Below are 576,716 nucleotides of genomic sequence, written 5' to 3' on the forward strand. Positions count from 1 at the left end.
TTGGTCATTTTCCTTTTCGATCATGTTAGCTAATCTGATAGATGGAAGGTAGTATCTCAGATATTTTAATTGCATTTCTCTAATAAGCAGTTAGAGCATTTTTTCATGTGACTATTACTAGCTTTGATTTCTTCTCCTGAAACCTGCTTTTTCAAATCCTTTGACCATTTGCCAACTGGGGAATGGATCTTATTTTTATAAATTTGGCTGAGTTCCCTACATATTTGAGAAATTAGACCTTTATCAGAGAAACTTGCTGTAAAAATGTTTTCCCAGTTTTCTGTTTTCCTTCTAATTTTGGCTGCATTGGTTTTGTTGGTACAAAAACCTTTTAATTTCATGCAATCAAAATTACCCATTTTACTTCCCATGATCCTCTCTATCTTTTGCTTGGTCACAAACTTTTCCTTTATCCACATATATGACAGGAATGTTTTTCCATTCTACCTTAATCGACTTATTATATCACCCTTTATGTCTAAATCTAAAATAATGTACAATTATTATATCTAAATCATTTATATCTAAATTATGTCTAACTACCCATTTTCTCCTTGTCTTGGTATATAGTGTGAGATGTTGGTCTATGCCTAGTTTCTGCCAAATTGTTTTCCAGTTTTTCTAGCAATTTTTGTAAAATTTTGAGTTCTTACCCCACAACTTGGACCTTTGAGTTTATGAAACATTAGATTGCTATGGTCTTTTTCTACTGTGTATTGTATACCTAATCTATTCCACTGATCCATCACTCTATTTCTTGACCAGTACCAGATTGTGTTGATGATCACTACTTTGTAATATGGTTTGAAATCTGAAACTTTCCTTTACATTTTTTACATTGATTACCTTACTATTCTTCACCTTTTGTTCCTCCAGATGATTTTTGTTACTATTTTTTCTAGTTCGATAAAATATGTCTCTGATAGTTTGATTGGTATAGCACTGAATAAGTTAATCAACTTGGGTAGAATTGTCATTTTTAGTATATTGGCTTAGCCTACCCATGAGCAATTAATATTTCTCCAATTGTTTAGATCTGCTTCTATTTATGTGAAGTGTTTCGTAATTGTGTTCATATAATCCCTGGGTTTATCTTGGTAAGGAGACTCTCATGTATTTTATACTGCCTGAAGTTATTTTTTAATAGATTTTTCTCTTTCTGCTTCTTCCTTTTAGGTTTTGTTGGTACTATAAAAATGCTAATGATTTATATAGATTTATTTTATATTCTACAACTTTGCTAAAATTGTTAATCATTTCAGCTAATTTTTTAGTTAATTTTCTAAGGTTTTCTAAGGATATCACATATCATCTGTAAGGAATGAGTTGTGTTTCCTTGTTGCCTATTTTTATTATCTCAATTTCTTTTTCTTCTCTTATTGCTATAGCTAGCATTTCTAGTACAATATTAAATACTAGTGGTGATAATGGGCATCCCTGCTTCATGACACTCTGATCCTATTGGGAAGGCTTCAAGTTTATACCCCTTACAAATAATGCTTGTTCTTGTTTTTAATAAAAACTCCACTTACTCCTATGCTTTCTCATGTATTTAATAGGAATACCTGTTGTATTTTGTCAGAAATTTTTTTCTGCATCTATTTATATATCTATCTACAGATATGTAGATATGGGGTTTTTGTTGTTTTTGATGACAATGGTCAATTATGCTTATAATTTTCCTAGTATGGAACCAGCCCTGCATTCCTGGCATAAATTCAACCTGCTCATAGTGTATGAACTTTGTCATAAATTTCTGTAATATCCTTGCCAGTATTTTATTTAAAATTTTTTGCATCAATATTCATTAGGGCAAGTGGTCTACAGTTTTCTTTTTTTGTTTTTGTTCTCCCTGGTTTAGGTCTCAAAATTATATTTGGATCATAGAAGAAATTTGGTAGGACTCCTTCTTTCCCTATTTTTTCCCCAACATTGGAATTAAATGTTTTTAAATGTTTGGTAGAATGTAATTTGTAAATCCATCTGGATCTAAGGGGCTCCTTAGGGTGCTCATTTATGGATTGTTCAATTTCTTGTTCTAAGACAGGCTTTCCTGTTAATCTGGGCAGTTTATATTTTTTGTAATATTCCCCCATTTCATTTAAATTGTCAATTTTATTGGCATAAAGTTGGTCCAAATAGCTCCTAATAATTCCTTTAATTTCATCTACATGACTGTGCATTCATCCTTTTGATTTTTGTTGCTGGTAATTTAGTTATATTCTTTCTTTTTTAAAAAAAACACAAGTTAGCCATTGGTCTCTCTATTTTACTAATTTCTTCCATAAAACTGGATCCTAATTTTTATTTATTAGTTAAATGGTTTTTATTTTTAATTTTATTAATCTCTCCTTTGATTTTTTTACGGTTTCTATTATGACATTTAATTGGGATTTAATATTTGTTATTTTTTTTGAGTTTTTAATTACATACCCAGTTCATTGATTTGCTATTTCTCTCTTTTACTGATATAATTGTTTAGAAATATAAATTTTCCTCTTAATACTGTTCTGGCTTCATCCTATGAATTGTGTCATATTGTCTCATTGTTGTCAATATCCCTAATGAAATTGTGACTGCTTTTACGATTTGTTCTTTGACTCATTCATTCTTTAGATTATTTAGTTTCCAACTAATTTTCAATCTATGCTTCAAAAGCCCTTAACTGAATACAATTTTTATTGCATTATGGTCTGAAATAGTACACTTAATATTTCTTCTTTTCTGCATTTGTTTGTGAAACGTTTATGCACCAACATGTAGTCAGTTTTTGTGAAGATGCTCTGCACAACTGAAAAACAGATACATTCCTTTCTATTCCTATTCAAGATTCTCCAAAGTTCATATTGAACTTTTTTACAATTATATTTATCTCCCTAATTTCTTTTTTATGGTTAGTTTTATGTAGTTCTAAGAGGAGAACGTTGAGGTCCCCCACTAATACAATTTTACCATTTCCTCCTGCAACTCACTTAACTTTTCCTTTGAGAATTTGGATGCTATGACATTTGAAGTAAATATGTTCAATAATAAAAATAAGTCATTATCTATGTTACCTTTTAGTAAAATGCACTTTCCTGCTTATCTCTTTTAATTGCATCTATTTGTGCTTTGTCTGTTTGCTTTTGTTTATGAGATCCTGATTGCCATACCTGCTTTTTTTAGTTCAGCTGAAGCATAACAGATCCTACTCTAGCCCTTTATTTTGACTCTGTATATGTCTTTTTGTTTCAAATGTGTCTCTTATAAGCAACATATTGTGGGATTCTGGTTTGTAATGCATTCTACTACCCTTTTCTGTTTGTTTTACAGTTGAGTTCCTCCCCTCACATTCACAGCTTCGATTGCTAACTGTGTATTTGTTGTTGTTCAGTTTTTCAGTTGCGTTTGACTCTTTGTGATTCCATTTGTGGTTTTCTTGGCAAAGACAGTGGAGTGGTCTGGCATTTCCTTCTCTAGTTCATTTGACAGAGGAGGAAACTGAAGCAAGCAGGGTTAAGTGATTTGCCCAGGGTCACATAGCTGAACTAAGTGTCTAAGGCTAGATTTGCACTCAGGAAGATGAGTCTTCCTGACTCCCGGCCTGGCACTCTATGCACTATGGTGCCCCCCTAGATACCCCAACAGCATCCTATTATTCGCTTCTACTTATCCTTCTCATTTTTTTAACCCTATCCCCTCCTAAAAAGTTTATTTTGACTGGAATCACTGCCTCCCTTAGTCTACCCTTCCTCTTATCACCCTCTCCTCCTTCTCTCAGCCCCTTGCCTTACTACTTCCCTGTTAGTTAAGATGAATTATACATACCTCCATCCCCACATCACACACACATACGCACACACACATACGCACATACACACATAGATATAGAAATATATTCTTCCTTCCTTGAACTAGTTCAGATAAGAATGAGATTAAGGATTGCCCACCACTGATTTTGCTAGGTATTATAAAATCTCTTCCTTGTGTACCTCTTTTGTTCCTCTCTATTTCCCCTTCTCCCAGTTCATCTCCTCTTTCTCACCCTTTCATTCTTAAGATCATCCCAACATAAGAGACTCACTCCCATACCCTCTAAGTGGCCTCCTTCTAACTGCCTTATGATGATAATGTTCTTAGGGGTTACATGTATCATCCTCTATGAAAAGTGGAGTTTAACCTTACTGAAGCCCTGATGATTTCTCATTTGTGTTTACCTTTTTATGTTTTTCTTGAGTCTTGTGTCTGACTGTCAAATTTTCTATTCAGCCCTGGTCTTTTCATCAGAAATACTTGGAAATCTTCCATTTCATTAAATGTATATTTTTTTCTTAGCCTGGATTTAAAATCATTGAGGGCACAAAGGGTATTTATTTTTCAATGAAAAGTATATCATACAAAAATAATAATATATACTGGTAGCACCTAGGGCTATCCTCCAATTCACACAGATGAGCTACTCCAGGTTCAAGATACTCTGTCATGCTAAATACATTCAAAACCATAGCTCCACTAATGTGTTTTATTAGTCAGTCAAACAATACGATTAGTTCAAAGCAAAGCATTTCATGAAACAGCATAGTGGAAAAAGTATCAATTAAACATTTCCCTCATAAACCTGAGGTACATTCTCCAACAAATGCACATACCATTAGAGCAAAGAGTAGACTTAGGTCTCGGAAGTACACAGAGAAAGGTGTTTGAACATAGACAACATAGGACCAGAGGACATAGGTGGACAGCAATACACATAAGGAACCCTTGTGGCCATGGTTCACAGCTCTTGCCTCTGATGCTGCAGGACCACTTAAGAGTTCTTGCTGCTCTCATTGCCCAGGTCCTATTCGTCTTGATCCCTGTTGGGTGTATGTGTCTCTTGTCCTCCTGCTCCTATAGTTGTTGGTTGCAGACTCACTTCCACTGGCCACAAAGTTGTGCAAATTCTTACTGTTTCCAGCTTCTGGCTTCAGTTGGAATCCTTATCTGGGTTGCTACTGCTCTCCCCATAAAAGAGAACGAGCTCTAGTGTGCTGCCATTTAGCTTAAAGCTCAGGGCTTATGATATGGCTGTGTTAGACAAGCAAAGCCCTAGGACATGCAGTCATTGGAATAGGAATTTTAAAACTTGTATCAGCTTTTCTTTCATAAGGAGCATCAATTCCTCAAGCCTTGGTCAAAACAGGTGTTTCCTTTCCAAAAGGAGATTTCTTGTCCTAGGTGCCAAGCTCTTTGTGGCACAGAACAGTCCTAAACACACACCCAGGTTTGGGGTTTGTTTTTTACCAAAAATCCCACTCTGACTCATCCAAAAGTCTTTGTAGAAATAAAAGATATGAGAAAAGGGCTCTTTTCCTCACTCTTTTGCAGAGGCTGTGGGGGGAAGGAAACATGGTACAGAATGTCAGATCAGCAGTCAATAAATATTCATTAAATACCTAGTATGTGCCAGGCCCCGTGCTAAGTTCTGGGAATGCAAAAAAACACAAAAGATAGTCCCTGTTCTCAAAGACCTCACAATCAAATGAGCAAATAAATGTGTACAAACAAGCTATATGCAGGATAAGTAGGAAATAATAAACAGAATTAAGAGGGCACTAGAATTAAGAGGGATTGGAGAAGGCTCCTTGTAAAAGATGTGATATTAATTGAGACTTAGGGAATCGAGGGAAGCCAGTATACAGAGATGAAGGGGGTGGGCATTCCAGGCATGAGGAACAGCCAGAAAAAATGCCTAGAGCTGACAGATGAGTATCTTCTTTGAAAAACAGCAAGGAGGCCAGTGTCATTGGATCGAAAAGTGTGTGACTGGGAGTAAGGTATAAGAAAAGTGGAAAAGAAGGAGACTGGCAGGGTCAATAGGGCTTTGGACATCAGAGGATTTTGCATTTGATCTTGGAGGTAATAGGGGACCAATGGAGTTTATTAAGTGGAGGGAGGCACTGACATGATCAAACATTCATTTTAAGGAAGATCACTTTGAAGGCTGAGTGGAGGATGGAATGGAGTAGGGAGAGACTTGTGGCAGACTTTTGCAATAGTCTAAGTGTGAAGTGATGAGGACCTACGCCAAGGTGGCAGTAGTATCGGAGGAGAAAAGGAGGCATATTTGAGAGATGTTGCAAAGGTGAAACTGAAAGGCCTTAGCAACAGATTGGATGTGGGAGGTGAGAGATAGTAAGGAGTCAAGAATAACTCCTAGGTTGTCAGTCTCAGTGACTCGTAGGATGCTGCTGCCCTGGACAGTAATAGGGAAGGGAGGAGGCAGGAAGGGTTCAGGGGGAAAGAAAACAAGTTCAGTTTTGAACTGGTTGAATTTAAGATGTCTGCTCAACACCTAGTTCAATATGTCTGAAAGGCAGTTGGAGATGTGAGACTGGAGGTGAGCAGAGAGGTCAGGGCACGTATGAGAGGCAGAGCTGAGAATAACCAAATATTTTCAATGTGTCAGTTAGTTTCACTTTTTTTTCTCTTAAAAAAATTCTTTGTTATAAAAAGATGGTTCTTTAAGAGGGAGAGGAAGAAGGCTATAGGGGGAAATCTATGTAATGTTAAAACAAAAGTTATCAATTCATATACATGCATATAATTTTTAAAGTAATTTTGTGCAGCTCCGTGCTTAGTGTCTTATTGCTAACCTGCAATCAGTATCAGTTTGGAAGCTGCTCTTATAACAAACTTCCAAAAGTTTTCTGAGTTCCAGCTATTCTGTTTTAAGCGCCACCCTTCCTCACCCCAATTCTTCAGATTTCCCATGCAAATATTGTCGTTTGACCTTCATTCTTGAAGAGGAGCATGGCATCAGGAAGGCGATGTCTTGACTTGCAAGTGAATGGATTTATGTGAGGGATGAGGGAGGGTTGTGCAAAGTCGCCAGCCTCACTCTTTCCTCCAGAGCCATCTGGGTTCCATGGTAAGTGGAAAAAATAAAGACATAAAACCTAAGGATAAGGAATACCTGGGACAGACAGGACAAGATGAAAGACAGGAGACCCTCTGCACAAATAAAATGACATAGGGCATGTGAGGAAGAGAGTGAAAGGCTTCTTTCAGACCAGGACATATGTTAGCAAGCAATTACACAGGTACAGAAAAGAAAAGGATGATATTATGTTTACAATTATAATGATAACTGTCACTGTGCTAAGTGCTTTACTATCTCATTTGGTCCTCACAACAACCCTGGGAGGTAAGGGCTATTGTTATCTCCATTTTACAGATGAGGCAACTGAGGTAAACAGAAGTTAAGTGACTTACCCAGGGTCACACAGCTAGGAAATGTCTGAGGCTGGATTTGAACTCAGGTCTTGATGACTCTAGACCAGGCACTCTATTCACTGCATCACCTAGCTTCGTAATAAATAAAGGAGGTTCGAGCACAGAACAGGATGGCCCCTGTGGGTCCTGCCTGATGTTTTACTTAGTCCCTCCAAGGACTAATAAAGTCTTGGGCCAGATTTGGAGGAGGCACATGACCACTCCCTCACAGAGCCGATTCCAGGCACAAACAAAAGTTTCACCAAGCAGTATGCATCACAAAATGTCACTCTGTGTCTGGTGGGGTGGGGAAGGCAGTAGGGGAAGGAGTAACCAAACCATCAAGATTCTGTGCTGAAGCCACAGGGCAATGCAGGCAGTGGTGACATGGGAGGTAAGGAGCCTACTGATACAGAGGGTCCTTGGCTAGAGGGGCTGCAATCAGCAGAAGGCTTCAGGAACAGCAAACCAATTGGGACTTGTTAGCTGGCTGCTCCCAATATGGAATTCCTCAGGGGAATATTGCAGCAACAGGGCACACCTCCCAGGCTGGGGAGGGAAGGAAATGGCTCTTCTGTCTTCTGCCAGTGGTATCTGGGCAGCTGGTATCCCCTCCCACCATGCTGTGTTTAATGCAGCTTCAAAGGCCAGGGCAGCCATCAAAGGGAGGAAGAAGGAACAGAGAAAAGATTTACTCCCTCCTCCCCACCTCCTTCTCCCTCCACCATTATAAATCCCCCTTTGCCAAAGTGTCAGCCATCAGCCCAGACTGTCGACATCAGATATGTCTATTGGCAGCCACAGCAACAGCTGGGGCAGTGATTTTGTTCTTCAACCCAGACTACGGCTAACCCAGGGGATAAAGATTCTAAACAAAAAGGCTTGGGGGCAGTGTGTCCCACAAGGTGATTCTAAGGCTAAAACTGCTGCAAGACTCCACTGTAAGAAGACAACAGGTTTCCAAGCCTGACCAGGGCCCTGACATATGTCTCCAATTAGAATGGATCAGGCAAAAAGGAGAAAAAAATCCACATGCAGGTGTTGCTAAAACTGGACATATCCTAGGTATGGCTCAAGCAGATGTTTTCCCAGCTTGGGTCAGTTTAACCTGACACGAGAGAGGTTGGAGAGACTGAGGAGGAAAAAGGAATCCTTGCTCTGAGAATGGTAGAGAGACCTGGAGGAGAGGGGCAAGCAGAAGGAAGGAGTGCCTTTTTATAGGAAACAAAGTAATATAGAAATTGAACTGCTGAGTTTTCTCCTGTCAGCATCTTAGGTGTTTTTGATAATAAGATTACATCACCAGTAGGCGTGTACAGATGACCCGAGCTAGAAAAATTTGAAACAAAGGATGCATTTCTTTCTTTAATTCAACACATATTTACTGAGCATCTACCATAGTGTGCTAGGTGCTGTAGGCTCCTGGGAAGTGTACAGACAGGGACATTCTAATAGGATAGCCAGGCAGAGTAGAAACAAAGGTAGCTCTTAGTCTGATACAAGGTCACTTGGTTCAGATCTGGCTACTGGGCAGAAAGGTGAGCCGGGGTCGCTGTAGCCAGGAGGCAGCAAAATTTCTCCCATTTCTCTTCCTGAAAAATGCATCCTGGGAAAGAGAACCTGTAGATGGCTTGTGACTAGCTAGTTTGCAAATGTCACAGAGACAGTACCATAGAGGAGCCATCAAAGACGTGTCCCAGTGGGACTAGGAGAGGGAGGCTTCAGTTCAGGGGTATCGTTTTGTGACAGACAAAGCAGAGGAATGCCTGCTTGTCCTGGAAGCCATTTTATAGGAGTAATCACTAAGTGGGCTTGTAGTATTCCCCACAATGTGATAATTGCCCCTGTTTTATCCTGAAACAAATTCCAGAGAATATTCCATGTCATTCTTGGTTCTTATGAATATGTAAGCATATGTCATCTACCATAACTAATTATGTAGAGAGGTCAACATTTTTGTACTGTAGCCAGAAGGCTAGCTAGAGACCAAATGACCAATTACTTCATCACCCTCCTCCCAGTCATGGAAGCTCAAAAACTCACTGTTGCCCTCAGCTCTTCACTCATACATCCCACTCACTCCACATATCCAGTCTGTTGTCAAGTCTTGTCATTTCTACAATCACAACATCTTTCATATACTGTTCTCTCTGCTCCCGTAGCTGCTACTCTGGGTCAGGCCCTCATGCTTTCATGCTTGAACACTATTTCACTAACCTTCTGGTTGGTCTCCCTGCCTCAAATCTTTCCCTACTCCAATCCTTCCTCCATTCAGTTGTCCAAGTGGCTTTTCTTCCTAAAGGGAAGTTCTGATAATGTTACTGTCCCCACCCCCATTCAATAAAATCCAGGGGTTTTCTATTATCTCTAGGATCAAATATATAATCCTCTGTTTGACTTTTAAAGTCCTTCACAGTCTTTCCTCCCTTTCCATGCTTATTGAACTTTATTCTCACCCATAAACAATCCAGCAGCATTGATGCTGCTTATACATGCACTCCATCTCCCCTCTCCAGCCTTCTGACTGGCCGTTCCCCACCCAGCCCCCCAAGCCTGGAATGCTCTCCCTCCTCACCTCCACCTCCTGACTTCTCTTGCTGTATTCTACCTTCCAAATTCAGATCAAATCTTACCATCTGCAGGAATCCTTTCCCTTCACCCAAACCTTTTATTCTTGGAGCCAGGTTTATTTGCTAGCCAAGCAGGAGCATCGTAAGGGATCTTGTATGCCACAGTCTTACCCAGTTCCTTGGTGGTTTTGTTGGGTGCCGTGAGAGGGTATAAACTGAAAATGAAGCATAACAGTGACTACTCTGGTTCCTACTTCCTGAGGCAGGTACATTTACCCTTTTCTAGAATTCTCTGATACCTTTAAGGTGGCTTAGGGGTATCTAGTCTTTCTACTATTGGCTCAAGACCCCACTGATTGTGTTCCCCAATTTTAGGAACCTTAGACCTAAGTTCCGTTTTACCACTTAAAAGTTAGATTAGTTTTTACAAAGAAATATTTACCTCACAATAGCAGGAAACAACCCTATACACATTTTCCCCCTCCCCTCAACACCTAGGAAGCATAATCTCCTCTTTGTACCTCTGAGAGGCAAGAGATTAGATTCACAGTTTATTTCAGCTTCTATGTAGCATAGTCTTTACAAATTCCAAGTCCAAAGGCCCCCAGGAAAGCATCCCAGGTTTCTTAGGACTTCCTTGATGATTGCCAGCAACATATGACCTGCCTCCAAAGTCTCCATGGCTCAACTTCCAGTCTAGGAACTCCATCGCATCTACCTAGAAGTGAAGAGGATTAGCAAATCAGACTAAAACCCCAAACCTGATTCTAGGGACCATAAGGCCTAAATGGGAGATAGGAAGGTCAGTTAGCTCTTCCCTCCACCCAACTAAGTTCATGGCACCTATGATAAGGATGAATAAGACCTTCACCTCCTGGACATCACTAGAAAGAGATGGAGAGATTGTTTATATCTAGTAGTCTTAAATGTACAGGTTGTTCTGGCTATGTAGCCAATGGAAGGGAGCTATTTCCACCCACATGGTAGGGGAAAATAGGCTATCTTCCCCCAGAAGCAGATGTCTGTCATCCCCACTGTAGGTCCCATCCCACATGGGTGATTTCAGAATGTGAAGTAGAAGTGTTTGACAGAAGTTAAAAGGAATTTTCTAACTCTAAGTCAGATAGTTGGCTAGAACCTGAGGCTGTAAATAACAGCAGAAGAGCCATCAAAGGGACATACTTAGCTATAGCCTGAGAAAACCTATTGATTTTTCCTAGCTCCCTAGCTAGAGCTAGGTATTATGACTAGAGGTGACAACTAAAAGAGCTTTGGCCTTTTCTGCCAGGGCACATGTTTCTTTTTCTTAACTGATGGTAGCAGAGAGCAGCAGACAGTTTGAAGAGGCTGAAGATGAGAAGATGATACAGAGGAGCTGAACAGACATGGCAGCTCAAGGCCTTTAGAAGCCCCAGGAGTGAGGATACAGCCCCCACTATAGAGCAAAGACCTGACACCTCACAGCAGAGCAGATGATGCTATCTCTGAGAACATCAGCAGCATGAGTCTTTTTAGTGTCAGAGGCATGAATTACCCTAGCCACACATGTGTCCTGGTGACATGGGACTCTATGTGTATGCCAGGGTCACAGGCATTCCATGTCTGTTTCTTGGTGACATATATTCTTTGTATAAGTATGCCACCCCCGCAAATAAAATGGTTACTTATGAGAGAGTTACCCTATCAACTATTGGAAGGCTAGCCCATTAGGAGTTAGAGGTTGAATCTCTTTTTGTTGCTTAATTTGTTATGCTGAACTAATATTTTGATTCTGGTTGGCTTAGTAAAAGTAAACACATTAGGGTAGGGGTGCGGGTGGTTCAAGATTTTGGGAGGTACTGCCCCACAGGGCACCTCTACTCCAGGCAAGGCCCTATGCCAAGCTCTAAGAATGCAAAAATCAAGGTATTAGTAATAAAATTTGAAATAATATACAGATCTGACTCTCAAAGGATGTACTAAAAGAGGGGATAAGAAATGAACACAAATAAATCAAACAAAGCAGAATGTGAAAGATTAAAAGGAGTGGTCCTGACAAAGCACTGTGAGTAATTTAGAGAGGAAGAAACCATTTTCATGTGGTGGAGATTAGAGAAGACTTCATGGAAGAGGTGATGCCTGAATTAGGTCTTGAAAGAAAGAAATTAAACAATGATTGGAGATGGGGGAGAAAGCCCATTCTAGGTGTGAAGTCAGCATGAAAAAAGACATGGAGGTGAGAAAAGATAATAAAAATGAGAGAGTAAATTGTGCAGTTTCTGTGAGATTAAATATGTTGGGTAAATAATGTAAAACAGAAAGGTAGATAAGAGCTTGATTGTGGAAGGTCTTGAACTCTAAGAAAGTAGTTTATGCTTTTTTTTTTAGTAGGTAATGGGAAACCACCAAAGGTTTGTGAGTATAAAACAGTGACATTATCAGGGATGGGACCTAGACTGTTCTTCATGGACCAAGGGGATTCAGGTTCACAGTGTAAGAGGAAAAGGACTGGAAGCCTGTGGTATTAAAAATGAAGGAAGTATTTAGTCAAGACAAGAGTGTCAGACATATAGTTAAGTAAATACCAGAAGATCCACAAAAGTTCTTAGGAGCCATCCAATGAACCAGCACAGGGCCAGATCCAAAGGAAATCAGGGTTTCCTTTTTCCCATGCAGAACCCCACTTCATAGTAAGAAAGGCTTAAGGTGTGAAGTCCCAGGTCAATAACAAGATGATATGTAGAAGTGGATTATGGAATTCAGAAACCTATGATTTCCAGCAGGGGCTATGATTTTCTCATTTACTGCCTTTGTAGTGAAGAACAAGGCAGTATCTTATTTCCTTCCCCTTTACCTTCTTTCTTTCCCTTCCCTAAGTGGCAGCTGCCAATAAAAAGGATAAAAACAAGTGATGCATTAGGGAGATAACAGTGGCAGCAAGGTGAAGGAATAATTGGAAAGTGGTGATACAGGAGACAAGAAACCCAGTTGGAAGGTTATTGCAATGGTCTAGGCAAAAGATTTAGTTGAAGGCCTAAACAAGAGTGGTAGAAATATGAATTGAGAGGAAGGGAAGAAATAAAGAGATACTGTGGAGATAAAACATACCAACTCATTTTGTTGAGTTGTTTTCAGTGGTATCCAACTCTCCAGAACCTCATTTGGGGTTTTCTTGGCAAAGATAATGCAATGCTTTACCATTTTTCTCTCTAGCTCATTTTACAGAAGAGTAACTGAGGCAAACAGGTTTACAGGGTAAAGCCATTTGTCCAGGGTCACACAGCTAGTAAGTGTCTGAGGCTGCATTTGAAATTAAGTTCTGATTCCAGGGCCAACACTCTGTCCACTATGTCACCTATCTGCCCACCAACCCCATGACTTAACAACTGAATGGCAATGAGGGGAGAAGGAGAGGAAAGAGTCAAAGATGAGTCTGAGTTTTTCAGTCTGGGCTAGTGAGAAGATGGTGGTACTATCTATAGAAAACATGTTAGGGAGGAAGGGCAGGTTTTATGAGAGAAATGAGTTCCATCTGGGATATGTTGAGTTTGGAACTTTGAGATTCAAGTAGCCAGCAGAAAGTTGAAAATTAGGACAAAAATTCTCAGGTAGAGGTTGGGAGTATAAATTTAAAAACTATCTGCACATAAGTGATCACTGAAATCATAAGAGTGCATGAGATTGCCAAGGAAAAGATTGTAGAGAGTAGAGGGGAAAAAAAGATAGAGACTGGAAGAAGCTTACATTTAAGAGGCAGGAGAAAGATGAGGAGCCAGCAAAGAGAAGGAACTGTCGGAGAGATAAGAGGACAAACATGAAAGTGTAAATTCAGATATGAGGAGAGAATATTGAGTAGGGTGGTCAATAGAGTCAAATGCTGCAGAGAAGTCAAGTCATATAATGATTAAAAAAAAGAAGAAGACATTGGTTCCAGGGATAAAAGAAGGTCATTAGTGATTTTGGAGAAAGCAGAGTCGGTAGAGATGTGAATATGGAAGACAGAGTGCAAGGGATTTGAGGAGTAGGGAAGTAGAAACGGCAGAGTGTAGATTATGCTTTGTAAAAGCCTGGCAGTAAAGAGGAGGAGAAAGATCTATAACTTAAAGAAATGTCGGGGTCAAGGAAAGGTTTTTTAGGTTATTGGAAAAGTGAGCATGCTTGTGGGCTGAAGCGAAGGACCCTACAGAGAGGAAGAAATTCAAGATCTATGAGAGAAAGTGGATGACTGATAGAATAAGGTCATTGAGAAGACAGAAAGGGATGGGATCGAGGGTACTAGTGAAAGGGTTTACTTCTAAGGAAGGATGATCACTTCTTCTTTTGAGACTGGAAGAGAAGACAAGAAGATGGCAAAATTTTAAAGGAAGGGAATAGGAGAGGGTAGGGGGCATACAACTGATAACCCTGTTTTCAGCAGAGTAAAAGGTAAAGTCAGAGAATGAAAGATGAGAGGATAGAGTTGAGGCTTTGAGTACAGAAAAGAATGTTTGGAATAGCTGAAATGAGAAATGTGATAGACAATAAGAAGGATAAATGAATTGTCATACAATGACAACTTGAGATCAGATAACTTAAATTTGTAGTAGACCCAGACAGCACGGTTTTGTGATCTTGTCTAGCAGTGATTTGCCACTAATAGGAGTGGAGGACTGGGATGGTGGTAATTACTTGTCAGGGGATAATATCACTCTACAGGCTTATTCAATGCGAAAAGTGTCCCAGCCAATGGGTTCCTCTGAAAATTATTTAAAGTTTCTGGCTCAATCTCTGATCCTCTCTGAATCTCTGAGGTTGAATATCCTACCAAACTTTAATGGCTAACCCTGAAACCCAAGTTGCTACTAACCTAAGAAACTTATTGCTCCCAAACCTACACTTCATTTTTTCCCTTTTCCTTTCTGTCACATATTCCAGAGTCTAGGTATGTGCTTTTTCTTCATTATTTACAAGAAACAGAAAATTCAGAAGTAAGTTGCAAGTGGACACAAACTCAGAAGTGAATAAAAGCAACCTACCTAGAATGGTCTGTGTGGCTCACAAGTTTAATTTCAATTAAAGCTAAATATACCATATGAACTTCATTATGGTTTTAGAAATTTTCTGCTTTCAAGACCATTGGCCATTTTCTAATTCATAACCCCAAACTCCTCTATCCAGCTTCTATTTGGACAAGGTGCCCTCCCCAGCTACTCCCTATGCCCATGCTTTTTTGTCTTGATTTATAGTCATTTAGAAAAATCCGTCAGACCTCAAGCATTCAATGGTTGTTACCCCTTGTTTGGCTGAGCTTTGTTCTGACCATAAAACCTGATGTGGGCATTAGCTCAGTCATCATCCTTCCCCTTCTCCAAAATAGAGGGGCAAAGAGGAAGATAACATCAACCACAAAACAAATGAGTTTCCCATCACCTTGAAAGACCCCAAAGTCCAATCTAGTGGTATGCTTGTGATGATAGAAACTAGAATGATATAGAATTAATACTTTGTATAACAGAATCTGAATACAAAAAGATCCTGACCAACTAGAATCATCACTGGAAGTTAAAAAGATGAAATTTAATAAAATTAAAAGTAAAGTCCTTTAAGTGGGTCCAGAAAATCAATTGCATAAATATAGGGCAAGGAAGCAATGCCTCAACAGTGGGTCAAATGAAAGGATCTGGGGTCTTTAGTGGACTGTAAGCTCATTATGAGTTAAAGGATGACATAGTAGAGCAGCCAAAAAAAAAGTACTTGTAGTCTCTGGCAATATTAACAGAAGTTGAGTGTCCGGAACAAGGGAAATGATCACTCCTCTATTCTATCTAGGTGAAATCACATCTGGCATAGTGTTCTGTTCTGACAAGCTGGAGGATGTCTACAGGAGAGCAACCAAAATGGCGGGGAGATTCAAAGTATGCAATTCAAGGAGCAGTTGAAGGATGGGATATTTGTCCTGAGGAAGGCTTATGTGGGGTACATAATACCTTTCTTTAGATAATTGAAGAGCTGTCATGTGGACTAGGGATTAGGCTTGTTTTTCTTGTTCCCAGAAGGCAGAACAAATGGCAATGGGTGGAAGTTACAGAGAGGCAGAGGAAAAACTTTCTAATAATTAGAGCTGTCCAAAAATGGAATGAGCTGCCTCAAGAGGAAGTGAATTGTCTATCACTGGAGGGGGGGGAGGGGGAGGGGGATTCTTCAAGTGGAAGCTGGATAACCACTTATTTGTCGGGATGTTGTAGAGAGGATTATTGCTTCAAGTATGTCTTGGATTAGAGGAACTCTGGAATACAATTCTGATATTCCATTATTCTAAGTTATCAGGAAACAGATTTATTTAAGGAAATACTTTCTAACAATTAAAAAGCTGTCTAAAATTGAAGTGGGTTGTCGTATGATGAGTTCTCTATCACTGGAAGTCTTCAGGTAGAGATTCTGAATAAACTTTGAGGTTCATACCAGCTAAAAGATTCTAGGATTCACAGAGGCAGTTATGGCACTTTCCAATATCTATCCATTCCAACCAGATTATATTTTGTGTGAAATGTAGAGTAAGAACAAGCAGAATTGGAGAGGTCCCACCCAACTGGCTTGGTGATGGAACTACAATATCATTGAACAGGTTTTCTAGAAGCTAGACTTCTGGGGATTTGTGACAAAGTCTTTGATATCATTAAAGGAAATTCTGGCCCCTTTGCTATCATCATTAGACTCTGATCTTCTTAAAGTCAAGAACTATCTTTTGCCTTGTTTTGTATCCTCAGTGCTTAGCCCAGTGCTGTCACATAGTAGGTACTTAATATACACTTATTGACTGACTGACTTTTATCCTCTGTAGGTTCAATTGTTTGGTCCTAACCCAACCTGTCTCTTTGTGTACCCCTGTCTCTAATCTCCTCCAGTTTTCCTCTCAGAAAAGCATTAGCTACTCTAGAAGACTCGAGTAGGTTCATCCTTGGTGCCCTTTAGAGTAGTTTGAACCTACCTAAAAATGTTCTTTTTTTTCTGGGTTGTAAGAAGATGTTAGACAGCAGAGATTCTAAATTTTTGATGTGTTTCAGGTGCTGCCAGAATTTTAAAAAATTAAATAAAATGATGGCATTCTTTAAGGACCTTATAGAACAAGTAGATATGTTGTTTAGTCGTTTTTTCCAGTCATGTCCAGCTCTTTGTGATTCCATTTGGGGTATCTTGGCAAAGATACTAAAGTGGTTTGTCATCTCCCTCTCCAGCAGTCATTTTACAGATGAAGAAACAGAGGCAAACAAGGTTAAGTGTCTTGCCCAGGGTCACACAGCTAGTAAGTGTCTGAGTCCAGATTTTGATTCAGGAAAATGAGTCTTCCTAACTTCACGCCTGGTACTCTATCCACTGTGCCCCCTAGTTGCCCCATAAGTAGACATGGGTTACTCTAAATATGTGACTGAGCTACAGAATAACTAGATTCTAGTTCCAGTAAACCCGTGTGTATGTGTGTGTGTGTGCGTGTGTGAAGGTAGGCTTAGGGGTGGGGGAGGAGAGGGAGGTTTTTAGTTTCAGTTCAGTTTTAGTTCAGTTTTCCCCCTCGTCAATTCAAAAAAGCACATATTAAACCTGTACTAGGTACCAGGCACTGTGCTGCGTACAGGGAATATTCATATAAGCAAAAATATAGTGTCTGCCCTCAAGATGATTACATTCTAAAGGAGGAGACAATATGTAAAGGGAAGCAGAAAAGTGAGGGATGGGGTAAGAGAGGGAGGAGAAGGTGCCTGTGCTGGTACAAAGTGGGATGAGGATGCAACTAAGAGAGGAGTGAAGGATGGTTGGCCTGGGCATTTCCTCAAAATCTAGGTTCTGGGAGGAGCTCATCAATGGAAGGAAAGGGCTACAGGGCAGAGGGGTCTTCCAGGGTGAACAGGAAGCTGAGAAATGGTGGTGAAGACTGGAGAGTCAGAAACAGAATCAGGTAAGGAGAACAGGGATGTTTCTCTCTGTTTTCTAATCATGTTGCTGAGTCATAGCTTCCTTAGTACATATAGTATATGAAAAAGGAATATCTAGACTAGTGGTTCCCAACTTGTTGGCTGTTGGATCCTTGGGAAGCCAAGTTGTTGTTGCAAGAGATTCAAAAATACATATGTACACCAAGAACTGTTGTTTTATTATTGGATTTTTACTGGTGGATGGGTGCTAATAGTGTAACACCTATTATGTTTAGTTGAGAGGGGTTTTGTTGTTGTTGTTAAAAATGCTCTTCATAGTTGAAAAGGACCACTGGGATCTTGACCATCCCCATTCTTTTAGACAGGACTAAGATGTCCCAGATGTTTTGAAGAGGGTTTCTACATTTGTATCTTGTCTCACCTGGGGGCAGGTAGGTAGTAGAGTAGTACTGGGCTTGGAATCAGGAAGTCTCATCTTCCTGAGTTCAAATCTGACCTCAGAAACTTTACTAGCTGTGTGATCCTGAGCAAGTCATTTAACTGTTTGTCTCAGTTTCTCAATTGTAAAATGAACTGGAGAGGGATATGACAAAGGCAATATCTTTGCCAAGAAAATCCCCAAATGAGGACAAAAAGATGGATCAAGCCTGAAACTCAACATCTCACCTAGTTTACTTCATCAACATAATCCTTTTACTCCCATCAACATAATCCTTTTACCCTTCCAGGTTATTGTATCCCATTTTACCTTAGGAATTCCAAAGCTTCTCTTGTCTAAAGTAAATCTATCTGTTTATCACACACACACACACACACACACACACACACACACACACACACACACACACACGCACACACTTTTCTCCCACCCTCAAAGTTGAGGATTATATCTCATTTTTTAACAGAGAAAATAGAAACTATTCATCTTGAGGTTCCTCTTCTCCCCTACTCAATATCTCACAACCCTTTGAAATCATTCCCCCTTTCACTTTTACCCTTGTCTTTAATGGGGAAGCAACTCCTCTCCTCTACAGCCAACTCCTTTACATGAACCCTTGATCCCATTCTCTCCCATCCTTTCCAATAAATTTCTCCCATAATCATTTTCTCTCTCAAGTCTTCAGTCTCTCCCTATCTACTGACTCCTTCCTTGCTGCCTATAAACATACCCAAGTCTCCTCGATGCTGGAAAAACACTCACTAGACACTGCCATCCCCTTGAGCTATTTTCCATATCTCTCTTTCCTTTTTCAGTCAAACACCAAGAAAAGTCTATTGCCTCCATTTCCTCTACTCTCACTTCTCCACATTTTGCAATTTGGCTTCTGTCCTCATTGTTCAGCTGAAGCTGCTTTCTTCTAAAATTACCAATGATCTCTCTGTTGTCATATCTGATTGTGTTTTCTCCATCCTCATCCTTTTTGACTTCTTGGCAGCAGTAGAAACTATTAGCCCCCTCTCCCCTGTGATTCTCTCTCTCTCTCTCTCTCCCCTGTGAATTTTCATAACACTGTTCTCTCTTGGTTCTCTCTTCCATATCACATAGCCTAACTATGGGTATACCCCAAGGTTCTATCCTTGGCACTTTTCTTTTTTCCTCTCTATTTCTCTCTTGATGACTTCATCTCCTTCACGGATTTAATTATCTTCTTTATATGGATAACACCTGGGTGCATATTTCTAGTCAAGGTCTCCTTCCTCAGTTCTGCTATCCCATTATCAGCTGCCTACTAGACATCAATGACAGGATTGCTGTAGTCATCTCAAACTCAACATGTCCATAATAGAAATCATTAACTTTTCTCCACAAACCCACCCCTTACCCACACTTCCCTGTTTCTGTCAAGGACACCATCATCCTTCCCATCACCTAGGTTCATAATCTCAGTGTCCCCCTTTTCTGCTTACTTTCATTTAACGCACATATTTCATCAGTTGCTAAATCTTGTTGCTTTACCTCCTCAACATCTCTCGTATGTGTTTCTTTCTCCCCAAGTCTTGGATTTCATCTGTGGGACAACAGATTCTGATAGGTGAGTTTTCTTCTTATCTTGTCCCAAAGCAGGCTTCCACACCACTTACCGGCCATCTCTACCTTCTGCTGCTTGTGTCTCTGGTACATCATCCTTGTCTCTCCCCAACTCTTAACCTGGGACTCAGCACCAGGGATACTGACCTCTGATAACTGAACTTTTGCTTTATCTTGCCCAGTATTAGGCCTTTATGACACTTCTATAACAGGTCCACACCATGCCACATTCTCCTTCCAGACCCTTTTTTATATGTTGTCTTCTCCCACTAGAAAGTAAGGTCCTTGAGGAAAGGGACTATCTTAATTGCTTATATTGGTACCCCTGGCATTTAACACAGTCCCTGGCATGTAATTAAGTGTCTAATAAATGATCTGTTTCTCTATCATCTCTCTTGCTCTCTCTTTCCTTCTTTTTCTCCCAAACTGTGTAGCCATCTATTTTTCATCTGGACTATTTTAGTAACTTTGCAATTGGTCTTCAAATCTCTCTACGTTCTAATACATCCTCCACAAAAAGTTTCCAAAATGATTTTCATAAAGCATAGCTCTGATCATGTCACTCCCAAAAAAAGAAAAGTAACTTTTTGTTGTTCTTTTTAAAATATTTTTAAAAATTTATATTACTTTGTTTTCAGTTTTCTACAGTCACTTCCATAAGTCTTAGATTTTCTCCTCCTCCATCCCCCCTCCTTCCCTGAGATGGCATGCAATCTTATATGGGTTCTACACATACATTCTTATTAAATACATTTTCATATTAGTCATGTTGCATAGAAGAATTAAAATGAATGGGAGAAACCACAAGAAAAAACAAACTAAAACAAAACATAACACAAGAGAAAATATTCTGCTTCATTCTGCATTCCAATTCCATAGTTCTTTCTCTGGATGTGGATGGAATTTTGCCTCAAGAGACCTTTGGGAATGTTTTAGGTCCTTGCATTGCTGTGAAGAGCTAAGTTTACCAGAAAAATTCCTCACACACTGTGGTTGTCACTGTGTACAATGTTCTCCTGATTCTGCTCTTTTCACTCAGCATCAGTTTATATAAGTCCTTCCAGGCCTCTCTGAAGTCTTTCTGTTCATCATTTCTTATAGCACAATAGTATTCCATTACATTCATGTACCACAACTTGTTCAGTCATTGCCCAGTTGACAGGCATTCCCTTGATTTCCAGTTCTTGGTCACCACAAAGAGAGCTGCCATAAACATTTTTGCACATGTGGGACCCTTTCCTATTTTTGTGATATCTTTGGGATACAATCCTAAAAGTGATATTTCTGGGTCAATGGATATGCACATTTTTGTAGCCCTTTGGTCAGAGTGAAAGGAAAGTAACTTTAAAGACCATTTAGTCCAACCCATACCTGAAAAAAAAAGTATCTATTGCAAACATGCCTGGAAAATCGATAAATGAGCATCTACCCTTTGAAGACTTCCAGTGACCCACAACTTTCCAAGGCAGCCCATTCTATCCATGGATTACATCTCTGATTATTAAAGAATCAATCTGCTATGCCATATGGCCTCCATTCAAGTATTGATATCTTTGCTAAAGTAGAACAATCTGATTATACAATAGACCTTTTCTTATTTAATTTGTTTCAGAAGTATAATTTGACCCATGATATCCCTAAATCTGTTTTAATAAGAAATAATTTTATAACAAGCTTCTATTAAAATATATATAATTAATTCTGTCTCTTTTTTGGCACTTCTAATACACTTCCTAGTATTACTTTACAATTAATCAGCCATAGCATTTTATTAAGCACCTACTATGTACCAAGTGGGCAGATAGGTGGTGCAGTGGATAGAGCACCAGTGCAGGCATCAGGAGGACCTGAGTTCACCTCACCTCAGACACTTGACACTCACTAGCTGGGTGATCTTGGGAAAGTCACTTAACCCCAAATGCCTCATCCTGGATCATCTCCAGTCATCCTGATGAATATCTGGTCACTGGATTCAGATGGCTCTGGAGGAGAAGTGAGGCTGATGACCTGCACAGCCCTCCCTCACTCAAAATAAGGTCAAGTGCAAGTCATACCATTATCTCTCTGATGGCATGGTCTTCTTGGGCAACGAAGGACAAACACACTATGTACCACACACTAAACTTTGCTAAACAATGGGGATTAAAGTAAAAGGAACGAAATAATCCCTATTCACAAGACCTCACGTTCTAAAGGGGGAGAAACTAAGTACATATATTAGTATATACAGAATACATATAAAGAGAATACATACAAAAGTGCAAAGTGGTTAAAAACAAAGTGGTTTGGTAGGGAGAGTGTTAGCAATGAGGGGCGGGATTTAGGGAAGGTTTCATGCAGAGGGTGGTGCTTAAGCTGTATTTGAAGGAAGAAAGGGATTCTCTGACAAGGAAGTGAGGAGGGATTGTCTGGGAGGCTTGGGGGACAGTAAGTTCAAAGGCACAGAGATGAGAGACTTTCCACAAATGTATTTGGATTGTGGTTATTTCCACAACTATATTGTAAGGACCTCGAGAGCACAAACTGCCTTATGCTGCTTTTTATTTCCCACAATGCCAGACAAATAGAGAACTTGTATCAATAAATATTGGTTGTTTGATTTTTAAAATCCAGAAATGGAATTCAGAAGGAGGACAAGGGAATTTCTTTTAACTTTAGAACTTCTTGGAAACAGATGTTAGGTAAAGAGTGTATGTGTGTGCGTATGTGTAAATACATGTACATATATATACGTAAATTAATATATACACTACATTATATATGCATATTAAATGTGCGTGTTACACATATGCCCACATTATATATGTATGTATGTGTGTATATCATCTTTTTTACATTCCCATACCTCCTAACTCTAAAATAAATATTTGTACCATTGTCAATTTGGTTATCATATTTGCTCAGGATAAGTAATAATTGATGTGAATGATAAATACTCCTGATTCTGTTTCCATTTGCTTATTCCTTCTATCCGGTGGAGTTAACAGATTTAGAGCTACAAGAGATTTTGGATATCACCTAGTTTAACCCTTTTCAATTTACAGATAAGGTCACTGAGGCCCAGAAAGATGGAGTTATTTGCCCAACGTCACAAAGATAACACTGTCAGGATCTGAATACACGTTAAAGCAAGTTAAAACACAGTTACAAGCAAGATATTTTGCTATTCATTTTGTTCACAACACTAATTGACTGCTGATTTTTCTGATTCTTTTTCTTTCCTCTCTTTTATGCTTGCCCCATCAAAGTCTTCATTGGATGCCTCATTGTAGCATGGGGGCAATGTCGGCTCCTTGCAGTCAGTATGACAGCAGTATGTAATGTCTAAAAGATCACTCCAAGGTGGAAAGGATGTGACTGTGATCCACTAAAGAACTACAGGTCCTTTATGAGAACAGCCTAAGTTTGGAAAGATTAACTGCTGGAAGGGAAGCTACTCCAGATTCTCTCTAGTTCTGTGAGGTTACTTTCACCCCAACACATTTACCTTTTTTTTCCCCTATAGAACTACATGAAGACTATTAAGTTGTAGAAAGGTTGTGATCTGTACTGGTGAGAGCACTGACATTGACAAAATCACAGATCATGTTAAAGTAGCCAGTGGAGTAGATACAAATCCTGGAAACTCAAGCAGAAATTTCAGAATGAATTCATTTACCTTTTGTTAATGGCAACACCGACAGATCTCAAGGTCTTGCTTGTATGATGTAGGGGTTAGTGGATGATAGCTGTACTGATGACAAGAGCAGAAGGAGGACTTTTGGAGTTTTTACTTGCAGACCACAGTCATAAGGGTAATAATCAGGAAGCAGAGACATTTAAGAGGGTTTTCATAAAGTGACTGGTAAATATAAATGTTGTGTATTATAGAGACTTTAATGTCTCTGAAACTCATATCAGTAGTTCAAAGATTGACTGTTAATCAGTGAGGACTCTATAATAACCAATTACTCAACAAGCATTTATTAAGTACCTGCCATGTTCTAAGCAGCGTACTGGGCACTCCTTTCTTCTCTACACATTGCAAACCTCTACAACTTACTTGATGGTCTCTGAGGATTACTGTGGTTGAAAAATTGACCACCTTGTGTCCAACCTGTCAATGATCCCCTCTTGGAACAAGGGACACAAAGTCAATGGCAGGGCCTGGCGTAGGGAGCGTTTTCTGCTTGCTGGGACTTGTCTAAACTGCTATTCCCCTGGTAACTTTGGTGATCTCAAGATTACATCTACTCTGTGCTGAAGCATCAAAGGAGGTCTTGAGTGAGAAAAAAGTCTCCGGTAATGTCTTGTAATTATCTTAAATTAGCAAATTCTTGAATTCATAGTGAACTACAGGAGTAGCCTTTACTTTGTGACTTCTTTGGAAACCTATGCCTTCATTCTCTGGGTCCCCATACCTGGGAGGGACTGCTTAGGTGCTTGCCTTTGCCTATACTTGCTTCTCTCCTGGGAGAGGGCAGACTGGGTAAAAAATGCAGACTGGCAATTTTTTTCCCCTTTTGGTACTTATTTGCAATGCTGTATTAGCCTCTCTGAGTATAAGAGCAATCTTTTTAAAATGATGAGAATATGGAATTGGCCATTGTAACCTGATTCAGCACGCCCGTTCCATTTGGGTGATTTTTCAGGCTGCCTCTGAGAAACAGAAATGGGCAGGTTGGAGTCTCCCCAGACCCTAGATAATTGAGTTGAACTGGTGTTGTGTGTGCACTGGCCATGCATTAGCTGCAGCCCTCTTGCCCTCTGTAAAACATATCTCTTTTCTCAATTATTCAAAATAAATAAATCAATGGGAAAGGAAAAAAAACCACACACAACAGAAATAGCCACCCCTCTGTTTCTGTTTGGAAGGCAGAGCCTTAAACTCCAGCGGTTTTAAAGATGATTTTAGTGACGAGAGAGCCTATATGTATGGTTCGGCAAATTAATTTTGAACATTTGAAGATAAAAAGGCTGAGTTCCTAGGAACTGGCTTTAAAAGTCACAGTCCATAGCAATCTGAGGTATTCACTGACTAGGGGCTCCTCTGTTTATTTCAAATACCCCTTTATCATAGTGTTGAAAGAATACAGCTCTCTATAAAAGCACTGCCAATTGAGAAAGGAATCAGATAATGAAAAAGTGATGCTCTTGTGATGACAGCCTTTGGGTCCTCAATAGGATTTCTTTAAAATCAAAAGACTTTGTTTTATTATCACATTCAAGAAATAAGGGGAGGGAGAAGAAGAAAAAAAGCCCTTGCCTACCCCACTTCCCCTTTTTCATTTTCATAACAAAACAAGTCGTTACTAAAGGCCTATGGATGAGCCACAATGCTTATCTGGAGGGGGTGGAAGAGATAATTTTGTAAATTGTAAATCAGAATGAAAATGTATTTGCAATGGATGCTGAACACATGTAATTTACCAGCTTTACATTGTTAGCTTCAGTACAAATGTGAAAGATTCTTAGTAAGTTTTGAACAAAGAGACTGGACATTAAACATCAGGTATCACACTCTTAGGCTGTTTCAATGTGTAGGCTCCAACACTGGCCATTCCTTGGAAATTTTGAAAAAGCAGGACAGAGACCCATCAATTTGGAGTGACAGGCATGTTGTTGTCTGGCTGGGGAAGAGGATGAAGGGGAAGAGAGTGGGGAAAGGGGAGGCTGGGCTACTTGGCCATAGGAGTATCCTTCCAGCTTGATTCTGCTGTGAATTAGATAGGTACCAGAGGCACATATTGGACACACCTGGCATGGGACAAAAGTGCTTTCTTTGTAAAAGGTATTATTGTGACACATTCTGACCATATACCTGGACAAGTTTTCTCTGAAAAGCACTGTTCCTTAGGGGAAATTCCTCAGCCAAGGATATCACTTAACAAGATACTTGGAAGTCCTGTCGTGCTTCATACTGAGGAGGTGTTATGGACTGGCTGACAAGGCTGGACTAGTACATCAAATGAGATCAGAATGAAATGAGTCTAACTAATCATTAACAAAAAGGAGTATACTTAACTATGGCAAGGGAAGGACCTTCAACTGAAGATAAACTTGTTCTAATTGATCCAAACCTTTCTGCCTCTGTGCTGCTCATGGTGATCTGCTGCTCAAGCCTCTGGGCACAGCTGAAGGAAGCTCCTCCTGACTTTTTTGTACTCAGGTGACCAGGAACCTGGGCAGATAGGTGGCACAGTGGGCCTGGAGTCAAGATTCATGTTGCTGAGTTCAAATCTGGCATCAGATACTTATTAACTGTGTGATGCTGAGCAAGTCACTTAACCGTTTGCCTCAGTTTCCTCATCTGTAAAATAAGCTGGAGAAGCATATGGCAAACCATTGCAGTATCTCTGCCAAGAAAATCCCAAATGGGGTCACAAAGGGTCAGACATGACTTAAAAAATGACTGAAAAGCAACCAAGATTGCCATATCTATGGCATAAACTTGGTTCCCTGAGCCAATCAGTTTTCAAAGACATTTTCAATATTTTTTAAAAGAAAAAATCATATCCTTACCCACATGGCTTGGGGTGGGGGGGAAGGATGAATTGGGAAGGGGAACATGGTAGATAATTCTACCACAAGAGGGTACTACTATGTTGGAAGTTCAACTTTCATTCCAAGTCCCAGTGTACTTCATAAAATTGTCTTTTCCTGACATGTCAGTAAACAAAATAAAGTACTCATCTTGGCCTTGTGGACTGAGAACTCAGGCAATTGACTCTAGGGGCCAGGAAATGAGTGGTACACAGAATAGAGCAGGATCAGTCCAAAGATCCATGGAGTGGCTCTTTGAGAAGAATCATTTGCTCTGAGGTTCTGGACAAAATTCCCCTTTCTCATCCTAACATGGTGAGTAATGGTATTGTACCCTCCCCCCACCAGTAATGTTATTTCTAGGCCAGAGCTGATGCATATAAGAGGACTACTTCAAATGAAAGATAAATAACAATTATTAGAAATCATAAGGGCTTTTTTTTTTTGGTAATTGAAGTCATGAACTATACTAATTGCTTCTGAAACTATTTGCTATTTACTGCATTTTATTAACTGCAGTGGGGGATAGTTTGCTCGTTCTGTGTATTGGCATCTTGTAGATATATTGAGATTTTTGCATAAATGTGTTATTCATCACAGCCAAAGCCACATAAATAAAATATATAGAGAGATATTAGTACTGTAACGAAAATCTTAGAGAAATAACTTAGCAAATGACAATGCTGTCAGCGAACATGAAAGACTGAAATTAAGCCTCTCTTTTTTTTCACATGGATCTTTAAACAAGCTGAACTTTAGTTCTTTACAGTCTAGGGACAGGTAAAAGGAGATATTCAAAGCGCCACGTAGGAGTCCAGTTCGCTGACAGAAAGACATCCTTAGAGAGCAGGAATAACTTTTAGAAAGGCAGAAAAAACCACCCAGTTAAATCTGCAAAATAGTAAGTTGATTATTCCTTTTCTGGAACCCTTTTGACAAACCCCTACATTTTCAAAGAGTTACACGGGATTTAGGCAGACATTGACTTTAATGTGAGTTGCATTGCTAAACCACATGCAGCCCTTTGAAAATTTCGGGGTTGGTGTTTGTCATAAGCCAGACAATGGCTTGATTTAAGTTGACAGAGTCTGAAGAATGAATAAACATGTGTGCTTTGGTGCCAAAATGTAAAATCTCTAAGTAGCCCACCAGTCAGGCACAAATAGCCAGGAAAGAAAGAGAAGCAACAAAGGTGGACTAGCCGATTTTAAGGCCATCAAGGGACTACAGTGACAGGTGAAAACACAGGGACAAACTTAGAAAGTTGGATTCTTCTGTCCTGGTACTCCAAGGACAAATTTACAATTGTTGCTTTTTACTGTTTTCCATGGATGCAATTTCTATTCTGAGTGTGTGCTGTTTACAACCCCTGTTACAAAAAGTTATATTGCCATTGTCATGTTTTAGCAGCACGAGTGATACAATCTCACATTAATAATATGACTATTTTATATTTGTGGCTTTATGAAAATCTATAGATATCAATATCTATTTTTAATGGATCTTTCCCAAATCCTGCCACATGGTAAGTCAGCCAGCACTGCTCTGGAATTATCACAAAGCCAGATCTGACAATTATGATATCATATCAGGCAAATAGGACTTTTAAAGTGTGTGAGACAGAAAACTTTTCTTGGCATCTTAACCAATGCCTAGAAAGAAAAACTAAGGTTTATTTTCGATAATTAGTTGAGTTATGTCTGATGCAACAATCCCTCCATCCCACCCAGGGCTGTCTGTCACTGTCAATGAAATCGAATGTCAAGTTGAAATGTTCTCTCAAGCTATTTCTTCCATATTAGAAAACCACTAACAAATACAATTTTCTTGCCCTGCTGGCAAGATAAACAAAATTAGCCACACAACCCCCTCTTCTTGCTTTCTCAAACTTTAATTAAACTGTTAAGCTCATGAATGAAATTGTTCACCGTCTGGATAAGGACAAAAGTGTGGGCCTTAACTTCCTTTCATTGTTTTGTAGGGTGAAGAAAATTCTGGTACAAGAGATGCCAGTATTATGAAAATCTCAGTATGACAGAGGGGTTTCCTTATCTGACCAAGTTCCTTTTCTTCAGTCGGTGCTTGAGAAGTCAGATTCCAGCAAGAGAAAAGAGCCTGGACTTCAGTATAACAGGATTTTAGCTCTACTGTCAACTTCTGGCAATTCATATACAGTACAGATTATCTGCATTGTGTATTAGCCACATGTACCTGAAGATGGCTTGAGAGACACAGCGGGATAGAATGTTAAACTTAGATCTGTGTGACCATGGGTACTGAGACTTAATATTCTCATCTCTAAGTGCAAGATAATATCTGTAGTATCTACCGTCCAGAGCTATGGGGCAAGTGATAAACTTTTAAGCATTTAAACATAACTTTTAAACTCTATAAACTTAATTCATTATCAGGAGAGATAAGTTTATAAAGTACTTTACAAAGTTCACTTTTGGTAGAGAGTATTGACTAATTCTTCATATTCCTGGTGCTTTGAAAAGTAGATATTTAACAAGTGTTAATTGTTGTTGAATTGAATTTTTAAAATGTTTGTACTACTTAAGGATAATGGTAGATAGTAGGAAAGCAGCAGAGTATGGTAGAAAGGAAATCACTGAATCTATAGAAAGATGAATGCTTCCTCATTCTACAGGAAGAAAAGGATTGATATACAGTTTCATAGTAAAGAAAAAACAGGCGAAAATCTTACAGAAATTCTTTGGATCAGCCATCTTTCTACCTAAACATAGTAAAGACTGAGTACTTACCATTGGTTTTGTTGAATACAACAGAAAATGGTTTGCCTATAGATGGTGTTTATGAAACAGCTAATATCTGAGGACAGAATCAAAAGACCCTCCATGGGCAACATCCACAAAAACTCACCCAACAATAAACATGTTGATAAAGAAGCTTTATACTAATGACTGAGTCATGTAGATTTGTTGTAGAAAAGGAGGAGTTTGTTAGGTCTATCCAAGATCAAGTCATCCATATTAGAGATTATAGAAGGGTTAGCCCTAAGGAGTTTAGACTTTTTGATCAATGCAGATTATGGAAGGAACTGGAGGAAACTATGTAACTCATCACTATAGGTGGCAAAAATTTAGGACCTCTCAGAATCCTCAGTAAGACATGGCCTGCTGTCTAGAATTACCCATTACAATCTAGCTAGTCATTGTAAACAAAAAGATGACAAATCCTTGCACCACAGAAACTGACCTCAAAATGTCCTTGACAATTCAACAAACAAAATGTCCTGGAACTGGAGCACTATCAGTTGCCCACAATGGGCTGGAAATAACACTGATCCGTAAAATTTGAAGATGTCTCCATACCAAATATTTTTATATTTTAAGCTATTTAGAATAAAAACACTTTCAAAATATAGAGATCTCATGGTATGTAGGAAAAGGATGAGGTGCATGTATTACCCCATCCATCCTCTCTGCTGCAGGAGTACTTTTATTCCATTAAAAGTTTTATTCAATTACAAAAAGCAGTTATTTTATTCACTAGTGCAATAGTTTGCAAAATATTAGTTATAAAGCAATAATAGCTGGTTAGCAACCTGCCTCTGGCTCCTTTCTTATCCAGGCCCCACTGGAAAAGATTAGTAGAATGCGAACTCCTACTACTACTACTGCTGCTGCTGCTGCTGCTACTACTACTACTACTACAATCTATATACCACTTTAAAGTCTGCAAAGCACTCTATATATCTGTATCTATGTGTAGTATGTATTTGTCCATAAAATCTCATATTATTATTTTTGACAATAGTAACTGTAACAATAACAATATCCGGGTTAGGGGCTGTTAGGTGGTGCAGAGAATAGTGCACCAGCCCTGGACTTAAGAGGACCTGAGTTCAAATCCAGTTTCAGACACACTATGTGACCCTGGGCAAGTCACTTAATCCCAATCACTTCAAAATAAAACAAAATATACCTACTTGATTCAAACTAAAGCCTTGTCCCTCATGGCAAATTTCCTTGTGGTGCGTGTCTTGGACCTGCAGTTCTGACTCTAAGGGGTAGATTACTCGTAGTTTTCAGTTATCATCAATGTTCCCACTTCTTGGGCACTAATAGTTATTCTTAGAAGAGAACATCTATAGTATATATATGAAGAGAATGTTTACCAGACAGTCATGAATATGAGCCACCTGGAAATACATTATATGAAGAGATATAAAATAACAAACTTGAAAAGATAAAATAATCTTAGTCTCAATTTAAGAACACAAGAAATATCATACTAGGTCAGACCAACGAATCCTATAGTTCTATAGTCTATTTTCTGACAATAGGCCTAGGGGACTTTAGAATTCTATAATAATACAACTTAAATTCAAAGAATACCTTCCTTTCAACTCAAGAAGCTAACATTTGCTCCAACTTCCCTATGCCTGCTGAAGGTATCCCATCATTCTCTCAGGCACCAAGATCAAAACCTTGGGGTCACCTTTCTTCTCCCCCTCCCTCACCTTCCACATCCCATCACTTATGAAGTCTTGTGAATTTTATTTCTACAACACCTTTAAGTCTCCTCATCTTTCAATCCTTACGGTCAATATCTCCACTCACACTATTCCTGCCCCAGTATAGATCCTAATTACTTCTTACTTGGAATATTATAATTGCCCACCGGCCGCTGCTACCCCCTAGCTAGCTAGGATTTATATAGTGCCAACTCTGGGCCAGGCACTCTGCTAAGTGCTTTACAAATATTATCATTTGATCCTCTCCATAGTCTTGGGATGTAGGATTTATTATTACCTCTATTTTACAGATGAGGAAATTGAGGAAAAGAAAAATCCCCTGACTTGAGAAGGGTCACACAGCTAAGGGCCTGGGGCTGAGGCTAGATTTCTTTTTTTCTTTCTTTTTCTTTCCTTTTCTTTCTTCCTTTCTCTCTTTCTCCCTCTTCCCTTCCTTCTTTTCTTTCTTTCATTTTCATTCCTTCATTCTTTTTTTCTCCTCCATGTTTTTCTCTTTGTCTCACTATCTCATTTCCTCCCTCCCTCCCTCCCTCCCTCCCTCCCTCCCTCCCTTCCTTCCTTCCTTCCTTCCTTCCTTCCTTCCTTCCTTCCTTCCTTCCTCCCTCCCTCCCTCCCTCCCTCCCTTCCTTCCTTCCTTCCTTCCTTCCTTCCTTCCTTCCTTGCTTCCTTCCTTCTTTTCTCTCTATGATCTCACTCCCTCCTCAGTATTCTTAGAATGTTTAGTCTAGGACCTGAGCTGACCACTTCCTGTCTAACTTTTCACGGTTTCCACCTTCCATCTCCCTTTCCTTTTCCCCAGGCTGTCTACCATGGCTGGAATGTGCAACTCTGTCACCTCCACCTTTTGGAATCCTTGGTTCTGAAAAGGCTCATCTCCAAGGCCCAGTCTTCCTCTTGTGGTTGTTCAACCTGTTCAGTTCAGTCTTACTCCTTGTGACCCCATTTAGGATTTTCTTGGCAAAGATACAGGAGTGGTTTCTTTCTTCAGCTCATTTTACAGATGAGGAAACTGAGGCAAACAGGGCTAAGCAAACAAGGTCACAAAGCTTGCAAGTGCCTGAAGCCAGATCTGAACTCAGGAAGATCAGGCTTCCAGACTCCAGGCCCAGCACTCAAGTGTTCTTACCAGACGCCTTTACTGATCCTCATCCTTCCCCCTTACTTTCCCGGCATTAAATAACTTTTGTGTTCTTTGTGTCTCCTTTGTAATTACTTATCTAAGTATGCAGGGTTTTCTCTGTTAAAATGAAAGCTCCTTTAGGGCAGGGAAAGTTTTGCTTTGAGTCCCTGGAAACTAGCACCATGCCTTGCCTAGGAGTAGGAGTTTAATAAAGGCTTGCTACATAAAGTCTTTCAACTTCTCTGGGCCTTGGTTTCCTCATTTGTAAAATGAGGAGTTTAGACTTGAAATCTAAGGTCCCTCTCAATAATATATTTATGAATTTTTGAATTTCCTTTGTCCCATTACATGGCATCTTTTAGTTTTAAATATAACCTACCTGCCTCAGTAGAATACAACACAGAATCTTTGAGGGCCATTGCTTGTCATTATAAAAAACAAAACAAAACTTGTATGACTAATACCTCGCACAGTTAAGAAGTTAATAAATATTTGTTGAATGACCAATTTAATCTTTGTTTTTAATATATCATCTTCCTTCCCAATAGCACCATGAGTTAGAAAAAACTAGTGTTAACTTTATTTCATAAAAAGGAAAACTGAGGTTTGGAGATGAAACTGCTCCTCTAAGGATGGCATCAAATGGGTAGCTCAGCCAGCCAGGCAGGACTAGCATCCATGTACAATAAGATAATATTGCTTCCACGACTACTCTGGGTGGCTTTGTCATTGGTATGCATTTTTCACTAGTTAATTTGTACACAACTCAAAAATAACCCAGTGATTAGATTTTAAAAAAGAAAGTCCTTGATTATCTCTGAATCTTTTCCCCAAACATGCTATCTCTTCTTTTAGTGTTTATTTTTCAGCTTGTTTATCCTTTCTCATTTGTTTTTGTGAAGGCAAACAATATAAGGGCTCTTTAAAAAAAATACATTTTTTAAAAAGTTCTCTCTGAAAAAGAGCTGGGCTCTTGGTGCTTCTGACAATTTTCTTCCAACACAAGCAGCACCCAGATTGGAATTTTGATTTTTAAGTATTTCAGTTCTTGCTTGGAAAATTAAATTCACAAAACAATTGATTATCGGTTATAAATGGCAAAAACACCATCTGGTTCCCCAAAACGGCTAAATCCAAGTAGCAAGGGGAAAAAAAAGAATTGGAACTTCTAGTTGGCGTGGAGTTCTAGTCCATGAAGCAGAAAATGACGAGCTTTACTATGAAAAAGCCGGAGTAGTCATAACTTGTATTTAGCGGCTGTGGGAATTTGATGCGTTCTTCACATGTTCCATATGTTAAAGCAATTGGCGAGAACCTCAGTGTGAAGGAGTTGGGGGTGGGAGAGGAGGGTGGCTAGTGGAGAGAGAAGCTAAATCTTAATGCTGACTTGTTTCTTCTCCATTCCTCTTTTCACAGATGCAGTGCCCAAAGGCCTTAGTTTCTCCACCAGGGAAGTGGCTGATGTTACCCTTACCCTGCACTGATACAGGTAGAGGAAGTTAGTTGTGTGGTTTTTCTGAAGCCATCTGCATTCCTCAGTCACCAAGCATTAGCATTTCCCACAGTAATATCCACTGTTATTCTTTGCCAACTGGGGATTTGAGTAGGTGTCCATTTCATGTGCCAAGAGAATGAAGCGAGATGAAAACACCCCACGTATTCCACTGTCCCCATATTGTGTTCTGAGTGTGGGAGGATTTGGGTCCTGGCTATAGATTTCCATAGATCTTGTTTCATAAAATACGCTATACCTTGGATGTGTTGTGTTCTTGTTATAAAAAAAGATTGTGAGGGCCTGGCTTAATGAAAAGAACCCCATGATGTAATTTACGTATCATTTTCACATTTGTTTTTTGCTCCATACCAGTGTATAGAATTCTTGGTGTGGATACTCCTTCCTTTCAAGTAGTTTGTCCGTAATTATAGACTTAAGGGAGTTGGGGGGAGGGAGAAAGGGAGTCTAGGAGGTTAAGCGTCTTCTCAATGGTCACTCCAATACTGACTTTCCCTCTATGCCAAGATGTCTCCACCATATCATCTCTTCATGCCAAATACACAAAAATTGTCCAACAACCCTTCCGGAGTTTCATAAGGTCATATATCTAGAGCTAGGAGAGACCTGAGACCATTCTAGTCCAAACCCCTCATTTTTACAGATGAAAAAACTGAGGCCTAAGGAGTTTAATTGCTAAGATTACAATAGAGTAAGTATCAAAGGCAGGAATTGAAGACAGAAGGTCAAAGGTGGTATTTGAATCCCAAGGTCAAAGGTAGCATTTGAATTCCTTTGTCAGTTTCTTTCCATTGTAGCAAGCTGCCTTCTCCACGACCTGACACAGTCTCTGCTTTCTCAGTTGGTGCCTAGTCTAGCCTATCCTATAGGAATAAGTGATTAGGTTCTGCCAAGGTAAACCCAACCTCATCTGTAGCAGTGTTTACCACAAGTCTTCAGAGGCTGGGCAGTGTTCCCCCATGATGACACATGATTATTGCCGGCCAGTTTCCTCTGACCCTTCTCTCTCCCATTCTCTTCTGCTACAGCTAGTTCTGTCACCTGCTGGATGTTCGGGGGAGTCTTGGTAGATGGCCTTCCTTTCATACAGCAAGAGCAAAAATCATGAAGTAGAGTGTCCGGGGTTCTGAGGACAGAACAGTCTTCGAATGACAGTTGTTGCCTAAGGAATGAAAGTAAGCTGTTTTGAAGGGCAACTGCTCAGGATGGCTAGCAGTATCTCCACTCCCTTTCTGATTTTTTTGTATTATTATGATTTTCATCAGGATGAGGATAAGGGGTTAGGGAACTCATTTCTGGGTAGGCGTCCTAGAGCCCCGTTCAGTCTTCAGCCATTTACATTGTATCATCTCCTGGTCATTGAGCCACAGATAATTTGTCATGGTTTGTTTTAGCTGTTGTGATATTGGTATTTATTATGCAAATTGTATTTCCTACATCTTATTGTTCTGCATTCTATGAATACTTAAATTATTATAAACCTTTATACTTAATACAGCTCGTCCTTCAATTTGATGCTTGAGTAACAGAGGGTCAGAGCACATACTATCTTCAGGAGGGAGAGAAAATAAGTAATTAAAAAGCAGACCAACAAGATCGCTGTGTCTCGGGGAAGAGGGGGGAAAGAGACCAGAGAAGCTGTCAGGGCAGGCTGGCAGAGCTCCTCCTAGAGAGAGCCGGGCATGAAACCCCGAGGCCCTGGCTCTAGCTTCCAGCAGCCTGGACTGGAGTGCTTGGGCAGGGGTCTGTCGGGGCTGGGGCTGGAGAGCAGCCCCGTCCTCTCCACGTACACATGCACCCATACATAAATACAGATACAGTTAGGCTTTATTTCGCCCCACCCCCGTTCTGCTCGGGGGCGGCTGGCAGAGGAGAAGAGGGCCGAGCTGCCTGCCTCTGCTCCAGCTTCTCCGGAGACTCAGCACCCTCCGGAGGGGCCCAGGAGGGCTGGGCGGAGGGGTGGGCGAGTGCCCAGCTTTCCCCTTCCTAACGGGCGCTAGAGCAGCAGCGCCAGACGGAGCCTCCCTCTCCCCTTGCCACTCCGGCAGTTCCCCGCACGTCTCCAGGACTGTTTTGTAAATCCGGGGACATGCATTTCCACTCTCCACCCCTGAGTAGTCTCAGCTTCGCAGGGCTTTTTCTCTCGTGGAAGGTGAGTGACGGAAATCTGTGGTCCCCGCTCCCCCCAGGCCAGGTACTCCAGGGAAGAAGGGTGGAATGATTTCCTAGGGCAGTGACCCAGCTTTCGGTTTGATTTGCAGATTGATATAAACATCCTTATTAAAGGTGTGCAGGGAAGTTAGAAACGCCTCGCGGAGGGTTCGTCTCCACACGCCCGAAGCCGGAGAGGAGATTTTTACCTTGATCCCCGGGAAGCGAACCCGACCCTTATTAACATAAACATATTTGCATAAGCCCCTCCCCCTAGGTGGCGCGGGCGCGCCGCCGATCGGCTTGCGTGGGGCGGGGGGGTGGGGCGGGAGGGGTTGGTGAGGGAGGAGGGAGACCCCAGAGAGAAGAGAGCGGGAGGGGGCGCTGCGATTGGCCAGTGCGGGCTCCGCCCCCAACGCATCTCATTAACATCTAATTAGCGGGCCGGTCGGACGCTGGAGGAAGCGGCGGCCGCCAGTCTGAGGCAGGTGCCCGACATGGCGAGTGCGGTGCTGCCGAGCGGATCCCTGTGTGCGGCGGCGGCGGCGGCGGCGGCGCCTCCCGGGCTCCGGCTCCGGCTTCGACTGCTGCTGTTGCTTCTCTCCGCCGCGGCGCTGATCCCCACAGGTAGGTGCTAGCGCCGGGGTGCGATTCCCCGAATCTCCACGTACCCCAGCAGTGGTTTCCAAGAGGGGGAGGCCGTTTCCATGACGACCACCCTCCCCAATTCATAAATCCGAAGGGGAAGCAGCGTGCAAGGGAACCTCGCCCGGCCGCGATCGTCGCGGGGTGAGGAGTGGCGGGTTTGAGGGGAGCAGCGCGTCCCCCCATCCTCCTCCCAGCCCCGTCGGAATCCAGGGGACTGCTCCGGCCGGGCAGCAGCTCCGTCTCTCCGGCTTGGGCAGCCCGGAGCCACGGGGGAGCGGGGTAAATATGGAGGGGCTCTTGGCTTCACGGGGGTCGGAGACTGTAGGGGGGAGGGGGAGAGCGTAGGCACCCCAGCACCTCCCCGATCCCCCTCTCCACCCAACTCCCTACTGCCCGTCTGACTCGCTCATCCCCCAGGGCTGCGGCTTGGCTTGGTCGGAGCCCCCTCCCCACCTAACCCAAGCCCCCTCAGATTTCTCGTGACTTCACGTCCCCCCCGTGCCACTCTGCGCCCGTCACCCCCGGACCTCTCTGAATCTGCGTTCGCTGCCCCCGCACCCGCTTCCCCAAACTGCACGCAGTCTCCGCTCGTGCTTCCCTCCGGGCTGCCTCCACCCTCGGGATTGCACCCCTCCTCTCCCCTCCCCTTGGCTGCGGATCTCCCTGGCTGGGCTCCAGGCGTGGAAAGTTCCCCCCAGCCCCTGTGCGCGGGGGGCGGCCGCTCTTGCCGCCTCTGCGGGAAGGAGGAGCTGGGAGCCCTCCAGCTGCCCGGAGGACGGAGTCCCCTTCCCGGAGAGGAGGGGAGAGGAGCTGGTCCTCACTCCCTGGCCAGCCCTAGGGGCTGGGGCTGGGGCTGGGGGTGGTGGCGGCGTAGGATGCCCCTCTCATCCCGCCCCCGCCCCCCTTCCCGCAGCCTTTGTGTCAAGCAGAGAGCGGATGGGTCTTTTCCGAACCCCCGTGGGTGGGGATATGGGGTCTGGATCTGCCCGGGGACCGGCCATGCCTACCCACCCCCCGCCCTGTTTAAAACGCCGAGGACTCGGCTGGAGAAGCACGATGTGCGGCTGCCCCGGCGCTGGGCGCGTTGGCGCGTTTGGGAATGAAGAGGGCAGTGTTTGCTTTCGCTAACAAAAGGGAGCCGAGGCACTTCCCGGCGGTGAGGCCGGCCGCGCTGCACCCCTGCTTCCCCTCCCGACACCCTGCACGTTCTCCTCTGCCCCGCTCCTTCCCTGCCCGCGGAGGACCCGGCGGGGAGGGGGAGGCAGGACGGCTCCTTGCAGCCCGAGCAGGAGCAACAAGTGGCGGAGAGGATCCCGAGAGCACGTTCCCAGCTCCCTCAGCCCCGCGGCGCGCGCCCCCCAGGTCCAGGGTGCCGAGGTGGGGTGCTGCCTCAGCCTTCGCCTCCGACGCGCCTTCCTCGTCCCTTTTGTTGACACAATAGAGCACAGACAGTTATGTAAACACCGCCCCCGGCCGTAAATGGGGTGGCGGGGGTCTCGGGGGGCCACCTGAGCTTTGTAGTTGCTGGGTTGGGCTGCTTTGGAAAGTCCTGGGTTTGCGCAAGCCGAGCTCGCGGTCCGTGCGGGAGCGAGAATCTGACGCGGGATTCCATCTCTCTTCTCCCGTCTGTCTCCGGGTTGTTTTTATGTGCTTTTCCTGTGTGAATTCTTAATTTATGAGTTACGAGGTAATTGGGTTTGGCCTCAGCCGATGCCGGTGTCGTTACAACTTCATTTCTGGCGGTGTCTGAGCCTGGATGGGTTCAATAAAATGTTCCTGAAAGAGATCCTCACGCTGCTGCATTGTAGAAGCGCCAGAGTCAGTTAACGTGAGCGTGTAAAGGCTCTGTTACTGGCGCATAATAGGAGCAACAATAGCCTTGTATTGGCTGCGAAGGAGAGGGAAGAGCGCTGCCGGGGAGGCTTCCTTCCGACCGAAACGGGAGACCTGGGATCCCTGCAAAGTACTGTTAGATCATGCCTACCCTGTCGAGCCTCTCATTGAAGGAGCGGTGTTGGTAGTAGCGGTGCTGTATTTGTAACTATCTTTCTGTAAGAAGTTGCCTTCCCTGAGTGGGATATACGCTGACTTGTAAAGGAGAGATCGGGAACTCACCCGTGCATGTCAAAGCTACATGAAAATTCTGTTACCAGTTACCATGGAAGCAGTTTCTTGCTCTTGTGTACATCGCTGTTTGTGTGCTGGTTATCAGATTGTGTTCAAATTAGAAAGTAATTGGGTTTGATTTGCAGCAGGGAGTAATATATTTTTGGATGACTCTTCCTTGAGATTATTTTTATATGTAATCGTGACCTGGTGCTGGCATGAAGGGGCTTTTTGCTGTAGCTACGGGTCTGAGACTCCAGATGAGAATTTTTGTGAGAGAAGGGGTATAGGAGGGTGGGGCTCTTCTCCCTCAACGCTTACAAAAGCTTTGAGTCTGCTCACAGGCCTCCGATTCTGAATCAAAGGAAACCTGTTGGTGCTGCCTCCTAACTTCGATTGGTCTAGTTCCATTTTTATCTATCCTGGAAAAGCTAAGGAAGGCCACAGAAGGCCTTGGTACAGTAGATCTTGAATCTCTTTTCCCTTAGAGACAAATCCATCTGTCTTTGAAAGAGAATTTCTCCCTGTCCATCTAGGGGTGGTGGTTTGGATGTAATGGATGTTAATGGCATGCAACTGAAATGGGGTTGCTCAGGCTTACCTAAAACTCACCGTCAGAGTAGGTGTGTTTCCTGTATTTTTCTTGCATGCCTGATAACATCCTTTTAAATCTGAGTGAAGTGAGGGTAGTTGACCTTCTTCCTTTGGTAGGTGTTAGAAAGTAGGTCTTAGTGGTAGGTGGCAGTCCTTTGAGTGGGCAGCTTAAGGCTTTACTCCTTTCTGTAGTGGCTCATCTGGGTTCATGTTCCCAGGAAAGGGGACTTTGCAAAGTGCCACCCTTGGTATTGTTATGTTTCCTTCTATCTAGTCGAATCCCTGCAGGAGGGACTTGCTCTTGTCTGTGATGGCTTTGATAAAATATCCCTCATTAATGCCACTTTATATTTACAGTGTGTCACTGGAGACACACAAGGCTTCATTTAGTGACTTGTGTGTCGAGACAAGCTTGCATTATTTGCCTGGGACATTTTGGAAGAACAAGAGACCCATTGAGTAATCTTTTGAAATGAACAAATACGAAAAGGGGGGGAATAAAAGAGCAGGCAGTTCTCTGGAACAAAGAGCTTTATTCATATGTATGTTGTACATGCTCTATCCAGTTTTCCCCAATGGCCCTCTTGGTAAAGGGGAGTGGGATAGGAAAGAAGTAAACTGATGTGACACTTTTACTTCCTCCCTTCCTGACTTCTCATCCTTTGGAGTTGTTCCGAGAGAAGATGAATCCAGGACACATTGACTGCTGGTCTTCCCGAGCTCCCCTCTGAGCCGAGAAAGGTGACTGGTTCCTCTGCTTAAGAAATACTTCTCAAGACTCACCTCCTAGCTCCGCATTTCACATGGAGAAAGTGCTACCTGTTGAGATGGATGACTGTAGCAGGAAGACATGACACTTTTGTATGACATCTGATAGCGAATGTCAGGCTAAGTTGTTTCACAATTGCAATATTAGCTCTTTATTCGATTTTATTTCATTTGATTTTATTTTATTGCACTGTTAGACTTGCCACTTGAAAACTAGGTTCTTGTGTGTATTGCCTTTCTTATATATAGCATTACTCTTTTTGGAGTTTATAGCGACTTTTGCCCATACCTGGTAAATTTTAGCTTTATGCACAGTGAATTTTTAATGCTTCTTGGCCTGAAGTTTTGGCTCACTAAACAATATTCCGGCTTTAAAATTTTTTTCACAACATTGTTATGAATGTAAACCATCTCAGACTCTTTAGTTTTCTTTCTGTGTATGATAATCTTTAAATGCTGTATCTGCCACATGGAACTCTCATTTCCGCAAAACGTAACTTGAAAATAAGGCTTATTTTAATGAGGACCCTGTTAAATTGAGCTGAGGTAATCAGCGTTACGATACTGAAAGAAAACTTCTTAGTATTAGAAGAGAGAACTAAAGGGAAATAAAACCATAAAATCCTATCTCTGTATAAATTCAGTTAAGAAGAATATTACTGACCGCTGCACTGGGCATTTATTAACCAAGAAATACCAGCATGAAAGGGAGAAATCACACAGCGACATCTGTTGCAGAATTGAAAATTTGCTGCTTTGAGTTGGGAGCTAATTAGTCCCATAAAAGCTTCTAATGGTACGTGTCAGAAGCATATATATTGTATGTATATGCACAGGCAGATGTACATGTTCATTTCTTTGTAAATAAAACACTTCAGGGATAAGGAGGTCTTTTCTTAATTTCACCTTTGAGGAGTTTGTGACATTAATAGACTCACAGAAATTTAACAATGGTAAGAGATCATTTATTTCTATCTTCTCACCTGATAATTGGTGAAGAAATTTTGGCTCAGAGATTAAGTGACTTGTCTAAGGTTATACCACTAATGCATTAGTGACAACTAGGGCTAGGACCCAAGTCTTCCTCCTCCCACCCAGTCAAGGGTTTTTCTCATTAATTTCATGTCCTCCTCCATAGACCAGTGATGTTCAGCAAGGATTGTAGGGTCATTCAAGGTGCATCTCGGCTAAGAACATTTTAGATCTTGGAGGCTTCAGGAATAGTTATAGCTCCAGAAACCTTTGTTTGGAATTCTGGGGTGATAGGGAGATAGGACTTGTCATTGTCAGGGTCCTATTTAATGTTAACAAGTAACCCTAAAATCTTTGGACTTAATTAGTCACGTACTGGAATTGAGTATAGTAAAAGCTATCTAAGAAATCTTTGTCGGGGAGCGTTGGGGACTGTGTTTGTGGTCTAAGTGTTATGTTTGAGCAGAAATAGATTTATTTCAGCCAAATCCAAATTTGTCCTTTCTCTTCAGCGTAAACACATAAGATTCCTTCTATGAAAGATACAAAGCTGGCCTCAGAATTAGGGCGTTCTCAGGTAGGGATCAAAAGCAGTTCTGGGTTTTCCCAGCAGCAGTTTGACCTTTGGGGGTGTGGGTCGTAAGAATGATTATTAAGATCACTAATAATCACATTACTAGTATGTAATAATTACTAATTAGTGATCCTAATAATCATTGCTAATAGTAATATTATTAGTATCCCTAATGATAATAATTCCAATAATAACTGACATTTAGACAATACTTTCAAGTTTTGCAAAGTGCTAGAAAAGCACTACATTATCTCCTTGACTGCATTCACTGGCAAATCCAATGCTGCACTTACTTGGTTTAGATAAAGAAGAGAGGAAGGGGATAGAGGGATTGCTGAAGTATAAAGTCATTGGGTAGCAAATAGGCTGCTAGGGAAGCTAATCAAGGACAGAGGATGAGATTGCAGCCTGGACTGGGCTTGTCTTGGAGCCTTGCTTAGACCCCGACTTGGATAGATTAGGGCTTTGGTTTGTTTATTTGGTGGGGGATGATGCTGTATTGTAGTGCTTAAACCCTATGTATGAAGGAATGGAGTTATCGTAGTATCATCGATCTAGAGCTAGAAGTGACCAAGGAGCCTTAGAGGCTCCAGAATTCAATTCCCCGGTTTCATAGAAAAGGAAACTGAAGCTAGTGACTTGTCTGAGGTTACAGGGGTAGGAAGTCTCCAAGGCAGAATTTGAATCCAGGTCCTCTAGAGTAAATGTCCTTTTCCATGCTGTCTCTTCAGTTTTAGTTGCTTTTTTTAAACTTGATCAATTTGGACATTTCCATTTATATGAAGTTCTCTTATCTGGAAAAATAATATTAAAGGTAGATAAGTTTAATAATAATAATGATAAAGATGATACGTTTATAGAGTGCTTTGTTGTTTAGAGAGTATTTTCCATGCAATCTTATTTATTTACTCCAGTCCTGTGAAGTACATAGTTGCCAACATTGTTATCCTTATTTTACAGATATGGAAACTGAGGCTCAGAGAAGTTAAGTGACTAATCTAAGGTCGCTCAGCTGGCAAGCAACAGGAAGTTACAGAAGAATGGTTCTAATGACCAGGTCTTTCTGGCTCTTTTAAGTCCAGAGTTCTTTCTGTATGCTCTTCTTGGCATGATTTATCTTAGTTTAGGGGCTGGGAGACATTTTAATGATATGTTAGTATTTTAAAATTTCAGTGGCATTTATTTGTCTTTATGTTTGTAAGTGTAAGAAACAGTGAAAAAAAAAGAAAAATGTGTTTGTTCCCTCCCCTTTTTGCCATTTTGGACTGGCCAACTTAAGTGTTTACATTGCATATTTTATAACCAATGTAATTACAAAATACTTGGTACCTGAGGCCCATATGAAAAATGTATATTTTGTGGTTACTTTTTTTTTTGTAGGGCAGGAGAGGAGAGAAGAAAAGGAACTTAACTACATCTAACAGTACATTTCTGCATTTATTTAAAAAAAAAAGCATAACTTTTAAATTTAGTCCAAAGTGTTGGAATGCTTTAGTGGTAATCCTCTGAGCTTTTATTTTTTTTGCCCTCCTATTAAAAGTGGTTGGCTCCATTTTCAGAGAGGTTCATGGGATGTGAGTTTTTAGAAAAACAGGCTTTTTCTTGAGCATTGTATTTAATGTGGACCATAAATCTGAAGCATTTGATTTTCTGGTTTCCAGCCAAACAAGTAATTACACATATGATGGTTTAGTGGGGTACGAATTGAGCTGGCCAGGTAAAAGCTTCCTGCGTCTCTCCTGGGGAACTGGACCCGGTACAAGAAAGCACAAAGGAATGCCTACAGTGAGTGTTTGGGGAGTGCCACCAAAATCAAATAAAAAGCTTTTGTTTGGAAACCATCAATGAAGGAAAGAACCCACTGGAATGTTTGTAATTACAAGTGGTACCTCCTTGTTTAAATTTCAGAAGCCACAGTTTCTTTTTTCAGAGGTTTAAATTGCATGCTCTAGCCAGCAGCTGCTTTGTGGTTAATGGGCAGTTTTCTTTGAAGATCTTCCAGTGCTGGCTCACAAAAGCTTTGGTGCAGTTGACTCCCAACTAGGGTTAGAAGAGAGAGGTGTGGATATCTATGTTTATATACAGCCAAGTGATGCGTGACCTGCACTGCTCAAAAAGAGAAACTTTGGGTGAGACAGAGGGAAGTCAGGTAACTTTTTTTTTGAAAAAAACTGTTACTAACAAAAGGATGCCTGAAATATAGCCTTACGATGATCAGCTGTCACTGGCCTAAGAAAGTCCTTGCAACTGAACAAAAAAAAAAATGCTGTGCACTTGTTTTGTTGGAATGTAATCATTTGACCTCAAATTTTGATTTCACTATTTCAGAAACATTAAATAGGCTTAAAATGGAATGATCTGAGAGAGAAGCTGCTTGGTACACTAATGATAACAGTTACAACATGAAATGGATATTTAGAAAGCATTACCTCATTTTAGCCTTCCTATGAAGACTGTGAAGAGGTACTACAGATATTATTTCCATTTTACAGATGAGGAACCTGAGACTCAGAGAGGTTAAGTGACTTATTTATGGCTGTATTGCATTAGTAAGTGTCAGCCATGGGATTTAAATCCAACTCCAGTATGAACTACTATGGCAGATCTGCTGGCTTTTGAAAGGCCCTAGTACAAGCAGCATTTTTCCAAGGCTAAGCAGGCCACAATCCATGGGAAGGTTAGAGTGCTCGTTCCATTTTTAGCGATGTGGCGTTGCTGTATGGAACTATGAAATGTCTATGAAGACTTTTTCTTTTTTTTAACAATTTACATTTATTTACAAAATATCAGAAAGTTAATCATGTACACGTTAACTCTCCTTCTTGCCACTTTACACATGCATTCATTTTGAAAAAAAACCAAACTATTTTTAAAAAAAGGAAAAATGTTCATTGGGTGGGAATGAGCTATGTTTTATCCTTTGTCAACAAATCTGAAGAAACAAGAGGAGAGCAGAACCAGGATACCTGGGTGCACATCAGGAGAGCTGAGCTGGGATGACAGAGGAGAGTGAGTTGTCTTTCAGTTATTAAGTCGTAGAATCTTAGTGGTTCAAAAACGATGCCTTTCAGACAGTGGCTTCCCTTTACAAAACTCCTTACTAGTAATCATACAAAAACCTATGCTTAAACATTTCCAGTGATAGAAAACTTACTGTTTTTTAAGGCTTCATTTAGAATAGTTTTCTTGTCTATTTTACATTGAGCCAAAATTTACTTCTTTGAAAATTAGAATCATTACTCTTAGGTCTACCCTCTGTGGTCAAGCAAGAACAAATTTAATTTTTCTCCTCCTTAACATCCACCAAAGACTTGACTACAGTTTGTCTTGCTCTAAGTTTTCTAACCTTGAGGCTAAAAACGTCCCAATTCCTTCGACTTGTGTGATTATGTTTCCTTCCCATCTTGGTCGCCCTACTTGACGGCTGTGCTTAGAAAGTTTGCATCATGTCTATTCCCAAATGTACACAAGCAGAATGTTTAACAACTGTGTCACATGTTTCTGGTTCATGGTAACTTAGAGGCTATTTTGTGCAGTATGTTCTCTTTACCAAGACTCCTTCAGAGGTGGCGCATATACTTATTTTATGAGGAAAATTGAGTGATGGGAAAGAAGCTTTTCGATTCTGAATTTTATTTATAAATTAAGTTTTAGATGTTCTATACAGTTTACAGGTTTAACCTTTTCATCTACAATTAAGGAAACTGAGGTCCAGAGGGATTGTAGCTTAAATTGAAAACCAGAGCTTTTACTCCGTGCTACCTATAGTTTGTAATTCTGTCCATTTGGTTAGAAACCAAATTTAGGACGTCTGGAATCCAGTTCATCATTTCCCTCCAATAGCTGCTAATGATTCCCAATTTCTTTATTATTTAGAATGATCCTATCTTCTTCAAAATCCAGGGTCTCAGATTTGGGAGTTCTTGCTAATTACTGCCCTTTCCTTATTAACTGCTCTTCTTGTTTGTAATCTAATAGCAAATTGGATTGATCATTTCCCAACCACACCTCTTCCTTTCTTCATTTTTGTAGCCATTGTGATAGTCCAAAATCTTTATTGCTTCACCATGGATAATGTAGTGGTTTACAATCCAGCCTCCCTGCTGTCAATCTCGGCTTTTTGACCATCCAGCCTAGACCTATCAGCAATAATTGTCTTTAAGTGTTGTTTTGACAATGTCACTCTACAGCTTAGAAATGTATGCTGGTCCATAATTGTGTCTTATATCCATTTCAGATGCCTCAGAATTTGCTTCAGGGCTCTCCAGCAATTGCTCTATCATGTCCTAAACACTCACCCCAATCTTTCCTTCCATTTTCAGTGCAGTCCAGTCCTGATCCAGACCTGTGTGATTGGAAGTAGTTACTTTCAAGCAACTCCAGTGAAACTGAGGAATAAAGCAATCTCTTGCTGGCTTCCATTGGACAAAATTGTATCTTAGTCTCTTTCTTTGCTTCATGATTCCTCCTGCTTTACAGATGGAGAATAACTGAGAAATCTCCTTGCCTACTTTGAGGAGTAACACCTTATCTTAAACCTATCATGCAAACAGATTTCACCCTCATTAACATGCAATATTCACAATATACCCCAATCCTGGGACTTCCCATTCTGTTTTGCAGATTTATACATAAATGTTTTCTTTTTTTAATGCTAGGCATTTCTTTGCCATAACATCTTGATATTTTGATTATATTTTTAATGAAGATTTTAAACTTTAAAATGTTGAGAATTTATTGTGCATGTGCAGTAGACAGTATTTGAACATTGAGCTTTACTGCCACATTAAAACACTGTAATTGGCTTAAAAATTGCAAGTTGAAAAAGCAAGACCTTCAGGGAAAACCATTAAGGCCACCTGAAAATAGGGAGGATGCTATGGGTCAAAAATCTCAGGTGCTTTGTTGGGAGCTACTCTTCTGGGCCCAAATTAGCAAAACGCATCTTGTGAAGAGGAGAGGGCAGAATCCAAGGGAGACTGATACCAGATTGAGTGTTAACTCTTCTCATATTTCTTGCCTTAAATGACTAAGAAACACATGTTTGGGGAACTGTGCCCTGATGGAAGGACAAGTCTCTGAAGTACTGGTCTGCATCGCTAAATAAATATTTTCAACAAATTAGGTTTCAAAACAACACTCCATAACGATCAACAGTCTTCAGCAGATTTTGGAGCCTCATGGCAGGGCTCTCACTTTGGCTGCTTTTTTTTTTTTTTTTTTTTTTTTTTTTTAGCAGCAGGGTGATATCCAAGAAAGTGAGTTCTGAGAGCCACCAAGGAAAACTGAAACATTCATTACTGTGTCTGAGCACACACTTTGGTTTGAAGGCTCTTTTCACAGGTGTTATCTGGAAGCAGTATTTGTCACCATTCCTTCTCCATTTTTTTTTTACTTCAATAGTGAGATTGTTGTTCATTCATTTCAATCATGTGCAACTCTTTGTGATGCCGTTTGGGGTTTCCTTGGCAAAGATAGTGGAGTGGTTTGCCTTTTCCTTCTCCAGCTCATTCTACAGCGATGAGGAAACTGAAGTAGGCAGGGTTAAGTGACTTGTCCAGAGTCACAGCTAGTAAGTGTCTGAGGCTGGATTTGAACTCATATCTTCCTGATTCCAAACCTGGTGCTCTATCTACTTTGCCATCTAGCTTCCCTAGATATTTAGATACAAAACACATTTTAAAAAAGTTGAAATTTAATCTATGTAGGCATTCCCTCCAAGCCTTAGTAAATGGTTTCATGTGTGAGACCACATTTTTTAGACATATTTTTCAGATGCTGTTTTCAGACCATAGTTGGGTGGTCAGCCATCTTGTGATGAACATCCTTTTTCTTACGATCAGGTTGTTTTTCATCTTGTCCTTTGGGAGGAGCTTCTATGGCATAATTTTTTAAAATGTTGTGGAGGCACAGTTGAGCATTTGCAGAGTGTTAGAAAATGTCTGTGTTGGGGATGTCTTAGAATGAAGATGTAGGTAACTCTAGCAGAAGGGTGTTTTGTTGTCCCTCAGCTATATCTGACTGTGAACACTAAGCCAGGGACACTTACAGATCATCAACCTGATGCGCCCTTCTGAAGAGAAAAGAACATTGCCTTATTTTTCTTGAAGAAACACCCAAACACTGGAAACTTGTGAAACAGAAACTCCCCAAATTTAATTTAGTACTGAATCGTTTGCCCCAGTGGTTTTATCTTTTAAAAGGTTCAAGTAGAAATTAAGTTAAATGACCCTGAATTATCCCTTTCTCTGCCTATTTTGTGCTAGTGTTATCATTGCAAAGTGATGTCTAAAAAAAAATCATTTTTGTGGGTAATCAGATTGATTGTTAGCTAGTCCTTTTTTCTTAAAGCAAAACAATCACTGAACCAGACTAGGTAAGGAGGAGATCAAGTTTAGCTTATAGAACAGTGAGACTAAAAATTTCATTTTGACGTTACACTGGACCTGGAGCCACTTAACCCTCTGTCTGCCTCAGTTTTCTCACCTATAAAATAGTGATAGTAGCATCTCCCACACCTTGTTGCGTGGATGAAAAGAGATAATGTTTGTTAAATTCTTTGCAAATCTTAAAGCACTTCACAAATATTACCACCACCACCACTAAAAGCAGTGTGAGATCTGATGTATATTTAGAAAGATGTGGCTTTGGTTGTATAAAATATGTTTTTTATTAGAGCCCAATGGTAATGAAGTGTATTATTGGTTAGGAAGTTGCCATATGTATATATTAGCATCACTTCTTTGTATTAGTAGCAATTACCATTCATGTAATAAAATATCTCTGGATACTAAGAAATATCAGGGTTGGAAGAGTTCATGAACTATGTACATAGAAAAGAAAACTAGCAGTTGGAATCACTGAGTGAGATCACACCTCTGGATGAATTTTCTTTGGGAATGAGTAGAATCGCCTTGGTGAAGCTGATGGTAAGGATTCGACGCTGTACTGTTGAGCACATAATGATAGATGCTTTTTGGGAGGACTTCGGTATGTATCATTTATTGAAATTATAACATGTCTTACCTAACTTTTAAATCTCACTGCAAAAACATGCCTTTAAATATATTTATCAATAGGACTTGAGTGGAAGATCTGTTGATGGAAATTAGGTGGGGCTCATTATCACGTTGGCAGAAGGGTGATGAATTTTTTGTCTCAAATACGATTCACTAAGGCATGCAGGGATAATGATATGTTCCTGGAAGGAGTTCCAACACTGAAAGAAATTATGGATGCCTGAAGTATGTATTAAATGAAATATATAGGTATTCGTACTACCTGTTCCATTATTTGTCAAGTGTGTTGAGTTCTCAGTTGGGTTCTGTCATTTGACTGTGGCTGTATACAGTGTTTTCATTTGGTTTTATTTTACTTTAGATGCCTTTCTCTTTCATGTCCGAGTCACCTTTCATCTTGGATGATAGTTCCAAACTACTATCTTTCACCAACATGGTAGGCTAATTTATATAAGCTAGGCTAACGAAATCCAAAAAAAGGTCTATGTTAGATTTGGGTCTTTCTTTTCATACGGACTGTTGTATGACTATGGACTAGCTTCACAAATGTTGGTTTTGACCATCCACTCACTACCTTGCCTCTGACTAATAACTCTTATCCAATTGGAGATAACCTTCATAAGAAAGAAAAGTTGCCTTTTGTCAGTTAAATTACAGTTAATATCCTCACCAGTCCTGGTTACCAAGGAAGGCTTAACACAGCCTTTAGACTGGCAAGCTTTTAGACTTCTCAGCCACCTTGTTCCTAACATATATAGGTTTATAGCAGTTAATGCAATTGACCTATTTTCATTTGGTACTGACAGAAAGTGTTAGGGCATGTAGCTTTTACTGGGGCTTGGAGACTGTGGGCTTAGCCATTGTCTTGTTCAAAGTTTATAGAAATAAAGATCCTTGGCTCATAACTGTGTGCTTCCTGTTTATGTCATGCTGTGCTACTAAGCCTGGACCTTTAGGAGGGATGGGTATGTTTAGGTACTTTTAATTATTATGAAACTGCTAGAAGGAGAAGGTAAGTCCATCTTTCATTAAAGGACACATACCTACTAGGCAGTGGATGAGAGGGGACCAGTTTCTGTCCCTGAACATGGTATGGATTGAAGTCATTGTGGAAGTGGTATCAGCATGTTAGCAATGAGGTAACAAACTGAGAAACTTATCGACTCCTACCATCAGCCTCTCTCTACCTTAGCTTACGACAGAGGCTTGTCTCAAAACTGATAGATATTCTCAGAAGAGACATGTTGAAAATAGGGAAATTTAAACCCCAGGGTAACAGTTTTTCCTGCACCGTAATAAAGATATATGTCGAGTCCATGGCTACAGGATCAAAAAATAGATCATAGTAATCGGATCAAGCGTGAGAAACTGCTTGTTGCAGTGTCTCTGTTTTTTAAATGAGATGGTTAGCCAGCCTGTTTTGTGGAAATGTTTACAGTATTTGTACTGGTAATGCCCGATGTTTCTGCCAGATAATATGTTATTAAAATTAAACTTAAATGAGCAAAATGATGAGATTTTTAATTAAAAAAAGTGGTTTTTCCCTTTGATTTTTTTTTTTGTGTGTATATATATGTGTACGTGTGTGTGTGTGTATGTATGTTTGTTAGGAAGATGAGAAAGCATGAGAGTGTGTGCTTTCCAGCATTTATTTTTAATTTAGGAGAAGTTTGGAGTTTGTTCTTCCCTGTGAATATAGAGGTGGAACCTTTTCTAACCAGAGTTTATTGCTGTAATATTTTTTTAAATGCATTTGTGACATTGATATATTTGTGACCTTGAAGAGACATTTTTTAAAAGCTATTTTTCTCACTACCACATGTGATAACTTTGGGGAAGCCGTCAATTTTGATCCCTAATCAGTAATTCCAACCCCCTGACAGTGTTGGTCGGGAAGGAGGACCTATCATAACTTGTTTTTTTATGGCTTATTCCTAAAGAGCTCTCTTCAGCTCACATCCATCTATTTAACCTTCTGTTTTCCCTGCCTAAGGCATGTAGGCAACTTGGTCCATGCCTTGGTTCTTCACATGCCTTGAGTTACGGAGAATTAAGAGTACTTTATTGATGTTTTCCTTGCAGCTACAGAGCTATATATTGTCTTAGGTTACACAGTTGTATTTGCTTAGGAATTTTGTGTGGATTAGCTCAATTAGTTTAGGTTTTGAGAAGAATTATATGTCTTCCTTGCTTACCAAAATCTGTCATATTCTGTTTCTTGGTGGCCATTTTTCTAGGGATTACCTCTATAGAGAAATACTGCATGTGGGAAGTACAAAACCAATCCTCTTTCACTGGCATTACCTCCAGTAAATATATCAGTTGCAGTGTGGGCCAGCTGATGACAAGCAAAATAGATTTGATGCTTATATGCTAGAAAAATTATATATCTGAAATAAAATTTTTGTCAGCATGTTAGTGTGTAGTATATGATTCAATATTGTCCAAGGGGAGGAAAAGATGAGTCCATCAATCCCATCTACTGTAGAATTAGATGGGGAAGGCTTTGAAACACCTTGTTGGAAAAACAGTTGCATCTAGGGCCTGTTTTCTAGATTACTCGTTTTCTTCCTCTGAATGTTTTCATAAAAACAAAATGGTAGTTACTTAAATAGCCTATCCCTTCTGCAATGCTTTTACTCCTGAAATGTCCTCAGATTGTATAATCCCTTTTTGCTGAAGAAGTATAAATCAGGTCAGCGTAAGGACTGTGACTTCAGACGAAGGCATGAACAGAATGTTCACCTTCTCTAACCAACAATGATCTCTATTTCCACATTAATATCTCAGTGATTATATCTCTTTATCCTTATTTCATAAGGTGAGTAGGTGGAAAGTTGGGTTTTAATAGAATATATTTCAAGGTTCTAGGATTGTTTTTTTTAAAATGATGTCACTATCTCTTTAAGATGTTGGCTTGAACTCTTCCTCTGTACTTGGGGAATGGGGAAGAGATAGATATGAAAAATAAATTTATAATCCAGTTATGGATTATATGGACAGTATATAAAAATGGAAAAGCTGATAAGTTATTCATTCAGTAGGTATCTGTGTAATTACCAGTGTATATAGCATTCAGTTAGATGTGATAGATACAAATAAAGTACAAAACATGTATACTCACATTTTAGGACAGACCAGTTTGGTAAGTTAGAGTGCATGCCAAGAATGGTAACCAGAATGGTGTAAGGGAATTCAAGATCATGCCATTGGAGGTTCAATTGGAGGTGGGGAGGGAGATAAAAGAAATTCTTGTTAATTGAAAAAATTAATAAAAAAACCTGTTTATTAAGGGATTCCTATTTAGGTACTGGTTAGACTAGATATCCTCTAGGGTCTCTTTCAACTCGATTATATTATGTTAGGAGCTTTTAGTTTGAGGAGACAAGAAAACAGTGAAAATGTTAAGCAACAACAGTGCGTAATGATATAACTGCCGAGAAAGGGTAAAGGGAGAGAGGATGGTTAGGGTGGATTGTGATTAGTGGAGAAGATGTCTTTTATAGAAGGTGAGTCATGATGGAATAGTAATAAATAACATGTTAGGACCAGAAGGAACTTTGAGAGATCACCTTATTTTGCAGAAGAGAAAGCTGAGTTGCTTGAGAAAGTTACATTCCCAAGGTCAAAAAAAAATTCCCTGGCAAACCAGACCCCACCACTTTAAGAAGTTTACAGGCATTTCATACAGGGAAAACAATAGAAGTAGATTCACGAGAATGAGCTAGGTACGCATTAAAGGTAAGGTTATGCTGCTCATGCCAATTCACACACACATGCACGTGTGTGTGTATATATTATGTATATATTTTGGAGGGATGCTGTAAGTGGATGAAATGTGAGAGAAACATTTCATTTTTAAATGATTTTGACTGCCAGGTTAATATAAACAGGGGACTTAAAGTGGGGAAAGATGAGAAGTGAGCTTGGAGAGTAAATAATAGAGGACCTGAGATGGTCGGGTCAGGAGCTTCGATGTGATTCTGAAATCATTGCTACCCAATTCCTGGTATCTGCAATAATTCTGGAGCTTCTGACATGGAATCCAAAGCAATATTCAAATGAACCTTGTAGTTATCCATGTATTTGATCTAATGAAGGAAAACCTTGTTTGCCTTGAGCTTGAAGATGGGTTTAGGTTGTTTGGAGAAAAGTACGCAGCCTTTCAAAAACAAATCCCAGCATCGGCTTGATGGCAGGAGGAATCTAGGTCAGCTTCACGGCAACTCCCATTCTTTTGGTAGATTAATTTTTGCCACCCTGGTTTTCAGCGTGCTGTGCAAAGTCCGGAAAAACTGTGCATGGTTCCTTAGTGAATATTAGTCAGCAGGGGGTAGGGAATTAAATTGATGTGTGGGAGCATTTTGATTTACAGTTGAGTAGTGAGAGTGTAACTCAGTCCTAATATGGCAACATGCTGCGTTGTAGTCTGCATTTCTTTAACTCTTCAGTATAAAAGCAACAAATCTATATGAAATTCTGCATATTACTTGTGGTTTACGACTGGTCTATTCTTGTAGGTAAGACTGTCGGCCTATAGAATTTAGACTTGGAAGGAATTATGGTTGATGATTGGCTCTTGGGCAGTGATGGGTCATTGGACAAGCTTCACTTCCTGAGATGCCCTTGACTTAGGGAAAATTAAGTCACTTACGTGGTTCACTGATGGTATTAATTGCTAAGAGGAGCTTGTGAGAGTGGTCAGGTTAACATATTAGTGTTCACTTTCTTTTAGAGAAGTAGGGTTGTTGTGGGCATCAGACGAAATATTTAATATAGAATATGTTTTGCAAACCTTAAAGTGCTACATGAATGCTGGCTATTATTTTTATTTAGTAGATTTTTGTTGCTGTTAAGGTTGATTGAGCTGTTTATTCTTTTATTTTTCTGTAAATTACACTTTTGAATTTCAATAATAAATTTAATGAAGTTTTAATTTTAATGGAAAAATTATAAAAAAATGCAAGAATTTTACAAATACTTCAGTTTTCCCTTTTGTTTATTGTTTGGCCTAAGTGGGAGGAGAGCTTATCCAGCGTTCAGATTGAACAGCTTCTTCTTTGTCCTTAGGGAGCTGAATCTTGAAGGTTGTGGTTATACAGGACTGTATTGCCTCCTGCCAATTCACATTGTTATTTTTTTTTTTTTGATGATGCTAAAGTGAGTGAAATGTGAAGGAAGCATTCCTCATTTTAAAGAGTTTTGACTGCCAGGTTAATGTGACTCTTAAGCAGAGCTTCATGAGCTCTGTCCATGGTAACTGCTTTTAACTTTGATTTAAAGTTCTTAAACATTCTGAATTGCTTCACCTAATCTTTTTATACTGAACGTACAAATTTCAGGCTTTTTTATTTTAAATCCCTAACTGACAGCTGCTCAACAGCATAGTTTTTTCTTTTTTTACTCTGATAGTTTTAAGAGTTTCTGAGAGAAGTTTGGAATGATGAGACATACTGACTGACATGAAGATGGCTAAGAAGAAATTTGAAGGAATGATGACATGGTCATTATTTTGTCCCATGGAGATGGTTGTGAAACCCAATAACCTAATTAAATAGCTTATAGAAGAACTGCTAAAATATCTTTCAGACCTCTCCATAAAGCTTTTGAATACTCCATTTATAAAAGAATTTCTCATTTGTTGTCCCCTTTGTTTCCATTTTATTAAATTTTTAAAAATGTTAGCATAAGGAAAGACAGGAACATTGTAGTTTGACTCTAACATCATCCTGTCCATGGGAGGCCATTATGCTGCTGCTCTCACTCAACACCTTCTCTGGGGGGTGATGATGTCATGTGAACTGTTTTCCACAAATTGTCCTCTTCATTCTTGTGCCTTGTAAAATTTGGATATGATGTTTTGGGCCTGAGGATGTCCATCCATATTACTTAACTTTTATGGAAAAGTAGAGGATGTTTACAGTTTGCTAAAGGAACTGGAAAATATGAATGTTAAATTATTGACTGTGGCTTTTCATAGATTGTGGAGAACAGGAGAGGTTCAGTGAGACTGGAGAAAGGTAAGTGTTGGTCTGATTTTCAAAAAGGGAAAGTGAAAACTATTAAGTATGTGAGCATGCTTCCATTCCTGACATGACTAGAATATGTTATTAGCTTTATAAGTAGAGGAAAGTCATTTAACTTATAGGACCTCAGACATCCCTTTATAACTAAATTACAAATGGGATGGTGACTTGCATTGGTGGAGAGGGAGTTTATGCTGGAAATTTGTGGTAATGAGTGAAAGTACAGGTCCAGACCACTCCCTCCCTCCCCCCTCCCCCCTCCCCTCCTCCCTCCCCACTCCCTCCTCCCTCCCCACTCCACCCTCCCCCTCCTCCCTCCTCCCTCCCCACTCTACCCTCCCCCCCTCCCCACTCCACCCCCACCCCACTTTTTATTAAAGGGATGCTTAGTGAAAGGGATCATAAAGAGCTAGCATGGCTTCATGGAGAACAGGTCATATCAGAGCATCACTTGATTTCCTTTTTTTTGTCAAAATGATGGACAGAGTAGTGTTGTGGACAGAAAGCTGACCTCAAAGAAAGGAAGTTCTGGGTTCAGCTACTCAACCCTTCTGACACATATTGAGCCTGTGATCACCTTGTGTAAGTCATTTAACCTCTCAGTGCTCCATGCATATCTCTAAGACTAGGCCTTGAAAAGAAGGTACCCACCTGCGTTGGTTGAGGGAGTTTCCTCACCTGGGAATTTTCTGTGCTAATAAAATTATAGGTCTAGTACTAGTCATGGAAATTCTATAGATAAGAGTTTGACTAGATTCTAGTGAAGCATTATGATTGAGATGGAGAGATAGGGCAAGTTAAGAGTAGAGTGTGGTGGATTTAGGACTGGTTGAAGTCAGAGTAAAGTAATTAATGGTTCCTTGAAAGCTTGGAAAGATGTCTTTAGTGGAATTCTCCGAGGATACGTGCTATTTGACAATTTTATCAATGATTTGGATGATGGTTTATTGAATTTGCAGATGATATGAAACAGGAAAGGACAGTTGACACACTGGATGAAAGAGTCAAGATTTTTGATTCAGCCCAGGATTCTAGCTGCTGAAATGTTGGGCTGAATCAAATAAGATGAAATGTAGTAGATAAGTATAAAATCTTTGGTTCAGCAGTTAACTTCCTACGTACAAAATGGTTGATGCATAGCTAAAGAGAAAATTGGAAAAAAAATGACTGGTGTTTTTAGTGGACTTCAGTACAAGTCAACAGTGTTCTGGCATTTAAGGGAATGAATACATTATTAGGCTGTGTTTAAGAAAAGGACAAATATCGAAGATTAGGAAAATGATAGCCCTGTTGTACTTTGAGGGATGGATGACATTTGTCCGTGAGGGCACATCATGATGGAATTGAAGCTACTTTGTACCAGGCACTGTGCTAAGTGTTGGGGTTATAAAGAAAGGCAGAAACAGTCTCTGCTGACATTTTAATGGGGAAACAACAGATGAGTTACTATGTACAATATAAGCTATCTGCTTAATAGTTGGAAGGTAATCTCAGAAAGGAAGGCATGGACATCTGGTGGAACTGAGAAAAGTCTCCTGCAGAAGGTGGGATTTGAACTGAGCCTGGAAAAAAGCCAGTGAAATTTAAGAGGTAGAGGTGAGAAGGGATTGCATTCCAGGCATGGGGGATAGCCAGTGCAAAGACATGGAGATGGGAGATGGAGGGCTGCGTGTGAGGATTAGCAAGTAGTCCATTGTGGTTAGACGGAGCGCATAGACATAGTAAAGTGGAAGAAGATTGGAAAGGTCAAGAGGAGCTGAATTGTGAAGAGTTTATGAATTTTATATTTGATATTTGATCCTAGTGGTAATAGGGAATCAATGACCTATGCTTTTAATTTTTTTTAATTTTTTAGTTTTCAGCATTCACTTTTATAAGATTTTGAGTTCTAAAATTTTTCCCCTCCCCAAGATGGCATGCAATCAGATATAGACTATACATGTACCATTATATTAGACATATTTCCACATTAGTCATGTTGTGAGAGAAGAATCAGAATAAGAGGGAAAAATGATGAGAAAGAAAAAAACAAAAAAGAAAAGATAGTATGCTTTGATCCGCATTCAGACTCCACAGTACTTTTTCTGGAAGCGGATAGCATTTTGCATCATAAATCTTTGGCAATTGTCTTAGATCATTGCATTGCTGAGAAGAGTTCAGTCTATCAAAGTTGATCGTCATACAGTGGTTACTGTTACTGTGGACAATGTTCTCCTGGTTCTACACACTTCACTCAGCATCAGTTGATGTAAGTCTTTCCAGGTTTTTCTGAAGTCCGCCTGCTCATCATTTCTTATGGAACAATAGTATTCCATTACACTCATATACCACAGCTTGTTCAGCTATTCCCTAGTTGATGGGCATCCCCTGAATTATCAGTTCTTTGCTACCACAAAAAGAGGTGCTATAAGTATTTTTGTACATATGGGTCCTTTTCTCTTTTTTTATGATCTCTTTGGGATACAGCCCTAGTAGTGGTATTGCTGGATCAAAGGGTATGCACAGTTTTATAGCTCTTTGGATAGAGTTTCAAATTGCTCTCTAGAGTGGTTGGATCAATTCACAACTCCACCAACAATACATTAGTGTTCTAGTTTTCCCACATCTTCTCCAACATTTATCATTTTCCTATTTTGTCATGTTAGCCAGTCTGATAGGTGTGATATGGTGCATCAGAGTTGCTTTAATTTGCATTTTCTCTAATCCATGCAGACGTATGCTTTTAATAAGATCACTTTGTCAGTGGAATGGAGCATGGATTCAAGTAGGGAGAGATGTGAGGCAGGGAGACCAATTAGAAGGCTGTTAATAGTAGTCTAATGGAGGAATGAGAAGGGAAAGGAAAGGAAATAAGCATTTATATACTTCCTACTATGTGCCAGGCATTATGCTAAGGGATTTTTGCAAATATTATCTCATTTGATATTCACAATAATCTTGCAAAGTAGATACTGCTGTTTTCCTCATTGTACAGTTGAGGAAACTGAGGAGAAGAGGTTTAAATGACTTTTCCAGAGTCATATAGCTAGTATCTGGGACTTGATAAGCTGGATAGTGAATTGATAAGCAGGATAGTGAAGGGTCTAGAGATAATGGCATGGGAGGATTGGTGGAAGGGATGCTTTTCCTGGAGAGAAAAGAATACGTAGGTGGATCATGTCATGATAGCTGTGTTCAAGTACATGAAGGGCTTTCACATGGAAGAGGGAGGGATTATTCAGCTTGGTCTAAAAGGATAGTACTAGGAGCAGTGGCTAGGAAGGCATAGCAGAGTGATAGATTTAGGTTTGATAGAAGGATTACAGGATCATAGGATCTTAGAGGTTGTCTAGCCCAGAGGTGTCAAGAGTCACAGCTTTCAAAACTCTAGTCCTTCCCTCGTTAAAATGTATTTGGGAAATATTTAACAAAATAAATAAAAATGCAACAGAACATGGATAATGCTCACTTGAGTTTTGTAAGTCAATATATAGCCCCCAGTGGTGATCCATTTCTGCTTGAGTGGGACACCACTGATCTAGTCCAACTCTCCTTTGCCTATGGTCATACAGATGAGTTGTGAACCTTGGATTTCAAGATGACCTCTGACACCCAATCCAGTGTCCTTCTCACTGAATCAGCCCCCGAATTAGATCTGTCCAAAGATGAAATGGGCTGCAATCTGGGCTTCTACTTCACTGGAAGTCTTCAGAGGCTGAGTGAACTTGTTATTTATTATACTTTATTACATTTGTGCCTATGTATGTTTATTATTATAGAGAAGGGGAATCTTATTCAGGTATGAGTTGAACTAGCTGTCTTTTCAGGTCCCTTCTAGTTCTGTGACCATTTGAATACTTTTTTCTTTATTGCTTTAAATGTAAACTTCAGATAAAAAAAAATAGAACTGGGACTTAAAATTTTGAGGTGGAAGGGACCTTAGAGATCAGCTAGACAAATCCTTTCATTTTCTTTATGAGGAAATTGAGGCACAGCGTGACTTCTCCAATGTCAAAACAGCAGTTGGCTTAGGTAGCATAGCAAGGCAAGAATCTAAGTCTCTTTATTCCTGGTCTAGTGCGCATTTTACTAAAAATGCTGCCTCCGTGCATTTAGACTTACATGTGATTAAATAGAAATGTCCTTCATTTTTCAAGGCTCCTTAAAGTGCTATTTCTTCAAATTCTTGTTAACCAGAGACATCTTTGCCACTTTCTGTATTTCTCTGTTTCTCTTCCTTCCCAGCTGGAATATGGATATAAATGCTGAATTACCCACACAAGACTACTAAAGTAAGTAATTAGCTTCAGGTTTCCAGAATTGAATTGGAATTTGGCCAGGCAACTGGACTAGTAGCCTTTAAAGGTTAAAAGGAGATCATCAATGATTCAGTTTCATGTGTTCTTTAAAAGAATGGTAGTGAACTACTAATAGTGAACCTCCAGTTAACATCGACTTAGGACATATAGCATCATCCATATTAGTAGATATTATTCCAAGTCTTAACTTAGTATGGAAGAGAATATAGGGAAAATATCTGCTGGATAAACAGATTGGGCAGTGGTTATTAAATGTGAAACAGGGGACTCTTAATTAATTCTCATTGTTTATAATAAATTTTTCTTCTTTGTTTCCAAGAACAAGAGTAATTCAGCGATATGATTGATAAATAAAACATAAAAGGTCAGTTGTGGTTGCCCTGGTAACTATATTTCTTAGGATCCTTGGGCAGATGTAGTATTTTGTTTGCCTTGAAATGTGTCCTGGGTGATTTACTGGAATTCAAACTCTGAATGTCATGACTTTTGTGTGTTTAAATTTCTAATGCATTCATTTAGGTGTGGCTGCTTTGTAGTTTTTTGGGTTTTTTTGGTTTGCTTTTGTGTATGTGTGGGTGTTTTAGTGGGTATCCTTGAGTTTTCTTTTCTGGGACTATGAATTTATTTCAGTCTAAGAGTTTTAAAGTCTAAGGCAAGGTGTGAGATATTGAAATATTTTTGGAATTCACAAAATTTCTCAAAACAGGAATTAAAGAAAATTCTTAGTCAAATGTTATCATGTAAATTACAACCAGTTCAACAAATGTTCATTTGGCACCTGCTTTGTGCAGAGAACTGTACTAGATCTTGGATTGCAACATATAAAGGTCAGCCATAACTTGATATTGCCCCTTATGGAGTTTATAGCATAATGGGAACCTGGCTGTGGTAATATCACATAGAGTCCCAAGTGATACATGAATGAATGACAAGAGTTTATTATGTGCTCAACGTGTGCCAAGCACTGTGCTATGTGTTGGGGCTACACATACAAAAAAACCCAACAAACTCATCCTCCATCCCCCGCAAAACACAGAAAGACCCTGCCTTCCACGAGTTTGCAAAATGGGTGAGATTATACCAGGGAAGAGAATCATGGTCTGGGAAGTTGCAGTGATGGTGAGTAGAAGAAAAATAGCCTCCTTAATTAGTCTGCTCTCCCCACTCCAGTCCATCCTACACACTTCTGCCAAAGCAGTTTCCTTAAGTGAAGATCTGCTTCATTGGATTCCTGTTGCCTTTAGGATAAAATACAAATGCCCCTGTTTACTTTGAAAACCTTCTACAGTATGCCTCCAACCTTTCTAGTTCATTGGACATTAGTTTTTGCAATTCAGCCTTACCGACCTCCTTGTGTTCCTCACATCCAACATCTACTCCTACCTTTAGATTGGATTTTCTCATGCCAAGATAAATCAAGTACTCACCCATCACTGGCAATGAAACCTTTCTAAGTTCTTCCCACCTGCTTAATGCCCTCCCCACTCACTACTGCCTTGTATTTAACTACTTTGTACATATTTGCATTGTTCATTTTATGTTGTATATATTTATATGTGTATTTTTCCCTTTAGCTTAGATTACAGGCTTCTTATAAGTGGGGTTCTATATGCTCGTATTCCTAGGACCTAGCACACAGTAGGCACTTAATCAGTACTTATTGATTGATTAAATAGAGCAGTCAGTTAATATACCTTTTCCAAAGTCTAGGCAGTAGTATGTTGATCACAGTTTTCAGAACAAGAGGTAAAGAAGGCTATGAGAAAGGGGATAGGTAGAAGTGAAGTCCTCAGAGCCAGTGGACCGCAGGGAGTGCCCCAGCTCCTCCAAGGCATGGTCTCTAGAGGTTCCATTTGGAGGGTGAGAACGAAAGTGGGTTATGAAGGAAGGGGACAGGTGAAATAAGGGGAGGTCATCTTTAAAGAGGAAATTAGGAAAGGCTTCTGGGAGGAGGTGATAATCGAGCTTTTAAGTGTTTAGGAAAAGTTAAAGTTATTCCTTTTGAATTCAGTCCATAAGAACAGTTATAGAAAGCAAATGCTTTCTTTTTAACAGCTTTGTGATTATATGAATTACAGTGTTATAAGCCTCTTACCTTTTAAAATAAAACAAGTTTATTTAGGACAACTGTGCATGTGGAAAACGGATATGTCATGTACTACAGGAGTTAGCCATAGGGTAACGTTGAACTATACTAGAGTGTTCCGATACTTTTAAGTACCCATTGGTTTTGTTTGTGTTTCTACCATTTTGAAGGATTGCTTATGTCTTTTAGGTCTTTTGTACCCTTTCTTATGAATTGATTTTTAACTCTTTCCCAGATGTTTACCATCTGGTGGTTTATTTACCATCCTGTATTTTATGGGTCTAGCCATTAATTGGTTTTCAAGCATTTATTTTTCTGTAAGTTATTAGTACGCAGAGGCAGCCTGTTTTATTTATATGATTTAGCTGCACATATGATATGTGCCTTTATTGATATTTTTTGGGGGTCACCTAGTAGTAGTGGCCTGAATACTGGATTTCTTATGTTTTGAAATATATGGTAAGTTGAATATACCAATAAGTTTCCAAGAAATCTTAGGAGTTGAACTTGTAGTTCATAATTTCATTTAGCTATGTATTTCTAGATCTTAACCTTGTTGCACAGGATTTATCTGTACCTTTTTTGAGTCTACCTGGGTCTTATCAGTGACAGCAATTTTTTGAAGAGGAGGCCTATATCTGGTGCAAATAGTCTGTTTCTCTTTGACTTTGATTTTTGGGGATGGTCTTTGATGTAAATGGGATCAGGCAAAAGATATGTAGCATTTGAAGCCTTGCCGGTTTAAATATGTAAGCACAATTTTGTATTAGCATGGATGGTACATGGAAGTGTGATTGATTCAAATACTTTGAGGTATGATATTTAATTTTACTGTGTATTGGTGGTTTCTGAGTGACAAGGACCCTTAATCAACTAGGTCTTAATGAAATCAGCTCATTGTTTTATGTGTGCCGTATGGACATCTGGTTCAGTGTTGAAGACAGCCTCAGGTTTTTGATTGCCCTCACTCTTTACTTTGGTTAAAAATCTTTTTTCTCTGATCCAGCAAGCATTTATTGAGTACCCATCATATGCAAGGCACTGGATTTAGACACTGGGGATACCAAACCAAAATGAAAACAGTCTCTACTTCCAGAGAGTTTACCTTCTACTGGAACATTCAATATTTGGACAGATAAGTATACACCATTATTTGATGAGGAAGAAAGTACCAACAAGTAGGGGGTTGAAGAAAGACTTCCCATTGGAGGTGGCATATTAGCTGATTCTTGAAGGAAGCCACTGATTCTAAGAGGTCCACAAAGAGGGAGGAGGGAGTCCATTCTGGGCTTTAGGCACAGCTGCAGTTGCTGAGGTGGGAGACATGATACTGAATTTGGGAAACATCTAGGAGGACAGTTTGGTTGGGGCATGAAGTATGAGGGAGGATGGTATAAAATAAACTGGAAAGGTATTACAGAGTGATACCGTGAAAGGCTTGAAATGTTGTACTGAATAGTTTTGTATTTATACTGATGATAATAGAGAGCTGTGGAATAAGTCTTTGAAGTCACATGGGAAATTTCCTAATTTAGGGGTTCTTAACCTGTCATGGACCTCAGTGGCAGTCTGACAAAGCCTAGGGATCTCTCATAGAATAATGTTTTTAAATATGCAAAATAAAGCATATAGAATTACCAAAGGAACCAATAATATTGAAATAGAGCTATCAAAATATTTTTTAACAGGTTAAGTTAAGTCCTGCCCTATTTAGTTCTTGAAACAAATGGTTGGATTTTTTTTTTGATTGTGGTTCTTTGAAATTCTTTCAGATCTACGGATAGGAGAAGAATTCATGACTAAACAAGGGATAGGGGGAATACAAAAGATAAAATATTGATTTGATAATTTGGATTATATAAACTTAAGTTTTTGCACAGACAAATCTAATATAACTATAATTAGGAAGGAAAAATAGGTGAATGGGGAAAAATTTTTGCAGCAAGTTTCTCTGATAAAGAAATCACATCCAAGAGAAAAAAGATTCAAATTTATAAAACTAAGAGCCAGCTCCCAATAGATAGTCGGGGATATGGATGGACAGGAAGTTTTCAAAGAAAAATCTAACATATCAACAATCATATGAAAAAAATGTCCTAAGTCATTAATAATCATAGAAATGAAAAACCAATTTTGAGGTGCTATCTTATTTGCTAACAGAGTAGCAATGATAATAAAAGAGAAAAATGGAAAATATTGATGAGACTGGGGGAAAAAAGGTATACTAATGGATTGTTGATTGAGATATGAATTGGACCAGCTATTCTGGAAAGCATTTTGGAACAATGCTCCAAAGGTTACAAAATTGTATATATATGTGTACACTCTTTGACTTAATTATATTACTGTTAGCCTGTGTCCCAAAGAGGACAAAGAAATAGGAAAAAGACCTATGTCTACCAAAATATTTATAGCAGTTTTTCCCCCATAGTAGTCAAAAATTAGAAAATGAGGGTATGTCCTATTGGATAATGCCTGAACAAATTGTATTTTTGAACTTAATGAAATAGTACTGTGCTGTAAGAAATGTGCCAAAAGAAATGATAAAATGGATAATTTTATAGGGAACTGTACATTCCTTTATCAACTGGGGCAGAATGGAGTTAGCAAAACTAGGATGACTGACAACATTATGGAGAAAAACAATTTTTAAAAGACTTGGAACTCAGATCAGTGCAGTGATAAGCCCAGAATCCAGAAGATTGAAGATGAAGAAGCCACTCACTTCCTGTCAAAGAGGTGATGAATTTATAATACAGAAACATATATTTTTGTGGCATGGCCAGAATGGGAATTTGTTTTACAGGGGTATTAATGTTTATGGTGAGGGCATTATTTATTTATTTTCCAATGGGGGGATTAGTGGGAAGGACAGTTTGTAACTACATGTAAAATAAAAACATTTTTTGAGTCTTTTTAAAAAAAATACACTATTTTATTTTTTCCCTCAGTTAAATTTTTGACATATTCTATCGCTCCTTTTCTGTCTCCCTTTTCCCCTCCCTGAGACAGTAAGCAATTTGATATAGGTTTTTAATTTATATTGGTTTACATATAAGAAATTCTCATTATCAGAAATGAGTAAGGAGACAGGCCATTTAACTATGTGAGTGTAGTGCATGGGCCATGTTTCCTGAGGGATACATATTTATCTTGGACTCCAGGACTTTTGAGGAAAGAAGCTTCTGTAGGATTTGTGAGATCCAAAGACAGTTTGGTGATGGAGAGAAATAAGCAGAGAATTCTAAGTGAGAGGTATATCTGTTGTGATCCAGCCTTTTTTTTTAAACTAGGAGGAAAAGCAGTGAATCTTCCCCTTTAACTGATGTGTGGGATTGCCTGCCATTTGACACTGTAAGGTGGTGCCAATATGACATCTTAGTTGTGAACCAGCTGTTAACTTCTGATCCATTTTCTTGTTAAGGTTTTACCAGGAAATCTTTATGATCCATATTCACTTACTTTCTAAATATTGGCTAGTACTAAGTAGCCTACTTACGATGGCAAAAAAAGTTAATTTTTTCTGTATTTGGAAAAAATGTCAATTGCAATGAGTTTTTTCCTAGACCATCATGCTGCTGGGCCATCTCTTGCTGCCATCGGAGGATGCTGGCTCAGGAACTTCAAACCTGTTTCAGTAGTGGCCTGAGGTAATCAGCACACTGGGGACAAGGGCGGGGTAAGAGAGAAAGGAAGGTTTGTAATAGCGAAAAAACCTGAATCACAAAGGCGTAATTGTAAGTTAATGATTTTCGGTTAACTGTGTTAACCTCATTCAATTTGCATGGATAATTGAGAGTTGACTTCATTCCCTAAGAATTTGTTCCAGTCGTATGATCGTATTTTTTCAATATTTAAATGACCAGAGCCCCAAATTGTGTTTCTATTGAGTAGTCATGCAATGGTTGGATTAAGCTGAAGGTGTCAAATATAGGCACTCCTGAATGCGCTTGAACCAGATTAAAATATAATTGGGAAATGTATGACAAGAGAAATAAACTATGATAAAGCACATGTAATATTGCATTTTAAGACTTAAGTCAATGCGCAACCTTCAGGGATACTTATGTACTAATGGGGTTTAGTGGCCTTCATTTCTATTTGAATTTGATACTACTGGATTAAATTATATCGAAAATTCATTTGGAGTGAAGGTAAGCACTGTCTTATATTCTTTCGTATCCCCCACAGTCTTATCCATTGTGAGCACTGATTTACTATATTTTGATTTGATTTAAACATAAGGGATGACAACAGATCACATTTATATTGTATTTAAGGTTTACAAAGTACTTTCTTTAAAATTCTGTGATGTAGATCAAATGAAAGTAGTTTTGATGATGAGCAGATGAGACCCAAGTAGGGTAATATAACTTGCTTATGAGTCAGAATTAGTATTTGACTCCTAAAGACTAGCACTCTTTGTGCTATACCTTCAGAATTTGGTGATTTTTAGAAGCTGCTTATCTTGTTTTTTTTTTTCCCTATTAAAGCAGATGGAAAAAAAAAAAGACTGCCCTCTAAGCATTATTACCATTGCAAGAGTAGATTGCAAGGAGACCTCATTGAATTATCTGAAAAATATAGATGGGGATTTCCAGGCATTCTGGCTCATCAATTAGTTCTCAGTATCTTGAATAAGGTACAGTATTTCTTGTCTGAATCTAGTATAGTTATTCCCTTTCCTTTTATTATATAAAGTAGAATGTTAGAAAATTCTACATCTTGCACGGATGGAAAGAATGACTGGGATTTGTGAATTTAAGAACACAGATGGACAAAATGGGATTTGTGTCCAGATGGTTTATACAAAGAACTTGGTAAGAGGTAAGAATATTAAGTTACTATAGCAATGAGTAATGAATAAAAATTTCAGTACTTGCAAATTGGGGGATTCTGAAAGATATCTTCTAAGAATTATTAAAAGCCAAATCTGTATGTGTTGTTCTATCAGTAAATGTACCTAAAATATTTTAGGTAGGTTTACCAAAGTGCTCAGCTTTTAGCTGCTTTCTTCTCTATAATAATCCTCTAGAGGATTTCATCCATTTTACTAGTGCTTGACTCCTAAATCTGCGCCTCTAGTTTTTACCTCTCCTTTTCTATAATCTCTTATCTTCACCGTTCTGTTTATTATCTCCACCAGGATGGGTTGTTAATACTTTACTTGCTACTTCCCTTTGTGCCTCTCTACCCCCTTAGGGACCTAGTTTTTGTATTATTTTCTGGAACACCTTTCTCTGCCCTTTCACTTCTATATCCAGTTAATCAGTCTCTCAGATCCAACTCCTTGTTTTACTCTTCGTAGGCCTATAAAGACTCTTGTCACTTAAAATCTTGATACAAATACTTGGGTGTCCAGAATAGTGCTTTGTACCTTATAGGAGGTTAAGAGATATTATTCAGTGGAAGTTACTACAGTACACTGCTGCCAGGAGAGGCAGCAGAGGGTGGTAGGTAAACTCCTGGCCTAGAAGTTAGGATGGCCTAATTTTGGGCAAGTCTTTATCTTCTAAGGGGTCCACCCTCCTCTGAGGGAGACTGTCTAAGTTGCCCATAGTTACTGATTTAGCTATCTGATTAGTGTTCTAAGTCTGTCTTAGAAGGTGCTGTTGGGAGCTCCCTTGTTAAGTCTTTTGCAATCGTATGCCTCTCTTCATGACCCCTTTTTCTGCAAAGATACTGATGTCATTTGCTCTTTCCTTTTCCAGTTCATTTTACAGATGAGGAAACTTGAGGCAAATGGGGTTTGTCCAGGATCACACAGCTAGTAAATGTCCAAGGTCATATTTAGACTCAGAAAGATGACTCTTCCTGACTTCAGGCCTGACCTCTATGCACTCCCTGGGGGGGAGTTTTTTTACGCTGATACAGTTTTATAGGTCTGGACCATAAGGACAAAACAAAGCAGCACAATTGCTTGAAAGGAATCTTCCTTTTTTAATATCACTTCCTTCCTCAAGAACCTTTGGATTGCTACCTAATGCTTAATCATTTTGGGCTGGGAAAGACCTTAAGTTCTTCAATTTTTAACAAAAATTTGATTTCATAGTGTTTTGTTGGGATTATTATATTCTCATTTGTATTGTACTTATATGTACATGCCTTATTACCCTCTTAGATTGTAATCTTTTTGAGGGCAAGGAATGCCTTATAGCTCTTCTTATCTTCTTCAGCTCCTAACACTGTGAATCAATAAACATTTATTAAGTGCTTATTAGGTATCAGGCACTGGCATGTACACAGTGTATGTAATAGTAGGTGCTTAAGAAATACTGAGCACTGAACGGCTTGTTCATTCTTAGTTCCATTTCTTAATATTGAAATCCCTTTCAGTCTGAATGCCTACTCCCATTCCTGTCATTTCACATTCCCTCACTGCCACTAAAATTCATTTTCTTTTATTAGCTTTTTTCTGGAATTTGCCTGTCAGCATTTATGCATTTATTTTGTCTTGTTTTAAATGTCACCTGTTAATGTTTCTTATATTTATATGTATCTCTGTTGTTATTCATTCATTTCAGTTGTGTGACTCTCTGACCCCATTTGGAGGTTTCTTGGCAAAGATACTGGAATGGTTTACCGTTTCCTTATCCAGCTCATATTACAGATGAGGAAGCTAAGGCAAGCAGGGTTAAGGGACTTGTCCAGGGTCACACAGCTAGTCTGAGGCCAGATTTGAACTCAGGAAAGATAACTCTTCCTGACTCCAGACCCAGCACTGTATCCAGTATGCCACCTTCCTGCCCCATCGGTATAATGATCTATAAATGTGTATATATACTCATGTATCTCTGTATTTCTATATGTTAGTATATCATCATGTAGAAACTATTGCACATAGTAGGTGTTAGATCCATCATGGACATTCTACGCACATGAAATTTTATGGATGTTACATGAAATTTTCTATATTTGTACTGTCTTGACTTTTTAGCACTTTATAATATTTAATGAATGGTAAGAAAATACCACTTGACTTTTTGACAAATCTATTGCATTCCTTGAAGTTTTTCTATTCAACTTTAGTTCTTAATGGATGATAGCTTACTTTCTAATAGTATCTGAAAGGTTTTTATGGCTTTTTCCAATGGAATACATTAGGCTAGCTAAATGGACTTTTTGACATGACATTCTAATATGGCTGTTGTTTCAGTGACAGTGGCTAGTTTAATCAGTATGATTTGAAGAAATTCTCAAACTACTGTAATATTGGGTGCATGACTTAGTCACTGCTCTTCTCCTATCACCTCTAATTCATTCAAAGTCTAATACCTGAAAGTGTAAAAGAAGAGAAATTGATGTTGTAGTAAATGTTCTTAAGCTTCAAAGTATATGGTATCGCTGTGGCTAAAAGGGCTACTTGTCCATGGGGTAATGTTAGAAATAACTCTTAATTTCATGTTTTCTAAAAGAGTACATATGTCAGTAATGTTTACCACAGTATGAGTTTGAATATATCTTAGCATGCCTATTTTAAAGCTTTTTTGGAATATTCAAGATTGAAAAACTTTAATCATTGTGAATTTTCAGGAAGTACCTACAAAATCAGAGAACAAGTGGACATCATCTGTATGGGACTGAGAGGGATTAGTTGAATTCTATATCAGTGGAAGCAAACCTCTTTGAGCCTTAAGATGCTTTCTGCTCCCACACTTTCATGGATCTATGATCTGTCTCATCAATGTAGGTGCTCCCCTTGACCGTGAAATCTCAACTCATGTGCACCTCCTTCTTTGTCACTCTTTTTCCATGTCTCTCATAATTCCTCTAAGTGGTTCTACCCAGTGTACTAAGTGCCTTCCTCTAATCTTCTTGGCCTCGTGTATATTAGTGGAGCATGTGACTCCTCTCTTGGTTATCTCTCTCTTGGTACGTGATTGGCACACCCTAGTTTTCAGTCCTATCTATCCCTGACATCCTTTGGTACAGTTCCTCATTGTTAATGTGCTGTACCGTAATGAAATCCACATGGCCCTTTGCTTCCTAAAACTTTAATTTGTGGTATTTAATGGTTTCTAGCTTCATAAAATCATGGGAAAATACTGATTTTTGAAAAGAGGAGACTTTGGCTCAAGTTGAAGCTTGAGGTCATTATAAGTATTGTACAGTTTCACCAAGACACTCTTCCTTTTCTTGTACAATTCTGGGCCCAGTTCATTTCCTTGTGCAGTGTTTGTCTATGATATACCAGTAGATCAGCTATATAGTTTGTTCATCAGCCTGTGCATTGGTTTGGATTAGAGGCATTCTTTATCTCTTTGTTTTTGTCTGCGTAACAAGACCAGTAGTTTATTATTTTTTTACTTTTAGGAATGATCGTGTATCTAACATAGGAGTCTCTGCTGGGTTCTGGAGGTCAATGGGGGCAGCAGAAATGTCATACACAAGTGGGAGTATTTTGGATTACTTCTCCCTCTATAGGGATCCTGATCTATTTGGAAGTTCCTCTGTTTTATGTCTCACTTGATACAGTAATTAGAAGATCTTTGAGTAAATTTATCTTTTTTGTAAAATCCATCAGATAATTTTATATGACTTTTGACTTATGCATGGAGGACACCTTATTGGAGGAGAGTAGAGAGCCTTTAAGGTGGCCTTTGGTTGTACAGAATCCAGTGTGTTTTTGTAGTCACCAGTTAGTATGGGGACATTTTAGTGTATTTTCCAGTCAGTTGTTGATTCTGAAGATGTGTTCTGCTGTAGTTGTGCCCTTCTCAGTTTTATATTAGAAATATTCTCAGTGCCAGTATAGGTTATTCTTATAACAATTTTATAGAAATGGAAAGTTGACATATAGGTTGATAATATTTTCTTAGTTGCTATTTTGAAGAATAATAAAGTTCATGATTTTTTCCAAGGCTTTTGTATTCCCCTTTATTCAGACATGTTGAAAATTGACCACTCATTGACTTCAAACTTATTCTCAAGTTGTGTGTTTACTTCTCGTCATCTAACTGTTCTTCTTGTCTCTAAGTATCATGGGTTTTTTCTTTTTAGCTTTTATACAGAAATACTTATTTCAGAAGGTATAATCACAAATATACAAACTTATTCTCCCAACACATGGGAGGCACTTCTATCCCTCCTTCTTCCTATTGTACCATCTCAGTCTCTGGAGGGGGGAAGGGGATTGGGTTTATAGCTTAAGTGGGTTCTATAGAACACTGTATCCTTGTTCCAACCCCCTTCCCCTCCTCCCTCAGGCTTGAGTCCCAGGCCACCTGGCTTCTCAGGGCTTCCATGCTAGGCTGTCTGGCTGTACCCTTCCACCTGTAATCCTGGCTCCAACATCATCATGGCTCCAACTCCAGGTTCTGTGGGGATCACTTCTGGCATCTGAAACTGAGGGGGACAAACAGTACAGAATGGAAATAGACACTCCCCACTCAGGGTAGAAGAGGGAGAATGTGAGAAAGAAGACCTTTACCTCTCACCAGTTTAATTCATGATGTCCATGCTGTGGGTGAGCTGAGTCTTCACCCTTTGGATATAGCATCAAAAAGTAGAAGAAAAACAGTCTTAAAAGTGCCATTTTTAAGTATTTGTGCAATACATTGGAAACTGTGGTGTTAGAGCTCAACTACCACTGATGGAGAAAAGAGTTTTGTTTTTTTTAACAGAAACTTTTGGTTTTTTTAACAGAAACTTTATTTACAGATCTTTTCTGTTTTTTATCTGTTCCTTGTACTTTCAGTTACATTCTTCAGTGCTGTCCTATGTGATTTGGCTCAATGCTTTATTTCTTTTTCCTATTCCTGCTTATCACTTTAATGTGGTATTTCTGCTCATAATCTATTTTCCTCCTTCTTTACTAGGATTTTGATAAATGAGTTTATATTTTAAACTAGTGTTATCTTTGGCTTCCATATCTTTGTTTGGCAAGGAGATCAAATATTTGCTGGTTGACAGATTTCTTTGTTCTTTTATCCATTTCTAATTTTTGGTATGTTTAAATTTTATGCTAGTTTTAGTTGAACAGGTTGAAGTTAACCTTAATTTTATACCATATGTCCTCATTTTTATTCCTTTTTCTCTTTTGGCATTAATTTTGATCTTTACTCTAAGGAGTTAGTGGTCATTTTGTATATAAACCAGTTGTTTGGAACTATTTCCCACATTGGTAACCAGTAGTTTCCTGTCTCTTAAAAGTATAATCAGTTTCCTTTTTTTTAAAAAAATATTATTTGGTACTTTCTTTGTAGTGCTTTCTGACCCTGTCTTATTGATGAGAGTATTCATGATATCTAGGTGTGAAGGCATCTTTGTAGTCAATAAGCCTTTGACTTGTTTTGTTTCTTACTTGAATCATGATTTTCAATATTTTTCATGATTGTAATCTTCTCATTGAAGTCACTGAGTATTAATGGAGAGTCTTAACCAAATTCTTCAAAGAATTTCTCTTAACATCTGTAGCCTGTGGTGGTGTACAAGTTACCATTTTTTTTATGGTGGTCTTTTGGAAAAGGTTTTTCATAAGTACTATTATGCAAGATGATCAAGTTCCTTGTGAAATCCTATTACTTGTTGCCTTTGAACTTAATAAAACCAATTCTGCTAATTTATTTATTTCTCTCTGCAAGGAAAACTTGTGAGACATTTTTCCATTGAGTCATAACTTCGGTAAAGCATTAAAATCCTACTTAATGTTCCAGGTACTGTACTAAGCTCAGCATACAAAATACAAGTAAGAAAGATGGTTTGCCCTTAAGGAACTGACATTCAAATGGGGGAAGACAATGTAGCTGGAAAAGGGTGGTGAGGTGACAAGGTGTGGAATTTGGCTGGAAGGGCAGTGGAATTTTGCTTCTGAGCAAGGTGAAATGAAGGCTTACCTATCAGAACTTCCTCTTGTCTTCTGGTTCCCTTTATTTATCTATTTCTTCCTTTTAAATTATTTATTTATTTTAGTTTTCAGCATGTACTTCTATTTGAGTTCCAAAATTCTTTTTCTCCCTCCCTCTCCTCTCCGAGAAAGCCTGCAATCTGATATAGGCTATACATGCACAATCATATTAAACATATTTCCACATTAGTCTTGTTGTGAAGGAAGAGTTAGAACAAAAGGGAAAATCGAGTTCCCTTTATATGAAAATATTAAGACTAATATGGTTTATTTCCCCTAGTACTATGCCCAGTTGTTATTTGCTGGACAAAGCTCTTTCATTTAGCTCACCAGGAGCAAAATTAATGTTTATACGTGGTCAAGAGACTTCTACTCTTAGTTGACCCTTTCCTCATGTTTTTATACCTCTTTGCCCTATCACTGCAGGTGGGCTGCTCAGACTGAAAGGCCATTTTGCATTTCTCTTTGCTTCATGGATTACCTTGGCCAAAGAATTTATCACTCAATTGTTGATTATGAGCTTCTCCACACTTAGTAGTGCTGGTCATGACAGAATGTACCGGAAGTTTTCTGCCACTGGTATAACATTTGAGAACCTAGGGTTACGTCCATGCCATCCGTACTGGAGAAAAATTTTATATACAAAGTTTTATATACACAAAGAAAGTGCTACATGAAATATATATTACAAAATAAAAATTATTATTGCAGTAATAGAAGTGTATATCAAAAGAAACTTGAATGGTAGCATTGTGTGACTCAGTGAAAGCTGTCTTAAAAATTTTTTTCTCTTTATTCATCCAACACTGTTCTGCACACAGTAGGTACTTACTACATGCTTTTTAAATACTTTATACTTACAATCATCTATCCTGATGAAAACAGCAGTAATATCTTTAAAAATTACTTTGATAGTAACTTGCCTTGTCCCAATGAAGTGAAAACAAATTTTCCCCCAAACTAAGTCAGTCACCACTAAAAAACATTACCTTAATATTTAAATAGCAATTACTGATTTTTATATTGGCAGTGTGCATCTGATAAAAGGCAGAGTAGACAGAAAATGAGCTAACCTCAAAACCAGGAAGGCTTGGGTTCAGAATCTCCCTGTGATGTGTACAGACTCTGTGTGGCCTTGGTGCTCTCAGGATGGTTAGTCACTGGTGTGAAACTGATAGAAATGGTGGACACTAATCCAGACACAAAGATCCCTGCGGGCTGCCTGTTGACTTAGTTTCAAAATGTAATACTATTAATTTTTTATTGCATTTTTATTTATTTTGTTAAATATATTCCAGTTACATTTCAATTTGGTTCCAGCAGCCCTGGGGAGTGATGTAGACTCACATTGCATTTGACAGGGCCACTCTAAGAAACCATCAGCCTAGTCATTGCAGAGGAGATGCTGATCTGCATAGATGGGAGGAGTTTCCTCATTGAGGAATTAGTTCTTTGTACAGGGAAATCATAGGTTCAGCATGGGCCTCTATCACTAATTTGCAACTGGTAGCCAAGTCATTAATTGCTTCCATTATCACTGGGTAGTCTTTCAGATTGAATTTGTAGAAGTGAATTAAAAAAAAAAATCTAACTATTCATAAAATTCTGCTTGTTCTGAACTTGACAGATAACCTTTCCTGTGGGCAGGAGGAATTTAAGAGAAAGTATATTCACTAAATCTGGCCATCTCACCTTAGGCTAAGGTTGACATTTGGGTGTTAGCCAATGACTATGGCTGAATTGAAACATTTTGCATACACACACATACATACATATGTGGTATTATACATAGGTGTATATTTACAGTATGCATGTGCATGTACATACAGTCTATATTCATATACCCCATTACATTATTCTATGGGGTAGATGTATTCCTATGTAAATCAAACCCAATCTTAAAAAGCTTTGGGACTCCAGGGAGTGGGGGCAAGCCAGAAGAAAATATGCTATGAATCTATTGGTACTGATTAATTTTATAAAATGAATAGTCACTTCATAGTTGATTTCTCACACACACATTTATAGAGATGCAGCTGAGTATATAGAATATAAGAAGCTTGTTGGTAGTAGTGGTTGTTTCATTTTTTGTATTTGTATCAGAGCAGGGGAGGTGTTTAATAAATATTTGTTCATTTATTGATTAGTGTGGTCCATAGAGAACTGGCCTTTGAACTAGGAAGATTTGGGTTCAAGTTCCAGCTCTGACGAATATTTTCTGTGTGGCCTGGGCCAAGTCAGTTACTTCTCAGTAACTCTCCAAGATTATGAGTTTTAGAGAAAATGTCATTTTTGCCTTGATAGAAGGGGTTTATAACACTGAAATCACAGATCCATTTTCCATCCTTTTGGTAGATTTTCAGCAAAAGGAGGAATACCTAAAGTTCATTTTTGTGAGTGCTTAAAATTTCTAAAAATTAAATATTTTTTCAGTGAAGTTTTTTCTCCTTTCCACCCCTCACTCCCCATCACTCCACAGTTGAAAAACAAATAAACTCTTATAATAGATGTGTATAACTCCTTTAGTCCTTATAAACAGAACGGCAGTTAGGTAGTACAGTGGATTGAGCAATAGGCCTGTGGTACAGAGACCTCAGTTTAAGCTCTGTGATCCTAGGCAAATCACTTAACTTCTGTTTCCTCTACTGTAAAAGAGGTGTAATACTTTCTTGTAAGATAATGCAGAATGCTTGGCATATAATAGGCACTGTATAAATGCTTATTCCTTCCTCTTTCTTCTTTTCCCCATATGCACAGTGAAGCAAAACAAATTTCCCCTTGGCCTTGTCCCAAAAATGTTGATCTGAGTCCATCACCTCTTCATTAGGAGGTAGTAGGCAGCAGCTTCAGAGGATTTAGACCCAAAAGGTATTTCAGAAACCCTCCAGTTAAAATTTCCTCATTTTATAATTGGGAAAGCCGAGACCTATTGAAGGGAGGTGACTTGTTTAAGGTCATACAAGTAAAAGCCAGGAATTGAGATGAAAACAAGTGCTGTGTTTCTTTTCTGCCTCGCTGCCTCTCCTTGTGCGTGCATGTGATGTAAACAGGTTATGTCGGAGCTAAAAAGGCCAGTGCTTACTTTCTGATGCATGAAGAACGATTGGCAAAAGCTGTGAGTTATGCTTAAAGTTTATGCTTTCCCCAAGAGACTGTTTTTATATTGATTGCTGCCATTAGTGAAAATGTTGATTAAACCATGCTTTTCTTTGTGAAATGAAGAACTTATAGAAATTCAGACATTTCCCTGTATAGCCATTAATCTAGACAAATGTGTTTTTTTCTCAAAGAAATAATTACTACTGAAGAAAGGGATATAAACTTAAAACACATTGTGAAAGATTATAACTGTAATAATAATTAACATAGCACTTCAAGGTTTCAAAGTGCTTTACAAGAAGAATCTTATTTTATCCTCACAGTAACCCTGGGAGGTAGATTATTAACCCCTGCTAAGGAAACCGAGACAAAAAACAAAGGGTAAATGATTTGCCCAAGGTCACACTGTTAGTAAATATCGTAGGCCACATTTGAACTCAGGTCTTCCTGACTATAGACCCAACACTATCCAATGCTTGTATTATTTTTCTGTTTTTTGGTAGACTCTGTCTATCTATCTATCTATCTATCTATCTATCTATCTATCTATCTATCTATCTATCTATCTTATTTATCTAGTCATGGGTCTAATTAGTTTTAGAATCCTCAAATAATTTTGGGGAGGGGTTGGTTTTCAAACAAAACAGTATAATTTTTATCTTGTTTTCTTGACAAGTATGATAGAAAGTTAAACTGTGATGTAGCTGGAACTTGTTTACCTTCCAAAAATGATTTCTTAGTGATCTGTCCTTTTTGTAAGATGGATTAAGTTCCTTGTTCTTAGACTGATCCCAGTGAAGACCCTTTTTTTCTCCTCATCCTCACCCCCTACCCTGTTTGCAAGTTTAATTCAGCTTCTAATGGAGGGTTGGTGACAGGCTGTCTGTCTTTTAGTGTGTTTATTTCTTTCTGTCTTGACATGCCCAGCAAATCTCAAAATAGAAAAGTGGTTGAAATTGAGCCACTTCATCATTGGGTGGCCCCATGAGCATTCAGGGGATTGTGAAGGAAGGCTGTTTGTCGGCTTCTTTTGTACTAGTTTTGGGTACTGCTGCCCATCATTTTGGGATCATGGCTCTTCTAAAGAGAGAGCAAACTTGTACCCTCGAGCCTTTCCACCTTCAATCAAAAATGTTTGAGTAGATGTGCATATTCCAGTCCATGATTGGCAGCCTTTATGTTGGGTACCTACTCTGAAGTGTTCCGTATCGTTTAGAAGGTCGAAGTAGTCATCAGTGACTGAAGCCTAATTTAGATTCTTAAATCGAAATCATTGTTGAAGAATACTGTTCTCCCACTACAGACGTCTTCTGCATATCATGAGTGTGTTCATCAGAGAACAAGCTCTCACCCGGTCTCTCATAATATAAAAGCATTTTTTAATCCCTCTTAACAGGTGCTGCTGCAGTTTATTTATAACCAATGCATTAAAATGAAAAATACTGAAAGGGGCCTAAGTGGAAGGCGGCTATTGAAATATTACTGTATTTAAATTATGGAATTTTGTCAGGCTGATTTGTGGAAGGGACGAGTCAGTGTTGGTTGGTAAGTGATGCACTCGCAAGCTTTCCTGTAAGTGTTTTGAGGGAGTTGTGCTGTGCATGAAAGGCAACGTGCCACACAAAAGCTGGGGTCATGCGCCTCAGCCAATTAGGCCCTTGCATATTCATATTGGTCAGCGTCTGTGTTCTTTGCCATTTCTGTTCTTCATGAGGCATGACATTTTAGAAGCTTATTGCAACACAGAGAGTCCAGTGAGATTCTCATTGGCAGCATTATCGCACTGGGCCATTTAGCTCCTTCTTCTTAATTGGAGTTAGGCTTGGGAAAACAGCTACAAATCTCCAAACTTGAAATTGTCATGTGTGTTTTGGTGAGATGATGTGAAGGCCGAGGAAGCTCCTGTTGGTATAAATTACCTTTGCTTTTTCTGTTCCCTGAAAAACCCTCACTAGAGACTGAAGTAGTTGGGCTGTATTAATGGATGTTTATGTTGTCCTGTGACAGCTGGTTTTGCTAATTTGTTTTTACAGGGCAGTTTATAGTAAATGAATGGCATGCTGAATATTTTACTGAGATTTCAGATTATCTAAAGAATATTTTCCGGTTTACTAATTGGTAGATAATGCTGAGTACATTGATGTTGACATGAGCAAATGGATATAAAATGATTTGAAGTGAGCTTCATTAAAAGATGCTCTAATCACAGTCAGCAGGAAATGTCAAACTAGTTCTGCCTTCATTCACTGGGGTGGACCAAGGACTCTAGCAGTCTTTGGGGACTGCAGGTAAACCACAGTTCTCTTCTTGTGTTGTATGTGTCTGTCAGGGACAGGGTGTAGGGGAGGTTGGTGAGCAGCTTTGACCCTGTGGACCCAGCTTCTGGGGCCCATGTCTTAGTCATAGCAAAATAAATAAGGGATGATTGAAATACTACTTGGGCCTTTCATAGTATGTCTTTCGAAAATTCTGGTGGTTTTGAAGGGGGTTTCATCTGTATTACAAGTAGAATGGGTAGATATCATTGCTCACAACTCTAAAATGGAAGGCAGTACAGAAGTTTATTCTGGAAATGGTATTAATGTGCCCACTGAAATGTCCTGAAAAAACTAGGTAATAAAAACACATATTACAGTTTAAAAAATGTGCCAGGTTCTAATTCTTACACCTGTAAGAAGCAGTGAGAACTCTTTAACCAGCTAGAGAAGAGATTCTCCAGTATATAGAAAACTGTTCTTTCTTCATCCTTCCTTAAGCCTTAAGTTCTTCTCATTCTTTACTTAAGGAATATGGCATAGGGATTAGAAGTGTGTGTGTGTGTGTGTGTGTGTGTGTGTGTGTGTGTGTGTGTGTATGTGTGTGTGTGTGAAGGCACATGTTAAATGAAAATCACATGCACTGTGTTGAGTATTTTGTCCCACTGATCTTAAAAGTTCTTTACAAGATAGTGGAGAGAGTACTTGAATTGGATCCAAAAGATTTGGATTCCCATTACCATTCTGCCACTTAACTCACTAGCTCTGTGAAGCTCCCTGAACTTGTCTTCATCTGTAAAATGGGAGTAATAATACTGACATTATACCTACCCTATAAAGTTCTTGTAGTATTCAAATGAGACCGAGCTTGGAAATTGGGCTTTAGTACTATGTAAATGCGGACTATTAAGTCTTCCCCCTCCCTCCATAAGAGAAAAGAAGCTATTACAAAAAGTATCATAGCATTCTAGAAGCAGTTATAGAGAACCAGTTTTTTAAATTGGAAAAAAATAGCTTGATGAGGATACATCATTGAGTGAAGTGATGAGGCTTTCTGTACAGTAAGATTTTTATGAAATATGCATGCATTCTTATTCTTTTTATTTGACTGAGACCAAAAGGCCTTGCCCCTTAAAGTACTGAAACCACACAGATAGTAGATCTCCCAGGCAGAGATCAAGGACTGTAATTATTTCTCAGATAAAAAAAAATATGATGCAGGAGTTTGTAAAATGCTAATGAAACCTAGGTATATATATGTAAAGCAACCTGGTTGTTCTTCTTTCAGGTTCCTCATTAGCATCAGATTTGCCTAGATGCCCTGATAAGCAGAGACTGTACTTTGTGTGTATCTTTTTAAATAGCATTCATGTGGGGTCATCTTGACATTGTAAACTCAGTAGACAGGAGAGTTTCCTAGTAATTGCTGTTGAAGCACTATACCAGTCAAGGAGATAAGCATTCTTGACTGACATTGACTTAAAATGTTCAGAACCACAAGTAAGCAGTATCCTAGCCTCACCCAATGGTTGTTGGGCCTGGGCTTTCTCAGGAATTAGATAGGAATTCAGTGTACATACATGATTAGATATTAACTGTATCCTGATAATAATTATAGAATCATAAGAGTTAGAGCAGCAAAGGACTGTGGCAGACCATCCCATTTTCTTAATTTTGTAGGTGAAGAAATAGGCCCAGAGAGATGATCTCTATACCACAGAGTCCACAGGAAGGTGCGGAGTTGGCCCTTCCCAGTGTGCCTTGTACAGTCGGGTTGCTCCAAGGCAGATGTTTTTGGTAACATAACAAATAATAATAAAACAAAAGTACATTTTGAAGAAGGAAAGGGAATACTTCCCACTTGAAAGACCCTATTACCTTTTCACTCTTTGTAGTAAATTGTACTATAAATGTAATGATCTGTAGCTGTAAATATAGCTATCACCTCTATTCACAATGATGCATGTCAGAAGTGGCACACCAGACTGCAGATGTGGTTTGTGGTTTGGTGTGGCCTTCCCTCTTCAATGGGGAAATGGGGCTTAAGTCGGGTTTAAAAAATGAGAAAAATGCTTAAGGGACATGACTAATGTCTCGAATGTGCACTACGCTACATAAACCCATTATGCGCTTTAATTTAACGTTCTCTATAAAGATTCAAGACCTGTCAGTAGAAGGAAGGAAACAAGCAATCCATCTTCAGTGAATTGTGAATAGATTTATATATTTTTTTTAAATACACATTCACCTAAAACATACTTTTTTCTTCATTCAATTTTCTACACTTCTGGGCCATTTCCTATCTTGCTTTGCCACTACCTAGGCTGCTTACGAATTGTTTTGTTCACTGAAATAAGACTAATGTGTTAAATATTTAACACTGCTAATTGATTCAATGTAAAGGAAAAGTGGAACAGACGCAGATTGCCTGGAGCCTTGGTCAGCAGACTTTAGCAAACAACAGTCGGAAAGCATTGTACTGAAGATGATTCATCAGAAGCTTGGAAGAGTAGTAGATTAAGATGGAGGTGCTGAGTGGTTTCCTTTTTTTTTTTTTTTTTTGGTAGGAGGGGAAGAAGAATTACTGTGTACCTGGAAGCTTGTTTTGAATGTGTTTTGTTGTTTTTTTTTAACTTTAGGATCTTTTTGGTTTTCAGTCTTTCATGTCACTGATTGGGAAGAGTCTTGTCTCATCGGCTGTCTCAGCTAGGAAGGAAAGCTTCCTATCTTGAAGCTAGGAATTGAAATGCTTAAACACATTTTTATATTCTTCAGTAAGAGCAAGCTGAAGTATGTATTGATGCTTTTAATTTCGGAGCAGGTAAGTATGTCCTTGAGTACGGGTATTGAAGAAAACCCAGTGGACCTGTGAAACAGGCTTCTGTCCTGAAATCCATTTCAGAATATTACAGTACCCACTGGCTCTAAACTGTCAGACGTTTTCATCGTCATAAAGGAATGGAAGAAAAGTCTATATTAATATTAGGATTTTCCTATAAGGCAGGAAAGAGGTACATATACAGGTCTGTTAAACCTCTTAAACTCGTTTCAAACTCTCCTCTCTTAGAAGCTGTAGGCGGAGAACAATTCTGACGGTAACATCATTTTGTACTTTGAATTGCTTTTCTGCTGTCGAAGGCTGCTGGTATATTAAGGAATTATTTAAGCCAGAAAGTATACATGTTTTATCAAGTGTGGGGTTGGGGGAATTGAGATTGTTTTTTGGTAGGGAGAGAGTCAAAAGGTGCAGTGGGCTGATTTATTACATTCAGTGGGGTGAAGTTGGCTATTGTTATGGACTGCTAAGTGTGAGGTTTGATAACATAGCTTTGTTTCTGCTCTCTGCAAATTTCTCTTTTATAGGTTGGCAAGATCTTTGTGCCCTCTGTGGTCTTCCACTGTAGGAGTACTCTTCTCTCATACTTACCAGTGTGTATTCTATAAATTGCTACCCATACTAGAAGGTTTTTTTTCCCCTTCAAACCTGTGCCTTTTTCTGGAAAAATAGTCATTCTGCTTTCTCACCCTTTCTCCCCCCACCTCCGTGGCAGAATAATTAGGTCTTCTGGTGGTTATAACCCTTAACCTTGTTGGCACTCAGATACTTTTCAACATAATGATGTTTTTCTGTGACTTCCTTTCCTCCCCTCCCTTTCCCTCCTCCACATCAAAAACAAATTACTTTTAGAATATTTAATGGGCTCCTGGGGTTTTGCTATAGTATTATCTAGTGTTAATTCTGTGTGAGATGAGATGTGGCATTTGGCAGCAGAGGTCACTGATGATGTCAGTACACCTTGCTGAGCACAGGTCACAGTGACCTGCAAACCTGAATTTGGTGGTTCAGCAGAGAGTGTGTCATGCTGGTGAGTGGGAGGGTAGATAACCTGAGGTACTTATTTTTAGCTTGTGGGGTATTAGGAAGATAATATGCAAAACTATTTCCATGTTTACTACTGTCCTCTCTTGTTTTATAGACATTAATTAGGTTATTCCAATCCAACAAGCATTTATTGAGCATCTTCCAAGTATCAGGAGAGGTGAAGCATGACATACTAGATAAAGAGTTGGCCTTGAAGTCAGAAAGAACCTGGATTCAAGTCCTACTTGTGACATATACTTGGCTGTGTGACCCTGGTCGAGTCACTTAACTCTTGGTTCTCTAGGCTAGAGATATTCAGATTTGCCACCTGGGGGCAAGCCTTGGTTCACAAAACTCCCCAACGAGACTGGAACCTGATTAAAATGTATTTGGGAATTGTTAATAGGATAAATGAAAATGCAGTGCAACACAGATAATGTTAATTTGTGATTTTCTAAGTCAATATGTCACCCAGTGGAATCTGCTTCTAGCTGACTCTGATACCACTGTTCTAAGCATCTCTCTCAGGTCATCAGTCTCAGAGCGCTTGCCTTAGTAGATGGAGTCTCCTCACCAGGAATTTCCTACACCAGTGAAATCATAGGTCTGGACCAAACAAAACAAAACAAAAAATGCCCAAGACAAACTACAAATAAACAGTTTTGGCCCTTTTAAGTGCTGAGGTTCCAAAGACAAAAATGAAATTGTTCCTGTACTCGTGGAATTTACCTTCTGCCATGGGTTAGGGAGAGATACATGGACATAATGTAGGTATAGTAATTGGAGGAATCCTTAACAAGGGGGGAAATCTAGAAAGGTCCCTTGCACATGAGACTTTGAAACGAAGTAAAAGAAAGATATTCTGGGCATGGATGGCAATCAGAGATACAGTGCTTTGTACAGTGAACTGCAGATAGACTTGTTTGGCTGGCATGTGGAGTGCATGAGGGGGAATAACATACAATCAGTGTAGAGAAATAGGTTGGAGTCAGATGGTGAAAGGCTTTAAATGCCCAAGAGATATAGGGTGGCTATAGGGATCCTCTGATGCTCCTTGAGTAGGGGAGTGCCATGTTCAGACCTTGGCTTTAAGAAAGCAAATTTGGCAGCTATGTGGAGAGGGGAGAAACTCTCTTTCAGGGAGACCTATTAGGAGGTTATTGCAATAGTTTAGGCAAGAGGGCCTGATTTAGAAGGGAATGTATATGACATATATAGGGAGAGTAGATAAGACTTGGAAACATTGGGCATGAGTTGGTTGAGTGAGAAGGAAGAATTGAGGATGGCTTATTAGGACCTGAGTAAATGGTGTGCTGAGTAGAAATTAGGGATGTAAGGAGGAAGAATGGGTTTTGGGGAAAAGATAGTGGTTCTCTTTGGGACATGTTGATTTTGAGATGCCTGTAGGACATTGAGGTACAGATGTCCAGCAGGCATTTGGACGAATAGGATTAGAGATGAGGACTGGATTTATAGATTTGGTAATCTTTAGCACAGAAATGATAGTTAAATCTATGATGTGTAATGCAATTTCTACGAGAGAGGAGAGGGCCCAAAACAGAGTCCCCTAGGATGTCTGTGCATAGGGTGTGGAACATCAATGATGATTTGGCTTCATTCAGCATGCATTCAGCAAATGGTTGAGTGGTTGGCCTTGCCTTGGCCCTTTGGAGAGTCAGTGGGATCAAGACCTTACACTACCTTTGAAAGCTTAGATTTATGAACCAAAGGAATATTTAAGAAATCTGTCTCCCAAATAGCTATAATGTACTGTGAGAGAGGTACAAATAGAGGCCTTTGGAAGTTCAGAGGAGAGAGAACAGGTAGCATTTGAACTGAATCTTGAAGAATGGAGAGGGTTGTAACAGGCAAAGAGTAGTATGGGTATTCCAGGTAATGAATGGCAGGAAATAAAGGTATGGAAGCATCAAAGCAAAAGATATATCTGGGGAAACAATGTGTGTCTCATTTTTGGAGCAAATACTGTTTGGAAAGTAGTAGCAGATAAATTAACTGCCAAGGAACTTAGGGCCAGAGAACTGAGGAAGTCAAGGCTAAGATGTTCTTATTTCATTCTATAGGCAGTATTCAGTGCAGTGAATAGCACATAGTAGGCTCCTACTAAGTATTTCTTGATTTCTTGCTTTTTTGGAAGTCACTGAAGATTTTTGAAGAGCTGGACTTAAGAAATAATAACATAGCAGAAGTTGTATAGGATTGGAAGTGTGAATTGGGAGGTTATTAGTCAGCTAGTGACAAGGGGGTGTTATATTGGTTCACAACATAGGCTATGATAATCTCATTGAAGGGAAATTAAGGCATTTTTGTAGTTTTAATCTGTTTCATGGGACACCATGGCCAAAAAATTGTCACTTAGTAACCAACCTCTGTATTTAGTTCAACTGCTCTTGTGACAGTAGACTCAATCTGTTGGTAACTAGCGTATCCCAGTTGAAGGCCAGTTTTGTAGAAATAAGAACCCCAGAGTGACATGATACTGCACTGAAGTCTTCCAGGTAAGAGTATTTATACAGATTGAAAAATAATCACATGAAATTACTGTATAAAAACATTGGCCCTTTTGGGGGGGAGGGGGAGCTCTTTTAGGAAGAATAAAGAGGTTAGATTCTACTATACAAAAATAGAGGGCATTACAGCAAATTAAAGAGACATCTAGAATGCAAACAAAACTTGGGAAATTAAGAATCTGTGGCCCTTGCCACAAAAAGCTCAAAAGATGGCTTAGTTTAATTTGCATCTCCCTAAACCCCTTCCCTCACCCTCACCTCCTCATTCCTGAGCCCCTAACTCCATTGGAAAGCTTTGAAGTCCTTATATTATTTTAGGTCTGCTTAACTTTAACTCCTTCCCTTCTCTTTTGTTTTTGATTTGTTTGTTTAAGTATCATGAGTTTGAGCTTCATGGAGTTGCCTGTTAGTATAGCTGCAACTTTGGGGTATTCTGTCTACAAATGGGAAGCAGAGGTTTAGGACAAACAAGTCTCTGGAGATCTCCAGAGGATTTCTTCCCACAGACCACCGTTAGAAATCTTCACCACATTTTGCCTTCAAAAGCAGGAGATGCTGATCTATACTGAGCTATGAAAGTCCTTTGGAACATTCAGGCAATAAGACTCAGTCTTTGTTGCCTCGTGGCAGCAGTGACAGTGATTCCAGCACAGCATCCTTCAGGACAATGAATTTCTTGCTTCTGATGAGGACACCAGTGAGTTGTATTTAGTTCTTACAGTATAATTGTAGATTCTAGGCAGGTTGGATAGAATCCGATTTTGGTGAGGGAGGGAAAGTGTGGCATATTCTAACTAATAAGTTAATATTCCAGACTGAAAGTTATGAGCATCTCAGTTGAGGTTGTGGCAATAAGGAGGGAAAGGAGGAAAAGGATTTGAGAGGCATTTGGGAGAACAAATCCTTAGTACCGCCAGCTAATGGGGGGAGGTGAAAGGAGGCCAAGATGGCTGAGCCTGGCTGAATCTAGCCTTTATTAAGCACTTACTGTGTTTCAAGTACTGTGCCGAGAATTAGGGATTTAAAGACAAAATCAAACAGTCTTTGCTTTCAGGGAGCTTCCATTCTGTGGGGACAGATAGAGGAGAATAGTGATGTGGAATGCGCACAATAGGAAATTTAGTCTTGGGGCTTGGAGACAGATATATTGGATATATTTTGTTTTCCATGCAGGAAGCTCCCAGTAGGGGAGATTTCCTTCTTCCATGTAAATAAGCCATAGTTCCTCAATTTAAAGTTTTAGAAAATTGTTGAAAACACTGAGAGGTTAACAACTTGAGTAAGGCCACATAGCTAGTATTGTCTCCGAGGCAGCGGCAAACCCGGTTCAGCCTCAGAGGCTTGCTCTCTGTATATTAAGCCAGGGTGCCATTCGTAATGCAGGTATAGTATATGGATAGTACATGTAATTGTATTGTTATTGTTATATTGTACATAGCATAGTGACTTTTAATTGAGGACCATCCCAACAGTGTTATTAGTACTACTCCCAGATGACAGCTGAGAACTGAAGAGGGCACGGACAGCTCCTTACAATTTAACCCCTTTCTCCCCATGCTTAGCCATTTGTTCAGAGCAGTTTTCACAGTTGTTTTGTTTTTGTTTAAAGACTGGTTAAAGAGTGTTTGGAGATCTCTAGTGGCAGGGAACCATCTGAATCCAATAAATCAGTATTCCCGTAGTTTGTTACCACTTCTCAGAGTCTTTAGATGTAGCTTTATTAGTACTGGGCTAAGTGGAGAAGAGGGTTTTGTCAGACTTTGGGGAGTTAGTCTAGTTGTAGCTGGCTTTTTTTGTTTGAGGCTATCGTTAATACTGTGTTGTCTGACACAGCTCTAACACCTAGAGAACCTGGCCTTTAGGTGTCGTCTCAGAAGCTTGGTGTTGTGACAGACTGATACCTATAGCAAAAGGAAAAATGTTGGAATTGTGTCAGTTTAAAATGAAAAGTGTGGGTGTATGACCTCCTTGACCGTTGTGTAGACTGACTGTGCTGTAGCTTTTGCTTCTGAGAGATAAGATTGAAGAGCCCAGGTAAAGCCCATAATCTGGATTTAGGTGAGAGGCTTTTTCTACCCTGTGGGTTTTTGGTTTTTTTTTTTTTTTTTTGGTTACAGATCCACTTGCTTCCCAGGGGAGAAAAGGTTTTGGGGGAGGAAGATATAATGGCCAAGTGTCCAGGTGTTGCTTTGCAGGTCTTTAAAATACCTAACTACTTGTGTTCTAAAATTTAAATCCTATTTGTGGGAAGTCAGTAGAGGGTTTAATAGAAACTCGGGCAAAAAAAAATGTACTGAAATCATCTGGCCTAAGTATGGAGAGCCTAGGAAGGCTGAAATGTTATGGTGAAGTACTAGGAGGTAATTTATTTCTAAAATTTATTGAACCCACTGAAGCATAAGTGTGAGGATAAGAGAAATCATATGCGCATATGGCCCAGAATGAAATCCTTCAGATTTCTGCGATGGCTGTAACTAGTCACTAAACCATCTTGAATTAACTTTTTGTGCGTGAGTCTTTCCAATTTGATTTCTTCAGGTTCACCAGTTGTGGAGAAACAGCTGGCCAATGCTACTATTGAACTGTCAGGAGCAAAATAAGGGCCAGGTTTTCCTTGATGTAATCCATCTCCCGTCAAGGAAAAGGGAAAAACTGTGAGATGCTTTCCTAGAGAGAGACAGGTCTGCATTAAACTTTATTCATAGTTTCATCTTCTCCAAGGTAAATATAATTGTCGGAGACACTTGGAATGTTTACATTTAAAAAAAAAAGAAAAGCCAACCCAACACATTTAGGTCCTTGGCTCCTAAGTGTGTATTTTTCTTAAAGTTATTTAAGTTGTATGTAAGTGCTTTCTTTTGGGAAGAGGGAAATGTCTATATTTATAGTAGTAGGAAGTAATCTATAGCAAGATCTAATCTGAAGAAGTAACTAAAGGTTACTTGGAAGCAGACGAGACAAATCACTGAATGGAATACAGAACTGCATTGTGCAGCAATAACACTCCTTTCCATTCATTATTGCAGTTACAATTATGGAACCCAACGTATTTAATTGGCATAGCATACTCTTCTCTACTGAATAGATTGCATTGTTTCCATGAAAAAAACTCCTTATGCATTGCAAATCCATGCACATGTTGCTCTTTGGCTCTCAAGAGGTTTCTTTGTTTACATGATGAGTGATTAAGTGAATTGAGGATCCTTGCTATGCAGCGTCATAAGCTAAAATGATGCAAAAAAGGCTCTAACTCTGAAACCCTCTGATGAATTTTAAAAACCTAATAGATCTTTATTAGATACATGTCAGCAATGCTAGAAATAAGTAAGGAAAATCCATTTGAGTTGAGCGTCTAGATCAGTCTAGTAGCCAAAGAAACCTTTACAAAATAAATCTTGTTAGGCTAGGCATCTAGATTCTAGAAATCTGAAATTGGGAACACGTGAAGTTTAGCTTGGAACACATTGTTTCTGGACCCCTTTAAAAGGGGGCTACAGTTAATTTGGGTAGAAAAAAACACATTAGTTTGGTTTTATTGGTAGTATTGAGGCTTTTTGGTGGGTATGTTGATAAGACAGACTTAAAGGAAGGTTGAAATACATGGATTGTTCAAATTGTTAAATACGGGACAGAGAGGAAACTTAAGGATTGTTTTGTTTTCAATTGCTTGCTGCTTTGATGGTGCTGTTTGGTGATACATAAACTCCTCAGAGCCAAAGTGGTCATGGCATACCTGCTGCATTTCACCGATGAAGAAACTGAGACCCAAGGAATTCAATCACTTAGTTGAGGTCACAAAACTAGTTAGTGGAAGGACTGAGAATAGACCTCAGGTCTCTTGCTCCCTAGTTTCATGATCTGTAATGATCTGTAATGCCCCAATAATATACCGTTTGATCACAAAGTGTATTAACCAAATCTCTAAAGGTAGCGTTGGGAAGACTACTGATTGTCTGACCGTATAGCCTTTTTGGCAGTCAAGTTCCAAACCAAATTGGATGTTGATAGAATCAATTAATATGTCACACCTGAATTTTGAGTCCATCTTGTATGTATGTTGACCATAGTGTACAGATATATTTCTATAGTCAGGTCACTTAATCTTGGAACTTGGCTTCCTCATATGTAAAATAAAGGGACTGGCCAAAAGACGAAGGTTCCCTCTGACTCTTACATCCTATTATGTTAAAAATAAATGCTAACAAGTTACTTCAGCTCCTGACAAAGTTGCAGTCTTATAGTGACTCTTCCCAGTGTTAAACAAGATTCATCAGCTGCCTAACCATAAATGGGGACAGGTAGGTGGCTCTATGAGAACTAGGCCTGAAGTCAGGAAGACCCAAGTTCAAATCCGGTCTCAGACACTTACAGGCCATGTGATTCTGGGCAAATCACTTAATCCAGTTTGCCTCAGTTTCCTCGTCTGTAAAATGAGCTGGAGAAGGAAATGGCAAACCACTCTAGTCTCTTTGCTAAGAAAGCTTCAGATGGGGTCATGAAGGGTTGGACATGACTGAAAATGAATGAACATAAAAAGCCATAAATGAATCAGTGTAGTTTATCCTTTTGGTTTCAAAGCAGTCCTGACTGGGCTTGGTCATGGGGGACTTCTTCTGAGGAGACTTACTCTTTGGTACATCAGTTTCTTGCCCATGCAACTGAGGCTTACAAGGGGAACAAAATAACTAAACTGGAAATATTTTTCATATGCTCTCCAGGTAGGTCCCTTTGCTCTTGGATATGGAAGGTCCCTAGTTCAATTTCTTGCTGGACTGGATTCTTCATAAATCAGGATAATCCTTCATTTGATGTTTACTCACTTGAATTCTTTTCTGTATGCTACACTGTCCATATCAGGCTTTGCAATTTTTATTTATTCTTGCCAGAATGCACTTATTCATTAGCTGTTTTTATTAGAGTTATGGTTGAGATGATACTTTCCATTCTCAACTCCAATTTTCAGTGGCTTATAATTTTACAAAGCTTTACCTTCCAAACTGAAATTTCTTAGTGTGGCTTTCCTCTCAGAGGCCAGATTTGGAGGATGCTTTTAAGTCTGCTTTACTTTTCTTGGAAGCTTACTTTTAGATTCATGTAAGGGCTTTTCCAATGAACTTGCAGTTGCTTAATTATTTAAATAAAAGGGAATGGAATTATTTAAATATTGTCTGACAAGACAAAAGGTACTAGATTTTCCCTCCCTCCCACCACTCAGAATTACTAGTTCCAATCAACCTAGGCAGAATTACTGAACTGCAACTTGATATGTCCACAAAAATAGGAACAGTTTTTGAAATCCTATCTAACCTGAAACCTGGGAATTTTTTAAATGCAAAAAACTGTTTGGGGTTTATGCCATGTGTCATTTAAGGGTTTAAATGTGTCATTTAAAAATGTTTACTTGATATTATGAAGAATGTTGCTATCTCTACTCAGGAAACCAGCAGAAATTCTGGTAAGTTGACAGTTAATTTGCGGAGGGGCATGAGTCTTTCTCTTCCCTTGGTAGTTGCTTGTGTCCAGCCTATGTAAAACAGGTTAATAAGGTTAGTAGTTAGGCCTGAATTTTATAAACTGGCTGGGGGGAGAAGGGAGGAAGAGAGGGATGAGACGAGATCTCCATGGAAGACTCAGCAGTGTGTCTCTGAGGAGTCTGGTTGCCTGGGTGGCTTTTCTTGTCCAGGTTTGCTTTTCCTTTATTGTGTCTCTGGGGAGAGCCTTGAGTAGAAGTCTATATAAGGCACACATCAAAAAGCTTAGGCAGTGGTGAAGACATGTTGGAAATTCTGGGACTTGTGTATTCTTGATACCATCTTCTGATGCCTTCTATCTTCTGTCAACATACCTTTGTCAGAGGTTTCAAGACCCTGATTTTGTCTTTATGGCAAAATAATTAGTCAGTAAACTATGTTCCAGGCACTGTGTTGGAATCCGAGGATAGAAATACAAAATTCCTGACCTCAAGGAGCTTACATACCAATATGGGGATATTACACATGTAGGGGAGTGATGGCCAGGGAGAGGAGTCAGACCTAGTCTACACAATGAATGAGCCGCAAGACAATTGATTGTCACACCCTTTCCGATAGTAATGATAGGATTGATTTAATTACTATTCCCAAAGGAAGAGCATAAGATGGAAGAAGGGGACAGAATATAAATGTGGTATCAGATGACAAGATGCCTACCCTGAGTAGTCACTGGTATAAGAGTGGATGGGATGTAAAATATGTCCTAGGGCCATATAGATGTGGTGAGTTTTTACTCAGTCCTAAAGCTGAGGGACATGGTCTTTAAAAGTCTTGTCTGGATGGTTGCTGAACTTCAAAGGGAATAGGGCCTTAAGAAAGCAAGTTGTCCATGCTGGATAGGCTCTAGCCCTATCCTGTGTCCTTCTGAATGGGTAGATGAGATTTTAAATACATACTACATGGAGAGAATTTTGGACTAGTCAGTCTAGGACTTCATGTAGAGTTCAAGTTATGACTGCCCCAACTGGATTTGTAATCTCAAATAAGATCCCTAGCCTTCCTTGACCTCCTATTACTCACCTGTAAGTGAGAGAATTGGATTGGGTGATCACTAAGGGCTCTTCTTGTTCTTTAATGGTATGATTTCATATAAGTTAAGTCCAAATTACTGTTAAATTGAGTATGAGCTAGAACAACAAAATAGGAGTTTTGTTATTTAGTTGGGTTTAGGGAGACCTCAGCTATACACTTAAAGTGCTAATAATTGCTAGGCTTTCATAAACAATGTTCAAACAACTTCATTGCAGACTTCTCTTTGTTTTAGGTGTTAACATTAATCAGGTAGATCCAGGTACTGTTGAGTTTGAAAACTTTAGCCATTATTTCTACCTGACTAGTACCATGAAGTTGACCTGTAATGAGAGAGAGCTTCCTTTGAACCATCCCTTAAAGTGCTACTGTAGGTCAGAGCTCTGACTATTTTATAACTCATGGGCATTTTGTTTGACAATACGTTATTGGTTTTGATTATGGAATGGAAAACCCAAACACAGAGAGGTAGAATGTAGTGTAACGAAAAGAGGGCTGAATTTAGAATGAAAGAACCCAGGTTTCAATCTGCTTTCCTTTTATATGACTTTGGACAAATCAGTTCACATTTTTGGCCTCCAAGCTGTAAAATGAGAAGTTTGTAGCAGATGACCAGAAAGCTCCTTTCCAACTCAAATTCTGTGGTTCTGTGAACATGACTTGGACTTAAAAGTAGAATTTGCTGAATGCAATTAAAAACCCCACCTAAGCTTGTCGTATTAGCCTTGTTAATAACAATAATACTTAGTGGCATACCATTATAGCCTTTTGGGATGTCTTTTTAAAGAATGCTTGATGAGCTCTTTGGCTTTGTTGGTATGACCGACCATACCTATTTTTCCTCCACAGATTTGAATACCAACTCCCCACCCTACCTTCTACATATCCTCACAAACAACCTAGCCATCTGGGAAATAAAAACAAAAAACTTTCGTCATTATTAAGAATACTACTGTGCCACTTGCAGGATGTTAAACGTGAAAGGCAGAAGCACATGGTACCTCTTCTTACAGGGTGTTTACTTGAACTGTGGAGTTGCTTTTGGATGCTACCAATTATTGGCACTTCCACTTAAAAATGCAGAGCATGCATGCACTGTCAATTTGATCCTTGAATACAAACTTCTGTGAATGGTTAGAAATGTTAATGTTCTTAGGAATCTATGAAACGCTTCACCGTGGTATGCACAAAATGAATTAGCAGGTTTCTTCCTCTAACAAGGAGGAACATTTCAATTGTCACCTTCTATTTTTTTGCCAGAGAAAGACTTAAGGGTGGTGTTTTTCCATTGTGGAAGAGGCTACTAAGTTGTAAAAACATTTTGCTGTAAGACTTTTTCAGCTTTCCTGCAATTTTCGTCACTGAGGAAGGTGGATTAATTAATTTTCATGTTAGAGAGCTTTTACTCCAAAGAAACTTATGTATATAGTTAAAAATGAACCTTCTTCTGGCTTTGTAATTCAATAATAGTAAAAATTAGCATTCTTAAAGCACCAACTATGTGCTAGACAATGTGCTATGCCTTTTGTAAATCTCTCATTTGATCCTAATAGCAACTCTGGGAAGTAGATACTAGCCGTTATTATCATCCCCATTTTATGGATGAGGAAACTGAAGCAAACTGGGCTTAACTTAAACCTTAAGTGACTCGCCCAAGGTCACACAGTAGGTATCTGAGGCCATATTTAAATTCAGGTCTTCCTGATTCCAGGTCCAGCATTCTAGTGTTACTTTTGTAGGTTTTCCTGGACACTTTTTGCCCTGAGTTCACTTGAAGCAATTTTTGTCTCACTTATAGAGCATGTTAACAATTAGTGTACTTAATGCTCATTTTGTGTTCAGTGACCAGTTTGACATATTTTAGGAGGAATGGAAACACTAGGCACATAATAGGTGCTTAATAAATCCTTGTTGGTTGATGAGGGAATTCTTGCTATAAATAAAACCAGAAGGTAGGAAGCAAGCATTTATTAAGCCCCGCTATATGCCAGACACTGTCCTAAGCCCTTTAAAAACATTATCTTATTTGATCCTTGCAACCACCCTAGGAGGTAGGTGCTGTTATTATCTCTATTTTACAGTGGAAGATACTGAGGCAGACAGACATTATAAGTGACTCGCCTAAGTCACACAGTCTCTGAGGTCAAACTTAGAAACATAATTTCCTGGGATACTTGGTCATGTTTCCTTTTGTTGCTCAAGAGGAGTGTAAGCAAATAGATCTCTTAAGATTTTGAAACACAATTAAAAGAGATAGAGTAGAGGGATCACTAATTCGAAATGAGTATTTTCCAATTTAGTGCCATTATTCACAAATGAGGCAGATAGAGGGGTCAGAGGAATCCAAGGAGAGAAGTAAAAGATAATAACAGGAAAGGTTAGTTTTGGTGCATTTTAGCATAAAGGCAGCAGTATATCCCAAGGTGAAGAAAATCACCCAAATTTAGTGTAGAATAGAAACTTTTGATATGAATGGAAAAAAGTCTATCCTCAAAGTCCTGGTCAAATCATTTAGTAGATATTTCAGGTGTTGGCACTGGAGTTAGCATCTATTACAAATATATCCTGGATTATGTGCTATAACATTCCTTATAGAGTATGAGAAACATAATAATTTTACAAAATCCTCTAGATTAGCTCAATGTATACTTTGAAACTTCAGGGCATAGGGCTGATGCTAAAACACTATGTTGGAAAATAAGATTTGCGATCAAGAAATAAAAGAGGCCAAAGCTTGTTGGTTAATCAAGAAGCCTCGTATCTGTGTATCAGAAATAGTTTCTCTGAGAAGAGAGTTAGAATGTGCCAGTCGTGGCAAGACTTCAAATAGCATCATAAAAATTTAATTGACTATGTCTGACAGAAAAACGACTGATTCCAGTCGTTTCAGAATCAGCTGTCTGTGTGCAGTCAGGTATTTTCCTGATTAGAATAAAGGTCAAAGTAAATAACAAATTAGAAGAAAGAATAAATGTGAAAAGATCTTTTATAAGTTTATCAGTTCCAACCCTGTGTGTTTAAGCAGTCTGTTATACCTTTGTTTAAGCAAACTTTTAGATCCAAACCAAGAAGAAACGGATAAAAGTAAAGATATTGATTCTGACTATCACCACTTGGAGAAAAGCTTAACCAGTACAATGTCATCCTTAAAATGAGGTGGACAGAAGTCACCTCAGTCAGTCAATATATAATCTCTGTGCTAAACAAATTGACTTGGCTACTAAGGGTCATACCAAGCTAATTTGCAGAATATTACAGAACAGAATATGGAAGGACTACTGCCTCATAAAACTGTGAAATGCACCTAACAGGGAAAATCATCCAGTTGAGGGGTTGTTACGAAATTCAGCTTTAGCAGACTGTTCTCAGAACATTTGAAGATGGAATAAGATAGTGCAACAAAATAAATGAGAAATGGAAGTGACGTGCCCAATTTTTATAGTCATCTTTTTTTCACCGGTGATAACAGAAACACCATATTTGGCTTCTCCCACCTCAGCGCTTGGGGTACCTCATGAAGTGAGGATCCCTAGGAGGGTAAAGTCAGGAAGAATGGTTTAACCTGTCCAAATATATACCAGAAAATAGCTTAGAGGTAATAAATTTCAAAGGCAAGAAGGAATTTTCAAGTTACTTCAGAGGGCTGAAATTCCAAAAGCATGGAAAAGATCACAGATGGTTCTTTTATTTAAAAAGATGACTGAAAAGACATCAGTAACTACCAATTCATGTCCCTACTTTTCTCATCCTTAAAATACTGGAGAATGGTCTATGCATTTATTTAGGGTAACCTTGATAAAAATGTAAGAAGCAAACAGGGCAAGCATTTGCAGATGATTTCCTGAAGCAGATTACATCTTTATAATCACAATTTAATGAAAAGTGTAGAGAATGAGATCTTACTTTGCCTGCTGTTCAATTTAAAAAAAAAAAAAAAGCAAAAGATATTTGATAAAACTGCAGCCTAAAAGGCTTTTTTTAAAAAAGGTGTCTCTCATATATACCTTAAAATGGAACCAAATTCTGACAGATGCAAGTATGGACATAACTTAGGTCAATGATCTGTCAAGAATTAACATCAGCTAAGATGTAATGCAGGGAGACATATCCACCTAAGGTACTTGCTAGTGTTAGAGGATGTTCCTTGCAGAGGCCAAACCAAAGGAGGATTTCCTATTTCCTAAAATGCTTCTATTCATAGATGACATTGTACCAATTGCAGAGTCCTAGAACATTGCAGAGCTTCTTCTGTGAAATCCGTAGTAAGGTAAAAGAGATTGATCTTGCCTTCTGCCCCCAAAAATAAAGAGGAAAAAAAAAACAAAGTTCCATATTACCCGGGCAATGACAAGTAGCCAGGTAGTTCACATGAATATGTATGTATCAGTGAGGCACTGCATTTGGTTTGTGAGCTGAGCCTAAAATTGAGTAGTAGGAGTTTTGGCTGAATTGTATATAGGAAATTGTACATTATTTTTTCAGTGATTCCAAACGGCCTGCTATGCCATCTCTCCCACATTAGTGTTTTTCCAGTGAAGTTTTATGATTGGACAGAGGAATCTAAATCATTTAGCAATCTTGTGGACAATGTAAAGGTAATGGATGCAAGTCAACTGAAGCATATATCTGATGTGATGACTTGCTTTCCAGAAATGACATAAAAGATATTACTAAGGATATATGTAAGTAGAAAATTCTTGCCTCTGACACACTGGATGTGTGACTTTGGGAAAGTATCTTAACTTCCCAGTATTGCAGGCAACACTTTAAGGCTATGAGTTGCAGGATAGGTAACTAACTTGCTTTTGGAAGATTTCCTTACTAGGAGCTTCCTCCACTGCTCAAATCACCAATCAAGACCAAAAAACCACAAGTTAGAAAAGGACATGGGCTGGTTGTGTAGTGAGAATTGAGGTGCCAGCATAGGGTACTGCTTTGGTACCCCCAAGATGTTAAAGGACTGAAGCAATCTTCTAGTGTATACAGGGTAGATTGCCTTTGATTCTTAGGGAAAGACATAGATAATACTCAACTATGTTGAGAAGTTATGAAACAGCTTCATTTTCCTTGGTGGAAAGATTATCCCATGTTCTTGAAAGCATTAGAGATCCATCAGTGTCAAAATATAGATACTCTCCATCTGGTAAAACATTCAGGATTTTAAAAATATGTATTAAAATGATACAAACTGTGTAATGAAGCCTGTTCGATGACTCACACAACTTAATTTTTTTTTTTTAGTCTTCTTAAGTTGCTGTTAATTTTTGTGTTGACAGAAGAAGGTGAAACCTAAGCCTTCTTGTTGACAAAAGTCCAAGATAGATTTGAAGTATGCCCAGAATTTCAGGAATCCATTCCCCAGCGGCTGTCTTAGTTGATGTTGATTATCTCCCTCTCCTTGCTACTAGTCTTTGTTGAGAAGACCAAAGAACCAGCATGGCCTCATAGGATAGCTGGGCTCACTTATGCCACCTCATGCTGGGGAACTCACCAAGACTCTACTACTTTGGGATATAGGAGATGATGGAAGTTACACTTAGCAGATGACTTGACCTTTTAGAGTAGATTTCCTGCTTTCGTTCACTGGAAGATGGAGTGAGAGCAACAGAGGTTCTTCCCTAGGACCCAGCTCAGGTGGAGAGAGCTGGATGGTAGGGAGATATCTTTCTTACTAATTGGGGGAAGGGACAGTTGAAAATGATGATGGAATTGCTTCTGCCTTGAAGGTCTGGGAAAAGCATTAAAGATGAGCAAGCGGTCTGTATCGGGCTTGGGCTCCTCATGTAAAAAACTTGGGGAAAATCTGCTACCACATATCTTCTGCATGGCAGAGATAGCCAGGCTACACTTAACCAAGAGTGAAAATAATTGTGTCTGATTCTAACCTTTGATTGATGAACTTATATTGGTAGAGAGAGTTCAGGAAAGCAGCTCCTCTGTTTATGAAATGAGGAGGGTGGCCTCACTTTTAAGGTTCAGTCGTTATTGATAATTTGTCGGTGAGGCTTGAGGGTAGGAGGGTAGGTACCTGTGCTTTATTTTATAATGGCAGTGATGTTAGAAGATCATGATGTGAACCCTTACTCTGCCACTAAGTAGCTGTGCCTAGACTCAAAGAATCTGACTTAAAAGAAGGGACCTTAGAGGCCCCCTAGTCCAAACAATTCTGAAGCAATTCCTAATGTCCTTGGGAAGTGATCACCGAGCCTCCATTTGAAGAATTCTGAAGGTGGAGGACTCACTACTCCTGAGGCATATCTCGTTGTATTTTTAGACCCTTTAATTGTTAGGAAGTTTGTCATCGTATGAAGCTGAAATCTGCCGTTCTAAGCACATTGAGCAGCGCTCTTCATTGCTTGCTTTTAGCTCTGACCTTCAGTAAAACATGTCCAGTTTCCTCATCTCCATGACAGGCCTTCAGGTATTTGAAAATGATTGTTGTCTCTTTCTCTCACTCCCTGTTCTTTATCTGACATCCTTCAGCTGAGTTTCATATGCCTGATTTTGATTACTTTCACTTTCCTAGTTAGCCTTCATCAGTATGTAGCCTTAATTTGTCAATGGATAGGGATAAGGACTCTACCTGTGATTTCATTGGTATAGTAAACTCCCACTCCTAATGCATGTTGGCATCTTTTCTACAATTTACAATCTTAAGAGGGTTGCCTGGAGCATGAGGAGGTTAAATTCCTTGCTTGGGATCACACTACTGGCATGTGTCAGAAGTAGGACTCAAAACCAGGGCTTTATGACTAATAGGCCAGTTCACTATCTATCTCACTTTATCATGCTGCTGCTCTCACTTGTCAGTGTACTTCCTAAAATGTGATACCTACAGCTGGACACAGTAATCCAGATGTTGTCTGACTAAATTAGTTCTTGATGTTAAGTTTTTCTTAATGAAGACTTAAGTTGACATTTTAATTCTACTGAAATATTATTTTTCCATGATCTGATACCATAGAGCATCCCTGAGAAAGTATTAGTATTAGAGATAGACTTTTGCTGGAGTCAGCAGTTTGGAATCATTGAAGACATTGGCTCAGTTTCCCCAATGCAGTCTAGCTTGTGTTCTTTCACATACTCAGGTTTGGACCCAACTTATCTACCTGTAACACCTGTCCAAAATAAACTTTAATGAAATGCTTGAGTGGGTTCATTGGCCTAGAGTCTGAAGAAAGCACTTTATTCTCCTTTCTGAAATTTTGTACATCTATTTAATTTTAGTTCCTGAGGCATCTCCTTTGTGTGTGATTTATTTTTTTTTTTTTGCAGATCACCTGCAGTGTTCAGTAGTCACACCTCCCAAGTTCTTCCAGTAAGTCATATCTGGAAGCTTTTTCAGCAAAGAATTATTCCAGTAAGTGTTTATTCACGTAGCCTCTCCATCTATAAAACTTGGGATAAAGAGTACCATACCAGAAGTCCGAAGTCTGGGTTTAAGCTCTGGCTTAGCTACTGGCCCTGGGACCTTGGGGAAATCCCTTAACCTCACTGGGCCTCACAGCCCTCCTCATCTGTAAATTGAAGGGATTTGGAGAAGAGGGATTTTGATTGTCTCAGGTCTCTTTTAGTTCAAATGGTCTGTGAATATCTATTGGACAGGGTTGTTGTGGGACTCACATGGTGCCACTTCTTCCAATAAGGCTTACCTGATTTTTTTTCTCCATTTCCCCCCACCCTTCTACCCCAGTGTTATCTCCCTTCTCATAATACTTTTTTTAGACTTAAGTATTTTTGTATTGCAGTATAGACAGGCCCCTTCTCAGAACCTAAAAGAAATCATAATTGAAAGAAATGCTAAATTTTACTTAGATGTTGGTTAAAATAAAGATGTAATTTTAATCCATTAACCCCTTGGATCCAACCTAAGAATCTGTTGTCTAGACTTCTTACCCTTACCCCCCTTTTTTACATTATCCCTTGGTATAACTAAGAAGCATTTATTAAGCACCTATCATATACCATACCCTGCTATGTCTTTTGGAGACACAAAGATAAAAATGAAATAGTTCTTCCCATTCCGGAGCTTTTACTCTTTTGGAGAAGATAATACATATGTAAATAAGAATACACAAAATAGATACAAGGCAGTTTTTTTGGGAGACATAAGCAGGTAGGGGGAATCTGGAATCACTTTCTGTAGAAGCTGGTGCTTGAGCTGAGCTTTGAAGGGGGATTGGGATTCTCAGGAGGAGAAATGTGCTCCAGGCATGGGGGAAGAGAAGGGGAGGGTGCCCAGGAGATTGGGAGAGAACAGCAAGAAGTCCAGTTTGGTTGGAGTGCAGAGAACAAAGGTGAGTAAGAATAGATTTTGTCCATTCTGTCTCAGTATTCACAATACCTTGCGTATAGTAGGTGCTTAATGAGTGTTTAGTTCAGTTGAATGAATAAATAAAACATTTATTATGTGCAGAGTGCTAGAGATACAAATAGAGAAATGAGTCCCTGTTCCCCAGGAGCTCACATTCTAATGGGGAGATACTACATGGAAGGTTTCAGCTGCAAGTTGCATGAGAAAGTCCCATGGTTCTTAGGGTGCAGAGGCAAAGCCTCTAACATCATTTCTTCTGATAAAATGATAGTGGTTTCTGATGTTGAACCATTTGGCAGTGTCAAGGACTTTGGTGGCAAGATGTTTCTTTTCTGAGTCTTCACTAGCTGTGACTGCAGCCCCTGCAGGAGCAGCGGCTGCTTGCCAGGGTTATGGCTGATGGTGCTGGCTGGGAAGCATTCTCATTCCCAGGATTCTTGGGTTTGGGGTCAGGGTCTGCAAGAGAGGATGGTAGGGTGTGGTGATGGAGGTTGTGGTGGTTTGACTTAGCTGGCATATATTGCCTCCTGTCTCTCCCTCAGTGTACCTTACTGCTTACAGTTGCTCAATGAATAGCAATCAGTAAGCATTTATTAAGAGCTTACTATGCCCCAGGTACTTATGATAGGGTCTGGGGAGTCAAAGACACAAAGCAAATAGTTCCTGCTCTCAAGGAGCTTCTGTAACTATAAAATCTTTTATTACTATATATGCCATTGATACCGTGAGCCATAAGCTATAAACATTTTGCGTGCTTTTAAGTTTATCCTTCTTCCAGATGCTTTAAAGGGATTTTACAACTAGAAACCAGAATCGTGTATAGAAACTATGTTTTGGTTCCTTATCCTTGTGAAAATTAGTCTCTTAGTTTCTGCAGACTGATACTCAGAATGGAGGCCAGAACCTAGGTTCTTTGGGTATGAAAATCTTTAAAATGTTTAGTAAAGGAGTTTGTAGAGGGCATGGGTAGAGAAATGGATCAAAGCTGGCAGCGACCTTAGAGATCACCTAGTCTAGTCCCTAGTGATTAGCAACCTTTGGGGCCCTGATGAGTTTTTATGAGGAGTCTGTATGCCCCAAATAGCATTATGGTGATCTTTAACTCCAATAAAATATAAATTGTAGTGGGACTCAGCAAAATGAACAACATGCAAACATCTATAGGTAGTTTCATACACACACATAACTATTTTTAAAATTAAATTTTATTGATCCCTTTTCATATCACTCTTTTCCTGATGTATTTCTCTACCCTCCTATTCCTAGAGAACCATCTCTTACAACCAAGTATAAAAAAGGGAAAAAAAGACAGTTTGAGAAAAATTAATATATCAAAAAATTTGACGTTCTGCATAGTGTTTTGTAATCCTATTCCCTTCTCTCCCCACTTCTGCAGAGGCAGGGTGAGGTACCCTCTTATGTCTCTTCTTTGGGGCCACGCTTGATCAGCATAATTTTGCAACATTAAGGTTTGATTATCTTGTTCCTTCTACGTGCAGTGCTATAGTTATTGTGTTGTTCTCCCAGTTCTGCTGGCTTCACTTTGCATCCATTCATGTAAGTTTTCTTGTGCTTCTTTGCATTCATCAGTCATTGTTTCTTATAGCACAGGAATAGTCCATTACTTGTGTTGCTATTTAAATACTAATGTGATTATAAAATACAGATTCCTTTAAAAGCATTGCAGAGAATTCATAGTAGCTTTTTTGCCATCATATATTTTCTCAGTCATCAGATACTAACAGTAAAATAGAGAATCCCGTAATTCAAACAACCCCTTTTTTTCCAGATGAGGAAGTTTGAAGGCTGAAGAATTTAGGTGGCTTGTCCAGTGTCACACAGATAACAAATAAGAAGTCAGGTATTCAAACCCATGTCTCCTGATCTCAAATTCAGTGTTCCTTTTGTTATCCTATGGCTGCTTTTCCAGCAGCCTTTGCAAACTTTGGTTCTGTACTAGGAGTAGTTTTCCTTCTACCTGTCTTGTCCTCAAAAACAAGATACTACAGTCTACTAAATTTCAAGGCTTTGTATAGTGTCTCTGGAAACATTCATCTCTGTCACCTGCTTCTACTTGGGCTATTTTTAGCCAGGTGCCAAAGACTTTACAGCTTTCTCCTGTGAAGGTTAAGGAATTAAGATCTATTGTAAACAAAGGCTTATCACAGCATTGTTTTCTAGTGTGAGAATTTTCTTCTGGGCCCTGGCCTTGGCTATCTTTGAGCCAACTTTAACTACCAGGAAGCTAGGACAAGTTTCTGGGTTCCAAATACATACCAGCAGTTTTACTTTTAAAACCTGCAGAAAGAACTAGGTAAACTTTTTAGGAGAAAATTTTAGAAACTTCTCTACTCAAGGGAAGTTTCCACATTTCTGTGCTGTCACTTGCTAAAATATAACAATAACCCCACCAAAGCTCTCCTATGATGCCCTGTCACCTTGGCTTGGTGGTTACTGTTTAGTTCTCCCAGCTTGTGTGGAGGGTGCATAAACCCTATCCTCCTGGTTGGAAAGACTTTGAGCACAGGCATGGTGACGAACTGTCTATCATCTGAGGCCTGGTCTAGCTAAATTTGGAGAGGCTCATTACCAGAACTCTGGTTACCAGCTGAGGAATATTTTTGGCCACAAAAACTCATTAAGACTGTTCACCGAGGCGTGGAAGGGTTTCAGATCTGCAGCAATGAAGGGAATAACCCCACACTGATGAAACCACAGATTTTTTTTGAAGAAGTGAAAAAATACTCCAGAAATGAAGCAAATAGTAAAATGGGTGGAGAGGGAAATGATTCTATAGAATTAAAAGCCTTGATTAGATGCAGGTAGGAATTGATAATGAGTAGTAATTGGATAATTTGATTGGATCATGGACTGGGTTGGAACAAGTGATACATTGGGCACAGTTGTGTTCATTTGCCCCCAGTCAGCCCCTACTTCGTTCTGTGGTTTTAAGAGAGATTATGTTTTAAGAGTCTACTAACTCTTCTAGCAATTTGGAGGAGTGTGAGGGTAGCTACCACTTCTAAGACACACCCATAGGCAACAATTTGTTGTTGGTGGCCCATTGGTGACGTTTATTTTTCTGTGAGGACACTACATTTATGAGGCCATTGGAATAACCAGATGAACTTGGTGACTCATGCCAGATGCCATTTGTTGTCTTGTAGCCTGTTTAACAGCAATCCATTCAAGGTTTTGCTTTTGAGAAAACAACATTCTGAACCATCTCTTCCTTTTCTTTGTCAATAACTATCCTTATCACCAGATTATTTTGGAAATAGAAGGCTTCTGGGGAATTCTCAGAGCTACTTTTTTTTCAGCATGTAAACTCCTATTTAACAAACATTTATTATATACCCACTCTCTGTGTAAGACACTTAGTGACTTGCTGGAGGTTAGAGAGTTGACACAGAGCTTGCCCTTCAGTGCTTACAGCCTAATAAGGAGAAAACTACTAACTGGTAGATTTGGACTCAGTACAGGGAAGGTCGACATGACACAGGTTTCCAGAAAAGAGAATTGGACTGCATCATTTCCCTGTTGTTACTGGAGCTTTCCAAGTGAGTGGATGACCGCTGGTGGCCAATGCAGAGGGAATTCAAGCTTCAGGGAAGAGGAAGGTAGGTCTCTTCCAACTTAAAATTCAACAAAAATATATGGACACACATAGCTGTGATACCAAAGAGAATGTTCTAAGTGATGGAGTAGGTGTGTATACATTAGAGAAAGGTGACTTCTGTTCGGATGAAATGTACACAAATAACTATAGTGCACAATAGAAAATGATCAAGTGTGTATGAAAGGCGAAAGTGACATTTGTTGATTTAAGGACAGATGATCACTTTTGGTTTGGAGAATGAAGTAGCCATCACTCAGGAGGTGAAAATTGAATTGCTTCTTATAGGAGTGTCAATAGGTAGATGTGGGAGGGTTTTTTGGGGAGGAGGGTGGGACATAGGGGTAAAGGTGATATGAGGAACACAGGTTATCCATTCTATCCATTCCATGTGAGACAGTGTTGGCAAAGACTCAGAAGTCATAGAAAGTAGAATACAATTAGAGAATAATGCACAATTTGGTTCACACTGAGTGAAGAGAAGGGAATACTATGAAATTAGATGACAGGATAAGTTAGAGTCAGATTGTAGAAGACTTTAAATGCCAACCCAAGGAGTTTGTATTTGATTTGGTAGGGAATCACTCCCGAAAATTTTTGAGCAGATTAAGGGAGAATGGTACCCCTGAATCTTTTAAGTGAATTTATATGTACTCTGTGTTATGAATTAATAATTAAAATAAGAAGCACAGTAGTGAAATGTTGTCTGTACCCAGAAACCAGAAATTTATTATATGCTATTATTCTGCCAAGTTGAGTTCTGTGCTGATCTTATTTTTATCTCTCCATCTATGTTTGCAGGGTTGACTGTTTCCCCCAAGTGTTAATGTAAACACATTTTATTTTGAGACAGATCAGTTCACTTCCCTCTGGAAATCCATCCCTATAATGTGGTAAACCTCAATATAGCTCTCTGGTCCGAATGACATTTCATAGCTGTGTACAAATCAAACACACTGTTGATATTAAATGACAACATTTAATGCCTGAGTCAACAATTCACTTAAGTCTCATTTCATTAAAATACTCCTGGTGTGGGGAGAAACAGCTTGTCTGGACAGATAAAGCACTTGACTTGCACCTCTAGTTCCAGGGTTAAAGTGCAGCATGTAAGTTTTAATTCAGGTAGATTTTTATGGATTCTGGCTATTGGTCTTAGAGCAGAGATCCATTTAATGCAAGCCTTGGAAACTTGAGTCACCTGACCAGCAAGAACTCCAGATCAGTGACCTCCATTTCATTCTCTGGACACTCTGACTTGACCATTTAATCTTTTGAGGGCTATTTGTCTGAACTCCTGAAACCTTAGAAGGACTGCATAGTAGATTAACGTGACTCATTCATGTTACACCTTGAATATATTCTTCACTTCCTCTCAATCTCTTCCAGCCTTAGGTTCTCAGGTTTAGTTCCTAGGTAGTCTGGTTATTCCTCTTTTGCCCTGGATACTGTGGCCTTGTCCTTACTGAACTCTCTTTATGTTTGTGTACTTCTCTCATTTTCGGTCTTGTCTGTTTACTCTGATGCTTTGAAAGACCCTTGATTTCACTAGTGTGACATAGATCACAACCCCTCTAAATCTAATGAATTCCTGTGGCTGAAAAATTCATAGTTTGGTGGCTAAGCTTCTGATAATGGATCTTTTCTGTTTGACTAGATTGGTCCTTAGAAGATGTACCATTTTGCAGGGACGCCACTCAAAGTTCATCCCATTTTTAAGACTCAAGAACCATGCCCCTACAACGCACCAGAGAACGACTTCCATAGAAGATTTTTCTAATGTATCTTCCTTAGAAGTATGTGAACAGGAAGGGAAATTTCCTCCATTCACCTGATTGTGGTATCTCTTCTTCAAGAAAATTATTTTTGTTGGGATATATAGGTTAGAGTCACTTATTTTAATTCATTGTAAAGATAGTGTACCATTTTTGTTATTTTAATCAAATTAATGCAACAGTAAAACTGGAGAGGAATGTTTTTTCTGCTATCAGCTCACTAACTGAGGGGAACTGGGTTCATATCATAACCCCTCTGTATTGTAAGTGTTCAGTACTCCTTTGGAGTCATCCGTCTGACAGTAAGCTGTAACGCTCTGGGTATGTAGTAGGATTCCAGGTACCTGTGTAAGTGGGAGAAGGTGCTGAAGTCAGTTACAGTCATATTGTGTAGTAGAACAAATGTAATGTGAAATGAGTTGCTGTTCGGCCCCTTTCTATCTGTGGTAACTTAGCTAATGCAGATAATTAATACAACTAAGATGACAGCAGGCTATAATTGGCTGGGTATTACAAAGTTTAGTATGTTTTTTCCTTCTCTCTCCGGGAGAAAGAAATTGCTCTAGCATCTGTGTATGGAAGACATAAAACTTGCTGTAACAATATTCTTTATTTCCATATTATTCCTAAAGCTATTTAAAAGTCACCACAGAACGTGCTTTGCAGAGGCAATTTCATGGTTCTTTTAGGTTTTTGTGTAAATCCAGGTAACTGAAATGTTAGTCCTGATTCATTATTGAAGAGGAGAGGAACACACCACTGCTGCTGATGGGGATGCCTGGGCTCAATCTAAAAGAATTGGGGGGAAGATCCCATTGAACTGTGTTTTTCATTCATTGAGGCTCTGTTATGTTTGGAAAGCTGAGGGACATTTGAAAGATGATCATGATTTGAGAAATATTTTTGAACTGGAAATGTACTAGGTTTGAGGCCTGTTAACACTCCCTGGCAATGATAGTCATTTTTCCATTCCATGACATCAATTCTGAACTTGAGCATAATTTTATTTCTGCTTCACAGTTCTTAAAATCCTGTTTGGAAATGTCATTAGGAGGATAAGGGATGTAATGAAAAATACGTTTTCTCATGTACCAAATCAAAGTGTATAGTTATGGAGCCGGATATCTGTACTGAACAACAGTTAACAAAATGAATCGCCTGCTTTCTGCATTTGAAGTTGTATAGTGTAAAATTCAATGAAACATTCAATAACTGGAAAGATCACATCAGCATCAAGGATGCGCTTAGCAGGTTTCCTCCTACCGTATTATAAGGGTAGGCATGTAGTTCACGATGACTATAATAGCTAGGAATCTGTTTAGAATTGAGGGGAGGGCTTGTTGGTAGGAAGCTGAAGGTGTGAGGTTGTCTGAAATGGATTCTTGGATGGTGGCAGAAGAGAATTAGGTAAGTGTGGTACTGCTTTGGGGATCAATGAGTTTAGAAGAAAGATGTTTTCAGCATCTTCCAGTGAGAGATGAGAGCTACCCACTGAAGAAGGTTTCCATCATTGTAGCCAAAGAGATACCTATTTTTAGTGATGTCTTGGTTGAAATAACACAGGTCAAACAAAAGTACTTTTGCTTGGTTCCCATGCTGTCATAGAAAGATATACTGTGGCAAAGAGGATCCTACTTTCTATAAATCTTTTTAAAGCTTCTCGGAGTGGAGGAGCTTTGCAACCCCCCCAAATAAAGTGATTGGAAAGGAAATTCAGTGAATCCTTATGAGAGAAACCATTTCAGAAGGGATGTTTTAACCCCCTAGAAATGTGTGTGGTTATAAAAGCTAACAAAATGCATATTTTGAATGTGTTCTTGTGGTTTTAAAAATATTTTACACAATGAGGTTATTGAATGTTCAGATCTATAAAGTTAAGACATTTTGAAATATTGCTCTGTTTCACATTGGCTTAGAGAAATACATGTTTTTGCATAAAATGCCAAAAACCATTAACTGATGGCATTGCTAGGAAACACACTGTGCAATTTTAAACAGTGGATATAACTTTTAAGAATGCAAATGTGAGAAACCAACAATGGAAAATTACCAGAAGTTCAGACATCCTCACATTTTCATCTCCATCCGGGGCTCCTATAGGCTGCCATTGGTGAGGGGTAGCCTCTGATTATGACTGTGCCAGAAAAAACAGTCTTGCAGGACTGACCTTAAGTGCAGAATGGATAGTAATTCAAAGCCCTGTGGGGGCTTAAGAAATGAAGGTAGCTTATTGGTTTTGGCAGGGAAAAAAGTTGGTTGGTAAGACCATTGAGCCCCTTGACTGAAAATGCTGACAGGCTGAACAAGAAGCATATGTGCTGGACCAAGCAAAATCATTATTTTCATTGGCAAAACGTATTGCTCACTGTTTTGGGTAGTCTGTCCATTTGCCTGTAATTTAATCTAGGTCAAAAACGGCGGGAGGTATAAATTCTTATTGCCAAGCATTCCTGCAGCTCTACCTGGCAGGTTCTATTCCAGCCTTTAATGAGGAACTGACTATGCTGGGTCCTACTAGCAAGTTTTAAATCCCCATTTGGATTTTGAATTTGGACTAAGCTGCCTGCCTGTAACATGATGTTAGAATCCTTTTTTCCTTGGCCTCCTGTTCCCTATTAAATGAATAATTAGGTGATTGCCTCTTGATGCTGAAGTAAAAAATACAGATGACATGGAATTACATTTCAGGTGATGGATTTCAGTGCAGAAAAAAGAATCCTAAGACTTGAAATGAAGAATTTGTAGAGGGAAACTAAATAAATTTGAGGTCTTCTCTGTATTATCTTATAGTATATGCCAACCCATTGTGACATCTTGAATAATGTATTTTCATACTCCTTTACCAGAGAATTAAGGTAGGAGAGATGTAAAATCAGGAAATGTGTGTTGCCTCGGCTATATTGCTTCAGAAATCATTATTTTCTTTTTTTTTCTAGGTTTTTTTTCCTTCTTTCTCTTGCCCTATTCTTGTTCAGTTGATTCTTGGATATGTAAATGACTAGTCTGTGTCCTGATAAGACTTTTTTTTTTTTTACTGTTGTTGTGATTTATGAACTTGAGTCTCAGATGATGAGAAAGTAAAAGGATTACTGACTTTCTTTAAATAAAAAGTTTCATCTGTTAATGAGTTTGGCTCCTTAGAGCACTCTGGGAATATCCTTGGCAAGGAGAAGAATAGAATCTTCACACTCTGTGGCATTGTCTTTAGGTCAATTAAAGAACTTGCAGAAGGAATTTTCTAAACTGCATGCTAAATAAGGGGACGATTGTGCAGCAGCGCACCATTTTTACTAATGAGATTTTGGCAAGGGCTGATGGAGATCAGCTGTTCAAGTTATTCACATTAACCTCCTTTCACACTATGAGGATGCCTGTTGTGGAAATGAGTGAGGTCCATGTGTTGGTCAAAGGGCAGGAGAGAGAGGTGAGCGATGAAGAGGGGTCCCCTGGCTGCTCATTCCTTTGCAGCATAGTACAAATACTTTGTAGGGCAAGGAATGGGTACTAATGGTCAGGTCTAAAAAAATGATATTAACTGCTGATTAACACTTAAGAGTTGTTATACTTATACTCTGGTCTGCAGACAAGTTTGGAATATGGGAAGACTGATAGAAATAATTTGCCTCAGTGGCATCAGATTAAATTTGGATGTTGCGCAGAGAGCCATTTCTTTCTACTTTTGCAATAAAATATGGCATCTTAAGGATTAAAGGCATGATCTGTACCCATTCTTTTTTTTTTTTTTTTGCCACTCCAAATCCCAGATGGCAACACTCTGATGGCCCTTATCAGTTTAGACCTAGTTCTTCTGTTCCACCTCCTTAGACACTCAGAGTAGGGCTCATGCTAGGCTTTTCATTTGAGGAAGCAACTCTTCTTTCTAACCCAGCTTTTCTGGGACTGGCTTCCTAGAACATAAATAAATACAGCACCAGTGCCTAAGAAATAAGTGTATTGCCCAGCCTGCCTAGAATCTTGGTAATTTGATTTGATTATACTTGTATATTTTGAACAATAAATATTCCTGAAAAATAATGAAAATTCAGTTGATATAATAAAATCAAATTTTCTGATTTATTTACATGATAATTTCAGAAATGCTTAATTTTAATTTTTAATCTTCAATTTGCAATGACTTCTAGTACTTTAGGTTTCATCCCTTAGTTCAGCACGTAGGTAAAAATCTGGGGGTTAAATAATCAAGATTCTCCTAGACATAATGTGTTCTGATATGGGTTCAACACATTTCACAGGATGAGTTTTGAAAACTCAGTTAAGCCCTAAATCCTAAATGAAAGAAAAACATGATAATCTAAGGTACTTTAACTTAATTCTGTTTTCAAAACTCAAAACACATTTTGAGGGCTGCCTTCTTTCCCATCATGAAATATTTCTGAAATATTCTTTGATACTGCCAAAGGGCAAGATAATGACTTTTTGTTCCTTTTATTTCTTTGTTAACCTCTGAAAATATTTTTGTGAGTGCTCTGGCTCTCCTGTTCTCACTGTCACCACGGATGGAGAAGCAGTATGTTTGGTAGAAAGTGCTTTGAGTCCAAAGACCTGGGTTTAAACCCGCTTTAATGCTCCTTCTTCCCCTGTAAAATGGGATTGATCATACTTTGTATAGCCTCATAAGGTTGTTTTCAGAAAAGTTGTGTGGAAGTTGAATTATTCTTCTCTTCCCCATCTTAAAAGTGGGGCTTCTTCTGCCTAAATGGGATTGTTGATTTAGAACTAGAAAAGAACCTTACTGTTTAACTCTTTCATTTTATAGATGAGGAAACTTGGGTGATACAGGGAAGACTAATTTGTTCAAGGATCACACAGGTGGTAAATAGCAAAGCCAGGTTTGGAACCCAAGTCTGAGAACTCCATCCTTTTCTTTCTATTACAATATAATGTGTGATAAGAGGATAGGTAATGGAATAATTTTAAAAAAAGGAACAGGATTTGCAATCAGGACCTAGGTTGGAGTCCTGGCTCTGACATTTATAGCTTTTGTAACCATTGCTTTGTAACTGTTGCTTATGAGGCTACTTGAGTCCTGGTTTTGTCATCAGTAAAAAGGAGAAAATGACAATTAAAAAGCACTTACTAAAGTGTCTTTTGTTGTAGGGCTCTCAAGGATTACTCTGAATTTGACCACAGGGTTGTTGTGGGATGGGGGCAACAGACACTTGATAAACCTGAAAGTGTTATGTAAATGCAAATTATTATTGTGAATACTGCTACTACTACTACCACTACTACTACTATTACCACCCTACTACCACTACTACTACCACTACTACTACTATTACCACCACCACCACCACCATCACTACCACTGCCATTGCTACCACCACTTCTACAAAACACCTGAACACATGTCCTAAATCCGCTCCTCAGATCCAGTGGTGTGTTACCATGGAAGAGCAGGGTGGAGAAGCATCTGTTTCCTACTGATACTTGAAACTTCATTTATTTCCTTTCTTACATTTGGCTGCTAAGAAATGGCGGCTTGAGGTGGTGATGACTTCAAAGATCTGAGAACTAGAGCATCAGGGGAAAGTTCATGTCCCATTGCCAAGGGCTTCTTTCTTTTTACTTTTACTTTGGTAACAGCATCATTTTCTCTGTTAAGAGAAAGATTGGCTTGGTAAACTTTAGGAACCACTTTCAGAAGCATGGATAAATGAAAAAACACAAGTGATCAGCTCTCATCGTGACAAATGGAAACTGTCATTTAATTTTTATCCCCAATTATACAGCTCCGGGACCAATTTTTCAGGTGGAATGTTGGAGCCATTAAAAAGAAATAAGTAAACTATACCATATTCCATCATTTTTCTGGCAGTTAACCAGTGATCTGTAGCCTTATTACATGTACATTTTTATAGAGATATTTTTCCCTAGGTTTGCAGAACATTCCCATTAACTCTTTCCAGATTTTTTTTCAGAGATGGGGAGAAATCTGTTTCATAAATGAAATTTTGTACCACCCAGTGGTAGTGACATCTTCTCTTTGGACTTTGGTTTGGTAGCTGGCATGTCATTTTTATTCGTCAATTCTTGGATTATTAGAATAGCAGAGAATGATGTAACTTCATTTCCAACTGAAGTTCTGTTGACTGCCTGTATTTCTGCTCTGTGTATATTTTTGGATTACTCAATGTGATTTAGTAAGAATCATTTATAAGTGTGTAAAAACCAGTTCTCTTCCTTGCCAGGATACCAAAGTAAGTTTCCACTCCCTTTCCATTTTTATGTATAGATTTGGAAGATAATCTTCTGAGGACAAAGATGCATTTCAGTTAGGATTTTATTAATTGTTTCACTATTGAGTTTGAAGCATTTTGTATCCTGGAGAAATTGTGATGACATATTAGTGTTGGTTTGACCAAAGTCTAGAGCAAAGGTTCTTACCCTTTTTTGTGTCATAGACCTCTTTTACAGCTTAGTGAAGGCTATGGAACTCTTCTCTGAATAATGTTTTTAAGTACATACAATAAAACACACAGGATTACAAAAGAAACCAAAGGTGAGTGAAAAATAAAAGTGTAATTGGGGGGGGGGGGCATCTTTTAAGCCCTCAGACCTCCAATGAAATCTATCCACAGAACCTGGGATGAGAACCCTTACTCTACAATGGGTCACTGGGGATTAGATCATCCTCTTGACTTTAAATTTGTCTTTTTCCACTGAACTTTAAGGCTTTGTGTCAGATTCTACCTTCTACCTTTTGTCATAGATTAACAAAAGTAAATATTTCATCTTAAATACATAATAACTATGTAAAATTGGAGTGGGATGGGAGGATCAGAAGACCAGTATGTTTAAGAGTTGGAGTCAACTAGATGAGATCTATTTGATAGGTTATACTTGTTTTTCAAAACCTTGTCCTTATTCGCTTACTGGGTAAATCATGCCTACCCTTGGCTCAGGAGAAAACTGCAAAAATCCTTGCTTTATTCTGCAGTCATAACAGCTAAGTCTCAAGGTAGGCTTTTAGTATAAAGGAGGTATGTTTGTGGTATATTATTAAAATAAAGTGATGATTGCTTCAGATTGCATCCTTTATAGCTATTTGTAAGACTTGTCCTCTGGAACTCATCAAGGAATATGCAAGGAAGTGCTTACAAAATAATAGCAAGAACAGTAGCTAACATTTATGTGGAGCTCTTACCTATGTGTCAGGCACTGTACTGAGTGTTTAGAAATATTACTTCATTTGCTGCTCACAATGACCCTGGCAGGTAAGTACTCTTATTGATCTCCACTTTACAGACTAGGAAACTGAGGCAAACAGATGTTAAATTAACCAGGTCACACAGCCATTAAATGTCTGAGGACGGATTTGAACTCAGGTTTTCCTGATTCTAGACTGGGTGCTCTATCCACTGCCCCGCCTAGAGAACCTCCTTAAAAATCATGTATTTTATCTTTAGGAATGGTGGATTAAATAGCAGTGAAACATTCCCTGCTTATCCCTATTAATGCCTGTAGGCTATTGGGTCTGAAGAAGCAAATGGCCTTTTGCAATAGTTCCTGCTAGATAAGAAATTACATTACTTTTAAACATGGCCTTTGTCAAAGATACTAAGATATCATTAGTCTAGCATTACCAACAATTTACCATTTCCCCAGTGTTGTTACTAGTTTTCCCATGCCACTAAGATGGTACCTAGGGAGTAAACTAAATGAGATCGATATCCCTTTTTGCTGGTCTGTCATAAGTCATTACTTGTTTTAGGTGAGTAGCTATTTGTAAAGCTACATTAGTTCATCCAATGGGAGGAAGAGCTGTCTGGGAATTGAACTAATGTACCTTCACTAATGGAGAGTTACCCATCTCCATCTACTTGCTGTCCTAGATGAAATCCATTAGTTTTGGCTTTATATAGGTATAAGAATTTGGGATTGGTCTGTCCACTTAAGGTTGGGCACATAGGAATATTGAGTCTCAAGTCAAGTAATGTTCCCATCAGCTTGTAAACTACAGCCCATACCACCTCTCATCTACAGGAAAAACCTTACAGGGATGTTGTTAAGACTGAAGATGGACATGGTCTTCTATTAGCCACAGATTTATTATGGTAAATTCATTAAGGCCTAGCCATAAGAGTCTGATCAGTTTTATTCTTTTTGGAAAAAGGCAACAAAAAGCATGCTGAAACTTTGGATTTAAACTTGATTCCCAAAATTGTGTTAAACGAGCAAAAAGACCTAGGATCTTTTTCACTAACAACCACCAAACGCTACACTATGTCAAACCTCACAATTTATAGCCATTTGAATCAGCATCACAAATATATATTGGAGGTCCTTACTGCCATTCTATGGAATGAGCTGGGAGACAACCAAGCCCACCTGGGTGCTCCTCTCAGGATTATAGCAGCACTATTTATGGTAAGGAAGTAGTAATGTGATGGAATTAATTTTTCTACTTCTATTTTCCCAAGGTCTTTGAATTTTGTTTTTACAGGTGTTTGCAAGGTGATGTTTTCCAAACCAAAACTTTTACATGTTTGGGAAATACCTTTCTTTCTACTCTTTTTGATAACAGAATGAGGTCCAGGAGAGGCAGAAAACCTTTGGTTGGGAGAGGACATTTCTTCTTATTGACATCTTAAAAATTTTAGAGCTATCCAACAATGAAATGGGCTACTTAGAGGCAGTAGATTCCTTCTCATTGGAGGTTTTCAGGCAGAGGTTGGATGACCACTAGCAAGTACGTTTTAGTGAGTATTACTTAGGGGGATGGGTTAGAATAGATGCCCTCAAGGTGTCTTCCCATTCTTGAATTCTGAGATGTTAGTATATGCCTTAATAATAATTGCTGCCTCTTGAATTTGTTGGATTGTTAATATTATGACTGGATTTATGAATAATTTACAGTTAACATAGTAGAAATTACTTCCTTATTTGCTACCATAGTTATGTTGTTACTAATAAATGCCTGATCTGAGAAATTCTCCAATCTCATCAAATATTTGGAAAGAGAAAAAGCCCACACCCCAAACGAGCAGAGGCTCACGTTCCTAGTGCAGTCATTATTACAAGGCCTTCTGTGCTACAGGAGTGCTATATGGATTTTATCTCTCTGAAAGCCACTTGGCTGTGCTTTGTCACCAAAGTTGATTTGACAGTTTCCCATAGTTAGCTGTGAAATCGGTGTAAATTCATGACTTTGCATAATCATTGTATGGCTTTAGAATTGCTGAGGTTTGCATGTGGGGATCCTGTAAGACATTAGGTAAGTAGTTGGTCCCTTTAAACTGCAGTCTGTCAGCAGATCATGTCCTTTGAAGCCTGCTACAGAAATGTGCAGTTACTTGTTTCAGCGTATTAATCTATGCAAACAAGTGATTCCCAGGGCTAGCAGGCTGCATTCTAGAGGAAGCAGAAATGGTCAGTCATAAAGTGCTAGAGATTCCTAGAGCTGAAAGAGGTATGTAGTCCGGGCTCCACCAGATAAGGGGGACTCTGTCTTTGCTATGCTGGAAAGTTCTTTGGTATTTATATTTACCCACCAGTTGTTATGGCATTTCTACTAGTCTGTGTTTATTTACTGCAAGTTCTTCATTATAACTACCTTAATTTTGAGGTGTGGCAGAGGGGGGACCCTTCTCTTCCAACACCCCCTCCCCCAATTGGCCATTTAAGTTTATTTTCTCTTGTTTTCCCTTTGGAGATAAAAAACAGTAGCCAGTCATTTTATTTAGAGTCTGTTCTCCAAAAAGAACTTTGTGGGCCCCCAACACTGCCTTTTATAAAAGTCCTATTTTTCTCCAGTTAAAGTTTTTCAACTGCTGTGTGTGGCAGGGGGAAGACCTGCTGAGTCCGCCTCACCGCCCTCCTCCCAAAGTAGGTGCTCTGAATATAATGCTTCAATGTTAAAACTGCTTGACAGGGATTTAACCACACATGCAACAAATCAATGAGGTCTAGAGCACAGATGCACTTGATCTATATTGTCTGTCTTCTTTGTCCTGACTGATTCAGGCAAAAGAAATTAGCAGATAGCCTCTCAGTTCTGAAAAGGAAACGATACACTTTTAAGGTGCGTTTGGCTAAGGTCTGAAATTATCTGGGTAGTTCATGAGCCTTGACAACAAAGCCTTTCTGTAGTTTGTCCCTCCAGTAAAAACACTTTAGTAGGATCCCCTAATCTTGTATCGGTAGATTTAAAAACAAGCACTCCCTCTGCCCCTTTCTTCTCTCAACACATTGCAATGGAACTTTGTTAATGAAAACTATAACATTCTAAGTGGCACTCACCTATACGTTTTTTTCTAACTCTGTGAGAGTAAGTCAGACATCAGGCTGCAGAATTGTTTTTTTAAATCGCTCCCAAACCTTGGCGCACAGTTTCTGACTGTCTGTCTGATTTGTTTCACTGTTTCCTTCCACTGCCTGTAGAACATCTGTTGAAAATAGCGCTTGTCCTGTCAGTTTCCAGAACCAGCGGCAAGCTGAAGTGTGTGCTCAAGGTAGATGTCAGCATTATGCTGCCACCAAGACCACTGAGAGACAGCATTAATCCTGCACTGGTAAAATAAGTACATAAATAGATAAGTAGGAAATGACTGAGGCATTCCGGTTCAGGAATGGGAAGCAAACCCCCAAAGTGACTAGGCAAAGTACCAGGAAAGAGGTGGTTTTAAGGCAAAAGCTACAAACAATACAGGATGCTTATTGCCCCTTATTTAGTGGATGATTCTTTGTTCTGAGAATAGGTTATACTGTTTTGCTGGAAGCTCACAACAGATCAATAGTAATTTTGTTACGGGCCAGATGTCAAAACAGAAATGTGCTCTCCAATCCTACTGACTTGCTATGACAACTCGTATGCTAAATAAAAAATATTTGCTCAGCAATTGGACATTTCATAATGTTTCTGTAGCCTTCTCTTTCACATAGAGGTTTAAAAATCATTTTTGGATTGATAGCCATGATTAAATTTGTTTTCAATTCTTTTTTCTCCCCTCTTTCTCTAATAAATGCATTTTTGAATGAAAAAGTTGAATTTTCTTCTTTCCTTCTTGATGATGAGGTATGTATGGTCTATAATGTAGCTTGTAGTTATATGTTTTATGTTTCCACTGAAAAGCAGAATTAAAGGTGCCAGGTTGGTTCTGAAGGAAAGCGTGAGATCTAATTTTAGTTATTCTGCAATCTGATTTTGGGCATTTTATTTTGTATTAATAAAGAATTGGTACCTTAAATGTTCTTGAGTAACAGGGAATTAAGAGACTTTGATGACTTATCAGTTAGTTTATTCTGTATGTGTGATGCTGGTAAGTATCTCTGGATATTTTAGTACTTTCCAATAGATAAGAACTTCTCCCTTGGCTGTTTTGGTTTTTAGCAAAATCCAAAATTAATCAGATGACAGCAGGCAGCACTTTTTGGCAGATTCAGCTTGGAAGTTTAAATTAAAGTCATGTGTGATTTTTCAGCCCCCAGAGGATCTAGTATTTTTTATTTTACCTCCTTCATGGACATATGGATGGGTCAGAGACTTTCAGAACTGTCTATTCTATAATAAGTGGGTGGAGCTCTCATACTACTTGTGGGGGGCAGGCCTTTAGCTTCCACCCTATCCTTGTATTTTCTTGAAGGAGGAATGTCTTTGGAATTTAGAGGACTGCCAGGAAAGGAGCTATTTCAGTTCCAGAATGTGCTGTGGGAATCCATAAAGAATAATAAAATTATAAATTTGGAAAATCCTGAAATCCTTGAAAATGTGGCAAATTCTCCTTTGTCAATATTCTCAATATTTTTACAACCTATGATGGTGCAGTTCACCAAGCTTTTTCTAGTACCAGCCATGTTTTAATTTATTTGTAGCGATTGTGAATTGGACTATCCTATATCCATTCTAGACTAACATCTGTATTGTTCTCTGAGCAAGCCTCCCTTCATCATAACCTTCCTGTTTTCCTTCTTTCTCTCCATAAGTAAAGGAAGAACTGAGTAGCTTCTTAGATGAGACATGGGAAGGTTAAGGATTGGAATGGAATTGTTACAGCAAGATAAAGTAAATGAAATTAGGGTACATTACATATGGGGATCTTGAGAGTGCTGGGCCTGGAGGGAGGAAGGCTGGAGTTCAAATGTGGCGTCAGACACTTACCAGCTGGGTGATCCTGGGCAATTCTTTTAACTGCTGTTGTCAGCCTCTGTTTGCTTAGATAATGATAGCACCTACTTCCCAGGGTGGTTGTGAGAATCAAATAAGATAACATTTGTAAAATACTTAGCACAGTACCTGGCACATTGTCGATGATTAATAAAGGTTTATTTGTTTCCTTCTTTCCATTACTTACATCTGGTGCTATGTCAACATATATATGCATATGCATACATATTTTAAATTTCATTTGATGCATGAAAAAGAATAGGTGATGAAAGTAATGTCAAAAAGGGGCAAGGGGACAAAAGAACAGTGATGCCCTCCTTGATGATTTTGAATCTTGCAGTCAACCTGTGTCTTATCCAGAACATGCCATTGGAGCCCAGGGAAGAGTAATAAAAATGTAAGTTCAGAGAAATCCATGTATTTAAAAACGTGGCAAACTGTAGACACGGAAAGCCCTGTGCTAAGGGCTTTATTACCAAGTTCATGAACTCCCATTTGATAGTTATAGTGTCATGTTTTAGAAAGCCAGAGGAAAAAAAAATTGACTCACTGCCAGTCATTTACTTAAACTTAAAAGATCCTAGCATTAAAATTACTTATCTGAAGTGCTGGCAGGCTAATAAATTCTGGGGACTATTTTAAACATTGTCAATCTAAAATGTAATCCTATTAAAATAATTGAGTATTTTCAGGGTAGAGAATTCCCTTGTCCTCCTGTCCACAGCTCACAGGAGAACAATATAAAAGGCATCCTCGATTGTCCTTTGAACAACATTGAACTCAGCAGCGTGTTTGTGCAGTCTAATTCCCTCCAGTAAAGAACTTTGTAGCTGCACAACTTTTTGGAGGCAGAGAGCTTATCCAGATGGGCAGGTTGATTTCCAGTGATGAGAAATGTGGATCATATTGGAAATAATACCAGACAGGTCCAGAAAACCTTGTTCTGTTCATTTGTGCGCATTTTTGTCTGTGATTGAATACCCTCAGCAAGTTGAAACATTTGAGACCTTCCCCCTCCCCCTTTTAAAAACATTCTCTCTTTTTGAGTTTCTTTTCATAAAGCAGCTTGTGTTACCTTGAATTAAATTGGCGAATAGCAAACCGTTTTCAGTAAAACTCCACGAAAGAAATGCTCACACGATTCCGAAAGGTTTGCCCTTGGAGTGATTTAGTCGTGCTGGATGATAGCTGAGGAGGCTTATTGACTTGGAGTTCCCTTTGGAACCAGATTCAGAAAACTGTGCACTTCTGTGGTACCTGTGAGACACTCACTTGAATAGAGCTACTGAGAAAAGCATTGCAGTTATTGGCATTTTTCCTAATGCATTTTGTATGTGTCTATACCACAGGGAGGAATGTGTGGTTATTGTTGAAATATTATCTACATGGCTTTTCAGAAGGAGAAGAAAAGCCACTTTACAGCAGTAAACAGAGAGCATCATATTGTGGTAATGGTGTGTGCGTCTGTGTGTCATTGTGTCTGCGTATGTCTTAACGCATGTGTGTGAATTTCCCCCCAAATACTGAAAACACACAGATGTGACTGAATTAATTTGATGCTGTGGCTGTATTTTGTGAAATGATAATGTGGGAACCGCAGCTTTATAAATTTGTGGGTACTAGGTGGGATTGGAAATCCTCATTTCATGATGGCTTCTGTTCCTCTTGTTAGGTCCCAGCTGCCAAAAAATGTGCCTCGCCTGTGTGGATAGCCAGGCCCTGTTAGTCCTGGACTATCAACTCGGACACTTTGGAATACGTAGACGAATAAATTAATTTTTCGGTTCCACTGACCAGATAGATTTTTAAATACAAATTTATATGGACAGCTTTCAGTTCATTGTGTATGAGCTGTGATGGGAACAGTTTGAAGTAGGTGGATGTTTACTTGCCTTAGGCGACCATTTCTACCTTCATCATTTTAGCAAATCCCTCCTAAGATTACAGCCTTGCCAGAAGTTGGCTTAATTGATACTCCGGAGCAATACTCATGTGGTTATTCGTAATCATTCTGAAAGATGATCTTATCAGCAAACCACTGCTTTTGTATATAAAAATGACCTGTTTATTGTTTGAAACTAGGCAAATGACAGTTCAGATAACAGTCTAACACATTCTTTTGTGTTGCTTCTTTCCTCCCCTCCACCCCTGCCCCCACATTAGTGTATATCTGTTTGTGATAATTGTCAGAAATTTATTCTGCTTTTTCTTTCCCTGGTACTTTTCTTTGTGCCTCTGAAAATAAGATAGAGTTCTTTCCTTTTATGTGCCCAACCTTTTAAAATAAGACCAATTTAAACTTTTGTTGAATTAGTCCTAATTCCAAAAAAGTATACGGGAAGTTTGTTTTTTTTTAAGCAGGAATTGAGCCTGAAGATTATATCAAACGAAAATATTTACAACAGCCTCAGCAATATGTCAAAGCATCTCCTAAATGGATACAAACATTTACTCCTACCTTTCCCAAAGATTTTAATTCAGCAAATTTAAATGATTTTTCTCATATCGAAAATGAGCTAAAATACTAGGGAGTCTTTTATTCTTCATAAACTGAAGTCAGAGTAATTTATTTTATCTGGAGGAGAGTATTAAATTAGCTGTCAGCTGTGCTGCAGAGGTGGATGGTGACTTTTGAATGAAATGACCAAATCTCAGTTCCCGAGGCATTTATTTTAATCTCTGCTCCATTGAAGAAGGTAAAACGCGAAAGGTGGAGATAATAGCACTAAAATTTGAAGTCATTGCTTTTGTTAGCTCAACTCATGTTTACTTGTATTAATTACTGAAATTTGATAACCCTTTTGTTTTCTGCTAAGCCTGACTCTGAATGCAGTGGACGGAACTATAAATCAGGCAGGTGGTTCTCAGGAACGCAAACACTTGTGAGCTCTGCTGTCGGCAGCTCTGGGCACATTTCTTAAACCTGATGGGTTTATAATTCAACAAGATGTAATTTAATGTTGATAGAATTTATTTGTGAAATACGTTAAACAAACAGAGCCCTTCAGAGTAGCAGAATAAAATTTTGACTTATAGCTGGAGAAAACCAAAGCTGTCACAATCTCTAGACATCTAGGCATAAAAATCTCTTTAGAAGAATCGTGTCTCTAATGTTTGAAGCCATTAACTGGCAGCTGAGTAAGATGCGTGTGCGGACGGGAAACTTCTAGTTTTGTCGCTATGCCATGCGGGTAAATAGTCATAGCTTGTAGTTTCCATTTCCTTTCTTTAGTGTCTATGACCCTGCTTTTAAACTTAGCGCAGAGGAACATCATTTTTGGTCAGTATTGGGGAGTGCAGTTATCCGCAATGTAAAATTTCCAGATAATTGAAATTTGCTACTCAAAACATTAACAGTGACAATTTTCTTAATGAAAATCTTTGTAAAAATGTGCCACATATTTACCTGCCATGGTAAAAAGAGTATATGGAATACCATCTTACTTTTTATTGGGCTTCTAATTTTGAATATCTATGATTGTAATATGCTGTAGGTTAGGGGGTGTGTGTGTGTGTGTGTGTGTGCGCGTGCATGTGTGTGTGTGTGCGTGTGTGTGTGTGTGTGCGCGCGTGTGCATGTGTGTGTGTGTGCGTGTGTGTGTATCTCTGTGTTTTGGCCCTTGGAGTTGGTGTCTCTAGGTTTTGATAATTAATTTTATAGGTCTTTATTAAGCACCTCCAATTTATGAAGCATTGTGCTAGGTCTAAGTATCCAAAGACAAAATGGAAGTGGTCCTTGATTTTATGAAGGACTTTGATTTGTTTTTTATACTCCTTCAATCTCTTCTCTTGATGTCATAAAATCATAGAATTTCAGAGTTGAAAAGGGACCTCTATTAAGTCCAACACCTAATTTGAAAGGAAATCTCCCATACAACATACCAGATGAGTGGTCCTGTTTGAAGGCTGCCAGTGAGGATAAAACCACTGTCTCTCAAGTCAGCCCATTCAGTTTTTGGACAGATCTCCTTGTTAGGAGGGATTTCCTGACATTAAGCCCCAAACTGTCACTTTGTGACTCTCCCCCATTGCTTTTGGTTCTGTCATCTGGGACCAAACATAAGTATAATTGTTCTTCCACATGTCAGCCCTTTAGATATTTGAATATAATTATTATGCTTCATTCATGTGAGTCTTCCCCAGCCTTCATATGGCCAGTCCTATCAACTGTTCTTTATATGAGCCTTGCAAGGCTAAAGGCTGCCCTTTCTGGACACTCCAGATTCATATTCTCAAACCGATGTAGACAGAAGGGAACACCAGATGACATCTGATTAGGGCCTATCACTCCTTTATCTCCTCGAAGTTATTCTTCTCTTAATGCAACCCGGTGTTACATTGCATTTTTGACCACTCAGATCCTTCTTTTTTTCATACTGCTTCCTTTTAATGACTACAGTTGATCTCTCATGAATTGGGAATTAATTAAACTTGTGTATAAATTAAGAGTGGATAGGTTTTGAATTAGGGCCTAGGAAGAACTCTTCAGTAGAGCACATGAGATTGAACTTGATGACTTTGTGGAGTTTTTTTTGGCTTTTTTCAAGGTTTCTGGCCATTTTCCTGCTAGTTGAAACTGCCAGACAGATAAGGTGTCACTAATTATAATGTCACAAAGATATTTCTCCATGAACTTCTTTGAGATGGTGATTTTTTTTATTACAATAAAGAATTTTGGTGACTTTACTCTTTGGATTTTTGTTAGCACAGGGGTGCTGATGACTAACACATAAGGCTTTTGTTCTCTCTTTTTTTGTGGTGTGTACCTATACATTAAGAATTTTAACAAAGCAAGGTATAGTGAGAATCAAAATTGAGGGGCTTATAGACAATTGCCGGGCCTCTAGATTGTAGTCTACATTACTTGAAAATACAATTTATTGATTTGGGAAATTGTATATATTTATTTGAATTCAAGTTATGACAGATGGGGGTTCACTGCTAACAAATCTGATGTCTTCTAGGCACAGTTCCAAACTCTTAAAAAATTCACCAGATGCAAGGGGCACTTTCTGTATTTAATCGATGCTCTTTAACATAAATGAGTCACTTTTACAAATTTCCTCCTATGGCCAAAGATCCTAAAAGTGCTATCAGAATTATTATTTTATTATTATTTTTCCATTTAATACTGCAGTATTATAATTGGTCACTTATATTGGCACAGTTACCCTTTCTGAAAGGAATTCATAAATGCCTGGGGCTTTTAATTTTTTTCCCATTTAAAGATTATACTTTGAAGGAGGAGGGATGGCACCTGGAGGTCAATCTAATTAAATCCTACCTCTGACACTTATTTTTGTGGCCATGCACAAGCCACCTAAATTCTGTGGAATTCAGTTTCTTCATCTGTCAAATGTACAAATGGCTAATAACATTTGTGATACCTATCTGTTAGGGTTGTGGTGAGAAGAATGTGATGTGATCCTTAAAGTAGTATTTAGAAGTGAGTTAGATTTATAAATTGCATTTGTGCTTGTGCAAAAATTATAAATGGCAGCAATTTCTAATGTGTTCCAAGATGATGAGTCTAATAAGAAATATGAATTAAGTGCTCAGCCTTACTGAATCTCTTGTGATCTTTTTCTGACCACTGTCAGTTTAGAACATTTCATTAAGTTGGATCAATAGAGTGACCTGGCTTGAGAGCCAAAACTGGGTGATTCTTTTCAGCGCATTTTTTGGGGTCCCCAGAGATGAGCAGAATAGAAATTCATCCACCTGACAGAAAGTGAGTAAGTTTATAGAATTTAAAGGGAGATCACAGGAGTTACATGAGGGGTTGTATTTAGGTCACGAGAATCAAGACTTCCCAAGTCTGCTGGGTCTTTCTGACCCCCATGGTGTCTGTCGTATCAGTTCTCCTGCTGTTCTGTATAACCACTGCAATTATATTTATAATTATATCTCTGGCAGAGTAGGGCTTAGTCCGTCTGAAACTATCCACACTGAAGAAAGAGAAAGAAGCATCAGTGCTATGGGGAGATCTGGGGGAATGAGGTGAAATGTGGTGGATGGAAGGGAAGGAACCAGACCTGATGTGGAGCCAGTAACAAAGGCCTTGTCTTGACTGAAATGGATGGCTGCTGTAATGCTGCTGCTACAGATACTTCAGGACCAAACGCACTCCAGGGAGGGCCTGGAGGCAGAATTCTTTGAAGTTTTACTTTTGTCACCGCTAGGAAAAAAAAAAGGAGAGAGAAAGCAGAGGGAAAAAGGCACCACTGAAGGCAGGGTTGCTTAGCCAACGTTTAGCTGATGAGCAGACCTCTGACTCTTCACTCATGTTGGGGAAATGGGTACCCGTACCAAGGGTGGCTGTAAAGCCAGCCGTAGTTGGTTTATACAATTGCCACTGCTGGAGGAGTTTGGGCCATCAGAGAGGCCCTGCCTGTGGTGTATATGTGTGGTGCTGGCAGATGTGATCTAGTCATAACTTGTATTGAACATCATCTCTGAGCGAGAACGTTCGAGCCTCATTGACAGTATCGTTGAACATTTAGCTTAGGTAAACATTTCAGTTTAGCACCCACATATCGTTTAAAGTGAGATTTTCTTGAATCTGAACAGGCAGTTTGTGGTGGGGGGAGGAGGTTGTCTAGCACTGCCTGTTAGGATTTATTTTCTTTTTCAAATGTCAGTGTCTGTTGCCTTTCCTGCAGGTAGCCCTCCTGCTTCCTTGTCACACGAGTCCTTCCATATCTTAGGTCGGGTTGCATCTGTTCCTGCAGAGCGTTCCCTTTCTCCTGCAGAAAGCTGGTTTGTTTGGATAGCAGATGGGATTCCTGCTTTGGCCTAGATGCGCCTAGTTAAAAGATTTCTGTTTGAAGCCTGCAGGTGAAGCCCAACTTCACACAGATCCCTGCTTACACAGTTCCCTTCATGCCTAGGTAAAGCAGTAAGGAAGTTTTTAATTGACATTGTCTACTGTTAGGAGGATGTACGGTGGACATCTTTCAAGAGAGTTTACTTTATCTTTATGGGAAGTGTCAGTATCAAGGCCCTGGATGATGTAGTAGGTTTGCTTTGGGGGGAGATAGCGATTCATGCAAGTTATCTTTCAAAATCTCTCAATCTTCCTCCTCCCCACTCCCCCCATCCCCAACCCAATTGCCCCAAAGCACCCTGCCAACCCACGTGCTAGCCCAAAGCTTAAACTGTCTGAATGATGTGTATTGTTAAAATAACAGTATTTAATGCCCAGAGTACATCAAATTTGGGGGAAGAGGCTGCATTCTGCATAATGTCTAGAGATGTCTCGTTATGGTGTGGTTACCTAGCAACAAGTGGAAACTGTATGAAAATGAGGTGCTTATCTGTTGTTGAAGTGGGTGCAATGAAACTTATTACGCTAGCTTGTTTTGCTTGGCATGTTATTAAAAACACAACTAATGTGGAAAAGACTTGAGCCTGTGCTCATTTGATACAGAGGCAGTGTTCAGGGCAATTACTGTAACATATCCATGCCTTGGATAGGAAAGTGGGAATCACTGGTCTCCCTCCTCCACATCCAACTTTGGGGCACTATGAGAATTTGACTGATGGTCTCTAAGCATTATTCATTTGAGAAGCATCTGGTCACTCACTCTACCTTGCCTCTGTCTCCTCAGTTCATTTATAAGTTCTTTTCTAAAAACTGTATATTTCTTTTAGCCAAATTGTATTTAACTGTCTGCTGAGCTTATCTCTGATTTTGAACCACAGTGGCTCAAAGCTCATTTAATATACAGAAATGTACTGTCAGCCCTCAGGCTCAATTTTGATTTGGCCACTTAAAAAACAAATTTTAAAAATCTCCTAGTGAATTAATTGCTTTACATTTTGATGCAGCAGGATGGATCTTGGGTTTTCCTTTTTTCTTTTTCCCTTGCTAAGTGCATCTTACTGTCTTCCTCTCCTGCCACTTGCATGTGTAGAATTCAGGTAACCTCTTGAAGTCTTGTTTTGTAGCAATCTGAAGACTCCAAATGGAGATCTCCTACCACCACATTCTCAACTCTGTGGCCTCTGATCCAGGCATGTTATCACACAGGTTATGCCAGAGATGAAGGAAGGTTCCAGTGCTTTTCATGTTCATCAAACATCAGTGTTGACAAACAGAAATCTGGCACATGAGAACCAGCTCTGTTCGGAGCATTCTGACATGACTTCTGGGGCTTTGGAATGTGTTTATGTGAAGCAGATGGAGCTATTAGTTAGCTGTGCTCTCTTGAAGAATTGCTTTCCCAGGTAATCAGCTCTGCTCATTTAGGATGTCGTTTCCCCACCTCGATATGTCAACCCAAGAAGCAGGAATGATTAATCGCTGCGACTGGACACTGCACTAGAATAACTCTGTAAGGGGAACCATCCCCTGGTGCTCCAAGACAACAGGGATTTTGGAGTGCTGTGATGCAGAGCAAACAAGATAGAAAAGATGACCAGGATGCTTCCTGATGCTTACCTATCAGTTTATAGAGTTGCTGTGGCAACCTGAAGATTTGTAATTCATAGGCAGAGTAGAGCGAGACAAAACCTTAAGTCATGGCTGTCATTACAGTGGAATGGGTGCCACCAACACCTGGCAACCTCTATTACTTCAACTTGTTTCCTTTCACGCTTGAAAGAATAAAATGCATAAAAGATTAATATGCATAGTAAACCTTTTGGTAAAATATGTATGTGCTCTGCATTTCACATGAGTTAGAACTTCAAAAGTTTTTTTCCCCTTTAAATCAATATTAGTTAATAATCTTCCATGTTACTTTTGAACAGTAAAGCTGTGTTCTCTTTGGCAGACTATTTAGATCAGGCCAGGAATTATGGTGAATAAACAGTGCATTCCCACCTCAAAGAGAGGTTATAAATCTTGGTGTCTCTTCTCCCCCCAGCCTCTTTCTCCCATCCCTACTCTGATGAAATCACAGATCGTTTTACAAATGATGTGCATGTTCACATATTTTTAAGGAGTGGTGCACTAATACCTAGGGGACATACTGGCCTCTGTCAACAACAGTAAAAAGCTATTGGGACAGAGCAAAGAAGGCTGAAGTTTTTAAGACCCCAAATCAAGAGATTGGCACTGGCAGCCCCCAGGTGCGAGAGCTTTCTTTCCAGCTGTAAAGACGAGGTGTTAAAGTGGGTGACTGAGGATTTTCTTTCTGAAAAGAGACCAACCACAGCTTCTAAATATGATCATATAATTTATGCATATTCTGTAATTTAGTATTGTAATGGATATGCAGGATTCCTGGTGTCTAACCATCATTAAAGTTGCTCGCCCTGGGCCCTTCCCTCTGACTTTAGTTGGTTGGTGGTTTCAGAAATCCATAAGTAATTGAAGATTTACCCAACTATAGTAACATTGTGGCTTACCAGTTTTGTCACTGCTGAGTTAAAATGAAAGTGTAAGCTTTTTTTTTGTTATTGTTAATAAGTAGGCTTTCAGCATTATTCTGGTTCCCATTACAGTACATCCTATTTAAGATAGATACTTGTTAATTTGCTTCTGTTGTTGAAAGTTAAACTTGTCAGTAAGAGACATGATTTTTTTTTTCAAGCGTTTGTTTCCAGCAGAGTTTAGCTGAACTTAGATTGGGATATTCAGTTATGCACGAGTCTTTTGAAATTCAGCTCACTCTGAATGTCAGAAAAATGTGTAGCTGCAATAAAACCAAAGCAGTCAGTTTCATGACAGATGCATTAAGTCTGGAATTAAATCTAAAGGGGTGATATGTTAAAACACATTAAATATTTAATATTAAAGATCAGACTACAGGTTTTTCCCTCATCCTTTCAAAGGCTGAAGTGAACTATCAGTGCTGTTTCTAAGAATCTTGCTTGTAAAAGGGGTCAATAAATTCATGCCTATTGGGTTTAAACTGGAATCCAGAAATCTAGGTTATTGCTAAGAGAACTGTTGGTGCATGAGAAAACAAATAGCTGTGTTCAGCTCATAGGACTAGCTGAATAGCTTAGCTGCCATGTTGTCCCCATTGAGATGGGAAAACCTTTTGATTGGTAAGTTGCTGCTTACTGCTGCATTGGGCATTACTTCAAACCAGTACAGTGTTGTAATTGGAGATCATCTTCTTGAAGATGGAGGCTTTTATTTTTGTGGCTTTCCGGGGAGTCGTAATGCCTGCTGCTTTTCCTTTTAATCAGATGTTGGAGAGCTTGAGGCTTCAGGTCAAACAGCCATATTCACACCTGATTTTTCGGCTATTTTCAGTAGCTTGAGTATTATGTTTAAATGGAAAACCTCTCTGAATGGTGCCCTTTCAGGAAATAGTCTGAGCAGGAACAGTGCTTTTTTCAGAATTTGCTGGATTTAAGAGAAGGCTTTGACACCTATAATTTTGTAACCTTGCTACACTTGTTTACTTTGACTGGACATACTTGTGAACCAGCAGAAACCTGCTTATTTTAAGTTTAGTAGTGTGATTTTACTTATGTGTGTTTAAATGTCCTTTAATTTGTTTTCCAGGTAAGTAATGCCAGTAACAAGATTTTGAAGTTAATTGCCCAGCCATATACTGCCAGTAAGCTGAAGGTGGTACAAAAGAGACGACTGCCATCAGTGAATTGCCTGGAAGGATAAATTTAGGACCCCAAGCCTTTATGGAAATGCCAAATAAAGCATTAATTCTGATTTTAAAAATCCCGTATGGAAATATTTAGGATAGAGAGCTATCAAATTTTATCTGTTGAGACGTGATCCCTTTTGTGTCTGGCAGGACTTGTGCATCAAATTTTCTTTCTCTTAAGTGATCTCCGAAGCTGTCAAGTTCATTTGAGTGAACAGTGCTTGAGGGAAACATGTACGATTTTCTCTGGCAATAGCACACTGATGACATATTTTTAGAATTAGCTTCTTTTCCCCCGCCCTATAGAAACTGAACTTTTATTTAAACTCCCTGCTGTTAACATTGGGAAGAAAGTTTAGCGTGCCAATGTTTGCCCAAATGGAAGAAAATGTTTGCATTTTATATGCAGTGTTCATAAACTTGATGAGTATAACAGTTTGGCACCGCTGGTGATAACGTCTGCTTCGTGTACTGAGGGGCAGGCAGGGATGGTTTAGTGAAAGCACCCAGCTACTGTAGTAGGGTGTGGCAGACTTCCTCCATTAGGGGAAATGAGCTCAGGAATTTAAATTTAATTCCTCTAAATGCTTTTACATCAGCACACATGACAAAATTTCCCTTTTTCAAGTTTTCCTATTTGATTGTGGGGAGGCATTGAGGTATGAGTTAGCCTTGGGGCCAGGAAAATCTGAGTTCAAATACTGTCACTTGTCACATACCGGCTGTGAGACTATGGTCAAGTTATTAACCTCTCTGTGTCCCAAGCAAAACTTAGAGTTTAGTCAGTAGGCAGTATATATAAAGAAAGCTTTTTAGGTTTAGATTCAGATGCCAGCCTTTCTTTGTACTTTTTAACTGCAGAGCATCTTTGGGCTTCATTTTCCTAGCCTGTAAAGTGTGGAGGTTAAACTAAATCAGGGATTTTTAACTGAGGGTTCATCTACTAAGAGGTCCTTGGATAGAGTTCAGGGGGTCTTTGAACTTGTCTGGGAAATTCAAATGAAATTTATTTCAATATAATTGGTTTCCTTTGTAGTTTTATATATTTTGTTTTGTGCATTTAAAAACCTCGTATCTGAGAAGGAGTCCACGTTCTGGGGAAGGGCAGACTTCCCCAGACTGTCAAAGAGTTCACAATAAAAAAAAAAAGATTAAGAACTTTTGGACTAGTTGACTTCTAAGGTCTAAAGTTGTGTTGTCCCACGTGCACCGTTCCTTTGGCAAGGGCAGTTGTTCCTTCCATTGGCAGTTTCTTACATGAATGTCTTCTTCCTTTCCCCCTACCCCCACAAATGACTGTGACTAATCCTATGTTTGGAATTCCCCACATTTCTATAAGCTATTCTGTTCAGTGAAAATAAAAATACTACTTTTACTTCCATGGTTACTAGCATTTGTTTTGATCATGATCCCCTTACCAGAAATTATTATAGTACATATTTAATGTTTAATGTTTACATTCAAAACAAAAGCTAACAATGATAGGTTGAGAATGTATGTATGTGTCTATGTATTAATAGGTCATATGAAATGGAGATGAAATCATTGTTCAAGAATAGGATGTTTTTTGTCAGATCTAGAAGGCAAGCAGTGTAGAATAATAGCAAAAAAAAAGAAAACCCTTCATAAATGAGTCATTTGACTAGAAAATGCTTCATTGACTGTTGAAGAATATGCACCCAGTAGGGAATTAACTGATATCTGTATTGCAAATAACCTAGACAAGGATCCAAAGAAGAATTACTTGTTCCAAGAAGCTGTGTAAGACGATTTAGGAGGATGCACTTTTCTTTGGCCCGCATCCTATAGCAGTATTGAATCAGGTAAATGAAACGGCTTTGGCTTTGCTCATCCTCACTAAGCCAAGAAGAACATGGCATGGGTCATTAAGATTTACAGCTCAAATGTAAATAATTCAGAACCCACAAACAATAATTCAAAAACCAACTGTGGCACAGCATCGAATCAGGTCCTTTGGGCCTCTTTGAGGGGGAACCTCTCAGGTTTTGGCTAGAGACCTGTCCATCTGGGTACAGATGGTTGTAAGAGCTTTTTAATGACCTTTCCTGATGCTGGTGAATGTATCTTTGGACACCATCAAAACCAATGGATGAGGAGGGCGAAAACAGCAGGAAGGCGGCAGCTGAGGAATTAAATGTCCTGAATTTGTTAGACATCTGCAGAAACATGCAATTTGTTGGGTAGGAGACTGTAAACAAAACAGACTGAGTCAATTATCAATACACCTGTGACACCCCAGGATGCCAGCTCTGGTGGAGTAACGGCAACTTGAAAAGTCCAGGCCCCCTGGAACAACTTGTTGAATATTCTAGACTAGAGCCAGAGAAATAGGGAGATACTGGAAGCTTCTCCTTCCCACAGGGCCAAAGTCTGTCAGAGGGATACGGACTAGCCTAATAGCAGGAATAAGCTCGGAATGAACACAGGAGAAATACGTCAAGGGAACAATTGTAACTTGCTAGAGGTCAGTTCATTCCAAGTTTGTTGGTGCCTTTGGCTTCCTTGCCCTTTCTGAGTTTATACCCTGCCTTGAAATTCTTTGAAGCACTCACTCCTCCAATTTTCACCATCTGAAAATAATTTTGTGGTAGTGGAAGTCTCTAAACTCCATGATGCAGCTTCTCAATTTGAACTTGTTGATCAAAACAATCAGTAAGAATAAGTAGATAATTAAGTATACTATTTATGTCTTGGGCACAATTGAGATGAAAATGTCCAAGGGCAAAATGTGTTCCCTGGTAAAGTCATCTCTGCAGAAGAGCCAAACCATCTGAGTGTGATTTTGGATATGAGCCACATTCTGACTAGCATCTGTTCCCAGTTCTGGATCTAGGGTCCAGTCTATCATCTCATTCACCCTGTTTAACTAATCAGATTATCTGTGGAGTATCAGGGGCTTGCTTTCCGGTTCATGTTCAAAGATTTCACTTTTCCCGCGAGTATTCAGTTTATTTCCTGTTTAAAAAACAGCAGATGGGATCTTAGTTTCAGTAGTATGAAAATATAGTTTTCACTGAGAGATTTTGTGAACTAGTTAATCATTGCTGATGGTAATCTATAATAAATATTTTGGATGTCTTAAGTTTAAAACCTTGGAAGAGCAGGTTTGTTAGCGTAGCCTGCACCCTGTTGTCCTTTCCAGCTTGTCTAGCCAAAGCAGGCTCTAAACCTCCTTGTTGTCTTTGTTGGGTCTTAGAGGGAGAGTAAAGAGGAGGGGCTATGATGTGATAAGGTGTATTTCACAGGGTAAAGAGTAAAGGAGTAAAAGAATGCGTCACAGGTGGGTTTTGGGGGGAAAAAGGGAAAGAGACAAAAGAATATAATTATCTAACTGGTAAAGAAAAATAACACTGAAAGTAACATATTAAAGAATATTAAGTACAGGATGGAAGAAAGTTTGATTATTACAATTTCGGAGAGTGCTGGAAAGTTTAATGTCATAGTTTTAGTTTTGTGCCTGTTATTACCAGAACCCCACCCTGGGCCCGTTACTGCTCTTGCCTCATCAGTGCCAGCCAACCTGGACTCTTGAAGGTTATGCCCATGCTACGGAGGCTCTGACTAGGGTCCAGCGAATAGCCTGGAATCTGCCTTTGGAGGACCAACAAAGCTCAGAAGCAAATGACCACTAAGTGGTCCATGGAGCCTATGTATGTAAAGGAACTAGAGAGGGAACTTTTAAAAAAGCTTTTTGATGTACCTGTTGCTTTCAGCCTTTAGTGACACATGCTAGCAACATGTCATAGTGGATGTCATCCTAGCTTTGTCACCAGAAGACCTGAATTTGAATCCTAGCTTAGATAATAAATGTGTGTCTCATGGCAACTCCATTTGATCTCTCTGTGCCTCAGTTTTCTTGCCTTCAAAATAATAATAATGGATAACATTTGTATAGTACTTGACATGCATCAGGCACTGTGCCAAGTACTTTACTCTTACTATTTCTTTTGGTCCTTGCAACAACCTTGGGAGGTAGGTGCTGTTATTATCCTAGTTTTATAGATGGGGAATTCGAGGCAAATGGAGGCAAAGTGACTCATCCAGTGTCACATATCTAGTTAAGTATTTGAAGCTGAATTTGAATTCAGGTCTTCCTTACTCCAGGCCTATGCACTCCATCCACTGTACCACCTAGCAGCCCCTAAATGGAGATAAAAATATTCGTGTTACCTAATTTGCAGGAAAGTACTTTGTCAACTTGAAGATGCTATGTAATTATGATTTGGTGTTTAACAGTAACAGTATGTGAAGGATCTGTGATCTTGTTGGCTCTGTCTGTGCCTTTTTCAGTATGTAACTCTCGGGGACCTTGCCTGATGCCATGGAGTTTAACTACATTTGTACTTCACGGGCAGACAGCAAATTAATGTCAGAGGCTGAATCTGAACCCAGCCTGACTCCACGGGTAGTACTGTATCCACTATATTAATAATAATACAACATTATTAATAGCTTTAGGAAGCCCAAGGTCACTTCCATGTCTGCTTGAGTCAATGCAGTAGCGTTTAGGATCATAGGATTTAAAGATCATCACTTCCAAACCCCTCATTTTACGGGGAAGGTAAATTGATGCCCAGAGAAGACCATTTGTCTAAAGACATGCAAATAAGAAGGTTCAGTGCCACATCAGAAGCCAGGTCCTCTGACTTCAAATCCAGTGTTTTTTCTAGGTGCAAGACAAATCGTTGCTAATAATCCTCACAGTTAATTAATTAGTAGTTAATGATATTAATTATGAAAAAACAAATAACATTATTAATACCAACAAGATGATAAACTGATATGAATTATCTTATAATTTATTTGTGCATTCATGTTAAAGGGTCCAATTAATGGGGAAATCTTTTCTTTTCCCTTTTGTGACAGTTGCCTTCTAAACTGTGATTTAATGGGTTCTTGAAGCCATTATCTTTTGCAGATTTGATGCTGTATATAGTTCATGTAAATATTTGTCTTGAGGTACTTTAAGTTCTAGCTCCTGTAAAGTCTCACATTTGAACTATCCTCTTGCAGTTATTCTGTTTAAATTAAGGCCTGATCTCCTCAGTCCTATTGTCAAGGCCTCTCTCTTGGGTTGAGTTTAATGGAGGTAGAATTCGGTTGGTTGCTTACTGCGGTATATTTAATTTAATTTTTTGGTTAGTGATAAACATTGGGGTTTGGGCTACAGTGTCTTTGACATTAATATGTATAAACCCTGATCTCAAGTAGGGAGCAATTTAAAGTGGTGTTCTGAATGTAATTTGCAGCAGAATTTTTTTAGCGCATAATGTAGAGGAATATTTCTGGTTCAGATTTGCCGTGGATCTTAGCTGAAGCAAACCCCCAATGACTCGTTCTTTCCTGGAGGCTAATAGAAATTTTTGGAAGCCTGGAAGGGTAGTAGTTTGATATTTATCCCTCAGTTCACATATAATGTAGAATTCTTCCAAATATAGCCATCTTGACTGTAAATAGATCACATGAAGCAGTAGACCAGTGAACTATCTGTTCTTGTTAAAGGCAATAATCCAAACCACTTGAGTGCTCCACTCCCCTTATACCCGGGGGCTACACATTAAAGAAGTTTCATTTTCTTCCGTGGGTTATCAGAATATACAGTGCACAGCCATTGAGCTGTGGGTGACCTTTGTGTTCCAGGATGTGTAAGGCAAAGATCTTCTCTTTAGTGACTACATAAGATCCCACTTTAAGAAGTAGGGCTTTTTCTTTTTTCAAGAGGGAAAAGAGAATAAAGGAAGCGGTAAGTTTTATTTTCAGTCTAGCTCAAGGGGCCCATGTTGGGACACCAATGAGGACTCTATCAACATCTGTATTAATTCAGACCTAGTTACATGGTCACTTATGGATATTTGAAACTCAAAATTAAAACTGTGGTGTTGATAAAGACGTTTGTTACAGATATACCTTGCTTTTTGGAAAGCCTAATAAAGTAAACAATAAGGCCTATATATTAAAACATTGATTTTTTTTTTTTTACTTTACAAATTTTATGTTTGTGAGCTAGAAAAGACCTTAGAAATCCCAAAGTCTTCATTTTGTGGATGAGTAAAGTCCATCGAAGTAACATAATTCACCCAAAGATTGTTTAGATTGTAAATAGTAAACTGCAAAACAGAGATTAGGAAGGAAGGAAAGGAAAGAAACAAACATTTGTTAAACACCTACTATATGCCAAGTACTGAGCTAAATGCTTTCGCAAATATTATCTTATTAGATCTTCACAACAGTCCTGGGAAGTAGGTGCTGGTATTATGTCCATTTTACAGTTTGAGAAAAATGAAGCATACAGAGTGAGCAGCTTGCCCAGGATTGCACAGCTAATAAGTGCCTCCAGCTGGATTTGAACTCAGGTTCTGTGATTTTAAATCCAATATTCTTTGTATTGTGCCATGCTGATTCCAAATTTGCTCAAGATTTTGTTCCCCTTTTTTTAAATTAGTGATTTCCATTAGGCATTTAATAATTAATTCACTTCAAAATTTTAAGGAATGTTTTACATATCCTTTAAGGAGTTTATTGTCAGAAGAGACAGATAATGGATTAGAAGTCAAGAGATCCTTGGTTCTAATCTTGGTTTTGCCACTAACAAATTTTATGGTCTTTAGTAACTTACTTTTAGCTGTTTGCTCATCCGTAGAAGGACGAAGTTGGAGTAAACGCTGTGCTGCTGCAGCATTCAGTGCTGTTAGGATTCCTGTTTCTGTCATTCATTAGTGAGCGTGGCTCTGGGCAAATGGTACTTGTGTTGTCAAACATTGGGTTGTGAGGAAAAGTGTTTGTGATATTACAGGAATATTAATGATCGTTATTTTAAATGTTTTACAGATTGCCGTGTCCAAAGAATTGTCAGCTAGAGGCCAATCTTTTGCTGATGGGCCTCTTTGTGTATTGGCTTCTCCTTTAAGGCCCAAATAAAACCTCATCATCTATCTTTCCCAGTCCCTCTTAATTCTGCTGCTTTTTCTCTTTTATTTCCTATTTATCTTGTATATAGCTTGTTTGTATATATTGGGTTGTTGGCTCCACCTCCTTGAGGGCCCGGACTCATTTTTTCTTCTTTTTGTATTCACATAGTGGGTGATTAAATTTTTTTTTAAACTGACTAGCTGACTAGCCCAGGGTGGTCCCATTGGGCCATGTATGTGAAACCTTTCCAGTTTTGTAGAAACTTTAGGAACCTGGGGTGGTCTTCATGCTACAAAGAACTTTAGTGAAGGCACATTTATAATACTTTAAAGTATATTATGAAACTGGAATGATGGGATGTGTTACTAAGGGAAGTTCTAGAGCCCTCATCCACAGATAGCTCGCTGTCCTACATGATTTAAATACCGCACGGCCCTAGACAAACTGATCGCTTTTACTTATAAGACTCCTTTTACTTCTCTAGGAATTTGCCAATTTCTTTTTTTATTTCTTTATTTTGTGAGTGTATCACATTATATATAAATGTATGTGTAGATGATCTGTATCTATATCTCGTATTTTTGACTTTGCCCAGCATCATACAGCTAGTGTCTGAGGTAGAATTGGATGCAGACTTAAGGTCTGATTCTCTGTCGATAGGGCTCCTTTTTTTGTATATTGAGATGTTTGTGTTTGTTTACGATGAAGTTCACAATTAAACAAAAACAGTCAAACTTACAACTTACAAAGCTGTAAGTTGTAAAAACCACAGACATATTCAACATTTTAATGTAGAATGAAGCAAAATAACAAACGAAAAGTAAACCTGTTGTGTAATTTTAGTCTGAAACTCCTCACAGCTAGGAAGATGACTTTGCAAGTCAAGGCTTACTCTTGTACTTGTCACCGACCTCTGTGGTTTCTTACTTGCTGGAAACATATCTCAATGGTTTGTGCTAGTGGGAATTGCATTTTTTTTTTTTTTTGCTATTCTGTTCATCTCACTCGCATTATTTCATATATAATATTAAAATATCTTTCTTACATTCGTTAAAAAAGCCATTATTTCTTGTCTGAGAGACATCTTGGAGTAATGAATGGAAAGAGGATTGGCCTTAGAGAAAGGAAAACTGAGCTCTGGTCGTGCCTCTGACACATATTACCTGTATCAATATGGGCCAGTTACTGAATCTGTCAGTGCCCCAGGAAACTCTTAAGACAAGTTGACAGTTTGCATTGGCAGAAGGTGTTTCCATCCCAGGAATGCCACACGCTGATGAAATCATTATTCCAAAATCAAGATTGTTCCATTGAATGAAGAGTTCATAATTTATTCAATCATTGTCTATTTCTTTGGTCAGATAAGCTATTTCCCATTTTTAAAAAGCAGGCAGCTTGTTGTGTAATGCATCCCTTTTTAATGTTATCTTTAGAAAGAAAAAGACTGCCTTTTTAAAGGACTAATTTTATTTTTTTTTAACTAACCCAAATCTGTTTTCTTTGTGCTACATCTCTCCTTTGTGCTCCCTTCCCCAAATGGAAAAGAAAAAGAAAAACAAAACCCTTGTTACAAATAAGCATTGTCAAACATAACAACTTCCTGCACTGATCAGTCTTAAATATGTTTTATTCTGTACCCTCAGTCAGTCATCTACCTGTCAGGAGGTAGATAGCATGCTTTATCATTGGTTTCTTAGAATTGTGATTGGTCATTGTGTTGAACAGAGTTTTTAAGTTTTTCAAAGTTCCAGTGAGATTTGAATTTGCAATTTTTGACCCTAAACATGCATTATGTAAAGTCCTAACAAAAACAGAATCATTGTGTCAAAGTCATTTGTTTTGGAAATCTTACTGCATGTTGCTTCTAAAGGTTTATAGTTTCTTCCACCTCACAAACAATGTAAATGGAAGGTCTTTTGTTCTGAAAACCTATGAATATTCATTTTTTTATTTTTGCTACATGACTAATAGTTTGTCTGGATTTTCATTTCTGTGATTGTTGGGAAATTAAAAAGTCTTTTCATTTGAACATATCTTTTCCAAAACATTAGATGTACCATATGCCTAGTCTTAAAAAGTTTTTGTTATATTATTATTGATACTAATTTAAAAAATTGAAAAGATCTGTGTCTGCATTACAAATTTTTCTAGACATAATCCTTCTTCTCTATCTCTTTTAGGAATCCCTGTTGCTATCCGAAACAAAATACCTCTTTCTGATAAAAAGTATACAGGAGTTTGTCCTAACTAGGGCTGGCAAGTTTGGATTCAGTCCAAGAGCTGCACTTGAGGACCTGGAGGGCCTCATATGGTCTCGAGTCCGTAGGCTCCCCACCCCTGGTCTAAGCAATTAATATATTCTTTCATTAAAAAGGAATTAGGAAAATTACTTATTTTCATAAGAAAACACACATCGCCTGGTTTTTCAGGCTTCTGTGTTTAAATAGGTTGTAAAACTGTGATTCCATCACTTCCCCTTGGTTTCCTGTTCTTCCCTGACACAGTTCCAGTAAGTGAGGGTCAGTGGCCAAAGTCTCTACCAGTGAAATCAACAAGTTAGCACCTGAAGACTGCTGATGCTCGTTCCCACTGCGTAGATTTCGAATCCGAGAATAAGCAATCTGTGTTTGTGCAGGACAAAATACAAGATGAATTTAAATAGTGTGGGGTGCTTTATCTACAGTTGCTGGCCCTAACTGTCTCTGCTGCTTAAATACTGATAAGGAGAGTCTACACAGAATACGAGATGTGATTTGTGCTACTCGAGTTGACTGTTACCCAGCAGATTTATTCATTCCATGTTTACAATCTGAGCTGTTCGCTTCCTATCAGGGCTTAGTGGTTCTGATGGGCAAAAATAGAAATATATTGTTTCATATTTTTACACTCTGGAGATTTAATACAGGAAAGCAGCGGACAATTGGCCAAAGATACACCACTTTGAATGTGATTCTTGCTTCTCACAGAAATGTGTCTTTGATTATCTTTTCATAAATGCATGACCTGGAGCTGGAATTTTCTGTCACTGTCTCCAGTGAAGTTGTGTATTAACGGTTTGACTTGGCATTATCAGTGAGAGAGCTACAGCACTACAGTATTTAAACAGCGTGCCAGACATGGCAGGTGAAGGAATAGATAATAATAAATTGGAGTCCTTTGTAAGCACTGTTTCTGTGTGTCACCATAGTGGGTGTGTGGTGGGCTTCTTTAACTTAACCAAAAATCGAGGATGCCCTCCTGAGGACAAGATAATTTGGATTACTGAGTTACCTTCTTCCATGAAGCCTTCCCTGATCACCCTACCCCTAAAATGTCTTCTCCTCCTGCCTGTGAGCTCCCCAGAAATCATTTGTATGGCATTTATTAGTTATTTATTATATTCTAGTAATCTGTGTATATTTTCTAGACTGCAAACCTTGGGTGGAGGGTAAGTGAACACTTACTGTGTTTCAGGGACTGTGATAAGCACTTTACAAATAGTATCACATATCATTTGATCTTCACAACAACCTTAGGAGGTAAATGCTGTTGTTTTTTCCATTTTATAATTCAGGAATCTGAGGCAGATCTCTAGTTAGGGTTTTGAGTCCAGATTTGAACACTGGTCTAACTAACTTCAGGTCTAGTTGTCTTACCCCCATGCTACCTAGCTGCCTCTATTTTAGCTCTTTTAGACCAGAGACCATGACTGTTTGGTCTTTGCAAATATCCCTTCCCCTCCTACATTAACCTCAGTAAATATGTTTAATGAATAAAAATGGTTTGTACATTTTTTCTAGTTAACCACATATTCTGGACATCAGAAAGTTAACATTTATTGTCATATATAGATAAATAATACACAAATCAGCATCTTTGCTTAATATAATGAAAATTTTTTTTGAAAACATTTCAGGATCCCACAGTACCTCATGAGCACAAATTTTTATTGTGTATTCCTGTACATAGAGGTTTAGAATATTAGTTTAAAACTATATGGGTCCTTTGTTATCTCAAAAAGATTTCTTTTGTTAAATAAATCCCTATTGCCCCTTTGAAAAAAAATTAAAAATAGGTTTTAATACATCATTTCATGTAGCCATCAGTGCCTTTTATTTTTGGAATTATGTTCAACATTACCATCGCAGTCAAATGGTAAAGTTGTTGGTCTTTCCCTTTCCCTTTTCTCCCTCTGTTGTCATGGAGACCAGTTTCATTGGTCTAACCATAATTGTGCTCAGAACTGTTACTAGTAGTAGAAGAGAAGGATTTGGATAGGCTTAGGTCTTTTGTATTCATTTGGCAATCATTATTTTATGGATTAACTCTGGTTAACTCTGGTGTTCTGATATGTGTTCAGAGGTACATGTTTCCTTTGTATTTTCTCCAATCTAGTGGCTAACTCCTAGGGAGTTTGCCCATGCAGCCTTTGACATCAGAACTGATGATGGTAGCCATTAAAACACCTACCATATGGCAGGCACTGTGCTTGGCACTTGGAATACAAAGATGTAAACAAAACAGTCCTTGCTATTTGAGGAATCTAATTCTCTTGGAGGAGAGAGCATGTACAGAAATACACACACGCACATGAGTAAATTTTTTTTCTTGGAGGAGGAGCATTTGTGGGGATAAGGAAAGGCTTTATATCGATGTTTGAGCAATTTAAGTATATTAGAAAGTTTAGAGAAGAAGAGAGAATTGCTTTCCAGGCATGGGGGGGGGGGGACGACAGTGAATGTAAAGGTATGGAATTGGAATATGGTTTGTCACGTTTGAATGATAGCAAGAATGCCAATTTGGCTGTATTTTAGAGCACCAGAAGAGGAATGATATTTGAAGAGGGTTTAGAATGTAATTTTGGGCTAGATTCTCTAAGGCTTTAAAAAAAAAGTCAAACAAAAGAGTTTATATTTGGTCCTGAAGGCAAGAGGGAACTCTTGGAGTTTATTGAATTAGGAGAATGACATGGTCAGGCCTGCACTTTAGGAAAAACACTTTGGCAGCTGTGTGGAAGATGGATTGGAGTGGGGCGAGAATGCGGCAGGGAGACCAAATTAGGAGGGTATTGCAATAGTTCAGATGAGAAATGATGAGAGTGTGGACTTGATTGGTTGCCAGGTGAGTACAAAGAAGGGGATGGCTGTGAAAGATGCTGTGGAGGTGGTAACTGACAAGATCCTTTAGCTGATTAGGTATATTTGGGTGAAGGAGAGTGAGGAGTCAAGAGTGACACTGAGTTTATAAAACTGGGTGACGAGGAGGATGGTGATGACCATGAAAAACAGGGATGTTTCGAAGAGGGGGAATAATAATGAGCTGAATTTGAGATATCTATAAGATGTCTGGTTTGAAATAGCCAATAGGCAGATGGCTATGCATAATGACTGGAGCTTAAGAGAGACAGCTAGAGTTGGATACATAGATTTTTGGAGTCACAGAATCATAGAATTTCAGAGTTGGAAAAGGCCTTGGCAGCCTCCTCATCCAATCTGAAAGGAATTCCCACTGTAACATATTTGACAAATGGCCATCCAGTCTCTTCTTGAAGACCCTCAAAGAGGAGAAACCCACTACCTCTCTAGGCAACCTTCGCATATCTCTAATCTAGGAAGTTTTGTCTGAAATCAAACCTAAATTTACCTTTTTGTTCCTTCCATCCATTATTCCTGTTTCTGTCCCCCTCCCTGCTTCCCTAGGGCCAAGTAAGTATAATTCTAACTTTACATGACAGCCTTTCCCACCTGAGCAGAGATGATCTATCTCCCTCCCTCCTCCTCCTCTGCTTCTCTTAAGGTTAAACATGTCAAGTCCCTTCTATCCATCTTCATATGACATGGACTCAAGACCTGTCTGTCATCCTGGTTACTCTGGGCACTCTTCAGCTTATACCTGCTTAAACTAGGATTACTAAAACTGAAAACAGTACTCCCAATAAGGTCTGAGGAAGACAGAGTACAGTGGGATTATCACCTTCTTCATGAAAGTTTTTTGTTGTTTCCTATTTTAGTTCATTTTACAAATGAGGAAACTGAGGCAAACAGTTAAGTGACTTGCCTAGCTAGTAGGTATCTGAGGTCAGTTTTGAACTTGAGTTTTCCTGATTCCAGGCCCAATGCTATATCCACTGAGCCACCTAGCTGCCCTCTCTCTTAACGTAGCCCAGATTTTCATTTGCATCCTTGACTATTATGTCACACTGCTGACCCTGCTTGCAGTCCACTAAAACCCTCTGATTTTTGTATTCAGAATAATGCTCTCTAGCCATTGCTTCTTTCATCTTGTTCATGTGAAACTAATTTTTTTAGACCCAAGTATACACAAGTATAAGACTTTGTATTTCTCTCTTTTGAATTTCATCTTTTTCATCTTTCATCTTTTTTTCACCTTTCATCTTTTTAGATTCAGCTCAGTGCTCTAACCTGTCAAGACCTTTTGGATGTTGACTTGTCTTCCAGAATGCTATCTGTTCCTCCCAGCTTTGTGTCATTTGTAAATTTGATGACTGTGCCCTCTATGCCTTTATCTAGGTCACTGATCAAATTGTTAAAACTACAGATCTTGAGAAGGTAGTCCATTGGAGGCCTCATGCCACACTGGCCTTATCTCACTACTCTTGGAAACTGACTATTTACTGAGTTTTTAATCCATCTAATTGTATTACCATCTACTCCTTTTTTTTTACATGAGTAGTATTTGAGACATCTTATCAAAAGCTTAGCTGAAAAACTGGGTAAACTATATATTCTTCATTCTCCTCACCTTCTAATTTAATAATCCTGCCAGTATAATGAGAGTCATCTGAAATCACCTGTTCTTGATGCTGGTTCCTTGCAGTTGCTGCTTTGTTTTCTAGATGTTCACCAAATATCTTTAATGATCACTCTCAACATTTTCCAAAAGTTGAAGTCAAGCTCGCTAGTATATAATTTACAGATTCTGTTCTCTTTCCCCCCTTTTCATTAACAAAAAAGGGCAACATTTCTTCAATCTTCTGGCACCATTCCCATTTTCCATGTTCGTTCACATGTTATTGACAGTGGCTCAGCAGTGACATCTGGTAGTTTTTTCAGTATCTGAGGAGATAGATTATCTGGGCCAGATGACTTGAATTAATAAACAAGGGCAATGAGGTGCCTTCTTACTTTCTTTTGTCTTAATTTGGGCATCAACACAATTATATTTCTTCTTAGTTTTATTGCAGAAGTCATTCTCACAAGTAGCTAAAAACTTGCCTTTCATCATCCTTAGCTTCTCTCGATAGTCTCAACTCATTCCGAGCTTTGGACCTTCTGATAGGATTTTTAAAGCGTTGCCACAGTTTTATATTATCATCCTCTGTTACCTGTTGTCTTCTGTTCCATTTTTAAAAGCTAAATTCACTAATCCTGTTTTCCCTCCTCATTGGAATTGTTTTCCTTTGAACCTTCAGAATTTGATTTATAAGCATCACTTGTCTCTCCAGGACTGACTTCTTCCATAGCATTTTAGTGAGGAGTATCCTATCTGTCTTTCTTCTGAACCTTTTGAAATCTGCTTTCACAAAATCTAGGGTACGTGCCAGATTATTTTCAGTTGCCCTTTGTTTCATAATCCACTTAGGAAGTGATCTCTTTCTCCCCACCATTTTCATCTTAGAAATCATTTCCAATTTGGCAGTGAGACTCCAGTCTCCAGAATTGCCCCTTGTTGGTTTCCTTCATTTTTTAAAGAATAAAAATCATAATTTAGTCAAGTCAAGAAGTTACTGTGTATTCTTCAGTTTTTGGCTGAGGTAGGGCTATAGCTCTATGCTATTTATTTCCTAATAATAATTATTGTCATTTATTTCCTAAATGGTTCTGTGTGCCATTTCTGTCTGAGTGGTCTATAGTATAGTCTGATGACAACATTTCTTCTATTTCTCCTTCCGTTGAGCTTCCCCCAAACACATCACCTTTCTTCCCTTCGTTTCTAGGTTTCTAAATATAAGCATACTTTTTAAATATACAGTGCTATATTTTTTCCACTTTTTATTTCTCCTGATTCTTTTGAATAAGGGGATTACTCAGTCAGGAGCCATGGTCCAGTCATAGATTTCATCTCAGTGATACCAGTGAGGCCAAATTGGCCTTCTTGTGTTGGAACCTCGAGTTCCTCTTTCTTGTTGTCTTGAGTCTAGATCTTGCGGATATGTGTATAAACCATTGAGGGCATGCGTTTTTGCTACTAGCTTCTTGGATTTTTAATTCTTTGAACGTCTGAGTGTCTCAGCTGTTAACCATGTTTCTTTTTTGTGGCCACTCTCTATAGTATCTAACTTGGGGGATATAGATAGGCAGTCTTCTTCCTTCTCCAGCATTAAGTCTACTTTCATCTCTGAACAGGAATCTCTCATCTCTTTATTTTAATCTGTGCCCCACTAGTTCAAATTCCATTCTCAGATACCACCTTCTTAGCTAACTGTGCATTTCCCACATTTCCATTCTTTTACATCCCTTCCCTTCAATGGTCACCATTGAGGAAAACACAGCCTGTACTCCTGTAGCCTTTGCTTTCTTGATGGAGACCTCGTAGTTGTTGACTGTCCTTTTTAGGTTCCTTTTGGCAGTGTCATTTATGCTGTTTGTAAATCACTAGGTGTGGTAAGTAGTCACCTATTTTGGTAAATCTTGAGCGGCTCTCTGTTATGTCTTTAGTATGTACCCCATCAAGACAGTATACATTTCTGTTGTTTCCATATTGACACATAACTGCCTTTGTAACCCTGAATAGTGATAGGTAGCTTCTGTGGTTCTGCTAACTCAGCCTTTGGCATACAAGTAGCTTCTTCTTTCTCAGAGTTTCCAGCTTCTTCCTCTTCCTGGAAGACCGTCAAATCCATTTGTAAGCTCTAATTGAACAAATGTTCTTTTCTTTCCTTTCTCCATATAATAACACTTGTCTCCTCTCCACTGTCCTGACAAGGTCAAGTCACCCCTTTACTACCTCAGATTACTTTTTTTCCCCATTGAAGCCTCACTTCTCTTTCGTCCAGGAACGTTTCATTCTCATTAGTAATCTAGAAAGGCAGTTTTTGAGTATGTTCCCTTTCTCCTCCAGGAATGAGATCAGCCTACACTTGAAAGAGGGAACAGTCACCTGATTGTGGCAGAAATTTAGACATTGTGTACTCAGTGTAATTTCTAGCCTTGTTTTATTGAACTATCTGTGGGTATTTACATATCAACCATAAACACCTGGTTAAAACTTTTATAGCCAATTATCACACCTTGGTAACTTGATAACCTCACTCAACTTCCTTCCTGTCTTCCTTATTGCTACCCTTTCCGCCCCTACATAGTGATGTCATTTTGGTCCTCTTTGAGCATGAAGCCTGACCACCATAATCTTTCTATTCCTCTTTCGGATGGGAAGTAGAATCTGAAGCAGGATCTGAGGCCTTATGATTCTCCTTCAGATTTTCATTTTCCTCTCAAATTTTGCCAGATTTCTCATGCAAATTCAACCCCTGAACTTCTCCACTAGTCCAAATCCTTTATGTTTTCCTTATTGATTTCCTTTTTATTTTGCCCAAGTTTTCTTTTCTGTCAGTTCTCCCACTAATTTTTGTCACAGTAGGATCATACACCTAGAGATGTTAAGTGAACCCACTGGAGTTCAGGAGGTCACAGAGTATAGAGAGATACTAGAGAAAAGAGCATAGGATGGTGCTTTTGGGGTACATCCCTAGGTAGAGGGTACATGATATGCAGAATTATCCAGCAAACAACACTGAAGGGGAACAGTCACAAAGGCAGGAGGAGAACCAAAGATCCGCATAGTTCCTTCTGTTTTTGCTATTAAATGAAGTCCGAGGAAAAATGTTTTGAATTAGGAGTGTATACCCTGTGTAGTCAAGGAAATGAAGTTTGTGTCCCCTGGATCAGACATCTCCAGATTGTAAAACAATTTAAGCTTCTTAAATGCAGGGTTTTATACATACTCTGAAACTTAGTGTTGTAGCAGTTTCCTCCCTTTTTCCTTGGGTGAACTGTCATTCTTTAAGTTTTTATCAAGAAGGCTTAATGTGACTCGGGGACTAGTTTAATGATTATGAAATGATAGGTTTTAGCTTCTTTTCTCATGTATCAATGCAGTGAAAGTTCAGTGAGAATCTCTCTTTCATTTGATTACCCACTACTGATTTTAGGAGTGACTGTGACAGATGAATAGTAATTGAGGTGTGAATGAAATTTTGGAAGAGACAGATGGATGATACCGTGTCTTGTGGAAAATTTAGCATCTTTCCATTATGATCATTGGCTGTTAATTATTTTTTCTTGTATAAGGGCTTATTCCATTAAAAAAAAAAACCATTCCCACCTTTCATAAACCAGCAGCATGTCTTTGGTGAGTGATGTAGTCAAGAATAAATGGCAATCATACTAGACAGCAATAAAGTTCCTTTTGTAACTTCAGAAAGAAAATTTGTCAATGACTTATACTTTCTGGCAGTCATGTTGAGTGTCGTGATGGTAGACAGACTTATTGCTAAAGCTCATCTTGTACCAAGCCTTAGCAACCTTGGCATCTCTTTGTAGATTTGAATCTTTAATTTGGATGTGAAATTGTGAATAACTTTAAAAAAATTTCTGATCCACTGATCAATGAAATCTTCGCACAGATTTGCTTCAGAAAGCTTTTTTTTGCACATTCAGAAGGCATCATTGATTAAGTAGTGCCAGAAGTGGAAACGAAAATATTTCCAAGCTTTTAAAAACTGTCTGGTTGGTCCCTTTTAACACATTTTAACTTCTGCAGAAGGTGTCTTCTTACTAAAGGTAATTGGTAAGATGGTTTTTATAAAATTTAGATAGCATTCAGGAATGAAGGATAGGAAGAATTCCTGTGTTGTACTGGCTGAAAGATAACTTTGTACTGGTTGCTACCTGCCTTAAGGCAGTTAATTTGGAATTTTCCAGACCCTGGTTCCAATGGAGTGAAATTAAACTCTTGTAACTTATTAAGTTCCAGTTCACCAATGAGAGTACCAAAATAACAGCCAATTAATGGCAATTAACATTGCTTTTGTAAAACCCGTCTAAAATCAGATTTACTTCTATCCTTGGCCCCAGGAACTCTAAAACCTCTGTACTTTTTCTTAATTGTTTCTTTTATGGTTGAAATTAAGTTATAGGCTGCATGGGGTCGGCAGCGGTAGGCTTGTTTTGCTACTTAAATACTATGTGGCAAATTGGCAATGAGAATCGCCTAATCTTTTGACTGTTGCAGTTTTTATTAAGTTTTAAAAATGTAAGCATTTCATATCATTCCATAACTAAATATAGTAATGAAATTTTATCTGAAGTCAGGAACATTATCCAAATCTGAGCTGATGTGTGTAGGATACTGCACATTCACTGAGTGGTACAGATTGTGTTAAATGGGCCTGAAATAATGTTCAGGAAAGAGAATCACTTTCTATTCTTTTTGACACAAACAGTTTGTCACAGATATGCATTCTTATCCCTATCTTGTTAGTAGAATCGTATTTTTCGTTACAAGTTTTATGCAAATATTCGAGTTTTCCTTGATTAGGTTTACATGCATACCTCGTAATTATAGAGTGAGATGATATTAATATATGGCGATTAAACATGTAATTAATATGTGTAATTACACAGTGAGGTGTGCCAGAGTGCTTCTGCACTGTGCTGATTTATTGTAGAGGTACAGCACACACAAAGACATAGTTAGGATTTTATGCTGAACATTTACTCCCACTGTAAATCTGCAGTACTTTGTAGTCAGGGTACATGCTTTTTCATTTGAGTGCAAGGAAAGCATTTTTATAGTTGTGGGAGAGACTGGGTTATTGCTATCTCTTCTCTTGGCATGTTGTTACATCAGATTTTCCTTCCAGAGGCTGCTACCATAGGAAGGTTCAGAGTGATAATGTAGTCTGGAGGATATTGCTACTAGCATGACTCTTGTCACTTTTTCTATGTATGTTCCGAAAGATGATGGCTTTTATCATGGGGACAAAACAAGCAAATAAAACTATGCTGGTGAGCCCAGTTTAAAAGAAAATTTATTTTTCCCCCTGCTTTCTTTACTGGAGTGACTGATTAATTACTCTGTTGCTTAGTTCACACTCTTTTGTACATTTTCACTTCTTCCTATTCTCATCTCCCTCCCCAATCTGTGTATATTCTTGTCCTTTCTTATTAGAAATGCATCAGTTCAGCTCTGTGTAGCAAGGATAATGTTTTTTTTTTTTTTTTAACATCAGCAGTTTTTCTATCACAGTATTTTTAAAAAAATTAATTTTTTTTCAGTCAGTAAAATGCCTATATTTTTCTGATCTGGCCTTTTGACTCTGAATTTTCTTACAGAAGTTACTGTGAAACCATACTCCATCCCCATTCCTATGCTCCATAGAACCCAAAATATCAGCTGTTGCAGAGTAATAAGTCTTTGCATGGCTAGTAATACTGCATAGAAGTTGAAAAGGATTGGGAGCAGATCTCTAGGATGTCAGTGAAACAGTACGGCCAGTGGGGCAGCCTTCTGAATGAACCCTTCCCTGAACAGTGTGATGTTTCACATACACTACCCCAAGGCAGAGCCAAGGAAAGGCTTGTTTAGTGGGGCAGCGTTTTTTTAGGGTCTTCAGATGGCAGTAGAATCCCTATGAATGATCCTGACTTCTTTAGGAGGCGACGGAAGGCCAGGTCAGAGTTGGCTCGAGTCTGTTCACAACACCGTGTAGTACTTTGTTCTCAATGTTGTGGTTGGGATGTTGGGGATGGCCCAAGGGGCCAATAACTATCGGCATATAATTTTGATTTGAGTGCTTAAGTAGGTATGTTTTCCTGAAAAAACATGAGTAGTAAAGGTTGACTTGGATTCGTATGCAACATGTTCCAAGGGGGACCTCAGAACAGATGTGTTGTCTGCTCAGAATGCATTGGGAACGATCCATGTTTTGCTTACAGACCCCCTTCTGTCTGGTGCACTCTGCCCTCTAAAAGCTTCCTGAATTGCTTTGTAAACAAGGCAGCTACTACAGCTGCAACTGTTGGATTTGGACTTTGGCCAGCTTGAAATTCATCCTTGCCCTGCTGCTTGCTGTGTAGATCTGAGAGCAGGCAAAATGGACATTTTTTTTTTAAATTTATGAGACCAGCCCCTAAGGAAAGGGGGATGGGATGCGTATTAAGGGTAGAGAAACTCAAAGTGGTTAAAACTGCTTTAGTTCCTGATGCTTGGTTAACTCGATAGGTTGACTTTTTATCTTTGCAAGATGAAGGTTTCAGCATCTTTTCTCTTAACTAGTGCTAGGAGCTGTGCTACTCCAGTCCCCCTCTGAAATTCCCAGGATTCCATGGATCATTTATCTTTGTCGACAGGCCCCTTGTGGTCAAGAGTGCCTGGCCCCAGCTCTTCAGTGTTTTTCAAGATTCCTTTCTCAGGTGTGCTTATATATATATGAAAAAGAAAAAAAGCCAAAGATAGGAAGTGTGGCCCGAGTGGTGGATGAGATTTCTGCAGAAATCTTTCAAGAGTAGCTACACACTGCACAGAATGTGTTTGCTTTGTATGTAAATATGCTGGAAGGTACTGGGCAGGGCAGGCTTGAGGAGAGGCTTCCTCTCTCTGAGGACTGCTGCTCCAGTGCATGCTCTTGCTAAAATTGAGGTTTAGCTTCGCTTTGTTATGGCACTTGGCTTGTCAAGATTTTCCAAATAAATCCTCTTCTTTCCCCAGCCATACCTAGGTATATTTTTCTGCCTTTGAAGTCTGAGGCTCAGATGGGCTTTTTTATGCCTTCTTTCTAGATCAGAACTTTTTTTTTTTTGGTTCACCTATCTAAAGTAAAATATCTTTTTAACCCTTTTGAGCTGGTGTTGTGTAACATTGTGTTGGTACTTCCTGTACCCAGAAGGTTTTTTTTTTTAATTGGAAATAAACTCTATTTCATTTTACTAACAACAGAAAAAACAAACTTGAGTTACCTACTAATATTCTATTTTTGGAAATATGTCAGATTCTGACTTAAAAAACAAAACAAACTTTTGTAGCAAACTTTTTCCCACTTTGGTTTTTATGAAATGAGTTGGGGGGGAAGGATCTTTTTCTTTTATCTCAGTTTGACTCTGGCAACGTTATTTTTTTAGGCTTAACTGAGATGTTTTTATAGTGACATGGCTCATCACAGGAATGGTCTTGGGGTGGAGTTAAAAGCATCTCTCTCTGTTCCTTACGGATGCTATGTAGAAATAGTGTAACATAATCAACGCCAGTTGAAGATGTCAACTTTTGAGAAGGTGAAATGAGTTTTTTTCTGGACCATGGTAAGCTCAGATCTTCCCTTTGTCATAAAATTTTTGATCAGTGACTAAGGCAGCTGTGAACTTCCCTGTGGCTTCTGGCAGCTCTTCCTCTGCTCAGAAAGTGCCTGCCTGCTCTATTGCAAAGTGTGCTGGAAATCCCTGCATTAATTGACTTATTACTTTTGGTTTGAGGCCCAGATCCTGAACTGTGATGAGATTTCAACCGATCAGGGACAACTGACTGTATGTAATCTAAAGAAGTGAGTTATTGTGCCAAGCAGAAATTTGTTATTTGAAGAACTAAAAAATTGACCCATTTCCTTTAGGCAGAGAAAAGTTAACAATACTCTGGAGTGTTATTTTGTACAACCTGCTCTGATTTGGGGGATATAATTCCTTAAATTCCTATGCTAATGTGTGTGTATAAATAACACTGTGCTTTTGTTAAAGTTGTAGCCTGTTTCAGCATTTATTAACCTCTCCTTTAAAAAAAAAAGGTGCTTCATTTGGCTGTGAGAACTTGCTTGGGGCTGAAACTTGTCATTCTGTTTCTCAGCTTAGGAACAAGTCTATCCTTCTCCTCTCCCCTCCAAGAAAGGAAAGCGCCTTAAAATTGATAATTAAAAGTGCCCAGTTGACATTTAAAATTGCTGTTTCTTGCTGAAAACACACACACACACACACACACACACACAGAGTCTTTAAGTGACAGCCTATTAATTCAAAGCTAAGTATGGAACTCTGTCTATAAGCCTTCTTATTAGCACGGCTGTTGAATCACACCTGGTGTGTAAAATCAGATTCGGGGGCTCTTATAATACTTGAGGTGGTAAGAAGCATGGAGATTCATATTTTAGTCATTTCTATAATACTTAATGAAAATGAAAGTGCTGTCCTTTGAATATTAAGGTGATGATGCTGACCCACGTTGAGTAGGAGATAGGCTTTTGAGCCCTTTATCCAGTGATGATAATATGTTTGCCGTGAAACATCTGTACTCCTATTTGATCCCCCAGCTGTGTTAGTACATACTTTGCAGGACATTGAATGAGGGCCAGTGAGGAGTTTCTAGCTATGTCCATGGAGTGGGGTGTGCGTGTGTGTGTGTGTGTGTGTGTGTGTGTGTGTGTGTGTGACAGAGAGAGAAAATAGTGTGTATCTCTTTCTGACATTTTATGTTTATATGGAGTTTTATAGTTTTAAAATACTTTTCTCACAACTCTCTGGCAGGCTGTTCAACTTTTATTCACCTAGTCAGTAAGCATCTGTTAAATTCCTATTTTATAAAGGCAGCTTGGTGTCACATGGATAGAGTGTTGGGCCTGGAGTCAGGAAGACCTGAGTTCATATCCAGTCTCAGACAATTATTAACTGTGTAATCCTGGACAAGTCACTTAAACTTGTTTGCCTCAGTTTCCTCATGTGTAGAATGAACTGGAGAAGGAGATGACAGACCACTCCAGTCTCTTTGCCCAGAAAACCCCAAATGGGATCATGGCAAGTTGGAACAACAACAAATGTGCCAGACGTTGTGCTAAATTCTGGGGATACCAAGAAAAGCAAAAGATAACCTTAGGAAAGTTATAGCCTAGTAGGGAAAACAATATGAAACAACTATGGACAGTCAAGATATGTGCAGGATAAATTACTGTTCTTGCTGTGCAGAAGAGGAAACTGAGGCTTGGAGAAGATGAAATTCCTTGCCTAAGTTCACACAGCCATCAAGCGAAGGAGCTGGGCTCAGCCCCATGCTCTGGCTTGGAAAGGTGAATGGATGGGGGCCTGAGGAAAGGTGTAAATGTGTTTAGCCTTGACTTCAGACTTCATCAAGTTTATTTCTTGGAGTCTTATCTATCTTTAGTTTGCATCTATCCTCTGATAAGTCATTACAGTTAGTAATTCAGTTCAGCAGTATTTTGAGTATTCTCGTGTTCATGTGGTCAGCTGTCCCTTTGTGTGTTCTGTACATACATATATGCATACTTTAAAGATAGGAATAGAATTTAATTATTAAGAACAAACAGAAGGGATTTTAGGAATGGAGGGATTTGGAGGCTTGTATTTTGGAATGTGACGATGTCCGTGCTTCTTTGTCTGGGGAGCTTTGATAAAGACATTTAGAGTTCATTTTTAACCCTGACAATTGCTGAGAGATAACTGTTTTGTAATTGTTCTTTTTTCTCTCATCTTTATTCTAGGTAAGTGAAGTGAATCTTATGCTTGGATGTACAGACGGCCTGCTCAGTAACACCAAAGCTGAAGGAAGTGTAAGAATTCCATACCTTGACTCAGATGCTGGGGTAGTAAGTTGTAGGTCCCATATGGAGGAGAGGGGCAAATGAAATAGGGTCCGCTTAGCTGGAGGGGCCTCACAGCAGCAGCTCTTTTGCTTATTTATCAACTACCAGTGGTTTGTAAAATGTCCAGTGTACTCAGTACTGTGCTGGGGTCTGGGATTGCGTGAAGAACAGAGCTTTTGCCTGATTCAAAGAGTTTATATTCTGGTGAGGATAGCATATAGAAAACCTTTCCTGCTTTTATGGTAGCAGCTAGAGACACAACCAAGCTAATCTTTGCAGCTTGATTGTAAGGAACCACCCTTTATCTACAATGCTTTTGGTTAAGATAGGAGGTCTCTGGAGGAGAATGGGAGCTGTGGGTCCTTTTGAAGAGTCTGTAGTAAAAAGTGGGAATTTCCCCAGATGGCAAATAGAACAAGCCTTTGAATTCAGTGTTCACATTTTAAAAATCTAGTTAACTGTTTAGGCATATGTTTGCTAATGGGCAAGGAAAATAGCTTTCTGGTAAAACATAAAGTTGGGAACTTTTCTTTTGCTTTATCCAAAGTGAAATTCAAACAAACCCCCAAAGAATGTAAACAGATCTTTTATCTCATCCTATTTTTAAATAGTTGTCACATTGTCTCACTTGGCACCATCCAGTTATCTGGGCAAGGGAGGAGAAGATGGTCACTGAAAAGAAAATGTCCACAAGCTCTAGGGTTAATAGCTTGGAAAGTGGGTAGAGATCGCTGCTCATCAGGGAAGGGGTGTGAGGATTGTGTCAAGAGAAGTAGGCAAAGGGACTGATTTAGCTTGTGTCACACAGATACTGCTTAGCCAATCACAGAAGGACCAACTGCCAATGTCCCTAACTGAGGAGAGGCTGGGGGCCAAGGGAGACTGCAGTTCAGTGCACATTCAAAGATTAGAATATCTCCAAATTAGTTCCAGTGAATCATTTTAAATTATTTTAAAAGCTCTTTATATTTTAATCAGAGTCTATTCATGACCAGTTAATTTGGACAGCACGTTCTAAAATTACTTTCCTTAAGTGATGTGTTGTGCCAATGGCATAAGAATGCTAAAACCTTGTAAAGGAGGGGAAGCAGGAGCTTTGACAAAATACAGAAGAGCTCCCCAGCCCAGAATCTCGTCTTCATCCATCTCCCTTAGAGTTAAAAGCAGGAGGGTGCATTGAATTAAGTACAGTTCCATACTACTGATTTAGAAACCTCTACGCACTTGGAGAAGGAGAGTACTTAAGTACAGTATATAGAAGTTCATGGCTTTTCAGTCCATTTCCCCCATTATTTTGTTTCTCTTTTTCTTAACCAAAGACTCTTGACAGTGATACTGATTTCTTCCTTTTTTTTGGATAAAGCTTTTGGTTTGATCAGGCAACCATTCTGATAATTGTATCAAAGCTTTTAACTTCCACTTTCCTAAATCTTTTCTGTGCTTCAAGGTTAGGAAGATTACAAGTTTCATTAAGTAAAATTAGGGCTCTTTGGCAGAAAATTCTTAATCTTTTGATTTTAGTTTTGTGGAACATATGGTCTAACAGAAGTCCTCTGGTTATGGTGAGGGGTTAATTAGTAGGTTGAATGGACCAGTCCAGTGTGGCAGCTCCATTCTTTAAAGCAATTCCCTTTTAGAAATGGTTCAAGAACAAGATATTCTTGAGACTCTACAACAAATTAGTGGTAGCACATAGTAGCCAATCAATAAGTGTGTTGAATCAGTGAATATAAGTACATGAACTCAAGACTCTGTCTGTCACTTATGTATTGTGTTACCTCCTGTAATCTTCTCTTTTTAACACTAATATTGGTGAAGAAGAGCCTGAGGGGCATTGTTGTAAGGTGGGCATTGTGGAGGAGCATGGAAGCCTCTACTCTCACCAAGAGGTCATAGTTTCTTCCTTCCTTCCTTCCCTCTCTCCCTCTGTTCATTCTCTGTCTCTCTCTCTGTCTCCGTCTGTCTGTCTGTCTGTCTGTCTGTCTCTCTCTCTCTCTGTCTCTGTCTGTCTGTCTGTCTCTCTCTCTCTCTGTCTCTCTGTCTCTCTCTCTGCTCTTTCTCTTCTTTCAAAATTTGTTGGTCCTGAATTTAAGTTTATGCTTCCTACTAAGTCATAGTGCCTTCCCTTTTAGAAACCAGTTGTATGTTCTCAATTTGAAACAAAGTCTCTGTCAAGAGGAGCCAAAACGAGAGAGGAAAGAGACGGACACAAAGAATTTTTAAATTGTAACATCAAGTACAAACTGTTAGTCATGAATTCTTAGGCAGTTTGTAAGAATCTCATTTTAAAGCAATAACACACTCAGAGTTGTATTCAAACACTGAGATAAATGCATCAACCTAAATTCATGGGTTTTTTTTTCATGTAGCTGCTAATTATTGAACATAACGAGGCTTATTCATAATTTCTATTCTCCTTCTGGTTGATAGCTGTAATCCTGTATTTGTGTCGCTGTCATTCCCATGGTAACAGACTAATGTCTGAAGCAGAAGATTATTAAATACAGAACAGTACATTAAAATAATGTTAAGGTTCTGACTTACAGAGAGACTTTCACACTGGGGCAAACTTCAAAAAGGAGAACACTTTTACAAAAAGCAATTTCCTTGGCCAGTAATGTTCAGTATTCCCATAGCTATTACTGAAGAGATTTGTTTGAATTACAGCCTCTTCCCTCCCAAGCCGTCACCTCCTTTGGCTTTGCAGCAACTCTTAATCTGGTGTTTATGATGGCAGTCTGTTGCCATGGGAGTTACTCTGTTCACTTATATCGTGATCTCACTGCAGAATGGAGTTGGAAGAAAACGTCGGCTAAAGCAAACAGATCTGTTTTATAGCCCTTAGTCTACTAACGTACCTAAGAAGGCTAATTAACTATCTCCTTTTAAACAAAGTCAAGCAATGTGTTGTAGAAGTTTGGTCTCTACAGAAGCCTGTCTTAAGATCACCAAGGTGTTGGGATATATTGGATGCAGCAACAAAGTTGGGTAGACTAGAGGCTACTGGAAAATAGTTATGATTTATGTTTTTGGTCCTCTGTAACAGGGATGAAGAATCACCATGTTTGTTGCACACTGTGCCAGATTTGTGCTTTTCTAGTGAGATGATTTTTGCCTCTACAGATCTCTGGTCCCTGTGTTTTACTAGCTTTTGCTCGTAATACCCCAGAAGCACCATCCTACAGAGAACATGTGCAGCTATACCATGCACTGAAATACATTTATCCCTTCCACATTGTGACTTTCCTCCTGGAGATTTTGATGTTAAAAAATAATAAATGGCAATTTTGGGGGAGTTTTGAGAAAACTGCAGACAACTTGCAAAGGCCAGCAGACAACACAGGAAAATTTATAGAAACTCAGAAATGCCTAAACTATATGTATGGTATTCTATAATATCAACATCTTTTATATTTTAATACAATAAAAATTAAGACTTCTTTTCCGGTCTGAAAGGAGGACCAAAAACTTTTACCTGGATTTTCCAGATTGAGGGGGCACATAGCCCTTTAACCCCTACGTTGTGGAAGGGATAACTTTATACTAGAAACCTGTCACCTTTAGAGGTCCTTGTGAAGTGAAAGTTCTCACAATAATTTTACTATGATGGTCCCTTGTGGGGCTTCTTCATCGTCTACTATTTGTGACATCCTAGGGAGTAGATTATTTTCATGACACATAAATGTCAGAGAGACAGCTCCTCGACTTAATACATGGAGTGCTACCTCCCTTTGGGAGTGCCTCAGCTAATGATGAGGAGAATAACTCATGTTTTTGTATAGTACTAGTGTTAGGCTTATAAAGCACTTTCCTCACAACAGTCACTCCTTGAGGTATGTAGTGGCATAAATCTGATCCATATTTTACAGATAATTAAACTGAAGCTCATAGAATTCAAGGCATTCCCAGCTGGTCACATCTGAGTTTTGGAAGGTAGGATTCCTGGGCCACTTGACCTAACTTTAAGTTCAGTGGTTCTTCCATTATATCAAAATGGCTTGTATTTAATTAAAAAATAAAAGAAGAGGGGTAAAGGAAAGTATAAAGGGTGGAAAAATGGTATTTAATCAATTTTTGGAGATTCTACTTCTACTGTATGTCAGAGTATACGATCATATGCTTCATCTTGATGGTTCTTACATATTTTTAGGAAGTAACATACACATAATATGGAGACTTGAAGAGTTTAGGATTTCCTTTTTTTGCTTGTAGCCTCAGCCTGTATGTCAGAATGAGGAACCGTTTTTACTTATTGGGGAAAGAAAGAGAAGTAAAAACCAACACTGTACCAGCTCAGTGACATTGTGCTTTTGCTTTGCAAACAGCTTTTTCTGATTGACACCAGTTTGTCACTGGGAAGATTTGTCTGCTACCTTTAAATCACTGTGACTTCATCTGAAACTTGAAGTCTCTTCAGCTCTGTGGTTGGCTCCTTCACTCCAAACAGCATCTTTCCTCAAAAGATGATGTTCTGCTGAGAGACTGATGGCAGTCCAATTTTCTCTGCACTTTTTATGATGCCTTTTTTTTTTTCTACATCTTACCTGGCCTTCTTAAGTTAAGGCAGTGATTATGTGTAATATGTGTTGACACTTTTTTTTACTGTTGTTTTCGGGGGGAGCTGTTCCAACACAACAAGTAGAGATTAGCTTTACTGCATTAGGGACTTAGACTTTGTTCTGTACTTTTTTTTCCCTTGGAATTACTAAGGTGGAAGCAATGGAGTTTACTTGCTTCTTCTATACCTTTATCTGCTCTAGCCAAGTTCAGCCTTGTAATAACAAGGAGTATTGCAAGGAAGGACCACATTGCACTAATGTATTTGGATGTTGGAAGTTTGCCCAGCTGCTCCAGGCCAAATCTGGCCAGTTCTCCCTTACACTTACTTCTCATAAACACAATCTATCAAAGCAAGTGAAAGCCTTGAATGCCCGTGATTTCCTCCTCTTAGAAGGGAAAAACAATGAGGACTGCTAATTAATGCTGATGCTTCCTCTGAAGTTCCACCTATTTCTTTAAAAAAAAATTGAGGCTGAAATCTGGAAAAATTTTGAGCTATGACTATGTAATAAAAATAATCAGGAAAGGAAATAGAGAGAACGTTTCTCCTTTAGAAACCTGATTTGTACCGAGAATTGAACCATAGTTCTTGATACCAGGTCCCCCAAAGCACACCATCTCAGTGTTGTGTGCAGTTGGCATGCAAATTGTTTTCCTTAAGCTCTTTATAAATGATGAGATGACATTAAAAGAACAGTTTAATCATGTTTTCATTTTGCAATGTGTAATGGTAGAGGAGATGGGTAAAAGGAGATTTCTTCATCTCATAAAGCAAACTTCTGGTGTAATAAAGTTCTGACTAAAACTTAAACCAGCATTTTTTTCATTTATCTTGGTTATTGCTTTTTTCCTGTCTTGTGGTTCTTGTAAACATGATTTCCCCCTCCAGAGGTAGATAGAAAACAAAGATTATAAAGGGGGAGTCTTGGTATCCAGACATGTTGCTTCTGATGTTTAGTCTTAAGGAAAACATTTGAGGTTAAAAGAAAAGTAATAGGTCATCTTGATTTTTAACTTTTAAGTTTTTTTTTCAAACTGAGAATCTGGATCTGCCGAGATTTAGTTTAGATAGAGATCTAATATAATTGTGTGATTTGGGGCTGTCCCATGATTGCAGAGAATAGTTAATGTTCCCAACTGTTATAACCACTGGGTTTTCCAAAGAGATTGTATATGCTAATGCTGTATTCTCTACATCTCTATCTGAATATACACACCATTGTCTCTCTCCCCTTCTAGACTCCCCCTACCTCCTTCCAGCCTCTTTCTGGTTTATTTTGCAATTCTCTAAATGACTTACTTATTTACCTTCTCAGAGTAAGAAGAAAAGCTTGTGGAACTAGGATAGGTTTTTTTTCCCTGATCATCCATAAAGGTGGTACTATTTTATAAATTCAGCCCTTTCCTAGTGGATAATTTATCACTGAGATCAGTGAAACTCTATATTTGGCTGATCTATTGGAAAGTCCATTTATTATCAATGATTTTATTTTATATTAAAAGAAGCAGATTTATGGGGAAGGATGGGACTAATGCTATAAGTGCCCTGTATTTTAACTTTGTTGCAGGTTTGTTCTTCATGCATACGTATGTGGGTTGAATACATCTAGCCCTGCTGTTCTGGAAGGTTAGGAATTAAAGCTATAAATTTCATTTTGATTTCTAAAAGAAGCCATCTTAGTAATAGTATTTTTTTGGAGCAAAAGTCCTTCAAAGTACTTTTAGAGAAGAAGTTATTCTTTTGTTAGATTTTAAATGGAATTGAACATTTCAGTTCATTCAAAATGTAGAAACGCATTTTTAAATAATAATAATGATAAACACATAGAATTGTAAAGTTTGTAAAATACTTTTCTCCTTTTGTTTATCTTAGAGTAAATTTTATTACATGTAAAACAAGCAATAATTTAATTGGTCTCTTCAATAGTCTTAGTAATTTGGTTTAAATAATTCAAGATAATCGAATGATGATAGACCACTGTAAATGTAAATTGCATGATTACTTTTGCCTTCATGAGGGCAAAGACTGTCTGACTTTTATTTGTATCCCTGGCTTCTGACATGTAGTAAGATATAGAATAAGTGCTTGATTGCTGTTTTATATATATATGCATAATATGTTGCTATAATATATATGCTATTATATATAGTAGAGTTGATTACTACATGAACTTTTTGTGCAGTCATTTTGAGATGCTGATGACAGTCTGAGCTAAATTTTTATATGCCCTTCACCCTTCTCTCTAATCTGAGTGTCTCCTAACTTCTGTTGTTATTCAGCTGTGCCCTACTCTTTGTGAACCCATTTGGGTTTTCTAAGCAAAGATACTGAGTGGTTTTCCATTTCCTTCTCCAGCTCATTTGGCAGATGAGGAAACTGAGGCAAAGAGGGTTAAGTGACTTGCCCAGGGTCACATAAGTAGTAAGTGTTTGAGGCCAGAATTGAGCTCATGTCCTCCTGACTCCAAACCCAGGGCTCTATCCACTGCACACCATAGCTGCCCACCTCCTAAGTTTAACATGTTAAAGATGATACTGGATACCACCTGTTCATACTTTTTTTTTTTTTTTTGCAAGAAATCACTAGAAGTGATACTTGTGAAGCCTCCTCACCTTTTTCTGTACCTGTTGCTCCAGGCTTAGTTTGGGACCTTCTCACACTTAGCTCCTGACCTTTGTTTCCAGAACCCTCTTTCTTTTAATCTGTTTACCCTATGTAACCAGGAGAATCTTTGTAAAATACATCGTCATCATCACACTCTTGTCTAAAAGACCTATATATAGCCACCTGGCCTTGTGGGATAGAATCTAAACTTGTAGGTCTGTAATTAAAGGCATTTCACAATGCGACCCCTAACCTAACTTTTTTTTTTTTAATATTCACTTTATTTATTTATTTTCTTAACCTAACCTAACTTTATGCCCATATTTCGTACTCCTGTTAATTGTGAACCCTTTGCTTCAGGGATGTAAGTCTACTCATTGTTCCAGGGATATATCTTCCACATCACTCTCAGATCCAAATCCTATTGATTCATCAAGGCCCCTCTCAAGCCTCATTCTTCACTGTATGAAGACTTTCCCGATCACTGCAGCTTTCATTTCTTTGTTCTGCCTCTGAATTCCTATAATATGGAACCATTTCTCATCGATTATGATGCATAATCCTGGTTAGCTTTGGAATCAGAAAGACTCATCTTGGTGAGTTTAAATGTGGCCTCAGCCTCTTGCTAAGTATATGACCCTGGACAAATCACTTAACCCTGTTTGCTTCAGTTTCCTCATCTGTCAAATGAGCTGGAGAAAGAAACAGCAAACCACCCCCTCAGTATCTTCGCCAAGAAAACCTCAAGTGAGATCACAAAGAGTCACACATGACTGAAACTACTCAATGACAACAAAAATCAAATGGTAGCTATTAAACTTAAAAACACGTTTAAGACCTTTGTAATGTCCTATGTATATTTTTTACCCTACCAGATGATAAGCTTTTCTTGAGGGCATTGATAGTGTCTTATGCTACTTCATATCCTGACCCATGCCAAGTTCAGTGTTTTACAAATAATGTTCTCGAGTTAGAGTCACAGGATTTAGATCTGGCAGAGGAAAGACATTAGAGATAAATCTCTAGAATTTCTAGAGTAAATCGAAGCCTAGAGTCATGTAATTGACTTGCCCAAAGTCATTCAAGTAGAAAGCTGGAATTTGATTCCAGGTCACAAAAATCTCATTTGGCTGGGGCCTCAGTGGCCAACTGGTCCATAAGAATCCCCACTATGATATATCTTTGCTCTTACTCCAAATGAAGTGTTTATTCCACTGTAAGGCATGTTTTGGACTGGCTATTAGATGATTAGGTTCACTTGGAATTTGCATTCAGTTGCTAAGGACACCAGAGTTATAGGTTTGATCTCCATATGATCGTAAATTTCATATTTCAGTAAGTCAGATTGTAGGTATGCAGTTTGTCATTAAGGAGATGGGGGCAAGATTATGTGTGGATTGGAGGAAATCTCTCTACTGGGAAAGTAACTTAAACGATAATCTCTACAAATAGTAAATTTAGGATATATTACTGTACCAAGGCATTATATTTTAGAAAAAATAACTTATGGAATCCACTTACTCAAGAGACATGAGAGCTATTTAGTTTAATATATGCTGATCATGAGAAGTTTGGTTTGAAGAAGAACAAACTTTAACTTGTTAATGATAGTTGGATGGAATACCTTTTCTTCCCTTTTAACCAGAATCTCTTTTTGATCGAAAAGCTAGAGGTAAGATCCTTGCTGGGTTTTCTGTACATTTATATTTCATTATTATTTCATTAGAATAGCCAGTGGACATGGATCACGCTTTGTGCATTAAGAACTATTTACATTGGTGATAGAGTTGGGAGGACATGACAGAAACTCAGGGTTTGAATCTGAACCATTTCATTTCCTATGTGGACTCAGTGTATGGCAATGTTTTTGAAAAACTTTCTTGTAGTAGAAGATTTATAATTACAAAAAGGGGAGAGGGAGAACTAGACAGGTTTATTCACCACATATCTATTGAGTAAAGGCTAAATCTAATCACTTCTACACCAAACTCTTCTATTATCTTTTGTTTAGAAGAGCAACAGGGAAGGTATTGGTAGGAGTGGGTTTTTCTTTTCAGTGCCCAAGTTCACAGTTTTATACTCATAATGATAGCTTCCAATACATGGAATCAAATAATTCATGTCTTTTATTTATCTAATTTTACAATTTGAAAAATGTAGTTGGGTGAGTTATTTTTTGCCATGTGGTGTAACCACTGCAATTATCTTGTTTTGAAATTGTGTTGCCAAACCAAGGCCATTCAGATTTCAGAGCTGAGAGCTGGGTTGTTTCAGCATTCATCGCTGAACTCTGAGAAGACCATTGTCATCATTTTGCTGATAAAAAACATGAATGCTACCAAGGAGAAATAGTGGTGAACTAGACTACAGTGAAAGTAGTTTCTCCTTGAAAAGAAACATGGATTAAATGGGAAAATTCTTTATTTTTGTTCTTTCATGTTGATGAATTCCTTAAATTGTATGTCTAATTGTGCTCAATTATTACATTTTAGTGAAGATAGGTTAATAGATTCTAGACACTAATGCACATTGATTTCTTTCACAAGTTTGAAAACAATTGTCGATTCACAAAACACATGACAGTAACTTAGGGGGATTGTCAATTGTTGGCTGTTTTTCCTTTCTGCATTCCTATTGCTTTAAATCATTAAATTGATTCAATTTGAAATATGAATGAGAAATTAGTGTATTTTAATGTGAATGTGTGTCTGTTAAATTTTAAATGAAGTGTTTGACTTTTTCCATTCAAATCAAGCTGGCAAAAAATAATTTTAATTATTGCCCTGGCTAAATGACTTTCCTAGATATGGTTGAAGTTCAAGGATTATCCCCATCAAGCCCATGTGTTCTTTATAATCTAAAATGACGAAAAAGATTCATTCAAATGCTTAAGGATGTTTATATCTTAAACAGGATGTTTATATCTTCCAGGATCTTAAGGATGTTTAGATGTCCAACACTGCAATCTCTATTTGATCTAGAAACTTTCTTTCTGTTGTTGGTTTGTCTTTCTTTTCCCTCTCCCCACCCCTTTCTAAGCATCCTTGATCCATTGCCCTGGACCTTGGGATCCCCATGTACCTAGCATTCCTGTTTGTCTTCCAGTTTGGTTTTAACCAAGACACTAAGCATCTAAATCTGATCATTCTATTTTTATGAATCATGATGTTGCAGATTTCTATCCAGGTGATGGATTCTTTACTGATAGGAATATTTTGTATAATACCATGTTAAAGTTTAAGGGAAATAATTTCTCCTTTCTGGATAATGAATAGCTTAACCACTCCTTTAGTTGAAACCATAGAATATTATAGCTAGAACAACTGTCCTTAGAAATGATCTAGACCAACACTTTCATTTTATAAATAGAACAAAAAAAAAGATTAAGCTTCAGTGAGTTGAAATGCCCTGCCCACAGTTAGATAGTGAAGGTAGCACTGGTGCCTGGACTAGACCATAGGCCTTCCAAATGGTAGCTTGTTCCATTGTACCACAAAGGAATTTTAGAGATTAAATGAGGGAAAAACTATGATGAGGTTGCAAAATGTCAGCTCAAAAGTATATGCCTATGGCTATGTAGCAAAATTGGTAAAATCCCTTGGTTAGAATCCTAGACCAATGAACCTGATGTTAGGGGTTTTGTTCTTTCCGTTTGTGGAGAAAGAGATTTTTTGCTCTGTTTCTTCCCCTGCCTCCCCCCACCTTTGTTTATTTTATAGGTGCTTGTTGACTTGATTTGGAAGGAGATTTGATAGAAGGTGAACAGTTATCATGATTGTCAGGAGGAAAAGAGAAAGCGGGCACCAGTGGCAAAAGAGAGAATCAGAAATCACAATCTGATCGACTTCCCATCTGTTTGCATTTCACTTCCTTTATTTTAACTATTTGTAGTACCAGAACTCACTTGCCCATTTTTATTATCAGATTTATTAATATTTCTCCATGAGCTTGGATAATTGTGTTGGCTACAGTCTTAACTCATTTTATGCAACAGATGTTCTCCTGAAAGGGGTTGTGTAAATCTAATTTTTGTAAATTGAATCATGTTTTATATCTGTTGGGGGTGTGTTCTCTATTTAAAGGCATTCTCTTGACTCCCTTTGTTGTATGTGTAATTACCTTCTAATTTGTGTGTTTTGTAAATTCTGATTTTCTTGAATCAGGGCACACCTGTATGTTTGAAATTCATCAAAGTCAGAGCAGCAACCCTTCCCTGCAGCCTACCTTAAAAAAGAATTCTTTTGTATTTATGGAATGCAAATAAGATTGACTTTTATTTCCTACCTGGGGAAAATGTCTGCCCTTAACAGGCCTTGTTGTTTAGCCTTAGTATCTGTGTCTCCTGGTGATTAAATCCTTAGCTTTATTAAGTCCTTGGCTACTGCTGTGGGTTTGGGGCTTTAGCTCTTTATTATGGGCTGACCAAATGATCAATTCAATTAGAAACCACCTTTATTGTTTCACTTGGAAAATGTCTTACCTACTTAAAGCATTTAGAGTAAGTAGCTCACTATTCTTTTAAGGATTCTAGATCAAATAAGATTTCAAGAAGTTTGGAAATGTTTCATATGAATGAATGAGTAGAGTGTATTTTCCATCTCTCAGAATCCTCAGCTCCCTTCAAGACTCATCTTAAGCACTTTTTAAAGGAAGATTTTTCTTCTTCATCAAATTCCCTCCTTCTTCTGTAATTACTTTATCTTATAAAATATTTTACCACAGTAGAATGAAGACTTCTTGAGAGCATAGATTGTGTTTTTATATTTCTATCTATCCCTTAGGCTCAACATGGTGTGTGTGTGTGTGTATATTACACACACTTGTTGAATAGAATATAGGAAGATAGCTATTTGGTGTGACTTTCATTTTAGTGAGACTTATGTAAAGGTTTTCCTAGCAATTTAAATATTTGGAATATTTGTAAATGCTACTCACTTGAGATGATGTTTTTGTATGTAGTATATGTATGTTGTTTTCTATGTACTACTAAACCATATAAGTGTCAAATAGTTCCATATAAAATAATATGCCAGACCTTGATTTGCTGCACAGAGAAGATAGCAGCGTGCATGGGAGATTGCTTCCATCACTACAGAGGGTCATTTGGCTAGTTGTACCATATGCAATCTTAATGCTTAGAATGTAATCAGTTTCATCTGTTTCTTACATAATAGAAACACCAGTAAAAACAAAACCAAAAATGGCATCAGTCACTGAAAAACGATAGCCCTGTGGTGGAATGCAGTTGGGGAGGTGAGAGTTGAGGCAGTCTTAGAAAGTTTTGCGTTCAAAATAACAAATGTTTTTTATTTGGCTAGTTGTGAATCTTGAAAGTTAAGGAAATTAAAAGGGAATTGAGGAGGAGCTGCCTTTAAAGAGCTGATTAGCTGTTGAGGGAAGCTTATTTCTAGTGATTTGTTGACTTATTTTTGGAAGGGATTTTCTTCTTTGTCTCTCTGTTTCTGTCTTTCTCTTTCTCTCCCCTTTTCTCCCTCCCCATAAGCAGATTTTGAAATCTAATTAGTTAAGTTAGCCACTAATGCATCATGTTTCTCAATTAGTTAATTTTTTAAAAAATTAGCTTAGCTTTTCCTAACAGAAATACTTTTAGATTCAGTTGGTGACGCAGCAGTTGAGTAATTCTCATGGTTTTCTGTTGGATGTGGGTATAGCAAAAATCTACCAGGCATTTCTTTGGACATATATGTCCCTTGACACAGTATTTACTTTTCTTCCCAGCCATATTCACTGTCTGGATTTGACTGGGTGGGTGTGCTTCTTTTTTTGTCAATATTAAATGGTATGATAAATGAATTGATGACCCATTGTTTTAAATTAACTAAGTCCCTGGAGGCCTTCTTGGGTAAAAAGAATTCACTTCTGGAAAAGCTGTGAAAAATTGAAAGTGTTTACTGGAGGATAGGAGAAAACAGACAGCAGTGGTGGTAGAAAGGGTATCTGAAATTATCCTTATTTCAGAGTAACTAACAAGTCTTCTTTCCAGAGTTTAGAATTTTGCATGTTACTTTGAGCCAACACTTAATCTGACTATTTTTACCCTTTCCATTTGTAATCACATCATCTCTCTAATAAGTGTGTATGATACTCAGCAAGGTGGTAGAAACCAAAATGAGTATGAATGTATGTTTTCTGTAAGGTTTCTGAGAGCAATAATAGGATCTCTTTAAGCTATACAGTAGAGGAAGGTGGGCGATCCATCAAAAACACAGTCTTGGATTTGGGTCTTCTATTTAGATTAGGAATGTTAAGAAAGATGGATGGTAAATGTCTTTTAGCTGCATTGTCCCCAAAACATGAAATGAAATCTAAAGACTCTCAGAGAAGGTTTCAATTACGATAGCAAATGGCTTGAACAAGGATTGGGGTAGGGGAGGTCATGGGCCGATGGAATGCCAGTTGTGGATTTATATTGCTTAAAATGAAAACATTATTTCCATTAACCCCTTTCCTCTTAACACCTCAACCAGAGTTATTTTCAGATTGTGTTTTTGTAGGTGTTAGTCATACTTGATAAAAAAATGCTTTATCGCTAGTGTGAATTGCACAGCATTTCTGTATGTATACCTCCCCCTCCTGAATGCACAATACATGGCTCCCTTGTCTAATCCTCTTGTGAGATATGAACATTGCTTTGTTCTATTGACTTAACTTTTAAAATAGAGTGGCAAGCTACCCAGATGCAAAGAAGCATTTCTAAATGTTTTAATTAAAAGTGTAATAAGTGAATTCTGTGTTGTGGTTTTCAGTGATAACAGCTAATCAGCTGCCAAATCACGTTCTGTACTTGAGTTGAGGGAGTAAATATTCCAGGTTTTAAGGGGTGGCTCTCAGTAGGTTTGCCCTCACTCAGGTGGCTGTGGTTCGAGTGTGGTTTTTTTGCCCTCTTGCTACAAATGGAGAAAGAGTTGGTAAGCAGAAGATGAAACATCCTTTTAATGAATCGGCTCCAGTGTGCACTCGGGGGCAAGCACTTTCAAAGAGCACCATTAATTTGAATAAAACAGGAGAAGGTAGGTACTTTGTACATCCATAAAGCACTGAAGGGGATAAATCCAATTATCTGTTCAATATTTAATGGCCATAAAGTTAAAAATTTTAAAGGCAGTACCTCTGAGACTGCTTAGTCAATTTCTGTCCATATTATTTTTGACATTCAAAAGTCAAGGTAGAATAGCCATATTGATGGCAGTGCTCATCACAGTGGCTTGCAAGTTCAGTGCCATTGACCCTGGGATTTGGAGTATTCTCTGTGGCTGTCAAGCACTTGCATTTTTGAGGTAACTCATGTTCCCTTGTTATGGTACCCGTCTTAAATGCTTGCGTCATCTCTTGCTGGTGGTTTCTTACCCGGCATAAGAGGTCAATTAAGAAATGAATGTTAGCTAAGGCGGGTGTGAAACAAAGAACAAGAGCTAAAAAGATGATTGTCAGGCTTGGGATAGACCTTAAAAAGAGGCCTCGGAATGATTATGTTTTAATAATTTACTCTTCAAAAAACTTCATTAAAACCAAACACTATTTTCATTGATTTCAGTTCCAGGACAGTTTCTTTCCTTAAGCAGCCAGTTGAATAAAAAAGATCACCGTTTCCTAATTTCTTCAACCCTGTCTCTTCCTTTCATTATCTAATTTTGTATAACCAAGTTTTGCAGTTTAGTATTACTCCATACGTGATTCAGAGGGGAAGCTGATTCAGAAGGTTTTTAAAAAGAAAATCAATGACATAGCGACAGTAGGAATTAATGTCAGTATGACATAGTGATTGTGTGATAGGCCAAAGCTTTTTTCTTTTTGCCGATTAGTTATACAGGATCCTAATTAGCTATTAACATGCTCTCACCTTGTATGGTCCAAACTACAGAAGCATGTCTTATTGTATTCTAGAGAATGTCACTGCTAGTTATCTTTTTACTTATTCTGTTTTATGTATTGCATTTTGCACTAAATTTTACCCTTTTGGAAATCCCCGCTGCAGAACTCTACGCTTCCTTGGGCACAGGATCACTTTCAAATTGGATTTTATTGACTTGAGTTTTTCTAGCCAATATCTTTTGGAGATGAATTATCGGATGATGCTGATTTTGCTCTTAAAAGACAGTAAAGAATTAATCGGAATGTAATCCCTTAGTGGTGATGGGGGGCACATATAGGAAAGTAGCAAAAGCTATTTACCAGATTTTATGAACCTTGACCCAGAGAGTTGACCTCTTTTTAGATAGAGATTTGAGGAGGAGATTTGCAGGTAGGTTTTAGGAAATGAACTAAGCCTACGTATTGTGGTGATAATAGTACAGCTGAAGTTTTTGTTTTTTTTTTGATGGGGGAGGTGGGAATTTAAGTTTTGCAAAGCTCTTATATGCATATTTTCATGTTTCTTATAACAATCCTCTTAGAGTTTTCTCTCCAATAAAATGGGGTTGCTTTCTTTTATTATATTTTCAAATGAAATTTTGGATGGCTGATTGTGTCTGAAGGATGGTATCTACTAAAGCTGTAAATCCATGGGAAGTAGAGTCCTACTTTTGATTCTAAATGTTCTGATTTATTTTGGTGTCAAACCAATGGAAATCTTTTGTTTCTTTTAAAATGCAAAATGGTATGACAGTACAAGAACTTTCTAATCATTTTATAATCTAGCATACTGCTTTTTAATTTGTGTTCATATTATTTTAATTGCAATATATTATTTATATTAATTGGTATTTCTAAAGCACTAAACATTGTAAAGATATTTCTATATGTGTTAAAGAACTTAAGAACTCATTTTTTTGGGGTCTGTGTTCCATTTCTAAAATCTTACTGAGAGTTTGCTCCCTGAGGTCAGAGACCTTTGTTGTATCCTCTCAAGTGTCTTACACGTATTGGGTGCTCAAATAATGTTTGATGGATGCGAATGAATGAGTGAGTCTCAGTCTCATCTATTGCTTTGTGCATTGCTGCATGTTGCAAGTATTATCCACATTAACTTTCTTGAATTGCTCTTAAAAAATAGCAGAAACAATGGTGTCTTATTTGGGCCTTATTTCAAGTGTGAGCAGTTGTAAAATTAAGAACAAATGCTGAGGTTTTTCATTTTCTGGAATACTGACAATCATAAATGTTCAGTTGGAAAGGGCTTAAGAGATGAAGAGATGAGAGATGATTTAAGCCTGCCTCCTACATTTACAGATGAGGAAGAAGGCAATTTGTTGTAGCGGAAGTAGCCGTGGATTGTAGAGTCAGAAGATCTAAATTTAAATCCTTTAGAGAAATCACCTTGGGGAAGCCATTTTACCTCTGGTAGATCATATTCTAGAGTCTTCCTAGATCTAAATCTTATCCTGTGGCATGAGGAGACGTGGAAGATAAGATTTTCCCAGGGCCACTTAGATGGCTAGCCACCATGCCAGAATTAACCTTTGGATTGCTGATTCCTGGGCTGGGATTCTTCCCATTTTACTATGTTGCCATTCACATGTGTCCTCTGATCACATTAAATGTGACTCAGGACTCACTTAACCTTGGCTGACTTCATTGAGAATTGAGAGTTATTACTTTGAGGCTTGTGTCCCAGGACTTCCACTTTCCTGCTTTTAGATGCTGAGATGTTGAGTTCCTGCTTAACGAACTTACTCTGCAAGGGGCAGGAAAAGTTTTACTAATTATTGTTCCCTTTTGAATAAATTCAAGAAACATTTTCAGCTTCCCCTTAAATCACTTGGGTCCCATTTCAGATAATCATTAGGGTTTCATTTTCATTCAGCTGGATGGCATACCCAGAGATTGTTTAATGGGATCACTTACATTGATGGATGGTTTAATATTTTGAAGATAGCACACAGTAGCACTTTTAAGAGAATAATCAGGACTGGCATGTGAGGGATGTGAATTGCATGCATTCTGCATCTGAGGTAGTCAAGTGCAATTTGTGGAGGTGGAGGTTTTTTTGACTTTTTTTATATCCCAGATCCTAACCTGAATTTCCTATCTGGATTATTTACCTGGATCTGACGATGACTTCAGTAGAATGTCTTGATATAGGGTCTAATTCAGTGCTTTATTTGGAGTATGGTGCTTAATTGTTGAATATAATTCTTGTTGAATTGTCGTCAATGGGACAGGAAAGAGATGATGGACTGCCAAACTGTTGTAGAATAAAGGAGTCTCTCCTTGGTTTCCTGTGGCATGAGAATGGATGGAGGAGCCCTAGGGAAGTGAAACAGTGGGAGAATATGGAAGGGTCTTTGAATCAGTATATCTTCATGGTACACCCCCTCCCCCTCCCCAAGCATGTTGTTTTCACCCCATTGATCTGGCTTGGCCAAGATCTGTTGATTTTATTATATAATCTATGCTGCAGGGGGAGGAAGAAGCTGCTGTTTTATTGCTCCCTCATAAAATTAATTGACGCCTAAAACAAATATTATTAAAGATACTGTATCTTTTCACACCATGATGATTGAGGTAGTTTCAGTGTGGACTTTATATTTTACATAAACTGATTATGACTTGATTCAGGGAAAAGTCGGGCTCTCCTTTTCAGTTTAGGGAAGGAGTGGGTCAAAGATGGTGAATGCCTTCCCTTAATAGGAAGGGCCCTAGTGAGTGAGTCATGGACATCCCCAGAGTGTACTGCTCACTTCAACACTCATTCCCCCCCATCCCGCTTCCTTGATGTAGGAAATTGAATCTTTACTAAAGCCAAAATCTAGTGCAGCACTTTGTCAGGGAGAGAATATTTTGAGCTTCTGTGTTTTGCCTGTTGTTTTTTTTCCACAAATGTGTGAAATGTTGGTATCACAAGAAAACCAGGCTATTTTTGGTTTCTTAAAATGTAACTCCATGGTCCCCATGCTGGACTGAATTTCTTTTTAATATGCTGTTTTCTTAAACCTAACCTTTCTATGGGGAAGAGTAATAAGTTTATTGTCAGTATTGTGAATATTTTAATTGAAGATAAACGAGTTTCCTTTTTAAATGTCTTCAGCATTACATATCTTCAGCTTTATTAGCTTAATTTCAGGAGATTCTCAAAGCCAGATAAGCTTAACAACTCTAACCTGATTCAGCATTCATTACTCCTGCTAAATCAAATAAGACCAGGCTAATAGAAACATGGCTTGTGCAACCATTCTTCAATTTAATTAGAATATTGTACATTGTATTGCACTTAGATGTTTATACCAAAGGCAGAACTTTATCAGTCAATGTAGATACTCTCATGGCTCTGTCCTCCAGCTGGAGAAGTTTCTCAACTGTTTTATCATGCTTTTCTGGGAGGTCTTTAAAAACAGAATAGGTTCTTCAGCCTTTTTTTTTTTTTTTTTCAATTGTGGTTTTGTCTGAAAGAATAAAGAAACAATGCCTTGACTTCACATAACATCTAGCTTTGGGAATTCCTGGTACCTTTTACCATAATTTTCCTAGAGAGGCAAGCATTCTGTGGGGACAACACCATACAACTTGGAGTTAGTAATCCGTTACTAACTTTACTTTAGTAGCTACCTAGACAAATCACAAAACACTTTAGAGCCTCAGTTTCCTTATTTTAAAATATGTATAATATTTGTACTTACTACGTAACAGTAGTCTTAGAAGAAAGTATTTGTAAATGTTAAAATGCTACATAAAAATGAGTTTATGGTTGTTATACTATTACCGAATTCTTAGATTTCTGGCTGTATTACCGTTGCTTGATACAGCCTATGTACTAAGTTTGCTTACTTGGGAAGGTTAGTCAGTCAGTAAATATTCATTAAGCATTGACTATGTGCCAGGCACTTTGCTAAGTGTTGGGGATACCTAGTATCTGCCCTCATTGACCTCATCATCCAATGGGGGAGACTATAAACAAACGAATTTGTACAAACAAGTTGTATACAGGATAAATAGGGCTGTAACATAGGTTTATTGAAAAATTAACTTCATTTAAGTGATTAAAAAGCTTATAGCTGAGTAATTGCAAGATTCATTGAACTGGAAGGGACCTTAGAGAGGATCTACTCCAACTCCCCTTCTCTTTCACAGAGGAGGAAATTGGGACTGAGAGAGCTGAAGTCCCTGGTACTTAACAGAAATGAGAGTTGAATCCAAGTGTTCTGACTCTAGAGTCATTACTCATGACACTATTTGCTACTTGAAATTAATTCTTATGTCTGAATTAGTATTCTTGCATCTTTTTGCCATGTCATTATTGGCATTGGCAACACCCAAAAGGCATCAAGCAGTATAGTCATTTGAACTGACCAGATAGCCCATCTTCAACTTGACATCACTATAAATTTCTTTGCGTCTCAACTTTTAAACTAATGAACTGGTTAATTGCCAACATCTGTTGGTTACATCAACATAAAGTGGCTGTTACAGAATGACTAGTTATCAGTGAATTGCATTCAGCACCAAAGAAAGAGCATCCATCCTAAGGGGATTCTAAAAGTAAGTGAATAAATAAGATTTTCATGTCCTTCTTCAAGCTTTGCTTTTTAGGACATCTTCACGAAAACATTGTCTATTGCTTTGTTAGTTGTTTTAAATGAGTAACCAGAGTTGACTAAATGGTACTGAGAAAGCATGTATTCACGTACACACATGTATGCACAGAGAATCTTTTTCTTAGGGGGGTTTAGAGTTTGTCAGTTTATTTTAAAATAATAGTATGAGAGTTTTCAGGCCATCATCCAAAGAAGTATACTTTTACTACCACTATATAGAATTTTAATATGTATGTGTGTGTGTGTGTATATGTATATATATGAAATTTCTTTTTGTTTTAAAACAAATTTTTGTTGATTTTTTTTTTTTATACTATCTGAATTTCCCTTGTATCCTTTGTTTTCACCCTTTCAGAAGAATCAGTGATAAGATAAAAGATTTTTGGAAGAGAAAAAAGGTCATAAAAACTGATCAATACATAAAAAAAATCTAATGAGAACTCTTCCATACCCAGAGAGCCCCAATGCAAAGGGGTGAAGGAGGTGCATTCTATATTTTCTTTGGAGTCTAGCTTGTTTTTTGAATATACATAATTTCTAAATACATCTAATTATATTTCTGTAAAAATCAGTATCTAGATTTGATGGTTATTTTGCCTGTGTTCTCTGATACGAAGTATTTAGGGAGATTACTTGAACTCTTGGGCCCTCATTTTTCTGTTCTCTGAAATGAGGAGATTGGACTAAATGTTTTTAAAGATTTCTTCTAACTCCGAAAGCCTATGAGTCTCTTGATTTAAAAAAAAAATCTTTTGGAATGCCTTTTGGATGTATAGTAATCCCTTTTGAACATTTATGTAGATAAATATTATTTAAAAAGTACAAAATCCATATACTTGTAAGTAAAATATGTAACTGGTAAGGGGGAGGCCAAGTAGAAGAAAGACTGTGTTACACTGAAGGAAAGGTGAGTATGGCAGAAGGAAGGACCCTGTGCAGAATATGGGATTTGAGCTGATTCTTGAGGAAATCAGAAGGTTAGAATGAGTAGGTAGGTCTTTCCAGGACATGTGAAAAGCCAGTGAGAGGTCATTCTTATGTGAGGAACAATTAGAAGTCCAGTGTTGCTGAGTTATAGCTTATGGGGACAGGAGTAAAGTATATATAGATTGGAAAAGCAGGAAAGGGCCAGGGTGTGAAGGGCTTTAAAAGTCAAACAAAATATTTTCTATTTGATCCTAGAGATAATAGGAAATCATTGGAGTCTAGGGGGATGGAGGGGAAGAAATGTCACATCATCAGACCTGAACTTTAAAAAGACCCCTTTGGCAGCTGAATGAAGGAGGGGACTGGATTAGGGAGAGGCTTGAGACAGAGAGACCAACTAGAAGACTGGTCTGCAATTTTCCAGGTGGGAGGTAATGAGGCCTTACACACTAGGCTAGTGACCATGTTCGTGTACAAAAAGGGCTGTATACAAGATGTTGCAAGGGTAGAAAAAACAGAAGTTGGCTGGCAATATGTGTGGTGAGTGAGGACAAGTAAAGATTAGAGGAGGGGTGGCACTGAGAGTTGTGAGTTTGGGTGACATTGAGCATGGTGGTGCCCACGACCGTAATAGAGAAGTTAGGAAGAGGAGAAGACTTTGGAAGAAAGATGAGTTCTGCTGCTTTGGACATTTTGAGTTGGAGAGATCTGTGGGATATCTAGTTTTAGATGTCTAAAAGGCACTTGTTGATAAGAGCACTGGAGGTTTGGAGAGATAGGTCTGAGGGCTGTCTGCAGAGAGAAGATAATTGACCCATAAAGAGTTGATGAGATCACTGAGTGAGATAATATAGAGGAAAAGAAGGGGAACCCAGCTCTGAGGCTTGGAGAACACCCACAGTTAGAGAGCGTGACCTGATCGAAGACCTGGCAAAGGAGACCAAGAAGGAGTAATTGGACAGGAAGGTGGCAAACCAGGAGAGGAAAGCAATGTCATGAAAACTAAGAGAGGAGAAAGTGTTTGGCAGCAGAGGATGATCAACACGTCAGTGTCTGCAGAGATCAAGAAAGTTGGGGATTGAAGAAAAGCCAGTAGATTTGGAAATTAAAAGTTTGTTGGTAATTTTGGAGAGAGCAGTTTTAGCTGAAGATTAAAATGCAAACTGCAGACAGTTTAGAAGAGAAGAAGGAAAAGAGGAGGCACCTGGTACAGATGGCTTTCTTAAGGAGTTTAGTCAGCCCTGAAAGAAAAGGAATATAGGACAACATCTAGTAGGGATGGCTGCATCAAGTGAGGTATTTTTAAAGATTGGGGAGATATGAATGTCTTGGTAGGCAGCAGAGATAGTCAGTAGGGAGAAAGGAATTGAAGACTAGAGAGCGGGGGAGAGTATAGGATGGGGTGATATCCTGTTACAGACTTAAGGGTCATAATGCAGAAGGAAAAATGGAATGAAAGATACTACAATTAGACAAAAAATGTGACTTTTTATATTTAAGTCATATCCATTTAGAGTTTATTTTGTTATGGTGTAAGTGTTAGTTAGATTATACATTTAGAAGATTGAGAAATAAGAGGGGCTGTTCAAGTCATAAATTCCAACTTCCCCATTTTACTGCTGGGAAGAAAAGAGTGACTTTCCCAAGATGATTCAGACACGTCCCAGATGGCCCAAGGTAGCTTTTCCTGTAGTGGAAAAGCTTGGATTATACAGTAGATATTTTCCGTTGGTATCTTCCATAGTATCTCATTCTCAACTTGTGAAAACGTGAGCATTTTTTGTTGGATGATTTATTTTATATCTTTTTCATAGTTAATCTTTCCTTTTGCAGGAGATATATTTATGAAGGGACATGCTCTCCCCTCTCCCCTTTATTAGTTCTCCTATCTTCTTGATGTAGGAAAAAGAGATCAAGCATTCAGCTTCCAATTAGGGTAATTTCTGTTGGCAAATGATAATTGATGTTTAATTCCTTAGGAGCAGACAATACAAGTGTCATCTACTTTGCTCATTTTAAATTCTGAGAGATGATCTCTTAGTCCTGAGGATGCTGTCATTTTTCTAGTGTTACTATTTACTATCTCAGCTTAGTCATTAACATCAGCAAGGAGTTCATAAATTGGCTGTAGGTTTGAAGTGTAAATTCTTGGCCCTGAAAACTTTGTGAGCAAACTTAATTTTTCACTATTTGTATTGATCAAGGTAATTTAAAATTGGTTTTACCATTGCATTCTCACAGAGAGGTAAATGTGCCAGAGACTTGCCAGAGGTTGTCTGTTACTCACTTGAGATTTTTGCCAGTCAGTGAATCTACCTTACTAGTTGGAATTAACTTTTTAAAATCTTGGCCAAAAAGAGGTAGATTCAGAAGAGTTGGATTTGGGAAACTTTGTTCTCCGCAAAGTTCAGTTTGCTAATAAATCTTTAGGAACTCTGTCACATGACATAATGAATGATTTTCTCTTATAAATATAAAATTAGGCATTTAAACTTGCCATTGGCACCTCTTGCAGGAGGGGGCATGTTTTTGCCTTTTCTCTCTTAACGGTATTTTTCAGAGGCATTCAGAGAGGATTTGGCATGCTTAGTAGCCTCATGTAAAGTGCAGCTTAAGCTCGTTAGTCAGTAAAAGCTGCAGATGTCACCTGCTGTGAGTGATGACCACTCACCTGGAGTGCTTCTAACCAGCTTCTTCTAGAATAATTTATCAGCTATGGAGACTAGTTGTCAAGTCATAAGTCTAGAAATGAACCCCAGCAGGCTCTTTCTGTGTTTTTCCTGTGAGGTTATTCAGTCTTCATCCCATACCAAAAGAGTACAAAACATTGAACATAAAGATGAGTGATGGCTTTGCCTCTTGGGAAGGTTTTTTGTCCTGTAGCATGTCAGCATTCAAGTGATTTAAACTTCTTAAAAAATATTCTGCTCTCCCCCCTTTGCCCTGTGAACATATAGCTGTAAACTTCCTTTTTACAAGTAACTTCCAATAGTTGTGCTCCAAACCCCAGATAGCTAAGTGTGGTCTCATCTTTCCAACCAGCTTTGCTAGTTCTTTTGGTAGTACACAAAGTTCTGTAGGTCAGCTTGAAATCATAATGCTTGCAAGGAAAAAAAATTAAAATTGACTTCAAAGGACAACTCTGACACGGTCAATTAATAATTAAAACAGTTTTTTAATGAGCTATGCAATTACCTGTGTGTCCCTGGAGATGATAGTTTATGGCATTATTGCAGTGCCCTTTCTTTAGTCATGGCGCATGACATTTGTAATTTAAAGCCGGCTAGACATTAAAGTGACAGAACTTTCATTAACCTTGTCTAAAGTTTGCTGATGACAAATGACTTATAAAAAATGCTCTTGTCAGAATACACCACCTATCTGAAGGCCTTAAAGTCCCCTCTGGTCTTGAAGATCTGTGTGGACTTGGGTTGGGGGAAAGTAGACATCGGGGTGTTGAAGTGACTTGTAGATCTCACTACTAGTGTTGTGTATCATTTCTTTGTAGTCTTGTAAGTGATTCATGCATCTTCTCCCCCCTCCCCCCCTTCCTGATTGAGGTGGGGTTTTCCTGATCCTTGTAAAATTTGATTCCCTCTGTGGCTGGTAATGATAGTAGAATTTCCTTTGAGTCAGGGCTCAGCATGCAAATTAGGAAAAATAGTACGTTTCTCATATTGGCCGATTAGAGTAATTATGTGTTCATTTTGTGCTCATCTTACATTTTACTGGTGATTTTTTATGATGAAACTTTTTTTTGTAAATAGTATTTTATTTTTTCCAATTACATGTAAAGATAGTTTTCAACATTCATTTTTTTATAAGATTTTGAGTTCCAAATTTTTCTCTCTCCTTCTGTGTCCTCCCCAAGATGGTAAGCAATCAGATAGAAGTTATACATGTGTAATTATGTTAAATATATTTCCATATTAGTCATGTTGTGAAAGAAGAAACAGAACAAAAGGGAGAAACCATGGGGTTGGAGGGAATCAAAAACAAAAAAAAAATAGTATGTATTTTATGGAGTATTCAGACTCCATAGTTCTTTGTCTGGATATGGATAGCATTTTCCATCATGAGTCTTTAGGAATTGTCTTGGATCATTGTATTGCTGAGAAGAGCTAAGATAGGTGATCATTGCCCAATGTTGCTGTTACTGTGTACAATGTTTTCCTTGTTCTGCTCACTTTACTCAGCATCTTACTGTTAATTTTTGAACCATTAAATCTCCACCCCCTCCCATCTCCTTTTGTCATTTTATATATCTTCTTTCCTAGTTGGAGAGAAATTGCTATTTGTTTTCAAAGATGACCACACAGTTAATTTGCTAAGCCATGCTTTTGCTTTGGAGCATTTTAGAAATGTATGCAGTTTACATTAGACACAAAGTAGATGGCAGGTAACTTCATCTCTCTTGAGAATAATTACGTACCCATATGATGCCTTCTGTGTTTTCATTTCTCTGACTTAGACTGTCATTAGAACAGAGACCTCAGCTTTGAATGACATTGACTAGCAAACCAAAAATGAGTCCATTTAGGATGTTTTTATCTCTAAATATTCTCTCTCACACATAAACATACACACATATGCACACACACAGAATGGTCCCCAACATGGGGGAAAAAGTATTTGTTGGTAATCTGGCATGGGTTATTTCTTTTTAGGAAAGGAAGAAAGTAAATCTATTAGGGAATATATTTTTAAACATTTAGAAACTATACTTATACAGGACATTTCCCAGCAGACGGAGAGCTACAGGAAAAATTTCTAGCATATTTTTAACCACTAGTTTCCTTTCATGCATCTTTCTCTGTACATTTTCCTATTGTGGGATCTTCTGAAACCATTTCTGCTAAAGCCACTATCAACTTTACATTCTTGGGATTATCAGAAACCTGGGATGTTGCATCTGGTAGCACTAAGAAGCTGGGAGGCGGGTCAGCTTCTAGCTCTCTGTTTAATTGACAAGTCAGAAAAGTTGAATTCCAGCCTTGAGCTCCACCTCCATTTTACATAAGAAATAAAACTATATAATAAACAAAGGAGGACCTGAACAGGGGCATGTGAACTTGACCTCGCTTCATCTTTATAGTTCCTTTATTCCATCTGAATTAGCCCTTTCTTTATCATCTTCATGTACTAGTTGTCCTTTGCTATTGCGGCCAGATTGCTGGATTAGAATTTTGAAGACTTGGTCTGCTACATACCACCTGTGGAACCCTGGGCAACTCCCTCCATCTCATCTGTAAAATGAGCAGGTTGGGCTAGTTGGTGTCTGACGTCCCTTCCAGGTCAAAATCTGCAATCTGATGATTCTCATTTCCCCAATTCACTTGCTAATTTATACACGAAGGCCAGATTTGGCTTCTCTTTTGGGCTGTGTTAGTGTTGTGATGATCTAGGTCTTCCTGGCATCTTGAGGTGTAAGTGAGCATAATAAAAATGCCTCAGCCTGGGGCCAGAAGGGGAATCCTCTCACTGGTTCAGCAGCCTGTGTATTTCTGTAGTGAATTTGCTTAAGGGCAATTGTGCTTTAATAAAATATCAGAGCAGTTTTATCCTCATATGCTTGTTTCTATTTCTTCCTTTTATATAGAAATGTTGATTGACAATCAAAGCTAAAGAAGGTGCTTGAATTCACAAACCTTCGGGAACCCATCTTAATCTTCCTAGCAGGATCCAAATCATGTTTTGACCAGACCTGCTGTGGCGCATGTTCACCTGAGATTAGAAATCTGATCATTTTTGCTGTATATATGCTTTTCAAGTTCTGAAATCTTAATCTAGCTGGCCATTTTGTCACTGCTCCACAGGCAAGAAAGAATGCAACTGTCTACATGTGCCCTTGCATGATTCCGTGGATTGGACTGACTACATGATAGTCAGATGCAACAAATTTCTTCAGTTAATGAAAAATCACTAGGAAGTCATGAGGGCAGATTTTCATTTTAGGCCTCGGCTCACATTTTGAAAATCCTTAGGCATCGTATAAAAGCAGTGGCAGGCTTTCAGACTTGGATAAGTCACAGACCAAATTGGGCAAGTGCACGATGGTTTCTTTTAGGGAAGGGCTAACATTTATTTTTGATGTTGCTTTGAAAGGCAGGAGATAATGCTGTTTTTAAAACACTTTGAAGCAGCAGTAGATATTGCAGACTAGCAAGAATGTCAGCAATCGTGATTCTTTCGGAAGAGTGTGTGTGTGTGTGTGTGTGTGTGTGTGTACGTGTGTACACTAGGACTTCTACACAGGATCAGCAATAAAACACTAGTTGAGGCATAAATGTAAGTGATGTACATTGTTCCATCAAACACAATCTCTTGCCATGTAACTTTTGGCATTTTCTGGTTAAGGCCCCAGAACATCCGCTTTTACTATGATCTGTATCTTACTTCTCTTGCTGCTGTAGGAAATTCTCTGATAATACAAGAAATACTTTGCTCATCAGTGGAATAGGTCCCTCCCCACATATATGTGGGGAGTGAATTTTTGTTCCCATAACTCCTTTTGAAGTGCCAAGAACTTATTCTGTTTCCACTGGATTAAAGAGAGTAAAATTATCTGCTTGCATCAGGAGCAACTTGGAGGAAGAGATCAGCACTACTGAAGCCTGTTGGGAGATCTGCATTTATAAGAAGATGGTTTCAGCGAGGATAAGTTGTATCTTAACATCTTAGTCTTAAATGACAGATTTGTTGCAAAGAAAATGGAAGTGGACGGAGTTGGCGCTGTTCTATTCAGTAGCAACATTTCAGAATAATATACTATGCAGAATTTTGCCTATGCTAGACTTTTCAGTAGTTAGTAGAGAAACAGAAGAAGCCAGATCAGACATTACCTCCTCTCTTCCCCCCCCTCCCCAAATCATTTTCCTTGGACAGCCTGAAATCTGTAGGGTTATTAATGAAATTAGTAGCGTCATGTGAGGGAGGCTGGACTGTTGAGTTTCATTTGTTTCTAATAGTCTATGATTATAAATATACTTCCTTCCTTACACAGACTCAGGTGTCTTATTGTACCCTTGAATTACTTCATTTCTGTGTCAGAAGTAGGCTTCCCTTTTAGCTTAGTAATACTACCATGACTCGGCAAGTTGACCTTTCTTTGATCCATGTGAGAGACATTTTGCTACCTTTGGAAAAAAAAAATTTCACTAATTGAAAAAGAAATCTCTGACAGCCTCCATAAATTGAACCAACAAAAAAACTATCTGCCATGTTTTGTGGCAATTGGCATTTTAAGCTTTTACCTGTCCAGTTTAATTTTACTGTTTCTTAGCAACAGATTAACTACCACCCTCCTCTGCCCCCATGTTTAGAGTCCATAATGCATTTTAAAAAATAAAATGATAATCTTCTTAATCTTGATCAAGTTTACCTAAGGATTTTAACGGAGTTGGTGGTTTGTCCTTTTCATAATATTTTGTGACCAGACTGTTGCATTAGAGAATTTCCGTGTGGGTGATCTCTTCTATTTAAAATGTTGCTTTGTTGTTCAGTCATTTCAGTTGTGAATGACAGTTTGTGACCCCATTGGGGGTGTTCTTGGCAAAGATACTGACGTGGTTTGTCATTTTCTTCTCCAGCTCATTTGACATATGAGGAAACTGAGGCAAACAGTGTTACGTGACCTGCCCAGGGTCACACAGCTAGTAATTATTTGAGACTTGATTCGAATTCATGTCTTTTTGATTGCAAGCCGTGTGCTCTATATACTGCACCACCTAGCTGCTCAAAATGTCTTTTTTAAAAATTTAAACATTGTTTAAGAGCAAGAAAGTTCTTTCCTTCATAGGATACTTATTCTTTGTTCTAACTGGGACCACCAGTTCCTCCACCCTTCAGTGCCTTCTCAACCATACCCTTTTTCTGACTTTACTCTCCTTTCTTCCTGATCCTATAGTTAACCATGAACTCTATGTTGTCTTTTACTTTGGAATCTCTCCCCAGCACTCCTCGTTCTTTGCCATAAAATTACTCCTGCCATTCAACTCTTGTACTCCCGGGTGTTTAATTATCATCTCTATGCAGATGACTTATAGTTCTGTATATACAGTTCTTTCCCATGAGCTTCAGTCTCTACTTACCAACTGCCTAATGGACATCTCAAACCGGATGTCTTGGAGACATCTCAAATGCCCCATGTCCAAAATAGAGCTCATTATCTTTCCCCACCAAACCCACCATTTTTCCAAAATTCCCCATTTCTTTCCAAGTCACAACCATTCTTTAACTCTCCCAGGTTAGTAACGGTGTTATGCTTGACTTCTCACTGTTCCTTAGCCAGTCAGTTGTCAAATCTTGCTGTTTTTACCTCCACAACCTCTCTTTCATCTGACCATTCTCTCTCTTCACATAGCCACCTCCTTAGTTCAGATCTCTCATTACCTCTCATCTTACCTAGCCTATTGCAATGGCTTTCTAATTGGTCTCCCTGCTTCAGGTCTCTCTCCACGCCAATCTCTCCTCCACAACAGCTGCCAAAGTGTTTTCCCTTAGCACAGACCTGACCTTGTCAGTCTCATACACAATAAACTCCAGTGGTTCCCTTATTGCTTCTAGGATCAAATAAAAAGTCCTCTGTTTGGCTTTTAAACCCATCACAAGCTGGCCCCAGCCAATATCTTGCTGGCTGCATTGTTCATCACTGACCCTCCTGCACTTCTGTAATCCAGCTAATCCAGCTTTGTAAACTGGCTTTTTCTCAGGTCCTCACACAAAACACTCTATCTCCTCTCTTCCTGCCTTTGTCCTTGCCATCTGCTATGACTGGAATGCACTCCCTCCTCACCTGTGCATCGACCCATCTTCTGTACCTTTGTGTGCCTAACGTGTAATGCTTGCATATGCATTTGTTGACCTCCGTTGAATGTAAACTCTTTGAGAAATAGGAAGTACAAGAAGATGCTTAGCACATCCTTGTTGATTGATGCCATTCTGAAGACATTAATAGTCACTGTCATTTTCTTACGTGGTAACAGGCTACCTATTGTCTATACCAGTAAATTCACCATTGTTGGCAGCTAGGCTCGTGTCTCTTGCTTAAATCTTGAGTGGAGGCAAAATCTTACTCCTTTGCTAAGTAGTCATTTCAGTTTTCAGTGAACTTTGCTTCAGTTTTACAGTATTCATCATAGGTGACAGTGGCTGATGCTCAAATTGCTTTTCTTAAAAATGTATCTTTAAAAAAAAGGCATTTACACCAGAACACTGGGTTCTTACTTTCACACAGCCCATAGTAGTATAGATTGGCTCAAGAAAATGGAAATAGGGTTATTTTAGTGGACAAAGATCTATGAAGATACTGCATAATTTTCAAAGGGAAAATGATGGGTTGTTTTTCTCTGGTCATCTACACCACTAAAATTCAGTGTGTCATTTAAAAATAAAGTCTAATTTAAAAAAAACAAATATAGCTTATTAGCTTTTTTTTTTTTTTTTTTTAAAAACACCACACCTCAGTAATTATGCATGTTCACTCAGGGTTTCTGGGAGAGAGAGCTCATCTTGCATGATGATGCAAGAAAGAAATTTCTAAATCTCTTCTGAACACTGATTAATTGCTGGAGAGATAATGTGGAAAGAGTACTTCTCTCAGTGACAATAGATTCTGATCTGTTTCTGACTGCCACTGGCTCATTTTGGCCTTGAACAAGTTACTGAATCTGTCTAACTTGACTCCATCTGTAAGATGGGCTATTTCTTGCTTACTTATGACCCTTGGGAGACATTATTTATAAAGCACTTTGAACTCTTTGGGAAGAAATGTACCTTGTAAGCAATGGGGAGGAGAATCTGCCCCTGGTGTGCCATTTCTCCCCTGATTCTGGGTAAAGATTTCTTGTTCTAATCCAGATTGAACTACAGAAAGACTTGTTCCATTCATATCAGTATTCTGGAGGCAGTGATCAGGAAAAGATGAGAAATCCATTATGCCTAGGTTGTTTGAGATTCCTAAAGGATGTAACTCTCAGGTGCTGCAAGACAAATTCCCTTCAGTTCTTTACACCATGCTGTACAGGTGACCTCCATGTAAAATCCACTGCCTGTTGCTTTGGACATCACTTGACACTAGAAAGCCATGCATTTTGTATTTTTGCGTGTCAGAATCTTAGCCAGAGGAATTAAAAATAAATATTTAAGCAGGTTCTTGACTCTACCTATCAAGGAAGCATGGAGACAAGCAATATGCTTAGGAAATCTTCTTGCTCACATTTTAATGTGGCAGAGAAATGTGATGTTTGCTTCTGACAATTCCAAATGTGCATGCGTTATGTGACGAGGGCTGTGCATTGAAAATGCCAGGACTGGCTGTGGAGAGCCATAGGATAACATGTGACCGACCCCAGTGACGGAAATGAATGTGCCCTGGCAAAAAGGATCATTAATCTGGATGAAAATATTGCCACATAGTGTGCAGATTCATCCTGGCAGTCTAATGGCAGCAGCATTCATATATAAAACCTACTCTGTGGTCTAACAAATTCCAAATCCGTAGACAGCTGCGCTGATGTTAACTGTGACTCTGCAGTAGGTCACTGGGGTAAAATCTTACCATATTAGTAAGACTCTGCATTTGCAAATGCTGCCCTCCTGAAATAGAAATCTTATGCAAAATGTAAACAGGATGATCTCTGTGGGTTTGTCCTTTTGAAAAGTGTGGTCCCAAAGTTTATATATACGCTACTCCATCCAGCACTTATTGGCGAGCATGAATTGATATGGAAAGGTGTAAAAGTAAGTGTCCACATCTGAAAATTGGTCAGAGAATTACACTGTTTTCTATTGTTGTAGCCTTCTCTTATTTAAAAAAAATCAGATTCTTCTGTTAGTTAAGTGAATGTTCAGTTAGTGGTATTCTTTTGTTGTCATTTTCCAGTCATGTTCGACTCTAAGTGATCTCATTTGAGGTGTTCTTGGCAGATATACTGGAGTGGTTGGCCATTTCCTTCTCCAATTCATTTTACAGATGAGGAAGCTGAGGTAAATAGGCTTAAGTGACTTGCCCAAGGTCACACAGCTAGTAAGTATCTGAGGCCAGATTTGAACTTGAAGAGATAAGGCTTCCTGACTGCTATCCACTGTGTCACCAAGCTGCTTTGGTATTCATTTAGAGACAAATGAACATATGGATACTTTGTTTTTGAACTGTCAGTTTCAGTCACCATTGCTTAGGTTTATATGATTTTTTGTAAATGGTGAAGTACATAAAAAATCACCTGAGTTCTTTAGGGTGGGGCAGGGGGAAGGGGAAGGTAGTCACTGGTAATAGTGTTGGAGTGTGTGTGTGCAGGGGATAAATTTACATGGTGTGTCATAGTGGAGAAAGTAGAGTGATAGAATATGATGCCTGCAAAGTGATCTAGCCCATCCCCTTCCTTTTGTAGTATAGGTAAGTAAATTTAGCTTGGAGCTGAAATGAGTTGTCCAAGGTCATACGAGATATTCCTGGTGAAGCTAAGTAAGACACTTTCTCCATGTGCAGCGACTAACCTCAGTCAAGGGTGGGAAGGGACCTAACTTTTGGACCAAGGCTCCTCCAGCTTCCTGTCCTAGGTCCATCCTCCGGTACCGTAGCCATCAAATTCTTAGCCGCAACACTTCCTCAGTGCTGCTGAACTGGATTAAAATATAATTGGTAATATTTAACAAAAGAAGTAAAACTACAATAGGACAGAGATAATTTTTAATATATGGGCCAGCGGGCATCCTTCTGGAGATATGAATGGCCTGCATTCCTATTTTAATTTGACAACACTGCACTGCACCATGCTGCTTCCACATTATATTATGCTCTGATGACCTAGGTTTTTAATATTGTTTTTGCCACTTTCCAGTAATTCTGGGTTTTGAAGACCAAGTGGTCTCCTACAATCTCTTTAAATTCAAAAATTATATCTTCTGAATGAAGAGTTAGGTACATTACTGAGGAATGGGAGTGATTAGAAGGTAGCTCCTGATCACCTTGTATAAGGTCCATTTGATAGGCCCTCCAAATAGGATGCTGGGGTTCAGATTGGTCAGGAAATACCTCCATGCTCCATAAAGTTGGTCATAAGTATAATTTTTCCCAGGCTATGATTTAAGGGAAATCGTTGGTCTAGGCCATATCCATTTCCCTATGATGTAAGGGCTGGCTATATTCTTGGCTAGAAGAAATAGCTGAAATGCAGGCTCCAGCGTGATCCTTCCCTGCAATGCTGCTTTTCTTTGTTTATTCTTAGAGTGCTGAATACTTTTTCCTCTATAAAACATGTGGTGATTTTTTTAAATGGTGAAATTTATGGCCCTGAGAGATATATACTTCTGCCAGACTGAGGCCAGGTGTTCCCACTGGAAATAAGACCAAGGGGGCGTAATTCAGACTGATGTTTGTTTAAGAAGGAAAGGAAGAAAAGAAGAGCAAGAGCCTAGGGAATGTTCATTGGAAGGCTTCCAAGTATAAAAGGGTGGCATTGAAGAGATATAGAGATGGGAGTGAGTGAGCAGAAATACTGGGAGCTTTCTTAAGGGAATCTTGGCAATGGCAAAGGAGTTGTAGGAGTAAATGAGAGGAGAATTGTGGAAAGATTTTGAAATTGAGAAATTTGAGCTTTAAGCACAGTTATGTACTCATAGCTATAGTATGTAGATGTTTCCATAACTGAAACCACATCTCCAACCTCAGAGTTAGGATCATGGAATTGTAGAACAATACAATAGGAGGCCGTCTCAGGGTTATCTGTCCCTGTCTCCTATGATAGCACAGGGGCTAGTCAAATGATCTTAGTACGTCCTTTCAGGAATTGAGGAATATTCCCCAGTTTTCCTAGTTGAATCGATGCAGCAAGTATTCTACTGACCTTGAAGACAAGAAAAAGAAAGTTTCTTCTCTTCAAGTTAGAACCTCCTTTATTATGCTTTTGAATATATTCATCTTTCCCTCCCCATTATCCTTAACTGGAGTCATTTAGTTTGTTACATAGAAAAAAAGAAAGTCACCCTGAAACTGACTTGGAACTGACTTCCACTCTCCATGTCGATGATCTCTTCCGAATGTTTTTCCTACAAGAAAGGCAGGCACCCATTCTCTGCATACTACACCCATCCCTAAACAAACGAAGCCCACAAGTTACTGCATGATTCAGTGGAATTTAGAGTGCCCTGACATTCAAAGAGCAGCAGTCGGCTGTCAAAAAACGGTGGGAGTTAGTAATTACGACCTCTCTTTAAGGTCACTGGCGCTTGAATGCTTGCGGTACTTTGGCACTAGCTATGCCATGTCCTGCTGATGAGAGAACCTGTGCCAAGGCATATACTGTGGGGCCAAAAGGATGTTCTGAGTAATGGCAAGAGATGATGGAGTATAAGTTGATCTAGAGCCTTAATGGAAAATTTAGGAGGAGATAGAAGGGATGGGGCTAGAATGATTTTATAAATGACACCTTTCAACTGAAGGGACTTGGAAGAAATCTTTGAACAAGGTGAACCTTAGTCTTGAACCTAGTCAGTGAACATCCATCAGAAAGCATTGATCATTCTTTGCATTCTAGCTAACTTTTCTAGCAGTACAAAGGCATTATAATTATCTAGTGGACTATACTATTAAAAGGACATAGTAATCTGCAGAAATGGCTAGAAAACTGTAGATCTGTCTTTATCCAAATTCACATGAAGCTCTATAATGTGATAGATCATTACATTGGGTCTAGACTAGTCAAGTTGCATACTTATTACCTTGGGAGGTCTCTCTTGTTTCTAGTGATATAGCCTAGATATAGAAATAAGCTGTTAGAACTAAGGAGCTTATTGTTTATCCAGCAACTAACACAGTTCCTTGCATAGAGTAGGTGCTTAATAAATGCTTATTGAATGTAATTATCATAGAAATTGTGAGGTCACTAGGCCACAATTTACTTCTAATGGTTAATTTCCTTGTCATTATAAATACAGAGCTGCTTAAAGACTACACAGCTTTGCAGTTGGGTTTTTTTTTTTTTAAAATAACATGGTGGGATAAGGAAGGTTATAATAGTATCTTCATTTTTTATTTCTGTTGTAATCTGATCATTCACTGCTACAAGGGGCTCAGGTCATTTGTATCCACAAATAGCATTTGTATGCTGTAAATTTCTCTAGGGAACTGTTTGTTGATAATGCTTTTGGCCAATCTTTCTCTGAAACTCTTTTTAAAATAATTTCTCGCTAACTAAGCCGCACATTTATCTACTAACTAAAACTGACTACTTTGTTGACTGTTAGTCTACCAAATACACTTGAGGTCTGTGGGAAACTGTGCACATAGTATCTTTCATCTAGAAGATTGGCTGTAATACAGCAAACTTCATCAGGGTTAAAAGGAAAAATACCAAACCATCCATTTTGTGACACCAAGGTGCATTTTTCATAATTAACATTCCAAAATAGCTAATCCACTTATTCTCTGTGGTACAAGATGGGGCAAAAGGGTTTGACCGTGTATTGGCACTTGATTTGATTTGATTTTATACCAAGTGCTTGTTAGGCAATTCTAGTCTCATCAGTATTCTACTGGTGTAGGGATCATTAACCTCAGTGAAGAGTTTATTACAACCCACTGTTAGAACTTGTTTTTGAATATTTAAATGAGAAAAAAAGAAACTCTAACCCTAAACTGTGCTAGAGAAGATAACTATTATTACCTATTGGGAACAGAGTAGAAGCTATGGACGGTAGAACTACAAATGTCGGAAAGAATGACATTGTTTACTTCCATACAACTTTGGACTGTTATCCTTCAGATTCTTTGTCTTTTTACTATTTGCCTGGAATTGTTTCCATCTCAACCAGAAGCAAAATATGGTAGCCATTGAAACCACAAGTTGTCAAAAGGAAATGGTAACCAGGCTTACCCTGCTTAACTTTTGAGGCATTCTGATTCTTTTGGGCCATGTGATAACATCACTGAGCCTCTGAAGGATCCATTTTGTTGTCCTCAGAGGCCACAGTGGATAAACTCTGATGTAGAGTTTTGGTAACATTTAAAGTGGCAGAGAGCATTTCAGATGGTTTAATGGACGCAGAAAGAGGGGCGTGAGTATAGACTTGGCTTAAGCTATGCAGGTGTAAAATTTCTTGATGGCATTTAGATTGATTAAAGTTCTGCTTCTTTATTATTATGCTCACTACTTCCTAGCAAGTGATTTTTGAGGGATCTTGTTTTGCAGGTCTGGAAAACTGTCAGTAATCCTCAGTTAAGGAGAGATTGTTAGTGAGATCAGAACTAAGAACCACAACATACTGGTGGTGATTTGGAGTTGTATGAACTGCTTTCTTGGTTTAAATGCTCTTTTTTCCTTTTCTGTTCTGCCTTTCTGTGTTATTTTTGTTTGTGTTTGTGAGACTCAAATCCTAAAGGGCAAGGAAATAGGCCATTTGGTATATTCTGCAGGGTGTCATTCATGATGTCAGACATGTGGAACTCAGTTCAAGTGAGTCAGGAAGTAGTCTTCATGCCATTGCAGTCCTCTGGACGCAGGTTATGCTTAATACATATTAATTGATTATGACAAAGCTCACAAATGTGCCTTTTCTTTGTTAAAGAGAGATGAATTTGCAGGGCAGTTGAATGCTGACATATTTTTTGATTTTGGTAGAATTTGGGCAGATAAGAGGGAGCAAGAAGGAGTACAAAGAAAGGGGGGTTTTTAGAAGAGGCTCACTTTCCCTTTTAAGATCTGGGAATTGCCTTCCAGACACTTCATTTTGCCTTAAGAATGCAATGGTGTTTCGTCAAGGGCTTCTGCTGACAGCATGAACCGCTCGAGCTAGCACAGTTCACTTTGTGGGCATCAGCAGAATCAGAGATTGCAATGCCGCTTGTAGCAGTTATGATTTAGTCATGGAATGTAAGGAATTTTCAACAGGAAATGTATCTGGCTTTGAAATATTTTCATCTGCTGCAGACTTTTAACCTGCATGCCTTTTGGGTGTCAGCATTTAATTTTAGGATTTCATCTGGAATGTGATTTCCCCCTTTCCCCCCCCTCAACTTACTGGCTTTTTTCGCTGTTAGTGCTCAGGTCATGTAGCCATTAATAATCACATAAACAGCGTTCGCAGGTTTTGGCAAATGCTCCATGTCATCTGTGCTCAAAAATGTTAACCTTTATTGTCACTATAATTCCATTTCACCATACCTTTGTGTTCGGATGCAACCACAAAAGATCTTGAAGTCAGCAAAAAGTGTATGTTGCAATCCTCTGGAATTACTTACTTTGCATCCATACTTACTCATATGATTTGGCTGCTTTTGCAGTCAATAATGCTAGTACCATAGCTCCCACAGCCTTTTACTTTGGGCCATCTGGTTCGCCTAGAAATGAAAATGAGCTGTGTTTTATTCCCATTCCTAGGAATGATCTCTGTCAGAGGTCCCCTCTCCTGGTTTTTAACTCTTTGTACTCAAGGGTCTTTCCATAGTGATATAGCAAAGTTGTACAGGCTGGAATCGAGGAGCTTTGGGTGAAGTTTATGTAATGCTAAGCAAGGTTCAACGCATACTTTATCATTTTCCTATGCCTCAAATTTAGCCTAACATGAAGATAAATTGTATTTGGAATAGTGGGTGGTTATCTTTGGTAGGTAAAAAGATTGTTTCTGTGTGTGTGTGTGTGTGTGTGTGTGTGTGTGTGTGTGTGTCTAGCAGCATTATTCTACTACATTTGAATTGAATTAATCTAGAGCATTCGGCAAAGATTGACTCAGAACGCAGAACTCACTGTAATCCAGAAAGGTACCCATTTATTTGATTAAGAGGATTTGTAATACAACAATGTCACATCTGCTCCAATAGACCTCTCTTCCACTAGGGATATTACAAATAGATTATTAGATTAGATTGAAATTTAAGAGATTTTATATTAAAATGGAATAGAATTTTTAGTCCAGTTTTCTATCGTGAAATTGCCCTAATACCCTGTACTGGAGAGAAGTTTTAATAGGACAAAAAAGAGAATTTCTAACCTTGCCATCCGCAGTGATTCTCTATTGGCAATGCATGCCTTTGAGCAGTATACTTGGCCACTGAGCTGGAAAATTGTCATCTTTTCGTAGGAACAATATTTTAGTTCCAGGAACATCTGTAGAACAGTTTCTCAAAAATTTCAGCCATCTTCTGACATGCCAGACAGATGTGCCTCTCATTTTGTAGTATATGAGGAAAAAATTGGTAATGCAGATATGTATACAAAGCTATCCTGAGAGGCTGCTTTGGTGATTGATTCAAGCTTTCTCCTCTTGGTTTTGTTTGCTTGATAGGGAAAACGCAAAGCATTTATCTTTATGTTCTGACAATAAAGCTAGTGATCAGTGTGAAATACTCAGTGGGCATGGGAACTAGTGGGTGGGGGGGAAATAGTGTATTTTAGCATCTGAGTTTGAGAAACTCAGTCGTTTGAGCTTTGTTTTTAGGTGCTGGGTTGAAGCAGTCTCTTCAATGTAATAGGATTAGTGTTTGCCCACAAAGACTTCATTTTAGGACTAATCATCACTACTAACATGTTCATTTAATTTCATTCAAGGTTTTCATTTTATCCTCACCATAGCCCTGGTTAAAAAGGTGCTATTATCTCTATTTTATAGGTGGGGAAACAGTAGCAGAAAAGGGTTAAGTGACTTGCTCAGGATCTCAAAGCTAATTTGTGTTCAAATCAGGATTCGAATGCAGATCTTCCTGTCTCCAAGTTCAACCCTTTTATCTACAATACCATTGCAAGGATGCAATGGTATTTTATTTATTTCTATCTCCTGGGAGACGTTTGTCAAGGTAGCAGGGAAGGTTGCTTATAATACTCAGTGCCTAGCACTGAGTGCCTTATTTATATCTTGAGTGGGTAGATATGAATGAATTAATGAATGAATCCACCTAGTATGATGAGATCTCTTTAGGGATGTTGCCCTTCTCATTTTACTTTTTCCTCTGTTGATAGAGTGCAGTTATCATATCAAGAATGCTGCTCTGTTTATACTAAAAGAGAAACCAGGATAGAACAGGGCAAAGCAAATTCCATCAGGGAAGCTCAAGTTTCCTGCCAGCTAATCTAGCCAGATAGCGCCTTGAAGGCTGAAGAAATAGTTTCTTTTCTGTTGCTACATTTGGGATTTTTCTCCTGGAGAGCAAAAGAGCACATGTTTAAATTTTCTTCATTGTTGTATCATTTGTCAGGTTTCTCTGAAAGCGAGTTGATTCTTGTAGGCCAGTATTAATGTGGTTCCAAGAAGAATTAGGGCAGTGTTTGCACTATAATGTTAGTACAGGATTGGGGTAGATTGCTTTTTTCTTAATACTTTCTCCTAAGAGTCAAGAAATGTATAGAATGGTTATCCTTCTAATACCAAGAAATTTTGTATAACTATCTATATCTATGCCTGCCTGCCTGCCTGCCTGTCTGTCTGTCTGCCTGCCTGTCTGTCTATCTATCTTACTTAGGAGTTCATTTTGAAAAGTACTTCATAGTGCCAGTAATCTCCAGGGTCTGATGTGGTATATTAGCTTTACACACATTGACACATATTTTTAAAATTAAGCTTAAGGTTAGAAGTTTTTGAACATTGGTGATATTTCTGTGGTGATATTATTAAGCAGGAAGAAGCCAGACTATAAGTTATGTGGATTTTTATTATTTCTATAATAACAGCCATTTAAATGCTAGATATACAGTTTCATTCTATAAAGTCCTTTATAAAGCATTGGATTAGAGTACAGACTTGGTTATACTGCAGATCAAATCCATTTCCCTGTATGTAGTATAGTCCATTTTTAACTTTTATTCATGACTTTATTGAACTCACTCATCTTCAGTTTCTTCATATCTGTAAAATGGGCTTAATATTTGTTTGTACTAACTCCCAGAGTTGTTGTGAGGGAAATTGTCTTAGCCTGAAAAGTCAATAGACTATAGTCTATTGGCCTTGTCCTTTTTTACCCACATGATAACAAGATTCTGTTGACTTAAAATGATGGAACTGGGTTTTGACTTAGGGATTCTTGTGCTTAGGAACACCAGAGTTGCATAGGTCTAAGATTAGACTTGAAGCCATAACTTTGGCAATGGCACAAGGTTGTACAGCTTAAGTCATTTGACCTCACTACCTTCATTACTCATTTAATAAAATGAGAATAATATCCATTTATCCCATGGGAGTGCTATGGGAAATAATGTTCCTGGTGAAGGGAGCAGTATAAATGCGTAGTGTATAAAGTGTAATTCAGTAGATCAACTTAGGTTCTTAAAAATCTTTTATTTTTTGCTTTGTTGGTTGGAAGCTTAACTAAAATCTACAGCCTTTTAAAATTCCTGCTTGTTTACCCATGCCTCAAGTTCTCCTGTGCCTGTTAAATTGATTATTTCTTGGGTTTCTTTTTGGGATTTAAAAAATGCCCTGGATTTTGGCTTTTGGCATTTGACAATTCCAATTCATGTCAATCACATCCAGTAGCTTTTCCCTGTGATCTGTGGGCATGGCTTAGGGACATGGACTGGATGCCTATTAGCTTTAATATATGTTGATGCAATCATTGAAGGCATTTAAGGAAGGCCTAGCTTCCTAATGTGTTGTATTGAAGATGAATGGAATGAATAAAAAATGTCTTATCATGGACTTGGTGATTGCTAATTTAGTGAGGGTCTTTGGTCTTTTGAAATGACATTATGGGTAGAACTTTGAGTGAAATTCTTTAAGGTGGGTATCTTCATTTAAATGTTAAGAGACTTAGATGTGGTTAATGTAGTCGTAAGGTTTCCATTGTCGGGAGTTGTGCTGTGCTGATCATTTAGCATGTATGATTTGAATGAGACACTCCAAAAAAGGAAGTGAATAAACAAAACAAGGGCCTGCCGCCAGTCATGAACCTCAGCATATGCTGTGTCCCTCAGTGAACAGGGAAACCTTATGGAGCGGCGCCAACATTTTGGAGCACCCTGTTGACACATCATGCTTGTGTCTCCTTGCAGGGAAGGCAGCATCATGGCTCTAAAGGTGCTGCCGAGTCTGATTACACTAAGATTTGTGGTCTCAGATTCATTAAGTGGTTTTGGTTGATTTTCAGGGAGGCTGATGTAGAAAATAGATTTTACTTACCCTTGTCCTACCCTACCCTAGTTCCGTTAAATTAATATTTTCCTGCTTCTTTACCCCATCTGTGTTAGAGAACACGTTTTCCTTGAGCAAGCTGCAGAGGACCCTGTTTTAGAGTTAGATTTTGGTTTGGCTCCGAGTAAAAATGAACCCTCACCTAGATAGAAACCTGCATAGCCACTGACTTCTTTACAAAAAGATCACTGGATCCTGTGCCTTTGGGAGACTACTCTCCTCGTATTGGCACCACAGGGGAGCCTCGCTGAGCCAGGGATCGTAGCAGGCCTTGTGGACTACCTGCCCCGTACAGAAGGCAGCCGTATTCTTCCTGTCACTCTTGAAATCTCAGGGGAGAGGCCTGGGCCCAACCCACAGGTAGGATCAGTGGATTTAATTCCTTGCCTGTAGAAGTATATCAGTTCTGGATACTTTTGGCAGTGCCTTGTATGTGATCTTACTTAGCACATTTAAAAAAAAACTTTATCTCTCTGAGACCCATTAAGTCAGTGGCCTTTTCATCAGTGCATGTGCACAATTTGTTATTGGTATTATTGGGATTGCTGATGGAAAGCGTTCCGTGACTTTTGGGAATATTAATAAGCCTCTTAAAGTACTTGTTCAATTAGATTCCCTGACCTGCTGTTCAGAGGCTGGCCTATCATTAACTCACAGAGGGAAGCTTTCTTTGAGTTTAAATGGCAGTGGGAGAATCTCTCTCCCCTCTCCCTCCCTCCTCCTTTCCCCCACTGCTCATAGTGATCTGCCACTCCCCCCTCCTGATCTCCCAAAGCTGACTTGTGCCCTGGAAAATCAGAATAGGATAACCAGGTAGGATTTGTTTTAAGTTTTTGTGTTTTGGATAAATGTTAGCTACATCCACAAAGGTGCAGAAGTAATAATAACTTCTGCTTAATGCAGAGAATTGCTTTTCTCTGCTTTTTCAGCAGTAGGATCAGAAGAGTGCTTTGCTCTTAAAAAGTTTGAAAAACATTTTCCTACCTAGTATCAGAAGAACAATTATAAAAACTTTTAATTGCCCTTACTAGTGCTGTGAACCTTATATTGGTTTCCCCTATAATCCTTGACTATGGTATCTACTACTTATACTTTTTTTAAGGGGAGTTAGGGTACGGGTGGGATGCAGAGCTGGCAAGAACTTTGCAGCACAGAACATGCTAGATTTGGAATGAGAGGGCGTGGGTTCAAAAGTTTGGTCACTAGGTGCCCATGTGACCTTGGGCAAATCACTTAACCTTGCTGAGCCTTGATTTCCTAATCTTTAAAATGAATGTTTTGGATTAGATAGGTCCAAGTCAGCACAGATTCTTCGATCTTTGGACTTGTTGGGATGGAATAAATTGAATTTCATGTTGGTACCCCACACTATCAGCTCTGGACTCTCTGGTACATTTCTTCAGTTGGAAGGTTGCTTTTCAGAGAATAAGTCCTGAATTTGGGTGTATTAGAGTTAAAACATTGAAGGGTGGATAAGAGAGGCAGAGCCCAAGTTCTAGGGTATCCCTTTAAGACTCCCAACACGGCACAATTTCCCAGTGAGTTCCATTTTTAAAGTCATAGATAATTTAAGAACTACTTGCTTTTACTTTTGTTTGTTTCAATGCTTGTAACCACGTCTATTTGCCAACCTTTCTCAAATGTCATGATGTAATTATTTTAACAGGCACTGTATGCTCCTTTATTTGGGGGATATTAACCTTTCTAAACAAAAGGAATGTTAATATACACTGGAGACACAACTAATGGGATTTCATTTTTCTTGTTAGGCAAGAGGCTTGATTTTTTTTTTAAGTTCTTGTAAAAGAATGCAGCAAGTGAAATAATTGCCTTAAGCTAATCCATGATAGCGATTTAAAACGTGACTTCCCAGATCACTTTTATATGGCTTAGAAAGAATAATGTGATTTTTTTTTTGTTGTTTTTGTTTGCTTTAGCTAAACAGTGTTGAAGGATGATAGGAATTCATTGAATTCAAAACAAAGAACATACTAATTACTAATGCACTAACTTCTTTTAAGGCATGAAATTCAATGTTGAATTCACTAATGATGCTTTCAAGTATTTAGGTTTAGCTGAGTGATTTGAAAGTTAGTTAGTACAGGGCACATTCAGAGTAGCTGAACTCACCTGCTTCTAAGGCTCCCGCTATAATTTCCATGGTTGGTACCAAAATGAGACTGTAGTAAAGATGCACAGATGACAGCTAATGACTTAAGCAAACATTTTACATATTGGTTCTCCCACCCCCACCCCCTACTTTCCCATAAAGGAATCATAGTAGTCTGTACCCCTCCCTTTTCCCCATCATTTTTTCCCCATCATTTTGACCAGTGAGTAGCACGCCATTTGCAAAATGATTTGTTAGCTATGGTTAGTGATGTATCCTAATCAAGGAACAGAAAACAATGCCAACTGGCCTATGTGGGTGTTGACCCTCTGACCTTGGCATCATTAATAGAATGTCTTAACCACTAAACTATCTCACTACAATTGTGTATATACACTTACTGTCTTAAACAAGATATGAATCACTGTTGATGAGAGAGGCTGTTGTTACATTTGAACCATGATCTTGCTCGCCAAATTCTTTAACAGTTTTTCCTTCAAGCAAAAGAAGATGACGAGTTTTTGCTATTTTGGATTAGTGAGAGGGTATGAAATGGTTTCCCTTTCCTTCCAGGCAAAAATACCAACAGTCTGCCTTTGGAAAGAAAGTGCTAATTTCATTTAGTGACTTCCAGACGTGAAATATGGGCTCTAACAGGCACTGGTGCATTAGTCAGCTGAGGCAGTGCAGGTTATTTTTACAATTCTAATTATTATTTCATGACAGTGATTTACTTTATGTTGTCTGCAGTCTACACCCCCAAACTAGCCATTGTTTTGTGAGCAGAAGTGGTTGGGTTGTACTGCTTTTTTCCACGGCAATTTGGACTTTTATGGGTATAGACACAGGCTTGCAATAAAAAAGAGCTTTACTGAAGAGTGCCTTGCATATGAAATGTAATCGAGATAAATATTCAAAACTAATAAGTTTATTTTTCCATCTTGATTTTTAAGTATATTTTTCCGATGCCCTAAATCGCCTTGTTTTGTCTGCATTAAGCTAAATGTTTTGCTGAAATGCAACTGAATTTCTGTACTGAGTGAACTTCAACAGAAGCAGTACATATGGTTAACAGATAAATACAAAATAGAATTGAGTGTAACCCCTTGATACGTGGAGGTAGATGAGTAGAAGAAAAAGTTGATTGCATTTCTAGAGGCATATCTGCCTGATTTATGCTCTAATTTTAGTACTGAGTTTCCTTTGTAATAGCAAAATGTCACATTAGCATGTCCCTTTTAATAATCTAATATGCTTCCAGTGACAATAAATATATATACTGAGTGTTTGGTTTGGGGTTTCTCAAACCTCATAGTTCTGTGACCCTTTCCAGAGTAGCTAAATTGCTCAAATGACCCTCTGATCATATTTTTAATTGTGAGGCACTTGAAATTAATCATGTTTTATTTCTTTTTAAATAAGTACTGCGACAGCAATGGTGAGCAATTTTCCTCCTGGCACTAACCCATTCTTAAAGAAAATTAGAGACTGGACAGGGAGACTCAGGAGTAACAATACATTCTACTCATTATGGGGAAACCATAGCAAATAGAAAAAAGAGGCATTCAGAACTTGCCTCCTCTCCGTGTCTTGTCTGTGTGTTTAGTAAAAACTGGCTTCAGTGAATATAGCAAAGTGTTTTGAATTATTACTGCAAATCTTCAAGTGGTCATAACCCAGGATTTCAAGCACCTTAATGAAGGCAAAGGTTCTGCTCCAACTTGTATGTTAGCTGAGTGCTTTTAATTTAAATTGCACTGAGCTAATCTTTAGGAGAATTGGAACCTGCCTCAGAACTAATTATGATTTACAGAAATTGATAATTTGTCTTCTGAATGTGTCTGCAGGAAGAAATAACTATTAAATTTGATTAACAAATGACAGATTTCAGCCCAAGTAATTTACCATCTTTATTAACAAACTTGGAAAACTTATCAATAATATTAAGGCAATTTACTTGTACAACTTTATTGTGACAGTTAAGGTTTATCTTGAAGTCACTAAGTCATGTGTGACCTTAATATATTGGTCATATCTTGCATTTCCTGTGTCAATATCCTCATTGAATCTTTAGTCCAGATACTGAATGGACGAGGCTTAGTTTATTCCAGATACTCTATCTTATTTCCTTCATTACTTGATTCTTATAATTAACTGTCTCCATTCCCACCCATCTACGTATCCCAAATAATAAATTCCCAAGTATTGTATTTTTGGAGAACTGATTCAAAGTGCATAACATGGTATAAAAAGTAGCTGAGCATTATATGGAACTTATTATTTTATGTGCCACTGACTCTCATGTTTTTCTTTCTTTTAAAAAGGGTAGTAGATGTGTGTAATGGGCAATGCTATGGTTAAAGTTTAGCTATAATATATGATTGACATTGTGAGTACTCCTGAAACTGACTTCAGATGCACATAACGGAGGTGTAAAACTGTTGTAGCATAGCAGAAGAGTGAGAGCATTAAACTTGCCTTACTTGAGAAACGTGGTGGATTTTTTAAACTTGGAAATATTCTGCAACATCTGCTTTGGTATAGGTTTAAAAAATATATCCCATTGCTCCAAAGACCTTGCACCAGGCTCACTGTGGATATAAGTGCCCTGTTAGTATTTTTTATGTTTAAATAATCTTCTCACATGTCAAAGAAAAGAAGTTGATCTGTTCTTCTTTTAAGACCATACATGAGGTTAATTATTGAAAGACATGAAATAAGTGTTCTATTACCCAAGAAGTTATATAGCAGAAAGACCTGAGATGGCTCTCTCTCCCTAGTATGCAGCTTGAATATGATGCTAATATTAGAAATGACCTGCCAAAGTGAATGATGGGAGGTGCTAATAACGCCAAGTGGGGAGATGAAAACAACATATTGTGCACACCTGCTCACAGATTTACGTCAGTCTCATTAAGTTATTGAATGGATGAGTGTAATAGTTAAAGAAGGGAGCTGGAGGTGTGCCAGGCAGCTTGTGTATGAATTCCAAGCTGCCACTCACTTACTGGGTGACCTTGGGCAAGTCACTACCTCCTTTAGAAATTCTTTTTTTTTTTTTTTTTCAGTTGTAAAAAACAAAGTGGTTCAACTAGGTGACACTAAGTTCCCTTCTATTCTATGATTCTAAGGGCTGCAAAACTTTGTATTAATATGCTGGGCTGTTGGAATGGAATTATCAGTTGGCTTGTATTCCCTTTGGGTATAAGGCATAAATAACTACTAACTAATTCTTATCCTTTGATGGGAGAAAATTGACAGAAATAGGGTCACTAATAGCAGTCAATCCAGGTATTTGCTGGCAGAGCCATTTTTCACCTCAGACCTAGTAATCTACCTCGTTCTTCACCTGCCACATCCCCCATTACATTCCTACTGACCTTACAAATGTTCTCAGGGTTACCAAGTTGTCTGCTGGCTTGGACTTGAGAAACCTATTGGACAAATGTGAAAGCTAATAGAGTTATTTTGTTGTTATAGGGCTTCAGATGGCGGTAGAATTTGAATTATGCTATGGATGTCAGTGAATGAAGAGACTTTTAAAGATTGCTTGAAATGGAAAAAAAAAATGGTTAGCCAGCCTGGAAGGCCTATAGGACTTGCTGGAGAATTTTTAAGGATAGAGTTAGAGGATATCTGCTAATCCGATTGGGGGACTTGGAAGGGGGACAGGTAGGCACATTTTGTGTTAAGCATCATCAGCAGGTTCTCACTAGCCTCAAATTAAAAAAAAAAAGTGTATACTTTAGTGTGCAGATGCAGCGGCAACAGTAATGATAATTACGATAAAACATACAGACAAGTTATGAAAAAGCCTCTTCATGTAATATGGATATCTGGAAAGCTTTGTAAAGGAAAACATCTGTGTTCAGGAGTTATTACAAAGACTAGATTGGGTTATTTATATGTTTGTAGAAGGAAAGGAAATTAAGAATGCTGCTATTTAATAGATGTGCATTTTGTTGGTCATTTCTGTTTTGCCTGCTTTGGGAGCGTTTCTCGAGAACAAGCCTTGCAAAAATTCTGGAAGGAATTGGGACTAAAAAGTGCTGTACTGTAAAAAGTCCAAGGATGGGGGGTATTTAAATATCACATTTAACGTCTTGGGGGGCACGATTTGCACAAAATGGGCGGGCATGGGATTTGAGCTTTCTCGAACCTCTTTTTATTGTGCTGATTAATAAAAGTAAAACATACAAGTGTGTATAGCTTTTTTTTTTATAACTGAATGTCTAAAAAAGCCATATTAAAACAGATTTAAATAGGAACAAGGAAAATGCTTCGCTGAATTGAAGAGGTATTCATAATTGTAAAGAGAGCAGCACCTTGGCCAAGCATCGATTCGGGTGATGCTACTATTGCCCAGCGTTAACACAAAAGGATGTTTCTCTGAGATGAATAACGAAAGTACCAGGCCGTAAATAACAGTAATTTAAGTGCTTGCCAGTTTAGTTGTACTAGTGCATACAAAGCTAAAGATTAAAGACAGCTTGACAGAGTCCTGCAGACCAGCCAGCTAGGCCATGCTCATTGTGAGGTGTAGTGGGACAGCATGAGGTTGGGTTTTTTTGTTGCTAATATGCAGGTGGAGGGCAACGGGCTTGCTTTGGGAAGATGCCAGGAGAAGTTATGCCGCTTGTGTAGATAAACTTGCAAGACTTCAGCTTTCAACTCCATCCAGTCCTTACTGTCAGATTCTCTTAACCTTGTTCTGTCCCTTGCTGAGCCTTGACATTTTCAGAGGAGAAGAAAATCATATTAAATTTATGGATGAGAAGGGGGTATGTCTTGTATGTTTCCTGGCTCTGGTTTTAGTACTTGGGCTCTTTGATGAGTTCTGTCCTTGGTTTTTCTGTTTGTCTCTGAAGGGCTCATAAAGCAATGCTAGCGAGAAGTCCAATTTATAGTGTATGTTTCTTTGGTCAGCATGGAAGCGATTCCTTCATGGCGTAATCTGGAGGCCAGAGCTTTTGAACACGCTGGGATTGTAGGTATCAGATCAGTGGGTAGCTGTTGGTGACATTTTGGTATGTAGTCATTGCCCTGTTTGAGAAAGTGGCAAGAGATCAGTTTTGCCAGTTTTCCTACAGGATTAAGTTTACGGGAAAAAATTCTCAAATGGGAAGTCAGAGGTTAACATCTTCTTGGTTCTTGACCTCAAAAATAAATTAATGATTATTTATTGACTTCCTCTCATCTACAATAATAATATAGTCATAGTTATAAAATGCTATGATAGGCTTCTGTTTTTAGGGAATTTAGATTCTAATTGGAAAGATAAGGCACAAATATACCCAAAAGTTAAATAACAACAGTCTTGTTTAGTGGATTTTAGTGGCAAGCAAGCAATGACATTATGGAAATGTATGATGTTGAAATGAATCTTCTTACCCCAGCTCCTCTCAGTTCCTTTTTAGTTTTGCTAAATGGCATCCCTGGAGATGATTTGAAGGGGACCCAGAGTAATGATAACGATTTATGATGGAGTTTAAAAGAAAATTTTGGACTATAATTTAGATAAGTGATTAGACTAAAGGACTCTGGGTTATTTGCAAGGGGAAAGGAGTTCAAAGGATTGTCTTTCTTAGCTTTATTTTGAGGATTTTTGCTTTTTTTTTCAGTCCAGGCTAGCTACCTGGCTGGGTGTGGCAGCAAATATTTTGGGATTATGGAAAAAGGAGTTAGAGAGCTCTCTGTGTGGAGCTAGCTCTCTAAATATAGTATACTATTTTAATGTGGGCTCTTAATCTCTTGACACCCATTTGATAGTTAAATCCTTGTCTGCCAGTTGCTAGAACACTTCTTTGTTTCAGTAAAGAATTTGCATTTATTAAACGCCTACTAGTGCCAGGTTTTAGGAAGACAGATGGAAAGAGCAAACTAATTCCTACTCTCAGGGAGTTTACATTCTAACGTTGGATGTATATAGTTTCATTTACATCAGCATTTTTAATTGGGATGAGATGGAGAGTGAATTTCTAGGTAGGAAGAGGACATTTAAAGGCAAGAAAGTATGAAGGTAACAGTTTAACTCGATTGAAGTGTTTTCAGAGGCAAGATTTAAGGCTTCAGGTCTTACTTTGGTACATAAATATGATTGTTATTATTGTTACTGTGAGCAACAACACCAGCAACACCACCACCACAGATGTAGCATTGGGGGCAATAAAACCCCCAGGAAAGGCAGATTGTGCCAGAATGTGGACATCCTTGCATGTCATGTGAAGAAGTTTCCCTCAACCCCTTTGCTCCATTCTCCATAAGCTATGTAGTAGGGAGCAGGTGATGGATCTTGAGAAGGGTAGTAACATGATAACAGTGTCTCAGGAAGATTAGTCTAACCAAGGATGTTGATTGATGCATAATAATAGACCCTAAAGGAAAAGACACTAGCTAGGAGGCTATGATTAGAGTGGAAAGGATGAGTTCAAGAAGAGAAGGCTGGGCCTGAAGTCAGGAAGACTCATTTTCCTGAATTTAAATCTAGCCTCAGATACTTATTGCCAACTAACCCTGGGCAAGTTGTTTCTTCATCTGTAAAATGAACAGGAGAAGGAAATGACAAATCACGAGTAGGGCATGACTGAAAAATACATGTGAGAAGAATTCAGTGGTACAATGAACAGAACAGATTTCTGAAGGGAAGTTAGCTTTTTTGCGGGGGGGAAGTATAAGATCAGTTTTAGATATGTTAAGTTTGACATGATGTTGTAATACCTAAATGTAATAACCTTTTAGGGAGTTGAGTTGTGCTTGTTGTTCTAGTGACCCAGTGTGTTTGAGGAAGCTGCTACTGAAGCGATTGGGATTTTGAGGAGACAAGGGAAGGACAAAAAGGGATCACAGCACATCAGAGGTTGTGCTATCCAACCCAACTCAAATTTCCTACAGTGTTAGATTCAGAGTTAGATTCAGTTAACTTTCATTTATTTATGCTGATGGAAGAAAATCCTAATGTACTTGATCTGAACCAATCCATCAAGCAGTATAAAATGGAAGATGGTCTGGAATGGATGAGTAAGTTGGATTTGCAAATGCATTTTTTTGTGCATGTTTAAATATGTAACTGTTGTTGTTTTTCCTCATTACTTTGAATACTGTAAACGCAGTGATAAGGCCATCCTTACTCAGAAGGGCCTAGGGTGCATGTCCTTTAACTTATCATTTTATTTCCTCCTCTCAGACCTTCATCTGTGCCAGGAACAGGCATCATCACTTCTCATATTTGTGTACAGAATCTTTATAAGTTGAGCTCTCCTCTGTATAGTTCGCACGTTCCTGGAGTTGGTGAGAAAAACAACAAGTATTTCTTAGATTTGATTTTAAAGTTCTCTTGCCCAGCAATGCAATAGATTGTATGTAGTTAAATGAGATAACAAACTGTGTTAAATAAGGAGCTTCCTATTTTGCTTAGTTAATGCTTCTTTAAAGATGACAATTCTGTAGTTGGTTGAAGGTTTACTGTACCAGGGAATTGACCATATGATAAAACTGGCAGATCAAGGCTCCTTAGTGAGGATTGGGAAACTAGAAAATTACTTGTTTTGCATCCAAAAGTTGGATTAGCCAGGAGAACGAAAAAAAAATGTCATCCTCATGAGCTATAACATAACTCAAAATGGTGACATTGGCATAACACGCAAAATTAGAATTTTATCCCATGAAAGCTTTAAAGAGAAGCAGGCCAATCTCAGTAGGTAACAGCATTGATTAAAAGGGAAAGGTGATTTTGGAGAGTTGTGTATATGACTTTGTTGCCTGGAAGGCAATAGTGTGTAAGTCCTCTTTCAAAAGGTGACAGACATTGTTTTTATACAGAAAATCAGCAGCAGACCTTCTCCACTCTCTCTGGAGTTCAAGTCTCACACGTACTGAAATGACTGTCAACTTTTATGTAGGAAACTTAACTCTTAAAGTACTACAAAATTACTATGAATTGAGTTTCGCATTATACAAACTGGATTAGAATACAATTTACTTCTTTCTTGTCAGCTAAAAATGCTTTAACATCTAATCAGATGTTCCAAGGTAAAATTTATAGATTTATGGAAAAACTGCATATACAATATATAAAATTTTCACTTTTTACCCATCTGCAAAGCAGAAATAAATTATGCCAGCCATTCGTCATAACTGTCACCCAAAGATAAGTAACAGTTGAAAAAGCCTTAATTTACCCTTAATAATTCTGACTATACTAAAATGCCTATACTTAAGAAGACTCCATCGGACTATAACAGGAGATTAACTTTTCTTCAAAGGAATCAGATAAAATAATCATATGGAGCCTAGAAACTGAATTCCAATTTGATAAACTGAAAAGTTGTATGTATACCTTGCCATGTGTGAATCAGTGTGAAAAATAATACTGTGATCAAATATCATGTTTCTGAGAGAAGGGAACCATCAAATCCAAGGAGTGCCCTGACGGGGAGGGTGGCGGTGGCAGTGGTGGCAGCGGTGATGGTGGTGGTTGTTAAAAAGAAATTAAGCTGAGGAAAAGAGGGAAGAAAAATAAGTCTCCTGGTGGCATCTGAGCCTCTGAATTAAATGCATGCATCTATATTATGAAGTTCTAGTGCCAGTACCTCCACCAAAATTTTACTCAGATGTGACATCATGGCACAAAGAGGATCCTGTGATCTTGAAGGCTCTACTATGTGATTGACACTTTAGATTCTACAAGAATGGAAGGGCTTCCAGGAAGGGCTTAAGAGTATATGTATTGTTTTTTTGCTTCTTTTGGATACATTAATACCATGAGGTTGCCAACCAGGTGATGAATTTTTACATCTACAACAACTCCTGTACAGCCTACTTATTACTCATTAGCTGGAGTTGTGATCTGCATTGCTGGAGGGGTTCTCCACGCTGATAAAATAACGGATCCTTGAAATATTGATGACATATAGCCACTTGAATGGGGCCCTGGACTACTATAGTGCTAATAATATCCATATGCAATGCAATCTGACCAATGTGGAAAGGCTTTGCACTAATTGAGATACATTGTAGTAAAGTGGGATACAGTGATAAGAGATAATCTGGCTTCAAGGAGGTTATATTCCACTGTGGGCTGCAATATGTGTCTAGTTAAGGAAATACAAGGAAATAGAAGCGTCAGAGGAGTTTTTAACTAGGGAAATAAAAGGTTTTTTGAAGAATGAGAGCAATTAAAACTAGAGTAATATGAGAAGATTTTTGTGGCACCTAAACTGAACTGTGGAAATAGCTAAGGATTTCAAAGAGGCTAAGGCAAGAAGGAACACATTCTCCATGTGGAGCACAGATCATCGGAAGACCCAGAGTCCTGCAGGCTATGGGTGCTGGAATTTGGTTAACTGCTGGTAGTCTGGTTTGGCAGGATTATAAAATATGTGAAGGGTAGTGACAGTTGATCAACCAGCAAGCTTACTATGTTCCAGATACTAAGGTGCTAGAGATACAAAGATTACAAAACAAAACAACCCAGTCCCTGCCTTCAGGTTGAAATAAGACTTGATTAGTAGGTTGTTGTTAAATGCCAGGCTATCTTAAAGGCAATAAGGCAATACTTAATCAGTGGAATGATACGGTCAGACCTGTGCTGTAAGAAGATTACATTGGCAGCTAAGTGGAGCATGGGTTAGAGAAGGAAGAGACTGGAAGCAGAGTCAGTTAGGAGGCTAATGTCCTGTATTTATTGTATTGTAATTGTTCTAACAGGTGTAAATGAGGAGAAAGGGATGACTGTAAGTATGGAAAGGGATCTATAAGGTCCTCTTAAACAATACATAGCCTATGTATTACTCTCTAAATGCTCAGTATAACAGCTAATCCTTTCTGGATTAACACTGGAAATTGGTAGGCAAGAAACATTTTAGTGTTATTTTTTATAGACGGTCTACTCAGGTGTCCAAGTATGAGACTTACTGTCTCTTTGTTACCAGTTGTTACCTAAAGTTCAGTAATCCAAGACATTCTGATTAGCGTAGTCATGGTACCTAGGTAGGAGGAAATATTTAGCCACTAGAGGGCATGCTTTGCAAATTAAGGGCTATTTCAAAGCCTGTTGGCAAATATAGCAGATTTCTTTTGGATCTTGGCCAGGGAGAAGTTTCATTAGAAATATAAGTAGGAACTTTTTTTAGAATCGATGTTTCATCAATGACAACATCCTCAGGGATAGATTTGGTAAATAGCTTTATTGCAAAATATTGCAGATAACTTTTTGATTCATTAACAAGTACGTGCATAGTATTATAGCAGGGGTGGATTGGAGAGACAAAAAGAATAAAATGTATGGGCTCTTCCCTCAAGGGATTTAAGGTTTAACTGGAGAGAGATCTCACATGTCTGTGTGTCCCCAGTACCTAATACCACAGTCCTTGATAAATGTTTGTTGAATTTATATGAAAAGTCCAGTATAGAAATAATACAAAAAGATACTTTATATAGGCAGGTGTCCGTGAGGGATAGGGGCAATATCTTCTATAATAATTCAGAGGAAGAAGAAAGACCATTGTGGGTAAATGGAGAGTTTTATGAAAAACCAAGAAAAGAATAGAAAATGTAAAAGCTATTATTGGTTGTTGTCTTTTCAATCTTGTCCAACTCTTCATGACCCCATTTGGGGTTTTCTTGGCAAAGATACTGGAGTAGTTTGCCATTTCCTTCTCCAGCTCATTTTACAGATGAGGAAACTGAGGCCAACAGGGTCACTCAGTTAGGAAGTGTCTGAGGGCAGATTTGAATTTAGGAAGATGAGATTCCCTGACCTCAGGCCCAACACTCTGTCCACTGCACCACCTAGCTGCTCCCCCACAAAAACCACAAAAAACAAAATTGTACTAAGAATCCCAAACCCCATCATTTTAGAGTTGGTGTTACTATTTAAGAAGTACATTCAGATGGTTGAAGGATTGTTCCTGGAAGGGATATTTAACTTGTTCTGTTTGGGGGTGAGAAGCAGAACTAGGAGAAATGGGGAGAAGTTGCAGAGAGACTGATTTGAGTGCGATTAATGACAAAAAATTTTTCATACAGTTAGAGGCACCAGGAAAGCACTCGCTCAAGAGCTGTAGTGACTGTGTGCGGTTTCATAAAAGCTTTTGACTAGCCTTTAAATACTTAAAACAATAGACTTTTTAAGAAATGATTTTTAAAAAGAAATCTGAATGTAAAGAATACCCCCAAACTAAACATTTCCATATAGATAGTAACAGAAAAAAATGATGCTTGGAACAATACATCTCTTCTGTACAGCTTACTTTAAAAAAATCAGTATAAATAAATCCAGAGCTATCTTGCTTGTCAGTGCTTCTTTCTGAATTTCCTTGTGCTCTCTTCTGTGCATTTTAAAAATGCTTCAATGAGCCTCTTTTCTTCCTTTTCCTCTTTCTTGGCAGGAGGGGAGGGGGAAGGGCATGACCACTCCTAGCTTCTCTCATTCGCCTCCCAAATTCCACCTCCCTTTAAAAAAAAAAGAAAAACTCAGTCCGTGTAATAAGCTTAGTCAAGCAAAACAAATCCACAAATTTGCTCCGGCCAAAAAAGTGTGCCTTATTCTGTCCCCTGAGGCCATCACCTCTCTGTTAGGAGGTTAGTGACAAGCCTCATCTTCAGGCTTCTGATGTCTTAGTCATTGCACTGAGCAGAGCACTTCCTTTTTGCAAAGTTGTTAAATCAGCCAACATGCATTTATTATAGGCTTACTATGTACCAGGCACTGCGCTAAGTGCTGGGAATGCCAATATGAGCAAAAAGACAATCCGTGTCCTCAGGAAGCTTACATATTCATGGGGAAATACTACATGTGGAAGGAAGCTCAAGGGGAAGCTAGTAGTAATCAGCTTTTATCCTGGCACATGTTGACTCACATGAGGAAATGCCAGGGAAAGTAACAGCTGGGGGGGTGGGGGGAGACTTGTAGCCTCGATGAGGGTCACATGTGACCCGACCCCTGAGCTAGGGTCACTTGTCACCCCTCTCCTCCAATGCAGCAGGCTTGCATCTCCAAATCAGAGCTACGAACAGCATTTCTAAACTACATCAAGGAATGGATGTATCATCTTAGGGCACCACAGTGGAGGGAGTGGCTCAATCACAGTGTGTGGAAAGGTTACCAACCCAACCCTAGATAAATGAGGCATGGATCCTTCTTCACCTCTGTGCCAAGGTTGTTGTTGTGTTCGTCCTTCGTTGCTGAAGAAGACCATGCCATCAGAGAAATGATGATTTGACTTACATGTAGCTTGTAAGAGGCAGACTAGGGCCCATGGGTTTTATGGCATTTAGGAGTAGGGGTTCTTTGTCAGTTGAGTACTAGTTTTCTATCTTTACTAGAGGTCCTTCACCCATCTCTAGATGGTAAAGGAGCCAAGGATGCTTCCAAGAAAAGGGTTAGGATGGGTTGTTAGGAATAGAAGACTTGTGAGTGGGGCACAGATAGTCTAATAAGGCTAAGGTCCTCTCCCCAATAGATATGATCCTTTGGAATTATGGTTGATCATTGCATTGATCATAGTTCTTAAGTCTTTATTTCTTTACAATGTTATTATTGCATAAGTGGTTCTCTGGTTCTACTCACTTCACTTTGCATCAGTTCATACAAGCCCTTCCAGTTTTTCTGAAACTTTCTCTTTTGTCATTGGACATAATAATATCCCATTGCATTCGTTTTTATTTTTTAATTCATTTTTTTTAGTTCTGAACTCTTCTCTCTCATATCTTTCCTATCTATTGAGAAGGCAGGAAAAATAAAATCCATTACTGTTGGGGGTGTAAGCTCAGTTCCATGTGGACAGTCTCGGGCAGGTAAAGGTGAGAGCTTCTAAACCTTAGAGTTCTCATGAGGCCCCCCAGGAAATAGCAGGGAATTGAAGAGTGAGATCTCGTGTATTTCCGCCTCTTCTCGTGAGAACGTGATAGGAGAGAGCATCCCCGCCCTCGAGACTGGCCCGGATCTGGGCACACCTATTGTTATCTAACAGGCACGGTATTCAGGTGCAAACTATGCGGCAGGAGAGCTTAAGTAGGGTCAGGAAAGCCCGAAGGCGCTCTTAGTGCTGAGGGGCCCTTTCAGGACAGAAGGCCCCCTTCCTTTTCTTCTCTCTTCCCTCTCCCCTCTCTCCCCACTTCCACTTCTGCTTTCATTCTCTTACTGTAAGATCTTTGCCTCCTTGGGAGATTTCTCTCTCTCTCCTAAGGAAGAGTTCCCCCTGAACATGTAACCAGGACCCTGAATAAAGCCTAACCCTTGTTCGACTCCGGAAAGTCTCTTCTCTCATACGTTTATCCGGTTTGGCCAGCCGAAGACCTGCGATAGGTAAGGTAAGACTCGGGTAGCCCTTAGGCCTCTAGGCCTGGCACATTACAAATTATATGTATATCTGTAGACACACATGTATGTTTATATATGTTTACATATAAATACACATGTTTGTTTATCTATATATATATATGTCATGAGAAACATCCCCACATTAGCTATATCCTTCCCAACTTCCCCCCCCCCAAAAAAAGAAAAAACAGAGAAGGAAATATTCTTTAATCTGCACTCTGAAGCCACGCACTCTCGTCCAGAGGAATTGTGGTTGGTCCTTGTATTTATGAGAGTCACTAATTCTTCAGAGTTCATTCTTGCTTTGACCCATTCCTGTTAAGGATATATAAATTGTTCTCCTACTTCCCCTTACTCTGGATCAGTTTATGCAACTCTTCCCAACAGTTTCTAAAATCATTCCCATTACTATTGCTTATAGCACAGTAGCATTCACATTCCCTCATTGGTTCTGCCATTCTCCAGTTGATGAGCCACTCCTGTTAAAGATTATAGTCATTGCTCTGAAATGAATGACTGAAACAACAAATGTGACCCCAGTTCTTTGCCATTACAAAAAAAAAGCTTCTGTCAGTATTTTTGTACATAAAGGTCCTTTTTCTTTGTTGTTTTTATGCTCCAGGCACTTCTGTCTCCATGATTTTGCTTATGGCCTCTTACATGCCTGGGACTGATGAACACTGACTGCAGTCAGAGGATCTGAGTTCAGAATCCCCTTCTGACACTTACAATGTGTGTGCCTTGGTTTTCTCCTCTGTAAAGATGATGATGTGGGGATTACTTTCAGCTCTACATCTATGATCAATAGAGAGCATTTTTTGTTGAAACCTGTGTCTTTTCTTCAGGGTCCAGATCAGGTGCTATCTCGTACATTTCAGTTTTCTCTGATTCGACTTCCTGCTCCCCCTGCTGTCCAAGTTGAAAACCATGATTCCAAAGAACCAAATTTCCCAAAATTTATGCTGTCATAGGGCGTCAGCTGTTTTGTTCTTATTATGTTCTAGGTTCTGGGAATACAAAGGAGCTAATATTATAGTTTAGGATGCTTATCTGCCTTTTAAAATATCAGCTCCTTGAGCATAGAGACCATCTTATTTTTTCTTTACTTGCTTTGTATCTTGTACGATGTTTTACACATTTATTTGTTTAGTAAATGTTGAGTTGCATTGTTTGGAGGGGAAAAGGGGGAATAGTAAGAAGACACAGTTTTCAAACCTAGGTTGAATCAAATCTGTAGTATGCAGAACCTAAATAATTCTAGGTGTAGCTAGGTGGCACAGTGAATAAAGTGCAGGCCCTGGATTCAGGAAGACTTATCTTCTTGAGAAATCTGGCCTCATACATTTACTAGCTTTGTGACCCTGGCCAAGTCACTTAACCCTGTTTGCCTGTTTTCTCATCTGTAAAATGAGCTGGAGAAGGAAATGGCAAAGCACGCTAGTATCTCTGCCAAAAAACCAAAAAAACCCAAATGGGGTCACAAAGAGTTGGACACGCTGAAAAATAACTGAACAGCAACACATTTGAAGCTTGAGATAACCTTTCTTTTAAAGGAGAAAAGTTGCAGGCAAATATCAGTGTTGCTACTCTTGAGAGAACCCAGACTTCAAGCAAATTTCCTTTGATTGGTCAGTGATCTAACCAGGAAGCAGTTGAAGAAGGAATCTACAGGCTATTCAGTATTAAGACAGATTTGGCCTCATTTTCTAAGTCCTCCATAGTATTGTTGACCTTGTCTGTAACTCAACATGTTGAATCACCAAAGAACGATTAAATTAGATTAAGGATATTATATGTCATAAAGAAGAAAGTATAAACATTTTATTTATTGTGTGCCTACGGTTTTTGCCTCACTAATGCACTATGCATTTTCAAGTAGCACAAAAGTATGCCTCAGTTCCCTAGACAGTTCACTAACTAACTAGTTTTACTTTTGTGAGAGGCCTGCTAGCTTTTGAAATTTTGGAATTTTGTTGCTTCATGTATTCTGCTGAATACATTCACAGCTCAGTTTTGGCTTTTGGTTCATTTCTTTACATAATTTACAATTTATTGCCATAGGAGCCTACCACCTAGTGCTCAAAGAACAGAACTTCTAGCAGTTTTGAAAAACTGGGTCCTATCAATGGAATGATTTTCATCAACATTGTTTTCTACAGGGAAAGTTATTGATGAATAAAGATTTTCAAGTTATTTAAACCATCTAAAGCATTCTTCTAAAGCCCTTTTACATTCTTCTTAGAAGGCTAGCAAAGTGAGATTTAATTAAATATTTAATGTTATGGTGAGCATATTAGTTTTAGGTCAGATTTATGATAGAGTAGATTTGTAGTGTTTTTGCATCACAAGTGCGCTCTACAGTATATTTGGTAACCCTTGTATAATAAATACATATAGTATATTTACTCCAATTTCATAGTTCTTGAAACATCATTTTATTCTTTGTAATGATTATAGATGTTAATACTTCTATATTTGCTTTTATACTATTGTTCATCATGTGTATGTAAGTTATTCCATATTGAGTCCTTGGTTTGGGAATATGACCCATCAGTTTTAACATTATTTTTTTTGGAAAACGCATTCTACTTTATGAATGTAATGATTCACTTTATAATGCTGTCTCAAAGAACACATTGTAGTCAAATGTGGACTGCCTGAAGTTATTAAACATTCCATGATCTCAAAATTTCAGAGTTAGAAGAACCTTCAGTGACCATGTAAACCAGCTTCTCTGTATGAGAATTCCCTCTACAACCTGTTCACAGATGGTTGGTTACCCAGCGTTTTTTGAAAACCCTGAAGCAACCCATTATCCTTTTGCATAACTCTGATTATTAGAAAGTCCTTCCTTATATCAAGCCAAAATGAGACAAGATGTATATTAATAAGTATATAGCTAGATGTGGTGGGGCATGTTGTCTGGGATTGATGGATTGCTTGAGTTCTCAGAGCTACAACAGGCTAAAGAAAATCAGACGAAATCTGGTCACCAGTACCCAGGAGTAGGGGCCGTTATGCTTCTTGAGGATGATCAGTTAGCCTAGGTCAAAACAGGTCTAAACTGTGTTTCACTTCTGTTTACCTCAGTTTCTTCTGTGAAATGGGAATAACAATAAAAGTAATAGCACTTGCCTTGTAGGTTGTTGTGAGAATCCAATGAGATAATATGTGTAAAAAGCCCTTTGCAGAAATTAAAGTACAACGTAAAAGTGAGCTATTGGTATTCAGTTTGGCGTAATATCTGTCAAGATTTTTTTTTTTACCCTGGCATTGTTTGTTAGCCAATTTTCTTAGTTTTGTTTAATCTGAAAGTTTGATAATTGTAATATCTAGTCCAAATCATTTATAGAAATATAGAGGGCTTAGTTTATGTCTTGGAGGCCCTGCACTGGAGAACTCTTTCTAAGCTGATGAGATAACTGCAAGCATGTTTGAATCCATCTAACTGTACTATTTTTTAGTCTTCATCTCTCTCTCTCTCTCTCTCTCTCTCTCTCCTTCTTGTCAATAAGAAAAGCATGAGAGACTTCATTGTATGTTTTGCTAAGACCTAGGTAAATCAAACTTGCAACATTACTCTCCTCTACCTGTTTAATAACATTGCCAAAAAGGAAATAAGTTTAGTCTGGCATGACCAGTTGTTAAGCTGACCTTTTGTGACCTCTCTTTCCTTTCCTAGATGTTCACTAATCATTGTCTTAATGATATGATTTAGAATTTTGCCAGGAATCAAAGTGAAGCTTTTTGGCTTATGCTTTTTAGACTCCATTCTTTTTCTTTTAGAAAATTGGAGCATTTGTTCTGTTCTAATCATGTGGACCATGTTCTATTCTCTACCATTTTTCAGAGATCACTAACATTGAGTTAATGAGCACATCTGTCAGTTTCTTCAATGCCCTAGGATATAGTTCACTCATGCCTGATGACTTGAACTCATCAAGGATACCTCAATATGTACTCTTATTGCAGGCTTTCCTCCTTGGTTATCCATTAGCCATTTTCCCTCCCTTTCTGATCTAAAGATCTTTCTCCTTAGAAAGAAGAAACAAAATTAGAATTGGGCAGTTTTGCTTTCTCTCTTTAATCATTTTGATCAGGATAAGCTTTTTGATTGACTGTGTAGCCAGAGCTAGGGGTACTTTCAAAAGGTACTAGCTGACCAGAGCCTTGGAGGCTTACAGAATTATCTCTCACCAGATGCTATCACGGAAGGAGTTAAACCAAGAGCAAGAGATCCACAAAGAGAGAGCAGCCAAAGCCCATTTGGCCAAGACTCTTGTTGGCTAGTGTTGTTGGAAGGTACATCCAGTTCTGGCTATGTCGCCAGTCCAAAAGATTTTTGCTAACTATGTGGTTATCGGATTTGAACCAGATAAAAAGAAGGTCTCTGTGCGCTACAAAGTCTTGAGAATGCCCTTCCATTACACATTGTCATGACTCCACCATTAACAGATTCCCCAGTTTCTTCCGTATGGGCAGTAACATGAGGGGTAGTTTGTGCATGTGTTAATTGCCCATTACATTAATCTTTCTAGGAGTTTAGTAGAGAAGGAAAGGAGAAAGAAAAACTATTTTAGGGCATGAGCCGACCCCAAGAAGGTATTGGAATGAGAGGCCACTCTGAAGGGTGAGACTGAGGATGAGAAATGTGTGGGTATGGAGGTGGTACAGACAGAAGATGATGGATGGAGCAGTATCCTGGAGCCTGACAGACAAGGACCTAGTGCCTCTCTATTGGGCAGCATGCCCATTCAGGCAGATGGCTAAAATATGCAAGAATAGAGTTTTTTGGCCATAGCCTTTTATGAAGCTGTCTCCTAAGGCATGGAGGTGTTGAAATGTGCCTGGGTGGAGGAAGTGCTCATTCTGATGAAATCATGGATCTTTAACAGCATCAAAGAAAAGTTGCTAGGCCTATTAGAGAATGTGGGCTGAAAATTAGTCTAATAGTTGGTGATGCCCACAAGTCAGTTGCTCTGACAGCAACAGCCTTTAAACACACAAACCTGCTCTGAAAAGAACAAGCTATTTTGAAAACACGTAGCTGAATGCATTCATACTGTTGGTCCCTGGCTGATGGAATCTTTTTTTACTGAATGAAAGTCAAATGAGATTCCTACCCACATAGCCCATTGATACAAATGCTAAAAAGAGTCCATAACGTGAATGTTTATTATGTACAAACCTGTCTCTTGTCACTACATCTTTTATACTTAGTCTCAAAAGTTCTGTGCTCCCATAGATAGAGTCTGTCTAAATGCCCTTCTGCTTGTTTGTCCACATTTACATTATATTAGTTTGTAGGTAAGTAGAATGTAAATGAGTGGGGCTTGTGTGTGTGTGTGTGTGTGTGTGTGTGTTTTTACCCTTTTGCATAATACCTAGAAAAGTACTACAAGTCCATGAGTATCCTTTCTTCCTTGATATTCCTCTCTCCCTTGGCTTCCATGACACTAAGACCTGCCTGACAGATCTTTTTATATTATCTTTGTTCATTTCTCTTCCTGTCCTGCCCCCTAAGTGTGGGCATCCTACAGGAATTTGTTCTCCATATTCTCTAGCACTCTGTACTATCTCCTTTGATAGTCTCATCCATTCCTAACACTTTAATTATTATCCCTAACAGAAGTGACTTTTTTGGGGGTGGCTGTTGGGGTTAAGTGACTTGCCCAAGGTCACCCAGCTAGTAAGGATCTAAGGCTAGATTTGAACTCAGGTCCTCTCGAATTCAGGACCAGTGCCCTATCCACTGTGCCATCTAGGTGGTGGCTTTTAAAGCCTTATGTCTCTTTGGTGTTCCAGGCCAGCCTTTGCACAATACATCTTCTCTCTATTTTGATGGCCACCACACCTATATATCAGGCTATCATCAACTTTTGCCTCCTGTTGGTCTCTGCTTCCAGTCTCTCCTGTCACTATCACATACTTCATAGAACTGCCAAATTGCTATCCGTAAAGCACAAAACTTTAATGTCACTGTCTTGCTGAAAAAGATCTAGTAGTTCTCTCCTGCCTCTAACTAGGCTCAAATATAAGGGTTTGTGGGCTTAGGAAGCTCTTTCCTGGATCCAGTCTACCTTTTCAAATTTACTGCACATTATTACTCTTGATTCCTGCTTTCTATGTTCCAGTCCAGCTGGCTTGCTTCCTGTTTCTGTGTATTTGATGTTCCATCTCCTATCCCTGTTATTTTTCATAGGTTTTTCTCTCATCACTTTCATGAATTCCCTCCTTGCCTTTGCCTCATTCATTGCCTACTTTTCTTCAAAGTACAGTTCATACCACTTCCTCCAGGAAGCCTATCCTCTCATTTCCATTTACTAGTCCTCTCTACTCCCTACTACTCAATTGCATTGTTAAATTACCTGGGTACATGTTGCTTCTCCCAAACAGCAAGTAAACTTCTACAATGCAGGGATTTTTTTTTGTGGGGGGTGGGGGGTGTCTTGTTCACCTGAAGCCTCTGGCACATACTAGGTATTTAATAAATACTCAGTGTATTGAATTTCCAACTGGCTTCTGGACATTTTGCCTTAGATATCTTGAAGGTAATGCAAATTTCTATTGCCTGAATCTGAATTTGCTTTTCCTCAAACCTGCCCTTCTGTTTCTGTTCAAGTTTCACCCTTTGTATAGTATTTTAAAATTTACAAAATTCAGTTTTCCTGCTCCCCTTCATTCCCAGTATCAACCCTATGGCTCACCATTTCAGTTTTCCATTGTATAATCTCAAATCCTTTGGCAGCTTGTTCTATCTGTGCACTCACACTACCAAAACCAACCCTGCATTCGTCCACTGTCTATCTCCTTCCTCCTACTCATATGTTGCTGAATGGAACAGCTGTTCTAAGCTTTCTCATCCATCCTCAAACTCTCCTGCTCCCTCTTTCCCTAACATTTCATTTGAGATACTTGCCTCTTTAGTTTTCTGAGAGTTTTAAACAATAACCACTTCTGAGTTCCCTTCTCTCCCCTTCTCCACCTTCCTGAACCCCCTTGATTCTCTGTAGTCAGACATCGTCTTCTCCTTTACTCTGGTCTCTAAGAGAGGGGGAGGGGACCTTTTTCCTTGCTAAAGCCAGTTCTTCCGCATGCACACTTGACCATCTTGCCCCCATCCATCTTTACCAAATTGTCTTCACAATTATCTCTCCCTGCTCCTGCCCCAACCCCCCCCCCCCCCACCAGTTAAACTTTAGTCTCTCCCTATCCTTCCTTACTGCTTTTAAACTTGTTCTTTCCTCCATTCTGAAAAACAAAGCCAAAACCCTTCCTAGAACCCTTCAGACATTGAGTGTCTATCTCTGTACCTTTTCTTATCCAAAGTCCTGGAGAATGTTGTGTCCACTCATTGTATTCATTTTCTCTTCTTTCGCTGAATACTCTGAAATCTGGCTTCTGATCTTAGCATTCAATTGAAACTGATCTCTCCAAAGTCAACCAATGAGCTCTTACTTGCCAAATTTAATGGCCTTCCTCAGTCTCTTGATTCCTTCATCGTCTGCATAATGCCTCCAATTGGTATAATACTGCTAGCCTCTATTGACCCTTTTCTCTTTCTGTATATCTCAGTGGGTTCCAGTGAGTTTAATTATCATCTCTGTGGAGCTGCCTCAGATCTGTATACCTGTTTCTATGGTGTTTTCCTTAAGCTTTATCCCCTCATCAGTAACTGCATTGGGCATTTCAACTGGATGTTCCAGAGATGTCTCAAGGCCAACATATCCAAAACAGAAGTCATATTTATGCGTGCGTGCGCACGCGCGCGCACACACACACACACACACACACACACACACACACACACACTCCCTGCTTTCCAGGAACTAAGTTTGGCTGGTCTTTAATTTCTGTTGTCAGAAATAGAGATTGAGTTAGCTAATATCATTTTTTATGCACCTGTGTGTCAGGCAGTGTGCTAAACATTGGGAATACAAAGAAAAACAAATGATAGTCTCTGCTCTACTGGAACTTACAGTCTAATAGAGGATACAGTATGCAAAAAACTCTCTCTTTTCTTTCCCTGTCTCTCTTCTCCCCATATTATATACTACATATTTGCTGTATAGATCTTTAATTGAGAATAACAGAAGGATAACACTAGAATTAAGGGGGATAGTGAAAGGGTCCTTGTAGATGGTGAGATTTTAGCTGGTACATGAAGAAAGACAGGAGGCTAGAAGGATATGAGGAGGGAGAGCAATCCAGAGGCAGGAGATAATAAAATGCCCAGATTCCAGAGGTGAAAGGTTTTTTGCAAGGAGCAACAAAGAGACCAAGGTCATTGAATTGCAGAGTACACATGGGGTTAGGGGTCACAGATATAAGAAGGAAGCTTATGAAAGGTTTTGAATACCAAACAAACGACCTTACGTTTGATTTTGGAAGTGATAGGGAGTCATTGGAGTTTTATTGAAGTTGAATAGGGAGTCTGACATGGCCAAGATCAAGATTAAATTGGCCAGTCCAAGCAAATAGGGAGTGTGAGAATAGGTTATAGGAGTATCAGAAAGTGGCATAGAGGGGTTTTAGGAAGAGTGAACGGGTCCAGTGCCCTAGAGTAGTGGCCACCTGTGAACCTGATAGCTCCATTTTGGGGAAACTCAGAGGTTCCAGGTGTTTTGGCCTCTAGCTACATATTTGATAATAAGGCCTACAGCACCTTCATGACGATTATTACAATTTTATAATGGACATAAAATCCTTTGTAAATAAAGCATCTAAAGTGGTATATGAATGCCAGTCATTACTTATTTTTAAACCGTGAATTGAATTCCAGGCTCCTTGAGGGCAGAGCCTATGTGTCTTTCTATTGCCGAGGTTTTGTACATAGTAGCTCCTTCATACATATTTACTTGTATTAAGTTATAAAGGTTTGAAGTTCTGAACACCAGTTAGAACCTGGAGGATTATTCCTTCCATTAAGTTACTCTTCAAAGTTAAATAGGCATGTCTGGCACTTGTAAATTCAAATTCATTTGTTTCAGTGAACATTTATTAAACTTGAACTAGGTGACAGGCCTTGTTAGTAGCACAGATAAGTTTATGGAATGCATTTGGAATAAATACTTCTTTAAGTACGTTACAACGAATGTGACTTTAGTTGGCCCTAGTCTAAACTGGTCCCTTGGGATTTCATTGCTTAAATTGACCCATGTTTAGTCTGCTGAAGCCCACTTCTTGGACAGTATTATTAAGATTCAGGACTTGTTTGCAAAGCTGCTTGAAGATGACAGGTTCTGTCCTGTGCAGATTCTGCAATATTTTTTACTTCATCTATTTGCTCAATATCTAAAATCCTTTTTTTTTTTTGGCTTAGAACTGTGCATGAGGGAAGAGAGAGGGGAGCATCACTTAATTTCATATTTACAATCTTAACTTGCTTCAGATAGAGTGGCAGGCCTATGAGAATAGGTTTTTAGTAAATTGTATATTGGGTGTGTGTGCTAGTGAAGCAGGATGGGGGTGGTCATGGCTCCCTCCTTCACAGGGGTATTGAGAAATTTGTTGATCTAATCATGTTGCTCTTCTGCTTTGCCCAAGGGTTCTTTAATGTCATTTAACATTGATCAGAAGTTTGGTGCCTTCCTAACCATGTGTACATCTCTATTCAAAGTTCAGCTTTGATGCTACATTTTTTTTTCTATAGGTATAGACTATCTAGAATCCTGGCTTTTATCCCCAAGCTATTTACCCTTGTGAGATGGGAATGGGGCTGGGAGACTGCCTTTTCTTACTTCTAAGCTGTGAATAATATTTATTTATTTTATTTTTGTCAGTTGGTTCCATGGTTCATGAATTCTTTATTATAGCAGGAATCATCAATTCGATGGAGAATCATTGGAATTGCAAGTTTAGGACATTATTTGGAATAAACCAGAACGATGTGCTTACCTTTTAAGCCCTTAAATTTATTTAAAATTAAATGAGTCTTATGATGGCAAGCTTTATAGATCTGCCTGGAGGGCTTATGGGATAGAAATGTATTTGTGCATGGGGAGATGCTGTGCTCCTTTATTGAGTTGGGTATACTAGGACATGTTTGCCTAAAAACATTTACTGTTTTCTTTTGAAGAACCTGTGAAGTTCTAAGTGATGGAAAAAATAACACTAATAAGAAGTTTCCTTTGAGAATGAGTTCGAATTGTGAGAATCGAATCTTACCAATGGTCCTCCATTTATACATCCTCAGCATGTGAGGATTGGTGTTGTGAACTCAGTATTAATTGCTTTTGTGGCTGGCTACCTTTTAGACATTTTTTCTATAATATGATAGGTTTTTAGAAAAATATTTTAGAAAAATAATTTGATTTATTTTGTATCTTTTATTCCCAGCTCTGTTTTTTCAAATAAAAGCTGATGAAGTCAATAACATTTTTTATTAAATGCTGTCTCTGCTCAAAGCAGTATGCAAGATGGTATAGAGGATAGAGCATTGCAGAAAACAACACCAGCCTTCAATAACCTTAATATCTAGTTGGGGAGCTAAGGCATATACTAAGATGTTAAATACTACCTTTTAATGTCATAGGATATATTAGGATATATATATATATATATATATATATATATATATATATGTACATATGTGTGTGTATATATATAAAATGAATTTTACTATTTCGAAGAGTCAACCCTGGGCAGGGGACCATGGGAAAGTTTTTTCTGGATTTCCTTTCCTTTCATATATTACATTATATCTTAGATTTAGAGCTGAAAATAACCTTAGAGGTCGTTTAGTTCAAGCCTGTGATTTTATATATTAGGAAACTGAGGCCCACAGAGGTTAGATGTCATAGAGAAAGGTGTGAAACCAGGGTTAGAGCTGTCCTTCCCTGACTCCAAATCTTTCATTCCATTATATACCACTGTCCTCTTTAATAGATGTGGCTAAAGAATGGTTGTCTGAAATCTGGTCAGAGTATCTGCCATGGTCTATTGAATGAAGGTTCCTTGAGACTTTTGTGTAATCTGGTGAATAGTAGATGAGGAAGAAAAAAGAACGAATTTGATTGTTAAAGCCTACTTTTTAAGATTGCTAAAGATGAATTTAACTTTTTCTTAACAATTTGGTAGGAATTTAAGGGTCAACAAATTTGATTCCAGAGCTGAAAAAAATCACCTTGAAAGGAAGACACTGATACAGAATTTGGTCAGAGTATTTCGGTAGCACAGAACCCAAAGGAGAGAAAAAAGTGAATTCTCTGGAGTTGATGATATAATATTTAGCAAAAGAAAACACTGTTGGAATAATAAGAAAGTTGTTTACTAATGAGGCAAATCAAAGTACTATATGGCATGTAAAGGAATGTAGGAGTTTTCTTGTGGTTGAACGTCTTTTCTATCCAGTCTTCTATATTATACAAGTGGGAACTGTGATGTTATAGAAATATTGCTGGATGTTGAGTCAGAAGGTCTGGGTTCAAATCATGTATGTTTCTTATTAGCTATCGAACCATAGGCTGGTCATTTCATTTCTCTGCACCTCAGTTTTCTTTTATGTAAAATGGGACTAATAATGCATGTACTCCTTATTTCTCAGGGCTGTAGAGGATCAAATGATAGTACTTCTATAAATCACTTTGCAGATTGGAAGCTCTCTATGGTTGTTAGCTATGTTGTTATCATCATTATTTATTTTTACTTCCACCACCTTCATTAGAGCCTTGATTCACTCACCTTTTCTCTCCCCCATTGCCCAGTAAGCCTTTATATCTATATGTCTTAGAGCTGCCAGACTAATCTCTGTGCATAACTTATTTTATTATTTCCCTTCTGTGCCAAAGCTTACAGTGGTATCCTATTGTCTGTTGAGTAAATTTTGGGCTTCTTTGCCTGGAATTAAAGTACCTTTATCAACCTGGAACTACCTTCTCTTTCCAGTCTTATTTCTGCTACTACAATTCATGAACTATGGTCTAGCCAAACTGGGATACTTTCTATTTTCCAGACTCCCTGTTTCTTTCTGTCTTTGTGTCTTTACTCAGGCCTCTAAATGAAATGCTGTTCTTTTTAATTCCTTCCCTTTCTTTAAATCTCATCTCCATACAGCCTTCCCAGAATCCATTGGTAAAGGCTTTCTCTCTCACATAGTATTGTTTTCTGCATCTGATAACTTGATTTGATGTCTTCTCTAAACTTCATGTCTTCCCCCAGCCTGACACTGTGTGAAGAAGACAATAGGCCCTCAAATACTTGTTGAATTAAATGGCTACAGCTTTGGACCTGACCATGAAGAAGGGAATATGTCCTAGGTAGATTGCTAAATTCCAGAGACTGGACTCAGATCCATCTGGTTTTCTGCATTCAGAATAGGTGATCCAAGCAAGTCTTTTAATTTAGTCAGATTATGGTTAAAGTCTCCTGTTTATTCAAAGCTGGAAAAGTATTTTGTTTAAACTTCTCAGTGAGACAAGTGTGCAGAAGCAAGATTTCTACCTCAAGACACTATCTCAATGAACAGAATTTTCAACAAATCACAAGCAGGTTTTTTGTCCACACACCATACAGTGAATTACTGTACTGCCTTATACAGGTGAGCTTTGCAGGCAGTTTGGAGGGGAAGTTGGCTGTTTATATTTCATGGGTACGCCTAGCTAATAAAACATTCCCCTATTCAAATTCAAATAGTGATACAAAGTGACTGAGTTTTTCTGTTTTATTTTAGAGAAAAACTTAAATCACACCTCCAGATGCTCTGGGGTGGCACATTTAAAAGGTTAAATTTCACTTTTTGTGGGCCTTATATAGAGCTTTGGGAATTTGCCAGTTTCTTTGGTGTCTTAAAGGTTTGTTCACTGAAAATACAGGCTATGGCACATCCAATGGTTGCATTGCTCTAATGTGTTAGGCAGAAGCACGCTTTTAATATTCATCATCTTTAAGTACTACCAACTGACATTCAGTACTAAATGTGCAGATATGGGTGCTGAGCAAAACAGCGCAGAAGAGGACTTGCTCATTTGTATTCTAGATGGAAATCTTAAATTAGTTTCCTAGATTTTTAAATGGATTTTTAAATGCTGGGCACATAGGAGATTGAGTTCATATTAATATTTATAAGGTTTGAGAAGATATTTAGTGAAATATTTGTATAATTTAATTTTGGTCATAATCAAGTAGGAAACCATAACAAGTGGGACAATGTACTTTAGATCCAGTTGGTTGATTTTTGCTAGGTTATCATAAAGAACGCTGTTCTCTGAGAAGTCCAGGATTACCCAGGGTCTTACATTAGTATGCTTAAAATGCTGTCCTTTATTTATAAACACAGAAGTTGGATACTCACATACTTGTGTATAAATTAATTGGATTGTATTATTATATGCTAATTTGAGTTAATTTAGTAATACAGTAATAGTGATAAAAATCATTTATTGGCAGTTCTGCAGAACGGTGTAGGCCTTTTGCTTTTATAGCCTTTGGTATATAAAACAGCATCAGAATTTTCAAAAAAAAACCCCTGCTTTGTAGTTTTGCTTAGGGCTAATTGAGTTTAATGTAGTTTTGTGTGCGGAAGGTATTGACTTGTGCATAGTATTTAATTTGTGTAAATATGTGTATATGTAATGTTTTGCCCCTCTGAGTTTTATTTTAAATGTAACCCTTGAAACTGGAATAATAGAAATTCTTAGCTTAGGCCTGCTAGCAATTGCAGGTGCCAACGGTTTAAACTGCTGTAGAAATACAATTATGAGCAGCCAAGAGCAAATCTTGTTTTAAGGTCTATGTGTAATGAATGCCTGTTAGGATCATAGAATACAATTAAAAAGAGGTTTACCTCCACTAAACTGTGATTGGTTCTTCCTGATGGAAGTGTTCAGTCCCACGAGGAGAATGTGTGTTCAGCTCTCAGTGATTTAGACACCAGTGAGCCTGGCATACCGTAGGCTTGGATAAATTCAGGGCAGTTATCGTCAGACAGAGATGGGAAAAGACTGAAAGATTAATGAGCGAGCTGGAAACAAAGCTCCAAAAATGAGAACAATGCGATGCTTGGCCTTATATAATTGTGCCGATTGGAAGTCAGTCTTGGCTGCAGTTGTTTAAAATTTTAGAAGGTTGGCAGGAAATGTTTGTTTGTTATAAAGTCTCAAATTCTTTTCTCTTCCTGAGATAGAAAGGGGGGAGCACTAGAGAGGAAAATGAGTGCCATGACCAGAGGTCTGTTATGTTGTGTGCCTCTCTATTTCACCCCTGCCTGGTCCCCATCCAATAATACTGCTTCATGTGGGCTGAGGACCCTTACTCAGGATTCAGTTATGGTGGGAGGCCACAGCTGCCTTCCAGGTTGGGAGAAAAGTGTGGTAGGCCACGTTGGCACTCTCTTTCATTCCTATAAATCTGGCATTTCATTTCTGTGTCTGGTGGGTACCCCTCTTCCCCTACACCCTCCACTCCAGCTTCCATCCGGAGACCTTTCAAGTTCTGTGAAATGTTTGGGTATTTAATTGGAAGGAGGGGGGTTATATATGCTCAATTTCAGATTCTGGGTAAAGTGGAGTTGCTGTCTAGATTATGGTTAAAAAGAAGACACAAATTAAATGTTTCTTTATATAAACTTTGATGTAAGGGATCCTGTTGGCTTTCAGTGTCATTTGTCCTTTGAAAAATACTTAGTAGATATTCTCAGTAAACCTACTGTTTATGTGCTGGACACTCAAGGTCTCCCGGTCATCTTTTCAGCGCTGGGCACTCTGTACTTATAAACAGTGAGGTGGGAGGTGTATCACTGCTGAGAAGCCAGGGTTGCCAGCGTTAGCTGGGGAGAGAGAGGGCCAATTTGTTCTCATCAGTTAGGACTTGAGCAGACCCCTTTTGCTTTGCACGCCTTCTTTCTCCAAGGAGTTTGGCTCCACCTACAGGAAGCAGGAGAGCCCCTTTGTAATTTTGCCTGTAGCCAGGCTCAGCTCCGTTCTACCCACCAAATCATAATTAAATGTCTCCTGTGTACAAAAGCACCCCACCTCTGCCCCTCCCCTTTGGTTTTTTGCACTCCTGAGAGTGTTTGCCAAGGTTTCCCCTAGCTGTGCTGTGTTCTTGGGTGCTGCACAGAGAATGTTGCATTTAGCAGGGAGAGAGAGGCCTTTACAACCTGATTTCCTTCTATGTCTTCAGCGGTCCTGCTGCCAATCACCCTTTCTAAGTAGAGATGGACAAGGGAGAACATAGTATGATTGGGGGGGAGGGGAAGAGAGGAAGGATTGTGGGGGGGTCAGTGAGAGTATATATAGCACCTCAGGTAATGGAGTTTCTTCTCTCCTTTTGTTTTATGGAATGAACAGTATCCAAAGCAGTATGAACATATTTTAATGAGTAATGTAATGTTAAAGATTAAGAAGTGACCAAAATGCTAGGAAGTTTAAAAATATGTGTATGGTAAGGAAAGATTAAAATGTGTGGTTCTATCCAGAGAGTCCTGAAGGGAGATGTGGGATCCTTAAGAAGAGGATCTTGAAGGGCTAACATGATCTTTTATTTTTATTCATCAGTATGTCATAACATTTAAGCTTCATCCTATGAGAAACCTGAAAGTACAACCCTATAGGGTCCTATGATTTTGCCAGCAAGTATTTAAAGATGAGATAATATACTGATGCCTAGTTTGTGGACTGATTTGATAACAATGACGATGATGGTGACGATGACGATGATGATGATGACGACAATTAGTATAACCATTCATAGAGTGCTGTAAACCTTCCAAAGGGTTTTTCATGCTTATTTGATTCTTATTACAGTCCATTGAGGTAAGTTCTCTCTCTCTCTCTCTCTCTCTCTCTCTCTCTCTCTCTCTCTCTCTCTCTCTCTCATATGTGTATGTATGTATGCACACACATATAAGTAAACTGAGGCTCAGAAAAGTAACTTGTCTGTGATCAACAGTTAGTCGTTGTAATGAGTGGGAGTTGAAGTCATTTCTCTCCCAAGCCTATACATCCACTCTGCCTGCACATCTGACCAAATCCCTTCCTTTCTGTTGTTTCATAAGAATCTCTCCCTGTAGGAACTAGGTCCTTGGTGAAGACTCTGCTACCAAATAAGTACATTTCAAAAGAAGGTCTTTGTAGGCCTAGATGAATGCTTCAGACTGTCTATATGCACATTTCCCTTCAGGATTTAACCAACCAGACATCTAGGTTGCAGATGTACTTTTATCCTACTAAGTTTTTCAGAGTTGTTCTTAGAAGGGTATCTTTATATCAACCACAATATTTTAGTCACTTCTCTGTTTTCCCCCTCATTCCTTCCTTTTTCACATTTGTACCCAAATTTGAATTTCATTCTTCCGGCCACCACTTGTATTTTCAGTAACTTATCTTTTGCCAAGCTACTTATATGAAAACTTTTAATACACATAGATATTTCATCAATAATCTCTTATGTCAAAAAGAAAAAAGTAAGTTTTATGAAGTGAGTTGTTTGTTTAAAAAAAAAGGCTAACAAGTAAGCCTAAATTTCTACAGTCTCTTAAATTATTCTTTGAAATTTCACCTCCAGTTGGGAATCACTTATTTGCTTCACTCAGGGCAGTTATTATAATAGGGTTTCCATATGAATGACTGTAGGGGAATGGCAAAAAGGAGGGAAGGATAAGGGATTCTGGAAAAATGTCAGTGCCATGACAGGATACATTGGTAAGCATAGTTCTTCAGGGTTTCTTACCAGGTGTCATGGTCCCCCAAACTACTGACAGTTGAAAGTTCTCCAGATTACAATGAAGAGGTCACCAATATTGCCATGCAAGAGTGGGTAGTCTTTTTAGATACACTCAAGAGGCTCTTGAGTTTACATTGTGACAAGAGGGAGGTGAACGAACAATAGCTTAGAACTTAGCATTCTGTTCACTCAGGCTGTCAGTTCGAGAGTGGTGCCATTGATCCGATGTCAGCCTGAGAGAATTATGTAGCTCTTTGATGTCAACTAGATGGTGTATTTTTTTTTTTTTTTGAGCTGATGGGTTGACAAAATTCGTTCTGGTAGACTATGTAATGTGGAAGATATAGAATGCCAGCCCTCTGTCATGACCTTTATTTTTATGAGCTGTGAGAATTAAGAAGTGTTCCTAGTTTTAGTTTAATTAAGTAATAAGATGCAGCAGATGGTACATTTATGGGTGATGATTGCCTACCTCTGGTTCCCTCAAGAAGCACAGGAACCTATATAAGATACTTTGCCCAAAGTGTCACGTCATTGTTGCCAAATTACTAGGAAGGTAAACATGTGGTTTTAACAGTTCCTTAACTCATCAGAAGCTCTTGGAGTGCATTTTACAACAGGCCTAATACCCAGATATCATGGGAGGTTCTAGCAGTTAGTAACAATTGGGATTGGAACATTAGAAAGAGAAGACATAAGGAATCCATGAAAAAGTGGTTGTAGTGTTTTATCACCCTTTTTTACTATGCAGTGTTTGCAAATAAAGTACATGAAGATTTTTATTACCCTGGTATTCTTTTATGTAATCTGGGTCAAACATTAAGAATGCATTGGAATATGATTTGCATGTTTTAAAGTGCTCGAGATTCTGTAAATGGAGAAGAGCTGAATTTATGGCAGGTTGTTTTATTGTGTTTGCTTTTAGTGACTACGGAGAGCCTAGAGTGTCCTACAATATGCATTCTTTTCACAGGAGTATGCTTACAGGTAGCAATATCTGCTCTGGAGAGTGTTAAAAAACATATAGAAGTGCAAACAACATAAGATTAATCCAGGTGCACATCAGCAATCAACAGATCTTTAGGGACAAAGCCAAATTGTTAACTAGAGTCACCATTTCTCCTGTTGGTAAGACAGGGGCTATCTATCTGTCTCAGATTCTTTTTCTCTCAATGTGTTTGAAGAAGTGAATTACTTGAAAGCTGGCATAAAACTTGTAATTGCACAATATTTTAGATGATGGGATAATATGCCTCAATTTTTCTCATTAATGCAGTATTTGAAATCATCAAAATGAAATACATTCACTTACTGGCTGTAATGTTGTTAAAAGTGTGATCTATGAGGATTTTTTTTTAATATGGCTGTAGTTGCTACAGATAAAATAATCCATTTGTCTTATCTCTTTGCTCTGATGTCTAGATTTGGGATTCTCGTTAAATCATAAACTTCAAAAAAACACATTTAAACTGGAGGCCATAAATTTTCTTTTCAGAAAAAAAATCTGTGGCTCCCTTCTAAAGTTTCCCAAATTAGAGACCAAAATTATTTTTATTTAGTTTTTAAGGGTATTGTCTTTATAACATTCTCAACTGAATCCCAGATAATCAGTTCTGAGAACTTGACTTCATAATTCCTGCCATTCCCAGGATACACTGGAATATTCTATGAGGCAGAATAATATGAGGAGTAATTTTTGTAGTTTTTCCTGGGGAGAAAAGATAATCACTTTAAAAAAAATTGTCATTATGTAAGGAATAGTTTATCCTATACATAACCTCTCAGTTATGCAGAATATTAATTTAAACACAAAAGCTCATCCTCTGACAATTCTGGATGAATTTAACTGTTTGTATGTGAGAGTTTTACAATTCCTTCTTATAAGAAAACATCTCCAGGTGCCATATGCAAAGTGATATACTTTGATCCTTATACTATTTAAAAAGACAGGAAAAAAAAGAAAAAAACCACAAAAGGAGAGTTGGCAAGAATCCACAGTAGATGGGTAGTGCCCGTCTAACTGATAGGAGAAATGGTGAATCCAATCAACAGTTTGACTTTCTCCCTAAAACAAAGCAAGAGAAAGGAAAAGACAAATGAATAAGACAAAACAAGCACCTAAATATATTTGTTGAATTAAATAGGCATGGTAAGCAGGGTGATTTGTTAGAGGTTCCCTGAAAATAAAGGCTCTTTGTTCTATTAGATGTCACCTATCAAGTAGGCAGATACTGTGCCTCCAGATTCACCTTCCTGCTGACAAACTGGAAGGTAGGTTGACTGATTTGTAGTCCTTCCAACAAACTTTCTCCATGAACATCAAGGTATGATTTCTGAAAACTTCTACAATGGTTTAGTTTGGAGCTGTGGCTTGTGCTTATATATGCCTAATATATAGCAACCTCATACCTGGGTGGGTAAAATTGAAAGGTTAAAGGACTTGAAGAGGTACAAAAGACTTTGGATAATGTTGATGCACTCCCTAAAGGATTCTATGCTGTTTTGCCCAGCCATTCTCAAGGACAAGTTTAGCTCTTTTGGAAGCTTGGTACTTCTGTTTTTCTAGACAATGACATTAGGCCAGGTATCTAGTGTTTATGTTATGAATGCCTTTTGTCTTCACTCTAAAAATAGGAAAAAGATCAGTGGAAAGTTGGCTTGGGTATATTTTGTGTCTCTGTGCCTGTGTCTGTTCTTAATAGGATGTCTCATTTCAAAGCTATCTGATGCAATATTTTGAAACTAAGTTTGTAGTACAATTAAAACACACCTTTGGTCATAGATGAGTTGGCCTTATGCCATTTTCATAGGCAGTGTCCTACTTAAATAACTTGGATTGGCTGAGAAGAATAATTGCTGCTATGAAATAATTTTGCAATTACCGCTGTAATTAAGGGCAGTTTGTTAATGAAAGTGCTTGGTGAATAATGACTGCAGGGCACTCCATCTTGCAGCTTCATGCCAGATGATTGGTTCATGTGGTGGAAGCAGTTAGGGAATTAGTGACACAGCTGTCATGGTTACAGGATGGATGTAAATATCCTGTGCAGTTGATGATGAAGAACAGTCATTAGCCTCCTGCCCCTTGGGAACTGGTCAGAAGAACAAAAATAAACTTAACACATGATGGTAAAAGCCATTCCTTATGTCTCCTTTTCTTTAGTATGAACAATTAACATTCTAATAGAAACTCCAGAGAACATGCGGACAAGCCCTCTACTTTTAAAGGCATGTTAGTGTGATGAATGTTCCTCCTGGTAGCATATTGGCTGCTTACAGTTTATAACTGCTCTTATTAGCTTGTGGACCAGTTAAAAAACTGCTCTATAGAGACCCACTGGCCCTGTGTGAATTTTTCTTGTTCATCTCCAGGTGTTGTATGTTCAGTTCTATCCTTTGAAGGTGTACGGATGGATTTTTCCATGTTATCAGCATGCCTGTAGTGACAATTGCTGATCTCTTCTGTGTGGTTATGCTTGTTTGTGGAAACAAAGCATGAATTTTGTTAGGAGGAAGATTTTTAGATGGTTATTGTTGTTGTCGTCCTTTAGTAAAAGAAGCAATGGGTTGAATTTTTAATAGGGATTTCTTTTCTAAATTAACAATGTCCTGGTTGTTTTAAGTACATTTCATATTCATTCTACTTCCTTGGTGTTTTGATGTTGTTTTTCATTGTAAATCTGCTTAGGCAATCTTTTGTAGAGTAATTTCGTGAAAGGCACACACACACACACACACACACACACACACACACACATACACACACAGACGTTGTTTTACATTGAGATGCCCGTGATCTGCAACTCATTACCTCACTGACTGAAGCATCAGTCCAGTTTTATTTCCCCTTAGTGTACTGCAAATGGTCAGCTCTCCCCCTCCTTAGAAAGATGTTAGCTTTGAAACTGTTGAGGATATGTGAACAAAACCTAGTTTCTTTTCTAGTGTTTGCTGTTGAAGACTAAAGAGAGGCTTTGGGAAAGGCATCATTGCAATATATTGGGCTAAATACTGGTAGTTAAGGGAACATCATTCATTGGTCTGGTTTTTAGCTCAGATTGATTTGGTTTCAATATCATCATTTTATGGAAGGTTTACTGCTGAGAACCTTTAAAAACAGATCTTCTCATTGAATTCCTGCTGTTTCTTGCTAGACTGTGCGTCAGGTGGTGTTAGCAAAACAGGTAGTTCCAGAATTGGGAAGAATTTCTGGTTTCTGAAGGTTCAGAACTACTCTGCATCTTTATCAAAATCACAGCCAAAATTACTCTTCTCTCTGGTTATCAAAGAGATTTAAAAATGCCACAAACTTAAGTGTGAGTATACCTGTGTTCTCAAGCCAAAATATGTACTTTTCTCTTGATTAACTTTTCTGTTTCCAAGATCAATTCCTTTATTTTCCCACTATTTATAGATATGACACACTAGAGATTTTCCTAGGTAGTTTCATTAGGACCTTAAGTTCCAAAATACAAGGAGGCAGTGTTATTTGAAGCAGGGTAGAATGAATACGTGGAAAATGAATGCTATGCTTAAATCTAAAATATTAGAAAATCATCCTAGAGAGAACAGGTAAGAATTTTTTTTTTTTTTTGACAACAGTAGTACTCAGTATTTGGCTTTGGTGCGATGATGATGATGATGATAATAATGATGATAGCTAACATTTCCATAGTTCTTTAAGGACTGCAAAGCACTTTACATGTATTACCTTATTTGATCCTCGCAACAACCCTATGAGATTGGCGCTAATTTAAAATAGATCTATCAGGTAAGGGAACTGAGTCTCAGCAGTTAAGTGATTTGCCCAGCAGGTCATACAGCTAGTGAGGATCTTAGTTTTCTCTGGACTCAGCATACTAGATACTATGCCACCCAGATGACTGGTATGATAGATCTTTCAAATAATTCATAATATGATTAACTGGTGTGATGCTCATTTACATTTGAGAGATGACCAAAATGCAGTGATGCCTGTTCAAAGACATCTAACCAAATTAATAAAAATTCCATTGTATCAGCTGGTACCATATGGAATGTTATGGTAGGTCAGGTACCAAAGAAACAGAAAATAAAGAACCATTTACATTTTAATTGAGATCTTCTAAGAAAAAGAAGGGGAATGATACCCTAGCGCAGGAGAGATAGGACAGTCTGGTTTTGGTTGTTCCTTCTTGTTTATACATACATATACATGCATACACACATGCATGCATGTATACATATGTGTATTTATATATACATAGATAGTTAAGCATAGGAAACTTTAATTCAATTTCTAAACAGACCATATGAACACAATTTACAAAACAGGTTTAAACCTATATAATAAATTTTTCTGACCTGAACTAGTATGAATTTGACAGCTAGATAAAGGAAATACTTCATAATTTCTTAATAGTAAGTAGATGAGACTCATTGAAAGCAGAATCTTTTTTCACTCCTTTAGTCTAAAAATGTGGAACCTTCTTTTAGCTGGATTTGGATTCATGCTTTTTCATGTTGCAACTTATATTTCTATTACAAGGGTATTTTCAACATTTGAAGGCTTGTCAGAAATTTTATAGGTTTTCATAATGAAGATGGATCAAGTCCTATCCTAATCGTGATGCCAAACTTTCTATCAAAAGAGCTCTGATTATAGGAGTTGTTGTATATAGATGTGATTGAACTACTTAACAGTTTGAAGTTTTATTTCACCTTAGTATCAAAGGGTTTCCTGTTGCCTTCTCCCTGCCCTTCCCTTGCCCCGCCCCTTTTTGGGGAGAACAGTTACTTATTATAAAGGAATTGGACATTGATTCTGATGTCACAAAGGATGTTTCTGACAGGAATGTACTTTGACAAGATTCAGGGGCATCAAGTTCTTTTGCAGAAATTCAGCACTATGGAGAGCTCCACCTAAATTAAACTGTTTAACATGTCCAAGTCTGAACACACTTTACATCACTGTTAACTTGGTTGGAATTTTTATCATTTCTTACATTTTTATCCTTAATTTATGAAATAAAATCCTACTCAAAGCATCCATTTGTTCTGGATACATATATGCCATGGTCAAAATTAGTTTAGAGAAGGTATTTTTTTTTTTTTTTGTATGGTCACTCTGCCTATAAAACCAAATCATCCTTAGCATCTTTACATGCCCTGACAGAATTTAGGTATGATTGCTTGGTGGGTGGTTTTCTTCTTTCTGTACTGGAGTGATTTTGTGTTTGTCATCCACAGCAACTCCATGAGCTCCTGTTTAGGTGGTGCTTATCCTATTATATTACACTATACTCTTGGTAAAGTTCTCTTGAGTCTGATTAGAAGCATCTTCATTTGACAACACAGTTTGTATTCTATAGTAATTACTATGAATTTCTTCCATGGGCTAAAGTGGGAAATGTCATTTTTCACTTAAGGGCAGGGGTTCTTAACCTTAGGAAGATGTCTATGGATATATTTTAGAACATTTGGGAACTTGGATGGCATTGAATTTCTTGGCCCTTACTCAGCTAGCTGTTTCTAAGCTGTCTAGGGCTACATATAATCCTAGGCCTAAAATCTTAAAGCCACCTTCTTCCCTGCATCCTGTCTCCCTCTCCTACCCCCGGCTATCCAATTATGCTTTAGCTATCTTTTCTTCTTTTCTGTGCTTTTATTCATGCCATTTTCATTTTCTTTTTTCCCCTAAAATTTACTATTTTTTACTTTTAACACTTTTCTTTTTAAACTGAGTCTCACATTCTCACCCTCCCTCTCCCACATTGAGGAGGCAAGCAAAATGATAGCAATTTTACATGTGAAATTATGCAAAACATTTCCATATTAGCCATATCACCAAAAAAATAAAGAAAATTATACTTCATTTTGCACTTAGAGTTCATCAGTTTTCTGTCCCTGGTGGTAGATAGTATTTTTTCAAAATGGGCCCTTTGGAATTATCTTGGAGTATTCTGTTGATCAGAGTAGCCAAGTCTTTTGCAGTTGATCATCATTATAATGTTGCTTTTACTGTGCACCGGGATCTCCTGGTTCTTCTTGCTTTACTTTGCTTCAGTTTGAACAGGTCTTGCCATGTTTCCCTCCTCCCCCCAGTCAAAACCATTCCCTTTATAAGTTTTTTTATAGCATAGTAGTGCCCTGTCATAATCATATGCCATAACTTGTTAATGAGTATCCCCTCAGTTTCAATTCTTTGCCACCACAAAAGAGCTGCTATAAATATTTTTGTATATATAGATCTTTCTCCTTTGATCTCTTTGGAATGCAGACCCTGTAGTGGTATTTCTAAGTCAAAGGGTATGCACAATTTGATAGCTCTTTGGGTATAGTTCCAAATTATTCTTCATAATGATTGGACCATTCACAGGTCCACCAACAGTGCATTCGTGTACCTATTTTTCCTCATCCCTTCCAATATTTGTCATTTCTGTTAGTTGTGAGGTGGTACCTCAAAGTTGTTTTAATTTGCCTTTCTCCAATCAGTAGTGATTTAGAACATTTTTTCATTTAATTATAGTTATTTTTGGTTTTCTTCATCTTTTGACCATTTTTCACTTTGGGAATAGCTTATTTTCTTAAATTTGACTTAGTTCCCTATATATATGGAAAAATGAGACCTTTATCAGAGAAACTTGTAAAAAAAAATTGGTATTCATTTTCTCTTGTGCCTTTTAGCAAATGTAGTTTCCCTGAAGATCTCTTTTAATTAGGTTTATTTTTGCTTTTGCATTGTCTGAGATTATAGTTGCTTACCCCTACCTTTTCTTTTTCAGCTAATGCATAATAGATTTTGGCTGGCCCAATCCCCTAATTTAACTCTGTGTGTGTGTGTGTGTGTGTGTGTGTGTGTGTGTTTCTAGTATGTGTCTTGTACATGTTAGATTCTGGTTTCTAACCTATCTTGCTACCTGCTTCTGTTTTATGGGCGAGATCCCGTTCCCTTCCACCATTATGATGGTTAGTTGTGTATTTCCTTCCATCTAGCTTTTTTTTTTTTCTATCCTCCTCTCTCTCCCTTTTTACCCTGTCTCTCCTCAAAACATTGTTTTGCTTTTGATTACTGCCTCCTTTAATCACAGTCCCTCCTATATCTATTATTCTCCTTTCCGTCTCCTATTTCCCTATTGGATAAAATATATTTCTATGCCTACATGTGTATTTATTTTCTTACCTCTTTGAACCAATTCCAGTAGGAATGAGGTTCAAGCATTGCCTGCCACCTCCCTGCCATTTCCTCTTCCACTATAAAAGCTCTTCCTTGCATTCCTTTTTTTCTGTGAGAAAAATTTTCCCCATTCTACCTCTCCCTTTCTCCTTCTCCCAGTGCATCTCTTTCATACCCCTTAATTTTTTTTAAAGGTCATCCCAACATAATTGACTCAAACTCATGCCCTCTGTCTTTGTAGACTCTTTCTAACTGCTGTAATAATGATGAGGTTCTGAGGTTTTACATATATCATCTTCCCATATAGGAAAGTAAACAGTTTAGCTTTATTGAGTCTTTTATGATTACATTTTTATGTTTACCTTTTGATGATTCTCTTGAGTCTTGTGTTTCAACGTCAGATTTTCTATTCAGCTCTGGTCTTTACACAAAGACTGCTTGAAAGTCCTCTATTTCATTAAATCTCCATCTCCCCCACCCCTGAAAGATTATGCTCAGTTTTGCTGTGTAGGTTATTCTTGGGTTATAATCCTAGCTGCTTTGCCTTCTGGAATTTCATATTCTCTTTTAACATAGAAGCGGCTAAATTTTGTGTCATCCTGACTGTGCCTCCACAATTATATGAATTGTTTCTTTCTGACTGCTTGCAGTATTTTCTCCTTGATCTGGGAGCTCTGGAATTTGCCTATAATATTCCTGGGAGTTTTCATTTTGGGATTTCTTTCAGGAGATATTGGTAGATTTTTTCAGTTTCTATTTTACTCTGTGGATCTACGATAAAATGGTGGTTTTCCTTGATAATTTTTTGAATGACAATGTGTAGGCCCTTGTCTTTGATTGTGTCTTTCAGGTAGTCTAAAAATTCTTAAATTATCTCTCTTCAATCTATTTTCCAGGTCAGTTGTTTTTCTGATGCGATGGTTCATACTTTATTTTTTTTTATTCTTTTGACTTGTGTTTCATTTTTTTCTTGATGTTTCATGCAGTCATTAACTTCCACTTGCCTAATTCTAATTTTTAAGGAATTATTCTCTTCAGAGAATTTTTGTAACTGTGTTACCATGTGTTTCATTCATTTTTCATCACTTTCTTGCATCACTTTTTCCGAGAGCTCTTGACGTTACTGTTGCCCCCACTACTGACGTAGTCACTTCCAACATCTATCTTTGGTGCTGTTGCCCTGCTCTGGTAAAGTCCCCACGCTGGTGTCATAGACCTTTGCTACCTACCTTCTAAGTTGTCTTAGTCTAGAAAAATGTCTCATTTCAACCTTTTGTTGGCTCTGCTGCTTCAAAATTAGATTTAGGACATTATTTTAAAGTTGTTTTGGGAAGGATTATTGTGAGAGTTCTGCTGGGTTACCATTTTGTTCTTAGAGACTTTTTGAACTGAAGCTACTGATGCATATTGCAGCCATGACTGTATGTTATGTTATGCTGCCTCCTTTGTATATTGAATATTATAATAATGTATATTAAGATACATGGCTATATATCATGCTGTTTCCTTTGTCAGTATATTAAGAGAAAACAAGCTGACAAATTTGATTCAAGTCTTTGATTCTAAGTCTTTTTATATGTTTTTTTCTATTAAAACATAGCAAGTTAACATGTTAAGTAGTCAAGTGATTTTTTTTATTACTTTAAATGTCCAATGACAATTTGCTATTGTAACAATATGTAAATGTGAATTTCATTTTGCTTTTCATTTACGGTTTGATATCAACTTGGAAGGAGGTCTCTAGAAGAGTATTCTAATAATTTGTATTTGGACCTATACCATTAAATATGTATGACAGAGAGGATAGATTTATTAGATTTTCAGATGACTCAAATATGGTAGAATCAGTTAACACATTAGATGACAGGATCAGGGTCCAGAAAGTTCCTGGCAGGGCCATATGTAACTAAATTCTTATATGAGCACATATAAAGTTTTACCCTGTGTTCAGCAGATTAGCTTGTAAGGTAAAAATTAAGAGAAGTTTGGCAAAACATCAACTCATTTTTTAAAAGGGTTTTAGTGGATTGTAGGTCTGAAATGAGTAAATGTTGTGACATATGTCAGCCAGGAAATTTGATATTAAGTAAGGGGAGGGAGGGAGAGAGAGAGAGAGAGAGAGAGAGAGAGAGAGAGAGAGAGAGAGAATAGTCCTATAATCATAGTCTTAGTATCCTACATCTGGACCATTGATTTTAGTTCCAAGAACTATTTACTAACAGTATCTAGAAGAAATTAACAGGGATGTTGAGGGTCATGACATGTGAGCATCAATTGAAGAAACTTTGAGTTTTTAGTATAAAGAAATGTATGTTAGGAGGCCATTTTAGCCTATTTCAAGTATTTGAAAGCCTGTCATGTAGAAAAAGGATTCAATTTGTTCTATTTTGACCCTAAAGAGCAGAACTAGGAATGACAGGTAGAAGTTGCAAAGAAGCAAATGAAGAATTGATTGAAAAATTTCTAACAATTGGAGTTATCTAAAAGTGTAATGGACTCCTATCTTCTGTCTGTAGGACCTTTGGCAAGTCACTCAGCCCCCATAAACCAGTTTCCTAATCTGTGAGATGAGGAGAGTTGGAATAGAAGACCTCTAAGGTCATTTCCAGCTCTAAATCTATGACTCTATGGATTTCTTTTTTGCAGTGGGCTGTAAGCAAATGCTGTGGAAGATCATTTGTCAATTAAGTTACGGCAATTTCTTGTATAGTTATGGGTTGGACTGGATGGCTTCTGTGCTGATTCTAGATCAGGAGTGGGGAACCTGAGGCCTCAATGTTTCCTGCCTCCTGTTCTCCATTCTGACTTGCTTCACTTGGTCTGTGTCTCTAGGATACAGTTTGCATACTTAAGAGAAAACAAACTAAAGAATTTGACTCAAACTTACCTTTCAGTGTCCTGAGTGACACTTAAGCAGAATAGTGACTGATCTTCACTGGTGTATCCTCATTGGGAGTTCTCTACACAAAACGTATCTCAACCCTAGATCACCACAAAATATTAACAGCTATCGATATATTTTTTTCTAATATACTATTAGAAAACAGAAGGCATAATCCTAGTTGTTTTGAATTATTATTAGATAGTATGTTCAGGTGTTTGTTGTCTGACATTATGCTTATATTCGGGGCACTTACTTAGAAACCATGTCAGAAAATGTTCTGCAGGTAACTTGAGAAATTGTTGTTAATATTATTGCTTTATGCTTTTATAGCATTTCCCCTCCAAGGGCCTCTGAATTCATCTGCAACAGATTTTTACGAGCTTGATTGGGTTTTGGTATCTGTACCTGACTGTCTGCTTGCATTGTTCAGGGAAATTATACTCCAGCCATGTTTCTGGATGTTTCAGGATGTAATGTGGGCAAGGCCTTTGGGATATTTAAACCAGTGATTTAGATTGTGCTTAAGTTCCTTTGCTATTGTCTCACAAAGGAAGAAATTCTCAGGGCTCATGCTGTGTAGCAAATTTGTTACTATGAAACAGGATTTAAATGATAGTCACCTAGTTTTTAGTAGGAGTATGACCAGACGGTTAACTTTTGTTTGGTTGGCAGGCAAATGGCTTTAAGAATTTTTTTTTTTTTAAGGTGGAAGGATGGCAGGATTGGAGGTAATGGGAGTAGAGGCTAATGGAAAATGAGGAATAGGTTGTTGAATCAGGGTTATTGTCTACCTAATTAATTCTGTAAGGATTTTAAGTTACTTGAGTTTTAAACGTACCTACCTTAGCCTGAATGCTAAGCACTGAAATGTACCTAAGGTAAAACTTTATGGTTTTTGAAGGGCATTTTTTGCCAGTTTCACTGCATATTCATAGTACTGTGATTCTGGCTATATTAGTTCTTTGTTCTCATAGCATCTTGCCAATGATCAAAACATGAAGTGTAGAGCCACTTTTTTAAGATGGTAGAGAGGGAACACACCCATCTGGTGATGATATTAATCAGTTCTGCATATGTTCTGAATGCGGTTAAAGTCTGAGCTCTATTAACTTGGAGCTGCCAAAAATAGAGGTCATGATTTTCAGATAAAAGGGCATTTTAGCAGGGAATAAATTATTGCTTTTCTGGTCCTTGACCAGTTGGTACTTATTGTTTTGCTATTTTAAAGCAAGAGGTAGCATTTCCTTTTTTTCTACTGTGCGTGTGACACCTATGAAGTGGCTTTCTGCTTTCATTGTTTTATTGTATCATCAATGTTGGTCCTTTTTAAGTAATCTAAGGTTCCTCCCCCAACACTTGGGGGACATTAAAATCAATAGTGTCTATTGGAAGTCTATGTTCATAGATTTAGAATTAGTTGAATGGGAGCATATAGAGGCCATCTAGGCTACTTTCCTTATTTTATTAGGTGAGGAAACTGAGACCCAGAGAAGTGATGCAACCTTCTCAAGGTCACACAGTTAATAAGTAGTAGAGGTTAGAATTGAATACTGGTCCTATAATTCCCACACTCTAGACCTTTTCTTTATACCACAATGCCTCATATTTTTCCATTCTGCTTTCCTAATTGTTGTCTTTCGGGTGAATGCCACAAAGAAATACTCATCCAAATTGGTATTCTGGAATCTCTTAAAAGTAGAGTATTCTTAGACTATTGGTACAAAAATGAGATGGCATTGTCTCATTTACTGGGATTCAAAGTACAAAGACTTGACAAGAAGGGGACAATTATCTCATTTTGTGGGATCTCCTTTTCCTCAAAAATCTTCATGCAAGCTAATATCTTTAGACTTTGTTTTGCAATAAATCACTTTTTGTTTATTTCTTTTCCTTGCTTATGTGAATAGGAAAGGCCCCACAAAAAATTGAGATTCTTCAAGATAACCATATCTAAAAAGTTATGCTGGTGACAGAATCTGGAGAATTTGGGTCTAGAGGTGGGAACTTACGCAATAAAACTATCTCACTATCTTCTGGGGATGTAATGTCAAAAATGTGGAATGTTGGATGCTATAGAAGGAACATCTGTGGCCAATAGACCTGTGACTCAGTGGGTCCAAGACTGCTCTGAAATCTGTGTCTCCACACGAGTGACTGATGGATGCTATTGCATTGTATCTCTTCCTTACAGGGGTTACTTCAGTGTCAGCTATCCTTTTTTCATTTTGAAGAATTTATTTTCAAGTCAGAAATGAAAATGAATTTAAGGAGTTTTTATAAATTTGGAAAATATCTTTACTTTTCATTTTTTTTTAAATAAAATGAGAAGATATAGTATCCTTTTGCTTACCTACAGGTCACTTACCTGGTAACTTCCACTATCCAGAACATAGTTGAAGAGAAGTCCAACAAAGGTTTTGGAACAATCAAACCTGGATCTCACTAAGTCTATATAGTAATGTTCAGTGTACCTTACCTAGTAGAGATCCTACATCAACATTCATTGGTGATTTACCAGCCAAATGGAGCCATTTTTTGTGGTTCCCAGCCCACAGCAGATTAGAAACTACCAGGGAGACCAAGATGGGAGAAGTTTCTAGACATTGCAAAACATAAGGGAGCTGACATTGAGGAAGAGAACAGAAAAAGTAGAAAAAACAGGCATAAGAACTCAAAAAGTTATGCCCTTTAGAGCTGTTTCATCTAGAGGGAAAGGAGCTGTGCTCTCCAGAATCCCTGAAGATGTTATCCTCATGGTTTTTAGCAATACTTGAGGTTCAGGATGATAATGAGTCCTCAAGAAATGAAGTCATTTCCTGCCAGTAAAGGCAGCAGGTGGTAAAGTAGATGGAATGATGAACTTGGAATCAGGACAACCTGAATTCACATCTTACCTCAGACATTTTACTATGACCCTGGGCAAGTGGACTTCTGTCAGCTTCAATTTCCTAATCGGTAAAATAGGGATAATAATGCCACCTGCCTCATAGGGTTGTTATGGGGATCAAATAAGATAATATGTGTGAAATGTTTTACAGACCCCAAAATGAATGCTAGTTATTATTAATGAGAAAATAAAGAATATATAATAGGAATTCATTGAAAGTGGCTGAAATACAGAAAATTCTTGTGCCTTAAAGGTAGCTTAGGATTTCTGGAAATTTCGCTGTAAGTGAAATGAGTGAAATGCCTCATTCCCCCCAAATGCTATATTAAATATTCACAGAAGCACACATTTATATAGCACTAAAGTTTACAAGGAGCTTTCCTCATATCTTACTTGACTCAAATGCTTTTGGCCCTTTACCTTACTGATTAGCCCCTCTTTATTCTCTTTCCCTTGTCAGTCTTTCTTACGCCCTCAATCAGCCAATCAGACATCCCTGAATCCTCTTCCTGCATCTCCAGCTGCCTGCTCCACTTCTTTGCCTTGAATGTCCCATTGACATTTCACACTCAGTATGTCCATCATCTGAATTCCCTCCAAAAACTTGCGCCTTATTTTTTTGATGGCATCACCATCCTCTAAGTCAACCAGGCTAGAAACCTCAGAGATATATTTGACTCTTCCTTTAACCTCCATATCTAAACAGTTGCCAAATTCTTCAGTCTGTCTTCACAGTGTCCCTTGCATTTCTCATCTCCCATTGTTTGTGTCCCAGCTCAGGCTTCATTTCTCCTTCTTCTCTACCCTCCAGCCTTCCCTTTGCCTTCTTTAATCAATCTTTCTCATAGCTTCCAAAATAATCTTTTTAATGCATAAGTCTGACCAGTTCACTCGTTTCTTTAAAATTTCAGGAGCTCCGTTTTCTAGACTAAACAGAACACTTCTTAGCCAGGTATTTAGGGCCCTCCAAAGCCTGGCTCAAACCTCATTCAGTGCATTCTAGTCACACTGGACATTCCCTGATATCATCCTGCCTGCTCCCTCCCTTCCTCATTCTTTCTAGGTCTTTTCACGCATCATGAATCTTTTCCTAAACTTTCTAAGAATCCCCAGCTGAGAATGGGCAATACTTCCTCAGATTTTCCTAAAATGCTTTGCCTCTCTCGTCTTTTATAGTTGTCATACTCTTCCATTATATCATATTTGATTAGTCAGTCCATTTGTAGTTACGATTAGATTGGAAGCACCATAAAGACAGGGTTTGTATGGCTTTTCATTTCTTTGTACCCCCAGTGGCTAGCACAGTGCCTTGAATATACTGGGTATATGATAAGTAAATTGACTTGAATGCGTTATATTCTCTTTAACTTGTTATGGAGTTTCTTATGATCATTAATGGCTGTTTTTATGTTTAATGTTTTCAATTTTTTGTCTATGTCCTTGGACCCCTTTTGTTGTCTATGAAGCCTGTGGACTCCTCAGAATAACGTTGGATAAAACAAAATACTTAGGGTTACAAAGGAAACTAATTATATTGAAATATTTCTATCATTCATTTATCTTTGAAAAAAAATAAGCACATGGTCTTCATCATATTCAAGTGATATTTTTTTGGGGGGGAGAGAAAGGTAACATAAATTTTTAAAAAATTATTGGCATTTGGGTATTTAGACATCCAAAGTCATTAAATATAGGATATTATTAATGAATATTTAAATTTTGAATCTGTGCTAGGGAAATCCTACATTTTTAGAATATAAAAGTGAGGTCAATATAACGTGACCAAGAAGAATATAGAATTTTACTGGCAGAGCCTGTCCCTCATCACTAGTTTGATGTTTGCAATACACTTGCTATTTCAGCCCTACATGGCCAATGAAAATTAAGAGAAGATTTTATTATTTCATTGTTTGGGGTGAGGAAAAGTAAATGAAGATAAAATGAATTCTGTAAATAAAGCTTCTGTTGTTGTTGATAATGATGGTTAGGATGTTGGCATTTCCCCCTCTGTGTGAGTCGAACACTGATATTTCAAAATGTCTTTTTGTCTATTGTAGGTCTTTATCCCCACCACTTTTTTGTTTAACCACACTCTGTGGGTAGGATGGCAGTGTAGGCCTGTTATCTTGAAGTCCTCATTAAATTATGTTTCAAATGATATGTTGATTTTCTTTTTTGGTTTTTCTGTTTTTAACCTTGCTACTAGAAGGTTGACTATTTAAAACAATCATGTTATTCTTTTAATCCAAAGAATATCTCACTTAAATTTAGTCACCGGTTTGGAGAAAGAGTAAACGAGAATCTTCACTTAAATGCTCTGAAGTTGTGGTAGAATGGATGGGTAGTGATATGATTTACAACTGGAATAAGAAGAAGGAGATGATGGAGAATTAGAACCAAAAATTATTGGTTTTAGCAGACTGTTTTTGATTTAATTCTAAATGGTAAATACCATGTGCCTTGCTTAAATATTCCATTCCAAGTTGTGGAAGCAAGTTTCTACCTCCGTACGAGGCAATGTGCTTTTATTTTCCTGTGCAGGTGATCTGAAGATATGTTAATAATTCAGCTTCTGTGTAAACAGGAAAAGAAGAGTCAGTATGTGTATTAGGCCTGGAAGGATGGGTGACTCGAGAAGGTCAAGCCTTGCCACACCTTTATGGCTGCTTTAGTGAAGGTGGTAATTCCTTACCTTACCATCCAGTAAAATGCTGGATCAGATGAACTCTGAAATTTCAGCTATAACTCAGACTCCAGGTGTTTTATCTGATTCTGTGAATTTTGCAAATTCTGTGTGTGACCTACAGATGAACCTCTACAGAGTTTTAATATGTTGCTGAAAAGTTATATGTAATTCACATTTTGGCAAATCAGTTCATTTTACATGTGGTAAAGGAACTTGATGATCAAAACACACATACATTTTTAATATGTATAATTACCATGTCTTAGGTTTCAGACATTTTCTTAAAGTGGGGAACATATGTAGCTATTACCACAAACTTCAGCTTTTTATGCCAATTTTGGATATAGGTGGGACCAGAGCTACCATTTGTGTAACTTGTCCTTTTGTCTGGAGGCTATCAAATCTAAAAATAGCTTGATTAACATTTATATTGGGCTTGACAACACACACACACACACACACACACATATGCACACACATAGACACATACACGCACAGATCACTCTGGGACAAGGCAAGCAATGCAGACCACAGACTTAGTTTGCCACAAGGCCATTTCAGGGAGAAAAGAAAGAAGTGAAAATGTAAACTTATAAAACAGATGAAGTAGGGGGTGATCACATTATAAAAGGATTTACTGCAGGGGTCTCTGAAATGGCAAGCTCCCTAACCCATTTAAAATGACTTGGCCTCAACAGCAGGAAAGAGCCAGAATTTGCAGATGACTGCACTGGCCTCATTTGTAGATTTGGTGCTATATTTGACAGTTAAAATCTAGTGCCAAGATTGACTGGTTTGTTTTTTTCAGGGAAGCTCTCCAACTTTGGAATTATGGGTACCATAGAAATGAACAATGATTATGCAATTTCCATGAGAAGCATCTCTTTTTGTCTTAATTCTTCATGTTTGACCTTGGTCTTCAACTTTTTCCCTCAGGCTGTTTGCAAGAGCAAAGTAGAGTCTTTTTTCAACAAGTACTAGATACTGCATATCAGAATATTTCAGCTTTTTTTTTCTTTTCCAGATAGACCTTTTATACATTAATAAGAAAATAGTTTATTTAGGTATACTTTGTCAAGTGAGCAAAGCAATGAAACATTCCCGAACATATACAATCAAATGACTGTTGCCACCTTCACAATAGTCTTTTTGTGTGACTATGCATGTATCTCAGTGGGCTTCCGTTGCTCAAAACATTGTTTCACAATCCTCTTTTGTAATTACCCCTCAGAGACTGGGGCATTAAGAAAAAAATCTTTCATATAACATTTGGTGGAGAGTAGGTTTGATTTTTAGAAAAAGCCAAAAGCTATTTTAGAAAAAATCAACAGCTAATCCATTGATTAAGGTGGATGTTCAAGTTGAGTAACAGGGTTGTTGTGAAGATCAAATGTGATAATATATGCAAATGTTAGTTATTATGCCTCTCAAACAGTGTGACTGTTAAGTGATGAGAACAGTTTTCTTGGGTGGCTCATAAACTTAAATCTGTTTCAAAAGGAAGAATCCAAAAAATATTCTGAGTGACAGCATTGTTGGAGTAAGTGTGTAGTCTTTGTGGATGATGTCTTTGGAGGGGGGACAAGTCATTGAGAAATGTAAATTCTGTTTGCTGTGTTAGCTATCTAGTCTTTTTACCTTAGAGACATTCCTTATACAGGTGTTTGTAGAAGCATTGAAGACCTCGGTATTGTTCTGATAGTAACAACTTCTCATGCTGTTCTTTTTTTTCTCCTGGTTGTTTTTAAAGAACCAAAATAGGACACAAGGACTAGGATTTGTATCACATGTTGTCAAGAGATGTCTCCTTTTCAGGGCTACCGTGGCCCTCAGAGTGGTATGACGTCTGCTTTAGCTTGTTTAAAATCCATTTTAAAGGTTTGTCCTGATGTTTTTCCCAGGTGTTTGTATTCCTTGTTTTCTTGTCTCAAAGGAAATGCAACAACTGTGCTTTTTAGGCATTTCATCTGATGCAAGTGGGACTCTTTAGGGAATGTATCTTCTGATGCGTGGAACCTGGCTGCCCAAGGCATTTCACCCTTTCATATTACCTTTGCCAAGGAGAAATGAGTTGTCATAAAAATTACACAGGCTATCATTAAGGCATGTATTTACGTGCTGCTTGAAGCTGTTTAGGGAATGTGGTCAACAAGTACTTTTCATGGGGTGGAGACACAACCATGTGGACACCTCTGAAGTGATGGATATTTACACAGTTCTCAAACAAAATTAGAAATTAAGAAAAATATAGAAGCATTTAAGAAACATTTCTTTTAAATGTTGTGTGGTGGGTTTTTGATTGGCTTAACCTGTGCTCTTTAGCTGTTTTAATGCAACAGCATGATGCTAACTTTCTTTGACACTCTGACTGTGCATTACTCACTCACGCACTGCAGCTATTGATCGTGGTTGCTGCCCTGCATGGAGTATTGATGGACAACTTAAGTACTCCTCATTTTGAAAAGTGAGGCATGGGTAATTAAGCAATGTATCTACAAGTTGGAGATCAGCTTTTCACTGAGGGCCAATAATGAATAAAAAGTACATTAACCAAATTAAACTCTTGCATGCCTGTAGGTTTGGAGCTATAGGCTGGGCTTTATGAATTTCATTAGTGTATATTGGAGTCATGTTCATCAAAGGGCTTCATAGAAAATTTCCATGGATTTAGGGCTTTAGTTTAATTGCATATTGGTTAGGAGAGATGAGCATTCCTGTGACTGTTCCATTCACTCACCACTCCTTGAAAGGGTAAGCCTGATTCTCAAATGACTCAGAAATCAGGAACATAAATAAGCCTGGCCCTCTCATGTCAGTAAATAGATTAATGCTTTCTCATAGATTTTGGGCTATGCCCACGACCATAGGGATCTTGAGAATGACAGTGCCCAGACTGAGTGCATGGTTATACGTTTAATAGGGTTTTTTTCCCCTCCAAGTAAAACTAAGGTTAAATGATCCCAATTGTTGAAAGTAGTTTTGTGATAGGTAACATCAACAGTGTTCGCAAAGAGGTAGATGTGTAAAGAGGCATGTGAAAACTATACATAAACCAAAATAGATACAGTATTGCCTTGGAGTTTACATGTGAGTGGCCTTTAATTTTTTTTCTTTTTTCACTTGTAAACAAAATCTGATCTGAGCAAAGAATTCCTGAAATGAATAGAGAGTCTGCTAACCAGCACTGACCATGACAGCTGTAGTTTTGAGTGTGCCCTTGGAGAGTACCTCTTTGTAATGTGTTAGAATTGGCCTCTCAACCATCCAAAAAAGCTCAAGTAGATAGAGATGCCAATTTCCTATTAGCTGCAGAAAATGCAAAGGGGTGGGGGTGTGGGGCAACTAGGTTTTAATAGAACTTAAAAGAATCCCTCTTCCATTGTGGCCAGCCAATGCTCTATTTATCCTCTCTCTCATTGTGCTGTGACTCTCCAAGCTAGAGAGGAGAGAAAGGATTGAAAATCAAAGTGTGTGTAAGAAGCAGAGACCAAAAGGACAAGAAAGTAAAAACTGACTGGAGGAAGTAGAGGACTGAAAACAGAAATGAGAGAAATCTTAAGGAAAGAAAAGGGTGGATACTTGTTGAAACCATTGAGAAAGGAAAATTCCTTCAGCAAATGCAAACTGGGTCGGAGCTATGTACTTAATCAGAGACTTATTTGAGCTGGAAGAAGCCAGGTAGGGATGAGTCCAGATAAGCTCCTGGCCTTCTGGGGATTGGATGGCAGGTGAGGTAGGAATCTGATTTTTCTATCTCTTCATCATCTCCATTAAGCACTCGTCAAGCAGTGACTTGAGGGCTCTGAGTGATTCTGATTCCAGCATATCTTTCTGAAGTTATTTCCTTTACTTAGTTGAATAAGTTCACATTTCACCATCAGGGCTTTCATTTGGCCTCTTTATGTATATGTCTTGGATGTCGAAAAGGCAGACAATCGTCCCTTTACTCTTAGAACAGAGTTTTTAGCTTTTTTTTTTTTTTTTTGTCTCCTGTTGCTTATATCATTGTAATACCTAACCCTATGGGCCAAGGCATAGTATCAGCATGACAGCAAACATAGACCAAAATGGAGATTCTTCCGCAACAGAAAAATAGACATTCAATTTTCGGGAAGCTTGTTGTTTGTGAACGCTTTCCTGTCCTGGTCAGTGGGTCATTGTTGTTTGTTTCCTTGTTTGTTTTGGGGTGGTAGTGAGGGCTGACTGTAATTTGGAGTACCAAAGTCCTAACGTATTGTGGTTATTGGGCACCTGCCCAGTATTGCCCTATAGTTATAGGACAGTATAACTGTGTGTGTTGGAGTTGTGCCATCTGATTGCATTTTTTCTATAACAACCTAAACATATATAAGAGTAGGCGAATAGGGAACGTAGTGGCTGTTTTCTAACCACATTGTTAATGTCTCTATTGTTTAACTTTTCTTTGAAGCTACTAAGTTTTCACATAAGCTATTTATTTGTGCCATGGTTATATCTCCTCTTAAAGAGAACCACCATTGAATTAGCTTTTGCATAGTGTATTTCAATCAAAGCATTTGATCCTTGTTTCTGCAAGATAATCCTAAGAACTTTTTATTTTGAGAATAGAAGACCATGATGGATTTAATTCATAAAGGGAAGCTGCTGCAAGGAATGTAAATGTAAGAGCCTGATAAGGTAGGATTTCCTAGTTGCTATGGCAACCCTTGGGTCATGAGCCTGAGAAAATATAAAGTAAGTCCTGAAGCTGTGAAGATGATTATAAAATTTAACTGTCATTCTTCATTTAGAGTTGATGGCAAACATTATTTACTTAAGTTTATCTCAAGGCAGGCAAGAATCCGTTTTTAAAAATCTGAGACTCAGATCACAAATGAATCCGTGTTGCACATGTCTAACATTATAAAGCACATGCAGTATTTATTATTCTAACCAGACTATTTGTACATAATATCTCTGTAGATTTGGTCACCACACTGTGGAAACCAACAGTTTGTCTCTTGAATTCCTAATGAAAACTGTAGAATGCAAACAATATACATTGAGTAATTTTGTGGTTAAAACTAACAACCAAAAAAATGTGCTTTCTACTCCAAAGCAGGGGCTTTGGGGTTTGTGTTGAATAAAGGACCTGAGAGGATGAGCAGATGTTGGAACCCTAAACTTATTTAGTTTTGTGTTTTTCACAGTCTATCACAATTTGAAGGTTTAAGGGGGAGGATGGAATTCTCTTAACTGATATTTTACTCACAGCGTTTGGAAGCTGACTTTCTGAAGTATGGGGAAAAAAATCTAACCAAGGTGTCAGATTTCTAAATTGAAATATGGTGCTTAACTAACTGTGCACCATAACAATAGATGAGTTTTCCTTGCTTTATCTTCTGCAGAATGCTGTTAATTTGCACTAATGACCTGTGAGACCCATTGCAAATTAACCAGTCTTGCAAATTAGTGAGTATGTGAACAAACACTATAAAACTATCAGATATTGCATCAAATAAATGTAGTTTATTGCAGGAAGGAAAAGAGAATGCATTTTCACCACCAGATAAGTGCTTTGCTGTAGTCTGCCTGCCCATTGGGAAGCACCAACACGTTATATGGCCTTTGGCAGCCATTGGCTTACTGGTGCTTAAACAAAACATCTTTCAGGTTTAGAAATTTTCAGCTACTTCTATGCATATTGCATTATGAATCCGTTTTTTCTTTAAACTCTCTTTACACGTGCTGCATCCTAAAAACAATCTTTCTAATTTCAAATTCTGATCCTTTTTCTTATAAAATAGAAGAAAATTATATATTCTCTGGGACAGAAAGTATTAAGACCTGGTAATGTGGTAGTGTACCTCTTCCGGTCTGAACCTGCTAGATTGTCCCCTCCTGTTTGGAGGAGGAGGTAGAATTCTAGCCCACACACCCAGCAGCATACATTCTGCTCATCAAAGCACTTTTCTCAGTTGGTTTGTTTTCATGTCTAGCAGCAGAAATAGCTCTTCTTCTTCTTCTTTTTTTCTTCTGGCATCTTTTAATTCCAACCGGTGATGTGCCTTCTTCTTAACCCTGGAGAGTACAGCACAGAGCCGATAGCATTCTCTCTCTAGCTCATCCACACCAGGTGTTCAGCCATGAGCTCACTGACACATTAGTTCTGGGGACAAGGAAAAGCCTTTTATCTTCCCATTACTCTTACCTTTCTTCACTGAAAAACCCTACATGCCCAGTGCCTACTACAAGGTCTGGAAAATAGTTGACACTTATTCAGAGCTTAACGAATGGAAATTGTGTCCTTCTCTAATCAGCCTTCTTATTTGGTGTCTTACTTATATATGCTTTTGTTTTCCTTCTGGTTTGTTACGATGGTCTTACTGAACGTCACAGAAAGGCCAAGTGGGTTTGGATATATTATCTGTAAAGCACAAAGGTCCATGTATCAAATTTTAAAGTGACGCAGTTATTGTATTTTCAGTGCTTTATGGAGAAGCATAAGATTTTTCTTTGCCAGATTTCACTGAAAGGCGGCTTTAAACTATAGAAATTTTTTTAAAGGTGAAAATGGTAAGAAGAGCAAAGGGAACATCTTTTAGGTCTACCTGGAAACCATTAATGCTTTTAGGACTACACTTTCAGTGACCAGGTCTCATTACTGTCATGTGTATTTTCCCCCCCGGGCTATGTCATGCAGTTCTACAGAGAAACTGAATCTGGTCTTACAAGCTTGAACACCAGGGCTTTTCAATTTGCCATGGCCAATTCACACTATCCTATCTTTCTTTTGGAAAATAAAACCCCTTTTAGTAGCTGTAGGTTCTTATAGGAGAGTGAGTCAGCATTAGGAATAATAACCAGAATCTTTTATCCACACTTCAAAAATAATATGATGGCACTAAAATTATCCTTAATATTAACACAGAATTTTGCTTTTTACTTGGTATGGCCCTTGCCATTACTCAGTCTAAATCCCCCAAACTGTAAAAAACAAAACAGGAAACCCCATAAACAAGAAACTGCCTATAAAAGAAAAGCTAAATTTCTATTTGAAAAGAGTAAAACACAAGAATTTCAGTTATTTGTGGAATTCTGCCCCATATCTAGAAAGTGATTCCCTCATGTTTCCAGAATACTATACAAAATCCATAACCTGACCTTTCAAGTACACCGCAGCATCTACCTCTCCAGTCTTGATTCAGATTGCTCTAGAATTCATAATCTAGACTCGCTGTTCTCTCTATCCTGTACGTGACATTCTACCTCTTATCTCTGCACCAATGATGCTCCTTTTGCAGAATGCATTATATCTCCAGTAGTTAAACGTAAGTTCCTTGTGGGTAGGAACTGTTTTTATTTTTGTATCTCAAAGGCTGAACCCATGCCTTACACACAGTGGACCCTTAATAAAAGTTTGTTGATTTCAATTGATCAAAGGCAAGTTAAGTACAAAAGACAGCTTGATATGCACATTTAACGCAGTAACTTTTAGATTCTTTTATCCTGACCCCCTGAAAGTTGTTACCGTATCCCTGGTTCTCTCAATTTTGCTAAATTTGAATGGTGGTTGATAGAGACCATTATGAGATAGTTCATATGTGTGAGATCTGTTTTCCACTTAAATAATTTTTTTGTACTACTCAAAGATCTTTTTATAACTCTTTCTCAGAGGACAAAACTTTGTATATAACCTGTGATACAGTTACTGTTTAGTCATTCTTCGTGACCCAGCAGACCATACTGTCCACGAAGGCTTTCTTGGCAAAGATCTTGGAATGGTTTGTCATTTCCTTCTCAAGTGGATTAAGGCAAACAGGTTTAGAGACTTGCCCAGGGTCACAAAACTACTAAGTGTCTGAGGCTGAATTTGAACTTACATTCATAACCTGACCTTTGATATCTAGTATAATATAGTTCTATGTGCCTAAACAAAGATCTTCCTGTACTAGAAAAGAAGGAAACCAGGAATGAATATCCCATTGCATTTCTGAGATTTTGATCCCTAACTTTTATTTTTTTAAAGTATTGTTCTTACTGCTTCTCTCTTCTTAATAAAAGCATCCCAGTTTTTTTGTTTGTTTGTTTTTAAAGAAAAGAGATGATAGGATCAGTTTGGGGCATGAAAATTTGCAAAGTGAGATCTTCTAAAAAAGGTTCTCTTTTTTCTCTCAATACTATTCATGATGAAGTAGGGTAGAACTACAGTCATATTCAGATTTTCAGGATTCTTGAAAATTATCTTTTAGTAACTTGTCTCTAGACTTGTTGTTTACTCATGACAATCATTGAGAATGGCAGTGAGAGTTTTATTTATCTTTTTAGCTCGGGCTTTACTGTTTTACTTTCCCTATTTATGGCCTAATTTAAGTCAGATCAAGGAAAAACTTAGTTGCATTTGCCTTATATAATACATTTAAAGCAGCTAATCTAGAAACATGGTATTCAATCAGAAAAGAATTTTAAATGCTTTAATGGAAGGATTACTCCAAACCAAGTTTTCTTCCTTACTGATTTGGATTCCTTGAATGCACTTTGTTAATGTTTCAGCATTGAACCAAATGATGTGTGTCTCATTTTTAAGTATTGCCAATTCAAGGCAGGGGCCTCTCCTTCTGTCTTCAAATGAATGAGAATATCAGTTTAAGGGAAAATGGCGGATACAGTGTCAGTGCTCTGGATCACCTCTATCAGAGAGACTGATTACAATGTTGATGGTGATTTTCAGGGCCATCTCAGACTTGCTTCTGCTCAATAAGAATGTATAATGCAACCCAACCTTAAGACAAATAGGTCAAACTGCAAAACTGTGCAGGAATATAAGAATGAATTACAAAATAATAAAGCAGTCCGAGTTTGAGATTCTATATACTCCATAAACTATTTCCTCACTTTTGAAATACACTTTAAAAATAGCCAGCTTTCTACCGTAATTCATGATGCTTTATAGCCTTGCTAAATTCACTCATTTGTACCCATTGTTTCTGCAGTCTTTTAAAAGCTACTGATTCTTAATATTTAGTGACTACCAAAGAAGGAAAAGCCACAATGTCCACTAATTTTGCCTGTTGACATACCATCAAAGACGTGCACTTCCACGACGAGGGAGAGAATCTTTTTTTTTTTTAGATGCATTCTGGCTGTAGATGAAGTCTGGCAAATTGTCAAATATGAAAACAAATATAGTATTCAGCTGCATTAAGTGACATACTTGAACAGAAGGGAGAATGCATTTGTCTTATTTCATTTGTACTTCCAATCTGGACCCACTTAGCACTGTAATAGCAGTGAACTTCATGGGCAGTCAAGTCTACTTTTTCGTGTTTTCTTCTGGTTCTAAATGGAAAATATTTTTTGAAAAGAACTATGACAAAAGTAATTTGAGTTAGTCAGACCTTGAAAGGGAACCTAATTTGAGCCTACCTTTATGCTTGGTCATTGTTAAATACAGTAGGCAGATGTCAGGGTGATCCTCTGGATATTAGTATTCTAAGAGCATCTGACCTGACAGCGTACAGGTAGCATCACAGATTGCTCTATAATATTGAGATTTCAGATGGTGTGCTAGGAATTGCTCGTGTCAAGAAATAGCTGCTATAACTGAGTGTGACAGGTACATGTCTTTCTCCTCACCTGGCACATGTTGTATGTAATGCAGAACCTCCTGTGTTTAAAAAAAAAACTCATGTGGGATTGTACAGCTAATTAAAATACATATTGAGAATATAGATCTTTTCTAAGTTTTAACCGAAATGTGGAGAAATGGGCACAGAAAAATAATAAGTTCTTAGCGAGAGATGTACTGATACCCCCCACACCCATCCATGTAAAGAACCAGCATACTGTTACTATTGGATCCAATTTTCTGAGTTGTACCATTATGATTGCAGCAGGATCAATAATTCATGAACATATGGGGCTAATGTTGTTCACAAGACGAGGTGATGACTCCAGAAGGAGAAATTGTAGTTAAAGTGGACCATCTGTCTTTGAAAATGTGATTTAGCAGGGCATTCACCTCTGGCCCAAGTCATGGAAAGGGTGTCAGTGGGAACCAGGATGCTCAGCTGCTGGGTCCTTTCGTGGTCTTCCTTCTTCCTTCCCCAGCCCTTGAGCCAGAATCAGTCAACTGATTTTGAAACAAATGAGGCTGTTGTGAGCACTAGAGGAGAATGCACTTTATAGCTATGTTCCATCCCTTCTGGTCAAATAGAGTGTTATAGCTGTTTTTATATTACAGAAGAGGAAACTGAGACACCTAGAAGTGACTTGCCCTAGAGAACTATGAATCATGTGGATAATAAACGTTAAGTGCTATTTTCCCGACTCCCAAACTGAGGCAGTTCTCACTTGTCCTCATATATGTTATTCATATTGTTTATCACTAACTTTACTGTCATTATTATTATGAGTAGTGGTGTTAGTGGTGGTGGTGGTAGTTGTAGTAGTAGTGGTGGTGATGGTAGTGGTGTTAGTGGTGGTGGTGGTGGTGGTGGTGGTAGTAGTGGTGGTGGTGGTAGTTGTAGTAGTAGTGGTGGTGATGGTAGTGGTGTTAGTGGTGGTGGTGTTGGTGGTGGTAATAGTAGTAATATCTAGAGAGACACAATCAGGTGGCTAGAATGATGCATCAGTGGCTTGACAAATCCCTGTACTCTGGATATCCTTGGATTCCATAAATAAACTGGACTGAAATTGGAGAATTATTACAGACAAAACATTTTGCCCATAATAACCTAGACATAAACATTTAGGGACAGCATTTTTAAGAGATGGAAGCATGCAAAATATCATACTCTCCAAACTACATGATATCTTAAGTTTTCAGAATATGCCTAACAGAATAAATTAAAGCCATGGAGGAACAGGTTAAAAGTATGTTCTGTGTGCAGCTGGAGTTGGTCAGACATGGTTCCAGTGAGTCTAAAAATGATTAGCTGAAATACCAGTATTCTTATGTTCAGTTATAAAAATTACTCATTTTATTCACCTGAACAGTCATCTACAGGGCAATAATAGCAGGATCGTGATTTGTCCTTGGGTGGTTCTTTTCTGTCATCAAAACAGAAGAGAATAGATGCTGATGGTAACGATGATGATGATAAGAAGAAGAAAAAGTATATATACTCCTTCGTCCAGTGCAGATTGCAAACTGTCCACATTTCAGTAATTACCCCCCAGCTGCCAACTTTTTGGTGGTGAACCTCTCTATATTTAATTGTGCTTGTCCACGGACAACAGATACACAGTCTCATCACTGGCTCTATTGTTGAAACTTTTCCCACCGTGGAGAGACCAATAGGAGCTTGTTTCTAGCTACTTGCATAACCTTTGAAAATCCAGTGCTACTTTAACATGAGGTTAGGACTTTAATGGATCAGATTATTATTTGCAGTAAAGACTATTCCCTGGACATTTCCTCTTCTCACCCAGCATTCCTTGGAACATCTCCCATTACAATTGGTTGGTATGTGATTGGAGAGTATAAATAATCAACAGAGCAAAAGACAAACAGAAAGGTAAATTTCCTCTTAAAGAAGCAGTACAGTGCATTCCAAAACTTTAAATGAATGGCTTCTGAATCTGCTGTTTTGGATTGTCTAGACCCATAGATCCAGACCAAGTAATCAAGGGCTGACTGTTATTAAACCCAGTGCTTCACCACTTGAACATAGACATGGATTTTCTCTAAAGCTCAGTGCCCCATAAGTTGTTTTGATTCGAGTGATTTTTTTTAAAGCAATTTCAGTTCTTATTGTGTTCTTAGCTCTTGGGAGTATTTTTAGTCACTTAAGACAATATCTAGAGGCATTGTATCAGGGTGAAAAGAGAACTGGCCTCAATATCAAAAAACTGGGTTCTAATCTTCCCTCTGATAGATACTGAGGAATCACTTACCTTCTTCATACCCAGGCAATTCTCTTAAGGATATAAGTTGCAGAGTAGGTAACAGCCTCAATGTGGAGTGAGGGGACTTTCCTCATCAGAGGTCTTTTGCACCTATAAAATCATAGGCCTTTCCCTCCCCCACTGAAATGTATTATAATATCAGTTTTTCTCCTCCCCTCATATTTCTTAGTCTCTGCAGGCACTTATCTCTCTGAAGTAATCTTCCTTCATATTATCTTCTCCTTCTGCCTCTCTAAAAGGTACTTCTATCTCTCTCTCTCTTTTTTTTAATCCTTGTTCATTCCCTTTAACATAGACATCACTCAAGGGTCTGTCTTTTGTTAACTCCCTTCTCTTTTTTTCACTCCCTTGATTATCTCATTTGCACCTTTAGTTTCAGTGATTGCTTTTTTGAGAAGACTTCCAAATGTATGTCACCACAGTCATCCTCCCCTCTGGAACATTAAGCAGTATTTCATTCTCATTGACTTCCAGTATATCTACCTCAATGTTCTACTGGTACTAAAACTTAAGTATGGGTCTAGTAGCCATCACAGGGTCAAGGAATGTGCACAGGTTAATGACTTTTGGGAGAAATTGCATTCCAGAATGATGATCTTCAAAAGTTAAATAATGTTAAATAATATAGCATGTTAAATAATGGGCTGAATCCAATAAACTGGCCCACGTTTACACTTGGAATAAAAAAAATCAGCTTCAAAAGTAGTGGATGAGAGATGTATAACTACAGAACAGTTTGTGTGAAAAAGACAAAGGCCAACTATGCAAACCCCTCACCAGACTCTGCTATTGATGAGGAAATTGAGGCCTAAGGGAGGCTCTTTGAAGGGTTGGATTGGGGGAAGAGCCATTTTGTTCAGGTGGGCAGAACTAGAAGTGGTCAGTGGCAATTGTAGAGGCAAAGTTCGGCTAACATGAGGAGAAAAACCTTCCTCATGATGAGAGCAGTCCCAAGGTGGAATTGAATTGCCCTTAGAAGCTAGTGATTTCTCCGTTACTGGAGGTCTTTAAAATGGAGCTTAGAGGATTACTTGTCAGGGTTTTTTTCTTTTTAGAAGAAAGTCTTGTGCAGGCATGGTCATCATTCTATTATCTGTAAATTTTCTTCCACCTCTGAAATTCTATAATCTTACTAATGGATTTAACTGTCCTCAAGCCCTCCTCTCCTGCAATTTCTAAAAACAAACAAACAAAAAATTGTGCAGCTCAGTTAACGGTCACGTTCTCCATGAAACCTTCTCTGATTCCCTCTCCTATACTTTATTCTCTTTCCACACAAAATTAGCTCTTCCTTCTCAAATTCACACTCTGACTGGAGCCCTTCTTTGCATTTTTTTCATGTTTCCTTGAATCGAAGTTATTTATGAACATGCTTTTCAGCCCATTGGCTCCCAAGAGTAGGGTCTGTATAATACCTGTTTTTTGTATTCCTAGTACCTAGGCCACTGCCTGCCACATAGTTGGCACTTTAATAAATACTCATTGAATTGAATTGAAATTACAGATTTTGGAAGAGTCGTGTTAGAAACACGCTTGACACTAATAAGGTATCAAGGAAAATTTATTACAGCAGAGTTCAGAGGACTTGAACACTTTGGCCAAAGTGGGCCCTTGCCCTCTTTTCAGGGGGAGGGAGCACTGAATACAAAAGTGAGATGAGCTATATATTTACTGTTGGTTCAAGACAGATCTTCCCACCAGGAGATGGTTGATCCATTCTCTGTTAGGTCACCATCTTCTCTACATGCCCATTATGTAACCCCCCGCTTAGTGTGATTCCCCCTCCCACACATGCTTTAACATAGGACCCATGATCAGAAAATGGAGGAATAATTGAATGCAGGGTGTGTCTACATATGCATAAGGTTCATTAAGCAAGCACAGTAAAGAAAAGCCTTCTCCATGTAACTCTAGGTCATTTTTTTTGGCTAGTTCCAGCTAGCTATAGGTTTGGTTCCTTTATCAAAAACTTTGTAATTTTCTGAAGGCCACTGTCTGTCTTTTGAATGGTTGAGTCCACCTGCAGTCTGCTGGCCTTCTTATTATCTAACTTATTCTCAATAACTTCATCAATTAACAATAACTTACTGTGGAAACTTAACCTTTGCTGTCTCTCACACATGGAAGCTGAAATAAAATCTGTAAGAAGTTGTGTTTCATAAAGATTTTCAAATTGTATACCTTGCCTATGTCAGACATACAGCATGTGTGATTTCATTTGTGGCTTCATCAGCAGAAAAAAATGGTTGAGCCGCTTTGACTAGCTGGCAGTGGATCTGTTTGTGTTTGCCTCATTTTCTGTAGAAGACACCTGCTGGAGATGAGAGCAGGCAGAAACAACTGAGTAGGTATCCAGGGCTTCAATATACCAGTACCTCTAATGATCAAAGAAGTCTTTTTCTACAGTCTTGTTCCTGATCATGCAGTTGAGCATCTGTCTACCTGTCTGTCCACCTTTTAATTGCATCATAGGTCTCTGTGATCTTAGATGGTTCTGTCAGCGCATCCCTGTTTTCCACTGTTTGTGATTGCACTTAATACAAAATGTTCTTTGGGGTAACATAGAGAACTGAGTGCTTTCTGCTAAATGCGAGCTGCATCACCTTGTGAAGGGTTAATTTCTCTGCGCATATTCAAGGAAGTGAAAGTCTTTTTTTTTTTTTGCTGCTTTCCCCCTGGAATCCTTTATCAAGTGAATATTGTACAGAAAGGAGGGGGTGTACATTGAGAGCACATGCAGCAGAGTTCATTTGTTGAAAATAGATCATATTCTGCCTGTATATTGGAACCTGCTTATGCATTGATTTAGAATTTTTGTGGCTTTGATTTAGTAAGTCAAAATATTTTCTCCATGTAAGTATAGCTTAGGGGGTATGGTAAGAGAATGCTATGCTCTATTGCCTGAATTAATTCATCAAGTTATTGGGAACCTTAATAACGAGGCATTCTGTAGTCCCAGGAGGTTACAGCGTAGACACTAATCCATACCTTCAAGGAGCTTATAATCTAAAATGGGAAAAATATGTACCCAGTGGGTGATAAAATAAGTAGAATAAGAAAGATGTGCAGAAAACACCATGGAAATTCAGGAAAGGTACAGAGCTTGTCCATCTGGTGATTAATTTGTTTTGTGGGTGGGAGGGGAGAGAAGATGGGAAGAAAGGACAGAATCAGGGACCACTGTGTGGAGGAAGTAGCATTTGATCTAGTCCATGAAGAACAGGTAAGATTTCAATTGACAAATGAAGAATTCAATTTCAGTTGGAGGGAACATGAGCCATGGCCCAGAGGGCAGAAAGCGCAGGGTATATTTGGGGAATGAGAATTGTAGAAATTAAGTTTGGAAAGGTTAACTTGGGGATGATAATGGAAAACCTCAAATCCAAATGATGAAGTTTGAATTTTATTCAGTAAGCAACATCAAGGCGTTGAAGGTTTTGGAATATGAGAGACATGATTAAATCTGTGTTTTAGAAATAAGTTTGGTGGCTATGGGCAAGTTGGTTGGAGAGATGGGGGAAGGCAGGAAACAAACACCTGTTAAGAGATTATTGTGGTGGTCTAGATGCACAGCAAGAGAACTTGAAGTAATCTGGCAGTGTACATGGAAAGGAAGATGTGGAAACATTAAATTGAGAAAGAAGAATCAACAACTTGATAAGTGATGGGATGTAATAAGTGAGGAAATGGGATGTTTGGGTGCAAGATGAGATAATTCTGACATCTTAAGCCAAAGTGACTAAGAGACTCCTTTTAACAGTAGGGTGAAAGTCAGGAACAGCAGGTGAAAAAGAGCAATTTGGTTTATAACAAAGTGAATTTGGGGTGCTAGCAAGCCATCCAAGTGAACGTGTCTAGCAGCAATGTCTGGGACATGGGCTAGCTATAAAGATTTATTTTGTGCGATATACCCACATGTGATCACTGTGGCCATGAGATTACTAAAACCAGGAGGGGTGTGTGTATGGGGGTGGTATAGAGGGAACAATCAACCTTACTATGTGCCAAGTACTATGGTAGATACTCACGATACACGTAAATATAAAGAATGAAATAACCTCAACTGTGAATGTACATTTCAGTGGAGAGGACAATTATATGTAAAAATACATGCAAAGTAAATATGGAGGTAATATATACAAATACATACAAAGTAGAAATATAGGTAGCTTGAGAGGGAGTTGGTACATGAGAGAGAGTCAGGAAATGCTTCGTGAAGATTATGCTTGAGCTTCATTTTAAAGGAAAAGGGGGTGCTCTGAGGCAAAGGTAAGAAGATAGTGCCTTCCAGGCTCAAAGGCCTGGATTGGGGATAGGAGAGAGCATCTTGTGATATTCCTTGAGGAATGCCCACATTTAGGGAACAGTAGATGAGGGGGAATTGTGACTTGTTGGTCTTTGTATCTCACCAGTGTCCACTTCAGTGCTTCAGTTGAAGGAGTTTGGTAAATGTTTTTATTAAGCATGTTTTAAGATGGATCCTTTAGAGAAGATGACAAAGAGCTATAGTAGCAAGTGTTGCAGAAGTATAAGTGAGAGATTTGAGAATGAAGTGGTGGGTGTTAATGTCATCTGATTCAAAGAAGCTAGGAATGTGGGGCGGGGTGGGGGGGAAGAACATTGGTTTTAGTGATTAAGAGCTCGATACTGACCTTCAAGAATTCTGTTTCAGTAAGGCAATTGTTGCAAAAACTGTACTGCAGATGGTTGATTTGAATGTAGGTGGTGATAGGGAGGCAGGAAGTAAAGACTTCTCTCTTATAGAAATGACCTTTTTTCTACACACAGACTGAGAACTGCTACTTATTGCAAATGTATGATGTTGGAGGGAGCTCAGGGATCAAACTTCGTATTGGGAAGACTATTGGGCTTTCTTTGAGGTCCATAGTGAATGTAGTATCCCTTGTACATGTTACCTTATAAGCAACCAACAGTCTCATTCTGATTATTTTTTCACATGGTTCTAGTGCTATTTTCAGACAGATAACTTTTTTTTCCTTTCCTGGTTTCATAACTAGAGATGTAACAATGAATGCCTTGGCCTCCTTTCTTAGTAGTTGTCTGGATCTCTGATTTGCTTCTGGAAAATGCTGTATGCTTTTTATTGCTACCACTTACTTCTCTAATTTCTGGGACTCCATTTAGAGGTTCATTGTGAATCTAACTTGTCAGTCTTTCAGAAGGAGTAATGTTTTTCTCTGTTGGATTTTTCTCTACTTCAAATGGGATGTGCTGAGTTTTAATTAAATCATTAGTTCTTCTTGAGTTGAAAGATAACCCATAAGCAGTGGCTTGTTGTTGTTGAGTCATTTCAGTTGTGTCTAACTCTTCATGACCCCATTTGGAGTTTTCTTAGAAGAGATACTGCAGTGGTTCACCATTGCCTTCTCCAGCTCATTTTGCAGATGAGGAAACTGAGGCAAACAGGGTTAAGTGACTTGCCCAGGATCATACTGGATTTGAACTCTGGACTTACTGACTCCAGGCCCAGCACTTTATCCCCTGTACCACCTAGCTGTACCTTGTAAGGAATTGTAGTCATAAGCAAATGATAACATAATACTGCAGCATAGAAGATCCTGGGCGTCAGGAGATCCAGAAGCAGTCAGGAGCCAGTACTGACCTTCCTTTCTATTCCAGTCTCATCCTTATTAGTGTCAGTAGATTGATGTCTGCTCAGACATCATAGCAGTTTTATCTTTTCCCACATCTTCTCTCATTTCCCTCAACTCTGCATCATCACTCTACTGCAGTCACCCAGAGGAGTGGGTCATACTTAGGATCTCCCCATCACTCATAACTCTGCTACCTCTGTGATCTCTCTGACTCTTTCTGAAATCCTTCCTCTGCCTTTATTTTCCTAAACCTATTCCCTTCTTTGCCATGACTTCTTGCCCTGCCATCCCTTTCTGAGGCACCCTTGCTCTATTTTCACAGCCTTGACTTGATAGTTAGTGGACCAATCTCAACCTAACCTTGAATCTCTTGTCCTGTTGCCATTCTAGCTTTCAATGTTGGGTAGCACCGTCATTGAGTTTAGTCCCCTTTACCATCTCAGGCTGCTGGATGCCACCAGGAGAAGACACATAATCCTGACAGCTGGTCCCACTATAAATTCATTGTTACTTAATCTTGACTGGGCCCACACTGCTGCGTGGTAATCTTTATTTTCTCACCTGATTGATTCTATCCTATTCAAATCTTCTCTCTCCCAAAGCCCCTTGTGCTTCTCCAGCCCTTCTTTCTCTCAGGATACGACATCACTTTTTATTTTACTGTGAAAATTGAGAACCATTATTGATTCTGATCAATCGTGTCCCTTGTGCAATGTGTCAGAACCCCTCTCCATTTTCAACTGGCTTCCTCTGTTTTGCTTTCTTTCTCAGGAGAAGAAATGGCCACTTTTGTTGTCTTTTTTTCTTTTTTGTTCCCTTCGTCCTTTGATCCCATCTTTTTCTGTCCCCACTGAGAGCTGGTCTCAGCAATCTTTTCTTTTTTCCCCTGTATTGTCAGTTCTTTGCATATTTCTTTGTACATATTAGGCATTTAATGTTTATTGAAATGAATTGGGTACTAGAGGCATATAAATTATTGTTACCTCATCAACAGTGCTGACTCTGGATAATTAAAATGTAGTGTGTTTTGTTGAAATAATGATTTTGTACCAGATGGAAGGAGGCCTCTTTGAGTAGACTGTATCAGAAAGTAGGGAAGGGAATCTGAGAGCTTTTAGAGAGGAGATATTTTGTTAAAGATATCCATTTAACACTAAAACTAAAAGAAACCTTTGAATGTCAAATGTCAGAGTAATGAACGGTTCAATGCTCATTTTATATACTCTTAGCTCTTTGTTTCATGAACTTACTGTGGTAATTTTCCTCTCTCAGAAGTACTTGAAATGATAGCTAATTGTACTATAACATTTGTTAATTGTTGAGTGTTCTGTCCCTGTAAAAAAAAAGATTAGAGCAATGTGTGGCCTCAAAAAAAGGCATCCCATAGTAATTCTGAAGTGTATTGCAATATAGAAAAACAAAACAAGACTTTGTCTTTTAAAGTAGGAACCTTGCGTCAGCATGTTTAATAAGAAAAAAATTTTTTCCTGATCAGATGTTCATATTATTTCATTAGAGTTTTGTCCTTTTCAGAATTATTACTAGTTTTTAATGAATCAAACACCTTGATTGTTCTGAAGATCGTAGGGTTGAACCATAGGGTTGCTTTGTTGTAAGACTGAGGGCACTGTGGGTGCGCTCATGCGTCTTTGCCAAAGAAGACCATGCCATCAGACAAATAATGACATGACTTGCACTTGACTTTGTTTTGAGTGGGGGGGCGGGGCAGCTGTGCAGGTCACCACCCTCACTTCTACTCCAGAGCCATATGAATTCAGTGATCAGATATTCATCAGGATGACTGGAGATGACCCAGGATGAGGCAATTGGGGTTAAGTGACTTGCCCAAGGTCACACAGCTAGTGAATGTCAAGTGTCTGAGGTGAGATTTGAACTCAAGTCCTCCTGACTCCTTCACTGGTGCTCTATCCACTGCATTACCTAGCTACTCCTAAGATTGAGAGCACTAAGATGTATGGGAAATAGTAGTAGTATAGTTTTTTACTGCATTTTGCAGAAAGGAAACTGAGGCACATGGTAGGGAAATATATGGCTTTAGGTCCCTTTTCATTTTACTCATTAGCTTTTATTTCACTAATGAATTTATTATAATCTTACTTCAAATTGATCTGAAACCCCATTATGATGTGACAAAAAATATCCACTTTTGGAAGCAGTTGATTGGGGGAAAATCCCCCAAACTTTACATTCAATATATCTTACAAAGTTCTGATATTCCACATATATAAGCAACAAATTCTGTAATATGACTAAGAGCCATTCCTTAGTTGTCAAAGGATAGGATTAAATATGTCATTACAAGCTATTAGCAACTATATTAAAGACTGCTTCAAGTTGCTAATAATAAAAGAAACAAAATAAAAGTAGCCTTGAAGTTTTCTCTCCTACCTAGCAAAATGGAAAAGGTTGCAGTGAAAATAGTCAGGGTTGGAGAAGTTGTGGAAGGACCATGAAGACACGTTCGTACCAGACTTGGGGCACCATATCCTTACATATGGGTGTTCTGTCCATAGGAATATTTTGCCTATCTTTTATGAGATATTTTGGAATTGGGGAACTAGATTCCTCTTTATTTTTATTTATTAGCATTGTTTTTATTCAAAAAGCTGGTAAAATTTATTTCTTTATTTTTTTACATTTTAAAAACCATATAAAATACAGACTCCTGCCCCTCTGCCTTGATATGACTCTGATGCTGCAAGTCTAAAGCAGCAAAGTGCATTCCACACCAGCTGGGTGGCACAGTAGATAGAGTGCTAACCCTAGAGCCACAAAGACCTGAGTTCAAAACTAACCTCAGACTTGCTCGTCACTTTCTAAGCTCAGTTTCCTTATCAGTGAAATGATGATTATATCGGCCCTTGTCTCTCAGGATTTTCATGGGGATAAAATGAAATAATATTTATAAAGTGCTTTGCAAACTTTAAATGCAGTATAAATGCTAACTGTTTTTACTACCAAGTTGGAAAGGTTCTGAGCATATATATGTTATGTATATAATATGTTATATATATTATATACACATATATATGTGTATATACGTATATATATACATATACATATACATGTATATATACATATACATATATATATACACACACACACACATATATATATACATATATTTATATATATGAGGAACAGCATAGGTAAGTTCAGAATTCTTCATCCCCATGATTGACAAACCCTGTGATGAGCTTTTTCAGGCACAGTAATGTCTTATGATGACAGTCTACCAGATCGCACAGAGGGTCATGTTCTACATTGATGGAGGGCATATGCATACTGAAGAACTCATGGTTCTTTAAAACATTCAAGTATAAATATTAATAGTGCACATGGGTGGTTGGTGTATGTTGCACTTTAAATACCTTGACTGCATTTGGACAATCAATCAGTAAACATTTATTAAGCACCTTCTGTGTACCAGAGACAAGTTTTTAGGCACTGTTAGGAGGTAAGTACTTTTGCCTCCTTGTTTGTCTGTAAAACTTCTAGCCATTCTTGCACTGCATAGTTTAGAGGCAGAAGACACTCTACGCTTATCATTCCTCTGAGACAGGAAATTCTCCTGTTTCCAGCTGCTCTGTCCTTTGCCCCTATTCCACGGACTGCAGTCCTAAAGTTGCTTTTGGTCTTGTCCCAATATGGGCGAATTTCAGAGTAATGAACAGTAAGTGCTAGTTTTGTTTACTCTTGGCTCTTCATTTCATGCTCATGCCATGCCATATTTCATACTTTTTAGGAATTCCTCTCCCTAGGCAGCAGTATAAAGTAAAACTTTTATTAACCAAGATTTGTCCTTTTCTAGCAGATTGTAGGAATGATCCTGCCAGATATTTAGGAAAAGTGATGCTAATGTATAGGACCTTTCAGTGGCATGTTATGGAAGTGGGTAATGATAATATCAAAACTGCATTTAATTCCTGAAGAGGAAGGAAGGATGGCACATGGGAGACAGAAATCTGCTGTTCTCTTTGTAAGTGAAAGGTCATGTTACTGAGCACTGCAGGGTGGTTTGGGGAGAAATGAGCTCCCGTTTGCTAGGAATTAGAATGAGTCTATCTGATTTTCCTTCACTTGTGACCTTTAAAGATGCAGCTTTTAGATTGATAAGCAGGTGGATGCTTTTAGTAACCCAATCCAGAATTTGTTTCATATAAAAGACTATCTTTCAAACACCGAAGATATTACTTCCACAAAGGGTTTTTTTTTCCTCTCCTAAGCCTCTGGAGAAAGAAAGGCAATGATTATATCTTTTGTGTCATTCAAAAAGAAAATTCAGAATTACTGTAAGTTCAATTAGAATATTTTTTCCCAAAGCATTAATCATTTTATGGAATATATTCTCTAGTTAGTAATCTCTAGGAATGGGCGACAGTGGACACTCCTCGTTCGTCTCCCCTCTCAGTCTACCAGCCTCTCTGTTAAAAAGGGCTTCCAGTGTTGCTACAGTAACTTCTTCATGTTGGGCTCTGCAGTACCCTGAAAGCGATCAGTCTGTGTACACTGAGTGGAAAAAAGTGTTGAGTTACTGTCAGGCAGCGGAAGTTGAACTGGTACCCTCATTCTTTAGAGGTGTTTGGTGAGAGTATGCAAATAATTGGCAAACATTTGACATATTGTACGTCAAATCCTGCCCTCACCCATTCAGGTATGGACATTACGAAATGGGAAGACCTTAGTGGGCCTTATTCTACAAAGATGTCTAGGAGCTGTCTTTGGAGTAGCTTACTTTTCAAGACCACCCGAGTTCAGGTTTCTCTTCCCCTCTCTCTTCTTGTCCTTAGGTCTTAATTACATCATCCATCTTATTTGCTCCAGTTTTCTCCTTTTTGTTATCCTCACTACCATCAAACACCTCAAGCCCATAAGCTTAAGCTTTTTTTTGGTGAAATACTGGCGTTTTATTGGGGCTTCTTCAGGGTTTCTGTTTCTCATTTGATATTCCCATCTGATAATACATTCTTCATAAAATGTCGCTGATCAAATACATCAGGCCTCCTTTCTTTTACCCAGGTTCAGGTTTTAATTTCCTAGTCAAAACCATAAATGAAGTTAAAAATTCATTTCTCCTTCACTCTGTGTCTGATTTGAAATGTTTAGGGAAAGCAGAGGAATTAGCTGAGTGCATTCCATACTGTCAGCTCCCTCCAAGTTACGAAAAGTAGAAGGACAGTGCTCTAGTTTTTGTAGATTCTACATTCATCCTCCTGAAGTTCACTTCAGCCTCAGTTTTCTTTGTTTAAAAAATTTTGTAAAATTAATATTGTGGTAAGGGGACCACTTATAAAAGAATCCCATTAAACCCAGGAAACCTTGAAAAAACCAAGATAGGAGAACACCCAGAAGTCTCTAGTAAGTACTTCCTCACTTTTTTCAATCCCTTGACCCAGTCAATTTTTACTTACTAGAGAGGAGAGGGATCCTTAAGTGATGGCTTCATTCACTTCCTCACCCTCAGCAATAGAGAGTTACAGGAGGACATGGGGTGGTGGGGAAAGCATGTTGAGTAGATACAGCAACTTTTAAAATCTCCTTTGGTTTTCTCAGTTCTTGGGTGAGAACAGTCAATCTGAAAAGCCTTTAAAACAACAAATCTCTTCCTACCCTTGCCTAGGAAAGTGTAAGAGAGAGTGATACCAAGCGCCATGGGAGTGTGACCTGGGAGTTCAGGCTGTAATGAATCGGTCTGAATAGAGTTGACTCATTCTTTTCCCAGCATGGAGCAGTGAGCTGGTAGACACCCACGGGTAAGCTGAGCAGCTTCCCATCTTCTTTTGAAGTTTGACGGTGTGGCATCTTTTCTTTATATAAAAACAGTAAACAAAAATCCAAGCTTATCAACCAGATAAATTACTGGGTGATTGTTGTTCAGCTAATTTTTCAGTTGTACCCAACTTTTTGTGACCCCACTTGGGGTTTTTTGATAGAGATACTGGAGTGGTTTGCCATTTTCTTCTCCAGCTCATTTGACGGATGAGAAAACTGAGGCAAATAAGGTTGTGACTTGCCCAGGGTCATAAAACTGATAAGTGTCTGAAGTCAGATTTGAACTCTGGAAGATGAGTCTTCCTGATTCCAAGATTGGATCTCTATCTACTATGCCACCTTGGTGCCTAAGTAAGTGATTGCTTATTTTATAAATGAATTTATTACAGAATTCTTTGAATAGAGGCTTCTCTAGTACAAATAAAATATTTGATGCCTAAGCACATGATGAATACAGTTTTATAGAAAGACATGTAAAGTCAAATATACTTGTATTTAGTTTGAAGTCCTGAAAATTTCAAGGGAGTGAGATTCTATTTTATATAAATATAAAAACACTATAAACAAAATATAAATTATTCTGAAGTTATCTGTGTTGTTTTGAATTAACTCTGCCAGTATCCTTTCACATAGATAATTAAGAGCACAGATAATTATTGGCATGGATAATTAAATAACTATGTTTAAGTTGTCACTCATTCTGCGAGTGGCCTCGTAGTACTGTGGAGAGAAGGCTAGATTTGAATTTAGAAGAATTGGCATCATGCACCAACTGGTTCCACCACTTATTACTATATGTGGACAAATTGTGTAACCTCTGTGAGCCTCAGTTGTCTCATCTATTAAAAAAGGGGATTAGACTGAATTACCTCTACAGGAATCCTTAATCGCTCTCAATATATGATACTATGATATTCAATTCACAAATCATTTATTAATCTTTCACTATGTGCAAGGCACCGTGTCAAACATTGGAAATATAAAAAGTGAACAGAGACTCAGTTCCTGTCCCAAAGGACTTTCTTCTTTAGTTTCATGGGGAAAAGTTATCCAGGAAAATTACTGTAACATAAGGCACATATGAATAGGAGAACTTTGAATAGTGGTATTAGGGATTTAAAAGAAGGTGATGGAAAATGAAGGAATTGGATTTAGACGGTATCTGAGGTTCCTGTTCCATGTTTGTGATTCTGTAGGGGTTCAAGGAAAGGCATCATAGAGGATGTGGTGTCTGAGCTTGACCTTAACGAGTAGGGCTTAAACAGTAGAAATGTGGAGGGAACACACATTGTAATCATCGGGGAAAACATTTGCAAAGACACTGAGAACAGAAGGGATATGTCTGGAGAACAATAAATAGTTCATTCCTCTTAAAAACAGGGATTAATACTGGACCTATGATTTTATTTGTATAGGAAACTTCTTAGACAAGGAAACTTTCTCCATCATGACACCTCTGCAAGCTCATGGTCTTAGATATCTTTCTCAAATTCCTAAAGTTTAAGTAACTTACCAAGAGTCACATTCCTGGTGTGCAACTGAGGCAAGTTTTAGCTTAGGGCTTCCCTCTCTCACCTCTGGCACTGCTACCATCCTGCCGCAGACCCTCATCACTTCATACTAACCTATTGCAATCACCTTGTTGATTTCCTGTTCTCAAGTCTCTTCCCTACTCTAGTTCTTCTTCCATTCAGCTGTCAAATTGATCTTCATGAAACATGGGTCTGACAATGTCACCCCTGCTATTCACTAGAGTTTATCCAGTTACATCTAGCCCTTGCCCATTTCTTAGACCTTACTCCCCTCCACATACTCTTAAAATTCAGTAAGACTGCCCTCCCTGCTGTTCATTGTGTTTGATGCTCTCCTCTCCATTCTCCTCTTTCCTTCTCTCCCCTCTCTCTCCTTTCCTCTCTCTCTTCTAACTGTGTTTTCAGTGGCTTTTCCCCATGTTTAGAATTCATTCCTTTCTCATCTCTGCCTCCAAGCTTCTGGCTTCATACAAATCTTAGCTAAAATTTTAACTTCTGCAAGACTTTGCCATTCCCCCTAAATCCCAGTACCTTCCCTCTGAGAATATCTGCAATTTATTCACTATGTAATTTGTTCTCACATAGTTACTTGCATGTTGTCTCCTATAGGCTCTTTGAGATGATAGACTGTTGTTTTGTCTTTGTATCCTTAGTGCTTAACGTGGTGCTTGGCACATAGTAGGTACTTCTTGGCTGTTGAGGCTGGCTTTCTATCATCTGTTAGGCCACTCTGCCTTTAGATAAAGCACAATCCTTGAAAGCTGAAAGGACTGGGATCAAATCCCACCTCCCATAGCTTTGTGAAGTTTGGCCTCCATTAACCTCTCACTGCCTCTATTTTTTCATTTTTGAAATGAGAAGATTGGATTTGATGACCTCCAAAGCCCCTTACAGCTCTAACTCCTTGATCCTATAACTTCTTGAAACAGAGTATATAAAAGGAAGTAGTATGTGAAAAAGCCAGAAAGATAACTTGCTATAAACCCTCCCCAGTAACATTGGCAAAATTGATACCCGGAACCTTATACTCCCCGTATAGGCTTTGGCTATCCATGTTGACTATCGTGTGGCAACGTTATAATTCACTGTATGAGAACCTAAATTCTCCCATATATGTGCCAAAGTGCCTTGGCAATTTCAGAAAGTATATGCATGGTGCCAGGAGGATAGAAACCTTACTAGACAAGCAGTTTCTGATTTTATGCCAGACAACTGAATTTGCTTTCTTTTTGTTATTTTGTTCTTCAGTAGAATCCTACAACTCATCAAACAGTCCTTATGGAAAAATGTATTGGAGTCATATTCCCAACCATCTTATTAGTATGGCAGGATATGAAAGTACAAACTTAAGAGGAAAACCTTCACAAGGGCCCCCAAGCCTTTTCTTCCCATGTAACACCATGCTTAATTGGGAGAACTGAGTGTGTTCCTCCTTATCTTTGGCTACTTGAACTAAACCTAAACAAGGGAAAGGTATTAATTTCAGACAGGCACTGATTTGGGTGCAGGCTTTCGGGAGAATTACCTCCCTTTTACTGATTTTTGTGAAATAATTTGAAGAATGATTCAGCATTTGGGGGGGGTATAAAAACAACTGCTTCAAGTTGCTTTTCAGTTAGGTGAATGTACTTTCACTGAAAGGTTCTGTTGTACTCGAAATACACTTTCCTTCTGTTCTTTCAGGGGCTCTTTAATCAGTAGCGATGTGACAGGAGGTGCAGAAACCTTCCTGACACCCTCTGCTTTTTGCTTTTTCCTCTTTTCCTTTAGTGAGACTGAGTCTCTGGGAAAACTAATTGGCAAAATTATTACCTAATTGGGAGAAAGGTAATTCTATAGAGCCAGGATCTATCCACTCAGAATATCACAAATGGAACCACCAAGATGGATGTTTACCTTAGTTTGGGGTTCTTTTTCAAATGAAAACCCCAGGCAGCCATGAAAGATTCTGTCTGCATGACTTGGGCTCAGGGAGGGCATTAGTTCTGTGATTAAAATATTATTGAGGTATTTTAAAGTCTTTGATACGGTAGTTTAGGACAGAGTAATGGAAATTTGATTTCATCAGTATGTGATCCGTTTGGTTGATGCATTTAAATTTCATTTAAAAATGCATACATTATACATAAACCACCAGTCCTGTAAATAAGCTACAAGCCTTGGACTTTAAAAAAAAAAAAAAGAAAGAAAAAAAGAAAGCAAACTTATAAATATTTAGACAGTGGTCTGGGGAAGATGATGTCTCCTTTCAGTTCCTTCTAGGGGGTTCCAGGAGGATCTGCCAGAGGCTCTGGGAAGGTGCAGAGAGGAATCAGGGACCAAATTCGTCACCTTCCTCCCATGCATAAGTCACTCCATTCTTCTGGGACTCCTTTTTTTCTTTTTTAAAGAGAGAGGTTTGACCCTGTTTTCTAATTCCTGTGCAAACCTAGGATCTAAATATTATTTGCTACTTTTTGGGAGACAAAAAGTTTTATGATGCAACAGACTGCTCACCTTCACAGAGTATCTGCCAGGAGGGAATGGCACACTGTAAGTGCTGTTTACCCCATTGGATAGTAACAGTTTTGGGATGGATTTTGTTGTTGTTGCCATCTTGGAAAATCCTGTGATAACTTACTTAACTAGGGAACATCCTCTATCAGAATATCACCTGATTAAGCCAAATAAAGTACACTCAGCTCTTGTACTCTCAGCTGTCAGGACCCCATATTTATAGGCCACCTGTCAAAAGTTCCCTTTTCCTTGCAAAGGCAGGTGGTATCTGTAATTGTTTTCACTCTGTGTGTGTGTCTATATATGCATGTATATACTAGGAACAGATGAAGTGTTTAATCCGATTTTAAGCTTGAAAGCTAATGGTGTACTCTCCTGAGACACTGAAGTTTGTTTTGCAGAGGGCTGGCAATTTGGTTTATGTGTCCTTGGCATTGACTGATCAACATTTGGTTCATTGGTGAGAATTTAAGAACTACCAGTGAGAACGTAAGAAATTAGCCATCCTTCATACTGTCAGAATGCATTGAGATTTAGCTGTCAGATGCTGAGAGTGAATGCTTCATTGGATTGAGCCACTGAACCAGTTGGATTCTTTGTCTTCTATGGCCTTCTTGGATACAGTCCATCTTACTAGGAAGTGAAGACTTCGGTCAATTCATTTAGTAGGGACCAGCTTGGAAAATCCTTTATTAACCTTCGTACCTTAGGGGTACATTGAAAATGAGAGAACATTAGTTATTGGACTCCTTTAAAGAGAAGTAGAAAAATACTTATAATTCTCCAAGGACATCAAATATTTCATAACCTCTGACTTTAGATTACAATATAACCCTTGGTAGGAGATTACTAGGAGATTCTAAAATTATGAAACCTTTCCCCATCCATCAGAATTATTCATTTTTAAATAGCATGTATATGTAGAATTGTGTTTTTTGTGCAAATCTTAAATGTGTGTCTCAATGAATTAAAATTTTTATGCAGCTTTTTTGTTTTGTTTCATAGACTTACTTCAGTACTTCAAGGATTCAGATTTTCACAGGCATGATGAGAGCTATCTCTTTGGGCACCTTAGCACATAGCTTTCATCAGTTAATTGTGGCTTTGGGAAGAAGAATGGTGGGGCCACCCTTCTAGTGAAGAGCTTCTCAGATTTTAGCTCATCTTTTCCTCGAACAAGTAGTGAATTCATAATTAGAAGTCTCCTTTGCTTACTAGAAGTTTCCAGAGTTGGGTTTCTGTAATGGAGCCTTCAGTTTACTTGGGGCAGCCCCTTCGCCATGATGGGACGTCACAGAAGGCCTTTGATGGAAGAGTGAAAATACCTAACTTTTAAATAACTGGAGACGCTGCTTGTTTCTCCTCTGTCTTTAGTATGTTATCTTCTCAAACCTCATTTTTTCTGTCTTCCAAATGAGGAAATTGGATGAGGTTTTATTTATGTTCTTCATACAGAATCAACTATATCATTTTCTGCTTAAGAACTTTCAGTGGCTGCCTTGAGAATAAAATACAAATGACTGTCCCTTGATGTCCTTGTAGCCCAACACTGCTCTCTCCCTTTTCAAACTAATTTCATATTAGTCCCCTTCATACACGATAGAAAACAGCCAGACTGGTCTATTCTTTGTATGCCCCCTGGGACATTGTAATGCTGACCTTGGAAACTTTTCTTTCCTCTTCGTCTTGGAAATCCTTATCTCCTTTCAGAGCTCAACTCGAGCTACCTGCTACATGAAGCCTTTCCTGATCTCGACAATTTGTCAGTCTCTCCTCCATCCCATACTGAAACTATATAGTTGTATCTACTTACTTGTGTATTTTTTTTCTTTCCAGAAATACATAAATTCCTTATGGGTAAGGACTGCTTCATGTCTGCCTTTGTATTCCATACATCTAATAGAGAATAAATGCTCCTTGGATTGAATTGATTGGTTGAAAGTTCATTGCTGTTATTGGTTTTCATGTTGCTTTAGAAAACCTTCCTCTTACCTTATCTGTAGGCAATAATTGCCTTTAGGGTGGGGGCCCTGGTTTTTTATGTATGTCCCAGGTGTGTAGCACCGTGTCTTGATAAATGCTTGTTAATTGATTCAAAGTCTAGTTCAGTTTCCAGCTTCTATAAGAATCCTTTCCTGACTATGCCAGTTCACATGAATTTTTTTCTTTCCCAGAAGCCCTAGAGCACTTAGAAACATTTCCATTGAATATAGCACCCAGTTATGTGCTGCCTTTTTAATATTCCATTTGATTGTGAACTCTTTTGAAGGCAATTCTCTTTTGTATCCCCAGGGCTTAACACAGAGCCTGGCACATAATAATAAATGCTTATTGACCATTTACTATTGCAGTCAAATTATTTCACTCATTTAATTCCTAACCTTTGTCAACAAGAGGACAAGCATCTTGAGGGTAGTAACTGTATCTTATACTTCTTCTGTATCCCTTACAGTGCATCACACAGTCATAATTTAAAGGGAATGGGCAATAAATGCCTATTGGATTAACTTTGAAACCTCTCTTTTCTAGCCTGACACAGAAACATATCTCCTTATTATAGTTTGAGTGTCTCTGAGTGTTGCTTATTTGTGTCCTGTGAAAGCCAGTATTAATCCAGTATGTCTTCACTGGTGCTAGCATCTTAACTAACTGACTATAGTAACCATCTCTTGGTAATTTTTCCCTGGATGGCATCGGGTCTTCATTCTGCCACTACTTCCTTTTTCTCTCCTGCCCTCACCCCCTTCATTTTTTATGTATTTTAGTCTCTCTGGACACAAAGATCCCATCACCTCTCACTGCATAGAGAGCCACTAAAATGCTTTTGCTTTCTGGGCCTAGTTTCCTAATGGGGGTGGATTATAATTTAGAGACTTAATTTTAGAAAACTATACAAAACAGCAGACCCATAAAATCTTATGATTCATGACTGCTTGTTTTGTTCTCATAATGCAACCTCAACTAAAAACCCATTCATCAAAGCTGTAAAAACTGTTCACGGCTGTCTTTAGTGTACCATGTGAGGTATAATTCAGCCCACAGTGGAACAGAAGATGGATTCGTGGGTCCATTTGCATTGAAAAAAGTTAAAGGGCAGTAGTTTTCAAGCTTCTTCCATTGAGGGCCTTCTTTTATTTTTATCCTTTGGCTGCACTCACAATCCCTGCCAGTTTTTCCTTCCTTTCCTCCTGCATTTTTTGGGCCTTATTCTTCTTCCTACAAATAATTGTCTAAACTCAAGTTTTCTCTCAACAGGAGCCATTTTGGCCTCCCTTCTTTGCCTGTGGCAACATTTACTTTCCTTCCACTCCAAAGAATAGATTTTCTGACCCTAAAAAATAACAATAGCTCCTAGGTACCTTTAAGTGGTAAGGTTTACCAAATACTTTCCTTCCTACAATCCTGTGAGATAGGTAATATAAATTCCTCCCATTTTAGGGAGGAAACTTGAGGCTTGGAAAAATAAATGACAACAGTAGTCATGCAGTTGGTTTATTATCAGAGCCCAGATTCAAATTTTCTGACTTGAAAACCAGTGCCCTTCCTCTACCATACTGCTGCTGTTCCATTGATTGTAGAACCTTGATTCTACAGGTTCCTTTCTTTGGAAATTCAGGGTTATGTTAAGCAAGGGTTGAGAAGAGAAATTGAGGTTGCAGGGTCAAATTGATAGGAAATTATTCCCATCTCCCATGGGACTCTGTTCCATGGTTGTACCTTCTTTGGACTTTCTTGGTGGAACCAGGAAGGGATCTGGCCTAATATATATGGAGCAGAGCCAAAGAACCTGCTGCCACAGTCAGCCAGTATCTTTACTGATAGGGACTTTTTTCTTTGTGTTTAAAAAAAATATTTATTAAACACTATTATAGGCAAGGCACTCACTGGATGATGTGCTGCCACTACATTCTAGATTCTACCTTCCCCTGGTGAACATGAAGGTACATGACTATGCACAAATAAATGAGTGGAGCACAGGGAATTTTTTAAGTCTTTGTTTTATAATAGCAATTGCCCTGGAGAAGCCCAGTGGTAGCCATTTTCCCTTCCCTGAGAATGGCACAACATCTGGAAGAAGTAATGGTGGGAATTGAACCCTATGACATATGCTTTTTTTTAAAGTTTGTGATAGGAGCCTCTTAACACTTTATGCCTCAAATGACACTGTCTTTAGGATCATCTGTAAAATGAGTGTAAAATGTCACCTAAAGTACAAGTTAAAGAAAAGTCCCTTTTCATGCAAAAAAGTAGAGTGCCAAGCTACTTGCTATGTTCCTGCTTTCTGCCTTTGCCCTTCCCATGATAATTTTATTTAATTACTCTTTAAAAAATACACCTAGGATAGCTTGGCAAATATCATTCATTCATTCATTCATTGTCTCAGAGTGCAAGTAAAACATCAGGGGGAACCAAACTAAAGCTAAATCTAACCAACTCAATTATCTTCCAAGTTGAAAGATATTTTTGTGTGGAAGGTAGTCATATTCACTGTGTAAAGATAGTAGTACATGCTGTATTATTAACAACAAATATTGAAAAAAAGAAGCCAGTTAGCTAATTTTATGTTTAAATTTTATTACCATAGTAGCCTCTATATTCATTTAGAGAGAGAAAAGTGTAGTTTTTTAGCTTTATTTCTGTCAGTGGTTTCACTGAAAAGCAAATTCCTTTGTGTATAAAGAACTAATGTTAGCTTCATTGAAAATCTGTTGTCGCTATAGACAGTCATGTATTTCCACATGGGGTATAATGTGTACTGCATATTTGCCTTAGGTCTGAGGATCCATCTTTTCTAACAGACTCATTTTAAACACTGGTAGAATTAAATGGTTTTCTTGAAAAGTGAGTCCTGTTACTTGGCAAAGGAAATATGGCCAAAGCCTTTCAAAATCTCAGACTGGATAACAGTGGTGTTCACAATTTTGACAGCTCAGAAGCAGATTAGTATTTGTAATTCTAAATAGGAAAATGGTAAAAAAACCACTTGGGAATTTTCTTGAGAATAGCTTAGTAGGCCCTCTTTTCTCGTGGGGAATGGAGGCCTTTACTATAACTCTCTACTTTTTGAGTTCCTTTTCTAGAATGAATCAGTCTTCCATTTTTCTACCACTATTCTTTCTTAGCATTTTGTTAAGGGCTGTAAGTAATGCCAAGGAGGCATTCAGAATCTATGTCTTAGGAGGACCTTCCCTAAGCACTGTTCGTAGCTACCTACTTTACAAAAGCTTGTCATTCATAAAGTCTCCCTTCCCCACAGTTCTCGGAACCTTGAGGCAAGCAGGCAGGTAGAGTCTTGGTGTCTTCCTCTAGCCTTCCCCTTTAATGACAGATATATTGATTTGTGGTATGTCTATCTCAGTTTCTTCTGGCTATTAGAGGTCCCTAATCATGCTAGCAGTTAGATGAAGGTAAGGGTAGAGATGCCATGAAGTGCAGTTTTCCATTACAAATAAGTATCCTATGTCTAACATCAGTTTAAGGTGTTGTCATGTAAAGTAAAAGTCAGTGAATGCTGAGGACCAAAGATAGTCCTCCAACTTCAAGGTGACCAGATCTGAGAGAAAAATGTACCTTTTTATATCTTCCTGTCTGCTGGGCTTGCTAGAAATGTTGTCATATGCTTAGAACTAGTTGCTTCATTTAATTCTGATGGCGATGATATACCTTGGCCCTGCAAAGATCTGAGCTGTAGCTGTTTCATGAGACCTACTTTGATTTGTATACAGTATGAAAAACTGACTATGTATTAGACATGTTGTAATTTTTTCATCTTCTGTGTCTGTAGGGACTATATTACTTTATCAGGGTAAAGTTCATTCTGTAGGATTGATAATTAATCCCCTGTTCCCTTTCTTTCTCTGTTTTCTTATCTAGAAGGTAAGCTGTATATAATTTCCAGTATTTTCATCACTAGGCCAAATAAAGCAGTTTGGAGAATGAAGCAATAAAAAAGCTTATTCATATAGGGTCGCCCCTCTAACCCACTCCTAAATTCTTCTCTCCCTTCTCCCTCCTTTGCCTTCCCAGATGCATATGCAAAAAGGGAGACACACTAGGTTACTGCTCTGAATGCATCCCAGAGAATGAAAGTGCACTATTTCGTGGTCCAGGTTGGCATTTCATACTTAACCCGAATGCCACCGTAGAAGACCAGGTCTTTCTATCAGTGATAGCTTAGCAGTTCCATAAGAAATATGGTGTATTTGTCTGAAATGCTTAATATTCCTGCTCTTCTATGAATTCTTTGCACGTACCATGCTGTCTGTTCTTTTCTTTTTCTTTATAACTTCTGAAATACAGAAATAAGATAGTCTGTAGTGGTGATTAACTCAAGATTCACATCCTTTACTGGACAGCAAATGTCTTCCTAATTAAGGCTTGTATTTAACTGGATTAAATCCAGTGGTTTGATGTTAGCATGCAGTGCAGCCAAGTCTGTTGTCCTTTCATGAAAAGGGGCTTAGCTTTGTACATGCATACAATATGCAAATCACACATAGGGTACTGGCCCGTTGTAATTTCATTTGAAGATGGTGGAATACTGTAGCATATTGAGCTGTGCTAGCTGTATTCTGGTTATAGTATAAAAAATTCTAATTAGAGATAAAATGGCTCACATAGCAAAATATATATTTAATATATTGAGCTATATTTGAAAAAGTACACGTGTTCTTGTAGACAGAAGGATTCTTTTCAGTATTCCTCCTGGAAAACTTTTCTTTGGAACAACATATTTTTATAAAACAATTCAGGAAGTAAAGTTTCATTACTGATGTACTAGAAGGGGCGGGGGAATGTGTAACATAATTTGTATAGTAATGACACATGCTATGTCCATATATGATATGCTATATCATATACAAATATATAAAACACATTTGAAGATACATATTTATATGTATGTACATATGTGTATATATACACAGACATATTTTCTGGAGACATATCAAAGAAAACTTTCAGCTCCCTCATAATCTTTATGGACAATGGAAGGCAAGAGAGCTTTTTAGTCCATAGTATCTAAAGGGGAAGCTTTAACCATATTCCCCAGTCTAAAACCCTATGATCCTGTCTTCCAGAAGCAAAGTTTAACATGAGTACTAGTCATATGTTCTTGGGCAATTCACTTAATGTTTCTCTCCATTGGTAAGGTGGGGATAGTAATCTTTACTCTGTGTACTTTGAGGAGCATTGTGTTCAGGTTTTGGTGCTTCTAGAGAGGGCCTTAGGAGGGATAGTGAAGAATCTTGAATCCATGTCATGTGAGAATTAAACAATCTGAGGATTTATTATGGAGTATGTGATGATAGAGAGGAGACTTGGAGTGATTGCTTTCCTTATGTATTTGAAGGACTCACATGGATTGAGAGATTAGACTTGTTCTCTTTGGTCCCAGAAAGCAGAACCAGCAACACTGGGTGTCAGTTGTTTTGGGGTTGATTTTAGAATAATCTCCCTATTAATTAGAGCTGTTCTAAAGTGCAGTGCAGTGTTTTGACAAGTTCCCCCTCATTAGAGGTTTCTATCAGGTTAGATGTGCTTTTTGTGGGTATTTCATGGGAGCTCCTGGAGGCCAGAGTCTATCTTTCCCTTTCTTTTTTCCCCATCACTTTCTGCAGTGGGATGATATATACATAGTAAGTACTTAATTTATAATTGTTGACTGATTGACTGGCTGTCTGATTTTTAAATTCATTTGTCTATGTGCATATATTCTATCTCCCCCAACTTCATCATAAACTCTTCTGAAGCAAGAATTTTGTCTTACCTGTCTTTCCCTCAGTAGCACATGGTAGGCTCTTGCTAACTATTTGTCCGTTACTTTTCTATACTCTTGAAAATGAAGTTAAAAAGTCTTGATTTGGCAGTGATCTGGCAGTGTTCTATGCTGCTTGCTGTAGGAGTTATATACATTCTTCTCCTGAGAAGCCTAAATTGAGCAGAGACTCCAGGAAAGGTATAAAGGAAATCTACCACCCCAGTGATACCAGCAGTTGCACTGTCATATTCCCTGGAACTGGAACAGAAGAATTGGGAGATTTCAAGTTGTTATAATTATCATTACTAATAATTAAAATGTGTCCTTAGGCTACCTGCCTAAATCTCATCTAAGGTATTATCTGGCCATTATATCTGCCAGTGAAACACAGAACGAGGCCATCTGGGCCTGGAGTTGTTCTTAATAATGGTGTTTTGCACTTAGGTAACACCATGGGATTATAATATCTAAGAAGTCTTCTGTAGTGCCCATTCTGTTGTTATTAAATTAAAAGGAAAATCATTCATACATTTCTCTTTAGCAAGCATTTCTGAAAGCTTTGAACTCCACGTATTTTGTCAGATCATGCTTTCATTATGGCCTGTGCTACAAAATTGGAGCTGGTTATTGACAGCCAGCTTTCAAGGTATCAGTGCTGCATAATAATGATAATTAATAATAATAAAAACCTCTGTCACAGTAAAGAACTGTTTTGAAAGCAGAACTGGAGGAGGGGTATTACTGGTCAGCAATATGTTCCTGTCTATTCAGACTGGCTATTGGCTACCAACTGTGAGATGTTCAATATTTGACAAGCCTTCCCCATTCTGTACATTGCCCTTAGGCACACAATTTACTGGATGCAATCTTGTTGAGAAAATGTGGTCTTTATTAGTGTTCAGCACAGATCGACTTTTCTTTGTCCGCTTCTGCAGTGTGCCAGTGGGATGGTTTGCCCACAAACAAAATGGAGAACAGGAATGTTGGGGTGGGAATGTTTAGGCATCCTGAAATAAGTCAGGTTTTTTATATACTGCACACATAATAAGCACTTAATAAATTTGTTGCATGAATTGACTCAGAGTTGAGAATCTAGGTAAAGATGGTAATTTTTTAATCTGCAAAGTCTTTTTCAATAATTCTTTCACTCCAAAGGAACTTTAACCCATAATTGCCAAATTAAGTAGTTTCTTGGTTCTAGAAAGAGGAGGAGCAATATAAAATGTTTTTCTGTTAATGCTTCTTGACTTCAACATGAAAGAATGAATACATAAAAAAGCATTTATGGATCCTTTTCTCTGTGCCAATTAATGTGCTAAGTGCTAGATATGCAAATCCAAAAGTGTACCCAGTTCTGCCCTCAGGGAGTTTAAATTCCTTTAAAAAAAAAAAAAAGAACTGTATCTGAGGGAAGTAGTTTCAGCTGACAAATATTTTGGCTTAAAAAATTTCAGAGATGGTGAGTGGAACCATAAAGGAGTAGAAGGACACACCTTTCCAATAGCATACACATTGATAAATACAAATAATCAGTGGAAACATGTATTTCCAGCTTTTCATATGTACATGCTTGCATGCAAACATACTTACATGTACCCATACACACGTTTATACAAATATATATTTGGTTGATTAATTTTAGTGTAGATACGAATATGTTGTTATCTTTGCAGGTTATATCTTTTTGCTTGGTGCTATTTTCTTGGATCTAAGGTGGATTTTAAAAAAAAGATTTCCAAGTGGCATACCACAGTTCCTTCTTTTCCTTCTCACATATATTTTTTTTTTCCCCAATGCCTCCTCTGTATTCCTTATAAGCCCAATAACACTTATTGTCTTCAACAGTCCTTGATTTATTTATACTCCTGAAAAGATTTTTAGGCACAAATACAAATGCTTTTCAAATAGAAATTAAATGCCATGGAGTGTGTTTAAAAAAAAAAAAAAACCAACACAATCATTTTAAATAGTCATTCACTAAAAAACTGTAAAAATATCAAATTAATAAATACTAGCATGAGCATTAAATATTCACTCCCTGCTACTTCTGAAATGGTACAACAGCATCATTTTTTAATGATGGCTAATGATAAAACACATCAATTTTAAATAACCTGTTTTCCTGCCTTCTTTCTTAAGCTTTAAGTTAGCAAGCTTGAAATTAAATGCAAGTAATGGTGATAATAACTAAACTCCTGCTAACCTTATTCATTGAACAGGTATTTGTTTGTGTTTTTTCAAATGTTCTGTGAATATTTGGAAAGATTAATAAATTGAAAATTGCTGCCAATGGGATCACCTTGAATTTCTAAAAAAAAAGGATTCCCGGTAGTGGTGAAACAAGCAATGCTGGACCCGAAATGTAACATGCACCATTATCTTCTAATGTAGTCTTGTTTGTTTCCTTACTGAAACTGACTGCATTCCTTTTAGAATGATAGTTAAAATGAACCTTTAACCAAAATATATTTCTCTCCTTACCGCCGGCCTCCCCCCCCCCCCAGATTAGTTTTTAAAAAAGCCTTACCCAAACCACTCTTTTTCCAGCCATGCTTCATTTGTACCTTAACCGTTTCTTGGCAGATAACAGAGCACAACTGAGATCAAAGTGCGTAAATGTAGATAATATATTGAATTCAGCTCTCCCTTTCCTGTTCAGGAGTTTGAAGTACCTTATACATTTTTCCAGTTGCCTTTGCACTCCCCAAATCCCAGTAATCGGAATTGTTTTTCCATTTTATGGATGAGAAAACTTAAAGCCCAGAGTAGTTGACCTTGTTACCCAAGAATACAGGCGCGAGGGCCAACGTGTTAGTGTTCCAGTTCCTGGTGGCTGTTTTTTTCAGTGTCCCCTCTCAGTAGACATTTGACATAGAATTAAATCCCTAAAACCAGAGGGAGATCTTTGTGTTCTTATAATAGCAACAGCATGGGACATAAGCCCACTAGGAATTAAGTGAAGCTAAATTTTCTCCTAAAACAATGAAAAAGGGATTTCCTCTCAGATTTTCACTCTTTGTCTAAAGAAAGTTAAGAACTCATGTATGTATGGCAGAAGTCTCCAGTCCCATATTGTACAGCTGGGAGATCTTTTAGTAAAACTCTTTGCTTTATAGTTGAGAAAATTGAGGTCTAGAGTTGTTAGTGGCAGAGCTGACACTAGACCTTAGGTCTCTTGGTTCCCCAGTCTGTGTGTTTTCATGGAGAGTCACGATTTCAGGCAATGAGGGGGAAAGAGCCTGAGTTGAAAAAGATAAAGGTTCTTCAAACCTTGGAGCGACAGAAAAGAAGAAGGAAGAGCTATGAACAAGAACCATGCTCTGGTAGAAGAGGGTAAAGGACTGGTTGAAGTTGAAGGGCGATTGTACCCCTGCTTTATGCCTTTGGGGAGCTGCTATGTCCTGGTTATCTTGCTACCCATGCACATGAGGTTAGGGAAGTATTTAATCACATGAACTTCAGGCCACATGAAGTTTGAATTCAGTCAAAGTGCCGCACTTGAGGACCTAGAGAGCCACATGTGGTCTCAAGGCTGCAGGTTCCCTACCCCTGGTCTAACCTTTAAAAAGAAGGGGTAGAGAATATAGATAATGCCATGAAGGATATGTTAAAGTAAAATAATACATTTGCAACCATCCTGATATTCTTCACTCACACACACTATTCAGAATCCAGTTGACATATGATTTCTCTCCATTTTTACCTCTTGACTTTAATGGAGCTCTATGCTGCAAATGACAGTTGTTAATCTGGCAGAAACATTGTTGATGGAGTTCCTGTGCTGGACCGTTGTCAAGGTTTTTATTAATAAGTTGTATGAAACTGAAGTGAGGACAAAGAAAGAAGTACACTTTGGGGGAAAAAATCCAGCCATTTTGTTCTTCAAGGGACAAATCTCCCTGGGTGATAACAGCCAGATTGATGGGGCTAGGGAAATGACACTCTGAAAGGAGAACTGTTAACACAGTGTGCTAGCAGGGCCTAGCACTCATTCTTAAGCATCTCTGCCAGTGCGTCACTTTAATTCAGTGCAAAAAATAGGAAACAAACTCCTATTGTATAAGGGAAACCGAGTGGTAATATTTCTGGGCTTTCATTTGAAGAGAACTCCATTAAAAGATTACCAACTAAAGATCCTGGTTAAATAAGCAATTGAAATCAAATCCTAAAACTAGGCTCGATGAACACTCATGCTTCTTTACCTGTAGAAGTTGGCTGGAATACCACACATTATGTCAACCTTTGGAAATCTCACATGGGAATTTTCAGGGAGTAGCACAGACCTTGAATCACAACTGGAATTGGGAGATTGGAGGGAGGAGCAGAGGTTAAATTTCAGTTCAGTAGATGAGAATGCTACCACTAGAACACATGTGTGTGTGGCTGTGATTCTTTAAATCATGCGCTTTCAGAGATGGCATTGAATTTGTCACTCTCTGTAGCCATCTCATTCTTTCTCCAGGCGATGTTTTGATAAATGTTGATGAGTTTATAACTGTAAAACCAAATGACATTTATAGTGTGATACACGCTTTGCCCATTGCATAATTATATCTAATGGTATTGCATGTAAAAAGGCATTTACCATTTACTTTTGTTTAAAATGACAATCTAAACCCCCAGGCACATTTTTTTTTAGCACAGAGATAAAGACTTAATTAAGAACCAAACACAATTTATTTTTGTATCTGGCATTTAAAGGTACCTACACTTTTGTTAAATGTGTGATAAAAAATCCTGATGCTTCTGGTAAAAAAGATCAGTGCCTTTCCTATTTTTTCCCTAACTTTGAAACATTGGGGAACTCATTTAATTATCAAACTGGTATCCGGTATGACTCCTTGCATCTCATTTCTAGTTAAAAGAGCTATTTTGAAATTTAGCACAGAATTGAATAATGTGCTCAGTTAATGAGGAACATTTAAGAGACATTTCTGAATTTAATGTGGTAGCAAATGATAAATTACTACTGTGGTATTGGCATTTTTTTTTCTAGACAACGATGATGTCTTTGCTTTATTGGTTCCAGTTAAGCAAGGTTTTATTTTGGTTTTTGCTTTTATGTTGTTTGTCCTTAGCCCAGAAATGCCCATTTAGACATTTTGGAGAGCTTATCATCCTATAGTAGGTAACTTTATAGAGAGAAACTAGTTTTGTTCTTTAGCCTTCATGTCAGAAATGCAGCTTTTACTATCTTACTAGACTATCTACTTTGTGTTCTTGGGCAGATAACTGTGCAGCTTTCTAGGAAGCAGTCCTAATGTGGTGGCTTATCTTCTCAGACCTATATTGACCTCAGTCACCCTGACATTGAAGTCTACTGATCTGCTTATCAATGAGCAGAAGTTAAGGTTGTTATCTGTGTCTGCCTCTCCATCATAAAAGATGGAACTTAAGTTATGTTGCTTGCTTCCTTAGGAAACAGCACTAAATCGAAATGAATCTATTCCCAAGGGGATGGTAATAGAAATAATATCACTGGTCTTTTGGGGAGTCTGAATACCTCTTAACAAGCTCTCATAGAATTATTTGCTCATCCTCATTTGTCTATCCCTTTCAACATGCTACTGGCTACTGTTTGTCATCTGTTGAGAATCAAAAGATTAGAATTTAGAGTCCTTGACGTATGTGTGCCTGTGTATGTGTGTGTGGGCGGTATTTATATTGATTGATCAATTACTCTATCTCTCTATGTTGTAATTTGGATGTTAGTCATGTCCAACTCTTTGTGATCCCCACTGGGATTTTCTTGGCAAAGATACTGAAGTAATTTGCCATTTCCTTCTCCATCTCTTTTGATAGATGAGGAAACTGAAGCAAACAGACTTTCCTAGGGTCACACAGCTAGGAAGTGTCTGAGGACACAGTTGAATTTAGGAAGAGGAGTCTTCCTCACTCCAGACCCAGTGCTTTATCCACTGCACCACCCAGCTGCCCCTCTCTATCTGTAATCTATAGTTGTTGTTGAACTTCACCTGTGAGTCCAGAAGTTTTGGGAACTCCTAAGGAGGACCTCTCAAGTGCAACCACCCTGCAGTTCATAGTCTTAAAGAGTTAGTTGCCTGAAGCTAACTGATGGATTAAGTGAGTTGTCCTAGGTCATTGGGTTAAGACTTGAACTCTGTTCTTCTTAGCTTTTAAGCAAACTTTATTCATTATGAAAAAATTTTCATATCTTCATGGGAGCAGTATGTTGATTGGTGGAGATGATGAAGCCAACTGTAGTGTCGTTTCTCCACTCTTAGGGGTACTACTTTCATCAGACTGTCTTCTACTTAAAAAAAAAATAAGTTTCTGTTACAACAGATGGCATATTGATATTCTTGTGAACAAATCTGAGATTTTTGTTCTTCAGTCGTTTTCAATTGTGTCCACCTCTTTGTGACCCCATTTGGGGTTTTCTTTGCAAAGAAACTCAAGTTGCCTGCCATATCCTTCTCCAGCTCATTTTACAGATGAGGAAAACTAAGGCAAACAGGGTCACACAGCTAGTGTAACCTGATAGTGTTTGAGAGCTGATTTGAACTCAGATCTTCCTGACTCCTGGGCACTCTATCCACTGTGCCAGTTACAAGTAAATTATCAATTGTTGTAGGGTTCATTTCTGCATTCTAATGACTGTCTTTTAATAAATGAAAAAAGAAAAATCAGTCCCCTAATAGTGAGTGAGCTTGAAAAGCAAGACTAGACTGCTGGCTTCCTGAGCGGTGATACAGAACTTGGTGAGATGTTGCAGCTGCATATAATCCTTTGGCTAGAAGGCTTAATACAAATGAGAAATGTAGTGAATACAATTAAAATGCAGGGATGAGACTCTCTTGCTACTGTCTCAGTTCAGGATTTCAATAATGCATATTCGAGCTTCTTTTCTCTGCCTTTCACAAAATCTTACTGGAATAGCCTGCAAATTCTTTGAAAAGGGTGACAAATAAAATGGAAGGCATCCAGTCCCCAGAACTAACAGTTTTCCAGATAGCTCTCACAATTTATTGGGGGAGGGGCCCACAATCATTTCATGGCATTATAGCTGGAAGGCCCCATTCCTATAAATGTGTTTTTCTTTTTCACCTCACTATTTCTCCTTGACTCTACCATTCTTCTGCTCTTTCAATGTTTGTAACACCAAGGTTATCTTCAGCTCTTTTCCCTTACGCATATGGGTTACCAGATCCTGACAATTCCATCTCAACAGCATATCCATCCCTACCCTCCATTTCCACTGCTGTTGTGCAAATATAGAACTTTATTCTTTCCAGTACAGTACTCCACAAGCTGGTACAATCCCACCTTTCTGCTATTATATTATATGACTCCTCTCATGCTAACCGGGCAATTCTCTTCCCCTGGGACATTGTCATCTCATTCTTTTTCTTGTTGTTCAGTGATTTCCAGTTTTGTCCAACTCTTGTTGGGGTTTTCTTGTAAGACATACTGGAGTGGTTTGTCATTTCCTTCTTCAACTCATTTTACAGATGAGAGAATTGAGGCAAACAGGGTTAAGTGACGTGCCCAGGGTCACACAGCTAGTAAGTATCTGAGGCCATATTTGAACTCAAGAAGAGGAGTCTTCCTGACTCTAGACCCATTCACTGTACCATCTAGCTGTTCCTACCTCTTCCTGGGCTCCTCTTTATGTCTACAATGCCTCTTTCTCTTTACCTGTTGAATTCCTACCCAAATTTAAAGTTTCAACTTAGATAACCCTTTCTTCCAAGAGCTTTCCTTAATCCTTAAACCATACCTTTTCCTCACCTTCTCCTCAGGTTTGGTAAATGATGATAGTATTTTATTTTGTAAGTCTAATGCCCTTACTATCCAACAACAAATCAGTAAATAGTTTGAAGCACCTACTGTGTGGTAAGTAGTGAGATGATACAAAGACAAATATAAAATATTCCCTTTTTTTCCCCAAGGAGCATATATATTCTGCTGCAAATAACACCTGTAAGTAGATGTAAAGTAATTTTAGGGACATTAGGAACTATGGCATCAGCAAAGGCTTCTTGTAGGAGGTGGCACTTGGATTGAGTTTAGGTGTTGTCTTCTAAGATGCAGAGATGAAGAGGGATTACATTTAGTTATCATGATGGTACATAAAATACTGTATAGGAAGGGCATCCATCAAGAATGTCATTTTTACTATTAATGTGAACGAAGTCTGAAAAGACATGTTTGAGTCAAAGGGTGCAAAGTTTTAAGTACTTCACAGAGGAATTTGTAGTTGATCCTGAGGGCCTTAGGAAGCCATTGGAGCAATTTGAGCAGGGTAGGGAATGGTCAGACTTTGCTTCATTTAGGATTATCACTTTTATTATCACTTTTATTGACTTTTAATAGCAAATGATTGGATGTATAGGGTGTGAGAGAGAGTGATGAAGCATCCATCAAAGAAGACCCAGATGTTCCCACTTAGAGTAGGAGAGAGCTAAAGTTGCTGCTTTATCCTCCTACTAGACTATAAGCTGCTTCAAGTTGGGGACTGTTCTATCGAAACTTCATATGCACCTTAACTTCTCAGCACAACGCTGTCCACACAGTAGGTACTGGCCAAATGCTTGTTAGATTGTTTACTGGGTGAAGATCATAGTGCTAAATGCTGAGGAAGATCCCAAGTTAAATAAGATGTAGTTCTCCTCCCCCTTCCTTCAAAGGGGTTGGAGGGGTATAAAATGGTAATATTTGACATAACTTATAAAGGCTAATTAATGTCTCTTTTCCATACTGACTTTTCTATCAAAGAGATCGTCAGTGGTCACTCCAGTCACACATGCCAACCAGCATTGATACTTCTGGAGTGGCATGGGGAAGCTCTAGCCCTGTGGAGAGCCTCTTCAAATCTTGGTCTTTCAGTGGCTGTGGATTGTGCAGAGCTTTCTAGAATTAAACATGGGATTCTGGAAAAGGTTATAAATTGAATTTGCATGTATAAAGGGACATTTTTAATCAACAGGCATTTACTACTCCACCTAGAGCTGCATTTTTTTATTCCCAAATAGCCATTTGGCAGGAGTGGTAAGTTATGCTTTAGCCCTTCACTTGCTAAGAAGACAGCTATTTCATCCTGACCCTTTCCCCAGTAAAGACTGGGCTACGTACAATAAGGAAAAATAGCACCAGTCAGTCCTGAGAATGAGTTAGCACACTGCCCCTAAACCTGGATACTCCTCATCCAAGCTGGCTTAATACCCTTAGGTGACTTGATCATTTCTCACAAATGCTAATGAAGGGTTCACTCTGACACTTTAGACAAACACAATCTGCTGGTGGTAGTTGGATGTTTTTCTTACTCGTTCATAAATAACTCCAGAGCAGAGGTAAACAGTGATTTTAGAATCTTCCCCTCCCCGCCACCCCACCCCTAAGTGAATTAACTTACCCCATTTAAACCTTATCTAAATTATTGAGTAAACTAGATTCTAGAGAAACTGAATTTAGAGATCAAAATGGAACGGAATGTGAGGTTTTGGTTGTCCTGACATGAGACTTCGTCTGTGTGACAAATTTTGGGTGTTCTGACTCCCTCCTCTGAGTTACACTGGCTCTTCTATAATTTGTGGCCTCAAGTTGAATTGCTTGGTGGTTGGGGGGAATAATGGGGGTTAATACGGAGAGGTTCATTAGGCACACAGCCCATATATATTGGGCACGACTTGGACCCAGGCCTTACTGATTCTGTGGTCAAACATTTATGTACTTTCCTAGGCTGCCTTTTATATTTAAAATCAAGGAACTTAAATCACCTTAAATATTGTGCTTCCTTTTCCAGTTTTTGTTGGAGGAAAAATGCATGCTTGCAAATAGGAGCACCTGTATATCAGTTGGCAAGTGAAAAATAAGTCTGCATAGCTTCTTTCTTTTAAATAAACATTGAATTGGTGCTTGGAGAGACTCTCAGTGACAGCAGGCGGTAATGTGCTCCACAGAGGCTGCCCTTTCTGTTCCTTTCAAGGTTTTACCCAATAAAGTAAATCCTATAGATAGAGCAAGAAGAAGAAGAGAGGGAGCCCATTCTGGAAGAAAAATGGGGAGGGGGGAGCCTAGAACTTGAAGTGAATAGATTAATATATATATGGGCATCAGCATTGGTCTTTTACTAACATTTATAATTCCAATGGTGGCAGATTGAGAGCTGAATCAACATTTCCCCCCTCTATAAAATAATAAATATGGTAAAGTAGCTCTCAGAACTGCCTTTATCAGGGATAAATCAGGACAGTTTGTGTTGCAAGAGAGACTTAAAACTTATAAATATGTTGCCCTTTAGGCTACTATTCATCAAAGTGTCTGATATGAAATCTAGACTAAAGGCTTTTGTTATTGTGTATCTGTTTATTCTCTCAGAAGCATAAATTGGAAGGAACTCTGTCATCTTGATCATACTAACCTGCTGAGTTACCTAAATGTGCATTCCTTTTGGGAGAAATTTGGAAGGAATGGGATTGTGTCAGTTGACTATTGCCTACCAGTCATTCATCTCCCTCAGTCCTCTTCTCCATTGTCTAACTATTCCTTCCAGAAGGCACAGGTTCCAGGAAAAAATAGCAACAAGCTGCTTGACAGCTGAGTTATCTAGTTCATTCAAGCTTTACTAGAGAGTAAGTTTGGTTCCTTAGAAGCCTCAGAAACTTAAAGGGGACTGAATGTTCTTCCACAGAGTTCAGAGCATAATGTATACAATAAACAGGCATGGGGCAAAGGGTGCGTAGGTAATTCCACCTTCCAAAAGAGAATCACACCACACCTGAGACAGCTGCTTCCAGACACGTGATTTAAAAGGCATTTGATGGGAAATCTCACACTACTTTGCAATTCTAAGTATGAATTTCTTGGCTTCTGCAGTTTCAAGTCAAGAGTTGAGGCTACAACTCTGCCCTCAACTCCCCTTAGTGCCGTTAGGTGTTAGATCACATATGGTGTGTAAAATCACCTGCCGTTTGGAGGCCCCCACAGAGTATGTACTAAGCAGTTTTCCTTTTTTAATGTGTGGTAAAGCTCCCAGTTTTCAGGAATAACTAATTGGGAGCATAAACCTCGCTTTGCCCTTGAATAGTTAGAGATTTAGTAGACCTGAAGAACGGAAATGTAGGGCTCACAAAGAAGGCATTGAGGCTTACTGCAGTTTGATATTTTGCCCACTTGGCTGGGGTGAGCTGCTGGCGGAGAATTGTCCTGGAAAGGAAACAGTAGGTTCTCTTGGTTGGGTGGGTTGTTTTTGACCTGTGGAGTTGGGAATGCCGACCATATACTCCAGCAGAGAGGCTTCTGGGGCAGCCCTTGCCTATTTAGTTTCACTAAACAATGCAGGTTCTCTCTCCACTTTAGCAGGGAGCATTCTAGATTTTACAGGTCTGAAATGTTTGAAATGACATTGGTTTTGATTTCCTTGAACCCCAAAGTCTTGGTGCTACTTCCAACCTGATGTTGAAATTTGCCAGGTGCCTGTGACCATATTTTGGTTCCTAGGAAATCATAATGAGAACTGCCTAGAAGTGCCAGTCCTCATTCAGCAGCCAGAGGGCTTTGCTGTCATGATTTACTTGTCCTTGTAGCCAGCTAGAATCGAGGTAAAACTAAGACACTCACTTCTGTTTATTCGTAGCAATGAAGAGTGAAGCTTTATGGGCCTACTCTTTTTATCAAGGCGGTGGAAGCTTGACTTGGCAAGTCAAATTTCTTGTATGCTGTACAAGTCAGAATGCCCAACCTTATCACTGGTAGCTGACTGTAAAGAGGAGCTCAGGAACAGGAGAGCATAGGTTTTCTCTTTATCAGATGCCTTTAAAGCCTCTTCGAAGCACATCCCTGTGATTGCTAACACTATTATAAAGATTGACAGTTTCATCAAGAAAGCAAAAAGGAGAATCTGCAGACAATAAATGGAGACTTTGTGGCTCTCTGTTCTGGTTACCCTCAATAGCAGACCCAGACCTCTCCAACCAATGGTGTTTCTTACAATGGTTTTGTCAAGTGTTTGACCCTAGGCACTGGATGTCATCTCCCCACCAGAAGTAGATACTTAATGCAGATTTGACCAAAGAGAGAATCTCAAGCAGAGGTGACCATCTCTCCCTATATGGGGGAAGGAAGTTGTTACCATCTCCTAGCATTTTCAGGCAACATACTATCTCCTAGATCTGTGTTAGGGGAAGCCTGCTAGATCAGCATGTCTCTTGGTATTGTAGTGAAAGCATAAAAGCTAAAATGTAATATTAATAACGGATTCCAAGTTTAGAGAACATCTCAAGTTGTTAGTGGTGACTTACAGAGAAAAGCTCCATCCCCATAGCCATATACTATATACCTCTAGTCCTCTTTGATACAAAAATTCAGCAAGCATTTGTTAATAGCCTATTATGTGCCAGCCATTGTGTCAGGGGCTGGAGATACAAAGCCAAATGTGGCATGGATCCTGTTCTCCAGGAGCTTATATCTATACAAAGAAGAATGTGGACAACCTAAGGGAAGAAGGTCCAGACCAAGGGCGCAAGAAATCTGAGAAGGGAAAGATCATGGATGCAGCTAAGCTTTATGGAGGGGCAGCTACCCAAATTGAGTCTTGAAGGAAAGAAGGTACTTTTACTGTGTTGGGAGAGCAGGGCGTCTTTTAGAAATGGGGAACATAAACAAAGACAGAGAAGCAGAAGAATTAGTGAACTGTAGTACAGAGGAAAGGAAAGAAAAAAGAACAAGCATTTATTAAGTGTCTCCTTTGTGCCCAGAACTGGGACAAGTACTTTACCAATATTATTGTAGTTGATTAAGTATTAAACTGTAGTACCCAGTAAGATTTACAAAGTAGGTTGAAGTCAGATTATGTAGGAAGGGCCTTGAATGCCAGAATCAAGAGCCATAGCCAGCTGTCTCATAACTATATTTCTTTGCTTGTTAAAAGAGCTAAGCAATTTAATGTGAATGACTTTCTGTGAATGCATTTCTATTAAAAAAAAAAAAAACCAGCTCAAAGTAAATATCACTATCACCACCTGCCTGCTAGAAATCACCATGCATGTACCATAGATATCTCAAACTCAGCATGTCCAAAATGAACTAATTCCACTTCCCCTTAAGCCCATCCTCCTTTGGAAATTCCATATTTTAGTGAAGGGAACCCCATTTTCCCTTCACCCGAAGTGAACCTGACCCTGCTTTCTCTCTTCTACCTTCCATATCCTGTTTGCTACGTCCCCTTAATTCTGCCTGCATAACATGCCTTTTGTCCATGTTCTTCTCTACCTTCAAATCACAACCACCCTAATTCAGCCCTCATTGCTTTACTAGAATATTTTAGTAGCCTTCTAGTTGGTATTCCTGATTCTAGTTTTTTCCTTCCTCAATTTGGTCTCCATATTAGGTGCCAAATGGACATTTCCAAAGCAGGAACATTTAACTCCCCTCAAAGAGGTTCAGGTCTTCCTTGTCCTCTCTAGATAAAATGCAAACTTCCCTCTCTGCTTGGTATTTCAAGCCCTTGATAATCTGGAAGTACTCTTCCTCCTCATCACCACATCTTGGAATCCCTAGTTTGCTTCAGACCTAAGCTCAAGAGCCACCTCCTACATGAGACCTTTCCTGATCCCCCAATGTCCTGTTTCCATTTCTCTCTTTCCTAGTTATTACATATTTGCATTGCATCAATTTCATATTTATTTACCTATGTACATGTCATTCTTCTGTTGAATACAGGCCCTTGGATTGCAGGGCCTGTTTTCATTTTTATCTTTGTGGCCTTGGCACCAAGCGTAACTCATGATACACAGAAGGAACTAATAAATGCACAAAATGCAAAGTAAATGTCTTAGTTCTACCCAGGTTGATTCAGTGTCATCAGCCACAGAAACAAAGGGGCAGTTGTCAGAAATAATAATTTTGCAGAACTTGGCACATGGCAACCATAGCTTTTCAAATGTGAATATCGTGTGATTAAAGCTGTGTTTCTTTTAAAGTTCCATCTTTGTAATAGTTGCATATGTCTGTCTTTCCAGATGTCCCCAAAAGTCTTGGTGCTATTTCAGGTGGTCTTCCCAGACGTTGGAAAGCCCCACGGGCCACTACGTACCACTGTGCTTACTTGCTGTGTCTTGGGTGGAGTGGAAGTGGTTAATAGTTGCTTTACGGATGGTGACGAAGAGTTTTACAGAAGAAAGCAATTTCCATGTAGTTCGTGTAGTAGCCAGGAAAATGTCCTGAAAGGGGAGGAACGTGTTTCTGTTGTGCAGATAACCTACATGCTGCTTTAGAAATGTATGATTTCCAAAGTGTGCTAAAATAAGAAGTGGTTGTTTGATTTATTTCCCACAATAGTGCAGCATTCTCCTCCTAAGTGGTGTTTCTTTCACAAGCCAGGCACTGTAAATTTGAACTGAATATGTAAGTAAATATCCCTCAAGGAGATAGCATATTGGCTGGCCTCATCTGAGAATACACTGCTAAAAACTGAAACTCTTGGCTTTTGGAAACATCTCAAAACCTGAAATACGTTATTTTCCAAAAGAGGGCGTGGAGGACCAGCCAGCAAAGCCAGCTGATAGGTAGTCTAAGTTATAATTATACAGAATCTTCTTTAGACAAAAGTGTTATTTGGGTTTCATCTCTTAGACTTCCCCAGTAAGCATTCAAACCTATACTTGACCCATTTGAAATTTGTTTTGAACTCTCTAAGTTTTGGTACATTGGAATAGTGTAGGGTAACTTGGTATCTCTTTTAATTTTGCATATGTGCATTAGTGGGATAAGGACAGTGGCAGTGTTTTATCCAATCCTAATTAGAGTGCTTCTGTTCTTCATAACTGTTCTGCTAAAGTGCTATTTATCTACTGATGTGTAACATTGGAGAAGCTTAAAGAATGGAGAAAACCCATAATTCTGAGCAACTTGTGTTCTGATTTATTATTTATCACATTATGCTTAAAACAATTTTTTTACATTTTTGTGTGTTTTAAATATTATTTTAACATTGAATTTTCAACTCATGCATTGGCAAGTCTTGGAAACTTTTAAAACATTTATATATTCAGATAGTTAAGGGAAAAAATCCTTTTTTTATTAAAGACACTGAATACATATGTATCAAAATTCATCTCAGATTCCATTTAGAAATAGAGATATCTTGGTTTAAAGAGAGCTTACCGAACTACAAAGAATGACAGATATTACTGACAGAACAAAGTTATGAATGATAAAAGTACCTAGGAAATGCTTATTTTCATGTATATATGAATTAGATAGTGGTTGGAATAAGAATCCTGTTTGTCCGTTTGCATAGAACGAGTGCTGTGTAGTACATTAAGCATTAAGAGATGGCACCAAATGCTAGACTCAGTTTGCTATTTGGATAAATTCGTAATCTGTTTTATGGGCCATCCTGATGTGGTTGAAGTTTGTGAACTCATGTCTCAAAACTTTAAATTGATCCCTGTGGCTCCTCACTGGCTGACACAATGTAAACCTTACAATAAGAGGGGCTGAATAGCGGTGCTCCTTCTAGAGATGACTGTCAGATCATAAGATTGGGTCATAGGTCCCAGCCAGAGTCATTGAATAATAAAGAACTCCAAATGGAAGTTAGACATATTTGTTGTGTTTTTAAAATACTGCTTTTCACCGTTAACTATAAAGAAAGTATCTTTTGGTCTATCGGCTCTACACGGGATAGCTAATATCCTCATTATAAGTAAAGAGTGATATTGATCTGTCCAGCTCCAGGGACTGGGGGGACCCTCCATAATTTGCTTTAGGTGGATATGGAACAGCTATATATTCATATTTGTGTCTAATGGTAGACATCTCTAGGGTTGGGGAGTGGGGAAGAGGGAAAGAGGAAAAAAAGAAATTTACACGATAACTTTATCATATATTTAAAAGGAATAACAAGTTGCATGTACGTAATAGAGTTGCAGTTTTATGACTATCATCTTATTTTATTCTGTTATGGAAATGCTTGTTTTGTTCCATAAATTAAAAATAAAATAATTTTTTTAAAGTAGGGGCTGCAGTGAAAAATAATAGAAGCCAAAGACTTATTTTGAAGAGAGAGTAACATGGAAAGGATTGAATAAAATGTGGAGGCAACCTTGACTTAATGAAAAGCGTTAGAAAAGAAGAAATGTTTTATCATTATTGAGAGATTTCCTAAAAGTTAAATTCTAGGATTCTTTTGTAGAAAAATTGGAGAGACACATTCTTTCTCTGTCTGTCTATCTGTCTGTCTGTCTCTCTCTGTACTTGTGTGTGTGTAAGCAGAAAATGGGATGGGAGCATATGAGAGGATCCAAATGCTGGATTTTATTGCAAGTGAAAAAGCAGTTTCATAAGTAACATTGAAATTAAAAAAAAAAGAAAAAGAAAAGTTGATTTTTCTCACCCAACTTGCATTTGTATAATTTTCTCCACAAGAGATAAGACTAATGTATTTTTTTCATTTACCCTCCACTAGGTGACTATGAAGTAGTTAGGGGCAGAAATGTCATTCCCTTATTTGTCCATATTTCAGACATGAAAACTGAGACACCAAGATAATTGAATGGGCATTCAGTTCAGTTCACCCAACATTAATTAAATGTGCCAGTAATTGTGCTAGGCCCTGGGGATACAAAGACAGAAGATTAAACAATCCATGCCCTCTAAGCAAACATACATTGTACTGCAGGCAAACAATTTATGATCTATGAGTTAATGCAAATACATACAAAATAAATGCTTAGTAATTCTTGGGGTGGGGTAAATGGGGATTGCACCTTATGCAGTTTAGAGATTTTGATCTCAACCTTCCTTTCCAGGCTGTTTTTCCCTGGAATAAGCATAAGTAGGTCTCTCTCTCTCTCTCTATCTCCTCTCCTCTCCCTCTCTCTTCCTCTCCCTGTCTCTGTGTTTGTCTCTCAGTATGTCTCTTTCACTGGCTTTGTCCTCTGTCTCTCTCTCTCCTTCTCTCTCTCCCCCTTCTCAGTTCCTAGCATAGTTCATATTTGGCACCAATGGAGGTAACTCTGTTAAAACCCAAAATGCCACCACCCAGATAAACCTCCCATAAAATGAGAACATTTTGAATATTTGTTTGCTTGTTGTGCTGACCAAGTGATTGGCTAACCAGCCCCTTCCCACCTGGTAATCTGTCATAAATCAGATTCAGATGTTAATAAAACAAGTCAAGTCAGACAAAGGAAGTTCAGTTTGTATTTTAAACTCCCAATTCATCAGGGTCTTCTCTGTTAGATCTTCTGTGAGAGTGTCCTTGGTAGGAATGTAGCTGCAAGATAAAACACAGATAAAAGAACCATTGTCTGAGCTCAGCATTAATAAAAAATGAATGTTGATCCTAATTGAGTAATAATTAAACATAGAGGGTGGAGGCAGCAGTCTTTAGGGACCAGCTGAGTCTCAGAGACTAACTCTGAATCTCCGCTTCTTTCCCTTCTTAACAATGCCCTTACTCCTTGCCTTATGTGTAAGGCATCGGAATTTTAAAATATCCACTTGTCTATAGATAGGGCTAAACAAGTTCATTTGACAGTTTTCTTATTCTCACTTTTTAGTCAAATAGCTTCATAAATGTCATTAGTCTATCCCCTTTATATTAGAGTGAAGGAGATTGAGTTCCACTGACTATGTGACTTGCCCAAGGTCACGTAAGTAGATTGGGCCCAGATTTCTTCACTATCTGGTATATTCTTTTCCCTACCTTACCATTGCACTTTCACATTTCCTTGTGCCTCAATTCATGTAGCAAATCTGTTCTTAAAAGTGGTATATAAATCAAATAATTCTTACAGACATGCATTGTGATTCCAGAACTTCTTTCGTTATTTCCGATTGTTCTTCTTTTGGCTTTCATTAGAACATTTAGGTTTTGAGCAGTTTCCATCTTCCCTTCAGTACTGCAAGGAGGTAACAGTATTTAAGATTTAAATGTAGCATGGAACTCAGGAAACTCTGAAATTTATTTTATGAAGCAGAGAATTCTTATGGAATCCTTTTTTAGCATAAATATTTGTGCCTTAATTTATATATTTTTGTAAAAGAAGTTTTTTTAACCTGTATTTTCTTCAGGCAGGTATCTGATATGGTTTAAAAAATAAAATCTATTTAAAAAACACCTGATATAATGGAGAGAAAGCTGGCCCCAGAGTCCGTACCACCTGGGTTTAAGGCTCATCTCTGAATTATACTGCTTCAGTGACCCTAAACAAGTCAGTGCCCCATTCAACTATTCAGACTAATTGCAGAGCAGTTTCTGATTTCCATTATAGAGAGAGTTTCCTCACTGGGTATTCCCTGCACCAATGAAATGACAGATTCAATTCTAACCTATATGTAACGTAGATCGTAAGATCCTAAAGAATAGGGGGAAAGTATTAAGTGACTTTGTTTTAACTTCACTGGCTGGTTTTTGGCTAATTGTTATAAATAAAATCGCAATAGGTGCTGGCCCTACCCCACAAGGAAACTTCCTGCACCAGTAGAGTAGCCAGTCAGTCTGAATCAGAGACGGGATTGTTGTCCTGGCTCGGAGGCCAGCTCTTTACCTGCTATGCTATGCTATGCTGCTGTTTTAATGCTGTGAATGAAACAATAAAATGCCTTTTTTGTTTTTCCCTGGAGCTTGGGAAGGTTATTCCTTACCTTCTTTTTGCATTAAAAAGGTAGTCTGCAGGCTGATTTTACCACTTCCTTTTCATATTTGCTAGATTCCAAAAATTTTATCGTTATTTTTTCTATCTAGCAAAACTTCAAAAGCCAAATTTCCCTCCTCCCCACTAGGAGAGCTAGGCTTAGCCCTCTTTCTCTATCCTCTAATGATTTAATGGTAACCTAGACATCAAAAAAGCCCGTTACCAAGTACTTGGCCCTAGCTGATCATTAGAAATCTTAATAGTCAAAGAATCATAGACTTTTAGAGCCTTTAAACTCCAGGCACAATTGCAGGTTCCAAACAGTTTTATTGACTCAAAAATACTTGGAATATCTTCCCCCCTCCCCATTAATTTTTTGTGCTTCAGATATAATTTGTGTGCACTTGTCTAATAGCATGCCTTCATCCATCAATGTCTGCTTTCCTCATGTGGCTAGTTGGCCTAGCGTCTTGTCAGTACCTCTGGTTGTCATCACTGAAAGTTTTGGCCTCACCTCTCCTGGGCCAAGTGGGCACAAAAAATCAGAGGTGTTTGCCACTGTGGTATCCTTGGTCAGGACAATATAAGGGGAAAAGGAGCATTAACTGTGATTACCCCTTTAGCTACAAGGCAACTTTTTCCTTGTATAGATTTTTCCTTATTTTTAAAAAAAGATTCTTTCAAAATAGGTTTTTCAGACCTTTGCTTTGAACTATAAGTATAGAAGCAAAAGAATTATGCTTTTTCCCTTCATTCTCCTTTTTCCTAATTGAAAAATGGAGGAAAAACAAGTTTATAATACTACTATATCCCTTTAGATTTACTTAGCAACTTACCTCCAAAGAACTCAAATATCTCATTTATGTTTGCAATATCCTGTGATATGAGTAGAGCCAGGTTTTAGCTTCTCTAGGCCTTCGCTTCCAGTTCTGAAAAAATGAAGATAACAAGTCACAGGGAGATGGTAAAGGGCCTACAACAGAGATCCCCTGATTACCTCTACTCAGAATAGACTATAGTTCCTTAATCCTTGTTGATTTTTTTCCATTTAAATTAACAGTTTTGGTTTTGTTTTAACTTTTTGACCATGTATGGATATTGGTTGTTTGGGACGAGTAGAACTTTAGATCATTATGCATGTGTTGTGTCACATAGGAGAGTGAAACTGGTGACAGGCCTCTTGGAATTCTTCTCTCTTTGACCTGTTCCCAGGCCTCTCATTGAGCCTTGTTTTCCATGCTTTTCTTGTGGTTTGTGACAGATAAGAACTGTATTGATTCCTAGCATCTGCTGGCAGTAACCTTTGAAAGGGCAGGTGATACATCACCATAGAATTTTATCTATCAATATTGGAGTAATAGAAAGACAGGGATGACATCTAATCACAACAGTGCTGACATATCATAAATCTAAGCTGATATGTTACTAGTAATGGACAGTGGCAAAAAGGGGGACATGGATTAGCATCAGGATAAAGTCGGGGGGATGTTGAGATGGAAAGAGCACAATTTGGCCATGAGAGGGGGAGAAGAAATCCCAATAGGAATGAAATTATTATCCTCAACAGTTCTTTTTGAGTAGGATTTGTCATCAGGAGCAGGGCTGTGTATATTTGAAAGAGGATACAGTGAGATTGGACACCAGTAGGTGAGTGGGGCTTGAATTCTGTCAGTGTGATTTATAATTTGTGTATTATAAAGTGAGAGACGCAGGTAGCTATTAACAGTCAGGATTAACTGGCACCTTTGCAACTGGAATTTCTGTTTCATTTTTGCAAAGCCCACATTCACCACCATTTTTTTGTATCACTGTAGCTTTTTTAGTGAATTCTCAAGATAAAAGGCGACATTTTTTTGACATATAAAACATGTTCCAAGGCCAGATATTATCACATATATTTCTGTGGTTCATGAGGCTTGGTATTACCAGCATTCTAAAGGTTAATTTTCCAAAGGGTGCTTTCAAAATTTTCAATGCTTCTGGCATGTCAGGGGGCTTCCATCCTGGGCAGTGAATAGTAGTACAATTTAATAGTGTAACATAAATGTAGTCTGTTTGATTTTTGCAAAGAAATACCTTTCCTTGGGGCCCAGAATATATAGTCCCTTCTGCACTTACACTCACAGTATTTTTAATCAGTTTCATGTTTTTATTATATCCCAAGTACAAGGTGCTACAAAGAGTCCCTGATGTTGGCAGTCATTCAGAAATTGACAAATCTAACAAGTGAGTAGAACAGCAAGCAGCCCATTAAGAGTTTCCTCCCCCTGCTTTTTTTTTGTAACAAAGGAAAAAATAGTATATTTTGGATGATTGACTTTTGGTGTCCCACATTTGAGTAGTAGTAATAATAAAGTTTGGCAATCGTTGATACTTTTTCTGTAGAAATTATGGTTATGCACAACTGTCATGGGTTTAACTCTATTTTCTTGAAGTACTTAATTCACAACTATAAATGTGGCAAGCATGACTGCCCATAAACGTAACTGCTTTTTAAAAAAGACCAAAATTCAGAACATTATTCTCTCTGAAACTCCATTTTAGCAACCCAGAAGAACACAATTCAGTTCTGCTTCTTTTGCTGTGAAGGTAACTGGATGTGTCAGTGCTGAAAGATTATCTCAAGCAGGTTTGTCAGAGAAGGGCTTAAAAGAATCCATGGAATTTTCTAGAAGTTGGGAAGGAAGGAAGGTACAGTATATGTCTGGGGAGAGGAGGGTATGGATGAGGGATTGGTTGGACATAATGATCACATTCTTGCTACCTGAAAAAAGGAATGGGACATGTAACCATGGGTGCCATGGGGATGTTGGTGCAGAGTGAACAGTTGAAAGTATTGAGTCTCCAGCCTAGAATTTTGATTGTGCCCAGGCTTTGGGAAATTGTGTTTTGTGAATCTTTCCCAACTTCCCTTCTAAGTAAGGGTTATCTCTTTATTTGAGTGGCTTCTGAGGATGCTGTTGGCATGAGCCTGGGATGGCAAGCAACATGGACTCCAGCAAAGATAAACAAAGCCTGAAGTCAGTGCTGATCCACAGATAGTCATTAAGGGGTCTTTGAAAAGTGAAACATTTGTTTATATTGCCTTCCCCTGAGCAGAGAAATAGGCTCTTTGTAATGTTACTTGGTTTTCCCAGCCCAGAGCATGAAAGTCTTAGGATTATTCTTAAACTTCTGTATTTCATGGGACTATTCACCCTTCCTTTAAATGACATTGTAGGATTTCACCACCTGTCAAAAAAAAAAAAATGCTTTGCACTATCTTCTCTGTTTTCATTTTGGATCCTCTCACTTTGCTTCCCTATTTTTTTTTTTGTCATTGCTACCTCGAAATTCACAAGCACAAAACATGCAGTAACAATAAAACCAAATAAGGAGGAAATAAAGTAGTGTACAGAATATGAATTGACAGGTCATGCTAGGTCTGAGATCCACAACTGGTGCCTGTTGTATTTGCAGTTTAATGCAAGGTAATCTTGTATAGCAGATTGAGAGGCTGCCTAGTATGAAGTGATAGCAGAGCACTGGACATCAAAGCTCCAACCCCACCTGTTGTGACCGCCCTTGTTACTGGTCAGATCTTTCAACCACTTGGAGCCTCAGCTTGTTGATCTCTAAAATGGAAATAATAACTCTTGTCCCATCCACCTCACAGAAGGCTTTTTGGTAGACTGTAAAGTACAATATAATTGTGAATTGCTATTGTCATTTATGAGGAAGCATTCCAAAGATTCATTTGTAAGTTGGTCTTTTGGCAGCTGGATTATATTTTCCCACAGAAGATAGACTTCCTCATTACCTAAACAGATTCATGATCTCATCAGTGTGAGCTCTACCTCCACTGGTACACACATGCCTACTCATCCTGTCCATTCTGTGTGGATGTCAGTATAACGCTCAGAGGCTCCCCATCTCTTACCCCTTGCTCTGTAAGAAGGAAAACCCAGCAAGTGAACAGTCTATCTCCTTTTCCATTACAGATGACTGTGGTTGGGGAAACATTATAAATAGATAGAGCAGCCAGTAAGAATCCTATTTAAGTTCTTAGATGTAAGAGATTGTGTTTCTTTATCTTTGCATCAGTATCTTTTCAGCCTAATGCCTTGCACACAGTTGGTATTTAAGAACTGTCTGTTGAATTAATGAATAATACAGTTTCATAAGTGCATACCTATTTAGCCACTATATGTAAAAAATCTTTCTTAGGGAAAATATATTTAGAATTCTACTCGAGATGCTAAGAAAATTCTTCCTTTTTTTCTCTCTCCCCACCTGTGACCCCCATTCTTTCATGGAATTGGAAGCTTTTCCTTCAGCATCCCTACCTGGTAGCAGGAGGACCAGGGACCTCCTTAGTTCTAGGTCCCTGGTGGCAGATCTTAGGGATGGAGGTCTGGACTTCATTGGGATGCAAGCAGTGGGCAGAGGTGCAGACCTGGTAAATATGAAAGGACAGATGTAGATTTAGGGGGTATGGAGTTGTGTCAGCCCTTCTTGTATCATAAACTTCCCATCATCTGTTATAGGCTTCCTTCCTCCCATTTGTTCCAAGTAATGGCCTGCCTGCTTCCACACTATGACTAACTTTTGCCCTGGTTAAAGTTCTTATTCTTTCTTAGACCACTGTGGAAAAGCAACCTAGTTTCACACACAAGCCACTCTGTTAAAGTTTTCTTGGAATTTTGTACAGCTTGTAAAAGAAGGTGAAACACACAAAAAAATGAGCTTTCTTCTTGTGTACTTCCCCCTATCTTTCTCTCTATTTAGACTTCTATTGGGAAAGAAAAAGTCACACATAGGTGAATAGTGATAGGCCCTTTATACCAAAAATTAAAGTAAGATTTATATATATTTAGAGGTGTCAGATTCCCCAGTAGCCAAAAAAACTTCCAAGTGTAGCCCAAATGAGATTAAAATGTAACCAGGAAATATTTAACAAAATAATAAATGTACAGTACAACCTAAATAATGTTACTTTGTGGTTTTCTAAGTCAATATGCTGCCTGTAGGAATCATTTCTTGAATCTGACACCTACTCTCCATGTTCTGTGGCCCAACAAAATGTCAGCTCCTTAAGGACTGGGATTTTTTCTTTTTTGTCTTCATATCACCAACATCTAGCACCTTGAATATAGTAGATGCTCAGTAAACATCTGCAAGATGGAGTCACATCAGCATTTCAGAAGAACTCTTGGTTCCCTTTGGTTTTAAGTCAGTGGAGCTAGATAGAGCCTCAGAGTAGAAGGGGAAGGAATGAAACAGGAACCTGGGAATGCTTTCCAAGACCAGCATTTTAGTGGGTGGGAGTGTTGGGGGTGGAGGTGGGAAGCTCACAGCAGGGATGGAAGCAATGATGGAGAAGCTGCTGAAGAGCATACTACTTCCTCCTTTATCTTCCTGATAGTGGAAGGTGACTTTCTCTTGCCACAATTGTTATAAATGGTGTTTAGGTTCCCAACACTCTTAGTGGAACCTCGGGATTCGGCCAAAAGAAATGAGCTAGGGCTTTTCTGAACTGACTGGGTAAATGTAGGTAAGTTAAGAAATGGCCGAAAAATACTTTGATGTAGTTTTGAGAAGAATTTTCATGTTTGGTAAAAATGTTGATCAGAAAGCCCCTTTGGTTCTCTACAAGGCCCAATGGACTGTTTTTATTCATGTGTGTTTTAATTTTAATTTTTTAAACAAACATAAATATTTCTGAAGCCAGGTTTCCCATTGCAGACTGACCTCAGTCAGCAGCAGGAAGTAGTGAGAGATTCTTCATTCTACTACCCACTGAGACCCAGCAGGTTAATTGAAGCAAGTTGTCTTAGAAGTTCTAGTACGTTTCAATCTATGCACTTCCTCCGTCAAGGGCATTAAGGTTCCTACTTAGGTTCATGATATAAGGGAGCTATTAGAATTAATATACTAGAAGGAAAAAACGTAGCTTCTTAATTATGTTCTTGTACAAGGGAATGGTACAGAATCCCTCTCGCTAGTGAACAACAGAAGTGACAAGGAAGTGTGTGCCCTTTGCCTCCTAACTTTCCTTTAAAATTAGCTCTTTGCTAGTCTCTCCCTACATGTCCTGAATATATTAAGGTTCCTGTTTAGCAGGAGGGTGACTAAAGGACAAGGAATGTCCACTATTGAATTGAAAATGCAAAAGAAGAGTACTTAGTCCAAGGTCAGTAGTAGTTGATAGACTCCCATTTGGACCTAGTAGAGTTATACTTGTGTGTCAATTTAAAAAAATGAATGTTCCTCATGGAACATATTTCAGGCCTAATTTGGGGAGATAAGATTTAATTCTGGGGGAAAATTGAAAAAAAGAAGAATGCTTATTCAAATTGCTGTCAACTTTACTAGTAAATTATTTTCCCTTAATTCTTCATCAAACATACGGGTACTTGAGTAAACATTTCTGTCTTGTCTCATCTTTCTGTCTGTTGTATTGCATTCTTGTCCTGAGTATGAATCTCCCATTTAGAGGATCAACTTCACCTTAGAGAAGTAGCAGATTTAGGATTTCAAAAATATATTTGTATAGAATGATAAGGTGAAGCAGAATATGAAAGTACTAAAATATCAGGAAAAAAATAAGTATTTAAGCCATTAGAAAATTTCTCTACATTGTACAGCCTCCTTTGGTTTTCCACCTCCTGGTAATGTAATCATGTTCTTTCCTCCCTCTTTTCCTGTCTAACCATTCCTTTTCCATTCTTTTGTTGATTCATAATCTATTTCTCAACCTCCAAGTATGGATATTCTCCAAACTTTGTACTCCTTCTTCATCTCAGCCTTACTTTCTTTAAAGGTTCAACTTCTCCCTGTAACCCTTCTCTCCTTTGCTGCCAGGACTGTCATATCTTGTTAGAGTATGTTCTCTTCTCTTTCAAGTATTCTTAGAGTTAGTAGTTGGAGTTCAATTTTATCCTTTAAATTCACCATCTATGTCCTTTTGCATTCCCGCCATCCCTTAGTATAAGTTCGTATGATAGGGACTGCTTGTCTTTGTGTCTTCAGTGCCCAGCACAGCACTTGGCACATAATGCAGATGTCTTTCTCTTTCCCATTACCTCCCCATTTACCAAATACACCTTTGGTCAGTTGATAAATTTATCCACTCTTTGGGTTTGGGTTTTGGGTCATCTGTCAATCAGATTTTAAATTGTAAGCTACTGAGGGCAGGAACCATCTTACTTTTTATTACTTGTACCCCCAGTGCTTAGCACAGTACCTGGCACATAGTAGGCACTTACTGATTGTTTATTAGATTGGATGGAAGAGAGCGATCCATAGTGTCAGAGGCTGCAGAGAGGTCTAGGAAGAACAGCATTGAGATCTGGCAATTAAGACATCACTGATAACTGGAGAGGGCAGCTTCTGTTGAATGATAAAGTCAGAAACCAGACCAAAGGAGGTTGTGTGTACACAGTTTGAACTCCTCCAGTCGAGCAAACCTTCTTGAGGACAAGGGGGTCTTTTGTTTTTGTGTTTATATTCTCAGTCTGTTGTGCAGCATAGATGCTTGATAAATTCACTTTGAATCAAATGAAATTAATAGAAGTAACAGCAATTTCAAAACTGTAAGCATTACACTAAAGGAAGAAAATAGGAATGGTCCCTCTCAGACAGCAGAAGGAACAAACTTCTCCTCCCCTTTCTTCTCTTCTTCTTTATAGTGTTTTAGGGTTTGCAAAGTGTTTCCCATGTTATATCATTCATTCCTGACATATAGGTACTATTCTTGTTTCCCTTTACAGATGAGGCAACTGAGGCCAAGAAAGGTCAAGTGACTTGATCAGGGCCACACGGCTGTAGCAAAATTTAAACTCAGGTCGTCCTGTCTTCTCGTCCCACTGTTTAACCACTTTACTACCCCATTGTCCTCAAAAAAGGTGGGGGAGGCTTGATAAATAGTAAATACCATACAGCAAAAATTAAAATACATCCCTTTATTGTCAATAATCAGTAATTTCCTGGGAGGTAGTATACTTTCTAAATGGATGTTATTTGGGAAATGTCTTGAATCAAAAGATATATCAGTGCTTTTTTTTTTTTAAAAAAAGAAAGCAGACGTAACTTAAAAAAATAAAACCACAACAAGGGATTTCCCTTCTCCACCCCTACATTTCTGCAGGTAGGATAGCATAGTAATTGATTTAGCGGTGAACACCCTGCTTAGTCTATTTCAAAAGACAGGTAAACACACAGGAGACTTTAGAAAAGTTGCCATCCAAGTGAATTACAATATTCTGATGTTTAAAAAGGTAAGCTTCAGTTATTTAGAATTTTATTGTGCAGTACAACATTCCCTGGTAATCCTGGATAAAGGATCATCTGCTCTGAGGTTCTGATGGACGACATTGTTGGGAGAGGGTTTGGGTGGTGTTATCCCAAACTGAGTGCTGCTTTGGTCATCCTTGTCCTCCATGTCCCCTCCAAGGCCATCATAAGCACTGTTTTTAAAGGGGAGAAATCTGAGGGGAAAATGGGATATTTAGTCATTTTTAAAGAGATATTGGAAGCTTGAAACCTGATTCATACCCATGCCTGATTCTCCTTTTATAACCACTCACTGACTCTTATAGTTAGTGGTTGCTTTAGTTTATAATTTGAAATAAATGTGTGAAGAAAAGGTTTTAATTTACTCCTCTCTTTTTCCTACTTTTGTTATTACACTGAAAAGGAATTGAAATTGAAAACCTTAGAAATTGAAAAATGTCAAAGGGTAGCAAGTTTTAGCAAGATATAAAGTAGACGGGGCCAATGTAGATAATGAATATTTATTATATGGTTTTGTTAGCTCTTCTGCTCCAGTCAAACTACCTTCAATTCATAGCTGTATTTATATATTGTATTTATTAGCAATGAGAAGTATTGAATTGATAGTCTTTTTTATACCTCTGCTGAGGATGATTAGTCTGGAGTGAGCCCTTAAGAAATTCTACTAGGCTGCTTTTTAATTCTGGTACCAGGTGGGGACTGTACTTGTGCACATCAGCCAAAGTTGAAAGTCTTTGTCGTGAGAGAAGAAAAGATCTGGATCTGAGGAATAGGAGGTCTGTTAGAGTAGAGTTTGCAATTTCCTTTGGCCATCTCCTTCTCTTTGTCTTCTGGCCCTCCATCAGATCTGTGGCTTAAAGAGCTTTCTAGCTCTGATACTTTTCTACCCAGGCTCAGCTGGGATGACATACTTAAGAGCTCAGAGGTTAAAAATTACCACTTGCCATATGACTGGCAGTTGATAGGGTGAATAACTCATCAATAAAGGCCTTAGTCACCGAAACCCAATTTTCCAGCTAAGAAATTGCCGTTTCATAGAATAGTCTCAAACTACTTGGCTTCCTGGTAGGAAATGTGAGTAACTTGAATGTTGCAGCATTATTCAGCATGATGATTATCGTGGATTTACAGCTGTTTCTTGAACAAAATATATTACACACACTCAGAATGCTCTCTCGAATAAGAATATGAAACATCGCTCCCCTTCTGTCCCCCCTTTTCCGTTCCTGCGGTAATGTCAGTTGATGCTGACATTCACTCGGAGTCCATATCTGATGTGTTCCAACTGATATCCTTACTTGCTTGTCCTGTCGACTCTGCGTTTTAAATTTGGAAGGCTTTCAATGACTCTTGTTGGCAGGAAAAATGAGCGGGGAGATGCAGAGAGAGACTGGTATTGCAGCCAAATTTCAGTCACACAGACTGTCAATACTAATGAATGCCCTTGAAGCAGGTACTGTAAATGTCTGGAGTTGGAGTTGAGCTGCCTTTAGAGGTAGGATCATTCAGCAGTACACCGATGACTTCTCTCTAAATACCAAAGGCCCTGTATTTAGACTCTGGTTATAGAACTAATTTTATCAGTGTCACATATTAGAAGGTGCTGAATGCTGATAGACTCAGTGTTTGGTTTAAAATGCTTATGTGCTGAGCGAACTACTTTAGCTTTTTTACCGAGATACATAAATGAGACACACTAGGTTCTTTCATTATTCTCGACTCTTTTGTACCAGCAAGTCTAATGGTCTTTCAGGTACTTCCTTATTAATATACAGAAAGGTAAAATAGGCCCCCAGAAGCAGGGGGAGGGTTGGATTTTATCTTAATTTTTTTTTTTAACTTTGGAAATGAAATAATGTGCTTCTGTTGCCTCTAGAGTCAGAGACTTGCATTTGCTCTTTTTGTACCTGCGTGTATGTAGAGTAATTATTGTTGCATGTTTTTAGCCTTGAGATTTTAAATATCTTACACAAATTGTTAATCTTTTAACACCCTGGAGGCAAATGTAGAGAAAAAAACAGCAGTTAGTGAGTCGAAGCATAAAGTGACCCAAGTTTAATAACGATACTTCTCTCCAAAGGCCAGACATTATTAAATTGGTTGCTTAAAAGCTGGGTACAAAAGAACAAGAGAAATGCATGTGCTCTGCTCATTGAGGCTCCAGGCTGAGAATCGTGGAGGGAGAAGAGATTGTAAGAACTTTGTGGAGTCCCAGTGAATAGAGAGTGCACCAAGCTGGGGGAGTGGTTGTGAGTTGTGATAATAACAATAGCAGCTCATATTTAAGTAGCAATTTAAGCTTTGCAAAACCACCCAGTAAGGTAGAGGGCTTAAGTATTATTCTCCCCATTTTATGGAGAAGCAAACTAAGTTTGTGTGGGAGCTTAAGTGACCCATGCCTAATCATATCGCTAAAAGGTAGGATTGTAGGCCCCAGGTGTCTTACTATCCAAGGGCTGTATACTCTGTGCTATGCTGTTTGAACCTCATTTCTGCTATTTACTGCCCATAAGACCTTCACCAAGTACCTGATTTCATCTCTTCAACCGTAGATAAGATGATGTCTGAATTTTTTCCTAGGTCCAAACCCTGTGAACCCGACTTTTAGAGTATTCTGTATTTTTGTTTTGTTGGTTTTGAGTTGGGATATAAGAGCCTATTTAGGTAAGAAAGTACGACTCTGGTGGAACATTCTTTTTTGGAATCATGACTGCTCATTTTCATTCTGAAATAGGCTTATTCTCCAAACGACCCCATTGGATACTGTACCCCAGATGTTCCAGAATGCATCTGAAGCAATGAGAGGATTAAGAACTCTCTGAGCTTTTTTTTTCTTCAAAACTTCAGCCTTCACATTGTAGAGAACTGTGAATTTACAGGCATGAATTATTGCCCTCACACCTGGGGACTCCATGTTTCCTGCACCATAGGCCTTTCCAGGCAGAGTTATTCTTGTATCTCCAACCTAGTGCCTCACCAGCTACCAGCACTTATTGAAGCGCATCATTCCCTTTAGAATTATATTTTGAATATCAAATACTGAACTTGTCCTCTAGAAGTCCATATACAGGGAAGATCATATTTTTCAGAACCAGTTTTCATGCTTACCGGCAGTTGCCTGATATATCCCCGAGGGTGTACCGTGTCATATTTTCATTTCATGTGCAAAGTGATTGGTGCAGGAGATCAACAGTTGGTCTTTCTAGCTGTGGTACATTTATTCTGTCTGCATGAGACTTGGTAAATGTTGGAAGACTGGAAAACCACCAAGTTTTATGCTGTTGCTGAAACAGCCCAATTTAAAGCTGTCTTTTTATTCTCCTTTTGCTCTCCATGGGCACCACAGAATCAAACCCCTTGCAAAGCCAACTCAATTAACTTAGTAAGGAGCGTCTGTCTTCCAGCTGCACACTCTTCTCCAAAGTCCAGCTTGGATGACAGCTTACTGTTAGTAACAATAGTTAATGTTTATGTAACGCCTTAAGGTTTGCAATGACCTTTACAGATATCTCACAAGCAGTCTGATGTGCTAGTCTTGTCCCTACTTTACATGTGAGGAAACTGAGGCAGGCTGAGGTTCAGTTGCCTTGGGTCACACAGCCAGTAGGTTTTTGAGGCTTGACTTTAATTCAGGTTTTCTTGACCCTAGGTCCAGTACTTAAACCATTGCATCACTTTGCTACTAAAAATACAGCTAAAGTACTGTTTAAAATGTCACCAGAGGAGGGCTGAGGAAAGACTTTGTAGAATGTAGGACTTACCTGAGATCGAAGGGAGTCAGATAATGAATATGAGGAAGGGGTGTTTTGGGCATGCCGGGGGAAGGGACACTGAGAAAGCACTTAGAATTGAGAGATGGGGTATCCTGTGGGAGGAACAGGAAAGAAGCCAGTGTCTCTGAATCATAGAGTATGTGGTGGTGTGTAAAGAGTAAGAAGACTGTAAGGTTGTGTTAATGGATAGGGTTGGAAGGCAATGGAACATTTTATAAGTGTTCATGCACATGACTCACCTGAAGATTCAGCAAAGGGGACGTGAGAAGAAATTGTAAGACAGGCAGGAAGAAAACCAGGAAAGAGAAGTGTCGCAAAGACCTAGAGTGACACCCCAACTCTGATACTTATTAGCTATGAGATCCAGTAAAAATCTCAGTTTTCTCAACCCTAAGCTGGTAAAAATAGTTACTCTCTGTGGCATAGGGTTGTTGTGAAGAACATCATTTAGCGTTAAAACGCTGCCTGGATGAATGATTATGACTGTTCATAATAAATAAAAATGAACAAATGGATCATTCTGTCTTTCCCTTATTTTTCCTTCTTTTTGATATTTGTAAATCCTGTCCACTGGAGGGAGTTTTACCGCAAGGTTAGGACATCTCACTTTTCTTGAAGAAGATGCTATCTGTTTGATAAATGAAAAGAGTATAAAAACTGTCCAAGTATGAAAAGTAGTGAGAAGATGAAAAGGCCTGTTTTTGTGGCCTACTTTATAAATGAAATGAGCAAAAGGATGACTCAATGCTTGTTATTTTACCAGTGTTGATCTTTTAATTTCTGTTGCTTCTATTACCATTAGCTTTTTTGATAAGTAAATTTTGCTGTGAACACTAAATTATGGCTCTAGGATTAATGTTAGGTATCACTTTTTTCCAAGTAAGGAATAAACAGTGGATTATCGTAAACATTCTACGGTGGGAATTGCCCCTCTTAATTTTATGAGATTTGGCAGTTCAGACATTAATTGTAATAATGACTTTGGTGGCCACGCTATGCTGTGTGCACTGATTAAGCTGTCCTATTGAGTTCAGAGTCCTTTAAGGACCCTGGCTAATGTGGTAGTTGAAATTGAAGAAGCACAGCCAGGGATGCTTAAACTACCTCCTTTTGTCATTGTCTTCCTTGAAAAGAGTTTTCGGATATCTAATCGATGTTTCTTTTCAGAAAAGCGATGCCAATCCTGTATGTAAATGCCACTTGGACTGTGCTTGACCTTTCTCTATTCAGGACTTTTAATGTTCCAGCCTAATAGACACAAGTGGATATAGTCTAGTGCTTATCCCTCTTTAAAGTTGAGAGCCAGGTCACCCACCTTTGGTTTAGTACAGCAAAAGAAACTCTCTCGTTGAGGGAGAAAAGCAGAAATGTTTCTTCTTGAAACCTGGATAATAGAGAATTAAAGAGATCTCTAAGACTCCTTTCCTTCTGTAGAATTCTGTGATTCTGAGTTTATTATAAAAATACAAGGAGACAAGAGAACCTTTAAAATAATTGCTTTTCTCCAAAAAACACCGCCCCCCCCCCCCCCCAAAAAAAACCCCAAGCTTATTCTTGCATCACAATTTCAGAAGGTCCAGGATTTCTTTTTGGAGTAGGTAGGAAATCTTTTGTACCTTAGTAAACGGTCTTCATGGGTTTCTAAGGATGTTTTTAAAATGGTAGGTGAAGCAGAAAACTTAACCTGGTGTCCAAAGCCTGGTGATGACCCCTTTTCAAACATAGGTGGGCCATGGCAGACACATTCACTAGTCCCACTCCTGTACCCTTTCCAGCTTGGTGGTAGAGCCTGCCAAACCTTTGACTCTGCTAGCACAGCCTTCAATAACCTAGGGTCACTTTTATGCCACAGTGATACATCATTTTAGGGCTCTAATGGAGCATTTAAAATACAATTTACTTTTATTTTGACAGATATAGATTAAATGTGATATGCATAATGCATCATACTAGATATTACAGGTTACCCAAAGATAAATCTGATGCTGTCACTACCCACAGGAAGCTTATGTTTTTACACTTGAATTACAGTGTACCAGAGGGTCATAGATTTAGAGCTGGAGATCATCCTAACTAGTGTTCGGGCTGTGAAGGAGAAACTTTGTTCTGAGACTTCCTTCAACCCCCATTGGAACTTCAGAATAATAAAATCTTAGCTTAGAAAATGGAGCTACCAGATTCATCGTATTGGAACTAATAAGCCTTTGTGTAACTTGCTGTTTGATCATGTAGAATTAAAGCAAAAGCTAAATGCATCATGGCAAACCACCATCATGAGCATCAATATTTGTGGCTATTCTGCCTTCATGTGAATTTTAGGGTTAAAGGTGAAACATTGTCTTTAACCCCCTTGTGGTTGTCTAAATAACGAGTAATGAACTAGATGTGAGTCCTGCAGACCTTTCGAAGGGTGGATGAAGAATGGAATTTAGCTGCCTTTCTTTTTTTTTTTTTGCCAGGACCTTTGCTTAATATACAGCTTCTAAAATAAATGTCCTTTTTTTTTTTTTTTAAATGCCAAGAAAACAAATGGAATTTCTCGAAAGTATGCATTGCTTGACACAATAGGCCTTAATTGGTGTCAAGGAGATGTTAGGATAAATGGGAAAATGCCCATTTAGCTGATAAGACTGAAAAGTGGCTCCTTGTTATGAGCTGTCATTTCAACGTGTATTGAAACTATAGCAAAACTGAAACATATTTGCCATATAGATCATAATGACTCCAAAGGAGCCATTATACTCTATTATGTAATTACATAATCAAAGTGTGCATAGCAATCAGCTTTTGGAATTCAATGCTAATCAAACATACCTATAGTATGTGTTTAAGCTAAAATAGAGAGCGTTAATTTGCCATTAGTCAACTAAACAAGAAATGTGTATACAGAATATTCATGAATAGCTTAATATTATGTCAGATGATATTTTTTGTTTTGTATTCATGGAAAATCAACAATTTTAATTGAAGAAAAATCTGTGCTAAGGCAGAATTGCTATTGAGATTTTTACCTCACCTTTAGTGATTATTAAAAGAGATTAGATTAAAACCAAGATGCTTCTCTTTCACGAGTTTCTTTCATGCTCAGGGAAGCTTGTGGTATCCTGACCATTTCCACAATACTCTTTTGAACACAACAAATGAAACAAAATGAAACCAACCATTGTGTAATTGATAGATTTCTCTTCATATACATACATATATATACACATATATATATATATGCATGTGTATATATATTTGAATATATTATTTTGATATATGTGTGTATATATGTACATATATAATATTTTGATAAAAATAACTTGGTGTGAAGGTCACAATGGCAGGAATGAAGGATTCCACATTCTAGTACCAAGTAAGGTCTCATGCATTTCTTGATTTGATTTAATGTGTTATTTCTGTGTTTATAATCTGTATGGTGCCTTTTAATTAATAACGATTGTTTTTATGGTGTAAGACCAGAGTATGCATTGCAAATCAAGATACCAAACTGCAGATCAAGATACTGTCGCTGCTTTTAGTTGTATTGGAATATGGATAGGGATCAAAAAGGTTAAGACAAGCTTTGTAAACAGCAGACACACTGAATACCTTTGATTGTGAGTAAATATTTAAGTATTCATGAAGGTTGAGACACTGATTCTTTTGGAAAATGAAGAGTTGTATTTATGCATAGATGGTCTTGCCATTAACCCTAACCCAGTGTGGTTGGAAGTCTCTCTAGGGATCGTCTTCTGTTACCTCTTTCTTCGTCTGCGCATTGGACTACTGAAGAAATTACTTTAGTGTTTTAATGGGACAAAATTCTTTCATCAAAAGCTTTCGAGGCTTGAACTTCAAATAATTTATTTCCAAATTACTTTTACAGTAATTCTTATTAATTTAAATAGGTTTCTGATTTGATATAAAACTGTAAATGCAGGAAGCAGTATAATGAATTGAAAGATAGGATTGAGTCCTTCAAAGCAAATGTACAAAATATCCTGACAATAATTGCTTGGATAGAAATCAAATCTTAATGGCTTTGTTAATGATTTGTAGTGAACGTTATGTTTACGTAGGCTTGGGGAATATTTTCAGTTTGAATCTTTCACAGAAAGATTTTCCCTCTAAATTCCCATAGCCTTTCCTTCTGTGATTTTTTCCCCCTGAAATATGCTTAGTCTTGTCTGCAATGTTAGGAAAAATTGGAGGTAATACTGATGATTTAAAATTGGTAAAAATTGGTGATTTAAAAACCTGTTAGGGGGACAGTATTCTCATTTTAAAAAATGAATAAATAAACACATTACCAGTCATGTTTATCATAGTCTTAGGATATAACAAGTGAGAATGACCCATCAAAAAACCTCTTAGGTAGAAGATATATTCCCTGTTTCAAATCAGGAGTCTGCATATATTGCCCTCAAAAAGAATGTTTTATGTGGAACACTGACTCACACTCAGTAAAGATATATTCATATAGCACTTTAAAGATATAGGCAAGATATTTTTGTAACCTGGTGGTAATTTTTTGTGGATCTTTTAATTATTCTAACAATCCCTGAACTTTTCATTTGAGCTGTTTTCACTTTGAATACCTCCCCAAACTGATTCCACTTTATTGCACTTTCTGGAAATGATTTTTTTAAACATAAAATCTGCTTTTTTGATTACACATCTCCCAGGTTAGACATTTTACTGTACTGAGCTAATAGTGGATCCAATCTTATAGCCAAGGAGAAATAGGGATTCCCTAATATGATTTCACTTTTTAAGGAGCTGTTTCTAGGACATTTTGTCTTTCAGATGCACTTGTGGCTCATGTCACAAGTTGGGCAAACTGTTGGTTTGCCAAACGCTTAACTGTTAGTTAAGAGACTCCAAGGTACCTCAGGTGTCTGGGAGATATTACAACATAGCCATAGCATAAGCTGAATTTCTTTTACCCATCCCTTTAATCATCAAATGGAGAGACTCTTCCAGAATAAACATAGTCCTTTGTTTATTAAGAGCTAGATTGTTGGGTTAAGAGTTCTCAATGCTGCAAAAGCCTGCCACACCATGGTGACAAAGCCATTCTCCAGGGACAAAGTGTGCTGTTGGTAAGAGAAGAGAGAAACTGGTACACAGGATGTTTTACATTAATTGTCATTTTAAATTACATAATTGTATTCTGGAGAAATTTGGAATTTTTTTAAAAAATCAGACATTTACTCAAGGTAAGATAGCTTCCTTTAAATACAAGTAGGTATTCACCATAGAGTAGAGAATATCCTAGCGGAAAAATGTTCTATAGTTCACCAGTAAAAGTAACAATTCAGAGGCAACTTGGAGAGAATGAATTCCCATTTTGTTTCCAAGCTGGAAACCTTACCTATGCAGCCAGGTCTCTTAGAAAATGGAATTATTGATTGATTTTTATGCAGTGCCAATTTTTATATGGCTTACATTTGCATGTAGTTTTTATAGCCATGTGAGATTTGAGGAAAGAAAGAAATGAGCTAAAGCTAAATGAAAATAGAATTAATCCCAGATTTATATGCTGAATACTCCCACTAACTAGACTGTGATGGTCATTAAGCACGAAAATAAGGGTTATCTTTTTAGATAATGTGCTTTCTCTTTCATGTAATGGGTTAGCAACTCTTGGTTTGCTAGAGAACTTTTCCATGAGGCCTGTAGTAGCAGTAATCTTATGGAATGCCTTGTAGGTGTTTATTTTATAAAGCCTTAGAAACAGAATTTTTTTTTTTTTTTTACAGAGAATCTACTTGCAGCCGTAAATTAAAATTCAGTTTTTCTCCATTTCCGGAAACCCCACCCATACCAATTAGTAGCACAGAATTTCCAAGTGTGTCAGACCTTGTTTCAGCTTTTAAATAAAGGAGCTTGCTGTTAACAACCTTACTTAATGCTTACAGTTGCTTGTACCTGTTTGATTTCTTTTGAAGGGAAGCATGTGCTATTTCTGCTTCCACTGTATATACCTTAATTGAGTTTCAGAAAACTGAAAAAAGGTTTTAAAAATGGTTTGTTTAGGAGAGACATATGAGGTAGCTGTTTGTCTCCTTCTGCTGCACATCAAATTGTGTTTTGTAACAACCTAATTGTCATGATATCTATTTCAAGGGGAAATTTATCAAGTCACAGTGCACCCTTCTGTTCAGAAAAAATACTCAAGGATGTGAGCAGAAATTATTTTTACATAAAGGCTGCAGGCAGTTCAGAGTACTGACATACATATCATATTTTCATCACTGTCATTCACTTCCTTTGCCTCAGATAAATAGGTTCATTATTGTTCCAGTGCAGCCACCTTATGGTTTCTCAAAGGGCGGAGCCTTGTGGAATACGGCTGCTGTCCAGGTGCTTGGTATAATTTATTGGCTCTCACAGGGTGTTATCTTCAGCTTGTCACCACCAGCCACAGCACTTTGACATCTTTCAGGAAAAGATTTCATTATTAGTTTTTTTGGGTTTTTTGTGGGGTTTTTTGGCATTAGCATTCTTAACCATTTTAAAAGTATGGAGAATTGACTTTCTTTTTTGAGGCATGGGACATAATAATACTATAATAATGATGAAACTACTTTGGACTTGTGCAGCATATTTTCTTCAGCAAGTTCAAAAAAGCCCACCTGCAGCATTTAGTTAATAAAAAAGCACATTAAATTCATCTGGCCTTTTGTTCCTTGAGATGTCTTTATCATAAGGTGTCACTTTTAAAAGAAACTTTGCTGTTTCATTACCAAAGATAGAATATCAGTTCAGTGCTTTTTGGGGATGAGGAGTCGGGGGGACATATGGTGTAATGATATACAATAACATAAATATAGTACATTAGAATCAGAACAAACCAGCCTTAGGATTCTGAGTAAAGCACTATCCCAAATTGAGGTGTATAGCTATTGTTAGGCTGAAGTATTCCATTAGGACATAATTGAATTGGAACTGGTTTTTATTAAGTTCTCCTGTATCTGAGAGATTGTAGCCAGGACCTGGATGTCCTTGATTTATGTTGAAGAGATTAATGCCTATCACACTGTGGCTTTTCTGCATGTACCTTTTATAAACCGAAGGTTCTTATTTGTATTACTAATAAACTTCCTTTAGCAACAAGAAATGCCTCTAACAACGAAAGAGCCTATGTTTTGTATTCTAGTCTTTCCCAAGACAAGTTCCATGACTCACTGACAGTTACAGCATTTGAATCAAGCAGTTTAATTTTTCCTTAATTTTCTCAGTAGATTGGGTTACCCTGAAGAAACAAGCTTATTGTCCTTTTTGTGCATAATTTTGCCAGGGCTAGTAAAACTACAGGGATTTTAGCACCTTGAAAAGCTGCTTGACTGGCAGGAATTCCCTTCCCTTTTTCTTTTCTCAGATATGGGAATAAGATTCTCCCTCCAGCTCGTTTCGAAATTTCAGTGTTTGTCACAGTAATTCACTAAGGAAAAAATAAGCATCACTGTTTTTCTGATCACTTTTTCTCTTTGTTGTTATTCAGTAACACTATCAGCATATGAGCCTTCCCTTGCAATATCAAACTGGAGCAAATTTGCCATTTGGCTCCCTACAAACCCTGTGGGCCTGGTTACTTACGCCCCAGGTTAATTCCCTGGTTCACCCTTCTCAAGGTTGGGTGTCATTTTGGTTTACTTCTCAATCACCAGGAATTTCTGTTTATCTGTGGCTCCAGTAATTTTTTTCTTGTCTGTTGAGTTTCCTCTCTTCTGATCCTCTGCTAGGAAGTATACTGTTTCTGGGTGGATTTGGCAGAATGCCATTTCAGTCAGAATTCCCCACTCCACAACCCCTAACCCCATCTTATGTGAACAGGGTACCACTATAGAGAGTTGATGACAGATACAAGTCCTACCCCTATATTATAATTATATTCCTAGAGAATTTGAGTGTTCGTGAGTTTTGTCCTTTCTTATTTTTCAATAAAATTACCCATTTTTGCCCTTTGTCTCTGAGAAACACAAAATTTGGCACAGAACTTCTTTAGCATATGCATAGGTTGAAGCTTTTTATCATTTATCTTTTAGGAATCTATCCTATTTCTCCAGCTAAAAGATAAAATTCACAAGGGCAAGAAACTGTCATTTATATCTGTTTGGATCCTGTTGCCTGACTTTCTACCCTAAATCTCAGCACTATTTTACAAATGTTATTTGAAGATTGCAAATAATCATAAACTTCTAATTGTATGCTCATTCTTGAAGTAAAAATCTCAAGAGCCTTACCCTGACTATTTATACCCACACTAATTTTCCATTCTTTGGGCTATTCTAATATGCTACTTGGCTTTCTTTTATTTTTTTCTTGGTACATGGTCAGTTTCCTGTCTTGTATTGTTCTCTAATTATTTCTTGGGTTTGAATCTCCAGCTAGATGGCAAACACTTTGAAGGCAGGAAGCACATCCTAGTTTACCTTTTGTACTTTCATAAAGCATACTGGTGCTTAATACTTGTTTAATGAATTGTACTTGACTGGTATGCAGTGTAGGGAATGGAAAGACTTCTAATTTGGGAATCCACTTGGAAGACTTGGCAAGTCCATGCCAACCACTGTGAGTTGTTTTACCCCTTAGGACTTCAGTTTCCCTTTCTATAAAACAGTTCACAATACTTACACTACTTACTTGTTGTGGGAAAAGGACTTTATTTCTAGTGCCTGCCACATAGTAGATGCTGAACAAATATTGTATTGTCTAACATAGGCGTCGGTAGCCTGTGGTATATGAGCCAGTGGTGGCTTATAGACTGCTCATCCTTGATACTACCACATATGAGTCAAAACCACACCCCCATGCCCTATAAGAGTCAACATTCCTAACGCTCTCTTCTTTTATCCCACATTTGGGAAAGAACGAATGACAGAAAAAACATTTATGAGGCACTTATGATATGCCAGACACTGTGCGCTGGAGATGTAAATTCAGAAGAGGTAGATAGACTCTCTGCTCACTGGCTCCTAGAACATTTCTGCCTATAGCAGATACTTTTGTTGTTCAGTTGTATTCTACTCTTTGTGACCCTGTGGACCATACTGTCCATGGGGTTTTCTTGGCAAAAATACTGGGGTAGTTTGCCATTTCCTTCTCCAGTGAATTAAAGCATACAGAGGTTAAGTGACTTGCCCATAGTCACACAGCCAAGTGTCTGAGACTTGAATTTGAACTCAGGTTTCCCTGACTCCAGGTCCAGCATTCTGTCTGCTGAGTCACCTAGCTGCTCTTATAACAAGTACACCAGAGGGTAATCAGGGTGGGGAGCGGTTGGGAAGTTATGATGAGTTGGTCCATCTACTTAGGTAATCAATTGACATATCCTTTCTAGGAGCAGTGGTAGTATGATATTGGTGGAATTACATTTTTTGTTTGATATCTGGGCAGTAGCCGAAGCAGAGAGCAAAATGAGTGGCCGAGGTATTTTAACTAAAGGCATTGAGATGGCATAGGACATAGAATGCTGGGCCTGATGTCAGGAAGACCTGAGTTCAAATCCAGCCTCACATACTTCTAGCTGTGTGACCCTGGACAAGCCATTTAACCTCTGTTTGCCTCAGTTTCCACATCTGTAAAATGAGGATGATAATAGCACCCATCTCCCAGCATTATTGTGAGGATCAGATGAAGTAGCAATTGTAAAGCATTTATACAATGCCTGGGACATAATAAGCATTATAAAAATGTTAGCTATGATTAGCTATCATTAGATGAGATGAAGCATGATCTATTCTGATGGTTCAGAGCCAAGCAGATATAGTAGATGACCTGAGGATATGCCCATTTTCACCAATCAAAATAGCCCAAGATGGGAGCTTGAAAAATGGCTGGATTAACAGCTCTGAGGGCTAAAGGGATTGATTGTTTTGTTTTCCCCAGGTGGTTCTGTTTGAAAGTACTCATCTAGGTGAGGCAGCAGCAATACATTTGGCAAGATGGCCAGAGTAGATGGCTGAATGGTCTTTGAGATCCAGTGCTAGCACAGCCTCATATATAAGGGGCTTTCTGAACAGGGCTTAGTATCTTGTCATGAAACTTTTGAAAAGTTTCCAATAAGTTGCTTAGAGGATAGACTTTTAGAACGTGAGTCAGAAGACCTAATGTATGCTCCAAAATTGAAATTCAATTTAGCTTGTTGACTTGAGTACTTCTCTTTCTCCATCTGTAAGTTGAAAGTGTCATTACTTACCCCTGTCTACCTTATAGGTACAAAGTCTACACAGAAAAATGCAAATGAGTTATTCATCATTCTGTTTTATGTTCTTGGCAGGGAGGTAGAAGTACTATGAAAACAACAATATTATTTACTAATAATATAATAATAATCGTAGTGCTTCTCTCCTAAGGGGTGAATCCAATTTTGGCCAGTCCTAAAATTTCCTTTCCTTTATCTTTGTCTTCTGTGAAGGTGACGGACAGAATTTGATTACGGAAGATGTGACAGTAGTCGAGGGAGAAGTTGCCACCATCAGCTGCCGAGTCAAAAACAGTGATGATTCTGTGATTCAGCTGCTGAATCCCAACCGACAGACCATTTATTTCCGGGACTTCAGGCGTAAGTTTTTGTGCCCGTGGTATTAGGTGGTGACTTCTTTTGCTGCTAGTAATTTTGATAAAGAGATTGCGAAGGGCTCCTTTTTAATTTAATGTTAGATGCTTAAAGTTTAGCCGATCCTTTAGAGGGAAGATGAGACGTGCAATCATAATCTTTCTGCTTAATAGAAACCCTGATGGTCCCCTTTTAAAGTAAGACAGTCTTACTTTGCAATGGGAATTGATTGTAGTAATTCAAGGTGAATTGCAATTGAGTGCCAAATACTTAGCTGACACAAACAACTCAAATAGGGTAAAGCAAGGAAAATATAGCATTCTGAAAGGTAATCTGTTTGGTTTGAAGATTGAAGTTTTCAAGGCAATTTGTGCCCCTAAAGACAAAGCCAAATCTCCTATTGCCCCCACATCTAGGTACGGACAGCCATCTCTAGGTTTTCCTGGTGAAATATTTCTAAATCACAAGCTACAATGACTAACCATAGAACCGAAATTGTGCATAATTGAAATGGTTCAAATTAGGGCTCAAGACTGGACAAAGATAAGAATATTTTTTCCTTGTCAGTGATCCACTGAAAAATTGTTACACGAGAGGATTGTTGTCAGAGTGTGATCCTTCCTGCTTATGGGTTCCCTTTATTTTTTCCGTCCCCATCACCTGTGATGGACATGGCAAACATTTATGTGATGTGGAGAGAATCGAGGAACTAAAAACAATCAAAGAGAAGGGGCAACACAATAATAAGAACTGCTTTTGTTTCAGATGAGTATTTGTCAATCTGTGGTAAGCTAGTTGTTGTCAAAATTACCATAAGGACTTCAACAGTAAATATTGAAGGTAAATAAAAAACCTACGTACATAACGCTTGCTGTGATTCAGATTTCCTGCTTCATGCCTCTTGTAATCGATTCCATGCTATGAAGCTGGGTATGGTTAGCAGTGTGGATCAGGGAGCAGACAACCCTCCCTTCCTCTCCCCTTTATGTCTGTCTATCTACTGATAGGAAGCCTGAAATAATTTATGAATAAATGCTCCAAACTGACAGCAATAATTATTGGCATTTTGCCAGGGTTGGGTGGGTGTTTTCCCCTTTGGTCAGGGTTATTTGTCTAGAATGTAATTACAGTAGAAACTCAAGGTAGGAATACAGGGTGCAGGGAGAAGCTGCTAATGTGCAGAAAGATTTAACAAATTATTTTTCTTTTCTCTAGCTGTCTTTTAAGGCATCTGACTTTGCCAAGTCTGGGAAAGAAAATATACTATCTGTCGTCTTCCTCACAATCATTAATGATGTGTTTTGTTCCACAGCTTTGAAGGACAGCAGGTTTCAGTTAGTGAATTTCTCTAACAGTGAACTCAGAGTGTCGTTGACAAATGTCTCAATTTCTGATGAAGGAAGATACTTCTGCCAGCTCTACACTGATCCCCCACAGGAAATTTATACTACTATCACCGTACTTGGTAAGAAATGTTGTTGATGCTCACCTCAAGGCTTTTAAACTTTTTAAACTTAATGCTAGGGAACTGAGTGTGAATTGTCCCTAGAACTAAGTGTCTTCCCACAGCAGGGAAGAGGTTAATGGAATATCTTACTGTAATGACCTATCTTTAGAATAATTTACCTCATGTTGATTTTTTAAAAATAGTCTATCTTACCAAACAGCTATCAATCAACAATTTATGTCGATTCCATCGTCCTTTGGGTTTCGAACTTCAGAAGCAATGATCAAGAAAACTTAGAGCCCTGCAATGAATCACTGACCACTTGGACTATCATTGTTTTTAACTAACAGTTTTCATTTCTTTTTTCTGTGAGAGTCAGAAAAAGATGGACTGCCCACATCTGTTCCTTGTTTCAGTTCCTTTGTTTTTCTAATAACACTCTCTTAATTGTTTTTACTTATAAGATATGCTTTTTATACTGTTTTTGATTTCTTTTTACCTGGTTTGACTTACTACCTTATTTAATGAGCATACCCAGGATTAGGCTCCATGATCCTAGGCTTTATGGCAGACTCCATCCTCAGAAAAGTAAAGAGTTAAATGCTTCCCTGGAGGAGAGAATACTGATAATGTGATGCTGAGCTCACCTTCAGGGAACAGAGGCTCTTTTCTCATAATCACTTGAATATGCTTTTCAGCAGCACACCTATAACTGGGTTTCTATACAGATTTTTTTTTCAGTATGATCAGTAAATATTATTCCATCTAAAGCAATCTGCATGTGATTCTTGCCCCCAGATAGAACTCAGTGTGTGCGTGAGGTTCATGTAGCATTAGCCAAGTTGGGAGCAGGTAGAGGAAGTGGGTTTTTACAGTGAAAGCATCAGGGACACTCACCGTAGTGAGGTAGGAGCTCTGATTTATACCTAAGAGGAGATGATGAATCAAAATCTATTTGAGGCAGAAGACTGCAGCTTTTCAGCATAATGATATGGAGATTTAGAAGGGAAGATAAATATGAAGGACAGTCTTGTATTTTGTATGTGTTTATGTAACTCCTATCCTGTTGCTTTATTGTAAATGCAAAACTGTAAATAGAAAATCTGTTTCCCTCCTAAAACCAAATCATACCTTATATCCCCTAAAGCCTATGTACTCTTCAGCCAGATAACTACTAATTTGAGAGAGTCTTTTTAAAAAAGTCTGTCCTTCAAAGTCTGCATATATATGCACGTCTTACTATTAATTTCCTTTCAGGTATTCATTTTGGGCTCTGATTGAGGTTTAAATTCACATCAGACTGATAGATAAACAGAACAGAAAAGGTTTTTCAGAGAAGGCTTGCCTTGAAATTTTACAAGGGTATAATGTTCGATAGCGTTTGTCTGTAGTTCTTATCTTTTTAGTAGGAGTTTGGGAATACATCTTCTGCTTCTCAGAGTAAGTCCTCAGATATGTAAGCTTCAGACTGACTGTTGTCTGTCCATTGTGCTCTTCAGTCAGACATTCTCAGTTCAGGATGTCAACAAGAAGTGTCGATATTTAAACTTAGGAGTATTTACAATGCTTTGAATTTTCAGAGTGCTTATTAGGCTCCTTGAGGTACAGTTCACAGACAAGAAAAAGGAGATTAACCGTCTTCTTCAGATTACAAAATATGTCAGGAAGAACCAGAATTGAACTCTGTGTTCCTCCCTACCAACCTATGGCAAATGTCTTGTCCAGGGTAGTCATGATTTATTCCCCCAAAGATACACACCTTTGGTTTTCAGAAAGATATCTGGCCACTGGTAAATAATAACTGTTGGCTTTCAGTGACTGATAATTTTGTTCAGAAAGCTGCAAAACCAATCCGTTATGACTGTGAATAAGCTCTCTCTATGGGAGGGAGGGATATACTAGGAGCAGGGTTTAGGGAGACATTATGCCAGGAATCCTTTGTTGGGGGGGAGCTGATTATTTTAAATGTAACAGTTTCTTGTATTTTGCAGAAGCAAGAACTTAAGTATACTTGAAAGTTAATAGCAGTAGATGTTCTTTCTGCAGATAGTCGTACACATTCATTAAATATTCTTTCCATTGAATTTCCTCCAGGATTCCTTGACAGAGTAAAATTGTTGTCATCAATGTTTGAATCTTTCATACTCTGAAATCTGACAATTTCCACTGATGCTCATATATTCAAACCTTTTCTCCCAAGGTTTAGGGTTTTGAGATATTATAATGAATGAAGAATGATGTATTAGCATCTCTGTTGCCATGTACAGTACACTGAAAGGAACGCCATATGTACTTACACAGCTGTCAAACTTCTCGATAGGTTGAAGATGCTCATTTCAGTGCGTGTGTCTATTAGTTGTTTGATGCATTCAGCAAAAAACTTCAGCATAATTATAGGGCAAAAGATGGATATTTGTTAATGTTATCTGTGCCATTCTAAAGATACCATTATGTTTATTATCTCATCCATAGAAAAAATGAAAACTCCCCCGTGATATTTTGCATGCACTGAGTTGCTTGTTAAGACATTCGTTTACTTTTCCCACTCATGATCAGTTTGTTTCTTTCACCAGAGTGTACTACAGGCCTCTCCTTATCCTATTGTTCATGAGTTGTATGAGAGAGAGAGAGAGAGAGAGAGAGAGAGAGAGAGAGAGAGAGAGAGAGAGGAGAGAGAGAGAGAACACTGCTCTAAGATTAATCTAGTTACTGATAATAGTAGCTAATATTATTACAGCGTTGTCCTTCTACGATTAGTGTTCACTCTTAAGATTCCAGGAATAAGAGAACCTAATTATTTTAAAGGGTCTTAGAGTGAGATTTCACTTACTGATCAGTTTTAAAGTTCCTCTTTTGTTATAATTAACGTGGCTCTGCTTTTTTTTTAAATATGTGGTAGGAGTAGTGTTTATAATTAACACTTTTATAAATTTGAGGTTAGCTAAAAAGAACCTTGACACTTCCTTGCTGATTCTTGGGCCTTCCCTGCATGGGATTTTCTTTCAGGTTCTCATCTCTATGAATTTCTGTAGATGTTTCTACAGTTATTTCCATTCGTGGTCAAGGCTTAAAAAAAATTCTAAATGTATCGCTTACTAGACTATGTATGAGTGGATTTATCATTTAATCGTAAATCATTTTCTCACAGGTGACTTTTTATATTGAAAGAATCCCTCCTAATCTATGTAATTTTTTACATAGAAATAACTATTTTGAAAGTAAAATGATATTAATTCCCCAGATTACACTAAATGTTCAGAAGGTCATCTAGTGTGTCTTGCTAGATCATTTGAAATAAATGGAACATAACCTTTTCTTTAATTGAAAAAGTATCTGTGGTGCTGAATTACATCAGAAATTATAGCCATCACCATCAGATTTTTTTCCATGTATGTAAATAAAGCAAACTCTCCTTATAACTAAGACTGTTTTTTCTTTCAGGAGTGAATTCAGTTCAATGTGACATTTTAAAAATGTTTTATTAAATGCCTATTGTGTACAAGGGACTGATAGGTAATAAGGACATTTTTCTCAATAATGGAGCAGAGGAGACTGGACCTCTGATTTATCCATGTAGGCAGTTGCCATTGAGGAAACTCATTCTGTCAATGTAACTCAGTAATTGTTATTCTGCCTATAGCTTTTTATAATTACGTGGAGTTAAGTGACTTTCCTATGGTTGCAGGGACACAATGTAAACAACATTCTTCCTGACACCATGCCACCTCTGGAGATTCTCCCCATCTCATACTTCACCCCCTCCAAAATGACACCGTGTCCTTACCCTTAAGGAGTTTATGACTGGGCTTGAGGTAGGAGAATGAAGTAGAGGCCATAATGGGTGGAATTAGGTAGATTATGATCATGGGCAGCTAGATGGTGCAGTGGATAGAGGGCCAGGCCTGGAGGCAGGAAAACTCAGCTTCCTGGGTTCACATCCAGCCTCAGACATTTCTGAGCTGTGTGACCCTGGGCAAGTCACTTAACCCTGTTTGCCTCTGTTTCTTCATCTATAAAATGAACTAGAGAAGGAAATGGCAAATCATTCCAGTATCTTTGCCAAGAAAACCCCAAGTGGGATCATGAAGAGTCAGACACGACTGAAATGACTCAACGATAATAAGACTGTCATTAGAATAAAGGAGAGGTATGGAGGTTTTGTTTGTTTCAGTTTGGATTTTTAGTGCTGTCAGTAAAGTTGAGGAAGGTAAGTCACTTATTCCATGAGGAGCAGGGAAAGTTTTCTGGGAGGAGTGTCACCTGAACTGGAACTTCAAGATAAAGGATTTCAGTAGATGTGGGTATAATATGTGGGTTTAATAGGCAGGAGGTAAAGGGAAGGCTTGCTTTGCATATGCACAGAAGTAGGATGAAATCTGGCTGTCCTCTGAATCATTTCTAAGACTTCTGCATGCATACACACGCACACACACACTTATGTGTGTAAATGTATATGTGAGTACACGTGTGTAAGTCATAGTGAGTTGGACAACAATTCAGGGTATCTACTGAGAAAATAGTTCCATTTATTTATTTTAATATTACTGGAATATATAGAATTTATGAAAGGGAATAGTATGAAATAATATTAAAAAGGTATATTGAAGCCAAATTCTGGAAGGCCTTAAATGTCAGGCAAGAGAGTTTGTATTTTCTTCCACAAGTGATAGGATGTCACTGAAGGTTTTTTTAAGAAGAGGAGTCAGTGTTTAGACCTGTGTGTTAATATTTAATTTGGCAGTTATTTTGAGAGAAGATTGGAGAAAGGGGGAGAAACAAAGTTCCACAGTCCAGGCAAGAAGTACTATAGATCAGAATTAAGTGGTGATGACTTGAGTGGAAAGGTGGGGGTTGAGGAGAGATGTCAGAGAGATTGTGGATGGGGAATGAATAAGACCCATATGGAATGGGGAAAGGAAGAGGAAAGGAAAACAATTTCCTCATTAGTTCTTTATTCAACTTTGTGCCTACCATCTGAACCCATTCAGTACCTCTGCATGTGTAATTATAAATTTTTATGTTTTTTTAGTTAGAAGCTCTCTTAAATCATAGTGAGTTGACTGTAATTCAGGATCCTCTTCTCCTGAGAATTCTGTGTTATAGGGGCTTGTGGAAATTCAACTGACTTTGATTGTTCAAATCAGTGAGCCTTTCTTAGGTGCCTACTTGTATGTACTGAGCAGTGTTTCTAGAGTGCAGGGGAAGGTAAATATTTAGGTAAAATACAGACCCTGTCCTGATTGAGTTTACAGTGACAGTGTATGGTTACGTGGAGATGACAGACAGAAAACAGGTAGATAGATAGATAGATAGATAGATAGATAGATAGATAGATAGATAGATAGATAGATAGATAGTTAATTTGTAAGTATATCAGAGATGTAGACAGAAAGGTATAAAGAGAGATCTGGGATTTGGTAGAAGCGGAGCCATGCTGACCTTTTTGTTCCTCATTTAATCACTTACGTTACATATTTTTACTTAAGTGTTCATATAGTTTCCTCCAATACAACATAAGTTTCTTAAGGGGAGGAATTATTTCATTTTTATCTTTGTATACCTAGTGCTGGGGTAGCTAAGTGGCACAATATATAAGAGGGCCAGGCCTGGGGGTTGGGAAGACCTTTCCCGGGTTAAAATTTGAACTCAAATGCAAACTAAGATATATGACCCTGGGCAAGTCACTTGATCCTGTTTGCCTCAGTTTTCTCATCTGTAAAATGAGCTGGAGAAGAAAATGACAAACCACTCCAGTATCTTGGGCAAAAAACCCCCAAATGTGGTCACGAAGAGTCAGACACAACTGAAAAACGAGTGAATAACATACCTATTGCTTTTTGATTGATTGAGTAAGGTTGTTGTAAACAGGGATGAATTAGGGAGGCTTTAATAAGATGAGATGTTTAAAATTGGACTTTAAAGAATAGGTGGAAATTCCAAAGGTAAATGGCAGAAAATTAGAACATTCCAGGCAGTGGGAACAATATGAAGAAGTGCACAGAGACAGAAAATCTTGACCTGTTTCAGAGGTCATGGGTAATCTGTTTTAGTCTTAACTGTGGTGCTAGTGGACGGAAATAATAGGAGATAAATATGAAAAGCTGTGTGACACCAGATTATAAAAGGCCTTGAATGCCAAACAAAGGAGTATGAATTTTCCTTGATAAGCAGAAAGCCATGAAAGATTTTTGGGTGGGAGAAGGATATGACCAGGTCTGTGTGTCAGGAAAATGCCGATCTGCATTGGTGTAGATAGTTTCCTCACAAGACAGTTTCTTACACCTGTGAAATCACCGGCCATTCCCTATGTCTAGTCACAAGGATATCAGCGAAGCACATGGGCTGTCCATTAGTTATCTTTCTCTGTGACTAGCCTATCTTCTTTTTTAATCACACATTTTCTTTTCAACATCCTTTCCTCCAGTTCTTTACAGTTCCGTATGTGTCTGTGTGTTGCAGCTTGCTTAAACTCACCATGTTCCTTTCCATTATCCTTTAAATAATATTCCTTTTAAATTCTTTGGAAACTATAGTTTTATAGATCTAATAGCGTAATTACTGTAGAAGATTGTTATTAAAAAGATAAGCCTTTGTTTCTGGGAGAAGTTTGGGGTCATTAAAGAAGTTTTGAAATTTCTCAAAGGCAAACCAAGCCACTCTTCTCTTACTGTTTAATTCTGAGCTCAACTCATTGTCTGTTTGCACTGTCTGTCCTAGACATGTATACTGATGGATGAGCTCTATTGGTTATTCATCTAACTGCATGTCATCTTCTGGACAATATGCATTTTTCATCTACCTAGTTTTTCCAGTGCAGATGGTTAAGGTAAACTCTATTGAGTGATAATGGATCTTTTCCACAGACTCTTCAGCATTTTAGGTTTTGATGCAACCAGCATGATATCTTCCATAAATAGGAACATCTGGTGTAGGTGGTCTACTGTGCAATAATATTACTTATTAAAGCCTTCCTGTTGCTTACTAATACTGCCACTTTCAACGTACTTGATATATGTGTAGATTATTCTAGTTATTGAGGTTCTCTTGGTATCTTCCTCCCCATATTAAATGTTCCTGCCAAATCAAATGCACAGTGGAATTTCTAATTTCCTTCATCTTTCAGTGAACTATGTGATGTTGAAGATTAGATTTACTCAGAAATGTTGCTTCTTGAATTTTTTTTTCCATGCTTTTGGTGTCTTCTTCAAATACTTTATGATTTAATCATTCAGTGCTATCATAATTTTGTTGTCTTCCATGGAATTCCTCTCTTTTAGCCAAGGCCAGTTGCTTTTCCCATTTTTTTAAAGGCCTACTTCTACTACCAGTGTTGTGAAACTAAACATAGTTTTTTATAATCTTTTTCACAAATTTTTTCCCCCTTTTTTCGTCCTTCCATTTCCATAAATTCCCTTGAATTGCTTTACTTAATTGGGTCTCTTGCCAAACTTTCTTTAAACTGATTTTTAAATTCTAATCCTTTTGTTTTATGAGATGACTCTGCTCAAAATCTTTCATCCTTCTTCTCTGTAAGATTTTGCAAATAAGTTTATATTCTAAACTCATATTGCCCTTAGTAACATTAGCTGCTTAGCAAGGTGTATCCATTTAGCAAGCAAGTCATATGTTTGCTGACGAAGGTGCTTTTTAGTCCCTCTTGGTTTCCTTTTCTGACAATTTCTTTGTCAGTTAAACTGTATGAAATTATTATAGTTGATGTCATTACTTCCTTTTACCCATATCCTGTTTGTCATCATTTGTTTGAGTCAATCAAGATGAAGTTGTTTTAATAGCACACCCTATCTTTTTCTCATTCGTTTTCTTCTACTGTGTACTTATTTTGGATTTTGCTGTAATGAGTTAGCAGGCTGACTATACACAGAGAACTGATTGAATAGTGACTCCCACATAAGTAATAATTTATTTTCTATCTAGCATAATATAATAAATTTCTTTTGTTGCGTGTGATGTTAGTTTTTGCCATGCTTGCTTCCTTCCAGGTCTTTTCTTGAGAAAAATATTTGTTATAGTAAGGCATGAAGTTTCTATGTAGTCCTTAAGGTTTGGGCCTCTCTCTTTTTACTTATTTCTGCTTACCATCTTTCCCTATTCCCATCATTCCATTGAAATCACCAAGTATCAAAATATAGCTTGATTTCATTTGGATCATGATCTTTATAAAATTTTGATACTTCTTAACTTCCTATAACAGATGTTGATGTAAAAGCTGTAATTATTATCATGGTGGCTATTTTGCACATGTTTGTCATCAGCACTGTAATTCAAGATGACCAAGTATATTTCCAGGAATGGTATCTTAAGACTTTTGGATATATGAAAAATAACTTTTCCAGGCCATTTACTTGTCTTTCCAAGGAGTATTTGTAAACTATCCTTCCAATAAGCACCATTTTCCTTTTTTTCTTCTGGATTTTTTTTTTTTATGAGACTGTGATATGATTCAGTTTCTTTGGTAGTATTTTTGCGCATTGTCAGTGGATAAGGATAAGATTTAGAGTAACAACAATGATAGTAAAGCCCTGAGAGTGAATGGGATCTTCAAGAGAGAAACGCAAAGGAAAGGCAACTCTTGCAGAACATCTGCTGTAAGGGTTTAAAAAGAGGGTAAGAAGTCAGGTAAAGAGACAGAAAAGAAGTAGGGTTTAGAGAAATAAGAGAACAAAGAAAATGTAGTGTCTTTAGAAAAGGTATAAAACCCATATGATTCTAAACTCTCTCTGCCACCTTTCTTGTCCATCTGCCACTGTCACTGCATAAGCCAAAAGGAGTCACACAGGACTGAGGACCATTTTGTATTTTTCTTTGTTTCATGGATTGTCATGACCAGACAATTCATCACCAAGTTGTATTTGTGTTACAACCTCTTTCTGTTGGTCCTTGGAAAGCACACTTAATTAATTTCCTAGCCTAGACTTAAAATTTTTCCAAGATGATAGAACCTACCATAACTTGCGCTCTTCTGCCATAAACTTTAGGTGGGCAGGCTCATTAATACACCTTGGTGAGGTATCAGAACAGGGCTTCATTGTACATCAAGAAGATCAGTACTAATTAATGCACAAGCTATTGCAGTCATCCCAGCAGGTAATAACAAAAGTTTACACTAATGTCATTGCAGAGGAAATTGAGATAGAGGACCAAGATTCAGGAAATGTTAGAATTTACAGGACATGCTAATTAGATATATTAATTGAATATGTGGGACATGGTAATTGGATATGTTAGATTAGTTTGAAGGGAAAGTCAAAAGTAATCTCCCAGGTTTCTTTAAGTGGAAGCATGTGAATGGTGGTCCCATTGACAGTAATAATTCAGAGGGAGGACTAGGCTTCAGAAGGATGATGAACATCTTAGTTTTTGGAGTGTGATGAGGTTGAGTTCCCTCAAGGACATTCATATGGAGATATCCTCTAGGAAGTTTTGGATGTTGATCCCAAAAGAGAGTTCACGGCTGGAGATGCAGAGACACACAGAACTGAAAATGACCAGCATAGAATATGCAGCCTTTAAATTGAGTGAAATTGCCCAGGGAGAGAAATAGGGAATCGTCAACTCCTGCAGAATGGCTTTGAGGGTTCAAAAGAAGGTGAAGAACCTTGTAAGGAAGCAGAGGAGGAGAGTTCAGAGTAGCAAAAGAACAGACGATATAGTGTCTTTGAAGCCAAGGAAAGAGAGTGGGACAGCAACTCACAGGGGAGGGGAGATCCCTGCTGTATATATTCCATTTAGTTATTTCTAGTTGCCAAAACAGCATCTGATTTCCAGACGCTGAGAACCTAAATGTTTAAAAGTTCTTCACAGGAGATATGGCTAACATCCTGGAAGCTTAGATTTATTTTTCTTAATATGCTATGGAAGGTATTATAGTCAACAGATGTCATGTCTCACTCTTAGGAGAGCAAGGCACCACCCTTTCCTGTCATATATTTTCTTTAGAAATGTTTTATTTTTATTGATGCCTTTTGTTTTTATATCACATTTATTTTCAAATATGCCTGTCCCCTCTCCACTATTTAGTGAACCATCACAAGAAACAAAGAAACGACTTAAAATACGTAAAAATAGACAAATAAGCAACCCAACAACCTCAACCAACTCCTAGACTTTGTCAAGCAGTATATGTAATATTCTGCACTTGTGATATTCTCATTTCAGTCCTCTAAAGTAGTGAGAGAAAAATACAATTTTTCAGTTCTCTTCAGGGACCAATCATAGTCATTATCATCATTATTTAACACTTTTCCTTTTATTGTTCTTTCTGTTTAGGTTGTTTTATTCACTGTATATTTTGTTTCTCTGATTCTCCTTCACTGCATCAGTTCTTAGGAGTCATCTGATGTTTCTCACTTCTTCACAGTCATCTCTTATTGTAAAGCACCAACATTTCATTACATTCTTTTACAAAACTTTGGCCATTTTTGTTAGCATACCCTTGATTAGGTATTAGGGTAGAACTTCACCTTTGTGCTTATTTCTTCACTGGACGAAGGTTAAACTAAATGACCTCTAAGGTTTGTTCCAGTTCTAATAAATTTATGAGTCTTGATTTTTAATATCTTCCAAGTCACTGTATTTATTTTCCTATACTGCCTAAACCTTCTACAGAACTCCAGTGCATCTTTCCAGTCATGATTCTTCTAAGAATGTGATTCGCGTCATGTACCATTCTTTAACCCTGTGATAACCTCACTATCCACTTTCTCTGTTTTTATCATATTTCATTAAGGAAAGACACAAAACGGGATGGATGGGACCTACTGTAAAGCCATGTGCTCAACCTTCCACCAGGTCCTCAGTACCTTGCAACAGCACTTATATTACTCTCTGGTCAACTCTCAATAATTTTCCTTTCCTAGTAGCCCTTTCAGATCTTTTTCTATCCCTCTCTCTCCTTTCTCTTCTTCCTAGTCTCAGCAGATGACCTCACTTCTTTTATTTCACTGAGATCAAGACAATCAGTCACAAGAATCCTGAATTTTGCTCTTCTCTGGCTCAAAATTTCTATGTATCTTTACCTATTCCTTTCACTTTCCATTCTGTCTCTGGGAAAGAAATATCCTTCTTTTCCAAAGCTGAATCCTCAACCTTTTCCCCTTAATTCCACCCCACCCTCTGCCCTGTCTACGCGTCTGTGATCCTTTTCATTCAGTTATATTATATTTTATATCTCTAGTCTCTTCTATTTGGCCTTTTTCTCTTAGTTTTTATAAACATTCTCAAGTATCCCCTGACCTAAAATAAAAAAAAATCCACTCTACCTAATCCTTTCTTCCCTATAAAACAACCATCTTTTATCTCCCCTCTTCACAACCAGATTCTTAAAAAAAAAAAAAAAAGTTGACTGTCTTCACTGCTTTCTTCCTAGCCGGCCATCTCTTTTTTCCTCGGCACCTTTTAATGTGATTGCCACCACCATCACACTTCTCTATACTGATTTCTCTTACTATTAAGTTCCTCTTAAGTAAGGCTATGACTTACTTTTCTTTGTATGTCCTGTAGTACCTAGCAATAATTACACATTTAGATGACATTTTCAAGTTCACAAAACACTTTCCTAAAAGTGATCTTTTGAGGTAGGTAGTACAAATATTATTATGCCCATTTTCAGATGTAGAAACTGAGATTCAGAAAGGTTCAACAAATTGTATAGTCACACATTTAATCGTAGAACTGAACCTTCTGACTTGCAAGCTGATGCTCTTGTTATGCCTTTATACATAAAGCAACACTTCTTTTATAGTCAACCATAGATTTTTGTTTAATGAATAGAGTGTTGAATTTTTTTTTATTAATTTTTGTGCCAGTAGGCAACAATGAGATTGCTTTTTACATTCCCCCAACCACTAGAGAATAGATAAGCCTTCTACTGTTAAAAGTAGTTGAAGAAAAGCTATCGGCAGCAGATGGGGGAACCCCAAAACATGGCAATTTATTGATAATTGTGTTGTAAATGTACATGAACCTAATAGTTGGGTGGGAGATTGGTGCAAAGAAAGTAAGGTAAGCCCTTGAGCACCCAGAAAATCAGTGATTTATTGTGGTTAAATGTAAGACAGAGCTCCATTGAATTTATTTGACAATAATTTCCTAAATAAGCCTTCTGTCACCTGTTGAACCCGTTCTGCACCTCAGTCTATCCCAGATTACGACATCGTGACTATCAAGGCCTTTTAACAAGAGTGACATAGATAAACTTGGGCTTGCTAAGTCCCAGACCACTGAGTATAAGCACAAAAGAATAACTTTTTATAATGAAAGGATTACATGTATTTTCCCCATTCTCTTTATAGCCTAAAGCAAGTAGTCTCTCTGTCTCTCTGTCTCTCTCTCTCTCTCTCTGTCTCTCTTTCTCTTCCTCCCTCTTTTCTTTTTCTTCCCTTCTTTCTTCCTTTCTTTTTTGACAAGTAAATGCATCAGAGGTAAACTACTCCATTAGAGGTAAGATCAGTTTATTGATAATGACTGCTAACAAAGTGGATCAGACTGGCCACCTCAGTAAGGCAAGAGATCCCAGTGGAGAAGGCAGGGACGGACCCTCTTTATAGACACAGGAAAGGTGTAGGGTCTGGTTAATTGTAGAACATTACAATTGGCTACACTGGAAAAAATGGGTAGACATTCAGGTGTGGCTAATCATGCCTCTGACAATTCAGGAATGTTAATTTGGGGGTTTCAGTGCTTATCTGCCTCATAATTTGGGTCAAGAGACCAGAACCACCAGGTTCTCCCTCTTGGGGGACATCAAACCTCCCCTAATTGCACAAGGACAGACAAGGACCTGTGACTTCTCTTTTGTGGGGATGACACCAGGTTAAACTGGTTAGGACTTACAGACAACAAGCACATGTCCCAGGGGCTAACTGCGTGAGTGATTACAACATTTCCTTTCAACCACACCTTTAAACTAGCTCTCAGGGACAATTGCACAAATGTGGCTTAACAAAATGGGGACTAGGATCAGTTACATTGTGAAATCAATATAGTAGAAATCAGAAATAATGTTTTTACCTCTTCTCATTTCCTTCCTTCCTTCCTTCCTTCCTTCCTTCCTTCCTTCTTTCCTTCCTTCCCCCTCTCCTCCTTCTTTCTCTCTCTTCTTCTCCCTCCTTTTTCCCTCTTCCTCTCCCCATCTGCATTTTGCTTCCCCCCTCCTCCTTTTCCTTTTCTCCTTTTTCTGGATATCCATTGTAATGTAGTGCACATGGCTTAGAACTGACGTGTCTGCCGGTGACCAGCCACATGAGAAATTTTAAGAAGTGAACTAAAAGAAGACGAGTGCGTTCCAGGCATGGGTGATACACAGCCAACACAATATTATTATTATTACTACATATTTCAAAAAAATTCATCAAGTATTTATTAAGCACCTATCATGTACTGTGCTAGGTCACAGAGATACTATACACAAATAAAAAATTAAGACCTTGTTTTTAAAGAGATGAACAAGGGCAGAGAGTATATTAAATGTACAAAGATACCATGATGAATGGTAGCTAGATGGTGCGGTTGAAAGACCAATGACCCTGGAGTCAGGAGGACCTGAGTTCAAATCTGATCTCGGACACTTACTACTTGTGTGACCCTGGACAAGTCATTTAACTCCAATTGCCTCCTCTCCCTTCCCCCGCCTCACCCCACCAAAGGTATTCTGATGGATAAGGAAATCCATAGTATAGGTTATGATGAGAACAGAGGAGTGATCTAAAGCACAATAGGAAGAGACTGGAGGAAGAACTAATACTTTTATCTGGGGCATCAGGAAAGAGGTGGTCCTTGCAAAGAGCTACATAAGCCTGTGCAAATGTGAGGAGGTGGTATTTCTCAAGCAACGGCCTGTGTGTCTGTGTCTGTGTCTTACACAGGAGCGCACACACACACACACACACACACACTCGAAGTCTCAGTGACTCTACTTCCTTTAGGATGCATACAAACTCTTTTGACTGACTCTTAAATTCTTTCAAAACTGTTTGCAGCCTGCCTTTTCAGGCTCATTCCATGTTATTCCCCCTCACATATTCTATGTCCCACCCAAATTGGTCTGCCTGATAAAACATGTATACAACAATCCATCTTCCCCCCAGTGCCTTTTCCCAGGCTCTCTTCCTTACCTGGCATGCTCTGCTTCTTCCATTCTGCCCTTTGGAATCCCTAATTAACTTCAAAGCTCAGCACAGTCATTAGAGGTCATCTAGTTCAACCCCCCTCATTTTACAGATGAGAAAACAGGAGACTTAGGGAATTTAAGTCACTTGCCCAAGGTTACACAGGCCTAAGTGGCAGAGGTAGGATTTAAATTGAGGTCCTGTGTCTTCAAATTTAGTACTTTCCTACATTCCTGCTGCCCCTTTCACCTTCTTCAAGGGGACTTCTTTTTTTTATTCTTTTAAATAGCATTTTATTTTTTCCAATTACTTGTAAAGACAATTTTTAACATTCATTTTTATATAAAATTTTGAGTTCTGAATTTTCTCCCTCCCCCTTTCCTCTCTAAGTTTGGTATAGGTTACATATGTGCAACCATATAAAACATATTTCCATATTAGCCTTGTTGTGAAAGAAGAAACATAACAAAAAGGAAAAAAACTGTGAAAAAAATAAAGTGAAAATAGTATGCCTTGATTTGCATTCAGGTGCCCTCAGTTCTTTCTCTGGAGGTGGATGCCATTTTCCATCACAAGTCTTTGGGAATTATCTTGGATCATCTTATTGTTGAGAAGAGCTAAGTCAGCCATAGATGACCACTGCCCAACATTGTTGTTACTATATACAGTGTTCTCCTGGTTCTGTTCATTTGTTTTACACTAGTTCCTGTAAGTCTTTCCAGGTTTTTCTGAAATCTGCCTGCCCATCATTTCTTATAGAACAATAGTATTCCATTACATTCATATCACACAGCTTGTTCAGCTCTTTCTCAATTGATGGGCAACTGGGGGGGGGGGGTAGCTTTCTTGATGATTCCAGTTGTTAATGCTCTCCTGCCCCCTAAATTATTCATTTTTGTATGCACTTAAAGGTGTGTATTTTGTTACCTTAAAAGTAAGCTTTTTGAGAGAACAGGAACTATTATATTTTTGTCTTCATATCACTAGGGTTAGCACAGTGTTTGCCACGTTGTAAGTGATTAGTAAATGCTGGTTGAGTGAATGTTGAAATAAGGCTGAAAGAGTAGGTTGAAGATCTTGTATTTTTCCCTCTAGGTACCAATGGAGGTAGGGTAGGGCAGCTAGGTGGTGCAGCGGATAGTATGCTGGGCTTGGAGTCAGGAAGATTTCCTGCGTTCAAATCTGATCTCAGACCCTTAGTAGCTGTGTGACTCTGAGCAAGTCACTTAACACTTGCCTCAGTTTCCTCATCTATAAAGTGAGCTAGAGAAGGAAATGGCAGATCACTCCAGTATCTCTACCATGATCACCCTAAATGGGGTCTCAAAGAGCCAGACATGGATGAACCACAACAATACCTGGGGATCCACAAATCAGACTTGGGCCTTAATCCTCCTGTGTCAAGGTTTACTTGTAGAGAAGTGGAGTCCAGGTAACTTTCTGTAATGAAGACCAGTTAGGTTGTGATTAAAATAGTTCAGTCAAGACATAATAAGGACTTTAAATTCATCAGTCAGTTTTCCTGACCCATTTCCTATCAGTTATCCAGCCATAATAGACAAAGGGCAGTTGTATGCTAGACTTATTCCTCTGTCTATTATGATATGCACTAAGGGATTGTCTTCACAGATCCTTGCCGTTTACTTTTTCTGTTTCCTTTCTTTTAAAAATTCTTGGCAGATGTGCTGATTCAGCAGTAATGTTATTCTTTCCCTTTTGCTTAATTTTTAAAAGTACAAATTGGAGTCACTCCTTGCCATACATAGCTACTTGTTTGAGTCACTTACTTCAGGAGAGAACTAATTGAGCAAATTTGTAATTTCTGTTAATTTTCTTTAACAGTGTGAACAAAAGAAAAACCTGTTATTGTCCCACAAATTCCTTCTCTTCCCCCTCCTTCCATCCTTGGAGCTTGCTGAGAAACGTGCAACAAATGGTTTTCTTTTCTGCTTTCCCTGTAGGAATTCCTGGCTGTTCCAATCCAATGTAAAATTTCATTTCATGGAAATTTCATAGAAATTTTTTGCATTGGATTGAAACAGTTGGAAATCCCAAATATGTGGTTTAATCCTATAATTTATTGAAGGCAGTACCAGAGATTTATTATTCAACTTGATCATCAGGATGGCATGTTTATACATTTTTAATTTCTTGTTTCTCTTCTGAGTTGAGAAACTGATTAATCATGTGTCTGAGCTAAGTCTTTGCTTATTCATAGTGGTCAGGACTCAGATTCTTATACTCACTCTGGTGAATTCAATATTCTTACTGATTTTTATTTTAACAGTCTCACTTTTAAGGCAAGGTTGCACTTTATATGAGGTTTTACCAGCAGCTTAGTTTCAGAAAAAATGTATACTTTGTCCATTCTTGCTGTATGATAGAAGCTTTTAAACACTTCCACGATTTACGCACAGATATTAATATATTTGCACAAGAATAGTTTAACCCTAAGTTTAGAAGTTTATTGGTAAACCCTGTTTTTTAAATAATATGAGAACCTTTTCCCCCCTTCAGTTATTTTCCTAATTCTTAGAGCAGTTTGTAACTGCCCTTCAGAAGGTGAAAAATTGGTATTCCTTATCAAACTTGGTGATTCCAGGATCTAAATTCCAATTTTTTTTTCTTCCACTGGAGGAAGAGAACTGATTCAAAGCTGTGGAAATTCTGAATCAAATGAAACTTAGTTAGCAAGGGTGCAGTGATTCTGTTTCCGTCTCCATGGTGAATGATTGTTTGGAGGGGCCTCACGTTTTTTGATCTTTGCCCATCAACTTTTGTCTTTCATCTGAAGCTTGATGCTCAAGTGAGTTGAGTGTTTCTAGGCCTCCTCGTAAGGAAAACCTATTTAAGAGTATTACTTCCCCCTCCCTTTGTCATCCTCTCTGGTTAAATATTTTCTAATTGCTTGCACCCTTTTAGCATATTCAATATTTGTATTACTGAAGCAAGATAAATGGAGAAGATTTTGAGAGGGAATTTTTGTCACCGAGAATCCCCAGTTTCCAAAGTGAAGAACTCATTATAACAGAGAGATATGTTCCTCCCCCTCAATGTTATCTTTGATTTATATGAATTGCAGAAGTGACTCTTTTTATAAGATGAAGTTAGAAAGAAATTCCAGTTCAAAAAGTGGCCCAAAGAAACCAAACTTTGGCCTGTTTGCATACCTGCTTTCTGAACTGACGTAATCTGAATTTTATTTTGTTTGTTTTTTTGTAGTGATTCTTGCAGTTCCCATGAGTCTTGACCTTATCAGTTATTGACGCTAATATGGATGCTATCTAATGAATCTAGCAAATACTAAGAAAGGCTCTTCTTATTTAAAATGTTTTATCTCTTTGATTTGTAGTCCCACCACGCAATTTGATGATTGACATCCAGAAAGACACTGCTGTTGAAGGAGAAGAGATTGAAGTGAATTGCACTGCTATGGCCAGCAAACCAGCCACCACCATCAGATGGTTCAAAGGGAACAAGGAGCTCACGGGTAGAGTTGGGAGATGTGTTCATTTATCATCATAACTATAATTATTGTTATTATTAGTCATGATACACAGAGTTGCCATGTAATTATAGAGCATATTTTAAAATACATGCCCACAATATACCCCCACAGTAGATCTAACTTAAATCTTTAATTTAAATTTAAAATATCTTAAAATACTTTTGTAGCAAATCTTGAAGAGTGACATCTTTTCCCCAGAAAGAAAGTTTGGGCATTCATGGAAATATTTTCACAAGGTGACCCCACACATTTGCATTAGGCTTTCCTGAAAGACTTGAAGACATAAGCTAAGAAGTTTGACCTAAGAGGCCCTGATGTTCAACACTAGAATTTGAGTTTATTTTTTTTTTCCCCTTAATGTCATGTAGTCTGTCTTCATTCCCTCATATACTTCCTTGTGCAAGGTCTTTGACAAGACCGTTGTCCTTAAACATAACTTGGGATAAGATAGAACCTAGAATTTTCATTTTTAACTTTTAAACAGTCTTTTACTTAAACAGTGAGACCCAAGTCATTCTCACTATCCTTTGCAGTGCCTGCTCTTTTGATAGCGTGTTTCCCTAAAGGGGTGGTTTTCCCACCAGAATGAAAAATTTTATCTCAATTACAAATTTATAGATCCACCTCTTGTGAATCTATTCATTCTTTCCCCATTTTCTTCTTTACCAGCATGTTCTTGTTCTCAGTTTAGAATTTTCTTCTAGCAGCCCCCTATTCTATCCCTCCCTTCAGCTAGGGCCTTCAACAATAAACTGTTGCCTGTGTTTTAATCCTAGTATCTTCAAATGGCCACCACTTTGGTTTTTGTATCATTTGAGGATTCTGCTTCCTGTCTGACCATATCCCTCCCCTTCACTCAAACTGCCTGGTTTCCTTAAACCCTTTTTTGACATTCAGATGCCCTTTCTTTTATGATCACTGTGGAAGTGGTACCTTGGACAAGGAACCCAGTAGGCTGAACTACTTTTGGTTGTGGTTTGGCAGAAATGTTCAGGCTAAAATAGACCTCTTTCCTTTGAAGTATGCCAAAGGGAACTGCTCATATCTCTCTGTAGAAAAGAGATAGAAAAGTCTGTATCTAGACATGGGCAAGTCTAAGTATGTGTTAACATCAGTTTGAGTTTCAAATATTTGCTCTGCTTTTACCTTCTATTTCCTAGGTATGGCTTTGGAAGAGGAGAGTTTCTTATTTCCCCTTTGCCTTCTCTGTCTATGTGAATTGAGCCATTAAATGTGTACCAATAAATACAAACCATTAAAAGAAAGTTAATGGTGCGTCATGTCCCGGAGAGTGCGGAGTTCAGGGAAGGGGCTGCCTTTGCCTATTCATTCCATCCGGAAGCCTCCTTCTTCCTTTTCTGAGTGTTCTTGGAAGTGTCTCCGATCTGGCTCAAAGCCTTATACAATACTTTGCTTCAGCCCACTGCCACCGCATTTTTGTGGTCTTCAACAGTCTCAGAGTTTAAGCATTTTAATTACTATTTTAATTATGTAAATCCATTTAGTTACTTTCCTTCGTAATTGTTGATGATAGAAGGAGGAGAAAGGGAGCTTGTTTCTAACTCTATTGATTTAAGTATTTAGGAGGTTTGGATGATATCCTGGAATTTTCTAAACTGCCTAATAGATAACAAAGTGTTTAATAGATGTTTCAAGTTTAGCCTGGTCTGTAGAGTGAACACCTCTCATCTCATTTGTTCTGCCCAGAACATTCAGGTGTCAAGATGGCAAATGTTTACCCACGTTGTTTGAAGGAAGCTTCAGGCTAGAGGAAACTATAGATTTAATTAATAACAAGTGCAAGTAGGTCATGTAGGCATTCAGCAAAAATTTATTAAATACCTACTATGCGTAAGGCACAGTGTCATGCTCTGGAGATACAAGGGGAAAAAAACAAAACAAGATATGCCTCTCACCAAGGAGCTTATATACTATGATTTATCTTAATGTGTATATAACATGCACATTAATAAATATAATATAAAGGTAAGAAATGTATGAAATGTACAGTGTCAGCCCCAAAGTCAATAAGAAACTGAATAAAATCAGCATTCCTTACCACTAACTTGTTCATTCTTAGTCAGGATAAGTAGCTGTTTTATAGAAGTTGATTTAAAAGTGACTTCGGTGTCCAGAATCCACATAGCCACCTGTTTCTTGATACATTTTCTCTCCTACAGGAAAATCTGAGGTGGAGGAATGGTCAGACATGTATACTGTGACCAGTCAGCTTATGTTGACTGTTGGCAAAGAAGATGATGGCGTCCCTGTGATCTGTCTTGTGGACCACCCTGCAGTCAAAGACATGCAGACACAGCGGTACTTAGAAGTACAGTGTAAGTACCTAAGTATTTTATTCTTTGGGGATAGATCTAGGGTTGCTTGAAAAGACTTCAAAAGCCGTTAATTATGTAATTACATTTTATTATAGTGTAGATACAATTTCTATCTTGTAACCTTGGTAGAGAAATCAAAGTATTGAGAATCACATAATGGATTAAACAATGAAATTTTTATGCAGCTTTGCCATGTTACAGAGTACTAGTGGGATTCTAGAAATATCATGTTTAACTAAAATTTAATGCCTGAAGAGGGACCCATCCAGATTCTTAGACCTTAAAATGGATCTACTGTAGCACTTGACTTTAATTAGAAGGATTTTTGTGTGTTCTGTCATTATGCCTGTTCCAGCATTGAAAAGTAGTTTTTAAAAATTTTTTTACCCCTTTGTAAATATGCTTTTGGAACAACTAGTTAGTGCAGATGCCAGGCCTGGAGTCAAGAAGACTCATCTTTGTGAGTTCAAATCTGGCCTCAGATACCTACTGGCTTTGTGATGCTGAGCATGTCTCGTAACCCTTTTTGCCTCACTTCCCTCATATATAAAATGAACTAGAGAAAGAAATGGCGAAACCACTCCAGTATCTTTGCCGGAAAACCCCAAAAGGGGTCATGAAGAGTCGGACGTGATTGCACAACAACTAACATGATATATAGTTCTAAATACAAGTGTTAGAATGCTGGCTTACATTTGAAACCTGATTTGTAGCAGTGAATTTAAATGTTTGAAGGTACAAGTCAGTGCTACAAAAGGGGGGTCTTAAACATAAACTAATTTATACTCATTAATAATGGTAATACTAATGACATGGATCCTTCAAATGTAAATAATTTTAAAAACTGAGGTTAACATGTGACGTATACATAACCTCCAACCTACATGCAATGAAAAGCTTTGAAAATATACAGACCTTGCAGAAGAACTCAAAACTTTATGGAAACAGGAAGAGGTCTGTTAGCCAAATGTTTGTGTCTGCTGCTGGAGCTGTCTCAACTTTCTTTTAGTTAACTTACAAAGGATGAGCTTCTATCTCAATATTTTTATTCAGTTGCAAAACAAAGTTGTTTTATCCATCTGCACAATAGTCTGCAGAAGATTAAGCATAAAAGAATAAGAAGAAGATAGGGATTTGCCCCCAGACTGTTTCTATCCAAACTCAGTTGAAACCATTAAAAGTACAAGATAATAGCCACCACAGCAGCACTACACTGATGGAGTGTATGTATCACCATCCCCATTTTTCAGATGAGGAAATAAGACTCAGGTCCAGTGTATGAGCCCAGATTGCTGACGCCATTTCCAGCCCTCTTTCTTCTGTGATGCTACCCATTTTAAATTAATGGTGAAGTCATATTTTCTTATAGGATCTTAAATTCAGAACTGGAAATGGTCTCTTAAGAAATTGAATTTATAGGTGAAATGACTTGCCCAAAGTTATCATACAGGTGGTAAGCCATGATTTCAACGCAGCTCCTCCTACTCTTCCAGTTATACCATGTTGCTTCCATATTTCTTATTTTATGTCTTCAAATTAATTGTAATGAGAAATACAGACAAAGACATAGCCTATTTTCCTTTAAGGAGCTCAAGGCTGAGATGAACTGAGTTGTTTTTCAGTTGTGTCCAGTTTTCTATGACCTTATTATTTGGTCTGGGCAAAGATGCTTGAAGTGATTTGCTATTTCCTTCTCCAGTTCATTTTACAGATGAGGAAACTGAGGCAAACAAGGTTAGTTGACTTGCCCAGGGCCACAGAGCTAGCAAGTGTCTAAGACCAGATTTGAACTCAGGAAGATGATTCTTCCTGACTTCAGACCCAGCTCTTATTTATGGCCAGTCTAAATAGGTTTTTGCTGCAAGACTATGCTCTGTTGGCCATCAGTAATATTGCTCATGGTCAAGTTCTGTGCCCAGTCAAGTTCCTACTAAATGCAAAGTTCTGAAGGAGAAAAAAAGATATTTTAGATCACTGACCTCTTGGTGCCCATCATCTAGTAGGACAAAATGACCCTTACACAAATAACCTTAGTACAAAATAAAACATGATTGGTGTTCAGGAGCGATAAAGTTAAATTGTCATTTTAGGTTCAAGAAAGGCAAAGGTATTTTCCTTTGTGGAGGTTAAAGTAGGGGCAAATAGGAAAAACTTTGTAGAAAGTGGTAGCATTTGACCTGGGTCTTAAAGTATGAGCAGGGATGATAAATGTGGGTGGGGCATGATATTCCTGGTGTGGTTCCCCCTATATATTCTAATGATTGCTACCAGCACAGGAACACAATTCAGAGGACATGAATTTTTTTCCAAAATGTCAAATAATGACTTGTATATGTAGAATTAGGATGTTAAGAGACTTAGACTGGACTAAGCATTCTTAGGTGTCATTTCAGAGAAACAAGATGCCCCTTTAAACCTGAGCAATGGGCCTGACTTCTTAAGCAGAGTGTGGAGAAGTGAATCTATGAAGAATTGCTTCTCCAGGGACCGTTCTAGTCCAACCATTTTTTGCTCTGAGTTTGGCTCATCTGTGCCATTACATAAAACAGGTTTTTCTTGTTAATTCATTTCATCTCCTTTATTATGTAGCTTCATTATGGGCATCCTGCTTATAATTTTCATATGACCAAAATCATTGTGGAGTAATGTTCCTATAATGAGAAAACAGAAATGATCAGATACTACCTAAATTGGCAGATTGTAGATTTTTTTGTGACTTCATTAATATGTAATTCATTTATACAAACTTAATATCCATTAACTTGCCTTGTAGGGCACCATTAGTTTTAATAATACATTAGCTCAGTTGTGAAACCTGAGTAGATACTCATCCATCTCCTACCCTGAACCTTTCCAATATTTTCCCAAAGTATCTTGAGAACCATGTTCTAAATACAATGTGGGCCACATCCGTTAGTTGCCAACTACTTTGTCCTCTGGACTCCGGACCTAAGGCTTATAAAGATCCTGTGATTTGTACCCTTATTTTAAAGGATTGCTCTTAGAAAATTCGTTTGCCGTAGTCGTCAGCCAGGCCCTCCATGACCCAGAGCTTCTGTACTTAAAACATCCTTTCAGGGAGCAAGAAGTTCCATTTCTGAATCCATTTGGCTGCTAATACATAACGATAGCAAAGTAGCTATAATATCTTTCCAAGAAGGTGGGTGCTCTTACTGACCATTTTAAATCCTTGATGGTACCTTGTTCTGGGGGCTAGAAAAGGACAGGTTTCCCCATCTTTTCTTTTATTCAGGATCTTCAGTGACTTACCTAGCCTAAGACACAAACATTTTAGGCAAGAGAAGTTCTCTGAACACTTGGCTTATGCCTCCCAAAAGTTCTTTGGGTTGTATTCAGCATAAAGTTATTTTTTGAGAACAGGAAGTGAACAGTTGCAAAGTTATCTTTCTGGGGGTATGAAGTCTTTTTTTTTTTTTTTTTTGACAAGGCATTGATTAGTTTATCGTTCACTCCTGATCATATACATTTTCTGCAGTCAAGGATAGTGTATTCCCATATTCATTCCTTGCAGTCTTCTAAACGAATGTTTAAAAAGAATTCTTTGTGATGTAGAGTGGTTCTTCAAATAGAAATGAGATCCATTGTGTGGATCTGATTACTTTAATTTCCTTCAATGTATAAGCAACTAGTGAAAAAAAAAAGCCCTTTTGCCTGCAATGCCTGGGATACCCACTTATTAGGCACATCTGTTTTTGTCTTTCAGATAATATTGACTAGTATCATTGTTGGCTATATTTAAACCCTCTCACAGAGTCCCATCTTGATCAACCACTGTTTTGGTAGCCATGAGGAATGAATATAAATCTTATAAATATGTGAGATCACCAAAAAGATTCATTCAGTGGCAACTCTTTGATCTAAATGAAATTCTGGAGGATTTTAGGGAAAAGACAATGGAAATATGCCAGTAATTTAGATTTATAGACTTAATAGATTCTTAGACCACAAAGAAACCTTGAGGATTATTTGATCCAACTCCAGGTTTCTCAGATGAGGAAACAAGTTCACATAGGTTTATCAACTTTCTGAAGATCCCACAGTTAGTTGATAGTAGAAAGCATAGTAGAGCAGCCTTCTCATTCTCCTTCCTTCCTTTGGTACGCTGAATTGAATTGCTTCCAGGCTGGATGAATAATCTTTCCATAGATATATATTCGACCTGTTGTGATTAGCATTGAGTACCCTTTTGCATCCTGGATGCTTGAGACAACTCTGTACTCCACTTTATGAATTTATGAGAACCAGAATGCATGCAATGAAAGGTCAAGTCATGGCTTTGAACTCTGTGTGAATTAGGGTTGTTTTTTTAAACACTTATTCAAAGAACATAAAGAAAAATTGAAGGCATGAAAAATCTGCATTGAAATGCTTTTAAGGGTTTGGTTTGAAGTGTGATGGTCAAAAACTAAAGGGAGTGAAACCAAAATGAAGTGTTAAACTTTACTCCTTATGATAGAACACTGTCCCACCATGTAGAAGACAAGACATGATTCCCAACTTGGAAATCTCTTTTTCTCAAGGTTTTCAGTCCTAATTAATTGAACACAGGTTGTTGAAGTATCTGTTAGGGACCGCTGTTTGTGATGGTACCAAGAGAAATTGTTGTGCCCAATTATGTTAAAAATCAGCTAGATGTGTATGCTGCCACACTTTTAATAATCCTTACGTTTCTGGTGAGTACAGATATTAATTGTGTAGTATGCATTGAAGTGATTAACATCAATGTAATTTATCATCTGGAGATTTCTGAACATAAATAAATGAGTTGTTTTGTTCAGCGAGGTGTTGACCCCTTCCAAATCCGTGATTTAAAGTCCCCCCCCCCTTTTTTATTATAAATATGAAAGGCACCACAATCAGCCAAGTGTTCAGTTATTTGATTTTCTGGGGCATTAGCCACTCTTGTTTGTGACATTTCCCAGTTGGGTGCTCGTTTGCAAGCTCATTAATAAGGTTTTCTCATAGGAATGTTGCTGGGAATGAAGAATATACAGTAGGGCCCTTGGTTTTTTTTTTGCTTTCATTCGGAGACTCAGCAAGAGGACAGCAACAGCAGTGTGCAGTTAAACGTTTAAAAGAGAAAATAATTATGCTCGCAAGCTCCAACTCAAAGCCTTCATTCCCTTGGCTTCGATGAAGAGGACCATAGTGGTTCTAGGGGGTTTTTGTTGTTGTTTTTAATGATTTCAGAATACCTGACCCTAAATCTTTTTGTGATGCTTATGTGAGGCTTTTTGGGGTAAGTGCCTATATACATGAAATTAATGAAATTTTTAACATGGGTGATTAGAACGGAGTGTGATAGAATTGTAGCACAGTTAGTAATGGTTCAGATCTGAGATGTGCTCTTGTCATATAAAAGCCTGTTTTATATGTCTGCACATTAAAAGAAACTGTCTAAATAGCATCAAGGTGGCAACATGTAGTGACAGAAGCCGGAAATTCAAAGGAAAGAGTTGACCCTCTGTATGGAATTCAAATTGTTGTGCAGAAAGGGAAAGAAAGGGCCTTGACTCTGGACAGAGGCAAAATGAAGCTCATGGATTACTGTTGGGCTTTCTTTCCCCTCTTTGAGCTTTGCTTTTTAAATACTCTTGCAAAAAGCATCCATTTTGTTAGGGGTTGTATTTTGATTATTTTTTAATGCCAGGGATGATTTTTTTTTGGTGGGGGGGAACAGACTCAACAAACATACTTGAATGACTCCCCTTCTCCAATTATCATCTGTCAGTTAATCGTGTACTTGGGCGTCATTTTAAAAATGAGTTTTATTGACTTAATGGAGCCATGCGTTTTATAAATCCATAATTCTCTTCATCCATGATCCACAGAAGGCTAGATTTTTTTCACTCTCTCAATTGGAAGAAAATTGGGCATTGAGGAGATGATCAAAACCTGTTCTTTATCTGTGCCAAAATAAACGTTCCTCCGTTATCGATAGGGGCCTTGCAGTAAAGAAGTAAGAAAAACCTGGAAGCTGGAAAAATCTCTTTGTACTTGGAACGGAGCATTAGACTTAGTTTCCAAAAACCACTTCCTCAGTCACATCATCCTTTCCACAAGTTCTGCTTCCCAGGTCTCTTTCTTTGAGGCATAATAACAGGCAGTGTCTGGATTTGGCCTGTTTTTCTCTGCTCCCCAGTCTTCTTGTTAACAGAATATTCTCCTCCCACTTTCCCTTCCTTTTATTATTTTTTAACAGGTGAATTGAGTTTCAGGGCAGTCATTTCAGTGTTTATTATTCCTCTTGAGAAATCATAAAGGCATGGAGTCCCCCTGACTCAAACTAATATTTTAAGCATCGTTCTTTTGTTGTTAATGTAAAGCGGCAGTACTTTAAAAGACCGTGACTGACTCAACAGATAGTTAGCCAAGCGTTCTATGGTGCTACAATGGGTTTAGCAGGTCAGGAACCAGCAGTAGAAAGAATATGTTGGTCTGAGGTTGAATTCTTCCACAGGGGAAAGACGTGTTTGACATTTGAAGGGGGAGGGAATTCTTCACAATTTGCTTTTCTTTTTTCCTTGACATTCCCCTCCATTTGCCACTCCTCCCCCTCACTTCAATAGAAAGGCCTCTTTTTCTTTTTTACTGGGGACCTTCTTCGTATACATGGCCATTTGACCCCAAGGTTTAGTGAAAGGGTATTGTGCTTATGACTGTGTGCTGGAACTCCCAGTAGCAGTGACTTAAGTCCTCTGATGTTTACCTTTCTATTAATGGCCTGTGACTCAAGGTCTGACTTTAATTCTTTCGAGTGATAAGTTGAAGCCAAACTGGTAACTGTAATCTGTGGTCAAGAAGAACTCCTTACAGTCTTGCCTGAGAATTTTCATCACTTTGAGATACACCGTAAGAGAGTGGTTCTTAGGGTGCATAAATTTCAGGGCAGGGGTCTGTGAATAGGGAATAAGGGAGAAAAATCGCATCTTTCTTTTCACTAGCCTCTGAATAAAATTCAGAATTTTCTATTATGAATGTAAGCAACAAAACACTATTCTGAGGAGTCCATAGGTTTCCCCATACTGCCAAAGGAGTTTATGACACACGCACAAAAAAAGATTAAGAACTTCCTCCATCAGATGGTAAATGAGCAACAAATAAAATAGAGATACAGAAGCCTGAGGACAAAAGCCAAAAGACCTTAAATGAATCCCAGTTTTGAAGAATTGTGCTGGTTAGTCTAAAGCAAAATAGCCTTATATTCTACATGATGGCTTATGTTTTCATGATTATGAAAGAAGAGCTTAAAGTAAAAATCCAGTTCTTAATTTCAAGCCCCTTTCTCTTTCTCCAGGAATTTCTTTTACATTTTATTGTTTATTTTTAAATATTTTATAAAAGATGTATCTTGATTTGAGTAAACACCTTGTTTAAAATATATTAAGAAAATAACTTTATGCCAGCACCTCATGCAATAAAATTTGACTCTGTTGGGTAGTCACTTTATTGTCCACCAAAGTATTTACCAATTGCATCAAGGGGAAATATCATTTCTCCTTTAGTAATGTGTCACGTACCTTTGGTGCCACATCAGTCCCACTCTATTTGACTTGTCCCACTCATCGTACCTAGGCTCTCTTCGTTCTAGAAACGGGGTTTAAGTGCTACAATTCGTACAACAGCTGTAACAGCAGGAGGTCCTTCACCTTCCAAACAAACAAAATAAACTGCAATGAAAATTATTCATGAAGATATTATGACAGTAAAAGCAAGGCTTCTGCTGAATGTTCTTTTTCAGCTCCTCTGAGAGGTCTGAGTAGCTCAGCTACATAGTCAGCTCCTATCACCGCTCTGAGCTATAGAGTTCTCTTTCTGTCTCATCCCACTGAAGTCAAAAGGACTGTCATTTTTAGGTCCACTACCTTTTGTTCACATCAGTCACTAGTATCAATCCTAGCTTAGCTGGATTATTCTCAGGTTAATTTTTATTTTTGCCTTTTATTCCAAATGGAATAATCAGCCTTGCAAGCAAGCAGAAGTCTCCTTAGGCAGGCATTGCCTCTTCCTATGTAAGAGGCCTAAGCATAGCTTGACCCAAATTTAGTCTGTGTATAATTTAATGTAGAATAAAGTTTTGGAGAGAAAAGCTTGGCCCTTGTCTAGGATGCAGTAAGCAGGTGGGTACAGTGAGAGAAACTTGGTTCTCTATGACACCTTGGTATCTTTTTTTTTGTGGGAAGTCTAGTGAAAGGTTCCAAGGTTCAAAGAGACAGTAATACACAAGAGGAGGTCCATTTTCAAACCATATCTATGAAGTACAAATGTCTTCTCTTCCACTAGTATTGTTGTAGTGCTCTTTTTTACCAACTAGTACTTAAGGTCCTTCAGAATTAAATTCTAGTTTTCTTGGTGTTTCATTATATTGGGCTTAAGACTGGGGAGGGGATTGGGAAGGCCAGGTTCAGCTGCAGTTCCAGAATAATGTGTACATGGACAGAGTCACTGAGTGCCAGTCTAAGTTCCTTTATGCCGTACATAGAACATTGTTTAGTCTTATGTTTAGTACTAGAATGACTGAAATTTCCTTGACTTTCCACTGCACGTAGGTACTTTCAATGGCTAATTTTCATAATATTTCTGATTTGGAAATCTCTTTGTAAAGAAATGAGCGGTAGATGTATTCCAGCAATGTGTGTTCTAACTTCCTCCATACTTGATTGACCTCTGGTATACAGAAAATGCCGAAAGAAAGCTGCTAATGGCAAAGGAACTCCCTCCCTCCCTCCTTCCCTCCTTCCCTCCCTCCCTTCCTTCCTTCCTTCCTTCTTTCATTCTTAGAAGAACGCCATGACTTTTCATTTATGTAGGAAATTTAGATACAAAGCACAAAAACTCATCAGAAAAGATCAGACTGTGGCTTAGGGTTAGACTAGCATGAAATCAATTGTAATCTTGCTATCATGTCACTTTGTACATGTTTGTGTGGGACTGTATAGATATATAGATGTATCTGGCAAACACATACATGTGTATATGAGAAATAGAAGGTTTATTTACAAAAAGTTTCCCAAATCATAATAACTTTGTAATAAAACTTCCACTAAAATTTTTTGCCAGTGTAATATGACTTGCAGTTTCCTGGTATTTGGCTCTTTGTATAGCTGTGTCCAGTGAATAGATTTTGCTTTGTACAGCACCAACCTTGCTCTCAGTGTCCTCTATGGTGTGGAACTTCACAAAAAATTAGAGTCTATTATGAGAGCCTCAGATCTCTAGACTTAATTGATTGGCTGTTGGTATTGCCATCTCCATGACTGTAATGTTCAGTAAGTGCTCAGACCTTACTATTCTTATTTTTATATAACAGTTCCCTCTTTATAATGACATTAAGCCACTCTGAGTTATATGTTTCTAGACTGTTATTGCACTTGGGTAGAAAGCATTCTCTGGCTTTTAGCCTTCTGTCTTGGAACTCCAACTAAAGCATAAAATGATCACCCAGAAAATGTATTTTGCCCTACCTCATTACTTAAAGATAAATCTTGGCACTAGGTTCCATTTTAGTAAAATATTTGATAGATTATAACATTTGATTTATGATCATAATTAAAATATACATGATAGACTTTGGGCTATCCAATCTGCCATCTAAACTCTTGAGGATTTTGACACATCCTTGAACTTCCTGCATACTTTTGGCTTTCCTGGGGGTTTCCAGGTTGCAATAGAATCGCAAGGTTTTCTATTCCACCTCTTGAAAATATTCCAAGCTCCACTTTGGGGCAAAGGAAGAAAGACTCAATTTATTATAAGATTTGTATCAGCCAAAGATAGACCTTGGCATGTACATTCTACATTCGTGGACTGGCCATGAAGACTGTTTGATTGCCCATTGTCAGATAATATACCAATAAATACTGAATATGTCAACCTGGGGGACATTTTCCTATATGATAGAAGAAAGATTAATGTTTACCTTTTCACCAGCTGTTATGGTAGTTGTGGCAGAATAAGTGGATGTTGCTCAAGAAATTTGGATAGATTGTTAAAGTCAGTTATTAGAATTAAAGGTGTTTTCTTTGACTTCTTACATCATTCATACTTGAATTTAAGTATAGCAAGTTCTTAACTCATTCCTTCTAATTTATATAAGTAATTGATAACTGGTAACAGCTCATTAGAAGTATAAGAAATCATTTGACTAAAACAAATGCTGTGTTACTGAAGAGGCAGGATAGATTCGATTTTTAGCATTTTTAGTGTGCAGTGCCGAAAATGTACCCTCTTTATTTGCTTGTAAATTGCATGAAAAAACACCACACAGGCCAGGAAACATTCTGCTTCCACCTAATTAATGGACCATTGTCAGTGGTGCATGGAAAATACAGCCCTTTGGTGGATCAGAGATTAACCTACCAGCAAACATTCAGTTTTAATCTGAAGTTTGGGCTTTCAGTTCCTTCATCCAGCATGATGCCATTCCAGTAGGAATGGCAAAGGTTTCCTGACATTGAACTTTTGTGTGTCATATAGGTTCTACTTTTCTTAGTGTGAATGAGGTGACATTCCTTCTTTAGTTTACCTCGTCGTGTGTGTGTGTGTGTGTGTGTGTGTGTGTGTGTGTGTGTGTGTGTGTGTGTGAGAGAGAGAGAGAGAGAGAGGTCACAAATCAGTGTGTTTCTTCTCTCTCACTCTCTGCATTTCATAATGGGTTTCTGACTGATGCTTTCTCTCTTTTTTGGCGTCTCTCTGGCACCAAATGAATAGGTGTCCTTGGGGTACCCAGGGCTTATATTTAGACAAAGCTACCATCTCAAGCTTTAAAGATGATTATTAAGCTTGGTGCAGCCTCACACTTAGTCTTATGTTTAAGGTCATTATGGCTTTTCCTTCGTGTTTATTTATGCCCTTCTCAATGGAGTACCCTCCTAACTCCCCAATAAATATCTGAAAATATCTCTGCCAGTTCACTCTTAGAATTTTCCTTTGTAGCCAGTGAGTCTGAGAGTGAAACCATGCCAGTTGGAAGGGTCAACTGGTGCCTTCAAGCCTTGTTAACTTTATGTTTTCTGGCAAATGACTCAACGTCTCAGAAAGCATTACCAAAGTAGAGAGTGAGATTACACACCGGCATGCAAGGTAGTTCTCTTAAAAGGTTCTGAAAACCCAGTGGTTTCAGAGCTTGCGAGTGAGGCCTATGATAGGAATAAGGACATAAAAATGCATTTATGAAGCAGTCACCCTTTGAGAGGATTGACTTGTGTGACTTACTTGATTACTTACTCACAGGTTGCATTTAGCTGAGCCCTGCCCTCTTTTTTGCTTTCCACTATTCCATAGGATACATGTTAATGAGCTAAGCTTTGCTTAGGAAAGGCCAGGGAGCTGTTGTTTTAGATAGTGTGAGGAAGTAATGCCTTAGAAATTATTTTGACCTTTTTGCTGACTGATGTCTTACTGTCTACCATTTATTATGCTTGAGTATATCTCCAAAAAAATATACCTGGCATTCATTCTTACAGCTCTGTTGAAACTGATTTGCAGATTAACATAGTATTAAGTTGAACCTTACAGAGATATTCAAAAATTCTGCCTGTCCCCAGTTTGGGTATCATCGTTGGTACTTTAAATTTTAGCCTGCCTTCCACAAAAGAGGTGTATATAAATAATGAAATAAATTCTATAGGCATCAGTTATTTATTTGCCGGTATCCATCCTGATTAAACAACTCTTAGCTATGACAAAAACGACGTTGCTTGTATTGAGTTTTAATTGTGGCTCACAATTAACTTCCAAGGGAGCAGTCATCCTCCAAATAAGCCTTATTCTATATATTTTAAATCATTTTATCACCCCACATAAAACCTCAGACTATTTAAACAAGATTTTTCTAGTTTCAAGTTAACACACCTCTTTCCCCAATTCTGATTTTTAAAGCTGAATCCTGAAATTCTGAATTTGCTAGCTTTTTCATTTTAACCTAAAAAATTTGAGAAGAGCCAAACTTATTACTATGCGGTGTCACAAAGTATTGTCACATAGTAATATATGATATATGATAAAATGTATCAATTCTGAGCACCACGAATATCTGTGGCTTCACCTCAGCATGAAGGCAAATGAGTTTCCTTTAGCTTGAGTGAGTCTGGAGATAAACTTCAATGTAACAGAATGTATTTCACAGGAAATGTTTGATGTGGCGCAGTTGGCTTATGAATCTCTTATCTGTCCGCGTTTCACTCTTTAGAGTTATTAGTCAATTTAATTTGAGCAAATGCCAGGATTACTAACTAATTAGAAAGATGTAACTGAAGGATGAGGGTGGGGAGGGAACACACGCGCTGCCAGTGTGTGGTGTTTGCAGGAGCAGGCAAGTTTGATTCTACCTGACGATATCATTTGTTCAACGTTGTACTTTGTGTTGTTGTCATGCAGATAAGCCTCAAGTGCACATTCAGCTGACTTACCCTCCGCAAGGCCTAACCCGGGAAGGGGACACGCTTGAGCTAACATGTGAAGCCATCGGGAAGCCCCAGTAAGTTCTGAAGTTCAAGGTTGGCAGTGGGTCACGCACAGTAAATGTCACAACACAGAGATGTGTGTGTGCAGTCACTTCTCATTGGCCTGTCACCTGTCTCCCAGACGAGGGCCCTCCGCAAACGATAAGAGACTATGCAGCAAAAGGTGGAAGATTATTCAGTGAAGGGTGGAGGATTATTCTAGAAAAAAGAATTGTCGATTATTATTCTTGTTGGCCAGGCTGTTTTCTTCTTAGAAGAACAATATCTAGCTCAGATGAAACAGTGGCTAATCTCCCTTGTTAACACTTTGTCATTATTATAATCATTGCCATGATTTTGTTTACCCCTCCTTTCGCCCCCCCAATAAAACCAACAAATAAGCAACAAAAGAAAAGCAAGTACAGTCTTAGCATGCCTCCAGCTTACTGCTTTTTGGACCCCTTTCCCTCTTTATGTTCTAAACTGGTATTTCCCAAATAAGAACGATTAACTATATTTTGTTCTGCCATTGTAGAAAAAAATACAATCATGTAATATCAGTTTTGTCCTCTTTACTGTTTCAAAGAAAAATAGTCCTGGTGATAACTGTCTGAATAGAAGGTTTTTGCCAAGCATGGTCTTGGCTTAGGCTCTTTCCCCAATGTAGATAGGCTACTGAATAAGAGCCATGCCATGGAGGAAATAAATTTTCTTGAGCTAATCTTGTTTGTTCCACCTGCATTCGCTCTTATGAATGTGTCCACTATGTCTCTGGAAGGTTCCACTTTGTGCTAGTGGATGAGAACCGAGGTGGTCCAAATGTGGACTAGAAGTGTTGCTTTTGTCTTCAGTATAGTCAGGTGTCAATATGTTGCCCCTTCACAGGGCTATCACCATTTCATGGTTCACAGTTAAGGAAAAAGCTGTCTTTTATCTTTATATGATAAACTTTCGATGTCTCCCAGAGGATAAATAACAGCCCCTATCTCCATAATGGAGGAATATGTAGACACTGGGCTTGAGGAGTCTCAATTTTGGTATTACTCACCAAAAAATAGCATTGGGCTCCCTCTGCTGTCCTTAGAGCATCCAATCCCTTTTACAGGCCCATTCTTGCATCATTATTGCAGGTTTCATGCAAACAAACAAATAAAGGATTTTCACCAAGCCTCCCAAAGATCTCTTCTTTCCTTATAATATCAAGACCCAGAGAGATCCTATGACAAAGGACCAGAATGCAAAAGACCGTTCACGTATGGTGTTAATCAGTGGTGGAGCTGGTACAGGGACATGGCCCACCGAGCAGTGAGCTCCCTTGCTCAGATCTACTTTTCACTCTCAGGCATGCATCACTGAGAAATGAAATCGATAGTCCATATTATCCAGGCATACTTTGCCATTCCAAAAGAGCTTCACTCTCATGGACCATTTCTGTTTGGCACCTGGTTTGGGGGTAGTGAAAATATTGTTATTGTTTTGCTTTTCCTCCTCCTGTGTTCCTAGTTTGTTTGTTTATTTTTGAGAATATCTGGTCTCTGCCGAATGACCTCTTTTCTCTGGAGCACTGCAGAAGAATCTGCTTTCTCCCTTCATAAACTGTTTGAGTCTTGTGCTAATTAGCTCCTCACCTTGCCTGCAAAAAAAAAAAAAAGGCTACCTAGAGGAAAAAAAATATTTTTCAAAATCATTTTTCCACTTTTATTAAACTGCTTTTATAATGGGTGGGCTGCTGGCCTGTATTTTGGCTCTTCATATGTATATGTGTTTGTTGTTCTAAAGAAATTAATGTGCTCAGTAGAAGATGCCACAGGAATGGTAATAACATGTTTCTTTCAGGACATTTGCTCCTGAGAGCCTGTCTGTTCCTTTCCAGTAGAAATGGATATATGATTGTATAAGTGTGCACATGTTATTCTACAGTTACCCTTTTGGCATATTACCTATTTATTTTCTCAAGAAATAGCACACAATAAAAATGGTAATTTAGCTTTCCATTAAATGTTGTGAATATCCTTAGCACTTACCCCCACTGATTGTTTCAGCTGTCAAGCAGCAGGACATTAGATCTGATTGCCAGGCGGACCCATTTGCCATTGCCTGCAAGGAGGACATATGCAGCGCTAATTTTTAAATAATTTACTGGGTTGTGATGACAAACCCATATGTAATTAAAGAAAAATTGTAACTTCCTCATCCCACTTGAAAATTGGAATGCTACGTGATAAAGCTGCCTCAGATATATGCTGGTCATTAAATGTAGGTCTTTCTTCCTGCCACTACCCTTCAAGGTGATGGTAGCAAGGAACCAGGAGCTGAGAACTGCCTCCAGCCTCTGAGCTGCTCCTTTTTCAGCTTGAAACTTTTCAATCACAAGCCCTACCTTGTCTTCAGTTTACAAAAGGGATAAGCATGGGGGGTGGGGAGTGGGGGGGGGAGCATTTTGAAGAGTGGCAGCTCTGAATTCTTAGTGGCATAAAAGTATGTTTTAAATGTGTGTATTTCTTGAGTTTTTTGGGAAATTGATTCTTTTTAATGGATACCAACGTGATACTTTCAATCACTAAAAACAGACTTCTCAGTAATGAGCAAGTGTCTTAAGACCTGAAAAAACCATGTTGAGACTCACTCAGCAATGATTAACTTGAAAGACTCTTCCTAGAGCTATGATTACCTCTGTGCAGGTGTACAGGGCTGGAGGAGGTGGGGGAACATGTATTTTCTGTTTTTAGACTAGCAAGCAGGGAAGAGTCACTATTTACCAAACGAAGGATAAAAGTGGTTGTCAGAGAGGAATAGCATTGGTTGTCCTTCCAACGTGCTGAGCCTTTCAGACGACAGAGGCCTAAAGAGAATTATTGAGAGTTGTGCGTTTTGTTTTAGATAGAACACCAACCCTATTAAACATTACAGCTTGCTTATAAGCAAACAGCTTTGTGTTTTAGTTACTGTCAGAGGAGTGCATCACAGGTCTGGAACCTAGTTTAGTTTTGGTGTGTCTTTGATTTTTTTTTTAAATTAATTAAGGAGATGATTAATGATGGGTGAGCTCTATCTTATCCAGTTGTTGGGAAACTAAACAGCGGGGCAGAAAAATAAAGGATACTGGATCATTCATCCGATTTGTTTAAGATAAATTGTAAATAATGAAGCTCCCTCGTGTGTTCTGTTGACAGCCATTCAACACCTGATAATGTAAATAGGGGAGAAAAAAAAAGTTTGATATGCCAAATAGATTGGTATTTGGAAAGATCAAGAAATATCATTTTGTTGTCTTAAATGTCTTGTGTTATGCCGCCCTTTAGTGTCTCTCACCTTGCATGCACCCTTATTTAATGTGTGGGTGAACGGTGTGATGTATCAACTGCTTCATGGGAAATAGTTAATGCAACTTGTCTTTCTTCCCCTCCTCCATAGGCCTGTGATGGTGAATTGGGTAAGATTAGATGACGACTTGCCACAACATGCTGTAGTGTCGGGGTCCAACCTGCTCATTAATAACCTAAACAAAACAGATAATGGTACATACCGCTGTGAAGCTTCCAACGTAGTGGGGACAGCTCATTCGGATTATACGCTGTATGTATACGGTACGTGAGAAGACAAACACTTGTTTCCTAGACTCGTTAAACAGAGCTGCAACATGCGCTTCGCTCTTCAGGCTTCTGGCAAATTCTTTTTTAACAACTGCCTGTAAGAGCTTTCAGAATCCTGGCTTGCGTGGGCCCTTCTGTCTCCTGCTAGGAGAGCCATGACTCCCTTCTCCTCCCTCTCTAATCTTGGGGACAGCCCTTATTTTGTGTTCAAGGGCCAGTGAATGAAGTCCCCTAGATGACTCCCTGGTCACGTAAGGCAAGGGGGAATATGTCCTCAGGCGAAGCCTATGGAAAGCACTAATCTTAGAGGTAATGACTGAAAATCCATCCTTACCAATTAATGGCTCTATCTACATTGGGCAGCTTTCATTCTCATTGGTGTTTCCAGGGATGCCTGGTCTGACCTGGCGCTCTCTGCTCAATGGGTAGAACTCAGAAGCTCTCCTTTCCCGTTTTCAGTAGGAAGCCATTCAAAGACATTATAGGCCAGTATATAATTTAGAGAAATGAGGGAATTCTCAGTAGCTGCAGAAACCACCTGTAGCTACTAATTGAACACTAATGCTTTTTTTGTTTAGTTGGTTTTGGTTTTGATTTTTCATTTTGATTTGTTTTTTTTTTTAATCAGCATTTTTCACAGGGCTGTTAATTATTATTCATTCCAGTTATTTCCCATTTATATTATTCTGCACTGCTGCTATGTCTCTTTCATATGTGATGAATATTTCCTATACACTGAAGTGCATTGCCACTCCAGTGCAAATCCTTCTCTTAAGATAATGTACAAAGTAGGTTCACTTTTACCAAGCCAGATAGGTTAGTTTTATTCCAGGTGAAGCGGATAGGTGCCTCTGAGATGACACAAGCATGAGAGACCATAGCCATGAGAACCCCACTATATTGTGAATGTTTTACTATTCATAGCTGGATCACATAGACTGATGACTTTTGGAAGGAATAGCCACTTACTCTGTGAACTCACTAACAAAAGGGAGTAGCTTTAACATAATTTTTAACCAGTAGAAACATATTCTGGACCATCCCTATTTGAACATTTCAATTTCATCTTTAGCCAACACCTTGAATTTTTTTTTGCTTAACATAAACAAGTGATTAATCACTACTAATCATTTTGTCAGTAGTAGATTTATGGGGGAAGGTTCTATTGTTTACTACCCATGTTGTCTCTGATCTATTGATAATAGCATTAATTCTTCCCTGTAGTTGGGAGAATTAACTATCAAATGGAAGGGAATAAGTCCTCAGGAAGAGGCCTTTTGTGTGTCTCTAAGACGGCATTGTAACATGACCCAGCTCCTACTAGAAATACATGAACGCATTCATCTCTTCCTATGCCTCCAAACATATGAGAATTTTGTGATAAAAGGTGGAGGTCAAATTTATCCACTCCCTTTCATTTCTGAACACTATCAGGGCCTCAAGGCTCCCTTGTTGACATTCACGACACTAACAGCATGTGTACCACAACACCTTCTGCTTTGGCCTCTCCGTTATAGAAACAGCACCCAGCTCACAAACTGTTGTCAGCCCCTCTCACAGTATTGCTCATAAATGGCCATGTCTCTCCATGCTTTTAACTACGGACCCTCAATATATTTCCTCAATTCAGGAGGCAGTTCTTTTTTCCAAAACAGTTAAGCTCTGTTCTACTTATTGTCCCACAGCTTAAGGAGGAATTCTCCCAACAATTTTTGTATAGATATACACTGCAGTAGTTTTGGGACAAAGGAAGTTTAAGCAATAGAAGTAAATTATTTTTTGTTATTTTCTACATCGTTTCCCAATGGGACAGTTTCTTCTAGTTTAGAAGGTTCTTCTTTTGAGACACATTTGCAGATACATTTACTCTTTGGGGAGAATGCAGACTGTTTTGTAAACTGCAAACTTAGGCACAGACCTAGCTGGGTGAGTGCACCTACATACATGTCTGCCCTTTGACCACATTGTGATAGTTAATGGAGCTTCCCCGTCATCTATGACAGTAGCTGGTAGGGCACCCCAGTAACAACCTGGGGCAAGAGTTCATCCTGTCACTAATTTATTTTAAAATAAAACAGACTGATAACCTTCTGATTAATAATACTTTGTGAGAATGTGTTGCCTATTTTATTTACTAAAATCGTAAAGTCTACCACTATAGTAATTTCCAAAGTGGTACTTCTAGTGATCTAAAGAATTAACATGCTTCTGAAATAGACTGTGTAACTCCCAGTGAGTAATATATGTCCTGGGAGAATCTGGCTGAGTAGTTTCCAAGCACCAGCTAGTTTTATACCGTCAGCCTTGGTGTCTCAACCACAGATCATTAGCACCAACTCCTTAGTTCCTTAAATTTTGCCTTCTGGTTGCTGGTAATGATCTAAGCTTTTGGATTGTAGCTGACAGTGGAATTTAATTCATTCAGTTCACTTGGGCCAGATGTGAAGGACAACAGTTACCCCAGTGGTGATAGAAATAATTGGAAATGTGTGCCTTTTGCAACACGAGAAAGGTTAATGACCTCATTTTGAAGTCTGTGCTCCAGTGAGCCTGGCCCACCCCATGGCTCATAACCATATTTGAAACTCCTTTCAGGCACACTTTTATTATAACATGATTATAGCCCACTTTGTGTCAACACTTTTTGAACCACATGCAGAAATAGCATCATAGTAAAGCAGGGGGGAATCTCTAGAGTATAGATGCTCTTTTCATAAAGCAAATATTGTAATCATTCCATACTATGAAAATCATATTAACTATCACCAATGTTGGGGGAGGAGACGTAACTCTTAGGAAACAGTTTTCCAATGTAGTCATGAATTGATCAAGATTTCTATGGGACCTATATAGCAGGGAGCATTTTATTGTATTAGTTTGCATTAGGATTTGGAAGTCCATAAACCAGTCTTTCAAATATAAACAAACAATTTACCAGCTTACAAAATGATTTTCTAGCTTACTGTCCACAAAGACATATTTAGGGAATAGGACCAGTTCTGATTCTTGGAATGTTATTTCTCATCCCTGTCCAAGAGGCTATGGTTTTTAAAATATTAATATTATAATCCTGATCATTTTGTCATTAGATTTATGGGGTGAGGTTTTGTTATTCACTACCCGTGTTGCCCTGGTCTATGGAGAATAACATTAATCCTCCCCCATAAAATGGGGAACATTCTTGTGGGAAATTGGATTCTTTTTGTGGGCTGGTGAATTTTTCATGTTTATTTGCAAGGCTATTTTAAACTAGTTCCTACTTGCTTATTCTAAATTTCAAAACAAAACACACCCATAAAACAGCTTTCTAGCAATTGTTGGTAGGTCCTTTCAAAATTGTGCAAATATGTGTACATGGGAGAAAAAAGAAATGAGATGTCAGACTACGGTAGGAATAATTTCAAACTGGCTCTGCTACCAGGCAAACTCTAAGGTAATGTTTTTCATAAACTTTCAGGAAGTTAAACCAAACACAATAAAGGTGCAGTATATAATTAAAGTTTTGATGTATTAATTAGAGAATCTGAGAGCTCACTTGGAGATAAAAGAACACCAGATGTGTCAGGGAGGAAAAGTTGACGTGCTTTAGATAAAATTTAAAATCAAAAGCCCGTGAATCGTTTTATGCTCTATTATGGCAGAATGATTGCTTAGTTCAAAGTCTTGCTGACTAGTTAACACATTCAGTTTGATCATTTAGGCATTGATTATTTTTTTCCCTTTCATATTCGCCCCTTCCCTTCCCCCCCAATAATGTTTGAGGGTATGGAATGATATACAATATATCAAATATCTAACAAAGGGCTCCCTGTTGGGTTATTGGCTTCATGGGTCAAGTCTTTTCTATATATAGTTCAGAGTTATGAAAGGAAAAAATATGCTTTCTCTTTTTATCAGTTTAGTCCATTTAGTTCATGCTCTTAACATGAGCAAAGACATCCTATTAATATTTATAAGTTATAAAACTTTATTGACTTAAAAAATAAAATCTCGATAAAATCTGACATGCCTGGAACTTGATATTTAGTGATGACATTCTCTCTCCTTTGTATTTATTACCAGTTTAGAAGTAGTTTTACTTCCTGCTGAGATGTATTGATGGAGGGAGAATAATGAAGTTAATGGCCATAGAGAACAAGTAAGGGGCAAACACATACATGGTCTGGTGTTATTTTTCAAATGCATCAGGACTTTTTCATGCCTTCTGTCCCACTTTCCATTACTTTGTAAATGCATAGAAATGACAGGACAGCTATTGTGTTTATTCTCTCTGTCTCTCTGTCTGTTTTTGTCTCTGTCTCTGTCTCTCTCTGTCTCTCTCTCTCTCTCTCTCTGTCTCTCTCTCTCTCTCCCTGTCTCTCTTTCTCTCTGTCTCTGTCTCTGTCTCTCTGTCTCTGTCTCTCTCTGTCTCTGTCTCTCTCTCTCTCTCTGTCTCTGTCTCTCTCTCTGTCTCTCTCTCTCTCTCTCTCTCTCTCTCTCTGTATTGAGCTAACTGGCCTTACATTTGAAATGTGTTCAGTGGGCTGATTGATAATGTGGGTGGACAGGGCTGGGTGGGAGGTCGGGTTGTGGTTTTGCATTATAATTTTCCTCTTCTCCACTTCCCATCTCTTTCCTATTTCACTTCATTAACAAAATTTCTTTTTTTTCTTCTTTTAGCATTTCCAAATCAGGCCTTGGGATACAATTACAAGGGGAAAAAAAAAACACTTTAAAACAGCTTGAAGTTCACCAGCTTGTTTTTAAAGGGGAAAAGGCATCAAACAAGCATCTCAGTGTCCTTGTTACCTCTGTTTTGGCATTATTGATCATTGTTGTGTTCAGCATTGTGGGTTTGATTTTCCTTTTTTTTTTTATCCAGATCCCCCCACAACTATCCCTCCTCCCACAACAACCACCACTACCACCACCATCCTTACCATCATCACAGGTATGGTACCTTCATTACCATTGAAATGTCCTGACTGTTTATTGTCTTGTTTGTATACAAAGAATTCTGACAACCTCCATTCAGTTCTTTACTGAGAAGTTTATAGTTCCTTCATTTTGGTAGCTTAAAAAAAGAGTAGAAGCTATGTTCTTAAATTGGAGTCTTGGAGACCCCCCAGTAAGTCCTTAATTTGAAGCATTTGAAAATAACATTCCAAACCTCAAACAGATCAAATACTTTGTGTCTCATGCAAAGGATTCATCTTTTTAAGGGCCTCTATCTAAGTGAAAGATTAGGGTAAAATGTCTGCCTGGCTACTAGAAAAGGTGCTGGTGACTTATTCGCTGCTATATCTAATGAGTTGGTAAATACTGTCACTGTGTGTCTTTGCCCCAGTCACTGGCTGTATCTGAATGCCTTGGGGAGTAAATACCTGTTCCACAAGGTACCTCCTTGTATCATATGCACCTATCTTTCATTCTCAAAAGATTAACTGTAGAAAATGTTACATCTATTTGTAACACCAGTAGTAGCTCAGAAGACAAAGTAGAATTACAGCCTTTTCCTCATAAAGCAGGTGTGGATGCTATCTCTTCGTCAAAAGTGAAAAGGCCATGTTTGGGGTCTCTTCCTGTATAGCGTGTGGTTCTGTTGCGTCATCTCATAGACCATCTTCTTTTCTTGCTTGTGAAAATCCCACATCATCAGATACTGTACAACATTACTTAGAAATCTTCCTAAGTATATTATTTTGCTTATATTCGACAGAAACATCTGCCACAAATTATTTGTTTTCAGGGGGTTGAATTGGGAGTTGGGGTAGAAAAGCTTCCCCTTTTAAAATGTAATTTCCCCTTCACCCTGTATTATTAGTGTTGAGAATGCTAGAGGCCTAGTTGACTTCTCTCAGCATTTGCTATTTTATACATTTCTGTCCTTCTGCTTTCTTATAGACTAAAAGTCTTGTTAACCTCTCTTCATAAATCACTCCCCTTTTTCACCACCCGGCATAGAGTAGCAGTCATTTTCATTGACTTCCTCAAGACCTTGCATGTTTTGCCCTACCTCGGCAATAGAAGTGACAAAAATTCAAGTCATTCAGGGTAAGAGGAGACAACCATCAATTTGAAATGCAACAATATTTTCCTTAGTCTCTGTTTCTTTTTAGCCATTGCTTTAACCTTCCAGCCTTTACGGTCAAACCAAGAGAACCTTTGAATAAGACACCACTGAGTGTTTTTCCAAATGCTAGGTCTGATGCTGCTAAGGCAAGAGCATAATTATAATTCTTCCTAATCTGTTGTTTTCTTTCTTCAATTTCATCTTAAGCCAGTTTGTTTCCTAATTTAAAAAAAAATTCTGATATTTTCTTTGATTTGCGGATTGTTTGGTAAGTCGAGCTACCTCATTTTCTTTATATTAGCGTTAGCATTAGTAAATACCTCAAGTTAGTAAATACTAAATAAGCTTCTTTCTGGCACTTGTTCTTGGGGCAGCCCTAATGTCAACTTTCCACAGTAAAAACTGCTCCCCAATTCTTATCCAGGTATTAATCTGGAACCAGGCTTGTGTTCTCATAAAAATCTCATAAGAAGTTTGAATTAGACCCTTTGACTCACCATATAAATTAGATCTCCTGATTCTGTTCTGTCCTGCATATGGGAACCTTTAAGGAAAATTCTTCAGTAGTCTTGGTTTTTCCCTCTGCAGTAATCCAGGATCAATCTAGTCATTTTATCATTTTAATATCTGAGAAATAGCCCAAGTCCAGTAGCCTGTAAACACCTGCAGCACCAACTTTCTTTTTAATATGGGGCAACATTTTCCATTTGTTGTTGTTTTCTCACCAGCTTAGATTTTTTTTTTAACCTATCTTATCCCTCACTCAGCTGTTCACAGCTCTTAATTTGTCATTCCAAACCAAAGCTAATCTTACGTCCTCAGAGAACTACAATTCATTGTTATTATAGTCTGTGGTCCCTATTACAGGGCCTCTGTTTAAGAGAAAAAAATTTTTTTTAATTAACAGTACTATATTTCTCCCTTTGTCAAATGACTCTTTAATAGGGACTTTCCTTTGCTTCTGTCACTTTAAGCTGCTGGCCTCTCTGCTCAGAGTAATGTGAAATGATCTCATGCATGCACTTTAGTCTCTTGATGCTAGGGGTTGGATCCTCTCACCACATAGAATGCATTTGTGATAATGAATGCCCTGACTCTCACTGGCACCAAAGAGTAGTTAAACTGAAATTGCCACTAAAACAACTTTGTTGAATCCCCTACCTTGATAGATGTGATCTTCTAGGGTTACTCTGTCTTAACTAGCAGCCTTATATGTATTTATCTTGCCCTAAAGCCTTGATATATACACTCATGAAATTTAGCATGTGCTCTTCTCTTCAAACAGATTAAAGGTTATAGAACGGAGTGATTCCAGGTTCCATTTCTAAAGGGCCAGGCTCTCTCTTAGTTTTAGATGGGTTCCTGAAAAATATTCCAAACCCAGTCCTGACAGATGGATATCTAAATTAATTTCCACTCTTCTTATCTCTTGCACTGTTTGGTACATTACAGCCACCATTAGCCTTAAAAGCTTCAACAACCAAATACCAGTGACATAACATAAAGCCTGAGCTAAAATAAAATAAAATTTTTAAAAAATCGCACAAAAAGCTATAGCCATCTGTTTCTTTTCTTCCAGTCAAAAGCAGTAACTAAAATCCACTCCCTAGGTCACAGTTTCATTACCAAAAAAAAAAAAATTAATAAATGAACAAATGCAGTGGAGGCATATTTTGAAACTCAGGAGATCATGGTTGATTTCTCATTTCTTTGTAGGAAGTATTCCAGTATTATCTTGTGTCTTTCATAACTAGGATAATTGAATCGCTTTCCTGCTTGGAGAGCCAATCTTTCTACTGAATCACCCAGCTTTTTCACTTCATTCACTTTTTAACCTTCACTCCAAACACACTCAGAGTGGAGCTGTATTAAACTGACTCCTGGTCTTTTTGATCTGACTAAAAGCACCGATTCTATAGACCAGCGATACCAGGAACTTTAAGGTTAATCACACCTGATCTGTATAAATCCAGTCGAATTATCTTTTCAGATACATGTGAACTTTGTGACAGGCATCCTAGCTGGAACTCTTAATAGGACTGAACCAGGATCTAACGTACTGAAGGGAACCTATGAGGCCCATCTTAGTGCTTAGATTTAATTAGTCAGGTCAAGTCAAGCGCTTTTAAACCGTTTCTTTATTAATAACCCGAAGGTTGCTTAGAATCTTCAGTGTCGAGGTTGACTTTAGTTACATTTGTAGCATCCTCATGACTTGTCCCATGTCTGTCTGTTCCTCTCTCCAGTATCTTCCATGTGCATTGATATTCTGACCATTTCTTTGTGTTTCAGCTGTTATCACTAGCAACCCCACTCCTCCTTTTTTTTTTTATCATTTCAAATTGTCCTTGTGGCTTTGTTCATTAAGATGTCCGATATGATATGGCATCACAAATTGCATAATTTAAATTGCCCCTGGAGTCCTTGTTATAATACAGATTTTGGACAGCTGCTACTTTAGGGGAGGTAAATCTTCCTGGTACAGATTCATCACCACTTAGAATGTTTTTAAGAAATCAGCCCACCACACTGCTGTGTTGACGTTCTTTAAATCCTTATTTACTACATGCATTAGGTGTATTTGCAGTCATTTGTCTCTCTGTCTGGTAATATGTTTAACCCCATCATGCCAGCTGGATCAAGCTTGCTCCTGGCAGCCATGTTGGAGAAATATCTCGGGCTTATTTTCATATGACCCAGGTATTGAATCCTGTTTATCTGAGGCGGCATCCTGAATGAACATTTGTTTCAGCCTCTTACAGATAACACAGTGGAACTCAGTTTTAAGCTTCCTCACCTCTTTGGATGGGGGATTCAGTCCAATTGGGGTCATATTTTAAAAGTGATAGCAATTAACATAGAAATAGAAAGTAATACTCCCTTACAATCAGAAGTGAATAACGATCGGGGCCACATTCTAAGCACCGTGCTTCAAGATCGTCTCAGAAAGATGAACGAGATCATATCAAGTGATGTTTTCCTTTTTTAAAAATGTGTCCCTAATTGAACATATTTTATGTTGTTCCTCGGGGAAGAAAGCATCAGGTGTCCCTTCTATTTCATATCTAAGCACACTGGAAAAGACCTCTGTAACTTGAAGGGAACACCAATTTTTCCCCAATACTAGTTTTGTGGATTTTATAGTCGTATTTATGTTAAGAACTTGTCTATGGTATGTATTAGACATCTCTAATGAAGGAAATGAGATTGTATCATTCTTCAGGGATGTCAATGATGTATGCAATGAGGAAGTTGGAGAATGGCTGTTGAAGGAAAGAAATATATCAGTCAGTCAGTAACCATTTATTAAGCACCTACTATGTGCCAGACATTGTACTAAGCTCTAGATCCATCAGTAAGACCGATGGTTTGAAATGACCATAGTATGATAACAGTGGAGATTGTTGAATGGTTTTCTCTCTTCATGCAACTAGGCACAGGATATCTTTCTCTTCAGGTTTCACTTAAGTGAATTCCTGCCAATAGATTACACATGTTACTAAAAGTTTCAGAGCAAGTGATAAAATGTCTGCCTTCATTTATTAAATAAATGTTTATTGAACATCCATATGCATATACATATCACTGTGCTAGATGTTAGAGGAAATCAAAAGTATAAGGCATCAGACATGAATAAACAACAGAGAACTCAACCAATAATTTCAATACATGGTGATTTAATTGGGGGATGTGGTGTAAAAAAGTGGGGGACATTGCATCTCACCTCACCACAACTTAGTTTTGTACTTGAAGTGTGAGAAATTGAGTGTGAGATTGGAAAAAGATTTTTTTCTATTCTTTTTCCTAGTGGATAATTTTCCCTTTCATTTCCACAACTTTATATTTAATTTCATGCCAAACACAAAAAACTACAGGCAGTGGGGCCTTGATACCTGTTTTCTTTATGAAGAGCTGCTCCTGATATTATTTATTTGCAACATTAACAGACAGCTCAGGATTAGGTAATAATCCTGAGAGATTTCTCCTTTCTCAGTATGCAAAAGTTAAAGTTATTGGTGGAGATGGAAAGCAATATGTGGGGGATGTTGTGATTGATATCTGCTTGTTCAGTCATGGACTCCCAGAGTAAGGCTTTACCATTTTCATCACTGAATAAATATCAGCCAAAATCTCAAAATGCTATCAAACACACATGTTCAAAATGCTTCCCTTACTTCCCTATCCTTCCCTCCTTTCACTCCCTTCCCTTCTTTCCCCAACATGTGTTTGCTTTGATTTAGCCACTGGTTTTTCTTGTTAAATGAAACTACTATATGGATTGCTATTATTTTGTGAAACATCTGGTTTGCAAATGGAAAGATCTCTGGAGTACAGCAGCAGTACAATTCTAAAGACTTTTTCTTAACAAAACTTAAAATTGTTTGACAGAGAATCAACTCCCATTACTGCTGTTCTTTGGAAACAAATTTCCCCCACTCAAAGAGGGGGTGGCTTTAAAAACAGGGAGAACTTTGCTACTACTCTACAATTTAGCAACCATTGTGGGTTAAGGTATGCTCCTGTCCACTTCTTTATCCCCCCCAAAACTTTTAATTAAACCATGCCATAGATGAAAGGCAAATTAACAGCAAAACAGTGGGAAGTAATTCTTACTTACTTTTAAGCATGTCTTTTTTTTCCTTTCTGTGGTTTTCAAGTGAGCCAAGAAAAAAAAAGAATTGCTTCCTAAATAATGAGCATTCATTAAAGTAAAGCATCAATATGAACCTAGCATTGTCTGGGAAGCCACCCCTCCATCCCCTTAGAGTGTCAGAGCTGAAGCGCTTGATGGTTGTGCAAAGGAAAAGAGAAGTCACTGATCAAAAAACGTGTTGGTTCTTTATTGACTCTAGTTAAGAAAACAGAGAACAACTATATTGAGAAAAATGTCTGAACTACTTAATTTTGTTGAATTTTAAGCTTATGACAGTTAAATTAATCCTTTGTTCACAATTACAAGCTACTTCAATGCTTTGGGCTCCCCATCGCCTTTCCATTGGGGTTCTCTTTTTCTTTAAGCACATGCACATGTGCGCACTCGGGCACACACACATGTACACACAATATTTACAATGAATTTATGTATTGTAAAGCAAAAATACTGCAGATCAGTTGGGGAAGAAAAAAGCATTTAAGTTTGTGAATTTAATTTTGTTCTAGGATTTTCATTTTCATTTATGGCACCCGTTGTGTTTGAGACCGTGGACTAATTTATGGATTAGTTTTAAACCCCCAGTCTGTCACACTCAATGAACAATTCTAAGTTGGAGAGAATCCATATGAAAGGATTAGAATGTGCCACAGTGGAGCTTACACATGACTGTTTCAACTAAATATTGCCCAGCTGCCTCTGATGGAGGAATTTTTTTTTTTTTTGGCAATACTTAGTTAAATGGCTAGTTTCTCTAGGTTTGCACATTATCAATGTTTTCTCATTTTGCAGATAACATCTTATATTGCAACATGAGATACATATTTGATTCTAAATTTACTTCAGATTAGTCCTTCAAGAAAGATATTACAACTAATATAATAAAAAGAGAAGTCAATATTAAATGAAATACACATCCTTCCAGTGGCAATACCCTTCCCTGGACACTTTTTTTGGTTATGCTCATAAAATAGCCAGGGATTGACTATTAAGATGTTGTGTAAACACAGTGTTTGCAAGCACATGGGAATGGTTGGGTTTGATTGAGGGGGAGGTGGGTATTTGGTTTTTTGCCACAGAAAATAAATGTACAAAAATTTGGCTTCTCTTTGTAATTAAAATTAAGAAGGACTGCAAGTCAACTAGGCCTTTTTAATCTAAAAATGTAACTTCTTTTAGTTCAGCTCTCCTTTTTGTGATGTTTCTTCTGTTGAAATAGCTCATTAAAGACTTGGGGGGGGGTTGTGGGAACAGTTATCAGAGAGAGGTTTGGAAGCAGTGGTCTCATTGTGGACAGCTCTCTCTGTTTTTCAGGTTTATACAGTAATTTGCTTCAGAAGCTTCAAGACTTAAATTTTGCCCATATTCTTAGGATTTGATCAGATGAGATAGTGAGCCCGCAAACTGTGAGCAGGCGTGCCGATTACCACACCATGCAGGGTTCATCTATTACTGGGCCTCTTCACACTGTGAGTGAGACACCCAAGCAAATTTTAATGCACAGAACATCTCTCACTATTGGGAAATGGAGGTACCTTGCATGTGAAGCTGCCATAAGGCTTTGAAGCAGATTCACTTGTGTCATCTGATGCTTCCAAAATACAAAATAGATGTGCAAGAAGGTTGTCATTTTTAAAATCTCACCTATTTACTTCCTGTCCAGAGAAACCTTGCCCAGGAACCTCCCAAATACTTTTGAATCATAGAGGCTAGGAAATAGAAACATCAGCTTCCCTGCTCATGCCTCCCCCAGTCTTGTTTTAAATTTTTTAGCTAGTCTGTGTTTCCCAATGCAGTCATCCAACCCAATGCAGTCATCCAACTCATTGCTGATCATGGTATTGCCATTCCAGCTGCAGTGACTGTGGTGTGTGACTTTGATATATGTTTGCTTTTAACTGCTTGAAGCATCCCTGGTCCCGCCAGTATTTATTTTCCCTTGCTGTGCTCTCCCCCTTTTGGAAGCGGTTTGATGGGCTTCTGGCCACAGGATGGGGAAGTGAGCTGCACTGTGAAGTTTCTCTCCTAATTTATTTTCTAGCTCCCACATAGGACCTGGCTTCCAGCTTCATTGGGTTTAATTTCTTCATAAAGCTGACATAATATGTTGCTGGAAGATGGTAAATTTGGGGTCATTGTTTGATTCTGGGTTGTTATTTTTGAGAACCTTAAACCTCCTGTACCCCCCACATTTTTATTTTATACTAACTATATGCTTGGTTAGAACGAATGTCTCAAAAACACTGCCACAAAAACAGATAAGCCAAAGTGTCAGCCCATGTTCATATCGGAGAGGTTTTCCTATGCCTCTAAAACCAAGCATCTCACATGAGTGTAAGTCCTAGCCCGGTATGTTCGTGACCCCCAAATTTAAAGCAGCAGATACCCCCATTAGGGATGGATGTTGCCACCAAGGAGAGCAATACCCTGTGGAATGGGAACCCAGGTGTGGAATATGTTAAACTACAACTTTTTGTATTGTTTTGACTCTGATATTTTACGCATACAGATTTGAATCTGTAAGTAAGTATAGTGATTTTTTTTCCCTGTGGTATATTTTGTTTGTTTTTTGTTGGTTTGTTTTGTTTCTTTTTTGTTAGTTTGTTGTTTTTTTTTTTTTAATTTGATTTGTTTGGTTTGGTTTTGGTTTTGGTCTTCATCTCTTCTCCAGAAACTCAGCTGTAGGCCACATTAACCTGGAATGACCTTTTGGGTTAACTCTTGTTTATTCTGACTACTTGGAAGGGCTCCAGCTTCAAATGTTCTAAGGTGCTGAGGACAGCATGCCAACTGAAGGGAGACACCTATGTGAACTCATGTGTTGTAATTTTTAAATCAAAGCACCAGGCTCTTTTGCAGAAATCATATGGTCAATGCTTTGGTGCATTTAAACATTGCCTACATCAACTAAGAATAAGCCTTCATAGTCTTCAGCCCCACTAGAATGATGCCCATTTCAATCATGACATCCTAAATGAGGGTGGCAAGTTTCTTTGCCATAGTAACCCCCTTGAGTGCTGCGCTAGCAGTCTGTGACTACAGGTGACCGATACATGTCATAATCTTGCCATTTCTTTCCAGCCCAAGGATTTTAGATGGAAGGAATCTTAATGAAGATGTGTAGAAGTAGATGGATAAGAGCTGCCAGATGGGTTGATACTGCAATGAAGTAGACTAGGGAAAGTGAAGTTAAAATGTCATGCGTTTTATCAGAAATTTATCCTGCCTCCCCTTGTAGCCAGAAAAAGAAAATAAAGAGTACAACACTTCTTCACTTGCCTGAGCCCCTTAAGGAATGGCTTGTGGAGATGAGCCAGTGCAACAAGCTTGGTTTTGAGCGCTTGTCAGAAGGCTCTGGAAAACTTCAACAGCATTGGAAATATATGAAGAAGAAACAGAACATGTTTCTTCCTGCAGTGTGGGTCTCAAATATTAAAAAAAAATGTCATCTCCTATTCTAGCTTTAAGGAACCCTGACTCTTGGCAGTCACCAACAATACGTACGGCCTGTGGATTGCAGTGTGAACGGATGGTTGAATGCCTAGACTTTAGGAATTTAGTGTGAGCTGAAGTGGCATACAGCAGATTGTGTGGGCTTGTTTGCTTCTGTGATGGGCATCTGCCATTGGACTGTAACGTTTTAAGAGCCACAAAGGGAAGAGTAGCCTAACCACAGTTTCCATGTGTGTCTAGAGAAACCAATCTGTGAAAATCTTTAATCTGTTCCTCCCTACGGCCTCCTAGTTGCTTGAATTCACCTGCTAAACGTTGCTGAAATAATGCACTGGATGGAAAAACTTGAACCATATGTTCCCCTGCAGGTGTCTGGGCATCAGCAGTTGAAAAATCTTGGGAGAGTGACTGTTTCAGTGACTCCTAATTGGCAATCGAGAAACTAGGGTGACCAGGGAGGGCTGGGTTAAAACAAAGGCAATGTTTGAATGTATGAATTCATTGTTTAACTAGCCTTCAGCTTGAGCTTTTCTGTCACAGTCCTGAGAGCCTTGGTGCGTTACGAGCCATCCACCAGTCCCTGAGTTTGCACTGGTGGTGTTCCTCATCACTTTGCATGTTCCCCTAACTTTTGACCAGCAGTATATGCCCCAGCAAGATCCCCTAGATCAAGAAGTTACTGTTTCCCTCACTGGCTCGCAGCTTTGAGCCAAAGCATGTCTGAAAACAGTGCAACTCCCTTCAAATGCTTTTTGCTTTTCATTTATTATTGCTTGTCACGCAATGTTCTTTGAAAGCTTGCTCATATATTATCTGTTCCATTTTTTCCATTTTCCCTTTTTTTGCATGCGTTCCTCCTGTTTCTTCCCTTCCTCCAATCCTCTGTTCCCGTGTGTAGACACAACGGCGACGACAGAACCAGCAGTTCACGGTTGGTATCACATTACTGTTTATCTACTTTCTCAGCACTGCTGAGAGGCAAGGCAAGCCTGGGAAAAAGAGAAATGGAGTCTTCAAGGGAAATCGTGTTTCAAGGAGACTGATCTTATAAATAGACCATAATTTTTAAGGCTTGAAAGAATGTCTAGTCTTGTCATTTCTGTTGTGAATTCAATAGCCAATTGTAGCTCTTGGGGCTAGCAGCAATTTCTACTAGATAGAAGTGATCTGAGTCTAAGTAGCACTAGTTGGTGTTCTCTGATGATCCTTATTGGCATCATTTTTGAACATTGAAAAACATTTTTTTAAATGAAAACTTACATGAATTCCTAGAATCTGCATTAAAATTTCACCTTTCTTTTTAACGAGGATGTTATTCTAAGTATATTTTTGAAGACAAATCATATTTAGATCATGTAGTAGCCAAGACATAATGAGTTGAACAGGGAATTTCTTTTGTTAACCTAGTAAGTTAACTCAGGGGAAAAATTTTAATCACTCTCCTTTAAAACACTAATAAATTAAATAGCTACTTGCTTCCCCTTTCTTAAATTTTTAATATATGTCCTCCTAAAAAAATTTGCCCTGAACTTGAGAGACAGTGGGAAGTAAATGCTTACAACTCCAGAGGGGACACCAAGCGATCTGGACTTGGTTTTCCCAGTTTCATCACTGCTTTACTTCTTGGTCTAAAAGCTTTCCCCCTAAGTGCTCAGTGTCTGTTTATCCATCAGCCAGAGTCATGACCATACTGTACATTATTTGATGTAATAATCCTTAGTCACTGCTATACTCATAGAAAGACTTGGTTGAAAATAAGGCCAGTGTTCACCTTTGGATAGCACAGGGCCCCTTCTAGAACGCCCTGTTACTGTGGTATTCTTCTGTCATTCAGATGGGCAAGAAACTTTGTCACATATCCCTGTGCTCTTCCATGGGCAGCAGATGCAGTTGACTGAGAAGTGTTCTGCTATTTGGAATTGAGTTCCCTTAAAACAGGCCAGGTGTTTTAGATGTTATCAATGACAAACCCTAAGCAAAAGGTCCACCGTGGACTGCTCCTTGGAATTGTTTTGCCCTATATCTTTGACAGACCTTCCATATGTTGTTGATTTCTGATATGGCATGCTGAAGGACAGAAACAGGCTTTGACACTCACTTCTCCCTTTTCTCCCATCATAAATACAAAGCAGAAAGTACATTAATTTAAATGAAAGGGTCAAGTAAACTCAAAATCATGCTAAATCAATTAGGTGTTAAACTCCAGGTTTCTGAGGTAATGCCCCGTTGTGCTTGCTGCTCCTCTGGCATTGTGCTCCATTAAGCCTAGTTATTTGTAGGTTTAATCATTCATTGAGCACTTCCTGGCTTTTATCGATTATTCTTGAGGCCGTAAGGTTATTTTAATGTAGTTCAGGAGATTTGTTCTCCAGTTTTTAAGAATACTTTAAGTTCTGTGTAGCCTGCCAGTAAATTGTCGAATCAAAATTTAATCATAATAGCCCTGAATTCCTTGACAGACTGCACAGAGAGGCTATTTTTGAATTGTCCCTCAGTAACTTTACTTCTACTGCCCAGTTTCTGTTCTGAAAGAGCCTTTGCCACAGATACCCCCAGATCTAGAACAAGGAAAGACTGATCCTTACAGCTCTGGCAAACGTGAACCCTCAGAGTTCAATCTGAGTTGTCCAGTGCAGGGATCTTGTTGCTGTGGAGCGTGTATCTTTGCCCATTCCGGGAAAATAAGATAGTAGATATGTGTCTTGTAGCGTGGGGAGCCCTAGGTAAGAAAGGTGGGTGGATTCATGTGATTCCACCCTCACTGAGTGGGGAAGGGGAATATCAAAGTTCATATTTAGCAAGGATTCTGTGGAAAGGATGAGGAGTTTAGAATCAGAGGTCCATGTTTGGCTCTGTTAATACTCATTCTGTTACTTGAACAGTTTGGGCCTCTGTTTCCTCATTTGCTATAAGTTATAAAGTCCTTTCCAGCTCTAAATCCTGTGATCTGATCCTATCACCTTTTCAGTTCTAAATCTATAAGCCCACTCTCCTGATGAATGGGTTGATAATATTCATTCATTCAACAATTACTAATTGAACCTTAGTTTTCTCATCTATAAAATGAGAAGACTGGATTATACAATCTCTAAGGGCCCTGTCAGCCCTTCAGCTACAGTTCCCTATAAAATTCTCACATCAACTCGATCCAAATTTCTTCAAGACACCATCGACAAAAACACAGTTTTTTGACAGCACAGATTGCCAAGGAAAGCAACTTTTTTTTGTGATTCTATTAAAATAATTTTGGAGTATAAATTAAGATCTTACAACATACTTATGAAACTATTTGTTAATGAGTTTTGGGGGCCACAGTGGTTTCACATCATTTGAATTTCGTAGACTAGCTAACAGTACAAGAAAACCAATTCAGTAGTACAACTTAAGCAACAGGTATTCGAAAAGTATAGAACTTCACTCAGAGATCATCTCACCTTGCCTGAAAAGACCCTGAATAGCAAAATTATATTTTTAAGTAGACCATCTGGCCAAGTTGGAGGGAATAAGGGCCAGGCTCCTTGGGGTAACCCCATGACTCCTGGTGTAACAGATTTACCAATCTGTTCTTATTGCCTAAGACCCTCATGGTGTCATGGTATCTCAGGTAAAATGCCCTAACTTCAGCTTAAACAATGGATCCTTCTGACTCAGAGAAAGGGATGTTTTTCAGTTGCGTTCAACTCTTTATGACCCCATTTGGCTTTTTTTTTTTTTTGACAGAGATAACTGGAGTGGTTTGCCATTTTCTTCTCCAGCTTATTTTACAGATGAGGAAACTGAGGCAAGCAGAGTGAAATGACTTACCCAGACTGACATAGCTAGAAAGTGTCTGAGGCCAGATTTGAACTCATGAAGAAAGGGACTTTCATAAACAGTAAATAATATCCCAGAGTAATGATTTCACTTTACAACAAAATAGAACCTTTTGAAGATTGTCTAAGTTAATTGTCAGGATCCTGCTTTGGATGAGAGTTGGGGAAGGTGGTGGTGTTAGAATGAGATGTGACCTTAAAAAGAAGGGGAGCCAAGTTCTGAAGTATTTGAATCTGAATTATGCAGAGCTAAATTTCCTCAAGTGAACTGCATTTCATCTCACTTCTTAAATATCATAGCCCCTCACCTTTAGGTTAATCTGAAGAAAGCCTTCCTGGGGAGTTCATTAACCAGAAGTGTAGGAAAACCACTAACCAATTAGATTTTATAGCAACTTAAATGACAAGACACCTTAGGTGAGTCTGTTGTGATCATCTTACTGGTCTTAAAAATTAACCCTATTTTGGATTTATCTTCATTTTCTATTTCCTTTGTCAAAAGGAAGAACAATTCCCTCTGAAGACTCATTAAAATGTTTTGTTCAAGCTTGTGTTGCTAGAGTGTGTATGAAGTATACCAGATGTTTATGTATGTTAGCCCTTTGTTCCTGTCAGTATCTGATTGGAGTAAGCATGTATATGGAAGGTTAGAAATGCATGGGCATGACTGAAAGCCAAATGGGTCTTCTCCAAAATAAATAAATTAATGTAGAGTAAAGAAAACTGTGTGTGTAAGAATGGGAATGTAAGGCCAGTATGACATGTAATGTTATTCTGTGAAGGAGGTACTTGAACAATTATGATTTCGGAGCTCATCTTTTAAGACCTGGATGGGAAGAGTCCCTTATGTGTGCATGTCACAACAATCCCAGAGTCCTCCCTGCCAGTCCCCTTATCTCACTGGTATGAAATTGGTGGCAGGAATGCATGAGTGAGTTCAAAGCATGGTTGTCTTTTTCCTTTTCGGTGTGCGGGTATGTGTGGTGGTTTTTTTTGTTTCAATTTGGGAATTTTCCTATAAGGGTTTTTGTTTTTGTTTTTTTCCCCCATGGTCTTTTTCTGCACTGTCTGTTCCCGTTGCTTTCCCTCATCCCCCATCCCCTATTCCCCAACCCCTCCCACCCCCACCCTGAGAGCTCTGATAACAGCATGCCTGCCCCATGGCCAGGAATAGTGCTTGTGTTTCTGCTGCACTGCGGTCAGCCAGCTGGTTTCCTTACTGTTTGGAGTTGTTCATCATTTATTTTTTATTCCCTGTCCCCCTTTAAGTCCACCTGCCCTTTTGCTTTCCACCTCTTGGTGTGTCTAGGGGCTGATGTTTTTGTGAATTTTGAAATCCTAAATCACAATTTTCATTAGGGTAAGTGTCAGAGCCTAGCATGGAATAGCAGAACACTCAGTTCAAACTCAGAAGTCTAACTAAATTTGGAGAATCATTTTTCATTTAAAAAAATTTTTTTGGCCTTTGCCAGGCTCATGTACGTAGCCTAGACAACTTTCCCATTAAAAATCAGGCTTTCTTTTTTTCTGATTTATTTTATAAATAGTGCAGGCAACAAAGGCTGTGATGGAATACACAAAGCACTTGGCAATTTTCTTATCTGCTTCCATTCATTCATGAGCCAACTCTTAAATCAGTTTAAAGGAAAATAACCAGCAGTGCGCATTATTACAAACGCTATATCCACCCTATATGTGTGTACTTCTCTGCACATCCCCGTATGAGTACAGAACAATGGCCTTCAAAGGCCGTCATTCAGTCAAGGGACTCTGCAGACATTGTCCGCTCTACAGGACCAAGGCGGAAGAGGTTTCTGAATGGCTGCAGAACCTTCAGACTGTCTCAGCTTTGATATGCAGCCTGGAAACAATGTTTTACTATTTAACGGTGGGAACAGAATTTCTACTAATGGGAAGAGGGGGGAAAGAAAAACTGTACAAAAGCTGACAAAGCAGGAAGAACAGGATGACTGAGCTTTTAGATTAAAACTGCTGGGGGTATCTGAACTCTTGTGGCTGGTGAGAAGAATGGTTTCCATAATGCGGCCAAATGATCAGATGCATGTTGCTTAGATGAGAGAAGGAATATTTCCTATGTTACTTTTAATCATCAAAATAAGAGTGGAGCCAGTGGGCTGTTTTTATTTGCTAATACTAATTCTACCTAATAATTACTTATTGAAATATTCTGAAAAGGGTAGTCTGAAGAGACTTCCATCAGCCCTTGAATTTCATGTGATCTTGAATTTAACTAAACCTCTAGAAATTTTCACACCTTTGGAAGAAAAAAAACAACAATCTAGCCTCTTTCTAGTTAAAATTGGCCCACTATCCTGAGTTTAAAAAATCCTGATTCCTTCTTTATGTTGAAAAGAAATGAATTATATTCTAAGTCCACAGGTACTTTATGAGAAAGTTTACAGCATGCTATGGCAAATCAGAGTACCACTCACAGTTATCCTTTGGTCTGCCTCCCCCGAACCCTTACAAAAGAAAGCAACAACCAAAAAAACTCAACAGAATAGCAAAACAAAACATAGCATTTGACTGTATAAGAATATGATTGTTGAGAAATTCTGCCTGAACTACAAAGCTGAACTTTCAATTTTTTTGATAAAGTGTAAAAATTTTCTTTGAATACATTTTAATTAGGAATTAAAATAGGGGGCTTTTGATGTGAAAGCTTAATAATAAAAATCAAGAAGTAATTTCCCACTTATTTGAAAAGATTGGCAATACAATCTAATACTGTGTAGTAAGTTTTGTAAACTTACCGGGTGCAGGTAAAAACTGAAATGTTTAGATATTGAGTGTCCTTTTGAAGATTCTCTGCTTCATAAAGTATACTTCCATTATCTTTTTCTTTACGAAAATGAGTTATGAATATTTTTAACCAAAAGGAAATCTCTATCCAAACACAACTTCAGGAGAAGTGAAATTTCATTTGTCCACATTGCAAAAGTTTCTGCATGCCCACTGCTCTAATTCTATTTACAGAGATGATCTTGGTGTGGTCAGGGCATAAGAGATTTGTGAAAAAACAATCATAATGCAAAAACCAAATTTATTGCCACTAATCTAAATAGTTTCCCACTTTAGCATGTAATTCAAGCAGTAGATTCCAGATGAGTTGGTGTGTTTTAAACTTTGTGCTACTGAAAATGACAGTTTCATCTTTAATGAGGTGTATATCAACTGTCTGCTGTTTTCTAATGGGGAAGCTTTGCATATCAATGATATTTCATAAACATCTTTGTCTTTATTTAAGGGGAAAAAAAACTGTTACAGAAAATTAGCTTTCTAACCCCCTCCCCAAGGAAACAAACCTTGAGCAATAAAAATGCCGATGCAAAACATCATTGTTTAGTATGGTTCAGTGGGTGCCAAGCATGTGTGTAGAATTCTTTGATATTCATTGGGCCACGTAGAAGTGAGGGATTAGCCTTCTGAGAACTGCAAATACATAATTAACTACAGAGAAGTACTTTATGTTGCCCATTTATAACAATTATTCAAATAATTGTAATCATCAGTCTTTATACAATGGATAAAGCCAATTAGAAATTGGAATACTTTCAGCCAATCCAAACGCTGAAAAAATGGAAATTCTTCCTACTTAGATGCTTCTGCAATTTATTGCAGCACTTACTGCTTCCCCTTAAAGTGTCCAGTTCTGTAGTTTCAGAGGCACCTGTGGACTTGGAACCCATCCGTTTCCCATTGGCCCCTTGCCCTTCGGAGTTCTCTCCCAAGGGCAATGGTGGAAATTCTTTCTCAGGATTTAAATATTGGGAAATCCCAAGCAGTCAAGAGAAGTCCCCATTGCCTAATTAGATATCTTCCAACACTAACTTTCATGACCCTGAAAAGTCCAATGGGGGGTGGCGGGGTGGGGGGGGTGGAGATTGGCCATTTTTATTTGCTTTGATTTGATTAAATCTGCGTTCCTCTCTGGAAAAGTAGCAAATTCTGTCCATAGCCCCAGAGTGCATTTGCTTGGTCTGTATTCTACTGCTAAAGCAGGGTTTGTTCTTTGTTTTGCTTATATACTCAAATGCACTGTGCATTTTTTTCCTAATTAAATAGGCTTCCTCAGTCTTAGAACATTTGTATTGTTCTGTGACCTTTCTTACTATATCAATTTGCAAATAAAGCATCAGAAAAATGGAAGCAGTTTCCTAGCCTAACCTCCTGTTTTCTCCTTCTCTGTTGACCTCTCTAGAGAAAAGCTGAGCTAGGTAAGAAATAACCCTCGTGGGCAAAGCTTTGAGTGCTCCAGACACCAGCATTTCAAGGCCCCAGCTGGTTCTCTCCTGACCTACCTGCTTTTTCAGCTTTGAGGGTGTTTGTTTTTCATTGAGTATCGTTGATTTATGAAATGCTTTTAAAAATTTTTTTACATATCAGATTTTCTGATGAAGGAATAACCTGCAGTCTGCAGTCAACAGATACTATACCAATTTGAAATATGTGATCCAAGATAATCATAAATTGATAAAATGCTGTATTTGTCAGTATTGGCAAAGGATTTCAATTTGTAGCAAAACTTGAAACAAAATTTCTTACATACAGCGGTGTGGAGAATCTAAATAGAATTGTAATAAAGAGATGTAGCAGAGCACTGACAGCTAACAATCAGGTTTTATATTTTTGCATGCTGTTACGAATGAGTGATTTTGAACATTCCCCTTCATGTTTCATGTGCTTTGAGCAGTGGAGACTGAGGAATCTTTCTACCTCTCATTGTCTATCAGTAATAAAGTAAATTATTGGAGAACTGTACTTATGGTTTAATATATTTGAGCTATCAAAAAAAAAAAGATGGCAAGTGATTTGGCTCATATTTTTCAAAAAAAATTCATCCTCAGTTCTTAAGTGTTTTGTTTATGTCCCTCGAGGAATGAAAAAAAAAACGAGTTTGTTTTTACTTGTAAGGCCTTACTCAGTTGCCCAATTCCGCAGAAGAACTGGACAGTGAGGACCTCTCAGGTAAGGGCTAGTCATTAGGTAAGGTTCTGTAGTGTCCGACCTGTGGGAATGTTGTTCACTTCTGCATAATGGCCATTTTGAGTTGCATTCAGCAGTTTTCCTGATGTAAGCAACCTGTCCTATAGAAATAGGCTTGTTTTCTGTTGATGGCTGTTCTTCCTCCCCATGCCCATCCACCTCCCTTGCTGCTGGGATTGATACTTATATCTAAATGTATTTCAGCCTGTGAAGACATTCTGCACACAGTAGAGGACAATTTCTCTTTCCAGTTGTGCCACAACTACTCTTAAGTTCATTGGCTTGAAATAATTTTTGCATCCTAATTATATGATGGTTCAGAAGAAATTCTGTTACATTTGCAAAGCAGTTAAGGATGTTGGATTGTGTGACAAGATCTATTTCTTTAAAAGAAAAAAAAGCACCTCTTTAAATCTTTACTGCCTACTTCTTTGGGATGGGCTGGTAAAGTCATGATCTGATTATATGAGGAATAAGGGTGGGAGGGGGAAAGAAGGGGCCAATTGTTTTGTCACAGCCATGATGTAAACTAATTATCCACCTCAGACCTTTTTCACAGCAGACTGAGCACTTGCAAAAGTAGGTTTCATGCTTGATTCCAGAATTTAGGTGTTACTAATCCAGAATAAGAAGCATATCCTACAAAGAGGGGAGGGAGGAGATTTAAAGTGATCAGAGCTAAACAATTATTCGAGTTTCCATGCTATTGTGACAACTTCCAACCAGCTCTTAGTTTCTTAAACATTTCAGTTAACTTCTTTATAAATAATGACACCTCCCACATTGTTCCCAAGGAGGTCTTTTCCATTCTTGTCAGTAGGGAAAATAAGTAGGAGAACTCACTTGCCCATTGGAAGTAAGAGAGAACTGAGTCTTCTCAGTATCTTCCTAACCCCAGAAGCAGAGAGGATGATAAGCCAGTCCCCTCTAGTCCAGCCTGTACTTGACCTAAGAAGTCTTTCTTTAAACATCTCCAACAGTGATTGTTTGTCCTGTTGCATCTCCAGTAAAGGGAAACCCATTCTCTCCCTTGTCATTACAGTTTTGGAGAGTTCTAGTTATTTAAAGATTATTTTCTTGACTTCAAGAATAAATCTGCCAATCTAATTCCTACCCATTGTTCCTGGTTCTGCCCTCTGAGGCTAATCAGAGTAAATCTAATCCTCTTCAAAGTGGTAGCCCTTCAGATATTTGAAGACTGCTGTCATCTCACACCAAATCTTTTTAAGAGGTAGGTATTGAGGTACAGTCTTTAATTAGAAGACTGTTCTGGTCAGAGACAATTTCATCATTGCTCATCTCCACTAATTCCCACTCTATTCCCCCTTCCCCTCCAGGCACTGACTCATTCCAAATCCTGAAATAAATGAATGACCCAGGGATGAAGGAGTGAAAGGTTGGGAAGGGATTGTTTTCACGTTGCCTCACTTTATTATTTAGTGAAACTGTAAGAAGTGTAGCCATTGGCTTTTTTGTTTCTGATACAGATGGGTAGTTCTGTCCCTATCTGAAGCTTAATCCATTCATTAATGTGAGAAGTAAGCAATTTATGAATAAATGTTTCTAGTTGTTTGAAGGCGGTCTCTGGGCTTAGTTCAGATTCTAGTCCCAATGGAAATGAGTACCTCAGAGTGAATGAGAGGGGCAAGAGCCTGGCAAGTTCTTGTGAGCAGGATCCAGACCTGCTCCCCCCGCAACCCCCCAGTTTGTTAGCTTGCTCTGTCATCTAACAAGAATCATTCAGGTGGGCAAAAATAATTTTCCTTTTTTGGGAAAAAGGTAACTCATTTACCCCCTCCAGCCACCCACCAGGATTCAGTAATTAAGATTGTACTGGGTAGCTCAGCCCCATTGTCACATGCGTCTTTGCTGTGGCCCTATCAATCACCTACTAGTCAGGAACAATAAACCAATAACTGTTGGTGTGTGTTCATAATAATTCAGTTAAATGAATACATTAAGTTGTCTCCCCACCACCACCCCAGCTCCTTCCAGATGTATCTCAGTCACATATTGCTCCGCAGTGTGCATCATGTAAAACACTGATGAACAATCATGCAAGGAAAGGGGCTGCCTTTACATCTGGTTTGATGAACTAATCAAAAACTGATTAGCACCTTTGTTCAAAGGGGATGCTGATTAATCAATTATTATTGATTGTGAGCCTTAGCTTCCCTCTTCAGCTAAGAGACGTCTGGAAAAAAAACAACCAATAAAAATTGAGCAGCTGTCATAGTGTTTAAATTTATTAAAACAAAATACATTATTTTTTATGAAGCTGTCTTGAAATGGGTCACTGAAGGGGAGCATATTGATTGAAGAAGGATGAACTCCTTGAATTCCTGTAGCTTAGAGACCGAATTCAATTATAATACAAGACAAACAGGTTAACACCCGTCTTAAACAGTCCATCAATAAATTAGAGTAGGTGTTGCACACTTAATGCTAAACTGTGGTAATGAATAATATTACCATCCGTTCCTCGCTGCTTCTTGGTGGCAATTTCATCCTTTCTTTATTGGGGAGAAATGTTATTTACTATAGTTCCTTTGAAATAATAACAGCTTGGTCTCTAGTCTCCATTTTATCCTCCCCCCAAAAACATACACCAATGTTGCTTCAGTTAATGACATTTTCATAAGCAGCATATGGTACTCCATCCTCATGCAGCAAAGCAAGTTGCCCAGCTGATCCTCCTCTTTAATCTGCATTTAAAAAAAAAATATTTCATGCCTGTATGTTAAGAGATTTAATTATTGGTAGACCTGGGGAGCTTATCCAGTTTTCCTTTGAACCTTTTCATTTACTTTTTTGGGTGTTAACTTTATTGATGATGGATCCACACGAGTTTTTGAGTTGTTTTATCAATTACATCTGCTGTTTGCTAGTGACAGCTGGTGGTTATTGCCACCCGTTGAGGAATAGGACAGCTTTAAGCATATTCATTCCTCTATTTTATTTCAAAACCTTTAAAATTTTTTTTGATTTTTCCTACACCATAGTCTCCCCTTTCAGCAATGGAAGGGCCTTTGGGGAACATTTAGCGTTGTGCAGTGATAAATATAAAATTCCCTGGAATGAATGACCATCTAACACATACAAAGCAATCCATCAGCCTTCTCTTTTAGAGAACAAGTACAGAGAAGAAATTCCAGATTTGTCACATTTCCCCAAATCATGCTTTAAAATCTTGGACTACAAACCATCCTATGAACCGGAAAAATCTTGCAGCTTTTTTTTAAGTATTAGGAAGGTAGAGGGTAAAGAGCAAATCTTTGGATGGCTTTGGCAGACCATCCCCTAATATTAATTAAGGAAGAACCTGAATGAATCCCAGTATTGCCTTCACAACACAAAGGAAACAGCCTAAAACTATCACATTAGCCTAGGCTAATTTTTGACCCAAGGAAACATTTAAAGGACTTTGGTCTAGTTTGCAAATTATGGGATTGAGTATGTTGGCATTCAGCCACTAGAAAGGCCCTAAGGGTCCGATGTTAGTTACTCTTTTGGACAATCCTTTCTTTTTTCAATCCTCTGAAATGCAGTTGGACCTTTCTGCAAGGTACTACTCCTATGGTAGTAAAGCAAACCAAAAGATTCCCTTGGTTTCTTTCATTATCAACTATGGCATAAAATGTGACCCCAGATTTGGCAGGCAGGCAGACCTAATTTCCATGGTATACTTCTTTTTTTAAAGTCCCAGAGGGAAACTGTGTAAGAAGGTCTGAAGTATGGATTCCAGTTCTAAACTGCACCATTTTCTTTTATTGTAGAATTAGCCGTAGTTTTGAAAAATGTAGCAAAAGTATGATTTAAAATGATAAATCTGGGGGATTGCCTCCCACTTTGAGAAGTATTGGTCCTTAGAAGTTCCTTTCCAGATCAGCAAGGCTTCAGTCACTTGATGCCTGGGTAGGAAAGATAATTGCCCCATATCACCCACTGCTGCTTCCTTTGGTAGGGATGTGGGGAGGAAACAAGGAATTGATTTCTTTTCATTGACAAGTTCATTGTCCTAAACTCCAGAAGTTGTTCACCTCTGAGGTGGTTGCAAAACATCATGTGAAATATTAACATGGTCAGGTTGGGGAAAATGACAATATTGGTTGCTTTATCTGAATAACTAAAAGGCACTGAGGTTTGAGCAGTGGTTCTGTGTCCATGCCAATCACCTTATGACTTGCATAGGGCAAGAACTTCATGGTTTTAATGGTGATTTGGCATAATCCAACATGCTGCTGTTTTCCCTCTATGGCCAAGAATGAGTCTGTTAAGTAAGAACTTTTCCTTCAAACTAAAAGGCAGGTGGGCAGACCAAGTGTGAACTTCAGTTCTACAGGTTGGACACTACTCTGGGGTGACTTCACCATATTCATTAACCCATCTTCCCAGGAATCTCCCAAATCCCTAAGCTCTGCTTGAGCATCTTTCTGTAAAAGAGAGATACTAGTGGGATATGTCTGTGTAGAGACAATCTACTTAACTCTATGTTCTTTATCAGATGTGCTCACATTTAAAGGAAAACTCTAGTGATGTTCTCTTTGCCTTACTGCTGGTTATGATTAAAAAAGCATCAACCCACTATTAAGTCCTTACTATTTGATGTGTAGAGATGATCACCATACAAATGTGCCTTGTGGTCTTCCTGGTGATGCAGAATACTTTACAGAGGATTTGCACCCTGTTAGATAGGAACCATTGGAAATCATTTCTGCTGTTGGTTAAATTAATTAACTTGAGTAATTTGAGAGAGGAGAACTGACAATTTTTTTAAAAACCACTTTTAATTTTTAGTTATAAAATATGTCACGTTTAACCAGACACTCCCTATAAACCTGACCACCACAAAGGACAACAGCAGTAGGTGACAACAGCAACAACCATCACAAATGGGGTGCTGTTATCATATTATAAAATCCAAGGCCAAGGCATGTGCCTTAATACTGTCGATTCAAGAAGTGTTCACTGAGTTCCCTTCCTGAAGCTGGGCGTTCAAATAAATATAAGGCCTGGCCCTACCCTCAAGAAGTTTTTCATTTGCGTTACCTTACCTTATGGAATAAGGCAAAGGTAAAATTAGTTATAAAGGCTTTTCCATAGCGTCTATACTGCTTTATCCTGTAATAGACCATTCTGCTTAGTAAGACCATAATTCTCTCTGCATCTCCAAGTTGAACCTCCTTCAGAAAATGTTCTTGGGTTGTATCAATCAAATAATTTCTTCTCCCCTCCACTCACCACCCTTTATGAATTTTGATGCTATTGTAGACCATAGTATGTACGTATGTGTGTATATGTACATATAATTTTTAATGAGAGCCGATTGAGTTCAGTATGGTATGATAATCAACTACAGTTTTCCTTTAAGTTGCTTAAAATAGTTTCTTTGAAATGTTAGTGTGGTTATAGTTCAATTGATTGAGATAGATGCAGCTAAAGTATAGTACTAAATGCCTTCCATGCAGTTCAGAACTCTTCCTGGTTTGCTTTCCTTCCTTGAATTCATTCCGCCCTTCCCACCCTTCTAAGAAGAAGAAAGGTTAGGCTGTATAGAGGCTAGTGTGCTCCAATATATATTAACATCTTAATGGGAAAGCTGTGCATGTCCTGTATACATTTACTACTCTCTGACAAGAGGGAATTAAATGTCAGAAGGATTTGTAGCATCTGTAATTGAATTGGTGCTGAGAAAAGCAGATCTTAAAGAAGAAGAACATATTAGGATTAGCAAATAATGTGGCATTTTGTCAGCTCATGCCATTCAGTGTGTTTCCCTTCAGTAATAAAGTTGTGCTTTTCAGAATACACACGTATTTGTGTTACTGTAGATGGGAAACACAATCAGTGCTGGAAATGATTAGCTCCATTTTTCAGCAGTGCCAGTGTTTGTTTTTTAAGGTCAGGTGGTCCCCCCCCCACGACCCCTCAAGTTAGGCTGTGGGGTGTGAGGCACTGGGATTTTCTCTTTCCCTGCCCCCAGCCCCAACAGAGTGATAGTGAGTGACATCATAGTCATTAAGCTTCCACCTGGGTAGACTAATCCATATAACCCCAAAGGGCTTGAGTCAGCATTTCCATTAGAAAACCCTTATTTTAAGAGTTTATAATTGAGCTGGCTTGTCCAGCAGGATCTCAGCCCAGGAAAAGAAACTTTATAAACTAAATTGGATAGTAGAAATGCTGCAAAAATTCAATATTTCTGACCTTTTCCTTTTTCAGCTGTAAATGTACAACATTGCAGTGGGCTGGGCATCTGTCCAGTAATTAGGAGCAACAAGTCTAAATGTTATTAGAATCTCTCCCTCCATTAAGTGTTTGCTTTGAAAAGTAGATAAGATAACTCGTAACTTACAAAAATGCAAATATGTGTCTGGAAGTGAAGTATATAACTCTCTACAGATTGGTTAGTTGTGCTTTAAATTATCAGCTGGAGAAGTTTTGATAATGTCAAGGTAAGCCAACCAAGACGTGTTCATCCTCATACCCTAAGCATTACCTGACCACTCTAGGCAGCACAGACAGCTCCCTTTCTTTTCAGAGTAATCGTATACATTAGAGTCAAGCTTGGTGTAATTTCGATGAAATGATTTGACCCCAGAATTCCCCAAGCTCTCTTGTGCAGCTGCAGACTTTGACGTGAGAAGTTTGAATCCTTTGTACCCGAGTTTCTCTGGCCATGATCCTAATTGTCAAATGGCTAGCTGATGGTATTCACGGGCCAATTTCTAGTTATATAGAGGATGTCTTGAATGTGGCCCTTTTCTGTTCTAACAGAGGCTGCCATCCACCGCTAATCCCAGACCTAGAATATTTGTGCCTCTGCTTAAGTTACATTGCCCATGTTAGACTATAGCTACAGATTATGGATATCTTCATCCATTTGCTGAACCCTCCCAAGGATGAGGCAACTATTAGGCCATTACTTGGCAAGTGATGAGAGAGAGGAGAGACACCCTGCCACCACTACCACCACCTCCACCTCCACCTCTACCACCACCTCCACCACCACCACCACCACCATCACCACCTCCACCACCTCCACCTCCATCATCACCACCGCTGCCATCTCTCCCAGCCAGGGAACAAAAAAATCTTCTAACAGCCTTTTCAGTGAAGGCCAGAACTCCCCCTACCTCCCTGCCTACAGAGAAAAGGGTCAGACCAGGTTACCTGACCCAAGGTAAGACAATAGCCTACTTGGGCCATTCCTTCTCCTCCTTTTCTCTCTCCTCCCCTCAAGAGTTCCTTGGAATTTTTTCCCTTGACAGTTGTGATAACGAAATGAGTCAGTGGTTAGTGATTCTCTGACCCAAGCAGTTGTCACCAACTTAGCATTCAGTTGGCTGGTGTAGATTTTTACCTGAAGCCAAGTGCTCAGCTTTTTGTCTTAAGCAAACCTAACTCCTGAATACCAAACAATTTCTGCTGCCTCTTTTTCTCAAGAGAACTTTTGCTGCTCTGAGAGTCTTAGAAAGAACTCCACGATCTGACTGACATAGGCAGGGAGATTCCCAAACCCTATGATAATATTTGTCAGAAAGGTTCACCAAGCACTTACCTCCCAGCAGCTACATTAGGCTTTCAACAAATGTGGTGGGGCCAGTGGTTTTTGTTTGTTTGTTTTAACCTTAAGATCACCTGTGCATTGATTTGGATCAGACTTTCCCAAGCCCAGTTGTACTACATCACCAAACTACGACGCTGGTAGAATCTTTTTGCTAGCATCAAATTGCAAGGAGAGACTCCCTTTGCCTTGTTGGATAGAGGGGTAACTAATCTGATTTCCAAAAAATGAATGCTCATATACTAATTAATGAATGGGACAATTCTGGTCTTGGGGAAGGTGAACCATACTCACCTAACCTGAAAAGATGAACTTATTTTACCCATTTTACCCATTCACTCGGAATTCAAATGATTATTCTTCCTGCTGACCTGCTCAGTTCATATATCCATTTTACAAGTAGCAGAGCACGAAAAGTTCAGCTCATTTGTTTCTCTTTTGTACCTTTCAGATAGGGAGCCACACATTTGGAGGTGGTGTTTCAGGAAATTTTGAAGTTGATGGTTCCTCCCTGAGAAGGGCGAGTGCCCCAGGAGTCAGATTTGGGGGTGACAGCAAAGGCCAAAACTTTTTCAAGTCTCTCACCTGAAAATAATTTCTCAAAGAATCTTCCTGAGCTCTTGACAGGAATGATGAAGGAGCTGTCAGACTGCTATTCCTTTGATAGTCTGTATTTCCTTCAGTCCCTGGTCCCCATCCTGGCTAGATTAAGCCCAAGTACCTTTTTTGTGTAAAGTCTTAGGATATTGTTTCACATCATGAAGCTCTCTCAGGGTCTAGACAGTTCTTAGCCAACACAGTTCTCTCTGATGCTGCCTGAACCAATCAATAACAATATAAAAACTCCCCCTACTCTACACGTGAGAACAACTGGGAAGAGCCAAGATGAGTCCAGAAACAGTTATGACCGTTATACGTGAGGCCAAACAGTGACAGAAGCGTTAGATAGGTGAATTGGGCACAGCTCTATTATCAAGTACTACAATAAACCTGAGAAGTATCAGTGGGAAGTGAGTGAGGAGGCAGTGAGCAAGTCATAACCTACAATATTTCCTGTAAATTAAACATTGGTAACCTTCTGTGTCTGTCCACAGTAAATGAAGGCAGGAAAGATGTCTTAGTGATTAACTGGTGGTAGTAAACTTCCTGATCAAAGTTGCTATCAGAAGATAGCAGCAGAGATTACCCTTATAAATAAATGGCTATAAAATATGTATGCCTTAAAAAGAAAATTAAAAAAAAAAAAGATCAACTAGAACCTGTCTACTTAATTAGGGGATAGAGTATGTAAGTACAGGAAAAGAAGGAAGTCTAGCTTATTTATCTGTAAGCCCATTCACAGCAAGGCTTACAACAAATGATTAAGTTTTAAAGTAATTATACCTCCAGTTAAATCCCCTTCACTCCCATAGCTTCTCTCCCTAAGACATCACTTTTCTTGGACTCATATTGTTGTCAGTTACGGGAACAGATAATAGTGAATATACTCAAAACAGTAGACATGGATGTGCCTAGACCAAAGACTTTACCCTTTTAAAAGAGGGTGTTGAAGGATTGACTTGGCTATTTCTTGGAGCTTCTTATGAATATCCTTCACTCTTTTCAAGACCTGATTTCATGGTCTCCACCCATCTCTAAGACATCAAGTTGAAAGACATAATTTTCAAGATGTCTGAAGCTCATGGCAGTTGGATATGAGTTAATTCTCATCATTGTAAAATGCTCTTCTATGATCATTACCCAGGGAAAATACCCCCTTATTTGATTTTGTATGGTTTTTTACTCTCTTTTGGTCAATTCTGATTTTTCACATCTCGAGTTATCTTTTTTTCCCTGCTGCTTATCTTTTGAATGGGTGAGTGTATCCAGTGTATAAAGCACTTGCCTTCAGCAGACATAGTGTCCCATGAGGCGTGCTTTTCTTCAACATGTTTTCTTTCCCCAAAAATAGTTTCCCTAGTGAAGCCATACCTTGTTGAAATGACTCCCATGACAGTGAGTACTGTAGCAAATGCAGTTGGCAACACTTTTGGCTGAGGAGGGAGATTCCTCACCACCATGCTTCAGGATTAGCTTATTAGATGTGTCACTGGAGGGGATCCCACATTATGGAGCTGGCTAATTGGCTGCAGCACACTGCCTGCACCCATCTCCATTCCCCAATTAAAGCCCCATCATCCCGGAGTACTGGGCAACCCTGCAGCTGCCTTTGGTTTTCATATTTTGTTTATATGGGGCTTTCCCCCCACCCCTTTCTTGTGGTCCTTTCAAATGTAACTTAATGAAACACTTTAAGGACTTCATTTTTAATTTAAACTCTTTTAATTAAAATGCATTTTATAGAACCCTCAGTCACGAGTTATTTCCCCACATCCTTCAGTACTTAATCTCAGAGCAGAATTGGAAATATCGATAGAAAGTGTAAATCATGCCCTCCTGCTGAAAGCGTTGTATCAGGTTTCGGCTCAAAAGAGCACCATTACCTTTAGCTGTCACGGATCTGTACACTTGATCGATAAACTTCAAATATTATTAGAGGTGGAGGCTTCAGAGATTTGCTCTGTTCTTTGGAGAGAGACAGAGATAAATCTTTCTTAAAAATTGACTTGAATTTGCACTCTCAGTCTTCCTGGTGAAATGCATTTCTCTTAGGCGTCCAGCGACTGCAAGGGGAACAGATTTATAGGCCATGTGCTTCTTGTACTGAAAGATTTAAATGGTAAATCCTTCACATATGACTTCACAAATCATGTAAAGTTAAAAGATTTTTACCGTTTCTGTTGCTGCTGTGCTTAAATTGTAAGGTACAGCTAGTAAATCATTTTAATGGAGGTGTCGTACTTGACTCAATAAAAAAAAAGACAATGGTTTAGCTTCCATTCCAAAATGTTAATGTATTAATCAACGGGAGAATAATTGTATTTTACTATGTTATAAATCTTGGGTGCCATTAGGATTTCAGCAAGGGGTGATGTAGCCACATTCCTAAATTAAAATTGTTTACACTGCCATACATTCATTCTACATCACCATAGCTCATTCTGTGTTCATTTTGGAGTTGTTCCCCAGCCAAACATGTCGTTCCTCAGTCGGAAGAAGACATCCTGAGGGAGCAGTGCTTATAAAAGAAAATTAATTGCATGCAGGGGTGTTAAATAAATAAAATAAAAACTGTCTTTGGCAATGTACAATTATTCCTTGCTATCTTTTCTGGAATAGGCTTTTATGTTTTAGATTGAGGCTTACTGCCCCATAGATCCTAACCGTAGTGGGCATGTCACTTGTATTTAGTTTTAATGTCCTTGTTTTATCTCTAGGCCATTGTGGTTTTCAAGATCCTTACCTTGCCTATGCATAGAATATCATTCAGCATCTGTATAAGTGGGCTGTCTCTCCTAGTCTCCAGCCCATGCTGCTGTGGCCTGAAGGTGCCATTCTGAATGCCCTTAAATTACTAGGTCAGCCTCTTTAACTAGGATCCACAACTGGACATTGACAGAGTGACATTTTAGACCAGATCAGGATCAGTCAGTCAGGTCCTCTTCCTTCCCCCATGCACTCCTTCCTCTATCTCTCTCTCTCTCTCTCTCTCTCTCTCTCTCTCTCTCTCTCTCTCTCTCTCTCTCTCTCTCTTTCTCTCTTTCTCTCTCTCTCTCTCTCTCTCCCTCCCTCTCCCTCCCTCCCTCCCACCTTCCCCCACCCCGCCCCTCCCCGCTTGCTCCACATGCATTAGTGACCCCAATGATACTTATCACAAAATTGCCTTGTGGGGAGAACAGATCAGCTCAGGATCAGACAGGTCAGTCTGTTCCCTCTGTGGAACTTGATCCACCTCGTTTGTTCTTTCCAACTTCTCCATTAAAAAACAAGATGACCTTGTAACCCTGGAAGCAGCATCACCAAGGCTTCCGAGCAGCTTGTAATAAGCTCTGCATCCCTATTCCTCTTCTGATTTTGACAGATTCTCGTGCAGGTGAAGACAACTCAATAAGGGCAGTGGATCATGCAGTGATTGGCGGAGTTGTTGCCGTGGTGGTGTTTGCCATGCTGTGCCTGCTCATCATTTTGGGGCGATACTTTGCTAGACATAAAGGTAAGCATGGCATTGGGGAAGGTTGAGAAATCCTCCTGCCATCCCAGCTTCTGACTTTGGGGGCTCTCCTACTCTGTCCTTGAGAGGTGGCTTGGTTTGCCTGGTCACACAACCTAACTTCTGAAATCAGGGAAATGGGGAGAAAACACTGCAGGTGTTGATTAAGACTGTGGAGTTAGTGGTCAATGTTCACCTTCCACAGATCTATACCCTCTAAATATAAGACATTGGTAGATGTAGTGCTGGTCCATTCTTAGTGCCATGTTAAGGATTAAAAAGTAGCTGTATTTTCTCTTCAGTCATCCTGGGTGTGGTGTGAAATCCAATAAAGCATATATAGAGAGATTATATCTTTTGTTTATCCATACTGGTGGGGAGGTGGATGGGTGTGCTCCCAGGCCCAGAAGAGCTTTTTTGTAATCTGGTCACAATAAGAAATACTTCCCTGGATTGATATATCACAGTCAAAGAAATCCATTGGTCTAAAAACCACATAAATATGTATTTTTTAAATTATCGGTGCAATAGATTTAAATTGCTATTAATCATCACACTTATCAAATGTGCAATCTGGATGTGCAATCATCTCTTCCAACTCTCCGCCTCTCTGCCCCATGCTGCTCTAATCCTCTTCTCCCCTTCTGGTAATTTATTCTTCTTTTTCTTTTTCGGCCCCTGTCTTTCTCGGTTGTGTTTTCCTAGCACTTTGGGGATTTTCATTTGCTATTAAAATCTAGGTGTTTGAAGGATTTGGTTCTGGGGAAAAGGCAGCTTGAGTCCTACAAGGGAGCCCTGAGGAAACAGCTGCCTTCGGCATCCAAATGCTTGGTTCAAGCTTAAAATCATTTGGTTTCCCTAAAGTCACCCATTTTCCTCTGTCTCCAGCCCCAGTAATCAGTATGGTTTTGAAGAGCACGTCCCAGGCCCTGTATATGTTTTACTTGAACCACAGTACCAAGATCAGAGAGACTGGTGCCAGGGATGAAACAGAAAAGCTAACTGCTTCATGACCATAGGAAGAGGGCTTTGAATTAGCAGAATGAAGGTGAGGGAAAAGGGCTGAGGAAAAGCTAGAGTGAAATGTTTGCACTTAACCCCCTCCTTTCTCTGGTTTTCCACTTTGAAAACCTATGTATTGGCCACTTTTTGTTTATTTGTTAAGAACCCTTGGAGAGAAATGCACGATAGAATCTTTTCATTGTGGCCATAGAGGTGTGAACTCCTCCTTTACGCTCTTTTTCCTTCCTTGGTGGGAAAGCTTCTGACTTATACCTTATGGATGGATGTAGTCTATTGGGCCTTCTTGGTGAAAAATAGGTGGCTTGGCTTTACTTACGGCCTCTATAAAGTAGCTCTGTTGATCTGCAAATTTATGAATTAAGGTTCTTTCTTCGACTAGCTAAGACAGACATTCTGCATGAATACTACAGTCATGACATATCGTTGCTCTATTTTGGTCCTCAGTCTAAAAAAGAATTGGGATAAAAATCAGACATACTTCCAGAAATCCTAGCACATCCCTATTTCATAAAAGCAAGCAACTTTTGTTCAGATTACATCCGAGAAGCACAAAGAGGACCCTAATTCATAAATTTGCTAATTGTTTTTCCCTGGTTCGGTTGTTTGCCACATACGTGTGCCTATCCCTGTCGTTCTGTGCACATTTTCATCAGCTCTCCAGCTTTCTGCATTTTTAGCTCCCACTCACGTTTTCTTCTGCTGACATCCTCTGGTCATAATCACTGCTCTAATGTCTCATTTGCTGAATTATATCGCAGCGATTCAGTTGGAGTGGTGCCTGTGGAACCCCCCGGATTCCCATTTGTCTCACCCACCTCCCTTTCTTCCTTCAATTGTTTTTTCCCCTCCGCTGCCCGCACACCACTTCGGCTGATGACGGCCATAAAGCAAGTCGCCATCTCTGTACCACTTTACACAGAGGCCATCAGACAGTCACGGTACTTTTACCACTTCATCTTTCAGGTACATACTTCACTCATGAAGCCAAAGGAGCCGATGATGCAGCAGACGCAGACACAGCTATAATCAATGCAGAAGGAGGACAGAACAACTCTGAAGAAAAGAAAGAGTACTTCATCTAGATCAGCCTTTTTGTTTCAATGAGGTGTCCAACTGGCCCTATTTAGACGATAAAGAGACAGTGATATTGGAACTTGCGAGCAACTCGTGTGTTTGTTTTATGAATGGCTGGAGAGGTGTGAGACTGGGAAGGTCTGGGATTTGCTGTGTAAAAATGTTTTTCATAAAGTACGCTCTGCTGTTTGACACCTCTTTTTATTTTGTTGTTGTTTTATTTTATTTTATTTTATTTTCAAATCCAAGTCAAACTTGGATATAGTTTAGTTCAGTCATTTGCAGAAAATTCTGTGCCTTGTTTTTCTTTCTGTGGATTTATTTTTCCCTCTGTAGCCTCTATTTTGAAATTTGCCTGCTGGAATCCCTTAGACATTTTTGTTCCATTTCTCCTTCCCCCGACCCCTTCTTCTTTTGTTTCTTTTCAAAATGTCACTGTTTTCTGTTTGAAACTCAATTTCATAAAAGGAGAACCAGCACAGTTTCGATTTCATAGTTCGAAATTTAGTGTATCCATAATCCATTCTTCTCTGTTGTCCTAAAGGTTTGGGTGAACAAACAATGAAAGCTCTTCACTGTTGCCCATGTTCCCAATGCTTAGGGCAGCAAAGACTAGAAAATTAGACTGTGATTCAGAAAATGTTCTCCGTTTGCCACGGAGAGACATTGCTTACTACACAGGGTTATCTGCAAGTGAGGTATGTCACAATGAGATTGAATCTGTCTTTAATTCTGTGTCTGTAGACTGCTCAGTAGAGGTACTTCACGCTGTCCAGACAGGTTTGGGGCGTAAAGGACTCCTCCTTTTCTAGTGCCCTAAACAGACTTGACAGGTGAGGGCTGTTCCTTTTATATAAGTGGACAAAATTTGAGTTGCCACCAGAGGGCAAATGGGGGAGGGAGGGAGTAAAAAAAATCTGCTCTGATTAGTTCTGTTTCAAATGGTTCCATCCACCTTTCCCAATTGGCCTTGCTTCTCACTAATTTGTTGGAAAAAGACAAGTCCGTGTGGTGTGCGAAGGACTTTGAAAGAACAGGGGGGGTTGGGGGTTTTTTTTTTCCTTTGTGCTTAGTTAGGAAGGCAGTAGGATGTGGCCTGCATGTACTGTATATTACAGATATTTGTCATGCTGGGATTTCCAACGAGAGTCTGTGTGAAACTTTCATTCCTTCAGATTCAGTTTGACAAAGGCAAGGGGGACAAAAGAAGGGTCGGTATTATTCTCACACTGGTTTGCTGTCGATCTCAGTTCTAGAAAGGTCAGAGCAGAGGTGGAAAAACAGCATGGAGAGGTTTTCAGTTACTTAATCAAAACTCAAATGTGAGTGGTTTTATCTTTTTACCTTTCATACACTAGCCTTGGCCTCTTTCCTCAGCCTTAAGAACCATCTGCCAAAAAATTACTGATCCTCGCATGATGGCAGCCATAGTGCACAGCTACTAAAAATAAGTTACCTTGAACATGTCTTAGGTGGGGAGCCTTGGGAGAAAGTAAGGGAAGTAAAGTTACCAGTGACTTTTTTTTTTAAAGAAATGTGGGGATTTTCATTGAAACTTCAAGAAAATCAAAAAATGGTCTGAAGGTCAAAAAGTAAATTCTTACCATATAACTTGGTAAGGCTCCAGACTCCAGACAAATGTCCCTATTGGAAAGATGGCAACAAAAAAGATAGATCTATATATAAATATATATATTATATAACATTTTCAGTGAGTAATTTTGGATTTTGCAAGATGCATTTTTACTATTGTTATATTATGTGGAAAACTTACGCTGATTTATTTAAGGGAAGAAAAAAACAAGTGTCAGCTTTTTATTAATTTTGGACCGTGTTTATTTTTTTCTTGTCTTTCTTTTGACCTTTGATAGAACCGTGGCAGTATGGGGGCCTTTTGGGAATGGACTAATATATAAAAGAAAACCCATTATTGAGCAGTATTTTGTGTTTACCCCCTCCTAGTCCTAAACATTTAACCAAGTCCAAAAGATCCATAAGAAATAACCCTTTTTTCAGTGAATTTTATAGTGTGTGGCTCTCCGCAGAGCCTCTAGCATCAGTTCTGACTGACCACAGTAGAAAACCACATCAGAGGGTGAGAACCATTTAGCATGTTGTAAAAGGGTTGTTTTTTATATTTTATTTTTATTTTTAACATCACTTCCAGAATTGGCATCTTGTTTTTGGAACTGCCCATCTTTCTGTTTTGAAAAGTGTACAGTAGTGCAGTGTTACTGATGTAACTCTATGACTTACAATGTTGACATGTCTCAGGTTCATGTGTTTTGATTGGTGTTTTCCGTCTCAGGTAGATTGCAAAGTGTAGGCCCCACGCATTGGAAAATAATTAAATAAAACAAAGCAAAAACAGGAAATTCTGGATTTTAGTTGTATATTGGTTTATGTATTTTTTCTTAAGTATACAGTGCACTGTTTGAAATGTATTGTTGAGTATTACTTTGTACAGGTCGATCACTTTTTTTTCAGAGTGAAGAAAGAACAAACTTGTTTTTTTGTGTTTTTTAAAGGAATATAAAATAATGAAGGATGTATAATTGATGCCAAATAAGCTTGTTCTTTAGTCACACAGACGTTTTCCTTTTCCCCTTAGGCCAGTTCTGTTTTTAAGGTGTACATGGACGATGTTACAGTGTAAGAAACTTCATATCCATTATGTTCCCATTCGCATTTTGTATTGGTTCATGTATACCATTTTTACAAAAAAAGAAGTACTATAAAATATCTGTCTTCTTAATAAAAAAGATTAATGTTACCAAGTGATCCTTTTAATCTCATTATGGACTCTTTATCTCCTCAGCCTGAGAGAGGAAAGTCAGGGTTCAGGTCCTGACTTTCTTCTTGGGAACTTATATGTCGCCAAGATCGCTAACGGTAGAGCCCCGGAAATCCACTACCCTCCTTTCTGTTCATTTGTTTTTTCCTTCCCTCCCTTCTCTGTTTTTCTCTCTCACTCTTGCTCTCTCCCACCCTCTCAATGGACAGGTGAGCCAGGTGCTCTGGCCAACACAGCTTTAGACACCAATATCAACATGGCGCAACGGGCATATGTCGGAGATGCAGTAGTGAGCCAGCCAGGACAGGGGCCCTCCCTTTCATGTGGATTTATCTCCCACCCCCAACCCCACCCCACTCCCTACCAACTTTCCTGTGTCTGCTGCTCCACCTGTCTCTCACTTTGGGATTGACTGTGTAAAGATTCATTCAGCCTTCATCATTAAAAAAATCTTTCTCTCTCTCTCTCTCTCTTTTAAATGAATGATTATCAGAAGTAACTCAACAGACTACCATAAATTGTTCCTGTTTTCAGGATGCTGGTGCTTTCAGACATGGAAATACAGTGCATTTGGGTCTCCTGTTGTACTCACTGCTCTTCGAGCTGAAATGAGCAGTGAGTGCTCCCCATAATTAACCAGACTTCCCCTTAAGTTGCTTGGCTGGCACTTCCTCATACTCATGAAGCCTTCCTGCCACCACTCTTCTCCCTCTCTCTTCCCCTCCTTCCCCAGATCCATTTTGTCAAGTATAGCAAGAGGTGGGGTGGGGGAAACTGAGACAGAAAAAAAGCAAAATAGAAATGCTGTCTCCATTTTGGCACTGCTACTGACTTGCTAAGCAAGCCATTTTTTTCTTCCCAGGCCCCGAGTACCCTTCTGTAAGCAAACTATATGCTCAGCACTGTGTGAGACTCTGGGGGCTATAGAGTGGTAGACAGTACCTCCTGCCCCTCATTGAGCTTCCCTGAATGGGTAAACACTGAGGAGCATTATAAGACAAACAAATGAAATGTCAAATTGTGTGTTGCAGACTAAAGGGTAGCATATTGTAGTGGAAATTTGATCACTGGATTAAGTCAGAAGTTCCATCTTCTGAAACCTGTTCTATCATCAACTAGCTGTGCCATCCTAGAAAAGTCACTTGATTCCTTCTCTCCTCATGGACCTCAGGTGCCTCACCTGCAAAAAGAGGGGGTGAACTAGCCGACGCTTAAGGTTCCTTCCAGCACTCAATGTTATGATCTGTAAATACCATAGGTGTTAGGAGGCAGCATGGTGCAGTGCATGAATCACTTTGCTTGGAGTATGGAAGACCTAGGTTCACATCCTACCTCAGACCCTTAATAGCTGTGTGACCCTGGGCAAATCTTGTTATCTCTATGCTTTAACATGAAAGGGTTGGATCCAATGACCCTTTGAGTTCCAAATCCATGGTCCTACAATACTGGAGTAGTTGGGGAAAGGTTCTTTAATGTATGACTTCGGCTAGGCTAGGCCATTAAGAATGAGTAGGATTTGCATGGATGGATTTGGAAAAGGAGGGCATTCTAAGGATGCTTAAGCTACAGGAAAGGGACTCCTAGCAATATAAGTGAAGGAACAGAGATGGCAATGATCATGTTAGGCTCTTCAGCATTGCAAGATTAGTCTGACTTTAGAGAAACATTTTCAGAAATAGAAGTAAATATTGACAAAAAAATAAAAATTTTAAAAAAAGAAGTATTGAGGGGAGTGGAGGTGGGGGCAGGCTATGGAAGGACCCTGAAAACTAGGCTGATGAATTTAGATTTGGAAGGAACTTTTCACTGAAGGACAGAGATGGATACATACATGGCTTAAAGGAGGGTGGGTGGGAAGGGGAGCCAAATGACAAATAATGATGAAAAGGACTTTTCCCCAGGCACAAAATAATAGGACTGGAAGAGGCATGATATTAGCTCTACCTCCCAGACTTCTGTGAGACCTTGGGCAAATCTCTTCACCTCTCTTGGCCACAGTTTCCTCATCTGTAAAATGAGGGGGTTGGAATCCATGATCTCCAGCTCTGAATCCTTATGAACCTTGCTCTAAGTAGAGACCATGCCAGTGTCTCTTTGTCATGAAATGCCTACGTTTCTTCTCCCTCAATAAATGTTCTGTACCTAGAATTATTCCAAAGATTTTGGCAAGTTTGTTTTACCTGTGGGACAAGGCCACAGAGGTGGCTTAAAGATCGGAGAAGAGGAACTCAGACTATTCATTTGATGGAATCATGAGCAAGGTTAACAATCTCCCTGCACGTTGGGGATCATTGCTCGGGTTCCTGCATGGTGTGCATGTGCAAGGGGGCATGGTTTTGAGAGCATGCTCTTATGAGTACCTCAGAAGCAATGAAGATCCCACTTGGCATGAGAATTAAAATGATCCTTATTTTCTTAGGAGGGATTTCAGGACTGTTTTGGCCTGGATGAGTTTTTCCAGTACCATCAACCTGGACCCCAAGGTGAAAGACAGCTGTTAATGGTGTGGTCTTTAAATGCCTATTTTTGGATATCCAAAGTGAAATTCTAATACTGTTATATAGGCTTATTCCATGGAGAAATGTTTCTCTGATACGGTTACCTGGAACTTTGGGAGACAGCATGACATAGTGGATACAGCCACAGCTCTTAGTCAGGAAAGACCTGGATTCAAGTTCTCTCTCTGACATGTAACTATCTCTTGAATCCTGGACTTGTCATTTAACCTCTCTATGTCCCGGACAACTGTCTAAGGCTGTCATCTAAATTAGTAAAGGGAGTTTCCTATCCTAGTGGAATCATAGGTCTGAACTAAAGATAACAACCACAGATAAAAGGACACAAACCCTAAAAATCAAATTCTTGTACTCCATTTATAGACTTATTACATGGAGAAGTATTTCTATGATGCAGTCATTCAGAACACCAAAGGTTCTGAGGTACCAACGCATCCCCCACATCCTAAAGCTTCTTCCACGTTCCATCCACATTCTAAAAGTATTTCTTAATCCCATCTGCATTCTAAAAATATTTCTTAATTATTTCTTAATTTTTATGTCAGAAATTAGAAGTCACGTACCTCTTTACCAGGTCCTTGCACACATTATACTTAGCCTCCAAACAGTATACTATAAATGAGTTGTCAGTTACAATTTTCTTTGGATTAGAGTCGGTGAGATAAAAACATTTTGAACATGGATTTTGATACCAAGGACCTTGGTTTGAGTCCTAAGATTGAACTGCATTTTGGGATAAATCGTCTGTGGGAATATTTGACCCTTGGCAAAAAACTTCCCTCCTCTGTACCTTGGTTCACTCATCAGTAATAGGTGATTATCCCTATCCTGCCTGCCTCATAGTAGTGTAGTGAGCCTTACATGAAATAATGGATGCAGAAGCACTTTGTAAACTGTTGAGTACCATGTGAATATCAGATGGCATCATTATTCACAGCTGCACACAGTTAGGAAATACTTCTAAAACAGGAGCACGGATGTACTCGTCCAACTGTGGAGTAGAAGAAATCGTGAGTCATACCAATGATGTTGAACTGCATCAGAAAATTTGCCAAGACCCTGGAAATCAATATCATTATTTTAAAGTGCAGTGCTTGGCCCACTGAAGGCACTCGATAAATACTGATTGATTGAACCCAGAAAACACTCCCACTATCAGCGGCAAGCAGCTGGTTGGAATAGATGATGGCTAAGGTTTCTTCCAGCTCTGATGTTCTATGAGACTGTGATCATCCTAGTACTGAAACTTAATCTAGACCATTCAGTGTTTATCAAACACTTACTGTGTGCAAGGTACAACGATGAAACGGCCCCTACCCTATACACCATCTTACATTCCAAAGTTTCCAATTATTAAACCTCCAATGGGTACAGGCATTTGTCTACATGTGCACCCTGGGTATTTTCCCATTTGCCCTGTGTATAGTTCATGTGCCTGCATCCCAAACAGCACTACCACTTCTGGAAAGAGCACATCCATAGACTCCCTTACAGCTCCACTAACCATCTTTGTGACTTTCCAAACCAAACCCCCTCCACCGCAAGAACCAAGTGTGTTATCTCCTTTTATGAAAAGTAAGCTCCTTGAGGACAGGGACCATATCTTAGGATCATCTTTTTTTTAATCCATATCCCCAGTACTTAGTCTCGTCCAGCACTTGACAAATATTAAGGATTTAATATTTTTCATTCATCCATTCATTAGCAGATGGAAGAGTGAGGCATGGATCAGGAGAGGCATCATGTAGTACGTGATCCCACCCTAGGATGACTTTAGAAGAGATCTAGGGATTTGGAAGAAAGCTAAGTATAGTCCCTCCCAACAAGGAGAAGGGTGTTTAGGAGCACTATTGGGCCACACTGATTGTCCCATTTTTACTTATCCGAGATAAGGAATCCAAGTCCTGGATGTGGATGGTCTGAGTTGCTAGATCATATGAGTACAAGTGAGAGAGGAGATAGCTTTCACTTCCTCAAGGGATATAATCTGCTCCCCAAATGTCATATATTTGCATATCTTCCCATTATTGTATTTTTCTGGGCATAATTTTCATGACTAGGGGAAACCAAATACTCAAGCCTTTTTTCCCCTTTCCTTCTAAGATGAATACTGAAATATTGCTCCAAGCATTCAAAGCTAGGACATACAACTTTGGTCTCTTGCTTTTACAGTGTTGAGTTCTTTCTAACTAGGAACCTGAATTAGCCCAGAAAAAATGATCCTTACCTCCTGTCTTACTTCTAATCCTTAAAGCTGTAAAAGAAGGAAGTGCTGGTTAAAAAGCCTGGTCTTATGGGGAGAATCAAAGCACACTGCGGGTACTGGGATTCTCCAGCCACCCTCCAAACATGCCTGGCCTTGCAGCCATATTCCCAACATGATGGCTTAAAGCTTGCTTAAGTGCTATCTTCTCAGGTTAATTAATCACCAGGCTTAAACTTGCTGTTACCAGCAGGAAGTCCATCCTGAAGTCAGCAATGTTACGATTGCATCTTCTAATACTGTTTATCCTGCATTAGTGTTTACTTAGGGAGAAAATTGATCTGTAATTGATATTTCAGTCTTCCAAAGCTGGGGTTGGGAGAGCCTAATGCAAGCCTTTAATAGCAAGCAAATATTTAAATCCTTTTGTGGTTACTGAATATTGAAATGGGTGACTATTACTTTTTCTTTGTTTTGTTTTCTCTCTAGTTACATATTTTCCTCTTTATTCTTGCAACGGATGCTGGCAAGCTCCGTTCTCACTAATCCATAAAACCTGCTTGTCCAGGCTCAGTTGACCTGATTTAAAAGTATTGCCCTGGAAGGGAGTCTCCTGCACTAATCAGACTCTGTTAGGTAGTGGTGAAATTGCTATCCCTCTCTCTCTCTTTCTCCTTCTCTAAGCCTGTTTTCTCTAACCTCTTCTTCCAGAATAAAGTGATGGGGGCAGCTGTAGTACTGCAATTAGGAGCATGAATCTTTTATCATTTGGACCAGGAAGGGAACATGCCATTACAGTCAACTGAAATGTCCTACTTGGGGTTTGTTTGGTTTTTTTTTTTTTTTGCTCCTACCTCCCTGTCAAAGCCCATTGCTGCTGCAGAAAGTAGGTAACACTCACAGCTCTTCTTGATGGCTTGATTCTTAACACAACCAGAAGGGTAGTCTGTGAGATGCTTAAGACAGTTTATGGGGAATAATGCTTTCCTTCTGGAGACATCCATGTGTCAAGGACAGCTTTGAGTCATGACCTACCAAGCCAAGATCACTGATTTTCTTAGGTTTCTGGCTTCCCCATTTACAAAAGGATGTTGCTAAGAAAACAGGTCCTACTGACTGATCTGATTTCCTCCAGATTTTTCCTCACTGGTGGCCCCCCACTTAATTCTCTTCCTATGGCCACTCTTTCATCTCTCCTAGCCACAAAGTCCCAGTGTGAGCAGTGACTTATCGAGGTGGAGAAACAGCACAGAAAGAAACAGTCCAATCCTGCTCAGTAGAGCAGGAAAACTGATGGGGGAAACCCAGCAGATTTGAGCTGAGTTTGGGAGCAGCCAGCCTAGGCACTCCTGAGATAAGTAACAATGGTAGTCCTGCAACCTGCCTTTCACAGCCCTGGCAGAGGACCGGGATACATCCTCCATATTGTGGGGTGAATGACCAGCAACAATGTCAAGTGTTTATGAACACTCCCAGCTTCAGCTCCTGCCTTGAAATTTAGGACTTAACCCTTTAGCACTGTGACTGCTGGGTATCAAAGTCCCTACTGGGCAGCTGTGAATGACTTCTCTGTCACAAATGTTTGGAAGGCGGTAAATAGGAAACAATAAAAGTGTAGGAAGAGTATAGCTGCCAAGCTGTTTCTGCAAAATCATGTCAAAGGCTGTGTACTCATTCACCCTCGATTATTCCCCTTGGATAATGTTGCAAAGTGTGGGCAGGTAGAACTGACTAGAAGAATTTGTGCCAAGTGGATACCAGGCAGATCTCTTTCTCCATTCCTGTGGCTGCCACACCCCCACCAATTTTGGATCTTGGACTGCTTCTAAATAGAGACCATTAATCATGCTAAATTGTGGGATGGTTCTTTGATGGGAAGAACGGTGATGGCAAAAATCATTTTCTGTTGTTGTGCCAGGCATGCAAAAGGCTAGAGTAGGAGCTCGCTGCCCTGCCTGGCTCCTTGCAAATGCAGACCATGTGTTTGCCCACGCAGCTGTCACTGTGCACACGGCTTATTTTAGCAGTGGTCTGAGGCATTCCAACTGGTAAAAAGAAAAAAAGAGGGATATTTGATCATCCTTTCCCTCCATTGCTAGTCAGATGGGTAGCAGAGTACCCTTCTCTGGGGTCTTTCCCATCCTCCAGGTCCCAGAGCACAAAGCTCCCCATCAAGGACTAGAAAGCAGGTGGACTAAGCTGCCTGTTCACTCTCCAGGAGCCTGGTTTGGGAGAATGAGGGAGAGTTTTTTGCCTTTCACCATGGGCTGTCTGTGTTACTTTGGACAAGTCTCTTGGTAAGCCCCCCTTCTGAATTAGAACCATTTTCCCAAATCTCTTAAGCTATGATTAATGCCAGGGCTGTTTTTCACAATCTCCTGCTAGTCTTAAGCTGTAGTCATTTTCAATAATTCAAAGTGCTCAAAGGCAAGCCATGAGTTCGTTGACAACAAAACCCCATAAGAGCACAAGCACACAACCACAAAAGATGGGAAAGCAAAAGGACCATTTGGGCTGAGCTGGAGCTCTTCTACCAGAGTTTCACCATGAAAAGTTTCACTAACACTCACAATCCATTAAGACTCCAACTATAAACAGGACTTAGAGAAAGGGCTGCCAGGACGGGGTTTTGTGAGAACAAATAAATGGTGTGGCATGTGTGGTTCACTCATATCATCCCCACACCAGAGCGCCCTCATTTATCTTGCCTTGGCCATGTTGAAGCTGGGAAGGAAATGCGGTTATTTGCTTCCTGTGAATACTGAGCTGAGCAGGTCCATGCCAGGCTTGGGGAATTCAGTTCTGTGGATGGCCCCGGCTATTTCCCCAGCCATGTGTATTAAAGTAGCGTTCTCTTTTTAATCTTGGCAATTTCATGCTAGAGTATCCATCTGTTTGAAAAAGCACAAACAGAAACTATTGCTTGAAATGTCCATGATCAGAGATTTACTTAGATTCAACTTCAGACAGTACTTATTTCTAGCTCATTACTTCCTTTTGCGGGAAAGGGTCAGCCCTGGGCAATGGGAATTTAACCCAATGAATTTGGTATGATTGATGGATATTTGTGTCACAATCCAACTTTGTTCCACCACACATGTTGCTAGGGTTGAATATAAACCATGCTCCCTCTCTCTCTCTCTCTCTCTCCTTTCTCTCTCCTCTCTCCCTCTCTCTCTCTCCCTCCCTCTTTCTCTCTGGCTCTGTTTTTCTGCCTCTCTTTATCCCCTTCTTTTTCTCTAAGATAACATGTGAGATCCTTTCCTCCAATTGCTTTTTAATAAGTCATTAAAAAAGGCACCCAACCCTTCATTTAGACTGAGTTTAGAACTCTCCAGTCATTGCGTTTCCCACTCATATCCTCTCCCTCTTCTTGTAAGAAATTAAATCTTGTTTTGTTGATTATGATGAGCCCAGACCAAGTCATTTCTGATGTTTGACTTGGAAGTCATGGCTTCTTCCTGACCAAGAATCCTTAACCAGTGAATTAAGATCTGCTTAGTAGTTCCTGAAGTCACATCTATTAATTCATAGGACCTAGAAGAGACCTCAGGGATAAACTTGTTCAATCCACTGGTTTTACAGAAGAAACTGAAGCTCAGAAAAAATTTGTTGTTGTTGTTGTTCTGTCATGTTCAATTCTTCATCATCCTTTTGGGGGTTTTCTTGGCAGAGATATTGGAATGGTTTGTCATTTCCTTCTCCAGCTCATTTTACAGATGAGGAAACTGAGGCAAACAGGGTTAAGTGACTTGCCCAGGGTCACACAACCAGTAAGCATCTGAAACCATATTTGAACTCAAGAAAATGTGTCTTCCTGACTCTAGGTTCAGCAGTCTATCCACTGTACCACCTAGATGCCCTCCAGAAAAGTTGTGACTTGTTTAAGGTTAACAGGTAGTAAGTCACAGAGCCAGAAATTGAACCTCATCTCCTAACATAATTTTGCCACCATCAATCACCACTGTCCATGTTCCATACCTCCTCCTGCCTTGCTGTGTCTTACAGAGATTCTCAATGTGAAAGGAAGTGTGATTTAATGAGAAGACTTCTAAACTTGGGATCCTGAGAGATCCAAGTTCAGATCCTGCCTCTGACACTTACTAGCTGTGTTACCATAGGAACATTTTTTAATCTTTCTAAGCCTCAGCTCCCGCATCTCTAAAATGGAGATCATGGTAGCACCCACAAGGAGCAGTGTTGTTGTGAGGTCTAAAGGGATCACAAGTGGGAAAAAAAACTTTGCAAATCTTTAAGTGTGATATAAATGTCAAATATTACTGTCACTCTTAGTATTACCAGTGAAAGCAAGAAGGTAGTGCGGCCAAAGATTTTCATTTTCTTCATTTTCTTCATCCCAACCATTATCACTGACAGACTGGCTCCATGGGAACTTCAAATTAGCACCCTAATTCCATTCCCACCCCTAGCCCTACTCCCAGCCAGTCACCTCCCCCTTGGGGGAATGAAAAGTGCTCTCCATCTCATCAAAAAATTTGGAAACTCCTGTTCTTGTCCCTTTGTTAACCCAGAGGGCGTTAAGAATAAGGGATATTTGTCTGCTTTTGGATTTCCTTTTCTCTTTATCTGTTCTTTTTCCTAAATTAATCCCTTCCTTTCTTGTCCTCTCAGTATGAGTTCTCTATCTATCTTTGTTTCTGCCCCTGTCTCTTTCTTGGTCTCTGAGTGCCTCAGCTTCTCTGCCTTTCTCTCTGTCACTGTGTCTTTGTGTGTCTCTACCTTTGTCTTTGTCTCTGTCTCTCTCTCCGTGTTTCTCTGTTTCTCTGACTTCCTACCTGCCTATCTGTATGTTGGCCTACCTGTTTACCTCTCTCCCTTCCCTTCTCTTTCTCCCCCTCTTCAGTTTCTATTATGATCGTTTCAGACCTCTTATTATTTCTTTTTCATTCAATATTTGTCACTGAAGCATCTATTTCTCAGCTTCACTGTTTTTTTGGTTTCTTTTCTCCTGTCTTATGGTCCCCCAGTGTTAGATAATAACCCCTGGTAGCAGTGAGGTCATGTAGGTGAAATGCCCAGTCAGTCAGATGGACATAGTTTAAAGGACTGAGGTTACTGCAAACTTTCAAGGTGCCTTTGTGTTTTAAGTTATGATTGTCAGTCAGTCAATAAGTATTTATTACTACTACTATGTGCTACTATGTGCCAGTCTGCCTAAGTACCAGGGATGCAAAGAAAGGTAAAAGAAAGTCATTTCCTGTCCTCAAGTACTTCACAGTCTAATGGAAGGGACAACACTATGTACAGTCAAGTTATAGGTAGTTTAAATGTGAAATCATCAACAGAAATAAAGCATTAGAAGTAAGGGGGTTTGGGAAAGCCTTCCTGTCGAAGATGAGATTTTAGGTGGGACTGGAATAAAATCGGGAAAACCAGTATGGATGAAAAAGTAGAGTTTCCATCAGGGGGGCTCAATTAGTAAAAATGCTCAGATTCAGGTGATGGGGTGTCTTGTCCAAGAAATAACAAGGAGACATGAGTCACCAGGTCATAGAGTAGAGAAAGGGCAGAATGAGAAGGAAAAAAAGGTGTATGATGCTTGGAAAGGTGGAGGGAGCGGGGAGAGGTATAAGAGGCTTGGAATGCCAACACAGAGGATTTTATATCGGATCCTGGAGGTAACAGGGAGCATATGGAGTTAATTGCATGAGGCGAGGGGAAGTGTATTTGATGTGGATGATGGGACAACATGTAGTACACAACATCTGTGGTCCCTTTTCCAGTTCAAAGTACTGAGTGATCCTCCCCTGGACTCCACTCTTTACCCTGTACCTAATTCTGTCTCCTGAAGTTCTACCTTACCAGACTACCCTACCTCTTCCTTGTAGCTAGAACAGTCAGTATAGGCTTTACAAGGCTGAAAAAAGTTCTAATGTATGTATATGTATGTGTGTGTGTGTGTGTGTGTGTATGTATAGGTATGTGGAGGATGTAAGTGATGCACTAGATAGAGCAATAGTCTTGGAATCAGGAAGACTCATCCTTATGAGTTCAAATCCAACCTCAGGCCTTACTATCTGGACAAGTCCCTTAATGCTGTTTGCCTCGGTTTTCTCATCTGTAAAATGATCTGGAGAAGTAAATGGCAAACCACTCTAGCATCTTTGCCAAGAAAACCCAAATAGGGTCGTGAAGAGTTGGACGTGACTCCCAACTATATCTCCTAGAAGGCATTGCGCCCCAAAGTGTTGGGAATCCTATGTGTTCCTTTTATAGGGACTGGCTTTTCTATGCATTCGCTGAATGATTCTAGAGCTGCCTACATGAGACTTCATGATTTCCGATATTTTCTCTGTTTAGGGTCTTGATCTCCAGCTTCATATTTCTTCCTTGTGGATAGCACACTTCAATCCTGAGGGACAATTTTCTTCCTCAGGACTCTAGTATTGTGCTGGCAAACCATCCCCACAGCCCAACTCCTAACCACCAACCTTGCCCTGGGTCTTTCACTTGGTTGTTGTTCAGTAGAGCTAAACTCTGTGACCCCATTTGGGGTTTTCTTGCCAAAGTTACTGAAATGGTTGGCTATTTCCTTCTCCAGCTCATTTTACAGATGAGGAAACCGAGGCAAAGAGGGTTAAGTGACTTGCCCAGGATCACATAGCTAGGAATTGTCTGAGACCAGATTTAAATTCGCGAGGATGACTCATTCTGATTCCAAGCCTAGTGCTTTACTCATTGTACCACCTAGCTGCCCTACTAATCCATTAAAAAAAAATTCATCCATACTTCAGCCAAGTAGAAATGCCCCTCACCACCTGTTAGGACCTTGGTACCCCTCCTCCTCTCATACTCACTAACTACTTAGGAGTCAGGGCACTTACACGACAAAAGATATATTGATATTGGATATTTTCGATAATAATAGTCCAACACAAAAATAAGCTCCCTCAAAGTTCATGGTCACCCTATCACTATTAGAATGTAAACTCTTCAAAATCAGGGACTTTCTCACTTTTGTATCTCCATCCTCAAAACTTAGCACAGTGCCAGGCACCTAATGGGTAATTAATAAATTTTTGATTAACTGATTGCTTGACCCTGTACACACAGTGTAATCTTTGTCACTGCAGTTAAGGCTCTGGGCAGGCAGAGGTTTTAGCAGGATCTCTTACTAGGATCTCTTACTATGCCTGTGGGAAGAGACAGGGTTTGAGAGCAGGTTAGCCCTCAATGGACATGGGGGATCACAGAAAGCTTTGGACTTCCAGACAAAGGGGGTTTGCTTCACCAGGTTTCAGGCACAGCAATCTGTAGAAATCTCTGAGAACAGAGCTGCAATTAGTACGAGACCAGTGTCCTCTCTGTGCTGAAGCATAATTGTGGAGAAGGACAGACACCCTGGGCTCCTAAGAGCAGACTTCTCTGTGAGCTGCTGTTTCCCAGGTTTTGGTTTTCACGTTGGGTGAGAGGGAACGAATAAGATCAGAGGCTTCAGGAGCCTGTATTCATGAGTTGTCTTTCCAGCTGTGCCTCTGATTCAGTGGGTGACCTTGGGCAAATCACTTCCTCCCTGGGCTTGCCTGTCCTCTGTCTATAAAGAGCTTCAATCCAGAACTGTTGAGAGTTATTTGTTGGCTAAAGCACTCTGACATCTCCTATTGGAAATAAAGTAAAGAATGGAAATACTACTGCTGTTATGGCACCCTTAAAACTCCAAATAAAAACGTGTTGCTGGCACTTGAGTTGAAAATTAAAAAGCTATAATAACCTTTGACTAATTCCACAATTACGTTAGGGTATTCTCTTCATCCTGGGACTCTCTCTCTCTCTCTCTCTCTCTCTCTCTCTCTCTCTCTCTCTCTCTCTCTCTCTCTCTCTCTCTCTCTCTCTCTCTCCCCCTCCCTCCTTTCTCTCTCTCTCTCCCTCCTTTCTCTCTCTCTCCTTTCTCTCTCTCTCTGTCTCTCTCCCTCTTCTCTCTGTCTCTCTCCCTCTTCTCTCTGTCTCTCTCTCCCTCTTCTCTCTGTCTCTCTCCCCCTCCCCTCCCTCTCTCCCTCTTCTCTCTCTCTCTCTCTCTCCCTGTCTCTCTCTCCTTTCTCTCTCTCTCCCCTCTTTTTCCTCCTCTCCTTTCTCTTCCTCTCTCTTCCCACCCCCCTCATCTCTCTCTTTCCTTTCTCTCAGAAAAGACCCTTTGTGAAGAAGAATACCTTTAATTTAGTAAATAATTTTGACTGGTATAATTACTTCTGTGACTTTTCTCAACAACTTTGCTGAGCTGAAAGAAAGCTCCCCACCCTGATTCTCCATAAAGTAATTGTGCAATTAGGAGGAGGATGGCTGGAGTAATGGGTTTCTTTGTACTTTAAGTTGGGAGTCAAGCCTGTGTTCCCCAAATGCTAGAGTAGGTGAGCCAGCCCGTTATTAAAAAAACAATTATGCTGTTAAAAAAAATTGGGAGCTCTACAAGTGAGGAGCATCGATTTGGAGAGAGCTGGTCAGTTATCACCAGAAGGTCCTGACAACACACTAATAGGTTTTTCTGAAGATCCAATCAAATTTTCTAGGCAGAGGCTTGTGGTGTTCCACATGGGATAATGCTTGTCCCGGGCTGTATTGATTTCAGTGTGGCTCTCTCCTCTCTCTCGTCTCAACTCTCTCTCATGCTCTCCTGTTTTATAAAGACTTGAGCTCTGTATTCTGTTTTAGCAGTTTGACTGCAGGTGGGTGGGAAAGGTGGGGGAGAAGCAGAGAAGTAGAAAAGACAGGGAGCTTCGATGATAGTTTTGCTTCATTTGCAGGTCCTGTGTCTTATGTGGCTCACTCTTAACATTCAGGTCAGGTAAAGGGTTTCCTGTTTTGTTTGCCACTGCCTTGGGTCTCTGTCTACTTGGGTAATTCCTGACAGGCCAGGAGTGATGGGGAGGTGCATTGAGGAGACTGAGAGTAGAGTCACAGGACCTGGGTTCAAATCTTGTCTCTGCTTCTTACTGCCTCTGCGAACTTGGGTATCAATAATTGATCCACAAGTATTTATTAAACACCTACTATGTGCCAGAGGGGCAGCTAGGTGGTGCAGTGGTTAGAGCAGCAGTGCAGGAGTCAGGAGGACCTGACCTCAAATCTCACCTTAGACACTAGACACTTACTAGCTGTGTGACCTTGGGCAAGTCACTTAACCCCAATTGCCTCATCCTGGGTCATCAGTCATCCTGATGAATATCTGGTCACTGGATTCAGATGGCTCTGGAGGAGAAGTGAGGCTGGTGACCTGCACAGCCCTCCCTCACTCAAAACAAAGCCAAGTGCAAGTCATGTCATCATTTCTCTGGTGGCATGGTCTTCGGCAACAAAGGACGAATACACACTATCATGCCAGGCACTGTGCTAGATGGTCGGGATGCAATAAAAAGAATGAAACAATGTCTGATTGCCTGGAGCCTAAGTTCTGATGGAGAAGGCAATAAGGACATATTTAAGTATATGGAGCACAAATAAAATCAACTTCAATTATGAAAAGGCAGGGGTGGTGATCAGAGAAAGTTTCTTGTTTTAGTTTCTTTTTCTTTAAAATGAAAGTGTTGGACTAAATAACTTCTAAGGTCCCTTTCCAATCCAAATCTTATGATGTAAGCAAGAAGGGAGATTGGGGTCTTGAGGTGACTACCCAATAGTGAAGTCATCTCACTGAATCTCCTAAATGAAAATTCCTCCCTGAAGGTCAGACCACTCAGGTCTTTTGAAGTAGTGGGGGCAACTCTGACTTTAGGAACCAAAAATCTGTAGAATCCCTGCTGAACCAAGGTGGGGACCACTGTTAATGAATTATCAATCAATCCATCAAAAACATTTGTTAAGCGCCTACTATGTGCTTAGCACTGTGCTAGGAACACAAAGATTAAAAAGAAATAGTCTTTGCCCTCTTCAAATTTCCACTCACAAGACCACTACCCTAGGAAAGTAGATCTTTGAAATGGGCCTTACGCCCTTCCCTGCTCAAGTCCACCCTTTGAGATGTACCAAAGCCAGTTTCTTAAAGTACAGGTCTGACCATGTCACTCCCCTGCTCAGTATATTCCAGTGGCTACCTATTATCCAATACAATTGTAGCATGTGAAATTTAACCACTAAATAAAATTAGGCCATTTCTCTGAGTACAATATAATTTATTAACAAGGCGTGTAATCTATTTAAAAAGAACAAACCAACAGAGTGCCTCATTTGGACCAAAGGCATAGAGTGAGGGTCAACCCTACCTTTTACACCTGCATGTCTTCCTTCTTATTGGCCTGACAGACATGATCAGGACCACCCTTGGCATTCCTGATTGGCGGATATTTTAATGAGGAGGTGGGCTAAGAGTCCATCATCATTGGGAGGGTAAAAGGACTTGGGTGGATCAATCTACAACTAGAAAAAAATGGCTTTCAAGGTTTATGAAACTCAGATTGCTTCTAGCAAACAGGGTCAGAAAAACATAAGACATTTCCACCAGGCTTTACTGGCTTGGTCTCCCTTTTCTTGACCAGGTCAACCCAAATCTTGATGAAGGGAATAGCTAGGACAAAGGGACAGGTGCCCCCAGAAGGACCTAGCTCCCACTGGCTTTTGTTTACAAGTAACATCCCTGCCCAAATAGATGCCTGGGGGGCTGGGAGTAGGATTACCTTATTCTCTCATACCCTTCAAAATTTGCCTGACCTTCAGAGTGTAGGGGGCTGAGGAAACAGGTGAATTCACATGGAAATATCGGTAATAAATAATACAATCCAACATTTGTTTTCCTCAAGATCAAATATCAACTCTACTGTTGGCCATTTAAATGCTTAATTAACCTGCCCCAAACTAACAATTCAGCCTTATTTTTTCATGCTCTCTTCCCCTCTAGTGACTAGAGTCTAGCAGGAGTGGGGAACCTTCAGCCTCAAGGCCACATGTGACCTTCTAGGTTCTCAAGTGTGGCCCTTTGATTGAATCCAAACTTCATAGAACAAATCCACTTAATAAAGGGACTTTTCTATAAAATGTGGACTCAGTCAAAAGGTCACACCCAAGGACCTATAAGGCCACATATGGCCTCAAGGTTGCAGGTCCCCTACCCCTGGAGCCAAACTGATATTCTGACTTGTTCCTTAGACATGGCACTCTGATTATGCATTTCCATGACTTTTCATATCCCCTCATGCCTGGAATGTACTCTCCCTTCCCCCTTATTTCTAGAATCCCTGGTTTCCTTCAAGATTCAGCTCAAGCACTAGCCATTTCCCGGGATTTATTTTATAAATATATGTATTTTATTTTATAGATACATATCCACATATATGCATAGATACATAAAACATATATGTTTATGTAAATATATCTCCCCTGATAGAACGTAGGCCCCTTGAGGGAAAAGGCTGTTTCATTTTTGTCTTCATATCTCTAATGTGGGAGAAGTGACAACATGTCAGAGCCAGCCTCAAAGCCATGAAGATCTGAGTTCAAATCCTACCTCTGACTCATTTTGGTTCTGTGACTCTGGGCAATCCACTTAGCATCTCAATGCTCTGGACAACTCTCCAAGACCATAAATTACAGCAAAGATGTTGACCTGATTTGGTAGGAACAGTTTTGTGTATCAGTGAAGTTACAAGTCTAGTCTCTATCCCCTGGCACTTAGTAGGGACTAAATAAATGCTTGTTGATTGACTGATACATCCTATTAGAGGGGACAATATGTACACATATAAGTATATAAAATAAATACAAGGTAATTTAAGGGGCATTGACATTTTGAGGCAAAGGCTTCATGGGACATTTGAACTGACTCTGGAAGAAACGTTCACCACCTAGAGGTAGATTGTTTGCAGTTTGAAACTTCTCTTCTAGTCATGATTGGGACAAAATGAGCATTCTGACTTACCTCCCATGACTCCCCAGAACAGACCGTCCAGCTCTGGCAGGTGAGTTTTCTCCTTATCCTCTACCTTGTTCATCTCTCCCTTTATATCTTTCCTTATCATTCCCCTTCTCATCTCCATATCCAACTAACCTTCCCCTTCCTTCAAGGTCCAGTCTGAGTCCCCTGCTTCCTATGGAGGGTTCCCTGACTCCTTCTGCCCATATCCTGACCTCTTCCTTCTTTGAACTCTTATTACATCTTTTGTTCCATGTCATTACATATCCCATAACACCAGATTATACATTGTCATATTTCTTTGTTTGTTTTGTCTTGTGAGTTGTTAATCTTGTCTCCCCAGTGTAACCTTCATAAGGGTAAGAGCTACTTCTCTAGACTACAGAGTGAATGCTCATAGCTTAGAGCATTTTTATAGAGAGGCAATGGGGACAGAATGGATGGCACATGGGACCTTGGAAGTCAGGAAGACCTGGGTTAAAATCTCACCATCAACAATTATTAGCTGGATGAATGAGGTTGGCAGGGGGAGAAAGCACTTTTCTTTTTTGAAACTCAGTGCCTTCATTTGTAAAATGGGGCTAACAGGTGCTATAACTCCCACTTTGCCAGGTTGTTGTGAGGTTCAGATAAGACAAGGTCTATGAAGTACTGCACGAAAAGTCAGTTATTGTCACCATCTCACCTAATCCCAGATATAAGAGGTCCAAGTGAAATCCACAGCTTTGCTGCTTGGTCCTCCCCATTTCAGGTGGTCAGGCAGAAAAAACCCAAACTCCCCAGTCATGGACTTGGTTTACTGTCTTGACTTTCCCCAACCCTCTTTGAGAACCCAGGATGCCAGCAGCAAAGGTAACCTGTGTAAGTATCCTTACAGTTGAGAAGGTATCCACTACTACCTATGAGATAAGGAGTGGTCCAAAGACTTATTCGTGGAGTGGTCGCTTTCATCCCCATCAGCACCAAAAAAGTTCCTATGTGCCCAATAACTTGCAGAATTGTGCTGGAGATTGGAAAGTCATAGCCCCTGCCCACAGGGAGATTACAATCTCATTATAATTATTCACAATAATAACAATTTAAATTTCTGCAGCACTTTAAGCTCTACAAAGGGTGTCTATTTCAACAACTGCAGGGGAATGGTAAAACAAATTATTATTCCCATGTTTCCAACTATGGAAACTCAAGCAAGAGATTTCCCACAGAGTCACACAGCTAATCAGTGTTGAAGACAGGACTCAACTCAGGTCTTCTGACCCCAAGGTCTTCTGGTCTCCGCTACACAGAGATACCCACATTGTAGAGAGGTCAGAGCCATGACTGACAGATTTTGGAATAAAAATATAAAACCAAGAACTAAAGAAACATATCTCAACTGCTTTTTGAAAGAATGTACTTTAGGGAGAAGGGAGAAGATATGCAAACCAGGGGGAGGGCAGAGAAGGAAAAGGAAGTAGAGGAGTAAACCTTGGGAGTCCCTCAGTCCAGACTGGGTGGAAATGGAGAAGGTGAGAGGCATTGTGGACCGGTGGTCTGACTCCTGGTTCTCTGCTACTAGTTGGTTGGATGATATTGGATAAGAGCCTCAGGGTCTTCAGCTGTAAAATGACTGGACTTGACTAAGTGTTCTCTCATGTTCTTTTTGGCCTAAATCCTATGATTCATTAAAGAAGCCACTCAACTGAGATAACTATTTTCTTATCTGTGCCTCAATTTCTCCATTTTTTAAATGGGGATGATAATATTTGCCCTGCCTTCCTTACTGGGTTGTTGTGAAGATCAAATAATAATGAAAAAGGTAATGGGAAAGTGGGACTTAAATATAAATCATCATTATCATCATCCTATCACCTCTTTGGGGTCAGTTTGCTTATCTGTAAAAAGAGGGTACTGAACCAGAAGATTTCTATGGTTCCTTTCAGAGGGAACCAGCCCAACCAGCCTACTTGCCCTTCCTCATATGAGATATTTGTTATTGTTCAGTGATTTTTTGGTCATGTCCAACTCTTTGTGACCCCATTCAGGATTTTCTTGGCAGGTTTAGTGGAGTGGTTTGTCATTTCCTTCTTCGGTTCATTTTATAGACGAAGAAACTGAGGCAAACGAGATTAAGTGATTTATCCAGGGTCATACAGCCAGGAAGTGTATGAGGTCGACTTTGAACTCAGGAAGATGAGTCTTCCTGACTCCAGGCCAGGAATTCTATCCACTGTACCATCTAACTGCCCTATCATCTGAGATATTTACTTCCTCCTTATTTTTGCTAAGACTGATCCCCATGCCTGGACTCCTACATGAGACCTTTCCTTATCTCCCTAGCTGTTAGCTGTTCTCCCTCACACCTACCTTTGAAATAGTTTGTATATATGTGTGTCTGATGTATGTATACATATATACACATACATTTAAATATATGATGAATATATTTAAGCATCTATGTATTTCCTTGTCTATATATGTATTGTTTCTCCTCAGTACAATGAAAACTCCTTGTGAGCAGAGATTGTTAATTTTTGTCTTTATTTCCAGAGATTTTTGTATTTTCCAGAGACCAAGAATGGTGCCTGGTACATAAAAGGTGCTTAATAAAGACTTGTTGAATTGAGTTGAATCGTGTTTGATTTATTTGGAGAACCATGGAATACTACTTGAGTTTTCAGATCGCTGATCCAAGCAAGTCAGAGCCAACATCTCTTGCTGCTCATGCTCTGTGGCACTGCCCAAGCTCCAAAGGCCCCTGAGGGACAGGGATGGATGGCAAATACTCCAGGGTTGCCTTCTGTTCCATTTCTGCTGACTTCTTCCCAGTTCAATGTCATCTCCAGATTTTCCTGGGCCACGCTCTGGTGAGAGCCCTTGGCATGTTGGCTGGGGGACCCGCGTGGGTAAGCAGGATGGTGTCAGGGTGCAGCTGAATCAGAGCACAAGAATTTGCATGTGGCATATGGTGTCATTAGTGCTCTTTGTTGAATGCAAGGTGCCACATCACGGCAAGGCAGGCCGGCCACCCGGCTCCTGCTTCTCTGCAGTCAACTAGAAAGTCAGGAAACATGGTCGGTGACCAGAGAAGCAGATGGCTGTGAATATCATGTGTATACAATATTTATGAAATGTGAGCTGAACGGAGCTATGGCTGAGGCTCCCATCCCAGGCAGAGCAATTCAGCTCTGTTCAACGAACAAGATTGTAATTGGGGTAGTTCCAATTTACTAACCATTTGCAAAAGATTACATACCTCTCACATATTATCCTCTCCTAATCTTACTTTAATGAACACTACTCTATCTGGATGTATAATTTCAGGGCGGGGGGAGGAAAAAAACAATTTCCAGCCTAGAAGGCAAAGCTGTAGCTAATACATTAACATCCAAATTAGAGAGAGGGAGAGTAATTGGGAGATCTATAGCTAAAGTAATTTAAAGACTCCCATCCTGCTCAGTAGCAGGCAAAGATAAAGCAGAGGCGGCTCCTGATGAAAAAAAAAAAAGTTTGACAGGGTGGGGTTGTGGAGTTTCAGTCAAAGATTGCAGCACTAACCTGGGTCACTGGTTATACTTGCTGGGTGACACATAAGGAGAATGAAGACCAGATGTTCTCCATTCCCCATTGGTGGGAATGGGCCTATCCTGTATCAGGAAGGAAGGGATTTAAATAGAAGGAAAAACTCTCTTCCAGAGAGTTAGGTCTGTTCTTAAAATAACTAATAAAGAGTTGATAGAACATTATAGCTGAAAGGGACTTTAGATACATATCATGTAGTCCAACCCCCTCGTTCTACAGAGGAGGAAACTGAGACCCAGAGGGGTTGTAACTTGGGAATGAATATGAAGCTAGTAAGAAGCAGAAAGGAAATTTAAACCTAACAATTAGGTGGTACAGTAGCTAGAGTGCTGGACTAAGGTCAGGAAGACCTGAATTTGAATAATTCCTGAGATGTTTGACATCTGTGCAATCCTGGGCAAATCACTTAACCTTTCTCTGCCTCAGTTTCCTCATCTGTAAAATGTGCTGGAATTGATGGCCTCTAACATCTCTTCCTCTAAATCTGTGACCTTGACACCCCATTCCTCCCCACCCAGTAGAGTTATTTTCATTCCATCACATTTAGGATTCCCCAGCTGTTTGTATTAGATTGAAAGCCCTGCCTAGAGAGAAGGATAAAATGACCACTAACAAGCCATCCTAGCTTTTTGAACTAGAAGGTACCAGGGCAAGTAGGTTGTTGTAATTGTCTCTACACAGGTCTTTCTTCTTCACTTGGAAATAAAGACTCTCTTTGTTTCCTAAACGACTCAGGAATTAGTACCCAAATGTCCTTTGTACTCACAAATACTCTGGGGTTTCATGATCCTGTGTGGCCAAGATGTGATGATAGCTTGACCTATCATAGCATAATTTTAGGATCAACCAAATGGATTAATAAAGTCATCTTCAAAGCAAAACACTATTCTTTCTACACCTGGGATCTTGAATTAAGAGCAAAGGTTGGCTGTGGCTTTGAGCTCTCCTTGATCTCCCATTCCCAGCATTCTGGAATCCACCACTCCTGGAGATGATTGGAAGTGAGTACATATGGCAGCCAGCAGGAGGACTTAACAATGCATCATAAGTAGATGCTTTCTCCATATGCTGTTCTGGGCCTTTGGGGATGAGTGCTATCTTGGGAATAAAGCACCTGTTGTCCTATGGTGATGCGAGACCAAATGAATGAATCAAGTCTCTTGCCCAGTTTTGGGACCAGCTGCAAAAGTCTCTGGCATCCACTGGCATCACTGGGAGAAAAAAAAAACTGTATATCTTTCATTTGCCTGTGAGAATTGGCTAGGCTGAGATAGCTTTTGTGTTTCTCTTAGAGCTAGTTAGGAAACTCTTCTGTACCCAATGAGCTCTCACTATTGATAATTGACTGACGTTCCTAGAGATCCTTAAAGAGGGGAGGATTACCATCTCTCTGAGCTGATTTTGGTGTGGTTTCAGGGAATTCGCCCTGATAACATCTCAAAGCTTCTACTAAAGGAGCCCATAGAATCTGTTATCTGCCATAAATGAAGATGAGGTCAGTGATTCCCCATCACTTGGGAGTATACTTTGAAGTATTTTTCCAACAAGAAATGGTTTTGTTTTTCCCCATTCATCTTGAGGTTAACCTTTTATGAAAAGGAGTGAGATAGGAGGAACTTTAAGAAAGTAAGGGTTGTTCTTAAACCAAAAACTCCAAGAAGATTCATAGGATGTCAGAGCTGAAAGATACCTTAGCAACCATCTGCTTCAATTCCCTAATGTGGCAAATGAGGAAACTGAGGCTCCTTGGCCATTAGTAGCGTGTATTTATAAGATGCCTTGCTGGTGTTCAGGTGTGCATCATTGGCTTCCATGAATGCCAAGTACAACTCAACTTCCCCCTCTCCATGTTGGTTCCAGCCATGAATAGAACTCTGGGGGCTCAATGTAGATGGAACTCTAAAGCCCAGTCAGCCCACGAATGGCCAGAGCTCCTTCTCCAGCTGCCTCTGATTGGTTGTGGCTGAGCTCCTGCTTCTGACTCTACCTCTCTTGACTCCCAAGTCAGATGTATAGTGGCATAGTGTGCCTGGTGAGGGGGGCACAGTGGTTCCTCATGAATTCGAAGGGAAATATGTGAGGGAGGCAGGACAGGGTCCAAAAGGAAGTGTGTTTGTCCTTTGTTGCCAAAGAAGACCATACCATCAGAGAAATAATGACATGACTTGCACTTGACTTTGTTTTGAGGGAGGGAGTGCTGTGCAGGGCACCAGCCACACTTCTCCTCCAGAGCCATCTGAATCCAGCGACCAGATATTCATCAGGATGACTAGAGATGACCCAGGATGGGGCTGTTAGGTGGTGCAGTGGATAGAGCACCAGTGCAGGAATCAGGAGGATCTGAGTTCAAATCTCACCTTAGACACTTGACACTCACTAGCTGTGTGACCTTGGGCAAGTCACTTAACCCCAATTTCCCAAAAGGAAGAATATGAGTCATGGATCACCCTCAGGTGATCTTAGTTCTGACCACAAATACTACAAACTTTGGGCCATGCCAAACAATCTGTCCACTTCATTTAAACATCCTCACTACATCTCCTCCCCTGCTCTCCTCTGACACTGCCCTGGTGCAAGCCCTCCTCACCTCACACCTGGACTCTTCTGGTTGGTCTCCCTGCCTCCAGTCTCTCTTCTCTCCAGTCCATCCCCTACTCAGCTGTCAAACTGAACTAGTCTTTTTCCTCAACCATGTCACTCCGCTACTTAATAAACTCCAGCAGCTCTCTGTGACCTCCCCGATCAAACATAAAATCCTGTTTGGCTTTTAAAGCCTTTCATAACCTAGACCAGGAGTGAGGAACCTGTGACTTCAAGGCCAAAGGTTCCCCATCCCTAACCTAGACCCTTCCTGCCTTTCTAGTCTTCTTACTGCTCTTCCATCCAATGACATGGGTTTTTCTATTTCTTGAATACAACACCCCATCCCTGACTCATTGCCTTTTTACTGACTGAACCCCATGTCTAGAATGCTTTCTCCCTTGGCTTCACCTCCTGGCTTCCTTTATATCCTAGCTAAAATCACACCTTGACTTTCCAAGTCCTTGACAGACTTCCCCAAGACTCCTGTAACTGCTAATGCCTTCCCTGTGAGATGATCTCCAATTTGCCATGCATAAAGCTTGAGCTCTTTGTGGCTTGTCTCCCCTGTTAAAATGTGAGCTCTCTGAGGACAGGGATTGCTTTTGCCTTTCTTTGTATCCTCAGCATTTAGCAGGTATTTGTTGGTTTGTTTCTTTGAACCTGCTGAACTCCACTGCAACCTCAGAACCCATTTCTATTGATCAAGTGTCTGCCCAGAGTGGGAGATGAGAAGGAGGAGGATAAGAGGGACATTGTAGGCAATTGATGGGGGTCAAGACCAATCGATACAGGGTCCTAGTCACCATGGACTTATTCACCATTTGACTGTGGAATTATGATAGCCTCATTTCAACCTCCTGAGAACCTGTTTGGCTAGTTTGGGCATTTAGAAAGGAGAGCAACCCTGAGTTGTCTCTTAGAGAGGAAGAGATCCTTTCATCTGGAGCCAAGTTGAAGGGGATGACAAAGTGGGGAGAGCCCAGTGTGAGAATCTCTGCTATTGGCTAGCTCCATGACAGGCCCTCCTTTTGTAAAAATCTCAGTGCCTCCTCCCTCTCTCCTGCCCGAACACCAACCTTGATGACAAGGGGATAGCCAAATCATGGCAAGCTCATTCTTTCTGAATTCCAACATGGTTCTCCAATGGTCTTCCTCCTGTGCTCAGTGATTTATTTTCTGTGTGACTTCAGTCTAGTCACTTAGCCTTCTGGTCCTCATTTTTCTTGTTTTTGTGTCCCCAGCACCAAGAACTAGTGTCTGGGTATATAGTAAGTACTTAATAAATACTTGCTGATTGATGTAGAATAAAGAGGCTAAACAGTGGGTGCTTAATAAATACTTGTTGATTGATATAAAATGAGGAGGCTAAAGTAGATGATCTCCCATTTTCCTTATAGATCTAAATCCCACACATGACCTAGGGCCCCCTAATCTCTCCTTGGAGAGGTGTATTTAGTGTGGAGGATTTCTCTCTTCTCTCTTCCTCCCCTCTTCCTCCATACACAGACTGAGCCCTCTCCTGCCAGACTTCATAGAAGGGGGACTGCATAACCAAAGCCTTATTTCAAAGCTCCAGGGCCTCATCTATTTAGTGCCCTCCCTCAGCTCTCCCTCCCTCACCTCTTTGCACCTTTCCCCCTTTCACTCTCACTTAATTGCCTTTCAGAGCTGTTTGCCAGGGCTTGGGAAGACTGATTGAATCCAAGAGCTTTGTTCCCGAGATCTTGTCAATCAGACCTTGGCACTTGAACACAGGCACACATTTGCTCTTCACTCGCTGCAACCCCTTGCTTGCTCTTTCTACCCTGTCTATATTGCTTGCTCTCTCTCTCTCCAATCCCTCCTCCCTCTTTGGTCCCCCTCAGACATACGCAGGCGCATGTGCACATGCACACACACACACATGCAAGCCCACATACATATACACTCACCCCTTTCCCCCTCACACACATACCCTCCCCCCCCACTGGCATGAATCTGGACAGCAAAACAAGTAAATCTGGTTTTGCTGCCAGGAAAGGCCTTATAAAATGAATAGGAGTTTAAGCCCCCTATAGGGAATTGGACTCCATCAGGCAGAATTCACCTGCTTCTTCCTGCTCACAGTAGCCATTGATAGCTTTTGGCTTCTGATTATTGTGTACTTAATTTTGAGGCGTATATGTTTGTGCGTGTGTGTGTGTGTGTGTGTGTGTGTGTGTGTGTGTGTGTGTGTGTGTGTGTGTGTGCTATAGAGACAGGGGTTCAGAATCCATCCAAGTTCTGAGGAGCTTCTCTGGTCCAGATACTCAGAAGACAGTATTTTCATAAAAGAGAGCCATCAGCCTGTGCTCCCTACAGCCAGCTTCCATGAGGGCTGGGCCCTTGTCTTTAGAGCTCAGTTTCAGTCTGTCTGCCAGAGTCTGGGAACTAAAAAGCGCCTATGCATCCAACTCTTTCCCTAGTCTTTGGACTATATGCGCACCTGCTACTTGTCTCCTCTTCCTTGCTGTAAGAGGTAACTATAATCGGGTCCCTAGACTGGAAGGAGAATCTGGTACAATTGTCAGTAGTTCTGGGTATCCTTTAGCCCATTAAATTTGGTTAATCTACCCTCCTCAGGAGTTCTGCCTTCCAGTGTCAGACCTAATAAGCCTTGTCTCTCCTTCTTTCCCAGGACCTCAATCACCCAGGACATCATGCAATCTCTCAGCACTTGTCTGTGCGATGTTCATATTCTGAGTCACAGAGACTGGAGCAAAAGGAATATTTGATCACAAACACCCCTGATGTTTGCTCTGTGCTCTCTGAAGCCCTGGGTGCTAGCTCTTTGCTGGCTGGAAGCCCTGCCAGCCATCTCCTTCATAGGCAGGCTCCACACAGGTCCCCACCACCCCAATAGTGTGCAGGTGGATATGGCCCTTGAGGAAAGAGAATGTCTTCCTTTCTATCCCATCGCCATAGTTTGGGGTAATGAAGCTTACCCTTTGGGTCTAGGAAGAGACAGTTTTCAGGCTCAGTGAATGAAAATGATTCAGGAATTAACTCTCTTACCTTTGCCTCCTACTTTTCTCCCCTTGAGGAACCTGAGGATGTGAGAGAGGACATGCAAGGAGGCAGGTGAGCATGGTGGAAAGAGCACATCATTTGGAGTTCATTCTTCAGCCACCACATTCTTGTGCTCAGACAAGCCATTGTCTGAGATTTCTTACAATGTCAGTTTCCACAACTATAATGTAGGGATAAATAATATATTTATCATATTATATCTTAGTGACTTGGATAAAGCCATAGACAGCCTGCTTATCAAGTTTTCAGATGACACATTAGATAAAAGAATTAGCATCCACAAGAAATCTTGTGTTAGTTATCCTTCCCAGAATTGGCTGGAACATTGGACTGAATGTAATAAATTGAAATATAACAGGGATAAATATAACATCTCATGCATGTGAATTTCATTTTTAGAACCCAAGTACAAGACAAAGGAGGTGTGGCTGGACTACAGTTTTACTGAAGAGATGGTTTTAAAACTGGAGGTTTTAGTGGATGGTAAGGTCAGTATGAGTCAACAGCATGGTGTCAGTCAAACAAGGTAATGAAAATTTAGACCTCATATATAGAGGCAACTTGGTGGTTCAGTGGATAGAGTGCCATGCCTAAGGTTAGAAAGGTAGAAAGATTCATCTTCCCAAGTTCAAATACAGTCTCAGACACTTCCTAGCTCTGTGACCCTGGGCAAGTCATTTAACCTTCTTTGCCTCAGTTTCTTTCTCTGCAAAATGAGCTGCAGAAAGAAATGGCAAATGACTCCATTATGTATGATTGGAAAACCCCTAATAGAGTCAAGGAGAGTTGGACATGACTGAAATGACTGGACAACAACGACGAGGCATAGTCTCCCTGTTCCCTGCCCTGGTCATGGCATATTTGGAGTAGTGTGCTCGGCCCTGGGTTTCACATTTTAAGGACCTCAATACGGTGGCGCATGATCCAAGATGGGTAACCAGGATGGTGAATGGCTTCTAACTCATGCCATGGGAGGAGCAGTGGGAAGAAATGGGGGTGTCAACCTGAAGAAAGGAAAGTTTAAGAAAGTCATGACAGCTGTCTTCAAGAATGAAGGGCTGTTCCACCAAAAGGGGATTACGTTGTTTCCATTTCTCCCAAGAAAACAGAATTGGAGGAAGAGATAGAAATGACAAAGAGACTAATTGAGGCTTTGGGTCAGCAAAACTTCCTGTCTGGGATCTGAATGTTCTGAGTGTGTCCTATGGTGTAATGGGCTACCTATGGGGGTAACTGGGCTCCATCTCACTGGGGTTTGGATGGCCCTCCCCACAATTGCATAAATTGTGCAGGGGATTCTTGTTAATGAATGGGCTGGACTAGATGACTTTTGAGGTTCCTCTCAACTGTGAGATTGTGTAAGTCTGCGAAATACTTGCAAGATCAAGGATCAAATGACCTGGGGCAGGTCACTTCAGTTCTCTGAGGTTCAGTTTGCTCATCTGTGGAATGGATGTAATGATACTTGCTCATCCTATGACAACACTGTTATGAAAAAAATGCCTTAAAAACTTTGAAATGCTACATAAATGTGAACCATGACTATCCACGCTATTGCCTGCAGAGGGTTTTATAAATGAAAGTAGGGATTTGTTGTTGAATTGTTTCAGTCACATCTTACTCTTCATGGCTCCATCTGGGATTTTCTTGGCAGAAATACTGGACTGGCTTGCCATTTCCTTCTCCATGTCTTTTGATAGATGAGGAAATTGAGGCAAACAGGGTGAAGTGACTTGCCCAGGGTCACTTTGAACTCAGGACTCCAGACCCAGCACTTTGTGAACTATGGCACCACCTTGCTGTTCCCGAAGTAGGCACTGTAATCTGATTTCACTGGCTTGCAGAACGCTAGGGCTGCTGGTCAGCACTTTCTCTGCATTTTATAATTTTAGGAGAGTTAACTAGATGCAGAAAGGATAGAGCAAATGATTGCTATGGTCCACATGGCTAGCATCTGTCACACGTGAGACTTGAACCCAGGTCTTTTTAACTTTGAGTTCAACTTTTGGTCTGCCTCTTTCTTATAAACCACAGGGTTACACAAATATGAACTAACAACTGGTGCTTTATGTGGAGTCAGGAAGACCTGAGTTCAAATCCAGTCTCAGAAATTTAACTAGTTATGTGACTGCAGGCAAGTTATTTTAACCTCTATTTGCCTTAGTTTCCTCATCTGTAAAGTGAGGATAATAATAGTATTGACTGTAAAGTGTTTTGCAAACACTAAAATGCTCTAGAAATGCTATTATCCTTACTGTTGTGATCGCCAAAAGTTCTATCCTTCCGCTTGTGAACAGGCCTGACTCTAATCATTCCAGACAGTTGAGAGTCTCTCCTGTATTGTTTTAATGCTCTGTCTCCTATAGTTGTAATCAATTCCTTTTCTTTACAGCCCACAGGATGAGAACATTCCTTCCTTAGGTGTAATCTAAATCCCTCATGCTACAGACTGTCAATTTTTTATATTTCATTCTTAGTAGAGATGGAGGATGGCCGGTATCCCACCTTTTGTGTAATAACTTTTCAGAGATGTGAACATTAGAAACATCACCCCTCAGCGCTCTCTCCACATTCTGCTTTACATCCTTAGTTTCTCTAACCTCTTCCAAACCTTCGCTCCTCTGAAATTTCTCTGAATTCCATTTTTTTCTATCTTTAACTAATATTTTATTAAGGTGGAGAGTTCCTGGTCTGTTTCTGGTCTGGCAACATTCCCTACACTGATGAAAGTCTTCAACTTATCTGTAACTTAGGGCTTTAGAGTTGCCTGGAGGTGTGGAGACCAAGTGACTTGATGAGGATCACATAGCCAGTATGTGACCAAGGCAGGGTCCATTTCTAGGTCTCTCTCTTTTTGAACTCAATTTTCTAACCCATAGGGTTAGAAACCATAGCACATGGAGGGAGGCTATGTGGTGTGTGCATGTGTGTGTGTGTGTGCGCGTGTGTGCGCATGTGTGCATGTGTGTGTTAGGAATGTAAGGGGACAGGGAGGATAATTAAGTAAGAATCAGACGTTAAGAGTTGGAAAAATTCCTTAGAGATCATCTATTCCATTACCTTCATTCTCAGCTTCCAAGTTGAGAAAATGAAGGTCCAGAAGCTTTTAAGTGACCAGACCAAGTACATGTTAGGTGGTAAACAGCAGAATCAGAATTTGAACTCAGGTCTTGTTCCTCTAAATTCCAGCATCCTTTTCACCACTCCATACCTCTGCTTTGACCAGAGATAAAACTAGATGGTCTGGAGTTGCCAGGGTTATTTAGCCCTGTCAGGCCTGAACCTGGACCATTCTTGGCCCTCTGTCCTATGGGGTTTTCGGGGCTCCTGCCTCTGCTCCACACCAGTCTGGGATTTGATTATGAGCAGAAAAGGAATCCTGTCAAAACCAGCCTTGTGGCTACCATGGGCCAGAGGCGTGGCATTGGAGAGATGCTGTGGGGAGATGGTCCCCAACGCACCCTAGGATGTCTTCACTGCTTCCCCCCGCACCGCGGGCCGCCCGCGCGGCCTTCTCCAGGCTGCCTCATCTGTAAGCTCGGGGAGTGCTCCGTCCTCGCCATTCGCCGTCCATAATCAGCGCTATTATCTCTGGATAATTTTCCCTTCTCTCCGTAATGCGGCCTGTGAAAGGAACCCGAGGAAGGGCCGGTGTTTCTGTGACTAAGAGAAAGGGGGGACGTGGCCTTGATTGCAAATGAAAAATTAAGTCCCCGCGTCTTGCATTCATCCAGCCTTGATTACAGAGCGGCCCCAGCAGTGGCTCCCCCCGCACGCCCACCCCAGTTGCCTGAAGGGTAGCAATGATCTACCTTTTCTTTCTCTCGCCTCTCGTTTAGCAAATCTATAATGCATTTAATCTCCGAAAGCCACTGTGCTTGGCTTTTAATGCCTAATTTGCTGTTGAGCGCTCCTGCAATTCTCTCCCCACGACAACGAGGACGATGCCTGCTTAAGACTCGGGCTTTTGTTTGCCCAATCAGCTGGTGTCCCCTTGTTGGCTCTCAAATCATTGATTCAGATGGGACTGAGCCCTCTTGGGAGGAGGAGGAGAGAAAAACAGAGACCTGTTGGGTTGATTACCTCAGTCTCCAAGCCCGGCAGGTAGCCCCAGTAGTTGGGTTGTTGGGAATCTTTGTACTCAAATAGATGTATTAATCATAAAAATGGTGGCTAGTAGTATTCAAATGGATGTTTTAAAAAATGCAATTCTTCAATCATTGCGACCATGGGCTGGATGGACCCTGTTTGCTTTGGGAAAGATATACTTTTCTTGGCACAAGCCTTCACCTGGAAATTTGGGAAAGTCTTTTTACCAGATAGCTCAGGCACCTGTCCAAGCAACCATCCTCCACATGTAAGCAGGAAGGCTGACAAAGATCTTTCAGCAGCTCAAGAAATCTGCTGCCCCTGTATTGTCTGCAGGTAGCTGTTTAGGGCAAATACAATGCGTCCCTCCTATGAACTTCTCCCCTGGTCTGGCCAGTACTATTGACAATTCCACGAACTGCTTACAGTTCAGATACTACCTCTTCCATGAAGCCTAACCATTTCCCAGTTTTCCTCATCACTTTTCTCCCACTGCTTTCTCTCAGCCCATTTTTTCCCTAGAGGAAAATGTCTACTTCTTCTGTGCCCATTTACTTCCTACTTTATATCATACTAATCTGTGTATATAATAAATACACAGTAGAATGTCAGGTCCTTGAGGTTATGGACTGCCATTTGTTGACCTTGGATCTAGAGCTTAAAGGGAACTGAGAGAGTCATTCTATAAATGAGCAGGCTTAAGTCTAGAAAGGTCACACAGTGGCAGAGCAGGAATCTGAACACAGATCCCCTGGCTTCAGAGCCAATTTCTTTTCAATAGTACCATACTGCTTACATACTTTTATTTTTAATCTTCGTGTATTCCTAGTTCCTAGCACTGTCACTTGCATACAAATACCTTTAAATAGGTATTTAATAAATGCTAGCTGAATGGAATTGCCAGTCCAAAGATTTACTTTTCTTGGAGATTATATCCTTGGTACATGTGCATATCTAAACCTCCCAGGAGGGGGAACGATGTATCACCACGGAATGATACGCTCTCCTCCTCCCTCCCCACCCTTCTCAAGCTCAGCATTCTGCCTTGGGCTATAAGAGGGGTTAGAAACTATTGAGATTATTTACATACAGAGTCCCCAAAGTATAACCTCAATGCAAAGAGCTTCCTATTTTTGACTAGAGGGTGGGGATCATTTCCCTCAGAGATCATCTTCTACTTGGGGTCACTGGATCTAGAGCCAGAAGAGACTGAAAAGATTAATCCAACCTCCTCATTTTACAGATGAGGAAACTGAGACCCAGAGAAGTTTAAATGACTTGCCCATAGTTATTCAAGCAGAAGAGTTCAAACTCCGGTTCTGGAATGCCAGGTTCATGGCTATTTTCCTCCATTTTGCTGTCTCCAAAAGTTGGTGGAGTCTCAGATAATCCTCCAACTTTTTTCCTCACCTCCAGGTGAGTTATCCAAATCACTTAAGTCTCTCAGTGACAAATATTAGTCATACCCTCCTCTCCTACCCTAAACCCTCATCCTATGTGAAACTTCATTTTCAGCAGGGCAGAAATTGTTCATAGGTGCCACTTTTCAAAGTTCACCAACTCCTGAAGGAGAAGATTCCTTTGTCTTTTCCAGTGTCAGGGTCCCTGCAGGAATAATGGCATTTTAAAGGTGCTGAGCTTCATACAATCGTAGTATCCAAGTGGGAAGGAAATTCTTAAAAGAAAAAGACTGTCATGTTTTTACCTTTATATACCCAGTACCTGTCACACAGTAGGTATTTAGTGCCAGTCACATAGTAGGCACTTACTTAGTAAATGCTTTTGACTGATTGAAAGGAAAGAAGATCCATCCAGGGTCATTACTGATCATATTGCTTAATGGGTGAAAGCTACATATGCTGTAATTAATAATCGTATAGCTAGCACTATATATATATTGAAAAGTTCTTTGCAAACCTTAAAATACTATATGTGTATGTGTATTATCTTCACAGCTATCCTGTAAAGTAGGTACTATTATTATTTATTATTATTCCATTTTATGGTTAGGAAAACTGAGGCAGACGGAGGTTAAGTTACATGTCCACGGAGCTAGTAAGTGATTGAGGCTGGATTTTACACCAGGTCTTCCTGATTTCAAGTCCAGCACTCCATACCCTGGGGCATCCAGCTGCCATATGTAGTGAATATACTTGGCATTTGTGTACTTGTATGTCTATTGTATTCCTTTTCCCCTAGTTTTTTTTTTCTCAAAGAACTTCTTGAGGGTAGGGAGGATTTTTATTTTCTGTGTCCTAAGTGCCTAGCACACTGCCTAATGAATAATAGGTACCTGATAAGTGCTTACTGAATTGAATTCTGATGCAGGGGCCTGAGATCCTACTCCCCCAACTTAGATACCAAAGTCAAAAACTAGTATTGAAGAAGAAGTGCCCGAGGTCTGAACTGTGTGGTTCTAATTTTTGATTTGAGACTATAATAAGAGCTCACATTTCTACTTTGCTCATAAGAATTCTGTGAGGTAGGTGGTGCAAATATCATTGCCTCCATTTTACAGATGAAGAAACTGAAGCTCTAATGGTTTTAGTGACTTGCTTCAAGATCTTATGACCTGGTATACGCCATCTCCATGCTGTCTGGCCCTCAAGCCTGGAACACTGGGCTTCCTCATTTCTGCCTTTTGACCTACCTGGCTTTCTTCAAGTAGCAACTAAATCCTACCTTCTACAGGAAGCCTTTTCCAATCTTTCTTAAGTCTAATACCTTCCTTCTGCTGATCATCTCCAATTTATCTCGCATATATAACTTGTTTGCACATTGCTTGTGCCCCTCATAGAAAGACAGCTTCTTGAGAGCAGGGACTGTCTTTTGTCTTTCTTTTTTATCCCCAGTACGTAGCAGAGTTCCTGGCATATAGGCACATAGTAGGCATTTAATAAGTGTTTATTTATTGTCATATGTGTGCATATATTTGTATATATTTACAGTTTATTTACTGAGTACAAAATCTGTCTCAGTGAAAATCTTCTAAAAGTTGGTTCTTGCTAACTGGCCAATAGCAGCTTCTGGTGTTATCTCCTTCACAAATGCATCTGCATTTTAACAAGGGGCAGGACCTTAACCCAAAGGAATGAATTTCTGATGTTGAATCCTAGGTATCTGAGGCAAAGTGTAGGGAAGTTATTTGGGAGCATATCATACAGGCAACTGTAAAGCCCCTGGGCGACCCAGCCCAACCCAATCCTCTCCCCAGAGCTACAAACTGGTCAACCTGGTTGCTGCACCAGTTTTCTTCTGAAAACTGGCCTTTCTGAAAAAAGCCATCTGTCTAACTGGCTGGCCAGGCTGCCAGATCTCTGGAAGGTTGGCATGGGTGGTAAAGCTCCCTCTTCTCCTGGACAGCTGTAGTCAGGCAGGATTCCTGGAGAGAGCATGCCCCCTGAGGCTGGGGCTCCTGTGTACAGATGTCTATGTTTACTTAGGGTAGACTAGAGGAATCTGGATGCCCATCTCTGGTCGTCAGGAATTTGGACTTCAGTCTCTGGCCTTCTACCAACGCATTGCTTTCTGAGCCTGAGACAAGAAGAATAGGTATGGCAGGAGAGTAAATGCTTCAGGTAAGTAACTTTATCATCCCAACCAACTCTTTATGCCAAACTGGCTTCTGTCACGTTAAATGAATGCCATTTTCCGTTTGAGTCCCTGGCTTATTTCTTTTATGAAGAGAAACACAAAACCAAAACTGAAGGAGTGATTGATGTCAGGGTTCCAAGTGGGCAAACTCTTCTTACTTGCAAGCTTCCTTCAGTCCATCCTTTCCAGGTAATACTTGTCTCTGGAGTTTGGGGGAGGCTTTAAACTGGCTGATTTTTCAGTGGGCGAGTTGCAATTGTTGGTCATTCTGTCACCTGTCCACTTCTTCCAAATATTACAGAATGTTTCCTCATTCAGTGAAGTCTTCCAGGGCAAAGGGCTGACATGATCCAGGAATGGGCACTCCTGTTTTTTTATACTTTAAAATAAACAAATAAAAGTGTGTGTATATACATATATGTATATACATAATATAATGTATATTTAATATTCACATATATACATATATGCACACATACACGCATGTGTATATATGTATAATATGTGTGTATGCATATGCACACATATTATACTATATATAATGTGGGGCAGCAAGGTGGCCTGGAGTCAGGAAGACTTCTTTTCCTGAGTTAAAATCTGGCCTCCAACACTTACCAGCTGTGTGACCCTGGGCAAATCACTTAACCCTGTTTGCTTCAGTTTTTTCCTCTCTAAAAGAGTTGGAGAAGAAAATAGCAAACTATTCTAATATCTTTGCGAAGAAAACCCAAATACGGTCACAAAGACATGACTGAAAAATAACTGAACATCAATTATATAATGTACATACACATGTACATATACACACATATGTATTTACACAGAGACATACGTGTACATATATGCATAAATAATGTACTCACATGGGATGATATTTCCATTATATATTTTATACTATGTAATATATGGTATACATATATATGTGTAACTCATACACACATAAATGAGGGGAAGGGAAGTGACCATTAAAAAGCAAAGGAGTGTAAATGCCCATTGATTGGAGGATGACTAAACACATTTTGGTGCATAAAAGCAATGGAATATAACTTCACAGTAAGAGATATTAATACAAAGAATTTAGATGGGAAGATTCCAATAACTCCTCCAATGTGCAGAGAAAGAACAAAATAACCCTCCACAAAATGATGTTCTGTAATTATAATGACCAAACATCTCTAAAGCAGTGTTGAATAAATGCACCTCCCCCACCTTCTTTACATATGTGGGGGACTAAGGGAATATAATACTACATATACTGTCACCTAGAGTGGATGGACTGTTTAGTTTTGCTGAACTTAAAAATAATCTTTGTTATACAGGAGAGAGAACTTTCTGAGTAGAAGAGAAATGAAAATAATATATAAACAAAATGTGTAATTTTTTTTAAAGAAGCAAAGGCATGGATTTCTTCCTTTGATTCCAAAGCACATGGAAGATGTCAGTGTGCTTAATTATTTTTTTAATGGACAAGACAATAGGGTGGAATGGAAAGAGTGCTGGACTAGGAGTCTGCAGAGGCCTGGGTTTAAATCACAGCTTTGATATTTACTTATGGTGTGACTTTAACTAGCTTCCTCATATGTAATATGGGAGAGATAATAGCACTTGTCCTATTCATCTCACGAATTTTGAGGGGTAAAAGGCTTTGTAAATATAACCTGGGACTTTGCACCCCAAGCTCTAGATTTACATATTGTATTCCAGTTTAGGAGGTTGACTGAAAAAAAATCAACAACTCCTTAGCTCATTCTGCTCTAACTATGAATTTCCTCTGGGAAATCTCAGAAAATAACTTGTCTTCTTAAACGTGGGAAAAGAAATCCTATAGAGCAGAGGCCCCCAAAACTCCTAAGTATAGAGAGAACCAGATTAAAATATAATTGGGAAATGTTTCACAAAATAAATAAAAATGTAATAAAATAGAAATAATATTTATCTGTGTTTTTCTAAGTCAATATGAAGCCCACAGGGTTCTGTTTCTATTTGAGTTTGACACTATTGCTTTTGTAGATTACCCGAGGTAATTATGCACTAGTTGAGTACAGGACAGAAAGTCTTTGTTCCATCCCCTTCCCACAGAAGATGTAAAAATACATAAAAAGATTCACAAGAACCTATAAGTAATATGACACTCCCTCCCCCTACAAAACATATTCAAATAGACTTTTTTTTCTGGAAAAGAGGCCCTTGACAGGAAGGGACCTTGTTACCTCGGTAAAGAGGACATACATCTCTTGGCCCAGGTCCTTGGTTGACATCTGGGGAAATCTCTCTACTAGAAAATCCAGAGGGTAGTTAAGTGGTGCAGTAGATAGAGTGCCTGGAGTCAGGAAGACCTGAGTTCAAAACCAGCCTATGACATTTACTTGTTGTTTGAATGACAACAAAAAGATAGCCTAGGATCCTGGCACCTGCCCAGGAAGGGGAGATCTAAAAGACAGGGGCCCCAAAGCAGTAGACATAGTTTTCCTTTCTTTCTGGTAAGTCTCACCTGTCATGGCATCCTAACATCCTCCAGACCCATAACACTATTCCATGCTTTTGACCCACTTGGAGTGGCAATATATACTTGAGGTTGCTGGACACGTTACATCCTAGCACCCTCTATACCAGACCTATAGAAACCATGTTCCTAGCCTGCCTTGGGAGGTGAATCCACTTAGATTTGTAGCTCCTGTCTTGGGACCTAGTTGTTTGAACTTGCTAGTGGGTGTAAAGTCACTTAACCCACTCTATCTAATTGGCTCCAGACCAAACTATGTTTCACATCTCATGCAGCCAGCCATTTGGGTCATTTTGCCATCTGTCCTGCCACTAAATGTATATTATACTCTCTCTATCCTCTGAATTTTCACCTCTTACTTTGGGCACAGACATAAAGGAAATACTATCATGACTTCTGGAAAGAGCATGTCAATTCTCTGTCCTATTTATCAATTCACCGTTCTTGTGACTCTCTAGATCAATACTGTCCTCTCTAGCTACCATTCTTTCATGTTTTGTCTCTATTAGGATGCAGTCTCTTAAGGATGGAGAATGTCTTGCTGTATGTACTGCCACAGTGCCTAGAACATAATAAATCCTTAATAAATACTTATTCATTCAAGTGAGTTGCCTTCACTTTCAATACAGTACCCAGTAGAGGCATCTAGCTTTGTAGATGGATTCCCTCTGGAAGCAAACTACACTTGGGGCTTCTAGAGAAAACAACAACAAACAATCAGTTCTGCATCATCTAAATAAAATTTGTATCATCAGCAGAGGGCAGCTTCCATATCATACCAAGCATTCATGATCTCCAAGCTACATGGAAAGGAAAGCCTGGAAAATATAAAGACTTGGCAGAGGAGATCAAGTCATGTGGAGTGAGGAGGAGATAGAGATTTCCAGACTGTCTTATCTATTCCTGGAGTTGCATAGAGGAAACTTTCAATGATCCTAAAAAGGTGAGCTTACATCCTAACACTTTTAACCAACTATACAAAATGTTATTTTATCTGTCCGTACAACTGCCAATAGAAAACATTGACTGTATAAAAAAGAAAGTACAGAATAATGAATTATTCCAGGATTGTATGTTGTTTTCCTCATTAGACTCTGAATTCCCCAAGAACAGCAACTCTCTCTTTTTTTAGACTTTCTTTATTTCCCCATCATTTGGCACAGTGCCTGGTACATGGTAGGTACTTAATAAATGTTATTAACTGGCAAAAAAAAGATAAGGATGAGCCCCACTGAAAAAGATGAGAAGAGAATAAAAATAGTAATAGATTTTGGCAGTGGGCAGCTAGGTGGTTAAGTAAATAAAGTGCTGGGCCTGAAGTCAGGAAGACTCATTTTCCTGAATTCAAATGTGGCTTCAGACACTTCCTAGCTATGTGACCCTGGACAAGTCACTTAACGCGGCTTCCTTCAGTTTCCTCATCTGTAAAATGAGCTGCAGAAGGAAATGGTAAACTACTCCAGTATCTTTGCCAAGAAAACTTAAATGGGGTCATGGAGAGTTAGACACAACTGAAATGTCTGAACAACAAAATTTAGATAGTATTTTGGGATTTGCAAAGCACTTAAAATACATTATCTCATTTATGGCTCACAACAACCTGATTTTACAGAGAAAAGCACAGGTTCAGAGAAGTTAGATGACTTAGTGTCACGTAGCTAATCAGAGGCAGAATTGAAATCCACAACCAATATTCTTTTTTTTTTTCTTTTGCGTGCAATCAAGGTTAAGTGACTTGCCCAGGGTCACAAACCTAGAAAATGTCTGCGGTCACATTTGAACTCAGGTCCTCCTAACTCATGCTTTATTCACTGCACCACCTAGCTGCCCCAAGTCCAATATTCTTTACTCTATACAAACTTGCTTCTCAAGTCAAATTTGAGAAATATTAGGAAGGAATTCTCCATGGTTCTGAGGAAGAAACGAGCCCCCTCAGCAAGGAGAGGCACAATTTCTCCCTCTGCCTCCACTACAAGACTTTTCTCAGATTGGTCTGAGCATAACTGCTCCTCCTTTCTTTGAAGAACTCCATCAGAGGTAGCAGGGCAATTACCAGTGACACCACTAGAGGACATGTGTGACCGAGTCCTAGCTCAGGCCATGCAAGTCTCTTCTGACTCATAAAGTCAATGATTCTGCAATTCATATAAAAAAAAAAAAACAACCTGATGGCTGCCCTTGGCATAACAAGGTTCTACAAAATTGGTTGCTGGTAATGGCTTTAAGGAATTGGAATAACATAAAACCCTGCTCCCTAAAACCACACTGACCATAATTTAGTCTTTATGCAGTGGGGCCTTGAATCATCATTCTGCACATCAGCTTTTATCATACAGGTCTGTAGAAATCAGTGTACATACTCAGGCTGATTGGGTATCAAATCTACGGCAGACCCTGGAAGTCACTTTTTGTAATAAATTCCTTATGTCAGCTTGTTTGCTTATCTAAATCTGGCACCAAAAATAGAGTTTAGTAGAAAGAGTGCTGGATTTGGGTTCCAGACTAATCTCTTCTATTGATGAGCAGGGGAGCATCCAGAGCTGGAAAGGATCTTAGAAATCATTTAACCCAACTCCGTTATGTTCCAGAAAAGCAAACTGATATTTTGAGATGTCTAGTGACTTACCCCCTTGAAATGTAAGCTCTTTGAGAGCACAATTTTTTTTTCATTGTTCGTATTTGCAGCCCCAGGCCTATCACAGTATCTGGTGCATGCAGCAGGTGCTTATTAAATGCATATTGATTGATTGACTGATTGACCAAAGTGCTGAAGAAAAATGTGTAACCTTAGGCCAGTAGTTTCCTCTCCAGCTTTTAGTTTCCTCAATGGTAAAAGGTCAGGGTTAGACTAGATAATTTTCAAAGTCCTTTTCAGTTCTACCATTCTATGAAAATAAGCTATATACAGGCTTGACATGTAGTTTTCTATTAAATGGTAGTTTTTCACCAGAAGCCAGATACCACTCGAGACCTGGAGAATGTTGGCTCTCTTTTATATCACTTGGTTTCATGCTTTGTTTTCCTACTGGTTCCTCTATGCCTGACCTTACTCTTCTCCCAGAGGGGCCTCTGGTCTCCATCCTGGCCAAAATTGTCTGGGTTTTGGCTGCCCAAAGCCAAGGGCAGATGGCTTTGAGTAATGGGGCTTCTCTTGCAGTTGGACAGGCCAGCATCAACCAAGCTGACTTCAGCAGATTCCTGGCATGCCTTTGTAGCTTAGCACTTTCTCCTCTCTGAGATCTCAAGGCTAGAGGGGGTCAGTGTTGGAGTGGATTCTGGAGTCAGTGTATTTCTGGGCAGACTGCATTCCCAGACTCCCACTTCCCTGCCATAAAACTTCTCTGAAGAAATCTTCTTTGTTTGCCTGTATTTCACTGTCGGGGTCTGAAACACACCTTCCATTTCCTTTTATGTATTCATTTGAAATGACTTCTCCAAAATTTAATCTTTATCAGAAGCTGGAAGTCTGGTGTTTATTTTACAGGTCAGTTGTTCTTCCTTTCTCCCAGATGCCACTAGCAGGAGGCTGGGTATCCTCAAAGCCCCCAGGGGGTTGTGCCATCAACATTAGTCCTAATGACAGGAGGACAAATCAAGACTGCAGGCTAATAGTGAGAAGGTAAATTTGACCAGGAGGTAGAGAGTAGTCCAAAATAGGAAGGAAAGACAGTCAGGAATTTTCTAGGCTTAAAGATAAGTAGAAGGAGACCTGAGAAAAGATAGATCACAGGACTGAAAATTAAAAGGGAATTTAGAGCACTGGTTCTTAAACTTCTAGGTCACTGGACCCTTTGACACTCATAAAAATTATTGAGGACTCCTCTCCCCCCATCTCGGCAAAGCTTTTGTTTGTGTGGTTAAATCTATTGATATCTGCCATATTCAAAATAACTGACAATTAAAATGTGTATTTATTAATTCATTTAAAATAATAAACCAATCATAATAACATAATTAACATTTTTAATGAAAAATAACCATTTTTCCAAAACAAAAAAATTATTAAGAAGGATGACATTGAGTTACATATTTTTGCAAATTTCTTTTATGTCTGGCTTAATAGAAGACAGTTGGGTTCTCATATCTGTTTCTGCACTCAATCTGTTGTGATTTGTTGTTTTGATTGAAGTATATGAAGAAAATCCAGCCTCATACAGATATATAATTGGAAAAATAATGCCTTAGTATTGTTATGAAAATAGTTTTGACCTTGCCATCCTCTGCCACCGAAGAGTCTCAGGGACTCCCACTGATCTTTTGAGAACCACTATCTTAGTTATCATCTAATCGAACCCCTTCATTTTGTAGATGAGGAAACTGAGACTCTGAGATATGATGTAAGTTGCCTGAGGTCACAAAGGTATTAATTAGGTATCATAGCTGAGTTCTGAACCTAGTTCCTTTGATTCCAAATATGTGTTTGCTACCAGGTGACCTCTCAGCAGATGCATAAGCTGAGTTTGCCCAGACTAGCTGACATTTCTGAGAGATGGACATTCAGTTCACAAAGGAATGAAGAGACTGACATCTGTTTCTCAGAACACCCAGATGTCTTCATTTGTCTTTAATGAGATGAAAATTCAGTGTAGCAGAAAGCATGTGGTTTAAACATCTACAAGAACTTTGTGATGGTGTAGATTGACCAACTGCTGGACGATCTATTCTGCATGTATCTTCTGTGTACATATTGAATTTACATTACCCCATGAAAATGTAGACTCCTTGAGGACAAGAAATATGTATACATATATGAATATATGCTATATATAGTATGTATGTGTACAACATATTGCATGTATATATACAATATATTGTATGTATATGTATATATGTATGTATGCACACAATATATGTTATATGTATATATATATGTATACATATATACAAGATATATGTGTATATATACACACATATATGTATGTATATATACATGTATATATATGCATATATATTTGCTTTTCTTTTAATCCCTAGCATTTAGCAAATGGCTTATTCCATAGTAAGGGAATAATAAATGCTTGTTGAGTGAACATAATTCAGTCTGACCAACTGAATAACTAGATTCCTAGGGAAATTGTCTCCAGTGGGTTAGGAAAGAGATTTAAATCTGGACACTCATCTGCCCAAGACAGTTTAGGATGTCCAGAAGAGATAATGTACCCAATGAGAAACACAGTGTTGACTTCATGAGGATTGAAAAGACTTTAAGACCGCACAGTACCAATAGCATGAGTGTCTCAGCTGCATGTGTTCAGTTCAGTCGTCTTCCAGCGTGTCTGACTTTCCGCAACCCCATGGGAGTTTTCATGGCAAAGATATTGGAGTGGTTTGTCATTTCCTCCTCCAGCTCATTTTGCAGGTGAGGAAACTGAGGTGAACAGATTTAAGAGACTTGCCCAGGGTCATTCAGAGAGGATGTGTTTGAGGTCAGATTTGAACTCAGGAAAATGAATCTTTCTGACTCTGGACCTGGCACCCTAGCTGGTGTGCCACCTAGCTGACCCCACACCTACCCCTCTCATGACAAGTACACTTTTAGTAGGTTCCCACTCTAACCAAAGATGCTGCCCCTTGAGATGCTGTGAGTATCTGTGGGAGAGTAGCCTCCCAGGTTTATGGGTGGGCAGACTGTTTTGTAACTTTTGTTCTTAGTTGTTGAGTGTTTTGTTCTTAGTAAATACCTTTGCTTTGTGTTAATCATATTTATTGGGTGACTCTCAATCAAAATATACTGGTCTGGACTCCTGAGAGTGCAAGCCCCACAGAGTACTTTAGAACCTGAGAGTCGTAGTCACTTTCTGGGGGAAACAATCTCCAGGAAGTGTTAGAGGAAGGTAAGTACCAGATGGGAAAGGTCATAGACACTTTAGTGGGCATATTTGTGCTGCCTTTCTATCCACATTCCTGCCCTTTCTTTCTTCAGACACTCCCAGGCTAGGCAGTTGAGAAGTAAGGTTCTAAGCATCCTGCCCCTTCTTGTGTATAGTTTGAAGTTTTTTCATTAGTGAAGGAGCCATGGTGTGTGTGTGTGTGTGTGTGTGTGTGTGTGTGTGTGTGTGTGTGTGTGTGTGTGTGTGTAACAGGTGGGCAGGGTAGATGTTTGACACTGCCCTTGCTAACTTGGTGATGAATATTTCATATCTTACATGTAATCTCACTCTCCTCACCTCCCCAGCACCCACTTCTCTCACAGTCCCTCCCATGTAGCTCCTTACTCTCCCCTCAGCCTCATCCCCAACCTTTCCAAAGTCAGGAAAATCAGTCAAAACATTTATCAAGAATCGGTATAAATTGGCTAAGCGTTGTGAAGAGCTAATCTGTCCAGAGCTAATAAGAATGAACAAAGTCACCACAGACTTCGCCATGGGCATTGCTGATAAGGATTTGTCAGAGGAATTGCAGGTAAGATCTGAGCAGCCCCTGGAAGTAGGATGCAAATGTGTCATTTCCCATCAGCTCTCACTGGACGCCTGCCTCGGTGAGGAAAGGAAGGGGAGGGGGAGAGTGGCCTGTCAGGGAGGTTTTGGTGCAGAATCAGAAACTTACCCAGCATCTGGGGCTTGGAAGAGAAACCAGTCCTGGGAGTGGAATAAGAAATTTGTTTTTCCTTTGTGTATATGTGGGGGTCTCTTTCAGTTTTATTTGTTTTTACATTACAGATATTTATAGATTACTCCCACTCTGTGAGGTCTGTAACAAAATAAAACAGTCTAGTTAAACCAATAATTCAGTGATCTCATCTGAAAGTGCATTCAACATTTCATATTTGTAGTACCCCTCTACCTCTCTATTTAAAAAACAAAACCAAACCAGAAATCGATTTTCTCTCCCTCCCATCCGGCTGGATAGAAAAAAAAAAGAAAAAACCAAATTACTTGTAACAAATATGCAGTCAAGCAAAACAAACTCCCCAATGGCTGTACACAAAAATATGTATCTCTCATTCCCCATCCCAAACTCATCACCTCTCTGTAATGGATAGTATGTTTCATCCTCAGTCCTGTGGAATCATGAGTGGTCATTGGATTGTTCACAGTCCTTACAGCTTTCAAAGTGGTTTGCCTTTTCACTGTTGTTATTGTATCAATTGTTGTCCCGGTTATAAGAAATCTGCAAAGATGGGGAAGGGAGGGAGCTGAGTAATGTGAGTGTGGAGATGGCTCAAGAAGGTACAAGGAAAAGGATTAAAAGGGAGATGACAGAGATCCCTTTTCCTGTATTGTGATTTTGTAGCCTTCTAAGAAGCAAAGTGGACAAGTGCCTAAAAGTATAGGAGGGATTCAAGGGAGATAGAAGGAGGACCTTCTTCCTGAGTGCTGAATGTTAGAAGTGGGTTTGGGAATTTGTAACCACAAGGGATCTGGAAGAAAAGCATCTTTTATCTGCTTCGGCCAATTTAGGGGCAGATTTACCTAGAAGCAAGGGAATGGAGGACATAATGATCCTTCAGTTTTTTTCAGCGATCTATTTTCAGTATTCTGTGAACCATTTTTGAGCTTGTAAATTCCTATTAAGAATTAGTTGCAAAGGAGAGTTTATGGAAAGACTACAGTGCTGCCTTGGAGATCTGGTGGGTCATTGTTTGAGGTCAGACCAGACAGTGGAGATGGTAGGGTAGTCTGGATCTCTCAATCTCCGTAGTGTTGCGCTGACTCTAAACACTTTCTTCCCTCCCATGGCTATTTGTTTAAAAGAGTTTTCCTGCAAATGAGACATTAGCTCAGCAACGGTATTATGTGTTCCCCAACTATGCATCTTTATGGCAAAGTTTAGTGTGAGGCTGATGCATTTTTATTGTGTCTCCTAAAAGTCGACACATTTTCATCTTTTTCTTGAAATACATATCGTTAAATCTCTTCACCAATTCCTTCTGCCTTATTGGGCCTGGGAGCAAGCTGTGAAGAATGAGTTGTTTTTCAGGCCACAAAATCACCCCCAAGACAGACCCCTGCCACAATTCTATAACCACTGAGGAAAGGCAGGAAGAAGCAGGGAACTGGGGTGTGTGTGTGTGTGTGTGTGTGTGTGTGTGTGTGTGTGTGTGTGTGTGTGTGTTGGGAGGTCTTTGAACAACACTGGTTTCTTGTTTCCTCACGTAGTTTCCAAAATGACACTTTTCCCATAGGCTTATACTGTATTGAGGTAGCAGGGTCGAATGGGTGGATTTTGTTGCTGTCAGCTGGATGATGAAAACACTGAGTACGATCAGTTGACCTGTAGTCATGTGTGACCCAAGGCAAGTCACTTTCTCTCTTTGGGGTATAGTTTGGGGATCTGTAAAATGAAGGGGTTATTAGATGATCTCTCAGGTAGTGTTCAGCTCAAAATCTATGCTCTTATGGTATTATGTAATGCTTTATAATTTATAATGTGCTTCAGAAACTTGCTTAAATTGATAAGACTAATTAATTAATGCCTGAGTGGACATGCTATGACCTTCTGCTTCCCTGCATTTGTGCAGATTGACCCTTATGCCTAGAATGCTCTCTCTCCCCACTCTGCTTCTTAGAATCCTTACCTCCCTTCAGTGCTCCGCTAATGTACCACCTCCTAGCTGATCCCCAGGTGTTAATGTTTACCCCTCTCTCTTTTCCTTTACTTCCAAGGTATTTTTAATTGACTTTTTCTGTGTTTTTGTTTTGTATTTGTATTTCCTTCCGGAGGAATTCAAGGTCCTTGAGGGTACTAGTTAGTCTTATTTTGGTCTTTGTATTGGCCAGCTAGATGGCACAGTGGATAGAATGTTGGGCCTGAAGACAGGAAGAGGAATCTTTGCGAGTTCAAATTTGGCCTCAGACACTACCCAGCTATGTGACCCTAGCCAAGTCACTTAACCTTGTTTGCCTCAGTTTTTTCATCTGTCAAATGAGCTTGAGAAGGTAATTGCAAACCACTCTAGTATCTTAGCCAAGAAGACCCCAAATGGGGTCAGGAAGAGTCCAACATGACTGAAACAACTGAACAACAACAATTCTCAGCATTCTATATAGTACATGGCACACAGTAGGCATTCAGATAAATGCTTGTTGAGTTAAATTTGCTAAATATCCATTATGTGTTTATCAATGTGCTAGGCATTGTATGAGATACAAAAGAGACAGAAGACAGATTTCTTGCTCTGGAGGAGCTTACAGTCTAGCTAGGAAAATAACGTGATGATACAAGAGAGAACTTAATCTGGTGTTAGATTGTTTGGTCCAAACTGACAAGTTTTTAGTGTTAATGATATTCTGTACAGAATGCCTGAGGAGGGAATGTGATTGTATACTCCTTTTAGGATCTTAAGATTCCTTGTTTTCTTTCAAACCAGTGTCATTTTTTCCCCAACAGGAACAGCCAAGAGGTAATGTTCAGGTAAGGCCAGGTCACTGATTCAGAACCAGTGAGGTGAATCTTAGAGACCAGTTGGATTTCAACAATGGGAAAGGAGAGAATTGGATCAGACTAGACATTGTCATTTGTTGTTCATTTGTTTTCAGTTGTGACTGACTTTTTATGACCCTGTTTTGGGGTTTTCTTGGCAAAGATACTGGAACAGTTTGCCATGTCCTTCTCCAGTTTGTTTTATAGGTGAGCAAACTGAGGCAAACATAGTTAAATGACTTGCCCAGGGTGATATAGCTAGTAAATGTCTATGGTTGCATTTGCACTAAGGTCATCCTGACTCCAGGTCAGGAGTTCTATCCGCTGCCCCACCCAGCTGTCCTTGACATTGTCAAAAATGTGACTAAAAGATAGAGAAGGTCATTTTATTTATAGCGGGGAGGGACCGTAGAGATCAGCTAGTTTGGTCCCCTTATGTTGGAGGTTTAAAAACAAACCAGAATAAAATTTGAAGTCCCAAAGAGAAGGAGTGACTTGCCCAAGGTCAGACAATTAGTTGAAAGGCTCAATCCTAGATGCTTTGACTCTAAGACCAGTGTGCTTCCCTCTATACCAACTGATTGTGCAACCTTGGGAAGTCACTTTCCTTGGTTTCCTCATCTGTAAAATGGGGGGGGGCAGAGTTTAACCCCTGATAAGGGAATTTTAACTCTTTTTGTGTCATGGACTCCTTTGGTAGACTGGTGAAACCTGGGGACCTCCTCAGAATAATGTTTTCAAAGGTGTAAAATAAACTATACAGGCTTGCAGAGGAAACCTTTGCAATAGAGTTGCAATAATGAAATTCTTGAATACAGTTCTTGAAATATTAAAAAACATAAAAATAAAAAATACTAAAAAAACCACATACAACAAAGTTCATGGATTCCTGAATTAGATGATCTCTAAGGTCTCTGTTAGTGCTAACATTTTGTGATTCTGTAATGCAAACAGAATTAGTTTCCTATGCCTAATGTAGTTTTTCTCTTGTGCTACCTGAGTTTTTTTTTTGAGATGACTTTTGGCATATATAATGAGATGTTCTTTCCAAGGAGTTGTAAGTATATGATGAAACCAGGAATTGGAGTTAGTTTCATTTGACTTTCCAAGAGGATGCACTCTCTCTCTGAGTTGGGGGAGGAGCAATGGGCTGGTCTCACTCAGCCAAGGGTAATGGCTTTGTCAGTCCTTCCCAGAGACCCAGCCAGGAGGATCCAGCCCCCAGAAAATGATCACAACTTTTAAGTCTAACTCAAAATGTAAATATCCTAATTGGCATCTTATTAGTACAAGCAGAAAAAAGCCCACTGTTATGGAAGAGAAATCTCCCAATCCCCCACCAATTAATCTTTGGCTACAGGCAGTTCGTGCTCCCCATACCAATGGTGAATGGGGCAGGGAGAGCTTCAGACTACGAATTGTGGGGATGGGACAGCGGGCCTGCTGCCATTACTGTGGCTGCTTCTGTCTTTCTTGGAGCTTGAAGCCAGACTTCCCATCCACCCTGTCCTTGAAGTGTATCCTGAGCTCTCTGCTTTTCCCCTGTGCTCCATGAGGCATTTTCTTTGTTCTGAGTGGGAGCTGGGGCCTAAGGCCAGGAAGGTTGATGATAGTGATGTGTGTGTGTGTGTGTGTGTGTGTGTGTGTGTGTGTGTGTGTGTGTGTGTGTGTGTGTGTGTGTGTTGAATCATGCCAGCTGGCTGAAGGCAGCCCCAACCTCCTCTTCCTACTTCTCCCCCACCCAACCCACCCATCCTCCTACAAGGATGCTGCTGCTGTGGACAAGGTCCCAAGCCACAGTATGAAGCCCACCCTTTGTCCTGGGACGCAAGGGTGATGAAAAGGGAACAGGGAGGTTGGAGGTCAGAAATGTGTGTTGAGTGTGAGGTGAAGGCAACCCCAGATTTCTGCCATCATTATTCTAGGTAGGATCACTATGGAATTCAGGACTCTGCATCTTCAGTACCTTCCTGGAGTCTTCCTTCTCCCCATCTTCTGTACGTGGGGTCAGTCATTACAGCCTACCCTCTCTGTGGCTGTTAGAGCAGGAAAGGGGCAGACAGGCTTCATTCCCTTTCCTCTCACCTTCATGCATTTTCTTTCACAGCTTTAGCTGGTACTGGGCTGCAGTGCAGGGGGAGTGTTTGGTTTCTGCAGCATCCACACCAGCAGAAATGGGGCTGCTACCACAGCTTGGGGACTTCTCCCTACAACTACTGCAGCCCAGTTCTGAGCATTCCCTCTGCTCACAGCCTTACTCTATATGCTGTGCAATATCTTCTTATTGATGGAGTTTCCATCCACATCATGTTCACCTTCCCGATTGAACTGTGCCTTCATTTACTCCTCCTCTTAATTGTCAGTGTCATAGCTAACATTTATGTCACACTTTAGGGCTCACATGATGCAATATCTCAGATACTGCAAATGTTATTATCTTCAATTTAGATGTGATAAAACGGAGGCTCTAAAAGATCACACAGCAAGTGGAGGGCCAAATCCAAATCCTTTGACCTATAGTCTTTCTTCTCCCGAAAGAGCCTAGTACAAGGTGTTTGTCAATGGAATGACTATTGAGCAAAATTACTAGATTGATTAAAAACAAACAAATAACTTACAGATGGAGAATATACTGCAGGCTGGAAAGAAGACTAAACTTGGAATCATAGGACCTGAATCTGAATATAATTTTTCTCCCACTTATTACTAGTGTGACCTTGAGCAAATGACTTCTTCATTCCAACCCTCTCCACCTCAGTTTCCTCAACTGTCAAACAAGGGGCATAGACTAGATGACCTCAAAGGTCCCTTCCAGCTCAAACTCTGCAATTCTTCTGTAACAAAGGTCACTCCATTGAATGTGCCTCAAGATGGTCCTGTGCAGTCTATGAGATGGATGCAGTTACACTATGATTAATGGGCAGATTTATGCATGGGAGGGATGGATTGTGAGATGGGTTTCCACATAGTTGATATCTAAAAAGTCTCTCCCCAGTAGCTCTGTCCATCCTATTGATTTATAAGATATTAACCATGAAAAGGACACTAGAGACCATCTATTGCAAGCTTCCCAAATGAAAAAAACTGAACCCCACAGAATAATAACAACAGCTTGGCATTTACACAGCATTTTAAGTTTTCAAAGCACCTTAAAATATCTTATTTTATCCTCACAACAATCTTATGGAAGAAGGGAGGTGCTATTATTATCTCTACCTCTTGTCTCTTATTATTTCCATTTTTTATAGATGAGGAAACTGAGGCAAATAGATGTTAAGTGACTTGCCTGCAGTGACACAGCTAGTAAGTACCTGAGATTGAATTTGAACTCAGGTCTTCCTGATTCCAAATAAAGCACCACCTAGCTGCAGAGAGAAGAAATGAAGCGACTTTCCCCAGATCTCATGTTAGTGGTAGAGAAGGGACTAGCACACAGGTCACTAGTTTGTTTTCCACACTCTACCGTGCTGCCCTGTTGGAAACCATCAATGGGTTCTCCTGTATTTAACTCCCTCATGCCCAATGGTAGAGATGCCATAATCCCTGGGCTTCCAGGACAGTCTGTGTGAGATTGGCTCAGCTTAGGAAACCTCTCAGGGAAGATTATTTTAAAAATGAAAAGGATCTTGGGTAATGAAAAGAAAAAACATAGGGCAAGCATTTCTGATTCAGATTGTCTGAGGTAGGTCAGAAGGTAAGGATGATCTTCCCTGTTCAGCTTTACCTCTCTACATGTTGCTGGGTCTCCCTCCCTCCTCCCCCAGACAATCTCCCAACTTTGGGCTAAAATGAGGAAACAGGAAAACAAAAAGAAATATCCAGTGTTTTCTGTATCTCTCCCTACTGTGCAACTCTCTTCTACCCCCTACAAAGAACAGCAGTATGAGATAGATGGCCCAAAGATCCACTATCAAAGACAATAGCTAGAGGCCCCGATAAGCTGCAAAATCAGTAACTGAGATCTGGCTATATAGATAGTACATAGAGAGTATACATACATACATACATATATACACACATATATACATATATAATACACATGCATATACACACACATATATATATAATACACGCATATACACACTATATATAACACACATATATATGTATATATAACACACACACATATATAGGTAGATATAGATAGATAGATATATAGATAGATAGATAGATAGATAGATAGATAGATAGATAGGTAGATAGGCAGTCAGAGAGAGAGAGACAGACAGACAGACAGACAGACAGACAGATAGATAGATAGATAGTACATGTGGGCTGTTCTGCCTTAACATATTGGCTCCTATGGACCAAGGTATGTGTGCATACATGTGTGCTCAGCATAGAACTCATTCTTTTGTACATTCCGAACACACATTAAATACTGTCCCCCTCTCTCCTTGCTCTAGGGTTACCTGTTTAGAGCAGAGGGACATTCTTAGAACATAGGAGGGCAGTCCAAGGTCTGAGAAGCCTTTGTCTCCTATATCATGAGGAAGTCCCAATGCTCAGGGCCTCAAGTTCCTCCCCAGAGCTCAACAGTCTGCCAGAGGGAGGGGTCGTCCTTGGGTTGTTCTCCTCACTAAACAATTCTTTGCCAGCCAAGTAGGCACCTCGGAACCATCCGAAGTGTTGTCTGGAGAAATCTTGCCCAGATATAACATTGAGACAACATTTAAAACCTCATTTAAGTGAACACAAAGAGAGGGCTCCTGGGTAAAGGAGACTTAATTAATCTTGTTTCTGTGTAGATGCTTTTAATTAAACGTAACTCCACATTCCTTCAAAGTGGATTGGAAGGGCTGGGGCAGTCCTGCTACTTGGTGAAGCTGGAGCTAGGGGAGAGTTGATGTGTGGGCAGAGGAACTAGACATGGTGAGTATTTACTGTTAATAAAAAGCCACAAGAGCGGAAGGTCATCTTTAATTCTTCCCACCCATCCATCCCCAGGTTCAGTCCACTTTTCTGTCACCATCATCTCTTGGATGCTTCCCTTCCCTTCTGTTCCCATTCCCCCTGCTGTAGTCCTGGTCCTCATTACCTCACCCCTGAGTCACTGCAATAACCTCCCAATTGCTCTCCCTGCTCTGGGTCTTCTAATTAGCTGAAATCTTTCCTGCCCATTGTCACAGGAGTCTGCCTAAACCAACTCTTACATAACATCAGTCCAAAAAATCAATTACAATGGTTCTCCATTGTCTATAGTGTTGAGGTTAAACTCAGAAATGGGGGTCACTAAACCACTAAGAGGTTCACACTAATTTAGAAAACCCCATATTAATATTATCTATGTTCTATTTCATTTTTGTTTTTTTTTTGTTAAATATTTCCCAATTACATTTTAATCTGGTTCAGTGAGAGTATTATGGGCTACAATGCCAGATGGTAGGCTTTGATTTTGACACTTCTGGACCAAGTCGAACATCATGGTAGTAAACAAAGCCTTTCAATTCATCTTCCCCAGCATGTACCACAGACACAAATAAGGTTGATTTTCTCATACACAGTAGGTTTATACATATCTCTCTCTGCCTTGACTCATGCTGCCCTTCATGCTAGGGAGGCAATCACTCTTTCTTTCCACTTAGAGAAATCTTACCAACCTCTAAAGGCTCAGTTTATGATATACCTCTTCCATGAAATCTTCCTTGACAATTTTAGCCAATCTTAATCTCTCTCTTTTCCCAGTACCCCAGAGGAAGGGGCAGCTAGGTGGTGCAGTGGATAGAGCACCAGTGCAGGACTCAGGAGGACCTGAATTCAAATCTCACCTCAGACACTTGACACTCACTAGCTGTGTGACCTTGGGCAAGTCACTTAACTCCAACTGCCTCATCCTGGGTCATCTCCAGTCATCCTAATGAATATCTGGTCACTGGATTCAGATGGCTCTGGAGGAGAAGTGAGGCTGGTGACCTGCACAACCCTCCCTCACTCAAAAACAAAGTCAAGTGCAAGTCATGTCATCATTTCTTTGATGGCATGGTCTTCTTTGGCATTGAAGGATTAACACACACACACACCCCAGAGGACTTACTTTCTTTTTTTCAAAATTATATTTTCTTTTTTCTTCTGTCTTTACCCTTACCTTATCCCCTATCCCAAATGAGAACAAAAGAAAAATAAAACATATAAACATGTATAATTAAATATGAATAGTCAATTACAACAAATTTCTAAGCTGGCCATGTTTAGAAAAAAGTCCTTTTCTGTACTCTAAATCCTTCACTTCTCTATTGGAAGGTAGGTGACTGGTTTCATCATGGGTCTTCTGAAGTCGTTGATTCGAGTTCCTAATGTTTTTTAAAGTTTTTTGCCTTGATCATATTTCTATTGTATATTTCCTTCTCAGTCTGTTCACCTCATCCTGTGACAGCTCACAAAATTTTCCCAGGTTTTTCTGAAACTATTCCTTACATCATTCCTTACAGTACAATGGTATTCCATCACATTTGTTTGGCCACTTGCAATGTTAATAGAATAGGAAGATCTTCCCTGTTCATTATTAGTCCTAACACATGGAACCTGTGATCACATGGAGCCTATGGTCACATGGAGCCTGAGTCACATGGAATTCAGACTTTGAGGAGCTTGCCCAAGGAGGAGAGAGAGAGAAAGCATGAGCAGAGAGTGAGAGTAGGCAGAACAGAGAGAGAAGCAAGCTATGAGTGGGACCAGTTGGCCCAGGGAGCAGAGAGAGACAAGCAAACTGTGAGTGGGCAGGGAGAGTAATTTGTCTAGGGGAACTTGTTTCGATGAGGATGCCTAACAGAAAGAAGGTTTAAGATGTTAGCACTCTCTAAATTAGTGAATTAGTGATAAATTAATACTCTGTTAATCTTACCTCCTGATGTCCCAATGATGTCCCAAATAAATATTTTGGTTTTGCCTTTGAGAGAGAGAGAGAATTTATTACATTTTGTGAATTTACCCTGGAAATACACATGCATATTCATAGCAGCTGCTATGGGGATTGCATTGGCATTACAAATGGTGACAAGGATGGGTTTGAGGAATATAAAATCTGTACCTTGAGACAGGAAGGCTCTAGGGAAGGAAATGTATATCCTGGGATGGGAGGATTTACCTTATTCCTCCTTGGCAAAAGAATGGGCTAAAAGCATAGGACTTTGTGAAAACTGGGAATAGAGACTACAGAAGGGACAACTCATAGATTTAGAAAGATGTTTGCAAGGAACACCAATAGAACCAGGGAAAGAAATGGCAGAGGTACGTAGAAGAGGATGGGCATTGTTAACAAGTTATCATTATTATATGTAAAAATAGAGAAATTGCTAAAGGAAAAGGCTCAGTTGAAAAAGGAGTTAGCAGATTTGCATAAGAAGTTTTCTATGCTACTGTGTCAGAATTTTTCTTTAGAAGAGCAAGCTAGAAAGTATCAGATGGTAGCAGAAAAGACTGCTATAAGTTTAGCTCAAAAAAAGAAAATTAACAATAGGAAGATACATGCAACTCTTGTATGTGTGGGCCCTTTTTGGAAGGAATATGTATGGAAGAAAAATAAAACAAATTTAGATGAGGAGGCTTCTGGGAATGTAGACAATTGACCAATACTATGAAGGAAGCAGGAGAACAGGGGTGGGGTTGGGGTTGAGGGGTGTGTGGGGTGGGGGAAAATGGAGGGGGGAGGGGGAGGCACAATGTTTAAGAAAGTAACTGAGGATTTTACTTGACAGGAGGTCACAAATATTTTAAGTCGATTTACCCAAAAAATTGGAGAATCACTAGTATCCGGGATGGTGAGAATCAGTGGTGAGGGGGCAGGAAGAATATGGGTAAATAACATAGATTGTTAGAAATTTATAGGTATTAGTCAGAATCCTTTTGTACCACAAACTTTTAGGGATTACCATATTCAAGGAAGTAACAATAGAACTGATTTGTTAGCTTTAGCTGCTGAGGGATGCATTAAACAGTATCCCACTGACTCTATGTGCCTGAGTGGAGACACTTCCTGGTATTCATGTAGAGACAATATGAGAAAGTTATAGGAGACAATATGAGAAAGTTATAGGAAGAAATAATGAAAACTGAAATTATGATTGGATATGCAGATACATATCACAACATTCCTTTACCAGTTTCTCATGGAAATATAATAGTGAAAACTGCTCCTCTTGCTTATAAACACATAATTCTGACTCTACTAACTGGGAAAATAAGGCACCCTCTTTCAGAGGTGGTAGATAAGATCACACAGTTAGGTGACTTAGAGGAATGGGGAAAAGATAAATTTCCTCATGAGAGAAGAGAAAATAGCCAGTGGATTCAAAGTCAGAACAGATTAACAAGGAGAGAAATGTTTACTGCTTTCTTGAGAAAAGGGACAGATTATGGAAGAATAGATGGTATTCCAACTAACAAACTAGATAAGATGTACTGGGAAAGGGGACTTAATATTAGATAGAATAGGGAAGTAGCAACTGCCCCTATATTTTTGTATCCAAGTTTGTCACATCTTCAAAGAGAATAGTAAATTGGCCAAGCCCCAACTCAGATGAAAGAAGTATACAGATGGGATTATAGACCCAATATCAGTTTACATATTGGAAAAATATGTAACACTGTAACTAGGGCAGTAATAGAGACTGGGGTGGAAACTTCTCTTATATATAGAAACCCTGATAAATTTAAGCATGAAACCCTTATTACCATCACAGGACTGGGAGAGGCGGAAATACCAGGCAGACAAGTTAAACTAATGATGAAAATTGGGCAATTACCTAAGAAAGAATATACAGTGGTAATTGTACCTGTCCCTAAAAACATCATTGGGATAGACATATTGAGAAGTACGACTTTAAATTTGCCTGAGAAGAGATACCAATTTGCAGTAAAGAAGATAGGAATTAATGCAGTTCTGGTGGGTTAATGGATTACAGATGCATTGCCCATGCTATATTTACCCTGCTTCTGGTTATTGTCTCCTTATTCTTTCTGGCCTTTGTTTGTTTAGCCTATTTGTGAGGTCTGTTTCCTATAGGCTTAGTGCCCTCCAATTGTAGATGACTGAATGTTTAAGCTGGATGTCACCCTCTGTCCAAGACTATGATACATCACTCCTTGACCTGGCATTGACCAAGCTCTGCATACTAGCTAAGGAACTGAACCCTCGACTGAAACCCCATGAGGCAGGGAGAGCTCTATGTCCAATCTCAACAGGAAGTGGTTTCAGAAGATGAGACCTTCGCCTCTTACCCAAGGGATTTTGGGTCCCATTCATTTGAGGGGAATGATGAGGTACTTATGTCAAAGCCCCCACCCTAAGATATTGTTTTGTTATTGTTTTTTAAATCACTTTTATATCGTCATGCAAATGATGTTGATACAAGTTACCCCAAAAGTCCCATCTGCCTATGTAATGGACATGAAAGATCTTGGGACTGAATGTACTGTTAATAAAATAGGAAGATTTTCTCCACCCCATATTAGACCTAACAGATGGAGTCTGTGATCACATGGAACCTGTGGTCACATGAAGCGTGAGTCATGTGGATCTCAGTTGGAAGAGCTTGCCCAAGGAGGAGAGAGAGAGAGACAGTATGAGCAGAGAGTGAAAGTAGGCAGAACAGAAAGAGAGGGAAGCAAGCTGTTAGTGGGCAGAGGGAGAAATTTGTCTAGGGGAACTTATTTTTGTGGGGAGGGCTGACAGAAAGAAGGTTTAAGATGTCAGTACTCCCTGGATTAGTGATAAGTAGTCTGTTAAATCTTACCTCCTGGTACTCTAATTATGTCCCAAATAAATATTTTGGTTTTGTCTTGGGAAAGAGAGTTTATTACATTTTATGAATTTATCCTGGAAATCTGCATGCATATTCATAGCAGCTGCTATGGGTATCACATTGGTGTTACACCACTGTCCAACTGAAAGGTAGTTTTTCAGATTCCCATTCTTTATATCTCAAAGAAAAATTCCCAAAACCAAACTATAAACACTCTTGTACATTCTTAGAGTTTGTTTTCCTTAGGATTAGTTCCTGCTTTAATCTACTCTCCCTCTAATTCTATCTTCTTCCTTTTCCTCTTTCCCTCCTATTTCCCTGTTGAATGAAATGTACTTCTGTACCCAATGGTATATGTTGTTTGGATACAATGGTATGTATGTGTTTGTGTTTGTGTGTGTGCATGTGTATGTATTCTTTCCTTTCACCAGTTCAGATGAGAATGTTCAAGTATCAGCCCATCCCCTTGCACCCTCCTCTTGGTTGCACTCTGATTAAGTGAGATCATTTTCCTTAATTTTGCCTTCCCTTCCCCACTTCCTTCCTTCCCAACTTTCCCATTTTTTTCATTCTCTTCTTAAGATCATTAAGGCATAGCAAAACCACCTCAAGGCCTTGACTAATTAAATTCCTACTATAATTCCTGATGATGTAAAGGTTCAGAAGGGAACTGGGTAGTGGACAACAAAGCTGCCAGACAGTGCCTGTTTCCATTGAAGTGCCCTGATATTGATCTGATTCTCCTCTTGCCCTGGTGTGTAGTCTTTCCCTGAGTTCTGGAGCACACATTGAGTCTGATTCTAGTGAGAACTGGTCTTTTGTGTTCTAAGACCTTTCTGTTTGTGTCCCTACACTGACCTGGGCTGGAAAAGTGACTCACTATGATATTTTTTCTTGGATTTCCCATCAGGATTAAATTTGATGCATTTTCTAAATCTTTTTAGAGGAGTTCTTTGTTTCTTTTGGTGGCAGAGAGCTGTCTGTACTGCTCCCTGCTACTCCTCCATCTTTGCTTCCTATCTCATCCATTCTTTATTTCAGTGTTTATTTTCTGTGCTATATTTAGGGACTTGATTATATTCTTTTCAGTATTTTTTTATGTCCTGACTTTGAATATTTCGTTTTATGTGCATATGACTTATTCATACAAGACTGTGACTACCTGAGGGCAGGACTCATGCAACGTCCAAAGTATGATGTTTCAAAAAAACCCCGAAGAGACTGATTTTTCAACAAATATCATATGCTTAAATGGGTCTTGACCTTTGGAACGCTCATGTTAGAAGATTGTCCATTTATTTCCAAGTCAATCAATTAACAAGTATTAATTAATCCTCTAGCATGTGCACTTTTTTGAGGTGTTGGGGATGCATGTACAAAGAACAAAACAATCCTTACTCACATGGAAATTATATTTTTGTTTAAAATTGCTCTTCAAAATTATTTCCCCAGCATCCTTTTTTCTTTCTTTTTTTAAAACTAGGACTGACGTCTTTATTTTTTAAAAATTATTTTGTAAGCATTTATTATCACTTCCACTGCCCCCCCATTGAACAATAAAAAAAGAAACAGAAAAATCTTCAAAATAAATACATATAGTCCAGCAAAACACACATTGGCAACTCTGAAAAATGTATGTCTTTTTCTGCATTTTAAGTCCATCATCTCTGGTAGGATTTGGTTGTGTGTTTCACATTCAGTCCTTTGGAGTTGTGGTTTATCATTATATTGATCAGAGTTCTAAAGTTTTTCACAGTTGTTTTTCTTTATGTTGTTGTCGTCGTATAGATTGTTCTGCTTGCTCTGTTCATTGCACTCTTCATCTTCAAGTCAAGTCAACAAACATTAAGTGCCTATTGTAAACACTGGGCATACAAAGAAAGGTAAAAAGTAATCTCTTTCCTGTAGGAGCTCACAGTTTAATGGGAGATTCACCATGCAGGCAACTATGTGTCAACAAGATATATACAGGTTAAGGTGAAGATAATCTCAGAGGGAAGGAATTAATATTAAAGGTAACTAGGAAAGGGTTCTTGTGGAGGGCTACACTTTTGTTGAGATTTGGGAGAAGTGAGGTAGAGAGGAAGATGATTCTAGGCAAGGGGGACAGTCTGAAAATTCCTGGGGTTGGGAAATGATTTACCATATCTGAGAAACAGCAAAGAGGTCAATGTCACTGAATTAAAGAATATATAGAGAGAAATTAGGCATAAGAAGACTGAAATGGAAGGAAAGGGCCGAGTTATCAAAAACGTTAAAAGACAAACAGAGGATTTTATATTTGATTCTGCAAGAAATAGGGAGTCAATGAAGGTTATTGAATAGGGAATTGATATGGCCAGCCCTGAGCTTTATGAAGATCAATTTGACAGCTAAATAAGTAGGAGGAGACTTGAAGGAATTAGATCAACCAGCAGACTATTACATTAGTCTAGATGTGAGATGATGAGGGTTTGAAACAGAAAATTGGCAATGTCAGAAGAGATAAGGGGGGCTTATACAAGAGATATTTTGAAGGTAGAAATGATGGGATTTGACAAATGATTGGATGTGGGGAGTGAGGGTGAGGAGCCAAAGCTAATGCTTACGTTTTGAACTTGGGCAACTGGGAGGATGGTGGTACCTTCAAAAGTAATAGAAAAATTAGAAAGAGGGGAGGGTTTTGGGGAAAAGATATTGTGTTCAGTTTTGGACATGCTACATTTAAAATGTCTACAGGATATCTGATTTGAGATGTCCAAATAGTTAACTGGAGATATGGGACTAGAAGTCAGGAGAAAGGTTAAGGCTAGAAAACTAGTTCATCTAGTTTTCATCTGCATAAAGAAAATAAATGAATCCATGGGAGCTGAAAAGATAATCAAGTGGATTAGTAATAGAGCATAAGTTCAAAGAGATCTTCCCATTTTCACCAGAAAAAAATTTGTCATTTCTTCTGTCAAAATAATATTTCATTAAATTCATATACCTTAATTTGTTTAGCCATTTTCACACAGTTTAGTAACTTTTAGAGCATAGTTCCAAATTGTTTTCCAGAATGCCTAGATCAATTCACAGCTTCACTAAGATTAAGACAGTGAGTACATTGTTTAATGAAGGGGATGATATATACATTTAAAAATATAGGTATCATAAATGGAATATAAATAAATACAAAAGTGTATTTAAGTACATTAGTTAAGAATGAGGTATTTTGGAAGGGAAGCAATGGGGGTGGGGGAATCAGGAAAAACTTCACGCACAAAGTGATGCTTGAGCTTCTCAAAGGAAGAAAAGGGTTCTGTGAGGCAGAGCTAAAGACAAAGAACATTACAGGTATAGAGAAAGGCCAGTAGAAAGGCATGAAAAGGGAAGACGGAGTTTTATCAGGTAGGAGCAGAAAGGCCAGTTTAGCTGATTATAGAGTGAGGGATGGGGAATTATGTCCAGTGAGGCTGGTTGCCAGTACCCAAACCATTTCTGGAAATATTCTGGCAGTTTCAGAGCTAGTTGAAGAGTATCAAGAAAACAATCCTAGTGCATTAAACTCACCCCTTATTTGAAGCAAAAATTATATTCATTAACATTTTAAAATTTCATTAAATATTTCCCAATTACATGTAAAATTTTTAAAAACAATCACTTAAATTTTTTTGAGTTCTAAATTATCTCCTTTTCCTCTACCTGCCCCTCTCCTTGGGAAGGCAATTTAATTACAATAATACATGTGAGTTCATGCAAAGCATATTTCTATATTAGCCACATTGCAAAGGAAAACACAAGCAAAACAATAAAGATAAAAAAAATTTTAAAAAGAATGCTTCAATTCACATTCTTAGTTCATTAGTTCTTTCTCTGGAAATGGATAGCATTTTTTATCATGGATCCTTTGGAATTACTTTAGATCAATCTTGATTAGAGTAGCTAAGTCATTCAAAGTAGACCATCCTTACAATATTGTTGTTACTATGTACAATATTTTCCTGGTTCTGCTCACTTCACTTTGCATCAGTTCATATAAGTCTTCCGAGGTTTTTCTGAAACCATCCTGCTCATCATTTCTTATCGCATAATAGTATTCCATTACTCTCATATACCATAATTGTTCAGTCATTTCCCAATTGATGGGCATCCCCTCAATACCAATTCTTTGTCACCACAAAAAGTGCTGCTATAAATATTTTTGTACAAATAAGTCCTTTTCCTTTGATCTCTTTTGGGGTACAGACCTAGGAGTAGTATTGCTGATTCAAAGGGCATGCACAATTTTATAGCCTTTTGAGTATAGTTCCAAATTGTTCTCCAGAATAGCTGGACTAATTCACAAGTCCATCAACAATGAATTAGTGTCCAATTTTTTTTCACATCCCCTACAGCATCTGTCATTTTTCTTTTTTGTCATGTTAACTAATCTTACAGATGTGAGGTGGTATCTCAGAGTTTTTTTTTAATTCGCATTTGTCTAATCAATAATGATGTAGAGCATTTTTTATGTGACTATTGACAGCTTTTATTTCTTCTGAAAACTTTCTGTTCATATTCTTTGACCTTTTCTTAAATGGGAAATGACTCTTGTTTTTAAAATTTTGGCTCAGTTCTCTGCATATTTGAGAAATGAGACCTTTATCAGAGAAACTTGTTACAAAAATGTTTTCCCAGTTTTCTGTTTTCCTTCTAATTTTGGTTGTATTAGCTTTGACTGTGCAAAAGCTTATTTATTTCATGTTATCAAAATTGTCTATTTTACTTCCTGGAATCTATTCTTTCTCCTGTTTGGTCATAAACATTTTTATTGTTCATAGACCTGGCAGGTACATTTTCTCATGGTGCCCTAATTTACTTATGATATCACCTTTTATGTCTAAATCATTTATCCATTTTGACTTTATCTTGGTATATGATGTGAGGTGTTGGACTATGCCTGCTTTCTGCCCATCTGCTTTCCAATTTTCCCAGTGATTTTTGCCAAATGTTGAGTTCTTACCCCCAAAACTTGGATTTGGGGGTTTACCAAACAGTAGATTAATATTGTTATTTATTACTATGTTTCTTAGCCAGCACCAGATTATTTTGATGATTACCACTTTGAAATATAGTTTGAAATCTGGAACTGCTACTATACCTTCCTTAACAGGCTTTTTTTTTTTCATTTATTCGCTTGATAGCCTTGAACTTTTTTGTTCTTTGTGTTACTATCTTTTCTATCTCTATAAAATAATTCTTTGGCAGTTTGACTGGTATGTCACTGAATAAGTAAATTAACTTAGGTAGAACTGTCATTTTTATTATATTGGCTCAGCAAACCCATGAGCAATTATTATTTCTCCAGTTGTTTAGATCCATCTTTATTTGTGTAAAAAGTGTGTTGTGATTGTGTTCGTATAATCCCTGGGTTTGTCTTGGCAGATAGACTTCTAAGTAATTTATATTGTTTGCAGTTATTTTAAATAGAATTTCTCTTTCTATCTTTTCCTTCTAGGTTTTATGGGTAGAATATAGAAATGCTGATGATTTATGTGGTTTTATTTTATATCCTGCAATTTTGCTGGTTTTTAATTGCTTAATTAAATAATTAATTGATGTAATTAATTGTTTAGAGTTTTAGTTAATTCTCTAGGGTTCTCTAAGGATAACATCATATCATCCACAAAGAATCATAGTTTTATTTCCTCATTGCCTTCCACCTCCTTTCTTGTCTTCTTGTTATAGCTAGCATTTTTAGTACAATATTGAGTCACAGAGGTGATAATGGGCAGCCTTGCTTCACTCCTGATGTTATTAGGAAGGCTTCAAGTTTATCCCCATTACAGATAATGCTTGCTCTTGGTTTTAGATAAATACTACTTCTCTTTTTAAGAAAGGCCCCATTGATTCCTATGCTTTCTAGTGTTTTCAAGAGGACTGGGTGTTGTGTTTTGTCAAAGGCTTTTTCTATGTCTATTGATGTAATCATATGATTTTTGTTGTTATTGTTGTTAATATGGTCAATTATACTGATAGTTTTCCTAATATTGAACCAACTCTGCATTGTTGGTACAAATGCCATGGGGACATATATCTTTGAGATATATTAATGTAATTTTCTTGCTGATATTTTATTTAAGTTTTTGTATCAATATTCATTACAGAAATTGACCTATAATTTTCTTTCTCATTTTTTGATTTCTATGGTTTAGGTATCAAACTCATATTTATGTCATAAAGGGAATTTGGTAAGACTTCTTCTTTACTTATTTTTTCAGATAGTTCATACAGTACTGGGATTAATTGTTCCTTAAATGGTTAGTAGGATTCACTTGTGAATTCATCTGGTCCCACAGATTTTTTCTTAGGGAGCTCATTGATGCCTTGTTCAATTTCTTTTTTCTAAGATAGGGCTATTTAATCATTCTATTTCCTCTTCTATTAATCTGAGAAGTTTATATTTTTGTAAATATTCATTCTCTTCATTTAGATTGTCAGTTTTACTGGCATATAACTGGGCAAAAACTCCTAATAATTGCTTTAATTTCATCTTCATTGCTGGTACATTTACCCTCTTCATTTTTGACACTAGTAATTTTGTTTTCTTCTTTCTTTTTTAATCAAATTAATCATTAGTTTATCTATCTTATTGTTTTTTTATAAGACCAGATCCTAGCTTTATGTATTAGCTTGATATTTTTTTTAATGTTCAATTTCATTAATCTTTCCTTTGATTTTAGGATTTCCATTTTGGTGTTTAATTGGGGATTTTTAATTTGTTCTTTTTTCATTTTTTTTAGTTGCATATCCAATTCATTGATCTACTCTTCCTTTCTTTTATTGATAGACACTTAGAGACGTAAAATTTCCCGTAAATACCGCTTTGACTGAATCCCACCAGTTTTGGTGAGCTGCTTCATTGTTGCCAATCTCTTTAATGAAATTATTGATTGTTTATATGCTTTTAATCTTTGATTCTATGACCCTTTATTAAATGTAATTTTTATTTCATTGTCATCTGGAAAGGGTGCATTTAATATTTCTGCTTTTCTCTATTTGGTTGTGATGTTTTTATATTCTAACACATGGTCAATTTTTGTGAAGGTACCACATACAGCTGAGAAAAAAATATACTTCTTCCTATTCCCATTCAATTTGCTCCAGAGATCTATCATAGCTAACTTTTCTAAGATTCTATCCATCTCTTCAACTTCTTTCATATTTATATTATGTTTAGACATACAGACATATTTCTTCCTGTAATTCATTTAACTTTCCTTTAAGAATCTGGATGCTATGCCATTTGATGTTTAGTATTAATATTACTTCATTTATGGTTTCTTTGAGCAAGATGGAGTTTCCTTTCTTATCCCTTTTATATTTTTGCTTTTGTTTTGTCTAAGATCTTGATTGCTACTCCTGTCTTTTTTATTGCACCTGAAGCATAACAGATTCTGTTCCAGCCACTTATGTTAACACTTAGTGTGTCTCCTTGTTTCCAGTGTGTTTTGTATAAATGCTTGAATTCTGGTTTCTAATTTATTCTGGAATCTATTTATTTATATGTGAGTTCATTCCATTCACATTTACAGTTATGACTACTAACTGTGCATTTCCCTACATCCTATTTTATTCTGTTTATTCTTCTGTCTCTTTTTCTCTTACCTCTCCTCTGAAGTCTGTTTTGCTTCTGACCATAGCCTTCTTTTATCTTCCTTCCCTTTTTTCTCTTTACCCCTCCTCCCCCTTTCTCTCCTCCTCTTCCTCTCCTACTTCCCTGTTGGGTAAAATAGATTTCTATTACCAATTGAGTATGCATACATATTTTCCTTTTTTTAAAAATTTAGATGTAAGATTCAAACATTGCTCACCCTCCACCACCATTTACCCCATTCACTGCAAGAATTCTTCCTTGCATGCTTCTTTATGTGAGATAATTTTCCCCTTTCTTCTCCTTTCTCAATTCTCTCAGAGCAGCCTTCTTTCTCATCTATGCATTTTTTAAAAATATGATCTCAACACAATTGACTCATTTCTGCACCCTCTTACTGTGTAGAATCCTTCTAACTGCCCTAATAATGGTCAAGTTCTTAGGAAATGCATATATTATCTTCCCATATACGAAGGTAAATAGTTGAATCTTATTGAGTCCCTTATTATTTCTCTCTCATGTTTATCTTTTAATGTTTCTCTTGAGTCTTATATCTGAAAATCATTTTTTTATTCAGTTCTAGTCTTTTCATCAGAAAAGTTTGAAAATTATCTGTTTCATTGAATATCCATTTTTCCCTTGGAGGATTATACTCAGTTTTGGTAGTTAGGTTATTCTTGGTTGTTATCCCAGATCTTTTATCTTCCAGAATATAATATTCCAAGACCCGGGGGAGGGGAACCTATAGTCTCAAGGCCACATGTAGCCTTCTACATCCTTGGAGTCTGACCTTTTGACTGAGTCCAGGTTTTACAGAACCAACCCTTTTGTTAAGGGGATTTGTTCTGCGAAGTCTGCATTCAGCCAAAGAGTCATACTTGAGGACCCTAAACATGGCCTCTAGGCTGCAGGTTCTCCATCCCTGTTCCAAGTCTTCTATTCTTTTAATGTGTTGCTAGAATTCATATTATCCTGACCATGGCTTCACAGTATTTGAATGGCTACTTTCTGGCTGCTTGAAAGCTTGATATTGCCCCTTAGGGCTCCCACTCCTTGATTGTCTCCTCTCCACCCTTGAACTAGAAGTGGTTATAGGCAATGGAGTTGCCAAACAGCATTTGGTCCCATTTCTAGTGCTAGAATCAGGGTGAACTGTAATTTCTTTCTGACCAGTTTCCAGGTACCTTTAACATCTCTGGTTTTAGAGCCCCCAAAAGCTCCTGCTGCTTCTGTCGCCACCATCTAGTCCTCCAGTTGGTATTTTATTCACATGGTGGAGGGGGGAGGGGTCAGCCTACTCCCCCTGTGTCACAGATCTCTCTTTCTGACCTCTGTTTTCTTGGGCTAGAAGAATGTCTTACTCTGAAACATTTGTTGGCTCTGCCATTCCAGAATTCAATTTGAGTTATTATTTTAAAGATACTTGGAAAGGAATGTTGGGAGAGCTCATCTTTCTCTACTCAGCCATCTTGGCTCCATCAAAAATTATATTCTTTTTTTTAATTTCTGACCTTTCTCAGCAGGTTTGGTTCCAAATGTCATGAGGTTGTATTAGTCCAGAAAACGTTTCGGCCTCTCTAGACCAAGATTTTCTGATAACAGGCTCTCCTTATTTTCCTCCTGCTTGACATTCATGTTATGGGCCTTTTATAGAACCCTCCATCAGTTTAAGAAGCACAGCAATTTTGGACAAAGTTCCACAGTTCCACCAGGTCTACCCAGCCTTGTTAACTTTACTCTTTATTTGCATGGTGACCAGGGGTAGTATGTGTATATGAGTGTATGAAACAGACAGAGACAGAGAAGTATAGGGAGACAGAGAAAGACAGAGAGCGAGAGTGAGACCTGGGCAGGGCAGGGGAAGGGGGGGAGGGAAATGCAGGAAGGAAAGGAGGGAGAGAGAGAGAATTTTCACTGGTGTTTTATTGTTGCTCTATTAAGTTAGGGTACTAGCACAGTTATAGTGTTGGTTCATTATTCTAGGTCTGGAGATTCTGATCCCACTGTAGGGAAATCATGCAATGTGCTGGTGGGGGAGGCTAGACCCTAGCCATCTCCCACACCATTAAGAGGAGTGACCAGAGAGCTGAAACTGGTTGCATTCCTCTGAAGACCCATAGTTGAACCCTATTCCTCTTTCTACATTATTCAGAGGCTGTGTAGGCAAAGGGCCAAGTCGCTGCTCTTAGTATATCATATATCTTTCCCTTGTTGTTCTCTTGCTTTTTTCCTCTCTGCTCCAGTTCTTGGATGCCCCCTAATCTTTAATTTATCTCTTGTGTGAATTAAAATGTGCCTGCAATAAAACTACTTTTTTTTTTCATCACTGGCCACTCTGACTCTTCTGTGAAAGCTGAGTCCAAAAGTAGCTCAGACTAGGATAGGTTGTTTCTAAAAATCAAGTCAAAGCTCAAAGGTCAGGGGATATCTAATGTGCTGCAGCCTCCAAAAGCAATTCCCAAGATAGAGTTTCCCAAATACTCTGCACAATGGCAGCACCATTGGAATAAGTATAGAACCTTATGTTAAAATACTCCTCCTATTGTGCCTAGGAATTTTCTTTTGTTAATTGTGTCTAAAGTGGTTTTTTTTTTTTTTATATTACAAAGTTATATCTAGGTGGCTCAGTGGATTTGGAGTTAGGAAGACCTGAGTCTGAATCCTTCTTCAAGCACTTACCAGTTTTACCACCCCAGGCAAATAACTTAACCTCTCTCAGTCTCAGTTTCCCCATTTCTAAAATGAGGATAATAATAGTATCTACCTTAAAGGGTTACAATGAGGATTAAATGGGATAACATTTGTAGAATGCTTTGCTAACCTTAGAGCTCTGTATAAATGCTTTTCTTACTATTGCTTATGAATGGATTCTGGGAAGTGACTCCTCTACTGGGCAACTCCTGGAAGTCGCCAGTCCTGAGGAGTGGGTGGAGCTTGTGACCTCTATTAAGTTGGGCTTAGGGTGTAGCCATCATCTCCACATTACCAACGAACTAAGAGTTGCAGGTGGAGGGTGGGGGGAGATGCTTTGAAACAGAGAAACAAAGACAATTTCTTCTTATAACAGTATGGCAGTAATGTTAAATAAGGCAGGTTCTAGGCAATGATGGGGACAGTGCTGAGCAATGAAGGGCAATATGAATGACTGCCTGGAGAAACCATTTAGTGTAGCCTAAGTCTAGTTTAACCTAAGAACAGTAGATGAAGGAACTAAGATTCACTGGAGGGTAGAGTCAGCCTTGTCAGCTATAGCCCAGCGCAGAGTAAAGGGAACAGATTCAGTTCTAGGACACCCAGGCTTGAATTATAGCTTGGTTATTTATTATTTATGTAGATTTTTAAAAGGTGCTAGTTAAGAAGAAATGAAGAACATCTAGGAAGATTGTTCCCTTCATGCCTAAGATATTACGTTCTAAGGTCATAACTTTGAAGGAACAGCCCTTATGTGTAGAAACATCACTAGCAATTTCGGGTCAATGGGGAAAATCCAGAGCTAATAGAGAGAGCAACATGAAAGATCTTCTCATTAAGACTTTTAAAAGCAAATTCAGAAACACCTGAAACACCAGCCCACTTGGGAAGATACTCTACAAAACTGCACTTGGGAAGGCTACTGTTGGGAGGATGAGTAGGGGGAAGAGGAGAAGACTCATTTCTCTTTAAGCTTAGCCAATTGGGGGGGGGAGGCAATTATGTCATAAAACAGTTCACATTTCTGTGGTCTTTTAAAGATTTGTAATATAGTGGAATATCACTGTGCTGTAAGAAGCAATAAATGTGATAAATACAGAGAAGCATGAAAAGATCTAAATGAACTGATATAGAGTGAAGTAAGCAGAGCTAAGAAAACAATATACACAATGATTAATACCATTGTCAATGTAAAGAACTACACACCAAAAAATAAAAATTTTGCAAAATTTTTACAAAATTTTAAAGAATAACTATAGCTAGAAAGAAAAGAGATGAGAAGACATTCTTGCAGCTTTGCAGAGGTGAGAGGTCCCCAAGTGTTGCACATTGCATATATTTTCAGACTTTTTTTGATAAGTTATACTGATTTTTTTCCTTTTTTTGTCTTAAACTTATTATTTATTGTATGGCATGGATGTCTGGGAAGGAGAGGAGGAATAGTGGGGAAAACCATGGTGACATAAAATACACACAAAAAAATCCCCAAATGAAAACATGCTAGACATTTAAAAATTAAAATAAGATTCTCAGTGCGCTTTATATCATTATTCTGTGATCCCCACAACAACTCAGTGATGTAATGCTATTTATTTTCATCCTCCTTTTACAATGAGGGAACTAAGGTGCAAAGAATTTAAGTGAATTGCCCAGAATCACACAGCCAATAACTAACCAAGGTGAGAGTCAAACTCAGGTCTTCTTCATTCCAGTTTTAGCACTCTTTCTGCTGCACCAAGTTGTCAGCTGGTGGCTTCCTTATTTTAATGATTTTTTTTCTTGCTAACTTGGCATTAAGTTCAGTTGTTTCTTTATGCCTAAGGAAAACAAGCATTATTGGTACCCTGTAAATTTCATTATTCTTGGGATAAAGCCCCCATGGCCTTACCGCACTCAATGTTTGGTTACTGGACATTTAACTTTATAGGATTGAGGGCTTGAAAGGACCTTAGAGGTCAACCCCCTCATTTTGCAAAAGAACTTGAGACATAGAGAGTTAAACCTTGTTCAAGGTCATGCAAGTAGTAAGTAGGTAACCTGGGATTCAAACTGCTATTTTCAAATCCAGTGATCTTTCTCTACTACATCACAGAGTTTGAATATGTTTAGGAGAACATCAGCCTTGTTAGTTTGTAATCACACCTTATCTTTTTATTATATCCTGACAGGTTCTTATGATGGTTGTGTAGGATGATGGACAGTGTTCAGAGTATCTCCCCAGATATGTCTTTCTGAGGTGTTCCTACTGAATTTCACTTAATTTTTTTTTAATTTGAAGACACTTTCCATGTTGCTTGCCTTAGGCCTAAAATGACTAGTTATGGATGTACTGGCAATTTAGGCTGGGAAATTTCTGTCCAGGCTACTGATTGTCAATTCATACTTCTGATCTAGGCTGAGTTTCCTGGTCTAGTTGGAGTTTTCTGATCAAAACAAGAAACAGTTCCCCTGTTGCATAGCTATTAATGAACTTAAAAACTCTCTTTTTTCTGTCTCTCCTATTTGGATTCCCTTTTAATCTGCTGTCAACTCCTCATTCCCACAATCTTTTAAAGCTGTTAGAGGACATCCAATTCAAGTCTCTCATTCACAGATGAGGACATTAAGATCCGGAGAGAATTAGTGACTTTTCTGCCACTCTGGAAATATGTTCGTAGTTGACCAAATCATAAAATCATGAGCTAGAAAGAACACAAGACACTTTATTTTCTACATAAGAAAATTGAGTGATTTGCCCAAAGTCAAGAGAGGAAATTTGAGCAAAGGCCATTTGATTTTACTAACACACATAATTAGTAAGTATCAGAGTCAGAATTAGAACTCAGGTCTTCTAATTCCAGATCTAGTACTCTTCCTACTTCATACAGAGCATATCCAAGAAGTCAGAGAAGTCACCTTGAGCAAAGAACAAAGTGCTTGATAGCCTCTCTATATACAGCAGCAGGATGACAATGCAGGCAGCTCAAACTCAGGCACACTGAGCAGATAAAGATGATTGGGAGGTGGGCTTAGACTAAGGAGAGCTTCTCTGGTCCTAGGCAGCTAAAGAACTCAGTGGACTACAGGGAAAGGTCAGATTAAAGAGACCTCAACCTATTTCTGATACTGATCCTTGCCCAAGTCTTCATAAGAGATTGCTAAAGAACTATGGGCATGGGCAGGGGAGTGGTGGAGCCAAGGTGGCAGAGTAACAGCATGGACTTGCTAGCACTCTCCCCGCAGACACATCCAAATACCTGTAAAAAATGACTCTTAACAAACTTAGGAGCTGCAGAACCCATAGAATGATGAAGTGAAGCAAATCTCCAGCCCAAGACATCCTAGAAGGTCGCTGGGAACTGTCTATCCTGCAGCACTGGGAGCAGAGCCCAGCCCGATGAAGGCCATGCTGGCACAGATGGGACCTGAGTAGGCCTTGGGAGGACTAAATCTCAGATACCTGTGGTGGTTTCCTGACTTTGCAAGCCCAAAACACCAAGGACAATTTGGAAGGTCAATGGAAAAAACTTGTGGGACCTGTGAGAGAGAGATTAGAATGGTCAGGCCCCAACCCCAGGGTGGTGGAGGGGGTGGAGGAGCCCATTGCAGCAGCAGCAGGGCAAGGACAGTGAATGTTTCTGGAACTCTAGGCCCATAGATTGTGGGGGCATCTAGTGACTGACAGTATACCCCCAACCCCACTGGAAGCAAAGAACTACCTTAACAAAGCTCAAAAGTCAAGTAAAAAGCTGGGAAAATGGGCAAAAACTGGAAGAAGAATCAGATTATAGAATCTTACTTTGGTGACAAGGAAGGCCACAGTTTACAAACAGAAGACTGTTTGTAAATGAAAGCTCCTCCATCCAAAACCTCCAAGAAAAATATGAATTGGTCTCAGACCATGGAAGAGCTCAAAAAGGACTTTGAAAATCAAGAAAGAGAAGTAGAGCAAAAATTAGGAAGAGAAATGAGAGTGATGCAAGGAAATCATGAAAAAGGAGTCAACTGCTTGCTAAAGGAGACCCAAAAGAATGCTGAAGAAAATAACACTTTTAAAAATAGACTACCTCAAATGGAAAAAGAGATATAAGAAGCCAGTGAGGAGGAGAATACCCTAAAAAGCAGAATTAGTCAGATGGAAAAGGCAGTCCAAAGCTCACTGAAGAAAATAATTCTTTAAAGATTAGAATGGAGCTGATGGAGCTAATGACTTTATGAAAAATGAAGAAATTTTAAAACAAAACCAAAAGAATGAAAAAAAAAGCAGACAATGTGAAATATCTCATTGGAGAAACAACTGACCTGGAAAATGGATCCAGGAGAGACAATTTAAAAATTATTGGACTACCTGAAAGCCATGATAAAAAAAAAAGAGCCTAGATATCATCTTTCAAGAAATTATCAAGGAAAACTGCCCAGATATTGTAGAACCAGAGGGTAAAATAGATATTGAAGGAATTCACCAATAGTCTCCTGAAAGAAATCCTAAAACGAAAATTCTTATGAATATTGTAGCCAAATTCCAGAGCTCCCAGGTCAAGGAGAAAATATTGCAAAGAGTCAGAAAAAAACAATTTGAGTATTGTGAAAACATAACCAGGATAACACAAGATCTAGTAGCTTCTACGTTAGGGGATCACAGGGCTTGGAATATGATATTCCAGATGTCAAAGGAGCTAGGATTAAAACCAAGAATCGTCTACCCAGCAAAATTGAGTATAATACTTCAGGGGAAAAATTAAATTTTTCCTCAATTAAATAGAGGACTCTCAAGCATTCTTGATGGAAAGACCAGAACTGAATAGAAAATTTGACTTTCAAACACAAGAATCAAGAGAAGCATGTAAAGGTAAACAGGAAAGAGAAATTATAAAGGACTTTCTAACATTGAACTATTTACATTCCTATATGGAAAGGTCATATTTTTAACTATTGAGACTTTTCTCAGTATTAGGGTAGTGGGAGGGATTATATACATATAGACAGAGAGCACAAGGTGAGTTGAATAAGTAGGGATGATATCTAAAAACATAAAATTAAGGGGTGAGAGAGGAATATATTGGGAGGAGAAAGGGAAAAATAGAATGGGGCAAATTATCTCACATAAAAGAGGCAAGAAAAAGCTTTTTCAATTGAGGGGAAAAGGGGGTAGGTGAGAGGGAAAGAGTGAACCTCACTCTCATTGCATTTGGCTTAAGGAAAGAATAACATGCACATTCAATTTGGTATGAAAATCTATCTTACACTACTGGGAAGTAGAGGGAAAGGGATAAGGGGGAGGTGGGGGAATGATGGAAGGGAGGGTAAATGGGAGGAGGGGATAATTAGAAGTGGACACTTTTGAGGAGGGATAGGGTCAAAAGAGAGAATAGAATAAATTGGGATCAGGATAGAATGGAGGGAAATATAGTTAATCTTTCACAACATGACTGTTTTGGAAGTGTTTTGCATAACTACACCTGTATAACCTATATTGAATTGCTTGCCTTGTCAGTGGGGATGGGTGGGGAGGGAGGAAGGGAGAGTTAAAACTAAAAGTTTTAAGAACAAACGTTAAAAATTATTTTTACATGCAACTGGGAAATAAGATATACAGACAATGGGACATAGAAATCTATCTTGCCTTACAAGAAAATAGAGGGTTGGGGATAAGAGAAGGGAGGGGTGTGATAGAAGGGAGGGCAGATTGGGACAAGTGGTAATTAGAATACATGCTGTCTTGGGATGGGCAGAGGGGAGAGAGGGGAAGAAAATTTGGAACTCAAAATCTTGTGGAAGTGGATGCTGACAACTAAAAATAAATAAATAAACATTAAAAAAAACCCCACAAAAACTATGGGCATGGTTAGCAATCTTCACACCTGAGACAGCATTGCAGACAGGATCCACACCTCAGACCACCCTCTCTGTTCCTGAAACCAAAGTGAGGAGACTCCAAAGGCTGGAAGTATCACGGGCCAAGAAGACAAAATTGCAAGGAGGAACAGCCTGCTGTCTCCATTACAGCCAGGCTGTGCCTGGGTCTTGGCTTCCCTTAAGACCTAGGCCTGTGTTATTTAGTTGGCGGACAAAAAAGACTATCAAACACTGAGGAGCAGGGTTGGCTAGGCATCTAGATAACAGGGCACTGGGGAAAAATCATGAGACTGAGAGCTGAGTTTTTGGTCCAAATCTTCCCCCAGCCAGCTGACGACCAGTGCCCATTTGCTTAAAACTCAGTTTCCTGAACTGATAAATGAGAAGGTTGAATTCAGTGATCTCCAAGGTTTCTTCCAGCTCTGGCAATCCAGGATTCTAAGCCTAAAATTCTAGGCAAAGTAGGGGTGTTGGCTCTCCCAGTCAGGAAGCCCTAGGAGGGGGTGGTTTTTGCAGAGGCCTCCCCAGGGAGGCCAGTAGGAATGAGGGGAGGGGGCTGGAGAGGAGGCTCAAGTATATTTCTCTTTCTAAAAGCCCTCAGATCAGGCTGCTTGGAGCCTGATAATTTTTCCATTAAGAGGAAATAATTTTCTGGGTCTGTTTTGGCTGTATTTATCTGCAGTTGACAGCATCAGCAGCAATGGCTGTGACATGCTGCCTGTCTCCAGGACCAGGAGTGTGTGTGTGTGTGTGTGTGTGTGTGTGTGTGTGTGTGTGTGTGTGTGTGTGTGCGTGCACGCATGTGTGTGTATAGGAGGAAGGGGAAACAAGGGGTACCCTGGCTTTTCCAAGATAGGGATGTTGTGGTTGGGGATGTTGTGGGGAATTGGGATCCTTGGGGCCATCATATAGTGTCCAGACACTGACCTCAGGTTCCTCTCACTTCTCTCCTTTTTCTTACCTAAAAGAAAAAAAGTACAAACAATAACCCAACAAAAACACCATGTTGATATCTCCTCCCCCACCTCCACGTCCTGCCTATCGCTTCTTCTAAGTCTCCTTGACAATAACCATTCATCACCAAAAAGAAAACAAACCACAGAGAAACAAAAACCAATCTAAGGCCGCAAATTGACGTCAAACTTTGAAAAATGGGCCACGCAGTGAGCTCCCACTGCTTCCGGAAGGAGACAGACGTGGAGCGGGTACCTGGAGTTCTGCACCCAAGAGGCCCCAAGATCAGTTCGAAGGTGACTGTGTAAAGATTGGGAATCTGGACCAAACTCTCCAGGCTGACATTGGAGAGGAGGCAAGGGACGAGGGAGAAAGGAGGCAGTCCTGGACCATGGATGGGTTGACGAGCTACTGTGAGCAGATTTCCTAATGGAAATTTCCTGAGGGTACATTGGAGTAACTAGTAAGGGTAGGGGCAGGGTGGGGGTCCTCCAGACTGTCCGCTTGATTATGGTTTTGTTTTCCATTCTCAAGATGGCTTTTGGTTTCCTGTGGGGCAGGTGGGAAAAAGAGAGGGGTAGGTGGAGTATTAGGACTGTTACTCTCTTAGACTGGTAAGGGGTGAGCTTTTAGAGTCCAGTTTCCTCATTTTACAGATAAGGAAATGGAATGCCAGAGGACATTAGTGATTTATCCCATGACATAGCTAGTATGGTAACTTGGTATAGTGTAAAGAACCCTGCTCTTTAAATCAGAAGACATAGGTTTAAATTCCATCTCTAATACTATCTGTCACCTTGTACAAATCATTAATTCCCTGAACCTCAGTTTTTTCATCTGTAGATGGAGGGAGTTGAACTAGCTGACCTTTGAGGTCCCTTCCAGCTCTAGAGTTATGATCCTAATTCCAATGTGTTTTTCTCTTAATAGGAGGTCTGTCATATGGGATGGGATTCATGCAGGTAGAAACAGTGCTAAAATGGAGAATGGAAAATGATCAGTCAGGGTGTTAGACTTGGTGTCAGGAGGACCTGGGCTCAAACCCTACCTCACACATATCAGTGTAAACTCTCTCAACCAATGGTTTCCCCATCTGTAAAATGGGGACAACAATAGCACTTACCTCACAAAATTGTTGTGAGGTTTAAGATGATTTATGCAAAATGCTTCATAAACTTTAAAGCACTATTTAAATGTCCCTAATTGTATTAATATTACTACTTGCATGACCCTGAGCAAGTCACTTAACCTCTCTCTGCCTCAGTTTCCTCAGATGTAAAATGGAGATAATATCACTTACTTCCAAGGTGGTTGTAATGATCAAGTAAAATACTGCTTAGCACAATGCATAGAATAGAATAGGCACTTATTCAATGTTTGTTTATTTCTCTCTTTCTGTCCTATTACTATTATCAGTAGCACATTAGGAAGCTACTGCTTAAAAGCTATGGAAAAAGGGAGAAGCTGCAGAGCCTTCTCTAGGACCTGAGGAGGCAGTTGATGTAATGAATGTTGGGACCAACAGAAATGACTTTGGGATCATAGAATTCATCTAGTCTAACCCCTGTCACCCTTTATTTTTTTTTACAAGTAATGAAACTTCACCAGAGAAGGGAAATGATTTTCTTAAGCAGATCTTTAGTAAGTGATAGAACTGGGATTCGAATCCAAGACTTTTGACCACAAATCCACTGCTCCCTCTAATGAACCATGTTTTATTGTTCCTTGACCCCTTTCTGGTAAATAAATATCTGAATCATTTTACTCCCTGTTTTATTCTTCCCTTTTGGCACCAAATACCAACCTTGGCATTGTGTCCTCTCATGTTGCCCCTATCTGGATGGGGTACCCCGTGGGGTCTGCCTTCCTCAGTAGCAGCCCATTTTCTGAAACATTTGCATAGCTCCTCTCAACCATTAAAACTCCTCACTCTTGTGAGAAGCCTTCTCTCTGCTTGGTGGTAGCTAGCTAGCTCTTCTGATGAACAAATCATAGGAAGGAAACAAACATTTATTGAGCATTTACTATGTGCCAGATACTGTGCTAAGCACTTTACAAATCTTATTCTATTTGATCGTTGGAATGACCATGGGAGGAAGTCACCATTATTAGCCCCATTTTGCAGAGGAGGAAACCGAGGCAGAGAGACTTGCCCAGGTTGCACAGCTAGTAATTATCTGAAGCTGGATTTGAATTCAGGTCTTCCTGATTCCAGGTCTGGTGCCATATCCACTTCACCACATAGCTTTCATAGATTTGGAACCTGAAAGGAAATTAAAGGTCTAGCCCAGTGCTATCTGTTTACTGAAGAAGACAACTGAGGCTCAGTGATAGGTGCAGGGAGTTGTTCAAGGCAACACAAGAGATAAGGGAGCAGAGTCATGATTCGTATCCGGGTCTCCTAACTCCAAATCTCATGCTCTTTTCGTTAGATCATACCATATTAGGATAGTGGGTGTTATATATGTTACTCCTTCCAATTAATATACTGAAATACCAGTGGCTTTCTAGAGACCATACCTTAGCCCAAAAGAATGACTTCAGTGGTCGAGGTTACAGACCTTAAACATGGCCAGCAGTGATAGCATTTTTATACACAAGGGCCTTTTAGACACACCTCTGACCTGTCACCCTTGGCTGTGTCTGAAGGGGCATATCAAGGGCTCACAAACATCATGCATTTGTCTGAAATGGATGGCTGAGAGCTAGGGCATGTTGCTCAGGTGGAGAATTGGGCCATTTTATGGGTGAAACTTAGGGTTATTTAGTCTTTTGGGACATTTGGTTCTGCAGCAAAGTAGAAACATGTTGGGGGTGAGGAGTAGGTTCGATGCTTCAGAACGTGCATGCCCTGTATTCTCCTGGTCACTGATGGCTGAGTTTTGCTGGAGGCATGTTCTTTCTGAGGGGCAGGTTGTTTCCAAGGTTATCAGGTGTCTTGATTTTGATGAAATAAAAACCACAGAGCCTTGGACAGGTGTGGGTTGAGCATCCTCAGTCCCAAATCCATCTGTTTCTACTTGAAGCCCTTCATCTCCTCCTCCCTCTTCCTGTATCCACTCAATCTGAGTGCATAATGGCAGAAGTAGAAGTGAGGGAAGGAGGGGGAGGGTGGCTCTCTACAGAGAATTGCATGGGGCTTCGCATTGTTATGGCAATTTATGTTTGGATCATAGATTGTAGATTTTTAGAATTCAAAGTGACCTTAGTGGTCATTCCACACAAACCCCTCATTTGACAAATGAGGAAGGTCTAGAGGGGGCCAAGTGACTTGACCAGGGTCACACAGAAAGTATCCTCAGATTGAAAACCAGATCTTCCTGAATCCAAGTTCACCGTGTGTGTGTGTGTGTGTGTGTGTGTGTGTGTGTGTGCTGTGTGTGTCTATTTCCAGACAGGAGAAAGGAGTCAGGAGCAGTGGCAGGATACACATGGGAAACATCTTGTAAAAGTCCCAGCTCTTAATTCAATGCAGTTTGGTAAGTATATACTGCTTGGTGTCTAATTTAGCCTTTGCTCCATACCTCTATTTGTAGTCCTAACAAAGCTAGAGATGTCTTTGCTGGTTCTGTGATTCTAGAGACTCAGGGACCTAGCTTTGGATGGTTCTTCCCCTTGGCTATTCTTGCCAGGTAATTTACACAGCAGAATTTTCTAAGGTTCCTCCTTATTCAGTAGGAAGTCTTCATTATATGGTTAGGTCCCACTGGCAATCTCAACAGTCTGAACTGTAACTAGGGTTTGGTAGCATGGGCCTTGTCCCCAGAGACCTAAGTTTAGAGACTGCCAATAGTACAGTCATTTAGAACCTAGAAACAACAGCTTAGAGGGCATTAGGAAATATAGCTGAAACAGAAAGTAGTATACATTTTTGGGTATGGTCCATTTGGGAATTTGTTGCATATTTAAGAAAAGAGTTTTATTTTCCAGGATTTTTTTGGGGGGAATATTTTCACATTGATAAATGCATGAAAAACAATAAGTAAGTTTGTTAAAAAATAAACTAGGAAGTCATCAGAAGATTTGATGGGGTACACCTTTTTTTACCCACCATGATTCTCTTTTTTCTCCAAAGACTTCCCATCAGGTCTCAGTAACCCACAGGGTAGCATCCTATTCTCCCTTTCCCTTCACTGAGATTAAACTTCAAGCCCCTTGAGTTTGAAGTACTAGTCTAAGTTGCAGCAATTCTTTTTTTACAGCTCTGCCAATAGGCCATCCTCATTCCCCTTTAATAAGTCAAGCTAACCAATTAATACATAAGTATCTACTGAGGACCTCCCATGTGCCCAGCCTCATCCAAGGCCTTATGGGGAATACCAAACAGGATAGTGCATGTGTGTGTGTTTGTCCTTCATTGCTGAAGAAGACCATGCCATCAGAGAAATGATTGCATGACTTGCACTTGACTTTGTTTTGAGTGAGGGAGGGCTGTGCAGGTCACCAGCCTCACTTCTCCTCCAGAACCATCTGAATCCAGTGACCAGATATTCATCAGGATGACTGGAGATGACCCAGGATGAGGCAATTGGGGTTAAGTGACTTGCCCAAGGTCACACAGCTACTGAGTGTCGAGTGTCTGAGGTGAGATTTGAACTCAGGTTCTCCTGACTCCTGCACTGGTGCTCTATCCACTGCACCACCTTGCTGCTCTGACTAGTGCATGACTCTTACTCTCAAAGAGCTCAAGATCTTGGCATAGACAGTAACTGTTAATATAGTTCAGAGGATGGAGAGATCCCTGAGGGAGCTTAGGAAAATCTCATAGAGTTAAGTCTCATAGAGCCTCAGTATCCATGTTCCCTAGGGTTCATATGTGCTGGATTAGACAGATTGGTGCATCTGAGATTCAATTCAAGGGTAATTCTGATTTCCTGTATGACTTCAGATATGTTACTTTATCTGAAGGGGCCTTAGTTTCCTCTTTTATAAAATGAGAGAATAAAGGCCTGATAACCTCTAATATCCCTTCCAATTATGATAGAGTACCTAGGAAGTGGACATCATATTTTTCTCTACAAGTTAGTTTTTGGGAATTTCTGTCTTGTCTCTGTCTTTTTGTGATCGTACTCCACACCGTGCCCTAGCAATCCCATTCTGATCAAAGTGTGGTCTCCACACCTCAAGTGTTTCCCAACTCTAATCTATGCTCCATTCAGCCACCAAAGTGATTTTCCTAATGTGCAAGTCCAATCACCTTTCTATTTGATAAACTCTAGAGACTCCCTATTGTAACCCTAGCACTTAGTACACAGTGCTTACTAAATGTTTATCGTCTGACTGCCTCATATGAACTAAGAGGAAAAAAAGGAGTTTCAGCACCTTGGACAAGGCTCATGGAGTAGCCATCTGCTTGAGGAACTAACTAGATGTGGTGGTAGCAACCAGACACATTCCAGAGCTCTGTCACCATGAGCTGGATACAGCAGGCATTTAATAAATATCTGTTGAATTTAAATTTATAATTTATATATATATATGAATATATAATAATATAAATAAATATAAATATAAATTTATAATTTATATATATAAATTATATATATTTATTATATATAAGTTATTATATTAATAAATTAAACATAATTTATTAAAAGTGTAAACACTGGACAATTTAGCATAGTGCTTGGCACATAGCCAGTATTTAAATGCTTGTTAACTGACTGACAGAGTGAGTGGAAGTTGGTGGGGGATAGAGTGAGGATTGCCAGTGGATACTAGTCTTATACCACTTAGTTGATCAGGAGACTAAAAGGCTCCAGGTAAAAATGGCTGCCATTACCGAAAGTATTCTCCGGAGTCCTGGCCCTGTCACTGTATTGTTTGGTGATCTTAGATGAGTTTCCAATTCATTAATTCATGCTATTCTTCTGTATTTCTAGGGTAGTTAGGTGTTGCAGTGGATAAAGTTCTGGACCTGAAGTCAGGAAGATTCATCTTGTTGAGTTCAAATCTGGCCTCAGACACTTCCTAACTATGTAACCCTGGCCAGTTTAACCCTGTTTGCCTCAGTTTCTTCATCTGTATAATGAGCCAAAGAAGGTAAACGTAAATCACTCTAATATCTTTGCCAAGAAAACTCAAAATGGGGTCACAAAGTGTCGGACATGATTGAGAACAACTAAATAACAACATTCTTGTGGGAAATAAAAAGATGTGTGCTAGAAAAATTTGGAACTGTTTCAGTACTTGAAATCAAAGAATAATTATTAACAGTTTAATGTCTAACTGAAAGAAAGTCTCTCAGAGAGCAGCCCAGGGATCTGTGCTTGGCTTTGTCAAGTCATTTTTATCAATGACTTGGATAAAGGCATAAAGAGCATACTTATTGAATTTGCAACTGATGCAAAGCTGGGAGGAATGGCTGACACACTAGATGGTAAAGCTGAGATTCAAAAAGACCAAGACAAGATAGATTCTTACATTCTTAAGATACATTCTTAAACTTGGATTGGAAAAATCAACTGCGCAGGTGCAGGATGGGAGAGCAATTGCTAGGCAACAAACAGTTCATCTGAAAAAAAATGGAGATTTTAGTCAGTCAGTCAAGAAGTGTTTACTAAATGCCTCCTACGTGCCAGGTACTGTGCTAAATACTGAACATGTAAGTTAAGAAAAGATAACCAGTGTCCTCCATGAGCTTACAATCTAATCAGGGAGGACCATATCAAAAAGAAGAAGAAAAGGGATGACAGAGGGGAAGGTACCCATCACAGGGGTGTGATAAATCAAAAGGAGTGCAACCAAGTAGGAGATGAAGAGATGGCTGACCTGGATGCCCTTGTTAAAATGGAGGTTCTCTCCTCATCTGGGAGGAACTCTCCACTCTCCATTTAAAGAGAAGTACCACTTTGGTAAATGGTGCTGATGGTGTGAGTTCCAAAGTTGAAGTGATCTTGCAGGATGATGAGATTTCTGTGTTTTGTTGCTGTTGGTCGGTCATTTTCAGTCATGTCTGACAGTTTGTGACTCCACTTGTGTTTTTTTTTTACAAAGATACTGGAGTAGTTTGTAATTTCCTTCTCCAGTTAATTTTATATATCAGGAAACTGAGGCAAATGGAGTTAAGTGGCTTGCCCAGAATTCCATAGCTAGTAGGTAGCTGAGACTGGATTTAAACTCAGGCCCTCCTGACTCCTGGGCTGGAGCTCTATCCATTACACTATCTAGCTGCCCCTCCTGGGTTTAATGGATAGAAAACTTAATATGAGTTAATAGTGTGATATGGCATCCAAAAAGTAAATGAAATATTGGACTTCATTAAATGAAGCATAGTTTCCAAGAAGGAGAAGGTACTCTGCTGTACTCTAACGTGGTTGGTCTTTAGCAGTTCTGGATACTACATTGTTGGAAGGGCATTGTTAAGCTGGAGAACATCCCAAGGAGGCCAAACAAGATGATGGGAAGTATCAAGTTCCCACTAATTGGAGATGTTTAACCTGAATAATGGAGGACATGGGAGGGGCATGATGGCTCTCTTCTAGAGGGATTGACCTTATTCTGTTTGGCTCAAGAGGGAATTACTAGCAACAATAGGTCGAAGTTGTAAAGAGGTCAACTGAGGCTTGATGTCAGGAAAATCTTCCAAAAATGAAAGTACTCCCCAAAATGGAATGAGGTGCCTTGGGATGTAGTAGTTTCTTCCTCTTTGGAAGTCTTCAAGATTCTTGGGCATGATATAAAAAAGGTCCCCCACACCACTCACCCAGGGCTGGGTTGGATTAGATTTGCTTTGAGTTCACTTCCAATTTGGAAATTATTGCTATTATTAGAAATGAAATTAGTAATATTTGGCATGTGTATATCACTTTAAAGTTGGAAAGTCTTTTATATACATTATCTCGTTTGAGCCTCTTACCCTATGAGGTAATCACCACATTTTACAGATAAAGAAAATCAGTCTTAAAAAGTCAAATGACTAGCCAATGGTCCAACTACCAGAAAGTATCTGAAGTGGTCTGCTGCTGGGACTCAATGGAGGCTTTGAAGAAGAATTAAAAGAGTCAGTGATGCAGAGCCAAAACTTTTATTTTACTGAGTGTTAGGTAAAATGATGTGGAGTAATGTAAGCATATGAGGACAAGGATATAACTTTAACCAAGGGGAGGTCAAGGAACACAGGGTCCAGGTTTTGGGTTGATGACCTTCAGCAACAGAGAGAAGGGATTCAATGAGAGTCAATTGAAGAGGCTCTGTTCCTCACACTTGGTGCTTCCAGATTCACCTCTGCAGTCATACCTCCTACTTCGTTACAGAAGTGATTGGGGTCTTGTCTCTTCTACAATAATATCACAGCAAGTATTCCCTCCCACAATAGAATCTTTAGCTGCCTTTCGCAGCCTTGAAGGAACAATGACATTCACAAGGACCAAAGATTTAATAGGAAAGATCAGGGTTTTACTCAGATGCGTCTAATTTAGAAATAGAGTAGTGGTTCAGTAGAATAGGTTAGGTACACAAGACATATAAATAACTATAGTAATCTACTATATGATAAACCCAAAGACCCCAGATTCTGGGATAAGAGGTCACTACTTGACAAAAGCTGCTGGGAAAACTGGAAGATAGTGTGGCAGAAGCTAGGCATAGACCAATATCTCACACCGTACATGGGTACATGATTTAGATATAAAGGGTGATGCCATAAGGAAATTAGGAGAGCAAGGAATAGCTTCCTTGTCAGGTCTATGGAGAAGGGCAGAATTTATGACCAAGCAAGAGATAGAGACTATTATGAGATACAAAGTGGATAATTTTGAATTACATTAAATAAAAAATGCACAAACAGAAGATTAAAAGGAAAGCAGAAAGCTGGGAAATGATTTTAACAGCCAGTGTTTCTGATAAAGGCCTCATTTCTCAAATATATCAAGAACAGAGTCAAATTCATTAAAAAAAAGTCATTTCCCAATTGATAAATAGTTATAGGATATGAATAGATAGTTTTCAGATGAAGAAATTAAAACTATCCATAGTCATATGAAAAATGCTCTAAATCACTATAGATTAGAGAAATACAAATTAAAATAATTTTGAGGCAACACCTAATACCTATCAGATTGGCTAATATGACATAAAAGGAAAATGACTGATGTTGGAGAAGATGTGGGAAAATTGGAACACTAATGCATTGCTGGTGGAGTTGCAAACTGATCCAACTATTCTGGAGGGCAATTTGGAACTATGCCCAAAGGGCTACAAAATTGTGCATACCTTTTGATCCAGCAATACCACTACTAGGTCTGTATCCCAAAGAGATCATAAAAAAGGGAAAAGGACCAAGAGGTATAAAAATATAGCAGCTCTTTTTGTGGTAGCAAAAAATTGGAAGTTGAAGGATAGCCATTAATTGGGGAATGGCTGAACAAGTTGTGGTATATGAGTATAATAGAACACTATTGTACTATAAGAAATGATGAACAGGTAGATTTCAGAAAAACCTGGAAAGACTTACATGAACTGATGCTTAGTAAAATGAGCAGAACCAGGAGAACACTGCGCACAGTAACAGCCACATTGTGTGAGGACTAACTATGACAGACAACTCTTCTCAGCAATACAATGATCCAAGACAATACCAAAAGACTGATGATGGAAAATGCTATCCACATCCAGAGAAAGAACTATGGAGCCTGAATGCAGATTGAAGCATACTATTTTCACTTTATCTTTGTTTTTTTCTTTCTCATGGTTTTCCCCTTTTGTTCTAATTCTTTTGTCACAACATGACTAATGTGGAAATATGTTTTTAACATGATTGTACGTGTATAACCTATATCAGATTGCTTGTCATCTTGGGGAGTGAGGAAGGGAGAAAGGGAAGGAGAAAAATTCAGACCTCAAAATCTTATAAAAATGAATGTTAAAAACTATCTTTATAAGTAATTGGAAAAATAAAATGCTATCAAATGGGAAAATAAAGATGTATCTTATCTGTTTACACCTCTGAGGTCACTACAGGAAAGTGTCATCATCACTGGCATTGACTAATTGATAGAAGTTTCTAGTACAGAAGATTTCCAATCCAGGTGGGATTTGCACACAACTCTTTGTGACTGTGAATACTGTTTTTCTGGATCAGTGGGATACAGAGCAAGAGTAGCAGGAAAAGGACACTAGAGAGATTGTCAGGACACCTAGTCCTTGTGGGTCCATCACTAACATGCTGGGTTATTATGGATAAGTTACACTAACTCTGGTTTTCTCTAAAAGAAGTAGGGCAGTTTCTGTTCTTCCTCAACTTCTCAGTCTAGTTGGAGGATGAATGCAGTCAGAAATAATAACAACTCTCAGTTAAAGAACATTTTAACATTTGGAAAATGCATTTGGGACCTCAGAGATCATCTTTTCAACCATCAGCTGTGGAATAGATCAAGAATCTGAAACCTCACGAGGCTAAATGACTTGGTTACATAGCTCAGGGAGTGAGCTGGGATTCCTACTTGGGAGTTCTGACTTTTAATCAGGGTTCTTTTCATGCTGCTGAGCAAGCTGCTTCTTTCCAATGACTCTGTGAGGCAGGTAGTACTCATATTATTCTCCCCATTTTATAGATAGGTGAAGAGGTTGAGGATTTTGAAAGATGGAATAAGTAGCCCATAGCTCCTAAGCATTGGAGGCAGGATAGGAACCCAGAGTTTTCTAATGTCTCCAAAATATAAAGTGGTTCTTCTCATTATGGTTACCTGAGTAAAACATGAAGTAGTAGCTTGTCCTGACCTTCCTCTATAGCTTTGATCTCCCCAGCTGAGTGTCCATTGAACGCTGCCTGGTTTTGTTGTTGGGAAATGCTCCTCCACTTCCTCTACCAGCCTTTCTCCTATGGTGGATCCTATTCTCCCCCCCACCCCTACCCAGATTCTCAGTGCTGCCTTCATATCTGCAGCATTGGCAGCATAGGCAACTAAGTCACTTTCACACTTTCCCACCCACATCTATCTCTGGCCCTGGCTCTATCCACATCAGTGGGTGGTGAGTTGTTGAAATGATTACTTGAGATTTTTTTACTTCATGGCTCCTTCAAAAAGTATAGATGAGTATCTAGGGCTGGTAGTCTCCCTGGCACTCCAAACAGCTTTGGTGTTTAGTGGTTTCAATTGTGTCTGACTCTTCAGGACCCCATTTGGGGTTTTCTTGGTAAAGACACTGGAATGTTTTTCCATTTTCTTCTCCAGCTCATTTTACAAATGAGGAAACTGAGGTAAACAGGGTCACCCAGCTAGTAAGTATCTGAGGCCAGATTTGAACTCAGAAGATGAGTTTTCCTGACTCTGGGCCTGTGATCTTTCCACCGTGCCACCTAGTTGCCCCTTCAGACAGCTAGCTTCTGACTAGCACTTTAAGAATTACAGAGTACTTTACATGTTATCTCCTTTAATCCTTCTATAAGGTAGGTACTACTATTATCAGGAAATTGAAGATAAAAGTGGTTAAGTGACTTGTCCAGGCTTATAGAGCTAGCAGTTCTCTGAGGCAGCATCTGAACTTAGGTCTTCCTGACTCTAGCTGCAGTGCTCTAACCACAGCACAACCTAGTTGGCTCAGAAATAAAGGCATCCTCTAATGACTGAGGATGACTGAATCAAGTTTGATGAAGCATGTCTAATATAACAGGATCTTAGGATTGTACCCCTGGAAGAGATCTTAGGGGTTTAGTGCAAGCTACTATATACATATATATATATATATATATATATATATATATATATATATACGCTATATAGAGAGAAATGTTTCTTATAGAAGGTGAGATTTTAGTTTGAGGGCAGTTCAGGTGGACTGGAGCCAGAGGTCATGGGAGTTGAGGAATCTGAGGAACTAGGAGGCTGAGGGTGTTCAGGGGGTGAAAAAGAAGACTGTGATCCAGGCAATGAACTGATTGGGGTAACAGGAGAATCATTTAGAGGTCCATACATAATGTAACAATAATCTGGACAGGATCAAAAAACCTTTAAAGGCAGAGAAGTGGTTACTGAACGATAGTGGCAGAGGGAGGCTCTGAAAGTGGATATTGGTAAAAAAAGGAGTATGCTAAGTTCTCCTCCTGATCCTGGTGTTAAGAAGTAATAGAGAAGGAGCAGCCTACCTGGGTGAGGCAGTAAATAGTGGAGCTGGGACTCAAATTCAGACCTTGTGTTGGTGAACCTAGTGATCTTGCCTCTATACAAAACAGGTTGGTGGCACACAGGACAGAATGCTGGGCCTGGAGTCAGGAAGACCTGAATTAAAATCTATCCTCAGACATTTGCTAAATGTGTGACCAAGGGCAAGTCACTTAATCCCTGCTTGCCTCAATTTCCTCTTCTTTAAAGTGAGGATAATAATAGCACCTATCTCCCAGGGTTGTTGTAAGGATCAAATGTGATGCTATTTATAAACTACTTAGCAAAATGCCTGAACCTTCCTCTATACAACAAGGGTGGTATAAGAATTGTGTTGAGATCAGAAACAGTTAGTAGGGAAACAACTTTGTGGATCTGGTAATTGATTTCAACAACCTTTCTCCAATCTTAATCTTGACCTCCTTCCTTGACCCCCTAGGCCTCAGCCACCAACTACACAAATACCCTCATTTGGGGCAGAGGAAGGTGTAGAGGGTACACTTTTACCTCAGCATCTTGGCAAAGGTTCAAGGATGTTGTTCATTTATTTGAAATGGGAAGAGTCCAGTAGGAAGTGTGAAAATTGTTCAACTTTCTTTACAAAATAACTGCAGGTGTTAGGCAAAGGTATCTGTCTGTCTGCAGGTTTGTGTGTGCAAAACCAGTGCTTCTCTGGGTGAGGGAGGGGCTCCTTTGTTGGAGTTGTGGATCTGTCTTGATTTACACATACATCTTTATCTCTGTCTCTCTATATTGGGGTGTATGTTCATGCATGCTTAAATGCACATGGACATGTGTCCCCTTTCACTTGTGTTTTGTCTCTCAGTATACTGGTGCAAAGGGGTCTAAGGGCCTGCTTTTGGAGATATTATTCTAAGAAATGAGATTCCCCCATCCCCCAACCCCTCTCCACCCCCGGAGCATATCCCTTCTCCATTAATGCACCCCTGGAGTTCATTGTGATTAGCATCACTACAATAAACAGTAAATGAGAGAATAATAATTGGCCATCTATTTGAAAGTGTTACTGGGGTTGCCATGGTAATCACACCTTTTATTAAGCTTTATTAAGCAGTGGCAGCAGGAGGGAGGCAGTGGGAGCTCCGCTCTTCTTGGGTACTCAGCAGAGGCTCTGACCTGCTCAGTGACCTCTTCTAAGAGCCTATGCAGCACAGTTGGGGTGCAGAGGCAAGGCCCAAGGGTCCCCTCCTGGCTATGTTTCAGTTCCCAGGAGGCATTGGGGAGACACCAAATAATCACCTCAAGGTGTGAAACCTGGAAGAGAAAACAAAAAATTAGAGTATTTTCTCCTCCTTAAGTTGGAAATTATAAAAAAAAATTATTATGCAATTCTCTTTATTTAAAAAATGAATAAAATGTGTTCGAAGAAATATTCAGATGTTGCCATCCAACTTTTGCCTCCTCAAATTTATTTTTAAAGTCTACAATAATTTTTATATTAAAACATTTTTCCTACTAGATCTTTATAACCATGTGGTAAAGTATACAGAGCATTAGATTAGGAAGAACTGGGTTCCAATCTTGCTGATGTGTGACTCTGGAAAATTATATTTAAACTCTTCGTGCCTCAGTTTACTTGTGTGTAAAAAAAGAAAGCTGGACTTAATAGTCTCTCTGTTCCTTCATAGCTCTAAATATCTGATCCCATGATCCTCTCCATAGTGAGGACAAACATGAAAGGAGAACTTGCAAATCCAAGGGCAAAATGCATATATGTCTCCAGTGGGCAGTGCCTTTTTCAGGGACTGGGACTGGAGTTGACCCTGGCAGTAGCATCCAGTTATTCCAGTCATGATAAGAAACAATGAGTGCATTTCCTTCCTTGCTCCATCTTCAAAAGCAGTGGATAAAAAAAAATAGATCTGTGTCTGGAATGGTACCAAATCTAGAAATCACTTACAGAAATCTTCAGTTTTCAGAAGTCCATGAAGACGATAAATCTTAAGCCTTAGGAGAAGGAGAAGCTGCTGACAGCGACAGCTCAGGAAAGGAGACTGATTAGTTCAGGGTGGCAGCATTGATATTCCAATTGGGCAGTTTTTTCTCTCCTCCCTAGTTTCTTTTCTGAAAATGGGTGCTTTCGACATCATAGAGGACATTTCTGTCTAGAAAACATGCTTGATTTCTATGTTTTACCCTCTCTATATAACAGGTATCTGGTTTCCCATGACTGGCAGAATTTAAAGCTGCGTTATTTAACTCTCTCTGTTTACCTGATTCCTCAGGTGGCAGCTCCTGCCCCCTCACTCCCACCTCCACCCCAATCCAAATTTCCCAGATTCCCTGGGCTACCCACACACTTCCAACCTTAACTGAGTGAAGGAGTCATTCTTATGCCTTCCTTAAAAAGTTCATCAGTTTGAAGCTTCATTTGTAACAAACCTTAAACTAGAAGGTAAATTCAATCAGTAAAAGTACTATTTTCTGACTAAATTATACTTTTAAATATAATATGCTAAACATGAGTATTGTCTGAGAAAAGTGAGTTATACATAATACATTTTGTGTTTATAAACTAACAAAGTAACTTAAGATCTGGGAAAAGATTGCTTTAAAGTGATTGTATATATTTCTCTTTCCCTCAATTTTTATCCCCCTTTCCTCTAACTCCTGTTATTCCCTGCTCCTGGCCCTCCCCTCCCCGCCCTGCACTATGGCATTCAATTTCCACCTTTTTCAGCTGGATGCCAGACTCACAGAACTTGACAGGGCTGGAGGGAAGTGCTCTGGAGAGAAAAAAAAATCAAGGAGGAGCTACTGGTAGGTGCAGGGAGGAAAGGAGGAGGGAGGGGAAGATGTTGGGTAAGAAAGCAAGAATTGGTAGGAAGTCTGTGCATCTTGACGTTAAGTGAATAGCCCACAGATAACCAGGAGCATCACGATCGGATTACTCTTGGTTATGTTTATGCCCACAGCACAAACCCTTGCTTAGCTAGGCTGTAGGAGTAGACTCATTAAAGCTGGATTTGGAGTCAGTCCATGGAGGGTACTGGTCCCTAGGACTTGTTGCTGGGAGAATGGCCTGTGGGGTGTGGCCCTAGGAGGAGGCTGATCCTTTTGGAGGCTGCAGTTTTAGCTTCGGGTGGTGGTGAGGTAGATGGGAATCTTGGTCCCCAAAGTGGGTTCGAGAAACCAGGAGCATGAGCTAATAGTCTTGGTCTCTTGGTCAAAACACAAGACTCCTAGCCCATCTGCTGGGGTTTTCCAGTAGCACTGAGTTTGTGCCAGAAGGAGAGGGGATGAAATAGAATAGGGGAAAAAAGATGGAGTGAATTTTCACAAAAAGCTCTCACCTCAGCCCATCCACATTGTTTAATTTTTAGCTAGGCTTCCAGCATGCAGGAGTCTCAAGGTACTGAGCTGGCCAAGTATTCCCAGCCTGCTGCCCTGGGCACTTAGAGGGCCAGTAATTACTCAGTAATTACCCTGTTTATAGCCTCATTATTGCTGACCTGCTGATGAAGCCCAGCCCACCTTTTGGCAGATGCTACTTGGTGATGATCCTTTTGTGAGCAGGGATTCTGAAGGTGCTGGGCAAGGGGCAGGTAAGTGGGGGAGAGGTAAGAATGGAAACCTCTGAACTGCTTCTCCTGTTCCCCCCCAGCATATTATGGTTTATCTTCTATTTTGTGTCTCTCCCTATTCCTCTACTAATAATTGTAGGTGTCAGAGTTAAACCTGACACTCAAGAGAAATGAAAACCTTGGTTCCTTTATTCTACTGTCCACCACTCCTCCTTGTGGAGATCCAGTTCCCTTCCTTCCAATGTGGATACTCTGCTCCCATTCTCCACTCCCTGCCCACAGCGGCTCATATCCTCAAACGGTTGGAGAAGGCCCCCAGAATGTCATTTTTCAAATACTAGGTTCCCTGACACCTTCAAGTTACATAATAGTTTCAGATTCTCACTCTGGACTCTGGAGGAGGAACTTTTAACAAGTCTCACACTTTGGTGAGCAGCATTTATGAGCTGGCAGAATGAAGGAAGGGGGTGGGAGGGAGAATGGGGATGGAGTTTAAAGATGCCAACAGCTAGAATCATAAAATCATAGCATATTTGAGCGGGAAGGGACTTTAAGAAATCATCTAGTCTAATTCCTGTTTCTTTCAGGCATGTAAGAGAGCAGATTGGATTGTTTGGAAGGGTAAAACTGGAAAGAAGAATCGACAAACTTACAGAGGTCAAATAAGTAAATTGCTGTATTTTTTTTCTTCTGGGATTGGTGTGGAAAGGAGGTGGTGCTGCTTCTAGAGGGGACAGCAGATTATAAGTATGGATATTTTTTTCATATCCAATTCATCCAATATTTGAAGATTGTTGTTTTTTTTCTCCTACAATTATAGATCCTCACGTCTGTCACTCTGCCACTCCCCTGGCGTTTCTTACTTTGATTTGTGGGGAGTAGGATCCCTGGTCAGTCTGTGAAGTCCTGTTGAACATTAATCTGGAACATGAGTGATGAGCAGACTTCTCTTGAACATGTCCTTTCTCTCTAAATGTGTCCCTCCCTTCTGGTGAATGAAACTAGTGCTTGATTTTCAAGGGCTTCCTATTCTATGTTGTTACCTTTTTAGGCTAATACAACCTTCCAGATTTCACTTCAATTTAATTCAACAAGCAAGCATTGTCGGACTGTGTGCCAGACATTATGTTGGAGATAGAATGACAAGATGAATCAGTCCCTGCCTTTCAGAAACTTACATTCTGGTGGGGTGTTGGTGTAAGAGAGAGAAATAGCATTTATACAGATAAGTAAATACAAAAAATATAAAAATTAACGAAGATAATTTGGGGGGAGCACCGCAAACCAGGTGAAACGAGGAAGACTTCTTGTGGGAGGTGCCTCAAACTGAGCCATGAAGGGAGATTGGCATTCTAAGACTTGGAGGTGGAGAAGGAGAGTATTCTAGGCATGAGGCAAAGGCATAAAAATGGGAGTTGGAATATCAGGTATGGGGATCAGCAAGTAGGACAGTTTGATTGGAAGAGAATGTCTGAGGCAGAGGTGGCAAGGAGAGGGTATTCTGTAATCATCCTAGAATGAGAAGCTGAAGTGGGATTGTGAATGACTTTAACTGTCAAATAAATGCTTGCATTTTATCCTAGAGGCAATAGGGAACCCCTGAAGTTTCCTGAGCATGAGGGTGACAAAGGTAGACCTATGTTTTAGGGATGTCAGTTTGACAGCAATGGATTGGAAAGGGGTGAGGTTGGATGCAGGGAGATGGCTCATGAGTCTTGCCATCTGATGACATTGCACCTTCCTCGGTCCAGCTAGTTTTATGTCCTACTGAAAATCTCTTTAGGACGTTCTATAACTAATAAGTCAGTCCTCTTATACCTCTGACAGATAGAGTCCTCCTTTCAGTCTAAGGTCAATTCCTTTTCTTTGATCCTGGTGTCAATGACTAACATAGGGAGAAAAGCACAGGAAAGGGAGATGAAGATTGGGTGCCCTCCAACTAAGGGTGTGAATGGCTGCCTGATTCTGATAAGCTGCAGCTTTTCACTTGCAGAATCCTGTGTTGCTAAGTTACCTAAATCCCTTGGGTGCTGTGTTGGAATCTTGGGTGGAAAGAGGGGTGAGGCTGAAGGTGGGGTCTTAGACTTCAGACTGTATATCTTAGGCCTTACCCTTTGGTGTGGAGTAAGCAGATCTCAGAGCATTATTTTTTCTAATCACATAAAATCAACCAATCGATCATCAAATATTTAGTATGGTACAGTAGGCACTGCGCTAGATGCTCAGGATACCAAGATAAAAAAATAAAAAGTTTTTGCCTTCTAGGAACTTAAACAATGTATAAACTTATGAATAAATACAAATTAAATGCAAAGTAATTTTGAGGGTGGACAGTAGGAGATTGGGGAAGGATCAAGGAAAAGTCTCATGTAAGTAGTAATGCTTCATTTAAGCTTTGAAGGGAACCGTACTAAAAATGAGGGGTGGGAAGGGAGTATTTTCCAGAAATGGAGTTCAGTCATGGAGACAGGAGGTAGAATGTTACGTATGAAGAATAAATAGACCAGATTAGCTGGACGTTAGAGTACATGTGTCACAGGAGTGATGGGGCTAAGAATGTGAAACTAAGCCCCTTTCTGTAGATCCTTTGCTAAATCCAAGCTTTTGTCGACCACTTCCCAGTGACATATGTGCTATACGTTATGATGTAGTCTCACAAGGGGATTGGACATTGAATTAGGAAGAGCAGTCTACTTAATAGTAGAGTCTCTCTTGTCTGTGGATTATCTTAGGACTCTTTGATTTGTCTCTAACATTTCTCTTGAAGGGTAAAAAGGATATCCCCCACGGAAACAGTTACTATGGGGTACAGGCTGCTTTCCTAGGAGAGAGTAGGATCAGATCTCAAGTCTCTAGATGGGTTTCCTGCTTTGCATTTCTTTTTTTTCCAAGCCCAGGTGGCTAACCATCAATCCAAACATGGACTGAGTGCTAGCTGGCCAGCAGAAGGTGATTGATTCAGAGTAAGTGGGCTGAGTTCATGCAAATGTGAGGTGAAAGCAAAATATCTGTTTAGTAGTTCCACAAATCACCTCTTAGCTTCAATGTCTTCATCTGTAAAAAGGGATAATGATAGAACTCATAACAACCCAAGGTCACATAGCTAGGAAGGGTCTGAGGCCAGATCTGAATTCCGGAAGAAAAGTCTTCCTAACTACAGGCCTGACACTCTATCCATTTTGCCTTCTAGCTGGCCACCTTAACTGTTTAACACTTCACTTGTCCAGGTCTTTGTTTCTGCTTCTATAAAGTTAGGAGGCTGGACTAGATGGCCTTTAAGGTCCCTTCTAGCTTTAGATTTATGATTGTACAGCCTGAGTTCAAATCCTGGTTCTGTTACTTACAAACTGTGTAGTCTTAAGCAAGTAGCCATGTGGTATAATGTATAGAGCATTGTACCTGGAGTCAGGAAGATCCAGGGTCAAACATTTAAAAGCTATGTGAAACTTGGAAAATCATGTACCTGCTCTGAATTTCTGTTTCCTCATTTGTAAAAGATAAATATGAACAGAACTACCTCACGTGAATGTTGTAAGTATCATATGAACTAATAATAATAATTGATATTTGTATGATACTACATGCCAGACACTGTACTAAACACTTTACAATTATTATCTCATTTGATCCTCACAACAACTCTGGAGGTAAGTACTATTATTATAATACCCATTTTATAAATGAGGAATCTGAGGCCAACAGAGGTTAAGTGCTCAGGGTCATACAACTTGTAAAGTCTTCTTGACTCCAGAAGTCTCTACCCACTGGGCCACCTAGTTGCCAAATGCATGTGAAATAATGTATTGAAGTGCTTTGTAAATATTGAAACATTATTAAATTGTAGGTCATCATTATCATCATCACCATCCCTGGACATCAGTTGCTTTTCCATAAAGTAAAGTTTTTGAACTTGGTGATTTCTAAGTTTTCTTTAAACTCTTTCACTCCAGAAAGCAAACCATTAGAATCTGATGGGGATAGTTGTAGTGGGGGGGGGAGGGATAGAGGGAAGAATGCCTAGAGACATCATGCTACACAAGGTAGTAACTACGTTCTGGGATTTTACTTCTCTCCTCCCCTTAATCAATCTCACTCTTGACCCATATCTTTATGTTAAACATTTTGTTCTCCATCTATATGTAAATTCCATGGTTTAAAAAATTTTGCAATCTAGATCCATGTCTATGTCAGTATTTCTGTCTGGTCAGGCTCATAAAAGAGGTCTATTACCCATGTAGTTTTCTGCAGGTAATATCTAGCATGATGTTGTAGTTAAGTGGGTACTTAATAGATGGGTTTTGATTGTGTTACCAATAATAATCCTCCAGTAATGTCTGATGGATGCCTCTTTGTGGAAGTGAGCCTTGTTTCTCAAAGACTGTGATGGTGGAATACAAATTTTGGTAGATCTCATCAGAATTGAAAGGCTCTAAATATGGACCCAGATCCAGTTTGCTGGATTCTTCCCTCTTTGGAATATATTTTTTCCCCAATTTATTTATTTATTTTTAGTTTTCAACATTCATTTCCACAAAATTTTGAGTTCCAAGTTTTCTCCTCATCTCTCCCCTCTCCTGATCCCAAAAAAACTTGCATTCCAATTACCCCCTCCCAACCTACCCTCCTTCCTATCACACTCCTCCCTTCCTTTATCCCTATCTTCTATCTTTTTCCTTTAGGGCAAGATAGATTTTTTTTTAACCCCATTACCTGCATTTCTTATTTCCCAGTTACATGCAAAAACAATTCTCAACATTTGTTCCTAAAATTTTGAGTTCCAACTTCTCTCCCTCCCCACCCATCACCATGGAGAAGGCAGGCAATTCAATATAAGCTATATATGTGTAGTTTTTCTAAAGACTTCCATAATAGTCATGTTGTGAAAGTCTACTTATATTTCCCTCCATCCTTCCCTCATTTATTCTATTCTCTCTTTTGACCTTGTCCCTCCCCAAAAGTATTTACTTCTAATTACCTTCCTCCTCTCATTTGCCCTCCCTTCTATCATCCCCCCACACCTATCCCTTTTCCCCCTACTTTCCTGTAGTGTAAGATAGATTTTCATAGTGAACTGAGTGTGCATATTATTCCCTCCTTTAGCCAAATGTGATAAGAGTAAGCTTCACTTTTTCCCTCTCACCTTCCCTTTTACCCTCCATTGAAGCAGCTTTTTCTTGCCTTTTTTATGAGATATAATTTGCCTTGTTCTATTTCTCCCCTTTTCCTCCCAATATATTCCCCTCTCACCCCTTAATTTTATTTTTTTAGATATCATCCCTTCCTATTCAACTCACCCTGTGCCTTCTGTTTATAGAAATGTGTATAATCCCTCCAACTACCCAAATTCTGAGAAAAGTTTCAAGAGTTACAAATATTATCTTTCCATGTAGGATTGTAAACAGTTCAGCTTTAGTAAGTCCCTTATGATTTCTCTTTCCTGCTTACCTTTTCATGCTTCTCTGGATTCTTGTGTTTGAAAGTCAAATTTTCTATTCAGCTCTGGTCTTTTCATCAATAATGCTTGAAAGTCCTCTATTTCATTGAATGATCATTTTTTCTCCTTGAAGTATTATACTCAGTTTTTCTGGGTAGGTGATTCTTGGTTTTAGTCCTAGTTCCTTTGACTTCTGGAATTTCATATTCCAAGCCCTTTGATCCCTTAATATTGAAGCTGCCAGATCCTATGTTATCCTTATTTTATTTCCACAATATTCCAGTTGTTTCTTTCTGGCTGCTTCTCTTTGACCTGGGGACTCTGGAATTTGACTGCAATATTGCTAGGAGTTTTTCTTTTCAGATCTCTTTCAGGAGGTGATCGGTAGATTCTTTCAATATTTATTTTACCCTCTGGTTCTAGAATATCAGGGCAATTTTCCTTGATAATTTCATGAAAGATAATGTCTAGGGTTTCTTTTTGATCGTGGCTTTCAGGTAGTCCCATAATTTTTAAAATGTCTCTCCTGCATCTATTTTCCAGGTCAGTTGTTTTTCCAATGAGATATTTCACATTACCTTCTATTTTTTCATTCTTTTGGTTTTGTTTTGTAATTTTTTGGTTTCTCATAAAGTCACTAGCTTCTATCTGTTCCATTCTAATTTTTAAAAAACTGTTTTCTTCAGTGAGCTTTTGAATCTCTTTTTCCATTTGGCTAATTCTGCTCTTTAAAACATTCTTCTCCTTATTGACTTTTTGGGCCTCTTTTGCCACTTGAATTAGTCTATTTTTTTAAGGTGGTAATTTCTTCAGCATTTTTTTGGGTCTCCTTTAGCAAGTTGTTGACTCCCTTTTCACGATCTTCTTGCATTGCTCTCATTTCTCTTCCCAATTTTTCCTCCACCTCTCTTACTTGATTTTCAAAATCCTTTTTGAGCTCTTCCATGGCCTGAGACCATTGCATATTTATTCTGGAGGTTTTGCATGCAGAAACCTTGACTTTTAGATCTCCCTCTGAAGACCTAAATTGTTCTTCCTATCTGAAAGGATGGAAGAAAATACCTGCTCACTAAGAAATTAACCTTCTATTGTTTTATTCTTTTTCCCTTTTGGGGGCATTTTCCCAGCCAGTTACTTGAGTTTTGAGTTCTTTGTCAAGGGGAGGGTATACTCTGGGGGACCTATAAGTTCTCAGTTCCTCCAAGGTGGCACCATCAAAGGAGAGGAGTTTATTCCTCTCCTGGACTATGCTCTGGTCTGTGAGCAGGATTCCCTCTTCAGATCCTCTGCCAACTCCATCATGCCAGCCAGCATTCCTCCTCACCCCACTCAGGGCTGAGATGCAGATCAGCTGCTCAATTCCCCCACGGGCTTTAGGTCAGGACTCCAACAATAGAAGTTGCTGCTGCCTGGGGCCAGGGCTAGATCACTGTGTTCTCTTCTCACTCAAGTAAAAGAGCTTTCTCACTGACCTTTGGCATTTGTGAGTTGAGGAATCTGGGACCCACAGCTACTGCTGGTGGCATGGCACTTTGAAGCCTGTTTCAGTCCTGTTCTTGCCACTATGCAGCCCACACTTGGCTGTGCTCCACTCGGTGCCTGTGCTTGAAATATTAAAAAAAAAATCAAATCAAATACCTTTACAGTTGTGTTACCTCCAACATTCATTTCTTCTGTTTATATTTGATCAGATTCAGCTGTTATTCCTAACTTCCTTTTCTCAGGTTACATTGGGTTCTGAGGGGGTAGAATCTAAATGTAGTTCAGTTATTCCCAATAAACCTTTGTAGAAATGTTGTTAGAATTGTTCAATTTCATATTTGTTTATTCTTCTATTTTCTGATTTCCTCAATGAATACTATTATTTGTGTTTCATGCCAAATTTTCTGAATATTTCTTGTCCCTTCAAATGCTTTTCACTGATTTGTATTGTAATATTCCATCTTCATCCTCCTCTGCAGAGGAGTTTCCTCCTAAATCAATGTTTTTCTTAGATGTAGCTGCCATATCTTTCTGTGTGACAAGGAAGATAGGAATTTCTTAGTTGATGTTGCTTTTGAGCTTTCAGTCTCTTTATTCTCTTTACCTGGATGGAGATCGAAGCATCCTGAGATGCAGGATGGAGGAGGAAGTTCTTGGAAATTTTTGAAGAGCTCTCCAACTAGAGCATTGGTTATAGGTAGTGGGGAAAGAGATACTGAGGAGGTATGACTTTCAGATTTTGGGGTGTGTGTGTGTGTGTGTGTGTGTGTGTGTGTGTGTGTGTGTGTGTGTGTGTGTGTGTGTGTGTAGGAATGAAAACCAGGGAGAATCATAGTGAAGAGGACAAATTAGAGACTATTTCTTCTTCTAACAGTCACATCACTTCTTCTGCCTCCTGCCTTCCTGTCTTGGACAGGGATAAGGGACCCATTCAGAGTTGTCTGCCTCATGTTAAATGCCAGGTACTTTCAGCACTGAGCCAGCACATGGTAGAAGCAGTAAGACATTTTGGCATCCCCTAAAGACTCAAGCAATGGGCCATTGTATCTTTGGAGTCTTTTGGAATTTCCAAAGGAACTCTGGGCACTTGATCCCTGGGATAGCCTCTAAAAGCTTGTATTACCACATATAATATTAGTCTGGTCAATCACTGCAAGTCCTCTCATTTTCCATATTTCTTGTAACTCTGAGGGTGTTTCCCTCCCAGACTGATATCTTTGTGATAGTAAGTTGGGCCATCTTTTATCTCAACTCATACCTAGCCCATAATCCTTGAATGGGAGTTGCCTCAGACAAACCTAGGAAAGACCTTCATTTAGAAAGGCCAAGGTCACATACCGCATCCTAGGCAATCACCAATTGTCTACCTTTGTCTTGTCACTGGACTTCAGTGACTGGAGGAGAGAGTCAGGCTGACGACTTTGTACAGTTTTGTCTCATGTACAACTTACGACAATATCCTCACGATGTCATTAGTTCTCTTTGTATCTGAAGGATGAACAAGAACAACAATGAGAATGCAGACTCATATTCATTAAGACTGCCTAAGAAATGGTCATGGTCAAAATCCATTTTTTTAAAACTTTTGTCTATTTTCATTTTTTATAGTCAAAAACTTATTTAACAGGCTAATTGCATTGTTTTAATTACTTGTGAAATCTCATCTAGATCTCTTCTAAAATATTATTATTTTAGATTTTGCTTTAGCTAGCTAATGATCAAAATGTTTCCAAATAACTGGTTCTGAAATTATTACTTTATCTGTAACTAGCCATATTGTGGGGAATCTTGCATTGGATTGATAAAGGAAAATTCTGATACCGATGAAGCAAACATTTCAAAGCACTTACTTGCTTTGTGATCATAGACTGTGAAACCATCTCTTCCTTGGGATTCCTCATTTAAAAACTTGGGATAATAATGCTAATATATTGGGTTATCTAATAGATCATAAATTTTGGACTAGAAGGAACTTTAGAGATGATTTAGTTCAAACTTATTTTATGGATGAAGGCACTGAAGCCTAGAGAGAATTAAATGACTTTCCCATGATTGGATATAGCAAATGCCAGAGCTGAGATTTGAACTCAGGCCCTCTGACTCAAAATCTAGCACTCTTTCCACCAAACTACGAGATAATATAAGGTTTTGAAAACTTTAAATTATATAATGTCAGTTACAATAATAACAACACCTTTAAGTCAATCTCGTTAGTGTGTATATGTATTGTATATGTGAAATTTCTTTAGTGTTCACCACATTCATTATTTTCAGACTTGTCTTTAAGACAGTATTCATGATGTACCAAGAGCAAGATTTCTGAGTAGTCTACAAGTCCTTGGGCTTTTCATTTCTTGATCCTAAGTATGTTTTTCAACAATGTTTATGGTTTAACACTGTCCTCACCTTCTCTTAGAAGTCACTCAGTATCAAGATACAGATAAGAACATGTCAATTTCTTTGTATTCTGTTTTTTAAAAAATTACTATCAAGTTTTGTTTTTAAATTACAAACATATACAGCATACCACCTTTGTGAGAGATCTCTTGTAAAAAAGTGAAACAATTAAACAAATTAAAAATATAATGATCTCCAACTGAAAGTGTATACACCATCCCATGCCTTTGATACTTCCCTGTGCATCTCTATTTAAAAAACCTCCCGACATCTGTTTTTTTCTTTACTATTCTGTTTCCATTGAAGAAAAAAAGGGAAGAAAAATAAATTCCTTGCAACATATTTGTCAAGCAAAACAAATTTCCTCATTGGTTGTGTACAAATATGTATAATTATATATGTGTAAAAATGTGTGTGTGTGTATACATGCATATATATATAGACACATACACACATATATATTATATTTTATATATTATATTTTATATATGTTATATATATTATCTCTCTGTCAGGAGGTAGATGGCATGTTTCATTCTCAATTCTCTGGAATCATGGATATTTATTATAGCTTTCAAAGTTGTTTCATTATAAATTTGTCTTTTCATGTCATTCTTCATCAGTTTATAAAAGTCTTAAAATTATTCATTTCAAAAAGATTGATGCTAAATTGTTTGAGTTCTGCTTACTTCTCTCTAAATCAGTTCATACAAATCTTTCTATGTCTTTCCTTTCCTTTTTTTTTCTTTTATCATTTTCAACAGATATTGACCCATGAGTTGGAGATAGCTTCAAAGTCGTCTATTTGCTAGTGCTCAACTTGAATATAACTTGATAAGACCAAGTGTCCCACGAAATGATGTTTCTTATTGTCATTGGACATACAATGAAAGCAATTCAGCCAACTCTTTTATTGTTTTTTCTGGAGAGAATCCATGAGCTTTCCTACCGTTTAACTGTCACTTCTTGGTCTTCCAGGTTCTATAGTGATAAAGTCAATACAGACATATAACAGTTCCTGTAGTGGTATACGCATTCATTGGTCGCTGAGCAAAGATGGAACATTAAGAGCACTGACAGCTAAATCAATGTTGGTGATGTTTTCAGAATTTTTTGCCTCTTAGTTTCCTCTTCCCTCCTTTCCATCACTTTACTATTGTCCTTGGAAATGGCCCAAGGGATTGAAGATCATTTTCATTTCTATCTATTTTATTGGTTGCAGTAGACAAAAAAATTCATCACTTACTGACCAACCTTTTGGTGACATCAACAAGCATTTATTGTTTTCTATGTGCCAGAAACAATGGTAAGTACTGACAATACAAATAGAAGCCAAAAAAAAAAAAAAAAGACAGTCTCTGTCCTCAAGGAGCTTCCATTCTGATGGGGGAAGACAAGATGTGAAGAGAAATTGTAAAGGGGAAGAGGAAGGAAAGTCCCTGGTGAAGAACATAATGTAGACGACTGGATTGAAATCTGAGAAATGAACAGCCTCTACTAAGTTCGATTGGTTTTTGAATGGCAATTTGAAAGGCAGCTAGGTAGAGCAGTAGTTACAGTTTGGAGCCTGGAGTCAGCAAGATTTATTTCCTGAGTTCTCATCTGACCTTAGCCACCTATTAGCTGTGTGACCCTGGGCAAGTCACTTCACCCTGTTTGCCTCAGTTGCCTCATATGTAAAACGAGCAGGAAAAGGAAATGGCAAACCGTTCTACTTTCTTTGCCAAGAAAACTTCAAATGGCATCAGGAAGAGTCAGACAAAAACGAAATGCCTCACCAACAACAAAAATGGAATGGAATGGAATGAAATGAAATGAAAAATTGAAAGCCTTATCATTTAGATAGAACCTACCAGAGTTTGTGTTTCACTAGCCTTATTTTCTTTTTTTTTCTCTTTTTTTTAAAATTAAATTTATTTATTTAACTTTTAACATTCATTTTCACAAAATTTTGGGTTACAAATTTTCTCCCCTTTTATCCCCTCCCCCCCCAAACACGAAGCATTCTAATTGCCCCTATGACCAATCTGCTCTCTCTTCTATCATCCCTCTCTGCCCTTGTCTCCATCTTCTCTTTTGTCCTGTAAGGCCAGATAGCTTTCTACACCCCTTTACCTGTATTTCTTATTTCCTAGTGGCAAGAACATTACTCGACAGTTGATCCTAACACTTTGAGTTCCACCTTCTTTACCTCCCTCCCTCTCCACCCCTTCCCTTTGGAAAGCAAGCAATTCAATATAGGCCAAATCTGTGTATTTTTGCAAATGACTTCCATAATAGTTGTGTTGTATAGGACTAACTATATTTCCCTCCATCCTATCCTGTCCCCCATTACTTCTATTCTCTTTTAATCCTATCCTTCCCCATGAGTGTCGACCTCGAATTGCACTCCCCTCCCCATGCCCTCCCTTCTATCATCCCCCCCACCCTGCTTGTCCCCTTATCCCCCACTTTCCTGTATTGTGAGATAGGTTTTCCTACCAAAATGAGTGTGCATTTTATTCTTTCCTTTAGTGGAATGTGATGAGAGTAAACTTCATGTTTTTCTCTCACCTCCCCTCTTTATCCCTCTACTAATGAGTCTTTTGCTTGCCTCTTTTATGAGAGATAATTTGCCCCATTCAATTTCTCCCTTTCTCCTCCCAATATATTTCTCTCTCACTGCTTGATTTCATTTTTTTTTTAAGATATGATCCCATCCTCTTCAATTCACTCTGTGCACTCTGTCTCTATGTATGTGTGCATGTGTGCATATATATGTGTGTAATCCCACCCAGTACCCAGAAACTGAAATATTTCAAGAGTTACAAATATTGTCTTTCCATGTAGGAATGTAAACAGTTCAGCTTTAGTAAGTCCCTTATGACTTCTCTTTGCTGTTCACCTTTTCATGGTTCTCTTCCTTCTTGTGTTTGAAAGTCAAATTTTCTTTTCAGCTCTGGTCTTTTCATCAAGAAAATTTGAAAATCCTCTATTTCATTGAAAGACCTATTGTTCCCCTGAAGTATTATACTCAGTTTTGCTGGGTAGGTGATTCTTGGTTTTAGTCCTAGTTCCTTTGACTTCTGGAATATCCTATTCCATGCCCTTCGATTCCTTAATGTAGAGGCTGCTAGATCTTGTGTTATCCTGATTGTATTTCCACAATACTTGAATTGTTTCTTTCTAGCTGCTTGCAATATTTTCTCCTTGACCTGGGAACTCTGGAATTTGGCCACAATGTTCCTAGGAGTTTCTCTTTTTGGATCTCTTTCAGGTGGTGTTCTGTGGATTCCCTGAATATTTATTTTGCCCTCTGGTTCTAGAATCTCAGTGCAGTTTTCCTTGATAATTTCATGAAAGATGATGTCTAGGCTCTTTTTTTGATCATGGCTTTCAGGTAGTCCCATAATTTTTAAATTGTCTCTCCTGGATCTATTTTCCAGGTCTGTTGTTTTTCCAATAAGATATTTCACATTATCTTCCATTTTTCCATTCTTCTCTCTTTGTTCTGTGATATCATGCTTTCTCATAAAGTCATTAGCCTCCATCTGTGCCATTTTAATTTTGAAAGAACTATTTTCTTCAGTGAGCTTTTGAATTTCCTTTTCCATTTGGCTAATTCTGCTTTTGAAAGCATTCTTCTCCTCATTGTCACTAGCCTTATTTTCAAGAATGTAATATCACTTCCACACCATGACAAAGTATTGGTGAAGGACTTTTGTGGATAAGTGATAGAAATAATAATAATAATAATGAAAATAATAGAGATTTGTACCACTTTGCAGTTTGCAAAGTGATTTACATGTTATTTATTTGATCTGCACTACAGGCCTATGGGGATAAGTTCTATGGGTAGCATTGTCCCCATTTAATGGATGAGAAAACTGAATCTCAGAGGTTTAACAATTCGGATTTAAAAATAGCTCTCTTCTTACTCTAAGTCCAATCCTTTCTACTGTATCACTCCACTTCTGAGTAATATTAGTCTCATTTTATAGATGCAGAAATGGAGACTTGGATGACTAAAATGGCTTACCCCATGTCCTGTGTCTTGTAAGGGGTAGCCTCCTATTCCACATCCATTGCTCTTTCTGATATACCACAGTTGACCACTGCCCCATTTCTTTATATGAGCTTCTTGAACATACTAGAAAGCTCTTTTTTCTGTTTTTTTTTTGCTTCCCCTCCCCACATGCTTATTTAAATCCTTTTCTTCTTTAAATGCTCAGCACAAGTCCCACATTCCCCATAAAACGCTCAATGCTTTTTATCCTCCTCTGAATTCCTATATCATTTAATATCATAGGATAAGAAGGTGATAATTTAGTGCTAGAAGGACCCTTAGAGGTCATCGGGTACAAATCTTTCATTTTATATAGAAGGAAAGTGAGACCAACAAAGGTTAAATGTCTAGCTCAAGGTCATAAAGGAAGTAATTGACAGAGCCAGAATTTAAATCTAGATTCTCTGCCTCCAAACCTAGTACTTCAGTTATATATGTTGTTTCCTCCCAGGAGGGTGTAAATAAATTCAAGGCAAGACTTTTCTTTTTTCTTTTCCTTTCTTCTTTCATTCCTATCTTCTTTCTTTCCCTCTTTCCCTCCTTTCTTGTCTTTCTTTCTTTCTTTTTCTTTCTTTCTTTTCTCTCTCTCTCTCTCTCTCTCTCTCTTTCTCTCCTTCCTTCCTTCCTTTCCTTTTTTTTTCTTTCTCCTCTTTTTAAAAAAATTTTCTTAACACTTGTGCAAGGTACTTGACTCACAATAGGTACTTAATAAATGCTTGCTGAACTGAATCTTGCTGAAGGAATCTGCTTGCAAGTTGAGATAAAGCATCTCCTAAGGGGAATAAATCCTCATGTACACAGGGAGATTGGTTGAGAGGCAACCTGGGTTAGGAAGTTAGCCTCAGGAGTTAAGAAAACCGGGTTCAAGTCTTGCTCTAATATAGACTAACGGTATGACCCTGGGCAAGTCACCAGAGCCCTCAGGGAACTCTCTAGATTGATACATTGCACAACAGGGGCTGATTTACATTAGTAGAGGGAGTTAAGTCTTTGGGAGTTCTCCATTTTGATGGTATTACAAGTCTGTACAAAGAAAAATGCAGTTGTGCCGGAGGGGGCCTAGTCATAAAGAGAAAGTAATGAGGGATAAGAGATGGACATCCTGAAGGGATTCTCAAAGTGGTCCGGGCCTTAAAGGAAGGCCTCCAGGCCATTGGGGAGATTCTATGGACAAGATGATGAGGTATGGATAGGATATGATCTGCAAATACAGACAAAATTCTCATAGACATAAGATGAGATTTGATGAATGGTTGAATAAATGAATAAGCTCTTACAAGTTGCTTGTGATGTGCCAGACACTGTGCTAAGTTCTGGCAATATAAAAGTGAAGATGGCCCCTGACCTGAAGGAGCTTCTATTAGAATAGGGGGAGACATATCCACCAAGTACCCATGCTTCAGTGGGGGATGAAAGGGGGATGTGATAGGGTGTTAGGCCAGGGGTGACAGAGGTGACCAGAGTTGGTTTGGGATCCAGTTCTGACTCATGAGAGCAGGCTGATATGAAGAAGTTAGGTTTCTTTTCCTTCATTCAGCGGGCCTAGAGTAGACATGGGGAGCTGCCCTTTTGGTTGACCTGGCTAGGAGGGAGATCAGTATTGTTTTGATATTTCTGAAACTCCTGGACATCATGTTCTTTGTGTGAATAGGGATGGAATGGAGATGTTGAGGACTGCAATGAGAAGCATGTATTTAGGCCTCCTAAGGAGATAATCATTATGGGTAAATAAATACATGAACTGTTCTGAAGCAGAGTTCATGTCCTTCTCTCGGTGGCCCCAGGAAATCAGCAAACAACCCACGTAGCGAAGTACAGCCAAGCAACCCATCCTGACCCCAGATTACTGCTAATGATGGGAGCTAGGAGCCCAACTGAGAATATGAGGGAGTGAAACTCCTGCTGCAGCAGAGCAGAGCCCCTGAGGACAAGGATGCTCATCCTCGTTGGGGATTTTCCACTATGGGCTTAATTTTTAGGGGAAAACAAAAGAATTAAACCCAGTAGCACAATACGGATTGTGGATCTGAAATGGACTACTTCTCAAAAGGCACTAAAGAAATTTAAGAACCAGCTATAGTAAGACTCTTGCCTAGTTTAACTTCCTGGAGAGCTGGGATGACTATAGACTCCCAGGTCTGGAAGGGCACTTCAGAGGAAATCTCTTCCCTTCTGCACATCTTTCATTTCCCTATTCTAGGTCATAAGTAGCCTCTTTTTCCTGGGGCAGAGGGTACAATGACCACTGATGGTGGCTTCTAAATTTTATGTCAGAGGATACTTCTTCCTCTTTGTTTCTGCTGTGGGGTGGGAATTTTGACAGACCTTGCAGTGGTCATATGTATTTACCTTAATTGTGGGTAGTTGCTCCTGGAGCAGAGAGTTTGCCACTGATGGCCTTCTGCCTCTATGGGATCCTTTGTATTACCCCCTCTGATCTGACCACCTCTGTCCAGTCAATAATTAAATGCCTACTATGTGCAAGTGTTGAGGATACAAAGACTGAGATAAAACAAGCCCTGCTCTGAAGGTGTTTGTCATGAACTGGGGAGGTAGACTGTGGATACAACATATGCACAAATGGGAAAGATGATTTGAGGAGGAAGTGAGCACTGGGTAGGTTTGGGGGGGTGGTAGTGGGAAATGAGGCATCAAGAGAGGCTTCACAGAGGAGGTAGTATGTAAGCTGAACCAGGAAGAAAGCAAGGGATTCTCACATGATGATAAAGGAAAGCCTGAGAAAAGGATCAGAAGCAGAAGTGGTATAGTGAGTTTGAGAAAGAGCTGGTAGGCCAGTTTGATTGGAGCAAAGAGTGTGTGGAGGAGAGTAATTGGAAATACATCTGCAATGGTAGGTGGGATCCAGATTGCAGAACTCTCAGGCTAAGTTTGTATCTTACACCAAAGGCAATTGGGAACCACTAATGATTTTTGAGTAGCAAAGAAATCGGTCCATGCTTGCGATTTAGGACTACTAGGAAGGATAATTAAGAGGTTATTGAAGTAGCCTAGGTGAGATGTAATCAGGGACTGAACTAGGTTGGTGGTCATGTAAGTGGAGGGGGGGGAATGGATACAAGAGGTACTGTGGAAGTAGAATTCACAAGCTTTAGTAACTGTTTGGAAATGGACTGGTGAGGAAAAGGAAAAAGTTTAGGAAGTGAACCTGGGAGACAGGAAAATGATGGTGTTTTCAACTGAAATAAGAGAATTTTAGAGAGAGATTGTTTAGGGGTAAAGACAATGAATTTCATGTTGACCACGGTGATTTGAATACTACTCTAATGTCTTATCATGACCTGGGGGTGATCTTAAGTTCTTGGTGACTGTGTTAACAAAGCATGAGACCTGGCTGTCTATCATGCTTACAAGGCATTAGTAAGGGAAAGGATTTTTGAGGGCAATCCTACCTGGATAACTACAGAGAGACTTACCACCAGAAGGATGGATACTTGGTGATGAATTCCTTGGTTTTGGCAACCCATGAAACAAAGACAAATACAGATTGGTTCCCAGTCCCATTTACCTTCCTTCTTCTGTGGTGATGGTGATAGAGTACTTCAGGAATCACAAATATTTTCAAACCAAAGATTTATTTGGCTATTGGAAGTCTAAATATGATATCTTTATCCAGGGGTCAATGAGTATGCATGCTACTGGAGAAACTAAATTATATATAATTCTCACTGTAAATGGAACCACAAAAAAGAACTTGTAGCTCGATGAAAGGATGGCTCTCAAGTATTCCTTGAGGAAACAAATAATGGAGTTGGTGGAGTTGGCTTTATTCTGCATTCAAAGAAAACCAAAGACTTTATTTCACAATAAATTTGGTCATCTTGTATTATAGGCCTTGGGATAAATGTTTGCCAAAAGATGACCATGGAGATAATTACAGAGAATGAAGTATTAGAGAAATTCATTGAAAAACTCAATTAGATCCTCTAAATTAAATCAACCCTTTGATACTTAGAGATTTTGATGCAAAGGTAGAAATAGCTGAGGATGATGAAAAATATGGTGGAAAACTTAGACCAGGAAAAAAAAAACAATGACTTGCAGAAAAACATAGAAACCTTATTCCTCTTACATTGTGGATACTTCCAGAAAAGAATTGGTGAGAACCATAAGATAAAGGATTAGACTCTTCAATTTTCATGACCTCTCAACTTTTCCAAAATAGGAATTATGTAAAAGAGATAAAGCAATTTTAGTTGTCTCCATGTTCTAAAATACCAAGAACTCTAACAAAGTAAAATCCAAAATGGACTTAGAGCAGAGAATGTTAGTCCTTAACCCCTATTATGCTCACTCAGCATGCCCTCTGCCACCAAACACCACTCTCTGGCAAGGGTACACATGCCTATCTAGGGCATACAACAGAATTCAACTCTACCCTGTTCTGCTCTAAGTGCCACAGGAAAAAAAAATAAAAGGGAGAAATTTTCTTTGGCTGAGACAACAGAATAGAGCTTGTTGTATTGTAGTAGTATTTAGCTAGACAACTGAGGAACAGAGGGAACTGGAGCTGAATGCCAGCGTATGAGACATGTCTGACATATATGTAAGATTGAGAGAAAGGGGAATATCACAGTTAGGGTCACAGTTCTTTCCCCCCAGAAATCATTTGGGGCAGAGACCAAGGCTGGTGAAACAGAAATTGCCAGCGTGGGAGTAAACTGATACAGTTTTGATTTCCAGATTGCAGGGAAACTACAATTGAAGGGGAAGTAATCAGAAAGTGATCAAAAGGAGGAAATAAGGGAAAAAAGGCTAAAATTACCAAAGATCTTAGGAAGAAGAAAACCCAGTTAAAAATCTTGAGCACAAGCAGATAAACCAACAGAGAAGAGATTAAAAACAGAGTGGAATATAGTCTTCCCATCAAACTAAATAAAGTCCAAATACCTCTGAATAAATATTGTAAGAAAAAGGAAAAATAACCAATACCTAATGAGAAAGAGCACTCTTCATTTCATAACCAGCTGACCTCCAGGACTTAAGAATCTCCAAAAACTCATCATTCTGCAAGATCAAATTCTGTAAGACAAATCTTCAATAACTTTTAAATTTACACCTTCTCACCACTCCTACCATAGGTTCCCCACCCCCAATTGAAGAGGGGGAAGGTTGGCCATTGGAGAGCTCCTTCCACATCCTTCACCATTTAAGGAGAGCATCTAGGGAATTTACCTTATTGTTTATCACCTACCTGATCTGCTTTTCATGATTTCTAGAAACTCATCATTCTGTGGGATGAAATCAACCCTGAAATTCCTACCTCCTCAGATGATTTCCTGTCCCAGTTGAAGGACTTCACTATGCCCCAATGCCAATTACTCACTTCCTTTTTTTCAGCTTCTTGTTATGTGTGGTCTTCTTATTGTGAGTTTGTGAGTTCTTTGAGGAAAGGGTCTGTCGTGCTTTTCTTTGTATTCCCAATGCTTAGCACAATTCCTGGCACATAGTAGGTGCTTAATAAATGTTTACTGAATCTGACTCTGACTCCTATGTATTCTCAAGGAAGAATGGAAACACATTAGGATAATCCCAAATAATTCAAGAGAGATAAAAAGAATTATGAAAGCAAAATTTATGGTCTGTACTCCAGGAAAAATTGGCAGTGTAGTAAACCTTAAATACAAAGTTGTGAACCTCAGGAAAGAAATAAGAGAGAACAACTTATAAAGAATGCAGAAATGAAGAACAATGTGAGAGAAGAGATGCAAAAAGCAATAATGTTAAAAGAAAATGTGATTGACCTTTATATAAGCAAAATATATTCCTCTTTAAGACAAGATTCATAGATAGAACTTAAGGACTATAGGTCTTCCAGAAGAACATAAGGTTAAAAAAACCCTTAATATAGTAATGCAAGATATAATAAAATGGCTCAGAACTTCTGAATACAGGAAATAAGGCATCAATAGAAAGAATCCATAGATTGCCTCCAGGGGAAAAAAATCAACAAACCCAAAACCTATACTACAAACTCCAAGACAAAGAGTTGTTAAATTTAGCAGTTCTAATGACAAACAACAAATTCTGCCAGTGACCAGGAGAAATCTTCAAACAAAAAGTAAAAGAAATTTGAACAACATAAGACTACCCTATAGCTACTAGAAACTTCAGGAGAGACTGGAATAATGTGTCATTAAAAAGGAAAGGAGCTCAAGAAGCAACCTAAGGTGACACACTTTGCAGACTTGAATCTAATCATTAATTTAAAAAAAGATAAACATTCAACAAAAAGCTGATTCAAGCATGACTACAAAGAACACCAGATCTGAACAACTTTTCAAACATTCTATACAAAGAAATACAAAAAAGGAAAACAAATATTTTAACCAAAGATGGAAACAGCAAACGAGCAACAGGGAGATCATTAAACAAGCATTGCAATCTCGAAAAATATAGATCAGGAAGTAAATTGTCCCACAAAAAAACCTACCAAAAATAGAAAGACATCTACGGGTTTAGCATCATCATCATCATCATCAACTACAACAGCAATGAAATAACAACAAAGAGAACAATACGATATTTTTTTCTGAAAGAACACAAGAAGATAAGGGTGAAAATGGAATTCAAATGGAGGTGATGATATTTTAGGCCTGAAACATTATGTGCCAAACCTAACAACACTGTGTCTAAAGCTGAATCGATGTTTTTAAATGGGACTAAATTGCAGAATGCTAAGGTAAACGAGAAGAGTATAAAAAGAATATGTAACTTATGTAACGTTATGTAACTTAATCAAGTCAAAAGCTAACAATGAAGGGAAAATAACTTAGAAAGAAGAGGGCCTTCACAGGGAATGGGTGAGGAGGCAAAAGAAAGGAACTGAAACTGAGGGATAGGAAAGGAAAAGTCTTTGCTACTAAAAAAAGAGGTTTTTTTTTTTTAAATAAAATTTTTGGTGTATATGGGAAAAGGTCCTTCTTTTTAATATCAACATTTTACTGTTCTTTTTATATGGCTATAAGACATGGAACATAGTAGTCTTTGAAGAATTAAAAATTATTGTCAACCAGAGGGCAATGGAGACCATCATAGAGACTATAAGCACGTGGCAGCACACAGAGAACTAATGAACAGAAAAAGAACTTTGAAGAAGAACTGGAGTAAAATATGGCATCAGAGAAGCATGTGATTGAAAGAGAAAATGGGCTGGTCACATGGAGGAATAACAAGTGGGTAGTTTCCATATAGAGGCAGCTAGGTGGCACCATAGTATATAGAGGGCTGGGCTGGGAGTCAGGAAGACTCCCCAAAGTTTTGAACTCCCTGGGTTCAAATCTGGCCTCAGACAGTTCCTAACTTGGTGACTCTGGGTAAGTCACTTAACCCTATTTGCCTCAGTTTCCTCATCTGTAAAATGAGCTGGTGGAGGAAATGGCAAACTACTCCAGTATCTCCGCCAAGAAAACTCCAAATGGGATTGGAAGTGTTGAAAATGACTGAAAAATAATTGAAAAGCAAAAGTTTTCATATTCTTCTGGTATCCTTGCTGTCTCATGAGAAATAAAGAGAGAACTCTAACAAGTTGAATATTCTGTGGTAAGCTTACAGAAGGACATGGATAAAAACTGCACAGGATAACTAGTCATGGATGAGTACCATCTTTGTATGTCTACATTTGCACTGGTAAAGTAACAAATAAGTTAGAATATTTGAGAGTTTGAGATGCTAGTGGAAATTTAGTCAGTCTGTGGTATAGAACCAGAGCTCAGGGTAGAGGTCAGAGCTGTATAAATAGATTTGGGAGTTGTATGTATAGAGGTCTACTCTAAACACCTGGAGAGAATTAAATGGAAAGTGATATTTGTATCAGGACTGGATGTCACAAATTCGTCCTATTGTAGCCAAAGTTCCTTGGAGAATGGGGAAAGAACACAAAATGACAAGTGGATCCTATATCCTCTAGGAACACACTGCTCTTTTTCTCCCATTAGAATATAAGCTTCTTATGGGCAGCAATCACATTTTTACTTTTCTTTGTATCTCTAGGACCTAGCCCAATACCTGGCCCATATCAAAAGCTTAGTAAATGTTTCTTGACTCACCAATTGGTAGGGTGTTTATATCACTAAAAGAGGAGGAAACTTTTTACTTCACTTTCTGTCTTTATCTCTCACTCTGCCTTTCTATATTCCTGTCCCTGTCCCTGTCTGTCTGTCTCTGTTTCTCCCTATCTGGATGTCCAGGCAAGTACTGAATGAGCCTAGAGTTACCCTTTCTGATTCTAAATGGTTGAATTATCTCAGAATTGGTGGTAGGAGGGAGGTTATCCTTTGGGTCATGCTAATGGTCAGGGACCATCTTGAGAGTTGTCTCCAGGGCAGCTGGGTGGTGCAGTGAATATACCAATACTGACCATGGAGTCAGGAGGACCTGAGTTCAAATCTGACCTCAGACATTTGACATTTACTAGCTGTGTGACCTTGGGCAAATCACTTAACCTCAATTGCCTTGCCTTCCCCCCTCCAAAAAAAAAGGTGTCTCACCTTTTAGATTGTGCTGTCTTTGAGAGTAGTAACTTTTGGTTTTTTTTTATATCCCTAGCACTTAGCTCAGCATCTAGCACATAGCAGGTGCTTAATAAATGCTTGCTGACTAACATTTTCATAATTCTCAAAGGACTAGGAAATGGAAACTTACTGAACTTGGAGAGGAGGAAAGGTGGGAGTGTCTGAATAGAAAGAAGGGATCCTGAAATGCTACCCTTTCTTTGTATGACTTTCTACTTCTAGTAACACAAGTTCCTGACAATGAAGCATATTGTGTAGTATATCCTCTCTTAAAATGAAACACTGCTATCCCTGAAATCCATATGGTTGGTGAAGAGGAAAGAGTACAGGAACTGGAGTGAAGACTTGTTTTTGAATTCTAGCTATTCCAATTATATGTATGTTCAAGAAAAAAAGTAGCTATATGACCATTGGCAAGGCAGAAGGTGAGAAATGCCATGAGAAATAGATGGGCAAACCTCTCTGAGACTTATTTTTCTCATCTGTAAACTATTTGTGCTAGCTACCTCATGGGCTTGTTGAGGGAAAAGTGTGTCTGTCAATTAGAATCTATTAAATGTTCACTAATGTGCCAAATACCTTGTTAGGTCCTAGGTATGCAAAGAAAGAGGGCTGCTAGTTGGTACAAAGCATGAAGTGCCTGGCTTGAGGTCAGGTCAACTCATCTTCTTGAGTTTGAATCCAGCCACACACACACACACACACACACACACACACACACACACACACACACACACTTACTCGTCATGTGACTCTGGGCAAGTCACTTAAGGAAATGGCAAGCCTCTATAATATCTTTGCCAAGAAAAGCCCAATTAGGGTTACAAAGAGTTAGACACTATTGAAATGATTGAACAACAACACCAACAAAGCAAAAAAAAGACAAAAACAGTAACAGAAGAAAGTCTATGTTTTCAAGGAACTCACAGTCTATTGGAGGAGACAACATGCAAACAAATATGCACAATCAAGCTTATATGAAAGATAAACTGGGAAGAATCTCAGAGAAAGGGTACCAAGACTAAGGAAGACTAGGAAAAACTTTTTGTAGAAGTTGAGATGTGAATGAAGTCAGGAAAGTCAAGAGGCAGAGGTGAGAAGGGAGGAAATTTCAGGCATGGGAAATAACCAGTGCAAATGATTAAAATTGGGAAATGGAGTGCCATGTAGTAGGAAAAGCAAGGAAGAAAGTGTTATTGGTTCACAGAATATGTGGAGGAAAGTAAGGTTTAAGAATAGAAAAGTAGGAAGGAGTCAAGTTAGCAGGACTTCAAAAGTCAAACAGGATTTTATAATCTATCCTGGAGACAATAGAACTCCACGGGAGTTTATTGAATGAGGGTGGAGAAGAGATAGATTTAATAGGACCCGACCTGCATTTTAGGAAGGTCAATTTGACAACTGAGTGGAAAATGATACTTGAAGAGCAGAGAGAAGCCTTTCCCAACTCCTCTTAATTCTCGTGCCTTCCCTCTATTAATGATTTCCTATTTATCCTGTATATAGCTTGCACACATTTGTTTCCTTGTTGTCTCCTCTATTAGATTGTGAGTTCCTTGAGATCAGGAACTATCTATCTTTTGCCTCTTTTTGTAACTCCAGCACTTAGAACGGTAAGTGACACATAGTAGGTGTTTAATAAATGGTTATTGAATTGACTGACTTGAGGCAGGGTGACTTACCAGCAGGCTATTGCAATAGACCAGGTGTGAAGTGGTCCCAAGTGGTGGCAACATTAGAGGAAGGTGGGACAAGAGATGTTACAGAAGTAGAAATGTCAGATTTCTTAACTGATTGGGTGTGGAGTGAGCAAAAAAGAGTGAGAGCATAAGAATTACTGGGCAATTGGAAGAATGTCAATACCCTGCTCAGAAACAGAGAAATTAGAAAGACAGGAAGGCATGGAGGGAAAAATAATGAGTTCAGTTTTAGATATGTTGAGTTGAAGTTGTCTAATAGGCAATGGGAGACGTGAGACTGGAGGGTGGGACAGGGGTTAGGGCTAAGCAAATAGATCTGAGAATCATTTGCATAGAAATGATAATTGAATCCCTAGGAGCCCATGAGATCACCAAGTGAAATGGTACAGAAAGAGAAGGTGGTTCAAAATAGAATCTTGGGGGACATATACCACTGAGGATGTACGTGGATGAAGATTCATCAAAGAAAGCAGAGAAGGAGCTGTCAGATAAGTAGGAGAACCAGTCAAGAAAAGTGTCAAAAACAGAGAGAGAAAATGTATCAAGGAGGAGAATAATCAAAAGACTTCTCAACATGTTTAGCCACCAAAGGGAGGAGAGATACAGGATAATAGTTGACAGAGATAGACAGATAAGGTTCTTTGAGGATGGAGGAGACCTGGGCATGATTGTAGGCAGTAGGGAAGCTGCCAGCAGATGGGAAATGATTAAAGAATAGTGAGAGAAGAGGATGATGGAGGAGGCAATCTGCTGGAGGAGATGGGATGGAATGGGATCACTTTGTACATAGAGGGATTAGCCTTGGCAAGGAGGAAGGCCACCTCTTCATGTGAAACAAATGCAAGTAGTGGCAGAAATCATCTGGGTTATGTAAGATAGGAACACAGAAGAAAAATGACATACTCTAAATATAAAAGGGCAAGTGATCATTTATCAATTAGACTCAGTTACTACAAATAATTTATGTCTTTCACTATTTAACACATGCTGTGGCTGCCTGACACATAGTAGGTGATTAGTAAATGTTTATTGAATGATTTAAGTTCAATTTCATTCTGTTCCCTCTTGTCAACATCTATTAAATGTTCAGTGTATTGCAGCATGTGTTGAACTCCCTAGTCTATGGAAGCCTAGAAGGGTAACTTCTATAGTCCCTTTTGTTCTGGTTTAGGACTTTCCCACAGTTCTCAAATCCTCCTTCTCCTAGTTCATTCATGGGAAACCAACTCTAATGAAGAGACAGATGAGACCTACCTAGATGATGCCTCTAATTCTGCTTTTACTATCTGAAACTCTCCCATTAGAAGAACTTTTTTGTTGTTGTTGTAAAAACATTGTTTACTATTAACGTGTAATAACCTTGAGAGACCTAACACAAGGCACCACCATTCCCCCAGTCACCCAGGTTCACTACCTTTGCGCCATCTTTGACTTTTCACTCTTAGTTACCAGGATATCCAATCTGTTGTCAAATCTTTTTGTTTTTAACCTTCACATTATATGTCATATAAATCTCCTCATACAGCTACCACTAACTAGTTCAGACCCTCGTAGTCTCTCACCTGGACTATTGCAATAGCCTTCTAATTAGTCCCCCCTTGGATCATAGCTATGTGTATACATATCATCTCCCAACTAGACTTAGTCCTTTGAGAACAGAGACCACCTCTTAGACCTCTTTGAATCTCTAAGTCATAGAATCATACATTTAGATCTAGAAGGGGTCTTAGAGGAAATCTAGGCCAATTGATGAAGAAACTGAATCTCATGGTGTTTAAATGACTTGCCTAAGTTAACACTGTAAGTGACAAAACCAGAATATGGTGAGACAGTGTGGTATAGAGGAAAGAATGTTAGACTTGAATTCAATAGAGACATGGGTTTGAATCCTTCGGTACTGTCTATGAGACTATGGGCAAATTGAACTCTTTGAGGACAGGGAATATCTATACTTTTTCTTTGTAAGTTTTTACCATAATAAAGTGAAATGAAAGGAAACATTTAACTTTGCTGAGCCTCAGTTTCCTGATCTGTAAAATGAGGACAATAATGTCTATACTACATTATAACAGTACTATTATGGAGATCAAATGAGATTACATATGTTTTGTCAGACTATTTTTTTGGTGAGGGGAAGAGTGTGGATCCATATTTTAATTGAAGTAGGGAACTTCCAGTGAAAAAATATTCTCTACCAACAGAGATCAGCACTGATCTGCAATATATAGTTTTAGAGACTTGCCCAAGTGGCACTAAGAGGTTATTTCCCAGGGTCAGTATGGATCAGAGGAACTTGAACTCAGATCTTCTGACTTTGAGACCTTTTCTTATCCATTACTCTGTGCAACTTCTCCTTGTAAACTGCACAGCTACATAAATGGCAGCTACAGTTGCTAGCATACATACACACGTTATATATTTTATATATATATATGTGCATGTATACACACAAACATATGTACGTGTGTATATGTATATAACATATTTTACATATATACATGTGTATATGTGTATATATAGATATATATACATATATCTATATATCCACATATAGTTATCATTAGGTATCAAGAGATGTTTGAATAAAGGGATGTGGGGTGCTCTCTTGAGTTGGGGGGGGAATCTGATTTCAAATACTGACTTTCCAAGAACAACCTCTGTAACCTCAGGCAAATCTATTGATCTCCCTGAAATGCATTTTCCTCTCTATTAAATGAGGGGTTAGACTAGATGACTTCTAACTTCCCTTATAGTTTAAATCTTATGATCTTCTGGTTAGGGAAGGAATTTAATGACGAGGTGGCATTTTAGTTGGTCCTTGAAGGACACATAAAATTCCAACAGCCATAGAGGATGTTGTAGGGATACTTTGGAGGGAGGGAACACTATAAATACAGGTTTAGGAATCTCAAATGTGTCACTTCAGCTGGTGCTGCAGTACCTGAAGGTGTGTGGTAGTAGATAAATCTGGAATGATATATTGTGGTCAAGTCATGGAGGGCCTTGAATGCCTAACTAATGAATTAAAAATTTATTTTTATGCAGTTACTCAATAAGCATTAATTAAGAGCCTACTATATTCCAGGCACCTTGATAAATACCAGGCATGTAAAAAAAAAAGCCAATGAAAGATAGTTACTGCCCTTGAGGAACTTATAATTGAATGGAGAAGGCAACAAGCCAATAACTTTGTACAAACAAGCTATATAAAGGAAAATTAAGAAATAATCAACAGAAGGAAGGCAATAGAATTAAAAGAGACTAGAAAAGGATTCCTGTAGGAAGGGGATTTAAGCTGAGACTTGAAAGAAGCCAAGGAAGTCAAAGAGTGCAGAAGAGAGATAATTTCAGACATTAGGAACAGCTAGTGGAGCTCAGAGACAGAGTGGTTTATGGCAGTGAGGTGGCACAATGGATAGAGCGCCGTCTCTGGAGTCAGGAAAACCTGAGTTCAAATCCAGCCTCAGACACTTACTAGGTGAGTGACCATGAGCAAGTCATTCAACCCTGTTTGCCTCAATTTCTTCATCTGTAAAGAGAGCTGGGGAAGGAAAGGACAAACCACGTAATTATCTTTGCCAAGAAAACCCCAAATGGAGTCATGAAGAGTCAGACATGACTGAACAAAAACAATAGCAAACTGGTTGCAAAGGAGTAATGGAAGGTTTTTGATCAGGGAGAGCCATAGGATGAGATTTTTCTTTTAGGAAGATAATAATGAGAAAGAGAGATTAAACAAGGAGGGGCTCCAATTCCTTCTGTTGGGAGAGGAACCATGACCAAACTGGATCACTTTGGCCAGGGGCAGTTACTTCAGAGGCTACAGGCACATACTAGGAACGAAAACAAATGGAAGACATTAAGCCGGGCTCAGTAGTGAATACCTTAGTGTGGATTTGTTTATAGACACTTTACAATATGGCTAATTTTTCCAGGGAGAAGGGAGAGGATGGACCTGGGTGGATGGAGGTGGTGAAGGGCATGAGGCTACAGGGAGCCTGCACTGAGCTTAGAAATAAAAGGGAGCAACACTTCTCTTGGTGAGTCCTGTCCACCGGAAGCCTTCTGGAAAGAATCTGGCAAGGAGTGGGAGCCCTCTCACCTTGTCTCTATCCGTCATCCAGAGGGTCTGACAATCTCTTTAAAGCAGACCAGGAGCATTTGCATGATGCTGACCATGACAGCATTCAAAGGCTCTGGCCCCTGTACTCCCTCTTCCCTCAAAAGACAAATAGAGGAGATTGATTACTTGTCCTATCCAAGACTCTAGGCCTGTTCAGGGGGGAAAAACAAATGAGGGTTGGGGTGCAGCTGGGAGGGATGGAGTTTAGTTTCTCTGTGTTCCCCTTGGGATCCCTAGTTCTTGTCATAAGGGCACCAGCAAAGAAAAATGACTGTGTATGTTATTGATAACTCTACCCTTTCCAAGAGAATAATTATAACCTTTCCATCTTAGCTATAGTGGAAAATCCTTTTACTGTGCCTGGGAGCTATTTCGTGTCAAGGAGTTTAGAATGCCAACAACAGAGCTGGACTCCTGTTTGTCAGTGATGAGCCTAAGAGAAGATCACCCTTCCTTTTATTCTACCAAGAGCATGAGGAGAGATGCAGAGGGATAGCCACAGGCAAAACACTATATGATTTAGAGCTGGAGAAGATCTTAAATAGCTTAGAATCAGAGATATGGAACTGGATGGGAACTTTGGAGATCATTTAAGCCAATCTCAGCAGTTTACAGATGAGAAACATGAAGTGGCTGTCCACAGTCACACAGGTAAGAAGAAACGGAGCAGAGATTCCAATCCAACTTATATAACTCCAAATCCAGTGCTTATTCTGCCACTCCAAGTGAAGTTAGTCTAGGAGTAACACCTAGAGAGGGAAACATATTAGAAGAAAACATTTTAGATTCATCTTTTCTACACCCCCAGCACCTAAAGAGCCAACTCCAATTACTCACCCAAAGTGTCCTATCAATTTGCCATAAAACCTTGGTTAATAGGAATGTTGATTGCTGGGACTAGGATGGGTAATGAAATTTTCTGATTACAGGCAATCATTCAAGCAACTCTTTTGGTTAGAACCTATTGATCATCTTTGTAAATTCTAAATATACTTTCCTGCTTCAGCAAGTAAGGTAGAATGACTTTCTTTTTCTTTTTGCTGATTGAAGATTTTTAGATGTTTAGGGGTCATATCAGAAGGGCCACTCATTGTAGTAGAAAGAACATTATGTTTGAAATCATTATTATTATTATAAATAATGTATGTCTGAACCTCACCTTTGTCACTAACTTTTCTGACCACAAGCATGGGTCATGATCATGGTCTGACCATGAACAAGTTTCTTTGCTTCTCTGAGCCTCAGTTTGCTCATAAATAAAATGGAGATAATACCTTTAATACCTCACAGGGTTGTTGTGTGACAGAAATGAGATGATATATACAACTTTAAGCAGTGCAGAAATGTCTATTATTGTTTCATTATTTTCTCTGTTATCTTGTTCTTTGGCTGTGAGAGATTAAACCCAATCCGAACTGACCAAATGACTTCTGGCCATTAAATTTTGGTATTAATCCTGGATATCCGTTTGCTTGGTCATTCTTTCTCTGAAACGTTGAGATTTCTAGAGTTGGATTCTGATGATGGAGGTTTTCCTTGTTGAGTTCAAGTCTGGTTGGTATATTTCTGTCTGACTTCACTCTCTTTATTCAGTGATCAGCGGTTAAGGTGGAATTTGTTCTTATTTTGTTAAAAAAGAAAGAGAGAAAGAAAGAAAAAAAGAAAAGAAAAACGTTATTCTGAACTTAACAAAAAGAGCATTTCTATATACAAAATAAAGCACAAAAAGGGGATTATATATGAAACTGTGACTCTTTCCATAGAGTTTAAATTTTTAAATTGTGTATAATAAATTGAAACCATATTACTTTCAAAATTGTGCAGCTTGTTTGTGCTTTTTTCTGTACTACATTCTGCATTACTTTGTGCATTTTAAAATGTTTTGGTGGTCCTCTTTTTTCTTTTTCTGGGGAGTGGGATGGAGTATGACCATCACTACTCTCTCCCCCTCCCCTAATTAAACTCTGGGGTTGTCTTTTCTGGCGCCCTTTATCCTATTGACTGGCTTGTGGTGGACTTTTTTTGGTACAGTTCTGTGGTGGATGAATTCGCAGTAGTTTTTCAATGGATTTCTTGGTCATTATTAAATGATGTGACTTTTAGTTTTTTTTTTTTTTCTGGAGTAGGTATAGGAGAGTTGAGTAGTGAGTCTCTGCTTGGACAGCCATATTAGCCAGAAGCCCAGGACTCTTACTTTCATAAATAGTTGACCAACTTGTTGACCTTTGTTCTGCACCACGGGTGGAAAAGATGGAGGACACTATGGGCATTTTGTTCCCAACCTCTCTTCCCCCCAATTTTTTTCTCCCATAACTCACCAGTTAGAAAGTATTCTGGCCAATGTAATCTTCCCTTAAAATTCACCTATTCCCTGGGAGAGTAGAAAACTATCAGTTCTTAGTTACTTTAATCAGATGATCTTGTTTCTTCCTAACTCCTGACTGAGTTCAACCATACTAGTTTTAATTTTAATGGGGAGGAAGGCTAATTTTGAAGCATAGAATCCTTGATGGTTGAGCAGGTATAGAATTTTGAACAGCCAGACAACATGACAGCTGACATGGATAACGTATGCATTTGATATGGACAGTTAACAGGAAATGAGATAGGAAGTAAACTGCTTAATGGTTCAATGGTTCATTTTATCAATGGGATTTGTGGCCAATGAAGAGCCTTTTTCCTGTAGTCTTTGGAATGGAGGTTTTTCTTTTAAGGGGAGAAATATCCTGGCTCAGTGGATATTTTTCTAGATTTGGAATAAAGAAGACTTGAGTTTCAATCTTGTCTCTGACACTTACAGACTGTTTGACCACAATCAAGTCTCTAAGCTTGTTTCCATGGGGGATAATGTGTACAATAAGACCTGTAATACCTTCGTCAGAGGTTTGTTGTGAGGTACAAATGAACTTTTGTATATAAAGTACTTTCTAAATGTCAGAAATTACATGAGGTTCATCGTCTTTGGCATCCATACCCATCAATTGGGGAATGGCTGAACAAGTTGTGGTATATGAAGGTAGAGGAATGCTATTGTGCTTTAACAAATGATGAACAGTTGGACTTCAGAGAGGCCTGGAAGGACTTATATGAAGTGATGCTGAGTAAAAGGAGCAGAACCAGGAGAACATTGTTCACAGTAACAGCCACAGTGTGTGAGGACTGTGAGGACTTGCCAAGGGTCACATGACTAGTAAGGGCCAGATTTGATCTCAGGGAGATGGTCTTCCTGACTCCAGGCCCAGCTCTCTATCCACTGTGCCATCTGAGTGCCCTACAAGAGCTAAAACATGCCATTTCTATGCCTATAGCCAGTGCCAGATAAGTTTCTGATAGACTTAGCCCTTCAGAGCAATGCAAGGACCTAAAACATTCCCAAAGGACTCTTGAGGCAAAATGCCATCCACATCCAGAGAAAGAACTATGGAATCAGAATGCAGAATGAAGCAGACTGTTTTCTCTTGTGTTCTCTTGTTTTTTTGTTTTGTTTTTTCTCATGGTGTTTCTCATTTGTTTTGGTTCTTTACAACAAGACAAATGTGAAAATGTGTTTAATCAGAATATATGTGTAGAACCCATATAAGATTGCAAGCCGTCTCAGGGAGGGAGGGGGAGAAAATTTAAGACTCATGAAAGTGATTGTTGAAAACTGAAAACAAATTGATTTAAAAAAAGAGTGGCAGCTACACTCTGAAATTGGTTGATGCATGAAGCAAAAAAGCCCAACTTCAGTCTGAAAGTGGAGATAGGGACATCTCATCCCCTACAACCATTTTGACTCATGTTCCTAGTGGCATGGGACCAGCTCCCACAGAATAGAAAATGCCCTTCCTCTAAGGTAATGGGGGTGAGTCATTCCCTCCAAAGCACTGCCCACCCATGGGGCAGAGGGCGACTCCTTGGAAGAACTGGACCAAGCCTTTGATGTATGCAATAATCCTCTCTGAAGTCATAACTGTCATCAGGCCAGTTGTAGTTAATGCAGTTGGAATGAACATCTTCATCTGTCCTCTCTATATGGGAGAGGACCTCTGCAGCTTCTCCTTAACACTTAACCTCCCAACCCTTGTATCCAGTCAAAAGGTTAGAATCAGTCTGAGTATCATGTCCGTGTGATATTGGCAAAAGCTTGGAATGTTCTTGAGTGAGGTACCATGGAGAGAAAACTAGATAAGGGATTAGGAAATTTGGGGTTCCTTTCTGGCTGTGTCACATCCTTTCCCTCTCAAACCCTACACCTCCTAATCTATGAAATGATAGGGTTTAAATGAGATGATCTGCATGACCCAGCACTTAGCACAATGTCTGGTAGGTTGCAGATGCTCATCACTTGTTTATTGACTGACTGATTGCTCTTGAGCACAGAAAGTCCCATTTGTCCTCTTTGCTTTAGAGATCACCAGGCACCAAGAAACTTGGGCTTTTAGCGAACGTAGCGACTAAAAAGAAGCAGAGAGGGTGCTTATAGCCCTTAGCCCTACTGTTGTGGTTATTAGTGATGAGGATTCTGATACCTGATTTATAAAGCCAGCATTTGCAGAGCGCTCTATTGTGATCTGCTCAAAAATAGCCTGACGCCTCTGAGCAGGGTATCAGGCCTTCTCCTAATACCCGGTAACTTCATACTCCAAACATCAGCCGACTATTGTGTAACTCCAATGACAGCAGTCTCTTGCTACAAATCCTGAGAGCTGTCTCTTGGATACCCTTAACGTATTCATAACATTGGTATTTATGTATTTATCTCCGAAAACCATAACCTTGGAAAAAAAGCATTTAGGGGAAAGAAGGGTGGAGTGATTAAAGAAAGCTCTGTTCATTTGAACAGCGTTAACTACAACTGGCATAATGACAACTGTGAGATCTGATAGAATAGAGAGAAGGCTGCAAATAAAGGGCTTGTATTTTTCCCTGATGTAACATAATGGTCACATTTTTCTTTCACAATGGTTTTGCCGAGATAAAGAACAAATTATACTGATTTGATTGCTACTTAGAAATACTTAAAATTGAAAAAGACAGCAGGTGGGCCTGGTTAGAAAGGATGGTTATTTTAGCATAACAGATGCATGTATAAAGCATCGCCCAGCCAATTTTTTAATCGGGGACCCCCCCAAACTTCTCCCTACTACTTTCCCTTAGGGCATGGTAAGTGGGGGCCACTGGGAAGCAATGCCCAGTGGTACCCTCTGGGAAAAATGGTCAGCAGGGCTGAATCCTGGGGATTTGGCAGCTGGAATTGAGACAAGGGAGATTTTAGCAGATTGAAGGGGGTGCTGCTACTGGTGGTGGTGATAAAGGGGGAGTCAGGGAGAGCTAACAGCTGGGGAGCTGGAACACAGGACCCAGGGGCCAGACCCACATGGCCGTAGGAAACTGTGTTGCTGCCTGACTGCTCCCTTCTGTTCTTTTTCCCAGCTTCCATTTGGCAAGGGCTGGGAGAGGTCTGTGTTTGGTTCTCTGGTGTTTAGTTCCTTCCGTGCTCTCTCACTCTTCAATCTGCAAAACTGCCCGCTGCTAGCACATGGCAGAATGCCAAAGCCTTCCTTGAATAAAGGAGTCCTTAAATTCATCCCTCACATTTCTCTGCTTCCAAAGAAGTGGAGAAAGATTTTCTTTTTGGGTCTCTGACCTTACCCCTCATTTTTGGTTAGCCTTCCAACATCTCGGTTTTGAGTTGTCCTAATCATGGTCCATTGTGCCACTACCTTATTCCAGAGTGAGGAGTTTGGGGGTTGGCATATACAGACTACAAGGAGATATGGACCAAACTGATGATTTTCGTTGAAAGTGGGAACTTGAAGATGAGGAAATTTCTTAAACCAATGTAGACTGGCATCTAGCCAGGGCATATCAGAGATGGGACTTGAATGCAGATCTTTCTGGATCCAGGGACAGCTCTCTATTCACTACATCAGTCTGCCTCTTAGATGAGCTATAATACAGGTGGGTAAATTATAGGGACATGGTGAAGTCACTCTCAGATGAGTAAAAGGCAGATACTAATTTTCTGCTCTGCTTGGGGATCTAGGGGCACAATTATGAGGTACAACGGAAGTAATGAACCTGATTTTCATGAGTGCCTTATAAAGAGGCTAAGAATTTAGATCCTAGCCCTGTTGATTTCCAGCCCACTTTTTTCCAGACTTATCTCATTGCTTCTTTCTACCAGAGATGTTGTTGCTCAGTCTGATTCTTTGTGACTCCAAATAGGGTTTTCTTGGCAAAGATACTGGAGTCATTTGCCATTTCTTTCTCCAGCTCATTTTACAGATGAGGAAACTGAGACAAGCAGGGTTAAGTGACTTGCCAAGGGTCACATGGCTAGTAAGGGCCAGATTTGAACTCAGGGAGATGGTCTTCCTGACTCCAGGCCCAGCACTCTATCCACTGTGCCACCTGATTGATGTACCTGGGTGCCCTACAAGAGCTAAAACATGCCATTTTTATGCCTTAGCCAGTGCCACCAAACGTGAGCCAGGGGAGTCATGGCACTTGGAGACCCCTGGACACTTCAACATGATCATGGTGGTGTAGGGGAAGGTCATAGAAGCATAGGACAGGGCTGTACCAGGGGAAATCTCAGTAGGGTAGAACTACTAAGGGAGTGAAGCAGGGAGAAAGCACCTTTAACAGCTTGCTATTTCAACCATATTCCTTTGTTAAGCCCAATTGCTTCTTCTTGCTCTTAGAGGAATGCGAGAGTCACTAACATATTCTGAATTTCAGTAACCTGGGCAAAGTTATGGCTGACCCACTCTAGTTACTCCTCTGTGTTTTGTACTATCTATGTTCCTGACAAGGTATCCTATTTGCTGTGCCCTAATATTCAGTATTTCATTTCCTATTTCTTTCTATGTCTTTGTAGAGGCTGTTCCCCATGCCTGGAATGCAGTCCCTCCTTACCTCTAATTCTTAGAATCCTTCTCAACTTTCTTCAAGGTTTAATTCAGTCTCCTGTAGAAGAAGTCTTCCCTGCTCTTTCTAGTTGTCAGTGTTTTGTCCCTCTTATCTGCCTCTTCAAATTATCTTTCTATGTATGGTATACAGGAAGGACTAACTGGTGTGAGGGCTGCTGAAGGTGTCTACCTGTAACCCAACTCTCATCTATGGCTCCAAGAAGCTATAGCATGTCTAGCAGCCACATTCTGGTAAGATATCTCTGCAGATGGGCTAAGCCAGGTTGCAGGTACCAACAGGCTCTAAGCCCATTGGTGAGTTAGGTTGATGCCTACCTCAAGCATATAAAGACTTCTCCTGGCAGAACAGGCAGATGAGAACAATTTGTTCCAATGGCCATGAAGATGGATGAAGTCGGTGTTGTGGAGTGCTTAGAGCTTGGTCAGGCATTGAAGATGCCAAGGTCATCTGCTGCATCCCAGGTCATCACCAGTCCTCTTGACTTTTATCTTGCCACTGGACTTCAATAACTCTGGAAGAGAGAGTGAGGCTGATGATTTGTACAACTCCTCCTCACTTAAATTCAATTCATGTGCAAGTCAAGACATCATTCATTTGTGATGTCATTGGTCTTCAAAAACAAAGGACAAATAACAACAATATTTACTCACATGCTGTAGTAGAAAGTAAGCTCCATGAAGATGGGGACCATTTTGTTCTTGTGACCCCAACAATAATAATAACTAACATTTATGTAGTGGTTACTATATGCCAGGCACTGTGCTAAGTGCTTTACAATTATGATCTCATTTGAGCCTCACAACAACCCTGGGAGGTAGGTGCTATTATTATCCCCATTTTACAGATGAGGAAACAGGTAAAAAGAGGTTAATGACATGCCCAGAATCACACAGCTAACAAACCAAACTTGTACTCATGTCTTCCTGATACCAGGCACAGTGTTCTATCCACTGTGCCACTTTGGCTGCCCTACCATAACATATCCATACACATAATATACTGCCATATATGTTGGTAGGTGCTAAATGCATGCTTATTGAACTAGGAAGTGATCATATCAGGGTCATGTGGCAATGTGTTTCAACTTGCAGCAGGAGACCTTTTTAAGGTCAATTAGTATTATACTCAAAATTGGGATGATGATGAGGAGGATGACAGCTGACACTTAGATGGTATCTCCAGAGTCAGTGAAATTTAAATTAAATTCTTATTAAAGCTTAAATAACATTAAGACTTTGGGGTCATCTTGTATATTTCTTGGTTTACCAAATGATTTCTATGTACTATCTCATTTGATCTTCACAACAATGCCATGAGGTAAGTACTATAGGTTTTATTATTCCCATTTTTATATAGATTAGGAAATAGAAGTTCAGAGAAATTAATAAACTTTCCCAATGTTCCATGGTTATTAAGTACTTGAGTCCAAATGCAGTGGTTTTTCCATAATAGTATGGGAGGGGTGGGATAATGGATAGAGTATTTGCTTTGGAGTTAGAGGACCTGGGTTTAAATCTCAACTATGTGACCTTGGGCAAGTCATTTAAAGTCTCAAGACCTCAGTTTTCTCATCTGTAAAATGAAGGGGTTGAACTAGATGGCCCCTGAGTCATTTATGTTTCTCTGATCCTGTAATAAATACCAGTCTGCATTATTTTGAATCAGAATAAAAATGGATGACTGCTATGTAGGACACAGAATTAATATACAATTCTATGGGAAGTTAAGCAAACCTGCAAGTGGGGACACTTGTCATGTCAAAAGAAGTACAAGGAATGAGGCAATGTCAAGGGCCGGAGCTTGTGACAAGCACAGAAGGTTTAAAGAGGGTCAGGAAGACGTTTGCGATGATGATGCACAATCATCCGTAGGACCAAGGACACTGTTGAAAAGGTCAGAGATTTCATTTGTTCCAATAGATGACTCACTCCAAGGATGATGGCTGAAGAGTTAAATTTAGATAAAGAAACAGACCCATTCTGAAAGGAAGCTTGAATGCGAGGAGAGATTCTGCGAAAATTGTGCCACACATTTGGAGGAATGAACAGAAGCAGTGAAGACCTGACATTTGTTCTGATCTTTCAAGGGAAACTGGACAAAATAACACATTTTGGAGTAAAATTGTAACTGGGGTGATGCAAAGTGGCATTTTCAGCATGACCAAAAACTAAGTGCCAAGGATTGTAGTGGGAAACTGGAACATTCCCATGAACCCAGAAACTGGGCTCATCTATTTCCCCAAGCAAGATAATGTTTTGTTTCTTTGATGTTAGTGGCCCCAGTTCAGGTGGAAGTCATTATATAACATCAAAATGGACAATCAGACTTCTCATAGAGATGTTTTAAACTGTAAAAGATATTCTATATGTTGCAAAAGGAAAAAACCAAAAAACTAGTGTGCCAGGGATTGGTTTTTCCAATGGCATTGCTCTGGGTTATGTGGCTTTTAAGCAAAATTAAAAAAAAAAATATGGCCAGAAAACTCCTTTAGGGAGTTGGAGTGGTGTAGTAGAAAGGACATTGGGTTTGAAATTAGAAATCCTGGGTTGGAGTCTTTGCTCTGCTTTTTAACAATTTTGTGACGTTAAGAAAGTCCCAATCTCTGAATCTCAATTTTTTCCATCTTTATAACTGAGTTAATTGCATTATTGAGCTAGTTAGCTTCCTTCCTTCTTCCTTCCTTCCTTCCTTCTTTTTGTTCTCTTTCTCTTTGTCTCTGTATCTCTGTCTCTCCTCTCTCCCTCCTCCCTCCCTCCCTCCCTCCCTCCCTTCCTCCCTTCCTTCCTTCCTTCCTTCCTTCCTTCCTTCCTTCCTTCCTTCCTTCCTTCCTTCCTTCCTTCCTTCCTTCCTTCCTTCCTTCCTCTTGCTCTTTTTGTTCTCCCTTTCTCTTCTTCTCTTTGTTTCTCTGTTTCTGTCTGTCTCCCTCCCCCTACTCTTTTTATCCTTTCCCTCCCTTCTTTCCCTTATTGTCTCTCTCCTCTCTTTCCTCTCTCTCTTTCTCCCCTTCCACTCCTTGCCTTTTCTTCTTCTTCTTCTTCTTCTTCTTCTTCTTCTTCTTCTTCTTCTTCTTCTTCTTCTTCTTCTTCTTCTTCTTCTTCTTCTTCTTCTTCTTCTTCTTCTTCCCCTGTCTCGCCTTTCTAGTACTATATGGTTCCAGATCTGTGGTTTCACACAGTGATGTGGGGAACTCTTTGTGTGGATACTCCCTCCATGGATATATATTGACAACTTATCCATGATTTGGAAGTCTTAGAAAACTAGACAGGGGCTCTGGGAGACTGAATAATTTGTCTGTGGTCCCAGCCAGTATGTGTCAGAATATAGAACTTGAACTAATTTCTTCCTAGTCCCAAGGCTGGTCCTGTGCCCACTACACCATATTATCTGTCTCCTAGGCTGTCCCTGTTATAGAAGTAATACTGTGGAGTTAACATTAAGGTTAACAAACAACATTCTTTACAACAACCTGATGAGACAAGCAGCATAAATCTTATTACACTCATTTTTAAGGATGAGAAAATAAGTTCAGAGAAGTGACTTGTGCAGGGTTGAAAAGGTGGTGAATGCTAAAGGCAGAACTTGAACCCAAGAATTCCTGATTTCAAGGCTAATCCCTTTATTCCCTAGATTAGTACTGTTGCAGAGCAATAACATAGGTAAAGCTCTTTGCAAACCATAGAAGTGATACATAAATGCCAGCTGTTTCTACTATTAATATTCTTATTGGTCCATTATGATTGGGATAATAATTATCAAAGGCAACATTGTAGAGGTGGGTAGAAGGATGAATGTGACAGAAGTGGGTAGAGGACTGGTTTTGGAGTCTAGAAGCTGTGAGTTCAAATCTATCCTCTGGCATGTTTGTTTTGTGATCCTTGGGAAGTCTCTTCACCTCTTAGTGTCTCCCGGCATCTCTAAGACTTCAAGTTACAGAATAGTTGTAGGGCTGCATTGATAAAGGGAATTTTCTCTGTGGGAGTTCCCTACATCAACGAAAAAAGAAAATTACCTACCTTACAAGGTTATTGTGAGGATCAAATGAGATGATGTATGTAAAGTGCTTTCTCAACCTTAAAATGCTAGGTAAATGTCAGGTGCTATTATTATTTCTCAGACTTGGCTCCTAATGGTTTTTGTCTGTTTCCAAAAATCAAATCCATCTTCACAGAACCAAGATTTACCACCACTGAGAATATTTTAAAGAGTATGCCATAGGAAATTTCAAAATAGGTGTTCTAGAAATATTTTGAGTTGCTGGAATGAGTATATAGCCTTCCAAAGTGACTAATTTGTTTCAAATTAAATTTGATTTTTTAAATTGTCAAGCATTTTTTTTTTCTGCCTCCCACTTTCTGCCCTCCAACTGGGAAAGAAAAAGCAAAGCAAAACTGTTGTTTTGCATAGTTAAATAAAATAAATTTCCATATTGGCCATGTAAAAAAATGTGTTTCATTCTTTGTATTTAGTCTAACACTTCTTTGTCAGGAGGTGGGTAGCATACTCTATCGCTGGAATCACAGTTGGTCATTACTTTGATCAGAGTTCATAAGTCTTTCAAAATTGTTCGCTTTACAATGCTTTTGACATAGTTTAAATTGTTTTACTAGTTCTACTCACTTGCCTACATCAGTTCATACAAGCTTTTGCAGATTTCTCTAAAACTATATCTTTCTTCATTTCTTATAGCACAATATTATTCCATTACGTTCAAATGACATCATTTTTGCCACTGTTCCTCAATTGACAGATACCTCCTTACTTTTTGGTACTTTTCCCCTACAAAAAAAGGGCTGCTGTAAATATTTTTTGTACTATAGAACCTTTTCTTTGATCTCTCTGAGGTAGTAATTTTGCTGGGTCAAAGGGTAGAATTTAGTGACTTTTTGGTCAAAAATCTTTCTACTGTGGATTCACTAATTCACAGCTCAACCAAGAGTGCATCAATAAGCCTCTTTTCCTGTAATCCCAACAAAATTACTTTTTCCTTTTTTTGGGGTCAGCTTTGCCAATCTGATGGATGTGGTGTAGAACCTCAGAGTTGTTTTAATTTGAATTTCTGAATAATTTGAAGAAGACAAGACTTGTTTGGACATGAGAACCTTATATTTTGTTTAAAAAGTTAGCACCATTACTTTATACCTATATGGTAGATCAGTACTTTATAGATGCTTGAAGGGAGAAAGCATATCTTATGTGTATTTGTATCTCCCACAGAGTATAGTGCAGAACTTAGCATGTAGAAGATTCTCAATATATATTTGCTGAATGAGTGAATAAATGGATTAACCTAGAGGCACTAATTATAGAAATTGCAAGTTTTTCCTAAGCTTAACTTGATACAAGGTAGTAGTTAGACCTTCTATGGTCATGTCCAGTTCTACTTTCTAATTCATCCTCACTTTTACTCTCCAAATTAGAGCTTTTTCGGATAATAAGGAAATAAAGTATTTTCTAACTTGGGGACAGGGTTTTTTTTGGGGGAGCTGGTGGGGGGCATATTTACCAAATGCAGAGGGAAGGAGTAGCTGACTTCTGAAAGATCCTGTGACTAGTTTCTTAGAAGGGAACATGAAGGTGAGAGGCAGAAGGTACTCTGCATGGGACAGAAGCAACTTGGTAGAGTGGAAAGAAAATTATTCCATCCTGACATAAATTTAGACTTGAAAGGTACCTTAAAGGTTATCCAAGAGGCAGCTTGATGTGGGACATGGAGTGCTGAGGCTGGAGTCAGGAAGATCTCAGTTCAAAACCCACATAAGACATTAATTAGGTAAATGACTTTGGACAGATTATTTAATATCTCAATCTCAATTTCCTCAAGTATAAAATAGGAATAATAATTCATCTACTTCATAGGGTTGTTTTGATGATCAAATAAAGAAGGTATGCAAAGTGGTTCATGAATATTAAAGTTCTATGTAAATATTTTAATTAATAATAATTAATTTTATCTTTCTCATTTATTTTTACAGAAGAGGAAACTGATGCTAGAGAAGTAAAATGACTTGGCCAAAGTCAAACAGGTAAATGAATTTTTTGTAATACACAGATAATACACCCTTCTTTGAACCTCAGTTTCCTTATCTGTTAAGTAAGGTGAAAACTCATAATAAATCTTTAAGTACCATATGAGAAATGGTAATTATTATTTTGATAACAATGTAGCATATTGCTACATAAATCCTTATCTGGTACTCACAACCCTCTAGTGTTGATACTACAGTATTCCTAACCCCATTTTGCAGATGGACAACAGACTTAGATCACAAGGATCATAGATTGATTGCTGGAGGTATCTTAGTAGTCATCATGCCAGTCCCATCATTTTACAGATGAAACAACTGAGGCCCATAGAAAAGAAGTGTCATGGTCATATAAATAGTATAGACCAGCCCTCCCTCACTCAAAACAAAGTCAAGAGCAAGTCATGTCATTATTTCTCTGATGGCATGGTCTTGTTTGGCAACAAAGGACGAACACACATGTATAGATAGTATATGGCAGAGTAGAATTCGAATTCGGTTCTGACTCCAAATCCAATACACTTTCAACTAGACCATCCCACAAACTAGTAAGAGTCAGAATTTGGACCCAAGTCTCTCCTGATTCCGGGTCATATGCTTGTTCTACAACATCATACTGCTATTGGATTGAGTGAATCCTTGTAACGACCACTCCATCTGTTTGCAAACTCATATGCCAGCTGCTCCCTGCCTCTCCCCTTTTCCCTTGATGGACTCTGATTTGCAGGAGCAAAGTTATCTTGCTAGAGAAGTAGCCTATACATCATTGTTTATCAGTACACTCCCTATCCAAGATGACTCTCCCATTTGTCAGGAAGGGGAACTATTTATGGGATTGCTGCTTTGCATAAGTAAAATGGAATCATGTGGAAGTGAGACTGCAGTGGTTGCTGTTGAGGGCTGGACTGAGCTACCTTGGTTAGATGCTGTACTTGTTTATGGTATAAAGATAAGGGAGGCTATTTCAGAAGCTAAAGTCTTCTGCTTCCCCATTTTATTGCCTAGCCTGTCTGGGGGCGGGATGGGGAGGGGCACTATCTTGTGTCTGAGGCATGGGTTCACTCTTACCCAACTTTACCACAATGCCAGGAAAGGAAGACCTGGAGAAGCAGAATTCCTTCCTAGTTATAAGAAGTGGGGACATTTTCTCCCAAGGTGACAAAGTGGAAAGATTGTCACCTTTGGAGGAGCCAAAGAGTCTGGGTTCAAATCTTGCTTCTGCCACTTACTACTTGTGTGACCCTTGGTGAGTCACTTCCCTTCTCTGGAATTCAGTGTCCTTATGTGTAAAATGAAGGAGTTTCATGAGTTGCCCCCTAAAGTTCTTTCCATCTCTAAATCTGTGACTCTTGTATGTTCCCTTATCCTTCCTTATGTGGTACCAAGGTGGAACTGAATTGGACAGCCTTCTTGCCACTCTGTCCTGAAGCCCCAGTCTCCTGAGTTGTGTCTGCCTGGCAAGATGGCTGTTTCAGTAGGCAATACTCCATTCCATTCCCAACTCCTCCACTTTCCAGGTCTCCTCTCCTCTTCCTCAACAGCTGCCTTGCCAGATTGCCAGGTACCCCAAAGAGGAGATTTCCAGCTCTTCTTTACTGCTTGGTCTTCTTCTTGGTCTTCTGAGAGAAGGAACTATATTACTCACCTGTATTTCTATCCTCAGTGCTTAACAGGATACATGGCACAAAGTAAACACTTAATGCTCTCTCTCTGCCTATCTATCTGAAAAGCTTTCCCTCCTGTCTAGTGGAATCTCAACTATCATTAAATCTGTTTCTTTAGGACAGAAGAGACTCAACACAATACTGCTCTAGCCCTTAGTTCTGTCAGAACATAGGGTCCTCTGTTTAGAAGTAACCTCATAGGTCATTTAGGTCATCCCCCTGCCTTTAAACAACATTGTTCCATACACAGCTTTGTCATGGCAATTTTCTGTGATACCTTTTCGGAGGGAAGTGGGCAGTATTATAATGAATATAATTGGTGTTCAGGAACCCAAGGCCAGTCTGGGCCTCACTCCAAGCTTACCTTTATTCCTTGGAGTACAGGTGACTCCTTTGGTAGTAAGGCAGAGTCCCCTGGGGAAGCAGTTAGCTCACACAACCCACAGCTCCCAAACTAGCCCCGCCCCAGCACCACAGATGCCAAATGCAGATGACAGGCTGAAAACAATTTGTCCAGCTTATGAGTAATGTCTGGTAACTAAATGCTAATTAATTTGCTGTTGTATTTGAGTTAATTTATGGGGTGTTTTCTGCACCAAGTAAATTTTAATTAAGAAGAGTAAAACAAATGACAAAGTAATTTCCAAAAAATTAATTTTCAGTAAACACAAGTCATTGTTCTTCTTTGTATCAATAATAAAAATGAAAGTGAGACTCCCTCCACCCCTGTTCTTAGGATGCAATGTGAGCCAAGAGCCAGAACACTGGAGAGCAGAGGCAACTGTGTGATTAGCATGGGCCCAGGGCCCAAAAGAAATGAGGCAGGAAGCCTAAAAGAAGAAAATTGAGAATCTCCATGTCATTCCCTTCTTCCTTGCTTTCTTTGATTTTTGTGGAACTCTTTGCCTTTGGACAAGATGGGGTGCCTGCATGAGGTTCTTGTTAAGGGAATGAGCTGGTATTCTCAAAACAGAAGGGAATAAGATACAAGAAGAAGATGAGAACGTTTCCTGGGGAATGAGAGAAAAAGGAGAAGGAAGCCACAAAAGGAGATGAATAGACGAAGAGGAGAAAGGGAGGGTAGCTCAAAGGGAGAAGTGAAAAGGATGAGTGAAGGGGATGGGAGGATAATAATAACTCACACTTATCTAGTGTCATAAGATTTACAAAACATTTTCCATAGTAAAGTGGTGTAGTGGATGGAGTACTGGATTTGAGGATGATTCAGATCAAGAAGAACTAGGTTCAAGTCTTGTCTTAAACACTTATTAGTAATGTGGCCCTGAGCAAAGTTATCTTAATAATAGCTAATATTTATATGGAGCTTACTAGGTTTGGGCTAGAGGATCACTAAAGTTCCTTCCAGTTCTAAAAGTATGATTCTTAAGGGATAATAAACGTGGGTTTTATGATTACTTTTGGTTGTTCAGTCATGTCTGACTCTTTGTAGCATCCTTGGGGTTTTCTCAGCAAAGATGCTAGAGTTGTTTGCTATTTCCTTTCCCAATTTACTTTATAGATGAAGAAACTGAGGCAAACAGGGTTAAGTGACTTGCCCAGGGTAACATGGCTAGTAAGTGTCTGAGGCTGGATTTGAACTCAGGAAGATGAGTCTTCCTGATTCTAAGCCCAGTGCTCTATCCACTGTCCCACTTAGCTGTCCTCTTTATTATTATACATCCATTAATCTCCAGCAAGTAAACTTGGTATTCTCTAAACATGTCTTGTTACTCTTTTCTGATATAGTTCATGATATTCCCTCTCCTTTCAGGGATCCCTGTTGCCCATCCTTTAAGGTTCACATGATGTCACTTCTTTTGTGAATCCTTTCCTAATTCCTCTAACTAGATATGATCTCTCTCTGTCTCTCTGTCTCTCTCTGTCTCTCTCTGTCTCTGTCTCTCTCTGTCTCTGTCTCTCTCTGTCTCTCTGTCTCTCTCTGTCTGTCTCTGTCTCTGTCTCTGTCTGTCTCTGTCTCTGTCTCTGTCTCTCTCTGTCTCTCTGTCTCTCTCTGTCTCTGTCTCTCTCTCTGTCTCTCTCTGTCTCTCTGTCTCTCTGTCTCTCTCTCTGTCTCTCTCTCTCTCTCTCTCCTGAACCTCCATAGCGCTTTGTTTGTATCCCTCATATGGTAAACACTTCACCTTACCCTATTGTTATTTTATTCCCCTTTTCTTAGTGAGTAAGAGTAGGGTTGTGTCTTACTCACTACATCCCCAGTGACTTGTGAATCATTCAATCAACACTTATCAGAATGAATTGAAGTTGGCCACAGTTTAGCAACGTGAGAAGGACCAAAAGTTAGACAAATGGGAAGAGGTGATGGGTATAGGCCTGAGAAAGAACTCCTGGTTCTGGCTCCACACTGACAGACCTTAGGGTCTTTCTCTTTTTAAAAATCCTGCCTTTCCTACTTCTATGATAGTATGGATTTGTCTGGGTTTCTCTGTTTAATCCCAAATCTGTCAGGCCTTGTTAAATTTGATGGGGCCTGAAAGGTCTGGTGTTAAGCAAATACATGGTGACCAGAATCTTTGATGAGAATCAAACTGAAGCTTAATCCTCAGGTAATGGATTTAGCCATAATCCCAAGAGGCCATGGAGAAGTAAGAGTGACTGAGGGGGGCTCACAGGACCTGTGAGGAGAAGATCTCAGAGTGCATGTGTGGTTCTGGGGAGGCTTAGCTGATCAGCTTCTTGAGAAGAGAAATTCATTTTTTGTTTTTGTGTTCTCAGTGGCTAGCACATAGGTTGACACGTAGAAGATGCTTGATAAATTCTTGTTGATTATTTGGTTGTTTAGACAAGACTCTAGAGTTTCCTTTGCCTGTAGCCTAGAAGGACTGGGTGTAGACAACTGGATCCCTCAGAGGCTAAGGGCCTAGTAGGTGGTGGTGATGATGTGAATATGTTCTGGGGTGAAGGAAAGAGAGGGGGAGAGAGAAAGAGAGAGAGAGAGAGAGAGAGAGAGAGAGAGAGAGAAATATGAAAGAAATTTGGATTTTTACAAGGCTAGGAATCATAAGTCTTGTATCACCTTGGAAACTCTATGTAATACACTGATGTCCTAGGTATTTTCACAGAATGCTTTGCAGAGGTTGTTACATTCTGTTTAAGTCTGCCTCAGGAGGAGCAAGTGAGGCTGGTGACTTTGCACAGCTCTCCCTCACTCAAATCAAAGTCATGTTGTCATCTCCCTGATGTCCTGGTCCTCTTTGAGAATGAAGGACAAACCACAAATCTAAAAGGAGATGAAATTGGAGATTATCTTGCCTTTTGACCATAATAGGGGTGATGGAGGATTCTGAGAAGGAGGTTTTTAATGGAGAGGGAATTAGAAAAACAAAGAAAATGCAACTGGAAATGAATGACTGATTCCAGGTTGGGGAGTAAGTGGGGCTAGAGCTGAGGAATAATGTCTTTGCCAGGAAATGGAGATGCAATTGTGAGAAATATTTGTTAGTAACCAATGTCTTGGGGAGATTCAGAGCTCTCCTCCTTTCTCCAAAGTATGGACTTTAAGTCCAGTTTTTCTTGAAGGACATTAGTTATAATGTGATTACATTGATTCTTCAGGATCTTAGTCAGACCCCACCCAACTAATCTAAGGTGGAGAAGCTCATTGTGTTCAATTCTAGTTTGGGTGGAGAGAAATCCTTTTGCCTAGATTGTGAAGGCTGGGAGGGGTCAGAGGGATTACTCTCAGTCCCACATTGAAAGGGGTATATATACACATTTTGTGAATTGATGCCTGGTGTAAAGATACTTTCCCTATCTAAGAGAAACTGAGCGCCTCATTTTAATATAGCTCACCTCGGATCACATTAACCAATTAGATTTGACAGCTGTTTGAGGGACCTCCCACTGTTTTGAAGGGTATATAAACTGTGAATTCCCCCCACCATGATTATCTTTGGTCTAAGAGAGATGGTCAAATGATTGTTCTTTTATTAATAACCATCAGGCCGTATTAATAAAATGATTAAATTACCCAGAAACTATGTCTTTTGAAACTTTTTAAACATCACACAATATTCTTGGATCAGTTGAGAATGCTTCATCTCAATACTTTAAAAGATCCTTGATATCATATCTGGGCTTACTCTCTCTACCAGTATATATCAAAATTCCTCCTCGCCTTAGTGACCTTCATGGATTGTATGTAGTGAAAGGGATGCTACACTTGGAGTAAGGAAGATTTGGGTTTGAATCTTGCCTCAATAGCTATGTCACCGCGGCAAATCATGTAATCTCTTTACATTTAGAAAATGGTGATAATAAGGATTGAAATACCTACCTTACAAGACTTATGTAAAGCACCTCGCCAGCTTTTAAAGACACTACATAAATGTCAGTTATTACTGAGTTTAGTAGGAAGATGACATACACACAGAGAGCTATAATAGAAAATGTATGTATAATATACACATATTAGAGAATATGTATGTATACGTGTACATATATGTATATATATATACATATATATATGTACACACACATACACATACACATACATGCACTTTTATTAGAGAAGTGGAAAACAAAGTTCCATGTGAGGTCTATGGGGGAGGTCAAAGTGAGAACCTGAAAAGGCCTTAGCCCAAAAAAGCCAGGTCTCCCACTGCATCCTGGGCCATCTCCAGTCATCCTGATGAATATCTGGCTGCTGGACCCAGATGGCTCTGGAGGAGAAAGTGAGGCTGGTGACCTTGCACAGCCCTCCCTCACTCAAATCAAAGTCATGACTGTGAGTCATGTCATCATCTCCCTGATGTCGTGGTCCTCTTCGAAAATGAAGGACAAACACAACAACACACATTAGTAATGAGAGTGTGTGTGTGTATGTGTATGTGTGTGTGTGCATGCAGGGGAAGGGTAGATCCAGGAAGATGACATGTAAGAGGCATCTAAGTTGGACTTAGAATGAGTAGGCATTCAACAGGAGAAGAGGAATGCAAGAGCCTCACAAGGCAGGCAGGGGCCACACAAGGAGTCGCCCTCCCTGAAAAATAGGACTTATCATTCCATCTCCGGCTGCCTCTCTGGAGAGGGCTGCTGTGCACAGCACCATGGTATCTGATTAAACATTCATGCAAAAAGATAAACATTTTGCAAAGAGATGCTTAAGCAATCAGACGCTTCAGGGGGTGGGTTACTTCATGGTAACGACACACCTTAGGGGTGATAGGCATTAAACTGTTGCCTGCACCTCTGGGGTGCAGAGTGGAGGTGTTCTTGCTGCCTACTCCCTCCCCAGAGGCCCCAGACTGCCTGAGGGGAAAGCTAGGATCTTGGTTTCATTAGCCTCCTTTGTTTATTTTGCTCTCCTCCAGGCTCTGCTTCACAATAAAAATCTAGGCAGAGGGGGAGTCTCAGTCTCTCCCTCTCCCTCTCCCTTTCCCTCTTCTTCCTTCCCTTGTTGCTTTCCCTTTTCTATTTCCTCTAAAAGAAGCCAAAAAGCCTGACATTAGGGATGTCCTTTTCTGGCCATCAGGGGAATAGTATGCTTCTACTGTACCAGCTGCAGTGTTTGGCAGGCATGGCCCTGCCTTCTGGGAGCCTATCATCTAAGATAAATACACTAGTAGTCCAGTAGTGTGAGTATGATTTCTGTAAAATGAGGCAGTTCAAATGTTTATGACCTCCATTTTATCTCTCCCACTCCCCCCCAACCCCAAACCATAGCAGCAAATTTTGCCAAAAAAAGAGGTCCTCTTCACACTCAACCTGCACAGAAATGCTTTGGTCAAGTCTTTGTTTTCTTTTCCGTGGTACCCTGGAAGGACAGGGGCTGCTTGGGCATTAGACCCCCTGAAGATTCAGCTGTGTAGAACGCAGATCCCTGATACACAGGTAGTTGTACAGATGTTTAACCAATGCATAGATTAAAGAAGAGAAAAAAGTGTTTACATCCTGAGCCCTTGTTCCCCACTGAGATCCCCTGAAGTGTGGGAGCGCATCTTCTCAAGGTATCCGTCTTTCTGGCAGTGAAACGAGCTCTTCAGACCAGAAGAGTTTTCTTTGCAAATTAAAGTAATTCATTGTGCATCTGTAGTCAAATACACGCACACATACTGTTATTAATATAGTCTTTCTTTTTAATTTGCTTTTTTTCTATAGCTAATTACCTGTCAGATAAAGAGCAATCCATTGATGCATAGACAGTTATGAATCCATTGGGACATGAGCAGGCCAGAGCTGCCCTAATTTGCCAGATAAACTGTCAGTTGAGGTAGGTTCTTGTATCCTAGACCTGGACCCTGAGATCCTGTCATCCTCCGTGTTTTTGCATTAGGAAGTAACAACTCCTGGTACAGAAAAGGTGTAAGTAGTGAGCCACTTATTAATCATTTCTTAAGGGTTACAGTTCTTCCTATGCAACAGTCCGGTATTCTTGGTTGAGCTGCGGTATGAGTTGGAAAGGAAGGGATCTATAATCTCATTCCTATTTTACTGAGACAGCAGGCCCTCAGTCACAATGCCACCCTTTTGCTGCCTGGCAAGGAGAACAGAAAGTGGATGAAAATTTGTGTATACATACATATACATATATATGTGTGTGTGTATATATATGTATATATATATACATATGTGTATATACACACATATACATAAAATATATGTATGTATATGTGTATATATTGTATGAGTTTATATATGTATATATGTGTGTATATATATATGCATACATAAACACACACAGAGAAATAGAGAGTTCTTTCTTATCCAATCAGAGATGCAGATCATATCCTTGTAGACATGAAGAAGGAAGAATGATATCTCACAGCCTGGGAGTAAGAGCATTCCTCTTCCAAAGGTATGCAATGGAATTTTAAAGACACTTTCCCTCCCCTTTTGAGTTAAAGGGTAGTTTCTTTAAAAAAAAGTTTCCAGAAGATCTAGGGCCTAGCTTGGTGGCTTGGACTTTCACTTTCTGTAACTGTCCCAGAGAGTTCATGCAGAGAGACAGCCCTTCTGGAGGTGAGGGGAAGTGTTGGCTTGGCTGTCAGTAAGAATAAAGAGGGAACCACTGACGGACAGCTCCGAGTGCTGACATTCTGGGCGAGTCAACTAATGGGTGTTGGCATTCTGCTGTGCCCCATGGGATGAATCTGTGCTGGAGCAGGCTGGACTACCAGAGGCTCTGTGGATGTATATTGAAGAGTACTGATGAGGGTGTAGGGAAAGGCCCTAAGGGGAAACCCAGGAAGGCCTTCTCATTAAGAAATTATATCCTGTTATAATGGAAAGAACACCTGCCTTGGGGTTAAAAGACTGAAGTTTGATTTCTGGTCTTGGATTCTCACCGACCAGGTTATTTCCTGGGCATAACAATACCTACATTACATAGGTCACATGCCAGTCATGAAGAAAGTGCTTTCCAAAGCACCAAGTGCTTTAGAAATGTGAATTCTTAGAACTCCTATCAAAGATCAAGCTAGAGGTCCTTGAACAGCAACAATGACACTTATCCCTGGTCCTTATCCCTGGTCGTAAGCCTTCCCACCCTAGGGGCTGGGAGAATTTCTAACTGCTTTCCACTGAACAGATAGGGTCTCAGAAGCAATTCTTATGCTCATTTAAAAAACCTCCAGCCCCTACTGCAGTTAACCTCATTCATATCTGTGACTTCACTAGATATACCCTTGGACCAATTCTGGATGATAGATTTGATGTATTCACATGGCCTACAGGATAAAATTTTCAGCATTACAAAGCAAGTTCCATTTCTACACATGTTACTAATCCTTTCTCCCTCCTTGTGATATGTGTGGGTATGTATGTACATGCATGTGTGTGTACACACACGTGTATATGCATGTTAAACATTGTAATCACAGAAAGTCTACTTGCTTGCGCAGAAAAGAATTTTAAGGCAGAAATAGTAATAGGGCTGGAAATTCAGCCATTATGAACTCTATTTTCTCAGAACTCTGGCTCCTGGGTCCAGTCTTATGTCTAAGTATATCAGTTAGGCAGCATAGGATACAATAGAGTGAAGTGATTGCAAGGAAGCTAATCCAAAAAGAAAGCACAGAATAGTAAGAAGAATGCTGAACTTGGAGGCAGGAGACCATAGTCTCAATCCTGTCTCAGATACTTTCTAGCTATATGTCCCTGGGTAAGTAATATAATTTATTAGAGCCACAGTTTCCCCATTTGTTAAATAGTGAATAACAATAATAATATGTGCACTATTATTCCACAGAGTTAAGGTGAACAAAGTACCTTTCAAACTTCAGTGTGCTGTATAAATGTGAGCTGCCCTTACTAGGCAAGAAATGAACACTACACACAAATGTTTGGGAGGCCCTGGGGAAGGAAGCAGGCCAAGGAATGGTGAGAGCCTTCATTCAGGGAGCTTGTAATCTATTCCAGTCACCTTCCTTTTGTAGACAAAGAAAGATCTAGGTTAGCAAGGAGTTGGAAATAAAGGATTTTGTAGCTAGGAAAAGGGATCTTGGAGATCATTTCATTTAATTTCCCAATTTTATGGATAAGTAAACTGAGGCCAAGAGAAGTTTAATGGCTTGATTAAGTTCATATAGCTTATGAATGGAAGCAAGGTAACTATAATAATGATTTATATCACTTTAATATCATTTATCTAATTTTATATCACTTTAATGTTTGCAAACTGCTTTACAAATATCTCATTTTATCCTCACAAAAGAGCAAATGTGTTGTGTTATCACACAATACAATTATCTCACTTCATAATTATCACAACAACTTGGGGAGTAGGTCTGATTATTATCCCCATTTTATAGATGAGGAAACTGAAGTAGAGGTAAAGTGACTTGCTGAGGGTCACACAACTAGTAAGTGTTTGAGGTGGGATTTGAATTCAGGTCTTCTTGAGTTCAGGTCTAGCTCTTTCTATCCAGTGTCTGACCTAGATGTAAAGCTTGTTCATTAAGAAACAGTTGAATTGAACATACATGCCATGTATGCCATGTCCCATTCGTACCAATGTTCCTTCTGTTCCTCACCCACTTGCTATAAGGGAAAACCATAACAATTAGAGATGTCCAATAATAGTATGGACTATTTCATTAGGTAGTGAGCTTTCCAACACTGGAATGCTTTGGACAGAGGCTGTTTGACCATTTGATGGGATATTGTGAAAAAGGTGAGGATTGGACTAGGTGACTTCTGATGACCCTTTCAACTTCAAAGTTCTATGATACTAACCCAACTCTCTTGATTTCTAGTCCAATGAATTTTTATACTACTACTACCTTCTCATGTAGGAAGGTGCTAATGGAAGATGATGTCACTTCTTTTGCTTTCTATAGTCTCTCCTCAAGGGACGAGAGTGGGTTGACAAAACATTGAAAGATTAACAATCTTGAATTCTTATGTGCAAGACTGCTTTAAAGAACATGACCATCTTATATCTTTAAAAAGCTTTATTACAAATAGAATTAAACATCAGTGCAACCAATTAAACTGGCTTTGCAGTTATTTACATTTGAATAACTGAAAGTACTTTCATGTCTATTGTTGTATTTGATCTTCACAACAATTCTGTAAGTTAGGATCATGGATCTACAGAATGTTGGAGCTGGAAGGGACATTTAATATTTGTATTCCAATTCCCTATTTTACCAAGAGGAGAGACAGGCCCAGGGAAGTGCAGTGATTTGCCCATCCCTAGTGGCAGAGTTGGGACTAGAACCTGAATCTCTCTTGACTCCAGACCAGTGGTCTTTTCACAATAGCAGGTCACCACATTATTCCTCAGACTTATGTATATAAGGTGAGTATTCTTATTAATTTCCATTTTAGAGAGAAGAAAACTGAAGCATAGAGGTACAGTAACTTCCCCAAAACCATATAGTTAGTGTCAGAGCTAGTTGTAGACTCTAGGTCCCTTGATGGCTTAATACAATTTAGAGCCCCTGTAAAACTGCCATTTAAAAGCAAAAACCTGTAACTGAGATATCATTGGTAGAAGGAATTTTTGGTAAGGAAGTTTTTTCCACCAGTGTCTTTTTAAAATGAATTAGTGAATCAATTAATTTTAGGATACATTTATTATCTCTCATTTCTACAACTTCCCCTCCCACAAATGAACAAAGGCTTGAACCCAAAAGGAAACCTCAACCTAAACTTACATAATCCAGGAAAACAAATTCCCCCATTGGCCCTGCTTGATAATATATGTCTCTGAATTTTAAATTTGTCACCCCTTTTCCAGGAGGTGAATGATGAATTTCAACTTCAGTCTTTCACACTTGTGGTTTATGATGCCATCGATCAGAGTTCTAAAGTCTTCCAAAGTTGTTTTTTTGTATATGTTTGTTCTCCTGGTTCTGTTACATTGCTGTGCATCAGTTCATGCAGACTTTCCAGTTTCCTTTGAACATGCCCATTTGGTCATTTGTTATGGCACATGTGATACTCCTTTATATTTTTATCTCATGATGGAAGCATTGAGAGGTTTAGTGACCTGCCTAGCTGGACAGCAAACAAACAGTATGTGTTAGAATCCAAGTCCTCCTGACTTCAAAAGTGGCTCTCCATGGATATCCACTATGCTCTGCTGCTTTCTCACTCTCCCAACATCTTGAATATTTCTGATTCCTATTTTCAAAGACCAAACTGTTTAAAAAGCAAAAGTAAAAAATACCACAAAAATAAAACAGAAAACAGCAGCACACAAAGACAGCTCTTTTCAGACATGCAGGCAAACAGACCCTACTGGAACTTTTGACAGTGGCGTGGAGCAAGGTACCCAACTGAAAGCATGGAATTCTAGCAGCCAGAGAGCAAGGCTTGCTGCTAAAGGTTGTAATTAGAGAGCTGACAGGTTGTACATGCAATGCTGTTAATGGGTCCACCTGTGAGAGGGGCCTAGAGAGCACAGGTAATTTGGTCAGAGTGGAGCCCTAAATAGAGAGCCATGCTTCAGGTGCCCCATACTGACCCCTCGGACCAGAAGCAGCACAGGAGCAGGCAGGGGAGGCCAAGGCCCTGGACCCTGGAAGGTGACATGAGCTATTTTCTGTAGTGCCTCCCTGCACATTATGCTAAATAGTTATCAGAGGCAGGCTGGATGGGAGCCATGGAAACAGCTTAGGGAGGAACAGAAGCAGCTTAGAGTTACCTCTGTTGTCAAGGAAAGGGTAAGTAGGAGGCTCTTGCTTTCCCTATTTCTTTGCTCTCACTCCTAGACCCTTGCCTAGGTCCCTGGCTCTTTCAGTATCAACCTTTCAAAATTTTCCTGAGAGGTATTAGTGGGGACAGGGGATGGAATCTGGGTACAGGGGGAAAGATTCCTATGAGACTTTGATTCCTATTGCTCTGAACTCCAAGATACCAAGTTGGTGAAATCAGTCTATGGACTGAGTCCACACTCTTACCCTTCTGAACTATACGAGTAGCCTGAAAGGGCTTCCAATTTTTACTCTCTCCCTCTACATTTCCATCCTTTGTATCACTGTCAGAGTAATCTTCCTTTTCAGTCGATATCAACGATCATGCTATTTCTCTGGCAAAAAAATCTTTAACAACTCACTTTTGTTTACCGAATAAATTTCAAACTCCTTTGCTTGGCATTCAATGCTCTCCCCAATCATGTGTCACTCTACATTTCCAGCTTTATATTGGTCTCCATCACGAACTCTGCTAGACTACACTGTGTTCTCAGAGCATGTATTTGTGACTTTACTCATGTTGTACCCAATGCCTGGAATGACATCTCTCCTCATCGTCTGTTAAATTTCTACCCACCCTTCAATTCGTTGGTTTGTCAAGTATAAGATGGGGAGCAGTTGCTAGACAAAAACTCTTGTGAAAGAGATCTGCTTATTTTTTTTATAAGTGAACAATGAACAGCAATAATATGATAGCCAAGAAAACTAGCTTGACCTTAGGTTGCATAGTTTCTAGGAAGAAGGAGGCGATAGTTTACTGTCTTCAGATCATGTTTGGAGTTTTGTGTTCATTAGTAGGTGATACAATTTAGGAAAGACATTGATAAGATGAGGGCATCTAGAACAAGACAACCAGAATGGTAAAAGGCCTTAAGATCATGATAGATGAAGATTGGTGGAAGGGACTTAGGGTAGTTAGACCGACAAAGAGAAGATTTAGGGAGTGGATGAGGTTGGGTGGGGAGAAGAATGCAATAGCTGTCTTGAAGTAAATTTTGAAGAGTTGTCCTGTGGAAGAGAGATCAGATTATTTTGTTTGGCCTCATAGGGGCCAGTGGAAAAAAGGACAGATTTAGAAGTTGCAAAGAGGCACATTTGGGCTTGAAGTCAGGAAAAAAATGTTCTGATAATTAGAAATGTTTAAAATGGTGAGTTTCCCCTTACTTTTGATGGATAGGGTAGACCCTTTGTTGGGTATGTCATAGCTAGGATATTTTGGGGTCAGTTGGTCAGATTGAATGGTTTCCAATTTGATGAAGATCTGGTGAAATTGTTTGAAAGCTTTCCCTGGGTGCCTCTCCTGCCCCCACCTCTAGGGAACAACCTCCCTCTACCAGAACACTTTGTTTTATACTTTTCTGACATGCTTAGGTGATGTTGTATACTATAACTTATCTGCATGGAGCAGTATCACATAGCAGATAGCCTGGAGTTCAAGTCAGGAAGATCCAGATTCTGATTTTGTCTCTGATCTATCTCTGACATGTGTGATCCTAGGCAAATAACTTAATTTTTCAGTGCCCCTGGCCAACTTGACTCAAAATTAAAGAAGAATTTTGATTTGCATCATTGCAGGGAGTTTCCAAAGGATTGCTTTTGCTAATGAAATCAGAGATCTATAATTGAAAAAAGTTATCATTCCATGTCTTATACCTCTACTAGACTGGAAACATTTTGAGAGCTATTTTCTTTTTTTAAAAGATATTTATTTTTAGTTTTCAACATTCACTTCCATGAGTTCCAAATTTAATCCCCTTCCTTCTCCTCCCCCACCCCAAGATGGCATGCAATCTGATATAGGCTATACATATACATTCATATTAAGCTTATTGTCACTTTAGTCATGTTGTAAAGAAGAATTAGTACCAGTGAGAGGAAGCACAAGAAAGAAGAAACGAACAAATGAAAAGAGAGCAAATAGTTATGTTTTGATCTGCATTCAGACTCCATAGTTCTTCTTCTGGATGTGGACAGCATTTTCCATCATGAGTCTTGGAGTTGTCTTAGGTCCTTGTATTGCTATGAAGAGGTAAGTCTATCAAAGTTGGTCATTGGAAAATGTGACTGTTATTTGTGTGCAATGTCCTCCTGGTTCTGCTCACTTCACTCAGCATCAGTTCATATAAGTCTTTCCAGGTTTTGCTGAAGTCTTCCTACTCATAATTTCTTATGAAACAATAATATTACATTACCTTCATATACCACAACTTATGCAGCCATTCCCCAACTGGTGAGCATCCCCTCAATTTCTAATTCTTGGCTACCACAAAAAGAGCTGCTATGTTGTTGTACATGTGGGTTCTTTTCCCATTTTTCTGATCTCTTTGGGATATATACCTTGAAGTGGTATTGCTGGGTCAAAGGGTATGCACATTTTTATAGTGCATAGTTCCAAATTGCTCTTCAGAATGGTTGGATCAGTTCACAACTCCACCATCAATGAATCAGTGTTCTAATTTTCCCAGATTTCCCACATTTATCATTTTCCTGTTTTGTCATGTTAGTCTGATAGGTGTGATATACCTCAGAGTTGTTTTGATATGTATTTCTCTAATAAATAGTGATTTAGAACATTTTTTCATATGACTATAGATAGCTTTACTGTCTTCCTCTGAAAACTACTTTTACATATCCTTTGACCATTTATTAGTTGGGGAATGACTTGTATTCTAATAATTTTGACTCAGTTCTGTATATATTTTAGAAATGAGGCCTTTATCAGAGGCACTGATTGGGATAATTGTTTTCTAGTTTTCTGCTTCCCTTCTAATATTGGTTGCATTGGCTTTTTTTGCTCAAAAACTTTTTTATTTAATATAATCATATTTATCCATTTTTCATTTCATAATGTTCTATGAGAGCTATTTTCTAACTTTGTGTTCTCAGAGACTAGAAAATAACTTTGTACATATTAGATGCTTAATAAAGGTGGGCTGGATAGAATTTAAAGTAAATTTTCCTTCCAGGCCCATGGGAGAAAGAAGAAACCACAGTTGAATACGTTCTTGGGCACAGTCAGAAGGGATAAATGTGGAGACTCCTAAACAAAACATACTCTTTTGACCTGTGCTCATCAACTTCTTTCTCTTACCCATACTTTGTTAATGTCCACCACTGTGATTCCCAGGATTTTGAACAAAGAAATAATTTTTATTGATTTTTCATCTCAAGGGGTCGAGGTATACATAGAAAGAACCCTTTCTATGGTGGACCTGTAGTACTGAAGCTATTGTGTCTTTTGATGATGCCCCTGCATCTCTATCCCCAGAACACCTTGTTGGAGAATACAGGTGCTTAGCCTACAGTACATTGGCTTCCTGATCCTGAGATGGGCTTTTAGGATGTTGCAAACCAGTTCTCTGAGTTCAATGAGGCTCACAGAACTAAACGGGATATCTCTTGCTTAGGCTGTGGATAACCTTGGCACCAAAAGCAGCTTGGCTTAGGGTTTGTCAATTTCAAGAGGCCCCAAGTCAAATACCTACTTTTCTAATTTAAGACAGAGGTTTGTATGAAAGAAGGGATAATTGGGAGGTGGAGCCAAGACGAGAAAAGGCAGCAACATGCCTGAGCTCTCCCCCAAACCCCCCTGAACACCTTTAAATAATGCCATTAAACAGTTCCTGGAGCAGCAGAACCCACAAAAGGGTATGGTGAAAAAATTTTCCAGCCAAAGACAACTTAGAAGGTCAGCAGGAAATGTCTGTTGCACCAGGGAGGGTAAATTGGGGAAGAAGCAGTCAAAAGCAAAACACTTTTGAGGAAGAATAGGATAGAGAAGATAGAACAGAGGGGGAAATAGGATGGAGGAAAATACAATTTGCAATCATCACTGTTAAAAAATTTGAAGCAAGTTTCTCTGATAAAGACCTCATTTCTCCAATATGTAGAGAACTGAGTCAACTTTATATAAATAAGAGCCATTACCCAATTCATAAATGATCAAAAGTTATGAACAGTTTTCAGATGAAGTAATCTGAAGCCATGGGAAAAAAAGCTCTAACTCACTATTGATTGTAGAAATGCAAATTAAACAACTCTGTGATACTACCTCATACCAATTAGATGGGCTAATAGGACAGAAAAGGAGAATAACAAATGGTAGAAGGAGTGTGGGAAAAATGAGACATTAATACACTGTTGGTGGAATTGTGACCTGATTCAGCCATTCTGTGGAACAATTTGGAACCATGCCCAAAAAACTATAAAACAATGCATACCCTTTGACCTAGCAATACCACTACTAGGTCTACATTTCAAAAGAGATAATAAACCAAAAAGGAAAAGGACCTTTATGTACAAAAATATTTACAGTAGCTCTTTTCTGGTGACAAAGAATTGGAAATTGAGGGAATGCTCATCTCTTGGGAATGCATAAACAAATTGTGGTGTGTTTTTGTGATGGAATATTGTTATACTAAAAGAAACGATGAGCAGGATGCTCTCAGAAAAACCTGGAAAGACTTACAGAAACTGATGCAAGGTGACATGTACTATGTACAAAGTAACAGCAATATCGTAAGTGAATGACTTGGCTATTCTCAGCAACACAATGATCCAAGAAAACTCTGAAGGACTTATGATGAAAATGCTATCCATTTCCAGAGAAAGAACTGATGGTGTCTGAATACAGATTGAAACATCCTTTTTTTTTTTTTTTTACTTTCTCCATTTTTCCTGAGTTTTTTTGGCTATATTTTCTTTCACAACATGACTAACATGGAAATATTTTTACATGACTACACATGTAAAAAAAAGAAAGAGGAGATAATTTTGGAATTGCTGGTGCTAGACCAATTTCCAACCATACTTTCCAGGGAATATAGGACTTTGTTGCAAGACCAATGTAAAAAATGAATGAATGAATAAATAAGGATATAAATCCAACCACCTAATTTTAAAAATGAGGAACTTGCTTGTTCTAGACATTTGATTTTAATAGCAAATAAACAGGATGTCATTAGACTCAAATGATTGAGAAGAAAGGTGAGAATTATAGAACTGTGAAGACAGAAGAGAACCTATAGAAAAGAACCATAACCTAAAGATAAAAGGCCTCTTAAAATCATTTTGTTTTCCTCTTTGTAGCTGTTACCTCACAACGTGCCTTGCATATGATTAGCATTTAATAGATACTTACTAAATTGCCTTTCTTTGAATCAAATGCTTCTACAATTACCTTCCCAAATCTTCATGTGGTTTGGACTTCCCTCCCCATCTTGGTCACCTTCCTTTGAGCACGCTCTACTAGATGTCCTTAAAATGTGACCCCAAGACCTGAACACTGTATCCCAGCTGTGACATCATTGGTGTGGGGTTAGCACCTTTCTGAACCTGGGCACTTGAGTCCTTTTCATACAGCCTTAGGTCACATTACCTTTTTTGAGGGGGAGGGGAGGGGTAGCACTACCACCCTGTGGAACTTCTATTAAGCTTTCAATTCATTAAGTTCCCTCAAGTCTTCTCCCTCATTAAGAATTCTCAATCTCATAGGCCCTTTAAAACAATGCAATGCTTAGCCCAACTTCTATGTTTTGTAAATATGGAAATCAAAGCTCAGGAAAGCTAAGTGAGGTACTTTTGACTAGCAAAATTTTTGAACACGAAGTATACAACTTTACATTTATCCTTATTCAAATTTTATCTTAATAGATTTGTCCCCTTCTTACAAGCCAACATGTTCCCATTGCATCCTGATTTTGTCATCCAGAATATTTGATAAACTTGCCTCATATGACATTATCAAAGTTTCTTTCTGGGTTGGGAGAAAGGAAAAGAAAGACATCACGTGACAGTTGTTCCTTGGTGAGAAAGCAGAGGAAGAAGGTGTTTCTCTGATCCCAAGGAGTGTTTGTTTTGGGGTATCTGGGGAGGAGTCAACCTGAGTTCTATAAGAGATAATGTCTAAGGAACCCAAGCAATGTAGTATAATAGGCAAAACAAACAAACTCCACTGATATTTCCTTTGCAAGGTGTGTGTGTGTGTGTGTGTGTGTGAGAGAGAGAGAGAGAGAGAGAGAGAGAGAGAGAGAGAGAGAGAGACAGAAAGAGAGAGAGAAGGAGAAGAGAAGACGCACAGAATATATGAGAATTGCCTCCTTTCAGCTTACTTCACGGTCTCTGTTTGGAAGGTGATGATGGGCTTTAGGGGGTGTTTCTAATCTCTAAGGACCTGCCCTGGTTGCCTATAATATAATCTAGACTGACAGCAGACATTCAGGTGGAAAAAAGTTCTATTATTTTTCTCCTCTTTGCTTTGCCCCCTTACCACATCCCCCTTCTTCTGTTGGTAGTGAGTATTATTAAATGGTGTGGTGTCATAAAGTGCTGAGTTGTGTCAGCTAGAAATGTGATGCGATTAAGTCTATAAAGGAACCCCAGCCTCTCCTGACACAACATTATACAACTGAAGCCTTGGAAATGTATAAGCATCTTTTTTCCTTTTATTCCCCTTCTTGGAGAGAGCGGAGACCTGCCTCTCATTTCTCCGCGTGGGTTCTGGTATCTGAGCCCTGGTTGGGCTTCAGGAAGAAAACAAAAACAAGATCAGATCTAGCTTAAGTGGCAAATAACGAAGATGGGAACCAGGGAAATGATTAGCAGAGGGAGGCAAAAATGGGCCAAAGGGTAGGGGAAAACACTTGGGGTGAGGTAGAACTGAAAAATGAACATGCTGACTTTGGTAGAACTATGGCATAGTCAAAAGGGGTATTGGAGAGAGCTCTGAATTTGGAGTCAGAGGGCCTGGGTTCGAATGTTGTTTCTGCCATCTACCACTTGTGTGATTATGGGCAAGTACCTCCACCTCTAAGAACCTCAGTTCCTCATATTTTAGATGAATTAGATGATCTCTAAGGTCTTTCTCACCTATAAAATCTGTGATCCAGTATGCTGTTGTAATCCTATTCAATTGTTTACTGTGTGACTTTGATCAAATAACCTCTGTGGGCCTCAGTTTCCTCAAATGTAAAATGAGAAGGTTGGTCTAGTTGGCCTATGATGTCCTTTCCAGCTCTAGAGCTTTGATACTATGATCCATGAAAGTTACTACTGTAAGGGCAGTTCAGATTGCGTCAGTCATTTACCCCTACCCTTCTTAAAGTAAACGACAAGATGGTGCACTTTGATACATTTATCAGGTGAGAACCATTAATCATAGGTAAAAGCAAGTCCAAAAATTCGTCAATCATTAGATTTAGACTATATGAAAAATCCCTAATTAATTTAGAAGCCATTGGATGAAGTGAAATGGTAATACACAGGAAGTGTGTTGAGATTGGTTGAGGAGATTGGTCATGTCCTATGGGGTTTGCATAAAGACAGTAGGTATCAATGGTAGGATTTGAATTCAGGTATTCCTAACTCCAAGGACAGTCTTCTATATAGTTTGCTGTGATTTCTCATTAAACATACAGGAACAGAAGCCTATGTGAAGTTCCACTAAGCTGCTCTTTACCCCTCTTCTGCCATTGAGCCTTTCCCAGAGAGGTGTTGTAAAGATCCCATTCTGGGAGGGGCTATGCCACTGCATCTTTTCCTAAGCCTGAGTTCTCTATGGTTTATTTTTAAAAATATTTTTTATGGATGAGTCTCTCTCTTTCTCTCTCTCTTCTTTTCCTTCTTCCTTCCTTCCTTCCCTTCTTTCTTTCCTTTTTCCTTCCTTCCTTCCTTCTTTCCTTCCTTCCTTCCTTCCTTCCTTCCTTCCTTCCTTCCTTCCTTCCTTCCTTCCTTCCTTCCTTCCTTCCTTCCTTCCTTCCTTCCTTCCTTCCTTCTTTTTCTTTCTTTTTGAATTTCTACTAGTACCTATGAAATCATCCCTTCCCCAAAAACCTTCCCTTATAACAAAGAAATATAGTAAAGCAAAATAATTCAACCCATTGGTCATATTCATAACTGTATATTTCATTCTGTGCCTGGAGTTGATCACCTGTCTAAAAAAAGACATGAAGCATGCTTCATTGTCAGACTTCTGAAGTTGTGACTGGTCTCTGCATCAATCAGAACTCTGAACCTTTTCATGATTGCTTTCTTTTGCATTATTGTGGTTGATGTAAATTGTTCCAGATCAGCTCATTTTACTCTGTATCAGTTCATGCAAGTCTTCCCAGGGTTCTCTGCATTGGTCAAATGATGATTTCATATTTTTCATATTTATGACTCAGAAATATTCCATGATTTTATATATCACAGTTTCTTCAATTGAACACGCACTTTATTTCTTATTCTTTGCTGCAACAAAAAGTTCTGCTTTAAATATTTTTGCCCATATAGACAATTTCTCCATGTCTTTCTTATTTTTGCAGTATGTGACTCATAATGGTATCATTGGGTTAAATGCACATCTCTAGCAATAATGAATTAGTGTGCTTTCGTCCTCCCTCTGCAGCCCCTCCAAAAATTGCTATTTTCATCTTTTGCCTTCTCTCTCAATCTGGTGAGTGTGAGGTGGAACCTTGGAGTTATTCTAATTTGCATTTTTCTTATGATTAGTTGTTAGGAAAATTTTTTCATATGGTTATTGATAGCATGCATTTCTTCATTTGAAAACAGCCTGTTCCTGTCCACTGACTACCAGTCTACTGGGAAATAACTCTTGCTCTTCCAAGTCCTATTTTTCTTTACTAGATCTGCATTGGAGCAACAATCCAGAGCTGTTGGAGTAGCAGCATCTGCTGTCCCTCTTCTACTGTGGCCAGCCCTTGCTTGGCCTCTGAGGATTCTAAACTTTTCTGCTTCCACCCCTCTGAGATTCTTTTGGTCGTAGTGTATATACTATCTCATTTCATTTATTTTCTTTAGATTGTTTGTATAGTCATTTTAAATATTAAGTCTTTGGATTAGGTGTCCTAAGATGAAAAAAGGTGGCATTCTAACCAAAGCTAGAAGAATCAAGAGTAGGGCTGGAGAAAGTGGAACCCTAGCAACTTTGGGCTTCAGGTTCAACAGAACAAGTAAAGAAACCTTTCTGAAAGTCATTAGCTCCCATGTGTTCAAATCTAGCCCATCTTGTCCTGCCTGTCTTTATTCCTGAAATGGGCTGGGAGAAATAATAATAACAACTCACAATGCAATGAGATGCCTTTTCACAGCCATGACTGAAAAGAAAGTTTTTAACCAGAAGGAGGTAAGCACAGAAGGTAAAATAGAGAACTTAAATTACATGAAATTTTAAAAGCCTTTGCACCAACAAAGTCAATGCAGCTAAAATAAGAAGGGAAAAGAAAACTCATCTGGGGAAGGATCTGACATGCAAGATATATGTGTGTACACATACATATATATGAGTTCTGGTTTTATATATTTGTGACATATATATATGCATACATATATGCACATATGTAAATATCATAAACATTTGATCTTCTGGTCTTCTCACTCCATGATCTGTTTTCTTTCCATTACATTCCATCTTCTATATTAGATTTGAATGCATGGGTAAGGACTGGGACAAGGACAGGGTCAGAGTGCCAGCAACTCAGAGGCGTATAGTGGGGTATGTATTGCCCAGAACCAAAGCCCCTGTATTCCATAGATTACAGTGTTCATGAGGTTTATGCTTTCAGGTTAGTGGTTCTAGATCTGCCTTGCTGAAGAAAAGAGGGAGAGATATTTTTTGCATGTTAGACCATGTAGACTGTCACAGGGCGGGCAAAGCTACTCCAAATATTGCTCTTGCGAAGAAGTCAGAGAAATGAAAGCCAAGAATTTCCTTTGGGGCAGGAAGACCTGGACTTAAACATCTTATGATTCTCCCTGTTCTACTTTCTGAATTGGGATTTCCTCAACTCACATAAGTACTTGTGCTAAAACCTGTACTGAAAGAAACCATTGACCAGTGTCAATGGTCTTTGATATCCTATGGCCAGCTTTCCAGATTTCTAGCTCTTCCCTTGCTACTTTTCACCCTTCTGCTAGAGCTTCTGTGGTTCCACCCACTCTATTGGTGGCCCTCAGTAATGACAAAGACAAAAGGCAAAAGAGCACAGTAGGAAGTGGGGGGTTATACCTAGAAGTCATTGAAACATATTCTCTCAAAGTTTTGTGATCTTAGAGGTAATCTAGTCTAATCTGCATTTTGATATATTGATACCATCTACAATACCTCCAGAAAAGGAGTCTATCTTCTAATTAAACGACTCCAGAAAAGAGAAATCACTACCTGGCAAAGCAACACCTCCCACTGTAGTATAGCTTTAATTAGAGTGTGTTAGGGTCTCATACTGAACCAAAATTTATCTCCCTGTAGCTTCTATCTCTTGTTTTGTCCTTTTTCAGCCAAGAAAAATTAAGCGTTAATCCTTTTTTCATATGACAGTTCTTCAGATACTTTAAGACAATTTGAATATGACTTCCTCCATTGTCCCCCACCCCAGAGTTCTCTTCCTGAGGCTAAACATCCCCTGTCTCTTCAACAGATCAATGCCATCTGACGTTGGTTCCAGCTCCTCTTGGTTACTGGTTTGCACTACTCTGAATTGGATCCAGTTTTTTATTTCCCTCTTAAAATGTGGCTTCTAGGAAGAAACGGATCCCTCCAGATTCCAGATTTGTAGCTGTAAGTGACCTCTGAATCCATCTAGTCCAATCCATCTCGTTTTATTATGAGGAAATTGAATCTCAAGTAGGTCAAAGCACTTGACCAAAATCACAGAAGCAATGAATATTTGAAGTTGGATATGAACCCATACCTTCTGACTCTGCAGCTAGATTCAGTTATGCTATGAGCTAGAGCTCTTTCTGGTTGATTGTTATCCTTTGTTCTCAAAGAAGACCAAAGTGACATCACTGTTACAGTGTGTCCACCTGTGGTTGCTTAGACCAATATGAGCTTGGAATACTCTGCCAGATGGTCCATTATGAACATTTGGGGTGGATTTGTGTTCTTTTGAACTACTTCAATTCTGCTTTGCTCATAGAGCACAGCATCTTCTTTGACAAGGGTACACCATGCTGGGTGGTTTGCTGATTCTTATTTGTTATATCAAGTTGCAAAAGTCAGGGGCCTGAATCCTGGAGATACTGGACCACATTTGGTGAGGGTTCCCTAACGTTGGCTCTGGGGGCAGATATCTCAACGTGTTTTAGATTTTTTATTCTCTTCTCTCTCTTCTACCACTATCTGATGGTATCTTATTCTCATAAGTGAGAATAGACTCCAAAATATAGATAAAACCCAAAGGCCAGCTGTTGTCCACTCCTGGAGCCTCCTAGAAATTTCCCATCCCCTCTCAAAATCATGACCCATGTCTCCTCTCTGACTTCTTTCTGCTTTTATCAGCTTTGGATTTCCTGCCCCCATTCCATTGTATTCCTGCCCTTTTTCCTTCTATAATTCTCTGAGTGTGCCTCCAACCCCTCACTCTCCAGTCCCAGCCTTGGTATTTTGGGATTTATTTCATTTGCAATGAGGGAGACAACGAGATGGTCAGTGCCAGGCAGCCCAGGCCAGGGCTCAGATGTTCTTCACTGTGTTATTTGAACTGATCTGATCCTTCAACATTATTGCTGAGATAATGACAGAAAATCAGAGGTCAGAGACGAAAGTATCATCATAGCTCCCTTCGTCCCAGCTCTGGTTTCTATTCTATCTCGGGTGCTTGTTAGCAGGAGGACAGAGAGTCACCAAAAAGACTAAATTAGGTCCTGCTGGTAATTACTCTGAGCAAGTTACTTACCTATATGAACCTCATTTTCTTCTCTGTAAATGGGGATACCTACCCTACCAACCTCATACACTTGTGAGGATCAAGAAAATAGATGTGATTGGACTTCAGATACTTATTATTTATTAAAGCATTATGTTGATTAACAAATGCAAGGAAAGAAAATAAAGAGGGATCCTTCTTTCCTCTCTCTTTACCTCCAATTCACCTTTCCCATAAGATGACTACTTTTCTGATCCCTAAGCAAATTTCTATGTTTTTGTGCAGAGCCCTTCAAGACCTGAAATTAGGGAAAACAGAGATCTACATCATAGATTGGAAGTGATGTGGAGAGATATAGAGAGACTTGAGGAGATTCACTCAAGGTTACACAAGCAGTAAATGGAAGAGGTAGATTTGAATCCAGGTCCTGAGATTCCAAGTTCAACACTTCATCACTATGCTACATTACCACTTATTTCTTTTCTACCATTCCCCATGAATCAATGACCTTGGACAAAGTAGGGATTGCAATAAGGGGTTAATCTTATAGAACTGGGTTTCTTAAATCCTTTTTTTGTGTCATAGATTCCTTTGATGATCTGGTGAAACCTATGGACTCTTTTCAGAATCATGTTAAGGCCACAGAACACATAGAATTACAAAGGAAACCAGTGATATTAAAGCACAGTCATCAAAATATTTTTAACCAGCAATGCAAGGTCCTAAAACAATTGCAAAGGACTCATGATGAAAAAATGCTGTTCATATTCAGAGAAAAAACTATGGAGTCTGAATGCAGAGTGAAACAGACTATTTAGTTTTTTCTTTCTTTCTCATGGTTCTTTCCATTCCTTCTAATTCTTCTATACAACATGACTAATGTAAAAATATATTTAATAGGAGGGTATACGTGGAGCCTACATCAGATTACACTCCGTTTTGGGGAAGGGGAGAGGAAGAAGGGGGAGAAAATTTAAAACTTATGGAAGTGATTGTTGAAAACTAAAAATGAATAACTTAAAAGATTCATGCACCCTGGGCTAAGAACCTCTATTTACAGAGTAAAGGATTCCCAGAATTTAAGAAAAATGGATAGCCTATTCCTCTTTTATGGTCAGGGGGGCTGTCTCTAGTTCTGCTTTTTGTCGTTCCAGAGTCAACTTTGCCACTCCCACGTTGACTATTACTTTCTTTCCTTGCCCTGGCTCTGAGGACCCGAGGAGCACAGGATGATAGGATCATGGGTTTAGAGCTTAAGAGAACCTTAGCAGACATTATCTAATTCAACCATCTCATTTTACTTTACAAAAGAGGAATCTGAGACACAGAACAGTTATGGGAAAGTTCACCCTAGGAGTTAGAGGTGACTTTTGAACCAAGGTCCTTTTCTCAGTGGAGAAGCTAGATTCTCACTAGGTAACTGATCCCCTTGAGAAATGGATGCAGTTCCATCTCCTCTCTGGATTTGGAGACAAAAGAGATACATTTGATTATGGTAGTATGATCTTAGACAAATCACTTTCTCTCTCTTAGTTTCATTTCGTCCATCTGTAAAATGTGAGTGCGGGACTGGATGATCACCAAAGCGTCTTCTCCCTCTAACCATGGGTGATGTGAACACCTCATTTTGCCCATGGCTGTTAATGCCCTTTCCCTTTTGGTGACATAAGGTATGACACCAGTCAGGTTTCTCACTGCCCCATGGGTGGGCAGTGACTAGCAGCACCCCAGATGCTGGGGTTGTCCATAGCAAACTCTATGTGTTGTTTCTGAAAGCAGGAAAGAGCTTTCTCACCTCAGCTGCCCTGGGGAGCTTGGCATTTAGTGGGCTTTTATTTGACTTGCAATGTTTTGTCCAATTCTAATACATGGCTTTATGTGTTTAGCTTGTGTACAAAGTTTACTCTCATAACTGGCTTATATTCTGTCTTGAGGGACTGCAAGTCCTGGGCTGCAGTCTGTGAGTGGAATGTAATATAAATCCTGTGTTTTATTAACCATAATAACCAGAAGTCTCTAGCCACTAATATATCTGCATAGAGATTTTTTTTTTCTGAATTTCCAATTATTTTAGCTTTCAATTCAGACTGGGCAAAAAATATATTTGAACACAGTTGAGCTTTCTTTTTCTTTCCTTTCTGTTTCTCCCCTTTGCTAAGTTACAAGTCCAAGGGGTAATAAAGGAGTTACCTTCTTGGGGCTATAGTGGCAGCTGAGTGTATCAGAATTTGTTGCCAGGGGTTCCTGCTAGCAAGTTCCCAAATGAAGGTAAATCCAGAACACCTAACTTTGGTCCTATGAAAAATGACAGGAAATATCTTGGAGATTTACTTCCAATAAAAAAAATTATGAACCTGTTAGGCCAAGTTGTTGCTGGGGTTTTATTTTTATTTTTTTATTTTTCTGTCTTTCCCCTTAATGGGTGATAAAATTGATTGAGTCTCTGGCTGCAGATGACTTCAGAATATTAGTTGGGATGGTATTGATTTTTCTTCCCTTTATAAAGCTTTTCTATGAAGTAAGCACCTGATAACTTAAGTTACGAACTTTGAGTTAAATTATGAACCTTTTAGCTTTGCATTAGAAGTGGTATTTGGAACCTGATTGGCTAAATCAAACCACATTAGTTGTGTTATGTTATTTTCTAAAAACACATTTCAGAGAAATAACTCCAATCTGTGTTGCATTTTATAGAGCAAAATAATTGAATGGCGGCTGTTTGTAATTTTAGCAATCTCTTAACCTTAATCATATTTAATGGGTTTTCTCTTCAGGGTAACAGGAGAGGGGGAAAAAAAGGTTTCAGCTCTGTTCTAGAACTGCCTACAGTAATGCACTCCAGTCCTTGGCAGCACTGTAAATTCCTCCTCTCTGAATTGTTGATTCGGGACAATCATTCAGCAGGGAATTACTTTCTCATCTATGAAATAAATGAGATGTTAAACTAGTTTTCTGCTTCCTGTGGTACAAATGTGCCAGTGTGCAGCCCCGTGCAGGGAGAAACAAATGCCCACGGCCGCTGGCGATGTCAGCTGGAGGGGGGCTCAGGAAGGAAGAGGGACTCAAGGAGGAGCCCCCGGGTTGGGGATCAGTGCGGGAGCAAGGTCTAGGGGTACGGGAGGAAGGGATGCATCAAGGAATGAAGAAAGCAAGGAGGCCCCAGAGAAGCAGCAAAGGGAATCATGCCATTGAGCCTCTTGGTCACTCTGGTGAAAAGCTGGAAAAAGGGGTCCTTTTGCTAGGCACCTCTCTGCCACCCCCAACCTGGATGCTTGCGCTGGCTGTTTGGGATTTTTATTAAAGGATGCAAAGCATGCTTCCATTCACAGACTCCTAAAATTACAGATTGCAAGAGACCAAGGTGTTTTAGAGGTCATCTAATCCAATTTTTTTATCAGGAGTATTATTATTAATAAACCACAACTAACATTTACATAGGGCTTTAAGGTCTACAAACCATTTTACATAGACTGCCTCATTTTATTCTCACCACAACCCTATGAGGTTGCCATTGTCCAGTCATTTTGGTCATGTCTGACTCTTGGTGACCCCATTTGGGGTATTCAAGCAAAGATGCTGGAATGGTTTATCATTTCCTTCTTCAGTTCATTTTACAGGTGAAGAAACTGAGGCAATCAGGGTGCAGTGACTTGCCTGAAGCTGGATTTGAACTCAGGTCTTCCTGACTCCAGGTCTTAACACTCTACCCACTGTACCACTGATATATTTCCATATACTCCAAACAGTAGGTGCTATTATTTTTATTTCCATTTTGCAGATGATACAAATGGGATTGAGAGATGAAGAAACTTGCCTAGGTTTAGAAAACTGATAAGTGTCCGAAGTGGGTTTTGAATTGAGCTCTTCTTGACTTTGAGTCCAGTGCTCTATCTAATATATCATTTTACCTAACTAAGGAGGAAACTGAAGCCCAGGGAGGTTAAAGGACTTGCCTCATTATCCAGGTAGCTAGTAGGAGAACTTTGATTCAAATCCAGTGCCTCTGACTTCAAATTTAATATTAATTTGTGCTGCCAACCTCCCACTGAAATGGGAAAAGGTGCAGGAAGAGACTTGTTGGAGGCCACTCAGGTAGGAGCAAAGGAGGAACAGAAGGGGAGTCTCCTGACTCTTAGCTCAGAGGGCTTTGTCTTCTAAGGTCAAACTCCCTTTCCTCCTTCCAGGATATGGTGCCTTGTGGAAAGAATCTGCTGGAGGTGGAGAGGGATTGCCAGAGACTATCAGTCCTCTGGTTTGTTTCTTTCAGCCCTTTTCCTTCTAATCTTCTCTTGCAAATGACAGCTCTTGTCATAGCCTTTTGTCCCCCACATATCTCAGCTTCATCTCTGCTTGGTCTGTCAGTGAGTGGAGAATGGCCCAGGGATTGTTTGGTAAATTCCTCTTTCTTCTTATGATGTGGAACCAATTAATCAACATACACTTATTAGACGCTTTCTCACTCTCAGTCATCCCATCTATCCAACCTGTTATCGAATCTTGTCCTTTCTACCTTCACAGCGTGTCTTATATATGCCCCTCTTTCCTTACACAGCTACAACACCAGTTCAGGCCTTCATCAACCTTTCCATTCATTCCTTAGCTTGTTCATGATCCTGACGTGCCCTCCATTTGGGGGTGTCTTCTCAGACTCTATCCTGGCCCCTCTTCTCCTTTCCCTCTATACTGCCTTGCTTTTTAATCTCACCACTTTCCATGGGTTCAATGATCATTCATATACAGATGATTTAAAGATTTATATATCCAGCCCTAGTCTCTTTCCTGAGCCCACTGTAAGAAGAGCTCAAGTATTTGTGAAAGGTTGTAACCCCACACCAGGCAGCAGTGTTTTCTTCCCCAAATCCAGGGCAGTTTAGGACCCCAGATCTGCTGTGAGAATTGTTCGCAACTTTCAAGGGCTCTGTGCACCATTACTAATTAGAAAATGGTCTCTGGAATTGAAATATTTTTCACAGATGAATTTACTGAATTCTTTACTGAAGTGCAATTCTCTCCCTCACACTTATTTTGAGACAATCCCAACTTGGAGGTGACATACGGCTATATCAACATAACTGAAAATTATGACATTGTGGAACTTTCAAAAATAGCTCCAGCTTCTCAAGCATGAACAAATGATTGGGTTGACTACTAGGGAAAAGCAGTTGTGGAGAGTATGGTGTAGGCTTATATGATAGACTTTCTTTGGGCTGCTTTCCCTGCTACACAGGCAACAAGTCCATCAGATTTTTCCAAATCCAGTTGTTTTTGTTCTATAAATGGTAAATGGCTTGGCACTTTTGTTGCCTCTCCTTCTCATTTAGATTCCTGGGTATGTACTGAAGGGTGACCACTGAAGGAGGGTAAAAAGCTTATGAAGAGGACAAATGTCTCCTTTGTATAGGAGGCACGTGGACTTGGACCCAATAATTAATTCTAACAACCATGTGTTCCCTAGAGTCTCTAGACTCTATGGAGTCTATTTGGGAGACTCCAAATGGGGACACCTAAGATGTATGATTGAGAGGATCCTGAATATGGTGAGAGAGAGAGGACAATCAGTCAGTAAATGTTTATTAAATACCTATTATGTGTCAGGAACTGTTCTGAGCCCTAGGGATAGAAATGTAAAGAAATATGGTCCCTATCCTTAAGACACTTACAATCTAATGGGAAAGATGACAAACAAAAAGAAGCTAAAAGGTGAAGGTACTCAGCATGAAGGTGAAGTGGAAGGAGGACACTTGAGTGACAATGAAGAAATGGCTGGCCTGGGTGACCTCCTTAAATGTATGTTCTAGGAGGAACTTTTTACCCAGTTCTTAATTAGAGGACTTCCAGGGACAGAGGATACTCATGAGGCTGATATGATCTTGCAAGATGGTGAAGTTCCTGATGATAAGGGTCCTGGAGGCATGATGGAGAATTCCAGAAGAGTGGAACAAGGTAGGAAATGAAGATATGTCTGGCCTGGAAACTCTTCTTAAATGAAATTTTGTAGAGGAGTTATTTACTCCACCCTCAATCAGAGAGGTAACAGCGTACACTTCATACAAGTTTCCAGGATTAAATGTAGACCACTGTCTTGATGAACCCTACCAATGATATTCTACTTTCTTTTCAATGTCTTTCCATCAGTCAGTAAAGAGATATAAGTAGGATGTTAGAATTATAGAGGGGTGTGTATGTGTATGTGTGTGTACGTGTGTGTGTAAGCATACATGCATGCGTGTGTATGTTACATATGGGAGGGTTTGAATATAATGAATACCATACAGCATGATACCATATTATAAAATACAACATAGTGAGTCAGGATTGTACAGTGGAAAGAGTGCTGGATTTGGAATCAGACAACCTGATCTTGGCTCTCCCACTTATTAGCTGTGTGACCCTAGATAAGACAACTTCTCTGGGCCTAGGTTTCCTCCTCTATAAAATGAGGAGGATTGGATTAGATGATCTTCAGAGTACCTTATATCTCTAAGTCTATGATACCTTTATTAAGCAGCTATTATGTTTATGATATTGTATTGGGCACTAGGAAGGATGTGAATTGTAGATAGGGCATAGCCTCTGCCCTTCATAGTTTACAGTTTTGTAGATGATACAACTAGTATGTAACACAATGATACACAATGAGTAAATATGATGCAGTACAGCAAAATGTAGAAAAGGATGACCTTGGCATCAGGAAGGTCTAGATTTAAGACCCGCCTCTGACCCATACTCTGTGTAACCATATATAAGTCAGTTGACTTTTCTGACTGAAGGCAAGTTTCCAAGAGTTAAAGTTACACATGATTTGCTGATGTGTCACCAGGAATTATTCTCAAAGTAACAAAACTAGAGGTTTTCTCCATCAAAACAAAACAAAACAAAAAACAACACATCAAAGAGATATAAAATGAAGTGTAGTGGGAGGCCTGAGGGCCTGAGAAGGAACCTTGGGTGCCTGGAAGTCTTCCTGGTGGAGCTAGTTTTTGTGATGACCTTTAAAACAGGACATAATTGGTGAAGAAGGCCTGAGAATGAAGGCCATGTTCAGAAGGCAGTAAGTCATTGAGTGTGTGGAAGGGAATGATATGTCTCAAAATCTAAGGGAATTCCAAATTGTGAGGGTCTTGAAAAGTTTGAATTTTATTTGGTTAGCAATAGGGAGTCGGTGAAGATTTTTGAACAGAATTATTAATGAATATGGTCAGGCATATGCATAAGGAAGATTATTCTGGGAACAGAATTAAGGAAGATGTGAAGAGGAAAGGGAATGTAGGTGTGAGTAACTATAAAGAAGCTATCTGATAGCCCAGAGGGATGGGAATGGGGACCCGTACTAATGTGGTGGCAATAGAAATAGAGGAGAAGGTAGAATGGAGAGATGTTACAGAAGTACAATTGGTAGGCCCTATTAGGGATTATATAAGAAAAGCATGGAGAATACAATAGTCAAGATAACCCTGAGATTATGAATGTGGGACACCAAGTGAATGGTGATGCAATAGACAAAAATAGTGAAACAAGGAGAAGGTTTAGAGAATAAGAAAATGACTTCAATTTTGTTCAGGTTAAGGATGAGGAGCTAGTGGGACATCTGGGTGGAAATGTTTTCCTATAGACAGTGAATTTAGAGCTCAGAACTTTCAGAATTAGAGATAAAGATTGCAGATACATTTGCATTGATAAAATAGTTGTAATGTATGTGAACAACAGTGCAAAAGGATTTGAAGCAGAAGAGAATGCCAAGGACATAAGAACATGCTCTTGAGGAACATTCATATTAATGGCTTAGGAAAGAGGTGAGAAACCAGAGGGGATAGAGAAGGGGTGATAAGACAGGTAGGTAGAGAATGGTTGAGTGTGGGGTATATCTAACGCTGAGGGAAGAGAAAGTATCAGTATTAGGGGTCGTCAACAATGTAAAAAGTTGTAGAGGGGTCAAGGAGAATGAGAATAGAAAATGGGACAATCATATTTGGTAATTATGAGGTCATTATTGATCTTAGAGAAAGCTATTTCAATAAAGTGGTAGAGAAGGAAGCTAAATTTTAAGGGGTTGATATGACAGTGGTTTGGACAGAAGTAGAGTCATCAAACATGGAAAACTCTTTCAAGAAGTTTAGCAGTAAAAGGGATGAAAGAAATGAGATAACAGCTCAATATACTACAAGGGTAAATGAAAAAACATATATTTTTAGGATTGGGGAAAACTAAGAGTGTTTGTAGGCAGATGGACAGGAGCCAGTAGAGAGGAAGAGACTAGAAATAAATAAGACTTACAAGGTACAAGATGGTAACCTTATGGCTAGATGAAGTTTGCCTGAAAAAGATCTGCAAGTTTTAGTGGACTACAAGCTCAAACTGAATCAGTTTTGTGCTGATACAAAAATGCTGATCAGATCTTGTACTATAATAGAAGAGACGTAGCTTCCAAAAATACAGGGACAATTGTCCCATTCTACTATGCTTTGGTCAGACTTCAATTAGACTATTATGTTCAATTTTAGGTATGACACTCTAGGAAAGGGATTGATAAGCTGGAAAGTATCCAGTGAAGTGCAACAAGATTGGGAAAAGGTCTTGAATGCATAGTTTGTGAATATCATTAGAAGGAACCAGAGATGTTTAGCATGGGAGAGAGAAGACTGGGGCAAGAAGTAGAATATTGATAGCTGTCTTTAAGTACTTGAAAGGTTGTCTTAGGGAAGATAGCTTAGACTTATTCTATTTTATCATGAAAAAGTAGTATCAGGAGCAACTGCAAAGAGACTCATTAAAACTTGACGTAAGAAAAAGTTTCCTAACCATTAGAGCTATCTGTAAATGGAATAGTTTGCCTTGTGAAGAAGTGGGATCTCCCTCACTGGAGCTCTTGGAGAAAACTAGAGGGGTTGAATTGGATGGCTTCTAACATCCCTTGCACTTCATAGATTATGTTATTTTAAATATTAAAATTTCTGAGATGATATCTGAGGATGAGAGGAAGACTGTGAGACAGGCAACAAAATTATTGAAAAAGTTAGAAGAATGATTTGGAGCTCTACAAATGACTCCAACAAGGATGATGTGACGCAATTAAAGCAGTGCACTGAAAGATGATGGCAAAGGAGTGGACTGGAAGGGCATGAGGGAGGAAGGAATGTTCCCATCATTCCTCCTGGCCCTAAGAACCAGGAGATTGGGAGAATGAGTATCCATCAATGGAGGAGGTTGCAAAGGATATTCTCAGAGGAAAATGAGGAGAGATACAATGAGACTTGAGATAAAATTTCTAATATTGAGGCTTCGGTATGGACACTCAGTTTTGAACTCCAGCTGAGTGAGTGCAAATTCACCTTGTCTGCTCTAACTAGCTAGTTCCAGTCCAGAACATGCTTCCCATTTCACCCAAATTTTCTTACTAAACTGTCTGCCATCTGCCCTGCTACATCAGTTCTCCCCAGCTGGAATGGTATAATGCGGACCAGATCTCCAGAATTCATGCCCCCTGTTCATGGGGAAGTTAGTACATTCGATTTTGGAACCTCTGCACTAGAATTTATCTATCTTAATTGGCGAATGAGATCAAATGCATCTTCTATCTAGTATCCAGTCAGCTGTAGAACAGACCATGCTCTACATTTCATCCAGCCATTCACCCTGGTCAGCTTGCTATTACCCCTGCCTCCCACACTCATCCCTCCTCACTGTGTCCTCCTCATCCACTTTCCACCCTTTGATTTGGATGCAGTAATCAAATCAATACTATCCTTGCTTCTAAAAAAAGTATGTCAATCATATACCTCAAGGATTAACTAACCATTTTGACTTACTAGGTGAAAATTCCTTCCCTAGGCAACTAGTCCCCTATATATATTGTCTTCTTGGGGGCAGGAAATACCTTATTTTGAATTTCTAATCTCAGAGTTTAGCACAGTGCCTGGCACAAAGTAATCCTTAATAAATGTTTCTTCCATCATTCATACATTTATTCATTCATCCATCTATCTGTTCACCCATTCATTCATTCCTCTGGGTTTATTTTGGTTCCTTGCTGTGCTCTTTGGAGATCTAGAATTTTATGCTGGAGCAGAAAGTGATTCAATTAGTTTTTTGAGGCCCATTGAGCAGACATGTAGGGGTAGAATGACTACATTTGAATGAGGGCCTCCCTTATTCACCCATGATCAAATGTGGCCATGACTCACCCCCGAAGTAAGGTACTTTATGATCTCCAGAAACTCATCATTTCACAAGATGGAATCAGCTCTGGTACTATCATGCTCTCAGATAATTTTCCACCCATTACTGGACTTCATCAGGCCCCTGAAGGCCTCCTTTGAGCTTCTTTTTATGTGTTGTCTCTCCCAATAGATTGTGAGCTTCTTGGGAACGGACTACCTTATGCCTTTCTTTGTGTGCACAGGGCTTAGCACAGAGTCTAGGACAAATTAGATATTTAACAAATGTTTATTGACTCCAACTCCAACTGTCTCCAGTACTGGGTAAGTGAGGAGAGAAGGGCAATGGGAGTTCCATGAGGGCTGGGAAGGTGCCTTTCGTATCTTTACTCACCTAGACTCTAGCACAGCTCTGTAGGTGATTAATAAATGTGCAATAATACTGAGAAGGTAGGGAATTGCTCTCTTTGGGGATGGGTGATAGCTCCACATCTCATTGGTGGAAAAGTCACTGAACTCGGGGTCAGCAGATTTTGTTCCACCTCTACGTAGATTTAGATAAGTCACTCCCTTCCAGGACCTGAGCTTCGTCATAGGTTTGGAGAAGAGGGGTTTGGATTAAATGGTTTTTAAGATCTCTTCTGGCTCTGTCTGTGCTTCCTAAACCACACTTTAGATGTACAACAATTTTTATTTCTACTCTCCTGCCACACAACATCTTGTGCTGGCCTCTGAACCTAGTAATTCCCTTGACAGACTGACTACCATCCATTTGTCTGGAGGCTGTCCAACACCTCTCCCCAACCCCATCTCTCCATTGATACCCTCTCAAGAGGACTTGGCAAAACTTGATAGTTGATGCTTTGCCAAAGGCAAGCAAGCTGGTATTGTCTCTCCCCAGCCTTCATTCTGAGAGTTTAGGAAACATGGGATCTGCCTAGTCACCAGGGAGCTTGCTTTCATGGGAGAGGAAAGGAGAAAGGAGGGAGGGAGGGAGGGAGGGAGAGAGGGAGAGAGAGAGAGAGAGAGAGAGAGAGAGAGAGAGAGAGAGAGAGAGAGAGAGAGAGAGAGAGAGAGAGCAGTTTTGCACTTGCCTGTCTGGCTCCCATATGGCTTAAAAAAGAATTATTAAAGAAGCCAATCATCTTCCCCCTTCTGCCCCCTCCCCCCTACAAATAACTAAGTTATCTGATGAGTATAATGGCCCGATTTCCCACCCCCCACCCATCCCCCGACATAATGAGCTTGCTCAGAGCTGCCTCACCATGGTCCTAATTGTTTTTAAATGTCTGTGCTAACCACTTCATACAGGAGCTTCAGTCTGTGAGTGGGTAACTGAAAGCTACAGTGCCGCTGCGGATGACACATTTGTGCAGTAATTAAAAACACTCGTAAGAAGGTTCCATCCCTCAGCTTTTAACTTGAGGCAGGGTGGGGGTTGGGCCTAAGGAGTCTCCACGCTGAACTTCGTGCAGAGTCCCTTCCTTCATATTTTGGGGCTGTGGGAAACTGAAAACCTAAAGGTATTTGCCACTCACCACCTCCCTCTCTGCTTGCTTGCCCTGGGTACAGCAGCTACTTCACGGTAAACTCCTGGAGGGCAGGGACTGTATTTTTGATATCTCTCTTCCAGGGCACCTTTCCCCTTCTCTGTTCCTGGGTTTAGAATAGTCCCTGCACCTATATGGCACTCAATCAGCATTGGCTGATTGAATGACCTAAGTCAGACTATTATCTGCCATCATCAGGTTAGTTCAGTCATGCAAAAATGCAGTGGCCCAGGTGTCAAAATCAGGCAGTGAGCATAATGGAAATCAGGGGACAAATCTAATGAATGGATTCAAAACCTCCCTTCTGTTCTATGTGTTTGATATTTCATCGGAATCCCCGAGGGAAGGAGGGGGATGGGAGAATCAGTGTTTGTTCCAAGCAGACATTGGCTTTTCCCTTCTCAGGGAAATGAGGGGCATGAGCAAAAGAAGGTGGGAGCATCCGGAGGTTGCTGGGGAGTCAGAATGGAGGAAAGAATGAGAAATGTGGGTGCAGCTCATGCCAGCTGCAGAGCCAGAGAAAATTTCTACAGATGGATAATTTATGAAAACGGAGTGCCAGCCTAGGCTTGGAACACAGGCTTTGGCTGAGGGCAATAGAGGGGAAAGAAGATTTCATACTGTTGTGTGGGTGCAGGATTAGTCTAATGGGCCACTGATACTACTTGGACAAATCACTGCATCTCTCCTGGCCTCAGTTTCCTCTGTTGTAAAATGAATGGGATGGCCAGATTCTTAGAGATTCCTTCAGCTCTAACAATTGTAACTCCATGATTCTAGTGGAGTGATCTGCAGAGGACAGAAAGAAATGATAGACAATATGGTATAGAGGGAAGAACCCTGGAATAGGCATCAAGACATAGATTTGTGTTCTGGTTCAATTTTTTTTTCCTAGCTGTGTGAGCACATGCCAATCACTTAAACTTTCTGAAGCTTAGTTTTCTCATTTGTAAATGGAGTTGATAGTACTTTAGTACCTATTTCATGGGGTTTTGGTAAGGAAAGTATTTTGCAAAAAACAAAACAAAACAAGAACACAAAAAACCTAAGTAAATGAGAATTATTATTATTATTATTTTAAAATAGGTTCCCTATTCAGAAGGGGTCATTTGGTTTTGACAGAGTAAGAACACGTTTCAATGGTATTTTAAGTTTTGCATTTTCCTGTAAGAAAGGAAGGCTTCATTTATAGCTGAGGAAACTAAGGCCTCCAGAAAAGTGAGTCCCAAAGCCACATAGGTGGTAAGTGGAAGCACTGGGATTAGTTCTCAGGTTCTCTGACTCCAAATCTAAGCCCTTTTTCTTCCACGCAATGTTATTTTCATTATACTCTACTGCCTCTCCAGTGAGCAGATTCCATAGTAGGACCAGAAAACATTTGAGTAGGTATGCACAGTTGCCATCTTCTTTGGGGAAAGTGCTCTCTCTACCCAGGTTTGTTGAGGTAGATTCTCCTGAAGTCAGGGAATTGGATAGGATGATCCCTAGTCAGAGGCCTCTGTGATTCTAGCTGAAAAGGTTAAAAAGGTTTCCTTGAGCAGATAGCCTCTGGCCGGAGAAGCAGTTGGTGCCTGGCATTTCCTGATGCATCTCTCTCCTGATGCTCTAAGAGCCAGGTACCTGACATGCTGTAGAATCTGCAAACCGACCCCAGCAGCAGCTCTGACCCCTCTGGGCTGCTCCCAGGTACAGCTGTTGTAGCAGCTGCTGGGGCCAGTCTCATAAAATGCATGCCCTGCTTCTCGATGTGCCTTGTCTTCTCATCCCTAGGCACAGAAAGCTCCCCTTTATCATTATCATTCCTTACTCATATTCCTCTAGCCAAGTTCTGCTTTGATCTAGGCTGGTATCTGTTGAAAAAATATAGGCGAGTTGCTATATGATTCAATTTAGCCTTCTCCTCCCCTCCTCCCATCTTTACCTCCCTGTGTTCTCCCCTTCCTCTTGGAATTATATTACATACTCAGCCTCTGATACAACTTGAACCTTGGTCCTAGTTTAAACTCAAGCTGCCTGAAAACAGTGCAGCCCCCACCCAGCTCTCAGGCAACACATTCAGGAGGGGTTGAGATATTCAATGTATCTGTTGCTGGGAGGAATTTTGCTTATGTGTCCCCTCTGCCTGAACTGTGAGATGGAGTTAATACAGAGAGATGCAAATCCAGCACGACTCCCAGGCAGTTTTTCTTTAACCAGCTCATTATGCATTAACCTGTAAGACAATATGTTTTAAAGAGAACTGCATTCATCACCTCAGAAAAGTCATATTAACATAATTTCTGGGAAAGAACAATGGAGAAAAAATGTTAGTCATTGTTGATGGAACAGGTAAGTTTCAGTAGCACGATCTGTTGAATATTCATACTATATTGTTTTTGACATTTAAGAACTCAATTATCCAATGACTAATCAGTCTTTTACAGTATGTTATTTTTGTGACTAGAACTGAAATACTGATAAGCCCCAAGAGACCAGAGTGTTCAGATGGATTTATTATTATTTTTTCAACCCTGGCTTTCTTTGGCATGCATGTCCAGGGGAATTTAGTACCTATGACAGTGAGGGGGCTGAGGGCCTAGCTGGAGTCAGGGAACGTGTGGAGACCAGCTGCTCAGCAGATTTATTTAGCTCCGGTGGCCATGCTCTCTTAGAGAAGGGGCAGCCAGGTCCTGGAGTCCCATGAAAACTGTGGATTCAGTCAGGAGAGCTTGGATTGGTTGCCAGTTTGACATGTTGACCAGACTTTACCTTGTGCCTGCTCCCTTCTGCTCATCTGTCCATTGACTATGTTTGGATATATTGTTCCTCATGGCTTCTTGGAGCTGGCTCCTCCCAAGGACCAGAGATGCCTAGTAGCCTGGATTCTTCCCTAGTGTCAAGTGAGGACTTCAGGGATGTGATTTCATGGGCTAGGAATGGACAGTAATAACAATAACAAGCATTTACATAGCATTATAAGATCTGCAGAAGGTTTTACATACATTATCTCATTTGAGTCTCATAACAACCCTAGGAGGTAATTGCTACAAATATTATTATCTCTATTTTACAGATAAGGAAATGAGGGCTTTGAGAGATTCTGTTACTTACCTTGTGTCAAATGGCTGATTGGTTGGTTGCTTGTCCTTTGTTCTTGAAGGAAACCAAAATGCTGGGGGTGGGGTGGAGCTAAGATAGTGGAGTTGAAAGATAGACCTGCTCTAGCTCTCTCCCCATAGCCCTTAAAATACCTATAAAAATGACTCTAAACAAATTCTAGAGCAGCAGAAGCCATAAAATGGCAGAGTAAAACAGATTTCCAGCACAAGACAGCCTGGAAGGCCAATGGGAAAGGTCTATCATACCAGGCTTGGAGTGGAGCACAGCCCTATGTGGGCTGCATCCATGGACAGGACTGGAGTAGGTTTCAGGGCATTGAATCATGGGTAGCTGCTGCAGTTTCCAGATTTTTCAACCTACTAATGCCAAAGACAGCTTCAAAGATCAGTGAAAAAGTTTTTTTACCTGCATGAGAGGGGAGCTTGGTCTGGTCCCAGCCCTGGCCTCAGGCCGGTGCCAGCTATTGCTGCAGCAACATCCACTTTTGGGAGCCCTCAGTCTAAGGAACCTGGGGGAATCGAGTGGCTGATCTGAGTCTCAATCCTGAGTGGTGGTCCTGGAGTGAGGAGGAGCGCTGGGGTGGCAGAGCTGGTGGCAGCTGTGAAGAGGAAATCCTACTTGCAGTTCCAGGGCAGAAAAGAGTGCTTTTGGTTGCTCACAGACCAGAGCACAGGCCAGAAGAGGAGCAAACTCCTTTCCCTTGATTGTGCCCCTTTGGAGGAGCTGAGAACTTACAGGTACCTAGAGATATCTCAAAGAATAGCTGCACAAAAACTCCGAAGTCTAGGGTAGTATACTCTTCACTTGACAAAAGACCCAAAAATCAAGTAATTGACTGGGAAAATGCCCCAAAAGGGGAAAAAATAAGACTATAGAAGGTTACTTTCTTGGTAAAAAGATTTCTTCCATCCTTTTGGATGAGGAAAAGCAAAGTATACAATGAGAGGAAGACAGCAAGGTGAAGGCTTCTACATCCAAAGCCTCCAAAAAAATATGCAATGCTTTCAGGCCATGGAAGAGCTCAAAAAGGATTTTGAAAATCAAGTTAGAGAGGTGGAGGAAAAATTGGGAAGAGAAATGAGAGCAATGCAAGAAAATCATGAAAAATGAATCAACAGCTTGCTAAAGGAGACCCCAAAAAATGCTGAAGAAAATAACACCTTTAAAAATAGACTAACCCAAATGGCAAAAGAAGTCCAAAAAGCCAATAAGGAGAAGAATGCCTTAAAAAGCAGAATTGGTCATATGGAAAAGGAGGTTCAAAAGCTCACTGAAGACAATAGTTCTTTGAAAATTAGAATGGAGCAGATTATAAAGAAATTATAAAATTAAAAAATTTTATATAAGTAATATTAATTTAAATATAAAATATAAATATACAAAATAAATATAAATATAAAATTAAATATAGATTACATAAAATATAAATTTAAATATAAATATATAAAAATATAAAATTATAAAACAAAGCCAAAAGAATGAAAAAATAGAAGACAATGTGAAATATCTCATTGGAAAAACAACTGACCTGGAAAATAGATCCAGGAGAGACAATGTAAAAATTCTGGGACTACCTGAAAACCATGATAAACAAAAGAGCCTAGACATCATCTTCTAAGAGATTATCAAGAAAACTGCCCTGATATTCTAGAACCAGAGAGTAAAATAGAAATGGAAAGAGTTCTCCAATCACCTCCTGAAGGAGATCCCAAAAGGAAAACTCCTAGGAATATTGTATCCAAATTCTGGAGTTCCCAGGTCAGGGAGAAAATATAAGCAACGAGAAATAAACAATTCAAGTATTATGGAAATACAATCAGTATAACACAGGATTTAGCAGCTTCTATACTAAGGGATCAAAAGGCTTAGAATGTGATATTCCAGTGGTCAAAGGAAATAGGATTAAAGCCAAGAGTTACCTACCCAGCAAAACTGAGTATAATATTTCAGGGGAAAAAATGGAATTTCAATGAAATAGAGGATTTCTAAGTATTCTTGTTGAAAAGACCAGAGCTTAATAGAAAATTTGACTTTCAAATACAACAATCAAGAGAAACATGAAAAGATAAACAGGAAAGAGAAGTCTTAAGGAACTCATTAAAGCTCAACTGTTTACATCCCTATATGGAAAGATGTTATTCCTAAGTTATGAGACCTTTTTCAGTATTAGGGTAGATAGAGGGAATATATACATATATACGTGTATATATGTATATATATATATGTAGATATGTATGGGTATGTATTATATTATATTTTATATGTGTAGGTATGTATATGTACATGGGTGTATGTGTGTATGTATGTATGTATATCTATACATCTATATCTATATACACATAGACAGAAGGCACAGGGTAAGCTGAATATTAAGGGAGAATACCTATAAAATAAAATTTTACTGTTGAGTGGAATGTACTAGGAGTAAGAGAAAGTGAGAAGTAGAATGTAACAAATCATCTCACATAAAACAGCCAAGAAAGAGCTTTTACAATGGAGGAGAAGAGGGGGGAGATGAAAGAAAATAAGTGAGTCTTACTCTTATGGGATTTGGGTTAAAGAGGGAGTAACACACTCAATTGGATATGGAAATCTATTTTACACTGCAGGAAGGCAGGGGGGAAAGGGATAGGAGAGGGAAAATAATAGAAGGGACAGCAAATTGGGGAAAGGGATAATCAGAAGCAAACATTGTTGTGGGAGGACAGGGCAAGGGAGAGAATGGAATAAATGGAAGGCAGGATAGGACAGAAGGAAATGTGGTTAGTCTTTTACAGCATAACTATTATGAAAGTGCATTGCATTGTTACACATGTGTGACCTATATTGAATTGCTGGTTTTCTCAATGAGTGTGGGTGGGGAGGGAGGAAGGGGGAGAATATAGAACTCAAAGCTTTAATAATGATTGTTAAAAATTGTTGTAGCAATTGGAAAATAAGATGTGCAGGCAATGGGGTATAGAAATCTATTTTGCCCTACAGGAAAATAGAGGGAAGAGGGATGGAAGATGGAGGGGTAATAGAAGGGAGGACAGACTGGAGGAAGGGGTGGATGCAGTGCAAGCTATCCTGGGGTGGGAGGTGGGGAGAGATGGAGAGAAGATTTTGAATTCAAATTCTTGTGGAAATGAATGTTGAGACTAAAAAAATAAATAAATAATGTATTTTAAAAAAGAGAAAAAAAGAAAAACAAAATAACATCACTATGTTAGTCAAGTTACAGGGTGTCCCATCTATGGCTGGACCAATTATAACTCCATCAAACCAATAAGCTCTCAAATCAGACCAATAAGAACTCAGAATGCTCTACCACAGGCACAAATAGTCCATGTGAGCATTTGGGATGGGTTCTCTAAATTTGTATATCTTAAATTTCTTTTGAGCTACTACAATTTTTTTTTTTTGCTCATAGAACACAGCACCTCCTCTGATGAGGGCACACCATGCCGGCTGATCATGTGCCAGTGTCTCCCATGTCATGTAATCAATTCCAAAGTTTCTCAGAGAGACTTTGAGAGTGTCCTTGTATCGCTTCTTCTGACCATCATGTGAGGGCTTGCCTTGTGCTCCATAAAAAAATCTTTTAGGCAGTGTCATATAACCAGTAAATAGATGAGGTGGGAAAAAAGCTAGAGACAAGCTATGCTCAAGAAAGGCCTATGAATATGGGAAACCAAAATTAGGTCTAAAATTTGTTTACCCGTCATTTTTGAAGAGGACTAGTGATATCATGGGTGCTGTCAACTTGTGCATGAACTGGATTTAAGTGAGGCAGAGTGGCACAAAGTCATCAGCTTCACTCTCTCTTACAGAGTCAGCCAAGTCCAATAGCAAGACAAAAGTCAAGACAAGTGGCAATGGCCTGGGATGCAGTGGATGATCTTGGTTTATTTGTTTTCTGACCAAGCTCTAAGTGCTCCACAGTATCTGCTTCAACCACCTTCATGGCTATTGGAATGAATTATTGTCATCTACCCATTCCACTAGAGGAAGTCTTCACGTGCTTGGGGTAGACATCCCCTAATTCACTGACAGGTTTGAGGACTCATTTGCTCTCAATCTAGTCTGCTGAGATGGTTTGACTGAGGTGTGGCCATTGTATGTGCTTCTTAGATCCACAGGTGAGAGTTGAGTGCCATGTAGACACCAAAGATGGACAAGTGATCAGCCCTGAAAAGGGCCTGAGAAGTCCTCACGCTGGAGGCGCTGCTAGTCTTCCTTGAACAGCCCATATACCCCAAGTCTTAAACTAAACTATGAGTAGACAGATGACAGTACAGTTAGGACACTAATATTGATAAGACTAAAGTCAAAACTAAATCCAACACCTGAGGTCTCTATGTAAGTAATGGTAGGAAGATAATCAGTAAAAATACAAAAGATAAGAAATTGGGAGTCCAGACAGATTGGCAAGTAGCATTGAAGAGGTTCAGCAGCTGAGGCTGGGATTTCAGTAATGGAAAGGCATGGCTTGAGGTTTAGAGAGCCCATCCCTTAGGAGGACTGGTATACCAGGTGTTGAACCTAATTAGTGTATTTGTCCTTCATTGCCAAAGAAGACCATGCCATCAGAGAAATAATGACATGACTTGCACTTGACTTTGTTTTGAGTGAGGGAGGGTTGTGCAGGTCACCAGACATACTTCTCCAGAGCCATCTGAGTCCAGTGATCAGATATTCATCAGGACGACTGGAGATGGCCCAGGATGAGGCAATTGGGGTTAAGTGACTTGCCCAAGGTCACACAGTTAGTGAGTGTCAAGTGTCTGATGTGAGATTTGAACTCAGGTCCTCCTGACTCCTGCACTGGTGCTCTATCCACTGCTCCACCTAGCTGCCCCTTACCTAATTAGTAAGAGAACCAAGGAGATCAAGGTATTGAACTTTGACATTGCTCTATGATTTAAGTCTCTCAATATCAGAATCAAGATCTTGGTATTTTCATACTTTAGTCTTTCTATATCTAGAACTGATTTGCTTCTTTTAAACCTAGACTTTGTCCCTAATTGTGACCCCTGGTTCTTCTACTTCTTTTTCTTCCCATCTATTACTCCTGGTCTTGTATTCCTCCCTTTACAATCCCGACTGTGTGATTGATTACTTCAACTGCGCACTGTCATCTACCATGGAATCCCTTTCCATTTTGTCCTAACACTATGTCTTGTCCGTCCTCAGTCCTTGGCCGTGCTCATCACCTGTCTTCTCTTATGCTACTTGCATGCCCCTTAATGCTGCTATACAGTCACACAACCATGATGATGGGGCCCATGACAAATTTATGTTATCTCAACTGGTTCCTCGTTGCAGCATGGCAAACCTTTTCTTCTTCCCCAATTAGCTGTCATATACAACACAAAAGTTATCCCCAAATGTCTCAAGTCCTCTAAATCCCGCATCCATTATTCCTCTCAATTGACTTTAATTCTCATTCCACTGGGAAAATGGGGGTGACTTGCTATGATCTCTCTCTTTTTCCTGATTGCACACCTCCAAATTCTCTTATCCTCTCTTTTGTTCCAACCTCTAATGAAGAGAAGGAATTTTATTTTTTCTAAGCCCTCACTCTTCTAAGCTCAGTTCCCCTCCACCCCAATTTCCTTTGGCATCTTGTCCCATCAATCAATTCCTCTGTTTGCAATTTTTCATTATTCACTGGTTCCTTCCTTGGTTCCTACTAACCCTGCTCTTCTCTGACTTTAGAAAGCATTGACTTGATCTTTCAATTCCCTCAAACTATCATCCTATATCTTTTCTGCCTCTTCACAATTAAAATACTATAAAAAATTATTTATTCTTATGATTCCCATTTGCTTATCTCCTATTCCTTAGCCTCTAGTGATCTGACTTCTGACCCCACTCACTACTGAAATTGTTCTTTCCAAGGTTACCAATGTTCTCTTAATTGCTAAATAAAATAGTCTTTTATCAGTCTCATTCTACTTGGGATTTTTGATGTTTCTTTCCCTAGATTTCTTGTTATTAGTGTGAATACAAATGGAACACCATGACTGTCTATTGGTTATGTCTTGCTCTTAATTTTTAACTGGCCCACCATTTCTGGTCACATATCTATCTGATAAAATTCTTTACAAACCTTTTCTTGCACAAATCTTCATTGGCAATACACTGCATAATATTTAAGTCTATGCTTCTCTCCATTATGATTTTACTTCTTTTGAGACTGTAGAATTCCAAGTCCTACAGTACCCCTTCCACATTACTTATGAAATAAGTAGAAAACTTGCTCTCATGTTAAATTTTTTTTCTTTACATTCTTTCTATCTTCTTGTACTTGCTTTGACCTAGCTCACTCCTAATGATACAGCATACCTATCTACCCTTTCGAGCACAGGTTGTAAATTTACTCATATCCCTTGACTCACTGGTCATAATTGTAGAATTGAAAGTGACTGCATTCTTTTAGACTTTTCTTTTACTAAAATCACTTGGCAATCTTTCCTTATTTGAGGGTCATTCAATCCACATTTATCATTCAATCATAATTCTGGCTGCTATTATTTAAGGAGTTCAGGACACTCCCCTCCTTTCTCAACGAGATCAACCATTCTCTGTTTTTCAAAACCTGCTCTTAAACTAGCAGACTTCGACATACATATCAATGCTCTCAAACATCTCACCTTACTTATTTCTTATGACTCAGTCATACAACCCACCTCAGCTACACACAGAGATCTTTATACCTTCATCTTGATATCACATCCCTGTTTATTTCAAAGTTAATGAACCAGAAATTCCTTTATCACCATCCTTTATCATCCCACCTTTCCCTCTGCCTAACAGCTGATAAGTCTGTTATTTGTCCTCAGTCCTTGGTTTTTAGGGAGGCCATCCCCTCTGAACTGGTTGTACCTCCTCCCCTTCCACATCTTGGTGAACCAGTTTAATCTTACACATCCACATATTTTTTTTCACAGTTCTTCCCATGTCCAAGCATCAAAATCACTAAGTATTAAAATATGCTGATTTAATTTGAATGGTTTTCATAGAATTTCTTTACCTCCTAAGACTTTTCAATGGATATTGACTCAGAAAATGCAATTATCTTTAGGGTGACTTTTTTTTTAAACATTTAACATATGTAAATTGAAATGTAAGATGAGTTCCTATGAAATGAAATTTCATGTTACCTTTGCTTTTGCTTTTTATATTTTAATTCAATTTTGTTTCATTTTTCCTTCTAAGTTTCCTCCTTCCCACTTCCCCCTTCTCCTTTCACTGAGAAATCAAGACAAAAACTATTACAAATATGTATATATATATATTTAAAGATAACACTTCCACGTTAGTTATGTTCCCCTCCAGTTAAAAATCTCGCTTTATTCTGTCTATTACTTCTCTCTCTGGAGGTGGATAGCATTTTTCACAATGAGTTCTCTGGAATTGTGGTTTGTTATTTTATTCATCAGAGTTCCTAAGTCTTTCAAAGTTTTTTGGGTATACAATATTGCTGATAATTTTATAAATTGACTTTCTGTTTCTGCTCGCTTCATTTTGCATTGGTTCATATGTCTTCCTAGATTTCTCTGAAACCCTCTCCTTCATCATTCCTTCAATTTGTCTAGCAAAATATTATTCATTACATTCATATTCCAGAACCTGATCATCCATTCTACAACTGATGGACACTTCCCTTTGACACCACAAAAAGAGCTGTTATAAATATTTGTGAATATAAGCTCCTTTTCCTTTTGATTTCTTTGGGGGGAGTCATATACCTAGGATGGTATCACTGGGTCATAGGATATGCATGGTTTGAGGCAGAGTTCCAAATTGTTTTCCAGAATGGTTGTACCAATTCATAGCTCAATGGTATATTTATGTACCTGTTTTCCTACAATCTCTCCAGCATTTGTCATTTGCTTTTTCTGTCAACTTCTTTGAACTGATGGATATGAAGTGATACCTCAGAATTGCTTTAATTTGCATTTCTTTAGTTATTAGTAATTTAGAGCACTTTTTTCATATAGCTATCGAGAGCTTGAATTTCATTCTCTGGAAAAAATACTCATTCATATATTTTGGACATGAATTAATTGGGGAATTATTTTTATTCTCATAAATTTGAATCAGTTTCCTATATATATTATGGATGAGATTTTGCTGCACAGATTTTCCCCAAATTTCCTGGTTCTCTTCCAATTCTAGCTGCTTTGGATTTATTTGTGCAAAATTTTTTACATTTAATCTAATCAAAATTGTCCATTTTACCTCCTATGAATTTCTTTATCTCTTGTTTGGTCACAAACATGTCCTCATTTATAGATCTGACAGGTATTTTCTTCCACACACCTCTAATTTGTTTATGATGTCGAAATCATGTACTCATTTGGAGTTTGCTTGTCATATGGTATGAGATGTTGGTTTACACTTAGTTTCTCTCAAACTGTTTTCTTATTTTCCCAACAGTTTTTCTTGGATGGTTAATTCTTGCCCTAGTAGTTGGGATCTTTGAATTTATTAAAAACTAGGCCACTGGGTCTATTTGTTTCCATATATTGGTTACCTAATTTTTTCATTGATCAACTTTTCTATTTCTATAACAGTATCAAATTGTTTTGTAGTACAGTTTGATAGGCCCCCTTCCTTCCCACTTTAAAAAAAAATAATTTCCTTTATATTGCTGACATTTTATTCCTAGTCCAGATGAATTGTCTTATTCATTTTTCTAGTTTATAAAGTAATTCTTTGGCACTTTGATTGATATGAAACTGAATAAGTAAACTATTTAGTTAGTGTTGTCTTTTTAAAACATTGGGTCAGTCTACACATGAGCAATTATTATTTTTCTTTAGATTTGTGTAAAGAATGTTTTATAATTGTTTTCAAACAGTTCTTGTGTATGTCTTGGCTGATAGACATCCAAATATTTTATGTTGTTGGACTCTTCTTTTCCATTGTGTCTTATTTTTAGAACAATGTCAATTTTTGCAGGTTTCAGAGAGGACATGGCACCATATTTGGACTCCTCTGCCTTACACAGATCTATAACCTCTCTTCTGACCTTCCCCTCCTTATCTTTTGTCAGGAAATCTTTCTGTTTCTATGTTCTCCCACTCCTCCAGGTGCCAGTTGCTCGCAGGGGTTCTGATTCTCCCCCTTCTAGGAAAACTAGACTTTTCAGGTACCAAATCCCCCAGGCCTCATATAATGTATGGTTCTCATTTCCCTCCACCCATAGGAGTATTTAGAAGTGGAACCCCTTCCAGTCTCCAAATTAAGACCTCTTTCCTTCCCTCCCACTGTTTCAATCTTCCCTTCCTCCTCTTCCACCACTCCGCTATAGGTTCTTCTCTTTCTAAGACCTTCACCCTTATCTCCTTGTGTATACCTTAAGAAAGAGGCTGCTTACTGGTCTTTCTGCCATCACTCTGTTGCTGTCTACATTAATTCACTCCTCCTGTAACTCTCTTGTTGGGGACATTTAAGAAGTAAATGAAATCTTTAGTTCTGGTTTTCTTTCTAAAAATGTTTAAAACTCTTTATTATTGAATGTCCATATTTTAACCTGTATGGCTGAGCTCAGATTTGCACGACATATCACCCTGGACCATGTCCTGAGTTCCAATGCTCTTTGGAATACATTACTCCATTCTCTCCTCTTTTTCTGGTGGGTGTGGAACAGGATTTGATGATCCTTTTCCTGATAGCAGAATTTTTGTTTTTGAATGGAACTGTTAAATTTAAGCACTGTCTTGGTGTTTGTAGCCTGTGTTTGTATTTTTGTTTGTTTTTCTGGAGGTGATCTATTAAATCTTTTAATTGGGATTTCATTTTCTATGTTTAGAAATTCTGGGCAGTTTTCTTTTGTTCTTTATCATTGTGTTAAGGTCTTTTCTGATTTATTTGTTTGTTTTGTTTTGTTGTGTTCTTTTTCCAAAATGTAGGATTCTTAGGTTTTCTCTATACATCCTGTTTTCAGTATGTGTGTTTTGCTTGCAGAGTGAGCATATTTTCTTTTAATGTTTGTTTAATATGGTTTTTTTTTTGTTTGTTTAATGCTTTTATTTTTGCTTCTCTTCTAGGTTGTCCATCTGTGTATGTCCATTCCCAAATAGCATTCTTTCTTTTGTTTCTTTGGTACAGCTTGCCATTTCAGATTCAGGCTTTTCTGCTCCTTATTTTTGCTGTGCAGGACATAAATTCTACTCTCCTAATTTTTGTATCTCCTTTAAACCATTCGACAGTTATGGTTTCATGTTCTTCTTAAATTCCACAGGGTCTTCTGTCTCATCAAGTGTTAGGTCATTTTTCTTCATTTTGTAATATTTATTCATAGATGCTTGAACTAATTTACTTTATCTTATTTCCTTCTGCTATTACTGCTTTTCCTGTTGATTTATCCATTTATGTTCAGCTCCTTAAGATTTCTTCTTCTTGAAATGTTTGGTTCTTTAAGTCTTTTTCTTCCCCTTTATTTTCCTTATCACTCACTTCCTGACTTCCTGCCCTCTGATAGTGGTTTTCCTAGGGGCTGGATCTCAAAGCATTTGACCTTCTTCCTGTATTCAGCAACTCACAGTTTACTAGCTTAGATCTCTGCCTCAATTAATTTCAGGTGGTCAGAATCTACCTAGATGCTGTCCTTCCCACCCTCTCCCAGCTTGGTAGAGTACTGCATGGCCCCCCACATGTAAGGTGTTCTGTTATGGAGACCTGTTCCACTCCCTCAGTTCCTTCATTTTCTGGCCCAGCACCAGCAGTTCAGTCTGCTTTCCCTGGTATGGGCATTTCAGGGCTTTATCACACTGTTGTTTCCAGGTTGAAGGCTCCAGCAGGTTTTTGCTCTTAAAGGGCTATATCCAAACTGGATGGTCAAGGTTCAAATGAACTTACACAGCCTGGAGTCAGGGTCTCCAAAGCACTGAAAAAAGAGAGGAGAAAACAGGGTTCAGTGGTGAGTCTTGATAAAACCCTGTATGTTTCCTCAAATCTGTTCTTGAAGCATGGCTGCTGATAGCATGGGTGGTAACTGAGTGAAATCAGGGACAATGAACTTCACTTTTCATTTTTTTTTTTTACCTTCTTTTTGATTTTGGATGTTCTAGACCATGGAAACAGCTGAAATTGCTTTACCTTTGGTGCATAGTTTTTGTTTTGGAGAGGTTTGAGAGACTGTGTAGATCAGAGAACATGTCTTATCCATCCTCTTGTTGATAATGTGACCCTGAGGTATCTCTTAATTCTGGAAGTATTTATTTTAAATGGAATTTCTTTTTCTCTGCTGGATTTTGTTGGTAATATACAGAAATGGTAATGATTTGTATGGGCTTATTTTATGTCCTTCAAGTCTGATGAATCTTTTAATTGTTTCAGTTAGTTCAGGGGTGGGAAACCTGCAGCCTTGAGGACACGTGTGACCTTCTAGGTCCTTGGGTGGGGCCTTTTGACTGAATCCAAACTTCACAGAACAAATCCCCTTAATAAAAGGATTTGTTCTGTAAAACTTGAATTCAAAGGCTGCAGGTTCCCCTCCCCCCCCAAGTTGGTTGTTTAGTTGATTTTCTAGTGTTCTCTAAGCAAAAAATTTTGTCCTCTGTAAAAAAGTAATCAATTTGTTTCCTCTTTGCTTATGCTTTCTTCAATTTATTTTTCTTGTCTTAGTTCTATAACTATCTTTTTAGCACAATATTGAATAGTAGTGGTGATAATGGACATCCTTCTGTTATTCTTGATGTCCTTGGAAAGACCTCTAACTTATCCCCATTATAAATAATGCTGACTTTTGGTTTTACATAGATACTACTTATCATATTAAGGAAAGCTTAATTTGTTCCTATGTTTTCAATTACTTAAAATTAAGTAATTTGATTTTTTCAATTACATGTACAAATAATTTTAAAAATTTAGGTTAAAAAATTTTGAGTTCCAAATTCTCTCCTCTCTTCTCCCTACCCCCTCATTGAAGAGGCAGACAATTTGATGTATATTATATATTTGCAGTCATGCAAAACATATTTCCATTTTAGTCATGTAAAAGAAAACAGACAAAAACATAAAAAAAGGAAGAAAGGAAAAAAATAGTATGCTTTAATCTGCATTCAGACTCCATCAGTTCTTTCTGCACAGATGAATGAGATTTTTCATCATATATCCTTTAGGATTGTCTTAGATCTTTGTATTGCTGCGAGTGGCTAAGTCATTCACAGTTGATCATTGTACGATATTATTGTTACTGTGTACAATGTTCTCCTGTTTCTGCTCATTTCACTTTGAAACAGCCTATGCAAGGCTTTTCAGATTTTTCTGAAAGTATCCTGCTCATGATTTCTTATAGCACAATAGTATTCCAATCACAATTATATACCACAACTTTTTCAGCCATTCCCCCATTGATAGGCATTCCCTCAATTTCTAATTTCTTGTCACCACAAAAGGCCTGCTATAAACATTTTTTAACATTTATGTCCTTTTCCTTTTTTAAAATCTCTTTGGGATACAAACCTAATAGTGGTATTACTGGTCAAAGGGTATCCATAGTATTATGGATAGCCCTTTGGGCATAGTTCCAGATTTGTTGTATCAGTTCAAAACTCTACCAACAATGCCTCAGCACCCAATTTTTCTATATCCATTCCAACATTTGTTATTTTACTTTTCTGTGTTGTTAGTCAATCTGATAGGTGCGAAGTTGCACCTCAGAGTTGTTTTAAATTCTTCTAATCAAAAATGATTTAGAGTATTTTTATATGATTATAGATAGCTTTAATTTCTTAATCTGAAAACTGCCTGTTCATATCCTTTGACCATTTATCAATTGAGAAATGCCTCATATTCTCACAAATTTGATTCATTTCTCTATGTGAGAAATGAGGCTTTTATGAGAGAAACTTGCTATAAATTCTGCCTCTCCCCCAATTTTCTGCTTTCCTTTTAATCTTTGTTGCATTGGTTTTATTTATGCAAATACCTTTTAATTTAATGTAACCAAAATTATACATTTTGTAATCTATAATGCATTTTATTTCTTGGTTGGTCATAAATCCTTGTTATCCATAGATCTGATAGGTAAACTATTGCATGCCCTAATTTGCTTATAGTATCACCCTTTATATATAAATCATGAACCAATCTTGATCTTGTCTTAGCATATGATATGAGATGTTGGTCTATATCTAGTTTCTGTGAAACTGCTTTCTACTTTTCTCAGGAGTTTGTCAAATAATGGTCCGTTTCCCAGAAGTTGGGATCTTTGTGTTTATCAAACACTAGATTACTATGGTCCTTACCTACTGTGCATTATGTAGCCAGTCTATTCCACTGATCTACCTCTCTGTCTCTTAGCCAGTACCAGATTGTTTTGATGGTTACCACCTTGTAATAGAACTTGAGATCTGGTATGGTTAGGCCACCTTCCTTCACATTTTTTTTTTTATTAGTTCCCTTGATTTCCTTGACTTTTTGTTCTTTCAGATGAATTTTGTTATTATTTTGTTTAACTCTACAAATTTTTTTGGTAGCTTGATCAGTATGACACTGCATAGGTAAATTAACTTAGGCAGAATTGTCATTTTTATTTTATCACTTCAGCAAACCTATGAGCAATTGATATTTCCCCATTTTAGATATGTTTAGATATGTCTTTATTTGTGTGAAAAGTGTTTTGTAATTGTGTTCATATAGTTTCTGAGTTTGTCTTGGCAGATAGACTCCAAGTATTTTATATTGTCTACAGTTATTTTAAATGAAATTTCTCTTTCTATCTCTCCTTACAGGACTTTGTTGGTAATATATGGAAATGTTGATGATTTACGTGGGTTTATTTTATAACCTACAACTTTGCTAAAATTGTTAATTATTTCAACTAGTTTTTTTAGTTCACTCTCTAGGATTCTCTAAGTATACCATCATATTATCTGCAAAGAATGATAGTTTTGTTTTCTCACTGTTTATTTTTATTCCTTCAATTGCTTTTTCTTGTCTTATTGCTACAGCTAGCATTTCTGGTACAATACTGAATAATAGCGGTGATAATAGGCATCCTTGCTTCACACCTGATCTTATTAGAAATGCTTCTAACTTATCCCTATTACAGACAATGCTTGTTGATGTTAGAGAAATATCACTTATCATTTTAAGGAAAGTCCCATTTATTCATATTTTTTTTTAGTTTTAAATATAAGAATGATTATTGTATTTTGTCAAAAAGCTTTTTCCTTCATTTATTCAGATCATCACATGATTTCCATTGGTTATATTATTGATATGGTCAGTTATGCTCATGGTTTTCCTAATATTGAACTAGCTCTGCATTCCTGGCATAAATCCCACCTGGTCATAGTGTATGATCTTTGTGAAATATTGCTATAATCTCTTGCTAGCATTTTATTTAAAATTTTCACATCAGTATTCATTAGGGAAATTCATCTCTGTTTTTGTTCTTCTTGGTTTAGGTATTAGCACAATATTTGTGTCAAAAAAAGGAATTTTGTAGGATTCCCTTTTTGCCTATTTTTCCAAATAATTTATAGTATTAAAATTAATTGCTTTTTATATATCTGTCTGGTCCTGTGGATTTTTTTCTTATGGAGCTCATTGATAGCTTGTTTAATTTCTTTTTCTAAGCTGCAGTTACTCTATTTCCTTTTCTGTTAATCTGGACTCTTTAGATTTTTGTAAATATTCATTAACTGCATTTAAATTGTTAGATTTATTGGAATATAATTGGGCAAAATTACTCCTAATGTTATCTTACTTTCTTCTTAATTGGTGGTGAATTCATCCTTTTCATTTTTTATTACAGGTCTTTGTTTATCTTATATCTTTAAAAAAAAATCAAATTAACCCATGGTTTATTTTATTGTTTTTTCCCCCCATAAACCAGCTTCTAGTTTTATTTATTAGTTCAATGTTTTTCTTACTTTAAAATTCATTAATCTCTCCTTTTATTTCCAGGATTTCCAATTTGGAGTTTAAGTGAGGAATCTTAATTTGTTCTTTTTCTACATTTTTTTTTAGTTGTATGCCCAATTCATTGATCTGCTCATTTTCTATTTTATTGATGTAAGCATTTAGAGATATAAATTTTCTCCTAAGTACTGCTTTGGCTGCATCCCAAAAATTTTGGTATGTTTTTTTCATTGTTGTCTCTCTCTTTAATGAAATTATTGATTATTTCTATAATTCATTCTTTGACCTACTCATTCTTTAGGATTGGATTCTTTAATTTCCAATCAATTTTAATCTATTTCCATAGTCTTTTATTTAATGTAATTATTATTGCATTATGATCTGAAAAGAATTCATTTAATATGTCTGTCTTTCTGCACTTGGTTGTGAAGTTTTAATGTGTAATACATGATAAATTTTTGTGCAGGTGCCATGTACCACTGAGAACAAAAGGTATATTCCTTTCTATTCTTATTCAGTTTTCTCTAAAAGTCTATGATGTGTAGCTTCTATAAAACTCTATTCATTTCCTTAACTTCTTTTTTTGTTTATTTTGTGGCTAGATTTATCTAGTTTTGAGAGGGTAAAATTGAAGTTCCCCGGTAACATAGTTTTACTGTCTATTTCCTCCTGTAACTCATTTAATTTTTCCTTTAAGAATTTGGAAATGATGCTATTTGGTACAGATATGTTTAATATTGACATTTTCTCATTGTCTGTGGTACCTTTTAGCAAGAAGTAGTTTCCTGGAGGGGGCAGAGCCAAGATGGTAGAGAAGAAAGATTCACATACACTAGCTCTTTCCCCACAGTCCATAAAATATCTGTAAAGAAAGACTCTCAACAAATTCTAGAGCAGCAGAAGCCACAGAACAATGGAGTGGAGGAGATTTCCAGTCCAGGGTGGCCTGAAAGGCTGATGGGAAAGGTCTGTCACACTGGACATGGAGCAGAACCCAGCCCAGCCTTGGCTGTGGCATGGAGTCACTGGGAGGAGGGCCCAAGCAGGCCTCTGGGGTGGAAACCCCAGTGGCAGTAGTGGCGGTTTGCAGATCCCTCAACCCACAGGTTTAAATCCAAAGGTCAGTAGGAGGTTTATTCAGCTGGGTGAGAAGGAAGCAGGGTCTTCCCATAGCTCCAGCCTCAGGCAGTGGTGGTAGAGGCTGCATCAGGCAGCAGCAGCTCCCACAACAGCCTGCATCCATTGTTGGATCGTAAAGCTCCTGGGGGAACTGAGCACCTGATCCTTATCCCAACCCTGTGTGGCAATCCTGCCCCCACCTAATGTTCCAGGGGGAATTGAGCAACTTCTCTGAATCTCAGCCACCAGTGCTAGCTGAGTAGAACTGGAGGCCAGGTGGTTGTGGAGAGGAAACACTGCTACTCACAGATTCTGGGCAGAAAAGCTCTGGTTTCTCCCAGACCAGTGTACATGCTTGACTGTGCCACCTTGGAGGAACTGAGATCTTACAGATGCCCAGATTATACCCTACTCCTGACAAAGGACCCAAAAGTCAAGTAACTGGTTGGGGAAAGTGCCCCAAAAAGGGAAAAAAGATAAGACTATAGAAAGTTACTTTCTTGGTGAACAGATATCTTCTCCCATCCTTTCAGATGAGGAAGAACAATGCCTACCATCAGGGAAAGACATAAAAGTCAAGGCTTCTGTATTCCAAACATCCAAAATAAATATTCAATGGTCTCAGGCCATGGAAGAGCTCAAAAAAGGATTTTGAAAATCAAGTAAGAGAGGTAGAGGAAATATTGGGAAGAGAA

At 39.0% G+C, this 576,716-nt stretch overlaps 1 protein-coding gene and 2 long non-coding RNA genes across 9 annotated transcripts; 2 read left to right on the plus strand and 1 right to left on the minus strand.

Annotated features, from left to right (window-relative positions):
- Positions 1–35,883: 35,883 nt before the first annotated feature.
- On the plus strand, positions 35,884–392,312 carry CADM1 (cell adhesion molecule 1). 7 transcript variants are annotated; one of them, XM_072611033.1, is made up of 14 exons: positions 35,994–36,152; positions 97,042–97,126; positions 101,558–101,700; positions 315,196–315,342; positions 316,649–316,801; positions 334,262–334,399; positions 336,598–336,753; positions 349,153–349,252; positions 352,632–352,804; positions 357,672–357,740; positions 367,865–367,897; positions 375,714–375,767; positions 387,314–387,445; positions 389,429–392,312. In XM_072611033.1, exons 3-14 carry the CDS (start codon positions 101,574–101,576, stop codon positions 389,545–389,547), a joined length of 1,401 nt encoding a protein of 466 aa, XP_072467134.1. In that variant the 5' UTR covers positions 35,994–36,152; positions 97,042–97,126; positions 101,558–101,573; the 3' UTR covers positions 389,548–392,312. The 7 variants fall into 7 exon arrangements, with proteins under 7 accessions (XP_072467133.1, XP_072467135.1, XP_072467136.1 ...); XM_072611032.1 differs by lacking the exons at positions 97,042–97,126; positions 101,558–101,700 and having other exon boundaries at positions 35,884–36,152; XM_072611034.1 differs by lacking the exons at positions 97,042–97,126; positions 101,558–101,700; positions 375,714–375,767 and having other exon boundaries at positions 35,884–36,152.
- Positions 392,313–464,707: 72,395 nt separating this feature from the next.
- Positions 464,708–521,445, plus strand: LOC140505240 (uncharacterized). Its single transcript, XR_011967421.1, has 3 exons — positions 464,708–464,877; positions 467,859–467,943; positions 520,713–521,445. It is a non-coding gene; the product is annotated as an uncharacterized lncRNA (long non-coding RNA).
- On the minus strand, positions 509,119–515,458 carry LOC140508904 (uncharacterized). The gene is made up of 3 exons (XR_011968523.1): positions 515,391–515,458; positions 515,055–515,251; positions 509,119–509,442 (listed from the first exon to the last, which is right to left on the minus strand). It is a non-coding gene; the product is annotated as an uncharacterized lncRNA (long non-coding RNA).
- Positions 521,446–576,716: the final 55,271 nt, after the last annotated feature.

This window comes from Notamacropus eugenii, chromosome 5 (assembly GCF_028372415.1).
Source record: "Notamacropus eugenii isolate mMacEug1 chromosome 5, mMacEug1.pri_v2, whole genome shotgun sequence".
Taxonomy (NCBI): domain Eukaryota; kingdom Metazoa; phylum Chordata; class Mammalia; order Diprotodontia; family Macropodidae; genus Notamacropus; species Notamacropus eugenii.

Coding starts and splice junctions, on each gene's coding strand:
- CADM1 (XM_072611032.1), top strand. CDS start 36,023: ATGGCGAGTGCGGTGCTGCCGAGCGGATCCCTGTGTGCGGCGGCGGCG. Junction 352,805..357,671: donor TTATACGCTGTATGTATACG/GTACGTGAGAAG, acceptor TTTTTTATCCAG/ATCCCCCCACAACTATCCCT. Junction 357,741..367,864: donor CATCCTTACCATCATCACAG/GTATGGTACCTT, acceptor TCCCGTGTGTAG/ACACAACGGCGACGACAGAA.